This window comes from Acipenser ruthenus, chromosome 21, assembly GCF_902713425.1.
Source record: "Acipenser ruthenus chromosome 21, fAciRut3.2 maternal haplotype, whole genome shotgun sequence".
NCBI classification, from domain to species: domain Eukaryota; kingdom Metazoa; phylum Chordata; class Actinopteri; order Acipenseriformes; family Acipenseridae; genus Acipenser; species Acipenser ruthenus.
Window position 1 is genome coordinate 12,500,255 of NC_081209.1, and position 565,939 is coordinate 13,066,193.

General features: G+C 42.5%; 2 protein-coding genes, 2 long non-coding RNA genes and 206 other non-coding genes across 210 annotated transcripts; 137 read left to right on the forward strand and 73 right to left on the reverse strand.

Moving 5' to 3' along the window:
• Window positions 1-375: 375 nt before the first annotated feature.
• Window positions 376-14,593, reverse strand: LOC131699085 (uncharacterized). Its single transcript, XR_009308016.1, has 3 exons — window positions 13,962-14,593; window positions 5,260-5,376; window positions 376-906 (listed from the first exon to the last, which is right to left on the reverse strand). It is a non-coding gene; the product is annotated as an uncharacterized LOC131699085 (long non-coding RNA).
• Window positions 14,594-34,092: 19,499 nt separating this feature from the next.
• Window positions 34,093-34,166, forward strand: trnat-agu (transfer RNA threonine (anticodon AGU)). Its single transcript has one exon. It is a non-coding gene; the product is annotated as a tRNA-Thr (tRNA).
• Window positions 34,167-34,325: 159 nt separating this feature from the next.
• Window positions 34,326-34,407, reverse strand: trnas-gcu (transfer RNA serine (anticodon GCU)). The gene has a single exon. It is a non-coding gene; the product is annotated as a tRNA-Ser (tRNA).
• A 2,812-nt stretch (window positions 34,408-37,219) lies between these two features.
• Window positions 37,220-37,293, forward strand: trnat-agu (transfer RNA threonine (anticodon AGU)). Its single transcript has one exon. It is a non-coding gene; the product is annotated as a tRNA-Thr (tRNA).
• A 152-nt stretch (window positions 37,294-37,445) lies between these two features.
• Window positions 37,446-37,527, reverse strand: trnas-gcu (transfer RNA serine (anticodon GCU)). The gene has a single exon. It is a non-coding gene; the product is annotated as a tRNA-Ser (tRNA).
• Window positions 37,528-39,242: 1,715 nt separating this feature from the next.
• trnae-cuc (transfer RNA glutamic acid (anticodon CUC)) lies at window positions 39,243-39,314 on the forward strand. Its single transcript has one exon. It is a non-coding gene; the product is annotated as a tRNA-Glu (tRNA).
• Window positions 39,315-46,619: 7,305 nt separating this feature from the next.
• On the forward strand, window positions 46,620-46,693 carry trnat-agu (transfer RNA threonine (anticodon AGU)). The gene has a single exon. It is a non-coding gene; the product is annotated as a tRNA-Thr (tRNA).
• A 157-nt stretch (window positions 46,694-46,850) lies between these two features.
• On the reverse strand, window positions 46,851-46,932 carry trnas-gcu (transfer RNA serine (anticodon GCU)). Its single transcript has one exon. It is a non-coding gene; the product is annotated as a tRNA-Ser (tRNA).
• A 1,632-nt stretch (window positions 46,933-48,564) lies between these two features.
• trnae-cuc (transfer RNA glutamic acid (anticodon CUC)) lies at window positions 48,565-48,636 on the forward strand. The gene has a single exon. It is a non-coding gene; the product is annotated as a tRNA-Glu (tRNA).
• Window positions 48,637-56,657: 8,021 nt separating this feature from the next.
• On the forward strand, window positions 56,658-56,731 carry trnat-agu (transfer RNA threonine (anticodon AGU)). The gene has a single exon. It is a non-coding gene; the product is annotated as a tRNA-Thr (tRNA).
• A 155-nt stretch (window positions 56,732-56,886) lies between these two features.
• Window positions 56,887-56,968, reverse strand: trnas-gcu (transfer RNA serine (anticodon GCU)). Its single transcript has one exon. It is a non-coding gene; the product is annotated as a tRNA-Ser (tRNA).
• A 1,643-nt stretch (window positions 56,969-58,611) lies between these two features.
• On the forward strand, window positions 58,612-58,683 carry trnae-cuc (transfer RNA glutamic acid (anticodon CUC)). The gene has a single exon. It is a non-coding gene; the product is annotated as a tRNA-Glu (tRNA).
• A 1,496-nt stretch (window positions 58,684-60,179) lies between these two features.
• Window positions 60,180-60,253, forward strand: trnat-agu (transfer RNA threonine (anticodon AGU)). The gene has a single exon. It is a non-coding gene; the product is annotated as a tRNA-Thr (tRNA).
• A 156-nt stretch (window positions 60,254-60,409) lies between these two features.
• On the reverse strand, window positions 60,410-60,491 carry trnas-gcu (transfer RNA serine (anticodon GCU)). Its single transcript has one exon. It is a non-coding gene; the product is annotated as a tRNA-Ser (tRNA).
• A 1,674-nt stretch (window positions 60,492-62,165) lies between these two features.
• Window positions 62,166-62,237, forward strand: trnae-cuc (transfer RNA glutamic acid (anticodon CUC)). The gene has a single exon. It is a non-coding gene; the product is annotated as a tRNA-Glu (tRNA).
• A 1,495-nt stretch (window positions 62,238-63,732) lies between these two features.
• On the forward strand, window positions 63,733-63,806 carry trnat-agu (transfer RNA threonine (anticodon AGU)). The gene has a single exon. It is a non-coding gene; the product is annotated as a tRNA-Thr (tRNA).
• Window positions 63,807-63,963: 157 nt separating this feature from the next.
• trnas-gcu (transfer RNA serine (anticodon GCU)) lies at window positions 63,964-64,045 on the reverse strand. The gene has a single exon. It is a non-coding gene; the product is annotated as a tRNA-Ser (tRNA).
• A 1,674-nt stretch (window positions 64,046-65,719) lies between these two features.
• trnae-cuc (transfer RNA glutamic acid (anticodon CUC)) lies at window positions 65,720-65,791 on the forward strand. Its single transcript has one exon. It is a non-coding gene; the product is annotated as a tRNA-Glu (tRNA).
• A 1,496-nt stretch (window positions 65,792-67,287) lies between these two features.
• trnat-agu (transfer RNA threonine (anticodon AGU)) lies at window positions 67,288-67,361 on the forward strand. The gene has a single exon. It is a non-coding gene; the product is annotated as a tRNA-Thr (tRNA).
• A 157-nt stretch (window positions 67,362-67,518) lies between these two features.
• Window positions 67,519-67,600, reverse strand: trnas-gcu (transfer RNA serine (anticodon GCU)). Its single transcript has one exon. It is a non-coding gene; the product is annotated as a tRNA-Ser (tRNA).
• Window positions 67,601-69,274: 1,674 nt separating this feature from the next.
• On the forward strand, window positions 69,275-69,346 carry trnae-cuc (transfer RNA glutamic acid (anticodon CUC)). Its single transcript has one exon. It is a non-coding gene; the product is annotated as a tRNA-Glu (tRNA).
• Window positions 69,347-70,842: 1,496 nt separating this feature from the next.
• Window positions 70,843-70,916, forward strand: trnat-agu (transfer RNA threonine (anticodon AGU)). Its single transcript has one exon. It is a non-coding gene; the product is annotated as a tRNA-Thr (tRNA).
• A 157-nt stretch (window positions 70,917-71,073) lies between these two features.
• On the reverse strand, window positions 71,074-71,155 carry trnas-gcu (transfer RNA serine (anticodon GCU)). Its single transcript has one exon. It is a non-coding gene; the product is annotated as a tRNA-Ser (tRNA).
• Window positions 71,156-72,828: 1,673 nt separating this feature from the next.
• Window positions 72,829-72,900, forward strand: trnae-cuc (transfer RNA glutamic acid (anticodon CUC)). Its single transcript has one exon. It is a non-coding gene; the product is annotated as a tRNA-Glu (tRNA).
• A 1,496-nt stretch (window positions 72,901-74,396) lies between these two features.
• trnat-agu (transfer RNA threonine (anticodon AGU)) lies at window positions 74,397-74,470 on the forward strand. The gene has a single exon. It is a non-coding gene; the product is annotated as a tRNA-Thr (tRNA).
• Window positions 74,471-74,627: 157 nt separating this feature from the next.
• On the reverse strand, window positions 74,628-74,709 carry trnas-gcu (transfer RNA serine (anticodon GCU)). The gene has a single exon. It is a non-coding gene; the product is annotated as a tRNA-Ser (tRNA).
• Window positions 74,710-76,382: 1,673 nt separating this feature from the next.
• trnae-cuc (transfer RNA glutamic acid (anticodon CUC)) lies at window positions 76,383-76,454 on the forward strand. Its single transcript has one exon. It is a non-coding gene; the product is annotated as a tRNA-Glu (tRNA).
• Window positions 76,455-77,947: 1,493 nt separating this feature from the next.
• Window positions 77,948-78,021, forward strand: trnat-agu (transfer RNA threonine (anticodon AGU)). The gene has a single exon. It is a non-coding gene; the product is annotated as a tRNA-Thr (tRNA).
• A 157-nt stretch (window positions 78,022-78,178) lies between these two features.
• On the reverse strand, window positions 78,179-78,260 carry trnas-gcu (transfer RNA serine (anticodon GCU)). Its single transcript has one exon. It is a non-coding gene; the product is annotated as a tRNA-Ser (tRNA).
• A 569-nt stretch (window positions 78,261-78,829) lies between these two features.
• On the reverse strand, window positions 78,830-80,780 carry LOC131699086 (ADP-ribose glycohydrolase OARD1-like). Its single transcript, XM_058994839.1, has one exon. It carries the CDS (start codon window positions 80,492-80,494, stop codon window positions 79,796-79,798), a length of 699 nt encoding a protein of 232 aa, XP_058850822.1. The 5' UTR covers window positions 80,495-80,780; the 3' UTR covers window positions 78,830-79,795.
• Window positions 80,781-88,356: 7,576 nt separating this feature from the next.
• trnae-cuc (transfer RNA glutamic acid (anticodon CUC)) lies at window positions 88,357-88,428 on the forward strand. Its single transcript has one exon. It is a non-coding gene; the product is annotated as a tRNA-Glu (tRNA).
• Window positions 88,429-89,924: 1,496 nt separating this feature from the next.
• On the forward strand, window positions 89,925-89,998 carry trnat-agu (transfer RNA threonine (anticodon AGU)). Its single transcript has one exon. It is a non-coding gene; the product is annotated as a tRNA-Thr (tRNA).
• A 157-nt stretch (window positions 89,999-90,155) lies between these two features.
• On the reverse strand, window positions 90,156-90,237 carry trnas-gcu (transfer RNA serine (anticodon GCU)). Its single transcript has one exon. It is a non-coding gene; the product is annotated as a tRNA-Ser (tRNA).
• A 1,674-nt stretch (window positions 90,238-91,911) lies between these two features.
• On the forward strand, window positions 91,912-91,983 carry trnae-cuc (transfer RNA glutamic acid (anticodon CUC)). Its single transcript has one exon. It is a non-coding gene; the product is annotated as a tRNA-Glu (tRNA).
• Window positions 91,984-93,479: 1,496 nt separating this feature from the next.
• Window positions 93,480-93,553, forward strand: trnat-agu (transfer RNA threonine (anticodon AGU)). Its single transcript has one exon. It is a non-coding gene; the product is annotated as a tRNA-Thr (tRNA).
• Window positions 93,554-93,711: 158 nt separating this feature from the next.
• trnas-gcu (transfer RNA serine (anticodon GCU)) lies at window positions 93,712-93,793 on the reverse strand. The gene has a single exon. It is a non-coding gene; the product is annotated as a tRNA-Ser (tRNA).
• A 1,672-nt stretch (window positions 93,794-95,465) lies between these two features.
• Window positions 95,466-95,537, forward strand: trnae-cuc (transfer RNA glutamic acid (anticodon CUC)). The gene has a single exon. It is a non-coding gene; the product is annotated as a tRNA-Glu (tRNA).
• Window positions 95,538-97,033: 1,496 nt separating this feature from the next.
• Window positions 97,034-97,107, forward strand: trnat-agu (transfer RNA threonine (anticodon AGU)). The gene has a single exon. It is a non-coding gene; the product is annotated as a tRNA-Thr (tRNA).
• A 158-nt stretch (window positions 97,108-97,265) lies between these two features.
• trnas-gcu (transfer RNA serine (anticodon GCU)) lies at window positions 97,266-97,347 on the reverse strand. Its single transcript has one exon. It is a non-coding gene; the product is annotated as a tRNA-Ser (tRNA).
• A 1,676-nt stretch (window positions 97,348-99,023) lies between these two features.
• On the forward strand, window positions 99,024-99,095 carry trnae-cuc (transfer RNA glutamic acid (anticodon CUC)). Its single transcript has one exon. It is a non-coding gene; the product is annotated as a tRNA-Glu (tRNA).
• A 1,496-nt stretch (window positions 99,096-100,591) lies between these two features.
• Window positions 100,592-100,665, forward strand: trnat-agu (transfer RNA threonine (anticodon AGU)). Its single transcript has one exon. It is a non-coding gene; the product is annotated as a tRNA-Thr (tRNA).
• Window positions 100,666-100,821: 156 nt separating this feature from the next.
• Window positions 100,822-100,903, reverse strand: trnas-gcu (transfer RNA serine (anticodon GCU)). The gene has a single exon. It is a non-coding gene; the product is annotated as a tRNA-Ser (tRNA).
• A 1,674-nt stretch (window positions 100,904-102,577) lies between these two features.
• Window positions 102,578-102,649, forward strand: trnae-cuc (transfer RNA glutamic acid (anticodon CUC)). Its single transcript has one exon. It is a non-coding gene; the product is annotated as a tRNA-Glu (tRNA).
• A 1,496-nt stretch (window positions 102,650-104,145) lies between these two features.
• Window positions 104,146-104,219, forward strand: trnat-agu (transfer RNA threonine (anticodon AGU)). Its single transcript has one exon. It is a non-coding gene; the product is annotated as a tRNA-Thr (tRNA).
• Window positions 104,220-104,376: 157 nt separating this feature from the next.
• Window positions 104,377-104,458, reverse strand: trnas-gcu (transfer RNA serine (anticodon GCU)). Its single transcript has one exon. It is a non-coding gene; the product is annotated as a tRNA-Ser (tRNA).
• A 1,671-nt stretch (window positions 104,459-106,129) lies between these two features.
• Window positions 106,130-106,201, forward strand: trnae-cuc (transfer RNA glutamic acid (anticodon CUC)). The gene has a single exon. It is a non-coding gene; the product is annotated as a tRNA-Glu (tRNA).
• Window positions 106,202-107,697: 1,496 nt separating this feature from the next.
• trnat-agu (transfer RNA threonine (anticodon AGU)) lies at window positions 107,698-107,771 on the forward strand. The gene has a single exon. It is a non-coding gene; the product is annotated as a tRNA-Thr (tRNA).
• A 157-nt stretch (window positions 107,772-107,928) lies between these two features.
• Window positions 107,929-108,010, reverse strand: trnas-gcu (transfer RNA serine (anticodon GCU)). The gene has a single exon. It is a non-coding gene; the product is annotated as a tRNA-Ser (tRNA).
• A 1,674-nt stretch (window positions 108,011-109,684) lies between these two features.
• Window positions 109,685-109,756, forward strand: trnae-cuc (transfer RNA glutamic acid (anticodon CUC)). The gene has a single exon. It is a non-coding gene; the product is annotated as a tRNA-Glu (tRNA).
• Window positions 109,757-111,252: 1,496 nt separating this feature from the next.
• On the forward strand, window positions 111,253-111,326 carry trnat-agu (transfer RNA threonine (anticodon AGU)). Its single transcript has one exon. It is a non-coding gene; the product is annotated as a tRNA-Thr (tRNA).
• A 157-nt stretch (window positions 111,327-111,483) lies between these two features.
• Window positions 111,484-111,565, reverse strand: trnas-gcu (transfer RNA serine (anticodon GCU)). Its single transcript has one exon. It is a non-coding gene; the product is annotated as a tRNA-Ser (tRNA).
• Window positions 111,566-113,239: 1,674 nt separating this feature from the next.
• On the forward strand, window positions 113,240-113,311 carry trnae-cuc (transfer RNA glutamic acid (anticodon CUC)). Its single transcript has one exon. It is a non-coding gene; the product is annotated as a tRNA-Glu (tRNA).
• A 1,495-nt stretch (window positions 113,312-114,806) lies between these two features.
• trnat-agu (transfer RNA threonine (anticodon AGU)) lies at window positions 114,807-114,880 on the forward strand. Its single transcript has one exon. It is a non-coding gene; the product is annotated as a tRNA-Thr (tRNA).
• Window positions 114,881-115,037: 157 nt separating this feature from the next.
• trnas-gcu (transfer RNA serine (anticodon GCU)) lies at window positions 115,038-115,119 on the reverse strand. Its single transcript has one exon. It is a non-coding gene; the product is annotated as a tRNA-Ser (tRNA).
• A 1,672-nt stretch (window positions 115,120-116,791) lies between these two features.
• trnae-cuc (transfer RNA glutamic acid (anticodon CUC)) lies at window positions 116,792-116,863 on the forward strand. The gene has a single exon. It is a non-coding gene; the product is annotated as a tRNA-Glu (tRNA).
• Window positions 116,864-118,358: 1,495 nt separating this feature from the next.
• On the forward strand, window positions 118,359-118,432 carry trnat-agu (transfer RNA threonine (anticodon AGU)). The gene has a single exon. It is a non-coding gene; the product is annotated as a tRNA-Thr (tRNA).
• Window positions 118,433-118,589: 157 nt separating this feature from the next.
• On the reverse strand, window positions 118,590-118,671 carry trnas-gcu (transfer RNA serine (anticodon GCU)). Its single transcript has one exon. It is a non-coding gene; the product is annotated as a tRNA-Ser (tRNA).
• Window positions 118,672-120,339: 1,668 nt separating this feature from the next.
• trnae-cuc (transfer RNA glutamic acid (anticodon CUC)) lies at window positions 120,340-120,411 on the forward strand. The gene has a single exon. It is a non-coding gene; the product is annotated as a tRNA-Glu (tRNA).
• A 1,495-nt stretch (window positions 120,412-121,906) lies between these two features.
• Window positions 121,907-121,980, forward strand: trnat-agu (transfer RNA threonine (anticodon AGU)). Its single transcript has one exon. It is a non-coding gene; the product is annotated as a tRNA-Thr (tRNA).
• Window positions 121,981-122,137: 157 nt separating this feature from the next.
• On the reverse strand, window positions 122,138-122,219 carry trnas-gcu (transfer RNA serine (anticodon GCU)). Its single transcript has one exon. It is a non-coding gene; the product is annotated as a tRNA-Ser (tRNA).
• Window positions 122,220-123,893: 1,674 nt separating this feature from the next.
• trnae-cuc (transfer RNA glutamic acid (anticodon CUC)) lies at window positions 123,894-123,965 on the forward strand. The gene has a single exon. It is a non-coding gene; the product is annotated as a tRNA-Glu (tRNA).
• Window positions 123,966-125,458: 1,493 nt separating this feature from the next.
• On the forward strand, window positions 125,459-125,532 carry trnat-agu (transfer RNA threonine (anticodon AGU)). The gene has a single exon. It is a non-coding gene; the product is annotated as a tRNA-Thr (tRNA).
• Window positions 125,533-125,689: 157 nt separating this feature from the next.
• Window positions 125,690-125,771, reverse strand: trnas-gcu (transfer RNA serine (anticodon GCU)). The gene has a single exon. It is a non-coding gene; the product is annotated as a tRNA-Ser (tRNA).
• A 1,673-nt stretch (window positions 125,772-127,444) lies between these two features.
• Window positions 127,445-127,516, forward strand: trnae-cuc (transfer RNA glutamic acid (anticodon CUC)). Its single transcript has one exon. It is a non-coding gene; the product is annotated as a tRNA-Glu (tRNA).
• Window positions 127,517-129,012: 1,496 nt separating this feature from the next.
• trnat-agu (transfer RNA threonine (anticodon AGU)) lies at window positions 129,013-129,086 on the forward strand. The gene has a single exon. It is a non-coding gene; the product is annotated as a tRNA-Thr (tRNA).
• A 159-nt stretch (window positions 129,087-129,245) lies between these two features.
• trnas-gcu (transfer RNA serine (anticodon GCU)) lies at window positions 129,246-129,327 on the reverse strand. Its single transcript has one exon. It is a non-coding gene; the product is annotated as a tRNA-Ser (tRNA).
• Window positions 129,328-131,002: 1,675 nt separating this feature from the next.
• trnae-cuc (transfer RNA glutamic acid (anticodon CUC)) lies at window positions 131,003-131,074 on the forward strand. The gene has a single exon. It is a non-coding gene; the product is annotated as a tRNA-Glu (tRNA).
• Window positions 131,075-132,570: 1,496 nt separating this feature from the next.
• Window positions 132,571-132,644, forward strand: trnat-agu (transfer RNA threonine (anticodon AGU)). Its single transcript has one exon. It is a non-coding gene; the product is annotated as a tRNA-Thr (tRNA).
• A 157-nt stretch (window positions 132,645-132,801) lies between these two features.
• trnas-gcu (transfer RNA serine (anticodon GCU)) lies at window positions 132,802-132,883 on the reverse strand. Its single transcript has one exon. It is a non-coding gene; the product is annotated as a tRNA-Ser (tRNA).
• Window positions 132,884-134,557: 1,674 nt separating this feature from the next.
• On the forward strand, window positions 134,558-134,629 carry trnae-cuc (transfer RNA glutamic acid (anticodon CUC)). The gene has a single exon. It is a non-coding gene; the product is annotated as a tRNA-Glu (tRNA).
• A 1,496-nt stretch (window positions 134,630-136,125) lies between these two features.
• Window positions 136,126-136,199, forward strand: trnat-agu (transfer RNA threonine (anticodon AGU)). Its single transcript has one exon. It is a non-coding gene; the product is annotated as a tRNA-Thr (tRNA).
• A 157-nt stretch (window positions 136,200-136,356) lies between these two features.
• On the reverse strand, window positions 136,357-136,438 carry trnas-gcu (transfer RNA serine (anticodon GCU)). The gene has a single exon. It is a non-coding gene; the product is annotated as a tRNA-Ser (tRNA).
• Window positions 136,439-138,113: 1,675 nt separating this feature from the next.
• trnae-cuc (transfer RNA glutamic acid (anticodon CUC)) lies at window positions 138,114-138,185 on the forward strand. The gene has a single exon. It is a non-coding gene; the product is annotated as a tRNA-Glu (tRNA).
• Window positions 138,186-139,680: 1,495 nt separating this feature from the next.
• trnat-agu (transfer RNA threonine (anticodon AGU)) lies at window positions 139,681-139,754 on the forward strand. Its single transcript has one exon. It is a non-coding gene; the product is annotated as a tRNA-Thr (tRNA).
• Window positions 139,755-139,910: 156 nt separating this feature from the next.
• trnas-gcu (transfer RNA serine (anticodon GCU)) lies at window positions 139,911-139,992 on the reverse strand. Its single transcript has one exon. It is a non-coding gene; the product is annotated as a tRNA-Ser (tRNA).
• Window positions 139,993-141,655: 1,663 nt separating this feature from the next.
• Window positions 141,656-141,727, forward strand: trnae-cuc (transfer RNA glutamic acid (anticodon CUC)). Its single transcript has one exon. It is a non-coding gene; the product is annotated as a tRNA-Glu (tRNA).
• A 1,494-nt stretch (window positions 141,728-143,221) lies between these two features.
• trnat-agu (transfer RNA threonine (anticodon AGU)) lies at window positions 143,222-143,295 on the forward strand. The gene has a single exon. It is a non-coding gene; the product is annotated as a tRNA-Thr (tRNA).
• A 158-nt stretch (window positions 143,296-143,453) lies between these two features.
• Window positions 143,454-143,535, reverse strand: trnas-gcu (transfer RNA serine (anticodon GCU)). The gene has a single exon. It is a non-coding gene; the product is annotated as a tRNA-Ser (tRNA).
• Window positions 143,536-145,201: 1,666 nt separating this feature from the next.
• Window positions 145,202-145,273, forward strand: trnae-cuc (transfer RNA glutamic acid (anticodon CUC)). The gene has a single exon. It is a non-coding gene; the product is annotated as a tRNA-Glu (tRNA).
• A 6,293-nt stretch (window positions 145,274-151,566) lies between these two features.
• trnat-agu (transfer RNA threonine (anticodon AGU)) lies at window positions 151,567-151,640 on the forward strand. Its single transcript has one exon. It is a non-coding gene; the product is annotated as a tRNA-Thr (tRNA).
• A 160-nt stretch (window positions 151,641-151,800) lies between these two features.
• On the reverse strand, window positions 151,801-151,882 carry trnas-gcu (transfer RNA serine (anticodon GCU)). The gene has a single exon. It is a non-coding gene; the product is annotated as a tRNA-Ser (tRNA).
• A 1,659-nt stretch (window positions 151,883-153,541) lies between these two features.
• On the forward strand, window positions 153,542-153,613 carry trnae-cuc (transfer RNA glutamic acid (anticodon CUC)). Its single transcript has one exon. It is a non-coding gene; the product is annotated as a tRNA-Glu (tRNA).
• A 12,722-nt stretch (window positions 153,614-166,335) lies between these two features.
• Window positions 166,336-166,409, forward strand: trnat-agu (transfer RNA threonine (anticodon AGU)). The gene has a single exon. It is a non-coding gene; the product is annotated as a tRNA-Thr (tRNA).
• Window positions 166,410-166,566: 157 nt separating this feature from the next.
• On the reverse strand, window positions 166,567-166,648 carry trnas-gcu (transfer RNA serine (anticodon GCU)). Its single transcript has one exon. It is a non-coding gene; the product is annotated as a tRNA-Ser (tRNA).
• A 1,673-nt stretch (window positions 166,649-168,321) lies between these two features.
• On the forward strand, window positions 168,322-168,393 carry trnae-cuc (transfer RNA glutamic acid (anticodon CUC)). Its single transcript has one exon. It is a non-coding gene; the product is annotated as a tRNA-Glu (tRNA).
• Window positions 168,394-173,604: 5,211 nt separating this feature from the next.
• On the forward strand, window positions 173,605-173,678 carry trnat-agu (transfer RNA threonine (anticodon AGU)). The gene has a single exon. It is a non-coding gene; the product is annotated as a tRNA-Thr (tRNA).
• Window positions 173,679-173,835: 157 nt separating this feature from the next.
• On the reverse strand, window positions 173,836-173,917 carry trnas-gcu (transfer RNA serine (anticodon GCU)). Its single transcript has one exon. It is a non-coding gene; the product is annotated as a tRNA-Ser (tRNA).
• A 1,673-nt stretch (window positions 173,918-175,590) lies between these two features.
• On the forward strand, window positions 175,591-175,662 carry trnae-cuc (transfer RNA glutamic acid (anticodon CUC)). Its single transcript has one exon. It is a non-coding gene; the product is annotated as a tRNA-Glu (tRNA).
• A 1,496-nt stretch (window positions 175,663-177,158) lies between these two features.
• On the forward strand, window positions 177,159-177,232 carry trnat-agu (transfer RNA threonine (anticodon AGU)). The gene has a single exon. It is a non-coding gene; the product is annotated as a tRNA-Thr (tRNA).
• A 155-nt stretch (window positions 177,233-177,387) lies between these two features.
• On the reverse strand, window positions 177,388-177,469 carry trnas-gcu (transfer RNA serine (anticodon GCU)). The gene has a single exon. It is a non-coding gene; the product is annotated as a tRNA-Ser (tRNA).
• Window positions 177,470-179,133: 1,664 nt separating this feature from the next.
• trnae-cuc (transfer RNA glutamic acid (anticodon CUC)) lies at window positions 179,134-179,205 on the forward strand. Its single transcript has one exon. It is a non-coding gene; the product is annotated as a tRNA-Glu (tRNA).
• Window positions 179,206-180,701: 1,496 nt separating this feature from the next.
• Window positions 180,702-180,775, forward strand: trnat-agu (transfer RNA threonine (anticodon AGU)). The gene has a single exon. It is a non-coding gene; the product is annotated as a tRNA-Thr (tRNA).
• A 156-nt stretch (window positions 180,776-180,931) lies between these two features.
• On the reverse strand, window positions 180,932-181,013 carry trnas-gcu (transfer RNA serine (anticodon GCU)). The gene has a single exon. It is a non-coding gene; the product is annotated as a tRNA-Ser (tRNA).
• Window positions 181,014-182,678: 1,665 nt separating this feature from the next.
• Window positions 182,679-182,750, forward strand: trnae-cuc (transfer RNA glutamic acid (anticodon CUC)). Its single transcript has one exon. It is a non-coding gene; the product is annotated as a tRNA-Glu (tRNA).
• A 4,519-nt stretch (window positions 182,751-187,269) lies between these two features.
• trnat-cgu (transfer RNA threonine (anticodon CGU)) lies at window positions 187,270-187,343 on the forward strand. The gene has a single exon. It is a non-coding gene; the product is annotated as a tRNA-Thr (tRNA).
• A 150-nt stretch (window positions 187,344-187,493) lies between these two features.
• Window positions 187,494-187,575, reverse strand: trnas-gcu (transfer RNA serine (anticodon GCU)). Its single transcript has one exon. It is a non-coding gene; the product is annotated as a tRNA-Ser (tRNA).
• A 1,667-nt stretch (window positions 187,576-189,242) lies between these two features.
• On the forward strand, window positions 189,243-189,314 carry trnae-cuc (transfer RNA glutamic acid (anticodon CUC)). The gene has a single exon. It is a non-coding gene; the product is annotated as a tRNA-Glu (tRNA).
• A 1,494-nt stretch (window positions 189,315-190,808) lies between these two features.
• trnat-agu (transfer RNA threonine (anticodon AGU)) lies at window positions 190,809-190,882 on the forward strand. The gene has a single exon. It is a non-coding gene; the product is annotated as a tRNA-Thr (tRNA).
• A 158-nt stretch (window positions 190,883-191,040) lies between these two features.
• Window positions 191,041-191,122, reverse strand: trnas-gcu (transfer RNA serine (anticodon GCU)). Its single transcript has one exon. It is a non-coding gene; the product is annotated as a tRNA-Ser (tRNA).
• A 1,666-nt stretch (window positions 191,123-192,788) lies between these two features.
• On the forward strand, window positions 192,789-192,860 carry trnae-cuc (transfer RNA glutamic acid (anticodon CUC)). The gene has a single exon. It is a non-coding gene; the product is annotated as a tRNA-Glu (tRNA).
• A 1,495-nt stretch (window positions 192,861-194,355) lies between these two features.
• Window positions 194,356-194,429, forward strand: trnat-agu (transfer RNA threonine (anticodon AGU)). The gene has a single exon. It is a non-coding gene; the product is annotated as a tRNA-Thr (tRNA).
• A 157-nt stretch (window positions 194,430-194,586) lies between these two features.
• Window positions 194,587-194,668, reverse strand: trnas-gcu (transfer RNA serine (anticodon GCU)). Its single transcript has one exon. It is a non-coding gene; the product is annotated as a tRNA-Ser (tRNA).
• A 1,665-nt stretch (window positions 194,669-196,333) lies between these two features.
• trnae-uuc (transfer RNA glutamic acid (anticodon UUC)) lies at window positions 196,334-196,405 on the forward strand. The gene has a single exon. It is a non-coding gene; the product is annotated as a tRNA-Glu (tRNA).
• Window positions 196,406-202,673: 6,268 nt separating this feature from the next.
• On the forward strand, window positions 202,674-202,747 carry trnat-agu (transfer RNA threonine (anticodon AGU)). The gene has a single exon. It is a non-coding gene; the product is annotated as a tRNA-Thr (tRNA).
• Window positions 202,748-202,907: 160 nt separating this feature from the next.
• Window positions 202,908-202,989, reverse strand: trnas-gcu (transfer RNA serine (anticodon GCU)). The gene has a single exon. It is a non-coding gene; the product is annotated as a tRNA-Ser (tRNA).
• A 1,657-nt stretch (window positions 202,990-204,646) lies between these two features.
• On the forward strand, window positions 204,647-204,718 carry trnae-cuc (transfer RNA glutamic acid (anticodon CUC)). The gene has a single exon. It is a non-coding gene; the product is annotated as a tRNA-Glu (tRNA).
• A 12,711-nt stretch (window positions 204,719-217,429) lies between these two features.
• Window positions 217,430-217,503, forward strand: trnat-agu (transfer RNA threonine (anticodon AGU)). Its single transcript has one exon. It is a non-coding gene; the product is annotated as a tRNA-Thr (tRNA).
• A 158-nt stretch (window positions 217,504-217,661) lies between these two features.
• trnas-gcu (transfer RNA serine (anticodon GCU)) lies at window positions 217,662-217,743 on the reverse strand. Its single transcript has one exon. It is a non-coding gene; the product is annotated as a tRNA-Ser (tRNA).
• Window positions 217,744-224,413: 6,670 nt separating this feature from the next.
• trnae-cuc (transfer RNA glutamic acid (anticodon CUC)) lies at window positions 224,414-224,485 on the forward strand. The gene has a single exon. It is a non-coding gene; the product is annotated as a tRNA-Glu (tRNA).
• A 1,481-nt stretch (window positions 224,486-225,966) lies between these two features.
• trnat-agu (transfer RNA threonine (anticodon AGU)) lies at window positions 225,967-226,040 on the forward strand. The gene has a single exon. It is a non-coding gene; the product is annotated as a tRNA-Thr (tRNA).
• Window positions 226,041-226,197: 157 nt separating this feature from the next.
• trnas-gcu (transfer RNA serine (anticodon GCU)) lies at window positions 226,198-226,279 on the reverse strand. The gene has a single exon. It is a non-coding gene; the product is annotated as a tRNA-Ser (tRNA).
• A 1,672-nt stretch (window positions 226,280-227,951) lies between these two features.
• On the forward strand, window positions 227,952-228,023 carry trnae-cuc (transfer RNA glutamic acid (anticodon CUC)). The gene has a single exon. It is a non-coding gene; the product is annotated as a tRNA-Glu (tRNA).
• Window positions 228,024-233,232: 5,209 nt separating this feature from the next.
• Window positions 233,233-233,306, forward strand: trnat-agu (transfer RNA threonine (anticodon AGU)). Its single transcript has one exon. It is a non-coding gene; the product is annotated as a tRNA-Thr (tRNA).
• Window positions 233,307-233,463: 157 nt separating this feature from the next.
• trnas-gcu (transfer RNA serine (anticodon GCU)) lies at window positions 233,464-233,545 on the reverse strand. Its single transcript has one exon. It is a non-coding gene; the product is annotated as a tRNA-Ser (tRNA).
• A 1,673-nt stretch (window positions 233,546-235,218) lies between these two features.
• On the forward strand, window positions 235,219-235,290 carry trnae-cuc (transfer RNA glutamic acid (anticodon CUC)). Its single transcript has one exon. It is a non-coding gene; the product is annotated as a tRNA-Glu (tRNA).
• A 5,211-nt stretch (window positions 235,291-240,501) lies between these two features.
• On the forward strand, window positions 240,502-240,575 carry trnat-agu (transfer RNA threonine (anticodon AGU)). Its single transcript has one exon. It is a non-coding gene; the product is annotated as a tRNA-Thr (tRNA).
• Window positions 240,576-240,732: 157 nt separating this feature from the next.
• On the reverse strand, window positions 240,733-240,814 carry trnas-gcu (transfer RNA serine (anticodon GCU)). Its single transcript has one exon. It is a non-coding gene; the product is annotated as a tRNA-Ser (tRNA).
• A 1,673-nt stretch (window positions 240,815-242,487) lies between these two features.
• On the forward strand, window positions 242,488-242,559 carry trnae-cuc (transfer RNA glutamic acid (anticodon CUC)). Its single transcript has one exon. It is a non-coding gene; the product is annotated as a tRNA-Glu (tRNA).
• Window positions 242,560-244,055: 1,496 nt separating this feature from the next.
• trnat-agu (transfer RNA threonine (anticodon AGU)) lies at window positions 244,056-244,129 on the forward strand. Its single transcript has one exon. It is a non-coding gene; the product is annotated as a tRNA-Thr (tRNA).
• Window positions 244,130-244,284: 155 nt separating this feature from the next.
• On the reverse strand, window positions 244,285-244,366 carry trnas-gcu (transfer RNA serine (anticodon GCU)). Its single transcript has one exon. It is a non-coding gene; the product is annotated as a tRNA-Ser (tRNA).
• Window positions 244,367-246,041: 1,675 nt separating this feature from the next.
• Window positions 246,042-246,113, forward strand: trnae-cuc (transfer RNA glutamic acid (anticodon CUC)). The gene has a single exon. It is a non-coding gene; the product is annotated as a tRNA-Glu (tRNA).
• Window positions 246,114-247,609: 1,496 nt separating this feature from the next.
• Window positions 247,610-247,683, forward strand: trnat-agu (transfer RNA threonine (anticodon AGU)). Its single transcript has one exon. It is a non-coding gene; the product is annotated as a tRNA-Thr (tRNA).
• Window positions 247,684-247,838: 155 nt separating this feature from the next.
• Window positions 247,839-247,920, reverse strand: trnas-gcu (transfer RNA serine (anticodon GCU)). The gene has a single exon. It is a non-coding gene; the product is annotated as a tRNA-Ser (tRNA).
• Window positions 247,921-249,583: 1,663 nt separating this feature from the next.
• On the forward strand, window positions 249,584-249,655 carry trnae-cuc (transfer RNA glutamic acid (anticodon CUC)). Its single transcript has one exon. It is a non-coding gene; the product is annotated as a tRNA-Glu (tRNA).
• Window positions 249,656-251,151: 1,496 nt separating this feature from the next.
• Window positions 251,152-251,225, forward strand: trnat-agu (transfer RNA threonine (anticodon AGU)). Its single transcript has one exon. It is a non-coding gene; the product is annotated as a tRNA-Thr (tRNA).
• A 156-nt stretch (window positions 251,226-251,381) lies between these two features.
• On the reverse strand, window positions 251,382-251,463 carry trnas-gcu (transfer RNA serine (anticodon GCU)). The gene has a single exon. It is a non-coding gene; the product is annotated as a tRNA-Ser (tRNA).
• Window positions 251,464-253,128: 1,665 nt separating this feature from the next.
• trnae-cuc (transfer RNA glutamic acid (anticodon CUC)) lies at window positions 253,129-253,200 on the forward strand. Its single transcript has one exon. It is a non-coding gene; the product is annotated as a tRNA-Glu (tRNA).
• A 4,517-nt stretch (window positions 253,201-257,717) lies between these two features.
• Window positions 257,718-257,791, forward strand: trnat-cgu (transfer RNA threonine (anticodon CGU)). Its single transcript has one exon. It is a non-coding gene; the product is annotated as a tRNA-Thr (tRNA).
• Window positions 257,792-257,941: 150 nt separating this feature from the next.
• Window positions 257,942-258,023, reverse strand: trnas-gcu (transfer RNA serine (anticodon GCU)). Its single transcript has one exon. It is a non-coding gene; the product is annotated as a tRNA-Ser (tRNA).
• Window positions 258,024-259,674: 1,651 nt separating this feature from the next.
• On the forward strand, window positions 259,675-259,746 carry trnae-cuc (transfer RNA glutamic acid (anticodon CUC)). The gene has a single exon. It is a non-coding gene; the product is annotated as a tRNA-Glu (tRNA).
• Window positions 259,747-261,242: 1,496 nt separating this feature from the next.
• Window positions 261,243-261,316, forward strand: trnat-agu (transfer RNA threonine (anticodon AGU)). The gene has a single exon. It is a non-coding gene; the product is annotated as a tRNA-Thr (tRNA).
• A 156-nt stretch (window positions 261,317-261,472) lies between these two features.
• Window positions 261,473-261,554, reverse strand: trnas-gcu (transfer RNA serine (anticodon GCU)). The gene has a single exon. It is a non-coding gene; the product is annotated as a tRNA-Ser (tRNA).
• Window positions 261,555-263,217: 1,663 nt separating this feature from the next.
• Window positions 263,218-263,289, forward strand: trnae-cuc (transfer RNA glutamic acid (anticodon CUC)). Its single transcript has one exon. It is a non-coding gene; the product is annotated as a tRNA-Glu (tRNA).
• A 1,494-nt stretch (window positions 263,290-264,783) lies between these two features.
• trnat-agu (transfer RNA threonine (anticodon AGU)) lies at window positions 264,784-264,857 on the forward strand. Its single transcript has one exon. It is a non-coding gene; the product is annotated as a tRNA-Thr (tRNA).
• A 158-nt stretch (window positions 264,858-265,015) lies between these two features.
• trnas-gcu (transfer RNA serine (anticodon GCU)) lies at window positions 265,016-265,097 on the reverse strand. The gene has a single exon. It is a non-coding gene; the product is annotated as a tRNA-Ser (tRNA).
• Window positions 265,098-266,763: 1,666 nt separating this feature from the next.
• Window positions 266,764-266,835, forward strand: trnae-cuc (transfer RNA glutamic acid (anticodon CUC)). Its single transcript has one exon. It is a non-coding gene; the product is annotated as a tRNA-Glu (tRNA).
• A 1,495-nt stretch (window positions 266,836-268,330) lies between these two features.
• trnat-agu (transfer RNA threonine (anticodon AGU)) lies at window positions 268,331-268,404 on the forward strand. Its single transcript has one exon. It is a non-coding gene; the product is annotated as a tRNA-Thr (tRNA).
• A 157-nt stretch (window positions 268,405-268,561) lies between these two features.
• trnas-gcu (transfer RNA serine (anticodon GCU)) lies at window positions 268,562-268,643 on the reverse strand. The gene has a single exon. It is a non-coding gene; the product is annotated as a tRNA-Ser (tRNA).
• Window positions 268,644-270,308: 1,665 nt separating this feature from the next.
• Window positions 270,309-270,380, forward strand: trnae-uuc (transfer RNA glutamic acid (anticodon UUC)). The gene has a single exon. It is a non-coding gene; the product is annotated as a tRNA-Glu (tRNA).
• A 6,260-nt stretch (window positions 270,381-276,640) lies between these two features.
• On the forward strand, window positions 276,641-276,714 carry trnat-agu (transfer RNA threonine (anticodon AGU)). The gene has a single exon. It is a non-coding gene; the product is annotated as a tRNA-Thr (tRNA).
• Window positions 276,715-276,874: 160 nt separating this feature from the next.
• trnas-gcu (transfer RNA serine (anticodon GCU)) lies at window positions 276,875-276,956 on the reverse strand. The gene has a single exon. It is a non-coding gene; the product is annotated as a tRNA-Ser (tRNA).
• A 1,657-nt stretch (window positions 276,957-278,613) lies between these two features.
• On the forward strand, window positions 278,614-278,685 carry trnae-cuc (transfer RNA glutamic acid (anticodon CUC)). Its single transcript has one exon. It is a non-coding gene; the product is annotated as a tRNA-Glu (tRNA).
• A 12,740-nt stretch (window positions 278,686-291,425) lies between these two features.
• Window positions 291,426-291,499, forward strand: trnat-agu (transfer RNA threonine (anticodon AGU)). The gene has a single exon. It is a non-coding gene; the product is annotated as a tRNA-Thr (tRNA).
• Window positions 291,500-291,656: 157 nt separating this feature from the next.
• Window positions 291,657-291,738, reverse strand: trnas-gcu (transfer RNA serine (anticodon GCU)). The gene has a single exon. It is a non-coding gene; the product is annotated as a tRNA-Ser (tRNA).
• A 1,666-nt stretch (window positions 291,739-293,404) lies between these two features.
• trnae-cuc (transfer RNA glutamic acid (anticodon CUC)) lies at window positions 293,405-293,476 on the forward strand. Its single transcript has one exon. It is a non-coding gene; the product is annotated as a tRNA-Glu (tRNA).
• A 1,481-nt stretch (window positions 293,477-294,957) lies between these two features.
• On the forward strand, window positions 294,958-295,031 carry trnat-agu (transfer RNA threonine (anticodon AGU)). The gene has a single exon. It is a non-coding gene; the product is annotated as a tRNA-Thr (tRNA).
• A 157-nt stretch (window positions 295,032-295,188) lies between these two features.
• trnas-gcu (transfer RNA serine (anticodon GCU)) lies at window positions 295,189-295,270 on the reverse strand. Its single transcript has one exon. It is a non-coding gene; the product is annotated as a tRNA-Ser (tRNA).
• A 1,672-nt stretch (window positions 295,271-296,942) lies between these two features.
• Window positions 296,943-297,014, forward strand: trnae-cuc (transfer RNA glutamic acid (anticodon CUC)). The gene has a single exon. It is a non-coding gene; the product is annotated as a tRNA-Glu (tRNA).
• Window positions 297,015-302,223: 5,209 nt separating this feature from the next.
• Window positions 302,224-302,297, forward strand: trnat-agu (transfer RNA threonine (anticodon AGU)). Its single transcript has one exon. It is a non-coding gene; the product is annotated as a tRNA-Thr (tRNA).
• Window positions 302,298-302,454: 157 nt separating this feature from the next.
• trnas-gcu (transfer RNA serine (anticodon GCU)) lies at window positions 302,455-302,536 on the reverse strand. Its single transcript has one exon. It is a non-coding gene; the product is annotated as a tRNA-Ser (tRNA).
• Window positions 302,537-304,208: 1,672 nt separating this feature from the next.
• Window positions 304,209-304,280, forward strand: trnae-cuc (transfer RNA glutamic acid (anticodon CUC)). The gene has a single exon. It is a non-coding gene; the product is annotated as a tRNA-Glu (tRNA).
• A 5,212-nt stretch (window positions 304,281-309,492) lies between these two features.
• trnat-agu (transfer RNA threonine (anticodon AGU)) lies at window positions 309,493-309,566 on the forward strand. The gene has a single exon. It is a non-coding gene; the product is annotated as a tRNA-Thr (tRNA).
• A 157-nt stretch (window positions 309,567-309,723) lies between these two features.
• trnas-gcu (transfer RNA serine (anticodon GCU)) lies at window positions 309,724-309,805 on the reverse strand. Its single transcript has one exon. It is a non-coding gene; the product is annotated as a tRNA-Ser (tRNA).
• Window positions 309,806-311,468: 1,663 nt separating this feature from the next.
• Window positions 311,469-311,540, forward strand: trnae-cuc (transfer RNA glutamic acid (anticodon CUC)). Its single transcript has one exon. It is a non-coding gene; the product is annotated as a tRNA-Glu (tRNA).
• A 1,496-nt stretch (window positions 311,541-313,036) lies between these two features.
• On the forward strand, window positions 313,037-313,110 carry trnat-agu (transfer RNA threonine (anticodon AGU)). The gene has a single exon. It is a non-coding gene; the product is annotated as a tRNA-Thr (tRNA).
• Window positions 313,111-313,265: 155 nt separating this feature from the next.
• On the reverse strand, window positions 313,266-313,347 carry trnas-gcu (transfer RNA serine (anticodon GCU)). Its single transcript has one exon. It is a non-coding gene; the product is annotated as a tRNA-Ser (tRNA).
• Window positions 313,348-315,011: 1,664 nt separating this feature from the next.
• trnae-cuc (transfer RNA glutamic acid (anticodon CUC)) lies at window positions 315,012-315,083 on the forward strand. The gene has a single exon. It is a non-coding gene; the product is annotated as a tRNA-Glu (tRNA).
• Window positions 315,084-316,579: 1,496 nt separating this feature from the next.
• On the forward strand, window positions 316,580-316,653 carry trnat-agu (transfer RNA threonine (anticodon AGU)). The gene has a single exon. It is a non-coding gene; the product is annotated as a tRNA-Thr (tRNA).
• Window positions 316,654-316,809: 156 nt separating this feature from the next.
• On the reverse strand, window positions 316,810-316,891 carry trnas-gcu (transfer RNA serine (anticodon GCU)). Its single transcript has one exon. It is a non-coding gene; the product is annotated as a tRNA-Ser (tRNA).
• A 1,665-nt stretch (window positions 316,892-318,556) lies between these two features.
• Window positions 318,557-318,628, forward strand: trnae-cuc (transfer RNA glutamic acid (anticodon CUC)). The gene has a single exon. It is a non-coding gene; the product is annotated as a tRNA-Glu (tRNA).
• A 4,519-nt stretch (window positions 318,629-323,147) lies between these two features.
• On the forward strand, window positions 323,148-323,221 carry trnat-agu (transfer RNA threonine (anticodon AGU)). The gene has a single exon. It is a non-coding gene; the product is annotated as a tRNA-Thr (tRNA).
• Window positions 323,222-323,371: 150 nt separating this feature from the next.
• On the reverse strand, window positions 323,372-323,453 carry trnas-gcu (transfer RNA serine (anticodon GCU)). Its single transcript has one exon. It is a non-coding gene; the product is annotated as a tRNA-Ser (tRNA).
• A 3,219-nt stretch (window positions 323,454-326,672) lies between these two features.
• On the forward strand, window positions 326,673-326,746 carry trnat-agu (transfer RNA threonine (anticodon AGU)). Its single transcript has one exon. It is a non-coding gene; the product is annotated as a tRNA-Thr (tRNA).
• A 156-nt stretch (window positions 326,747-326,902) lies between these two features.
• trnas-gcu (transfer RNA serine (anticodon GCU)) lies at window positions 326,903-326,984 on the reverse strand. Its single transcript has one exon. It is a non-coding gene; the product is annotated as a tRNA-Ser (tRNA).
• Window positions 326,985-328,649: 1,665 nt separating this feature from the next.
• trnae-cuc (transfer RNA glutamic acid (anticodon CUC)) lies at window positions 328,650-328,721 on the forward strand. The gene has a single exon. It is a non-coding gene; the product is annotated as a tRNA-Glu (tRNA).
• A 1,496-nt stretch (window positions 328,722-330,217) lies between these two features.
• On the forward strand, window positions 330,218-330,291 carry trnat-agu (transfer RNA threonine (anticodon AGU)). The gene has a single exon. It is a non-coding gene; the product is annotated as a tRNA-Thr (tRNA).
• Window positions 330,292-330,447: 156 nt separating this feature from the next.
• Window positions 330,448-330,529, reverse strand: trnas-gcu (transfer RNA serine (anticodon GCU)). The gene has a single exon. It is a non-coding gene; the product is annotated as a tRNA-Ser (tRNA).
• A 1,665-nt stretch (window positions 330,530-332,194) lies between these two features.
• trnae-cuc (transfer RNA glutamic acid (anticodon CUC)) lies at window positions 332,195-332,266 on the forward strand. Its single transcript has one exon. It is a non-coding gene; the product is annotated as a tRNA-Glu (tRNA).
• Window positions 332,267-338,526: 6,260 nt separating this feature from the next.
• trnat-agu (transfer RNA threonine (anticodon AGU)) lies at window positions 338,527-338,600 on the forward strand. The gene has a single exon. It is a non-coding gene; the product is annotated as a tRNA-Thr (tRNA).
• A 160-nt stretch (window positions 338,601-338,760) lies between these two features.
• On the reverse strand, window positions 338,761-338,842 carry trnas-gcu (transfer RNA serine (anticodon GCU)). Its single transcript has one exon. It is a non-coding gene; the product is annotated as a tRNA-Ser (tRNA).
• Window positions 338,843-340,497: 1,655 nt separating this feature from the next.
• Window positions 340,498-340,569, forward strand: trnae-cuc (transfer RNA glutamic acid (anticodon CUC)). Its single transcript has one exon. It is a non-coding gene; the product is annotated as a tRNA-Glu (tRNA).
• A 1,496-nt stretch (window positions 340,570-342,065) lies between these two features.
• On the forward strand, window positions 342,066-342,139 carry trnat-agu (transfer RNA threonine (anticodon AGU)). Its single transcript has one exon. It is a non-coding gene; the product is annotated as a tRNA-Thr (tRNA).
• Window positions 342,140-342,295: 156 nt separating this feature from the next.
• trnas-gcu (transfer RNA serine (anticodon GCU)) lies at window positions 342,296-342,377 on the reverse strand. The gene has a single exon. It is a non-coding gene; the product is annotated as a tRNA-Ser (tRNA).
• Window positions 342,378-347,334: 4,957 nt separating this feature from the next.
• On the reverse strand, window positions 347,335-349,447 carry LOC131699189 (uncharacterized). The gene is made up of 4 exons (XR_009308077.1): window positions 349,123-349,447; window positions 348,681-348,851; window positions 348,079-348,156; window positions 347,335-347,744 (listed from the first exon to the last, which is right to left on the reverse strand). It is a non-coding gene; the product is annotated as an uncharacterized LOC131699189 (long non-coding RNA).
• Window positions 349,448-355,043: 5,596 nt separating this feature from the next.
• Window positions 355,044-355,115, forward strand: trnae-cuc (transfer RNA glutamic acid (anticodon CUC)). The gene has a single exon. It is a non-coding gene; the product is annotated as a tRNA-Glu (tRNA).
• Window positions 355,116-356,611: 1,496 nt separating this feature from the next.
• Window positions 356,612-356,685, forward strand: trnat-agu (transfer RNA threonine (anticodon AGU)). Its single transcript has one exon. It is a non-coding gene; the product is annotated as a tRNA-Thr (tRNA).
• Window positions 356,686-356,841: 156 nt separating this feature from the next.
• On the reverse strand, window positions 356,842-356,923 carry trnas-gcu (transfer RNA serine (anticodon GCU)). The gene has a single exon. It is a non-coding gene; the product is annotated as a tRNA-Ser (tRNA).
• Window positions 356,924-358,587: 1,664 nt separating this feature from the next.
• Window positions 358,588-358,659, forward strand: trnae-cuc (transfer RNA glutamic acid (anticodon CUC)). Its single transcript has one exon. It is a non-coding gene; the product is annotated as a tRNA-Glu (tRNA).
• A 6,292-nt stretch (window positions 358,660-364,951) lies between these two features.
• trnat-agu (transfer RNA threonine (anticodon AGU)) lies at window positions 364,952-365,025 on the forward strand. Its single transcript has one exon. It is a non-coding gene; the product is annotated as a tRNA-Thr (tRNA).
• A 157-nt stretch (window positions 365,026-365,182) lies between these two features.
• trnas-gcu (transfer RNA serine (anticodon GCU)) lies at window positions 365,183-365,264 on the reverse strand. Its single transcript has one exon. It is a non-coding gene; the product is annotated as a tRNA-Ser (tRNA).
• A 1,670-nt stretch (window positions 365,265-366,934) lies between these two features.
• Window positions 366,935-367,006, forward strand: trnae-cuc (transfer RNA glutamic acid (anticodon CUC)). The gene has a single exon. It is a non-coding gene; the product is annotated as a tRNA-Glu (tRNA).
• Window positions 367,007-368,502: 1,496 nt separating this feature from the next.
• Window positions 368,503-368,576, forward strand: trnat-agu (transfer RNA threonine (anticodon AGU)). Its single transcript has one exon. It is a non-coding gene; the product is annotated as a tRNA-Thr (tRNA).
• Window positions 368,577-368,733: 157 nt separating this feature from the next.
• On the reverse strand, window positions 368,734-368,815 carry trnas-gcu (transfer RNA serine (anticodon GCU)). The gene has a single exon. It is a non-coding gene; the product is annotated as a tRNA-Ser (tRNA).
• A 1,673-nt stretch (window positions 368,816-370,488) lies between these two features.
• Window positions 370,489-370,560, forward strand: trnae-cuc (transfer RNA glutamic acid (anticodon CUC)). Its single transcript has one exon. It is a non-coding gene; the product is annotated as a tRNA-Glu (tRNA).
• A 1,496-nt stretch (window positions 370,561-372,056) lies between these two features.
• On the forward strand, window positions 372,057-372,130 carry trnat-agu (transfer RNA threonine (anticodon AGU)). Its single transcript has one exon. It is a non-coding gene; the product is annotated as a tRNA-Thr (tRNA).
• Window positions 372,131-372,286: 156 nt separating this feature from the next.
• trnas-gcu (transfer RNA serine (anticodon GCU)) lies at window positions 372,287-372,368 on the reverse strand. The gene has a single exon. It is a non-coding gene; the product is annotated as a tRNA-Ser (tRNA).
• Window positions 372,369-373,973: 1,605 nt separating this feature from the next.
• trnae-cuc (transfer RNA glutamic acid (anticodon CUC)) lies at window positions 373,974-374,045 on the forward strand. Its single transcript has one exon. It is a non-coding gene; the product is annotated as a tRNA-Glu (tRNA).
• Window positions 374,046-379,257: 5,212 nt separating this feature from the next.
• Window positions 379,258-379,331, forward strand: trnat-agu (transfer RNA threonine (anticodon AGU)). The gene has a single exon. It is a non-coding gene; the product is annotated as a tRNA-Thr (tRNA).
• A 157-nt stretch (window positions 379,332-379,488) lies between these two features.
• Window positions 379,489-379,570, reverse strand: trnas-gcu (transfer RNA serine (anticodon GCU)). Its single transcript has one exon. It is a non-coding gene; the product is annotated as a tRNA-Ser (tRNA).
• Window positions 379,571-387,977: 8,407 nt separating this feature from the next.
• Window positions 387,978-388,049, forward strand: trnae-cuc (transfer RNA glutamic acid (anticodon CUC)). Its single transcript has one exon. It is a non-coding gene; the product is annotated as a tRNA-Glu (tRNA).
• A 1,494-nt stretch (window positions 388,050-389,543) lies between these two features.
• Window positions 389,544-389,617, forward strand: trnat-agu (transfer RNA threonine (anticodon AGU)). The gene has a single exon. It is a non-coding gene; the product is annotated as a tRNA-Thr (tRNA).
• Window positions 389,618-389,772: 155 nt separating this feature from the next.
• On the reverse strand, window positions 389,773-389,854 carry trnas-gcu (transfer RNA serine (anticodon GCU)). The gene has a single exon. It is a non-coding gene; the product is annotated as a tRNA-Ser (tRNA).
• An 8,606-nt stretch (window positions 389,855-398,460) lies between these two features.
• trnat-agu (transfer RNA threonine (anticodon AGU)) lies at window positions 398,461-398,534 on the forward strand. Its single transcript has one exon. It is a non-coding gene; the product is annotated as a tRNA-Thr (tRNA).
• Window positions 398,535-398,689: 155 nt separating this feature from the next.
• trnas-gcu (transfer RNA serine (anticodon GCU)) lies at window positions 398,690-398,771 on the reverse strand. Its single transcript has one exon. It is a non-coding gene; the product is annotated as a tRNA-Ser (tRNA).
• A 6,733-nt stretch (window positions 398,772-405,504) lies between these two features.
• On the forward strand, window positions 405,505-405,578 carry trnat-agu (transfer RNA threonine (anticodon AGU)). Its single transcript has one exon. It is a non-coding gene; the product is annotated as a tRNA-Thr (tRNA).
• Window positions 405,579-405,733: 155 nt separating this feature from the next.
• On the reverse strand, window positions 405,734-405,815 carry trnas-gcu (transfer RNA serine (anticodon GCU)). The gene has a single exon. It is a non-coding gene; the product is annotated as a tRNA-Ser (tRNA).
• A 3,450-nt stretch (window positions 405,816-409,265) lies between these two features.
• Window positions 409,266-409,347, reverse strand: trnas-gcu (transfer RNA serine (anticodon GCU)). The gene has a single exon. It is a non-coding gene; the product is annotated as a tRNA-Ser (tRNA).
• Window positions 409,348-411,010: 1,663 nt separating this feature from the next.
• On the forward strand, window positions 411,011-411,082 carry trnae-cuc (transfer RNA glutamic acid (anticodon CUC)). Its single transcript has one exon. It is a non-coding gene; the product is annotated as a tRNA-Glu (tRNA).
• Window positions 411,083-412,559: 1,477 nt separating this feature from the next.
• trnat-agu (transfer RNA threonine (anticodon AGU)) lies at window positions 412,560-412,633 on the forward strand. The gene has a single exon. It is a non-coding gene; the product is annotated as a tRNA-Thr (tRNA).
• A 156-nt stretch (window positions 412,634-412,789) lies between these two features.
• Window positions 412,790-412,871, reverse strand: trnas-gcu (transfer RNA serine (anticodon GCU)). Its single transcript has one exon. It is a non-coding gene; the product is annotated as a tRNA-Ser (tRNA).
• Window positions 412,872-414,301: 1,430 nt separating this feature from the next.
• trnae-cuc (transfer RNA glutamic acid (anticodon CUC)) lies at window positions 414,302-414,373 on the forward strand. Its single transcript has one exon. It is a non-coding gene; the product is annotated as a tRNA-Glu (tRNA).
• A 1,476-nt stretch (window positions 414,374-415,849) lies between these two features.
• Window positions 415,850-415,923, forward strand: trnat-agu (transfer RNA threonine (anticodon AGU)). Its single transcript has one exon. It is a non-coding gene; the product is annotated as a tRNA-Thr (tRNA).
• Window positions 415,924-416,075: 152 nt separating this feature from the next.
• trnas-gcu (transfer RNA serine (anticodon GCU)) lies at window positions 416,076-416,157 on the reverse strand. Its single transcript has one exon. It is a non-coding gene; the product is annotated as a tRNA-Ser (tRNA).
• Window positions 416,158-417,899: 1,742 nt separating this feature from the next.
• trnae-cuc (transfer RNA glutamic acid (anticodon CUC)) lies at window positions 417,900-417,971 on the forward strand. The gene has a single exon. It is a non-coding gene; the product is annotated as a tRNA-Glu (tRNA).
• Window positions 417,972-419,181: 1,210 nt separating this feature from the next.
• On the forward strand, window positions 419,182-419,253 carry trnae-cuc (transfer RNA glutamic acid (anticodon CUC)). Its single transcript has one exon. It is a non-coding gene; the product is annotated as a tRNA-Glu (tRNA).
• Window positions 419,254-420,507: 1,254 nt separating this feature from the next.
• On the forward strand, window positions 420,508-420,579 carry trnae-cuc (transfer RNA glutamic acid (anticodon CUC)). Its single transcript has one exon. It is a non-coding gene; the product is annotated as a tRNA-Glu (tRNA).
• Window positions 420,580-421,821: 1,242 nt separating this feature from the next.
• Window positions 421,822-421,893, forward strand: trnae-cuc (transfer RNA glutamic acid (anticodon CUC)). The gene has a single exon. It is a non-coding gene; the product is annotated as a tRNA-Glu (tRNA).
• A 1,484-nt stretch (window positions 421,894-423,377) lies between these two features.
• Window positions 423,378-423,451, forward strand: trnat-agu (transfer RNA threonine (anticodon AGU)). Its single transcript has one exon. It is a non-coding gene; the product is annotated as a tRNA-Thr (tRNA).
• Window positions 423,452-423,605: 154 nt separating this feature from the next.
• On the reverse strand, window positions 423,606-423,687 carry trnas-gcu (transfer RNA serine (anticodon GCU)). The gene has a single exon. It is a non-coding gene; the product is annotated as a tRNA-Ser (tRNA).
• A 62,391-nt stretch (window positions 423,688-486,078) lies between these two features.
• LOC117427628 (sodium- and chloride-dependent GABA transporter 2-like) lies at window positions 486,079-505,724 on the forward strand. The gene is made up of 15 exons (XM_034045790.3): window positions 486,079-486,153; window positions 487,314-487,456; window positions 487,761-487,895; window positions 488,705-488,845; window positions 497,759-497,846; window positions 497,965-498,097; window positions 498,232-498,366; window positions 498,916-499,019; window positions 499,695-499,819; window positions 500,615-500,727; window positions 502,121-502,258; window positions 503,116-503,218; window positions 503,913-504,013; window positions 504,108-504,278; window positions 504,891-505,724. The coding sequence occupies exons 2-15, from the start codon at window positions 487,315-487,317 to the stop codon at window positions 505,047-505,049; spliced, it is 1,788 nt and encodes a 595-aa protein (XP_033901681.3). The 5' UTR covers window positions 486,079-486,153; window position 487,314; the 3' UTR covers window positions 505,050-505,724.
• Window positions 505,725-565,939: the final 60,215 nt, after the last annotated feature.

Genomic DNA, 565,939 nt, shown 5'->3' on the forward strand with positions numbered 1-565,939 from the left:
GATCCCCGTGGAGCGCATGGGTTTTAAAGGACGGCTTTGTTGGTTTTGTTTTGTTTTGCTTTTCTGTTTTGTAGACAATAAAAGAAAATTATGATATTTTTATATTGCTTGAAATTCACATGGCTTCCTGCAAAAGTACTAGCCACTACAGATGTCATTTTTAAGGTTAAGAGTTGATTCCTTTATTATAGTTTTGTATTTATGCATATGTTTGACATGTTTATTAAATTCCTTATTTTGCCAAACATACTGCATTCTTTACAATTTTGATTGTTTGAAAAAAAAAAAAAAATGGTGTGCATTTTGTATTAAAAAATGGGAACACGATTTTGATTGGAAAATAGGGTCATGTGACCCTGTACTCGGTGAGGCGGGTTATTTGTGCTGACAGTCAGTGATCAGTTATGTTTTATTTTGAAAAAAAGATTCGCACAAAGTCTGTGTCCAGGGTTTCAGCTGCTACATGTTGTAACGGTGATACGTGTGTGGATGGTTACTTAATAATCATGATGCAGACACAGAGCATTGGTGTTGACACGCCACACAGGCACGCAGATTTATTTTCAACACAAGTACTGCCACTAGGGTACCAGCAATGGTAGCCCTAGTGTCAGATTTAATAAACAAAACAAAGCTGAAAATAAAAGTTTGCCACACAAAATGCCGAGCGCTAGTCCTACGAAAAGGAACTTCCTGCTCCAGGAACCTACTACTCCACAGTAACTCTCTCTATACTGTTGGGATCAACATCCCCTAAACTAACCTAATACTACTGCTTCCGAAGTCCCAGCCTTCCAGCGCCTCCGGGTCGTTGTGACGGTCCTGGCTATGCCGCTTCACAGGCACCGTCCTGCAGTCAAGGGGTTCCGTGTCGTAGTTCCTGCAGAGCGGACCCGCCCCTCCTTGCTGTAAACAAACACACTATCGCTCAGCAATGTATCGCAATGGCCTTGCAGCAGCCTCGAACTGTGGCGCAGATGCTTTTTAACTCCGCGCAGCTTCCCTGGGCCCGCCCCCCAGCAAATCCGGACCTCCTTATCCTCTCAGCGCTGCCCAATCGGTTGCCTAGAAATGTGTCTCAGCTGCAAACACTTGTGCAGGAACCAGCAACAAAGCTCCTTGTCACATACATGTGTTCCTAGTAAAACCAATTACAGTCCATTCTTCCCTGCATGAAGTCCAATATGCTCATGTTTGTTAAATCTAGAATCAGACACTAATGTGATAACTTAATTTCAAGTAAAGCTTAAAATTACTTTTAGAAGACAATGAAAGTTTTAAAAATGCTTGCATATAAGAAGTATTGGGCTTTATGGAATGCAAAATAAAAACTGTTCATTTTTAATTATTACTGTTGAAATGCCCCTCCATTGAAGTTAAAATATTTAAAGGACATTTAATATGAAAATAAATATAACTAAAGAGTAAAAGTAAAATATGAAACTGTAATTACTGATAATAACTTCATTCCAGCTCAAGTGGACCAATGGGGTTACTTGACCTCATGACTTGACATAAAAGGTTGTTGTAATGAAGCCAATGTTATTGGTAGGTGTAGCAGGCTGGTGTAAATAGTGTAGGGCATTGAGTATTTAAGTTTGGCAGGGATGGGGTTAATTCCATCCCTGCGACATACACGTGTGGAATGTGGCTGGGTCTTGATTGAATAATTGATCATCATTCAAGTCCCAGCCACATGGTATAAAAGAGTGGTACAATTCTTTATATGAAGGAGGAGTTTGAGAAAGCTATCAGTGAAGGTGGCTGCCAAGCCTGAGAGTAAAGTTGGGGTTTTGGTGCTTGAATGTTATTTTGTGAAAACCTTTTATTTTGGCCCTTCTGTGTTGGTTTGTTACTTTGTGTCTTTTGTTAAATACAATGTGCATTGCGCTTAAAACTGCAGCTTCTGACTCTGGGTTTCTTTCCTGCCGTGACCAGCCTTGACTGCAACACTACCCTGCTACAGTGCCTGCTGTGGCACCATTCTGTCCATCGCAAGGAAATTCTTCCCCTAAATGTAGTATAAATGAGCTGGACTACTCTTTACTAAATGAAGTAATTCATGCCTTATATTGCAGCACAGTGCAAAATAAGATTCCAGGCAAGTTGTAAGAGGGAAGGGGATTGATCTTTGAAGGAGAACACTGACCAAGAGCAGCCCTGACTACTATGGGCTCCATTCTGAAGCAAGTGCAAAAGCACATTTCTTAAGAGGGGTAATAACTGCACAGAGATAAACAAGCTCTATGATTGAGAAGCATTTATGATTATGCACTCTTTAAACCACCTCCCACTTTAAACCACATCCTTTTCATATCGACTCTGTGCTTGTGTGTTTCATGTAATCTATCTCCATTGTAACATGAAGAAGCAGAGGGTGGCACGATGCATGCATATGTTTGTAATAGTGTTCATGAAATGTATGTATTTTATTTGACTACTTAAAAACAAACCCCAACCTGTAAGCATAATGATACTATAATGAAAATATTAATGGCAAATTTAAAAATATCAGTAGTTTGGAGTATTCAAGTTCTTGGTGCCTCTGTCAAATTCATTTATAAATGATATGTAATATAGTTTCTTATTGTGCTTGTGTTTTTTAGGTGTTATCGCTCAAGAAGAGGTTCTCCAGTCTCCACGCTCTCTAAAGGTATCCGAAGGGGTACAGACAACACTGAGCTGCAGCTATAAAACATCAAGCTTCTATAGTTTGCAGTGGTATAGACAATACCCCAATAAAGAACCTGTGCTGATCATACTGATCATACTCGCAGAGCAATGGAAGAATCACCGCTACTCTCAGTAAAGCACACACGCTCAGTAACCTGTCTATCAGCAGTGCACAGCCTGCAGACTCTGCCATCTATCAGTGTGCATTGAGCCACAGTGTGTCATTCACAGCAGCAGGTAGTGCAAAAACGTCTCCGACTGTCTGTAGGGTATAGGACAGCTGCGTGCCCAGGTGGTGTGTGTGAAGGAATGTGATGTGTTTTCATCACATCATTGAGACATATTTTTAAAAAGTTTAAAGTCAGCATGACCATTTCACTAAGCCTCAGTTCAGTATTTCACAAAGGCTTTTTGTATCATCAACGTGAGACTAAAGGTCAGAGAGTGAGACTAATTTGATAAAGACAATTGTGTTGTGTGCGCTGGTTAATAACTGCTGTTGTTAACAAGATACATTTTTTTTTATTATTATTTATGGAAAAGAAAAATGCCTTACCTGTATTGCATGTATGTAGTTTTGAATCCACTGGGTTGTATTAACCCCTTTACAGCCAAACGTTTTTTGTCATAGATGTCATCCTACAGCCAAGCATTTTATGACTGTGTTTACCACAGTCTTTAAAGTGCTTGTGGAAGGGTAGTGGGCAATTCACTAACACACACGGGAGACAGAAGTTTTATTTGGAAACACTGCACTGGTACGCAGTTTTATTATTTTGACTATTTTGTCTTTTAGCCTGCAGAGGGCGCTGTTGTCCGTGGCCTGAGTACCGACAACGGTACACAGGACCACAGGAATACCAATACTGGTAAACAGTAGACACACTCACGCACTCACAGGTGCTCAAAATAATAATGAAAACAAAAGGCGAAATGAAAAGGGAAAATAAAAGACAGTAATAAAACTACAAAATAAAGGTTCTGTTTACGCAGTGCCCCCACTGCCACTAAGCCGGTCAGTACGGGCCTCCGACCTACGCTCAACTATTTCTATACACTGGGGTGGCCAGAGTTCCCTGTATACCTACACACGTCCCCTCGGGTACGTAATTATTTCTTTTACTTTGTAAATTATTTTAAGGAAGACTGTCTCCCTCAGCCGGGCTTGCCTGGTCCTTGTTTTACACTGGCGTCTTCTGCCAGCGTCACTGTATATTTCCAAACACGGCCACCCGAATGCACAACCAAGCACAGTTCTTATGGGCCGAGCAATCTCCCAAGGCCCGCCTCTCAGCCACTCAGAGAGAGGGAAAGCCAACACACCCTCTTCCCCACCTCTGTGTCATCGCCATGACTGACAGGCGGATCTTACAAGACTGCTGCCCTCTACCTGCAGTACCACGCATACACCAGATAGTCAGTACAGATCTCCCACCGTTACAGTGCTATACAATAAAAACCGTGCCAGAAGACACTACTACATGTTTTACCTTTAGGAGGTATTTTTCCAACAATAGGACATCTTTAAATACACGATTTTACCTTAGGTAGGCCTACCCTGGGGTAGACCAAAGATAATTTTGTTCACAATGGCAGTTTAGAAACTCCAGATTCTCTCTCCATTGCTGTGACGTGGCACAAATCACACATTCCTCACGCTTATAGGAAGTGCGTGGCAAAAACATGGTACACCTAAAAAGGTTTGGTAGGTCACTTTCTCATGCTAAAAAGCTGCGCAAATTGGCTAAAAACAAGTTTGTTTTTTTTGCACTTCAACAAGACTTCAGCAGTGAGATTCCATTTGTGATATAACCAGCACAACTTGCTACTATAACTAAAGGCCTATTGTAGATTTATTGCCTGTACTTTACTGTACTAAACATTTTGGACTGGATCTTTTTTATATCACTAACCTAAAGTGCTGGATTTGAGCTCAGTTCGAAAACTACCATAATGATCAGAATTGCTGAAGCTACTTGTATAAAATGTATAGAAATATATATGCAGTCAAAAATGTTCAGCAAATAATGTATGGGTAGTGTGTAATGTTGGTATCGGTGGAACGCTATGACTGGGTTTTGGTTTTATTTCCTTCGCTTTTTTAGTTTCATTTTTTGGTGGAATAATGAACCAGGCTGCACTTGCGGTTCCTCAACACAATCTACAATCATTGTAGACCCAGTTTAAGAAAGCTGCATGATATCAGTCGTCGCGCAAGGCCAAATAGGAACACTGACAGAAACATTTAAATATACACTCCCATAGTTTAACATTAATTAGGTCATTTGAATTTTGAAGGAGAATTTCTTACCCTAAAAGAAAACGACATGTAAACCCAAATTGCCCAAAGGTACTGCCAAAATAGTGTGGCAAAACGGTGAGGCTTATTTGTATTTTTGCAAGTAAACCAAGCCAATTTAACATTAATAATTGAACCTATAAGTATTATACTCAATACACCCAACTTCACCACATGGTAGTAAACCACTGCAATGAAAATGTCAACAGGTTGCACAACTATACAAACAATCTATGCCAACAGTTTGCACAGCAAATTATACACATGGTTTGTGCATGTGTCCATACCACACTGTGAAGGCTCTGCCTGTATTCCACCCAGTTCATGTCTGGAATCTGAATTCACTAACTTCTGTAGCACTTCCTCATCGCTGCAAACGCCATGCCAGTTATTATATTACAGATCTGAAAGAACAAATACATACATAAACCAGCAAATAAATACATATAAAATGAGCTTATATATAATATATAAAAAATAACACCACTTCCTAATCGTTTCACAAATGCATTTATATAGTTGTTATAATACAGTTCTAGATGCATAAAGGCATACAATACAGATTACAAGTACAAAGAATATATTTGACTCACTCATGCGTCTCCTCCTATTGACATTCTGGGGTTTACGTGGATATGCCTGTATAATAAACTGTTTCACTATCACACTAACATCATGAAGAACTGAATGTAGGTGTGAGAGACAGTGACAGCTGCAGCACTGATCAAAGCCACCATCTTCAAAGGGAACAGTCTGCCACTCAAGCTGGGTAAGTGAACAGGGACAAGTCTGGCGGGTTCGCAAAGGGCTTGCCTGTCTATATAAGAAGTGTGGTGCAGTGTAATGATGGATTGTGTAGTTAAAAAAGGGACACGTAGCGTGGAATTGAACGCGGCTGATGGCAGCTACCCAAAGACCACTAGAGGAATCAAACATAGCCGATAGAGCCTGCACGCAGAGCAGAAAAAGCTGAGCGTTGGCTTAAACTCATTCTTTTCATTATGCATTGTATCTACAAATCTGTTTATAAAATCATGTTCTATTAAATATTTACACTTGTCCTTAACTCCTGAACCATCAATTCCCAGCAAAGTAACAGGAATTTGTTTCTGTATGTCAACACCCTGTAGTGAGTAGACATCTAGATTTGCAAACAGCACAGTCAGTTGTGGTTCAGACAGCTGCTGCAAACTCAATTCTCCCTCCCTCTCTCAGACTGTGTTTGCTGAGGGAAGCCTCAAGACCACAGTCAAGCAGTTCCCTTTATGTCAGTAAAAGACAAACAGGCTGCAGAACACTCTGGACTAAGAGATGCATTTTCTAATTCAACTGCTTCTGCTTACAATGTGTAAGAATGAGCTTCATTGTGGTGATCTAGTTAAATGTTTAAAATGAACTATTTGTTATTTTAATACGATTAATACTGTTTCATTTATCTTGAATTGATTATGCTTCTCATATGGAATGTATATTTCTCCAGGTAAAATGCGTAATGTAGTGTATATTATGACATCATTTATTTCTCACATTTATCAGTATATTTATTTAAAAATGGTAAATGTGTGCATTGATTATACTGTTTTCCATGCTTATACTAGGTATTTACTGCATTTACCTGCAGTTACAATGCTTTTATTATGTTTTACTACACTTTGCTCTGCTTTTATCCTGGAATACTGCACTGCTCTTTTTGAAGGGGTTTGTTGACGTCATGAAACCCCTGATTTTCTGTGTGTCTTTAGCTGGCTGCTGCCTGGGGAAGCTCAATCAGACATCTGGACTGAAGATGGTGGAGGGATCACCAGCCCAGATCCACTGCAGCAATATAGCTACCAGTGATACAGTGTTCTGGTACAGACAGTATCCCAATACAGCTCCACATATGATCATCCGTGAACACCAGAAGAATGAAGAAGGAGACTTTACATTAGTAGTAGAGAAAGCAAAGGGCTCCTGTGTTCTTGTGATCGCAGGTGACGAATTGAAGGATGCCGCTGTGTATTACTGTGCGGTGCAGGCACAATGAGAAAGGAAGCTGCTTTACCTCTACAATATCTCACAGCACACAGATACTGTGTTTATCTTGTGTCTTTATGGAAAATAGAGACCACTTTAACTCATTGATTTATACTATAATGTAAACAACAGTTCATATCTGTTTTATTTACTTTATTTATTGTTTTGATTATCATTAAAGAAAGAAGAGGAAGTTTAGCATTGGCTTTAAAATCATGTCAGTTTTTTCTTTCTTTTTCTTTAAAGTATTCTTGTCTGTGAATAAACTTTCCAGTCCCGTTGTTAGATGTTTTTACATCAATTACACATTTGAATGGACTGTGCTTTTGGCTCCGCAGTAGATGTTTATTTTCTCCACTAGATGTCAACGTTTCCTCAAGTCTTAGTTTCCCTTATAATTTATATTAAGTGGGGCATTTCTTTTTTTTTTTTTAATTTAGTCGTTGCCAATTAGTTGTTATTATTTTCTCCCCAATTTGAAATGCCCAATTATTTTTGGGCTCAGCTCACCGATACCACCCCTGTGCTGACTCGGGAGGGGCAAAGATGAACAAACGCTGTCCTCCGAAGCGTGTGCCGTCAGCCGCCCGCTCCTTTACACTCTGCAGACTCACCGTGTAGCCGCCTCAGAGCTACAACGTCGGAGGACAAAGCAGCTCTGGGCAGCTTACAGGCAAGCCCGCAGGCGCCTGGCCAGACTACAGGGGTCGCTGGTGCCCGGTGAGCAGAGGGTACCCTGGCCGACCTAACCCTCCCTCCCCCCGGACGACGCTCGGCCAATTGAGCGCTTCCCCCTGGGAGCTCCCGTCCACAGTAGGCTGTGGAATAGCCTGGACTCGAACTGGCGACATCCAGGCTATAGAGCGCATCCTGCACTCTAGCGAGTGCTTTTACTGGATGCGCCACTCGGGAGCCCTAAGTGGGGCATTTCTACTTTGTATTCATTTAGCTCACCATGAGCTTCAATACCAGGTTCATTGACCACCTTCTGCTTTATTTCTACAAACCTGGCCACTATGAATTTGAATATCCAACGAGAGCACAATGACCTTCAATACTAGATTATTGTCTGTTTTCTATATAATTTTTACTACAAACATTGCCTCTATGATTTGTACCTAACTAGGTACCACAACCACAATGTTATTCAGAGCTTTAGGAGTGTACAGTTTTTCGCAAGGAGGAGTGGCAGGTCAAAGGACATGGACTCCCAGTGGTTTCCTCACACAGAAGTTTGTCTTTGAACCTGTGCTATAAAATGATTCTGTGCTGATGGAAATGGAAACCCTCTGAGTTTATGGGTCTCTGCTTGCCCTATGATCTTTTGAATCAATTACCATCAAATGTGCAGACATCTAGATTTGAAAACAGTACAATAAACTCCAATAAACTTCTCTTCTCTTTACTAATTCATCTACATTTCCTTCTCTTATTGGGGTTTTAATTTTTTCAATTCCATAAAAACCCATTGCCACCAAAGTCCAGGCTTTGATGGATGCAGGAATCCCCAAAACCAAGGCTCAGGTGAGGTCTCTACTGGGGTTGGCCAGTTGTTACCGAAGATTTATCCCCCGAGTATGCCACAGTGGTCAATCCCTTAGCTGACCTCAAATAAAAAGAGTGCTCCAAATTTGAATAAGTGGTAAGGAGAATGTTAGGGGGCATTTGATACTATCAAGCAGAGACTTTGCCAGGCCCCCACTCTCATCACACCAGATTTTACCAAGAGATTCATCCTCCACACCAACACTTCGGATGTTGGTCTGGGTGCGTTTTTGCCCCAAATGGTAGACGGAGTAGAACACCCCATCATGTACCTCAGTAAAAAGATACTCCCTCGGGAGCGCAACTACTCCGTAGTGGAAATGGAGTGTTTGGCCATTAAATGGGCTACTCACTCTTTACGATACCTGCTGGGACATTCATTCGCTCTCATCATAGACAACGCTCCACTCAAGTGGTTAAGCACATGATCCACTGTGCAGGAAAAGAACACCAAAATGTGGATTGTTTTTCCAGGGAGGGGGTAATAATAGGAAAGGTAGATTCAGCCGAGTGTTCCTTTGCCTCCACTCTGAGCGGCGGGATATGTGACAGAGAAAGAATGAATCTTGGTTATAAATCTCCCTCCTGACCTGTGAGGGCGCTGTATAAAAGGAAGTGCCCTGGACTGAATGGCCTGACAATTCATTCCCAGGGTTAGGTGGAAGTTGGCCATCTTGAAAAGGGGCGAAGCTATGGTACACTAAGTCATCTCCTCAGAAGGGAAGTGATGTGGCAACCTTGGATTGCGATGTGGCTCACCTTTCTCTAGTGTAAAAGCAACTCAAGCTACCCGAGCCGTACCAGGCTCGGGTAGCTTGAGGAAAAGAGGTAAAAGAGACAGAGACAGACCTGACATTGACATGCCACACAGGCACGCAATATTTATTTTTAGTTGCACCCAAAATGATTAAAGAAAAAAAAAAACCTTGTGAGACTATAACAAGTGTACAGAAATGAAATACATAAAAAAAATAGAAAACACTGGTCAGAAGAGGATAAAAATAAAAGTTCCCCATGAATACAGCTGTGCACTACTCCTTCTAACACAGGAGAACCTGCAAACACACCTCTTCTTCACAAACATTCAATGGGATAACAAATCCCCAAACTAATCCCTGTCCTGGTTCCTACACAATTATTTAGTGAAACTCTGCCCTGGTTCAACACACGGAGGTTCAGAATTTAAAAAGAAGTCTCTAGGCTGCTCACCACACAGTAAGCCGTTCCTTCTTCACTGTTTGTATGGATGTCTGGGCACTGGCTAGTAGCAGAGAGGTATCTTGGAGCTCCTTTTTATAGAGAGCTGCTCCGCCTGGATACGCCCACTAGCTGGTAAGGAATCACAACCGACCAATCTTCAGCTGTGAATCCCTATAAACAAAATTCAGCTGGCAGCGCGTCACAGGCAGAGCACCAGGCTCTCTCCTGCCAGCACACGCATGCATTCATCTAAAATATGACAGGTGAAGGAAAGATACAACTAATATACTGAGGCTGTATCGGACATGACTGGACCTGGAGCAGCCTTTTCTGTACCAGTTTAATCATATTAAATCAACAATGTCATTGATTATATGGATTGCATGTTACATTTTAAAAATATATTCAATAATGTGCAACTCAAAAAAAATCATCATAATAATAAATAATAACAAGAATCCAAACATCAAGTAAGAAGCAAGTGAACATTTCCCAAAAATACCAAATTGAACGCATTTTATAACGTGACCCTTCAATGCAATAACATGGGGGCTGTGTATAATTCATAGAATTTACTTGGATATTTAGAAATTCCAGTAATGTTAGTAATGGTAAAGTTAAATTTGAATGTACTGTCCTTTTGGTTCCACAGTAGATGTTTATTTTCTCCACTAGATGTCAATGTTTCCTCAATTTTAAAGTCTTAGTTTCCCTTATAATTTATATGAAGTGGGGCATTTCTACTATAAACGTTGCCTCTATTAGTATGTGTATTCAATAAGATCACCATGATCTTCAATACTAGATTCATTGCCCACCTACTTTATTTCTCTTACAAACCTGGCCACTATAATTTTGAATATCCAATGAGAGCGCCATGACCTTCAATACTAGGTTCTTGTCCATCTTCTGTATCATTTTTACCACAAACATTGCCTCTGATTTGTATCAGATTGTCCTAAATATCTATTGGATGACCATCTCACTAATCCCACATATACTGTATCAGTATACTGTTGTAATTTGCATTGAATCTTTAGATCTGTTAATTGACTTGTGTTCTACTGAATATTGGTGTTTGTCTTGATCTCCTGAACAATCCATTCCTATCAAATGTGTCATTTCTGGCTGGTGGAAATCCTCTGAGTTTTCTGATCTCCTGAAGGACAATAACTATATTACTAAACTGAATTAATTTGAATGTATTTCGTTATGCATTGTATCTACCAATCTGTTCATAAAATCATGTTCTACTAAATATTTACACTTGTCCTTAACTCCTGAAACATCAATTCCCAGCAAAGTAACAGGAATTTGTTTGTGAATATCAACACCCTGTAGTGAACAGACATCTAGATTTGCAAACAGCACAGTCAGTTGTGGTTCAGACAGCTGCTGCAAACTCAATTCTCCCTCCCTCTCTCAGACTGTGTTTGCTGAGGGAAGCCTCAAGACCACAGTCAAGCAGTTCCCTTTATGTCAGTAAAAGACAAACAGGCTGCAGAACACTCTGGACTAAGAGATGCATTTTCTAATTCAACTGCTTCTGCTTACAATGTGTAAGAATGAGCTTCATTGTGGTGATCTAGTTAAATGTTTAAAATGAACTATTTGTTATTTTAATATGATTAATACTGTATCATTTATCTTGAATTGATTATGCTTCTCATATGGAATGTATATTTCTCCAGGTAAAATGCGTAATGTAGTGTATATTATGACATAATTTATTTCTCACATTTATCAGTGTATTTATTTAAAAATGGTAAATGTGTGCATTGATTATGCTGTTTTCCATGCTTATACTAGGCATTTACTGCATTTACCTGCAGTTACAATGCTTTTACTATGTTTTACTACACTTTGCTCTGCTTTTATCCTGGAATACTGCACTGCTCTTTTTGAAGGGGTTTGTTGACGTCATGAAACCCCTGATTTTCTGTGTGTCTTTAGCTGGCTGCTGCCTGGGGAAGCTCAATCAGACATCTGGACTGAAGACGGTGGAGGGATCACCAGCCCAGATCCACTGCAGCAATATAGCTACCAGTGATACAGTGTTCTGGTACAGACAGTATCCCAGTACAGCTCCACACATGATCATCCGTGAACACCAGAAGAATGAAGAAGGACACTTTACATTAGTAGTAGAGAAAGCAAAGGGCTCCTGTGTTCTTGTGATCGCAGGTGTTGAATTGAAGGATGCCGCTGTGTATTACTGTGCGGTGCAGGCACAATGAGAAAGGAAGCTGCTCTACCTCTACAATATCTCACAGCACACAGATACTGTGTTTATCTTGTGTCTTTATGGAAAATAGAGACCACTTTAACTCATTGATTTACACTATAATGTGAAAAACAGTTCATATCTGTTTAATTTACTAATTGTTTTGATTATCATTAAAGAAAGAAGAGGAAGTTTAGCATTGGCTTTAAAATCATGTCAGTTTTTTCTTTCTTTTTCTTTAAAGTATTCTTGTCTGTGAATAAACTTTCCAGTCCCGTTGTTAGATGTTTTTACATCAATTACACATTTGAATGGACTGTGCTATGGCTCCACAGTAGATGTTTATTTTCTCCACTAGATGTCAATGTTTCCTCAATTTTAAAGTCTTAGTTTCCCTTATAATTTATATGAAGTGGGGCATTTCTACTATAAACGTTGCCTCTATCACCATGACCTTCAATAGTAGATGCTTGGCCATCTTCTGTATCATTTTTACTACAAACATTACCTCTAATTTGTATCGTATTGTCCTAAATATCTATTGGACGTTCACCTCACTAATCCCACAAATACTGTATCAGTATATTGTTATAATTTCAATGTATTCCATGTGAATCTTTAGATATTTTTAATTGACTTGTGTTCTACTGAATATTGGTGTTTGTCTTGATCTCCTGAACAATCCATTCCTATCAAATGTGTAATTTCTGTCTTGTGGAAATCCTCTTGAGTTTTCTGATCTTCTGAAGGACAATAACTGTATTACTAAACTGATTTAATTTGAATTTATTTCATTATCCATTGTATATACAAATCTGTTATTAAAATCATGTTCTACTAAATACGTACACTTGTCCTTAACTCCTGAATCAGCAATTCCCAACAAAGTAAGAGGAATTTGTTTGTGAATTACACCAGCGCCGGCCTTATGGCAAGGCAAGTGAGGCATCTGCCTAGGACCCCCACCATTGATGGGGTCCGGTACTCAACCGGACTGCCGTGAGATTTAATGTGTTCATTACGTGCGCGCAAAATGCTCAGGGTTACAAATCTGGGGTACCTCATATAGCACCAGCAACATTAAATACACTCTTTTTAAGTACATGTTTGTTTACAAATTATTTCTTCTAAGAAAAAATTAAAATAATATTACTGGCTGCTATGAGTCTTGCCATGGATGAGAGATGTGCCAGAATTTCCTTATTACAAAATATTACAAATATGGGTGTGATAGATAGGGGTACAATTTGTTAAAAATATTTACTGTAACACCAAACAATAAAAATTCATTGAACGGGTGGGGGAGGGATAATTTAGCACCAACAGGCTCTCTGGTGCTAAACATTTAAAACACTTTAGCACTAATTTTCTAAATGATTTGCACCCCTGACGCTGTAGTTGCAAGTATGAGTCCTGTGAAAATTCTGCAGTACATGCATGAAAACAGTTGCTTCTGGCTGAAATTGATCAAGACATATTTGTGCTCAAAGATTGTCAAATTTGGCCATACTGTCACATGCGAAGTTGCCAAGAATTTAGAATACTCAGATTTGACAAAGGACATTGCTGCCGCTGAAGCTAGGAAAATGTGTTTGTAATTTATGTTCTTAGTAATTTAGAATGAAAATTAAAAAGGGGCATTCACACAGTGTCATGTGTCAAAGAGGGATTTTTTTGTTGTTATTATTATTATTTATTTATTTATTTATTTATTTATTTATTTATTTCTGCCTGGTTATTCTCGCTGCCTACCTGTCAGAACCCACTTATAGTCGGGCATTACAGTATTTTTCAATAGTCATATTGGGGCAGGGTAATTTTAGAAAAAAAAATATATATATGTGATATATTTGAAGTAGACTGGAATTCTGAGTGTTTTGAACTCGTGAATTATATGAAATGATAAAGTATTCATTAACATTTAATATCATGAAAATGATTTACTGTATCTTAACGTTAGTATATATAAGTCCATATGATTACATGATGCACCTATATACTAACCTTAAGATATGGTTGCTGGGACTCCCGAGTGGCACATCCAGTAAAGGCGCTCCGAATGGAGTGCAGGATGCACCCTATAGCATGGAGAACACAGGTTCGAATCCAGGCTATGTCACTGCCGATTGTGATCGGGGGTTCCTAGGGGTAGTGCACAATTGGCCAAGCGCCGCCCAGGTAAGGAGGGTTTAAGTCGGCAGGGGAATCCAAGGTTCATCGCGTACCAGCGACCACTGTGGCCATTAGGACGCCTGCGGTTCTGCAGTGGAGCCATCAGATCTGTTTGTCCTCCACTGTAGGTCTGGTGGCCTCGCTCTGGATCTGCAGTGCGAAAAATGACAGATGGACAGGAGCATGTTTCAGGGGACATGTGTTCCAGCCACCGTTTCCCGGGATACAAATAACAATTGGGCATTCCAAATTGGGGAGAAAACCGGGGTAAAAACCATTGCCGTCAATTAAATTAAAAATATATGATTGCTACTGTAGCATTGTACCCCACACTTAATTATCACTGCCTAGGGCCCCGCACAGATTAAAGCCGGCCCTGACTGTAGGTTCAAGGTTTTCTTCTTTGAAGGCTTTCCCTTTTTCTCCAAAAGTGACAAATTCCACCTCTCTGCTCACACTAACCAGCTAGTGGGCAGCAGTGTGGAGTAGTGGTTAGGGCTCTGGACTCTTGACCGGAGGGTCGTGGGTTCAATCCCTGGTAGGCGACACTGCTGCTGTACCCTTGAGCAAGGTACTTTACCTAGATTGCTCCAGTAAAAACCCAACTGTATAAATGGATAATTGTATGTAAATAAAAAAAAAAATAATGTGATATCTTGTAACAATTGGATAAGGGCGTCTGCTAATAAATAAATAATAATAATAATAATAATAGTTGCAGAAACTAGTTAAAAAAACACCCTGTAGTTCAAGTCATTTTCATGCAGCCCATGTGGAGTGCCTCAGTATTGCATCCGCTGAATGCCACCCTCTATCTTTTACAAGTGAGACAAATGCCAAACATCTTGTAAAATTGTTTATTATTATTATTTGTTTATTTAGCAGATGCCTTGCGACTTACAGAGACTAGAGTGTGTGAACTATGCATCAGCTGCAGAGTCACTTACAATTACATCTCACCCGAAAGACGGAGCACAAGGAGGTTAAGTGACTTGCTCAGGGTCACACAATGAGTTAGTGGCTGAGGTGAGATTTGAAAGGGGACCTCCTGGTTACATGCCCTTTTCTTTAACCACTGGACCACACAGCCTCCTATAGTCATATTGGGGCTCCTATTGTTTTAGATTTGTTTTCATTTATGTCTATGTTTTGATCATTAATATATATATTTTTGGGGGTTTGCATTTGTTATTACGATGGTCGTTTGCAAACAAACCAGACACAAATAGAGAGGTATACAGATTACATGGTGAGGAAATTGTTTGTGCATCACCGTGTGCATTCTGGTATGCAGCTCCCTTTAAAAGACTGTCTCTCTTTCTGATGCATTTGTTTTTCAAAAGTAATTCCACAACAGTGTAATATAAAAAAAAAAGTTGTAAAGCATACCAGCAGCTGGTGGTAGTAATCCGCCTGCTTTTGCTTCTACTGGTGTGACCTCAAACAGTCTGACACGCCTTCAATGTGACATCATACACAGCTGAGAGCACTGTGTCCACAGAGCGCTTCCTATCCTCGCGTACTGGGGAGGGCTGTCACAGATCCTCTGGTATTGTCACGGGTGAGAATGGCTCTCATCACTTTACTGCTCTTTACACTTCTATTAGGTAAGTCTGATGACTAAGCGAGACATTAAATGAAGGTACTTATAAAGCTTATTGTTTAATTGTGTACCTTCAATATTACAACACGAATGGCTTTACAGAGTAAATTACTTCAAATGTCATTTAAAAAAAAAAAAAAGTAAAATAAATAATAATTGCCCGTTCTGATTTATAGAAGTGCAGTGTTGGAAAGGCATAGCTTGAAGATTACACTTTAGACTTTTTTTCTTTATTTTATTTCTACAGAAGGGAGTTTTGGAAACACAATTACTCCAATATCCGGTGTGGAAAATGTTAAACAAGGAGATAATGTGACCCTCCAGTGCAACTACACGGGTGCTGTACAGAATTTACAATGGTATCGCCAGTATCCCGGACAGGCTTTGGAGTACCTGCTGATGTGCCTTGAAACGGGGACTGTATCTAAAGCAAACGAGGAAGAACACCGAATCTCAGCAGAGGTTGATAAAGACAATAAACACGTGTTTCTGAAACTGATAGACACTGAAGTGACTGACGCAGCCGTGTACTACTGCGCCCTGAGTCCCACAGTGACAGAAACCCATCCAGCACTGTACAAAAACTACCTGACACTGAAACACAAGCTGCTCTTCACAAACTGATATATTTTACCAGGAGGTGGCGCTGTTGTGTCATGAAACAAACTTGTTCATAAAGTTAAGGTGGTGTGCTCTGAATTTCCAATGCGCTGAATGAGACTTCCCTCTTCTACAATAGAAACCAAAGGGCAGAAGAGTCTTTGAATCAATGGCCAGGTCCATTGTGGATTATTGCATCATTGCAATGGTAGTGCCAGACTGACACCTACGCCAAGAAATGCAAAAACATTTAAGAATCAAACATAAATCTTATGCAAAATATTTTGAATAGTTTGAGAATATAGATGCGCAAAAAACACAAATGTTACTATAATGAATAGCACATTGTAATGCATTAAGGCATCTTTCATGTGGTTTATTATTATTATTATTATTATTATTATTATTATTATTATTATTATTAGTTTGTATATTTGAGAAAGAAATGTAAGTTAAAATAATAACTACATCCATTTGAATTACAATACTGTTTGGTTATGTTGTTTGACAGCAATATTCACAATTCCCAGTTCTTCTTGAGTAGGCCTAAGTATTCATATTCTGACACTGCTCTACCAGTGTAGTGCATTGAAGTTGATGTTTAATCTCATTGTATAGCTGATTCATGCACCTATGATGTAACACTGCATAATTAATTGGGACACACAGGCTGCCCACATTGTAAAGGTTGTGAATGTGCTGAAGCAACAAAGCCTTGTTATTCTTGAGTCAGAAGCACTGAACTCGTGGAAATGTTTTTCATGATTTTATTGTTATCATGATAGTGTCAGGTAAGTTGATCCCCCCACTATTTAAAAAGATCAGTACATCGGTTGACTTACTTGCCTGCATCGGAGCAGATCATGGGGGGGATGGGGGTTGGGGGGGTTAAGTCCCACCCACTCTTTGCAATGGGGGGGGGGGGGGACGACAGTACATTGCCCCCCCCCCCCCCCCCCCCCCACTTTCTCGACCCCAACAATATTTTTAAACGGTTTTATGATTCAAAATACTTAAACAAAATATGGCCAGCTTGTTTTCTTGGGACTGGAACACACCAGATTGTCCACCCCTCCTTATTTTACACAATGAACTGGTCATTGCTTAGTCGATGCGTACAATAATGGTGTTACGGGTTTAAGTTTAGAAATGGATATTCAATTTTTTTTTAGCAAGCCACCTGCAAAAAAAAAATAAAATAGAGTGGAAGAACTAGATGGTAGCAGTGAAAAATTGCCAGAAGTTAGTAAGGTAGGAATTTTTTTGTCAATAAAATATAACAGGATAATAGTAATTAAACATCAAAATCACAACAGATCTGTTACGGAAGCCGCAAAAATCATGCAAGAACTGACAACCGAAGAGGAGACTTTTCCCTCAACAAAGAACAACTAGTACGTTTGCTGCTAGTTTCACCAGCATCTTCAACCCAAGCAGAACGCAGTTTCAGCATGACACAAAGCAGACTGATCTCTGTAGCAGTTTGTCACACTCACCAAGACATCAATCTGCCTAAACTGGAAAAGGAATTCTGTTCCAGATCAGACATAAGAAAAAACATATTTGGAAAATATTAGGTGAAAGACCTTATTCCTTCATAAATATATTTGTGTCGAAATGTTTATTTTTCCTTCTAAATGACATTGTTATTAAATCACTCTAATTTGTCAAGTAACAATGAGATTTAGCGTTTCTAAAGCAGATTAGTTTATAGTTAAAATACACATTAAAACATTTCTTATCACTATTACCGTTTCAATACTCGCCATCTGTGTTTATAAGAATGTGTCGTGACGTCACAACTTATTTTCCTAAATTGTCACATGTTTTGTCCCCCCTCCTTACAGTAGAGATCGGTACCCTTGCTTGCCTGTTGATGATGTGTAAACACTGTTCATTCTGCTTCTTCAACAGTATCTAATTACATCACATTGCTTTATGTCCACAGGTGAAACATTTGGAAATGCCATCACCCCCCCTGAACCCCACAGTGATGAGACTCTGTACAGCTCAATGAGACTGCACCCTGAACCCCACAGTGATGAGACTCTGTACAGCTCAATGAGACTGCACCCTGAACCCCACAGTGATGAGACTCTGTACAGCTCAATGAGACTGCACCCTGAACCCAACAGTGATGAGACTATGCACAGCTCAATGCACAAATTACCAATGACTGCACTGCGTCTTTCACTTTACACTTCCTTGTATTGAGTTTGCATTTTTTTTTGTTTGATTATTATTATTTATTTCTTAGCAGACACCCTTATCCAGGGCGACTTAAAATTGTTACAAGATATCACATTATACATTATTTCACATATCACATTATTTTTACATACAATTATCCATTTAAACAGTTGGGTTTTTACTGGAGCAATCTAGGTAAAGTACCTTGCTCAAGGGTACAACAGCAGTGTCCCCCACTGGGGATTGAACCCACAACCCTCTGGTCAAGAGTCCAGAGCCCTAACCACTACTCCACACTGCTGCCCCTTTTATTAGGTCATTTTTCCTAAACTCTCTATGATTTAAATAATACAAAACCTCTTTGTAATAACATGATAATAGCTACAACAACAATATAGTTTAAAAATACTTTATTTACACTGAATATCATATGTTTAACAATCACCGTAAACTGCAAGGCAACATGAAGGCAACATGAAGGCAACAAATGTGTTCCTCTTGTTACCATCAATAAAAGTTGCCCGTGTGACCAGGCCTTTAGCCAAAGTTCTGTCAAATGTTAGTCCCTTAGAACTCAGCAACATATCTCTGTGCCCTACACGGTGATGCAGGTTTAGCAAAACACTGTGCAAAAACTGACAACTTACTGCTTGTCAACAATTTGCATGCAGGATTCACTGTATCCAAGTAAGAGATTATTATCGGAGAAGCATTTTTCCATACTCTCCATACTCTCCATACCATACTGTGTACAGTCTTAGAAAAGAAAGACACCTGAAAGGCACTCTATAGAGAACAATATGGTTTATTTAGGCTCTGAAACTTAGGAATTATTGGTTTATTATAAATCACAAAAAATAGCATACTGCTTCAGGGTACGACAAGTGCAATCAGGATAACATGTCTGTAATTCAAAAGGTGTGTCAGTACACTTATAGGTGTGCAACGCTTCAGTGGAGGAGTCCCATGCATTCTTCAGTGTACTGACAACTGAGAGCCCTAAGGCGGACAGATGGTCCAGTTCAGGGGCCAGACCCACAGTTGGAGTCTGCCCGGTTCTGGGTGCTAGAGGCTGCCTTGCGCCTGGCTGAGGAGATCCACGGGTTGTCTCTGTCTTGGCAAAGAGATCGACTTGGGCTTCCCCGAAGCGTTCCCAAATGCGCTGCACCACCTGAGGGTGCAGTTGCTATTCTGGCAGGTGAGGACCCTCCCTGGAGAGGAGGTCCGCTGCCCAGTTCACCATTCCCGGGAGATGGATAGCCTGGAGGGAAAGTAAGTGGCTCTGTGCCCAGATCAACAGCCAAAAGGCTATGTGGTGTAACCCCGGGGTCTGTTCTGGAGCACAGGAAGGAAATGTTGAAGCGCAAGGTGGACCGCTCCGAGCTCCTGCGCATTTATGTGCAAGGGATGTCCAGTGACCCGACCATGGTCAGCGGACTCCTCTGCCTGCCCAGATCGACGCCCAACCAGAGTTGGATGCACCTGTCATCACCAATTGACGGTTTTGTATCACTCCCATACTTACGCCTTCGCTCAGGTGAGAGGCTTGCCTCCACCAGCGTAGAGCTTCCCAGCATAGGCGAGACACGGTCAGCCGACGGTGTCTGTCACACTTGGGGTGTGGCCGAAAGGCACTGAACCACACTTGGATCGGGCGCATGTGGAGTAGCCCCAGTTGGGTGGCTGATGAGGCCACAGTAATTAGACCCAATAGTTTTTAACACAACACCAATTGTACTGTGAACCCTTGTTGAACAGGGCCAGACAGTTACGAATGGCAGCTACGTCCAACAGGTAGGCTCACATCATAAGGGAATCCAGCCAGAGACCCAAGTAGACCGTACTTTGCATCGGTATTAATTGGCTCTGGCATCGTTGAGGGTGAGACCCAGCCTGAACAGATGCTTCGTCACAATCACAATCGCTGACTGGGACAGATTGACAGGTAGTTCACCACCCTGATCCCTTGCAGCTGCAAAGGAGCTAGAATGACATATATGCACTTGGAAAATGTGTGGGCGGTTAAGGGGAGGCCGAATGGCAGCACGGAAAACTCAAAGACTGTCCCCTGAAAGGGGAAGCGGAGATACTTCCTGTGCGCTGGATGAATAGGGACGTGGAATACGCGTCCTTTCGGTCCACTGTTATAAACCATTCGCTCGGATGGACAGACTGGCGAGTACGACGGATGAGAAGAGATCACTGCAGCAAATCCTCTACAGCTGGTCCAGAGGAATGGATAGGGGAGGTAGGGCTGCTTCTGAAGGAAGGAGCCACCATCCCATGAGGCCGCGATCGAAATTGCATCATGGACCTCCTCAGAAATGCTGACATCCAGTTCTGTAACATCCGGGGTGACCCCTGTGCAGGTGGGGTCAGTCCGGAGCCGGCATTATCGGCTGAGCCAGGGCCAGAGCAAGGGCTTGAGGACGTTGTGCATGATGTGCAAGCATAGAATTTAGCCATCCTTGAGGTCTGTATGGCCCCAAGGGAGTTTTTTAAACACTGGAGGGTGTAGACCTGTGTATTGACGCACTCATGCACAGTACTTACTTTGTAAATTGGGAGGTCCCGGAACACATAGTGAGCGCGACAGGGAGGGTGTTTCGCGTGGCTCTGAGGTACCGGAACGCATGAGAAAAAAGTGACAAACACAATGTAGCAGACAATGTAACTATAACCTGTGTTAAGGTGTCATCTTTAGCCTTGGCTACAATGCTTGCTGCCGCTAAATGGACCTTGGTTAGGGCATGTTCAAAAACCTTTTTTCTGAGGGGTCTTTGTTGTTTTTTTTACGTCGGAGGCAGAGGACGTTACTGTACATTTCACCCACTCTTTTGCTAGTTTCATCCCTCCAGTCTTTTCCTGACCCAAGCTCCCTACCTTTTTGCATGTTGTACAGCCCAGCTTTGAATTTTGCATGACAAGCCAGGGGTTATACGTTTGCTGTTTCTTGAACTGAGCCTCCGTCCAAACTGTACCTGCTCCGGGCACTTCGTCGGTGTATGCACTGTCCTCCCTAGTGATGTGTAGTTCGCGAACTAATCGTTCTTTTTGAATGACTCTGTAACAGGGCGAGCAGCCCTGTACATTGTTTATTTATTTTTAGATCGGGGTCTCCCCCTCCGCCCCTGTGCAGAGTGTTTTGTATTATTTATTTAGTTTTATTGTATTATATTTATGACGGCGTAGTGCCGTGTTTTGTTTATTTTTTAAAACGTGTCCTGGCAGAGGCGAGATCAGTGCTCGTCCTCTGCCAGGAGCAGGCCCGTATTAAGGTATTTGGGGGCCCAGGGCTACTGACATTTCAGGGCCCCCCTTGGAGAACCCCAACTCCCCCCCCCCCCCCAGCACAAACTCATACAATACCAACACAATAATGTCATTCGAATAGGCAGTGGACAGCATTACCACTCACATCACAGTAGCTATGGCATGCAAAATAGTATGGTAGTCGGTACCACTAGCTCTCATTACCGACCGCATCGTTTCGAATTAAATCAACGCTGACATTAGACAAAAACATAGTGTAATCGGCGCTACTCTCAAGCCTCCTTAACATTGCAAAGTATAAAGACACATTTGACTTACCATTGCTAGATCTTATGCTTTCTTGCCTTAAAACTTAAAAAAAGAATTCCTTACTAATGTCCGTGAAGTCCAGTTGGCGAAGCAGGTCATGTTCAGTGAACATGAGAGTTAAATGATTGAGTCATTAAATTCAGTAATTCATTAAATTCTTTCTGAGGCGGAAAAATTACTGTCTTACTGGCAAATAAGGGGACACTTGCTCACCTAGTGCGACCTCACCTCCTCAGTTATCGGACCCTATCTGTTTCGTCAGTTTCTCTCGCCTTAAATTGGCAGTTCAATGGCTGGCTCTCGTTTTTCTCCTCTGCTGTAGTGGCTGTGCACCCAGCGCTAACCGACTCGCTGCTCTCTGCTTGCTCCTCTGACTCATGTGGCTCTTCCTCACTTTCATTCTTCTGACACTGACTTTTAAAGAGTTTAGTGAGTTTTGGGGTACTATTTATAACCTCCTCGGATTTAGCTAGTTTGAGTTTAGTGATTTTTCTTTTTTTTTCGCACCGCTACTCAGCTTTTCTTATTTGAGTTAGCATAAGATTTTTTTTATTTCGTCAAATAACTACGGCATGCCAAAAGGACACAAAAATGTTTTAAAAAAATAGGCAAATTGTTTAGTTTAGTACGTGCTTTTTTATTTGCCAACCGTTATCAGTTTGACTTTACAGCAGTGGTCCTCAAAGTAATTTGGGCACGGGCATAAATTGATTTTACTTGGCTGTTTGCGGGCACGCTGACTATTGCATAGGTTCTTATAGTATAACGTTATATATAGAGAGTTTTAGTGGGAGTTATTCTTTGTTTACTGTGATAACGCCAAGTCTCAGGCAGTAATTGTGCGTGCTGCGCTTATTTTTTTAAATAATTCATATAAAATACGCAATGCAAATATTTTTAAATAACATGTTTACATAGATAACCATGAATAAACTAAAATAAGAGGATAGATAGCGTCTCGCTTTGTGTCAATTTGTCAAATCTGTCAACACTACTCTGTTTTAAAGATCGCTCATCTCCCAGTGCAATTATTCAGAGAAAGTGGATTTGTAACTAAATCTACTACGGTGTTTCCCTTGTCTGGTGAAATTAAGAAATATATATAGAGAAAATTTAATTCTAAATACTGAAATGTATTATTTTTCTCAATAACAGTCGGCGAAATTCAGTGCTTACCCGGCATATTAACAGCCCGCCTCTGCTCACGAATGATTGGACAGCTGTCGGATCTTTCACTTTCCCATTGGCTACTCACTCGCCTTCAATTTTCATGCAGAATACCGTGAACGGCCTCTGCTTAATTATGATTGGACAACGGCGTAAACTTGGCAGATATTTGACTCTCCTATTGGTTAAACTTACTGTCAGTACCTGCAACTGAAACAGACACAGTTATTGTCCCACCCAGCTAATTTATGATTGGGCTACCGCAGAGAAAATGCAGATATTCCGTTGGATGATCGTATCGCAGAGGTCCTTCAGGAAAAAAAAAATATATGTCGAGTACGTACAAGCACAGCATAAGCGAGCAGCACTGAATTTGCCAGCGGGCACCACTTTGAGGACCACTGCTTTACAGGGACGGCGGGGGCTCCCCTAGGAGGCGGGGCCCTGGGCTTCAGCCCATGTAGCCCATTGGCTTAACACGGCCCTGGCCAGGAGTAATAAGTAAAACTCGTGCAGAAGGTGGCCATCTCCCGAATTAATTAGGCGATTTAATTTGTTGCTAATCGGGAGATGGTCACCTGTTATAAAAAGCCTGCAGCTCTCTAGATCGGGGTGGGTGTCAGAAGGAGAGAGTGTGTGAGAGGAGACGGAGTTACTTAAAACGAAACTAAATCATAGCATACAGGAACAGTGACAGCGACTGCCCAGCCTGACCTGTATGGTTCATGGTTTATTTATTTTGGATTTTGTGTTCGTGATTTGTTTTTGTTTACCCTTTTATTTTGCTCTGTGAGCGAGTGTTCTTTTGTTTAAATATTTTATTTATTTTTTGGTTGCTTTATTTTCTGCACGAGTTTTACTTATTACTCCTGGCAGAGGACGAGCACTGATCTCGCCTCTGCCAGGACACGTTTTAAAAAATAAACAAAACACGGCACTACGCCGTCATAAATATAATACAATAAAACTAAATAAATAATACAAAACACTCTGCACAGGGGCGGAGGGGGAGACCCCGATCTAAAAATAAATAAACAATGTACAGGGCTGCTCGCCCTGTTACAGACTCACTAAGGTGAACGATGGGAATCGGATCAGAGTCCCTATTGAATTGGTTCTTTTGATTCCACCGCCTAGGGCACCGCACAGCCTGAGGCCCTGGGAGCACCCTGATGTGGTGAACATGTGACATCACCACCAAATTATAAAGTGATAGAAACCTATCTTACATATTTAAACGCACTGGCACATATACTCAGACACAGTATTGAACGATGCAGACCTGCATTAGGGTGTGAAACTCGCTGGCACACTGTTTGGAACGTGGCAGCTTCATTAAGACTCTCAAACATCAATGATACACACCTCTATTGAACTCTGAAACGCACCCTCACACACACACACACACACACAATGCTGCAGCAACTACTAGGCTACACACAAGATTCAAGCACTTTTATTATTATTATTATTATTATTATTATTATTAGTAGTTTATTTGGCAGTCACCTTTATCCAAGGTGACTTACAGGACAATATTTCAATACAGTGTAGTTTAAAATAAGTGCAAATAACCCAAGAATACAATATGAGTTGAGAAGTAACAAGTTAGGAGGAAGACAATTTGTAGCTACAATGACAGAATAGTCATGCGCTTCTAAAGGACTGAGATCAGAGTCATTTTGGACAGACCTGTGAGTTTGATTGCAGCCCCTCTCTCTCTGGTCTCTCTCTAGTCTCTCTCCTCACTGAAGAGTAAGTCGGTTCTCACTCAGAGCCTCTGTACTGCTGCTGTTATAGACTGACACACACACACACACACACCTGCACTGACATGCACTGAGACATACACACTAAGACACACTGATAGGCACACACACACAGTAAAAGGTCCAAAGTGCACCAACTTTTTTTTTTTTTTTTTTTTTTATTACCTCTATCAGCACAGTATTGTATTATTTTCTGCTGGCACCCTCCCGATATTACCCTGTTATGTTAACTCTGTTTGCATTGCCACTGAACATCATTTGGGAAGGGAAGGAATATTTTACCAATACAATACATTACTGTTTTGTTACAGGAAACATTTGTTTATCTCTAATTTAATTTAATCACATGTGTATTTACAGACTGCCATGCTCTCATTTGGAGTATGCAAATATAATGGCTAAATTCTAATTCAGATTGTAAGTGCCTGAATTGGAATTTAGCCATTATATTTGCATACTCCAACTCTATAGCCTACAGTGTAAACTATCAGGAATAGATAAGGAATGTTTGATAGGTGAATGAAATATATTGAACTCTGCCATTCTATTCATTTTGGGGTCTGATAAACCCCTATGCATGACTTTATATTGATGGACATTACATAAGCAAATGAGATGCCCTTTTTTGGGGGGGATGCCATGTTCCTTCTCAAAAATGTTTTAATATTGACCATTAACAAAGGAAAACCACTGTGTTAAATAATTTTCATGTATCTATTTCAGTGCAATGTAGTTTCTTCATTGTAATAAAGAAAAAAGCTTTTCTAAAAAAGAAACAAACATTTAAATTTGATTTCTGTGTCTTCATAAAAAATAATGTTTTCTGGGGAGAGTAAAAAACACATTAACTTTTATTTATGTACTGAGGGTTTGTCAGGATTTGCGTGGTGAAGTGCAGAAAGAGAATGTCCACACAAAGTTCAGTAAAAAAAAAAGTGCTTTATTATTTTAAAAAGCCGTCAATCAAAATAATAAAGTCACCCCTGCTACCAACAATGGTATCAGGGGGAAAGAAAAAGACAAGTCTCCAAAAAAATATATAATAATTAATCCGGCACAGCGGTGCCACATGGATCCCTCCGTGCACGAAAAGCTGTGCTCTCAACACCATATTACGGTGTGGTGCTGTGCTGGGCTGTGTCGTTCTGTGCTAGGCTATGCAGTGGACAGCAGCAACACAATCACAGTGCAAGACAAGTCAGAAGCAATGCAAATACAACACAAACACAACATAAACACTACAGTAAGAATCAAACTAATACTAATAATAATGCAATAACGACAGCTGGTTGTTCAATTCTAAACTCATTAGTGATGCATTATTTAGCAGACGCCTTTATCCAAGGCGACTTACAGAGACTTGGGTGTGTAAACTATGCATTAGCTGCAGAGTCACTTACAATTACGTCTCACACGAAAGACGGAGCACAAGTTGGTTAAGTGACTTGCTCAGGGTCACACAATGAGTCAGTGGCTGAGGTGGGATTTGAACTGGGGACCTCTGTGAATTCTTAGTCAGTTCAACCCTAACCCTCTGTGTGTAAACTGCGATGCAGCCGCAATAAACACATGATATCTGATTTACAGAGAATAAGGAAACTCTGGCAGATCAGTAAAGCAGTCATTCAGCTGCCCCGAGTCCACTCTGGAGGTGGGGGCATGTGAATGTAACGAGCCTCAATACGTCATGGAGCCCTTCAGAGGAAAACAGCGTGAGAAAATGTGAACAGGATGGCTGCAGGGGTGACGTCAGACCAGAAGCACAGACTCAGGAAGTAGTGGAAGAAACTGAGGCGCTACAGCGCTCACTATTTTATTAAACAATAATCAAACAAAATATTAAAAAAAACACAAAACAAAAGGGGCACGTTGGCAAAACAAATAAGTATCGTACTGGTTTTTAGCCAGCATGTATAGCAAGTGTTTAATCTAGACTAGTTTTTCTATTACCTCTTCACCACACTCGTTCTCCACTAGTGAACCCTTCACCAAGGGCAGCCAAACGGCAGATCTTTTATTATTATTTTATTATTATTATTTATTTCTTAGCAGACGCCCTTATCCAGGACGACTTACAATTGTTACAAGATAACACATTATACATTATTTCACATTATACAGATATCACATTATTTTTACATACAATTACCCATTTATACAGTTGGGTTTTTACTGGAGCAATCTAGGTAAAGTACCTTGCTCAAGGGTACAACAGCAGTGTCCACTGGGGATTGAACCCACAACCCTCCGGTCAAGAGTCCAGAGCCCTAACCACTGGCAGAATAGGATGCGCTTTTACGGGGGGCGGGAGAAATAACGAGGCAGAGGCAACTTTAACTCTGATCGCTTTTATTAGAATGTTTACAGTGCAAACAGTGGAAAAAATAATAAATCACGAGAGGTACTGGATCCGGGCAAATTAGGTGCCGGAACGAAAAAAGTCAAATCTGAGAGGTGCCGGATCCTGTTCCGGCCGGATCCGGCTCAAATTAAGCACTGCTCATGCGCCAAAGGTGCAGAAGCACTGAGGACACTGATTGAGGTAGAATACAGTACTGGTACACCAAAGAATCGGAACAACGAGTGTAGGTGTTAGACATGCTGGGGCACTAAGCACTGAGGCATGGAACATCTAAGCACCGAGGCATGGAAGTTTTTTCTTTTTTGTGAACGGAGTGTGGAGGCAACAGGAGACGCTAGGATTATTGGGTGGTTTCGTTGTGAGTGTTCGAAAACTCGCTTCCGTGTGATTGCATTGAGACGTTCTCTCTGTTTTTGCCGGTTGTGTTATTGGTGATCTTGAGATCTACAGCTGAACAATGGTATCAGGGGGAAAGAAAAAGACAAGTCTCCAAAAAAATATATAATAATTAATCCGGCACAGCGGTGCCACATGGATCCCTCCGTGCATGAAAAGCTGTGCTCTCAACACCATATTACGGTGTGGTGCTGTGCTGGGCTGTGTCGTTCTGTGCTAGGCTATGCAGTGGACAGCAGCAACACAATCACAGTGCAAGACAAAAACATTCTGTAGAGATAAGTACCAAATTCAAATTATTACTAATTACTCTAGCCTCCACGCTCCGTATTAGGGAAGGTGTAATGTGTTTGTGCTTTTGTTTATCTTTTAACTATTGTTATGGTTGTTGCAACCACAATGATGTGTGTGTGTTAAACTAGTAATTTGAAGGTGATTGTTGTTTGATTGTGCATTTGATTAACAGACCACGGGTAGTCGTGATAGTCTATAGTTTAAAGTACCAGAGCTTGATGGCAGTTAATTACTTTACTAGATGTGCACTTTATGTATTTTTGCTTTGTGTTATTTCCCTGTTGGGACAAGTTGTATTTGAGATTCGTTTGTTGTTTCTTTCTTTATTTTTTCACTTTAATGTTTGCATTGTGTTAAGCACCACTTTTGAGATTGATTTTTGTCGTGTTATCACACTGCTACTAAGGGCTGGGCCTTTTAATTGTAATTTGAATGTTAGCCTTTAGGCGTAATTTGGGGGATGACGTAGAGGGCTCTCTCCCACTTTGCGCTGCTTTTTTCTTATCCTATATCCTTTTCTTTAGCCTGTCTTACCTTCCCTCCGTGGCATCCTGCCCGGTAGCGTCCGCGATCTCTTCCTGGTGGAAGCTGATCCCAGTTCAGCCTCATTTAGTATTTCCAGCCAACCACACAATGCAGCGCTCGCCTCGTCAATTATTAGGGCATGGCCAGCGCTGCTCCACGTATGTTATTGGCTGCCCCTCCTGTCTATCTCTCTCTTTTCTACTTTAACCCACCACTATTTCCGCTTCCTTGTCTGTGTTTGTTTTTTGTTGTTCGCTCCTTTCACTGCAGGCCATTTCTCTGCTCAGCGCTCGCAAGATAGTATCAGCTATTTTCCTACCTGCTCAGTCTGTACCGTTCAAAGCACAGTGACATTCTCAACTTGGACTGTGTTTTCATCAGAAAGACTGTTCCAACGTCACCGCTGTACTGCAACTCTTTCCCACCTTTCGCCTCACAGACCATGGTTACCACGGCAACGTCTCATCGAGTGACTACTGGGAGTGGTAAGTTACCACGGCGACCAGGCAGCTGTAACAGGCAAGGCGAGCCTGTGCCTCACTACTGCAATCTTCTGGCTCCTGCTGCTGCGCTTTTGCAACATGAGAGCTTCAACTTGCCGAATTGTGACATCTAAATACTGCAGGCTCCTCTTCTATACCTACGTTAACTTACTTATATCATCACTAACTGTTCTAAAGCAAATGTTTTATACATAGACCAGGATTTTAATCGCATTAACCAAATATATGCTACCCTGCTTCACTTAAGCCAATAGTTTTAATTCCAATCGCAACCTCTAGATGGCAGCATAACACCACAAGCGCTACTTAATTTAAGCAGATTTGCTACTGCTGCGAATCTCGCACACTCCAAACTTTCTATCAATTCCTGCAGTTCGATGTCATTTCGAGGGATTCTCAGTCCCCTCCTGCCTCAACCTGTTTTGCTACATTTATATTAACTTGAATTTTTCAAATCCAAACCCCTCCCCTTGAGGACCTCGTCATGAAGCCAAACTTATCAGCTTTCTGAGATGTTAAGAATCCACCATCACATTAATTTCCAGCTTCCCTGCATCAGGCCATTCCTGCAACCTTCTTGTTCCTGGATTTGCACTTCCTCATTTGCCCCCGAACTTCATCAAGGCTAATACAATTTTCAAAATCCATTTCATTCAATTTGAGCTACCAGGCACATACAGAAACTATGTCCTACGATTATCAACATTTCAGTCAAAGCATCCTCCTACCCCGCAATAGACAATACACTCTTAGACTGCTCCTGATCAAATCAATAGGTTTTGCAGCAGCCTCCGAGCAACGCATTCACATCCTCTCAGGTTCTGCAGCGGCCTCAGATCTATGCATTCTTCATCTCTGCCCAAAGGCAGCCCCATCACGACATCATCTAAAAACGCCTTAACTCTCAAATATCAATTTCCACTGCATTCAGTAGCTCTGCTCTCTACAGCAAGCCACTGCACACTACTGACAGCATTCCATCGTCTACTCCCTCAGATCTCTGCCAGATCTTGTCTCTACTGTTAATATCTCCTCATTATAGCAAATCACGGCTCCCTCTTCAGATCTGCTCACTATTGCAGCATACAAAAGTGACTTTAGTTTACTGTTTAAATCTGCAACTGCTCTCCTCTAGAGCTTCCAACACTCCAGCTTTCCTCCAATACCTGGATCTAAAATATATATATACACAGAGAGCTTTACTTCCTCAGCAATTTAGTCATATGTCCGCTCATCCTCTCAGATACTACAAGCTTTAATACATGGTACAAGACTGGAAATCTGTTTGATTTATGAATTAAGGAGTTCCACTATTTGGAGAATGACTGGAGTTGTGAAACCCAAATCTCTGATTTATGAGTTCACCTTTTCCATTCCAAACAGACATGATGGTAGCAAACCGCCGATCAATCCCGTATTAACTAACACAGGATGGTCGGCATCTCATCTCTCTACCTTCGTTTTTAGAAACAACTCTGCAGTCGATTTCATATATTTGTTCAGGTCCAGCTGCCACTTCAGCCCTCATCAAACTCTGCAACACCAACATCTGCCGTTCAACTAAATACAACACTCTCCAAGCTTCTGCAATCTGCTCATCACTACATGGCCACACCCTTAGCCCCAGCGACCAAATCTTCATTTACCACTGGATGGAAAACATTTACAACTTTCTGCACTCAAAACAAAATACATCCCATCCCGATTTAATGAGCAACGGATCTAGCTTCCATCGCCCATGCAAGGATTCTCTTCACTTAGCGCCCACTACCGTTAAAGCCTACATCTCCGGAATTCAGTATTTCTGCCGCCTCATCTCCGTCCTTTCTCCAAGACTCCTATCCATTCCATCAGTTTGCTGACACTCGGGGAGATCCTCAAGAGTCCCCCCCCGTCCCTCCCCCCCTGCTTCTCCCTCCTGGCTCCCTATATCAATAGACATCCTTCACTCTTTAATCTCTACCCTCAGAAAAAGCTGCCCTGTCTATTCAATGACCTGACCTTGGAAGTACTATGTCTAACTGCTCTTGTGAAGCACTTGCTCTGCAGGATTCCTGAAGGAACAGAGTGCGCCCTGTGAACTTACCGTGACAACACCAGTGATTTACCGGTTTAAAAAAAAAAAAGCAAGAGTTACCAGGACATCAAGGGGAATACAATGGATAGACTTGGAGCGTTAAGCCATTTCAACCATGAGGTCTTGTGAACCATTCCGTGCACCCAGATACTGGACTTTGGCCGGCTGTAGTAATTTTACTACAGAATACTACACCTTGCAGTAAAAAAAAAAAAGTTAACCATGCCCAGTGTTAAACATGGTGGAGGTTGTGTGATGGTCTGCAAGTTTCACAGCCCGGTCCCACAAGCAGACCCCAACCCGTGACAAGTTCATCCTTTCAATCAGCTGGTGTTCCACTAAACTCCACACTCTCCAGCCTCCCCGTCGGCCTGCAGCTTCAGGGAGAAATGCCTTCGCCCCTTCCAGTCGCTCTTCTTATTCTACTGCCTGGTCTTCCTTCAACACATTCTGTGCCCAGATTCGTATCTCTCTCACCACCTATAACCTTCAGCACCTCCTTGCCTTTATGACAGACCTCAGGCTATCCCTTAACCTGGCCCCTTCATCAGGAATTATCTCTCAGGTATCCAGCACCTGTTTCTCCTCCGTCCCCCCACCTCCTTTCAATCCCGGAGGTCCGCTTGAGAGTCTCGCATCCTCCTCTCCATCAAGACAAGCAATCTCATCGGAATCTCCAGTTTCCCAGCCATCAGCCTGCGGCACTTTGACCTCACTCAAGTACCCGGAAATAACTTCCTCCTATTCATCAGGACTTCAAAACAGACTTCCAAAAAGTTACAACAAGATCCAGAAGTTCCGCAACCTGGTCCCAGGACCAGACCCCAACCTTCGTCTCGTACCACCCTTCAGCAAAACAATATTCAACTGAATAACTCTCTCTCTGGCCTCCTTCAATCACCACGTAGATTCATGGAGTACGTTCTTGCCCCATCTACCCGTTCCTTCTACTCGACTGCCTGGTCTTCATTTACTCACTTTTGCGAGTAAAAAACAGATCTCTCATACCTCTTTCAACCTACAGCACCTCCTCGCCTTCATCACTCACCTCAGGCTGTCTCTACGTTTATTTAGATGCTACCTAGCGGGCATTCAGTATCAATTTCGCCTCCAATCTTTCTCCTCTTGTCCGTTCTAGAGATGGCGGATCTCTAGAGAGAACGCTCAGATGTATGGAGAAAAGCCTGCTCCCCTCCTCTCCATCAAGTTAACCAATCTCTACAGACCTTCTCCTTTGTCTCATCACTGCTCTCCGGCAAGGATGCTTCAACCTATTCAACGACATCGTCATGGAAACCCTGTGCCGGACCGCCACCTTTGGATTTCTCTGCTGTGCAGAATTCTCAACTCCATCAAATTCCAGCTTCCCAGCTCTAGGCCTCAAGCGCTCAGATCTCTCTCAAATGCCCGGAAACCACTTTATCCTCCACATCAGATCTTCAAAAACGGTCCAATTAAGCCAAGGATTCAGTATTTTCCATCAGATCCCCTCTTCATCGACAGCTCCAGATCTATACTTACGAGATACTGGTTCTCATCCCGTTTATGCACCCTCTTGTCATGGATCGGGCTTTCTTCGAACTATTTCTCCCCTCATTCATTCTGGATCAGAGCAGCTGCCTCCGCGGCAAGGGCAGGAATCAATCAACACTTGATTAAGTCTATGGGGTGTTGGATCTCATCAGCTGTTGAACTTTATATTAGATCATCCTCTGCAGACGTCGCCACAGCTCACCAAGCACTCGTTAGCTTGCCCGGAGTGGGGGGTGCCCTCTCTGCCAGGCCCACCAGAGGTTTCCTCCCTGCAGGTTTTTCCTCTCCACAGTGCGGACGGCTTATAGGCATAGGTTGTCTAATAACATCTCTTGTCTTTTCTAGCTTTTGTCTATGTGTGCGGCTCTGCGATCTCTTTTCTATCCCACGGTGTGGTTCTTGTGGGGAGTCGGGGGTCCTCTTTTGGGGGGAAATGAGTCTCACTCCCCCGGCTGTCCGGGTCGGCCTCTCGTCTCAACCACTGCCGCCCGGCTGTTCCTCGCCGGCCTGAGGGGACCCCTGGCCACATCCTATTCTTCTGCTGCTTATGTGCCAAGCGGTGAGCCGAGGACACCCTGACTGACCTAACCCTCCCTCCCACAGAGCGACACTCGACCAATTGTGCGCCGCCCCTTGGAAGCTCCCGTCCTCGATCGGCAAAGGAATAGCCTGGATTCGAACTCGCGACTTGCAGGCTATAGAGCGTATCCTGCACTCACGTGGAGCGCCTTTACTGGATGCGCCACTTGGGAGTCCAAACTCCTCTCACTCTTAAACTCTCAAAAGACTCGCCCCTCTCAAGCCTCCTAAGCAACCAGAGAAATCCTCTCATCTTGTCTCATTCTTAATATCTCACTCCCAATTTCGCCTCCTCTCAAGCCCTCATAGGCAACCAGTGAATTATTGTTGCTATTTGTAGTTATTGCTGTGACATTGTGATTACTGTTATTTGAAACCATTTTTATACATTAATATCATTGCTGCTATATTAAAACCATATTCTACATTGCATTTATTGCTGCTAACTCTAGACAATTGCTGCTACATTTTAAATTGTTTTTAACTGGAATTGCCTTTGTGTTAATAAACTTTGTATACATTTACTTGGCTTCTGGTTTCTGTAATTGGGAATTGATGCTGCTATTAAACTAAGTCGTTGCCCAATAGAAAAGAACCTTAATTAAGATTTTTCTTTTCTCCTTATTAATATTGGGGAGTGGCGTAGCGGCTACATTTTAAATGTATTCCTTCAGTGACAGATGTTAATATCGGTTACAGCATTGTAGTAGAGAAGTCAAGCCAATAGTCCGAGATACGTTTCATTTCACAGGTCTCTGACACATATTTCCTTGTGTGTTGCAGGGCGCCGTGGCTTCGATGGTTAAAGTGCCTGTCTAGTAAACAGGAGAGCTTGGGTTCAAATCCCAGCGGTGCCTTTGGTTATACTATTTTTCAGCAAAGTTTAGGCTGTGTTTGTGTTACTGTTGGGGAGCATCTCTAACACAGACCAATAATGTCCTATAGTCGCAGGATAAACACTTTTGCCAAAAGAAAAGAGAAAGAGAAACAGTAATAAAATAAAAAAACAAAAGCTGCGACGAGGATGGGATTCAAAACCACGCATGCAGAGCACAATGGATTAGCAGTCCATCGCCTTAACCACTCGGCCACCTCGTCCCCGAAAACTAGTTGCTCAAACAAAAGAGGATGAAACACTAACAGCGCAGGTGTAGAAGCCGCCTAATCTGTCTTAAGGAGCACACTTTATTATGGCAGTTCATTATGATTCATTGTCTGTCATTGTGTTGCAGGTGTGCATTTACACTTTATTATTTTTTTTTTATTTTGTGTTTATATACATGTGTGCTTGTTTATTTTTTAATTTAAATCACGATATAATTTTGTATTTTCACTGCACGATTTATGATTGATTGTGTGTTTGGCTTTTGTTTATTTTCACTAATTTTGAATCACAGCACTTGCCTGGACTGCCTCTCCACCTAATTGACAATTAATGTGTCGCTTTTGAAGCGCATTCCGCACGTGGGTCTTATTATTTTTAATTAACTAAAGGGTTTTAAGAGACGGACAGATTGAGAGAGCAGAGAGAGCTGCAGGGAAAGAGACACGGGAACGCACAGCTGTGGAGACACAGACACAGAGACACAGAGACACAGAGACAGAGAGACAGAGGAGAGAAATGCGAGGAGACAGAAATGAAACTAAAGTAAACCAGAAAGTAATAAAGAACTAAAGGAACAAATACGGGCCCACACCTGAGGGATCTGACCAAGGGACTTGTACAGCAGGTCGCTGCCGCTGAGAGACCCAACTCCGGAAGCAACTGAGAGGGAAGGCGTTGAGTTCGCTGTTTAAGGCGGATTGAGCATTTAGAGGGGAAAAGGTGAATATACCTCCCCCCCTCGCTAAGTGAAGTGTGCAATCTTTTGCTGCTGTGTGTGTGCTTGCTGCATCGCCCTGCTTTCAACAATTTGGATTGCTTAGCCGAAGTTCTTTAAGTTGTGATAGCTACTCCTGTTATGGATATAGATATTTGTCCATTGTTGTTGCTATTGCTGTAGCTAAATCTATATTTGAATTGTGATAATCATTGTGAATACTGCTGGTATTGATCCAACTATTCTTGTTATTGCGACCAATATTTCGTTTTTATGTTTTATATATGTGCTTGGCCATTTTAGTATATTTTAATCTGATTGTTTTAATAATTTAAATGAATCCATTTCATGATTTATTGTCTGGCTTCCTTGTCTGCATTTCCACGGTGTTGCTACCCCGGTATTACGAACCTGTCCTAGTGACACCTGTAACAATTCCGCAGGGCCTGGGGGCTGTTCCGTTTTTGATGCGACAGCGTTGATAACAAAGAAATTCCTTGCCAGCCATACAGCCTCCTCCATCAACGAATCTGGTGGTCTAGTGGTTAGGATTTGGCGCTCTCACCGCTGCGGCCCGGGTTCGATTCCCGGTCAGGGAAGTTCTTTTATGCCTATTATTATTCCGATTAAAACCACTCTCTTACTCTTCATTAATCAGATGTAGATATGTCTAATTCCTGGCTGTGGCCCGACTGCATTCAATTAAAAGCGCATCCTTTATATTATTACAGAGACTTTGCACATTGATTCACAACCCCTTTTGGCATTATCATCTTCTCAGACTGCAGAAAAGGAGTTTACAATTGCTCGTTCCAAGCGAGAGGACAGCTGTAGTCTAACGACCCCCCTCTACACAATCACACAGTTAACACAATAAGTACCGACTAAAAAGAGTCACGGATTATCCTACGCACCCTCTCATTCAGTGCTCCAGTGCCGTGACGCGCAACAAATCGGTAGGTGTGTTCAAGTACCTGTAACTCAAAAACGGAAAGAGCTAGGCACGCAGTCCACATACCAAACGAAAGAGGAGGCTCCACGATTTCCCGTGATATCTAACACGCCCAGGTGTCTTGTTCCTAGAATAACCTACAGCGTCCAGAATACAGTGGTGCCTTCACTTGCTAGGAGACAGCTGTGCGCATTGGGCGTCTTATCCATCTTGCATAAACAACACATTATGCCAAACGATGGCTAGAGGTAAAGGAAAAGCAAAATAAAGTGTTCCTATACACATTTTTATTCATTCATTTACTCCACGTGTTAGTTATATGTCGTTTTATTGCTGGGGTCCGGTCGTGTCCTTATGAGGGTCAAATGGAGGAATTTGTATTTGAAAGTGTATTTTCACTTGTAAAGATGCAACGTGTTTAATTGTTAAGCAAATGTTTCTTATTTTAAATGAGCAATGCCGATGTTATTAAAACAGTTTCTAAATCTACATGTGTAATACATATATTGTCAATGAACATGTGTCTTATTTGAATGTGAGCAGTGTTTGTGGTGCACGATTGGGTGCTGATAGTGCAGTTTTCGAGACCTGCTGCCAGTATGAACCAAGAAATGAAACGTCGCATTTTGGATTCAAACTGGAGAAACTGATGTTTGTTGAAGGACTGTGTGCAATCAGAACGGGGAGAAAGCCTTGCGGTCCAGGGGTTGTCAGCAGTAGGGGATTTAACACCTGGGAGCTGAGGATGTTACAGCCATTCATCTCCAGGGTGCTCAGCAGAGGTTCCATGTTGTAAAGGTTAGCACTCTGGACTCTGAATCCAGCCATCCGGGTTCAAGTCTCGGTGTGACCTCAATTTAACCATATGTTTTGATCATGTGAACTACCAAATGTCATATATCTAGACAAAGAGGGTACAATCGGTCATATAAAATACAATGGAGATTCCGATATCTGAGGTCGGAAATTGTTTAATAACAAGTAATACGCATTTTCAAGTGTTTCAGATTAATTTCAGAAATGTCGCACGCTTAATTTTACAGTCCTGCATTGCGTAGAGAATGACAGTAAAGGCAATAATGTCCCTGATAGGTTTCATTTCACAGGTCTCTGACACATATTTCTTTGCGTGTGGCAGGGCGCCGTGGCTTAGCTGGTTAAAGCGCCTGTCTAGTAAACAGGAGATCCTGGGTTCAAATCCCAGCGGTGCCTTTGGTTATACTATTTTTCAGCAAAGTTTAGGCTGTTTTTGTGTTACTGTTGGGGAACATCTCTAACACAGACCAATACTGTCCCATAGTCGCAGGATAAACACTTTTGCCAAAAAAACGAGAAAGAGAAACAGTAATAAAAAAAAAAAGCTACGACGAGGATGGGATTCGAACCCACGCGTGCAGAGCACAATGGATTAGCAGTCCATCGCTTTAACCACTAGGCCACCTCGTCCCCGAAAACCAGTTGCTCAAACCAAAGAGGATGAAACACTCACTATTTGTTCACAGCGCGGGTGTAGAAGCCGTCTAATCTATCCTAAGGAGCACACTTTATTATGGCAGTTCATTATGATTCATTGTCTGTCATTGTGTTGCAGGTGTGCATTTACAATTTATTATTTTTTTTAATATTTTGTGTTTATATACATGCATGTTTGTTTTTTTTTTTATTTAAATCACGATATGATTTTGTATTTTCACTGCACGATTTATTATTGATTGTGTGTTTGGCTATTGTTTATTTTCACTAATTTTGAATCACGGCACTTGCCTGGACTGCCTCTCCACCTAATTGACAATTAATGTGTCGCTTTTGAAGCGCATTCCGCACGTGGGTCTTATTATTTTTAATTAAATAAATGGTTTTAAGAGACAGACAGATTGAGAGAGCTCCAAGCAAAGAGACACGGGAACGCACAGCAGTGGAGACACAGGAGAGAAATTATTATTATTTGTTTATTTAGCAGACACCTTTATCCAAGGCGACTTACAGAGACTAGGGTGTAAGAACTATGCATCAGCTGCAGAGTCACTTACAACTACGTCTCACCTGAAAGACGGAGCACAAGGAGGTTAAGTGACTTGCTCAGGGTCACACAATGAGTCAGTGGCTGAGGTGGGATTTGAACGGGGGACCTCCTGGTTACAAGGCCTTTTCTTTAACCACTGGACCACACAGCCCCCACAGAAAGGCGAGGAGACAGAAATGAAACTCAAGTAAACCAGAAAGTAATAAAGAACTAAAGGAACAAATACGGGCCCACAGCTGAGGGATCTGACCAAGGGACTTGTACAGCAGGTCGCTGCCGCTGAGAGACCCAACTCCGGAAGCAACTGAGAGGGAAGGCGTTGAGTTCGCTGTTTAAGGCGGATTGAGCATTTAGAGGGGAAGAGGCGAATATACCTCCCCCCTCGCTAAGTGAAGTGTGCAATCTTTTGCTGCTGTGTGTGTGCTTGCTGCATCGCCCTGCTTTCAACAATTTGGATTGCTTAGCCGAAGTTCTTTTATTTTGTTTTACTTTCTTAGAGAAACGTCTCCAGTGACGGCCCTCACTAACCAGAGCTGTTGTAGCCTATTCGAGTCTCAGCTAATGCCACAGTGGAGCACAGAGAAGACGGCTTTGGGACTTTCTATTGTTGTAAACTTTTCTTATTGATTGCTGCTGTTAGACAATTACATTACGTTTGTTGCTGTAACCATTTCCAACGTTACTGATATTGATATATAGCAGGTTATTTCTGTAGCCGAACCTATATTTAAGTTGTGATAGCTACTCCTGTTATGGCTATAGCTATTTGCCCATTGTTGTTGCTATTGCTGTAGCTAAATCTATATTTGAATTGTGATAATCATTGTGAATACTGCTGCTATTGATCCAACTATTCTTGTTATTGCGACCAATATTTCGTTTTTATGTTTTATATATGTGCTTGGACATTTTAGTATATTTTAATCTGATTGTTTTAATAATTTAAATGAATCCCTTTCATGATTTATTGTCTGGCTTCCTTGTCTGCATTTCCACGGTGTTGCTACCCCGGTATTACGAACCTGTCCTAGTGATACCTGTAACAATTGCGCAGGGCCTGGGGGCTGTTCCGTTTTTGATGCGACAGCGTTGATAGCAAAGAAATTCCTGGCCAGCCGTACAAACTCCTTCAGCAACGTCCCTGGTGGTCTAGTGGTTAGGATTCGGCGCTCTCACCGCCGCGGCCCGGGTTCGATTCCCGGTCAGGGAAGTTCTTTTATGCCTATTATTATTCCGATTAAAACCACTCTCTTACTCTTCATTAATCAGATGTAGATATGTCTAATTCTTGGCTGTGGCCCGACTGCATTCAATTAAAAGCGCATCAATTATATTATTATTATAGAGACTTTGCACATTGATTCACAACCCCTTTTGGCATTATTTTCTTCTCAGACTGCAGAAAAGGAGTTTACAATTGCTCGTTACAAGCGAGAGGACAGCTGTAGTCTAACGACCCCCCTCTACACAATCACACAGTTAACACAATAAGTACCGACTAAAAAGAGTCACGGGATTATCCTACGTACCCTCTCATTCAGTGCTCCAGTGCTGTGACGCGCAGCAAATCGGTAGGTGCGTTCAAGTACCTGTAACTCAAAAACGGAAAGAGCTAGGCACGCAGTCCACATACCAAACGAAAGAGGAGGCTCCACGATTTCCCGTGATATCTAACACGCCCAGGTGTCTTGTTCCTAGAATAAACTACAGCGTCCAGAATACAGTGGTGCCTTCACTTGCTAGGAGACAGCTGTGCGCATTAGGCGTCTTATCCATCTTGCATAAACAACACATTATGCCAAACGATGGCTAGAAGTAAAGGAAAAGCAAAATAAAGTGTTCCTATACACATTTTTATTCATTCATTTACTCCACGTGTTAGTTATATGTCGTTTTATTGCTGGGGTCCGGTCGTGTCCTTATGAGGGTCAAATGGAGGAATTTGTATTTGAAAGTGTATTTTCACTTGTAAAGATGCAACGTGTTTAATTGTTAAGCAAATGTTTCTTATTTTAAATGAGCAATGCCGATGTTATTAAAACAGTTTCTAAATCTACATGTGTAATACATATATTGTCAATGAACATGTGTCATATTTGAATGTGAGCAGTGTTTGTGGTGCACGATTGGGTGCTGATAGTGCAGTTTTCGAGACCTGCTGCCAGTATGAACCAAGAAATGAAACGTCGCATTTTGGATTCAAACTGGAGAAATTGATGTTTGTTGAAGGACTGTGTGCAATCAGAACGGGGAGAAAGCCTTGCGGTCCAGGGGTTGTCAGCAGTAGGGGATTTAACACCTGGGAGCTGAGGATTGTAATGTTGTTAGAATACTGTGGCACTGTTTGAGTCCAGTCCATGTTTTGAGTGAAGTAACGTAGCTGATTGTTACGTCACTCCAGTCCGGGTTTTGGGATATAGCGGGAAGTTGCAGTTGCAAGCTGGAAGCAAAAAGTTGTTTGTTTTAGGTTTAACAATTAAATGAATACAGGTTATGAATACTCATCATATTGCCTTTGGATTGTTCTTCTCAACACACAAGAACTCTATATTTGGCGACGAGGATATCTGAACAACGCAACACGTGAGTTATAAATAAATAAATAAATAAATAAATATATACGACCACGAAATGGCGGCTGCAGCTGGACTTCCTCCGTTTCCTTCATTTGACATACACAGTGACCCTAGCTCACTCGGGCTCCACTGGACTAAGTGGATTCAAAGATTTCAGAACTTCATTATTGCGTTAAACATTAAAGACAACAAACAAAAGAAAGCTATGCTTTTACATTACACTGGACCTGATGTGTTTGATGTTTTTGAGACGTTGCCAGAAACCGGGGGAGTGGATGCTTATGATACTGCAGTAACGAAACTGACTGAGTACTTTTCGCTGAAAAAAAACACTGAATATGAAACATACGTTTTTCGTCAGGCGAAACAGATGGCAGATGAAACCCTTGATGCATATCATACGAGACTCAGACACCTGGCAGAAACATGCGAGTTTGCAAGTATAAAAAGGGAAATCAAATCTCAAATTATTTTAAGCTGCACATCCACGCATTTAAGAAGGAGAGCGCTACGAAATGCTGACATGACACTGAAAGAACTGCTGGACACAGGAAGGGCTATGGAATTCTCAGAACTTCATGCAAAAAGTATAGAAGAAACAAAACAGCAATTTCAAAACGCAATGCCTGTGAATTCCATTCAACACAACAAACGTCAATTCACCAGAGAAGCATACACCAACAGGGCACCTGACAATAATAAATGCAACAACTGTGGAGGCAGCTACCCTCACAGAGGAGGACAGGCCTTTTGCCCTGCTAAAGGCAAAACATGCAGAGCATGTGGAAAACTGAATCATTTTGAAAAATGCTGCCGTTCAAAACTACACTTGCCCACCACAAAGAACCCTGGAAAGCAACATATAAAGTCCAAAGTGCATGAAGTGCATGTAAGTGATGACTCTTCCAGCAAAACTGACAGAAGATCAAGTTCAGATGATGAATGCCTTTACACTGTGTATACCATTAACCCAAAACAACCTCTTACCAAGATTATTGTTGAGAACACTGCTATTGATGTCATTGTGGACTCCGGTGCCAGCGTGAACATAATGGATGAAACTGCCTACACCAAACTACAAGACAAGGTACAACTCCAGCGCGCAAACATTAAAATTTGCACATATGGATCTCGCACAGCCCTACCACTGTTGGGAAAATTCTGCACTACAGTTAGCAACAGCACAAAAATTGTCCCTACTGTTTTCTACATTGTCAAAGGGCACTATGGCTCGTTGTTGAGCTGCCAGACAGCCACTGAACTTGGACTTTTAAAAATAATTAATTCAGTGTCACATACAACTGCAAAGGTCCACCCACCATTCTTAGAGTCACTCTTGACACAACATGCAAATATCTTTGAAGGAATTGGAAAGTTAAAAGATTTCCAAGTCAAGCTGCATGTCAACCCTGACATTCCACCAGTTGTCCAGCCACATCGAAGAATTCCTTTCCACATACGTAAAAAAGTCTGCTTGAAAGTCAGGACATTATAGAAAGAATAAGTGGTCCAACACCCTGGGTATCGCCAATTGTTGTGGCTCCCAAACCCAAAGACCCAGACAGAGTTCGTATTTGCATTGATATGAGATTACCAAACACAGCCATTCTGCGAGAACGCCACTTGACTCCCACAGTAGATGACCTAATCCATGACCTCAATGGAGCAGTGGTATTCTCTAAGCTTGATTTAAATGCTGGATACCACCAGCTTGAGCTAGCACCAGAATCAAGATACATTACCACGTTCACCACTCATGTTGGTCTGTGGCACTACAAGAGATTGAACTTTGGGATTTCATCTGCTGCTGAGCTATTTCAAAACACCATCCAGCAGGTCTTGCAAGGAATTCCAAATGTCAGAAACATCAGTGATGACATAATAGTATTTGGGAAGACTCCAGAAGACCATGACAAGAGTCTCAAAGCTGTGTTCCAAAGACTGCAAGAAAATCACCTCACCCTAAACAAAAACAAATGTGAGTATAACAAATCTAAACTAGAATTTTATGGATACATTTTCTCAAAAGAAGGCATATCTGCAGACCCCCAAAAAATTGAGGCTATAATGAACATGAGAGCCCCAACCAGTACCACAGAAGTACGCAGTTTACTTGGCATGGTAACCTACTGTGCACGTTTTATTCCAGATTTTGCTACAACATCACAACCCCTTCGTGAACTTACAAAGAAAGACAAATTGTGGTGCTGGAATTCAAAACACGATTTTGCTTTAGGTGAATTGAAACGGCAGTTGACAAGCCACAAGACAATGGCATATTTTGACCAAACTAAAGACACAACCATTCTTGTAGATGCTAGTCCGGTTGGTTTAGGTGCCATTCTCAGCCAACAAGCACCAGACAGCAGAATCACAAACATAATCGCATATGCTAGTAGAGCTCTCACTCCTGTAGAACAACGATACTCTCAAATAGAACGGGAAGCACTAGCAATCATCTGGGCATGTGAACACTTTCACCTGTACTTATACGGATCTGATTTCACTGTGATCACGGATCATAAACCACTGGAGTACATCTTCAACAACCCAAAAGCAACACCACCCGCTAAAGTGATCCACCAAGCTGGAAAGGATAACCCTGCTGACTACATGTCAAGGCATCCCATATCACACATGTCATCACACAACACGCAAGCTAGCACGATTGCGGAAGAGTACATAAGTTTCATTGCTGATCACACGGTCCCCAAGGCGATGACCATGCTAGAAGTGAAACAAGAGACCAAGCAAGACCCTACGCTACAAAGGCTAGCAGATTTAATTCAGAAAGGAAATTGGCATGACATTAATAAAACTCCTGACACACTCACAAATATTGACTTTACCACACTTAAAGCTTTCTATCCCCTGCGCAATGAGCTTACCACCAATGCAGATGCGGACATCATACTCAGAGGCAACAGACTCGTTATACCAACCTCGTTGCAGTCTAGAGCACTAGCTTTAGCTCATGAAGGCCATCTAGGCACAGTCAAGACAAAACAACTAATAAGAGACAAAGTGTGGTTTCCAGGCATTGATAAAAGTGTAGAAAATCTAATCCACAACTGCATCCCATGCCAAGCTGCTGTGCCACAAACACACATGGAACCTCTTCAAATGTCTGAACTTCCAAAAGGACAGTGGTTTCAAGTGGCCATTGATTTCACAGGACCTTTTCCTTCTGGGGATTATCTGCTTGTTGTGTTAGATGAATACTCCCGCTACCCAGAGGTAGAAATTGTTAAGTCCACGTCAGCAAATACAATCATTCCAAAACTGGACAAGATTTTCTCATCTTTTGGAATTCCGCAGGTTGTCAATACTGACAATGGTCCTCCTTTCAATAGCCAAGAGTTCAAAAACTTTTCTACCTACCTTGGTTTCAAACACAGAAGAATTACACCCTACTGGCCAAGAGCAAATACAGAGGTGGAACGTTTTATGAGAACACTTAAAAAGACAGTTTCTGCCACACATTCCGAGGGCAAGCCATGGAAACAACATCTTTTCAAGTTTCTCAGGAACTATAGAGCTGCACCGCATATCACCACGAAACTGACCCCAGCTGAACTGATGTTTTGCAGAAAAATCAACACTACACTTCCCAGCCTGCACCATCAAACTGAAGACACATCACTTCGAGACACCGATCGAAAAGCGAAGCAACACATGAAGACATATGCAGATTGTCACAACAATGCACATCCTTTGGACATCAAAATAGGTGACACGGTACTTTACCGCCAACTGCACAAAGGTAAACTATCCACCCCATTCCATAGCACACCATACCAGGTGGTCGACATCAAAGGATCAATGCTTACAGCTGAAAATCACGGACACCGTGTCACTAGAAATTCATCACACTTCAAAGTGGTCAAAACCCCAAACAAGGATTTACCTGCCATGGAAGAGGTAGGGGATGTCCCCCAGACAACATGCACCAATTTAGGAGGAGGCAGAGAGAATTCAGTACTCCAGCGTGATCAACAAATCCCATCACATGAAAGACATTACCCTTCAAGATAAACTCGAAGACCTCCAAGATATCTGATTAAAGAAATTTGATTTAATGGACTTTCCAGAAATCACACAAATTACAGTTTCAATGACTTTAAAGAAAGGGCTTATAAATATATATATATATATTGTGAGCGAAAGTGCTCTATTTTGTAAGACTCTGACTGAATGTGCTATTCCAAAGATTGAGTCGGAAACAGAAATGGCGAACCAATAGGTGAGATTTTATTTACAAAGAAAACAAAAGTAGAGACAAAACTAAATATGAGCACCAAAATAAAAACTAACCCAGGTCTGGGCACTAACTCACTTTTCAAGCCCTGACTATTGATTAGGGAGTGGCTGATCCACACCCTAATAATAAAGAAGAACTGTACACACAAACATAATGCAATTAAATCCCATAAAGATTTACTTGAAGTCCACTGGTACATGCACCTTTTCTTTTCAGTCTTTTAAGTGTCCACACGTGGTGCACTTAGTCCAGTAAACAAAAAGAAACACAGCATCTCTTTCTTGTTCCTGGGTAATCACGTTGGCTTGTCAGCCTTTCCACCATTTGAGTATAGGAATATGTATTCCGGTTGTAGAGCTTGTACTCACAGCTTGTTGTAGCGTTGCAGGTAAGTTTACATCCAACTTCAGAGCCGTGTCTTCAGTATTACTGTTCCGTCCTTTGCGTTGGATTGCGTACACCCAAACGCGTCTTTTTTTTAAACAGCGCACCTCGCTGTATTCACGTATTTCATCGTCCTTTGAAGACTGTCCCTTACAGCCTCTGCTCGCTGTATAACTGTATAACCGTACCACCGTATCACCGTTTAGTTTCGTACTAACAATATTTTCCACTCTTTGGCCCCCACAGGCACGTCCTGCTAGGATTTTCTTTATAATGTGTAAAAACAATCCAACACACAGGTCTCACTGCCGTACCACCACCAACCCTTGCTACAAAACACTCCCCTTTTATTTACCCAGAATCCCGCCGTTACAGAGCCCCTGAGTTCCAGGAACTAGGGGAATTGTAGTCTTTTAAGCGGCAGCCATTTTAAAACAAACGAAAAGGAAATCTTGTGACCAACAGTACAGTTATCGCTGTTCTTTAAATAGAAATCCCTACTATTTCTATCGGGACTAACCCCCGATAACCCACTATTTATCACAATATATATATATATATATATATATATATATATATATATATATATATATATATATATATATATATATATATATATATATATATGTACATCTATTATCTTGTTAAAACAAGGGAGAGATGTAATGTTGTTATAATACTGTGGCGCTGTTTGAGTCTAGTCCATGTTTTGAGTGAAGTAACGTAGCTGATTGTTACGTCACTCCAGTCCGGGTTTTGGGATATAGCGGGAAGTTGCAGTTGCAAGCTGGAAGCAAAAAGTTGTTTGTTTTAGGTTTAACAATTAAATGAATACAGGTTATGAATACTCATCATACTGCCTTTGGATTGTTCTTCTCAACACACAAGAACACTATAAGGATGTTACAGCCATTCATCTCCAGGGTGCTCAGCAGAGGTTCCATGTTGTAAAGGTTAGCACTCTGGACTCTGAATCCAGCCATCCGAGTTCAAGTCTCGGTGTGACCTCAATTTCACTATATGTTTTGCTCGTGTGAACTACCAAATGTCATATATCTAGACAAAGAGGGTACAATCGGTCATATAAAATACAATGCAGATTCCGATATCTGAGGTCGGAAATTGTTTAATAACAAGTAATACGCATTTTCAAGTGTTTCAGATTAATTTCAGAAATGTCGCGCGCTTAATTTTACAGTCCTGCATTGCAGTAGAGAATGACAGTAAAGGCAATAATGTCCCTGATAGGTTTCATTTCACAGGTCTCTGACACATATTTCTTTGCGTGTGGCAGGGCGCCGTGGCTTAGATGGTTAAAGCGCCTGTCTAGTAAACAGGAGATCCTGGGTTCAAATCCCAGCGGTGCCTTTGGTTATACTATTTTTCAGCAAAGTTTAGGCTGTTTTTGTGTTACTGTTGGGGAACATCTCTAACACAGACCAATACTGTCCTATAGTCGCAGGATAAACACTTTTGCCAAAAAAAAGAGAACGAGAAACAGTAATAATAATAATAAAAAAAGCTACGACGAGGATGGGATTCGAACCCACGCGTGCAGAGCACAATGGATTAGCAGTCCATCGCCTTAACCACTCGGCCACCTCGTCCCCAAAAACCAGTTGCTCAAACCAAAGAGGATGAAACACTCACTATTTGTTCACAGCGCGGGTGTAGAAGCCGTCTAATCTCTCCTAAGGAGCACACTTTATTATGGCAGTTCATTATGATTCATTGTCTGTCATTGTGTTGCAGGTGTGCATTTACACTTTATTATTTTTTTTATTATTATTTTGTGTTTATATACATGCGTGCTTGTTTTTTTTATTTAAATCACGATATGATTTTGTATTTTCACTGCATGTTTTATTATTGATTGTGTGTTTGGCTATTGTTTATTTTCACTAATTTTGAATCACGGCACTTGTGTGGAGTAATGGTTAGAGCTCTGGACCCTTGACCGGAGGGTTGTGGGTTCAATCCCCAGTGGGGGACAATGCTGTTGTACCCTTGAGCAAGGTACTTTACCTAGATTGCTCCAGTAAAAACCCAACTATATAAATGGGTAACTGTATGTAAAAATAATGTGATAATTGGAAGTTGCACTGGTTAAGGGCGTCTGCTAAGAAATAAGTAATAATAACTTGCCTAGACTGCCTCTCCACCTAATTGACAATTAATATGTTGCTTTTAAAGCGCATTCCGCACGTGGGTCTTATTATTTTTAATTAAATAAATGGTTTTAAGAGACGGACAGATTGAGAGAGCAGAGCGAGCTCCAGGCAAAGAGACACGGGAACGCACAGCTGTGGAGACACGGACACAGAGGCGAGAAATTACCTGAGGGATCTGAGCAAGGGACTTGTACAGCAGGTCGCTGCCGCTGAGAGACCCAACTCCGGAAGCAACTGAGAGGGAAGGCGTTGAGTTCGCTGTTTAAGGCGGATTGAGCATTTAGAGGGGAAGAGGCGAATATACCTCCCCCCTCGCTAAGTGAAGTGTGCAATCTTTTGCTGCTGTGTGTGTGCTTGCTGCATCGCCCTGCTTTCAACAATTTGGATTGCTTAGCCGAAGTTCTTTAATTTTGTTTTACTTTCTTAGAGAAACGTCTCCAGTGACGGCCCTCACTAACCAGAGCTGTTGTAGCCTATTCGAGTCTCAGCTAATGCCACCGTGGAACACAGAGAAGACGGCTTTGGGACTTTCTATTGTTGTAAACTTTTCTTATTGATTGCTGCTGTTAGACAATTACATTACGTTTGTTGCTGTAACCATTTCCAACGTTACTGATATTGATATATAGCAGGTTATTTCTGTAGCCGAACCTATATTTAAGTTGTGATAGCTACTCCTGTTATGGCTATAGCTATTTGCCCATTGTTGTTGCTATTGCTGTAGCTAAATCTATATTTGAATTGTGATAATCATTGTGAATACTGCTGCTATTGATCCAACTATTCTTGTTATTGCGACCAATATTTCGTTTTTATGTTTTATATATGTGCTTGGCCATTTTAGTATATTTTAATCTGATTGTTTTAATAATTTAAATGAATCCCTTTCATGATTTATTGTCTGGCTTCCTTGTCTGCATTTCCACGGTGTTGCTACCCCGGTATTACGAACCTGTCCTAGTGACACCTGTAACAATTGCGCAGGGCCTGGGGGCTGTTCCGTTTTTGATGCAACAGCGTTGATAGCAAAGAAATTCCTGGCCAGCCGTACAATCTCCTTCAGCAACGTCCCTGGTGGTCTAGTGGTTAGGCTTCGGCGCTCTCACCGCAGCGGCCCGGGTTCGATTCCCGGTCAGGGAAGTTCTTTTATGCCTATTATTATTCCGATTAAAACCACTCTCTTACTCTTCATTAATCAGATGTAGATATGTTTACATACAAATTAACCAATAACATTGAATGGGCACGAATGCAATTCAAGCCCACTAAATCAAGGAGCATCTCTATAATTAAAGGCAAAGTAGTAGATAAAACATTCTTCATTAATGGTGAGGCAATACCAACAGTGTCTGAGAAGCCAGTGAAGAGTCTTGGGAGATGGTACGACGGGGATCTAAAGGACACAGTTCGTGTGGGAGAAGTTAGACAACAAGCAGTGGAAGGGTTGAAGAGCATAGACAGCTGCGCTCTACCAGGTAAACTAAAACTCTGGTGCTTTCAGTTTGGTCTACTGCCGAGGTTGCTGTGGCCACTGACTGTGTACGAGGTTTCTTTGACAACAGTAGAGAAGCTGGAAGCTTTAATCAGTTCATACATCAGGAAATGGTTGGGAGTTACACGCTGCCTCAGCAGAGTGGGACTTTATGGTAAAGGAATACTGCAGCTACCAGTCTCTGCTCTAACCGAGGAGTTTAAGTGCGCCAAGGTCAGACTGGAAATGACATTAGTAGAGTCACGCGATAAATGCGTAAGGGAGGCAGCACCTGTGTTGAAAACTGGAAGAAAGTGGGCGGCAAAGAAAGCTGTGGAAGATGCAAAGGCTGCCCTTCGAATTGGTGATATCATGGGGCAAGTTCAGCATGGAAGAGGGGGTCTTGGTTTCAGTTCAACTCCTCCTACATGGCACAAGGCGGCCCCAGCTCAAAGAAGGAAGCTGGTAGTCAACGAGGTGCAAAAGCAGGAGGAGAGGATGAGGTGTATAAAGGCCATTTCCCAGGCCAAACAGGGAGAATGGATGAGATGGGAGAGTGTGGAACAACGCAAGATTGGCTGGCAAGACCTATGGTCAATGGAACAGAGCAGGATCAGTTTCCTCATCAGGTCAACATATGATGTTCTCCCATCACCACAGAACCTAAACCTCTGGGTAGGAGAGGATCCCTCATGTCCTTTGTGTTCATCACCTGCAACATTAAGGCACATTTTGACAGGATGTAAGGTGGCTCTTAGCCAAGGACGGTTTACTTGGCGCCATGACCAGGTGCTGCGATGTTTGGCCTTAGCATTGGAAGACAAGCGTAACATGACCAATAAGTTGCCACCTGTTCCATCAAAACATTACACACAAAAGACAACATTCCTCCGCCCAGGAGAGCAACCACCAAGAAAAGGTGTTAAAACCAATCCTCGCCCAGGACAACTGGAAGCTGCTAGAGACTGGAATATGCTGGCAGATGTTGGTCAACGGCTTATTTTTCCACCTGAGATTGCCACCACTAACCTTCGACCAGATATTGTCTTGTGGTCTGGATCAGCACGCCTTGTTCACCTGGTAGAGTTAACAGTGCCATGGGAGGATGCTGTAGATGAGGCGTATGAAAGGAAGAAACTGCGGTATGCTCAACTAGCCACTGAAGCGGAACAGCGAGGATGGAGAGTTCGGGTTTACCCAGTGGAAGTGGGTTGTCGAGGATTTGTGGCACACTCTACAACCCGGTTTCTCAGAGACGTCGGATTCAGTGGCCAAGAGTTGCGTCGCACAGTGAAGAACTTATCTGAAGCAGCAGAGAGGAGCAGCAACTGGCTGTGGTTGAGACGGAAAGATTCTGGCTGGGGACAGGTAAGTAAGTTGGGCTGAGTTGAGTGGGGGACGGAGGGGGGTGATGCTGGGACGCCAGAATCACCGTCGAGCCCTCTTGAGGTGTCGTGGGCTAGTCGACGAAACACTGAGGATGGAAGGTGCCCACTTGAAAACCCCAGAGATGTACCCTACTTAGCTCAATCCAGACGGTTGTCATGCTGATGCGCTGGGGAGGCCGCACTTTGGTTGATCCCCGGAGCCAGCATCGCAGCCGTTGTGTGTGCTGATGCGCCAGGGAGGCAAAATAAGCTGATCCCTGGAGCCAGCATTACACTTCAGCCATTAACACCAGACAGAAGGATATCTACATCATCATATGGAAGGAAACGTAAATGGATGGAGACGCATATGGATCACATTAGGTTACTGTAAAGCTACGTCTTAGTTGGTGCTTATCTTGGCGAGAGCCGAGTTCAAATCAGCATGAAGTTTTAACATCTACTCTCGTGTAATGGAAATCATGAAGATCTGGATAGGTCCAGTGACTGCTGTGAATAGTGCAGCTGGCAACAAGGGAAAGAACTTGTGACAGCCTGGAGAGACAGCTGACAGGAGGAAAGAGACCCCATTGGGGCTGGTAAGGGTTAGCTACCCTTGTCGGCAGTATCCAGCTCTGTGTTTACAGGATGCTGGAGACACCCGCCCAAGGCTTCTAAGAAATTAAATAGAAAAATACCCCTAGAGTCTGCGAGAGCGGGGGCGGAAGATGACTCAACGTTGGACAACACGGTTAACGACTTAGGAACGGAAACGGATATGAGTATGGAGAGTACTTCACAAAAGACTAGTTCAAGATCTGCAGTTAACAAAGACATGGAACTCCAGGTTTGTGTCTGCGGCTGGAGCAAGGCGACAACGGTCAGGGGTTTGAAGATTCATCAAGGGAGAATGAAATGCTTGAGGGAGAAGGGACAAGGGCCTCGCATTGATCAGTACTTCTTACGAAGTCAGTCAAGTCAGTCGAATGAAATCCAGCGACAGGAAGCAAACCACAGTTCGCAGGATATCAGCACCCCTGTCATAGATGTGAGGAGGACTTGCATGGACACAGTTAGTGATGAACCTAATGATCCTTGTGAACCCGGTCAGACAAACCAGCATAAGAGAGAAAAGAACCTCAACGGGCACAAGCCTGGAGTTAAATGGCCAAGAGCTTGTGAGAAAACTGCATGGGACACAGTAAACACAGATCTCTGCGTTGCATTGGAAAGATTAAGTGGAACAGTTGAAAAGAAGCTGGATAAATTTGGGGACATCATCTACGCATATGGAAGTGAGAGGTTTGGAGTTGAAAAAAGGAAGGAAAAAGTACAAACTATTCCTGGAAAGTCTAGACGGCAGCAGGAGATTGAACGCTTAGTTAGAGAAAGGAGACAGCTGAGGAACCAATGGAGAAGAGCAGAACAAAGTCAGAAGGAGGGACTCAATCTCTTACAAAGGGTCATAAAAGATAAGCTTGCAACATTGCGCAGAGCTGAGCGCCTACGGAAACGCTACAAAAAGAAGGAGCGTGCGAGAGCTAACTTTTATAAAGACCCATTCAAATTTGTAAAGAAGTTATTCACCAGTGAGAAGAATGGCACACTAAAAGCATCTAAGGTTGAGCTGGAGAGATATTTGGAGGAAACACATACAGATTCAAAAAGGCAGGAGCCTATGTCAATTCCGTCAGACATCCCACCTATCAATCCACCAGAATACCAAATGGAGGACTGTGCACCTAAGTGGAAAGAAATAGAGCAAGCTGTGAAAAAAGCAAGGGCTTCATCATCTCCAGGGCCTAATGGAGTTCCGTACAGAGTGTACAAGAGTGCTTCAGGAGTTCTACGAATTCTGTGGAAATTGATGAAAGTGGCATGGGAAAAACAGGTTGTACCAAGAGCATGGCGCCGAGCAGGTGGAGTCTTTATACCTAAAGAAAAAGATTCTACAAGCATCAGTCAGTTTCGTCCCATTTCCCTATTAAACGTAGAAGGCAAGATTTTCTTCAGCATTATTGCTCAGAGATTGTCAGCTTACCTATTAAAGAACTGCTTCATTGACACTTCAATACAAAAAGCGGGCATTCCAGGTTTCCCAGGTTGCTTAGAACACATCAATGTGATCTGGCAACAAATTCAATCAGCTAAAAAGGAGAGGAAAGAGCTCCATGTGACATTCCTGGATTTGGCTAATGCATATGGTTCAGTGCCACATGAACTACTTTGGGCAGCATTTGATTTTTTCAGTGTACCGATGACAATAACAAATTTAGTGAAAGCCTATTTTGGAGATTTGCAATTCAGTTTTTCAACTTCAGAATTCAGCACTACATGGCAATGCCTAGAGGTTGGAATAATGGCAGGATGCACCATTTCTCCACTGGCTTTTACCATGGCAATGGAAGTAATCATTAGGGCATCAAAATGGGTAGTAGGAGGAGAGCGCTTGGCTTCTGGAATGCGACTACCACCAATTCGAGCATACATGGATGACATGACAACCATGACTACAACAGTAGCCTGCACTAATCGATTATTGGGCAAATTAACCAATAACATTGAATGGGCACGAATGCAATTCAAGCCCACTAAATCAAGGAGCATCTCTATAATTAAAGGCAAAGTAGTAGATAAAACATTCTTCATTAATGGTGAGGCAATACCAACAGTGTCTGAGAAGCCAGTGAAGAGTCTTGGGAGATGGTACGACGGGGATCTAAAGGACACAGTTCGTGTGGGAGAAGTTAGACAACAAGCAGTGGAAGAGTTGAAGAGCATAGACAGCTGCGCTCTACCAGGTAAACTAAAACTCTGGTGCTTTCAGTTTGGTCTACTGCCGAGGTTGCTGTGGCCAGTGACTGTGTACGAGGTTTCTTTGACAACAGTAGAGTAGCTGGAAGCTTTAATCAGTTCATACATCAGGAAATGGTTGGGAGTTACACGCTGCCTCAGCAGAGTGGGACTTTATGGTAAAGGAATACTGCAGCTACCAGTCTCTGCTCTAACCGAGGAGTTTAAGTGCGCCAAGGTCAGACTGGAAATGACATTAGTAGAGTCACGCGATAAATGCGTAAGGGAGGCAGCACCTGTGTTGAAAACTGGAAGAAAGTGGGCGGCAAAGAAAGCTGTGGAAGATGCAAAGGCTGCCCTTCGAATTGGTGATATCATGGGGCAAGTTCAGCATGGAAGAGGGGGGTCTTGGTTTCAGTTCAACTCCTCCTACATGGCACAAGGCGGCCCCAGCTCAAAGAAGGAAGCTGGTAGTCAACGAGGTGCAAAAGCAGGAGGAGAGGATGAGGTGTATAAAGGCCATTTCCCAGGCCAAACAGGGAGAATGGATGAGATGGGAGAGTGTGGAACAACGCAAGATTGGCTGGCAAGACCTATGGTCAATGGAACAGAGCAGGATCAGTTTCCTCATCAGGTCAACATATGATGTTCTCCCATCACCACAGAACCTAAACCTCTGGGTAGGAGAGGATCCCTCATGTCCTTTGTGTTCATCACCTGCAACATTAAGGCACATTTTGACAGGATGTAAGGTGGCTCTTAGCCAAGGACGGTTTACTTGGCGCCATGACCAGGTGCTGCGATGTTTGGCCTTAGCATTGGAAGACAAGCGTAACATGACCAATAAGTTGTCACCTGTTCCATCAAAACATTACACACAAAAGACAACATTCCTCCGCCCAGGAGAGCAACCACCAAGAAAAGGTGTTAAAACCAATCCTCGCCCAGGACAACTGGAAGCTGCTAGAGACTGGAATATGCTGGCAGATGTTGGTCAACGGCTTATTTTTCCACCTGAGATTGCCACCACTAACCTTCGACCAGATATTGTCTTGTGGTCTGGATCAGCACGCCTTGTTCACCTGGTAGAGTTAACAGTGCCATGGGAGGATGCTGTAGATGAGGCGTATGAAAGGAAGAAACTGCGGTATGCTCAACTAGCCACTGAAGCGGAACAGCGAGGCTGGAGAGTTCGGGTTTACCCAGTGGAAGTGGGTTGTCGAGGATTTGTGGCACACTCTACAACCCGGTTTCTCAGAGACGTCGGATTCAGTGGCCAAGAGTTGCGTCGCACAGTGAAGAACTTATCTGAAGCAGCAGAGAGGAGCAGCAACTGGCTGTGGTTGAGACGGAAAGATTCTGGCTGGGGACAGGTAAGTAAGCTGGGCTGAGTTGAGTGGGGGACGGAGGGGGGTGATGCTGGGACGCCAGAATCACCGTCGAGCCCTCTTGAGGTGTCGTGGGCTAGTCGACGAAACACTGAGGATGGAAGGTGCCCACTTGAAAACCCCAGAGATGTACCCTACTTAGCTCAATCCAGACGGTTGTCATGCTGATGCGCTGGGGAGGCCGCACTTTGGTTGATCCCCGGAGCCAGCATCGCAGCCGTTGTGTGTGCTGATGCGCCAGGGAGGCAAAATAAGCTGATCCCTGGAGCCAGCATTACACTTCAGCCATTAACACCAGACAGAAGGATATCTACATCATCATATGGAAGGAAACGTAAATGGATGGAGACGCATATGGATCACATTAGGTTACTGTAAAGCTACGTCTTAGTTGGTGCTTATCTTGGCGAGAGCCGAGTTCAAATCAGCATGAAGTTTTAACATCTACTCTCGTGTTATGGAAATCATGTCTAATTCTTGGCTGTGGCCCGACTGCATTCAATTAAAAGCGCATCCTTTATATTATTATTATAGAGACTTTGCACATTGATTCACAACCCCTTTTGGCATTATCTTCTTCTCAGACTGCAGAAAAGGAGTTTACAATTGCTCGTTACAAGCGAGAGGACAGCTGTAGTCTAACGACCCCCCTCTACACAATCACACAGTTAACACAATAAGTAGGGCAGCAGTGTGGAGTAGTGGTTAGGGCTCTGGACTCTTGACCGGAGGGTCGTGGGTTCAATCCCCAGTGGGGGACACTGCTGTTGTACCCTTGAGCAAGGTACTTTACCTAGATTGCTCCAGTAAAAACCCAACTGTATAAATGGGGAATTGTATGTAAAAATAATGTGATATCTTGTAACAATTGTAAGTCGCCCTGGATAAGGGCGTCAGCTAAGAAATAAATAATAATAATAATAATAAGTACCGACTAAAAAGAGTCACGGGATTATCCTACGCACCCTCACATTCAGTGGTCCAGTGCTGTGACGCGCAGCAAATCGGTAGGTGCGTTCAAGTACCTGTAACTCAAAAACGGAAAGAGCTAGGCACGCAGTCCACATACCAAACGAAAGAGGAGGCTCCACGATTTCCCCTGATATCTAACACGCCCAGGTGTCTTGTTCCTAGAATAAACTACAGCGTCCAGAATACAGTGGTGCCTTCACTTGCTAGGAGACAGCTGTGCGCATTGGGCGTCTTATCCATCTTGCATAAACAACACATTATGCCAAACGATGGCTAGAGGTAAAGGAAAAGCAAAATAAAGTGTTCCTATACACATTTTTATTCATTCATTTACTCCACGTGTTAGTTATATGTCGTTTTATTGCTGGGGTCCGGTCGTGTCCTTATGAGGGTCAAATGGAGGAATTTGTATTTGAAAGTGTATTTTCACTTGTAAAGATGCAACGTGTTTAATTTTTAAGCAAATGTTTCTTATTTTAAATGAGCAATGCCAATGTTATTAAAACAGTTTCTAAATCTACATGTGTAATACATATATTGTCAATGAACATGTGTCTTATTTGAATGTGAGCAGTGTTTGTGGTGCACGATTGGGTGCTGATAGTGCAGTTTTCGAGACCTGCTGCCAGTATGAACCAAGAAATGAAACGTCGCATTTTGGATTCAAACTGGAGAAACTGATGTTTGTTGAAGGACTGTGTGCAATCAGAACGGGGAGAAAGCCTTGCGGTCCAGGGGTTGTCAGCAGTAGGGGATTTAACACCTGGGAGCTGAGGATGTTACAGCCATTCATCTCCAGGGTGCTCAGCAGAGGTTCCATGTTGTAAAGGTTAGCACTCTGGACTCTGAATCCAGCCATCCGAGTTCAAGTCTCGGTGTGACCTCAATTTAACCATATGTTTTGATCATGTGAACTACCAAATGTCATATATCTAGACAAAGAGGGTACAATCGGTCATATAAAATACAATGCAGATTCCGATATCTGAGGTCGGAAATTGTTTAATAACAAGTAATACGCATTTTCAAGTGTTTCAGGTTAATTTCAGAAATGTCGCGCGCTTAATTTTACAGTCCTGCATTGCAGTAGAAAATGACAGTAAAGGCAATAATGTCCCTGATAGGTTTCATTTCACAGGTCTCTGACACATATTTCTTTGCGTGTGGCAGGGCGCCGTGGCTTAGATGGTTAAAGCGCCTGTCTAGTAAACAGGAGATCCTGGTTTCAAATCCCAGCGGTGCCTTTGGTTATACTATTTTTCAGCAAAGTTTAGGCTGTTTTTGTGTTACTGTTGGGGAACATCTCTAACACAGACCAATACTGTCCTATAGTCGCAGGATAAACACTTTTGCCAAAAAAGAGAATGAGAAACAGTAATAATAATAATAAAAAAAGCTACGACGAGGATGGGATTCGAACCCACGCGTGCAGAGCACAATGGATTAGCAGTCCATCGCCTTAACCACTCGGCCACCTCGTCCCCACAAACCAGTCGCTCAAACCAAAGAGGATGAAACACTCACTATTTGTTCACAGCGCGGGTGTAGAAGCCGTCTAATCTCTCCTAAGGAGCACACTTTATTATGGCAGTTCATTATGATTCATTGTCTGTCATTGTGTTGCAGGTGTGCATTTACACTTTATTATTTTTTTATTATTATTTTGTGTTTATATACATGCGTGCTTGTTTTTTTTTTATTTAAATCACGATATGATTTTGTATTTTCACTGCACGATTTATTATTGATTGTGTGTTTGGCTATTGTTTATTTTCACTAATTTTGAATCACGGCACTTGTGTGGAGTAGTGGTTAGAGCTCTGGAACCTTGACCGGAGGGTTGTGGGTTTAATCCCCAGTGGGGGACAATGCTGTTGTACCCTTGAGCAAGGTACTTTACCTAGATTGCTCCAGTAAAAACCCAACTATATAAATGGGTAACTGTATGTAAAAATAATGTGATATCTTGTAATAATTGGAAGTTGCACTGGTTAAGGGCGTCTGCTAAGAAATAAGTAATAATAACTTGCCTAGACTGCCTCTCCACCTAATTGACAATTAATATGTTGCTTTTAAAGCGCATTCCGCACGTGGGTCTTATTATTTTTAATTAAATAAATGGTTTTAAGAGACGGACAGATTGAGAGAGCAGAGCGAGCTCCAGGCAAAGAGACACGGGAACGCACAGCTGTGGAGACACGGACACAGAGGCGAGAAATTACCTGAGGGATCTGAGCAAGGGACTTGTACAGCAGGTCGCTGCCGCTGAGAGACCCAACTCCGGAAGCAACTGAGAGGGAAGGCGTTGAGTTCGCTGTTTAAGGCGGATTGAGCATTTAGAGGGGAAGAGGCGAATATACCTCCCCCCTCGCTAAGTGAAGTGTGCAATCTTTTGCTGCTGTGTGTGTGCTTGCTGCATCGCCCTGCTTTCAACAATTTGGATTGCTTAGCCGAAGTTCTTTTATTTTGTTTTACTTTCTTAGAGAAACGTCTCCAGTGACGGCCCTCACTAACCAGAGCTGTTGTAGCCTATTCGAGTCTCAGCTAATGCCACCGTGGAACACAGAGAAGACGGCTTTGGGACTTTCTATTGTTGTAAACTTTTCTTATTGATTGCTGCTGTTAGACAATTACATTACGTTTGTTGCTGTAACCATTTCCAACGTTACTGATATTGATATATAGCAGGTTATTTCTGTAGCCGAACCTATATTTAAGTTGTGATAGCTACTCCTGTTATGGCTATAGCTATTTGCCCATTGTTGTTGCTATTGCTGTAGCTAAATCTATATTTGAATTGTGATAATCATTGTGAATACTGCTGCTATTGATCCAACTATTCTTGTTATTGCGACCAATATTTCGTTTTTATGTTTTATATATGTGCTTGGCCATTTTAGTATATTTAAATCTGATTGTTTTAATAATTTAAATGAATCCCTTTCATGATTTATTGTCTGGCTTCCTTGTCTGCATTTCCACGGTGTTGCTACCCCGGTATTACGAACCTGTCCTAGTGACACCTGTAACAATTGCGCAGGGCCTGGGGGCTGATCCGTTTTTGATGCGACAGCGTTGATAGCAAAGAAATTCCTGGCCAGCCGTACAAACTCCGTCAGCAACATCCCTGGTGGTCTAGTGGTTAGGATTCGGCGCTCTCACCGCCGCGGCCCGGGTTCGATTCCCGGTCAGGGAAGTTCTTTTATGCCTATTATTATTCCGATTAAAACCACTCTCTTACTCTTCATTAATCAGATGTAGATATGTCTAATTCTTGGCTGTGGCCCGACTGCATTCAATTAAAAGCGCATCCTTTATATTATTATTATAGAGACTTTGCACATTGATTCACAGCCCCTTTTGGCATTATCTTCTTCTCAGACTGCAGAAAAGGAGTTTACAATTGCTCGTTACAAGCGAGAGGACAGCTGTAGTCTAACGACCCCCCGCTACACAATCACACAGTTAACACAATAAGTACCGACTAAAAGGAGTCACGGGATTATCCTACGCACCCTCTCATTCAGTGCTCCAGTGCTGTGACGCGCAGCAAATCGGTAGGTGCGTTCAAGTACCTGTAACTCAAAAACGGAAAGAGCTAGGCACGAAGTCCACATACCAAACGAAAGAGGAGGCTCCACGATTTCCCGTGATATCTAACACGCCCAGGTGTCTTGTTCCTAGAATAAACTACAGCGTCCAGAATACAGTGGTGCCTTCACTTGCTAGGAGACAGCTGTGCGCATTGGGCGTCTTATCCATCTTGCATAAACAACACATTATGCCAAACGATGGCTAGAGGTAAAGGAAAAGCAAAATAAAGTGTTCCTATACACATTTTTATTCATTCATTTACTCCACGTGTTAGTTATATGTCGTTTTATTGCTGGGTTCCGGTCGTGTCCTTATGAGGGTCAAATGGAGGAATTTGTGTTTGAAAGTGTATTTTCACTTGTAAAGATGCAACGTGTTTAATTTTTAAGCAAATGTTTCTTATTTTAAATGAGGAATGCCGATGTTATTAAAACAGTTTCTAAATCTACATGTGTAATACATATATTGTCAATGAACATGTGTCTTATTTGAATGTAAGCAGTGTTTGTGGTGCACGATTGGGTGCTGATAGTGCAGTTTTAGAGACCTGCTGCCAGTATGAACTAAGAAATGAAACGTCGCATTTTGGATTCAAACTGGAGAAACTGATGTTTGTTGAAGGACTGTGTGCAATCAGAACGGGGAGAAAGCCTTGCGGTCCAGGGGTTGTCAGCAGTAGGGGATTTAACACCTGGGAGCTGAGGATGTTACAGCCATTCATCTCCAGGGTGCTCAGCAGAGGTTCCATGTTGTAAAGGTTAGCACTCTGGACTCTGAATCCAGCCATCCGGGTTCAAGTCTCGGTGTGACCTCAATTTAACCATATGTTTTGATCATGTGAACTACCAAATGTCATATATCTAGACAAAGAGGGTACAATCGGTCATATAAAATACAATGCAGATTCCGATATCTGAGGTCGGAAATTGTTTAATAACAAGTAATACGCATTTTCAAGTGTTTCAGATTAATTTCAGAAATGTCGCGCGCTTAATTTTACAGTCCTGCATTGCAGTAGAGAATGACAGTAAAGGCAATAATGTCCCTGATAGGTTTCATTTCACAGGTCTCTGACACATATTTCTTTCCGTGTGGCAGGGCGCCGTGGCTTAGATGGTTTAAGCGCCTGTCTAGTAAACAGGAGATCCTGGGTTCAAATCCCAGCGGTGCCTTTGGTTATACTATTTTTCAGCAAAGTTTAGGCTGTTTTTGTGTTACTGTTGGGGAACATCTCTAACACAGACCAATACTGTCCTATAGTCGCAGGATAAACACTTTTGCCAAAAAAAGAGAACGAGAAACAGTAATAATAATAAAAGAAAAAGCTACGACGAGGATGGGATTCGAACCCACGCGTGCAGAGCACAATGGATTAGCAGTCCATCGCCTTAACCACTCGGCCACCTCGTCCACAAAAAACAGTTGCTCAAACCAAAGAGGATGAAACACTCACTATTTGTTCACAGCGCGGGTGTAGAAGCCGTCTAATCTCTCCTAAGGAGCACACTTTATTATGGCAGTTCATTATGATTCATTGTCTGTCATTGTGTTGCAGGTGTGCATTTACACTTTATTATTTTCTTTTTTTATTTTGTCTTTATATACATGCGTACTTGTTTTTTTTTAATTTAAATCACGATATGATTTTGTATTTTCACTGCACGATTTATTATTGATTGTGTGTTTGGCTATTGTTTATTTTCACTAATTTTGAATCACGGCACTTGTGTGGAGTAGTGGTTAGAGCTCTGGAACCTTGACCGGAGGGTTGTGGGTTTAATCCCCAGTGGGGGACAATGCTGTTGTACCCTTGAGCAAGGTACTTTACCTAGATTGCTCCAGTAAAAACCCAACTATATAAATGGGTAACTGTATGTAAAAATAATGTGATATCTGTATAATGTATAATGTGATATCTTGTAACAATTGTAAGTCGCCCTGGATAAGGGCGTCTGCTAAGAAATAAATAATAGTAATAATAATAACTTGCCTATACTGCCTCTCCACCTAATTGACAATTAATATGTTGCTTTTAAAGCGCATTCCGCACGTGGGTCTTATTATTTTTAATTAAATAAATGGTTTTAAGAGACGGACAGATTGAGAGAGCAGAGCGAGCTCCAGGCAAAGAGACACGGGAACGCACAGCTGTGGAGACACGGACACAGAGGCGAGAAATTACCTGAGGGATCTGACCAAGGGACTTGTACAGCAGGTCGCTGCCGCTGAGAGACCCAACTCCGGAAGCAACTGAGAGGGAAGGCGTTGAGTTCGCTGTTTAAGGCGGATTGAGCATTTAGAGGGGAAGAGGCGAATATACCTCCCCCCTCGCTAAGTGAAGTGTGCAATCTTTTGCTGCTGTGTGTGTGCTTGCTGCATCGCCCTGCTTTCGACAATTTGGATTGCTTAGCCGAAGTTCTTTTATTTTGTTTTACTTTCTTAGAGAAACGTCTCCAGTGACGGCCCTCACTAACCAGAGCTGTTGTAGCCTATTCGAGTCTCAGCTAATGCCACCGTGGAACACAGAGAAGACGGCTTTGGGACTTTCTATTGTTGTAAACTTTTCTTATTGATTGCTGCTGTTAGACAATTACATTACGTTTGTTGCTGTAACCATTTCCAACGTTACTGATATTGATATATAGCAGGTTATTTCTGTAGCCGAACCTATATTTAAGTTGTGATAGCTACTCCTGTTATGGCTATAGCTATTTGCCCATTGTTGTTGCTATTGCTGTAGCTAAATCTATATTTGAATTGTGATAATCATTGTGAATACTGCTGCTATTGATCCAACTATTCTTGTTATTGCGACCAATATTTCGTTTTTATGTTTTATATATGTGCTTGGCCATTTTAGTATATTTTAATCTGATTGTTTTAATAATTTAAATGAATCCCTTTCATGATTTATTGTCTGGCTTCCTTGTCTGCATTTCCACGGTGTTGCTACCCCGGTATTACGAACCTGTCCTAGTGACACCTGTAACAATTGCGCAGGGCCTGGGGGCTGTTCCGTTTTTGATGCGACAGCGTTGATAGCAAAGAAATTCCTGGCCAGCCGTACAAACTCCTTCAGCAACGTCCCTGGTGGTCTAGTGGTTAGGATTCGGCGCTCTCACCGCCGCGGCCCGGGTTCGATTCCCGGTCAGGGAAGTTCTTTTATGCCTATTATTATTCCGATTAAAACCACTCTCTTACTCTTCATTAATCAGATGTAGATATGTCTAATTCTTGGCTGTGCCCCGACTGCATTCAATTAAAAGCGCATCCTTTATATTATTATTATAGAGACTTTGCACATTGATTCACAACCCCTTTTGGCATTATCTTCTTCTCAGACTGCAGAAAAGGAGTTTACAATTGCTCGTTACAAGCGAGAGGACAGCTGTAGTCTAACGACCCCCCTCTACACAATCACACAGTTAACACAATAAGTACCGACTAAAAAGAGTCACGGGATTATCCTACGCACCCTCTCATTCAGTGCTCCAGTGCTGTGACGCGCAGCAAATCGGTAGGTGCGTTCAAGTACCAGTAACTCAAAAACGGAAAGAGCTAGGCACGCAGTCCACATACCAAACGAAAGAGGAGGCTCCACGATTTCCCGTGATATCTAACACGCCCAGGTGTCTTGTTCCTAGAATAAACTACAGCGTCCAGAATACAGTGGTGCCTTCACTTGCTAGGAGACAGCTGTGCGCATTGGGCGTCTTATCCATCTTGCATAAACAACACATTATGCCAAACGATGGCTAGAGGTAAAGGAAAAGCAAAATAAAGTGTTCCTATACACATTTTTATTCATTCATTTACTCCACGTGTTAGTTATATGTCGTTTTATTGCTGGGGTCCGGTCGTGTCCTTATGAGGGTCAAATGGAGGAATTTGTGTTTGAAAGTGTATTTTCACTTGTAAAGATGCAACGTGTTTAATTTTTAAGCAAATGTTTCTTATTTTAAATGAGGAATGCCGATGTTATTAAAACAGTTTCTAAATCTACATGTGTAATACATATATTGTCAATGAACATGTGTCTTATTTGAATGTAAGCAGTGTTTGTGGTGCACGATTGGGTGCTGATAGTGCAGTTTTCGAGACCTGCTGCCAGTATGAACCAAGAAATGAAACGTCGCATTTTGGATTCAAACTGGAGAAACTGATGTTTGTTGAAGGACTGTGTGCAATCAGAACGGGGAGAAAGCCTTGCGGTCCAGGGGTTGTCAGCAGTAGGGGATTTAACACCTGGGAGATGAGGATGTTACAGCCATTCATCTCCAGGGTGCTCAGCAGAGGTTCCATGTTGTAAAGGTTAGCACTCTGGACTCTGAATCCAGCCATCCGGGTTCAAGTCTCGGTGTGACCTCAATTTAACCATATGTTTTGATCATGTGAACTACCAAATGTCATATATCTAGACAAAGAGGGTACAATCGGTCATATAAAATACAATGCAGATTCCGATATCTGAGGTCGGAAATTGTTTAATAACAAGTAATACGCATTTTCAAGTGTTTCAGATTAATTTCAGAAATGTCGCGCGGTTAATTTTACAGTCCTGCATTGCGTAGAGAATGACAGTAAAGGCAATAATGTCCCTGATAGGTTTCATTTCACAGGTCTCTGACACATATTTCTTTGCGTGTGGCAGGGCGCCGTGGCTTAGATGGTTAAAGCGCCTGTCTAGTAAACAGGAGATCCTGGGTTCAAATCCCAGCGGTGCCTTTGGTTATACTATTTTTCAGCAAAGTTTAGGCTGTTTTTGTGTTACTGTTGGGGAACATCTCTAACACAGACCAATACTGTCCTATAGTCGCAGGATAAACACTTTTGCCAAAAAAAAGAGAACGAGAAACAGTGATAATAATAAAAGAAAAAGCTACGACGAGGATGGGATTCGAACCCACGCGTGCAGAGCACAATGGATTAGCAGTCCATCGCCTTAACCACTCGGCCACCTCGTCCCCAAAAACCAGTTGCTCAAACAAAAGAGGATGAAACACTCACTATTTGTTCACAGCGCGGGTGTAGAAGCCGTCTAATCTCTCCTAAGGAGCACACTTTATTATGGCAGTTCATTATGATTCATTGTCTGTCATTGTGTTGCAGGTGTGCATTTACACTTTATTATTTTCTTTTTTTATTTTGTGTTTATATACATGCGTGCTTGTTTTTTTTTAATTTAAATCACGATATGATTTTGTATTTTCACTGCACGATTTATTATTGATTGTGTGTTTGGCTATTGTTTATTTTCACTAATTTTGAATCACGATACTTGTGTGGAGTAGTGTTTAGAGCTCTGGAACCTTGACCGGAGAGTTGTGGGTTTAATCCCCAGTGGGGGACAATGCTGTTGTACCCTTGAGCAAGGTACTTTACCTAGATTGCTCCAGTAAAAACCCAACTATATAAATGGGTAACTGTATGTAAAAATAATGTGATATCTGTATAATGTATAATGTGATATCTTGTAACAATTGTAAGTCGCCCTGGATAAGGGCGTCTGCTAAGAAATAAATAATAGTAATAATAATAACTTGCCTAGACTGCCTCTCCACCTAATTGACAATTAATATGTTGCTTTTAAAGCGCATTCCGCACGTGGGTCTTATTATTTTTAATTAAATAAATGGTTTTAAGAGACGGACAGATTGAGAGAGCAGAGCGAGCTCCAGGCAAAGAGACACGGGAACGCACAGCTGTGGAGACACGGACACAGAGGCGAGAAATTACCTGAGGGATCTGACCAAGGGACTTGTACAGCAGGTCGCTGCCGCTGAGAGACCCAACTCCGGAAGCAACTGAGAGGGAAGGCGTTGAGTTCGCTGTTTAAGGCGGATTGAGCATTTAGAGGGGAAGAGGCGAATATACCTCCCCCCTCGCTAAGTGAAGTGTGCAATCTTTTGCTGCTGTGTGTGTGCTTGCTGCATCGCCCTGCTTTCGACAATTTGGATTGCTTAGCCGAAGTTCTTTTATTTTGTTTTACTTTCTTAGAGAAACGTCTCCAGTGACGGCCCTCACTAACCAGAGCTGTTGTAGCCTATTCGAGTCTCAGCTAATGCCACCGTGGAACACAGAGAAGACGGCTTTGGGACTTTCTATTGTTGTAAACTTTTCTTATTGATTGCTGCTATTAGACAATTACATTACGTTTGTTGCTGTAACCATTTCCAACGTTACTGATATTGATATATAGCAGGTTATTTCTGTAGCCGAACCTATATTTAAGTTGTGATAGCTACTCCTGTTATGGCTATAGCTATTTGCCCATTGTTGTTGCTATTGCTGTAGCTAAATCTATATTTGAATTGTGATAATCATTGTGAATACTGCTGCTATTGATCCAACTATTCTTGTTATTGCGACCAATATTTCGTTTTTATGTTTTATATATGTGCTTGGCCATTTTAGTATATTTTAATCTGATTGTTTTAATAATTTAAATGAATCCCTTTCATGATTTATTGTCTGGCTTCCTTGTCTGCATTTCCACGGTGTTGCTACCCCGGTATTACGAACCTGTCCTAGTGACACCTGTAACAATTGCGCAGGGCCTGGGGGCTGTTCCGTTTTTGATGCGACAGCGTTGATAGCAAAGAAATTCCTGGCCAGCCGTACAAACTCCTTCAGCAACGTCCCTGGTGGTCTAGTGGTTAGGATTCGGCGCTCTCACCGCCGCGGCCCGGGTTCGATTCCCGGTCAGGGAAGTTCTTTTATGCCTATTATTATTCCGATTAAAACCACTCTCTTACTCTTCATTAATCAGATGTAGATATGTCTAATTCTTGGCTGTGGCCCGACTGCATTCAATTAAAAGCGCATCCTTTATATTATTATTATAGAGACTTTGCACATTGATTCACAACCCCTTTTGGCATTATCTTCTTCTCAGACTGCAGAAAAGGAGTTTACAATTGCTCGTTACAAGCGAGAGGACAGCTGTAGTCTAACGACCCCCCTCTACACAATCACACAGTTAACACAATAAGTACCGACTAAAAAGAGTCACGGGATTATCCTACGCACCCTCTCATTCAGTGCTCCAGTGCTGTGACGCGCAGCAAATCGGTAGGTGCGTTCAAGTACCTGTAACTCAAAAACGGAAAGAGCTAGGCACGCAGTCCACATACCAAACGAAAGAGGAGGCTCCACGATTTCCCCTGATATCTAACACGCCCAGGTGTCTTGTTCCTAGAATAAACTACAGCGTCCAGAATACAGTGGTGCCTTCACTTGCTAGGAGACAGCTGTGCGCATTGGGCGTCTTATCCATCTTGCATAAACAACACATTATGCCAAACGATGGCTAGAGGTAAAGGAAAAGCAAAATAAAGTGTTCCTATACACATTTTTATTCATTCATTTACTCCACGTGTTAGTTATATGTCGTTTTATTGCTGGGGTCCGGTCGTGTCCTTATGAGGGTCAAATGGAGGAATTTGTGTTTGAAAGTGTATTTTCACTTGTAAAGATGCAACGTGTTTAATTTTTAAGCAAATGTTTCTTATTTTAAATGAGCAATGCCGATGTTATTAAAACAGTTTCTAAATCTACATGTGTAATACATATATTGTCAATGAACATGTGTCTTATTTGAATGTAAGCAGTGTTTGTGGTGCACGATTGGGTGCTGATAGTGCAGTTTTCGAGACCTGCTGCCAGTATGAACCAAGAAATGAAACGTCGCATTTTGGATTCAAACTGGAGAAACTGATGTTTGTTGAAGGACTGTGTGCAATCAGAACGGGGAGAAAGCCTTGAGGTCCAGGGGTTGTCAGCAGTAGGGGATTTAACACCTGGGAGCTGAGGATGTTACAGCCATTCATCTCCAGGGTGCTCAGCAGAGGTTCCATGTTGTAAAGGTTAGCACTCTGGACTGTGAATCCAGCCATCCGGGTTCAAGTCTCGGTGTGACCTCAATTTAACCATATGTTTTGATCATGTGAACTACCAAATGTCATATATCTAGACAAAGAGGGTACAATCGGTCATATAAAATACAATGCAGATTCCGATATCTGAGGTCGGAAATTGTTTAATAACAAGTAATACGCATTTTCAAGTGTTTCAGATTAATTTCAGAAATGTCGCGCGGTTAATTTTACAGTCCTGCATTGCAGTAGAGAATGACAGTAAAGGCAATAATGTCCCTGATAGGTTTCATTTCACAGGTCTCTGACACATATTTCTTTGCGTGTGGCAGGGCGCCGTGGCTTAGATGGTTAAAGCGCCTGTCTAGTAAACAGGAGATCCTGGGTTCAAATCCCAGCGGTGCCTTTGGTTATACTATTTTTCAGCAAAGTTTAGGCTGTTTTTGTGTTACTGTTGGGGAACAACTCTAACACAGACCAATACTGTCCTATAGTCGCAGGATAAACACTTTTGCCAAAAAAAAGAGAACGAGAAACAGTGATAATAATAAAAGAAAAAGCTACGACGAGGATGGGATTCGAACCCACGCGTGCAGAGCACAATGGATTAGCAGTCCATCGCCTTAACCACTCGGCCACCTCGTCCCCAAAAACCAGTTGCTCAAACCAAAGAGGATGAAACACTCACTATTTGTTCACAGCGCGGGTGTAGAAGCCGTCTAATCTCTCCTAAGGAGCACACTTTATTATGGCAGTTCATTATGATTCATTGTCTGTCATTGTGTTGCAGGTGTGCATTTACACTTTATTATTTTCTTTTTTTATTTTGTGTTTATATACATGCGTGCTTGTTTTTTTTTAATTTAAATCACGATATGATTTTGTATTTTCACTGCACGATTTATTATTGATTGTGTGTTTGGCTATTGTTTATTTTCACTAATTTTGAATCACGGCACTTGTGTGGAGTAGTGTTTAGAGCTCTGGAACCTTGACCGGAGAGTTGTGGGTTTAATCCCCAGTGGGGGACAATGCTGTTGTACCCTTGAGCAAGGTACTTTACCTAGATTGCTCCAGTAAAAACCCAACTATATAAATGGGTAACTGTATGTAAAAATAATGTGATATCTGTATAATGTATAATGTGATATCTTGTAACAATTGTAAGTCGCCCTGGATAAGGGCGTCTGCTAAGAAATAAATAATAGTAATAATAATAACTTGCCTAGACTGCCTCTCCACCTAATTGACAATTAATATGTTGCTTTTAAAGCGCATTCCGCACGTGGGTCTTATTATTTTTAATTAAATAAATGGTTTTAAGAGACGGACAGATTGAGAGAGCAGAGCGAGCTCCAGGCAAAGAGACACGGGAACGCACAGCTGTGGAGACACGGACACAGAGGCGAGAAATTACCTGAGGGATCTGACCAAGGGACTTGTACAGCAGGTCGCTGCCGCTGAGAGACCCAACTCCGGAAGCAACTGAGAGGGAAGGCGTTGAGTTCGCTGTTTAAGGCGGATTGAGCATTTAGAGGGGAAGAGGCGAATATACCTCCCCCCTCGCTAAGTGAAGTGTGCAATCTTTTGCTGCTGTGTGTGTGCTTGCTGCATCGCCCTGCTTTCGACAATTTGGATTGCTTAGCCGAAGTTCTTTTATTTTGTTTTACTTTCTTAGAGAAACGTCTCCAGTGACGGCCCTCACTAACCAGAGCTGTTGTAGCCTATTCGAGTCTCAGCTAATGCCACCGTGGAACACAGAGAAGACGGCTTTGGGACTTTCTATTGTTGTAAACTTTTCTTATTGATTGCTGCTGTTAGACAATTACATTACGTTTGTTGCTGTAACCATTTCCAACGTTACTGATATTGATATATAGCAGGTTATTTCTGTAGCCGAACCTATATTTAAGTTGTGATAGCTACTCCTGTTATGGCTATAGCTATTTGCCCATTGTTGTTGCTATTGCTGTAGCTAAATCTATATTTGAATTGTGATAATCATTGTGAATACTGCTGCTATTGATGCAACTATTCTTGTTATTGCGACCAATATTTCGTTTTTATGTTTTATATATGTGCTTGGCCATTTTAGTATATTTTAATCTGATTGTTTTAATAATTTAAATGAATCCCATTCATGATTTATTGTCTGGCTTCCTTGTCTGCATTTCCACGGTGTTGCTACCCCGGTATTACGAACCTGTCCTAGTGACACCTGTAACAATTGCGCAGGGCCTGGGGGCTGTTCCGTTTTTGATGCGACAGCGTTGATAGCAAAGAAATTCCTGGCCAGCCGTACAAACTCCTTCAGCAACGTCCCTGGTGGTCTAGTGGTTAGGATTCGGCGCTCTCACCGCCGCGGCCCGGGTTCGATTCCCGGTCAGGGAAGTTCTTTTATGCCTATTATTATTCCGATTAAAACCACTCTCTTACTCTTCATTAATCAGATGTAGATATGTCTAATTCTTGGCTGTGGCCCGACTGCATTCAATTAAAAGCGCATCCTTTATATTATTATTATAGAGACTTTGCACATTGATTCACAACCCCTTTTGGCATTATCTTCTTCTCAGACTGCAGAAAAGGAGTTTACAATTGCTCGTTACAAGCGAGAGGACAGCTGTAGTCTAACGACCCCCCTCTACACAATCACACAGTTAACACAATAAGTACCGACTAAAAAGAGTCACGGGATTATCCTACGCACCCTCTCATTCAGTGCTCCAGTGCTGTGACGCGCAGCAAATCGGTAGGTGCGTTCAAGTACCTGTAACTCAAAAACGGAAAGAGCTAGGCACGCAGTCCACATACCAAACGAAAGAGGAGGCTCCACGATTTCCCGTGATATCTAACACGCCCAGGTGTCTTGTTCCTAGAATAAACTACAGCGTCCAGAATACAGTGGTGCCTTCACTTGCTAGGAGACAGCTGTGCGCATTGGGCGTCTTATCCATCTTGCATAAACAACACATTATGCCAAACGATGGCTAGAGGTAAAGGAAAAGCAAAATAAAGTGTTCCTATACACATTTTTATTCATTCATTTACTCCACGTGTTAGTTATATGTCGTTTTATTGCTGGGGTCCGGTCGTGTCCTTATGAGGGTCAAATGGAGGAATTTGTGTTTGAAAGTGTATTTTCACTTGTAAAGATGCAACGTGTTTAATTTTTAAGCAAATGTTTCTTATTTTAAATGAGCAATGCCGATGTTATTAAAACAGTTTCTAAATCTACATGTGTAATACATATATTGTCAATGAACATGTGTCTTATTTGAATGTAAGCAGTGTTTGTGGTGCACGATTGGGTGCTGATAGTGCAGTTTTCGAGACCTGCTGCCAGTATGAACCAAGAAATGAAACGTCGCATTTTGGATTCAAACTGGAGAAACTGATGTTTGTTGAAGGACTGTGTGCAATCAGAACGGGGAGAAAGCCTTGAGGTCCAGGGGTTGTCAGCAGTAGGGGATTTAACACCTGGGAGCTGAGGATGTTACAGCCATTCATCTCCAGGGTGCTCAGCAGAGGTTCCATGTTGTAAAGGTTAGCACTCTGGACTGTGAATCCAGCCATCCGGGTTCAAGTCTCGGTGTGACCTCAATTTAACCATATGTTTTGATCATGTGAACTACCAAATGTCATATATCTAGACAAAGAGGGTACAATCGGTCATATAAAATACAATGCAGATTCCGATATCTGAGGTCGGAAATTGTTTAATAACAAGTAATACGCATTTTCAAGTGTTTCAGATTAATTTCAGAAATGTCGCGCGCTTAATTTTACAGTCCTGCATTGCAGTAGAGAATGACAGTAAAGGCAATAATGTCCCTGATAGGTTTCATTTCACAGGTCTCTGACACATATTTCTTTGCGTGTGGCAGGGCGCCGTGGCTTAGATGGTTAAAGCGCCTGTCTAGTAAACAGGAGATCCTGGGTTCAAATCCCAGCGGTGCCTTTGGTTATACTATTTTTCAGCAAAGTTTAGGCTGTTTTTGTGTTACTGTTGGGGAACATCTCTAACACAGACCAATACTGTCCTATAGTCGCAGGATAAACACTTTTGCCAAAAAAAAGAGAACGAGAAACAGTGATAATAATAAAAGAAAAAGCTACGACGAGGATGGGATTCGAACCCACGCGTGCAGAGCACAATGGATTAGCAGTCCATCGCCTTAACCACTCGGCCACCTCGTCCCCAAAAACCAGTTGCTCAAACCAAAGAGGATGAAACACTCACTATTTGTTCACAGCGCGGGTGTAGAAGCCGTCTAATCTCTCCTAAGGAGCACACTTTATTATGGCAGTTCATTATGATTCATTGTCTGTCATTGTGTTGCAGGTGTGCATTTACACTTTATTATTTTCTTTTTTTTATTTTGTCTTTATATACATGCGTACTTGTTTTTTTTTATTTAAATCACGATATGATTTTGTATTTTCACTGCACGATTTATTATTGATTGTGTGTTTGGCTATTGTTTATTTTCACTAATTTTGAATCACGGCACTTGTGTGGAGTAGTGTTTAGAGCTCTGGAACCTTGACCGGAGGGTTGTGGGTTTAATCCCCAGTGGGGGACAATGCTGTTGTACCCTTGAGCAAGGTACTTTACCTAGATTGCTCCAGTAAAAACCCAACTATATAAATGGGTAACTGTATGTAAAAATAATGTGATATCTGTATAATGTATAATGTGATATCTTGTAACAATTGTAAGTCGCCCTGGATAAGGGCGTCTGCTAAGAAATAAATAATAGTAATAATAATAACTTGCCTATACTGCCTCTCCACCTAATTGACAATTAATATGTTGCTTTTAAAGCGCATTCCGCACGTGGGTCTTATTATTTTTAATTAAATAAATGGTTTTAAGAGACGGACAGATTGAGAGAGCAGAGCGAGCTCCAGGCAAAGAGACACGGGAACGCACAGCTGTGGAGACACGGACACAGAGGCGAGAAATTACCTGAGGGATCTGACCAAGGGACTTGTACAGCAGGTCGCTGCCGCTGAGAGACCCAACTCCGGAAGCAACTGAGAGGGAAGGCGTTGAGTTCGCTGTTTAAGGCGGATTGAACATTTAGAGGGGAAGAGGCGAATATACCTCCCCCCTCGCTAAGTGAAGTGTGCAATCTTTTGCTGCTGTGTGTGTGCTTGCTGCATCGCCCTGCTTTCGACAATTTGGATTGCTTAGCCGAAGTTCTTTTATTTTGTTTTACTTTCTTAGAGAAACGTCTCCAGTGACGGCCCTCACTAACCAGAGCTGTTGTAGCCTATTCGAGTCTCAGCTAATGCCACCGTGGAACACAGAGAAGACGGCTTTGGGACTTTCTATTGTTGTAAACTTTTCTTATTGATTGCTGCTGTTAGACAATTACATTAGGTTTGTTGCTGTAACCATTTCCAACGTCACTGATATTGATATATAGCAGGTTATTTCTGTAGCCGAACCTATATTTAAGTTGTGATAGCTACTCCTGTTATGGCTATAGCTATTTGCCCATTGTTGTTGCTATTGCTGTAGCTAAATCTATATTTGAATTGTGATAATCATTGTGAATACTGCTGCTATTGATCCAACTATTCTTGTTATTGCGACCAATATTTCGTTTTTATGTTTTATATATGTGCATGGCCATTTTAGTATATTTTAATCTGATTGTTTTAATAATTTAAATGAATCCCTTTCATGATTTATTGTCTGGCTTCCTTGTCCGCATTTCCACGGTGTTGCTACCCCGGTATTACGAACCTGTCCTAGTGACACCTGTAACAATTGCGCAGGGCCTGGGGCTGTTCCGTTTTTGATGCGACAGCGTTGATAGCAAAGAAATTCCTGGCCAGCCGTACAAACTCCTTCAGCAACATCCCTGGTGGTCTAGTGGTTAGGATTCGGCGCTCTCACCGCCGCGGCCCGGGTTCGATTCCCGGTCAGGGAAGTTCTTTTATGCCTATTATTATTCCGATTAAAACCACTCTCTTACTCTTCATTAATCAGATGTAGATATGTCTAATTCTTGGCTGTGGCCCGACTGCATTCAATTAAAAGCGCATCCTTTATATTATTATTATAGAGACTTTGCACATTGATTCACAGCCCCTTTTGGCATTATCTTCTTCTCAGACTGCAGAAAAGGAGTTTACAATTGCTCGTTACAAGCGAGAGGACAGCTGTAGTCTAACGACCCCCCTCTACACAATCACACAGTTAACACAATAAGTACCGACTAAAAAGAGTCACGGGATTATCCTACGCACCCTCTCATTCAGTGCTCCAGTGCTGTGACGCGCAGCAAATCGGTAGGTGCGTTCAAGTACCTGTAACTCAAAAACGGAAAGAGCTAGGCACGCAGTCCACATACCAAACGAAAGAGGAGGCTCCACGATTTCCCCTGATATCTAACACGCCCAGGTGTCTTGTTCCTAGAATAAACTACAGCGTCCAGAATACAGTGGTGCCTTCACTTGCTAGGAGACAGCTGTGCGCATTGGGCGTCTTATCCATCTTGCATAAACAACACATTATGCCAAACGATGGCTAGAGGTAAAGGAAAAGCAAAATAAAGTGTTCCTATACACATTTTTATTCATTCATTTACTCCACGTGTTAGTTATATGTCGTTTTATTGCTGGGGTCCGGTCGTGTCCTTATGAGGGTCAAATGGAGGAATTTGTGTTTGAAAGTGTATTTTCACTTGTAAAGATGCAACGTGTTTAATTTTTAAGCAAATGTTTATTATTTTAAATGAGCAATGCCGATGTTATTAAAACAGTTTCTAAATCTACATGTGTAATACATATATTGTCAATGAACATGTGTCTTATTTGAATGTAAGCAGTGTTTGTGGTGCACGATTGGGTGCTGATAGTGCAGTTTTCGAGACCTGCTGCCAGTATGAACCAAGAAATGAAACGTCGCATTTTGGATTCAAACTGGAGAAACTGATGTTTGTTGAAGGACTGTGTGCAATCAGAACGGGGAGAAAGCCTTGCGGTCCAGGGGTTGTCAGCAGTAGGGGATTTAACACCTGGGAGCTGAGGATGTTACAGCCATTCATCTCCAGGGTGCTCAGCAGAGGTTCCATGTTGTAAAGGTTAGCACTCTGGACTCTGAATCCAGCCATCCGAGTTCAAGTCTCGGTGTGACCTCAATTTAACCATATGTTTTGATCATGTGAACTACCAAATGTCATATATCTAGACAAAGAGGGTACAATCGGTCATATAAAATACAATGCAGATTCCGATATCTGAGGTCGGAAATTGTTTAATAACAAGTAATACGCATTTTCAAGTGTTTCAGATTAATTTCAGAAATGTCGCGCGGTTAATTTTACAGTCCTGCATTGCAGTAGAGAATGACAGTAAAGGCAATAATGTCCCTGATAGGTTTCATTTCACAGGTCTCTGACACATATTTCTTTCCGTGTGGCAGGGCGCCGTGGCTTAGATGGTTTAAGCGCCTGTCTAGTAAACAGGAGATCCTCGGTTCAAATCCCAGCGGTGCCTTTGGTTATACTATTTTTCAGCAAAGTTTAGGCTGTTTTTGTGTTACTGTTGGGGAACATCTCTAACACAGACCAATACTGTCCTATAGTCGCAGGATAAACACTTTTGCCAAAAAAAAGAGAACGAGAAACAGTGATAATAATAAAAGAAAAAGCTACGACGAGGATGGGATTCGAACCCACGCGTGCAGAGCACAATGGATTAGCAGTCCATCGCCTTAACCACTCGGCCACCTCGTCCCCAAAAACCAGTTGCTCAAACCAAAGAGGATGAAACACTCACTATTTGTTCACAGCGCGGGTGTAGAAGCCGTCTAATCTCTCCTAAGGAGCACACTTTATTATGGCAGTTCATTATGATTCATTGTCTGTCATTGTGTTGCAGGTGTGCATTTACACTTTATTATTTTCTTTTTTTATTTTGTGTTTATATACATGCGTGCTTGTTTTTTTTTATTTAAATCACGATATGATTTTGTATTTTCACTGCACGATTTATTATTGATTGTGTGTTTGGCTATTGTTTATTTTCACTAATTTTGAATCACGGCACTTGTGTGGAGTAGTGTTTAGAGCTCTGGAACCTTGACCGGAGAGTTGTGGGTTTAATCCCCAGTGGGGGACAATGCTGTTGTACCCTTGAGCAAGGTACTTTACCTAGATTGCTCCAGTAAAAACCCAACTATATAAATGGGTAACTGTATGTAAAAATAATGTGATATCTGTATAATGTATAATGTGATATCTTGTAACAATTGTAAGTCGCCCTGGATAAGGGCGTCTGCTAAGAAATAAATAATAGTAATAATAATAACTTGCCTAGACTGCCTCTCCACCTAATTGACAATTAATATGTTGCTTTTAAAGCGCATTCCGCACGTGGGTCTTATTATTTTTAATTAAATAAATGGTTTTAAGAGACGGACAGATTGAGAGAGCAGAGCGAGCTCCAGGCAAAGAGACACGGGAACGCACAGCTGTGGAGACACGGACACAGAGGCGAGAAATTACCTGAGGGATCTGACCAAGGGACTTGTACAGCAGGTCGCTGCCGCTGAGAGACCCAACTCCGGAAGCAACTGAGAGGGAAGGCGTTGAGTTCGCTGTTTAAGGCGGATTGAGCATTTAGAGGGGAAGAGGCGAATATACCTCCCCCCTCGCTAAGTGAAGTGTGCAATCTTTTGCTGCTGTGTGTGTGCTTGCTGCATCGCCCTGCTTTCGACAATTTGGATTGCTTAGCCGAAGTTCTTTTATTTTGTTTTACTTTCTTAGAGAAACGTCTCCAGTGACGGCCCTCACTAACCAGAGCTGTTGTAGCCTATTCGAGTCTCAGCTAATGCCACCGTGGAACACAGAGAAGACGGCTTTGGGACTTTCTATTGTTGTAAACTTTTCTTATTGATTGCTGCTGTTAGACAATTACATTACGTTTGTTGCTGTAACCATTTCCAACGTTACTGATATTGATATATAGCAGGTTATTTCTGTAGCCGAACCTATATTTAAGTTGTGATAGCTACTCCTGTTATGGCTATAGCTATTTGCCCATTGTTGTTGCTATTGCTGTAGCTAAATCTATATTTGAATTGTGATAATCATTGTGAATACTGCTGCTATTGATCCAACTATTCTTGTTATTGCGACCAATATTTCGTTTTTATGTTTTATATATGTGCTTGGCCATTTTAGTATATTTTAATCTGATTGTTTTAATAATTTAAATGAATCCCATTCATGATTTATTGTCTGGCTTCCTTGTCTGCATTTCCACGGTGTTGCTACCCCGGTATTACGAACCTGTCCTAGTGACACCTGTAACAATTGCGCAGGGCCTGGGGGCTGTTCCGTTTTTGATGCGACAGCGTTGATAGCAAAGAAATTCCTGGCCAGCCGTACAAACTCCTTCAGCAACGTCCCTGGTGGTCTAGTGGTTAGGATTCGGCGCTCTCACCGCCGCGGCCCGGGTTCGATTCCCGGTCAGGGAAGTTCTTTTATGCCTATTATTCCGATTAAAACCACTCTCTTACTCTTCATTAATCAGATGTAGATATGTCTAATTCTTGGCTGTGGCCCGACTGCATTCAATTAAAAGCGCATCCTTTATATTATTATTATAGAGACTTTGCACATTGATTCACAACCCCTTTTGGCATTATCTTCTTCTCAGACTGCAGAAAAGGAGTTTACAATTGCTCGTTACAAGCGAGAGGACAGCTGTAGTCTAACGACCCCCCTCTACACAATCACACAGTTAACACAATAAGTACCGACTAAAAAGAGTCACGGGATTATCCTACGCACCCTCTCATTCAGTGCTCCAGTGCTGTGACGCGCAGCAAATCGGTAGGTGCGTTCAAGTACCTGTAACTCAAAAACGGAAAGAGCTAGGCACGCAGTCCACATACCAAACGAAAGAGGAGGCTCCACGATTTCCCGTGATATCTAACACGCCCAGGTGTCTTGTTCCTAGAATAAACTACAGCGTCCAGAATACAGTGGTGCCTTCACTTGCTAGGAGACAGCTGTGCGCATTGGGCGTCTTATCCATCTTGCATAAACAACACATTATGCCAAACGATGGCTAGAGGTAAAGGAAAAGCAAAATAAAGTGTTCCTATACACATTTTTATTCATTCATTTACTCCACGTGTTAGTTATATGTCGTTTTATTGCTGGGGTCCGGTCGTGTCCTTATGAGGGTCAAATGGAGGAATTTGTGTTTGAAAGTGTATTTTCACTTGTAAAGATGCAACGTGTTTAATTTTTAAGCAAATGTTTCTTATTTTAAATGAGCAATGCCGATGTTATTAAAACAGTTTCTAAATCTACATGTGTAATACATATATTGTCAATGAACATGTGTCTTATTTGAATGTAAGCAGTGTTTGTGGTGCACGATTGGGTGCTGATAGTGCAGTTTTCGAGACCTGCTGCCAGTATGAACCAAGAAATGAAACGTCGCATTTTGGATTCAAACTGGAGAAACTGATGTTTGTTGAAGGACTGTGTGCAATCAGAACGGGGAGAAAGCCTTGAGGTACAGGGGTTGTCAGCAGTAGGGGATTTAACACCTGGGAGCTGAGGATGTTACAGCCATTCATCTCCAGGGTGCTCAGCAGAGGTTCCATGTTGTAAAGGTTAGCACTCTGGACTCTGAATCCAGCCATCCGGGTTCAAGTCTCGGTGTGACCTCAATTTAACCATATGTTTTGATCATGTGAACTACCAAATGTCATATATCTAGACAAAGAGGGTACAATCGGTCATATAAAATACAATGCAGATTCCGATATCTGAGGTCGGAAATTGTTTAATAACAAGTAATACGCATTTTCAAGTGTTTCAGATTAATTTCAGAAATGTCGCGCGCTTAATTTTACAGTCCTGCATTGCAGTAGAGAATGACAGTAAAGGCAATAATGTCCCTGATAGGTTTCATTTCACAGGTCTCTGACACATATTTCTTTGCGTGTGGCAGGGCGCCGTGGCTTAGATGGTTAAAGCGCCTGTCTAGTAAACAGGAGATCCTGGGTTCAAATCCCAGCGGTGCCTTTGGTTATACTATTTTTCAGCAAAGTTTAGGCTGTTTTTGTGTTACTGTTGGGGAACATCTCTAACACAGACCAATACTGTCCTATAGTCGCAGGATAAACACTTTTGCCAAAAAAAAGAGAACGAGAAACAGTGATAATAATAAAAGAAAAAGCTACGACGAGGATGGGATTCGAACCCACGCGTGCAGAGCACAATGGATTAGCAGTCCATCGCCTTAACCACTCGGCCACCTCGTCCCCAAAAACCAGTTGCTCAAACCAAAGAGGATGAAACACTCACTATTTGTTCACAGCGCGGGTGTAGAAGCCGTCTAATCTCTCCTAAGGAGCACACTTTATTATGGCAGTTCATTATGATTCATTGTCTGTCATTGTGTTGCAGGTGTGCATTTACACTTTATTATTTTCTTTTTTTTATTTTGTCTTTATATACATGCGTACTTGTTTTTTTTTATTTAAATCACGATATGATTTTGTATTTTCACTGCACGATTTATTATTGATTGTGTGTTTGGCTATTGTTTATTTTCACTAATTTTGAATCACGGCACTTGTGTGGAGTAGTGTTTAGAGCTCTGGAACCTTGACCGGAGAGTTGTGGGTTTAATCCCCAGTGGGGGACAATGCTGTTGTACCCTTGAGCAAGGTACTTTACCTAGATTGCTCCAGTAAAAACCCAACTATATAAATGGGTAACTGTATGTAAAAATAATGTGATATCTGTATAATGTATAATGTGATATCTTGTAACAATTGTAAGTCGCCCTGGATAAGGGCGTCTGCTAAGAAATAAATAATAGTGTAACACACTTGATGGGCCGGGCAAGTTTGTGTTACATATATAGTTGATTTGGATGTTTACTTGAATGGCACTCTGCTGTGAGTTTCTTCCCAATGCTTAAAACTAAGACACAAAGCACAGTACCACTGCTGTTCAATTATCCAGCTTTAATTTCTGAAACAGATAACAATAATATTTGTTTTACAGGCAGTCTCACTCTTATTCACTCAGCTACACTGCACTATCAGGTCTAATGTACTAACCCAACCACCACATAAACAGGTTGAAAACGCTATGCAATTCAATCACAATTTTCTTTACTTCTTATTTTCAAACGTGACCACTAACATCAGAAACTAAATAAACTCACTTTTATGTTGTTATATCAATAGATCTGATTACATTTACTGCTAGGATGCCTCTGATATAAACAGATTAATTACAAAAACCCCATCCGATCCCATAGAGATACCATATACAGTGTTTACATCCCACTAGGCCCTGTTACTATTTATATTTATTAATTCCGTTTCCCATATGAAATTACATTACCTAACAAAACGAAATTGCTAACTAAACTACATATTACTGATATTGGGACCTTTTGGATAAATCTCTTACCTGAAACAGATAACAATAATATTTGTTTTACAGGCAGTCTCACTCTTATTCACTCAGCTACACTGCACTATCAGGTCTAATGTACTAACCCAACCTCCAGTGTACCTGCTGTTGCTCCCTAGTGGCTGGAGGACGTCATAACTACCTTATATTATTAGATAAGAGTTTCAGGTTACTTTCCTCCGCATGACTACTCACTATAATAACCCAAGCAAAAATACGTTATGGGGGGTGCCTATTCTAAGGTCCCTACACTCTCCCCCTCAAGCTGAATGTCGTCCCTGACATCTGCATTTTCTTAAACAGTCCAGTCTCTAGTGGCAAAGTCCATCCCTCTTTGGTATTTTTTTCTTAAAGACACTCAAGTACTTCAAAGAGTAAACACAGTGATGTGGATGTCGGTATCCTTGAAGACATCTTTGATGATTCCCAAAACCCTCTTCCATTCCAAATGGTCCAATCCACATCCCGTCCTGGGCATTGATACACTGGTAACTCCCTTGGCAATACAATGATTTCTCATGGCTTCCAGACTCTTCCACAAGCTACCACATGATGGTTTCTGGTGCGATTTTCCTTTTGTTACGAGGTAGTAAACAAACCGGTTCCCTTTATTTAGCACCACGCACTCCCCGGCCTTTCTCTTTTGGCTCAGTAGGTCTTGTACACCTGAAAATTTCTCCCTAACGAGGGTGGCAATTCCTGCTCCTATTTGGCAGTCTTCACTGATGCAATGTGCTAACGCCTCACTCCTGGGGCAAGTGAAGAGGTCTCCTCTCATTTGCTGTAACCGGAATCCATGTGTCTCCACTCTCTTTCGCATTATCGAGGGTTGCCCCAGTGTCTCATAGGTCAGGGTCTTTGGAGGTTTGCTTAGTCTCTTGGGTCTTTGGCTGGCAAGGTTGTCTGGACCTTCTTCTTCCCCGGAGTCTGAATCCTCTGCAGAGCTTCCAGCATCAGCGTGAGGTTCCAGTTCACTCTCGCTGGAGACCTGTCTTTCCGGGTCCCCTGCTCCTGAGAGTGATGCACCAGAGAGTGATGCTTCTTCCATGACAGTGAAGAGTTGCATCTGTTGGTTTTCCTCTGGCTCCTGGGGATTGAACACTTGGGCGTCTGGGTTCAGAGAAGAAACATCTTGTTGCTCTGTGGCCCTCAAGATATAATCTTCATCTTGGAACTCTTCCGTGGAGTCAGTCGCACTGTCATCCACATCCCTCTCCCATTGTCCCTTGTCCTTCTGCCCTACACGCAATGTTTTTTTCTTCTGCTGCCGTGAAGGTTGTTCGAGAGGTAGGAAATCACATGGCAATAGCAAGTTCCTGTGCAGAATCCTGCTTCTTCCTCCTCCTGCTTCTGGCTTGACCTCAAATACAGGGCTGCTGTCGCTCTTCTGTCCCACTACAACATATACTCTGTCTTCCCAGTAGGAGCGGATTTTGCCAGGCCCCCCCTTCTCACGCACATTCCTTACTAACACTCGACTACCCGGTTGTAATTCTACTCCGTGGATCTTCTGGTCATAATGTTCTTTTCCTCTGGCAGCGCCCTTACAAGCAGATTTGCTGGCCACCTCATAAGCCTCTTTCATTCGACTCCTCCATTTCTCCACGTAATCCCCATATGAGCCTGCCTCAATTTCATTCCCCAATCCGAACATCAGGTCAATTGATAACCTGGGGGACCTTCCAAAGAGCAGGTAGAATGGGGCGAATCCTGTGGCTTCATTGCGGGTGCAATTATATGCATGAACAACCTTTGCCAAATAACTCTTCCAATCCGCCTTCTGTTCCTCTGTCAATGTCCTCAGCATCCCAAGCAGGGTTCGATTAAATCTCTCTACCTGTCCATTGCCCTGAGGGTGGTAAGGAGTGGTGTGGGAGCCTTTGATGTTGCAGTGCTCCTTCAGCTTTGTCATCAGCTGGTTTTCAAACTCCCTTCCCATGTCATGATGAATGCGTGTGGGGAAACCAAATTTGAGCGCAAAATCATTGAAGATCTTGTCAACCACAGTCTTCGCAGATTTGTTGGTTGTCGCATAGGCTTGGGCAAAGCGAGTGTAGTGATCCATTACCACTAGAATGTACTCATATCCTTTCTTGCACTTTTCCAGGTGCAGGAAATCCACTGACACCAACTCAAATGGGTAGGTTGTTTTGATGTTACACAATGGTGCTCGGGTGGGTTTGTTGGGTCTTCTTTTCTTCAGACAGTCGCAGACCTTGATCACGAAGTGTTCTACATCTCGTTGCATCTTCGGCCAATAAAATCGTTCCCTGATGAGGCTCAAGGTCCGCTCCACTCCCAGATGTCCCATCTCCTGATGCAACTCCCGATACACCAGCGGTTGATACTGTTTGGGCAACACTACTTGTGATCTGGAAACAGTTTTCCGGCACAATATTCCCTCCTCACTGATATACAGCTTCGTCCATTCTCGCAGGAGCACTTGTTCGTCACTATGTGCTTGTCGACTTGCTTGAGCCCCTGGTCTCTGGTTGTTGGCCTTGTACTCCAATACTCTTCCGATAACCGGGTCTCTTCTTTGCGCTTCTTTAAGTTCCGCTCTCGGGATGTACTGCCAGGAGGTGTGCAAATGATCCAGATCCTCCTGGACCCCCATGGAGTGCAGTGCAATGGCACTCAGGAGTGGTGTCGACTCTTCCTGTGGTATGGAGACCCCTTGTATCGTGGCCGTTATCACTCCCGGGCTTACTTCCTCCGTACACTGCGAGGTTAATCCATCGATGTTCAGAGGCATTCTGGACAGCCCATCAGCATCTGCATTGGCTCTACCCGGACGATACTTGATCTTGAAATTAAAGTCTGCAAGCTCTGCAACCCACCTCTGTCCAGTAGCATTCAATTTCGCTGTCGTCAGGATATATGTGAGTGGGTTGTTGTCTGTATAGACCGTGAAGGATGGTGCATGGAACAAATAATCACGAAAGCGCTCACATATTGCCCACTTCAATGCCAAGAACTCAAGTTTCCCTGAATGCAGGTGGTAATTCTTCTCCGGTGGTGTGAGTGTCCTTGACCCATACGCTACAACCTTCAATTTTCCTTCTTGTCGCTGGTATAGTACAGCTCCGAGCCCTTCCTGTGAGGCATCACAGTGTAGCACGAACGGCTGATTGAAGTCTGGATATACCAACATGGGCGGGTTAGAAAGGAGATCCACTAGCTGTTCCAACACCTGCTGGTGTGTACTTGTCCATGTGATGGGAGCCCGGCTTGGCAACTGCCCCTGCTTCCTCATTTCCCTCTTTTCCTTTTTCTTATCCTTAAGCTTTTGTGTCTCTGTCCACTGTTTTCCTGCTTGGGGTAATGAAAGCAGGTCATACAAAGGCTTTGCAAGCCTTGAAAAGTTTTGTACATATGCCCTGTAGTATGAGAGGAAACCTAGCATTTTCCTCAATTCTCCTACAGTGGCGGGTTTCTTCTCCTTGAGAGCCTGGACTGGGGCTATCTCTGCAGGATCCATTGAGTAACCATCCTCCGACACCATCCTGCCTAGGAATCTCACCTTTTTCCGGAACATTTCACACTTCTTTGCGGACAGCTTAGCGCCATGTTGCTGATATCGTTGCAGTACTGTCCTGATGTGCTGGATGTGGTCCTCAAAGGTCTTACTGTGCACTAGATTATCATCTAGGTACGGCTGGCAGATGTCATCTCGAAGGCCTGATAGACACTCTTCCATGCTTCGTTGGAATTCGGCAGGGGCCGAGCTCAGACCAAAAGGAATGCGGACCCACTCATATAAGCCCCAGGGGGTGATGAATGCTGTGAGAGGTCGACTTTCCTTGTCTAGGCTACCCTGGTGGTAGGCCTTCCCCTGGTCCAGGACAGAGAACCAGGAACTGCCGCTTAGACTATCCAGCATATCTTGGATTCTGGGAATTGGGTGTCTATCAGGGACGGACTTCCGGTTCAGCTCACGGTAGTCACAGCAAAGCCTTAAACTTCCATCTTTTTTTCGTACACAGACAATGGGTGAGGAGTAATGTGACCTGGACTTGGTTATCCAGCCTCGGTTCAGCAGGTCCTGCAGGTATTCTTTCACCTCGTGATGTAAAGGCTTTGGTACTGATGTGTATGTCTTCTGTACCGGAGTTTTGTCATGGAGAGTGATGTGCATCCGTAACGAGGGAATGTGTCCCACATCATAGTCATCTTGAGAGAAAGCATTGCACTCCTCTCTCAGCATCTTCTTAGCCACTGCTTGCTGTGCCGTACTCAAGTGGTGTAAATCAACAGGTGGATCCCATGCATGTCCTTGTGGTTCTACTTGACTCCTCTTGCCCTTACACATCTGTCGGGGTGACTCCGCCGAATCCATGTGGTCATTCTGGTGCTCTAAGGATCTCACTGCCGCTGGGTAAGCCGCTTTAACTGGCTGCATGTGCCCCAAGGTGGCATGCTGACCCAAGGTGATGTTATGCTTGGAGGTGTTCACCACCGAGATAGTGATTGCTGTTGGGTTCCTTTTGCTAACAGTCACCAACCCTTCCATCACCTCCACACCCTCAGGCCAATTCAGCTCCTCCGTAGGGACAAACAGCATCACTTGATCTTCTTCCAGTGTTCCCATGTGTGCACGACCTTGGATGGTGGTGGCTTGCCCGGGTGGTAAGCTGACTTTCCCCTTTCCTGTCCGGACGACACAACTACTGTCGTTGGTCCTGCAAACTTGCATTATCTGGACCAATTCTTTGGCTGCCTTGACACTCACAGAAAAAGCATCCCTCACCATGTTAACTGTGCCATCAATTGGTGTTTCTCCCTCTAGCGTTCTTGGCCCCTTTACAATCTCTTCGATGACATTGAACCCAATGATTGGTTCCTCTGCTACGTTGGGATCACTAGAAACCAGCACTGGGATGTGCAAGCGCTGACTTTGGTTCAATTTGCCGTTCAGTTGAAATTCCACCTCAACCCAACCCACAAATGGTATCTCAGTCTGATTGGCTGCCACCCCAATGAGTGTGCCAGGCCCCAGCAGCTCTTCGACTGGCCTAACTGCAGTCTGGGGTAAATGCAGGCTTCTCCACTCTTCACTAATTATGCTGGCCTGGGCTCCCGTATCCCACAACGCTAAAGTTGGCACCTTGTCCAGTGTGCAGTGCACCAGGCATCTCCTCCCAATCATCTTAACCAACCGGGCATCCTGCTTTGGGGTGAGGTAGCTGGTTTTGCCTAACTCTGGGTTTCTTCCCTTAGGGTTATCCTTGCTGGCCACCTTCACCTCCTGCCCACTGATGGCACTGCAGAGCACCGGCTGGCTCTGGGTGTGTTGCCTGTGACCAGTTGTCATATCCGGCTGATGTTGGGACAATGCCTGTGGGGTTGCTGCTGGTCCCTTCACAGCGACCCCTCCCCGTTTCCCTGAACCTGGCGGTGAGCCCGGCATCCCCGAGATAGATGGCCCTCTTGACCACACCTGAAACAATGGTTGCACTGCTCTCCTGCCTCAGCTTCCTGGCACGCTCTGCACCCCCTTTGCAGTGATCTTCTTCTTGCCATTGGCGGGTAGCCCTGACTGGACCTGGCGGTCGCGCCAATTGAGGCTGATAGCATTTTCTTCACCTCGGCTAGTTCTGCTCTAAATTCTCTGACCATCACATGAACTTCCGTCTCTACTGTCTGCTCAGCGGTGGCCCCCTTTCTTGTCCCTTCTGCTTTGGGTGCGACCCGTCTTGTACTCGGTGGTTCTGCGCTTTGCTCACCCTCCTGGAATGCTCTACTTACTTCCACTTGTAGCTCATTTGTTCGGGTTGTTTTGGCTGCAATACTTCTCTTTATTTTCTGCTGCCTCTCCAGTTCCAGGCTTGCAGCTTCACTGATCCTCTCTATCAATGCCTCATCAGTGACAGTGGGGTCATCCAAGTATGGCTTCATCTGGAACTTCACACTGTCACTCTGCAGTCCGGTACCTATGGATCTGAGAAATTTTTTTCTTATCAACTCAGCATCGTACTGCTCTTCGGCCCCTTTTTCTCTGGATGCAAACAGCAGCCTTTCCTTCAACTCAATAGCCCGAAATAAAAAGTTCTGCGCTGACTCTCTAGGTTCCTGTGAAATGTTCACCAACTTCTGGTAGAGGTCTGATGTGCTTTCCTCCTTATAGTGGCCCTTCAAGATTGTTCTCAATTTGTCAAGTGTCAGGTCACTTTTTATCTCGAGCATATCTCTAAGATGAAGTCCTGGGCAAACTGCTTTAATCACAGCATCAATAACCTCAGAGTCTGCATGCCCTTTTCGGACCCCGGCCTCTATCTGGTGGATGAGGTTTGTGTACGAAAGCTTGTCTTTTTGACCCCCTTCACCAATCTGTCCGTGAATCCTAAACTCTCGTCTAATTGTAACTTCAGGCAGCAGAGGGTTTCTTAATGGCAGGGCCGGTGCTGCTCTCTCTGATACTTTGTCTGTGTCCCCTGCTCCTAACTTCACGCTCATAGCCTTAATCTCTACCTCCAGAGCTTTCCTAGCTTCCTCCTGGGACTGTTGCAATTGCTTGTATTTATCTCTCAACTCTTCTAAACGTAACTGCTCCTGCTCGGATGCCTGACTGTCTGTGCTTGTGCCTTTAAGTGACTTGATGAAAGATATGAAGTCTTGCACATACTGGCATGCTTCATCTTCCTCCTGTTTGTCCTCAATATCGTCTAAAACGCGCTCTGCCATTCTGATTAAAGCTCGCCTACTTCTCTCCTTAACAGCTGCATCACGGTCCTTTATGCACTTTAAGTAGCAACATGCTTCCACTAGCTGGTTTCTCTCTAAAGCACTGAGAGCCACACTTGCCTGTTCTTGCAGTCGTTCCAACTCCATTGTGCACACCGTTGACAGCTGTAGGCAACTCACTTTTTATACAGATTTTTTTATATAAAAGGAAAAGAAGTTACGTCCCCTGCCTGTTAGTCCTGGTCACTTCCTCCTGGCTGGCTCGCCAAAATATGTAACACACTTGATGGGCCGGGCAAGTTTGTGTTACATATATAGTTGATTTGGATGTTTACTTGAATGGCACTCTGCTGTGAGTTTCTTCCCAATGCTTAAAACTAAGACACAAAGCACAGTACCACTGCTGTTCAATTATCCAGCTTTAATTTCTGAAACAGATAACAATAATATTTGTTTTACAGGCAGTCTCACTCTTATTCACTCAGCTACACTGCACTATCAGGTCTAATGTACTAACCCAACCACCACATAAACAGGTTGAAAACGCTATGCAATTCAATCACAATTTTCTTTACTTCTTATTTTCAAACGTGACCACTAACATCAGAAACTAAATAAACTCACTTTTATGTTGTTATATCAATAGATCTGATTACATTTACTGCTAGGATGCCTCTGATATAAACAGATTAATTACAAAAACCCCATCCGATCCCATAGAGATACCATATACAGTGTTTACATCCCACTAGGCCCTGTTACTATTTATATTTATTAATTCCGTTTCCCATATGAAATTACATTACCTAACAAAACGAAATTGCTAACTAAACTACATATTACTGATATTGGGACCTTTTGGATAAATCTCTTACCTGAAACAGATAACAATAATATTTGTTTTACAGGCAGTCTCACTCTTATTCACTCAGCTACACTGCACTATCAGGTCTAATGTACTAACCCAACCTCCAGTGTACCTGCTGTTGCTCCCTAGTGGCTGGAGGACGTCATAACTACCTTATATTATTAGATAAGAGTTTCAGGTTACTTTCCTCCGCATGACTACTCACTATAATAACCCAAGCAAAAATACGTTATGGGGGGTGCCTATTCTAAGGTCCCTACAATAGTAATAATAATAACTTGCCTATACTGCCTCTCCACCTAATTGACAATTAATATGTTGCTTTTAAAGCGCATTCCGCACGTGGGTCTTATTATTTTTAATTAAATAAATGGTTTTAAGAGACGGACAGATTGAGAGAGCAGAGCGAGCTCCAGGCAAAGAGACACGGGAACGCACAGCTGTGGAGACACGGACACAGAGGCGAGAAATTACCTGAGGGATCTGACCAAGGGACTTGTACAGCAGGTCGCTGCCGCTGAGAGACCCAACTCCGGAAGCAACTGAGAGGGAAGGCGTTGAGTTCGCTGTTTAAGGCGGATTGAGCATTTAGAGGGGAAGAGGCGAATATACCTCCCCCCTCGCTAAGTGAAGTGTGCAATCTTTTGCTGCTGTGTGTGTGCTTGCTGCATCGCCCTGCTTTCGACAATTTGGATTGCTTAGCCGAAGTTCTTTTATTTTGTTTTACTTTCTTAGAGAAACGTCTCCAGTGACGGCCCTCACTAACCAGAGCTGTTGTAGCCTATTCGAGTCTCAGCTAATGCCACCGTGGAACACAGAGAAGACGGCTTTGGGACTTTCTATTGTTGTAAACTTTTCTTATTGATTGCTGCTGTTAGACAATTACATTACGTTTGTTGCTGTAACCATTTCCAACGTTACTGATATTGATATATAGCAGGTTATTTCTGTAGCCGAACCTATATTTAAGTTGTGATAGCTACTCCTGTTATGGCTATAGCTATTTGCCCATTGTTGTTGCTATTGCTGTAGCTAAATCTATATTTGAATTGTGATAATCATTGTGAATACTGCTGCTATTGATCCAACTATTCTTGTTATTGCGACCAATATTTCGTTTTTATGTTTTATATATGTGCTTGGCCATTTTAGTATATTTTAATCTGATTGTTTTAATAATTTAAATGAATCCCTTTCATGATTTATTGTCTGGCTTCCTTGTCTGCATTTCCACGGTGTTGCTACCCCGGTATTACGAACCTGTCCTAGTGACACCTGTAACAATTGCGCAGGGCCTGGGGGCTGTTCCGTTTTTGATGCGACAGCGTTGATAGCAAAGAAATTCCTGGCCAGCCGTACAAACTCATTCAGCAACGTCCCTGGTGGTCTAGTGGTTAGGATTCGGCGCTCTCACCGCCGCGGCCCGGGTTCGATTCCCGGTCAGGGAAGTTGTTTTATGCCTATTATTATTCCGATTAAAACCACTCTCTTACTCTTCATTAATCAGATGTAGATATGTCTAATTCTTGGCTGTGGCCCGACTGCATTCAATTAAAAGCGCATCCTTTATATTATTATTATAGAGACTTTGCACATTGATTCACACCCCCTTTTGGCATTATCTTCTTCTCAGACTGTAGAAAAGGAGTTTACAATTGCTCGTTACAAGCGAGAGGACAGCTGTAGTCTAACGACCCCCCTCTACACAATCACACAGTTAACACAATAAGTACCGACTAAAAAGAGTCACGGGATTATCCTACGCACCCTCTCATTCAGTGCTCCAGTGCTGTGACGCGCAGCAAATCGGTAGGTGCGTTCAAGTACCTGTAACTCAAAAACGGAAAGAGCTAGGCACGCAGTCCACATACCAAACGAAAGAGGAGGCTCCACGATTTCCCGTGATGTCTAACACGCCCAGGTGTCTTGTTCCTAGAATAAACTACAGCGTCCAGAATACAGTGGTGCCTTCACTTGCTAGGAGACAGCTGTGCGCATTGGGCGTCTTATCCATCTTGCATAAACAACACATTATGCCAAACGATGGCTAGAGGTAAAGGAAAAGCAAAATAAAGTGTTCCTATACACATTTTTATTCATTCATTTACTCCACGTGTTAGTTATATGTCGTTTTATTGCTGGGGTCCGGTCGTGTCCTTATGAGGGTCAAATGGAGGAATTTGTGTTTGATAGTGTATTTTCACTTGTAAAGATGCAACGTGTTTAATTTTTAAGCAAATGTTTCTTATTTTAAATGAGCAATGCCGATGTTATTAAAACAGTTTCTAAATCTACATGTGTAATACATATATTGTCAATGAACATGTGTCTTATTTGAATGTAAGCAGTGTTTGTGGTGCACGATTGGGTGCTGATAGTGCAGTTTTCGAGACCTGCTGCCAGTATGAACCAAGAAATGAAACGTCGCATTTCGGATTCAAACTGGAGAAACTGATGTTTGTTGAAGGACTGTGTGCAATCAGAACGGGGAGAAAGCCTTGCGGTCCAGGGGTTGTCAGCAGTAGGGGATTTTACACCTGGGAGCTGAGGATGTTACAGCCATTCATCTCCAGGGTGCTCAGCAGAGGTTCCATGTTGTAAAGGTTAGCACTCTGGACTCTGAATCCAGCCATCCGGATTCAAGTCTCGGTGTGACCTCAATTTAACCATATGTTTTGATCATGTGAACTACCAAATGTCATATATCTAGACAAAGAGGGTACAATCGGTCATATAAAATACAATGCAGATTCCGATATCTGAGGTCGGAAATTGTTTAATAACAAGTAATACGCATTTTCAAGTGTTTCAGATTAATTTCAGAAATGTCGCGCGGTTAATTTTACAGTCCTGCATTGCAGTAGAGAATGACAGTAAAGGCAATAATGTCCCTGATAGGTTTCATTTCACAGGTCTCTGACACATATTTCTTTGCGTGTGGCAGGGCGCCGTGGCTTAGCTGGTTAAAGCGCCTGTCTAGTAAACAGGAGATCCTGGGTTCAAATCCCAGCGGTGCCTTTGGTTATACTATTTTTCAGCAAAGTTTAGGCTGTTTTTGTGTTACTGTTGGGGAACATCTCTAACACAGACCAATACTGTCCTATAGTCGCAGGATAAACACTTTTGCCAAAAAAAAGAGAATGAGAAACAGTAATAATAATAAAAGAAAAAGCTACGACGAGGATGGGATTCGAACCCACGCGTGCAGAGCACAATGGATTAGCAGTCCATCGCCTTAACCACTCGGCCACCTCGTCCCCAAAAACCAGTTGCTCAAACCAAAGAGGATGAAACACTCACTATTTGTTCACAGCGCGGGTGTAGAAGCCGTCTAATCTCTCCTAAGGAACACACTTTATTATGGCAGTTCATTATGATTCATTGTCTGTCATTGTGTTGCAGGTGTGCATTTACACTTTATTATTTTCTTTTTTTATTTTGTGTTTATATACATGCGTGCTTGTTTTTTTTATATTTAAATCACGATATGATTTTGTATTTTCACTGCACGATTTATTATTGATTGTGTGTTTGGCTATTGTTTATTTTCACTAATTTTGAATCACGGCACTTGTGTGGAGTAGTGTTTAGAGTTCTGGAACCTTGACCGGAGGGTTGTGGGTTTAATCCCCAGTGGGGGACAATGCTGTTGTACCCTTGAGCAAGGTACTTTACCTAGATTGCTCCAGTAAAAACCCAACTATATAAATGCGTAACTGTATGTAAAAATAATGTGATATCTGTATAATGTATAATGTGATATCTTGTAACAATTGTAAGTCGCCCTGGATAAGGGCGTCTGCTAAGAAATAAATAATAGTAATAATAATAACTTGCCTAGACTGCCTCTCCACCTAATTGACAATTAATATGTTGCTTTTAAAGCGCATTCCGCACGTGGGTCTTATTATTTTTAATTAAATAAATGGTTTTAAGAGACGGACAGATTGAGAGAGCAGAGCGAGCTCCAGGCAAAGAGACACGGGAACGCACAGCTGTGGAGACACGGACACAGAGGCGAGAAATTACCTGAGGGATCTGACCAAGGGACTTGTACAGCAGGTCGCTGCCGCTGAGAGACCCAACTCCGGAAGCAACTGAGAGGGAAGGCGTTGAGTTCGCTGTTTAAGGCGGATTGAGCATTTAGAGGGGAAGAGGCGAATATACCTCCCCCCTCGCTAAGTGAAGTGTGCAATCTTTTGCTGCTGTGTGTGTGCTTGCTGCATCGCCCTGCTTTCGACAATTTGGATTGCTTAGCCGAAGTTCTTTTATTTTGTTTTACTTTCTTAGAGAAACGTCTCCAGTGACGGCCCTCACTAACCAGAGCTGTTGTAGCCTATTCGAGTCTCAGCTAATGCCACCGTGGAACACAGAGAAGACGGCTTTGGGACTTTCTATTGTTGTAAACTTTTCTTATTGATTGCTGCTATTAGACAATTACATTACGTTTGTTGCTGTAACCATTTCCAACGTTACTGATATTGATATATAGCAGGTTATTTCTGTAGCCGAACCTATATTTAAGTTGTGATAGCTACTCCAGTTATGGCTATAGCTATTTGCCCATTGTTGTTGCTATTGCTGTAGCTAAATCTATATTTGAATTGTGATAATCATTGTGAATACTGCTGCTATTGATCCAACTATTCTTGTTATTGCGACCAATATTTCGTTTTTATGTTTTATATATGTGCTTGGCCATTTTAGTATATTTTAATCTGATTGTTTTAATAATTTAAATGAATCCCTTTCATGATTTATTGTCTGGCTTCCTTGTCTGCATTTCCACGGTGTTGCTACCCCGGTATTACGAACCTGTCCTAGTGACACCTGTAACAATTGCGCAGGGCCTGGGGGCTGTTCCGTTTTTGATGCGACAGCGTTGATAGCAAAGAAATTCCTGGCCAGCCGTACAAACTCCTTCAGCAACGTCCCTGGTGGTCTAGTGGTTAGGATTCAGCGCTCTCACCGCAGCGGCCCGCGTTCGATTCCCGGTCAGGGAAGTTCTTTTATGCCTATTATTATTCCGATTAAAACCACTCTCTTACTCTTCATTAATCAGATGTAGATATGTCTAATTCTTGGCTGTGCCCCGACTGCATTCAATTAAAAGCGCATCCTTTATATTATTATTATAGAGACTTTGCACATTGATTCACACCCCCTTTTGGCATTATCTTCTTCTCAGACTGTAGAAAAGGAGTTTACAATTGCTCGTTACAAGCGAGAGGACAGCTGTAGTCTAACGACCCCCCTCTACACAATCACACAGTTAACACAATAAGTACCGACTAAAAAGAGTCACGGGATTATCCTACGCACCCTCTCATTCAGTGCTCCAGTGCTGTGACGCGCAGCAAATCGGTAGGTGCGTTCAAGTACCAGTAACTCAAAAACGGAAAGAGCTAGGCACGCAGTCCACATACCAAACGAAAGAGGAGGCTCCACGATTTCCCGTGATATCTAACACGCCCAGGTGTCTTGTTCCTAGAATAAACTACAGCGTCCAGAATACAGTGGTGCCTTCACTTGCTAGGAGACAGCTGTGCGCATTGGGCGTCTTATCCATCTTGCATAAACAACACATTATGCCAAACGATGGCTAGAGGTAAAGGAAAAGCAAAATAAAGTGTTCCTATACACATTTTTATTCATTCATTTACTCCACGTGTTAGTTATATGTCGTTTTATTGCTGGGGTCCGGTCGTGTCCTTATGAGGGTCAAATGGAGGAATTTGTGTTTGAAAGTGTATTTTCACTTGTAAAGATGCAACGTGTTTAATTTTTAAGCAAATGTTTCTTATTTTAAATGAGCAATGCCGATGTTATTAAAACAGTTTCTAAATCTACATGTGTAATACATATATTGTCAATGAACATGTGTCTTATTTGAATGTAAGCAGTGTTTGTGGTGCACGATTGGGTGCTGATAGTGCAGTTTTCGAGACCTGCTGCCAGTATGAACCAAGAAATGAAACGTCGCATTTTGGATTCAAACTGGAGAAACTGATGTTTGTTGAAGGACTGTGTGCAATCAGAACGAGGAGAAAGCCTTGCGGTCCAGGGGTTGTCAGCAGTAGGGGATTTAACACCTGGGAGCTGAGGATGTTACAGCCATTCATCTCCAGGGTGCTCAGCAGAGGTTCCATGTTGTAAAGGTTAGCACTCTGGACTCTGAATCCAGCCATCCGGATTCAAGTCTCGGTGTGACCTCAATTTAACCATATGTTTTGATCATGTGAACTACCAAATGTCATATATCTAGACAAAGAGGGTACAATCGGTCATATAAAATACAATGCAGATTCCGATATCTGAGGTCGGAAATTGTTTAATAACAAGTAATACGCATTTTCAAGTGTTTCAGATTAATTTCAGAAATGTCGCGCGGTTAATTTTACAGTCCTGCATTGCAGTAGAGAATGACAGTAAAGACAATAATGTCCCTGATAGGTTTCATTTCACAGGTCTCTGACACATATTTATTTGCGTGTGGCAGGGCGCCGTGGCTTAGATGGTTTAAGCGCCTGTCTAGTAAACAGGAGATCCTGGGTTCAAATCCCAGCGGTGCCTTTGGTTATACTATTTTTCAGCAAAGTTTAGGCTGTTTTTGTGTTACTGTTGGGGAACATCTCTAACACAGACCAATACTGTCCTATAGTCGCAGGATAAACACTTTTGCCAAAAAAAAAGAGAACGAGAAACAGTAATAATAATAAAAGAAAAAGCTACGACGAGGATGGGATTCGAACCCACGCGTGCAGAGCACAATGGATTAGCAGTCCATCGCCTTAACCACTCGGCCACCTCGTCCACAAAAAACAGTTGCTCAAACCAAAGAGGATGAAACACTCACTATTTGTTCACAGCGCGGGTGTAGAAGCCGTCTAATCTCTCCTAAGGAGCACACTTTATTATGGCAGTTCATTATGATTCATTGTCTGTCATTGTGTTGCAGGTGTGCATTTACACTTTATTATTTTCTTTTTTTTATTTTGTCTTTATATACATGCGTACTTGTATTTTTTTATTTAAATCACGATATGATTTTGTATTTTCACTGCACGATTTATTATTGATTGTGTGTTTGGCTATTGTTTATTTTCACTAATTTTGAATCACGGCACTTGTGTGGAGTAGTGTTTAGAGCTCTGGAACCTTGACCGGAGGGTTGTGGGTTTAATCCCCAGTGGGGGACAATGCTGTTGTACCCTTGAGCAAGGTACTTTACCTAGATTGCTCCAGTAAAAACCCAACTATATAAATGGGTAACTGTATGTAAAAATAATGTGATATCTGTATAATGTATAATGTGATATCTTGTAACAATTGTAAGTCGCCCTGGATAAGGGCGTCTGCTAAGAAATAAATAATAGTAATAATAATAACTTGCCTAGACTGCCTCTCCACCTAATTGACAATTAATATGTTGCTTTTAAAGCGCATTCCTCACGTGGGTCTTATTATTTTTAATTAAATAAATGGTTTTAAGAGACGGACAGATTGAGAGAGCAGAGCGAGCTCCAGGCAGAGACACGGGAACGCACAGCTGTGGAGACACGGACACAGAGGCGAGAAATTACCTGAGGGATCTGACCAAGGGACTTGTACAGCAGGTCGCTGCCGCTGAGAGACCCAACTCCGGAAGCAACTGAGAGGGAAGGCGTTGAGTTCGCTGTTTAAGGCGGATTGAGCATTTAGAGGGGAAGAGGCGAATATACCTCCCCCCTCGCTAAGTGAAGTGTGCAATCTTTTGCTGCTGTGTGTGTGCTTGCTGAATCGCCCTGCTTTCAACAATTTGGATTGCTTAGCCGAAGTTCTTTTATTTTGTTTTACTTTCTTAGAGAAACGTCTCCAGTGACGGCCCTCACTAACCAGAGCTGTTGTAGCCTATTCGAGTCTCAGCTAATGCCACTGTGGAACTCAGAGAAGACGGCTTTGGGACTTTCTATTGTTGTAAACTTTTCTTATTGATTGCTGCTGTTAGACAATTACATTACGTTTGTTGCTGTAACCATTTCCAACGTTACTGATATTGATATATAGCAGGTTATTTCTGTAGCCGAACCTATATTTAAGTTGTGATAGCTACTCCTGTTATGGCTATAGCTATTTGCCCATTGTTGTTGCTATTGCTGTAGCTAAATCTATATTTGAATTGTGATAATCATTGTGAATACTGCTGCTATTGATCCAACTATTCTTGTTATTGCGACCAATATTTCGTTTTTATGTTTTATATATGTGCTTGGCCATTTTAGTATATTTTAATCTGATTGTTTTAATAATTTAAATGAATCCCTTTCATGATTTATTGTCTGGCTTCCTTGTCTGCATTTCCACGGTGTTGCTACACCGGTATTACGAACCTGTCCTAGTGACACCTGTAACAATTGCGCAGGGCCTGGGGGCTGTTCCGTTTTTGATGCGACAGCGTTGATAGCAAAGAAATTCCTGGCCAGCCGTACAAACTCCTTCAGCAACGTCCCTGGTGGTCTAGTGGTTAGGATTCGGCGCTCTCACCGCCGCTGCCCGGGTTCGATTCCCGGTCAGGGAAGTTCTTTTATGCCTATTATTATTCCGATTAAAACCACTCTCTTACTCTTCATTAATCAGATGTAGATATGTCTAATTCTTGGCTGTGCCCCGACTGCATTCAATTAAAAGCGCATCCTTTATATTATTATTATAGAGACTTTGCACATTGATTCACAACCCCTTTTGGCATTATCTTCTTCTCAGACTGCAGAAAAGGAGTTTACAATTGCTCGTTACAAGCGAGAGGACAGCTGTAGTCTAACGACCCCCCTCTACACAATCACACAGTTAACACAATAAGTACCGACTAAAAAGAGTCACGGGATTATCCTACGCACCCTCTCATTCAGTGCTCCAGTGCTGTGACGCGCAGCAAATCGGTAGGTGCGTTCAAGTACCTGTAACTCAAAAACGGAAAGAGCTAGGCATGCAGTCCTCATACCAAACGAAAGAGGAGGCTCCACGATTTCCCGTGATATCTAACACGCCCAGGTGTCTTGTTCCTAGAATAAACTACAGCGTCCAGAATACAGTGGTGCCTTCACTTGCTAGGAGACAGCTGTGCGCATTGGGCGTCTTATCCATCTTGCATAAACAACACATTATGCCAAACGATGGCTAGAGGTAAAGGAAGAGCAAAATAAAGTGTTCCTATACACATTTTTATTCATTCATTTACTCCACGTGTTTGTTATATGTCGTTTTATTGCTGGGGTCCGGTCGTGTCCTTATGAGGGTCAAATGGAGGAATTTGTATTTGAAAGTGTATTTTCACTTGTAAAGATGCAACGTGTTTAATTGTTAAGCACATATTTCTTATTTTAAATGAGCAATGCCGATGTTATTAAAACAGTTTCTAAATCTACATGTGTAATACATATATTGTCAATGAACATGTGTCTTATTTGAATGTAAGCAGTGTTTGTGGTGCACGATTGGGTGCTGATAGTGCAGTTTTCGAGACCTGCTGCCAGTATGAACCAAGAAATGAAACGTCGCATTTTGGATTCAAACTGGAGAAACTGATGTTTGTTGAAGGACTGTGTGCAATCAGAACGGGGAGAAAGCCTTGCGGTCCAGGGGTTGTCAGCAGTAGGGGATTTAACACCTGGGAGCTGAGGATGTTACAGCCATTCATCTCCAGGGTGCTCAGCAGAGGTTCCATGTTGTAAAGGTTAGCACTCTGGACTCTGAATCCAACCATCCGGGTTCAAGTCTCGGTGTGACCTCAATTTAACCATATGTTTTGATCATGTGAACTACCAAATGTCATATATCTAGACAAAGAGGGTACAATCGGTCATATAAAATACAATGCAGATTCCGATATCTGAGGTCGGAAATTGTTTAATAACAAGTAATACGCATTTTCAAGTGTTTCAGATTAATTTCAGAAATGTCGCGCGGTTAATTTTACAGTCCTGCATTGCAGTAGAGAATGACAGTAAAGGCAATAATGTCCCTGATAGGTTTCATTTCACAGGTCTCTGACACATATTTCTTTGCGTGTGGCAGGGCGCCGTGGCTTAGATGGTTAAAGCGCCTGTCTAGTAAACAGGAGATCCTGGGTTCAAATCCCAGCGGTGCCTTTGGTTATACTATTTTTCAGCAAAGTTTAGGCTGTTTTTGTGTTACTGTTGGGGAACATCTCTAACACAGACCAATACTGTCCTATAGTCGCAGGATAAACACTTTTGCCAAAAAAAAAGAGAACGAGAAACAGTAATAATAATAAAAGAAAAAGCTACGACGAGGATGGGATTCGAACCCACGCGTGCAGAGCACAATGGATTAGCAGTCCATCGCCTTAACCACTCGGCCACCTCGTCCACAAAAAACAGTTGCTCAAACCAAAGAGGATGAAACACTCACTATTTGTTCACAGCGCGGGTGTAGAAGCCGTCTAATCTCTCCTAAGGAGCACACTTTATTATGGCAGTTCATTATGATTCATTGTCTGTCATTGTGTTGCAGGTGTGCATTTACACTTTATTATTTTCTTTTTTTATTTTGTGTTTATATACATGCGTGCTTGTTTTTTTTTTTTATTTAAATCACGATATGATTTTGTATTTTCACTGCACGATTTATTATTGATTGTGTGTTTGGCTATTGTTTATTTTCACTAATTTTGAATCACGGCACTTGTGTGGAGTAGTGTTTAGAGCTCTGGAACCTTGACCGGAGGGTTGTGGGTTTAATCCCCAGTGGGGGACAATGCTGTTGTACCCTTGAGCAAGGTACTTTACCTAGATTGCTCCAGTAAAAACCCAACTATATAAATGGGTAACTGTATGTAAAAATAATGTGATATCTGTATAATGTATAATGTGATATCTTGTAACAATTGTAAGTCGCCCTGGATAAGGGCGTCTGCTAAGAAATAAATAATAGTAATAATAATAACTTGCCTAGACTGCCTCTCCACCTAATTGACAATTAATATGTTGCTTTTAAAGCGCATTCCTCACGTGGGTCTTATTATTTTTAATTAAATAAATGGTTTTAAGAGACGGACAGATTGAGAGAGCAGAGCGAGCTCCAGGCAAAGAGACACGGGAACGCACAGCTGTGGAGACACGGACACAGAGGCGAGAAATTACCTGAGGGATCTGACCAAGGGACTTGTACAGCAGGTCGCTGCCGCTGAGAGACCCAACTCCGGAAGCAACTGAGAGGGAAGGCGTTGAGTTCGCTGTTTAAGGCGGATTGAGCATTTAGAGGGGAAGAGGCGAATATACCTCCCCCCTCGCTAAGTGAAGTGTGCAATCTTTTGCTGCTGTGTGTGTGCTTGCTGCATCGCCCTGCTTTCAACAATTTGGATTGCTTAGCCGAAGTTCTTTTATTTTGTTTTACTTTCTTAGAGAAACGTCTCCAGTGACGGCCCTCACTAACCAGAGCTGTTGTAGCCTATTCGAGTCTCAGCTAATGCCACTGTGGAACAGAGAGAAGACGGCTTTGGGACTTTCTATTGTTGTAAACTTTTCTTATTGATTGCTGCTGTTAGACAATTACATTACGTTTGTTGCTGTAACCATTTCCAACGTTACTGATATTGATATATAGCAGGTTATTTCTGTAGCCGAACCTATATTTAAGTTGTGATAGCTACTCCTGTTATGGCTATAGCTATTTGCCCATTGTTGTTGCTATTGCTGTAGCTAAATCTATATTTGAATTGTGATAATCATTGTGAATACTGCTGCTATTGATCCAACTATTCTTGTTATTGCGACCAATATTTCGTTTTTATGTTTTATATATGTGCTTGGCCATTTTAGTATATTTTAATCTGATTGTTTTAATAATTTAAATGAATCCCTTTCATGATTTATTGTCTGGCTTCCTTGTCTGCATTTCCACGGTGTTGCTACCCCGGTATTACGAACCTGTCCTAGTGACACCTGTAACAATTGCGCAGGGCCTGGGGGCTGTTCCGTTTTTGATGCGACAGCGTTGATAGCAAAGAAATTCCTGGCCAGCCGTACAAACTCCTTCAGCAACGTCCCTGGTGGTCTAGTGGTTAGGATTCGGCGCTCTCACCGCCGCGGCCCGGGTTCGATTCCCGGTCAGGGAAGTTCTTTTATGCCTATTATTATTCCGATTAAAACCACTCTCTTACTCTTCATTAATCAGATGTAGATATGTCTAATTCTTGGCTGTGCCCCGACTGCATTCAATTAAAAGCGCATCCTTTATATTATTATTATAGAGACTTTGCACATTGATTCACAACCCCTTTTGGCATTATCTTCTTCTCAGACTGCAGAAAAGGAGTTTACAATTGCTCGTTACAAGCGAGAGGACAGCTGTAGTCTAACGACCCCCCTCTACACAATCACACAGTTAACACAATAAGTACCGACTAAAAAGAGTTACGGGATTATCCTACGCACCCTCTCATTCAGTGCTCCAGTGCTGTGACGCGCAGCAAATAGGTAGGTGCGTTCAAGTACCTGTAACTCAAAAACGGAAAGAGCTAGGCATGCAGTCCTCATACCAAACGAAAGAGGAGGCTCCACGATTTCCCGTGATATCTAACACGCCCAGGTGTCTTGTTCCTAGAATAAACTACAGCGTCCAGAATACAGTGGTGCCTTCACTTGCTAGGAGACAGCTGTGCGCATTGGGCGTCTTATCCATCTTGCATAAACAACACATTATGCCAAACGATGGCTAGAGGTAAAGGAAGAGCAAAATAAAGTGTTCCTATACACATTTTTATTCATTCATTTACTCCACGTGTTTGTTATATGTCGTTTTATTGCTGGGGTCCGGTCGTGTCCTTATGAGGGTCAAATGGAGGAATTTGTATTTGAAAGTGTATTTTCACTTGTAAAGATGCAACGTGTTTAATTGTTAAGCACATATTTCTTATTTTAAATGAGCAATGCCGATGTTATTAAAACAGTTTCTAAATCTACATGTGTAATACATATATTGTCAATGAACATGTGTCTTATTTGAATGTAAGCAGTGTTTGTGGTGCACGATTGGGTGCTGATAGTGCAGTTTTCGAGACCTGCTGCCAGTATGAACCAAGAAATGAAACGTCGCATTTTGGATTCAAACTGGAGAAACTGATGTTTGTTGAAGGACTGTGTGCAATCAGAACGGGGAGAAAGCCTTGCGGTCCAGGGGTTGTCAGCAGTAGGGGATTTAACACCTGGGAGCTGAGGATGTTACAGCCATTCATCTCCAGGGTGCTCAGCAGAGGTTCCATGTTGTAAAGGTTAGCACTCTGGACTCTGAATCCAACCATCCGGGTTCAAGTCTCGGTGTGACCTCAATTTAACCATATGTTTTGATCATGTGAACTACCAAATGTCATATATCTAGACAAAGAGGGTACAATCGGTCATATAAAATACAATGCAGATTCCGATATCTGAGGTCGGAAATTGTTTAATAACAAGTAATACGCATTTTCAAGTGTTTCAGATTAATTTCAGAAATGTCGCGCGGTTAATTTTACAGTCCTGCATTGCAGTAGAGAATGACAGTAAAGGCAATAATGTCCCTGATAGGTTTCATTTCACAGGTCTCTGACACATATTCCTTTGCGTGTGGCAGGGCGCCGTGGCTTAGATGGTTAAAGCGCCTGTCTAGTAAACAGGAGATCCTGGGTTCAAATCCCAGCGGTGCCTTTGGTTATACTATTTTTCAGCAAAGTTTAGGCTGTTTTTGTGTTACTGTTGGGGAACATCTCTAACACAGACCAATACTGTCCTATAGTCGCAGGATAAACACTTTTGCCAAAAAAAGAGAACGAGAAACAGTAATAATAATAAAAGAAAAAGCTACGACAAGGATGGGATTCGAACCCACGCGTGCAGAGCACAATGGATTAGCAGTCCATCGCCTTAACCACTCGGCCAACTCGTCCCCAAAAAACAGTTGCTCAAACCAAAGAGGATGAAACACTCACTATTTGTTCACAGCGCGGGTGTAGAAGCCGTCTAATCTCTCCTAAGGAGCACACTTTATTATGGCAGTTCATTATGATTCATTGTCTGTCATTGTGTTGCAGGTGTGCATTTACACTTTATTATTTTCTTTTTTTATTTTGTGTTTATATACATGCGTGCTTGTTTTTTTTAAATTTAAATCACGATATGATTTTGTATTTTCACTGCACGATTTATTATTGATTGTGTGTTTGGCTATTGTTTATTTTCACTAATTTTGAATCACGATACTTGTGTGGAGTAGTGTTTAGAGCTCTGGAACCTTGACCGGAGAGTTGGGGGTTTAATCCCCAGTGGGGGACAATGCTGTTGTACCCTTGAGCAAGGTACTTTACCTAGATTGCTCCAGTAAAAACCCAACTATATAAATGGGTAACTGTATGTAAAAATAATGTGATATCTGTATAATGTATAATGTGATATCTTGTAACAATTGTAAGTCGCCCTGTATAAGGGCGTCTGCTAAGAAATAAATAATAGTAATAATAATAACTTGCCTAGACTGCCTCTCCACCTAATTGACAATTAATATGTTGCTTTTAAAGCGCATTCCGCACGTGGGTCTTATTATTTTTAATTAAATAAATGGTTTTAAGAGACGGACAGATTGAGAGAGCAGAGCGAGCTCCAGGCAAAGAGACACGGGAACGCACAGCTGTGGAGACACGGACACAGAGGCGAGAAATTACCTGAGGGATCTGACCAAGGGACTTGTACAGCAGGTCGCTGCCGCTGAGAGACCCAACTCCGGAAGCAACTGAGAGGGAAGGCGTTGAGTTCGCTGTTTAAGGCGGATTGAGCATTTAGAGGGGAAGAGGCGAATATACCTCCCCCCTCGCTAAGTGAAGTGTGCAATCTTTTGCTGCTGTGTGTGTGCTTGCTGCATCGCCCTGCTTTCGACAATTTGGATTGCTTAGCCGAAGTTCTTTTATTTTGTTTTACTTTCTTAGAGAAACGTCTCCAGTGACGGCCCTCACTAACCAGAGCTGTTGTAGCCTATTCGAGTCTCAGCTAATGCCACCGTGGAACACAGAGAAGACGGCTTTGGGACTTTCTATTGTTGTAAACTTTTCTTATTGATTGCTGCTGTTAGACAATTACATTACGTTTGTTGCTGTAACCATTTCCAACGTTACTGATATTGATATATAGCAGGTTATTTCTGTAGCCGAACCTATATTTAAGTTGTGATAGCTACTCCTGTTATGGCTATAGCTATTTGCCCATTGTTGTTGCTATTGCTGTAGCTAAATCTATATTTGAATTGTGATAATCATTGTGAATACTGCTGCTATTGATCCAACTATTCTTGTTATTGCGACCAATATTTCGTTTTTATGTTTTATATATGTGCTTGGCCATTTTAGTATATTTTAATCTGATTGTTTTAATAATTTAAATGAATCCCTTTCATGATTTATTGTCTGGCTTCCTTGTCTGCATTTCCACGGTGTTGCTACCCCGGTATTACGAACCTGTCCTAGTGACACCTGTAACAATTGCGCAGGGCCTGGGGGCTGTTCCGTTTTTGATGCGACAGCGTTGATAGCAAAGAAATTCCTGGCCAGCCGTACAAACTCATTCAGCAACGTCCCTGGTGGTCTAGTGGTTAGGATTCGGCGCTCTCACCGCCGCGGCCCGGGTTCGATTCCCAGTCAGGGAAGTTGTTTTATGCCTATTATTATTCCGATTAAAACCACTCTCTTACTCTTCATTAATCAGATGTAGATATGTCTAATTCTTGGCTGTGCCCCGACTGCATTCAATTAAAAGCGCATCCTTTATATTATTATTATAGAGACTTTGCACATTGATTCACACCCCCTTTTGGCATTATCTTCTTCTCAGACTGTAGAAAAGGAGTTTACAATTGCTCGTTACAAGCGAGAGGACAGCTGTAGTCTAACGACCCCCCTCTACACAATCACACAGTTAACACAATAAGTACCGACTAAAAAGAGTCACGGGATTATCCTACGCACCCTCTCATTCAGTGCTCCAGTGCTGTGACGCGCAGCAAATCGGTAGGTGCGTTCAAGTACCTGTAACTCAAAAACGGAAAGAGCTAGGCACGCAGTCCACATACCAAACGAAAGAGGAGGCTCCACGATTTCCCGTGATGTCTAACACGCCCAGGTGTCTTGTTCCTAGAATAAACTACAGCGTCCAGAATACAGTGGTGCCTTCACTTGCTAGGAGACAGCTGTGCGCATTGGGCGTCTTATCCATCTTGCATAAACAACACATTATGCCAAACGATGGCTAGAGGTAAAGGAAAAGCAAAATAAAGTGTTCCTATACACATTTTTATTCATTCATTTACTCCACGTGTTAGTTATATGTCGTTTTATTGCTGGGGTCCGGTCGTGTCCTTATGAGGGTCAAATGGAGGAATTTGTGTTTGATAGTGTATTTTCACTTGTAAAGATGCAACGTGTTTAATTTTTAAGCAAATGTTTCTTATTTTAAATGAGCAATGCCGATGTTATTAAAACAGTTTCTAAATCTACATGTGTAATACATATATTGTCAATGAACATGTGTCTTATTTGAATGTAAGCAGTGTTTGTGGTGCACGATTGGGTGCTGATAGTGCAGTTTTCGAGACCTGCTGCCAGTATGAACCAAGAAATGAAACGTCGCATTTCGGATTCAAACTGGAGAAACTGATGTTTGTTGAAGGACTGTGTGCAATCAGAACGGGGAGAAAGCCTTGCGGTCCAGGGGTTGTCAGCAGTAGGGGATTTTACACCTGGGAGCTGAGGATGTTACAGCCATTCATCTCCAGGGTGCTCAGCAGAGGTTCCATGTTGTAAAGGTTAGCACTCTGGACTCTGAATCCAGCCATCCGGATTCAAGTCTCGGTGTGACCTCAATTTAACCATATGTTTTGATCATGTGAACTACCAAATGTCATATATCTAGACAAAGAGGGTACAATCGGTCATATAAAATACAATGCAGATTCCGATATCTGAGGTCGGAAATTGTTTAATAACAAGTAATACGCATTTTCAAGTGTTTCAGATTAATTTCAGAAATGTCGCGCGGTTAATTTTACAGTCCTGCATTGCAGTAGAGAATGACAGTAAAGGCAATAATGTCCCTGATAGGTTTCATTTCACAGGTCTCTGACACATATTTCTTTGCGTGTGGCAGGGCGCCGTGGCTTAGATGGTTAAAGCGCCTGTCTAGTAAACAGGAGATCCTGGGTTCAAATCCCAGCGGTGCCTTTGGTTATACTATTTTTCAGCAAAGTTTAGGCTGTTTTTGTGTTACTGTTGGGGAACATCTCTAACACAGACCAATACTGTCCTATAGTCGCAGGATAAACACTTTTGCCAAAAAAAAGAGAACGAGAAACAGTAATAATAATAAAAGAAAAAGCTACGACGAGGATGGGATTCGAACCCACGCGTGCAGAGCACAATGGATTAGCAGTCCATCGCCTTAACCACTCGGCCAACTCGTCCCCAAAAACCAGTTGCTCAAACCAAAGAGTATGAAACACTCACTATTTGTTCACAGCGCGGGTGTAGAAGCCGTCTAATCTCTCCTAAGGAGCACACTTTATTATGGCAGTTCATTATGATTCATTGTCTGTCATTGTGTTGCAGGTGTGCATTTACACTTTATTATTTTCTTTTTTTATTTTGTCTTTATATACATGCGTACTTGTTTTTTTTTATTTAAATCACGATATGATTTTGTATTTTCACTGCACGATTTATTATTGATTGTGTGTTTGGCTATTGTTTATTTTCACTAATTTTGAATCACGGCACTTGTGTGGAGTAGTGTTTAGAGCTCTGGAACCTTGACCGGAGGGTTGTGGGTTTAATCCCCAGTGGGGGACAATGCTGTTGTACCCTTGAGCAAGGTACTTTACCTAGATTGCTCCAGTAAAAACCCAACTATATAAATGGGTAACTGTATGTAAAAATAATGTGATATCTGTATAATGTATAATGTGATATCTTGTAACAATTGTAAGTCGCCCTGGATAAGAGCGTCTGCTAAGAAATAAATAATTATAATAATAATAACTTGCCTATACTGCCTCTCCACCTAATTGACAATTAATATGTTGCTTTTAAAGCGCATTCCGCACGTGGGTCTTATTATTTTTAATTAAATAAATGGTTTTAAGAGACGGACAGATTGAGAGAGCAGAGCGAGCTCCAGGCAAAGACACGGGAACGCACAGCTGTGGAGACACGGACACAGAGGCGAGAAATTAACAGAGGGATCTGACCAAGGGACTTGTACAGCAGGTCGCTGCCGCTGAGAGACCCAACTCCGGAAGCAACTGAGAGGGAAGGCGTTGAGTTCGCTGTTTAAGGCGGATTGAACATTTAGAGGGGAAGAGGCGAATATACCTCCCCCCTCGCTAAGTGAAGTGTGCAATCTTTTGCTGCTGTGTGTGTGCTTGCTGCATCGCCCTGCTTTCGACAATTTGGATTGCTTAGCCGAAGTTCTTTTATTTTGTTTTACTTTCTTAGAGAAACGTCTCCAGTGACGGCCCTCACTAACCAGAGCTGTTGTAGCCTATTCGAGTCTCAGCTAATGCCACCGTGGAACACAGAGAAGACGGCTTTGGGACTTTCTATTGTTGTAAACTTTTCTTATTGATTGCTGCTGTTAGACAATTACATTACGTTTGTTGCTGTAACCATTTCCAACGTTACTGATATTGATATATAGCAGGTTATTTCTGTAGCCGAACCTATATTTAAGTTGTGATAGCTACTCCTGTTATGGCTATAGCTATTTGCCCATTGTTGTTGCTATTGCTGTAGCTAAATCTATATTTGAATTGTGATAATCATTGTGAATACTGCTGCTATTGATCCAACTATTCTTGTTATTGCGACCAATATTTCGTTTTTATGTTTTATATATGTGCTTGGCCATTTTAGTATATTTTAATCTGATTGTTTTAATAATTTAAATGAATCCCTTTCATGATTTATTGTCTGGCTTCCTTGTCTGCATTTCCACGGTGTTGCTACCCCGGTATTACGAACCTGTCCTAGTGACACCTGTAACAATTGCGCAGGGCCTGGGGGCTGTTCCGTTTTTGATGCGACAGCGTTGATAGCAAAGAAATTCCTGGCCAGCCGTACAAACTCATTCAGCAACGTCCCTGGTGGTCTAGTGGTTAGGATTCGGCGCTCTCACCGCCGCGGCCCGGGTTCGATTCCCAGTCAGGGAAGTTGTTTTATGCCTATTATTATTCCGATTAAAACCACTCTCTTACTCTTCATTAATCAGATGTAGATATGTCTAATTCTTGGCTGTGGCCCGACTGCATTCAATTAAAAGCGCATCCTTTATATTATTATTATAGAGACTTTGCACATTGATTCACACCCCCTTTTGGCATTATCTTCTTCTCAGACTGTAGAAAAGGAGTTTACAATTGCTCGTTACAAGCGAGAGGACAGCTGTAGTCTAACGACCCCCCTCTACACAATCACACAGTTAACACAATAAGTACCGACTAAAAAGAGTCACGGGATTATCCTACGCACCCTCTCATTCAGTGCTCCAGTGCTGTGACGCGCAGCAAATCGGTAGGTGCGTTCAAGTACCAGTAACTCAAAAACGGAAAGAGCTAGGCACGCAGTCCACATACCAAACGAAAGAGGAGGCTCCACGATTTCCCGTGATATCTAACACGCCCAGGTGTCTTGTTCCTAGAATAAACTACAGCGTCCAGAATACAGTGGTGCCTTCACTTGCTAGGAGACAGCTGTGCGCATTGGGAGTCTTATCCATCTTGCATAAACAACACATTATGCCAAACGATGGCTAGAGGTAAAGGAAAAGCAAAATAAAGTGTTCCTATACACATTTTTATTCATTCATTTACTCCACGTGTTAGTTATATGTCGTTTTATTGCTGGGGTCCGGTCGTGTCCTTATGAGGGTCAAATGGAGGAATTTGTGTTTGAAAGTGTATTTTCACTTGTAAAGATGCAACGTGTTTAATTTTTAAGCAAATGTTTCTTATTTTAAATGAGCAATGCCGATGTTATTAAAACAGTTTCTAAATCTACATGTGTAATACATATATTGTCAATGAACATGTGTCTTATTTGAATGTAAGCAGTGTTTGTGGTGCACGATTGGGTGCTGATAGTGCAGTTTTCGAGACCTGCTGCCAGTATGAACCAAGAAATGAAACGTCGCATTTCGGATTCAAACTGGAGAAACTGATGTTTGTTGAAGGACTGTGTGCAATCAGAACGGGGAGAAAGCCTTGCGGTCCAGGGGTTGTCAGCAGTAGGGGATTTTACACCTGGGAGCTGAGGATGTTACAGCCATTCATCTCCAGGGTGCTCAGCAGAGGTTCCATGTTGTAAAGGTTAGCACTCTGGACTCTGAATCCAGCCATCCGGATTCAAGTCTCGGTGTGACCTCAATTTAACCATATGTTTTGATCATGTGAACTACCAAATGTCATATATCTAGACAAAGAGGGTACAATCGGTCATATAAAATACAATGCAGATTCCGATATCTGAGGTCGGAAATTGTTTAATAACAAGTAATACGCATTTTCAAGTGTTTCAGATTAATTTCAGAAATGTCGCGCGCTTAATTTTACAGTCCTGCATTGCAGTAGAGAATGACAGTAAAGGCAATAATGTCCCTGATAGGTTTCATTTCACAGGTCTCTGACACATATTTCTTTGCGTGTGGCAGGGCTCCGTGGCTTAGATGGTTAAAGCGCCTGTCTAGTAAACAGGAGATCCTGGGTTCAAATCCCAGCGGTGCCTTTGGTTATACTATTTTTCAGCAAAGTTTAGGCTGTTTTTGTGTTACTGTTGGGGAACATCTCTAACACAGACCAATACTGTCCTATAGTCGCAGGATAAACACTTTTGCCAAAAAAAAGAGAACGAGAAACAGTAATAATAATAAAAGAAAAAGCTACGACGAGGATGGGATTCGAACCCACGCGTGCAGAGCACAATGGATTAGCAGTCCATCGCCTTAACCACTCGGCCACCTCGTCCACAAAAAACAGTTGCTCAAACCAAAGAGGATGAAACACTCACTATTTGTTCACAGCGCGGGTGTAGAAGCCGTCTAATCTCTCCTAAGGAGCACACTTTATTATGGCAGTTCATTATGATTCATTGTCTGTCATTGTGTTGCAGGTGTGCATTTACACTTTATTATTTTCTTTTTTTATTTTGTCTTTATATACATGCGTACTTGTTTTTTTTTAATTTAAATCACGATATGATTTTGTATTTTCACTGCACGATTTATTATTGATTGTGTGTTTGGCTATTGTTTATTTTCACTAATTTTGAATCACGGCACTTGTGTGGAGTAGTGTTTAGAGCTCTGGAACCTTGACCGGAGGGTTGTGGGTTTAATCCCCAGTGGGGGACAATGCTGTTGTACCCTTGAGCAAGGTACTTTACCAAGATTGCTCCAGTAAAAACCCAACTATATAAATGGGTAACTGTATGTAAAAATAATGTGATATCTGTATAATGTATAATGTGATATCTTGTAACAATTGTAAGTCGCCCTGGATAAGGGCGTCTGCTAAGAAATAAATAATAGTAATAATAATAACTTGCCTATACTGCCTCTCCACCTAATTGACAATTAATATGTTGCTTTTAAAGCGCATTCCGCACGTGGGTCTTATTATTTTTAATTAAATAAATGGTTTTAAGAGACGGACAGATTGAGAGAGCAGAGCGAGCTCCAGGCAAAGAGACACGGGAACGCACAGCTGTGGAGACACGGACACAGAGGCGAGAAATTACCTGAGGGATCTGACCAAGGGACTTGTACAGCAGGTCGCTGCCGCTGAGAGACCCAACTCCGGAAGCAACTGAGAGGGAAGGCGTTGAGTTCGCTGTTTAAGGCGGATTGAGCATTTAGAGGGGAAGAGGCGAATATACCTCCCCCCTCGCTAAGTGAAGTGTGCAATCTTTTGCTGCTGTGTGTGTGCTTGCTGCATCGCCCTGCTTTCGACAATTTGGATTGCTTAGCCGAAGTTCTTTTATTTTGTTTTACTTTCTTAGAGAAACGTCTCCAGTGACGGCCCTCACTAACCAGAGCTGTTGTAGCCTATTCGAGTCTCAGCTAATGCCACCGTGGAACACAGAGAAGACGGCTTTGGGACTTTCTATTGTTGTAAACTTTTCTTATTGATTGCTGCTGTTAGACAATTACATTACGTTTGTTGCTGTAACCATTTCCAACGTTACTGATATTGATATATAGCAGGTTATTTCTGTAGCCGAACCTATATTTAAGTTGTGATAGCTACTCCTGTTATGGCTATAGCTATTTGCCCATTGTTGTTGCTATTGCTGTAGCTAAATCTATATTTGAATTGTGATAATCATTGTGAATACTGCTGCTATTGATCCAACTATTCTTGTTATTGCGACCAATATTTCGTTTTTATGTTTTATATATGTGCTTGGCCATTTTAGTATATTTTAATCTGATTGTTTTAATAATTTAAATGAATCCCTTTCATGATTTATTGTCTGGCTTCCTTGTCTGCATTTCCACGGTGTTGCTACCCCGGTATTACGAACCTGTCCTAGTGACACCTGTAACAATTGCGCAGGGCCTGGGGGCTGTTCCGTTTTTGATGCGACAGCGTTGATAGCAAAGAAATTCCTGGCCAGCCGTACAAACTCCTTCAGCAATGTCCCTGGTGGTCTAGTGGTTAGGATTCGGCGCTCTCACCGCCGCGGCCCGGGTTCGATTCCCGGTCAGGGAAGTTCTTTTATGCCTATTATTATTCCGATTAAAACCACTCTCTTACTCTTCATTAATCAGATGTAGATATGTCTAATTCTTGGCTGTGCCCCGACTGCATTCAATTAAAAGCGCATCCTTTATATTATTATTATAGAGACTTTGCACATTGATTCACAACCCCTTTTGGCATTATCTTCTTCTCAGACTGCAGAAAAGGAGTTTACAATTGCTCGTTACAAGCGAGAGGACAGCTGTAGTCTAACGACCCCCCTCTACACAATCACACAGTTAACACAATAAGTACCGACTAAAAAGAGTCACGGGATTATCCTACGCACCCTCTCATTCAGTGCTCCAGTGCTGTGACGCGCAGCAAATCGGTAGGTGCGTTCAAGTACCAGTAACTCAAAAACGGAAAGAGCTAGGCACGCAGTCCACATACCAAACGAAAGAGGAGGCTCCACGATTTCCCGTGATATCTAACACGCCCAGGTGTCTTGTTCCTAGAATAAACTACAGCGTCCAGAATACAGTGGTGCCTTCACTTGCTAGGAGACAGCTGTGCGCATTGGGCGTCTTATCCATCTTGCATAAACAACACATTATGCCAAACGATGGCTAGAGGTAAAGGAAAAGCAAAATAAAGTGTTCCTATACACATTTTTATTCATTCATTTACTCCACGTGTTAGTTATATGTCGTTTTATTGCTGGGGTCCGGTCGTGTCCTTATGAGGGTCAAATGGAGGAATTTGTGTTTGAAAGTGTATTTTCACTTGTAAAGATGCAACGTGTTTAATTTTTAAGCAAATGTTTCTTATTTTAAATGAGCAATGCCGATGTTATTAAAACAGTTTCTAAATCTACATGTGTAATACATATATTGTCAATGAACATGTGTCTTATTTGAATGTAAGCAGTGTTTGTGGTGCACGATTGGGTGCTGATAGTGCAGTTTTCGAGACCTGCTGCCAGTATGAACCAAGAAATGAAACGTCGCATTTCGGATTCAAACTGGAGAAACTGATGTTTGTTGAAGGACTGTGTGCAATCAGAACGGGGAGAAAGCCTTGCGGTCCAGGGGTTGTCAGCAGTAGGGGATTTTACACCTGGGAGCTGAGGATGTTACAGCCATTCATCTCCAGGGTGCTCAGCAGAGGTTCCATGTTGTAAAGGTTAGCACTCTGGACTCTGAATCCAGCCATCCGGGTTCAAGTCTCGGTGTGACCTCAATTTAACCATATGTTTTGATCATGTGAACTACCAAATGTCATATATCTAGACAAAGAGGGTACAATCGGTCATATAAAATACAATGGAGATTCCGATATCTGAGGTCGGAAATTGTTTAATAACAAGTAATACGCATTTTCAAGTGTTTCAGATTAATTTCAGAAATGTCGCGCGCTTAATTTTACAGTCCTGCATTGCAGTAGAGAATGACAGTAAAGGCAATAATGTCCCTGATAGGTTTCATTTCACAGGTCTCTGACACATATTTCTTTGCGTGTGGCAGGGCTCCGTGGCTTAGATGGTTAAAGCGCCTGTCTAGTAAACAGGAGATCCTGGGTTCAAATCCCAGCGGTGCCTTTGGTTATACTATTTTTCAGCAAAGTTTAGGCTGTTTTTGTGTTACTGTTGGGGAACATCTCTAACACAGACCAATACTGTCCTATAGTCGCAGGATAAACACTTTTGCCAAAAAAAAGAGAACGAGAAACAGTAATAATAATAAAAGAAAAAGCTACGACGAGGATGGGATTCGAACCCACGCGTGCAGAGCACAATGGATTAGCAGTCCATCGCCTTAACCACTCGGCCACCTCGTCCACAAAAAACAGTTGCTCAAACCAAAGAGGATGAAACACTCACTATTTGTTCACAGCGCGGGTGTAGAAGCCGTCTAATCTCTCCTAAGGAGCACACTTTATTATGGCAGTTCATTATGATTCATTGTCTGTCATTGTGTTGCAGGTGTGCATTTACACTTTATTATTTTTTTTTTTTATTTTGTCTTTATATACATGCGTACTTGTTTTTTTTTAATTTAAATCACGATATGATTTTGTATTTTCACTGCACGATTTATTATTGATTGTGTGTTTGGCTATTGTTTATTTTCACTAATTTTGAATCACGGCACTTGTGTGGAGTAGTGTTTAGAGCTCTGGAACCTTGACCGGAGGGTTGTGGGTTTAATCCCCAGTGGGGGACAATGCTGTTGTACCCTTGAGCAATGTACTTTACCTAGATTGCTCCAGTAAAAACCCAACTATATAAATGGGTAACTGTATGTAAAAATAATGTGATATCTGTATAATGTATAATGTGATATCTTGTAACAATTGTAAGTCGCCCTGGATAAGGGCGTCTGCTAAGAAATAAATAATAGTAATAATAATAACTTGCCTATACTGCCTCTCCACCTAATTGACAATTAATATGTTGCTTTTAAAGCGCATTCCGCACGTGGGTCTTATTATTTTTAATTAAATAAATGGTTTTAAGAGACGGACAGATTGAGAGAGCAGAGCGAGCTCCAGGCAAAGAGACACGGGAACGCACAGCTGTGGAGACACGGACACAGAGGCGAGAAATTACCTGAGGGATCTGACCAAGGGACTTGTACAGCAGGTCGCTGCCGCTGAGAGACCCAACTCCGGAAGCAACTGAGAGGGAAGGCGTTGAGTTCGCTGTTTAAGGCGGATTGAACATTTAGAGGGGAAGAGGCGAATATACCTCCCCCCTCGCTAAGTGAAGTGTGCAATCTTTTGCTGCTGTGTGTGTGCTTGCTGCATCGCCCTGCTTTCGACAATTTGGATTGCTTAGCCGAAGTTCTTTTATTTTGTTTTACTTTCTTAGAGAAACGTCTCCAGTGACGGCCCTCACTAACCAGAGCTGTTGTAGCCTATTCGAGTCTCAGCTAATGCCACCGTGGAACACAGAGAAGACGGCTTTGGGACTTTCTATTGTTGTAAACTTTTCTTATTGATTGCTGCTGTTAGACAATTACATTACGTTTGTTGCTGTAACCATTTCCAACGTTACTGATATTGATATATAGCAGGTTATTTCTGTAGCCGAACCTATATTTAAGTTGTGATAGCTACTCCTGTTATGGCTATAGCTATTTGCCCATTGTTGTTGCTATTGCTGTAGCTAAATCTATATTTGAATTGTGATAATCATTGTGAATACTGCTGCTATTGATCCAACTATTCTTGTTATTGCGACCAATATTTCGTTTTTATGTTTTATATATGTGCTTGGCCATTTTAGTATATTTTAATCTGATTGTTTTAATAATTTAAATGAATCCCTTTCATGATTTATTGTCTGGCTTCCTTGTCTGCATTTCCACGGTGTTGCTACCCCGGTATTACGAACCTGTCCTAGTGACACCTGTAACAATTGCGCAGGGCCTGGGGGCTGTTCCGTTTTTGATGCGACAGCGTTGATAGCAAAGAAATTCCTGGCCAGCCGTACAAACTCCTTCAGCAACGTCCCTGGTGGTCTAGTGGTTAGGATTCGGCGCTCTCACCGCCGCGGCCCGGGTTCGATTCCCGGTCAGGGAAGTTCTTTTATGCCTATTATTATTCCGATTAAAACCACTCTCTTACTCTTCATTAATCAGATGTAGATATGTCTAATTCTTGGCTGTGCCCCGACTGCATTCAATTAAAAGCGCATCCTTTATATTATTATTATAGAGACTTTGCACATTGATTCACAACCCCTTTTGGCATTATCTTCTTCTCAGACTGCAGAAAAGGAGTTTACAATTGCTCGTTACAAGCGAGAGGACAGCTGTAGTCTAACGACCCCCCTCTACACAATCACACAGTTAACACAATAAGTACCGACTAAAAAGAGTCACGGGATTATCCTACGCACCCTCTCATTCAGTGCTCCAGTGCTGTGACGCGCAGCAAATCGGTAGGTGCGTTCAAGTACCTGTAACTCAAAAACGGAAAGAGCTAGGCACGCAGTCCACATACCAAACGAAAGAGGAGGCTCCACGATTTCCCGTGATATCTAACACGCCCAGGTGTCTTGTTCCTAGAATAAACTACAGCGTCCAGAATACAGTGGTGCCTTCACTTGCTAGGAGACAGCTGTGCGCATTGGGCGTCTTATCCATCTTGCATAAACAACACATTATGCCAAACGATGGCTAGAGGTAAAGGAAAAGCAAAATAAAGTGTTCCTATACACATTTTTATTCATTCATTTACTCCACGTGTTAGTTATATGTCGTTTTATTGCTGGGGTCCGGTCGTGTCCTTATGAGGGTCAAATGGAGGAATTTGTGTTTGAAAGTGTATTTTCACTTGTAAAGATGCAACGTGTTTAATTTTTAAGCAAATGTTTCTTATTTTAAATGAGCAATGCCGATGTTATTAAAACAGTTTCTAAATCTACATGTGTAATACATATATTGTCAATGAACATGTGTCTTATTTGAATGTAAGCAGTGTTTGTGGTGCACGATTGGGTGCTGATAGTGCAGTTTTCGAGACCTGCTGCCAGTATGAACCAAGAAATGAAACGTCGCATTTCGGATTCAAACTGGAGAAACTGATGTTTGTTGAAGGACTGTGTGCAATCAGAACGGGGAGAAAGCCTTGCGGTCCAGGGGTTGTCAGCAGTAGGGGATTTTACACCTGAGAGCTGAGGATGTTACAGCCATTCATCTCCAGGGTGCTCAGCAGAGGTTCCATGTTGTAAAGGTTAGCACTCTGGACTCTGAATCCAGCCATCCGGGTTCAAGTCTCGGTGTGACCTCAATTTAACCATATGTTTTGATCATGTGAACTACCAAATGTCATATATCTAGACAAAGAGGGTACAATCGGTCATATAAAATACAATGCAGATTCCGATATCTGAGGTCGGAAATTGTTTAATAACAAGTAATACGCATTTTCAAGTGTTTCAGATTAATTTCAGAAATGTCGCGCGGTTAATTTTACAGTCCTGCATTGCGTAGAGAATGACAGTAAAGGCAATAATGTCCCTGATAGGTTTCATTTCACAGGTCTCTGACACATATTTCTTTGCGTGTGGCAGGGCGCCGTGGCTTAGATGGTTAAAGCGCCTGCCTAGTAAACAGGAGATCCTGGGTTCAAATCCCAGCGGTGCCTTTGGTTATACTATTTTTCAGCAAAGTTTAGGCTGTTTTTGTGTTACTGTTGGGGAACATCTCTAACACAGACCAATACTGTCCTATAGTCGCAGGATAAACACTTTTGCCAAAAAAAAGAGAACGAGAAACAGTAATAATAATAAAAGGAAAAGCTACGACGAGGATGGGATTCGAACCCACGCGTGCAGAGCACAATGGATTAGCAGTCCATCGCCTTAACCACTCGGCCACCTCGTCCACAAAAAACAGTTGCTCAAACCAAAGAGGATGAAACACTCACTATTTGTTCACAGCGCGGGTGTAGAAGCCGTCATCTCTCCTAAGGAGCACACTTTATTATGGCAGTTCATTATGATTCATTGTCTGTCATTGTGTTGCAGGTGTGCATTTACACTTTATTATTTTCTTTTTTTATTTTGTCTTTATATACATGCGTACTTGTTTTTTTTTAATTTAAATCACGATATGATTTTGTATTTTCACTGCACGATTTATTATTGATTGTGTGTTTGGTTATTGTTTATTTTCACTAATTTTGAATCACGGCACTTGTGTGGAGTAGTGTTTAGAGCTCTGGAACCTTGACCGGAGGGTTGTGGGTTTAATCCCCAGTGGGGGACAATGCTGTTGTACCCTTGAGCAAGGTACTTTACCTAGATTGCTCCAGTAAAAACACAACTATATAAATGGGTAACTGTATGTAAAAATAATGTGATATCTGTATAATGTATAATGTGATATCTTGTAACAATTGTAAGTCGCCCTGGATAAGGGCGTCTGCTAAGAAATAAATAATAGTAATAATAATAACTTGCCTAGACTGCCTCTCCACCTAATTGACAATTAATATGTTGCTTTTAAAGCGCATTCCGCACGTGGGTCTTATTATTTTTAATTAAATAAATGGTTTTAAGAGACGGACAGATTGAGAGAGCAGAGCGAGCTCCAGGCAAAGAGACACGGTAACGCACAGCTGTGGAGACACGGACACAGAGGCGAGAAATTACCTGAGGGATCTGACCAAGGGACTTGTACAGCAGGTCGCTGCCGCTGAGAGACCCAACTCCGGAAGCAACTGAGAGGGAAGGCGTTGAGTTCGCTGTTTAAGGCGGATTGAACATTTAGAGGGGAAGAGGCGAATATACCTCCCCCCTCGCTAAGTGAAGTGTGCAATCTTTTGCTGCTGTGTGTGTGCTTGCTGCATCGCCCTGCTTTCGACAATTTGGATTGCTTAGCCGAAGTTCTTTTATTTTGTTTTACTTTCTTAGAGAAACGTCTCCAGTGACGGCCCTCACTAACCAGAGCTGTTGTAGCCTATTCGAGTCTCAGCTAATGCCACCGTGGAACACAGAGAAGACGGCTTTGGGACTTTCTATTGTTGTAAACTTTTCTTATTGATTGCTGCTGTTAGACAATTACATTACGTTTGTTGCTGTAACCATTTCCAACGTTACTGATATTGATATATAGCAGGTTATTTCTGTAGCCGAACCTATATTTAAGTTGTGATAGCTACTCCTGTTATGGCTATAGCTATTTGCCCATTGTTGTTGCTATTGCTGTAGCTAAATCTATATTTGAATTGTGATAATCATTGTGAATACTGCTGCTATTGATCCAACTATTCTTGTTATTGCGACCAATATTTCGTTTTTATGTTTTATATATGTGCTTGGCCATTTTAGTATATTTTAATCTGATTGTTTTAATAATTTAAATGAATCCCTTTCATGATTTATTGTCTGGCTTCCTTGTCTGCATTTCCACGGTGTTGCTACCCCGGTATTACGAACCTGTCCTAGTGACACCTGTAACAATTGCGCAGGGCCTGGGGGCTGTTCCGTTTTTGATGCGACAGCGTTGATAGCAAAGAAATTCCTGGCCAGCCGTACAAACTCCTTCAGCAACGTCCCTGGTGGTCTAGTGGTTAGGATTCGGCGCTCTCACCGCCGCGGCCCGGGTTCGATTCCCGGTCAGGGAAGTTCTTTTATGCCTATTATTATTCCGATTAAAACCACTCTCTTACTCTTCATTAATCAGATGTAGATATGTCTAATTCTTGGCTGTGCCCCGACTGCATTCAATTAAAAGCGCATCCTTTATATTATTATTATAGAGACTTTGCACATTGATTCAGAACCCCTTTTGGCATTATCTTCTTCTCAGACTGCAGAAAAGGAGTTTACAATTGCTCGTTACAAGCGAGAGGACAGCTGTAGTCTAACGACCCCCCTCTACACAATCACACAGTTAACACAATAAGTACTGACTAAAAAGATTCACGGGATTATCCTACGCACCCTCTCATTCAGTGCTCCAGTGCTGTGACGCGCAGCAAATCGGTAGGTGCGTTCAAGTACCAGTAACTCAAAAACGGAAAGAGCTAGGCACGCAGTCCACATACCAAACGAAAGAGGAGGCTCCACGATTTCCCGTGATATCTAACACGCCCAGGTGTCTTGTTCCTAGAATAAACTACAGCGTCCAGAATACAGTGGTGCCTTCACTTGCTAGGAGACAGCTGTGCGCATTGGGCGTCTTATCCATCTTGCATAAACAACACATTATGCCAAACGATGGCTAGAGGTAAAGGAAAAGCAAAATAAAGTGTTCCTATACACATTTTAATTCATTCATTTACTCCACGTGTTAGTTATATGTCGTTTTATTGCTGGGGTCCGGTCGTGTCCTTATGAGGGTCAAATGGAGGAATTTGTATTTGAAAGTGTATTTTCAGTTGTAAAGATGCAACGTGTTTAATTGTTAAGCAAATGTTTCTTATTTTAAATGAGCAATGCCGATGTTATTAAAACAGTTTCTAAATCTACATGTGTAATACATATATTGTCAATGAACATGTGTCTTATTTGAATGTGAGCAGTGTTTGTGGTGCACGATTGGGTACTGATAGTGCAGTTTTCGAGACCTGCTGCCAGTATGAACCAAGAAATGAAACGTCGCATTTCGGATTCAAACTGGAGAAACTGATGTTTGTTGAAGGACTGTGTGCAATCAGAACGGGGAGAAAGCCTTGCGGTCCAGGGGTTGTCAGCAGTAGGGGATTTAACACCTGGGAGCTGAGGATGTTACAGCCATTCATCTCCAGGGTGCTCAGCAGAGGTTCCATGTTGTAAAGGTTAGCACTCTGGACTCTGAATCCAGCCATCCGAGTTCAAGTCTCGGTGTGACCTCAATTTAACCATATGTTTTGATCATGTGAACTACCAAATGTCATATATCTAGACAAAGAGGGTACAATCGGTCATATAAAATACAATGCAGATTCCGATATCTGAGGTCGGAAATTGTTTAATAACAAGTAATACGCATTTTCAAGTGTTTCCGATTAATTTCAGAAATGTCGCGCGCTTAATTTTACAGTCCTGCATTGCAGTAGAGAATGACAGTAAAGGCATAATGTCCCTGATAGGTTTCATTTCACTGGTCTCTGACACATATTTCTTTGCGTGTGGCAGGGCGCCGTGGCTTAGATGGTTAAAGCGCCTGTCTAGTAAACAGGAGATCCTGGGTTCAAATCCCAGCGGTGCCTTTGGTTATACTATTTTTCAGCAAAGTTTAGGCTGTTTTTGTGTTACTGTTGGGGAACATCTCTAACACAGACCAATACTGTCCTATAGTCGCAGGATAAACACTTTTGCCAAAAAAAAGAGAACGAGAAACAGTAATAATAATAAAAAAAATAGCTACGACGAGGATGGGATTCGAACCCACGCGTGCAGAGTACAATGGATTAGCAGTCCATCGCCTTAACCACTCGGCCACCTCGTCCCCAAAAACCAGCTGCTCAAACCAAAGAGGATGAAACACTCACTATTTGTTCACAGCGCGGGTGTAGAAGCCGTCTAATCTCTCCTAAGGAGCACACTTTATTATGGCAGTTCATTATGATTCATTGTCTGTCATTGTGTTGCAGATGTGCATTTACACTTTATTATTTTTTTTTTATTATTTTGTGTTTATATACATGCGTGCTTGTTTTTTTTTATTTAAATCACGATATGATTTTGTATTTTCACTGCACGATTTATTATTGATTGTGTGTTTGGCTATTGTTTATTTTCACTAATTTTGAATCACGGCACTTGTGTGGAGTAGTGGTTAGAGCTCTGGACCCTTGACCGGAGGGTTGTGGGTTAAATCCCCAGTGGGGGACAATGCTGTTGTACCCTTGAGCAAGGTACTTTACCTAGATTGCTCCAGTAAAAACCCAACTGTATAAATGGGTAACTGTATGTAAAAAATAATGTGATATCTGTATAATGTGATATCTTGTAACAATTGTAAGTCGCCCTGGATAAGGGCGTCTGCTAAGAAATAAATAATAGTAATAATAATAACTTGTTTAGACTGCCTTTCCACCTAATTGACAATTAATGTGTTGCTTTTAAAGCGCATTCCGCACGTGGGTCTTATTATTTTTAATTAAATAAATGGTTTTAAGAGACGGACAGATTGAGAGAGCAGAGCGAGCTCCAGGCAAAGAGACACGGGAACGCACAGCTGTGGAGACACGGACACAGAGGCGAGAAATTACCTGAGGGATCTGACCAAGGGACTTGTACAGCAGGTCGCTGCCGCTGAGAGACCCAACTCCGGAAGCAACTGAGAGGGAAGGCGTTGAGTTCGCTGTTTAAGGCGGATTGAACATTTAGAGGGGAAGAGGCGAATATACCTCCCCCCTCGCTAAGTGAAGTGTGCAATCTTTTGCTGCTGTGTGTGTGCTTGCTGCATCGCCCTGCTTTCGACAATTTGGATTGCTTAGCCGAAGTTCTTTTATTTTGTTTTACTTTCTTAGAGAAACGTCTCCAGTGACGGCCCTCACTAACCAGAGCTGTTGTAGCCTATTCGAGTCTCAGCTAATGCCACCGTGGAACACAGAGAAGACGGCTTTGGGACTTTCTATTGTTGTAAACTTTTCTTATTGATTGCTGCTGTTAGACAATTACATTACGTTTGTTGCTGTAACCATTTCCAACGTTACTGATATTGATATATAGCAGGTTATTTCTGTAGCCGAACCTATATTTAAGTTGTGATAGCTACTCCTGTTATGGCTATAGCTATTTGCCCATTGTTGTTGCTATTGCTGTAGCTAAATCTATATTTGAATTGTGATAATCATTGTGAATACTGCTGCTATTGATCCAACTATTCTTGTTATTGCGACCAATATTTCGTTTTTATGTTTTATATATGTGCTTGGCCATTTTAGTATATTTTAATCTGATTGTTTTAATAATTTAAATGAATCCCTTTCATGATTTATTGTCTGGCTTCCTTGTCTGCATTTCCACGGTGTTGCTACCCCGGTATTACGAACCTGTCCTAGTGACACCTGTAACAATTGCGCAGGGCCTGGGGGCTGTTCCGTTTTTGATGCGACAGCGTTGATAGCAAAGAAATTCCTGGCCAGCCGTACAAACTCCTTCAGCAACGTCCCTGGTGGTCTAGTGGTTAGGATTCGGCGCTCTCACCGCCGCGGCCCGGGTTCGATTCCCGGTCAGGGAAGTTCTTTTATGCCTATTATTATTCCGATTAAAACCACTCTCTTACTCTTCATTAATCAGATGTAGATATGTCTAATTCTTGGCTGTGCCCCGACTGCATTCAATTAAAAGCGCATCCTTTATATTATTATTATAGAGACTTTGCACATTGATTCACAACCCCTTTTGGCATTATCTTCTTCTCAGACTGCAGAAAATGAGTTTACAATTGCTCGTTACAAGCGAGAGGACAGCTGTAGTCTAACGACCCCCCTCTACACAATCACACAGTTAACACAATAAGTACTGACTAAAAAGATTCACGGGATTATCCTACGCACCCTCTCATTCAGTGCTCCAGTGCTGTGACGCGCAGCAAATCGGTAGGTGCGTTCAAGTACCAGTAACTCAAAAACGGAAAGAGCTAGGCACGCAGTCCACATACCAAACGAAAGAGGAGGCTCCACGATTTCCCGTGATATCTAACACGCCCAGGTGTCTTGTTCCTAGAATAAACTACAGCGTCCAGAATACAGTGGTGCCTTCACTTGCTAGGAGACAGCTGTGCGCATTGGGCGTCTCATCCATCTTGCATAAACAACACATTATGCCAAACGATGGCTAGAGGTAAAGGAAAAGCAAAATAAAGTGTTCCTATACACATTTTTATTCATTCATTTACTCCACGTGTTAGTTATATGTCGTTTTATTGCTGGGGTCCGGTCGTGTCCTTATGAGGGTCAAATGGAGGAATTTGTGTTTGAAAGTGTATTTTCACTTGTAAAGATGCAACGTGTTTAATTTTTAAGCAAATGTTTCTTATTTTAAATGAGCAATGCCGATGTTATTAAAACAGTTTCTAAATCTACATGTGTAATACATATATTGTCAATGAACATGTGTCTTATTTGAATGTAAGCAGTGTTTGTGGTGCACGATTGGGTGCTGATAGTGCAGTTTTCGAGACCTGCTGCCAGTATGAACCAAGAAATGAAACGTCGCATTTCGGATTCAAACTGGAGAAACTAATGTTTGTTGAAGGACTGTGTGCAATCAGAACGGGGAGAAAGCCTTGCGGTCCAGGGGTTGTCAGCAGTAGGGGATTTTACACCTGGGAGCTGAGGATGTTACAGCCATTCATCTCCAGGGTGCTCAGCAGAGGTTCCATGTTGTAAAGGTTAGCACTCTGGACTCTGAATCCAGCCATCCGAGTTCAAGTCTCGGTGTGACCTCAATTTAACCATATGTTTTGATCATGTGAACTACCAAATGTCATATATCTAGACAAAGAGGGTACAATCGGTCATATAAAATACAATGCAGATTCCGATATCTGAGGTCGGAAATTGTTTAATAACAAGTAATACGCATTTTCAAGTGTTTCAGATTAATTTCAGAAATGTCGCGCGGTTAATTTTACAGTCCTGCATTGCGTAGAGAATGACAGTAAAGGCAATAATGTCCCTGATAGGTTTCATTTCACAGGTCTCTGACACATATTTCTTTGCGTGTGGCAGGGCGCCGTGGCTTAGATGGTTAAAGCGCCTGTCTAGTAAACAGGAGATCCTGAGTTCAAATCCCAGCGGTGCCTTTGGTTATACTATTTTTCAGCAAAGTTTAGGCTGTTTTTGTGTTACTGTTGGGGAACATCTCTAACACAGACCAATACTGTCCTATAGTCGCAGGATAAACACTTTTGCCAAAAAAAAGAGAACGAGAAACAGTAATAATAATAAAAGAAAAAGCTACGACGAGGATGGGATTCGAACCCACGCGTGCAGAGCACAATGGATTAGCAGTCCATCGCCTTAACCACTCGGCCACCTCGTCCCCAAAAACCAGTTGCTCAAACCAAAGAGGATGAAACACTCACTATTTGTTCACAGCGCGGGTGTAGAAGCCGTCTAATCTCTCCTAAGGAGCACACTTTATTATGGCAGTTCATTATGATTCATTGTCTGTCATTGTGTTGCAGGTGTGCATTTACACTTTATTATTTTCTTTTTTTATTTTGTCTTTATATACATGCGTACTTGTTTTTTTTTAATTTAAATCACGATATGATTTTGTATTTTCACTGCACGATTTATTATTGATTGTGTGTTTGGTTATTGTTTATTTTCACTAATTTTGAATCACGGCACTTGTGTGGAGTAGTGTTTAGAGCTCTGGAACCTTGACCGGAGGGTTGTGGGTTTAATCCCCAGTGGGGGACAATGCTGTTGTACCCTTGAGCAAGGTACTTTACCTAGATTGCTCCAGTAAAAACCCAACTATATAAATGGGTAACTGTATGTAAAAATAATGTGATATCTGTATAATGTATAATGTGATATCTTGTAACAATTGTAAGTCGCCCTGGATAAGGGCGTCTGCTAAGAAATAAATAATAGTAATAATAATAACTTGCCTATACTGCCTCTCCACCTAATTGACAATTAATATGTTGCTTTTAAAGCGCATTCCGCACGTGGGTCTTATTATTTTTAATTAAATAAATGGTTTTAAGAGACGGACAGATTGAGAGAGCAGAGCGAGCTCCAGGCAAAGAGACACGGGAACGCACAGCTGTGGAGACACGGACACAGAGGCGAGAAATTACCTGAGGGATCTGACCAAGGGACTTGTACAGCAGGTCGCTGCCGCTGAGAGACCCAACTCCGGAAGCAACTGAGAGGGAAGGCGTTGAGTTCGCTGTTTAAGGCGGATTGAACATTTAGAGGGGAAGAGGCGAATATACCTCCCCCCTCGCTAAGTGAAGTGTGCAATCTTTTGCTGCTGTGTGTGTGCTTGCTGCATCGCCCTGCTTTCGACAATTTGGATTGCTTAGCCGAAGTTCTTTTATTTTGTTTTACTTTCTTAGAGAAACGTCTCCAGTGACGGCCCTCACTAACCAGAGCTGTTGTAGCCTATTCGAGTCTCAGCTAATGCCACCGTGGAACACAGAGAAGACGGCTTTGGGACTTTCTATTGTTGTAAACTTTTCTTATTGATTGCTGCTGTTAGACAATTACATTACGTTTGTTGCTGTAACCATTTCCAACGTTACTGATATTGATATATAGCAGGTTATTTCTGTAGCCGAACCTATATTTAAGTTGTGATAGCTACTCCTGTTATGGCTATAGCTATTTGCCCATTGTTGTTGCTATTGCTGTAGCTAAATCTATATTTGAATTGTGATAATCATTGTGAATACTGCTGCTATTGATCCAACTATTCTTGTTATTGCGACCAATATTTCGTTTTTATGTTTTATATATGTGCTTGGCCATTTTAGTATATTTTAATCTGATTGTTTTAATAATTTAAATGAATCCCTTTCATGATTTATTATCTGGCTTCCTTGTCTGCATTTCCACGGTGTTGCTACCCCGGTATTACGAACCTGTCCTAGTGACACCTGTAACAATTGCGCAGGGCCTGGGGGCTGTTCCGTTTTTGATGCGACAGCGTTGATAGCAAAGAAATTCCTGGCCAGCCGTACAAACTCCTTCAGCAACGTCCCTGGTGGTCTAGTGGTTAGGATTCGGCGCTCTCACCGCCGCGGCCCGGGTTCGATTCCCGGTCAGGGAAGTTCTTTTATGCCTATTATTATTCCGATTAAAACCACTCTCTTACTCTTCATTAATCAGATGTAGATATGTCTAATTCTTGGCTGTGCCCCGACTGCATTCAATTAAAAGCGCATCCTTTATATTATTATTATAGAGACTTTGCACATTGATTCACAACCCCTTTTGGCATTATCTTCTTCTCAGACTGCAGAAAAGGAGTTTACAATTGCTCGTTACAAGCGAGAGGACAGCTGTAGTCTAACGACCCCCCTCTACACAATCACACAGTTAACACAATAAGTACCGACTAAAAAGAGTCACGGGATTATCCTACGCACCCTCTCATTCAGTGCTCCAGTGCTGTGACGCGCAGCAAATCGGTAGGTGCGTTCAAGTACCAGTAACTCAAAAACGGAAAGAGCTAGGCACGCAGTCCACATACCAAACGAAAGAGGAGGCTCCACGATTTCCCGTGATATCTAACACGCCCAGGTGTCTTGTTCCTAGAATAAACTACAGCGTCCAGAATACAGTGGTGCCTTCACTTGCTAGGAGACAGCTGTGCGCATTGGGCGTCTTATCCATCTTGCATAAACAACACATTATGCCAAACGATGGCTAGAGGTAAAGGAAAAGCAAAATAAAGTGTTCCTATACACATTTTAATTCATTCATTTACTCCACGTGTTAGTTATATGTCGTTTTATTGCTGGGGTCCGGTCGTGTCCTTATGAGGGTCAAATGGAGGAATTTGTATTTGAAAGTGTATTTTCAGTTGTAAAGATGCAACGTGTTTAATTGTTAAGCAAATGTTTCTTATTTTAAATGAGCAATGCCGATGTTATTAAAACAGTTTCTAAATCTACATGTGTAATACATATATTGTCAATGAACATGTGTCTTATTTGAATGTGAGCAGTGTTTGTGGTGCACGATTGGGTACTGATAGTGCAGTTTTCGAGACCTGCTGCCAGTATGAACCAAGAAATGAAACGTCGCATTTCGGATTCAAACTGGAGAAACTGATGTTTGTTGAAGGACTGTGTGCAATCAGAACGGGGAGAAAGCCTTGCGGTCCAGGGGTTGTCAGCAGTAGGGGATTTAACACCTGGGAGAGGATGTTACAGCCATTCATCTCCAGGGTGCTCAGCAGAGGTTCCATGTTGTAAAGGTTAGCACTCTGGACTCTGAATCCAGCCATCCGAGTTCAAGTCTCGGTGTGACCTCAATTTAACCATATGTTTTGATCATGTGAACTACCAAATGTCATATATCTAGACAAAGAGGGTACAATCGGTCATGTAAAATACAATGCAGATTCCGATATCTGAGGTCGGAAATTGTTTAATAACAAGTAATACGCATTTTCAAGTGTTTCCGATTAATTTCAGAAATGTCGCGCGCTTAATTTTACAGTCCTGCATTGCAGTAGAGAATGACAGTAAAGGCAATAATGTCCCTGATAGGTTTCATTTCACTGGTCTCTGACACATATTTCTTTGCGTGTGGCAGGGCGCCGTGGCTTAGATGGTTAAAGCGCCTGTCTAGTAAACAGGAGATCCTGGGTTCAAATCCCAGCGGTGCCTTTGGTTATACTATTTTTCAGCAAAGTTTAGGCTGTTTTTGTGTTACTGTTGGGGAACATCTCTAACACAGACCAATACTGTCCTATAGTCGCAGGATAAACACTTTTGCCAAAAAAAAGAGAACGAGAAACAGTAATAATAATAAAAAAAATAGCTACGACGAGGATGGGATTCGAACCCACGCGTGCAGAGCACAATGGATTAGCAGTCCATCGCCTTAACCACTCGGCCACCTCGTCCCCAAAAACCAGCTGCTCAAACCAAAGAGGATGAAACACTCACTATTTGTTCACAGCGCGGGTGTAGAAGTCGTCTAATCTCTCCTAAGGAGCACACTTTATTATGGCAGTTCATTATGATTCATTGTCTGTCATTGTGTTGCAGATGTGCATTTACACTTTATTATTTTTTTTTTTATTATTTTGTGTTTATATACATGCGTGCTTGTTTTTTTTTACTTAAATCACGATATGATTTTGTATTTTGACTGCACGATTTATTATTGATTGTGTGTTTGGCTATTGTTTATTTTCACTAATTTTGAATCACGGCACTTGTGTGGAGTAGTGTTTAGAGCTCTGGAACCTTGACCGGAGGGTTGTGGGTTTAATCCCCAGTGGGGGACAATGCTGTTGTACCCTTGAGCAAGGTACTTTACCTAGATTGCTCCAGTAAAAACCCAACTATATAAATGGGTAACTGTATGTAAAAATAATGTGATATCTGTATAATGTATAATGTGATATCTTGTAACAATTGTAAGTCGCCCTGGATAAGGGCGTCTGCTAAGAAATAAATAATAGTAATAATAATAACTTGCCTATACTGCCTCTCCACCTAATTGACAATTAATATGTTGCTTTTAAAGCGCATTCCGCACGTGGGTCTTATTATTTTTAATTAAATAAATGGTTTTAAGAGACGGACAGATTGAGAGAGCAGAGCGAGCTCCAGGCAAAGACACGGGAACGCACAGCTGTGGAGACACGGACACAGAGGCGAGAAATTACCTGAGGGATCTGACCAAGGGACTTGTACAGCAGGTCGCTGCCGCTGAGAGACCCAACTCCGGAAGCAACTGAGAGGGAAGGCGTTGAGTTCGCTGTTTAAGGCGGATTGAGCATTTAGAGGGGAAGAGGCGAATATACCTCCCCCCTCGCTAAGTGAAGTGTGCAATCTTTTGCTGCTGTGTGTGTGCTTGCTGCATCGCCCTGCTTTCGACAATTTGGATTGCTTAGCCGAAGTTCTTTTATTTTGTTTTACTTTCTTAGAGAAACGTCTCCAGTGACGGCCCTCACTAACCAGAGCTGTTGTAGCCTATTCGAGTCTCAGCTAATGCCACCGTGGAACACAGAGAAGACGGCTTTGGGACTTTCTATTGTTGTAAACTTTTCTTATTGATTGCTGCTGTTAGACAATTACATTACGTTTGTTGCTGTAACCATTTCCAACGTTACTGATATTGATATATAGCAGGTTATTTCTGTAGCCGAACCTATATTTAAGTTGTGATAGCTACTCCTGTTATGGCTATAGCTATTTGCCCATTGTTGTTGCTATTGCTGTAGCTAAATCTATATTTGAATTGTGATAATCATTGTGAATACTGCTGCTATTGATCCAACTATTCTTGTTATTGCGACCAATATTTCGTTTTTATGTTTTATATATGTGCTTGGCCATTTTAGTATATTTTAATCTGATTGTTTTAATAATTTAAATGAATCCCTTTCATGATTTATTATCTGGCTTCCTTGTCTGCATTTCCACGGTGTTGCTACCCCGGTATTACGAACCTGTCCTAGTGACACCTGTAACAATTGCGCAGGGCCTGGGGGCTGTTCCGTTTTTGATGCGACAGCGTTGATAGCAAAGAAATTCCTGGCCAGCCGTACAAACTCCTTCAGCAACGTCCCTGGTGGTCTAGTGGTTAGGATTCGGCGCTCTCACCGCCGCGGCCCGGGTTCGATTCCCGGTCAGGGAAGTTCTTTTATGCCTATTATTATTCCGATTAAAACCACTCTCTTACTCTTCATTAATCAGATGTAGATATGTCTAATTCTTGGCTGTGCCCCGACTGCATTCAATTAAAAGCGCATCCTTTATATTATTATTATAGAGACTTTGCACATTGATTCACAACCCCTTTTGGCATTATCTTCTTCTCAGACTGCAGAAAAGGAGTTTACAATTGCTCGTTACAAGCGAGAGGACAGCTGTAGTCTAACGACCCCCCTCTACACAATCACACAGTTAACACAATAAGTTCCGACTAAAAAGAGTCACGGGATTATCCTACGCACCCTCTCATTCAGTGCTCCAGTGCTGTGACGCGCAGCAAATCGGTAGGTGCGTTCAAGTACCTGTAACTCAAAAACGGAAAGAGCTAGGCACGCAGTCCACATACCAAACGAAAGAGGAGGCTCCACGATTTCCCGTGATATCTAACACGCCCAGGTGTCTTGTTCCTAGAATAAACTACAGCGTCCAGAATACAGTGGTGCCTTCACTTGCTAGGAGACAGCTGTGCGCATTGGGCGTCTTATCCATCTTGCATAAACAACACATTATGCCAAACGATGGCTAGAGGTAAAGGAAAAGCAAAATAAAGTGTTCCTATACACATTTTTATTCATTCATTTACTCCACGTGTTAGTTATATGTCGTTTTATTGCTGGGGTGCGGTCGTGTCCTTATGAGGGTCAAATGGAGGAATTTGTGTTTGAAAGTGTATTTTCACTTATAAAGATGCAACGTGTTTAATTTTTAAGCAAATGTTTCTTATTTTAAATGAGCAATGCCGATGTTATTAAAACAGTTTCTAAATCTACATGTGTAATACATATATTGTCAATGAACATGTGTCTTATTTGAATGTAAGCAGTGTTTGTGGTGCACGATTGGGTGCTGATAGTGCAGTTTTCGAGACCTGCTGCCAGTATGAACCAAGAAATGAAACGTCGCATTTTGGATTCAAACTGGAGAAACTGATGTTTGTTGAAGGACTGTGTGCAATCAGAACGGGGAGAAAGCCTTGCGGTCCAGGGGTTGTCAGCAGTAGGGGATTTAACACCTGGGAGCTGAGGATGTTACAGCCATTCATCTCCAGGGTGCTCAGCAGAGGTTCCATGTTGTAAAGGTTAGCACTCTGGACTCTGAATCCAGCCATCCGGGTTCAAGTCTCGGTGTGACCTCAATTTAACCATATGTTTTGATCATGTGAACTACCAAATGTTATATATCTAGACAAAGAGGGTACAATCGGTCATATAAAATACAATGCAGATTCCGATATCTGAGGTCGGAAATTGTTTAATAACAAGTAATACGCATTTTCAAGTGTTTCAGATTAATTTCAGAAATGTCGCGCGGTTAATTTTACAGTCCTGTATTGCAGTAGAGAATGACAGTAAAGGCAATAATGTCCCTGATAGGTTTCATTTCACAGGTCTCTGACACATATTTCTTTGCGTGTGGCAGGGCGCCGTGGCTTAGATGGTTAAAGCGCCTGTCTAGTAAACAGGAGATCCTGGGTTCAAATCCCAGCGGTGCCTTTGGTTATACTATTTTTCAGCAAAGTTTAGGCTGTTTTTGTGTTACTGTTGGGGAACATCTCTAACACAGACCAATACTGTCCTATAGTCGCAGGATAAACACTTTTGCCAAAAAAAAAAGAGAACGAGAAACAGTAATAATAATAAAAGAAAAAGCTACGACGAGGATGGGATTCGAACCCACGCGTGCAGAGCACAATGGATTAGCAGTCCATCGCCTTAACCACTCGGCCACCTCGTCCCCAAAAACCAGTTGCTCAAACCAAAGAGGATGAAACACTCACTATTTGTTCACAGCGCGGGTGTAGAAGCCGTCTAATCTCTCCTAAGGAGCACACTTTATTATGGCAGTTCATTATGATTCATTGTCTGTCATTGTGTTGCAGGTGTGCATTTACACTTTATTATTTTCTTTTTTTATTTTGTGTTTATATACATGCGTGCTTGTTTTTTTTTTTATTTAAATCACGATATGATTTTGTATTTTCACTGCACGATGTATTATTGATTGTGTGTTTGGCTATTGTTTATTTTCACTAATTTTGAATCACGGCACTTGTGTGGAGTAGTGTTTAGAGCTCTGGAACCTTGACCGGAGAGTTGTGGGTTTAATCCCCAGTGGGGGACAATGCTGTTGTACCCTTGAGCAAGGTACTTTACCTAGATTGCTCCAGTAAAAACCCAACTATATAAATGCGTAACTGTATGTAAAAATAATGTGATATCTGTATAATGTATAATGTGATATCTTGTAACAATTGTAAGTCGCCCTGGATAAGGGCGTCTGCTAAGAAATAAATAATAGTAATAATAATAACTTGCCTATACTGCCTCTCCACCTAATTGACAATTAATATGTTGCTTTTAAAGCGCATTCCGCACGTGGGTCTTATTATTTTTAATTAAATAAATGGTTTTAAGAGACGGACAGATTGAGAGAGCAGAGCGAGCTCCAGGCAAAGAGACACGGGAACGCACAGCTGTGGAGACACGGACACAGAGGCGAGAAATTACCTGAGGGATCTGACCAAGGGACTTGTACAGCAGGTCGCTGCCGCTGAGAGACCCAACTCCGGAAGCAACTGAGAGGGAAGGCGTTGAGTTCGCTGTTTAAGGCGGATTGAACATTTAGAGGGGAAGAGGCGAATATACCTCCCCCCTCGCTAAGTGAAGTGTGCAATCTTTTGCTGCTGTGTGTGTGCTTGCTGCATCGCCCTGCTTTCGACAATTTGGATTGCTTAGCCGAAGTTCTTTTATTTTGTTTTAATTTCTTAGAGAAACGTCTCCAGTGACGGCCCTCACTAACCAGAGCTGTTGTAGCCTATTCGAGTCTCAGCTAATGCCACCGTGGAACACAGAGAAGACGGCTTTGGGACTTTCTATTGTTGTAAACTTTTCTTATTGATTGCTGCTGTTAGACAATTACATTACGTTTGTTGCTGTAACCATTTCCAACGTTACTGATATTGATATATAGCAGGTTATTTCTGTAGCCGAACCTATATTTAAGTTGTGATAGCTACTCCTGTTATGGCTATAGCTATTTGCCCATTGTTGTTGCTATTGCTGTAGCTAAATCTATATTTGAATTGTGATAATCATTGTGAATACTGCTGCTATTGATCCAACTATTCTTGTTATTGCGACCAATATTTCGTTTTTATGTTTTATATATGTGCTTGGCCATTTTAGTATATTTTAATCTGATTGTTTTAATAATTTAAATGAATCCCTTTCATGATTTATTGTCTGGCTTCCTTGTCTGCATTTCCACGGTGTTGCTACCCCGGTATTACGAACCTGTCCTAGTGACACCTGTAACAATTGCGCAGGGCCTGGGGGCTGTTCCGTTTTTGATGCGACAGCGTTGATAGCAAAGAAATTCCTGGCCAGCCGTACAACCTCCTTCAGCAACGTCCCTGGTGGTCTAGTGGTTAGGATTCGGCGCTCTCACCGCCGCGGCCCGGGTTCGATTCCCGGTCAGGGAAGTTCTTTTATGCCTATTATTATTCCGATTAAAACCACTCTCTTACTCTTCATTAATCAGATGTAGATATGTCTAATTCTTGGCTGTGCCCCGACTGCATTCAATTAAAAGCGCATCCTTTATATTATTATTATAGAGACTTTGCACATTGATTCACAACCCCTTTTGGCATTATCTTCTTCTCAGACTGCAGAAAAGGAGTTTACAATTGCTCGTTACAAGCGAGAGGACAGCTGTAGTCTAACGACCCCCCTCTACACAATCACACAGTTAACACAATAAGTACCGACTAAAAAGAGTCACGGGATTATCCTACGCACCCTCTCATTCAGTGCTCCAGTGCTGTGACGCGCAGCAAATCGGTAGGTGCGTTCAAGTACCAGTAACTCAAAAACGGAAAGAGCTAGGCACGCAGTCCACATACCAAACGAAAGAGGAGGCTCCACGATTTCCCGTGATATCTAACACGCCCAGGTGTCTTGTTCCTAGAATAAACTACAGCGTCCAGAATACAGTGGTGCCTTCACTTGCTAGGAGACAGCTGTGCGCATTGGGCGTCTTATCCATCTTGCATAAACAACACATTATGCCAAACGATGGCTAGAGGTAAAGGAAAAGCAAAATAAAGTGTTCCTATACACATTTTAATTCATTCATTTACTCCACGTGTTAGTTATATGTCGTTTTATTGCTGGGGTCCGGTCGTGTCCTTATGAGGGTCAAATGGAGGAATTTGTATTTGAAAGTGTATTTTCAGTTGTAAAGATGCAACGTGTTTAATTGTTAAGCAAATGTTTCTTATTTTAAATGAGGAATGCCGATGTTATTAAAACAGTTTCTAAATCTACATGTGTAATACATATATTGTCAATGAACATGTGTCTTATTTGAATGTGAGCAGTGTTTGTGGTGCACGATTGGGTACTGATAGTGCAGTTTTCGAGACCTGCTGCCAGTATGAACCAAGAAATGAAACGTCGCATTTCGGATTCAAACTGGAGAAACTGATGTTTGTTGAAGGACTGTGTGCAATCAGAACGGGGAGAAAGCCTTGCGGTCCAGGGGTTGTCAGCAGTAGGGGATTTAACACCTGGGAGCTGAGGATGTTACAGCCATTCATCTCCAGGGTGCTCAGCAGAGGTTCCATGTTGTAAAGGTTAGCACTCTGGACTCTGAATCCAGCCATCCGAGTTCAAGTCTCGGTGTGACCTCAATTTAACCATATGTTTTGATCATGTGAACTACCAAATGTCATATATCTAGACAAAGAGGGTACAATCGGTCATATAAAATACAATGCAGATTCCGATATCTGAGGTCGGAAATTGTTTAATAACAAGTAATACGCATTTTCAAGTGTTTCCGATTAATTTCAGAAATGTCGCGCGCTTAATTTTACAGTCCTGCATTGCAGTAGAGAATGACAGTAAAGGCAATAATGTCCCTGATAGGTTTCATTTCACTGGTCTCTGACACATATTTCTTTGCGTGTGGCAGGGCGCCGTGGCTTAGATGGTTAAAGCGCCTGTCTAGTAAACAGGAGATCCTGGGTTCAAATCCCAGCGGTGCCTTTGGTTATACTATTTTTCAGCAAAGTTTAGGCTGTTTTTGTGTTACTGTTGGGGAACATCTCTAACACAGACCAATACTGTCCTATAGTCGCAGGATAAACACTTTTGCCAAAAAAAAGAGAACGAGAAACAGTAATAATAATAAAAAAAATAGCTACGACGAGGATGGGATTCGAACCCACGCGTGCAGAGCACAATGGATTAGCAGTCCATCGCCTTAACCACTCGGCCACCTCGTCCCCAAAAACCAGCTGCTCAAACCAAAGAGGATGAAACACTCACTATTTGTTCACAGCGCGGGTGTAGAAGTCGTCTAATCTCTCCTAAGGAGCACACTTTATTATGGCAGTTCATTATGATTCATTGTCTGTCATTGTGTTGCAGATGTGCATTTACACTTTATTATTATTTTTTTTTATTATTTTGTGTTTATATACATGCGTGCTTGTTTTTTTTTACTTAAATCACGATATGATTTTGTATTTTCACTGCACGATTTATTATTGATTGTGTGTTTGGCTATTGTTTATTTTCACTAATTTTGAATCACGGCACTTGTGTGGAGTAGTGTTTAGAGCTCTGGAACCTTGACCGGAGGGTTGTGGGTTTAATCCCCAGTGGGGGACAATGCTGTTGTACCCTTGAGCAAGGTACTTTACCTAGATTGCTCCAGTAAAAACCCAACTATATAAATGGGTAACTGTATGTAAAAATAATGTGATATCTGTATAATGTATAATGTGATATCTTGTAACAATTGTAAGTCGCCCTGGATAAGGGCGTCTGCTAAGAAATAAATAATAGTAATAATAATAACTTGCCTATACTGCCTCTCCACCTAATTGACAATTAATATGTTGCTTTTAAAGCGCATTCCGCACGTGGGTCTTATTATTTTTAATTAAATAAATGGTTTTAAGAGACGGACAGATTGAGAGAGCAGAGCGAGCTCCAGGCAAAGACACGGGAACGCACAGCTGTGGAGACACGGACACAGAGGCGAGAAATTACCTGAGGGATCTGACCAAGGGACTTGTACAGCAGGTCGCTGCCGCTGAGAGACCCAACTCCGGAAGCAACTGAGAGGGAAGGCGTTGAGTTCGCTGTTTAAGGCGGATTGAGCATTTAGAGGGGAAGAGGCGAATATACCTCCCCCCTCGCTAAGTGAAGTGTGCAATATTTTGCTGCTGTGTGTGTGCTTGCTGCATCGCCCTGCTTTCGACAATTTGGATTGCTTAGCCGAAGTTCTTTTATTTTGTTTTACTTTCTTAGAGAAACGTCTCCAGTGACGGCCCTCACTAACCAGAGCTGTTGTAGCCTATTCGAGTCTCAGCTAATGCCACCGTGGAACACAGAGAAGACGGCTTTGGGACTTTCTATTGTTGTAAACTTTTCTTATTGATTGCTGCTGTTAGACAATTACATTACGTTTGTTGCTGTAACCATTTCCAACGTTACTGATATTGATATATAGCAGGTTATTTCTGTAGCCGAACCTATATTTAAGTTGTGATAGCTACTCCTGTTATGGCTATAGCTATTTGCCCATTGTTGTTGCTATTGCTGTAGCTAAATCTATATTTGAATTGTGATAATCATTGTGAATACTGCTGCTATTGATCCAACTATTCTTGTTATTGCGACCAATATTTCGTTTTTATGTTTTATATATGTGCTTGGACATTTTAGTATATTTTAATCTGATTGTTTTAATAATTTAAATGAATCCCTTTCATGATTTATTGTCTGGCTTCCTTGTCTGCATTTCCACGGTGTTGCTACCCCGGTATTACGAACCTGTCCTAGTGACACCTGTAACAATTGCGCAGGGCCTGGGGGCTGTTCCGTTTTTGATGCGACAGCGTTGATAGCAAAGAAATTCCTGGCCAGCCGTACAAACTCCTTCAGCAACGTCCCTGGTGGTCTAGTGGTTAGGATTCGGCGCTCTCACCGCCGCGGCCCGGGTTCGTTTCCCGGTCAGGGAAGTTCTTTTATGCCTATTATTATTCCGATTAAAACCACTCTCTTACTCTTCATTAATCAGATGTAGATATGTCTAATTCTTGGCTGTGCCCCGACTGCATTCAATTAAAAGCGCATCCTTTATATTATTATTATAGAGACTTTGCACATTGATTCACAACCCCTTTTGGCATTATCTTCTTCTCAGACTGCAGAAAAGGAGTTTACAATTGCTCGTTACAAGCGAGAGGACAGCTGTAGTCTAACGACCCCCCTCTACACAATCACACAGTTAACACAATAAGTACCGACTAAAAAGAGTTACGGGATTATCCTACGCACCCTCTCATTCAGTGCTCCAGTGCTGTGACGCGCAGCAAATCGGTAGGTGCGTTCAAGTACCAGTAACTCAAAAACGGAAAGAGCTAGGCACGCAGTCCACATACCAAACGAAAGAGGAGGCTCCACGATTTCCCGTGATATCTAACACGCCCAGGTGTCTTGTTCCTAGAATAAACTACAGCGTCCAGAATACAGTGGTGCCTTCACTTGCTAGGAGACAGCTGTGCGCATTGGGCGTCTTATCCATCTTGCATAAACAACACATTATGCCAAACGATGGCTAGAGGTAAAGGAAAAGCAAAATAAAGTGTTCCTATACACATTTTTATTCATTCATTTACTCCACGTGTTAGTTATATGTCGTTTTATTGCTGGGGTCCGGTCGTGTCCTTATGAGGGTCAAATGGAGGAATTTGTGTTTGAAAGTGTATTTTCACTTGTAAAGATGCAACGTGTTTAATTTTTAAGCAAATGTTTCTTATTTTAAATGAGCAATGCCGATGTTATTAAAACAGTTTCTAAATCTACATGTGTAATACATATATTGTCAATGAACATGTGTCTTATTTGAATGTAAGCAGTGTTTGTGGTGCACGATTGGGTGCTGATAGTGCAGTTTTCGAGACCTGCTGCCAGTATGAACCAAGAAATGAAACGTCGCATTTCGGATTCAAACTGGAGAAACTGATGTTTGTTGAAGGACTGTGTGCAATCAGAACGGGGAGAAAGCCTTGCGGTCCAGGGGTTGTCAGCAGTAGAGGATTTTACACCTGGGAGCTGAGGATGTTACAGCCATTCATCTCCAGGGTGCTCAGCAGAGGTTCCATGTTGTAAAGGTTAGCACTCTGGACTCTGAATCCAGCCATCCGGGTTCAAGTCTCGGTGTGACCTCAATTTAACCATATGTTTTGATCATGTGAACTACCAAATGTCATATATCTAGACAAAGAGGGTACAATCGGTCATATAAAATACAATGCAGATTCCGATATCTGAGGTCGGAAATTGTTTAATAACAAGTAATACTCATTTTCAAGTGTTTCAGATTAATTTCAGAAATGTCGTGCGCTTAAATTTACAGTCCTGCATTGCAGTAGAGAATGACAGTAAAGGCAATAATGTCCCTGATAGGTTTCATTTCACAGGTCTCTGACACATATTTATTTGCGTGTGGCAGGGCGCCGTGGCTTAGATGGTTAAAGCGCCTGTCTAGTAAACAGGAGATCCTGGGTTCAAATCCCAGCGGTGCCTTTGGTTATACTATTTTTCAGCAAAGTTTAGGCTGTTTTTGTGTTACTGTTGGGGAACATCTCTAACACAGACCAATACTGTCCTATAGTCGCAGGATAAACACTTTTGCCAAAAAAAAGAGAACGAGAAACAGTGATAATAATAAAAGAAAAAGCTACGACGAGGATGGGATTCGAACCCACGCGTGCAGAGCACAATGGATTAGCAGTCCATCGCCTTAACCACTCGGCCACCTCGTCCCCAAAAACCAGTTGCTCAAACCAAAGAGGATGAAACACTCACTATTTGTTCACAGCGCGGGTGTAGAAGCCGTCTAATCTCTCCTAAGGAGCACACTTTATTATGGCAGTTCATTATGATTCATTGTCTGTCATTGTGTTGCAGGTGTGCATTTACACTTTATTATTTTCTTTTTTTATTTTGTGTTTATATACATGCGTGCTTGTTTTTTTTTTTATTTAAATCACGATATGATTTTGTATTTTCACTGCACGATTTATTATTGATTGTGTGTTTGGCTATTGTTTATTTTCACTAATTTTGAATCACGGCACTTGTGTGGAGTAGTGTTTAGAGCTCTGGAACCTTGACCGGAGAGTTGTGGGTTTAATCCCCAGTGGGGGACAATGCTGTTGTACCCTTGAGCAAGGTACTTTACCTAGATTGCTCCAGTAAAAACCCAACTATATAAATGCGTAACTGTATGTAAAAATAATGTGATATCTGTATAATGTATAATGTGATATCTTGTAACAATTGTAAGTCGCCCTGGATAAGGGCGTCTGCTAAGAAATAAATAATAGTAATAATAATAACTTGCCTAGACTGCCTCTCCACCTAATTGACAATTAATATGTTGCTTTTAAAGCGCATTCCGCACGTGGGTCTTATTATTTTTAATTAAATAAATGGTTTTAAGAGACGGACAGATTGAGAGAGCAGAGCGAGCTCCAGGCAAAGAGACACGGGAACGCACAGCTGTGGAGACACGGACACAGAGGCGAGAAATTACCTGAGGGATCTGACCAAGGGACTTGTACAGCAGGTCGCTGCCGCTGAGAGACCCAACTCCGGAAGCAACTGAGAGGGAAGGCGTTGAGTTCGCTGTTTAAGGCGGATTGAGCATTTAGAGGGGAAGAGGCGAATATACCTCCCCCCTCGCTAAGTGAAGTGTGCAATCTTTTGCTGCTGTGTGTGTGCTTGCTGCATCGCCCTGCTTTCGACAATTTGGATTGCTTAGCCGAAGTTCTTTTATTTTGTTTTACTTTCTTAGAGAAACGTCTCCAGTGACGGCCCTCACTAACCAGAGCTGTTGTAGCCTATTCGAGTCTCAGCTAATGCCACCGTGGAACACAGAGAAGACGGCTTTGGGACTTTCTATTGTTGTAAACTTTTCTTATTGATTGCTGCTGTTAGACAATTACATTACGTTTGTTGCTGTAACCATTTCCAACGTTACTGATATTGATATATAGCAGGTTATTTCTGTAGCCGAACCTATATTTAAGTTGTGATAGCTACTCCTGTTATGGCTATAGCTATTTGCCCATTGTTGTTGCTATTGCTGTAGCTAAATCTATATTTGAATTGTGATAATCATTGTGAATACTGCTGCTATTGATCCAACTATTCTTGTTATTGCGACCAATATTTCGTTTTTATGTTTTATATATGTGCTTGGCCATTTTAGTATATTTTAATCTGATTGTTTTAATAATTTAAATGAATCCCTTTCATGATTTATTGTCTGGCTTCCTTGTCCGCATTTCCACGGTGTTGCTACCCCGGTATTACGAACCTGTCCTAGTGACACCTGTAACAATTGCGCAGGGCCTGAGGGCTGTTCCGTTTTTGATGCGACAGCGTTGATAGCAAAGAAATTCCTGGCCAGCCGTACAAACTCCTTCAGCAACGTCCCTGGTGGTCTAGTGGTTAGGATTCGGCGCTCTCACCGCCGCGGCCCGGGTTCGATTCCCGGTCAGGGAAGTTCTTTTATGCCTATTATTATTCCGATTAAAACCACTCTCTTACTCTTCATTAATCAGATGTAGATATGTCTAATTCTTGGCTGTGGCCCGACTGCATTCAATTAAAAGCGCATCCTTTATATTATTATTATAGAGACTTTGCACATTGATTCACAACCCCTTTTGGCATTATCTTCTTCTCAGACTGCAGAAAAGGAGTTTACAATTGCTCGTTACAAGCGAGAGGACAGCTGTAGTCTAACGACCCCCTCTACACAATCACACAGTTAACACAATAAGTACCGACTAAAAAGAGTCACAGGATTATCCTACGCACCCTCTCATTCAGTGCTCCAGTGCTGTGACGCGCAGCAAATCGGTAGGTGCGTTCAAGTACCTGTAACTCAAAAACGGAAAGAGCTAGGCACGCAGTCCACATACCAAACGAAAGAGGAGGCTCCACGATTTCCCGTGATATCTAACACGCCCAGGTGTCTTGTTCCTAGAATAAACTACAGCGTCCAGAATACAGTGGTGCCTTCACTTGCTAGGAGACAGCTGTGCGCATTGGGCGTCTTATCCATCTTGCATAAACAACACATTATGCCAAACGATGGCTAGAAGTAAAGGAAAAGCAAAATAAAGTGTTCCTATACACATTTTTATTCATTCATTTACTCCACGTGTTAGTTATATGTCGTTTTATTGCTGGGGTCCGGTCGTGTCCTTATGAGGGTCAAATGGAGGAATTTGTATTTGAAAGTGTATTTTCACTTGTAAAGATGCAACGTGTTTAATTGTTAAGCAAATGTTTCTTATTTTAAATGAGCAATGCCGATGTTATTAAAACAGTGTCTAAATCTACATGTGTAATACATATATTGTCAATGAACATGTGTCTTATTTGAAAGTGAGCAGTGTTTGTGGTGCACTATTGGGTGCTGATAGTGCAGTTTTCGTGACCTGCTGCCAGTATGAACCAAGAAATGAAACGTCGCATTTTGGATTCAAACTGGAGAAACTGATGTTTGTTGAAGGACTGTGTGCAATCAGAACGGGGAGAAAGCCTTGCGGTCCAGGGGTTGTCAGTAATAGGGGATTTAACACCTGGGAGCTGAGGATGTTACAGCCATTAATCTCCAGGGTGCTCAGCAGAGGTTCCATGTTATAAAGGTTAGCACTCTGGACTCTGAATCCAGCCATCCGAGTTCAAGTCTCGGTGTGACCTCAATTTAACCATATGTTTTGATCATGTGAACTACCAAATGTCATATATCTAGACAAAGAGGGTACAATCGGTCATATAAAATACAATGCAGATTCCGATATCTGAGGTCGGACATTCTTTAATAACAAGTAATAAGCATTTTCAAGTGTTTCAGATTAATTTCAGAAATGTCGCACGCTTAATTTTACAGTCCTGCATTGCAGTAGAGAATAACAGTAAAGGCAATAATGTCCCTGATAGGTTTCATTTCACAGGTCTCTGACACATATTTGTTGGCGTGTGGCAGGGCGCCGTGGCTTAGATGGTTAAAGCGCCTGTCTAGTAAACAGGAGATCCTGGGTTCAAATCTCAGCGGTGCCTTTGGTTATACTATTTTTCAGCAAAGTTTAGGCTGTTTTTGTGTTACTGTTGGGGAACATCTCTAACACAGACCAATACTGTCCTATAGTCGCAGGATAAACACTTTTGCCAAAAAAAAGAGAACGAGAAACAGTAATAATAATAATAAAAAAGCTACGACGAGGATGGGATTCGAACCCACGCGTGCAGAGCACAATGGATTAGCAGTCCATCGCCTTAACCACTCGGCCACCTCGTCCCCGAAAACCAGTTGCTCAAACCAAAGAGGATGAAACACTCACTATTTGTTCACAGCGCGGGTGTAGAAGCCGTCTAATCTCTCCTAAGGAGCACACTTTATTATGGCAGTTCATTATGATTCATTGTCTGTCATTGTGTTGCAGGTGTGCATTTACACTTTATTTATTTTTTTATTATTTTGTGTTTATATACATGCGTGCTTGTTTTTTTTAATTTAAATCACGATATGATTTTGTATTTTCACTGCACGATTTATTATTGATTGTGTGTTTGGCTATTGTTTATTTTCACTAATTTTGAATCACGGAACTTGTGTGGAGTAGTGGTTAGAGCTCTGGACCCTTGACCGGAGGGTTGTGGGTTCAATCCCCAATGGGGGACAATGCTGTTGTACCCTTGAGCAAGGTACTTTACCTAGATTGCTCCAGTAAAAACCCAACTGTATAAATGGGTAACTGTATGTAAAAATAATGTGATATCTGTATAATGTATAATGTGATATCTTGTAACAATTGTAAATCGCCCTGGATAAGGGCGTCTGTTAAGAAATAAATAATAGTAACTTGCCTAGACTGCCTCTCCACTTAATTGACAATTAATATGTTGCTTTTAAAGCGCATTCCTCACGTGGGTCTTATTATTTTTAATTAAATAAATGGTTTTAAGAGACGGACAGATTGAGAGAGCAGCGCGAGCTCCAGGCAAAGAGACACGGGAACGCACAGCTGTGGAGACACGGACACAGAGGCGAGAAATTACCTGAGGGATCTGAGCAAGGGACTTGTACAGCAGGTCGCTGCCGCTGAGAGACCCAACTCCGGAAGCAACTGAGAGGGAAGGCGTTGAGTTCGCTGTTTAAGGCGGATTGAGCATTTAGAGGGGAAGAGGCGAATATACCTCCCCCCTCGCTAAGTGAAGTGTGCAATCTTTAGCTGCTGTGTGTGTGCTTGCTGCATCGCCCTGCTTTCAACAATTTGGATTGCTTAGCCGAAGTTCTTTTATTTTGTTTTACTTTCTTAGAGAAACGTCTCCAGTGACGGCCCTCACTAACCAGAGCTGTTGTAGCCTATTCGAGTCTCAGCTAATGCCACCGTGGAACACAGAGAAGACGGCTTTGGGACTTTCTATTGTTGTAAACTTTTCTTATTGATTGCTGCTGTTAGACAATTACATTACGTTTGTTGCTGTAACCATTTCCAACGTTACTGATATTGATATATAGCAGGTTATTTCTGTAGCCGAACCTATATTTAAGTTGTGATAGCTACTCCTGTTATGGCTATAGCTATTTGCCCATTGTTGTTGCTATTGCTGTAGCTAAATCTATATTTGAATTGTGATAATCATTGTGAATACTGCTGCTATTGATCCAACTATTCTTGTTATTGCGACCAATATTTCGTTTTTATGTTTTATATATGTGCTTGGCCATTTTAGTATATTTTAATCTGATTGTTTTAATAATTTAAATGAATCCCTTTCATGATTTATTGTCTGGCTTCCTTGTCCGCATTTCCACGGTGTTGCTAGCCCGGTATTACGAACCTGTCCTAGTGACACCTGTAACAATTGCGCAGGGCCTGGGGGCTGTTCCGTTTTTGATGCGACAGCGTTGATAGCAAAGAAATTCCTGGCCAGCCGTACAAACTCCTTCAGCAACGTCCCTGGTGGTCTAGTGGTTAGGATTCGGCGCTCTCACCGCCGCGGCCCGGGTTCGATTCCCGGTCAGGGAAGTTCTTTTATGCCTATTATTATTCCGATTAAAACCACTCTCTTACTCTTTATTAATCAGATGTAGATATGTCTAATTCTTGGCTGTGGCCCGACTGCATTCAATTAAAAGCGCATCCTTTATATTATTATTATAGAGACTTTGCACATTGATTCACAACCCCTTTTGGCATTATCTTCTTCTCAGACTGCAGAAAAGGAGTTTACAATTGCTCGTTACAAGCGAGAGGACAGCTGTAGTCTAACGACCCCCCTCTACACAATCACACAGTTAACACAATAAGTACCGACTAAAAAGAGTCACGGGATTATCCTACGCACCCTCTCATTCAGTGCTCCAGTGCTGTGACGCGCAGCAAATCGGTAGGTGCGTTCAAGTACCTGTAACTCAAAAACGGAAAGAGCTAGGCACGCAGTCCACATACCAAACGAAAGAGGAGGCTCCACGATTTCCCGTGATATCTAACACGCCCAGGTGTCTTGTTCCTAGAATAAACTACAGCGTCCAGAATACAGTGGTGCCTTCACTTGCTAGGAGACAGCTGTGCGCATTGGGCGTCTTATCCATCTTGCATAAACAACACATTATGCCAAACGACGGCTAGAGGTAAAGGAAAAGCAAAATAAAGTGTTCCTATACACATTTTTATTCATTCATTTACTCCACGTGTTAGTTATATGTCGTTTTATTGCTGGGGTCCGGTCGTGTCCTTATGAGGGTCAAATGGAGGAATTTGTATTTGAAAGTGTATTTTCACTTGTAAAGATGCAACGTGTTTAATTGTTAAGCAAATGTTTCTTATTTTAAATGAGCAATGCCGATGTTATTAAAACAGTTTCTAAATCTACATGTGTAATACATATTGTCAATGAACATGTGTCTTATTTGAATGTGAGCAGTGTTTGTGGTGCACGATTGGGTGCTGATAGTGCAGTTTTCGAGACCTGCTGCCAGTATGAACCAAGAAATGAAACGTCGCATTTTGGATTCAAACTGGAGAAACTGATGTTTGTGGAAGGACTGTGTGCAATCAGAACGGGGAGAAAGCCTTGCGGTCCAGGGGTTGTCAGCAGTAGGGGATCTAACACCTGGGAGCTGAGGATGTTACAGCCATTCATCTCCAGGGTGCTCAGCAGAGGTTCCATATTGTAAAGGTTAGCACTCTGGACTCTGAATCCAGCCATCCGAGTTCAAGTCTCGGTGTGACCTCAATTTAACCATATGTTTTGATCATGTGAACTACCAAATGTCATATATCTAGACAAAGAGGGTACAATCGGTCATATAAAATACAATGCAGATTCCGATATCTGAGGTCGGAAATTGTTTAATAACAAGTAATACGCATTTTCAAGTGTTTCAGATTAATTTCAGAAATGTCGCGCGCTTAATTTTACAGTCCTGCATTGCAGTAGAGAATGACAGTAAAGGCAATAATGTCCCTGATAGGTTTCATTTCACAGGTCTCTGACACATATTTCTTTGCGTGTGGCAGGGCGCCGTGGCTTAGATGGTTAAAGCGCCTGTCTAGTAAACAGGAGATCCTGGGTTCAAATCCCAGCGGTGCCTTTGGTTATACTATTTTTCAGCAAAGTTTAGGCTGTTTTTGTGTTACTGTTGGGGAACATCTCTAACACAGACCAATACTGTCCTATAGTCGCAGGATAAACACTTTTGCCAAAAAAAAAGAGAACGAGAAACAGTAATAATAATAAAAAAAATAGCTACGACGAGGATGGGATTCGAACCCACGCGTGCAGAGGACAATGGATTAGCAGTCCATCGCCTTAACCACTCGGCCACCTCGTCCCCAAAAACCAGTTGCTCAAACCAAAGAGGATGAAACACTCACTATTTGTTCACAGCGCGGGTGTAGAAGCCGTCATCTCTCCTAAGGAGCACACTTTATTATGGCAGTTCATTATGATTCATTGTCTGTCATTGTGTTGCAGGTGTGCATTTACACTTTATTATTTTTATTATTATTATTTTGTGTTTATATACATGCGTGCTTGTTTTTTTTTTAATTTAAATCACGATATGATTTTGTATTTTCACTGCACGATTTATTATTGATTGTGTGTTTGGCTATTGTTTATTTTCACTAATTTTGAATCACGGAACTTGTGTGGAGTAGTGGTTAGAGCTCTGGACCCTTGACCGGAGGGTTGTGGGTTCAATCCCCAATGGGGGACAATGCTGTTGTACCCTTGAGCAAGGTACTTTACCTAGAATGCTCCAGTAAAAACCCAACTGTATAAATGGGTAACTGTATGTAAAACTAATGTGATATCTGTATAATGTATAATGTGATATCTTGTAACAATTGTAAATCGCCCTGGATAAGGGCGTCTGTTAAGAAATAAATAATAGTAACTTGCCTAGACTGCCTCTCCACTTAATTGACAATTAATATGTTGCTTTTAAAGCGCATTCCTCACGTGGGTCTTATTATTTTTAATTAAATAAATGGTTTTAAGAGACGGACAGATTGAGAGAGCAGCGCGAGCTCCAGGCAAAGAGACACGGGAACGCACAGCTGTGGAGACACGGACACAGAGGCGAGAAATTACCTGAGGGATCTGAGCAAGGGACTTGTACAGCAGGTCGCTGCCGCTGAGAGACCCAACTCCGGAAGCAACTGAGAGGGAAGGCGTTGAGTTCGCTGTTTAAGGCGGATTGAGCATTTAGAGGGGAAGAGGCGAATATACCTCCCCCCTCGCTAAGTGAAGTGTGCAATCTTTAGCTGCTGTGTGTGTGCTTGCTGCATCGCCCTGCTTTCAACAATTTGGATTGCTTAGCCGAAGTTCTTTTATTTTGTTTTACTTTCTTAGAGAAACGTCTCCAGTGACGGCCCTCACTAACCAGAGCTGTTGTAGCCTATTCGAGTCTCAGCTAATGCCACCGTGGAACACAGAGAAGACGGCTTTGGGACTTTCTATTGTTGTAAACTTTTCTTATTGATTGCTGCTGTTAGACAATTACATTACGTTTGTTGCTGTAACCATTTCCAACGTTACTGATATTGATATATAGCAGGTTATTTCTGTAGCCGAACCTATATTTAAGTTGTGATAGCTACTCCTGTTATGGCTATAGCTATTTGCCCATTGTTGTTGCTATTGCTGTAGCTAAATCTATATTTGAATTGTGATAATCATTGTGAATACTGCTGCTATTGATCCAACTATTCTTGTTATTGCGACCAATATTTCGTTTTTATGTTTTATGTATGTGCTTGGCCATTTTTGTATATTTTAATCTGATTGTTTTAATAATTTAAATGAATCCCTTTCATGATTTATTGTCTGGCTTCCTTGTCCGCTTTTCCACGGTGTTGCTACCCCGATATTACGAACCTGTCCTAGTGACACCTGTAACAATTGCGCAGGGCCTGGGGGCTGTTCCGTTTTTGATGCGACAGCGTTGATAGCAAAGAAATTCCTGGCCAGCCGTACAAACTCCTTCAGCAACGTCCCTGGTGGTCTAGTGGTTAGGATTCGGCGCTCTCACCGCCGCGGCCCGGGTTCGATTCCCGGTCAGGGAAGTTCTTTTATGCCTATTATTATTCCGATTAAAACCACTCTCTTACTCTTCATTAATCAGATGTAGATATGTCTAATTCTTGGCTGTGGCCCGACTGCATTCAATTAAAAGCGCATCCTTTATATTATTATTATAGAGACTTTGCACATTGATTCACAACCCCTTTTGGCATTATCTTCTTCTCAGACTGAAGAAAAGGAGTTTACAATTGCTCGTTACAAGCGAGAGGACAGCTGTAGTCTAACGACCCCCCTCTACACAATCACACAGTTAACACAATAAGTACCGACTAAAAAGAGTCACGGGATTATCCTACGCACCCTCTCGTTCAGTGCTCCAATGCTGTGACGCGCAGCAAATCGGTAGGTGCGTTCAAGTACCTGTAACTCAAAAACGGAAAGAGCTAGGCACGCAGTCCACATACCAAACGAAAGAGGAGGCTCCACGATTTCCCGTGATATCTAACACGCCCAGGTGTCTTGTTCCTAGAATAAACTACAGCGTCCAGAATACAGTGGTGCCTTCACTTGCTAGGAGACAGCTGTGCGCATTGGGCGTCTTATCCATCTTGCATAAACAACACATTATGCCAAACGATGGCTAGAGGTAAAGGAAAAGCAAAATAAAGTGTTCCTATACACATTTTTATTCATTCATTTTCTCCACGTGTTAGTTATATGTCGTTTTATTGCTGGGGTCCGGTCGTGTCCTTATGAGGGTCAAATGGAGGAATTTGTATTTGAAAGTGTATTTTCACTTTAAAGATGCAACGTGTTTAATTGTTAAGCAAATGTTTCTTATTTTAAATGAGCAATGCCGATGTTATTAAAACAGTTTCTAAATCTACATGTGTAATACATATATTGTCAATGAACATGTGTCTTATTTGAATGTGAGCAGTGTTTGTGGTGCACGATTGGGTGCTGATAGTGCAGTTTTCGAGACCTGCTGCCAGTATGAACCAAGAAATGAAACGTCGCATTTTGGATTCAAACTGGAGAAACTGATGTTTGTTGAAGGACTGTGTGCAATCAGAACGGGGAGAAAGCCTTGCGGTCCAGGGGTTGTCAGCAGTAGGGGATTTAACACCTGGGAGCTGAGGATTGTAATGTTGTTATAATACTGTGGCACTGTTTGAGTCCAGTCCATGTTTTGAGTGAAGTAACGTAGCTGATTGTTACGTTACTCCAGTCCGGGTTTTGGGATATAGCGGGAAGTTGCAGTTGCAAGCTGGAAGCAAAAAGTTGTTTGTTTTAGGTTTAACAATTAAATGAATACAGGTATGAATACTCATCATACTGCCTTTGGATTGTTCTTCTCAACACACAAGAACTCTATATTTGGCGACGAGGATATCTGAACAACGCAACACGTGAGTTATAAATAAATAAATAAATAAATATATACGACCACGAAATGGCGGCTGCAGCTGGACTTCCTCCGTTTCCTTCATTTGACATACACAGTGACCCTAGCTCACTCGGGCTCCACTGGACTAAGTGGATTCAAAGATTTCAGAACTTCATTATTGCGTTAAACATTAAAGACAACAAACAAAAGAAAGCTATGCTTTTACATTACACTGGACCTGATGTGTTTGATGTTTTTGAGACGTTGCCAGAAACCGGGGGAGTGGATGCTTATGATACTGCAGTAACGAAACTGACTGAGTACTTTTCGCCGAAAAAAAACACTGAATATGAAACATACGTTTTTCGTCAGGCGAAACAGATGGCAGATGAAACCCTTGATGCATATCATACGAGACTCAGACACCTGGCAGAAACATGCGAGTTTGCAAGTATAAAAAGGGAAATCAAATCTCAAATTATTTTAAGCTGCACATCCACGCATTTAAGAAGGAGAGCGCTACGAAATGCTGACATGACACTGAAAGAACTGCTGGACACAGGAAGGGCTATGGAATTCTCAGAACTTCATGCAAAAAGTATAGAAGAAACAAAACAGCAATTTCAAAACGCAATGCCTGTGAATTCCATTCAACACAACAAACGTCAATTCACCAGAGAAGCATACACCAACAGGGCACCTGACAATAATAAATGCAACAACTGTGGAGGCAGCTACCCTCACAGAGGAGGACAGGCCTTTTGCCCTGCTAAAGGCAAAACATGCAGAGCATGTGGAAAACTGAATCATTTTGAAAAATGCTGCCGTTCAAAACTACACTTGCCCACCACAAAGAACCCTGGAAAGCAACATATAAAGTCCAAAGTGCATGAAGTGCATGTAAGTGATGACTCTTCCAGCAAAACTGACAGAAGATCAAGTTCAGATGATGAATGCCTTTACACTGTGTATACCATTAACCCAAAACAACCTCTTACCAAGATTATTGTTGAGAACACTGCTATTGATGTCATTGTGGACTCCGGTGCCAGCGTGAACATAATGGATGAAACTGCCTACACCAAACTACAAGACAAGGTACAACTCCAGCGCGCAAACATTAAAATTTGCACATATGGATCTCGCACAGCCCTACCACTGTTGGGAAAATTCTGCACTACAGTTAGCAACAGCACAAAAATTGTCCCTACTGTTTTCTACATTGTCAAAGGGCACTATGGCTCGTTGTTGAGCTGCCAGACAGCCACTGAACTTGGACTTTTAAAAATAATTAATTCAGTGTCACATACAACTCCAAAGGTCCACCCACCATTCTTAGAGTCACTCTTGACACAACATGCAAATATCTTTGAAGGAATTGGAAAGTTAAAAGATTTCCAAGTCAAGCTGCATGTCAACCCTGACATTCCACCAGTTGTCCAGCCACATCGAAGAATTCCTTTCCACATACGTAAAAAAGTCTGCTTGAAAGTCAGGACATTATAGAAAGAATAAGTGGTCCAACACCCTGGGTATCGCCAATTGTTGTGGCTCCCAAACCCAAAGACCCAGACAGAGTTCGTATTTGCATTGATATGAGATTACCAAACACAGCCATTCTGCGAGAACGCCACTTGACTCCCACAGTAGATGACCTAATCCATGACCTCAATGGAGCAGTGGTATTCTCTAAGCTTGATTTAAATGCTGGATACCACCAGCTTGAGCTAGCACCAGAATCAAGATACATTACCACGTTCACCACTCATGTTGGTCTGTGGCACTACAAGAGATTGAACTTTGGGATTTCATCTGCTGCTGAGCTATTTCAAAACACCATCCAGCAGGTCTTGCAAGGAATTCCAAATGTCAGAAACATCAGTGATGACATAATAGTATTTGGGAAGACTCCAGAAGACCATGACAAGAGTCTCAAAGCTGTGTTCCAAAGACTGCAAGAAAATCACCTCACCCTAAACAAAAACAAATGTGAGTATAACAAATCTAAACTAGAATTTTATGGATACATTTTCTCAAAAGAAGGCATATCTGCAGACCCCCAAAAAATTGAGGCTATAATGAACATGAGAGCCCCAACCAGTACCACAGAAGTACGCAGTTTACTTGGCATGGTAACCTACTGTGCACGTTTTATTCCAGATTTTGCTACAACATCACAACCCCTTCGTGAACTTACAAAGAAAGACAAATTGTGGTGCTGGAATTCAAAACACGATTTTGCTTTAGGTGAATTGAAACGGCAGTTGACAAGCCACAAGACAATGGCATATTTTGACCAAACTAAAGACACAACCATTCTTGTAGATGCTAGTCCGGTTGGTTTAGGTGCCATTCTCAGCCAACAAGCACCAGACAGCAGAATCACAAACATAATCGCATATGCTAGTAGAGCTCTCACTCCTGTAGAACAACGATACTCTCAAATAGAACGGGAAGCACTAGCAATCATCTGGGCATGTGAACACTTTCACCTGTACTTATACGGATCTGATTTCACTGTGATCACGGATCATAAACCACTGGAGTACATCTTCAACAACCCAAAAGCAACACCACCCGCTAGAATAGAAAGATGGAGACTCCGTTTGCAACCCTATACCTTTAAAGTGATCCACCAAGCTGGAAAGGATAACCCTGCTGACTACATGTCAAGGCATCCCATATCACACATGTCATCACACAACACGCAAGCTAGCACGATTGCGGAAGAGTACATAAGTTTCATTGCTGATCACACGGTCCCCAAGGCGATGACCATGCTAGAAGTGAAACAAGAGACCAAGCAAGACCCTACGCTACAAAGGCTAGCAGATTTAATTCAGAAAGGAAATTGGCATGACATTAATAAAACTCCTGACACACTCACAAATATTGACTTTACCACACTTAAAGCTTTCTATCCCCTGCGCAATGAGCTTACCACCAATGCAGATGCGGACATCATACTCAGAGGCAACAGACTCGTTATACCAACCTCGTTGCAGTCTAGAGCACTAGCTTTAGCTCATGAAGGCCATCTAGGCACAGTCAAGACAAAACAACTAATAAGAGACAAAGTGTGGTTTCCAGGCATTGATAAACGTGTAGAAAATCTAATCCACAACTGCATCCCATGCCAAGCTGCTGTGCCACAAACACACATGGAACCTCTTCAAATGTCTGAACTTCCAAAAGGACCGTGGTTTCAAGTGGCCATTGATTTCACAGGACCTTTTCCTTCTGGGGATTATCTGCTTGTTGTGTTAGATGAATACTCCCGCTACCCAGAGGTAGAAATTGTTAAGTCCACGTCAGCAAATACAATCATTCCAAAACTGGACAAGATTTTCTCATCTTTTGGAATTCCGCAGGTTGTCAATACTGACAATGGTCCTCCTTTCAATAGCCAAGAGTTCAAAAACTTTTCTACCTACCTTGGTTTCAAACACAGAAGAATTACACCCTACTGGCCAAGAGCAAATACAGAGGTGGAACGTTTTATGAGAACACTTAAAAAGACAGTTTCTGCCACACATTCCGAGGGCAAGCCATGGAAACAACATCTTTTCAAGTTTCTCAGGAACTATAGAGCTGCACCGCATATCACCACGAAACTGACCCCAGCTGAACTGATGTTTTGCAGAAAAATCAACACTACACTTCCCAGCCTGCACCATCAAACTGAAGACACATCACTTCGAGACACCGATCGAAAAGCGAAGCAACACATGAAGACATATGCAGATTGTCACAACAATGCACATCCTTTGGACATCAAAATAGGTGACACGGTACTTTACCGCCAACTGCACAAAGGTAAACTATCCACCCCATTCCATAGCACACCATACCAGGTGGTCGACATCAAAGGATCAATGCTTACAGCTGAAAATCACGGACACCGTGTCACTAGAAATTCATCACACTTCAAAGTGGTCAAAACCCCAAACAAGGATTTACCTGCCATGGAAGAGGTAGGGGATGTCCCCCAGACAACATGCACCAATTTAGGAGGAGGCAGAGAGAATTCAGTACTCCAGCGTGATCAACAAATCCCATCACATGAAAGACATTACCCTTCAAGATAAACTCAAAGACCTCCAAGATATCTGATTAAAGAAATTTGATTTAATGGACTTTCCAGAAATCACACAAATTACAGTTTCAATGACTTTAAAGAAAGGGCTTATAATATATATATATATATATATATATATATATATATATATATATATATATATATATATATATATATATATATATATATATATGTATATGTACATCTATTATCTTGTTAAAACAAGGGAGAGATGTAATGTTGTTATAATACTGTGGCGCTGTTTGAGTCTAGTCCATGTTTTGAGTGAAGTAACGTAGCTGATTGTTACGTCACTCCAGACCGGGTTTTGGGATATAGCGGGAAGTTGCAGTTGCAAGCTGGAAGCAAAAAGTTGTTTGTTTTAGGTTTAACAATTAAATGAATACAGGTTATGAATACTCATCATACTGCCTTTGGATTGTTCTTCTCAACACACAAGAAAACTATAAGGATGTTACAGCCATTCATCTCCAGGGTGCTCAGCAGAGGTTCCATGTTGTAAAGGTTAGCACTCTGGACTCTGAATCCAGCCATCCGAGTTCAAGTCTCGGTGTGACCTCAATTTAACCATATGTTTTGCTCGTGTGAACTACCAAATGTCATATATCTAGACAAAGAGGGTACATTCGGTCATATAAAATACAATGCAGATTCCGATATCTGAGGTCGGAAATTCTTTAATAACAAGTAATACGCATTTTCAAGTGTTTCAGATTAATTTCAGAAATGTCGCGCGCTTAATTTTACAGTCCTGCATTGCAGTAGAGAATGACAGTAAAGGCAATAATGTCCCTGATAGTTTTCATTTCACAGGTCTCTGACACATATTTCTTTGCGTGTGGCAGGGCGCCGTGGCTTAGATGGTTAAAGCGCCTGTCTAGTAAACAGGAGATCCTGGGTTCAAATCCCAGCGGTGCCTTTGGTTATACTATTTTTCAGCAAAGTTTAGGCTGTTTTTGTGTTACTGTTGGGGAACATCTCTAACACAGACCAATACTGTCCTATAGTCGCAGGATAAACACTTTTGCCAAAAAAAAAGAGAACGAGAAACAGTAATAATAATAAAAAAAAAAAAGCTACGACGAGGATGGGATTCGAACCCACGCATGCAGAGCACAATGGATTAGCAGTCCATCGCCTTAACCACTCGGCCACCTCGTCCCTAAAAACCAGTTGCTCAAACCAAAGAGGATGAAACACTTACTATTTGTTCACAGCGCGGGTGTAGAAGCCGTCTAATCTCTCCTAAGGAGCACACTTTATTATGGCAGTTCATTATGATTCATTGTCTGTCATTGTGTTGCAGGTGTGCATTTACACTTTATTATTTTTTTATTATTATTTTGTGTTTATATACATGCGTGCTTGTTTTTTTTTTATTTAAATCACGATATGATTTTGTATTTTCACTGCACGATTTATTATTGATTGTGTGTTTGGCTATTGTTTATTTTCACTAATTTTGAATCACGGCACTTGTGTGGAGTAGTGGTTAGAGCACTGGACCCTTGACCGGAGGGTTGTGGGTTCAATCCCCAGTGGGGGACAATGCTGTTGTACCCTTGAGCAAGGTACTTTACCTAGATTGCTCCAGTAAAAACCCAACTGTATAAATGGGTAACTGTATGTAAAAATAATGTGATATCTGTATAATGTGATATCTTGTAACAATTGTAAGTCGCCCTGGATAAGGGCGTCTGCTAAGAAATAAATAATAATAACTTGCCTAGACTGCCTCTCCACCTAATTGACAATTAATATGTTGCTTTTAAAGCGCATTCCGCACGTGGGTCTTATTATTTTTAATTAAATAAATGGTTTTAAGAGACGGACAGATTGAGAGAGCAGAGCGAGCTCCAGGCAAAGAGACACGGGAACGCACAGCTGTGGAGACACGGACACAGAGGCGAGAAATTAACTGAGGGATCTGACCAAGGGACTTGTACAGCAGGCCGCTGCCGCTGAGAGACCCAACTCCGGAAGCAACTGAGAGGGAAGGCGTTGAGTTCGCTGTTTAAGGCGGATTGAGCATTTAGAGGGGAAGAGGCGAATATACCTCCCCCCTCGCTAAGTGAAGTGTGCAATCTTTTGCTGCTGTGTGTGTGCTTGCTGCATCGCCCTGCTTTCGACAATTTGGATTGCTTAGCCGAAGTTCTTTTATTTTGTTTTACTTTCTTAGAGAAACGTCTCCAGTGACGGCCCTCACTAACCAGAGCTGTTGTAGCCTATTCGAGTCTCAGCTAATGCCACCGTGGAACACAGAGAAGACGGCTTTGGGACTTTCTATTGTTGTAAACTTTTCTTATTGATTGCTGCTGTTAGACAATTACATTACGTTTGTTGCTGTAACCATTTTTAACGTTACTGATATTGATATATAGCAGGTTATTTCTGTAGCCGAACCTATATTTAAGTTGTGATAGCTACTCCTGTTATGGCTATAGCTATTTGCCCATTGTTGTTGCTATTGCTGTAGCTAAATCTATATTTGAATTGTGATAATCATTGTGAATACTGCTGCTATTGATCCAACTATTCTTGTTATTGCGACCAATATTTCGTTTTTATGTTTTATGTATGTGCTTGGCCATTTTAGTATATTTTAATCTAATTGTTTTAATAATTTAAATGAATCCCTTTCATGATTTATTGTCTGGCTTCCTTGTCTGCATTTCCACGGTGTTGCTACCCCGGTATTACGAACCTGTCCTAGTGACACCTGTAACAATTCCGCAGGGCCTGGGGGCTGTTCCGTTTTTGATGCGACAGCGTTGATAGCAAAGAAATTCCTGGCCAGCCGTACAAACGCCTTCAGCAACGTCCCTGGTGGTCTAGTGGCTAGGATTCGGCGCTCTCACCGCCGCGGCCCGGGTTCGATTCCCGGTCAGGGAAGTTCTTTTATGCCTATTATTATTCCGATTAAAACCACTCTCTTACTCTTCATTAATCAGATGTAGATATGTCTAATTCTTGGCTGTGGCCCGACTGCATTCAATTAAAAGCGCATCCTTTATATTATTATTATAGAGTCTTTGCACATTGATTCACAACCCCTTTTGGCATTATCTTCTTCTCAGACTGCAGAAAAGGAGTTTACAATTGCTCGTTACAAGCGAGAGGACAGCTGTAGTCTAACGACCCCCCTCTACACAATCACACAGTTAACACAATAAGTACCGACTAAAAAGAGTCACGGGATTATCCTACGCACCCTCACATTCATTGCTCCAGTGCTGTGACGCGCAGCAAATCGGTACGTGCGTTCAAGTACCTGTAACTCAAAAACGGAAAGAGCTAGGCACGCAGTCCACATACCAAACGAAAGAGGAGGCTCCACGATTTCCCGTGATATCTAACACGCCCAGGTGTCTTGTTCCTAGAATAAACTACAGCGTCCAGAATACAGTGGTGCCTTCACTTGCTAGGAGACAGCTGTGCGCATTGGGCGTCTTATCCATCTTGCATAAACAACACATTATGCCAAACGATGGCTAGAGGTAAAGGAAAAGCAAAATAAAGTGTTCCTATACACATTTTTATTCATTCATTTACTCCACGTGTTAGTTATATGTCGTTTTATTGCTGGGGTCCGGTCGTATCCTTATGAGGGTCAAATGGAGGAATTTGTATTTGAAAGTGTATTTTCACTTGTAAAGATGCAACGTGTTTAATTGTTAAGCAAATGTTTCTTATTTTAAATGAGCAATGCCGATGTTATTAAAACAGTTTCTAAATCTACATGTGTAATACATATATTGTCAATGAACATGTGTCTTATTTGAATGTGAGCAGTGTTTGTGGTGCACGATTGGGTGCTGATAGTGCAGTTTTCGAGACCTGCTGCCAGTATGAACCAAGAAATGAAACGTCGCATTTTGGATTCAAACTGGAGAAACTGATGTTTGTTGAAGGACTGTGTGCAATCAGAACGGGGAGAAAGCCTTGCGGTCCAGGGGTTGTCAGCAGTAGGGGATTTAACACCTGGGAGCTGAGGATGTTACAGCCATTCATCTCCAGGGTGCTCAGCAGAGGTTCCATGTTGTAAAGGTTAGCACTCTGGACTCTGAATCCAGCCATCCGAGTTCAAGTCTCGGTGTGACCTCAATTTAACCATATGTTTTGATCATGTGAACTACCAAATGTCAGGGACAAGGGCCTCGCATTGATCAGTACTTCTTACAAAGTCAGTCAAGTCAGTCGAATGACATCCAGCGACAGGAAGCAAACCACAGTTCGCAGGATATCAGCACCCCTGTCATAGATGTGAGGAGGACTTGCATGGACACAGTTAGTGATGAACCTAATGATCCTTGTGAACCCGGTCAGACAAACCAGCATAAGAGAGAAAAGAACCTCAACGGGCACAAGCCTGGAGTTAAATGGCCAAGAGCTTGTGAGAAAACTGCATGGGACACAGTAAACACAGATCTCTGCATTGCATTGGAAAGATTAAGTGGAACAGTTGAAAAGAAGCTGGATAAATTTGGGGACATCATCTACGCATATGGAAGTGAGAGGTTTGGAGTTGAAAAAAGGAAGGAAAAAGTACAAACTATTCCTGGAAAGTCTAGACGGCAGCAGGAGATTGAACGCTTAGTTAGAGAAAGGAGACAGCTGAGGAACCAATGGAGAAGAGCAGAACAAAGTCAGAAGGAGGGACTCAATCTCTTACAAAGGGTCATCAAAGATAAGCTTGCAACATTGCGCAGAGCTGAGCGCCTACGGAAACGCTACAAAAAGAAGGAGCGTGCGAGAGCTAACTTTTATAAAGACCCATTCAAATTTGTAAAGAAGTTATTCACCAGTGAGAAGAATGGCACACTAAAAGCATCTAAGGTTGAGCTGGAGAGATATTTGGAGGAAACACATACAGATTCAAAAAGGCAGGAGCCTATGTCAATTCCATCAGACATCCCACCTATCAATCCACCAGAATACCAAATGGAGGACTGTGCACCTAAGTGGAAAGAAATAGAGCAAGCTGTGAAAAAAGCAAGGGCTTCATCATCTCCAGGGCCTAATGGATTTCCGTAGAGAGTGTACAAGAGTGCTTCAGGAGTTCTACGAATTCTGTGGAAATTGATGAAAGTGGCATGGGAAAAACAGGTTGTACCAAGAGCATGGCGCCGAGCAGGTGGAGTCTTTATACCTAAAGAAAAAGATTCTACAAGCATCAGTCAGTTTCGTCCCATTTCCCTATTAAACGTAGAAGGCAAGATTTTCTTCAGCATTATTGCTCAGAGATTGTCAGCTTACCTATTAAAGAACTGCTTCATTGACACTTCAATACAAAAAGCGGGCATTCCAGGTTTCCCAGGTTGCTTAGAACACATCAATGTGATCTGGCAACAAATTCAATCAGCTAAAAAGGAGAGGAAGGAGCTCCATGTGACATTCCTGGATTTGGCTAATGCATATGGTTCAGTGCCACATGAACTACTTTGGGCAGCATTTGATTTTTTCAGTGTACCGATGACAATAACAAATTTAGTGAAAGCCTATTTTGGAGATTTGCAATTCAGTTTTTCAACTTCAGAATTCAGCACTACATGGCAATGCCTAGAGGTTGGAATAATGGCAGGATGCACCATTTCTCCACTGGCGTTTACCATGGCAATGGAAGTAATCATTAGGGCATCAAAATGGGTAGTAGGAGGAGAGCGCTTGGCTTCTGGAATGCGACTACCACCAATTCGAGCATACATGGATGACATGACAACCATGACTACAACAGTAGCCTGCACTAATCGATTATTGGGCAAATTAACCAATAACATTGAATGGGCACGAATGCAATTCAAGCCCACTAAATCAAGGAGCATCTCTATAATTAAAGGCAAAGTAGTAGATAAAACATTCTTCATTAATGGTGAGGCAATACCAACAGTGTCTGAGAAGCCAGTGAAGAGTCTTGGGAGATGGTACGACGGGGATCTAAAGGACACAGTTCGTGTGGGAGAAGTTAGACAACAAGCAGTGGAAGGGTTGAAGAGCCTAGACAGCTGCGCTCTACCAGGTAAACTAAAACTCTGGTGCTTTCAGTTTGGTCTACTGCCGAGGTTGCTGTGGCCACTGACTGTGTACGAGGTTTCTTTGACAACAGTAGAGAAGTTGGAAGCTTTAATCAGTTCATACATCAGGAAATGGTTGGGAGTTCCACGCTGCCTCAGCAGAGTGGGACTTTATGGTAAAGGAATACTGCAGCTACCAGTCTCTGCTCTAACCGAGGAGTTTAAGTGCGCCAAGGTCAGACTGGAAATGACTTTAGTAGAGTCACGCGATAAATGCGTAAGGGAGGCAGCACCTGTGTTGAAAACTGGAAGAAAGTGGGCGGCAAAGAAAGCTGTGGAAGATGCAAAGGCTGCCCTTCGAATTGGTGATATCATGGGGCAAGTTCAGCATGGAAGAGGGGGTCTTGGTTTCAGTTCAACTCCTCCTACATGGCACAAGGCGGCCCCAGCTCAAAGGAGGAAGCTGGTAGTCAACGAGGTGCAAAAGCAGGAGGAGAGGATGAGGTGTATAAAGGCCATTTCCCAGGCCAAGCAGGGAGAATGGATGAGATGGGAGAGTGTGGAACAACGCAAGATTGGCTGGAAAGACCTATGGTCAATGGAACAGAGCAGGATCAGTTTCCTCATCAGGTCAACATATGATGTTCTCCCATCACCACAGAACCTAAACCTCTGGGTAGGAGAGGATCCCTCATGTCCTTTGTGTTCATCACCTGCAACATTAAGGCACATTTTGACAGGATGTAAGGTGGCTCTTAGCCAAGGACGGTTTACTTGGCGCCATGACCAGGTGCTGCAATGTTTGGCCTTAGCATTGGAAGACAAGCGTAACATGACCAATAAGTTGTCACCTGTTCCATCAAAACATTACACACAAAAGACAACATTCCTCCGCCCAGGAGAGCAACCACCAAGAAAAGGTGTTAAAACCAATTCTCGCCCAGGACAACTGGGAGCTGCTAGAGACTGGAAAATGCTGGCAGATGTTGGTCAGCGGCTTATTTTTCCACCTGAGATTGCCACCACTAACCTTCGACCAGATATTGTCTTGTGGTCTGGATCAGCACGCCTTGTTCACCTGGTAGAGTTAACAGTGCCATGGGAGGATGCTGTAGATGAGGCGTATGAGAGGAAGAAACTGCGGTATGCTCAACTAGCCACTGAAGCGGAACAGCGAGGATGGAGAGTTCGGGTTTACCCAGTGGAAGTGGGTTGTCGAGGATTTGTGGCACACTCTACAACCCGGTTTCTCAGAGACGTCGGATTCAGTGGCCAAGAGTTGCGTCGCACAGTGAAGAACTTATCTGAAGCAGCAGAGAGGAGCAGCAACTGGCTGTGGTTGAGACGGAAAGATTCTGGCTGGGGACAGGTAAGTAAGCTGGGCTGAGTTGAGTGGGGGACGGAGGGGGGTGATGCTGGGACGCCAGAATCACCGTCGAGCCCTCTTGAGGTGTCGTGGGCTAGTCGACGAAACACTGAGGATGGAAGGTGCCCACTTGAAAACCCCAGAGATGTACCCTACTTAGCTCAATCCAGACGGTTGTCATGCTGATGCGCTGGGGAGGCCGCACTTTGGTTGATCCCCGGAGCCAGCATCGCAGCCGTTGTGTGTGCTGATGCGCCAGGGAGGCAAAATAAGCTGATCCCTGGAGCCAGCATTACACTTCAGCCATTAACACCAGACAGAAGGATATCTACATCATCATATGGAAGGAAACGTAAATGGATGGAGACACATATGGATCACATTAGTTTACTGTAAAGCTACGTCTTAGTTGGTGCTTATCTTGGCGAGAGCCGAGTTCAAATCAGCATGAAGTTTTAACATCTACTCTCGTGTAATGGAAATCATGAAGATCTGGATACGTCCAGTGACTGCTGTGAATAGTGCAGCTGGCAACAAGGGAAAGACCTTGTGACAGCCTGGAGAGACAGCTGACAGGAGGAAAGAGACCCCATTGGGGCTGGTAAGGGTTAGCTACCCTTGTCGGCAGTATCCAGCTCTGTGTTTACAGGATGCTGGAGACACCCGCCCAAGGCTTCTAAGAAATTAAAGAGAAAAATACCCCTAGAGTCTGCGAGAGCGGGGGCGGAAGATGACTCAACGTTGGACAACACGGTTAACGACTTAGGAACGGAAACGGATATGAGTATGGAGAGTACTTCACAAAAGACTAGTTCAAGATCTGCAGTTAACAAAGACATGGAACTCCAGGTTTGTGTCTGCGGCTGGAGCAAGGCGACAACGGTCAGGGGTTTGAAGATTCATCAAGGGAGAATGAAAAGCTTGAGGGAGAAGGGACAAGGGCCTCGCATTGATCAGTACTTCTTATGAAGTCAGTCAAGACAGTCGAATGAAATCCAGTGACAGGAAGCAAACCACAGTTCGCAGGATATCAGCACCCCTGTCATAGATGTGAGGAGGACTTGCATGGACACAGTTAGTGATGAACCTAATGATCCTTGTGAACCCGGTCAGACAAACCAGCATAAGAGAGAAAAGAACCTCAACGGGCACAAGCCTGGAGTTAAATGGCCAAGAGCTTGTGAGAAAACTGCATGGGACACAGTAAACACAGATCTCTGCGTTGCATTGGAAAGATTAAGTGGAACAGTTGAAAAGAAGCTGGATAAATTTGGGGACATCATCTACGCATATGGAAGTGAGAGGTTTGGAGTTGAAAAAAGGAAGGAAAAAGTACAAACTATTCCTGGAAAGTCTAGACGGCAGCAGGAGATTGAACGCTTAGTTAGAGAAAGGAGACAGCTGAGGAACCAATGGAGAAGAGCAGAACAAAGTCAGAAGGAGGGACTCAATCTCTTACAAAGGGTCATCAAAGATAAGCTTGCAACATTGCGCAGAGCTGAGCGCCTACGGAAACGCTACAAAAAGAAGGAGCGTGCGAGAGCTAACTTTTATAAAGACCCATTCAAATTTGTAAAGAAGTTATTCACCAGTGAGAAGAATGGCACACTAAAAGCATCTAAGGTTGAGCTGGAGAGATATTTGGAGGAAACACATACAGATTCAAAAAGGCAGGAGCCTATGTCAATTCCATCAGACATCCCACCTATCAATCCACCAGAATACCAAATGGAGGACTGTGCACCTAAGTGGAAAGAAATAGAGCAAGCTGTGAAAAAAGCAAGGGCTTCATCATCTCCAGGGCCTAATGGAGTTCCGTACAGAGTGTACAAGAGTGCTTCAGGAGTTCTACGAATTCTGTGGAAATTGATGAAAGTGGCATGGGAAAAACAGGTTGTACCAAGAGCATGGCGCCGAGCAGGTGGAGTCTTTATACCTAAAGAAAAAGATTCTACAAGCATCAGTCAGTTTCGTCCCATTTCCCTATTAAACGTAGAAGGCAAGATTTTCTTCAGCATTATTGCTCAGAGATTGTCAGCTTACCTATTAAAGAACTGCTTCATTGACACTTCAATACAAAAAGCGGGCATTCCAGGTTTCCCAGGTTGCTTAGAACACATCAATGTGATCTGGCAACAAATTCAATCAGCTAAAAAGGAGAGGAAGGAGCTCCATGTGACATTCCTGGATTTGGCTAATGCATATGGTTCAGTGCCACATGAACTACTTTGGGCAGCATTTGATTTTTTCAGTGTACCGATGACAATAACAAATTTAGTGAAAGCCTATTTTGGAGATTTGCAATTCAGTTTTTCAACTTCAGAATTCAGCACTACATGGCAATGCCTAGAGGTTGGAATAATGGCAGGATGCACCATTTCTCCACTGGCTTTTACCATGGCAATGGAAGTAATCATTAGGGCATCAAAATGGGTAGTAGGAGGAGAGCGCTTGGCTTCTGGAATGCGACTACCACCAATTCGAGCATACATGGATGACATGACAACCATGACTACATGTGGCAAAGTGCCCCGCCCCTGTGTGCATTTGTGTGTTCTGTGTATGTATGTATGCGTGCGTATGTTAATGTTGGTGTATAGATTGGTACACGGGATATAAACAGGTCTGTGTTTCACGTGTGTTTAAATTGTATATTTGTATTTAGGCACGGGATTGCACATCACGCACGTGCATTTAAAATATAATATGCGAGCACGGGGTTGCACAGAATTAATTCACGTGCTGGGATTCAAGTGAAGAATTAATTAGTAATTGAATCCCAGCACAACAGTATATATAGATGCACATTTTCATTCAGTCGGGGTTGGTGTTCGGTGAGTGGAGAACGGGAGAGAGAGAAGGAGAAAATAAAACAAAGTAAGAACGTAAATTAGTTGTATCTGCTCACCTTGTTTTGTTCGTCTGTCTGTGCACTGTTTAGTTCGTTTTGTTTGTCTATTTATTTTGGCGCAAGTGCCGTGTCCCGTGTTTTTTGTGTTTCAAACCTTTTATTTTCTGTTTATTAAATGCTGAGCGCGATCACGCGCCCAGCTTATACCAAACCACATCTCTCTGTGTATTCCTTTTCTGGTCTGACGCCACCCACTCTGGCTGTCTTTGTGACACGTGGTGTCATCGTGGGATAGCCGCGCCTCCAAGCGTCAGACCAGGAGGGGTTTTGTTTAAAAAAAAAAAAAATATATATATATATATATATATATATATATATATATATATATATATATAATGGCAGAAGACGCCGTCAAACTGCGGGACTGGTTCCTAGAAAATGCTGGGCTGGAGGCCCAGTCTCTGCCCATAGTCGTCCGGGCCCTGTGGATGATGGACAGTGAGAGATGGGAGGCATATCAGGAGGAACACACCCCAAACACCTTGGAGGAAGGTGTGGAGTTTGTCCTCAGCTACCTGGAGGCAACCATAAATGGAACAGCAGCCCAGGTAGCAGGACCACCAGCAGAGGAGTACCTGCTGTCCCCATCTCCACCAGCAGAGGGTGAATGCCTGCTGGTTTTGCCTCCACAGCCCAAGCGGGAGACAGATAAAGAGGTGAAGGACAGGGAGGAGGAGTGCCGCCTAAGGGCCAGGCATCCACGGCGATGTAACAAGCCATCGTCGGGGTGCCTCCTCTGCGACCAGGATCACCTGTTCGCCCACTGTCCCTTCCGCAGTTATGGGGAGGAGCCTGAGCGTCCACAGCCCGATCGGGAGGAGCCTGAGCGTCCACAGCCCGAGCGGGAGGAGCCTGAGTGTCCACAGCCCAAATGGGAGGAGCCTGAGCGTCCACAGCCCGAGTGGGAGGAGCCCGAACGTCCTACGCCTGAGTGGGAGGAGCCCGAATGTCCTACGCCTGAGTGGGAGGAGCCCGAACGTCCTACGCCTGAGTGGGAGGCGCCCGAACGTCCTACGCCTGAGTGGGAGGAGCCCGAACGTCCTACGCCTGAGTGGGAGGAGCCCGAAGGTCCACAGCCCAACAGGGAGGAGTCGGGGCGTCCACAGCCCAACAGGGAGGAGTCGGGGCGTCCACAGCCCAACAGGGAGGAGTCGGGGTGTCCACAGCCCAACAGGGAGGAGTCGGTGCGTCCACAGCCCAAAGGGAGGCAAGTCGGGGCTTCCACAGCCCTGGGACCCAAGCCACCAGCAGAGGGAAAATGCCTGCTGGTTCAGCCCCAAGAGCCAGAAGGGGAGGAGTTACAGGCTCAACCCCCTGAAAATTTTTGGGGGGGAGAAGGGCAGGATGCTGGTGTCCCCCAGCAGCCTCTCGCTATGCTGCTGAAGGCAGCACGGCGTGCACATGCCCAGCCGCCACAGCAGAGGGAGCCAGCACCGCCAGGAGCAGAGGAGCTGGAGCTGCCTCTGCCTCCACCACCTCCAGGAGCAGAGGAGCAGGAGCTGCCTCTGCCTCCACCACCTCCAGGAGCAGAGGAGCAGGAGCTGCCTCTGCCTCCGCCACCACCACCTCCAGGAGCAGAGCAGCAGGAGCTGCCTCTGCCTCCGCCACCACCACCGCAAGGAGCAGAGGAGCAGGAGCTGCCTCTGCCTCCACCACCTCCAGGAGCAGAGGAGCAGGAGCTGCCTCTGCCTCCGCCACCACCACCTCCAGGAGCAGAGGAGCAGGAGCTGCCTCTGCCTCCGCCACCACCACCGCAAGGAGCAGAGGAGCTGGAGCTGCCTCTGCCACCACCACCGCAAGGAGCAGAGGAGCTGGAGCTGCCTCTGCCTCCACCACCGCCAGGAGCAGAGGAGCTGGAGCTGCCTCTGCATCCACCACCGCCAGGAGCAGAGGAGCTGGAGCTGCCTCTGCCTCCACCACCGCCCGGAGCAGAGGAGCAGGAGCTGCCTCTGCTGCCCGTACCTCCGCAGGGAGTACGGTGGCCGGAGCCCCAGAAAGGGGAGCTGCCGGCCACGAAGAAGGGGGAGGAGGTCTGGAGACCACTTTCCCCAGCAGCAGTTTCGCTGCAGGAGTTCTTGTGGCCAGAGCCCCACAGGAGGGAGCTGCCGGCTACGAAGAAGGGGGAGGTCGGGGGACCACCTGCCCCCGCAGCTTTTTCGCTGCAGGACGGGACCAACAGGCTGTCAGCCGTGCCACTACCGGCAGGGGTGCTGACAGCATTGCCAGCCAAGGGCCCACTGAAGCCTCCCTTCCCAGCCCGAGACTTTGTTCTGGACTGCTGGGTTTTTAAGGGGGGAGGTGGCCGTTGAGGCCATGTGTGCTGCGCACAAGGGGGGGTATATGTGGCAAAGTCCCCCGCCCCTGTGTGCATTTGTGTGTTCTGTGTATGTATGTATGCGTGCGTATGTTAATGTTGGTGTATAGATTGGTTCACGGGATATAAACAGGTCTGTGTTTCACGTGTGTTTAAATTGTATATTTGTATTTAGGCACGGGATTGCACATCACGCACGTGCATTTAAAATATAATATGCGAGCATGGGGTTGCACAGAATTAATTCACGTGCTGGGATTCAAGTGAAGAATTAATTAGTAATTGAATCCCAGCACAACAGTATATATAAATGCACATTTTCATTCAGTCGGGGTTGGTGTTCGGTGAGTGGAGAACGGGAGAGAGAGAAGGAGAAAATAAAACAAAGTAAGAACGTAAATTAGTTGTATCTGCTCACCGTGTTTTGTTCGTCTGTCTGTGCACTGTTTAGTTCGTTTCGTTTGTCTATTTATTTTGGCGCAAGTGCCGTGTCCCGTGTTTTCTGTTTAAACCTTTTATTTTGTCATTAAACGCTGAGTGCAGCCATTGCACTCAGCATTTCTCATCACCATCACCGTCTCTGTGTATTCCTTTTCTGGTCTGACGCCACCCACTCTGGCCGTCTTTGTGACACTACAACAGTAGCCTGCACTAATCGATTATTGGGCAAATTAACCAATAACATTGAATGGGCACGAATGCAATTCAAGCCCACTAAATCAAGGAGCATCTCTATAATTAAAGGCAAAGTAGTAGATAAAACATTCTTCATTAATGGTGAGGCAATACCAACAGTGTCTGAGAAGCCAGTGAAGAGTCTTGGGAGATGGTACGACGGGGATCTAAAGGACACAGTTCGTGTGGGAGAAGTTAGACAACAAGCAGTGGAAGGGTTGAAGAGCATAGACAGCTGCGCTCTACCAGGTAAACTAAAACTCTGGTGCTTTCAGTTTGGTCTACTGCCGAGGTTGCTGTGGCCACTGACTGTGTACGAGGTTTCTTTGACAACAGTAGAGAAGTTGGAAGCTTTAATCAGTTCATACATCAGGAAATGGTTGGGAGTTCCACGCTGCCTCAGCAGAGTGGGACTTTATGGTAAAGGAATACTGCAGCTACCAGTCTCTGCTCTAACCGAGGAGTTTAAGTGCGCCAAGGTCAGACTGGAAATGACTTTAGTAGAGTCACGCGATAAATGCGTAAGGGAGGCAGCACCTGTGTTGAAAACTGGAAGAAAGTGGGCGGCAAAGAAAGCTGTGGAAGATGCAAAGGCTGCCCTTCGAATTGGTGATATCATGGGGCAAGTTCAGCATGGAAGAGGGGGTCTTGGTTTCAGTTCAACTCCTCCTACATGGCACAAGGCGGCCCCAGCTCAAAGGAGGAAGCTGGTAGTCAACGAGGTGCAAAAGCAGGAGGAGAGGATGAGGTGTATAAAGGCCATTTCCCAGGCCAAGCAGGGAAAATGGATGAGATGGGAGAGTGTGGAACAACGCAAGATTGGCTGGAAAGACCTATGGTCAATGGAACAGAGCAGGATCAGTTTCCTCATCAGGTCAACATATGATGTTCTCCCATCACCACAGAACCTAAACCTCTGGGTAGGAGAGGATCCCTCATGTCCTTTGTGTTCATCACCTGCAACATTAAGGCACATTTTGACAGGATGTAAGGTGGCTCTTAGCCAAGGACGGTTTACTTGGCGCCATGACCAGGTGCTGCAATGTTTGGCCTTAGCATTGGAAGACAAGCGTAACATGACCAATAAGTTGTCACCTGTTCCATCAAAACATTACACACAAAAGACAACATTCCTCCGCCCAGGAGAGCAACCACCAAGAAAAGGTGTTAAAACCAATTCTCGCCCAGGACAACTGGAAGCTGCTAGAGACTGGAAAATGCTGGCAGATGTTGGTCAGCGGCTTATTTTTCCACCTGAGATTGCCACCACTAACCTTCGACCAGATATTGTCTTGTGGTCTGGATCAGCACGCCTTGTTCACCTGGTAGAGTTAACAGTGCCATGGGAGGATGCTGTAGATGAGGCGTATGAGAGGAAGAAACTGCGGTATGCTCAACTAGCCACTGAAGCGGAACAGCGAGGATGGAGAGTTCGGGTTTACCCAGTGGAAGTGGGTTGTCGAGGATTTGTGGCACACTCTACAACCCGGTTTCTCAGAGACGTCGGATTCAGTGGCCAAGAGTTGCGTCGCACAGTGAAGAACTTATCTGAAGCAGCAGAAAGGAGCAGCAACTGGCTGTGGTTGAGACGGAAAGATTCTGGCTGGGGACAGGTAAGTAAGCTGGGCTGAGTTGAGTGGGGGACGGAGGGGGGAGATGCTGGGACGCCAGAATCACCGTCGAGCCCTCTTGAGGTGTCGTGGGCTAGTCGATGAAACACTGAGGATGGAAGGTGCCCACTTGAAAACCCCAGAGATGTACCCTACTTAGCTCAATCCAGACGGTTGTCATGCTGATGCGCTGGGGAGGCCGCACTTTGGTTGATCCCCGGAGCCAGCATCGCAGCCGTTGTGTGTGCTGATGCGCCAGGGAGGCAAAATAAGCTGATCCCTGGAGCCAGCATTACACTTCAGCCATTAACACCAGACAGAAGGATATCTACATCATCATATGGAAGGAAACGTAAATGGATGGAGACACATATGGATCACATTAGTTTACTGTAAAGCTACGTCTTAGTTGGTGCTTATCTTGGCGAGAGCCGAGTTCAAATCAGCATGAAGTTTTAACATCTACTCTCGTGTAATGGAAATCATTATCTAGACAAAGAGGGTACAATCGGTCATATAAAATACAATGCAGATTCCGATATCTGAGGTCGGAAATTGTTTAATAACAAGTAATACGCATTTTCAAGTGTTTCAGATTAATTTCAGAAATGTCGCGCGCTTAATTTTACAGTCCTGCATTGCAGTAGAGAATGACAGTAAAGGCAATAATGTCCCTGATAGGTTTCATTTCACAGGTCTCTGACACATATTTCTTTGCGTGTGGCAGGGCGCCGTGGCTTAGATGGTTAAAGCGCCTGTCTAGTAAACAGGAGATCCTGGGTTCAAATCCCAGCGGTGCCTTTGGTTATACTATTTTTCAGCAAAGTTTAGCCTGTTTTTGTGTTACTGTTGGGGAACATCTCTAACACAGACCAATACTGTCCTATAGTCGCAGGATAAACACTTTTGCCAAAAAAAAGAGAACGAGAAACAGTAATAATAATAAATGAAAAAGCTACGACGAGGATGGGATTCGAACCCACGCGTGCAGAGCACAATGGATTAGCAGTCCATCGCCTTAACCACTCGGCACCCTCGTCCCCAAAAACCAGTTGCTCAAACCAAAGAGGATGAAACACTCACTATTTGTTCACAGCGCGGGTGTAGAAGCCGTCTAATCTCTCCTAAGGAGCACACTTTATTATGGCAGTTCATTATGATTCATTGTCTGTCATTGTGTTGCAGGTGTGCATTTACACTTTATTATTTTCTTTTTTTATTTTGTGTTTATATACATGCGTGCTTGTTTTTTTTTAATTTAAATCACGATATGATTTTGTATTTTCACTGCACGATTTATTATTGATTGTGTGTTTGGCTATTGTTTATTTTCACTAATTTTGAATCACGGCACTTGTGTGGAGTAGTGTTTAGAGCTCTGGAACATTGACCGGAGAGTTGTGGGTTTAATCCCCAGTGGGGGACAATGCTGTTGTACCCTTGAGCAAGGTACTTTACCTAGATTGCTCCAGTAAAAACCCAACTATATAAATGGGTAACTGTATGTAAAAATAATGTGATATCTGTATAATGTATAATGTGATATCTTGTAACAATTGTAAGTCGCCCTGGATAAGGGCGTCTGCTAAGAAATAAATAATAGTAATAATAATAACTTGCCTAGACTGCCTCTCCACCTAATTGACAATTAATATGTTGCTTTTAAAGCGCATTCCGCACGTGGGTCTTATTATTTTTAATTAAATAAATAGTTTTAAGAGACGGACAGATTGAGAGAGCAGAGCGAGCTCCAGGCAAAGAGACACGGGAACGCACAGCTGTGGAGACACGGACACAGAGGCGAGAAATTACCTGAGGGATCTGACCAAGGGACTTGTACAGCAGGTCGCTGCCGCTGAGAGACCCAACTCCGGAAGCAACTGAGAGGGAAGGCGTTGAGTTCGCTGTTTAAGGCGGATTGAGCATTTAGAGGGGAAGAGGCGAATATACCTCCCCCCTCGCTAAGTGAAGTGTGCAATCTTTTGCTGCTGTGTGTGTGCTTGCTGCATCGCCCTGCTTTCAACAATTTGGATTGCTTAGCCGAAGTTCTTTTATTTTGTTTTACTTTCTTAGAGAAACGTCTTCAGTGACGGCCCTCACTAACCAGAGCTGTTGTAGCCTATTCGAGTCTCAGCTAATGCCACCGTGGAACACAGAGAAGACGGCTTTGGGACTTTCTATTGTTGTAAACTTTTCTTATTGATTGCTGCTGTTACACAATTACATTACGTTTGTTGCCTTAACCATTTCCAACGTTACTGATATTGATATATAGCAGGTTATTTCTGTAGCCGAACCTATATTTAAGTTGTGATAGCTACTCCTGTTATGGCTATAGCTATTTGCCCATTGTTGTTGCTATTGCTGTAGCTAAATCTATATTTGAATTGTGATAATCATTGTGAATACTGCTGCTATTGATCCAACTATTCTTGTTATTGCGACCAATATTTCGTTTTTATGTTTTATGTATGTGCTTGGCCATTTTAGTATATTTTAATCTGATTGTTTTAATAATTTAAATGAATCCCTTTCATGATTTATTGTCTGGCTTCCTTGTCTGCATTTCCACGGTGTTGCTACCCCGGTATTACGAACCTGTCCTAGTGACACCTGTAACAATTGCACAGGGGCTGGGGGCTGTTCCGTTTTTGATGCGACAGCGTTGATAGCAAAGAAATTCCTGGCAGGCGTACAAACTCCTTCAGCAACGTCCCTGGTGGTCTAGTGGTTAGGATTCGGCGCTCTCACCGCCGCGGCCCGGGTTCGATTCCCGGTCAGGGAAGTTCTTTTATGCCTATTATTATTCCGATTAAAACCACTCTCTTACTCTTCATTAATCAGATGTAGATATGTCAAATTCTTGGCTGTGGCCCGACTGCATTCAATTAAAAGCGCATCCTTTATATTATTATTAAAGAGACTTTGCACATTGATTCACAACCCCTTTTGGCATTATCTTCTTCTCAGACTGCAGAAAAGGAGTTTACAATTGCTCGTTACAAGCGAGAGGACAGCTGTAGTCTCACGACCCCCCTCTACACAATCACACAGTTAACACAATAAGTACCGACTAAAAAGGGTCACGGGATTATCCTACGCACCCTCTCATTCAGTGCTCCAGTGTTGTGACGCGCAGCAAAACGGTAGGTGCGTTCAAGTACCTGTAACTCAAAAACGGAAAGAGCTAGGCACGCAGTCCACATACCAAACGAAAGAGGAGGCTCCGCGATTTCCCGTGATATCTAACACGCCCAGGTGTCTTGTTCCTAGAATAAACTACAGCGTCCAGAATACAGTGGTGCCTTCACTTGCTAGGAGACAGCTGTGCGCATTGGGCGTCTTATCCATCTTGCATAAACAACACATTATGCCAAACGATGGCTAGAGGTAAAGGAAAAGCAAAATAAAGTGTTCCTATACACATTTTTATTCATTCATTTACTCCACGTGTTAGTTATATGTCGTTTTATTGCTGGGGTCCGGTCGTGTCCTTATGAGGGTCAAATGGAGGAATTTGTATTTGAAAGTGTATTTTCACTTGTAAAGATGCAACGTGTTTAATTGTTAAGCAAATGTTTCTTATTTTAAATGAGCAATGTCGATGTTATTAAAACAGTTTCTAAATCTACATGTGTAATACATATATTGTCAATGAACATGTGTCTTATTTGAATGTGAGCAGTGTTTGTGGTGCACGATTGGGTGCTGATAGTGCAGTTTTCGAGACCTGCTGCCAGTATGAACCAAGAAATGAAACGTCGCATTTTGGATTCAAACTGGAGAAACTGATGTTTGTTGAAGGACTGTGTGCAATCAGAACGGGGAGAAAGCCTTGCGGTCCAGGGGTTGTCAGCAGTAGGGGATTTAACACCTGGGAGCTGAGGATATTACAGCCATTCATCTCCAGGGTGCTCAGCAGAGGTTCCATGTTGTAAAGGTTAGCACTCTGGACTCTGAATCCAGCCATCCGAGTTCAAGTCTCGGTGTGACCTCAATTTAACCATATGTTTTGATCATGTGAACTACCAAATGTCAGGGACAAGGGCCTCGCATTGATCAGTACTTCTTACGAAGTCAGTCAAGTCAGTCGAATGAAATCCAGCGACAGGAAGCAAACCACAGTTCGCAGGATATCAGCACCCCTGTCATAGATGTGAGGAGGACTTGCATGGACACAGTTAGTGATGAACCTAATGATCCTTGTGAACCCGGTCAGACAAACCAGCATAAGAGAGAAAAGACCCTCAACGGGCACAAGCCTGGAGTTAAATGGCCAAGAGCTTGTGAGAAAACTGCATGGGACACAGTAAACACAGATCTCTGCGTTGCATTGGAAAGATTAAGTGGAACAGTTGAAAAGAAGCTGGATAAATTTGGGGACATCATCTACGCATATGGAAGTGAGAGGTTTGGAGTTGAAAAAAGGAAGGAAAAAGTACAAACTATTCCTGGAAAGTCTAGACGGCAGCAGGAGATTGAACGCTTAGTTAGAGAAAGGAGACAGCTGAGGAACCAATGGAGAAGAGCAGAACAAAGTCAGAAGGAGGGACTCAATCTCTTACAAAGGGTCATAAAAGATAAGCTTGCAACATTGCGCAGAGCTGAGCGCCTACGGAAACGCTACAAAAAGAAGGAGCGTGCGAGAGCTAACTTTTATAAAGACCCATTCAAATTTGTAAAGAAGTTATTCACCAGTGAGAAGAATGGCACACTAAAAGCATCTAAGGTTGAGCTGGAGAGATATTTGGAGGAAACACATACAGATTCAAAAAGGCAGGAGCCTATGTCAATTCCATCAGACATCCCACCTATCAATCCACCAGAATACCAAATGGAGGACTGTGCACCTAAGTGGAAAGAAATAGAGCAAGCTGTGAAAAAAGCAAGGGCTTCATCATCTCCAGGGCCTAATGGAGTTCTGTAGAGAGTGTACAAGAGTGCTTCAGGAGTTCTACGAATTCTGTGGAAATTGATAAAAGTGGCATGGGAAAAACAGGTTGTACCAAGAGCATGGCGCCGAGCACGTGGAGTCTTTATACCTAAAGAAAAAGATTCTACAAGCATCAGTCAGTTTCGTCCCATTTCCCTATTAAACGTAGAAGGCAAGATTTTCTTCAGCATTATTGCTCAGAGATTGTCAGCTTACCTATTAAAGAACTGCTTCATTGACACTTCAATACAAAAAGTGGGCATTCCAGGTTTCCCAGGTTGCTTAGAACACATCAATGTGATCTGGCAACAAATTCAATCAGCTAAAAAGGAGAGGAAGGAGCTCCATGTGACATTCCTGGATTTGGCTAATGCATATGGTTCAGTGCCACATGAACTACTTTGGGCAGCATTTGATTTTTTCAGTGTACGATGACAATAACAAATTTAGTGAAAGCCTATTTTGGAGATTTGCAATTCAGTTTTTCAACTTCAGAATTCAGCACTACATGGCAATGCCTAGAGGTTGGAATAATGGCAGGATGCACCATTTCTCCACTGGCTTTTACCATGGCAATGGAAGTAATCATTAGGGCATCAAAATGGGTAGTAGGAGGAGAGCGCTTGGCTTCTGGAATGCGACTACCACCAATTCGAGCATACATGGATGACATGACAACCATGACTACAACAGTAGCCTGCACTAATCGATTATTGGGCAAATTAACCAATAACATTGAATGGGCACGAATGCAATTCAAGCCCACTAAATCAAGGAGCATCTCTATAATTAAAGGCAAAGTAGTAGATAAAACATTCTTCATTAATGGTGAGGCAATACCAACAGTGTCTGAGAAGCCAGTGAAGAGTCTTGGGAGATGGTACGACGGGGATCTAAAGGACACAGTTCGTGTTGGAGAAGTTAGACAACAAGCAGTGGAAGGGTTGAAGAGCATAGACAGCTGCGCTCTACCAGGTAAACTAAAACTCTGGTGCTTTCAGTTTGGTCTACTGCCGAGGTTGCTGTGGCCACTGACTGTGTACGAGGTTTCTTTGACAACAGTAGAGAAGTTGGAAGCTTTAATCAGTTCATACATCAGGAAATGGTTGGGAGTTCCACGCTGCCTCAGCAGAGTGGGACTTTATGGTAAAGGAATACTGCAGCTACCAGTCTCTGCTCTAACCGAGGAGTTTAAGTGCGCCAAGGTCAGACTGGAAATGACTTTAGTAGAGTCACGCGATAAATGCGTAAGGGAGGCAGCACCTGTGTTGAAAACTGGAAGAAAGTGGGCGGCAAAGAAAGCTGTGGAAGATGCAAAGGCTGCCCTTCGAATTGGTGATATCATGGGGCAAGTTCAGCATGGAAGAGGGGGTCTTGGTTTCAGTTCAACTCCTCCTACATGGCACAAGGCGGCCCCAGCTCAAAGGAGGAAGCTGGTAGTCAACGAGGTGCAAAAGCAGGAGGAGAGGATGAGGTGTATAAAGGCCATTTCCCAGGCCAAGCAGGGAAAATTGATGAGATGGGAGAGTGTGGAACAACGCAAGATTGGCTGGAAAGACCTATGGTCAATGGAACAGAGCAGGATCAGTTTCCTCATCAGGTCAACATATGATGTTCTCCCATCACCACAGAACCTAAACCTCTGGGTAGGAGAGGATCCCTCATGTCCTTTGTGTTCATCACCTGCAACATTAAGGCACATTTTGACAGGATGTAAGGTGGCTCTTAGCCAAGGACGGTTTACTTGGCGCCATGACCAGGTGCTGCAATGTTTGGCCTTAGCATTGGAAGACAAGCGTAACATGACCAATAAGTTGTCACCTGTTCCATCAAAACATTACACACAAAAGACAACATTCCTCCGCCCAGGAGAGCAACCACCAAGAAAAGGTGTTAAAACCAATTCTCGCCCAGGACAACTGGAAGCTGCTAGAGACTGGAAAATGCTGGCAGATGTTGGTCAGCGGCTTATTTTTCCACCTGAGATTGCCACCACTAACCTTCGACCAGATATTGTCTTGTGGTCTGGATCAGCACGCCTTGTTCACCTGGTAGAGTTAACAGTGCCATGGGAGGATGCTGTAGATGAGGCGTATGAGAGGAAGAAACTGCGGTATGCTCAACTAGCCACTGAAGCGGAACAGCGAGGATGGAGAGTTCGGGTTTACCCAGTGGAAGTGGGTTGTCGAGGATTTGTGGCACACTCTACAACCCGGTTTCTCAGAGACGTCGGATTCAGTGGCCAAGAGTTGCGTCGCACAGTGAAGAACTTATCTGAAGCAGCAGAAAGGAGCAGCAACTGGCTGTGGTTGAGACGGAAAGATTCTGGCTGGGGACAGGTAAGTAAGCTGGGCTGAGTTGAGTGGGGGACGGAGGGGGGAGATGCTGGGACGCCAGAATCACCGTCGAGCCCTCTTGAGGTGTCGTGGGCTAGTCGATGAAACACTGAGGATGGAAGGTGCCCACTTGAAAACCCCAGAGATGTACCCTACTTAGCTCAATCCAGACGGTTGTCATGCTGATGCGCTGGGGAGGCCGCACTTTGGTTGATCCCCGGAGCCAGCATCGCAGCCGTTGTGTGTGCTGATGCGCCAGGGAGGCAAAATAAGCTGATCCCTGGAGCCAGCATTACACTTCAGCCATTAACACCAGACAGAAGGATATCTACATCATCATATGGAAGGAAACGTAAATGGATGGAGACACATATGGATCACATTAGTTTACTGTAAAGCTACGTCTTAGTTGGTGCTTATCTTGGCGAGAGCCGAGTTCAAATCAGCATGAAGTTTTAACATCTACTCTCGTGTAATGGAAATCATTATCTAGACAAAGAGGGTACAATCGGTCATATAAAATACAATGCAGATTCCGATATCTGAGGTCGGAAATTGTTTAATAACAAGTAATACGCATTTTCAAGTGTTTCAGATTAATTTCAGAAATGTCGCGCGCTTAATTTTACAGTCCTGCATTGCAGTAGAGAATGACAGTAAAGGCAATAATGTCCCTGATAGGTTTCATTTCACAGGTCTCTGACACATATTTCTTTGCGTGTGGCAGGGCGCCGTGGCTTAGATGGTTAAAGCGCCTGTCTAGTAAACAGGAGATCCTGGGTTCAAATCCCAGCGGTGCCTTTGGTTATACTATTTTTCAGCAAAGTTTAGCCTGTTTTTGTGTTACTGTTGGGGAACATCTCTAACACAGACCAATACTGTCCTATAGTCGCAGGATAAACACTTTTGCCAAAAAAAAGAGAACGAGAAACAGTAATAATAATAAATGAAAAAGCTACGACGAGGATGGGATTCGAACCCACGCGTGCAGAGCACAATGGATTAGCAGTCCATCGCCTTAACCACTCGGCACCCTCGTCCCCAAAAACCAGTTGCTCAAACCAAAGAGGATGAAACACTCACTATTTGTTCACAGCGCGGGTGTAGAAGCCGTCTAATCTCTCCTAAGGAGCACACTTTATTATGGCAGTTCATTATGATTCATTGTCTGTCATTGTGTTGCAGGTGTGCATTTACACTTTATTATTTTCTTTTTTTATTTTGTGTTTATATACATGCGTGCTTGTTTTTTTTTAATTTAAATCACGATATGATTTTGTATTTTCACTGCACGATTTATTATTGATTGTGTGTTTGGCTATTGTTTATTTTCACTAATTTTGAATCACGGCACTTGTGTGGAGTAGTGGTTAGAGCTCTGGACCCTTGACCGGAGGGTTGTGGGTTCAATCCGCAGTGGGGGACAATGCTGTTGTACCCTTGAGCATGGTACTTTTCCTAGATTGCTCCGGTTAAAACCCAACTATATAAATGGGTAACTGTATGTAAAAATAATGTGATATCTGTATAACGTGTAATGTGATATCTTGTAACAATTGTAAGTCGCCCTGGATAAGGGCGTTTGCTAAGAAATAAATAATAGTAATAATAATAACTTGCCTAGACTGCCTCTCCACCTAATTGACAATTAATGTGTTGCTTTTAAAGCGCATTCCGCACGTGGGTCTTATTATTTTTAATTAAATAAATGGTTTTAAGAGACGGACAGATTGAGAGAGCAGAGCGAGCTCCAGGCAAAGAGACACGGGAACGCACAGCTGTGGAGACACGGACACAGAGGCGAGAAATTACCTGAGGGATCTGAGCAAGGGAATGTACAGCAGGTCGCTGCCGCTGAGAGACCCAACTCCGGAAGCAACTGAGAGGAAAGGCGTTGAGTTCGCTGTTGAAGGCGGATTGAGCATTTAGAGGGGAAGAGGCGAATATACCTCCCCCCTCGCTAAGTGAAGTGTGCAATCTTTTGCTGCTGTGTGTGTGCTTGCTGCATCGCCCTGCTTTCAACAATTTGGATTGCTTAGCCGAAGTTCTTTTATTTTGTTTTACTTTCTTAGAGAAACGTCTCCAGTGACGGCCATCACTAACCAGAGCTGTTGTAGCCTATTCGAGTCTCAGCTAATGCCACCGTGGAACACAGAGAAGACGGCTTTAGGACTTTCTATTGTTGTAAACTTTTCTTATTGATTGCTACTGTTAGACAATTACATTACGTTTGTTGCTGTAACCATTTCCAACGTTACTGATATTGATATATAGCAGGTTATTTCTGTAGCCGAACCTATATTTAAGATGTGATAGCTACTCCTGTTATGGCTATAGCTATTTGCCCATTGTTGTTGCTATTGCTGTAGCTAAATCTATATTTGAATTGTGATAATCATTGTGAATACTGCTGCTATTGATCCAACTATTCTTGTTATTGCGACCAATATTTCGTTTTTATGTTTTATATATGTGCTTGGCCATTTTAGTATATTTTAATCTGATTGTTTTAATAATTTAAATGAATCCCTTTCATGATTTATTGTCTGGCTTCCTTGTCTGCATTTCCACGGTGTTGCTACCCCGGTATTACGAACCTGTCCTAGTGACACCTGTAACAATTGCACAGGGGCTGGGGGCTGTTCCGTTTTTGATGCGACAGCGTTGATAGCAAAGAAATTCCTGGCCAGCCGTACAAACTCCTTCAGCAACGTCCCTGGTGGTCTAGTGGTTAGGATTCGGCGCTCTCACCGCCGCGGCCCGGGTTCGATTCCCGGTCAGGGAAGTTCTTTTATGCCTATTATTATTCCGATTAAAACCACTCTCTTACTCTTCATTAATCAGATGTAGATATGTCTAATTCTTGGCTGTGGCCCGACTGCATTCAATTAAAAGCGCATCCTTTATATTATTATTATAGAGACTTTGCACATTGATTCACAACCCCTTTTGGCATTATCTTCTTCTCAGACTGCAGAAAAGGAGTTTACAATTGCTCGTTACAAGCGAGAGGACAGCTGTAGTCTCACGACCCCCCTCTACACAATCACACAGTTAACACAATAAGTACCGACTAAAAAGAGTCACGGGATTATCCTACGCACCCTCTCATTCAGTGCTCCAGTGCTGTGACGCGCAGCAAATCGGTAGGTGCGTTCAAGTACCTGTAACTCAAAAACGGAAAGAGCTAGGCACGCAGTCCACATACCAAACGAAAGAGGAGGCTCCACGATTTCCAGTGATATCTAACACGCCCAGGTGTCTTGTTCCTAGAATAAACTACAGCGTCCAGAATACAGTGGTGCCTTCACTTGCTAGGAGACAGCTGTGCGCATTGGGCGTCTTATCCATCTTGCATAAACAACACATTATGCCAAACGATGGCTAGAGGTAAAGGAAAAGCAAAATAAAGTGTTCCTATACACATTTTAATTCATTCATTTACTCCACGTGTTAGTTATATGTCGTTTTATTGCTGGGGTCCGGTCGTGTCCTTATGAGGGTCAAATGGAGGAATTTGTATTTGAAAGTGTATTTTCAGTTGTAAAGATGCAACGTGTTTAATTGTTAAGCAAATGTTTCTTATTTTAAATGAGCAATGCCGATGTTATTAAAACAGTTTCTAAATCTACATGTGTAATACATATATTGTCAATGAACATTTGTCTTATTTGAATGTGAGCAGTGTTTGTGGTGCACGATTGGGTACTGATAGTGCAGTTTTCGAGACCTGCTGCCAGTATGAACCAAGAAATGAAACGTCGCATTTTGGATTCAAACTGGAGAAACTGATGTTTGTTGAAGGACTGTGTGCAATCAGAACGGGGAGAAAGCCTTGCGGTCCAGGGGTTGTCAGCAGTAGGGGATTTAACACCTGGGAGCTGAGGATGTTACAGCCATTCATCTCCAGGGTGCTCAGCAGAGGTTCCATGTTGTAAAGGTTAGCACTCTGGACTCTGAATCCAGCCATCCGAGTTCAAGTCTCGGTGTGACCTCAATTTAACCATATGTTTTGATCATGTGAACTACCAAATGTCATATATCTAGACAAAGAGGGTACAATCGGTCATATAAAATACAATGCAGATTCCGATATCTGAGGTCGGAAATTGTTTAATAACAAGTAATACGCATTTTCAAGTGTTTCAGATTAATTTCAGAAATGTCGCGCGCTTAATTTTACAGTCCTGCATTGCAGTAGAGAATGACAGTAAAGGCAATAATGTCCCTGATAGGTTTCTTTTCACAGGTCTCTGACACATATTTCTTTGCGTGTGGCAGGGCGCCGTGGCTTAGATGGTTAAAGCGCCTGTCTAGTAAACAGGAGATCCTGGGTTCAAATCCCAGCGGTGCCTTTGGTTATACTATTTTTCAGCAAAGTTTAGCCTGTTTTTGTGTTACTGTTGGGGAACATCTCTAACACAGACCAATACTGTCCTATAGTCGCAGGATAAACACTTTTGCCAAAAAAAGAGAACGAGGAACAGTAATAATAATAAAAAAAAAGCTACGACGAGGATGGGATTCGAACCCACGCGTGCAGAGCACAATGGATTAGCAGTCCATCGCCTTAACCACTCGGCCACCTCGTCCCCAAAAACCAGTTGCTCAAACCAAAGAGGATGAAACACTCACTATTTGTTCACAGCGCGGGTGTAGAAGCCGTCTAATCTCTCCTAAGGAGCACACTTTATTATGGCAGTTCATTATGATTCATTGTCTGGCATTGTGTTGCAGGTGTGCATTTACACTTTATTATTTTTTTCATTATTTTGTGTTTATATACATGCGTGCTTGTTTTTTTTTTATTTAAATCACGATATGATTTTGTATTTTTACTGCACGATTTATTATTGATTGTGTGTTTGGCTATTGTTTATTTTCACTAGTTGTGAATCACGACACTTGTGTGGAGTAGTGTTTAGAGCTCTGGAACCTTGACCGGAGAGTTGTGGGTTCAATCCCCAGTGGGGGACAATGCTGTTGTACCATTGAGCTTGGTACTTTACCTAGATTGCTCCAGTAAAAACCCAACTGTATAAATGGGTAACTGTATGTAAAAATAATGTGATATCTGTATAATGTATAATGTGATATCTTGTAACAATTGTAAGTCGCACTGGATAAGGGCGTCTGCTAAGAAATAAATAATAATAATTTGCCTAGACTGCCTCTCCACCTAATTGACAATTAATGTGTTGCTTTTAAAGCGCATTCCGCACGTGGGTCTTATTATTTTTAATTAAATAAATGGTTTTAAGAGACGGACAGATTGAGAGAGCAGAGCGAGCTCCAGGCAAAGAGACACGGGAACGCACAGCTGTGGAGACACGGACACAGAGGCGAGAAATTACCTGAGGGATCTGACCAAGGGACTTGTACAGCAGGTCGCTGCCGCTGAGAGACCCAACTCCGGAAGCAACTGAGAGGGAAGGCGTTGAGTTCGCTGTTTAAGGCGGATTGAGCATTTAGAGGGGAAGAGGCGAATATACCTCCCCCCTCGCTAAGTGAAGTGTGCAATCTTTTGCTGCTGTTTGTGTGCTTGCTGCATCGCCCTGCTTTCAACAATTTGGATTGCTTAGCCGAAGTTCTTTCATTTAGTTTTACTTTCTTAGAGAAACGTCTCCAGTGACGGCCCTCACTAACCAGAGCTGTTGTAGCCTATTCGAGTCTCAGCTAATGCCACCGTGGAACACAGAGAAGACGGCTTTGGGACTTTCTATTGTTGTAAACTTTTCTTATTGATTGCTGCTGTTAGACAATTACATTACGTTTGTTGCTGTAACCATTTCCAACGTTACTGATATTGATATATAGCAGGTTATTTCTGTAGCCGAACCTATATTTAAGTTGTGATAGCTACTCCTGTTATGGCTATAGCTATTTGCCCATTGTTGTTGCTATTGCTGTAGCTAAATCTATATTTGAATTGTGATAATCATTGTGAATACTGCTGCTATTGATCCAACTATTCTTGTTATTGCGACCAATATTTCGTTTTTATGTTTTATATATGTGCTTGGCCATTTTAGTATATTTTAATCTGATTGTTTTAATAATTTAAATGAATCCCTTTCATGATTTATTGTCTGGCTTCCTTGTCTGCATTTCCACGGTGTTGCTACCCCGGTATTACGAACCTGTCCTAGTGACACCTGTAACAATTGCGCAGGGCCTGGGGGCTGTTCCGTTTTTGATGCGACAGCGTTGATAGCAAAGAAATTCCTGGCCAGCCGTACAAACTCCTTCAGCAACGTCCCTGGTGGTCTAGTGGTTAGGATTCGGCGCTCTCGCCGCCGCGGCCCGGGTTCGATTCCCGGTCAGGGAAGTTCTTTTATGCCTATTATTATTCCGATTAAAACCACTCTCTTACTCTTCATTAATCAGATGTAGATATGTCTAATTCTTGGCTGTGGCCCGACTGCATTCAATTAAAAGCGCATCCTTTATATTATTATTATAGAGACTTTGCACATTGATTCACAACCCCTTTTGGCATTAACTTCTTCTCAGACTGCAGAAAAGGAGTTTACAATTGCTCGTTACAAGCGAGAGGACAGCTGTAGTCTAACGACCCCCCTCTACACAATCACACAGTTAACACAATAAGTACCGACTAAAAAGAGTTACGGGATTATCCTACGCACCCTCTCATTCAGTGCTCCAGTGCTGTGACGCGCAGCAAATCGGTAGGTGCGTTCAAGTACCTGTAACTCAAAAACGGAAAGAGCTAGGCATGCAGTCCACATACCAAACGAAAGAGGAGGCTCCACGATTTCCCGTGATATCTAACACGCCCAGGTGTCTTGTTCCTAGAATAAACTACAGCGTCCAGAATACAGTGGTGCCTTCACTTGCTAGGAGACAGCTGTGCACATTGGGCGTCTTATCCATCTTGCATAAACAACACATTATGCCAAACGATGACTAGAGGTAAAGGAAGAGCAAAATAAAGTGTTCCTATACACATTTTTATTCATTCATTTACTCCACGTGTTTGTTATATGTCGTTTTATTGCTGGGGTCCGGTCGTGTCCTTATGAGGGTCAAATGGAGGAATTTGTATTTGAAAGTGTATTTTCACTTGTAAAGATGCAACGTGTTTAATTGTTAAGCAAATGTTTCTTATTTTAAATGAGCAATGCCGATGTTATTAAAACAGTTTCTAAATCTACATGTGTAATACATATATTGTCAATGAACATGTGTCTTATTTGAATGTGAGCAGTGTTTGTGGTGCACGATTGGGTGCTGATAGTGCAGTTTTCGAGACCTGCTGCCAGTATGAACCAAGAAATGAAACGTCGCATTTTGGATTCAAACTGGAGAAACTGATGTTTGTTGAAGGACTGTGTGCAATCAGAACGGGGAGAAAGCCTTGCGGTCCAGGGGTTGTCAGCAGTAGGGGATTTAACACCTGGGAGCTGAGGATGTTACAGCCATTCATCTCCAGGGTGCTCAGCAGAGGTTCCATGTTGTAAAGGTTAGCACTCTGGACTCTGAATCCAGCCATCCGAGTTCAAGTCTCGGTGTGACCTCAATTTAACCATATGTTTTGATCATGTGAACTACCAAATGTCATATATCTAGACAAAGAGGGTACAATCGGTCATATAAAATACAACGCAGATTCCGATATCTGATGTCGGAAATTGTTTAATAACAAGTAATACGCATTTTCAAGTGTTTCAGATTAATTTCAGAAATGTCGCGCGCTTAATTTTACAGTCCTGCATTGCAGTAGAGAATGACAGTAAAGGAAATAATGTCCCTGATAGGTTTCATTTCACAGGTCTCTGACACATATTTCTTTGCATGTGGCAGGGCGCCGTGGCTTAGATGGTTAAAGCGCCTGTCTAGTAAACAGGAGATCCTGGGTTCAAATCTCAGCGGTGCCTTTGGTTATACTATTTTTCAGCAAAGTTTAGCCTGTTTTTGTGTTACTGTTGGGGAACATCTCTAACACAGACCAATACTGTCCTATAGTCGCAGGATAAACACTTTTGCCAAAAAAAAGAGAACGAGAAACAGTAATAATAATAAAAAAAAAGCTACGACGAGGATGGGATTCGAACCCACGCGTGCAGAGCACAATGGATTAGCAGTCCATCGCCTTAACCACTCGGCCACCTCGTCCCCAAAAACCAGTTGCTCAAACCAAAGAGGATGAAACACTCACTATTTGTTCACAGCGCGGGTGTAGAAGCCGTCTAATCTCTCCTAAGGAGCACACTTTATTATGGCAGTTCATTATGATTCATTGTCTGTCATTGTGTTGCAGGTGTGCATTTACACTTTATTATTTTTTTTTTATTATTTTGTGTTTATATACATGCGTGCTTGTTTTTTTTAAATTTAAATTACGATATGATTTTGTATTTTCACTGCACGATTTATTATTGATTGTGTGTTTGGCTATTGTTTATTTTCACTAATTTCGAATCACGACACTTGTGTGGAGTAGTGGTTAGAGCTCTGGACCCTTGACCGGAGGGTTGTGGGTTCAATCCCCAGTGGGGGACAATGCTGTTGTACCCTTGAGCAAGGTACTTTACCTAGATTGCTCCAGTAAAAACCCAACTGAAAAAATGGGTAACTGTATGTAAAAATAATGTGATATCTGTATAATGTATAATGTGATATCTTGTAACAATTGTAAGTCGCACTGGATAAGGGCGTCTGTTAAGAAATAAATAATAATAACTTGCCTAGACTGACTCTCCACCTAATTGACAATTAATGTGTTGATTTTAAAGTGCATTCCGCACGTGGGTCTTATTATTTTTAATTAAATAAATGGTTTTAAGAGACGGACAGATTGAGAGAGCAGAGCGAGCTCCAGGCAAAGAGACACGGGAACGCACAGCTGTGGAGACACGGACACAGAGGCGAGAAATTACCTGAGGGATCTGACCAAGGGACTTGTACAGCAGGTCGCTGCCGCTGAGAGACCCAACTCCGGAAGCAACTGAGAGGGAAGGCGTTGAGTTCGCTGTTTAAGGCGGATTGAGCATTTAGAGGGGAAGAGGCGAATATACCTCCCCCTCGCTAAGTGAAGTGTGCAATCTTTTGCTGCTGTTTGTGTGCTTGCTGCATCGCCCTGCTTTCAACAATTTGGATTGCTTAGCCGAAGTTCTTTCATTTAGTTTTACTTTCTTAGAGAAACGTCTCCAGTGACGGCCCTCACTAACCAGAGCTGTTGTAGCCTATTCGAGTCTCAGCTAATGCCACCGTGGAACACAGAGAAGACGGCTTTGGGACTTTCTATTGTTGTAAACTTTTCTTATTGATTGCTGCTGTTAGACAATTACATTACGTTTGTTGCTGTAACCATTTCCAACGTTACTGATATTGATATATAGCAGGTTATTTCTGTAGCCGAACCTATATTTAAGTTGTGAAAGCTACTCCTGTTATGGCTATAGCTATTTGCCCATTGTTGTTGCTATTGCTGTAGCTAAATCTATATTTGAATTGTGATAATCATTGTGAATACTGCTGCTATTGATCCAACTATTCTTGTTATTGCGACCAATATTTCGTTTTTATGTTTTATATATGTGCTTGGCCATTTTAGTATATTTTAATGTGATTGTTTTAATAATTTAAATGAATCCCTTTCATGATTTATTGTCTGGCTTCCTTGTCTGCATTTCCACGGTGTTGCTACCCCGGTATTACGAACCTGTCCTAGTGACACCTGTAACAATTGCGCAGGGCCTGGGGGCTGTTCCGTTTTTGATGCGACAGCGTTGATAGCAAAGAAATTCCTGGCCAGCCGTACAAACTCCTTCAGCAACGTCCCTGGTGGTCTAGTGGTTAGGATTCGGCGCTCTCACCGCCGCGGCCCGGGTTCGATTCCCGGTCAGGGAAGTTCTTTTATGCCTATTATTATTCCGATTAAAACCACTCTCTTACTCTTCATTAATCAGATGTAGATATGTCTAATTCTTGGCTGTGGCCCGACTGCATTCAATTAAAAGCGCATCCTTTATATTATTATTATAGAGACTTTGCACATTGATTCACAACCCCTTTTGGCATTATCTTCTTCTCAGACTGCAGAAAAGGAGTTTACAATTGCTCGTTACATGCGAGAGGACAGCTGTGGTCTAACGACCCCCCTCTACACAATCACACAGTTAACACAATAAGTACCGACTAAAAAGAGTCACGGAATTATCCTACGCATCCTCTCATTCAGTGCTCCAGTGCTGTGACGCGCAGCAAATCGGTAGGTGCGTTCAAGTACCTGTAACTCAAAAACGGAAAGAGCTAGGCACGCAGTCAACATACCAAACGAAAGAGGATGCTCCACGATTTCCCGTGATATCTAACATGCCCAGGTGTCTTGTTCCTAGAATAAACTACAGCGTCCAGAATACAGTGGTGCCTTCACTTGCTAGGAGACAGCTGTGCGCATTGGGCGTCTTATCCATCTTGCATAAACAACACATTATGCCAAACGATGGCTAGCAGTAAATGAAAAGCAAAATAAAGTGTTCCTATACACATTTTTATTCATTCATTTACTCCACGTGTTAGTTATATGTCGTTTCATTGCTGGGGTCCGGTCTTGTCCTTATGAGGGTCAAATGGAGGAATTTGTATTTGAAAGTGTATTTTCACTTGTAAAGATGCAACGTGTTTAATTGTTAAGCAAATGTTTCTTATTTTAAATGAGCAATGCCGATGTTATTAAAACAGTTTCTAAATCTACATGTGTAATACATATATTGTCAATGAACATGTGTCTTATTTGAATGTGAGCAGTGTTTGTGGTGCACAATTGGGTGCTGATAGTGCAGTTTTCGAGACCTGCTGCCAGTATGAACCAAGAAATGAAACGTCGCATTTCGGATTCAAACTGGAGAAACTGATGTTTGTTGAAGGACTGTGTGCAATCAGAATGGGGAGAAAGCCTTGCGGTCCAGGGGTTGACAGCAGTTTGGGATTTAAAACCTGGGAGATGAGGATGTTACAGCCATTCATCTCCAGGGTGCTCAGCAGAGGTTCCATGTTGTAAAGGTTAGCACTCTGGACTCTGAATCCAGCCATCCGAGTTCAAGTCTCGGTGTGACCTCAAGTTAACCATATGTGTTTATCATGTGAACTACCGAATGTCATATATCTAGACAAAGAGGGTACAATCGGTCATATAACCCTCTATGGCCAAATGTTACCTCAAAGTAACATACCAGTTTTTGCTCCCTTACACACACAAAAACAACATCAACCATAATGCAATTCTCTCTTTTTAAGGGAGGAAGCTAAATAAACCAATAGTATACTTACATTTGGTCACATGACTAGTTTTTCCTTTCTTCAACACCTTTTAAAATCAGGATATAGCACATGTGCGACGGCCATTAGATTGCTCCTAAAAATTGCTCTAAAATAACAATTTTTACAGCTTTTTCTTCAATAAAAAATGGATTCACAATCTTGGGTAAGTTAAGAATTATTTTTCATCACTATCTAATTTTCACATAATATATATTATGATAAATTAATGAAATAGGTATGTTGCCTCAAAGCAACATTGAACCACAATGGAACCTCACTTTCCAATTTATTTTTGTTTACATGTGGTCATATTCTAATGTAACCAGCCTACTATTACCATCATGATTATGATTATCATCATTACTACTGAAATATAATGAATATTGTTCTACCATATATTTTATTATACTAATATTGAATAATATATCAAAGTTTTTCAGCATTACATTATCATTATCAGTTGGTTCTGTAGCACTGACCTGCAAGTGGCTCTACAAAAAATAAAAAAGATCCACAGTGTGGGGAAAGTTAGACAGAATCGTCTGGCTGGATGCACCTTCATGAATGACAAGGAAATGAAGAACAAAAGAAGGGGAACCTTTGAAGAGAAAGTGGCAAAACACAATGGTGTGTACCTCAGGGCAGTCAAATGGTTTGACAACCGTCCGGTGACTCTCCTGAGCACCTATGCAGTGGCCAACTCAACTTCCACAGTGGAGAGATGGGACAAGAGGAGAAAGGAAGCTGTTCAAGTGGCACGCACCAATATAGTCAAATTGTACAACCAGAGCATGGGTGGGGTGGACCTCCTGGATGCTCATTGCAGTGTACCGAACCAAGATAAGATCCAAGAAGTGGTACCATCGCATTGGCTTCCACATGATGGATTTCACACTTGTGCAGGCTTGGCTCCTGTACCGGAGAGATTGCAGAGAGTGTGGCATCCAAAAGAAATAGCAGCTCAGTTTACTGGAGTTTAAAATTGAGGTAGCAAGCTGTCTCTGCAAGCAGAACAAAATCAACCTGAAGCGGAAGGTAAGACCATCCCACTGTGTTGAGGCAAGTCTGGATGAAAAAAGGAAGAGAGGGCATGTGGGCCCAGTCTGCCAGGACAACACAGACCACTAGCCTGTTTGGGCAGAAACCAGAGGTAGATGTAAATACCCAGGCTGCAAAGGGATCATCAAGGTGCAGTGTGTGAAGTGTGGGGTTTTCCTCTGTTTCACTGCTGAGAAGAACTGCTTTGTGGACTTTCACAAGCAGTAAGTTGGACAGAACACATTTGCGCAGGATCACTGGACAAATGTAGTTTTTGTTTATTTGTAATTTATTTTTAACTCAAAATGTTGCATTACGATTCATTGTTTTTAAATCTGAGTCAAAATTATCATTTTGTTCCAAGAAGAAAATGTAATGTCATGCATGAAATTAAAATAATTTGTTCTATAGTGGTTCAATGTTGCCTCAAGGTAACGAACCCCAAAGTACCCCCCCAAATTTTGGGGGGGGGGGGATTTAAGTTTTGGTAAGGCTAAATTGGACCATTTTAAGTGCTAAAAACAAATGAAACATTTTTTTCAACAATGTTTTCACGATTCCCGGTCAGGGAAGTTCGTTTATGCCTATTATTATTCCGATTAAAACCACTCTCTTGCTCTTCATTAATCAGATGTAGATATGTCTAATTCTTGGCTGTGGCCCGACTGCATTCAATTAAAAGCGCATCCTTTATATTATTATTATAGAGACTTTGCACATTGATTCACAACCCCTTTTGGCATTATCTTCTTCTCAGACTGCAGAAAAGGAGTTTACAATTGCTCGTTACAAGCGAGAGGACAGCTGTAGTCTAACGACCCCCCTCTACACAATCACACAGTTAACACAATAAGTACCGACTAAAAGGAGTCACGGGATTATCCTACGCACCCTCTCATTCAGTGCTCCAGTGCTGTGACGCGCAGCAAATCGGTAGGTGCGTTCAAGTACCTGTAACTCAAAAACGGAAAGAGCTAGGCACGCAGTCCACATACCAAACGAAAGAGGAGGCTCCACGATTTCCCGTGATATCTAACACGCCCAGGTGTCTTGTTCCTAGAATAAACTACAGCGTCCAGAATACAGTGGTGCCTTCACTTGCTAGGAGACAGCTGTGCGCATTGGGCGTCTTATCCATCTTGCATAAACAACACATTATGCCAAACGATGGCTAGAAGTAAAGGAAAAGCAAAATAAAGTGTTCCTATACACATTTTTATTCATTCATTTTCTCCACGTGTTAGTTATATGTCGTTTTATTGCTGGGGTCCGGTCGTGTCCTTATGAGGGTCAAATGGAGGAATTTGTATTTGAAAGTGTATTTTCACTTGTAAAGATGCAACGTGTTTAATTGTTAAGCAAATGTTTCTTATTTTAAATGAGCAATGCCGATGTTATTAAAACAGTTTCTAAATCGACATGTGTAATACATATATTGTCAATGAACATGTGTCTTATTTGAATGTGAGCAGTGTTTGTGGTGCACGATTGGGTGCTGATAGTGCAGTTTTCGAGACCTGCTGCCAGTATGAACCAAGAAATGAAACGTCGCATTTTGGATTCAAACTGGAGAAACTGATGTTTGTTGAAGGACTGTGTGCAATCAGAACGGGGAGAAAGCCTTGCGGTCCAGGGGTTGTCAGCAGTAGGGGATTTAACACCTGGGAGCTGAGGATGTTACAACCATTCATCTCCAGGGTGCTCAGCAGAGGTTCCATGTTGTAAAGGTTAGCACTCTGGACTCTGAATCCAGCCATCCGAGTTCAAGTCTCGGTGTGACCTCAATTTAACCATATGTTTTGCTCGTGTGAACTTCCAAATGTCATATATCTAGACAAAGAGGGTACAATCGGTCATATAAAATACAATGCAGATTCCGATATCTGAGGTCGGAAATTGTTTAATAACAAGTAATACGCATTTTCAAGTGTTTCAGATTAATTTCAGAAATGTCGCGCGCTTAATTTTACAGTCCTGCATTGCAGTAGAGAATGACAGTAAAGGCAATAATGTCCCTGATAGGTTTCATTTCACAGGTCTCTGACACATATTTCTTTGCGTGTGGCAGGGCGCCGTGGCTTAGATGGTTAAAGCGCCTGTCTCGTAAACAGGAGATCCTGGGTTCCAATCCCAGCGGTGCCTTTGGTTATACTATTTTTCAGCAAAGTTTAGGCTGTTTTTGTGTTACTGTTGGGGAGCATCTCTAACACAGACCAATACTGTCCTATAGTCGCAGGATAAACACTTTTGCCAAAAAAAAGAGAACGAGAAACAGTAATAAAAAAAAAGCTACGACCAGGATGGGATTTAAACCCACGCATGCAGAGCACAATGGATTAGCAGGCCATCGCCTTAACCACTCGGCCACCTCGTCCCCGAAAACCAGTTGCTCAAACCAAAGAGGATGAAACACTCACTATTTGTTCACAGCGCGGTTGTAGAAGCCGTCTAATCTCTCCTAAGGAGCACACTTTATTATGGCAGTTCATTATGATTCATTGTCTGTCATTGTGTTGCAGGTGTGCATTTACACTTTATTATTTTTTTTATTATTATTTTGTATTTATATACATGCGTGCTTGTTTTTTTTTTATTTAAATCACGATATGATTTTGTATTTTCACTGCACGATTTATTATTGATTGTGTATTTGGCTATTGTTTATTTTCACAAGATTTGAATCACGGCACTTGTGTGGAGTAGTGGTTAGGGCTCTGGACCCTTGACCGGAGGGTTGTGGGTTCAATCCCCAGTGGGGGACAATGCTGTTGTACCCTTGAGCAAGGTACTTTACCTAGATTGCTCCAGTAAAAACCCAACTGTATAAATGGGTAACTGTATGTAAAAATAATGTGATATCTGTATAATGTATAATGTGATATCTTGTAACAATTGTAAATCGCCCTGGATAAGGGCGTCTGTTAAGAAATAAATAATAGTAACTTGCCTAGACTGCCTCTCCACTTAATTGACAATTAATATGTTGCTTTTAAAGCGCATTCCTCACGTGGGTCTTATTATTTTTAATTAAATAAATGGTTTTAAGAGACGGACAGATTGAGAGAGCAGCGCGAGCTCCAGGCAAAGAGACACGGGAACGCACAGCTGTGGAGACACGGACACAGAGGCGAGAAATTACCTGAGGGATCTGAGCAAGGGACTTGTACAGCAGGTCGCTGCCGCTGAGAGACCCAACTCCGGAAGCAACTGAGAGGGAAGGCGTTGAGTTCGCTGTTTAAGGCGGATTGAGCATTTAGAGGGGAAGAGGCGAATATACCTCCCCCCTCGCTAAGTGAAGTGTGCAATCTTTAGCTGCTGTGTGTGTGCTTGCTGCATCGCCCTGCTTTCAACAATTTGGATTGCTTAGCCGAAGTTCTTTTATTTTGTTTTACTTTCTTAGAGAAACGTCTCCAGTGACGGCCCTCACTAACCAGAGCTGTTGTAGCCTATTCGAGTCTCAGCTAATGCCACCGTGGAACACAGAGAAGACGGCTTTGGGACTTTCTATTGTTGTAAACTTTTCTTATTGATTGCTGCTGTTAGACAATTACATTACGTTTGTTGCTGTAACCATTTCCAACGTTACTGATATTGATATATAGCAGGTTATTTCTGTAGCCGAACCTATATTTAAGTTGTGATAGCTACTCCTGTTATGGCTATAGCTATTTGCCCATTGTTGTTGCTATTGCTGTAGCTAAATCTATATTTGAATTGTGATAATCATTGTGAATACTGCTGCTATTGATCCAACTATTCTTGTTATTGCGACCAATATTTCGTTTTTATGTTTTATATATGTGCTTGGCCATTTTAGTATATTTTAATCTGATTGTTTTAATAATTTAAATGAATCCCTTTCATGATTTATTGTCTGGCTTCCTTGTCCGCATTTCCACGGTGTTGCTAGCCCGGTATTACGAACCTGTCCTAGTGACACCTGTAACAATTGCGCAGGGCCTGGGGGCTGTTCCGTTTTTGATGCGACAGCGTTGATAGCAAAGAAATTCCTGGCCAGCCGTACAAACTCCTTCAGCAACGTCCCTGGTGGTCTAGTGGTTAGGATTCGGCGCTCTCACCGCCGCGGCCCGGGTTCGATTCCCGGTCAGGGAAGTTCTTTTATGCCTATTATTATTCCGATTAAAACCACTCTCTTACTCTTTATTAATCAGATGTAGATATGTCTAATTCTTGGCTGTGGCCCGACTGCATTCAATTAAAAGCGCATCCTTTATATTATTATTATAGAGACTTTGCACATTGATTCACAACCCCTTTTGGCATTATCTTCTTCTCAGACTGCAGAAAAGGAGTTTACAATTGCTCGTTACAAGCGAGAGGACAGCTGTAGTCTAACGACCCCCCTCTACACAATCACACAGTTAACACAATAAGTACCGACTAAAAAGAGTCACGGGATTATCCTACGCACCCTCTCATTCAGTGCTCCAGTGCTGTGACGCGCAGCAAATCGGTAGGTGCGTTCAAGTACCTGTAACTCAAAAACGGAAAGAGCTAGGCACGCAGTCCACATACCAAACGAAAGAGGAGGCTCCACGATTTCCCGTGATATCTAACACGCCCAGGTGTCTTGTTCCTAGAATAAACTACAGCGTCCAGAATACAGTGGTGCCTTCACTTGCTAGGAGACAGCTGTGCGCATTGGGCGTCTTATCCATCTTGCATAAACAACACATTATGCCAAACGACGGCTAGAGGTAAAGGAAAAGCAAAATAAAGTGTTCCTATACACATTTTTATTCATTCATTTACTCCACGTGTTAGTTATATGTCGTTTTATTGCTGGGGTCCGGTCGTGTCCTTATGAGGGTCAAATGGAGGAATTTGTATTTGAAAGTGTATTTTCACTTGTAAAGATGCAACGTGTTTAATTGTTAAGCAAATGTTTCTTATTTTAAATGAGCAATGCCGATGTTATTAAAACAGTTTCTAAATCTACATGTGTAATACATATTGTCAATGAACATGTGTCTTATTTGAATGTGAGCAGTGTTTGTGGTGCACGATTGGGTGCTGATAGTGCAGTTTTCGAGACCTGCTGCCAGTATGAACCAAGAAATGAAACGTCGCATTTTGGATTCAAACTGGAGAAACTGATGTTTGTGGAAGGACTGTGTGCAATCAGAACGGGGAGAAAGCCTTGCGGTCCAGGGGTTGTCAGCAGTAGGGGATCTAACACCTGGGAGCTGAGGATGTTACAGCCATTCATCTCCAGGGTGCTCAGCAGAGGTTCCATATTGTAAAGGTTAGCACTCTGGACTCTGAATCCAGCCATCCGAGTTCAAGTCTCGGTGTGACCTCAATTTAACCATATGTTTTGATCATGTGAACTACCAAATGTCATATATCTAGACAAAGAGGGTACAATCGGTCATATAAAATACAATGCAGATTCCGATATCTGAGGTCGGAAATTGTTTAATAACAAGTAATACGCATTTTCAAGTGTTTCAGATTAATTTCAGAAATGTCGCGCGCTTAATTTTACAGTCCTGCATTGCAGTAGAGAATGACAGTAAAGGCAATAATGTCCCTGATAGGTTTCATTTCACAGGTCTCTGACACATATTTCTTTGCGTGTGGCAGGGCGCCGTGGCTTAGATGGTTAAAGCGCCTGTCTAGTAAACAGGAGATCCTGGGTTCAAATCCCAGCGGTGCCTTTGGTTATACTATTTTTCAGCAAAGTTTAGGCTGTTTTTGTGTTACTGTTGGGGAACATCTCTAACACAGACCAATACTGTCCTATAGTCGCAGGATAAACACTTTTGCCAAAAAAAAAGAGAACGAGAAACAGTAATAATAATAAAAAAAATAGCTACGACGAGGATGGGATTCGAACCCACGCGTGCAGAGCACAATGGATTAGCAGTCCATCGCCTTAACCACTCGGCCACCTCGTCCCCAAAAACCAGTTGCTCAAACCAAAGAGGATGAAACACTCACTATTTGTTCACAGCGCGGGTGTAGAAGTCGTCATCTCTCCTAAGGAGCACACTTTATTATGGCAGTTCATTATGATTCATTGTCTGTCATTGTGTTGCAGGTGTGCATTTACACTTTATTATTTTTATTATTATTATTTTGTGTTTATATACATGCGTGCTTGTTTTTTTTTTAATTTAAATCACGATATGATTTTGTATTTTCACTGCACGATTTATTATTGATTGTGTGTTTGGCTATTGTTTATTTTCACTAATTTTGAATCACGGAACTTGTGTGGAGTAGTGGTTAGAGCTCTGGACCCTTGACCGGAGGGTTGTGGGTTCAATCCCCAATGGGGGACAATGCTGTTGTACCCTTGAGCAAGGTACTTTACCTAGAATGCTCCAGTAAAAACCCAACTGTATAAATGGGTAACTGTATGTAAAACTAATGTGATATCTGTATAATGTATAATGTGATATCTTGTAACAATTGTAAATCGCCCTGGATAAGGGCGTCTGTTAAGAAATAAATAATAGTAACTTGCCTAGACTGCCTCTCCACTTAATTGACAATTAATATTTTGCTTTTAAAGCGCATTCCTCACGTGGGTCTTATTATTTTTAATTAAATAAATGGTTTTAAGAGACGGACAGATTGAGAGAGCAGCGCGAGCTCCAGGCAAAGAGACACGGGAACGCACAGCTGTGGAGACACGGACACAGAGGCGAGAAATTACCTGAGGGATCTGAGCAAGGGACTTGTACAGCAGGTCGCTGCCGCTGAGAGACCCAACTCCGGAAGCAACTGAGAGGGAAGGCGTTGAGTTCGCTGTTTAAGGCGGATTGAGCATTTAGAGGGGAAGAGGCGAATATACCTCCCCCCTCGCTAAGTGAAGTGTGCAATCTTTAGCTGCTGTGTGTGTGCTTGCTGCATCGCCCTGCTTTCAACAATTTGGATTGCTTAGCCGAAGTTCTTTTATTTTGTTTTACTTTCTTAGAGAAACGTCTCCAGTGACGGCCCTCACTAACCAGAGCTGTTGTAGCCTATTCGAGTCTCAGCTAATGCCACCGTGGAACACAGAGAAGACGGCTTTGGGACTTTCTATTGTTGTAAACTTTTCTTATTGATTGCTGCTGTTAGACAATTACATTACGTTTGTTGCTGTAACCATTTCCAACGTTACTGATATTGATATATAGCAGGTTATTTCTGTAGCCGAACCTATATTTAAGTTGTGATAGCTACTCCTGTTATGGCTATAGCTATTTGCCCATTGTTGTTGCTATTGCTGTAGCTAAATCTATATTTGAATTGTGATAATCATTGTGAATACTGCTGCTATTGATCCAACTATTCTTGTTATTGCGACCAATATTTCGTTTTTATGTTTTATGTATGTGCTTGGCCATTTTTGTATATTTTAATCTGATTGTTTTAATAATTTAAATGAATCCCTTTCATGATTTATTGTCTGGCTTCCTTGTCCGCTTTTCCACGGTGTTGCTACCCCGATATTACGAACCTGTCCTAGTGACACCTGTAACAATTGCGCAGGGCCTGGGGGCTGTTCCGTTTTTGATGCGACAGCGTTGATAGCAAAGAAATTCCTGGCCAGCCGTACAAACTCCTTCAGCAACGTCCCTGGTGGTCTAGTGGTTAGGATTCGGCGCTCTCACCGCCGCGGCCCGGGTTCGATTCCCGGTCAGGGAAGTTCTTTTATGCCTATTATTATTCCGATTAAAACCACTCTCTTACTCTTTATTAATCAGATGTAGATATGTCTAATTCTTGGCTGTGGCCCGACTGCATTCAATTAAAAGCGCATCCTTTATATTATTATTATAGAGACTTTGCACATTGATTCACAACCCCTTTTGGCATTATCTTCTTCTCAGACTGAAGAAAAGGAGTTTACAATTGCTCGTTACAAGCGAGAGGACAGCTGTAGTCTAACGACCCCCCTCTACACAATCACACAGTTAACACAATAAGTACCGACTAAAAAGAGTCACGGGATTATCCTACGCACCCTCTCGTTCAGTGCTCCAATGCTGTGACGCGCTGCAAATCGGTAGGTGCGTTCAAGTACCTGTAACTCAAAAACGGAAAGAGCTAGGCACGCAGTCCACATACCAAACGAAAGAGGAGGCTCCACGATTTCCCGTGATATCTAACACGCCCAGGTGTCTTGTTCCTAGAATAAACTACAGCGTCCAGAATACAGTGGTGCCTTCACTTGCTAGGAGACAGCTGTGCGCATTGGGCGTCTTATCCATCTTGCATAAACAACACATTATGCCAAACGATGGCTAGAGGTAAAGGAAAAGCAAAATAAAGTGTTCCTATACACATTTTTATTCATTCATTTACTCCACGTGTTAGTTATATGTCGTTTTATTGCTGGGGTCCGGTCGTGTCCTTATGAGGGTCAAATGGAGGAATTTGTATTTGAAAGTGTATTTTCACTTTAAAGATGCAACGTGTTTAATTGTTAAGCAAATGTTTCTTATTTTAAATGAGCAATGCCGATGTTATTAAAACAGTTTCTAAATCTACATGTGTAATACATATATTGTCAATGAACATGTGTCTTATTTGAATGTGAGCAGTGTTTGTGGTGCACGATTGGGTGCTGATAGTCCAGTTTTCGAGACCTGCTGCCAGTATGAACCAAGAAATGAAACGTCGCATTTTGGATTCAAACTGGAGAAACTGATGTTTGTTGAAGGACTGTGTGCAATCAGAACGGGGAGAAAGCCTTGCGGTCCAGGGGTTGTCAGCAGTAGGGGATTTAACACCTGGGAGCTGAGGATGTTACAGCCATTCATCTCCAGGGTGCTCAGCAGAGGTTCCATGTTGTAAAGGTTAGCACTCTGGACTCTGAATCCAGCCATCCGAGTTCAAGTCTCGGTGTGACCTCAATTTAACCATATGTTTTGATCATGTGAACTACCAAATGTCATATATCTAGACAAAGAGGGTGCAATCAGTCATATAAAATACAATGCAGATTCCGATATCTGAGGTCGGAAATTCTTTAATAACAAGTAATACGCATTTTCAAGTGTTTCAGATTAATTTCAGAAATGTCGCACGCTTAATTTTACAGTCCTGCATTGCAGTAGAGGATGACAGTAAAGGCAATAATGTCCCTGATAGGTTTCATTTCACAGGTTTCTGACACATATTTCTGTGCGTGTGGCAGGGCGCCGTGGCTTAGATGGTTAAAGCGCCTGTCTAGTAAACAGGAGATCCTGGGTTCAAATCCCAGCGGTGCCTTTGGTTATACTATTTTTCAGCAAAGTTTAGGCTGTTTTTGTGTTACTGTTGGGGAACATCTCTAACACAGACCAATACTGTCCTATAGTCGCAGGATAAACACTTTTGCCAAAAAAAAGAGAACGAGAAACAGTAATAATAATAATAAAAAACGCTACGACGAGGATGGGATTCGAACCCACGCGTGCAGAGCACAATGGATTAGCAGTCCATCGCCTTAACCACTCGGCCACCTCGTCCCCAAAAAAAAGTTGCTCAAACCAAAGAGGATGAAACACTCACTATTTGTTCACAGCGCGGGTGTAGAAGCCGTCTAATCTCTCCTAAGGAGCACACTTTATTATGGCAGTTCATTATGATTCATTGTCTGTCATTGTGTTGCAGGTGTGCATTTACACTTTATTATTTTTTTTATTATTATTTTGTGTTTATATACATGCGTGCTTGTTTTTTTTATTTAAATCACGATATGATTTTGTATTTTCACTGCACGATTTATTATTGATTGTGTGTTTGGCTATTGTTTATTTTCACTAATTTTGAATCACGGCACTTGTGTGGAGTAGTGGTGATAGCTCTGGACCCTTGACCGGAGGGTTGTGGGTTCAATCCCCAGTGGGGGACAATGCTGTTGTACCCTTGAGCAAGGTACTTTACCTAGATTGCTCCAGTAAAAACCCAACTGTATCAATGGGTAACTGTATGTAAAAATAATGTGATATCTGTATAATGTATAATGTGATATCTTGTAACAATTGTAAGTCGCCCTGGATAAGGGTGTCTGCTAAGAAATAAATAATAATAACTTGCCTAGACTGCCTCTCCACCTAATTGACAATTAATATGTTGCTTTTAAAGCGCATTCCTCACGTGGGTCTTATTATTTTTAATTAAATAAATGGTTTTAAGAGACGGACAGATTGAGAGAGCAGAGCGAGCTCCAGGCAAAGAGACACGGGAACGCACAGCTGTGGAGACACGGACACAGAGGCGAGAAATTACCTGAGGGATCTGAGCAAGGGACTTGTACAGCAGGTCGCTGCCGCTGAGAGACCCAACTCCGGAAGCAACTGAGAGGGAAGGCGTTGAGTTCGCTGTTTAAGGCGGATTGAGCATTTAGAGGGGAAGAGGCGAATATACCTCCCCCCTCGCTAAGTGAAGTGTGCAATCTTTTGCTGCTGTGTGTGTGCTTGCTGCATCGCCCTGCTTTCAACAATTTGGATTGCTTAGCCGAAGTTCTTTTATTTTGTTTTACTTTCTTAGAGAAACGTCTCCAGTGACGGCCCTCACTAACCAGAGCTGTTGTAGCCTATTCGAGTCTCAGCTAATGCCACCGTGGAACACAGAGAAGACGGCTTTGGGACTTTCTATTGTTGTAAACTTTTCTTATTGATTGCTGCTGTTAGACAATTACATTACGTTTGTTGCTGTAACCATTTCCAACGTTACTGATATTGATATATAGCAGGTTATTTCTGTAGCCGAACCTATATTTAAGTTGTGATAGCTACTCCTGTTATGGCTATAGATATTTGCCCATGGTTGTTGCTATTGCTGTAGCTAAATCTATATTTGGATTGTGATAATCATTGTGAATACTGCTGCTATTGATCCAACTATTCTTGTTATTGCGACCAATATTTCGTTTTTATGTTTTATATATGTGCTTGGCCATTTTAGTATATTTTAATCTGATTGTTTTAATAATTTAAATGAATCCCTTTCATGATTTATTGTCTGGCTTCCTTGTCCGCATTTCCACGGTGTTGCTACCCCGGTATTACGAACCTGTCCTAGTGACACCTGTAACAATTGCGCAGGGCCTGGGGGCTGTTCCGTTTTTGATGCGACAGCGTTGATAGCAAAGAAATTCCTGGCCAGCCGTACAAACTCCTTCAGCAACGTCCCTGGTGGTCTAGTGGTTAGGATTCGGCGCTTTCACCGCTGCGGCCCGAGTTCGATTCCCGGTCAGGGAAGTTCTTTTATGCCTATTATTATTCCGATTAAAACCACTCTCTTACTCTTCATTAATCAGATGTAGATATGTCTAATTCTTGGCTGTGGCCCGACTGCATTCAATTAAAAGCGCATCCTTTATATTATTATTATAGAGACTTTGCACATTGATTCACAACCCCTTTTGGCATTATCTTCTTCTCAGACTGCAGAAAAGGAGTTTACAATTGCTCGTTACAAGCGAGAGGACAGCTGTAGTCTAACGACCCCCCTCTACACAATCACACAGTTAACACAATAAGTACCGACTAAAAAGAGTCACGGGATTATCCTACGCACCCTCTCATTCAGTGCTCCAGTGCTGTGACGCGCAGCAAATCGGTAGGTGCGTTCAAGTACCTGTAACTCAAAAACGGAAAGAGCTAGGCACGCAGTCCACATACCAAACGAAAGAGGAGGCTCCACGATTTCCCGTGATATCTAACACGCCCAGGTGTCTTGTTCCTAGAATAAACTAAAGCGTCCAGAATACAGTGGTGCCTTCACTTGCTAGGAGACAGCTGTGCGCATTGGGCGTCTTATCCATCTTGCATAAACAACACATTATGCCAAACGATGGCTAGAGGTAAAGGAAAAGCAAAATAAAGTGTTCCTATACACATTTTTATTCATTCATTTTCTCCACGTGTTAGTTATATGTCGTTTTATTGCTGGGGTCCGGTCGTGTCCTTATGAGGGTCAAATGGAGGAATTTGTATTTGAAAGTGTATTTTCACTTGTAAAGATGCAACGTGTTTAATTGTTAAGCAAATGTTTCTTATTTTAAATGAGCAATGCCGATGTTATTGAAACAGTTTCTAAATCTACATGTGTAATACATATATTGTCAATGAACATGTGTCTTATTTGAATGTGAGCAGTGTTTGTGGTGCACGATTGGGTGCTGATAGTGCAGTTTTCGAGACCTGCTGCCAGTATGAACCAAGAAATGAAACGTCGCATTTTGGATTCAAACTGGAGAAACTGATGTTTGTTGAAGGACTGTGTGCAATCAGAACGGGGAGAAAGCCTTGCGGTCCAGGGGTTGTCAGCAGTAGGGGATTTAACACCTGGGAGCTGAGGATTGTAATGTTGTTATAATACTGTGGCACTGTTTGAGTCCAGTCCATGTTTTGAGTGAAGTAACGTAGCTGATTGTTACGTCACTCCAGTCCGGGTTTTGGGATATAGCGGGAAGTTGCAGTTGCAAGCTGGAAGCAAAAAGTTGTTTGTTTTAGGTTTAACAATTAAATGAATACAGGTTATGAATACTCATCATACTGCCTTTGGATTGTTCTTCTCAACACACAAGAACTCTATATTTGGCAACGAGGATATCTGAACAACGCAACACGTGAGTTATAAATAAATAAATAAATAAATATATACGACCACGAAATGGCGGCTGCAGCTGGACTTCCTCCGTTTCCTTCATTTGACATACACAGTGACCCTAGCTCACTCGGGCTCCACTGGACTAAGTGGATTCAAAGATTTCAGAACTTCATTATTGCGTTAAACATTAAAGACAACAAACAAAAGAAAGCTATGCTTTTACATTACACTGGACCTGATGTGTTTGATGTTTTTGAGACGTTGCCAGAAACCGGGGGAGTGGATGCTTATGATACTGCAGTAACGAAACTGACTGAGTACTTTTCGCCGAAAAAAAACACTGAATATGAAACATACGTTTTTCGTCAGGCGAAACAGATGGCAGATGAAACCCTTGATGCATATCATACGAGACTCAGACACCTGGCAGCAACATGCGAGTTTGCAAGTATAGAAAGGGAAATCAAATCTCAAATTATTTTAAGCTGCACATCCACGCATTTAAGAAGGAGAGCGCTACGAAATGCTGACATGACACTGAAAGAACTGCTGGACACAGGAAGGGCTATGGAATTCTCAGAACTTCATGCAAAAAGTATAGAAGAAACAAAACAGCAATTTCAAAACGCAATGCCTGTGAATTCCATTCAACACAACAAACGTCAATTCACCAGAGAAGCATACACCAACAGGGCACCTGACAATAATAAATGCAACAACTGTGGAGGCAGCTACCCTCACAGAGGAGGACAGGCCTTTTGCCCTGCTAAAGGCAAAACATGCAGAGCATGTGGAAAACTGAATCATTTTGAAAAATGCTGCCGTTCAAAACTACACTTGCCCACCACAAAGAACCCTGGAAAGCAACATATAAAGTCCAAAGTGCATGAAGTGCATGTAAGTGATGACTCTTCCAGCAAAACTGACAGAAGATCAAGTTCAGATGATGAATGCCTTTACACTGTGTATACCATTAACCCAAAACAACCTCTTACCAAGATTATTGTTGAGAACACTGCTATTGATGTCATTGTGGACTCCGGTGCCAGCGTGAACATAATGGATGAAACTGCCTACACCAAACTACAAGACAAGGTACAACTCCAGCGCGCAAACATTAAAATTTGCACATATGGATCTCGCACAGCCCTACCACTGTTGGGAAAATTCTGCACTACAGTTAGCAACAGCACAAAAATTGTCCCTACTGTTTTCTACATTGTCAAAGGGCACTATGGCTCGTTGTTGAGCTGCCAGACAGCCACTGAACTTGGACTTTTAAAAATAATTAATTCAGTGTCACATACAACTCCAAAGGTCCACCCACCATTCTTAGAGTCACTCTTGACACAACATGCAAATATCTTTGAAGGAATTGGAAAGTTAAAAGATTTCCAAGTCAAGCTGCATGTCAACCCTGACATTCCACCAGTTGTCCAGCCACATCGAAGAATTCCTTTCCACATACGTAAAAAAGTCTGCTTGAAAGTCAGGACATTATAGAAAGAATAAGTGGTCCAACACCCTGGGTATCGCCAATTGTTGTGGCTCCCAAACCCAAAGACCCAGACAGAGTTCGTATTTGCATTGATATGAGATTACCAAACACAGCCATTCTGCGAGAACGCCACTTGACTCCCACAGTAGATGACCTAATCCATGACCTCAATGGAGCAGTGGTATTCTCTAAGCTTGATTTAAATGCTGGATACCACCAGCTTGAGCTAGCACCAGAATCAAGATACATTACCACGTTCACCACTCATGTTGGTCTGTGGCACTACAAGAGATTGAACTTTGGGATTTCATCTGCTGCTGAGCTATTTCAAAACACCATCCAGCAGGTCTTGCAAGGAATTCCAAATGTCAGAAACATCAGTGATGACATAATAGTATTTGGGAAGACTCCAGAAGACCATGACAAGAGTCTCAAAGCTGTGTTCCAAAGACTGCAAGAAAATCACCTCACCCTAAACAAAAACAAATGTGAGTATAACAAATCTAAACTAGAATTTTATGGATACATTTTCTCAAAAGAAGGCATATCTGCAGACCCCAAAAAAATTGAGGCTATAATGAACATGAGAGCCCCAACCAGTACCACAGAAGTACGCAGTTTACTTGGCATGGTAACCTACTGTGCACGTTTTATTCCAGATTTTGCTACAACATCACAACCCCTTCGTGAACTTACAAAGAAAGACAAATTGTGGTGCTGGAATTCAAAACACGATTTTGCTTTAGGTGAATTGAAACGGCAGTTGACAAGCCACAAGACAATGGCATATTTTGACCAAACTAAAGACACAACCATTCTTGTAGATGCTAGTCCGGTTGGTTTAGGTGCCATTCTCAGCCAACAAGCACCAGACAGCAGAATCACAAACATAATCGCATATGCTAGTAGAGCTCTCACTCCTGTAGAACAACGATACTCTCAAATAGAACGGGAAGCACTAGCAATCATCTGGGCATGTGAACACTTTCACCTGTACTTATACGGATCTGATTTCACTGTGATCACGGATCATAAACCACTGGAGTACATCTTCAACAACCCAAAAGCAACACCACCCGCTAGAATAGAAAGATGGAGACTCCGTTTGCAACCCTATACCTTTAAAGTGATCCACCAAGCTGGAAAGGATAACCCTGCTGACTACATGTCAAGGCATCCCATATCACACATGTCATCACACAACACGCAAGCTAGCACGATTGCGGAAGAGTACATAAGTTTCATTGCTGATCACACGGTCCCCAAGGCGATGACCATGCTAGAAGTGAAACAAGAGACCAAGCAAGACCCTACGCTACAAAGGCTAGCAGATTTAATTCAGAAAGGAAATTGGCATGACATTAATAAAACTCCTGACACACTCACAAATATTGACTTTACCACACTTAAAGCTTTCTATCCCCTGCGCAATGAGCTTACCACCAATGCAGATGCGGACATCATACTCAGAGGCAACAGACTCGTTATACCAACCTCGTTGCAGTCTAGAGCACTAGCTTTAGCTCATGAAGGCCATCTAGGCACAGTCAAGACAAAACAACTAATAAGAGACAAAGTGTGGTTCCCAGGCATTGATAAACGTGTAGAAAATCTAATCCACAACTGCATCCCATGCCAAGCTGCTGTGCCACAAACACACATGGAACCTCTTCAAATGTCTGAACTTCCAAAAGGACCGTGGTTTCAAGTGGCCATTGATTTCACAGGACCTTTTCCTTCTGGGGATTATCTGCTTGTTGTGTTAGATGAATACTCCCGCTACCCAGAGGTAGAAATTGTTAAGTCCACGTCAGCAAATACAATCATTCCAAAACTGGACAAGATTTTCTCATCTTTTGGAATTCCGCAGGTTGTCAATACTGACAATGGTCCTCCTTTCAATAGCCAAGAGTTCAAAAACTTTTCTACCTACCTTGGTTTCAAACACAGAAGAATTACACCCTACTGGCCAAGAGCAAATACAGAGGTGGAACGTTTTATGAGAACACTTAAAAAGACAGTTTCTGCCACACATTCCGAGGGCAAGCCATGGAAACAACATCTTTTCAAGTTTCTCAGGAACTATAGAGCTGCACCGCATATCACCACGAAACTGACCCCAGCTGAACTGATGTTTTGCAGAAAAATCAACACTACACTTCCCAGCCTGCACCATCAAACTGAAGACACATCACTTCGAGACACCGATCGAAAAGCGAAGCAACACATGAAGACATATGCAGATTGTCACAACAATGCACATCCTTTGGACATCAAAATAGGTGACACGGTACTTTACCGCCAACTGCACAAAGGTAAACTATCCACCCCATTCCATAGCACACCATACCAGGTGGTCGACATCAAAGGATCAATGCTTACAGCTGAAAATCACGGACACCGTGTCACTAGAAATTCATCACACTTCAAAGTGGTCAAAACCCCAAACAAGGATTTACCTGCCATGGAAGAGGTAGGGGATGTCCCCCAGACAACATGCACCAATTTAGGAGGAGGCAGAGAGAATTCAGTACTCCAGCGTGATCAACAAATCCCATCACATGAAAGACATTACCCTTCAAGATAAACTCAAAGACCTCCAAGATATCTGATTAAAGAAATTTGATTTAATGGACTTTCCAGAAATCACACAAATTACAGTTTCAATGACTTTAAAGAAAGGGCTTATAAATATATATATATATATATATATATATATATATATATATATATATATATATATGTATATGTACATCTATTATCTTGTTAAAACAAGGGAGAGATGTAATGTTGTTATAATACTGTGGCGCTGTTTGAGTCTAGTCCATGTTTTGAGTGAAGTAACGTAGCTGATTGTTACGTCACTCCAGACCGGGTTTTGGGATATAGCGGGAAGTTGCAGTTGCAAGCTGGAAGCAAAAAGTTGTTTGTTTTAGGTTTAACAATTAAATGAATACAGGTTATGAATACTCATCATACTGCCTTTGGATTGTTCTTCTCAACACACAAGAAAACTATAAGGATGTTACAGCCATTCATCTCCAGGGTGCTCAGCAGAGGTTCCATGTTGTAAAGGTTAGCACTCTGGACTCTGAATCCAGCCATCCGAGTTCAAGTCTCGGTGTGACCTCAATTTAACCATATGTTTTGCTCGTGTGAACTACCAAATGTCATATATCTAGACAAAGAGGGTACATTCGGTCATATAAAATACAATGCAGATTCCGATATCTGAGGTCGGAAATTCTTTAATAACAAGTAATACGCATTTTCAAGTGTTTCAGATTAATTTCAGAAATGTCGCGCACTTAATTTTACAGTCCTGCATTGCAGTAGAGAATGACAGTAAAGGCAATAATGTCCCTGATAGTTTTCATTTCACAGGTCTCTGACACATATTTCTTTGCGTGTGGCAGGGCGCCGTGGCTTAGATGGTTAAAGCGCCTGTCTAGTAAACAGGAGATCCTGGGTTCAAATCCCAGCGGTGCCTTTGGTTATACTATTTTTCAGCAAAGTTTAGGCTGTTTTTGTGTTACTGTTGGGGAACATCTCTAACACAGACCAATACTGTCCTATAGTCGCAGGATAAACACTTTTGCCAAAAAAAAAGAGAACGAGAAACAGTAATAATAATAAAAAAAAAAAAGCTACGACGAGGATGGGATTCGAACCCACGCATGCAGAGCACAAAGGATTAGCAGTCCATCGCCTTAACCACTCGGCCACCTCGTCCCTAAAAACCAGTTGCTCAAACCAAAGAGGATGAAACACTTACTATTTGTTCACAGCGCGGGTGTAGAAGCCGTCATCTCTCCTAAGGAGCACACTTTATTATGGCAGTTCATTATGATTCATTGTCTGTCATTGTGTTGCAGGTGTGCATTTACACTTTATTATTTTTTTATTATTATTTTGTGTTTATATACATGCGTGCTTGTTTTTTTTTTATTTAAATCACGATATGATTTTGTATTTTCACTGCACGATTTATTATTGATTGTGTGTTTGGCTATTGTTTATTTTCACTAATTTTGAATCACGGCACTTGTGTGGAGTAGTGGTTAGAGCACTGGACCCTTGACCGGAGGGTTGTGGGTTCAATCCCCAGTGGGGGACAATGCTGTTGTACCCTTGAGCAAGGTACTTTACCTAGATTGCTCCAGTAAAAACCCAACTGTATAAATGGGTAACTGTATGTAAAAATAATGTGATATCTGTATAATGTGATATCTTGTAACAATTGTAAGTCGCCCTGGATAAGGGCGTCTGCTAAGAAATAAATAATAATAACTTGCCTAGACTGCCTCTCCACCTAATTGACAATTAATATGTTGCTTTTAAAGCGCATTCCGCACGTGGGTCTTATTATTTTTAATTAAATAAATGGTTTTAAGAGACGGACAGATTGAGAGAGCAGAGCGAGCTCCAGGCAAAGAGACACGGGAACGCACAGCTGTGGAGACACGGACACAGAGGCGAGAAATTAACTGAGGGATCTGACCAAGGGACTTGTACAGCAGGCCGCTGCCGCTGAGAGACCCAACTCCGGAAGCAACTGAGAGGGAAGGCGTTGAGTTCGCTGTTTAAGGCGGATTGAGCATTTAGAGGGGAAGAGGCGAATATACCTCCCCCCTCGCTAAGTGAAGTGTGCAATCTTTTGCTGCTGTGTGTGTGCTTGCTGCATCGCCCTGCTTTCAACAATTTGGATTGCTTAGCCAAAGTTCTTTTATTTTGTTTTACTTTCTTAGAGAAACGTCTCCAGTGACGGCCCTCACTAACCAGAGCTGTTGTAGCCTATTCGAGTCTCAGCTAATGCCACCGTGGAACACAGAGAAGACGGCTTTGGGACTTTCTATTGTTGTAAACTTTTCTTATTGATTGCTGCTGTTAGACAATTACATTACGTTTGTTGCTGTAACCATTTCCAACGTTACTGATATTGATATATAGCAGGTTATTTCTGTAGCCGAACCTATATTTAAGTTGTGATAGCTACTCCTGTTATGGCTATAGCTATTTGCCCATTGTTGTTGCTATTGCTGTAGCTAAATCTATATTTGAATTGTGATAATCATTGTGAATACTGCTGCTATTGATCCAACTATTCTTGTTATTGCGACCAATATTTCGTTTTTATGTTTCATGTATGTGCTTGGCCATTTTAGTATATTTTAATCTAATTGTTTTAATAATTTAAATGAATCCCTTTCATGATTTATTGTCTGGCTTCCTTGTCTGCATTTCCACGGTGTTGCTACCCCGGTATTACGAACCTGTCCTAGTGACACCTGTAACAATTCCGCAGGGCCTGGGGGCTGTTCCGTTTTTGATGCGACAGCGTTGATAGCAAAGAAATTCCTGGCCAGCCGTACAAACGCCTTCAGCAACGTCCCTGGTGGTCTAGTGGCTAGGATTCGGCGCTCTCACCGCCGCGGCCCGGGTTCGATTCCCGGTCAGGGAAGTTCTTTTATGCCTATTATTATTCCGATTAAAACCACTCTCTTACTCTTCATTAATCAGATGTAGATATGTCTAATTCTTGGCTGTGGCCCGACTGCATTCAATTAAAAGCGCATCCTTTATATTATTATTATAGAGTCTTTGCACATTGATTCACAACCCCTTTTGGCATTATCTTCTTCTCAGACTGCAGAAAAGGAGTTTACAATTGCTCGTTACAAGCGAGAGGACAGCTGTAGTCTAACGACCCCCCTCTACACAATCACACAGTTAACACAATAAGTACCGACTAAAAAGAGTCACGGGATTATCCTACGCACCCTCACATTCATTGCTCCAGTGCTGTGACGCGCAGCAAATCGGTACGTGCGTTCAAGTACCTGTAACTCAAAAACGGAAAGAGCTAGGCACGCAGTCCACATACCAAACGAAAGAGGAGGCTCCACGATTTCCCGTGATATCTAACACGCCCAGGTGTCTTGTTCCTAGAATAAACTACAGCGTCCAGAATACAGTGGTGCCTTCACTTGCTAGGAGACAGCTGTGCGCATTGGGCGTCTTATCCATCTTGCATAAACAACACATTATGCCAAACGATGGCTAGAGGTAAAGGAAAAGCAAAATAAAGTGTTCCTATACACATTTTTATTCATTCATTTACTCCACGTGTTAGTTATATGTCGTTTTATTGCTGGGGTCCGGTCGTATCCTTATGAGGGTCAAATGGAGGAATTTGTATTTGAAAGTGTATTTTCACTTGTAAAGATGCAACGTGTTTAATTGTTAAGCAAATGTTTCTTATTTTAAATGAGCAATGCCGATGTTATTAAAACAGTTTCTAAATCTACATGTGTAATACATATATTGTCAATGAACATGTGTCTTATTTGAATGTGAGCAGTGTTTGTGGTGCACGATTGGGTGCTGATAGTGCAGTTTTCGAGACCTGCTGCCAGTATGAACCAAGAAATGAAACGTCGCATTTTGGATTCAAACTGGAGAAACTGATGTTTGTTGAAGGACTGTGTGCAATCAGAACGGGGAGAAAGCCTTGCGGTCCAGGGGTTGTCAGCAGTAGGGGATTTAACACCTGGGAGCTGAGGATGTTACAGCCATTCATCTCCAGGGTGCTCAGCAGAGGTTCCATGTTGTAAAGGTTAGCACTCTGGACTCTGAATCCAGCCATCCGAGTTCAAGTCTCGGTGTGACCTCAATTTAACCATATGTTTTGATCATGTGAACTACCAAATGTCAGGGACAAGGGCCTCGCATTGATCAGTACTTCTTACAAAGTCAGTCAAGTCAGTCGAATGACATCCAGCGACAGGAAGCAAACCACAGTTCGCAGGATATCAGCACCCCTGTCATAGATGTGAGGAGGACTTGCATGGACACAGTTAGTGATGAACCTAATGATCCTTGTGAACCCGGTCAGACAAACCAGCATAAGAGAGAAAAGAACCTCAACGGGCACAAGCCTGGAGTTAAATGGCCAAGAGCTTGTGAGAAAACTGCATGGGACACAGTAAACACAGATCTCTGCATTGCATTGGAAAGATTAAGTGGAACAGTTGAAAAGAAGCTGGATAAATTTGGGGACATCATCTACGCATATGGAAGTGAGAGGTTTGGAGTTGAAAAAAGGAAGGAAAAAGTACAAACTATTCCTGGAAAGTCTAGACGGCAGCAGGAGATTGAACGCTTAGTTAGAGAAAGGAGACAGCTGAGGAACCAATGGAGAAGAGCAGAACAAAGTCAGAAGGAGGGACTCAATCTCTTACAAAGGGTCATCAAAGATAAGCTTGCAACATTGCGCAGAGCTGAGCGCCTACGGAAACGCTACAAAAAGAAGGAGCGTGCGAGAGCTAACTTTTATAAAGACCCATTCAAATTTGTAAAGAAGTTATTCACCAGTGAGAAGAATGGCACACTAAAAGCATCTAAGGTTGAGCTGGAGAGATATTTGGAGGAAACACATACAGATTCAAAAAGGCAGGAGCCTATGTCAATTCCATCAGACATCCCACCTATCAATCCACCAGAATACCAAATGGAGGACTGTGCACCTAAGTGGAAAGAAATAGAGCAAGCTGTGAAAAAAGCAAGGGCTTCATCATCTCCAGGGCCTAATGGATTTCCGTAGAGAGTGTACAAGAGTGCTTCAGGAGTTCTACGAATTCTGTGGAAATTGATGAAAGTGGCATGGGAAAAACAGGTTGTACCAAGAGCATGGCGCCGAGCAGGTGGAGTCTTTATACCTAAAGAAAAAGATTCTACAAGCATCAGTCAGTTTCGTCCCATTTCCCTATTAAACGTAGAAGGCAAGATTTTCTTCAGCATTATTGCTCAGAGATTGTCAGCTTACCTATTAAAGAACTGCTTCATTGACACTTCAATACAAAAAGCGGGCATTCCAGGTTTCCCAGGTTGCTTAGAACACATCAATGTGATCTGGCAACAAATTCAATCAGCTAAAAAGGAGAGGAAGGAGCTCCATGTGACATTCCTGGATTTGGCTAATGCATATGGTTCAGTGCCACATGAACTACTTTGGGCAGCATTTGATTTTTTCAGTGTACCGATGACAATAACAAATTTAGTGAAAGCCTATTTTGGAGATTTGCAATTCAGTTTTTCAACTTCAGAATTCAGCACTACATGGCAATGCCTAGAGGTTGGAATAATGGCAGGATGCACCATTTCTCCACTGGCGTTTACCATGGCAATGGAAGTAATCATTAGGGCATCAAAATGGGTAGTAGGAGGAGAGCGCTTGGCTTCTGGAATGCGACTACCACCAATTCGAGCATACATGGATGACATGACAACCATGACTACAACAGTAGCCTGCACTAATCGATTATTGGGCAAATTAACCAATAACATTGAATGGGCACGAATGCAATTCAAGCCCACTAAATCAAGGAGCATCTCTATAATTAAAGGCAAAGTAGTAGATAAAACATTCTTCATTAATGGTGAGGCAATACCAACAGTGTCTGAGAAGCCAGTGAAGAGTCTTGGGAGATGGTACGACGGGGATCTAAAGGACACAGTTCGTGTGGGAGAAGTTAGACAACAAGCAGTGGAAGGGTTGAAGAGCCTAGACAGCTGCGCTCTACCAGGTAAACTAAAACTCTGGTGCTTTCAGTTTGGTCTACTGCCGAGGTTGCTGTGGCCACTGACTGTGTACGAGGTTTCTTTGACAACAGTAGAGAAGTTGGAAGCTTTAATCAGTTCATACATCAGGAAATGGTTGGGAGTTCCACGCTGCCTCAGCAGAGTGGGACTTTATGGTAAAGGAATACTGCAGCTACCAGTCTCTGCTCTAACCGAGGAGTTTAAGTGCGCCAAGGTCAGACTGGAAATGACTTTAGTAGAGTCACGCGATAAATGCGTAAGGGAGGCAGCACCTGTGTTGAAAACTGGAAGAAAGTGGGCGGCAAAGAAAGCTGTGGAAGATGCAAAGGCTGCCCTTCGAATTGGTGATATCATGGGGCAAGTTCAGCATGGAAGAGGGGGTCTTGGTTTCAGTTCAACTCCTCCTACATGGCACAAGGCGGCCCCAGCTCAAAGGAGGAAGCTGGTAGTCAACGAGGTGCAAAAGCAGGAGGAGAGGATGAGGTGTATAAAGGCCATTTCCCAGGCCAAGCAGGGAGAATGGATGAGATGGGAGAGTGTGGAACAACGCAAGATTGGCTGGAAAGACCTATGGTCAATGGAACAGAGCAGGATCAGTTTCCTCATCAGGTCAACATATGATGTTCTCCCATCACCACAGAACCTAAACCTCTGGGTAGGAGAGGATCCCTCATGTCCTTTGTGTTCATCACCTGCAACATTAAGGCACATTTTGACAGGATGTAAGGTGGCTCTTAGCCAAGGACGGTTTACTTGGCGCCATGACCAGGTGCTGCAATGTTTGGCCTTAGCATTGGAAGACAAGCGTAACATGACCAATAAGTTGTCACCTGTTCCATCAAAACATTACACACAAAAGACAACATTCCTCCGCCCAGGAGAGCAACCACCAAGAAAAGGTGTTAAAACCAATTCTCGCCCAGGACAACTGGGAGCTGCTAGAGACTGGAAAATGCTGGCAGATGTTGGTCAGCGGCTTATTTTTCCACCTGAGATTGCCACCACTAACCTTCGACCAGATATTGTCTTGTGGTCTGGATCAGCACGCCTTGTTCACCTGGTAGAGTTAACAGTGCCATGGGAGGATGCTGTAGATGAGGCGTATGAGAGGAAGAAACTGCGGTATGCTCAACTAGCCACTGAAGCGGAACAGCGAGGATGGAGAGTTCGGGTTTACCCAGTGGAAGTGGGTTGTCGAGGATTTGTGGCACACTCTACAACCCGGTTTCTCAGAGACGTCGGATTCAGTGGCCAAGAGTTGCGTCGCACAGTGAAGAACTTATCTGAAGCAGCAGAGAGGAGCAGCAACTGGCTGTGGTTGAGACGGAAAGATTCTGGCTGGGGACAGGTAAGTAAGCTGGGCTGAGTTGAGTGGGGGACGGAGGGGGGTGATGCTGGGACGCCAGAATCACCGTCGAGCCCTCTTGAGGTGTCGTGGGCTAGTCGACGAAACACTGAGGATGGAAGGTGCCCACTTGAAAACCCCAGAGATGTACCCTACTTAGCTCAATCCAGACGGTTGTCATGCTGATGCGCTGGGGAGGCCGCACTTTGGTTGATCCCCGGAGCCAGCATCGCAGCCGTTGTGTGTGCTGATGCGCCAGGGAGGCAAAATAAGCTGATCCCTGGAGCCAGCATTACACTTCAGCCATTAACACCAGACAGAAGGATATCTACATCATCATATGGAAGGAAACGTAAATGGATGGAGACACATATGGATCACATTAGTTTACTGTAAAGCTACGTCTTAGTTGGTGCTTATCTTGGCGAGAGCCGAGTTCAAATCAGCATGAAGTTTTAACATCTACTCTCGTGTAATGGAAATCATGAAGATCTGGATACGTCCAGTGACTGCTGTGAATAGTGCAGCTGGCAACAAGGGAAAGACCTTGTGACAGCCTGGAGAGACAGCTGACAGGAGGAAAGAGACCCCATTGGGGCTGGTAAGGGTTAGCTACCCTTGTCGGCAGTATCCAGCTCTGTGTTTACAGGATGCTGGAGACACCCGCCCAAGGCTTCTAAGAAATTAAAGAGAAAAATACCCCTAGAGTCTGCGAGAGCGGGGGCGGAAGATGACTCAACGTTGGACAACACGGTTAACGACTTAGGAACGGAAACGGATATGAGTATGGAGAGTACTTCACAAAAGACTAGTTCAAGATCTGCAGTTAACAAAGACATGGAACTCCAGGTTTGTGTCTGCGGCTGGAGCAAGGCGACAACGGTCAGGGGTTTGAAGATTCATCAAGGGAGAATGAAAAGCTTGAGGGAGAAGGGACAAGGGCCTCGCATTGATCAGTACTTCTTATGAAGTCAGTCAAGACAGTCGAATGAAATCCAGTGACAGGAAGCAAACCACAGTTCGCAGGATATCAGCACCCCTGTCATAGATGTGAGGAGGACTTGCATGGACACAGTTAGTGATGAACCTAATGATCCTTGTGAACCCGGTCAGACAAACCAGCATAAGAGAGAAAAGAACCTCAACGGGCACAAGCCTGGAGTTAAATGGCCAAGAGCTTGTGAGAAAACTGCATGGGACACAGTAAACACAGATCTCTGCGTTGCATTGGAAAGATTAAGTGGAACAGTTGAAAAGAAGCTGGATAAATTTGGGGACATCATCTACGCATATGGAAGTGAGAGGTTTGGAGTTGAAAAAAGGAAGGAAAAAGTACAAACTATTCCTGGAAAGTCTAGACGGCAGCAGGAGATTGAACGCTTAGTTAGAGAAAGGAGACAGCTGAGGAACCAATGGAGAAGAGCAGAACAAAGTCAGAAGGAGGGACTCAATCTCTTACAAAGGGTCATCAAAGATAAGCTTGCAACATTGCGCAGAGCTGAGCGCCTACGGAAACGCTACAAAAAGAAGGAGCGTGCGAGAGCTAACTTTTATAAAGACCCATTCAAATTTGTAAAGAAGTTATTCACCAGTGAGAAGAATGGCACACTAAAAGCATCTAAGGTTGAGCTGGAGAGATATTTGGAGGAAACACATACAGATTCAAAAAGGCAGGAGCCTATGTCAATTCCATCAGACATCCCACCTATCAATCAACCAGAATACCAAATGGAGGACTGTGCACCTAAGTGGAAAGAAATAGAGCAAGCTGTGAAAAAAGCAAGGGCTTCATCATCTCCAGGGCCTAATGGAGTTCCGTACAGAGTGTACAAGAGTGCTTCAGGAGTTCTACGAATTCTGTGGAAATTGATGAAAGTGGCATGGGAAAAACAGGTTGTACCAAGAGCATGGCGCCGAGCAGGTGGAGTCTTTATACCTAAAGAAAAAGATTCTACAAGCATCAGTCAGTTTCGTCCCATTTCCCTATTAAACGTAGAAGGCAAGATTTTCTTCAGCATTATTGCTCAGAGATTGTCAGCTTACCTATTAAAGAACTGCTTCATTGACACTTCAATACAAAAAGCGGGCATTCCAGGTTTCCCAGGTTGCTTAGAACACATCAATGTGATCTGGCAACAAATTCAATCAGCTAAAAAGGAGAGGAAGGAGCTCCATGTGACATTCCTGGATTTGGCTAATGCATATGGTTCAGTGCCACATGAACTACTTTGGGCAGCATTTGATTTTTTCAGTGTACCGATGACAATAACAAATTTAGTGAAAGCCTATTTTGGAGATTTGCAATTCAGTTTTTCAACTTCAGAATTCAGCACTACATGGCAATGCCTAGAGGTTGGAATAATGGCAGGATGCACCATTTCTCCACTGGCTTTTACCATGGCAATGGAAGTAATCATTAGGGCATCAAAATGGGTAGTAGGAGGAGAGCGCTTGGCTTCTGGAATGCGACTACCACCAATTCGAGCATACATGGATGACATGACAACCATGACTACATGTGGCAAAGTGCCCCGCCCCTGTGTGCATTTGTGTGTTCTGTGTATGTATGTATGCGTGCGTATGTTAATGTTGGTGTATAGATTGGTACACGGGATATAAACAGGTCTGTGTTTCACGTGTGTTTAAATTGTATATTTGTATTTAGGCACGGGATTGCACATCACGCACGTGCATTTAAAATATAATATGCGAGCACGGGGTTGCACAGAATTAATTCACGTGCTGGGATTCAAGTGAAGAATTAATTAGTAATTGAATCCCAGCACAACAGTATATATAGATGCACATTTTCATTCAGTCGGGGTTGGTGTTCGGTGAGTGGAGAACGGGAGAGAGAGAAGGAGAAAATAAAACAAAGTAAGAACGTAAATTAGTTGTATCTGCTCACCTTGTTTTGTTCGTCTGTCTGTGCACTGTTTAGTTCGTTTTGTTTGTCTATTTATTTTGGCGCAAGTGCCGTGTCCCGTGTTTTTTGTGTTTCAAACCTTTTATTTTCTGTTTATTAAATGCTGAGCGCGATCACGCGCCCAGCTTATACCAAACCACATCTCTCTGTGTATTCCTTTTCTGGTCTGACGCCACCCACTCTGGCTGTCTTTGTGACACGTGGTGTCATCGTGGGATAGCCGCGCCTCCAAGCGTCAGACCAGGAGGGGTTTTGTTTAAAAAAAATATATATATATATATATATATATATATATATATATATATATATATATAATGGCAGAAGACGCCGTCAAACTGCGGGATCCTAGAAAATGCTGGGCTGGAGGCCCAGTCTCTGCCCATAGTCGTCCGGGCCCTGTGGATGATGGACAGTGAGAGATGGGAGGCATATCAGGAGGAACACACCCCAAACACCTTGGAGGAAGGTGTGGAGTTTGTCCTCAGCTACCTGGAGGCAACCATAAATGGAACAGCAGCCCAGGTAGCAGGACCACCAGCAGAGGAGTACCTGCTGTCCCCATCTCCACCAGCAGAGGGTGAATGCCTGCTGGTTTTGCCTCCACAGCCCAAGCGGGAGACAGATAAAGAGGTGAAGGACAGGGAGGAGGAGTGCCGCCTAAGGGCCAGGCATCCACGGCGATGTAACAAGCCATCGTCGGGGTGCCTCCTCTGCGACCAGGATCACCTGTTCGCCCACTGTCCCTTCCGCAGTTATGGGGAGGAGCCTGAGCGTCCACAGCCCGATCGGGAGGAGCCTGAGCGTCCACAGCCCGAGCGGGAGGAGCCTGAGTGTCCACAGCCCAAATGGGAGGAGCCTGAGCGTCCACAGCCCGAGTGGGAGGAGCCCGAACGTCCTACGCCTGAGTGGGAGGAGCCCGAATGTCCTACGCCTGAGTGGGAGGAGCCCGAACGTCCTACGCCTGAGTGGGAGGCGCCCGAACGTCCTACGCCTGAGTGGGAGGAGCCCGAACGTCCTACGCCTGAGTGGGAGGAGCCCGAAGGTCCACAGCCCAACAGGGAGGAGTCGGGGCGTCCACAGCCCAACAGGGAGGAGTCGGGGCGTCCACAGCCCAACAGGGAGGAGTCGGGGTGTCCACAGCCCAACAGGGAGGAGTCGGTGCGTCCACAGCCCAAAGGGAGGCAAGTCGGGGCTTCCACAGCCCTGGGACCCAAGCCACCAGCAGAGGGAAAATGCCTGCTGGTTCAGCCCCAAGAGCCAGAAGGGGAGGAGTTACAGGCTCAACCCCCTGAAAATTTTTGGGGGGGAGAAGGGCAGGATGCTGGTGTCCCCCAGCAGCCTCTCGCTATGCTGCTGAAGGCAGCACGGCGTGCACATGCCCAGCCGCCACAGCAGAGGGAGCCAGCACCGCCAGGAGCAGAGGAGCTGGAGCTGCCTCTGCCTCCACCACCTCCAGGAGCAGAGGAGCAGGAGCTGCCTCTGCCTCCACCACCTCCAGGAGCAGAGGAGCAGGAGCTGCCTCTGCCTCCGCCACCACCACCTCCAGGAGCAGAGCAGCAGGAGCTGCCTCTGCCTCCGCCACCACCACCGCAAGGAGCAGAGGAGCAGGAGCTGCCTCTGCCTCCACCACCTCCAGGAGCAGAGGAGCAGGAGCTGCCTCTGCCTCCGCCACCACCACCTCCAGGAGCAGAGGAGCAGGAGCTGCCTCTGCCTCCGCCACCACCACCGCAAGGAGCAGAGGAGCTGGAGCTGCCTCTGCCACCACCACCGCAAGGAGCAGAGGAGCTGGAGCTGCCTCTGCCTCCACCACCGCCAGGAGCAGAGGAGCTGGAGCTGCCTCTGCATCCACCACCGCCAGGAGCAGAGGAGCTGGAGCTGCCTCTGCCTCCACCACCGCCCGGAGCAGAGGAGCAGGAGCTGCCTCTGCTGCCCGTACCTCCGCAGGGAGTACGGTGGCCGGAGCCCCAGAAAGGGGAGCTGCCGGCCACGAAGAAGGGGGAGGAGGTCTGGAGACCACTTTCCCCAGCAGCAGTTTCGCTGCAGGAGTTCTTGTGGCCAGAGCCCCACAGGAGGGAGCTGCCGGCTACGAAGAAGGGGGAGGTCGGGGGACCACCTGCCCCCGCAGCTTTTTCGCTGCAGGACGGGACCAACAGGCTGTCAGCCGTGCCACTACCGGCAGGGGTGCTGACAGCATTGCCAGCCAAGGGCCCACTGAAGCCTCCCTTCCCAGCCCGAGACTTTGTTCTGGACTGCTGGGTTTTTAAGGGGGGAGGTGGCCGTTGAGGCCATGTGTGCTGCGCACAAGGGGGGGTATATGTGGCAAAGTCCCCCGCCCCTGTGTGCATTTGTGTGTTCTGTGTATGTATGTATGCGTGCGTATGTTAATGTTGGTGTATAGATTGGTTCACGGGATATAAACAGGTCTGTGTTTCACGTGTGTTTAAATTGTATATTTGTATTTAGGCACGGGATTGCACATCACGCACGTGCATTTAAAATATAATATGCGAGCATGGGGTTGCACAGAATTAATTCACGTGCTGGGATTCAAGTGAAGAATTAATTAGTAATTGAATCCCAGCACAACAGTATATATAAATGCACATTTTCATTCAGTCGGGGTTGGTGTTCGGTGAGTGGAGAACGGGAGAGAGAGAAGGAGAAAATAAAACAAAGTAAGAACGTAAATTAGTTGTATCTGCTCACCGTGTTTTGTTCGTCTGTCTGTGCACTGTTTAGTTCGTTTCGTTTGTCTATTTATTTTGGCGCAAGTGCCGTGTCCCGTGTTTTCTGTTTAAACCTTTTATTTTGTCATTAAACGCTGAGTGCAGCCATTGCACTCAGCATTTCTCATCACCATCACCGTCTCTGTGTATTCCTTTTCTGGTCTGACGCCACCCACTCTGGCCGTCTTTGTGACACTACAACAGTAGCCTGCACTAATCGATTATTGGGCAAATTAACCAATAACATTGAATGGGCACGAATGCAATTCAAGCCCACTAAATCAAGGAGCATCTCTATAATTAAAGGCAAAGTAGTAGATAAAACATTCTTCATTAATGGTGAGGCAATACCAACAGTGTCTGAGAAGCCAGTGAAGAGTCTTGGGAGATGGTACGACGGGGATCTAAAGGACACAGTTCGTGTGGGAGAAGTTAGACAACAAGCAGTGGAAGGGTTGAAGAGCCTAGACAGCTGCGCTCTACCAGGTAAACTAAAACTCTGGTGCTTTCAGTTTGGTCTACTGCCGAGGTTGCTGTGGCCACTGACTGTGTACGAGGTTTCTTTGACAACAGTAGAGAAGTTGGAAGCTTTAATCAGTTCATACATCAGGAAATGGTTGGGAGTTCCACGCTGCCTCAGCAGAGTGGGACTTTATGGTAAAGGAATACTGCAGCTACCAGTCTCTGCTCTAACCGAGGAGTTTAAGTGCGCCAAGGTCAGACTGGAAATGACTTTAGTAGAGTCACGCGATAAATGCGTAAGGGAGGCAGCACCTGTGTTGAAAACTGGAAGAAAGTGGGCGGCAAAGAAAGCTGTGGAAGATGCAAAGGCTGCCCTTCGAATTGGTGATATCATGGGGCAAGTTCAGCATGGAAGAGGGGGTCTTGGTTTCAGTTCAACTCCTCCTACATGGCACAAGGCGGCCCCAGCTCAAAGGAGGAAGCTGGTAGTCAACGAGGTGCAAAAGCAGGAGGAGAGGATGAGGTGTATAAAGGCCATTTCCCAGGCCAAGCAAGGAGAATGGATGAGATGGGAGAGTGTGGAACAACGCAAGATTGGCTGGAAAGACCTATGGTCAATGGAACAGAGCAGGATCAGTTTCCTCATCAGGTCAACATATGATGTTCTCCCATCACCACAGAACCTAAACCTCTGGGTAGGAGAGGATCCCTCATGTCCTTTGTGTTCATCACCTGCAACATTAAGGCACATTTTGACAGGATGTAAGGTGGCTCTTAGCCAAGGACGGTTTACTTGGCGCCATGACCAGGTGCTGCAATGTTTGGCCTTAGCATTGGAAGACAAGCGTAACATGACCAATAAGTTGTCACCTGTTCCATCAAAACATTACACACAAAAGACAACATTCCTCCGCCCAGGAGAGCAACCACCAAGAAAAGGTGTTAAAACCAATTCTCGCCCAGGACAACTGGAAGCTGCTAGAGACTGGAAAATGCTGGCAGATGTTGGTCAGCGGCTTATTTTTCCACCTGAGATTGCCACCACTAACCTTCGACCAGATATTGTCTTGTGGTCTGGATCAGCACGCCTTGTTCACCTGGTAGAGTTAACAGTGCCATGGGAGGATGCTGTAGATGAGGCGTATGAGAGGAAGAAACTGCGGTATGCTCAACTAGCCACTGAAGCGGAACAGCGAGGATGGAGAGTTCGGGTTTACCCAGTGGAAGTGGGTTGTCGAGGATTTGTGGCACACTCTACAACCCGGTTTCTCAGAGACGTCGGATTCAGTGGCCAAGAGTTGCGTCGCACAGTGAAGAACTTATCTGAAGCAGCAGAAAGGAGCAGCAACTGGCTGTGGTTGAGACGGAAAGATTCTGGCTGGGGACAGGTAAGTAAGCTGGGCTGAGTTGAGTGGGGGACGGAGGGGGGTGATGCTGGGACGCCAGAATCACCGTCGAGCCCTCTTGAGGTGTCGTGGGCTAGTCGACGAAACACTGAGGATGGAAGGTGCCCACTTGAAAACCCCAGAGATGTACCCTACTTAGCTCAATCCAGACGGTTGTCATGCTGATGCGCTGGGGAGGCCGCACTTTGGTTGATCCCCGGAGCCAGCATCGCAGCCGTTGTGTGTGCTGATGTGCCAGGGAGGCAAAATAAGCTGATCCCTGGAGCCAGCATTACACTTCAGCCATTAACACCAGACAGAAGGATATCTACATCATCATATGGAAGGAAACGTAAATGGATGGAGACACATATGGATCACATTAGTTTACTGTAAAGCTACGTCTTAGTTGGTGCTTATCTTGGCGAGAGCCGAGTTCAAATCAGCATGAAGTTTTAACATCTACTCTCGTGTAATGGAAATCATTATCTAGACAAAGAGGGTACAATCGGTCATATAAAATACAATGCAGATTCCGATATCTGAGGTCGGAAATTGTTTAATAACAAGTAATACGCATTTTCAAGTGTTTCAGATTAATTTCAGAAATGTTGCGCGCTTAATGTTACAGTCCTGCATTGCAGTAGAGAATGACAGTAAAGGCAATGATGTCCCTGATAGGTTTCATTTCACAGGTCTCTGACACATATTTCTTTGTGTGTGGCAGGGCGCCGTGGCTTAGATGGTTAAAGCACCTGTCTAGTAAACAGGAGATCCTGGGTTCAAATCCCAGCGGTGCCTTTGGTTATACTATTTTTCAGCAAAGTTTAGGCTGTTTTTGTGTTACTGTTGGGGAACATCTCTAACACAGACCAATACTGTCCTATAGTCGCAGGATAAACACTTTTGCCAAAAAAAAAGAGAACGAGGAACAGTAATAATAATAATAAAAAAAGCTACGACGAGGATGGGATTCGAACCCACGCGTGCAGAGCACAATGGATTAGCAGTCCATCGCCTTAACCACTCGGCCACCTCGTCCCCAAAAACCAGTTGCTCAAACCAAAGAGGATGAAACACTCACTATTTGTTCACAGCGCGGGTGTAGAAGCCGTTTAATCTCTCATAAGGAGCACACTTTATTATGGCAGTTCATTATGATTCATTGGCTGTCATTGTGTTGCAGGTGTGCATTTACACATTATTATTTTTTTATTATTATTTTGTGTTTATATACATGCGTGCTTGTTTTTTTATTTAAATCACGATATGATTTTGTATTTTCACTGCACGAATTATTATTGATTGTGTGTTTGGCTATTGTTTATTTTCACTAATTTTGAATCACGGCACTTGTGTGGAGTAGTGGTTAGCGCTCTGGACCCTTGACCGGAGGGTTGTGGGTTCAATCCCCAGTGGGGGACAATGATGTTGTACCCTTGAGCAAGGTACTTTACCTAGATTGCTCCAGTAAAAACCCAACTGTATAAATGGGTAACTGTATGTAAAAAATAATGTGATATCTGTATAATGTGATATCTTGTAACAATTGTAAGTCGCCCTGGATAAGGGCGTCTGCTAAGAAATAAATAATAGTAATAATAATAACTTGCCTAGACTGCCTCTCCACCTAATTGACAATTAATGTGTTGCTTTTAAAGCGCATTCCGCACGTGGTTCTTATTATTTTTAATTAAATAAATGGTTTTAAGAGACGGACAGATTGAGAGAGCAGAGCGAGCTCCAGGCAAAGAGACACGGGAACGCACAGCTGTGGAGACACGGACACAGAGGCGAGAAATTACCTGAGGGATCTGACCAAGGGACTTGTACAGCAGGTCGCTGCCGCTGAGAGACCCAACTCCGGAAGCAACTGAGAGGGAAGGCGTTGAGTTCGCTGTTTAAGGCGGATTGAGCATTTAGAGGGGAAGAGGCGAATATACCTCCCCCCTCGCTAAGTGAAGTGTGCAATCTTTTGCTGCTGTGTGTGTGCTTGCTGCATCGCCCTGCTTTCAACAATTTGGATTGCTTAGCCGAAGTTCTTTTATTTTGTTTTACTTTCTTAGAGAAACGTCTCCAGTGACGGCCCTCACTAACCAGAGCTGTTGTAGCCTATTCGAGTCTCAGCTAATGCCACCGTGGAACACAGAGAAGACGGCTTTGGGACTTTCTATTGTTGTAAACTTTTCTTATTGATTGCTGCTGTTAGACAATTACATTACGTTTGTTGCTGTAACCATTTCCAACGTTACTGATATTGATATATAGCAGGTTATTTCTGTAGCCGAACCTATATTTAAGTTGTGATAGCTACTCCTGTTATGGCTATAGCTATTTGCCCATTGTTGTTGCTATTGCTGTAGCTAAATCTATATTAGGCAATACCAACAGTGTCTGAGAAGCCAGTGAAGAGTCTTGGGAGATGGTACGACGGGGATCTAAAGGACACAGTTCGTGTGGGAGAAGTTAGACAACAAGCAGTGGAAGGGTTGAAGAGCATAGACAGCTGCGCTCTACCAGGTAAACTAAAACTCTGGTGCTTTCAGTTTGGTCTACTGCCAAGGTTGCTGTGGCCACTGACTGTGTACGAGGTTTCTTTGACAACAGTAGAGAAGCTGGAAGCTTTAATCAGTTCATACATCAGGAAATGGTTGGGAGTTCCACGCTGCCTCAGCAGAGTGGGACTTTATGGTAAAGGAATACTGCAGCTACCAGTCTCTGCTCTAACCGAGGAGTTTAAGTGCGCCAAGGTCAGACTGGAAATGACTTTAGTAGAGTCACGCGATAAATGCGTAAGGGAGGCAGCACCTGTGTTGAAAACTGGAAGAAAGTGGGCGGCAAAGAAAGCTGTGGAAGATGCAAAGGCTGCCCTTCGAATTGGTGATATCATGGGGCAAGTTCAGCATGGAAGAGGGGGTCTTGGTTTCAGTTCAACTCCTCCTACATGGCACAAGGCGGCCCCAGCTCAAAGGAGGAAGCTGGTAGTCAACGAGGTGCAAAAGCAGGAGGAGAGGATGAGGTGTATAAAGGCCATTTCCCAGGCCAAGCAGGGAGAATGGATGAGATGGGAGAGTGTGGAACAACGCAAGATTGGCTGGAAAGACCTATGGTCAATGGAACAGAGCAGGATCAGTTTCCTCATCAGGTCAACATATGATGTTCTCCCATCACCACAGAACCTAAGTTTTAACATCTACTCTCGTGTAATGGAAATCATGAAGATCTGGATACGTCCAGTGACTGCTGTGAATAGTGCAGCTGGCAACAAGGGAAAGACCTTGTGACAGCCTGGAGAGACAGCTGACAGGAGGAAAGAGACCCCATTGGGGCTGGTAAGGGTTAGCTACCCTTGTCGGCAGTATCCAGCTCTGTGTTTACAGGATGCTGGAGACACCCGCCCAAGGCTTCTAAGAAATTAAAGAGAAAAATACCCCTAGAGTCTGCGAGAGCGGGGGCGGAAGATGACTCAACGTTGGACAACACGGTTAACGACTTAGGAACGGAAACGGATATGAGTATGGAGAGTACTTCACAAAAGACTAGTTCAAGATCTGCAGTTAATAAAGACATGGAACTCCAGGTTTGTGTCTGCGGCTGGAGCAAGGCGACAACGGTCAGGGGTTTGAAGATTCATCAAGGGAGAATGAAATGCTTGAGGGAGAAGGGACAAGGGCCTCGCATTGATCAGTACTTCTTACGAAGTCAGTCAAGTCAGTCGAATGAAATCCAGCGACAGGAAGCAAACCACAGTTCGCAGGATATCAGCACCCCTGTCATAGATGTGAGGAGGACTTGCATGGACACAGTTAGTGATGAACCTAATGATCCTTGTGAACCCGGTCAGACAAACCAGCATAAGAGAGAAAAGAACCTCAACGGGCACAAGCCTGGAGTTAAATGGCCAAGAGCTTGTGAGAAAACTGCATGGGACACAGTAAACACAGATCTCTGCGTTGCATTGGAAAGATTAAGTGGAACAGTTGAAAAGAAGCTGGATAAATTTGGGGACATCATCTACGCATATGGAAGTGAGAGGTTTGGAGTTGAAAATAGGAAGGAAAAAGTACAAACTATTCCTGGAAAGTCTAGACGGCAGCAAGAGATTGAACGCTTAGTTAGAGAAAGGAGACAGCTGAGGAACCAATGGAGAAGAGCAGAACAAAGTCAGAAGGAGGGACTCAATCTCTTACAAAGGGTCATAAAAGATAAGCTTGCAACATTGCGCAGAGCTGAGCGCCTACGGAAACGCTACAAAAAGAAGGAGCGTGCGAGAGCTAACTTTTATAAAGACCCATTCAAATTTGTAAAGAAGTTATTCACCAGTGAGAAGAATGGCACACTAAAAGCATCTAAGGTTGAGCTGGAGAGATATTTGGAGGAAACACATACAGATTCAAAAAGGCAGGAGCCTATGTCAATTCCGTCAGACATCCCACCTATCAATCCACCAGAATACCAAATGGAGGACTGTGCACCTAAGTGGAAAGAAATAGAGCAAGCTGTGAAAAAAGCAAGGGCTTCATCATCTCCAGGGCCTAATGGAGTTCCGTACAGAGTGTACAAGAGTGCTTCAGGAGTTCTACGAATTCTGTGGAAATTGATGAAAGTGGCATGGGAAAAACAGGTTGTACCAAGAGCATGGCGCCGAGCAGGTGGAGTCTTTATACCTAAAGAAAAAGATTCTACAAGCATCAGTCAGTTTCGTCCCATTTCCCTATTAAACGTAGAAGGCAAGATTTTCTTCAGCATTATTGCTCAGAGATTGTCAGCTTACCTATTAAAGAACTGCTTCATTGACACTTCAATACAAAAAGCGGGCATTCCAGGTTTCCCAGGTTGCTTAGAACACATCAATGTGATCTGGCAACAAATTCAATCAGCTAAAAAGGAGAGGAAGGAGCTCCATGTGACATTCCTGGATTTGGCTAATGCATATGGTTCAGTGCCACATGAACTACTTTGGGCAGCATTTGATTTTTTCAGTGTACCGATGACAATAACAAATTTAGTGAAAGCCTATTTTGGAGATTTGCAATTCAGTTTTTCAACTTCAGAATTCAGCACTACATGGCAATGCCTAGAGGTTGGAATAATGGCAGGATGCACCATTTCTCCACTGGCTTTTACCATGGCAATGGAAGTAATCATTAGGGCATCAAAATGGGTAGTAGGAGGAGAGCGCTTGGCTTCTGGAATGCGACTACCACCAATTCGAGCATACATGGATGACATGACAACCATGACTACAACAGTAGCCTGCACTAATCGATTATTGGGCAAATTAACCAATAACATTGAATGGGCACGAATGCAATTCAAGCCCACTAAATCAAGGAGCATCTCTATAATTAAAGGCAAAGTAGTAGATAAAACATTCTTCATTAATGGTGAGGCAATACCAACAGTGTCTGAGAAGCCAGTGAAGAGTCTTGGGAGATGGTACGACGGGGATCTAAAGGACACAGTTCGTGTGGGAGAAGTTAGACAACAAGCAGTGGAAGGGTTGAAGAGCATAGACAGCTGCGCTCTACCAGGTAAACTAAAACTCTGGTGCTTTCAGTTTGGTCTACTGCCAAGGTTGCTGTGGCCACTGACTGTGTACGAGGTTTCTTTGACAACAGTAGAGAAGCTGGAAGCTTTAATCAGTTCATACATCAGGAAATGGTTGGGAGTTCCACGCTGCCTCAGCAGAGTGGGACTTTATGGTAAAGGAATACTGCAGCTACCAGTCTCTGCTCTAACCGAGGAGTTTAAGTGCGCCAAGGTCAGACTGGAAATGACTTTAGTAGAGTCACGCGATAAATGCGTAAGGGAGGCAGCACCTGTGTTGAAAACTGGAAGAAAGTGGGCGGCAAAGAAAGCTGTGGAAGATGCAAAGGCTGCCCTTCGAATTGGTGATATCATGGGGCAAGTTCAGCATGGAAGAGGGGGTCTTGGTTTCAGTTCAACTCCTCCTACATGGCACAAGGCGGCCCCAGCTCAAAGGAGGAAGCTGGTAGTCAACGAGGTGCAAAAGCAGGAGGAGAGGATGAGGTGTATAAAGGCCATTTCCCAGGCCAAGCAGGGAGAATGGATGAGATGGGAGAGTGTGGAACAACGCAAGATTGGCTGGAAAGACCTATGGTCAATGGAACAGAGCAGGATCAGTTTCCTCATCAGGTCAACATATGATGTTCTCCCATCACCACAGAACCTAAACCTCTGGGTAGGAGAGGATCCCTCATGTCCTTTGTGTTCATCACCTGCAACATTAAGGCACATTTTGACAGGATGTAAGGTGGCTCTTAGCCAAGGACGGTTTACTTGGCGCCATGACCAGGTGCTGCGATGTTTGGCCTTAGCATTGGAAGACAAGCGTAACATGACCAATAAGTTGTCACCTGTTCCATCAAAACATTACACACAAAAGACAACATTCCTCCGCCCAGGAGAGCAACCACCAAGAAAAGGTGTTAAAACCAATTCTCACCCAGGACAACTGGAAGCTGCTAGAGACTGGAAAATGCTGGCAGATGTTGGTCAACGGCTTATTTTTCCACCTGAGATTGCCACCACTAACCTTCGACCAGATATTGTCTTGTGGTCTGGATCAGCACGCCTTGTTCACCTGGTAGAGTTAACAGTGCCATGGGAGGATGCTGTAGATGAGGCGTATGAGAGGAAGAAACTGCGGTATGCTCAACTAGCCACTGAAGCGGAACAGCGAGGATGGAGAGTTCGGGTTTACCCAGTGGAAGTGGGTTGTCGAGGATTTGTGGCACACTCTACAACCCGGTTTCTCAGAGACGTCGGATTCAGTGGCCAAGAGTTGCGTCGCACAGTGAAGAACTTATCTGAAACAGCAGAGAGGAGCAGCAACTGGCTGTGGTTGAGACGGAAAGATTCTGGCTGGGGACAGGTAAGTAAGCTGGGCTGAGTTGAGTGGGGGACGGAGGGGGGTGATGCTGGGACGCCAGAATCACCGTCGAGCCCTCTTGAGGTGTCGTGGGCTAGTCGACGAAACACTGAGGATGGAAGGTGCCCACTTGAAAACCCCAGAGATGTACCCTACTTAGCTCAATCCAGACGGTTGTCATGCTGATGCGCTGGGGAGGCCGCACTTTGGTTGATCCCCGGAGCCAGCATCGCAGCCGTTGTGTGTGCTGATGCGCCAGGGAGGCAAAATAAGCTGATCCCTGGAGCCAGCATTACACTTCAGCCATTAACACCAGACAGAAGGATATCTACATCATCATATGGAAGGAAACGTAAATGGATGGAGACACATATGGATCACATTAGTTTACTGTAAAGCTACGTCTTAGTTGGTGCTTATCTTGGCGAGAGCCGAGTTCAAATCAGCATGAAGTTTTAACATCTACTCTCGTGTAATGGAAATCTTGAATTGTGATAATCATTGTGAATACTGCTGCTATTGATCCAACTATTCTTGTTATTGCGACCAATATTTCGCTTTTATGTTTTATATATGTGCTTGGCCATTTTAGTATATTTTAATCTGATTGTTTTAATAATTTAAATGAATCCCTTTCATGATTTATTGTCTGGCTTCCTTGTCCGCATTTCCACGGTGTTGCTACCCCGGTATTACGAACCTGTCCTAGTGACACCTGTAACAATTGCGCAGGGCCTGGGGGCTGTTCCGTTTTTGATGCGACAGCGTTGATAGCAAAGAAATTCCTGGCCAGCCGTACAAACTCCTTCAGCAACGTCCCTGGTGGTCTAGTGGTTAGGATTCGGCGCACTCACCGCCGCGGCCCGGGTTCGATTCCCGGTCAGGGAAGTTCTTTTATGCCTATTATTATTCCGATTAAAACCACTCTCTTACTCTTCATTAATCAGATGTAGATATGTCTAATTCTTGGCTGTGCCCCGACTGCATTCAATTAAAAGCGCATCCTTTATATTATTATTATAGAGACTTTGCACATTGATTCACAACCCCTTTTGGCATTATCTTCTTCTCAGACTGCAGAAAAGGAGTTTACAATTGCTCGTTACAAGCGAGAGGACAGCTGTAGTCTAACGACCCCCCTCTACACAATCACACAGTTAACACAATAAGTACCGACTAAAAAGAGTCACGGGATTATCCTACGCACCCTCTCATTCAGTGCTCCAGTGCTGTGACGCGCAGCAAATCGGTAGGTGCGTTCAAGTACCTGTAACTCAAAAACGGAAAGAGCTAGGCACGCAGTCCACATACCAAACGAAAGAGGAGGCTCCACGATTTCCCGTGATATCTAACACGCCCAGGTGTCTTGTTCCTAGAATAAACTACAGCGTCCAGAATACAGTGGTGCCTTCACTTGCTAGGAGACAGCTGTGCGCATTGGGCGTCTTATCCATCTTGCATAAACAACACATTATGCCAAACGATGGCTAGAGGTAAAGGAAAAGCAAAATAAAGTGTTCCTATACACATTTTTATTCATTCATTTTCTCCACGTGTTAGTTATTTGTCGTTTTATTGCTGTGGTCTGGTCGTGTCCTTATGAGGGTCAAATGGAGGAATTTGTATTTGAAAGTGTATTTTCAGTTGTAAAGATGCAACGTGTTTGTTTCTTATTTTAAATGAGCAATGCCGATGTTATTAAAACAGTTTCTAAATCTACATGTGTAATACATATATTGTCAATGAACATGTGTCTTATTTGAATGTGAGCAGTGTTTGTGGTGCACGATTGGGTACTGATAGTGCAGTTTTCGAGACCTGCTGCCAGTATGAACCAAGAAATGAAATGTCGCATTTTGGATTCAAACTGGAGAAACTGATGTTTGTTGAAGGACTGTGTGCAATCAGAACGGGGAGAAAGCCTTGCGGTCCAGGGGTTGTCAGCAGTAGGGGATTTAACACCTGGGAGCTGAGGATGTTACAGCCATTCATCTCCAGGGTGCTCAGCAGAGGTTCCATGTTGTAAAGGTTAGCACTCTGGACTCTGAATCCAGCCTTCCGAGTTCAAGTCTCGGTGTGACCTCAATTTAACCATATGTTTTGATCATGTGAACTACCAAATGTCATATATCTAGACAAAGAGGGTACAATCGGTCATATAAAATACAATGCAGATTCCGATATCTGAGGTCGGAAATTGTTTAATAACAAGTAATACGCATTTTCAAGTGTTTCAGATTAATTTCAGAAATGTCGTGCGGTTAATTTTACAGTCCTGCATTGCAGTAGAGAATGACAGTAAAGGCAATAATGTCCCTGATAGGTTTCATTTCACAGGTCTCTGACACATATTTCTGTGCGTGTGGCAGGGCGCCGTGGCTTAGATGGTTAAAGCGCCTGTCTAGTAAACAGGAGATCCTGGGTTCAAATCCCAGCGGTGCCTTTGGTTATACTATTTTTCAGCAAAGTTTAGGCTGTTTTTGTGTTACTGTTGGGGAACATCTCTAACACAGACCAATACTGTCCTATAGTCGCAGGATAAACACTTTTGCCAAAAAAAAGAGAACTAGAAACAGTAATAATAATAAAAGAAAAAGCTACGACGAGGATGGGATTCGAACCCACGCGTGCAGAGCACAATGGATTAGCAGTCCATCGCCTTAACCACTCGGCCACCTCGTCCACAAAAACCAGTTGCTCAAACCAAAGAGGATGAAACACTCACTATTTGTTCACAGCGCGGGTGTAGAAGCCGTCTAATCTCTCCTAAGGAGCACACTTTATTATGGCAGTTCATTATGATTCATTGTCTGTCATTGTGTTGCAGGTGTGCATTTACACTTTATTATTTTCTTTTTTTATTTTGTCTTTATATACATGCGTACTTGTTTTTTTTATTTAAATCACGATATGATTTTGTATTTTCACTGCACGATTTATTATTGATTGTGTGTTTGGCTATTGTTTATTTTCACTAATTTTGAATCACGGCACTTGTGTGGAGTAGTGTTTAGAGCTCTGGAACCTTGACCGGAGGGTTGTGGGTTTAATCCCCAGTGGGGGACAATGCTGTTGTACCCTTGAGCAAGGTACTTTACCTAGATTGCTCTAGTAAAAACCCAACTGTATAAATGGGTAACTGTATGTAAAAATAATGTGATATCTGTATAATGTATAATGTGATATCTTGTAACAATTGTAAGTCGCCCTGGATAAGGGCGTCTGCTAAGAAATAAATAATTGTAATAATAATAACTTGCCTAGACAGCCTCTCCACCTAATTGACAATTAATGTGTTGCTTTTAAAGCGCATTCCGCACGTGGGTCTTATTATTTTTAATTAAATAAATGGTTTTAAGAGACGGACAGATTAAGAGAGCAGAGCGAGCTCTAGGCAAAGAGACACGGGAACGCACAGCTGTGGAGACACGGACACAGAGGAGAGAAATTACCTGAGGGATCTGACCAAGGGACTTGTACAGCAGGTCGCTGCCTCTGAGAGACCCAACTCCGGAAGCAACTGAGAGGGAAGGCGTTGAGTTCGCTGTTTAAGGTGGATTGAGCATTTAGAGGGGAAGAGGCGAATATACCTCCCCCCTCGCTAAGTGAAGTGTGCAATCTTTTGCTGCTGTGTGTGTGCTTGCTGCATCGCCCTGCTTTCAACAATTTGGATTGCTTAGCCGAAGTTCTTTCATTTAGTTTTACTTTCTTAGAGAAACGTCTCCAGTGACGGCCCTCACTAACCAGAGCTGTTGTAGCCTATTCGAGTCTCAGCTAATGCCACCGTGGAACACAGAGAAGACGGCTTTGGGACTTTCTATTGTTGTAAACTTTTCTTATTGATTGCTGCTGTTAGACAATTACATTACGTTTGTTGCTGTAACCATTTCCAACGTTACTGATATTGATATATAGCAGGTTATTTCTGTAGCCGAACCTATATTTAAGTTGAGATATCTACTCCTGTTATGGCTATAGCTATTTGCCCATTGTTGTTGCTATTGCTGTAGCTAAATCTATATTTGAATTGTGATAATCATTGTGAATACTGCTGCTATTGATCCAACTATTCTTGTTATTGCGACCAATATTTCGTTTTTATGTTTTATATATGTGCTTGGCCATTTTAGTATATTTTAATCTGATTGTTTTAATAATTTAAATGAATCCCTTTCATGATTTATTGTCTGGCTTCCTTGTCTGCATTTCCACGGTGTTGCTACCCCGGTATTACGAACCTGTCCTAGTGACACCTGTAACAATTGCGCAGGGCCTGGGGGCTGTTCCGTTTTTGATGCGACAGCGTTGATAGCAAAGAAATTCCTGGCCAGCCGTACAAACGCCTTCAGCAACGTCCCTGGTGGTCTAGTGGTTAGGATTCGGTGCTCTCACCGCCGCGGCCCGGGTTCGATTCCCGGTCAGGGAAGTTCTTTTATGCCTATTATTCCGATTAAAACCACTCTCTTACTCTTCATTAATCAGATGTAGATATGTCTAATTCTTGTCTGTGGCCCGACTGCATTCAATTAAAAGCGCATCCTTTATATTATTATTATAGAGACTTTGCACATTGATTCACACCCCCTTTTGGCATTATCTTCTTCTCAGACTGCAGAAAAGGAGTTTACAATTGCTCGTTACAAGCGAGAGGACAGCTGTAGTCTAACGACCCCCCTCTACACAATCACACAGTTAACACAATAAGTACCGACTAAAAAGAGTCACAGGATTATCCTACGCACCCTCTCATTCAGTGCTCCAGTGTTGTGACGCGCAGCAAAACGGTAGGTGCGTTCAAGTACCTGTAACTCAAAAACGGAAAGAGCTAGGCACGCAGTCCACATACCAAACGAAAGAGGAGGCTCCACGATTTCCCGTGATATCTAACACGCCCAGGTGTCTTGTTCCTAGAATAAACTACAGCGTCCAGAATACAGTGGTGCCTTCACTTGCTAGGAGACAGCTGTGCGCATTGGGCGTCTTATCCATCTTGCATAAACAACACATTATGCCAAACGATGGCTAGAGGTAAAGGAAAAGCAAAATAAAGTGTTCCTATACACATTTTTATTCATTCATTTACTCCACGTGTTAGTTATATGTCGTTTTATTGCTGGGGTCCGGTCGTGTCCTTATGAGGGTCAAATGGAGGAATTTGTATTTGAAAGTGTATTTTCACTTGTAAAGATGCAACGTGTTTAATTGTTAAGCAAATGTTTCTTATTTTAAATGAGCAATGTCGATGTTATTAAAACAGTTTCTAAATCTACATGTGTAATACATATATTGTCAATGAACATGTGTCTTATTTGAATGTGAGCAGTGTTTGTGGTGCACGATTGGGTGCTGATAGTGCAGTTTTCGAGACCTGCTGCCAGTATGAACCAAGAAATGAAACGTCGCATTTTGGATTCAAACTGGAGAAACTGATGTTTGTTGAAGGACTGTGTGCAATCAGAACGGGGAGAAAGCCTTGCGGTCCAGGGGTTGTCAGCAGTAGGGGATTTAACACCTGGGAGCTGAGGATATTACAGCCATTCATCTCCAGGGTGCTCAGCAGAGGTTCCATGTTGTAAAGGTTAGCACTCTGGACTCTGAATCCATCCATCCGAGTTCAAGTCTCGGTGTGACCTCAATTTAACCATATGTTTTGATCATGTGAACTACCAAATGTCAGGGACAAGGGCCTCGCATTGATCAGTACTTCTTACGAAGTCAGTCAAGTCAGTCGAATGAAATCCAGCGACAGGAAGCAAACCACAGTTCGCAGGATATCAGCACCCCTGTCATAGATGTGAGGAGGACTTGCATGGACACAGTTAGTGATGAACCTAATGATCCTTGTGAACCCGGTCAGACAAACCAGCATAAGAGAGAAAAGAACCTCAACGGGCACAAGCCTGGAGTTAAATGGCCAAGAGCTTGTGAGAAAACTGCATGGGACACAGTAAACACAGATCTCTGCGTTGCATTGGAAAGATTAAGTGGAACAGTTGAAAAGAAGCTGGATAAATTTGGGGACATCATCTACGCATATGGAAGTGAGAGGTTTGGAGTTGAAAAAAGGAAGGAAAAAGTACAAACTATTCCTGGAAAGTCTAGACGGCAGCAGGAGATTGAACGCTTAGTTAGAGAAAGGAGACAGCTGAGGAACCAATGGAGAAGAGCAGAACAAAGTCAGAAGGAGGGACTCAATCTCTTACAAAGGGTCATAAAAGATAAGCTTGCAACATTGCGCAGAGCTGAGCGCCTACGGAAACGCTACAAAAAGAAGGAGCGTGCGAGAGCTAACTTTTATAAAGACCCATTCAAATTTGTAAAGAAGTTATTCACCAGTGAGAAGAATGGCACACTAAAAGCATCTAAGGTTGAGCTGGAGAGATATTTGGAGGAAACACATACAGATTCAAAAAGGCAGGAGCCTATGTCAATTCCATCAGACATCCCACCTATCAATCCACCAGAATACCAAATGGAGGACTGTGCACCTAAGTGGAAAGAAATAGAGCAAGCTGTGAAAAAAGCAAGGGCTTCATCATCTCCAGGGCCTAATGGAGTTCTGTAGAGAGTGTACAAGAGTGCTTCAGGAGTTCTACGAATTCTGTGGAAATTGATAAAAGTGGCATGGGAAAAACAGGTTGTACCAAGAGCATGGCGCCGAGCACGTGGAGTCTTTATACCTAAAGAAAAAGATTCTACAAGCATCAGTCAGTTTCGTCCCATTTCCCTATTAAACGTAGAAGGCAAGATTTTCTTCAGCATTATTGCTCAGAGATTGTCAGCTTACCTATTAAAGAACTGCTTCATTGACACTTCAATACAAAAAGTGGGCATTCCAGGTTTCCCAGGTTGCTTAGAACACATCAATGTGATCTGGCAACAAATTCAATCAGCTAAAAAGGAGAGGAAGGAGCTCCATGTGACATTCCTGGATTTGGCTAATGCATATGGTTCAGTGCCACATGAACTACTTTGGGCAGCATTTGATTTTTTCAGTGTACCGATGACAATAACAAATTTAGTGAAAGCCTATTTTGGAGATTTGCAATTCAGTTTTTCAACTTCAGAATTCAGCACTACATGGCAATGCCTAGAGGTTGGAATAATGGCAGGATGCACCATTTCTCCACTGGCTTTTACCATGGCAATGGAAGTAATCATTAGGGCATCAAAATGGGTAGTAGGAGGAGAGCGCTTGGCTTCTGGAATGCGACTACCACCAATTCGAGCATACATGGATGACATGACAACCATGACTACAACAGTAGCCTGCACTAATCGATTATTGGGCAAATTAACCAATAACATTGAATGGGCACGAATGCAATTCAAGCCCACTAAATCAAGGAGCATCTCTATAATTAAAGGCAAAGTAGTAGATAAAACATTCTTCATTAATGGTGAGGCAATACCAACAGTGTCTGAGAAGCCAGTGAAGAGTCTTGGGAGATGGTACGACGGGGATCTAAAGGACACAGTTCGTGTTGGAGAAGTTAGACAACAAGCAGTGGAAGGGTTGAAGAGCATAGACAGCTGCGCTCTACCAGGTAAACTAAAACTCTGGTGCTTTCAGTTTGGTCTACTGCCGAGGTTGCTGTGGCCACTGACTGTGTACGAGGTTTCTTTGACAACAGTAGAGAAGTTGGAAGCTTTAATCAGTTCATACATCAGGAAATGGTTGGGAGTTCCACGCTGCCTCAGCAGAGTGGGACTTTATGGTAAAGGAATACTGCAGCTACCAGTCTCTGCTCTAACCGAGGAGTTTAAGTGCGCCAAGGTCAGACTGGAAATGACTTTAGTAGAGTCACGCGATAAATGCGTAAGGGAGGCAGCACCTGTGTTGAAAACTGGAAGAAAGTGGGCGGCAAAGAAAGCTGTGGAAGATGCAAAGGCTGCCCTTCGAATTGGTGATATCATGGGGCAAGTTCAGCATGGAAGAGGGGGTCTTGGTTTCAGTTCAACTCCTCCTACATGGCACAAGGCGGCCCCAGCTCAAAGGAGGAAGCTGGTAGTCAACGAGGTGCAAAAGCAGGAGGAGAGGATGAGGTGTATAAAGGCCATTTCCCAGGCCAAGCAGGGAAAATGGATGAGATGGGAGAGTGTGGAACAACGCAAGATTGGCTGGAAAGACCTATGGTCAATGGAACAGAGCAGGATCAGTTTCCTCATCAGGTCAACATATGATGTTCTCCCATCACCACAGAACCTAAACCTCTGGGTAGGAGAGGATCCCTCATGTCCTTTGTGTTCATCACCTGCAACATTAAGGCACATTTTGACAGGATGTAAGGTGGCTCTTAGCCAAGGACGGTTTACTTGGCGCCATGACCAGGTGCTGCAATGTTTGGCCTTAGCATTGGAAGACAAGCGTAACATGACCAATAAGTTGTCACCTGTTCCATCAAAACATTACACACAAAAGACAACATTCCTCCGCCCAGGAGAGCAACCACCAAGAAAAGGTGTTAAAACCAATTCTCGCCCAGGACAACTGGAAGCTGCTAGAGACTGGAAAATGCTGGCAGATGTTGGTCAGCGGCTTATTTTTCCACCTGAGATTGCCACCACTAACCTTCGACCAGATATTGTCTTGTGGTCTGGATCAGCACGCCTTGTTCACCTGGTAGAGTTAACAGTGCCATGGGAGGATGCTGTAGATGAGGCGTATGAGAGGAAGAAACTGCGGTATGCTCAACTAGCCACTGAAGCGGAACAGCGAGGATGGAGAGTTCGGGTTTACCCAGTGGAAGTGGGTTGTCGAGGATTTGTGGCACACTCTACAACCCGGTTTCTCAGAGACGTCGGATTCAGTGGCCAAGAGTTGCGTCGCACAGTGAAGAACTTATCTGAAGCAGCAGAAAGGAGCAGCAACTGGCTGTGGTTGAGACGGAAAGATTCTGGCTGGGGACAGGTAAGTAAGCTGGGCTGAGTTGAGTGGGGGACGGAGGGGGGAGATGCTGGGACGCCAGAATCACCGTCGAGCCCTCTTGAGGTGTCGTGGGCTAGTCGATGAAACACTGAGGATGGAAGGTGCCCACTTGAAAACCCCAGAGATGTACCCTACTTAGCTCAATCCAGACGGTTGTCATGCTGATGCGCTGGGGAGGCCGCACTTTGGTTGATCCCCGGAGCCAGCATCGCAGCCGTTGTGTGTGCTGATGCGCCAGGGAGGCAAAATAAGCTGATCCCTGGAGCCAGCATTACACTTCAGCCATTAACACCAGACAGAAGGATATCTACATCATCATATGGAAGGAAACGTAAATGGATGGAGACACATATGGATCACATTAGTTTACTGTAAAGCTACGTCTTAGTTGGTGCTTATCTTGGCGAGAGCCGAGTTCAAATCAGCATGAAGTTTTAACATCTACTCTCGTGTAATGGAAATCATTATCTAGACAAAGAGGGTACAATCGGTCATATAAAATACAATGCAGATTCCGATATCTGAGGTCGGAAATTGTTTAATAACAAGTAATACGCATTTTCAAGTGTTTCAGATTAATTTCAGAAATGTCGCGCGCTTAATTTTACAGTCCTGCATTGCAGTAGAGAATGACAGTAAAGGCAATAATGTCCCTGATAGGTTTCATTTCACAGGTCTCTGACACATATTTCTTTGCGTGTGGCAGGGCGCCGTGGCTTAGATGGTTAAAGCGCCTGTCTAGTAAACAGGAGATCCTGGGTTCAAATCCCAGCGGTGCCTTTGGTTATACTATTTTTCAGCAAAGTTTAGCCTGTTTTTGTGTTACTGTTGGGGAACATCTCTAACACAGACCAATACTGTCCTATAGTCGCAGGATAAACACTTTTGCCAAAAAAAAGAGAACGAGAAACAGTAATAATAATAAATGAAAAAGCTACGACGAGGATGGGATTCGAACCCACGCGTGCAGAGCACAATGGATTAGCAGTCCATCGCCTTAACCACTCGGCACCCTCGTCCCCAAAAACCAGTTGCTCAAACCAAAGAGGATGAAACACTCACTATTTGTTCACAGCGCGGGTGTAGAAGCCGTCTAATCTCTCCTAAGGAGCACACTTTATTATGGCAGTTCATTATGATTCATTGTCTGTCATTGTGTTGCAGGTGTGCATTTACACTTTATTATTTTCTTTTTTTATTTTGTGTTTATATACATGCGTGCTTGTTTTTTTTTAATTTAAATCACGATATGATTTTGTATTTTCACTGCACGATTTATTATTGATTGTGTGTTTGGCTATTGTTTATTTTCACTAATTTTGAATCACGGCACTTGTGTGGAGTAGTGTTTAGAGCTCTGGAACATTGACCGGAGAGTTGTGGGTTTAATCCCCAGTGGGGGACAATGCTGTTGTACCCTTGAGCAAGGTACTTTACCTAGATTGCTCCAGTAAAAACCCAACTATATAAATGGGTAACTGTATGTAAAAATAATGTGATATCTGTATAATGTATAATGTGATATCTTGTAACAATTGTAAGTCGCCCTGGATAAGGGCGTCTGCTAAGAAATAAATAATAGTAATAATAATAACTTGCCTAGACTGCCTCTCCACCTAATTGACAATTAATATGTTGCTTTTAAAGCGCATTCCGCACGTGGGTCTTATTATTTTTAATTAAATAAATAGTTTTAAGAGACGGACAGATTGAGAGAGCAGAGCGAGCTCCAGGCAAAGAGACACGGGAACGCACAGCTGTGGAGACACGGACACAGAGGCGAGAAATTACCTGAGGGATCTGACCAAGGGACTTGTACAGCAGGTCGCTGCCGCTGAGAGACCCAACTCCGGAAGCAACTGAGAGGGAAGGCGTTGAGTTCGCTGTTTAAGGCGGATTGAGCATTTAGAGGGGAAGAGGCGAATATACCTCCCCCCTCGCTAAGTGAAGTGTGCAATCTTTTGCTGCTGTGTGTGTGCTTGCTGCATCGCCCTGCTTTCAACAATTTGGATTGCTTAGCCGAAGTTCTTTTATTTTGTTTTACTTTCTTAGAGAAACGTCTTCAGTGACGGCCCTCACTAACCAGAGCTGTTGTAGCCTATTCGAGTCTCAGCTAATGCCACCGTGGAACACAGAGAAGACGGCTTTGGGACTTTCTATTGTTGTAAACTTTTCTTATTGATTGCTGCTGTTACACAATTACATTACGTTTGTTGCCTTAACCATTTCCAACGTTACTGATATTGATATATAGCAGGTTATTTCTGTAGCCGAACCTATATTTAAGTTGTGATAGCTACTCCTGTTATGGCTATAGCTATTTGCCCATTGTTGTTGCTATTGCTGTAGCTAAATCTATATTTGAATTGTGATAATCATTGTGAATACTGCTGCTATTGATCCAACTATTCTTGTTATTGCGACCAATATTTCGTTTTTATGTTTTATGTATGTGCTTGGCCATTTTAGTATATTTTAATCTGATTGTTTTAATAATTTAAATGAATCCCTTTCATGATTTATTGTCTGGCTTCCTTGTCTGCATTTCCACGGTGTTGCTACCCCGGTATTACGAACCTGTCCTAGTGACACCTGTAACAATTGCACAGGGGCTGGGGGCTGTTCCGTTTTTGATGCGACAGCGTTGATAGCAAAGAAATTCCTGGCAGGCGTACAAACTCCTTCAGCAACGTCCCTGGTGGTCTAGTGGTTAGGATTCGGCGCTCTCACCGCCGCGGCCCGGGTTCGATTCCCGGTCAGGGAAGTTCTTTTATGCCTATTATTATTCCGATTAAAACCACTCTCTTACTCTTCATTAATCAGATGTAGATATGTCAAATTCTTGGCTGTGGCCCGACTGCATTCAATTAAAAGCGCATCCTTTATATTATTATTAAAGAGACTTTGCACATTGATTCACAACCCCTTTTGGCATTATCTTCTTCTCAGACTGCAGAAAAGGAGTTTACAATTGCTCGTTACAAGCGAGAGGACAGCTGTAGTCTCACGACCCCCCTCTACACAATCACACAGTTAACACAATAAGTACCGACTAAAAAGGGTCACGGGATTATCCTACGCACCCTCTCATTCAGTGCTCCAGTGTTGTGACGCGCAGCAAAACGGTAGGTGCGTTCAAGTACCTGTAACTCAAAAACGGAAAGAGCTAGGCACGCAGTCCACATACCAAACGAAAGAGGAGGCTCCGCGATTTCCCGTGATATCTAACACGCCCAGGTGTCTTGTTCCTAGAATAAACTACAGCGTCCAGAATACAGTGGTGCCTTCACTTGCTAGGAGACAGCTGTGCGCATTGGGCGTCTTATCCATCTTGCATAAACAACACATTATGCCAAACGATGGCTAGAGGTAAAGGAAAAGCAAAATAAAGTGTTCCTATACACATTTTTATTCATTCATTTACTCCACGTGTTAGTTATATGTCGTTTTATTGCTGGGGTCCGGTCGTGTCCTTATGAGGGTCAAATGGAGGAATTTGTATTTGAAAGTGTATTTTCACTTGTAAAGATGCAACGTGTTTAATTGTTAAGCAAATGTTTCTTATTTTAAATGAGCAATGTCGATGTTATTAAAACAGTTTCTAAATCTACATGTGTAATACATATATTGTCAATGAACATGTGTCTTATTTGAATGTGAGCAGTGTTTGTGGTGCACGATTGGGTGCTGATAGTGCAGTTTTCGAGACCTGCTGCCAGTATGAACCAAGAAATGAAACGTCGCATTTTGGATTCAAACTGGAGAAACTGATGTTTGTTGAAGGACTGTGTGCAATCAGAACGGGGAGAAAGCCTTGCGGTCCAGGGGTTGTCAGCAGTAGGGGATTTAACACCTGGGAGCTGAGGATATTACAGCCATTCATCTCCAGGGTGCTCAGCAGAGGTTCCATGTTGTAAAGGTTAGCACTCTGGACTCTGAATCCAGCCATCCGAGTTCAAGTCTCGGTGTGACCTCAATTTAACCATATGTTTTGATCATGTGAACTACCAAATGTCAGGGACAAGGGCCTCGCATTGATCAGTACTTCTTACGAAGTCAGTCAAGTCAGTCGAATGAAATCCAGCGACAGGAAGCAAACCACAGTTCGCAGGATATCAGCACCCCTGTCATAGATGTGAGGAGGACTTGCATGGACACAGTTAGTGATGAACCTAATGATCCTTGTGAACCCGGTCAGACAAACCAGCATAAGAGAGAAAAGACCCTCAACGGGCACAAGCCTGGAGTTAAATGGCCAAGAGCTTGTGAGAAAACTGCATGGGACACAGTAAACACAGATCTCTGCGTTGCATTGGAAAGATTAAGTGGAACAGTTGAAAAGAAGCTGGATAAATTTGGGGACATCATCTACGCATATGGAAGTGAGAGGTTTGGAGTTGAAAAAAGGAAGGAAAAAGTACAAACTATTCCTGGAAAGTCTAGACGGCAGCAGGAGATTGAACGCTTAGTTAGAGAAAGGAGACAGCTGAGGAACCAATGGAGAAGAGCAGAACAAAGTCAGAAGGAGGGACTCAATCTCTTACAAAGGGTCATAAAAGATAAGCTTGCAACATTGCGCAGAGCTGAGCGCCTACGGAAACGCTACAAAAAGAAGGAGCGTGCGAGAGCTAACTTTTATAAAGACCCATTCAAATTTGTAAAGAAGTTATTCACCAGTGAGAAGAATGGCACACTAAAAGCATCTAAGGTTGAGCTGGAGAGATATTTGGAGGAAACACATACAGATTCAAAAAGGCAGGAGCCTATGTCAATTCCATCAGACATCCCACCTATCAATCCACCAGAATACCAAATGGAGGACTGTGCACCTAAGTGGAAAGAAATAGAGCAAGCTGTGAAAAAAGCAAGGGCTTCATCATCTCCAGGGCCTAATGGAGTTCTGTAGAGAGTGTACAAGAGTGCTTCAGGAGTTCTACGAATTCTGTGGAAATTGATAAAAGTGGCATGGGAAAAACAGGTTGTACCAAGAGCATGGCGCCGAGCACGTGGAGTCTTTATACCTAAAGAAAAAGATTCTACAAGCATCAGTCAGTTTCGTCCCATTTCCCTATTAAACGTAGAAGGCAAGATTTTCTTCAGCATTATTGCTCAGAGATTGTCAGCTTACCTATTAAAGAACTGCTTCATTGACACTTCAATACAAAAAGTGGGCATTCCAGGTTTCCCAGGTTGCTTAGAACACATCAATGTGATCTGGCAACAAATTCAATCAGCTAAAAAGGAGAGGAAGGAGCTCCATGTGACATTCCTGGATTTGGCTAATGCATATGGTTCAGTGCCACATGAACTACTTTGGGCAGCATTTGATTTTTTCAGTGTACGATGACAATAACAAATTTAGTGAAAGCCTATTTTGGAGATTTGCAATTCAGTTTTTCAACTTCAGAATTCAGCACTACATGGCAATGCCTAGAGGTTGGAATAATGGCAGGATGCACCATTTCTCCACTGGCTTTTACCATGGCAATGGAAGTAATCATTAGGGCATCAAAATGGGTAGTAGGAGGAGAGCGCTTGGCTTCTGGAATGCGACTACCACCAATTCGAGCATACATGGATGACATGACAACCATGACTACAACAGTAGCCTGCACTAATCGATTATTGGGCAAATTAACCAATAACATTGAATGGGCACGAATGCAATTCAAGCCCACTAAATCAAGGAGCATCTCTATAATTAAAGGCAAAGTAGTAGATAAAACATTCTTCATTAATGGTGAGGCAATACCAACAGTGTCTGAGAAGCCAGTGAAGAGTCTTGGGAGATGGTACGACGGGGATCTAAAGGACACAGTTCGTGTTGGAGAAGTTAGACAACAAGCAGTGGAAGGGTTGAAGAGCATAGACAGCTGCGCTCTACCAGGTAAACTAAAACTCTGGTGCTTTCAGTTTGGTCTACTGCCGAGGTTGCTGTGGCCACTGACTGTGTACGAGGTTTCTTTGACAACAGTAGAGAAGTTGGAAGCTTTAATCAGTTCATACATCAGGAAATGGTTGGGAGTTCCACGCTGCCTCAGCAGAGTGGGACTTTATGGTAAAGGAATACTGCAGCTACCAGTCTCTGCTCTAACCGAGGAGTTTAAGTGCGCCAAGGTCAGACTGGAAATGACTTTAGTAGAGTCACGCGATAAATGCGTAAGGGAGGCAGCACCTGTGTTGAAAACTGGAAGAAAGTGGGCGGCAAAGAAAGCTGTGGAAGATGCAAAGGCTGCCCTTCGAATTGGTGATATCATGGGGCAAGTTCAGCATGGAAGAGGGGGTCTTGGTTTCAGTTCAACTCCTCCTACATGGCACAAGGCGGCCCCAGCTCAAAGGAGGAAGCTGGTAGTCAACGAGGTGCAAAAGCAGGAGGAGAGGATGAGGTGTATAAAGGCCATTTCCCAGGCCAAGCAGGGAAAATGGATGAGATGGGAGAGTGTGGAACAACGCAAGATTGGCTGGAAAGACCTATGGTCAATGGAACAGAGCAGGATCAGTTTCCTCATCAGGTCAACATATGATGTTCTCCCATCACCACAGAACCTAAACCTCTGGGTAGGAGAGGATCCCTCATGTCCTTTGTGTTCATCACCTGCAACATTAAGGCACATTTTGACAGGATGTAAGGTGGCTCTTAGCCAAGGACGGTTTACTTGGCGCCATGACCAGGTGCTGCAATGTTTGGCCTTAGCATTGGAAGACAAGCGTAACATGACCAATAAGTTGTCACCTGTTCCATCAAAACATTACACACAAAAGACAACATTCCTCCGCCCAGGAGAGCAACCACCAAGAAAAGGTGTTAAAACCAATTCTCGCCCAGGACAACTGGAAGCTGCTAGAGACTGGAAAATGCTGGCAGATGTTGGTCAGCGGCTTATTTTTCCACCTGAGATTGCCACCACTAACCTTCGACCAGATATTGTCTTGTGGTCTGGATCAGCACGCCTTGTTCACCTGGTAGAGTTAACAGTGCCATGGGAGGATGCTGTAGATGAGGCGTATGAGAGGAAGAAACTGCGGTATGCTCAACTAGCCACTGAAGCGGAACAGCGAGGATGGAGAGTTCGGGTTTACCCAGTGGAAGTGGGTTGTCGAGGATTTGTGGCACACTCTACAACCCGGTTTCTCAGAGACGTCGGATTCAGTGGCCAAGAGTTGCGTCGCACAGTGAAGAACTTATCTGAAGCAGCAGAAAGGAGCAGCAACTGGCTGTGGTTGAGACGGAAAGATTCTGGCTGGGGACAGGTAAGTAAGCTGGGCTGAGTTGAGTGGGGGACGGAGGGGGGAGATGCTGGGACGCCAGAATCACCGTCGAGCCCTCTTGAGGTGTCGTGGGCTAGTCGATGAAACACTGAGGATGGAAGGTGCCCACTTGAAAACCCCAGAGATGTACCCTACTTAGCTCAATCCAGACGGTTGTCATGCTGATGCGCTGGGGAGGCCGCACTTTGGTTGATCCCCGGAGCCAGCATCGCAGCCGTTGTGTGTGCTGATGCGCCAGGGAGGCAAAATAAGCTGATCCCTGGAGCCAGCATTACACTTCAGCCATTAACACCAGACAGAAGGATATCTACATCATCATATGGAAGGAAACGTAAATGGATGGAGACACATATGGATCACATTAGTTTACTGTAAAGCTACGTCTTAGTTGGTGCTTATCTTGGCGAGAGCCGAGTTCAAATCAGCATGAAGTTTTAACATCTACTCTCGTGTAATGGAAATCATTATCTAGACAAAGAGGGTACAATCGGTCATATAAAATACAATGCAGATTCCGATATCTGAGGTCGGAAATTGTTTAATAACAAGTAATACGCATTTTCAAGTGTTTCAGATTAATTTCAGAAATGTCGCGCGCTTAATTTTACAGTCCTGCATTGCAGTAGAGAATGACAGTAAAGGCAATAATGTCCCTGATAGGTTTCATTTCACAGGTCTCTGACACATATTTCTTTGCGTGTGGCAGGGCGCCGTGGCTTAGATGGTTAAAGCGCCTGTCTAGTAAACAGGAGATCCTGGGTTCAAATCCCAGCGGTGCCTTTGGTTATACTATTTTTCAGCAAAGTTTAGCCTGTTTTTGTGTTACTGTTGGGGAACATCTCTAACACAGACCAATACTGTCCTATAGTCGCAGGATAAACACTTTTGCCAAAAAAAAGAGAACGAGAAACAGTAATAATAATAAATGAAAAAGCTACGACGAGGATGGGATTCGAACCCACGCGTGCAGAGCACAATGGATTAGCAGTCCATCGCCTTAACCACTCGGCACCCTCGTCCCCAAAAACCAGTTGCTCAAACCAAAGAGGATGAAACACTCACTATTTGTTCACAGCGCGGGTGTAGAAGCCGTCTAATCTCTCCTAAGGAGCACACTTTATTATGGCAGTTCATTATGATTCATTGTCTGTCATTGTGTTGCAGGTGTGCATTTACACTTTATTATTTTCTTTTTTTATTTTGTGTTTATATACATGCGTGCTTGTTTTTTTTTAATTTAAATCACGATATGATTTTGTATTTTCACTGCACGATTTATTATTGATTGTGTGTTTGGCTATTGTTTATTTTCACTAATTTTGAATCACGGCACTTGTGTGGAGTAGTGTTTAGAGCTCTGGAACATTGACCGGAGAGTTGTGGGTTTAATCCCCAGTGGGGGACAATGCTGTTGTACCCTTGAGCAAGGTACTTTACCTAGATTGCTCCAGTAAAAACCCAACTATATAAATGGGTAACTGTATGTAAAAATAATGTGATATCTGTATAATGTATAATGTGATATCTTGTAACAATTGTAAGTCGCCCTGGATAAGGGCGTCTGCTAAGAAATAAATAATAGTAATAATAATAACTTGCCTAGACTGCCTCTCCACCTAATTGACAATTAATATGTTGCTTTTAAAGCGCATTCCGCACGTGGGTCTTATTATTTTTAATTAAATAAATAGTTTTAAGAGACGGACAGATTGAGAGAGCAGAGCGAGCTCCAGGCAAAGAGACACGGGAACGCACAGCTGTGGAGACACGGACACAGAGGCGAGAAATTACCTGAGGGATCTGACCAAGGGACTTGTACAGCAGGTCGCTGCCGCTGAGAGACCCAACTCCGGAAGCAACTGAGAGGGAAGGCGTTGAGTTCGCTGTTTAAGGCGGATTGAGCATTTAGAGGGGAAGAGGCGAATATACCTCCCCCCTCGCTAAGTGAAGTGTGCAATCTTTTGCTGCTGTGTGTGTGCTTGCTGCATCGCCCTGCTTTCAACAATTTGGATTGCTTAGCCGAAGTTCTTTTATTTTGTTTTACTTTCTTAGAGAAACGTCTTCAGTGACGGCCCTCACTAACCAGAGCTGTTGTAGCCTATTCGAGTCTCAGCTAATGCCACCGTGGAACACAGAGAAGACGGCTTTGGGACTTTCTATTGTTGTAAACTTTTCTTATTGATTGCTGCTGTTACACAATTACATTACGTTTGTTGCCTTAACCATTTCCAACGTTACTGATATTGATATATAGCAGGTTATTTCTGTAGCCGAACCTATATTTAAGTTGTGATAGCTACTCCTGTTATGGCTATAGCTATTTGCCCATTGTTGTTGCTATTGCTGTAGCTAAATCTATATTTGAATTGTGATAATCATTGTGAATACTGCTGCTATTGATCCAACTATTCTTGTTATTGCGACCAATATTTCGTTTTTATGTTTTATGTATGTGCTTGGCCATTTTAGTATATTTTAATCTGATTGTTTTAATAATTTAAATGAATCCCTTTCATGATTTATTGTCTGGCTTCCTTGTCTGCATTTCCACGGTGTTGCTACCCCGGTATTACGAACCTGTCCTAGTGACACCTGTAACAATTGCACAGGGGCTGGGGGCTGTTCCGTTTTTGATGCGACAGCGTTGATAGCAAAGAAATTCCTGGCAGGCGTACAAACTCCTTCAGCAACGTCCCTGGTGGTCTAGTGGTTAGGATTCGGCGCTCTCACCGCCGCGGCCCGGGTTCGATTCCCGGTCAGGGAAGTTCTTTTATGCCTATTATTATTCCGATTAAAACCACTCTCTTACTCTTCATTAATCAGATGTAGATATGTCAAATTCTTGGCTGTGGCCCGACTGCATTCAATTAAAAGCGCATCCTTTATATTATTATTAAAGAGACTTTGCACATTGATTCACAACCCCTTTTGGCATTATCTTCTTCTCAGACTGCAGAAAAGGAGTTTACAATTGCTCGTTACAAGCGAGAGGACAGCTGTAGTCTAACGACCCCCCTCTACACAATCACACAGTTAACACAATAAGTACCGACTAAAAAGGGTCACGGGATTATCCTACGCACCCTCACATTCAGTGCTCCAGTGCTGTGACGCGCAGCAAATCGGTAGGTGCGTTCAAGTACCTGTAACTCAAAAACGGAAAGAGCTAGGCACGCAGTCCACATACCAAACGAAAGAGGAGGCTCTGCGATTTCCAGTGATATCTAACACGCCCAGGTGTCATGTTCCTAGAATAAACTACAGCGTCCACAATACAGTGGTGCCTTCACTTGCTAGGAGACAGCTGTGCGCATTGGGCGTCTTATCCATCTTGCATAAACAACACATTATGCCAAACGATGGCTAGAAGTAAAGGAAAAGCAAAATAAAGTGTTCCTATACACATTTTAATTCATTCATTTACTCCACGTGTTAGTTATATGTCGTTTTATTGCTGGGGTCCGGTCGTGTCCTTATGAGGGTCAAATGGAGGAATTTGTATTTGAAAGTGTATTTTCAGTTGTAAAGATGCAACGTGTTTAATTGTTAAGCAAATGTTTCTTATTTTAAATGAGCAATGCCGATGTTATTAAAACAGTTTCTAAATCTACATGTGTAATACATATATTGTCAATGAACATGTGTCTTATTTGAATGTGAGCAGTGTTTGTGGTGCACGATTGGGTACTGATAGTGCAGTTTTCGAGACCTGCTGCCAGTATGAACCAAGAAATGAAACGTCGCATTTTGGATTCAAACTGGAGAAACTGATGTTTGTTGAAGGACTGTGTGCAATCAGAACGGGGAGAAAGCCTTGCGGTCCAGGGGTTGTCAGCAGTAGGGGATTTAACACCTGGGAGCTGAGGATGTTACAGCCATTCATCTCCAGGGTGCTCAGCAGAGGTTCCATGTTGTAAAGGTTAGCACTCTGGACTCTGAATCCAGCCATCCGAGTTCAAGTCTCGGTGTGACCTCAATTTAACCATATGTTTTGATCATGTGAACTACCAAATGTCATATATCTAGACAAAGAGGGTACAATCGGTCATATAAAATACAATGCAGATTCCGATATCTGAGGTCGGAAATTGTTTAATAACAAGTAATACGCATTTTCAAGTGTTTCAGATTAATTTCAGAAATGTCGCGCGCTTAATTTTACAGTCCTGCATTGCAGTAGAGAATGACAGTAAAGGCAATAATGTCCCTGATAGGTTTCATTTCACAGGTCTCTGACACATATTTCTTTGCGTGTGGCAGGGCGCCGTGGCTTAGATGGTTAAAGCGCCTGTCTAGTAAACAGGAGATCCTGGGTTCAAATCTCAGCGGTGCCTTTGGTTATACTATTTTTCAGCAAAGTTTAGCCTGTTTTTGTGTTACTGTTGGGGAACATCTCTAACACAGACCAATACTGTCCTATAGTCGCAGGATAAACACTTTTGCCAAAAAAAGAGAACGAGAAACAGTAATAATAATACAAAAAAAGCTACGACGAGGATGGGATTCGATCCCACGCGTGCAGAGCACAATGGATTAGCAGTCCATCGCCTTAACAACTCGGCCACCTCGTCCCCAAAAACCAGTTGCTCAAACCAAAGAGGATGAAACACTCACTATTTGTTCACAGCGCGGGTGTAGAAGCCGTCTAATCTCTCCTAAGGAGCACACTTTATTATGGCAGTTCATTATGATTCATTGTCTGGCATTGTGTTGCAGGTGTGCATTTACAATTTATTATTTTTTTTTTTATTATTTTGTGTTTATATACATGCGTGCTTGTTTTTTTTTTATTTAAATCACGATATGATTTTGTATTTTCACTGCACGATTTATTATTGATTGTGTGTTTGGCTATTGTTTATTTTCACTAATTTTGAATCACGGCACTTGTGTGGAGTAGTGGTTAGAGCTCTGGACCCTTGACCGGAGGGTTGTGGGTTCAATCCGCAGTGGGGGACAATGCTGTTGTACCCTTGAGCATGGTACTTTTCCTAGATTGCTCCGGTTAAAACCCAACTATATAAATGGGTAACTGTATGTAAAAATAATGTGATATCTGTATAACGTGTAATGTGATATCTTGTAACAATTGTAAGTCGCCCTGGATAAGGGCGTTTGCTAAGAAATAAATAATAGTAATAATAATAACTTGCCTAGACTGCCTCTCCACCTAATTGACAATTAATGTGTTGCTTTTAAAGCGCATTCCGCACGTGGGTCTTATTATTTTTAATTAAATAAATGGTTTTAAGAGACGGACAGATTGAGAGAGCAGAGCGAGCTCCAGGCAAAGAGACACGGGAACGCACAGCTGTGGAGACACGGACACAGAGGCGAGAAATTACCTGAGGGATCTGAGCAAGGGAATGTACAGCAGGTCGCTGCCGCTGAGAGACCCAACTCCGGAAGCAACTGAGAGGAAAGGCGTTGAGTTCGCTGTTGAAGGCGGATTGAGCATTTAGAGGGGAAGAGGCGAATATACCTCCCCCCTCGCTAAGTGAAGTGTGCAATCTTTTGCTGCTGTGTGTGTGCTTGCTGCATCGCCCTGCTTTCAACAATTTGGATTGCTTAGCCGAAGTTCTTTTATTTTGTTTTACTTTCTTAGAGAAACGTCTCCAGTGACGGCCCTCACTAACCAGAGCTGTTGTAGCCTATTCGAGTCTCAGCTAATGCCACCGTGGAACACAGAGAAGACGGCTTTAGGACTTTCTATTGTTGTAAACTTTTCTTATTGATTGCTACTGTTAGACAATTACATTACGTTTGTTGCTGTAACCATTTCCAACGTTACTGATATTGATATATAGCAGGTTATTTCTGTAGCCGAACCTATATTTAAGATGTGATAGCTACTCCTGTTATGGCTATAGCTATTTGCCCATTGTTGTTGCTATTGCTGTAGCTAAATCTATATTTGAATTGTGATAATCATTGTGAATACTGCTGCTATTGATCCAACTATTCTTGTTATTGCGACCAATATTTCGTTTTTATGTTTTATATATGTGCTTGGCCATTTTAGTATATTTTAATCTGATTGTTTTAATAATTTAAATGAATCCCTTTCATGATTTATTGTCTGGCTTCCTTGTCTGCATTTCCACGGTGTTGCTACCCCGGTATTACGAACCTGTCCTAGTGACACCTGTAACAATTGCACAGGGGCTGGGGGCTGTTCCGTTTTTGATGCGACAGCGTTGATAGCAAAGAAATTCCTGGCCAGCCGTACAAACTCCTTCAGCAACGTCCCTGGTGGTCTAGTGGTTAGGATTCGGCGCTCTCACCGCCGCGGCCCGGGTTCGATTCCCGGTCAGGGAAGTTCTTTTATGCCTATTATTATTCCGATTAAAACCACTCTCTTACTCTTCATTAATCAGATGTAGATATGTCTAATTCTTGGCTGTGGCCCGACTGCATTCAATTAAAAGCGCATCCTTTATATTATTATTATAGAGACTTTGCACATTGATTCACAACCCCTTTTGGCATTATCTTCTTCTCAGACTGCAGAAAAGGAGTTTACAATTGCTCGTTACAAGCGAGAGGACAGCTGTAGTCTCACGACCCCCCTCTACACAATCACACAGTTAACACAATAAGTACCGACTAAAAAGAGTCACGGGATTATCCTACGCACCCTCTCATTCAGTGCTCCAGTGCTGTGACGCGCAGCAAATCGGTAGGTGCGTTCAAGTACCTGTAACTCAAAAACGGAAAGAGCTAGGCACGCAGTCCACATACCAAACGAAAGAGGAGGCTCCACGATTTCCAGTGATATCTAACACGCCCAGGTGTCTTGTTCCTAGAATAAACTACAGCGTCCAGAATACAGTGGTGCCTTCACTTGCTAGGAGACAGCTGTGCGCATTTGGCGTCTTATCCATCTTGCATAAACAACACATTATGCCAAACGATGGCTAGAGGTAAAGGAAAAGCAAAATAAAGTGTTCCTATACACATTTTAATTCATTCATTTACTCCACGTGTTAGTTATATGTCGTTTTATTGCTGGGGTCCGGTCGTGTCCTTATGAGGGTCAAATGGAGGAATTTGTATTTGAAAGTGTATTTTCAGTTGTAAAGATGCAACGTGTTTAATTGTTAAGCAAATGTTTCTTATTTTAAATGAGCAATGCCGATGTTATTAAAACAGTTTCTAAATCTACATGTGTAATACATATATTGTCAATGAACATTTGTCTTATTTGAATGTGAGCAGTGTTTGTGGTGCACGATTGGGTACTGATAGTGCAGTTTTCGAGACCTGCTGCCAGTATGAACCAAGAAATGAAACGTCGCATTTTGGATTCAAACTGGAGAAACTGATGTTTGTTGAAGGACTGTGTGCAATCAGAACGGGGAGAAAGCCTTGCGGTCCAGGGGTTGTCAGCAGTAGGGGATTTAACACCTGGGAGCTGAGGATGTTACAGCCATTCATCTCCAGGGTGCTCAGCAGAGGTTCCATGTTGTAAAGGTTAGCACTCTGGACTCTGAATCCAGCCATCCGAGTTCAAGTCTCGGTGTGACCTCAATTTAACCATATGTTTTGATCATGTGAACTACCAAATGTCATATATCTAGACAAAGAGGGTACAATCGGTCATATAAAATACAATGCAGATTCCGATATCTGAGGTCGGAAATTGTTTAATAACAAGTAATACGCATTTTCAAGTGTTTCAGATTAATTTCAGAAATGTCGCGCGCTTAATTTTACAGTCCTGCATTGCAGTAGAGAATGACAGTAAAGGCAATAATGTCCCTGATAGGTTTCTTTTCACAGGTCTCTGACACATATTTCTTTGCGTGTGGCAGGGCGCCGTGGCTTAGATGGTTAAAGCGCCTGTCTAGTAAACAGGAGATCCTGGGTTCAAATCCCAGCGGTGCCTTTGGTTATACTATTTTTCAGCAAAGTTTAGCCTGTTTTTGTGTTACTGTTGGGGAACATCTCTAACACAGACCAATACTGTCCTATAGTCGCAGGATAAACACTTTTGCCAAAAAAAGAGAACGAGGAACAGTAATAATAATAAAAAAAAAGCTACGACGAGGATGGGATTCGAACCCACGCGTGCAGAGCACAATGGATTAGCAGTCCATCGCCTTAACCACTCGGCCACCTCGTCCCCAAAAACCAGTTGCTCAAACCAAAGAGGATGAAACACTCACTATTTGTTCACAGCGCGGGTGTAGAAGCCGTCTAATCTCTCCTAAGGAGCACACTTTATTATGGCAGTTCATTATGATTCATTGTCTGGCATTGTGTTGCAGGTGTGCATTTACACTTTATTATTTTTTTCATTATTTTGTGTTTATATACATGCGTGCTTGTTTTTTTTTTATTTAAATCACGATATGATTTTGTATTTTTACTGCACGATTTATTATTGATTGTGTGTTTGGCTATTGTTTATTTTCACTAGTTGTGAATCACGACACTTGTGTGGAGTAGTGTTTAGAGCTCTGGAACCTTGACCGGAGAGTTGTGGGTTCAATCCCCAGTGGGGGACAATGCTGTTGTACCATTGAGCTTGGTACTTTACCTAGATTGCTCCAGTAAAAACCCAACTGTATAAATGGGTAACTGTATGTAAAAATAATGTGATATCTGTATAATGTATAATGTGATATCTTGTAACAATTGTAAGTCGCACTGGATAAGGGCGTCTGCTAAGAAATAAATAATAATAATTTGCCTAGACTGCCTCTCCACCTAATTGACAATTAATGTGTTGCTTTTAAAGCGCATTCCGCACGTGGGTCTTATTATTTTTAATTAAATAAATGGTTTTAAGAGACGGACAGATTGAGAGAGCAGAGCGAGCTCCAGGCAAAGAGACACGGGAACGCACAGCTGTGGAGACACGGACACAGAGGCGAGAAATTACCTGAGGGATCTGACCAAGGGACTTGTACAGCAGGTCGCTGCCGCTGAGAGACCCAACTCCGGAAGCAACTGAGAGGGAAGGCGTTGAGTTCGCTGTTTAAGGCGGATTGAGCATTTAGAGGGGAAGAGGCGAATATACCTCCCCCTCGCTAAGTGAAGTGTGCAATCTTTTGCTGCTGTTTGTGTGCTTGCTGCATCGCCCTGCTTTCAACAATTTGGATTGCTTAGCCGAAGTTCTTTCATTTAGTTTTACTTTCTTAGAGAAACGTCTCCAGTGACGGCCCTCACTAACCAGAGCTGTTGTAGCCTATTCGAGTCTCAGCTAATGCCACCGTGGAACACAGAGAAGACGGCTTTGGGACTTTCTGTTGTTGTAAACTTTTCTTATTGATTGCTGCTGTTAGACAATTACATTACGTTTGTTGCTGTAACCATTTCCAACGTTACTGATATTGATATATAGCAGGTTATTTCTGTAGCCGAACCTATATTTAAGTTGTGATAGCTACTCCTGTTATGGCTATAGCTATTTGCCCATTGTTGTTGCTATTGCTGTAGCTAAATCTATATTTGAATTGTGATAATCATTGTGAATACTGCTGCTATTGATCCAACTATTCTTGTTATTGCGACCAATATTTCGTTTTTATGTTTTATATATGTGCTTGGCCATTTTAGTATATTTTAATCTGATTGTTTTAATAATTTAAATGAATCCCTTTCATGATTTATTGTCTGGCTTCCTTGTCTGCATTTCCACGGTGTTCCTACCCCGGTATTACGAACCTGTCCTAGTGACACCTGTAACAATTGCGCAGGGCCTGGGGGCTGTTCCGTTTTTGATGCGACAGCGTTGATAGCAAAGAAATTCCTGGCCAGCCGTACAAACTCCTTCAGCAACGTCCCTGGTGGTCTAGTGGTTAGGATTCGGCGCTCTCGCCGCCGCGGCCCGGGTTCGATTCCCGGTCAGGGAAGTTCTTTTATGCCTATTATTATTCCGATTAAAACCACTCTCTTACTCTTCATTAATCAGATGTAGATATGTCTAATTCTTGGCTGTGGCCCGACTGCATTCAATTAAAAGCGCATCCTTTATATTATTATTATAGAGACTTTGCACATTGATTCACAACCCCTTTTGGCATTAACTTCTTCTCAGACTGCAGAAAAGGAGTTTACAATTGCTCGTTACAAGCGAGAGGACAGCTGTAGTCTAACGACCCCCCTCTACACAATCACACAGTTAACACAATAAGTACCGACTAAAAAGAGTTACGGGATTATCCTACGCACCCTCTCATTCAGTGCTCCAGTGCTGTGACGCGCAGCAAATCGGTAGGTGCGTTCAAGTACCTGTAACTCAAAAACGGAAAGAGCTAGGCATGCAGTCCACATACCAAACGAAAGAGGAGGCTCCACGATTTCCCGTGATATCTAACACGCCCAGGTGTCTTGTTCCTAGAATAAACTACAGCGTCCAGAATACAGTGGTGCCTTCACTTGCTAGGAGACAGCTGTGCACATTGGGCGTCTTATCCATCTTGCATAAACAACACATTATGCCAAACGATGACTAGAGGTAAAGGAAGAGCAAAATAAAGTGTTCCTATACACATTTTTATTCATTCATTTACTCCACGTGTTTGTTATATGTCGTTTTATTGCTGGGGTCCGGTCGTGTCCTTATGAGGGTCAAATGGAGGAATTTGTATTTGAAAGTGTATTTTCACTTGTAAAGATGCAACGTGTTTAATTGTTAAGCAAATGTTTCTTATTTTAAATGAGCAATGCCGATGTTATTAAAACAGTTTCTAAATCTACATGTGTAATACATATATTGTCAATGAACATGTGTCTTATTTGAATGTGAGCAGTGTTTGTGGTGCACGATTGGGTGCTGATAGTGCAGTTTTCGAGACCTGCTGCCAGTATGAACCAAGAAATGAAACGTCGCATTTTGGATTCAAACTGGAGAAACTGATGTTTGTTGAAGGACTGTGTGCAATCAGAACGGGGAGAAAGCCTTGCGGTCCAGGGGTTGTCAGCAGTAGGGGATTTAACACCTGGGAGCTGAGGATGTTACAGCCATTCATCTCCAGGGTGCTCAGCAGAGGTTCCATGTTGTAAAGGTTAGCACTCTGGACTCTGAATCCAGCCATCCGAGTTCAAGTCTCGGTGTGACCTCAATTTAACCATATGTTTTGATCATGTGAACTACCAAATGTCATATATCTAGACAAAGAGGGTACAATCGGTCATATAAAATACAACGCAGATTCCGATATCTGATGTCGGAAATTGTTTAATAACAAGTAATACGCATTTTCAAGTGTTTCAGATTAATTTCAGAAATGTCGCGCGCTTAATTTTACAGTCCTGCATTGCAGTAGAGAATGACAGTAAAGGAAATAATGTCCCTGATAGGTTTCATTTCACAGGTCTCTGACACATATTTCTTTGCATGTGGCAGGGCGCCGTGGCTTAGATGGTTAAAGCGCCTGTCTAGTAAACAGGAGATCCTGGGTTCAAATCTCAGCGGTGCCTTTGGTTATACTATTTTTCAGCAAAGTTTAGCCTGTTTTTGTGTTACTGTTGGGGAACATCTCTAACACAGACCAATACTGTCCTATAGTCGCAGGATAAACACTTTTGCCAAAAAAAAGAGAACGAGAAACAGTAATAATAATAAAAAAAAAGCTACGACGAGGATGGGATTCGAACCCACGCGTGCAGAGCACAATGGATTAGCAGTCCATCGCCTTAACCACTCGGCCACCTCGTCCCCAAAAACCAGTTGCTCAAACCAAAGAGGATGAAACACTCACTATTTGTTCACAGCGCGGGTGTAGAAGCCGTCTAATCTCTCCTAAGGAGCACACTTTATTATGGCAGTTCATTATGATTCATTGTCTGTCATTGTGTTGCAGGTGTGCATTTACACTTTATTATTTTTTTTTTATTATTTTGTGTTTATATACATGCGTGCTTGTTTTTTTTAAATTTAAATTACGATATGATTTTGTATTTTCACTGCACGATTTATTATTGATTGTGTGTTTGGCTATTGTTTATTTTCACTAATTTCGAATCACGACACTTGTGTGGAGTAGTGGTTAGAGCTCTGGACCCTTGACCGGAGGGTTGTGGGTTCAATCCCCAGTGGGGGACAATGCTGTTGTACCCTTGAGCAAGGTACTTTACCTAGATTGCTCCAGTAAAAACCCAACTGAAAAAATGGGTAACTGTATGTAAAAATAATGTGATATCTGTATAATGTATAATGTGATATCTTGTAACAATTGTAAGTCGCACTGGATAAGGGCGTCTGTTAAGAAATAAATAATAATAACTTGCCTAGACTGACTCTCCACCTAATTGACAATTAATGTGTTGATTTTAAAGTGCATTCCGCACGTGGGTCTTATTATTTTTAATTAAATAAATGGTTTTAAGAGACGGACAGATTGAGAGAGCAGAGCGAGCTCCAGGCAAAGAGACACGGGAACGCACAGCTGTGGAGACACGGACACAGAGGCGAGAAATTACCTGAGGGATCTGACCAAGGGACTTGTACAGCAGGTCGCTGCCGCTGAGAGACCCAACTCCGGAAGCAACTGAGAGGGAAGGCGTTGAGTTCGCTGTTTAAGGCGGATTGAGCATTTAGAGGGGAAGAGGCGAATATACCTCCCCCTCGCTAAGTGAAGTGTGCAATCTTTTGCTGCTGTTTGTGTGCTTGCTGCATCGCCCTGCTTTCAACAATTTGGATTGCTTAGCCGAAGTTCTTTCATTTAGTTTTACTTTCTTAGAGAAACGTCTCCAGTGACGGCCCTCACTAACCAGAGCTGTTGTAGCCTATTCGAGTCTCAGCTAATGCCACCGTGGAACACAGAGAAGACGGCTTTGGGACTTTCTATTGTTGTAAACTTTTCTTATTGATTGCTGCTGTTAGACAATTACATTACGTTTGTTGCTGTAACCATTTCCAACGTTACTGATATTGATATATAGCAGGTTATTTCTGTAGCCGAACCTATATTTAAGTTGTGAAAGCTACTCCTGTTATGGCTATAGCTATTTGCCCATTGTTGTTGCTATTGCTGTAGCTAAATCTATATTTGAATTGTGATAATCATTGTGAATACTGCTGCTATTGATCCAACTATTCTTGTTATTGCGACCAATATTTCGTTTTTATGTTTTATATATGTGCTTGGCCATTTTAGTATATTTTAATGTGATTGTTTTAATAATTTAAATGAATCCCTTTCATGATTTATTGTCTGGCTTCCTTGTCTGCATTTCCACGGTGTTGCTACCCCGGTATTACGAACCTGTCCTAGTGACACCTGTAACAATTGCGCAGGGCCTGGGGGCTGTTCCGTTTTTGATGCGACAGCGTTGATAGCAAAGAAATTCCTGGCCAGCCGTACAAACTCCTTCAGCAACGTCCCTGGTGGTCTAGTGGTTAGGATTCGGCGCTCTCACCGCCGCGGCCCGGGTTCGATTCCCGGTCAGGGAAGTTCTTTTATGCCTATTATTATTCCGATTAAAACCACTCTCTTACTCTTCATTAATCAGATGTAGATATGTCTAATTCTTGGCTGTGGCCCGACTGCATTCAATTAAAAGCGCATCCTTTATATTATTATTATAGAGACTTTGCACATTGATTCACAACCCCTTTTGGCATTATCTTCTTCTCAGACTGCAGAAAAGGAGTTTACAATTGCTCGTTACATGCGAGAGGACAGCTGTGGTCTAACGACCCCCCTCTACACAATCACACAGTTAACACAATAAGTACCGACTAAAAAGAGTCACGGAATTATCCTACGCATCCTCTCATTCAGTGCTCCAGTGCTGTGACGCGCAGCAAATCGGTAGGTGCGTTCAAGTACCTGTAACTCAAAAACGGAAAGAGCTAGGCACGCAGTCAACATACCAAACGAAAGAGGATGCTCCACGATTTCCCGTGATATCTAACATGCCCAGGTGTCTTGTTCCTAGAATAAACTACAGCGTCCAGAATACAGTGGTGCCTTCACTTGCTAGGAGACAGCTGTGCGCATTGGGCGTCTTATCCATCTTGCATAAACAACACATTATGCCAAACGATGGCTAGCAGTAAATGAAAAGCAAAATAAAGTGTTCCTATACACATTTTTATTCATTCATTTACTCCACGTGTTAGTTATATGTCGTTTCATTGCTGGGGTCCGGTCTTGTCCTTATGAGGGTCAAATGGAGGAATTTGTATTTGAAAGTGTATTTTCACTTGTAAAGATGCAACGTGTTTAATTGTTAAGCAAATGTTTCTTATTTTAAATGAGCAATGCCGATGTTATTAAAACAGTTTCTAAATCTACATGTGTAATACATATATTGTCAATGAACATGTGTCTTATTTGAATGTGAGCAGTGTTTGTGGTGCACAATTGGGTGCTGATAGTGCAGTTTTCGAGACCTGCTGCCAGTATGAACCAAGAAATGAAACGTCGCATTTCGGATTCAAACTGGAGAAACTGATGTTTGTTGAAGGACTGTGTGCAATCAGAATGGGGAGAAAGCCTTGCGGTCCAGGGGTTGACAGCAGTTTGGGATTTAAAACCTGGGAGATGAGGATGTTACAGCCATTCATCTCCAGGGTGCTCAGCAGAGGTTCCATGTTGTAAAGGTTAGCACTCTGGACTCTGAATCCAGCCATCCGAGTTCAAGTCTCGGTGTGACCTCAAGTTAACCATATGTGTTTATCATGTGAACTACCGAATGTCATATATCTAGACAAAGAGGGTACAATCGGTCATATAACCCTCTATGGCCAAATGTTACCTCAAAGTAACATACCAGTTTTTGCTCCCTTACACACACAAAAACAACATCAACCATAATGCAATTCTCTCTTTTTAAGGGAGGAAGCTAAATAAACCAATAGTATACTTACATTTGGTCACATGACTAGTTTTTCCTTTCTTCAACACCTTTTAAAATCAGGATATAGCACATGTGCGACGGCCATTAGATTGCTCCTAAAAATTGCTCTAAAATAACAATTTTTACAGCTTTTTCTTCAATAAAAAATGGATTCACAATCTTGGGTAAGTTAAGAATTATTTTTCATCACTATCTAATTTTCACATAATATATATTATGATAAATTAATGAAATAGGTATGTTGCCTCAAAGCAACATTGAACCACAATGGAACCTCACTTTCCAATTTATTTTTGTTTACATGTGGTCATATTCTAATGTAACCAGCCTACTATTACCATCATGATTATGATTATCATCATTACTACTGAAATATAATGAATATTGTTCTACCATATATTTTATTATACTAATATTGAATAATATATCAAAGTTTTTCAGCATTACATTATCATTATCAGTTGGTTCTGTAGCACTGACCTGCAAGTGGCTCTACAAAAAATAAAAAAGATCCACAGTGTGGGGAAAGTTAGACAGAATCGTCTGGCTGGATGCACCTTCATGAATGACAAGGAAATGAAGAACAAAAGAAGGGGAACCTTTGAAGAGAAAGTGGCAAAACACAATGGTGTGTACCTCAGGGCAGTCAAATGGTTTGACAACCGTCCGGTGACTCTCCTGAGCACCTATGCAGTGGCCAACTCAACTTCCACAGTGGAGAGATGGGACAAGAGGAGAAAGGAAGCTGTTCAAGTGGCACGCACCAATATAGTCAAATTGTACAACCAGAGCATGGGTGGGGTGGACCTCCTGGATGCTCATTGCAGTGTACCGAACCAAGATAAGATCCAAGAAGTGGTACCATCGCATTGGCTTCCACATGATGGATTTCACACTTGTGCAGGCTTGGCTCCTGTACCGGAGAGATTGCAGAGAGTGTGGCATCCAAAAGAAATAGCAGCTCAGTTTACTGGAGTTTAAAATTGAGGTAGCAAGCTGTCTCTGCAAGCAGAACAAAATCAACCTGAAGCGGAAGGTAAGACCATCCCACTGTGTTGAGGCAAGTCTGGATGAAAAAAGGAAGAGAGGGCATGTGGGCCCAGTCTGCCAGGACAACACAGACCACTAGCCTGTTTGGGCAGAAACCAGAGGTAGATGTAAATACCCAGGCTGCAAAGGGATCATCAAGGTGCAGTGTGTGAAGTGTGGGGTTTTCCTCTGTTTCACTGCTGAGAAGAACTGCTTTGTGGACTTTCACAAGCAGTAAGTTGGACAGAACACATTTGCGCAGGATCACTGGACAAATGTAGTTTTTGTTTATTTGTAATTTATTTTTAACTCAAAATGTTGCATTACGATTCATTGTTTTTAAATCTGAGTCAAAATTATCATTTTGTTCCAAGAAGAAAATGTAATGTCATGCATGAAATTAAAATAATTTGTTCTATAGTGGTTCAATGTTGCCTCAAGGTAACGAACCCCAAAGTACCCCCCCAAATTTTGGGGGGGGGGATTTAAGTTTTGGTAAGGCTAAATTGGACCATTTTAAGTGCTAAAAACAAATGAAACATTTTTTTCAACAATGTTTTCACGATTCCCGGTCAGGGAAGTTCGTTTATGCCTATTATTATTCCGATTAAAACCACTCTCTTGCTCTTCATTAATCAGATGTAGATATGTCTAATTCTTGGCTGTGGCCCGACTGCATTCAATTAAAAGCGCATCCTTTATATTATTATTATAGAGACTTTGCACATTGATTCACAACCCCTTTTGGCATTATCTTCTTCTCAGACTGCAGAAAAGGAGTTTACAATTGCTCGTTACAAGCGAGAGGACAGCTGTAGTCTAACGACCCCCCTCTACACAATCACACAGTTAACACAATAAGTACCGACTAAAAGGAGTCACGGGATTATCCTACGCACCCTCTCATTCAGTGCTCCAGTGCTGTGACGCGCAGCAAATCGGTAGGTGCGTTCAAGTACCTGTAACTCAAAAACGGAAAGAGCTAGGCACGCAGTCCACATACCAAACGAAAGAGGAGGCTCCACGATTTCCCGTGATATCTAACACGCCCAGGTGTCTTGTTCCTAGAATAAACTACAGCGTCCAGAATACAGTGGTGCCTTCACTTGCTAGGAGACAGCTGTGCGCATTGGGCGTCTTATCCATCTTGCATAAACAACACATTATGCCAAACGATGGCTAGAAGTAAAGGAAAAGCAAAATAAAGTGTTCCTATACACATTTTTATTCATTCATTTTCTCCACGTGTTAGTTATATGTCGTTTTATTGCTGGGGTCCGGTCGTGTCCTTATGAGGGTCAAATGGAGGAATTTGTATTTGAAAGTGTATTTTCACTTGTAAAGATGCAACGTGTTTAATTGTTAAGCAAATGTTTCTTATTTTAAATGAGCAATGCCGATGTTATTAAAACAGTTTCTAAATCGACATGTGTAATACATATATTGTCAATGAACATGTGTCTTATTTGAATGTGAGCAGTGTTTGTGGTGCACGATTGGGTGCTGATAGTGCAGTTTTCGAGACCTGCTGCCAGTATGAACCAAGAAATGAAACGTCGCATTTTGGATTCAAACTGGAGAAACTGATGTTTGTTGAAGGACTGTGTGCAATCAGAACGGGGAGAAAGCCTTGCGGTCCAGGGGTTGTCAGCAGTAGGGGATTTAACACCTGGGAGCTGAGGATGTTACAACCATTCATCTCCAGGGTGCTCAGCAGAGGTTCCATGTTGTAAAGGTTAGCACTCTGGACTCTGAATCCAGCCATCCGAGTTCAAGTCTCGGTGTGACCTCAATTTAACCATATGTTTTGCTCGTGTGAACTTCCAAATGTCATATATCTAGACAAAGAGGGTACAATCGGTCATATAAAATACAATGCAGATTCCGATATCTGAGGTCGGAAATTGTTTAATAACAAGTAATACGCATTTTCAAGTGTTTCAGATTAATTTCAGAAATGTCGCGCGCTTAATTTTACAGTCCTGCATTGCAGTAGAGAATGACAGTAAAGGCAATAATGTCCCTGATAGGTTTCATTTCACAGGTCTCTGACACATATTTCTTTGCGTGTGGCAGGGCGCCGTGGCTTAGATGGTTAAAGCGCCTGTCTCGTAAACAGGAGATCCTGGGTTCCAATCCCAGCGGTGCCTTTGGTTATACTATTTTTCAGCAAAGTTTAGGCTGTTTTTGTGTTACTGTTGGGGAGCATCTCTAACACAGACCAATACTGTCCTATAGTCGCAGGATAAACACTTTTGCCAAAAAAAAGAGAACGAGAAACAGTAATAAAAAAAAAGCTACGACCAGGATGGGATTCAAACCCACGCATGCAGAGCACAATGGATTAGCAGGCCATCGCCTTAACCACTCGGCCACCTCGTCCCCGAAAACCAGTTGCTCAAACCAAAGAGGATGAAACACTCACTATTTGTTCACAGCGCGGTTGTAGAAGCCGTCTAATCTCTCCTAAGGAGCACACTTTATTATGGCAGTTCATTATGATTCATTGTCTGTCATTGTGTTGCAGGTGTGCATTTACACTTTATTATTTTTTTTATTATTATTTTGTATTTATATACATGCGTGCTTGTTTTTTTTTTATTTAAATCACGATATGATTTTGTATTTTCACTGCACGATTTATTATTGATTGTGTATTTGGCTATTGTTTATTTTCACAAGATTTGAATCACGGCACTTGTGTGGAGTAGTGGTTAGGGCTCTGGACCCTTGACCGGAGGGTTGTGGGTTCAATCCCCAGTGGGGGACAATGCTGTTGTACCCTTGAGCAAGGTACTTTACCTAGATTGCTCCAGTAAAAACCCAACTGTATAAATGGGTAACTGTATGTAAAAAATAATGTGATATCTGTATAATGTGATATATTGTATGTCGCCCTGGATAAGGGCGTCTGCTAAGAAATAAATAATTATAATAATAATGACTGCCTCTCCACCTAATTGACAATTAATGTGTCGCTTTTGAAGCGCATTCCGCACGTGGGTCTTATTATTTTTAATTAAATAAATGGTTTTAAGAGACGAACAGAATGAGAGAGCAGAGCGAGCTCCAGGCAAAGAGACACGGGAACGCACAGCTGTGGAGACACGGACACAGAGGCGAGAAATTACCTGAGGGATCTGACCAAGGGACTTGTACAGCAGGTCGCTGCCGCTGAGAGACCCAACTCCGGAAGCAACTGAGAGGGAAGGCGTTGAGTTCGCTGTTTAAGGCGGATTGAGCATTTAGAGGGGAAGAGGCGAATATACCTCCCCCCTCGCTAAGTGAAGTGTGCAATCTTTTGCTGCTGTGTGTGTGCTTGCTGCATCGCCCTGCTTTCAACAATTTGGATTGCTTAGCCGAAGTTCTTTTATTTTGTTTTACTTTCTTAGAGAAACGTCTCCAGTGACGGCCCTCACTAACCAGAGCTGTTGTAGCCTATTCGAGTCTCAGCTAATGCCACCGTGGAACACAGAGAAGACGGCTTTGGGACTTTCTATTGTTGTAAACTTTTCTTATTGATTGCTGCTGTTAGACAATTACATTACGTTTGTTGCTGTAACCATTTCCAGCGTTACTGATATTGATATATAGCAGGTTATTTCTGTAGCCGAACCTATATTTAAGTTGTGATAGCTACTCCTGTTATGGCTATAGCTATTTGCCCATTGTTGTTGCTATTGCTGTAGCTAAATCTATATTTGAATTGTGATAATCATTGTGAATACTGCTGCTATTGATCCAACTATTCTTGTTATTGCGACCAATATTTCGTTTTTATGTTTTATATATGTGCTTGGCCATTTTAGTATATTTTAATCTGATTGTTTTAATAATTTAAATGAATCCCTTTCATGATTTATTGTCTGGCTTCCTTGTCTGCATTTCCACGGTGTTGCTACCCCGGTATTACGAACCTGTCCTAGTGACACCTGTAACAATTGCGCAGGGCCTGGGGGCTGTTCCGTTTTTGATGCGACAGCGTTGATAGCAAAGAAATTCCTGGCCAGCCGTACAAACTCCTTCAGCAACGTCCCTGGTGGTCTAGTGGTTAGGATTCGGCGCTCTCACCGCCGCGGCCCGGGTTCGATTCCCGGTCAGGGAAGTTCTTTTATGCCTATTATTATTCCGATTAAAACCACTCTCTTACTCTTCATTAATCAGATGTAGATATGTCTAATTCTTGGCTGTGCCCCGACTGCATTCAATTAAAAGCGCATCCTTTATATTATTATTATAGAGACTTTGCACATTGATTCACAACCCCTTTTGGCATTATCTTCTTCTCAGACTGCAGAAAAGGAGTTTACAATTGCTCGTTACAAGCGAGAGGACAGCTGTAGTCTAACGACCCCCCTCTACACAATCACACAGTTAACACAATAAGTACCGACTAAAAAGAGTTACGGGATTATCCTACGCACCCTCTCATTCAGTGCTCCAGTGCTGTGACGCGCAGCAAATCGGTAGGTGCGTTCAAGTACCAGTAACTCAAAAACGGAAAGAGCTAGGCACGCAGTCCACATACCAAACGAAAGAGGAGGCTCCACGATTTCCCGTGATATCTAACACGCCCAGGTGTCTTGTTCCTAGAATAAACTACAGCGTCCAGAATACAGTGGTGCCTTCACTTGCTAGGAGACAGCTGTGCGCATTGGGCGTCTTATCCATCTTGCATAAACAACACATTATGCCAAACGATGGCTAGAGGTAAAGGAAAAGCAAAATAAAGTGTTCCTATACACATTTTTATTCATTCATTTACTCCACGTGTTAGTTATATGTCGTTTTATTGCTGGGGTCCGGTCGTGTCCTTATGAGGGTCAAATGGAGGAATTTGTATTTGAAAGTGTATTTTCACTTGTAAAGATGCAACGTGTTTAATTGTTAAGCAAATGTTTCTTATTTTAAATGAGCAATGCCGATGTTATTAAAACAGTTTCTAAATCTACATGTGTAATACATATATTGTCAATGAACATGTGTCTTATTTGAAAGTGAGCAGTGTTTGTGGTGCACGATTGGGTGCTGATAGTGCAGTTTTCGTGACCTGCTGCCAGTATGAACCAAGAAATGAAACGTCGCATTTTGGATTCAAACTGGAGAAACTGATGTTTGTTGAAGGACTGTGTGCAATCAGAACGGGGAGAAAGCCTTGCGGTCCAGGGGTTGTCAGTAATAGGGGATTTAACACCTGGGAGCTGAGGATGTTACAGCCATTAATCTCCAGGGTGCTCAGCAGAGGTTCCATGTTATAAAGGTTAGCACTCTGGACTCTGAATCCAGCCATCCGAGTTCAAGTCTCGGTGTGACCTCAATTTAACCATATGTTTTGATCATGTGAACTACCAAATGTCATATATCTAGACAAAGAGGGTACAATCGGTCATATAAAATACAATGCAGATTCCGATATCTGAGGTCGGACATTCTTTAATAACAAGTAATAAGCATTTTCAAGTGTTTCAGATTAATTTCAGAAATGTCGCACGCTTAATTTTACAGTCCTGCATTGCAGTAGAGAATAACAGTAAAGGCAATAATGTCCCTGATAGGTTTCATTTCACAGGTCTCTGACACATATTTGTTGGCGTGTGGCAGGGCGCCGTGGCTTAGATGGTTAAAGCGCCTGTCTAGTAAACAGGAGATCCTGGGTTCAAATCTCAGCGGTGCCTTTGGTTATACTATTTTTCAGCAAAGTTTAGGCTGTTTTTGTGTTACTGTTGGGGAACATCTCTAACACAGACCAATACTGTCCTATAGTCGCAGGATAAACACTTTTGCCAAAAAAAAGAGAACGAGAAACAGTAATAATAATAATAAAAAAGCTACGACGAGGATGGGATTCGAACCCACGCGTGCAGAGCACAATGGATTAGCAGTCCATCGCCTTAACCACTCGGCCACCTCGTCCCCGAAAACCAGTTGCTCAAACCAAAGAGGATGAAACACTCACTATTTGTTCACAGCGCGGGTGTAGAAGCCGTCTAATCTCTCCTAAGGAGCACACTTTATTATGGCAGTTCATTATGATTCATTGTCTGTCATTGTGTTGCAGGTGTGCATTTACACTTTATTTATTTTTTTATTATTTTGTGTTTATATACATGCGTGCTTGTTTTTTTTAATTTAAATCACGATATGATTTTGTATTTTCACTGCACGATTTATTATTGATTGTGTGTTTGGCTATTGTTTATTTTCACTAATTTTGAATCACGGAACTTGTGTGGAGTAGTGGTTAGAGCTCTGGACCCTTGACCGGAGGGTTGTGGGTTCAATCCCCAATGGGGGACAATGCTGTTGTACCCTTGAGCAAGGTACTTTACCTAGATTGCTCCAGTAAAAACCCAACTGTATAAATGGGTAACTGTATGTAAAAATAATGTGATATCTGTATAATGTATAATGTGATATCTTGTAACAATTGTAAATCGCCCTGGATAAGGGCGTCTGTTAAGAAATAAATAATAGTAACTTGCCTAGACTGCCTCTCCACTTAATTGACAATTAATATGTTGCTTTTAAAGCGCATTCCTCACGTGGGTCTTATTATTTTTAATTAAATAAATGGTTTTAAGAGACGGACAGATTGAGAGAGCAGCGCGAGCTCCAGGCAAAGAGACACGGGAACGCACAGCTGTGGAGACACGGACACAGAGGCGAGAAATTACCTGAGGGATCTGAGCAAGGGACTTGTACAGCAGGTCGCTGCCGCTGAGAGACCCAACTCCGGAAGCAACTGAGAGGGAAGGCGTTGAGTTCGCTGTTTAAGGCGGATTGAGCATTTAGAGGGGAAGAGGCGAATATACCTCCCCCCTCGCTAAGTGAAGTGTGCAATCTTTAGCTGCTGTGTGTGTGCTTGCTGCATCGCCCTGCTTTCAACAATTTGGATTGCTTAGCCGAAGTTCTTTTATTTTGTTTTACTTTCTTAGAGAAACGTCTCCAGTGACGGCCCTCACTAACCAGAGCTGTTGTAGCCTATTCGAGTCTCAGCTAATGCCACCGTGGAACACAGAGAAGACGGCTTTGGGACTTTCTATTGTTGTAAACTTTTCTTATTGATTGCTGCTGTTAGACAATTACATTACGTTTGTTGCTGTAACCATTTCCAACGTTACTGATATTGATATATAGCAGGTTATTTCTGTAGCCGAACCTATATTTAAGTTGTGATAGCTACTCCTGTTATGGCTATAGCTATTTGCCCATTGTTGTTGCTATTGCTGTAGCTAAATCTATATTTGAATTGTGATAATCATTGTGAATACTGCTGCTATTGATCCAACTATTCTTGTTATTGCGACCAATATTTCGTTTTTATGTTTTATATATGTGCTTGGCCATTTTAGTATATTTTAATCTGATTGTTTTAATAATTTAAATGAATCCCTTTCATGATTTATTGTCTGGCTTCCTTGTCCGCATTTCCACGGTGTTGCTAGCCCGGTATTACGAACCTGTCCTAGTGACACCTGTAACAATTGCGCAGGGCCTGGGGGCTGTTCCGTTTTTGATGCGACAGCGTTGATAGCAAAGAAATTCCTGGCCAGCCGTACAAACTCCTTCAGCAACGTCCCTGGTGGTCTAGTGGTTAGGATTCGGCGCTCTCACCGCCGCGGCCCGGGTTCGATTCCCGGTCAGGGAAGTTCTTTTATGCCTATTATTATTCCGATTAAAACCACTCTCTTACTCTTTATTAATCAGATGTAGATATGTCTAATTCTTGGCTGTGGCCCGACTGCATTCAATTAAAAGCGCATCCTTTATATTATTATTATAGAGACTTTGCACATTGATTCACAACCCCTTTTGGCATTATCTTCTTCTCAGACTGCAGAAAAGGAGTTTACAATTGCTCGTTACAAGCGAGAGGACAGCTGTAGTCTAACGACCCCCCTCTACACAATCACACAGTTAACACAATAAGTACCGACTAAAAAGAGTCACGGGATTATCCTACGCACCCTCTCATTCAGTGCTCCAGTGCTGTGACGCGCAGCAAATCGGTAGGTGCGTTCAAGTACCTGTAACTCAAAAACGGAAAGAGCTAGGCACGCAGTCCACATACCAAACGAAAGAGGAGGCTCCACGATTTCCCGTGATATCTAACACGCCCAGGTGTCTTGTTCCTAGAATAAACTACAGCGTCCAGAATACAGTGGTGCCTTCACTTGCTAGGAGACAGCTGTGCGCATTGGGCGTCTTATCCATCTTGCATAAACAACACATTATGCCAAACGACGGCTAGAGGTAAAGGAAAAGCAAAATAAAGTGTTCCTATACACATTTTTATTCATTCATTTACTCCACGTGTTAGTTATATGTCGTTTTATTGCTGGGGTCCGGTCGTGTCCTTATGAGGGTCAAATGGAGGAATTTGTATTTGAAAGTGTATTTTCACTTGTAAAGATGCAACGTGTTTAATTGTTAAGCAAATGTTTCTTATTTTAAATGAGCAATGCCGATGTTATTAAAACAGTTTCTAAATCTACATGTGTAATACATATTGTCAATGAACATGTGTCTTATTTGAATGTGAGCAGTGTTTGTGGTGCACGATTGGGTGCTGATAGTGCAGTTTTCGAGACCTGCTGCCAGTATGAACCAAGAAATGAAACGTCGCATTTTGGATTCAAACTGGAGAAACTGATGTTTGTGGAAGGACTGTGTGCAATCAGAACGGGGAGAAAGCCTTGCGGTCCAGGGGTTGTCAGCAGTAGGGGATCTAACACCTGGGAGCTGAGGATGTTACAGCCATTCATCTCCAGGGTGCTCAGCAGAGGTTCCATATTGTAAAGGTTAGCACTCTGGACTCTGAATCCAGCCATCCGAGTTCAAGTCTCGGTGTGACCTCAATTTAACCATATGTTTTGATCATGTGAACTACCAAATGTCATATATCTAGACAAAGAGGGTACAATCGGTCATATAAAATACAATGCAGATTCCGATATCTGAGGTCGGAAATTCTTTAATAACAAGTAATACGCATTTTCAAGTGTTTCAGATTAATTTCAGAAATGTCGCGCGCTTAATTTTACAGTCCTGCATTGCAGTAGAGAATGACAGTAAAGGCAATAATGTCCCTGATAGGTTTCATTTCACAGGTCTCTGACACATATTTCTTTGCGTGTGGCAGGGCGCCGTGGCTTAGATGGTTAAAGCGCCTGTCTAGTAAACAGGAGATCCTGGGTTCAAATCCCAGCGGTGCCTTTGGTTATACTATTTTTCAGCAAAGTTTAGGCTGTTTTTGTGTTACTGTTGGGGAACATCTCTAACACAGACCAATACTGTCCTATAGTCGCAGGATAAACACTTTTGCCAAAAAAAAAGAGAACGAGAAACAGTAATAATAATAAAAAAAATAGCTACGACGAGGATGGGATTCGAACCCACGCGTGCAGAGCACAATGGATTAGCAGTCCATCGCCTTAACCACTCGGCCACCTCGTCCCCAAAAACCAGTTGCTCAAACCAAAGAGGATGAAACACTCACTATTTGTTCACAGCGCGGGTGTAGAAGCCGTCATCTCTCCTAAGGAGCACACTTTATTATGGCAGTTCATTATGATTCATTGTCTGTCATTGTGTTGCAGGTGTGCATTTACACTTTATTATTTTTATTATTATTATTTTGTGTTTATATACATGCGTGCTTGTTTTTTTTTTAATTTAAATCACGATATGATTTTGTATTTTCACTGCACGATTTATTATTGATTGTGTGTTTGGCTATTGTTTATTTTCACTAATTTTGAATCACGGAACTTGTGTGGAGTAGTGGTTAGAGCTCTGGACCCTTGACCGGAGGGTTGTGGGTTCAATCCCCAATGGGGGACAATGCTGTTGTACCCTTGAGCAAGGTACTTTACCTAGAATGCTCCAGTAAAAACCCAACTGTATAAATGGGTAACTGTATGTAAAACTAATGTGATATCTGTATAATGTATAATGTGATATCTAGTAACAATTGTAAATCGCCCTGGATAAGGGCGTCTGTTAAGAAATAAATAATAGTAACTTGCCTAGACTGCCTCTCCACTTAATTGACAATTAATATTTTGCTTTTAAAGCGCATTCCTCACGTGGGTCTTATTATTTTTAATTAAATAAATGGTTTTAAGAGACGGACAGATTGAGAGAGCAGCGCGAGCTCCAGGCAAAGAGACACGGGAACGCACAGCTGTGGAGACACGGACACAGAGGCGAGAAATTACCTGAGGGATCTGAGCAAGGGACTTGTACAGCAGGTCGCTGCCGCTGAGAGACCCAACTCCGGAAGCAACTGAGAGGGAAGGCGTTGAGTTCGCTGTTTAAGGCGGATTGAGCATTTAGAGGGGAAGAGGCGAATATACCTCCCCCCTCGCTAAGTGAAGTGTGCAATCTTTAGCTGCTGTGTGTGTGCTTGCTGCATCGCCCTGCTTTCAACAATTTGGATTGCTTAGCCGAAGTTCTTTTATTTTGTTTTACTTTCTTAGAGAAACGTCTCCAGTGACGGCCCTCACTAACCAGAGCTGTTGTAGCCTATTCGAGTCTCAGCTAATGCCACCGTGGAACACAGAGAAGACGGCTTTGGGACTTTCTATTGTTGTAAACTTTTCTTATTGATTGCTGCTGTTAGACAATTACATTACGTTTGTTGCTGTAACCATTTCCAACGTTACTGATATTGATATATAGCAGGTTATTTCTGTAGCCGAACCTATATTTAAGTTGTGATAGCTACTCCTGTTATGGCTATAGCTATTTGCCCATTGTTGTTGCTATTGCTGTAGCTAAATCTATATTTGAATTGTGATAATCATTGTGAATACTGCTGCTATTGATCCAACTATTCTTGTTATTGCGACCAATATTTCGTTTTTATGTTTTATGTATGTGCTTGGCCATTTTTGTATATTTTAATCTGATTGTTTTAATAATTTAAATGAATCCCTTTCATGATTTATTGTCTGGCTTCCTTGTCCGCTTTTCCACGGTGTTGCTACCCCGATATTACGAACCTGTCCTAGTGACACCTGTAACAATTGCGCAGGGCCTGGGGGCTGTTCCGTTTTTGATGCGACAGCGTTGATAGCAAAGAAATTCCTGGCCAGCCGTACAAACTCCTTCAGCAACGTCCCTGGTGGTCTAGTGGTTAGGATTCGGCGCTCTCACCGCCGCGGCCCGGGTTCGATTCCCGGTCAGGGAAGTTCTTTTATGCCTATTATTATTCCGATTAAAACCACTCTCTTACTCTTTATTAATCAGATGTAGATATGTCTAATTCTTGGCTGTGGCCCGACTGCATTCAATTAAAAGCGCATCCTTTATATTATTATTATAGAGACTTTGCACATTGATTCACAACCCCTTTTGGCATTATCTTCTTCTCAGACTGAAGAAAAGGAGTTTACAATTGCTCGTTACAAGCGAGAGGACAGCTGTAGTCTAACGACCCCCCTCTACACAATCACACAGTTAACACAATAAGTACCGACTAAAAAGAGTCACGGGATTATCCTACGCACCCTCTCGTTCAGTGCTCCAATGCTGTGACGCGCAGCAAATCGGTAGGTGCGTTCAAGTACCTGTAACTCAAAAACGGAAAGAGCTAGGCACGCAGTCCACATACCAAACGAAAGAGGAGGCTCCACGATTTCCCGTGATATCTAACACGCCCAGGTGTCTTGTTCCTAGAATAAACTACAGCGTCCAGAATACAGTGGTGCCTTCACTTGCTAGGAGACAGCTGTGCGCATTGGGCGTCTTATCCATCTTGCATAAACAACACATTATGCCAAACGATGGCTAGAGGTAAAGGAAAAGCAAAATAAAGTGTTCCTATACACATTTTTATTCATTCATTTACTCCACGTGTTAGTTATATGTCGTTTTATTGCTGGGGTCCGGTCGTGTCCTTATGAGGGTCAAATGGAGGAATTTGTATTTGAAAGTGTATTTTCACTTTAAAGATGCAACGTGTTTAATTGTTAAGCAAATGTTTCTTATTTTAAATGAGCAATGCCGATGTTATTAAAACAGTTTCTAAATCTACATGTGTAATACATATATTGTCAATGAACATGTGTCTTATTTGAATGTGAGCAGTGTTTGTGGTGCACGATTGGGTGCTGATAGTCCAGTTTTCGAGACCTGCTGCCAGTATGAACCAAGAAATGAAACGTCGCATTTTGGATTCAAACTGGAGAAACTGATGTTTGTTGAAGGACTGTGTGCAATCAGAACGGGGAGAAAGCCTTGCGGTCCAGGGGTTGTCAGCAGTAGGGGATTTAACACCTGGGAGCTGAGGATGTTACAGCCATTCATCTCCAGGGTGCTCAGCAGAGGTTCCATGTTGTAAAGGTTAGCACTCTGGACTCTGAATCCAGCCATCCGAGTTCAAGTCTCGGTGTGACCTCAATTTAACCATATGTTTTGATCATGTGAACTACCAAATGTCATATATCTAGACAAAGAGGGTGCAATCAGTCATATAAAATACAATGCAGATTCCGATATCTGAGGTCGGAAATTCTTTAATAACAAGTAATACGCATTTTCAAGTGTTTCAGATTAATTTCAGAAATGTCGCACGCTTAATTTTACAGTCCTGCATTGCAGTAGAGGATGACAGTAAAGGCAATAATGTCCCTGATAGGTTTCATTTCACAGGTCTCTGACACATATTTCTGTGCGTGTGGCAGGGCGCCGTGGCTTAGATGGTTAAAGCGCCTGTCTAGTAAACAGGAGATCCTGGGTTCAAATCCCAGCGGTGCCTTTGGTTATACTATTTTTCAGCAAAGTTTAGGCTGTTTTTGTGTTACTGTTGGGGAACATCTCTAACACAGACCAATACTGTCCTATAGTCGCAGGATAAACACTTTTGCCAAAAAAAAGAGAACGAGAAACAGTAATAATAATAATAAAAAACGCTACGACGAGGATGGGATTCGAACCCACGCGTGCAGAGCACAATGGATTAGCAGTCCATCGCCTTAACCACTCGGCCACCTCGTCCCCAAAAAAAAGTTGCTCAAACCAAAGAGGATGAAACACTCACTATTTGTTCACAGCGCGGGTGTAGAAGCCGTCTAATCTCTCCTAAGGAGCACACTTTATTATGGCAGTTCATTATGATTCATTGTCTGTCATTGTGTTGCAGGTGTGCATTTACACTTTATTATTTTTTTTATTATTATTTTGTGTTTATATACATGCGTGCTTGTTTTTTTTATTTAAATCACGATATGATTTTGTATTTTCACTGCACGATTTATTATTGATTGTGTGTTTGGCTATTGTTTATTTTCACTAATTTTGAATCACGGCACTTGTGTGGAGTAGTGGTGATAGCTCTGGACCCTTGACCGGAGGGTTGTGGGTTCAATCCCCAGTGGGGGACAATGCTGTTGTACCCTTGAGCAAGGTACTTTACCTAGATTGCTCCAGTAAAAACCCAACTGTATCAATGGGTAACTGTATGTAAAAATAATGTGATATCTGTATAATGTATAATGTGATATCTTGTAACAATTGTAAGTCGCCCTGGATAAGGGTGTCTGCTAAGAAATAAATAATAATAACTTGCCTAGACTGCCTCTCCACCTAATTGACAATTAATATGTTGCTTTTAAAGCGCATTCCTCACGTGGGTCTTATTATTTTTAATTAAATAAATGGTTTTAAGAGACGGACAGATTGAGAGAGCAGAGCGAGCTCCAGGCAAAGAGACACGGGAACGCACAGCTGTGGAGACACGGACACAGAGGCGAGAAATTACCTGAGGGATCTGAGCAAGGGACTTGTACAGCAGGTCGCTGCCGCTGAGAGACCCAACTCCGGAAGCAACTGAGAGGGAAGGCGTTGAGTTCGCTGTTTAAGGCGGATTGAGCATTTAGAGGGGAAGAGGCGAATATACCTCCCCCCTCGCTAAGTGAAGTGTGCAATCTTTTGCTGCTGTGTGTGTGCTTGCTGCATCGCCCTGCTTTCAACAATTTGGATTGCTTAGCCGAAGTTCTTTTATTTTGTTTTACTTTCTTAGAGAAACGTCTCCAGTGACGGCCCTCACTAACCAGAGCTGTTGTAGCCTATTCGAGTCTCAGCTAATGCCACCGTGGAACACAGAGAAGACGGCTTTGGGACTTTCTATTGTTGTAAACTTTTCTTATTGATTGCTGCTGTTAGACAATTACATTACGTTTGTTGCTGTAACCATTTCCAACGTTACTGATATTGATATATAGCAGGTTATTTCTGTAGCCGAACCTATATTTAAGTTGTGATAGCTACTCCTGTTATGGCTATAGATATTTGCCCATGGTTGTTGCTATTGCTGTAGCTAAATCTATATTTGGATTGTGATAATCATTGTGAATACTGCTGCTATTGATCCAACTATTCTTGTTATTGCGACCAATATTTCGTTTTTATGTTTTATATATGTGCTTGGCCATTTTAGTATATTTTAATCTGATTGTTTTAATAATTTAAATGAATCCCTTTCATGATTTATTGTCTGGCTTCCTTGTCCGCATTTCCACGGTGTTGCTACCCCGGTATTACGAACCTGTCCTAGTGACACCTGTAACAATTGCGCAGGGCCTGGGGGCTGTTCCGTTTTTGATGCGACAGCGTTGATAGCAAAGAAATTCCTGGCCAGCCGTACAAACTCCTTCAGCAACGTCCCTGGTGGTCTAGTGGTTAGGATTCGGCGCTTTCACCGCTGCGGCCCGAGTTCGATTCCCGGTCAGGGAAGTTCTTTTATGCCTATTATTATTCCGATTAAAACCACTCTCTTACTCTTCATTAATCAGATGTAGATATGTCTAATTCTTGGCTGTGGCCCGACTGCATTCAATTAAAAGCGCATCCTTTATATTATTATTATAGAGACTTTGCACATTGATTCACAACCCCTTTTGGCATTATCTTCTTCTCAGACTGCAGAAAAGGAGTTTACAATTGCTCGTTACAAGCGAGAGGACAGCTGTAGTCTAACGACCCCCCTCTACACAATCACACAGTTAACACAATAAGTACCGACTAAAAAGAGTCACGGGATTATCCTACGCACCCTCTCATTCAGTGCTCCAGTGCTGTGACGCGCAGCAAATCGGTAGGTGCGTTCAAGTACCTGTAACTCAAAAACGGAAAGAGCTAGGCACGCAGTCCACATACCAAACGAAAGAGGAGGCTCCACGATTTCCCGTGATATCTAACACGCCCAGGTGTCTTGTTCCTAGAATAAACTAAAGCGTCCAGAATACAGTGGTGCCTTCACTTGCTAGGAGACAGCTGTGCGCATTGGGCGTCTTATCCATCTTGCATAAACAACACATTATGCCAAACGATGGCTAGAGGTAAAGGAAAAGCAAAATAAAGTGTTCCTATACACATTTTTATTCATTCATTTTCTCCACGTGTTAGTTATATGTCGTTTTATTGCTGGGGTCCGGTCGTGTCCTTATGAGGGTCAAATGGAGGAATTTGTATTTGAAAGTGTATTTTCACTTGTAAAGATGCAACGTGTTTAATTGTTAAGCAAATGTTTCTTATTTTAAATGAGCAATGCCGATGTTATTGAAACAGTTTCTAAATCTACATGTGTAATACATATATTGTCAATGAACATGTGTCTTATTTGAATGTGAGCAGTGTTTGTGGTGCACGATTGGGTGCTGATAGTGCAGTTTTCGAGACCTGCTGCCAGTATGAACCAAGAAATGAAACGTCGCATTTTGGATTCAAACTGGAGAAACTGATGTTTGTTGAAGGACTGTGTGCAATCAGAACGGGGAGAAAGCCTTGCGGTCCAGGGGTTGTCAGCAGTAGGGGATTTAACACCTGGGAGCTGAGGATTGTAATGTTGTTATAATACTGTGGCACTGTTTGAGTCCAGTCCATGTTTTGAGTGAAGTAACGTAGCTGATTGTTACGTCACTCCAGTCCGGGTTTTGGGATATAGCGGGAAGTTGCAGTTGCAAGCTGGAAGCAAAAAGTTGTTTGTTTTAGGTTTAACAATTAAATGAATACAGGTTATGAATACTCATCATACTGCCTTTGGATTGTTCTTCTCAACACACAAGAACTCTATATTTGGCAACGAGGATATCTGAACAACGCAACACGTGAGTTATAAATAAATAAATAAATAAATATATACGACCACGAAATGGCGGCTGCAGCTGGACTTCCTCCGTTTCCTTCATTTGACATACACAGTGACCCTAGCTCACTCGGGCTCCACTGGACTAAGTGGATTCAAAGATTTCAGAACTTCATTATTGCGTTAAACATTAAAGACAACAAACAAAAGAAAGCTATGCTTTTACATTACACTGGACCTGATGTGTTTGATGTTTTTGAGACGTTGCCAGAAACCGGGGGAGTGGATGCTTATGATACTGCAGTAACGAAACTGACTGAGTACTTTTCGCCGAAAAAAAACACTGAATATGAAACATACGTTTTTCGTCAGGCGAAACAGATGGCAGATGAAACCCTTGATGCATATCATACGAGACTCAGACACCTGGCAGCAACATGCGAGTTTGCAAGTATAGAAAGGGAAATCAAATCTCAAATTATTTTAAGCTGCACATCCACGCATTTAAGAAGGAGAGCGCTACGAAATGCTGACATGACACTGAAAGAACTGCTGGACACAGGAAGGGCTATGGAATTCTCAGAACTTCATGCAAAAAGTATAGAAGAAACAAAACAGCAATTTCAAAACGCAATGCCTGTGAATTCCATTCAACACAACAAACGTCAATTCACCAGAGAAGCATACACCAACAGGGCACCTGACAATAATAAATGCAACAACTGTGGAGGCAGCTACCCTCACAGAGGAGGACAGGCCTTTTGCCCTGCTAAAGGCAAAACATGCAGAGCATGTGGAAAACTGAATCATTTTGAAAAATGCTGCCGTTCAAAACTACACTTGCCCACCACAAAGAACCCTGGAAAGCAACATATAAAGTCCAAAGTGCATGAAGTGCATGTAAGTGATGACTCTTCCAGCAAAACTGACAGAAGATCAAGTTCAGATGATGAATGCCTTTACACTGTGTATACCATTAACCCAAAACAACCTCTTACCAAGATTATTGTTGAGAACACTGCTATTGATGTCATTGTGGACTCCGGTGCCAGCGTGAACATAATGGATGAAACTGCCTACACCAAACTACAAGACAAGGTACAACTCCAGCGCGCAAACATTAAAATTTGCACATATGGATCTCGCACAGCCCTACCACTGTTGGGAAAATTCTGCACTACAGTTAGCAACAGCACAAAAATTGTCCCTACTGTTTTCTACATTGTCAAAGGGCACTATGGCTCGTTGTTGAGCTGCCAGACAGCCACTGAACTTGGACTTTTAAAAATAATTAATTCAGTGTCACATACAACTCCAAAGGTCCACCCACCATTCTTAGAGTCACTCTTGACACAACATGCAAATATCTTTGAAGGAATTGGAAAGTTAAAAGATTTCCAAGTCAAGCTGCATGTCAACCCTGACATTCCACCAGTTGTCCAGCCACATCGAAGAATTCCTTTCCACATACGTAAAAAAGTCTGCTTGAAAGTCAGGACATTATAGAAAGAATAAGTGGTCCAACACCCTGGGTATCGCCAATTGTTGTGGCTCCCAAACCCAAAGACCCAGACAGAGTTCGTATTTGCATTGATATGAGATTACCAAACACAGCCATTCTGCGAGAACGCCACTTGACTCCCACAGTAGATGACCTAATCCATGACCTCAATGGAGCAGTGGTATTCTCTAAGCTTGATTTAAATGCTGGATACCACCAGCTTGAGCTAGCACCAGAATCAAGATACATTACCACGTTCACCACTCATGTTGGTCTGTGGCACTACAAGAGATTGAACTTTGGGATTTCATCTGCTGCTGAGCTATTTCAAAACACCATCCAGCAGGTCTTGCAAGGAATTCCAAATGTCAGAAACATCAGTGATGACATAATAGTATTTGGGAAGACTCCAGAAGACCATGACAAGAGTCTCAAAGCTGTGTTCCAAAGACTGCAAGAAAATCACCTCACCCTAAACAAAAACAAATGTGAGTATAACAAATCTAAACTAGAATTTTATGGATACATTTTCTCAAAAGAAGGCATATCTGCAGACCCCAAAAAAATTGAGGCTATAATGAACATGAGAGCCCCAACCAGTACCACAGAAGTACGCAGTTTACTTGGCATGGTAACCTACTGTGCACGTTTTATTCCAGATTTTGCTACAACATCACAACCCCTTTGTGAACTTACAAAGAAAGACAAATTGTGGTGCTGGAATTCAAAACACGATTTTGCTTTAGGTGAATTGAAACGGCAGTTGACAAGCCACAAGACAATGGCATATTTTGACCAAACTAAAGACACAACCATTCTTGTAGATGCTAGTCCGGTTGGTTTAGGTGCCATTCTCAGCCAACAAGCACCAGACAGCAGAATCACAAACATAATCGCATATGCTAGTAGAGCTCTCACTCCTGTAGAACAACGATACTCTCAAATAGAACGGGAAGCACTAGCAATCATCTGGGCATGTGAACACTTTCACCTGTACTTATACGGATCTGATTTCACTGTGATCACGGATCATAAACCACTGGAGTACATCTTCAACAACCCAAAAGCAACACCACCCGCTAGAATAGAAAGATGGAGACTCCGTTTGCAACCCTATACCTTTAAAGTGATCCACCAAGCTGGAAAGGATAACCCTGCTGACTACATGTCAAGGCATCCCATATCACACATGTCATCACACAACACGCAAGCTAGCACGATTGCGGAAGAGTACATAAGTTTCATTGCTGATCACACGGTCCCCAAGGCGATGACCATGCTAGAAGTGAAACAAGAGACCAAGCAAGACCCTACGCTACAAAGGCTAGCAGATTTAATTCAGAAAGGAAATTGGCATGACATTAATAAAACTCCTGACACACTCACAAATATTGACTTTACCACACTTAAAGCTTTCTATCCCCTGCGCAATGAGCTTACCACCAATGCAGATGCGGACATCATACTCAGAGGCAACAGACTCGTTATACCAACCTCGTTGCAGTCTAGAGCACTAGCTTTAGCTCATGAAGGCCATCTAGGCACAGTCAAGACAAAACAACTAATAAGAGACAAAGTGTGGTTTCCAGGCATTGATAAACGTGTAGAAAATCTAATCCACAACTGCATCCCATGCCAAGCTGCTGTGCCACAAACACACATGGAACCTCTTCAAATGTCTGAACTTCCAAAAGGACCGTGGTTTCAAGTGGCCATTGATTTCACAGGACCTTTTCCTTCTGGGGATTATCTGCTTGTTGTGTTAGATGAATACTCCCGCTACCCAGAGGTAGAAATTGTTAAGTCCACGTCAGCAAATACAATCATTCCAAAACTGGACAAGATTTTCTCATCTTTTGGAATTCCGCAGGTTGTCAATACTGACAATGGTCCTCCTTTCAATAGCCAAGAGTTCAAAAACTTTTCTACCTACCTTGGTTTCAAACACAGAAGAATTACACCCTACTGGCCAAGAGCAAATACAGAGGTGGAACGTTTTATGAGAACACTTAAAAAGACAGTTTCTGCCACACATTCCGAGGGCAAGCCATGGAAACAACATCTTTTCAAGTTTCTCAGGAACTATAGAGCTGCACCGCATATCACCACGAAACTGACCCCAGCTGAACTGATGTTTTGCAGAAAAATCAACACTACACTTCCCAGCCTGCACCATCAAACTGAAGACACATCACTTCGAGACACCGATCGAAAAGCGAAGCAACACATGAAGACATATGCAGATTGTCACAACAATGCACATCCTTTGGACATCAAAATAGGTGACACGGTACTTTACCGCCAACTGCACAAAGGTAAACTATCCACCCCATTCCATAGCACACCATACCAGGTGGTCGACATCAAAGGATCAATGCTTACAGCTGAAAATCACGGACACCGTGTCACTAGAAATTCATCACACTTCAAAGTGGTCAAAACCCCAAACAAGGATTTACCTGCCATGGAAGAGGTAGGGGATGTCCCCCAGACAACATGCACCAATTTAGGAGGAGGCAGAGAGAATTCAGTACTCCAGCGTGATCAACAAATCCCATCACATGAAAGACATTACCCTTCAAGATAAACTCAAAGACCTCCAAGATATCTGATTAAAGAAATTTGATTTAATGGACTTTCCAGAAATCACACAAATTACAGTTTCAATGACTTTAAAGAAAGGGCTTATAAATATATATATATATATATATATATATATATATATATATATATATGTATATGTACATCTATTATCTTGTTAAAACAAGGGAGAGATGTAATGTTGTTATAATACTGTGGCGCTGTTTGAGTCTAGTCCATGTTTTGAGTGAAGTAACGTAGCTGATTGTTACGTCACTCCAGACCGGGTTTTGGGATATAGCGGGAAGTTGCAGTTGCAAGCTGGAAGCAAAAAGTTGTTTGTTTTAGGTTTAACAATTAAATGAATACAGGTTATGAATACTCATCATACTGCCTTTGGATTGTTCTTCTCAACACACAAGAAAACTATAAGGATGTTACAGCCATTCATCTCCAGGGTGCTCAGCAGAGGTTCCATGTTGTAAAGGTTAGCACTCTGGACTCTGAATCCAGCCATCCGAGTTCAAGTCTCGGTGTGACCTCAATTTAACCATATGTTTTGCTCGTGTGAACTACCAAATGTCATATATCTAGACAAAGAGGGTACATTCGGTCATATAAAATACAATGCAGATTCCGATATCTGAGGTCGGAAATTCTTTAATAACAAGTAATACGCATTTTCAAGTGTTTCAGATTAATTTCAGAAATGTCGCGCGCTTAATTTTACAGTCCTGCATTGCAGTAGAGAATGACAGTAAAGGCAATAATGTCCCTGATAGTTTTCATTTCACAGGTCTCTGACACATATTTCTTTGCGTGTGGCAGGGCGCCGTGGCTTAGATGGTTAAAGCGCCTGTCTAGTAAACAGGAGATCCTGGGTTCAAATCCCAGCGGTGCCTTTGGTTATACTATTTTTCAGCAAAGTTTAGGCTGTTTTTGTGTTACTGTTGGGGAACATCTCTAACACAGACCAATACTGTCCTATAGTCGCAGGATAAACACTTTTGCCAAAAAAAAAGAGAACGAGAAACAGTAATAATAATAAAAAAAAAAAAGCTACGACGAGGATGGGATTCGAACCCACGCATGCAGAGCACAAAGGATTAGCAGTCCATCGCCTTAACCACTCGGCCACCTCGTCCCTAAAAACCAGTTGCTCAAACCAAAGAGGATGAAACACTTACTATTTGTTCACAGCGCGGGTGTAGAAGCCGTCATCTCTCCTAAGGAGCACACTTTATTATGGCAGTTCATTATGATTCATTGTCTGTCATTGTGTTGCAGGTGTGCATTTACACTTTATTATTTTTTTATTATTATTTTGTGTTTATATACATGCGTGCTTGTTTTTTTTTTATTTAAATCACGATATGATTTTGTATTTTCACTGCACGATTTATTATTGATTGTGTGTTTGGCTATTGTTTATTTTCACTAATTTTGAATCACGGCACTTGTGTGGAGTAGTGGTTAGAGCACTGGACCCTTGACCGGAGGGTTGTGGGTTCAATCCCCAGTGGGGGACAATGCTGTTGTACCCTTGAGCAAGGTACTTTACCTAGATTGCTCCAGTAAAAACCCAACTGTATAAATGGGTAACTGTATGTAAAAATAATGTGATATCTGTATAATGTGATATCTTGTAACAATTGTAAGTCGCCCTGGATAAGGGCGTCTGCTAAGAAATAAATAATAATAACTTGCCTAGACTGCCTCTCCACCTAATTGACAATTAATATGTTGCTTTTAAAGCGCATTCCGCACGTGGGTCTTATTATTTTTAATTAAATAAATGGTTTTAAGAGACGGACAGATTGAGAGAGCAGAGCGAGCTCCAGGCAAAGAGACACGGGAACGCACAGCTGTGGAGACACGGACACAGAGGCGAGAAATTAACTGAGGGATCTGACCAAGGGACTTGTACAGCAGGCCGCTGCCGCTGAGAGACCCAACTCCGGAAGCAACTGAGAGGGAAGGCGTTGAGTTCGCTGTTTAAGGCGGATTGAGCATTTAGAGGGGAAGAGGCGAATATACCTCCCCCCTCGCTAAGTGAAGTGTGCAATCTTTTGCTGCTGTGTGTGTGCTTGCTGCATCGCCCTGCTTTCAACAATTTGGATTGCTTAGCCAAAGTTCTTTTATTTTGTTTTACTTTCTTAGAGAAACGTCTCCAGTGACGGCCCTCACTAACCAGAGCTGTTGTAGCCTATTCGAGTCTCAGCTAATGCCACCGTGGAACACAGAGAAGACGGCTTTGGGACTTTCTATTGTTGTAAACTTTTCTTATTGATTGCTGCTGTTAGACAATTACATTACGTTTGTTGCTGTAACCATTTCCAACGTTACTGATATTGATATATAGCAGGTTATTTCTGTAGCCGAACCTATATTTAAGTTGTGATAGCTACTCCTGTTATGGCTATAGCTATTTGCCCATTGTTGTTGCTATTGCTGTAGCTAAATCTATATTTGAATTGTGATAATCATTGTGAATACTGCTGCTATTGATCCAACTATTCTTGTTATTGCGACCAATATTTCGTTTTTATGTTTCATGTATGTGCTTGGCCATTTTAGTATATTTTAATCTAATTGTTTTAATAATTTAAATGAATCCCTTTCATGATTTATTGTCTGGCTTCCTTGTCTGCATTTCCACGGTGTTGCTACCCCGGTATTACGAACCTGTCCTAGTGACACCTGTAACAATTCCGCAGGGCCTGGGGGCTGTTCCGTTTTTGATGCGACAGCGTTGATAGCAAAGAAATTCCTGGCCAGCCGTACAAACGCCTTCAGCAACGTCCCTGGTGGTCTAGTGGCTAGGATTCGGCGCTCTCACCGCCGCGGCCCGGGTTCGATTCCCGGTCAGGGAAGTTCTTTTATGCCTATTATTATTCCGATTAAAACCACTCTCTTACTCTTCATTAATCAGATGTAGATATGTCTAATTCTTGGCTGTGGCCCGACTGCATTCAATTAAAAGCGCATCCTTTATATTATTATTATAGAGTCTTTGCACATTGATTCACAACCCCTTTTGGCATTATCTTCTTCTCAGACTGCAGAAAAGGAGTTTACAATTGCTCGTTACAAGCGAGAGGACAGCTGTAGTCTAACGACCCCCCTCTACACAATCACACAGTTAACACAATAAGTACCGACTAAAAAGAGTCACGGGATTATCCTACGCACCCTCACATTCATTGCTCCAGTGCTGTGACGCGCAGCAAATCGGTACGTGCGTTCAAGTACCTGTAACTCAAAAACGGAAAGAGCTAGGCACGCAGTCCACATACCAAACGAAAGAGGAGGCTCCACGATTTCCCGTGATATCTAACACGCCCAGGTGTCTTGTTCCTAGAATAAACTACAGCGTCCAGAATACAGTGGTGCCTTCACTTGCTAGGAGACAGCTGTGCGCATTGGGCGTCTTATCCATCTTGCATAAACAACACATTATGCCAAACGATGGCTAGAGGTAAAGGAAAAGCAAAATAAAGTGTTCCTATACACATTTTTATTCATTCATTTACTCCACGTGTTAGTTATATGTCGTTTTATTGCTGGGGTCCGGTCGTATCCTTATGAGGGTCAAATGGAGGAATTTGTATTTGAAAGTGTATTTTCACTTGTAAAGATGCAACGTGTTTAATTGTTAAGCAAATGTTTCTTATTTTAAATGAGCAATGCCGATGTTATTAAAACAGTTTCTAAATCTACATGTGTAATACATATATTGTCAATGAACATGTGTCTTATTTGAATGTGAGCAGTGTTTGTGGTGCACGATTGGGTGCTGATAGTGCAGTTTTCGAGACCTGCTGCCAGTATGAACCAAGAAATGAAACGTCGCATTTTGGATTCAAACTGGAGAAACTGATGTTTGTTGAAGGACTGTGTGCAATCAGAACGGGGAGAAAGCCTTGCGGTCCAGGGGTTGTCAGCAGTAGGGGATTTAACACCTGGGAGCTGAGGATGTTACAGCCATTCATCTCCAGGGTGCTCAGCAGAGGTTCCATGTTGTAAAGGTTAGCACTCTGGACTCTGAATCCAGCCATCCGAGTTCAAGTCTCGGTGTGACCTCAATTTAACCATATGTTTTGATCATGTGAACTACCAAATGTCAGGGACAAGGGCCTCGCATTGATCAGTACTTCTTACAAAGTCAGTCAAGTCAGTCGAATGACATCCAGCGACAGGAAGCAAACCACAGTTCGCAGGATATCAGCACCCCTGTCATAGATGTGAGGAGGACTTGCATGGACACAGTTAGTGATGAACCTAATGATCCTTGTGAACCCGGTCAGACAAACCAGCATAAGAGAGAAAAGAACCTCAACGGGCACAAGCCTGGAGTTAAATGGCCAAGAGCTTGTGAGAAAACTGCATGGGACACAGTAAACACAGATCTCTGCATTGCATTGGAAAGATTAAGTGGAACAGTTGAAAAGAAGCTGGATAAATTTGGGGACATCATCTACGCATATGGAAGTGAGAGGTTTGGAGTTGAAAAAAGGAAGGAAAAAGTACAAACTATTCCTGGAAAGTCTAGACGGCAGCAGGAGATTGAACGCTTAGTTAGAGAAAGGAGACAGCTGAGGAACCAATGGAGAAGAGCAGAACAAAGTCAGAAGGAGGGACTCAATCTCTTACAAAGGGTCATAAAAGATAAGCTTGCAACATTGCGCAGAGCTGAGCGCCTACGGAAACGCTACAAAAAGAAGGAGCGTGCGAGAGCTAACTTTTATAAAGACCCATTCAAATTTGTAAAGAAGTTATTCACCAGTGAGAAGAATGGCACACTAAAAGCATCTAAGGTTGAGCTGGAGAGATATTTGGAGGAAACACATACAGATTCAAAAAGGCAGGAGCCTATGTCAATTCCATCAGACATCCCACCTATCAATCCACCAGAATACCAAATGGAGGACTGTGCACCTAAGTGGAAAGAAATAGAGCAAGCTGTGAAAAAAGCAAGGGCTTCATCATCTCCAGGGCCTAATGGATTTCCGTAGAGAGTGTACAAGAGTGCTTCAGGAGTTCTACGAATTCTGTGGAAATTGATGAAAGTGGCATGGGAAAAACAGGTTGTACCAAGAGCATGGCGCCGAGCAGGTGGAGTCTTTATACCTAAAGAAAAAGATTCTACAAGCATCAGTCAGTTTCGTCCCATTTCCCTATTAAACGTAGAAGGCAAGATTTTCTTCAGCATTATTGCTCAGAGATTGTCAGCTTACCTATTAAAGAACTGCTTCATTGACACTTCAATACAAAAAGCGGGCATTCCAGGTTTCCCAGGTTGCTTAGAACACATCAATGTGATCTGGCAACAAATTCAATCAGCTAAAAAGGAGAGGAAGGAGCTCCATGTGACATTCCTGGATTTGGCTAATGCATATGGTTCAGTGCCACATGAACTACTTTGGGCAGCATTTGATTTTTTCAGTGTACCGATGACAATAACAAATTTAGTGAAAGCCTATTTTGGAGATTTGCAATTCAGTTTTTCAACTTCAGAATTCAGCACTACATGGCAATGCCTAGAGGTTGGAATAATGGCAGGATGCACCATTTCTCCACTGGCGTTTACCATGGCAATGGAAGTAATCATTAGGGCATCAAAATGGGTAGTAGGAGGAGAGCGCTTGGCTTCTGGAATGCGACTACCACCAATTCGAGCATACATGGATGACATGACAACCATGACTACAACAGTAGCCTGCACTAATCGATTATTGGGCAAATTAACCAATAACATTGAATGGGCACGAATGCAATTCAAGCCCACTAAATCAAGGAGCATCTCTATAATTAAAGGCAAAGTAGTAGATAAAACATTCTTCATTAATGGTGAGGCAATACCAACAGTGTCTGAGAAGCCAGTGAAGAGTCTTGGGAGATGGTACGACGGGGATCTAAAGGACACAGTTCGTGTGGGAGAAGTTAGACAACAAGCAGTGGAAGGGTTGAAGAGCCTAGACAGCTGCGCTCTACCAGGTAAACTAAAACTCTGGTGCTTTCAGTTTGGTCTACTGCCGAGGTTGCTGTGGCCACTGACTGTGTACGAGGTTTCTTTGACAACAGTAGAGAAGTTGGAAGCTTTAATCAGTTCATACATCAGGAAATGGTTGGGAGTTCCACGCTGCCTCAGCAGAGTGGGACTTTATGGTAAAGGAATACTGCAGCTACCAGTCTCTGCTCTAACCGAGGAGTTTAAGTGCGCCAAGGTCAGACTGGAAATGACTTTAGTAGAGTCACGCGATAAATGCGTAAGGGAGGCAGCACCTGTGTTGAAAACTGGAAGAAAGTGGGCGGCAAAGAAAGCTGTGGAAGATGCAAAGGCTGCCCTTCGAATTGGTGATATCATGGGGCAAGTTCAGCATGGAAGAGGGGGTCTTGGTTTCAGTTCAACTCCTCCTACATGGCACAAGGCGGCCCCAGCTCAAAGGAGGAAGCTGGTAGTCAACGAGGTGCAAAAGCAGGAGGAGAGGATGAGGTGTATAAAGGCCATTTCCCAGGCCAAGCAGGGAGAATGGATGAGATGGGAGAGTGTGGAACAACGCAAGATTGGCTGGAAAGACCTATGGTCAATGGAACAGAGCAGGATCAGTTTCCTCATCAGGTCAACATATGATGTTCTCCCATCACCACAGAACCTAAACCTCTGGGTAGGAGAGGATCCCTCATGTCCTTTGTGTTCATCACCTGCAACATTAAGGCACATTTTGACAGGATGTAAGGTGGCTCTTAGCCAAGGACGGTTTACTTGGCGCCATGACCAGGTGCTGCAATGTTTGGCCTTAGCATTGGAAGACAAGCGTAACATGACCAATAAGTTGTCACCTGTTCCATCAAAACATTACACACAAAAGACAACATTCCTCCGCCCAGGAGAGCAACCACCAAGAAAAGGTGTTAAAACCAATTCTCGCCCAGGACAACTGGGAGCTGCTAGAGACTGGAAAATGCTGGCAGATGTTGGTCAGCGGCTTATTTTTCCACCTGAGATTGCCACCACTAACCTTCGACCAGATATTGTCTTGTGGTCTGGATCAGCACGCCTTGTTCACCTGGTAGAGTTAACAGTGCCATGGGAGGATGCTGTAGATGAGGCGTATGAGAGGAAGAAACTGCGGTATGCTCAACTAGCCACTGAAGCGGAACAGCGAGGATGGAGAGTTCGGGTTTACCCAGTGGAAGTGGGTTGTCGAGGATTTGTGGCACACTCTACAACCCGGTTTCTCAGAGACGTCGGATTCAGTGGCCAAGAGTTGCGTCGCACAGTGAAGAACTTATCTGAAGCAGCAGAGAGGAGCAGCAACTGGCTGTGGTTGAGACGGAAAGATTCTGGCTGGGGACAGGTAAGTAAGCTGGGCTGAGTTGAGTGGGGGACGGAGGGGGGTGATGCTGGGACGCCAGAATCACCGTCGAGCCCTCTTGAGGTGTCGTGGGCTAGTCGACGAAACACTGAGGATGGAAGGTGCCCACTTGAAAACCCCAGAGATGTACCCTACTTAGCTCAATCCAGACGGTTGTCATGCTGATGCGCTGGGGAGGCCGCACTTTGGTTGATCCCCGGAGCCAGCATCGCAGCCGTTGTGTGTGCTGATGCGCCAGGGAGGCAAAATAAGCTGATCCCTGGAGCCAGCATTACACTTCAGCCATTAACACCAGACAGAAGGATATCTACATCATCATATGGAAGGAAACGTAAATGGATGGAGACACATATGGATCACATTAGTTTACTGTAAAGCTACGTCTTAGTTGGTGCTTATCTTGGCGAGAGCCGAGTTCAAATCAGCATGAAGTTTTAACATCTACTCTCGTGTAATGGAAATCATGAAGATCTGGATACGTCCAGTGACTGCTGTGAATAGTGCAGCTGGCAACAAGGGAAAGACCTTGTGACAGCCTGGAGAGACAGCTGACAGGAGGAAAGAGACCCCATTGGGGCTGGTAAGGGTTAGCTACCCTTGTCGGCAGTATCCAGCTCTGTGTTTACAGGATGCTGGAGACACCCGCCCAAGGCTTCTAAGAAATTAAAGAGAAAAATACCCCTAGAGTCTGCGAGAGCGGGGGCGGAAGATGACTCAACGTTGGACAACACGGTTAACGACTTAGGAACGGAAACGGATATGAGTATGGAGAGTACTTCACAAAAGACTAGTTCAAGATCTGCAGTTAACAAAGACATGGAACTCCAGGTTTGTGTCTGCGGCTGGAGCAAGGCGACAACGGTCAGGGGTTTGAAGATTCATCAAGGGAGAATGAAAAGCTTGAGGGAGAAGGGACAAGGGCCTCGCATTGATCAGTACTTCTTATGAAGTCAGTCAAGACAGTCGAATGAAATCCAGTGACAGGAAGCAAACCACAGTTCGCAGGATATCAGCACCCCTGTCATAGATGTGAGGAGGACTTGCATGGACACAGTTAGTGATGAACCTAATGATCCTTGTGAACCCGGTCAGACAAACCAGCATAAGAGAGAAAAGAACCTCAACGGGCACAAGCCTGGAGTTAAATGGCCAAGAGCTTGTGAGAAAACTGCATGGGACACAGTAAACACAGATCTCTGCGTTGCATTGGAAAGATTAAGTGGAACAGTTGAAAAGAAGCTGGATAAATTTGGGGACATCATCTACGCATATGGAAGTGAGAGGTTTGGAGTTGAAAAAAGGAAGGAAAAAGTACAAACTATTCCTGGAAAGTCTAGACGGCAGCAGGAGATTGAACGCTTAGTTAGAGAAAGGAGACAGCTGAGGAACCAATGGAGAAGAGCAGAACAAAGTCAGAAGGAGGGACTCAATCTCTTACAAAGGGTCATCAAAGATAAGCTTGCAACATTGCGCAGAGCTGAGCGCCTACGGAAACGCTACAAAAAGAAGGAGCGTGCGAGAGCTAACTTTTATAAAGACCCATTCAAATTTGTAAAGAAGTTATTCACCAGTGAGAAGAATGGCACACTAAAAGCATCTAAGGTTGAGCTGGAGAGATATTTGGAGGAAACACATACAGATTCAAAAAGGCAGGAGCCTATGTCAATTCCATCAGACATCCCACCTATCAATCCACCAGAATACCAAATGGAGGACTGTGCACCTAAGTGGAAAGAAATAGAGCAAGCTGTGAAAAAAGCAAGGGCTTCATCATCTCCAGGGCCTAATGGAGTTCCGTACAGAGTGTACAAGAGTGCTTCAGGAGTTCTACGAATTCTGTGGAAATTGATGAAAGTGGCATGGGAAAAACAGGTTGTACCAAGAGCATGGCGCCGAGCAGGTGGAGTCTTTATACCTAAAGAAAAAGATTCTACAAGCATCAGTCAGTTTCGTCCCATTTCCCTATTAAACGTAGAAGGCAAGATTTTCTTCAGCATTATTGCTCAGAGATTGTCAGCTTACCTATTAAAGAACTGCTTCATTGACACTTCAATACAAAAAGCGGGCATTCCAGGTTTCCCAGGTTGCTTAGAACACATCAATGTGATCTGGCAACAAATTCAATCAGCTAAAAAGGAGAGGAAGGAGCTCCATGTGACATTCCTGGATTTGGCTAATGCATATGGTTCAGTGCCACATGAACTACTTTGGGCAGCATTTGATTTTTTCAGTGTACCGATGACAATAACAAATTTAGTGAAAGCCTATTTTGGAGATTTGCAATTCAGTTTTTCAACTTCAGAATTCAGCACTACATGGCAATGCCTAGAGGTTGGAATAATGGCAGGATGCACCATTTCTCCACTGGCTTTTACCATGGCAATGGAAGTAATCATTAGGGCATCAAAATGGGTAGTAGGAGGAGAGCGCTTGGCTTCTGGAATGCGACTACCACCAATTCGAGCATACATGGATGACATGACAACCATGACTACATGTGGCAAAGTGCCCCGCCCCTGTGTGCATTTGTGTGTTCTGTGTATGTATGTATGCGTGCGTATGTTAATGTTGGTGTATAGATTGGTACACGGGATATAAACAGGTCTGTGTTTCACGTGTGTTTAAATTGTATATTTGTATTTAGGCACGGGATTGCACATCACGCACGTGCATTTAAAATATAATATGCGAGCACGGGGTTGCACAGAATTAATTCACGTGCTGGGATTCAAGTGAAGAATTAATTAGTAATTGAATCCCAGCACAACAGTATATATAGATGCACATTTTCATTCAGTCGGGGTTGGTGTTCGGTGAGTGGAGAACGGGAGAGAGAGAAGGAGAAAATAAAACAAAGTAAGAACGTAAATTAGTTGTATCTGCTCACCTTGTTTTGTTCGTCTGTCTGTGCACTGTTTAGTTCGTTTCGTTTGTCTATTTATTTTGGCGCAAGTGCCGTGTCCCGTGTTTTTTGTGTTTCAAACCTTTTATTTTCTGTTTATTAAATGCTGAGCGCGATCACGCGCCCAGCTTATACCAAACCACATCTCTCTGTGTATTCCTTTTCTGGTCTGACGCCACCCACTCTGGCTGTCTTTGTGACACGTGGTGTCATCGTGGGATAGCCGCGCCTCCAAGCGTCAGACCAGGAGGGGTTTTGTTTAAAAAATATATATATATATATATATATATATATATATATATATATATATATATATATATATATATATATATATATATATAATGGCAGAAGACGCCGTCAAACTGCGGGACTGGTTCCTAGAAAATGCTGGGCTGGAGGCCCAGTCTCTGCCCATAGTCGTCCGGGCCCTGTGGATGATGGACAGTGAGAGATGGGAGGCATATCAGGAGGAACACACCCCAAACACCTTGGAGGAAGGTGTGGAGTTTGTCCTCAGCTACCTGGAGGCAACCATAAATGGAACAGCAGCCCAGGTAGCAGGACCACCAGCAGAGGAGTACCTGCTGTCCCCATCTCCACCAGCAGAGGGTGAATGCCTGCTGGTTTTGCCTCCACAGCCCAAGCGGGAGACAGATAAAGAGGTGAAGGACAGGGAGGAGGAGTGCCGCCTAAGGGCCAGGCATCCACGGCGATGTAACAAGCCATCGTCGGGGTGCCTCCTCTGCGACCAGGATCACCTGTTCGCCCACTGTCCCTTCCGCAGTTATGGGGAGGAGCCTGAGCGTCCACAGCCCGATCGGGAGGAGCCTGAGCGTCCACAGCACGAGCGGGAGGAGCCTGAGTGTCCACAGCCCAAATGGGAGGAGCCTGAGCGTCCACAGCCCGAGTGGGAGGAGCCCGAACGTCCTACGCCTGAGTGGGAGGAGCCCGAACGTCCTACGCCTGAGTGGGAGGAGCCCGAACGTCCTACGCCTGAGTGGGAGGCGCCCGAACGTCCTACGCCTGAGTGGGAGGAGCCCGAACGTCCTACGCCTGAGTGGGAGGAGCCCGAAGGTCCACAGCCCAACAGGGAGGAGTCGGGGCGTCCACAGCCCAACAGGGAGGAGTCGGGGCGTCCACAGCCCAACAGGGAGGAGTCGGGGTGTCCACAGCCCAACAGGGAGGAGTCGGTGCGTCCACAGCCCAAAGGGAGGCAAGTCGGGGCTTCCACAGCCCTGGGACCCAAGCCACCAGCAGAGGGAAAATGCCTGCTGGTTCAGCCCCAAGAGCCAGAAGGGGAGGAGTTACAGGCTCAACCCCCTGAAAATTTTTGGGGGGGAGAAGGGCAGGATGCTGGTGTCCCCCAGCAGCCTCTCGCTATGCTGCTGAAGGCAGCACGGCGTGCACATGCCCAGCCGCCACAGCAGAGGGAGCCAGCACCGCCAGGAGCAGAGGAGCTGGAGCTGCCTCTGCCTCCACCACCTCCAGGAGCAGAGGAGCAGGAGCTGCCTCTGCCTCCACCACCTCCAGGAGCAGAGGAGCAGGAGCTGCCTCTGCCTCCGCCACCACCACCTCCAGGAGCAGAGCAGCAGGAGCTGCCTCTGCCTCCGCCACCACCACCGCAAGGAGCAGAGGAGCAGGAGCTGCCTCTGCCTCCACCACCTCCAGGAGCAGAGGAGCAGGAGCTGCCTCTGCCTCCGCCACCACCACCTCCAGGAGCAGAGGAGCAGGAGCTGCCTCTGCCTCCGCCACCACCACCGCAAGGAGCAGAGGAGCTGGAGCTGCCTCTGCCACCACCACCGCAAGGAGCAGAGGAGCTGGAGCTGCCTCTGCCTCCACCACCGCCAGGAGCAGAGGAGCTGGAGCTGCCTCTGCATCCACCACCGCCAGGAGCAGAGGAGCTGGAGCTGCCTCTGCCTCCACCACCGCCCGGAGCAGAGGAGCAGGAGCTGCCTCTGCTGCCCGTACCTCCGCAGGGAGTACGGTGGCCGGAGCCCCAGAAAGGGGAGCTGCCGGCCACGAAGAAGGGGGAGGAGGTCTGGAGACCACTTTCCCCAGCAGCAGTTTCGCTGCAGGAGTTCTTGTGGCCAGAGCCCCACAGGAGGGAGCTGCCGGCTACGAAGAAGGGGGAGGTCGGGGGACCACCTGCCCCCGCAGCTTTTTCGCTGCAGGACGGGACCAACAGGCTGTCAGCCGTGCCACTACCGGCAGGGGTGCTGACAGCATTGCCAGCCAAGGGCCCACTGAAGCCTCCCTTCCCAGCCCGAGACTTTGTTCTGGACTGCTGGGTTTTTAAGGGGGGAGGTGGCCGTTGAGGCCATGTGTGCTGCGCACAAGGGGGGGTATATGTGGCAAAGTCCCCCGCCCCTGTGTGCATTTGTGTGTTCTGTGTATGTATGTATGCGTGCGTATGTTAATGTTGGTGTATAGATTGGTTCACGGGATATAAACAGGTCTGTGTTTCACGTGTGTTTAAATTGTATATTTGTATTTAGGCACGGGATTGCACATCACGCACGTGCATTTAAAATATAATATGCGAGCATGGGGTTGCACAGAATTAATTCACGTGCTGGGATTCAAGTGAAGAATTAATTAGTAATTGAATCCCAGCACAACAGTATATATAAATGCACATTTTCATTCAGTCGGGGTTGGTGTTCGGTGAGTGGAGAACGGGAGAGAGAGAAGGAGAAAATAAAACAAAGTAAGAACGTAAATTAGTTGTATCTGCTCACCGTGTTTTGTTCGTCTGTCTGTGCACTGTTTAGTTCGTTTCGTTTGTCTATTTATTTTGGCGCAAGTGCCGTGTCCCGTGTTTTCTGTTTAAACCTTTTATTTTGTCATTAAACGCTGAGTGCAGCCATTGCACTCAGCATTTCTCATCACCATCACCGTCTCTGTGTATTCCTTTTCTGGTCTGACGCCACCCACTCTGGCCGTCTTTGTGACACTACAACAGTAGCCTGCACTAATCGATTATTGGGCAAATTAACCAATAACATTGAATGGGCACGAATGCAATTCAAGCCCACTAAATCAAGGAGCATCTCTATAATTAAAGGCAAAGTAGTAGATAAAACATTCTTCATTAATGGTGAGGCAATACCAACAGTGTCTGAGAAGCCAGTGAAGAGTCTTGGGAGATGGTACGACGGGGATCTAAAGGACACAGTTCGTGTGGGAGAAGTTAGACAACAAGCAGTGGAAGGGTTGAAGAGCATAGACAGCTGCGCTCTACCAGGTAAACTAAAACTCTGGTGCTTTCAGTTTGGTCTACTGCCGAGGTTGCTGTGGCCACTGACTGTGTACGAGGTTTCTTTGACAACAGTAGAGAAGTTGGAAGCTTTAATCAGTTCATACATCAGGAAATGGTTGGGAGTTCCACGCTGCCTCAGCAGAGTGGGACTTTATGGTAAAGGAATACTGCAGCTACCAGTCTCTGCTCTAACCGAGGAGTTTAAGTGCGCCAAGGTCAGACTGGAAATGACTTTAGTAGAGTCACGCGATAAATGCGTAAGGGAGGCAGCACCTGTGTTGAAAACTGGAAGAAAGTGGGCGGCAAAGAAAGCTGTGGAAGATGCAAAGGCTGCCCTTCGAATTGGTGATATCATGGGGCAAGTTCAGCATGGAAGAGGGGGTCTTGGTTTCAGTTCAACTCCTCCTACATGGCACAAGGCGGCCCCAGCTCAAAGGAGGAAGCTGGTAGTCAACGAGGTGCAAAAGCAGGAGGAGAGGATGAGGTGTATAAAGGCCATTTCCCAGGCCAAGCAAGGAGAATGGATGAGATGGGAGAGTGTGGAACAACGCAAGATTGGCTGGAAAGACCTATGGTCAATGGAACAGAGCAGGATCAGTTTCCTCATCAGGTCAACATATGATGTTCTCCCATCACCACAGAACCTAAACCTCTGGGTAGGAGAGGATCCCTCATGTCCTTTGTGTTCATCACCTGCAACATTAAGGCACATTTTGACAGGATGTAAGGTGGCTCTTAGCCAAGGACGGTTTACTTGGCGCCATGACCAGGTGCTGCAATGTTTGGCCTTAGCATTGGAAGACAAGCGTAACATGACCAATAAGTTGTCACCTGTTCCATCAAAACATTACACACAAAAGACAACATTCCTCCGCCCAGGAGAGCAACCACCAAGAAAAGGTGTTAAAACCAATTCTCGCCCAGGACAACTGGAAGCTGCTAGAGACTGGAAAATGCTGGCAGATGTTGGTCAGCGGCTTATTTTTCCACCTGAGATTGCCACCACTAACCTTCGACCAGATATTGTCTTGTGGTCTGGATCAGCACGCCTTGTTCACCTGGTAGAGTTAACAGTGCCATGGGAGGATGCTGTAGATGAGGCGTATGAGAGGAAGAAACTGCGGTATGCTCAACTAGCCACTGAAGCGGAACAGCGAGGATGGAGAGTTCGGGTTTACCCAGTAGAAGTGGGTTGTCGAGGATTTGTGGCACACTCTACAACCCGGTTTCTCAGAGACGTCGGATTCAGTGGCCAAGAGTTGCGTCGCACAGTGAAGAACTTATCTGAAGCAGCAGAAAGGAGCAGCAACTGGCTGTGGTTGAGACGGAAAGATTCTGGCTGGGGACAGGTAAGTAAGCTGGGCTGAGTTGAGTGGGGGACGGAGGGGGGTGATGCTGGGACGCCAGAATCACCGTCGAGCCCTCTTGAGGTGTCGTGGGCTAGTCGACGAAACACTGAGGATGGAAGGTGCCCACTTGAAAACCCCAGAGATGTACCCTACTTAGCTCAATCCAGACGGTTGTCATGCTGATGCGCTGGGGAGGCCGCACTTTGGTTGATCCCCGGAGCCAGCATCGCAGCCGTTGTGTGTGCTGATGCGCCAGGGAGGCAAAATAAGCTGATCCCTGGAGCCAGCATTACACTTCAGCCATTAACACCAGACAGAAGGATATCTACATCATCATATGGAAGGAAACGTAAATGGATGGAGACACATATGGATCACATTAGTTTACTGTAAAGCTACGTCTTAGTTGGTGCTTATCTTGGCGAGAGCCGAGTTCAAATCAGCATGAAGTTTTAACATCTACTCTCGTGTAATGGAAATCATTATCTAGACAAAGAGGGTACAATCGGTCATATAAAATACAATGCAGATTCCGATATCTGAGGTCGGAAATTGTTTAATAACAAGTAATACGCATTTTCAAGTGTTTCAGATTAATTTCAGAAATGTTGCGCGCTTAATGTTACAGTCCTGCATTGCAGTAGAGAATGACAGTAAAGGCAATGATGTCCCTGATAGGTTTCATTTCACAGGTCTCTGACACATATTTCTTTGCGTGTGGCAGGGCGCCGTGGCTTAGATGGTTAAAGCACCTGTCTAGTAAACAGGAGATCCTGGGTTCAAATCCCAGCGGTGCCTTTGGTTATACTATTTTTCAGCAAAGTTTAGGCTGTTTTTGTGTTACTGTTGGGGAACATCTCTAACACAGACCAATACTGTCCTATAGTCGCAGGATAAACACTTTTGCCAAAAAAAAGAGAACGAGGAACAGTAATAATAATAATAAAAATAGCTACAACGAGGATGGGATTCGAACCCACGCGTGCAGAGCACAATGGATTAGCAGTCCATCGCCTTAACCACTCGGCCACCTCGTCCCCAAAAACCAGTTGCTCAAACCAAAGAGGATGAAACACTCACTATTTGTTCACAGCGCGGGTGTAGAAGCCGTTTAATCTCTCATAAGGAGCACACTTTATTATGGCAGTTCATTATGATTCATTGGCTGTCATTGTGTTGCAGGTGTGCATTTACACATTATTATTTTTTTATTATTATTTTGTGTTTATATACATGCGTGCTTGTTTTTTTATTTAAATCACGATATGATTTTGTATTTTCACTGCACGAATTATTATTGATTGTGTGTTTGGCTATTGTTTATTTTCACTAATTTTGAATCACGGCACTTGTGTGGAGTAGTGGTTAGCGCTCTGGACCCTTGACCGGAGGGTTGTGGGTTCAATCCCCAGTGGGGGACAATGATGTTGTACCCTTGAGCAAGGTACTTTACCTAGATTGCTCCAGTAAAAACCCAACTGTATAAATGGGTAACTGTATGTAAAAAATAATGTGATATCTGTATAATGTGATATCTTGTAACAATTGTAAGTCGCCCTGGATAAGGGCGTCTGCTAAGAAATAAATAATAGTAATAATAATAACTTGCCTAGACTGCCTCTCCACCTAATTGACAATTAATGTGTTGCTTTTAAAGCGCATTCCGCACGTGGTTCTTATTATTTTTAATTAAATAAATGGTTTTAAGAGACGGACAGATTGAGAGAGCAGAGCGAGCTCCAGGCAAAGAGACACGGGAACGCACAGCTGTGGAGACACGGACACAGAGGCGAGAAATTACCTGAGGGATCTGACCAAGGGACTTGTACAGCAGGTCGCTGCCGCTGAGAGACCCAACTCCGGAAGCAACTGAGAGGGAAGGCGTTGAGTTCGCTGTTTAAGGCGGATTGAGCATTTAGAGGGGAAGAGGCGAATATACCTCCCCCCTCGCTAAGTGAAGTGTGCAATCTTTTGCTGCTGTGTGTGTGCTTGCTGCATCGCCCTGCTTTCAACAATTTGGATTGCTTAGCCGAAGTTCTTTTATTTTGTTTTACTTTCTTAGAGAAACGTCTCCAGTGACGGCCCTCACTAACCAGAGCTGTTGTAGCCTATTCGAGTCTCAGCTAATGCCACCGTGGAACACAGAGAAGACGGCTTTGGGACTTTCTATTGTTGTAAACTTTTCTTATTGATTGCTGCTGTTAGACAATTACATTACGTTTGTTGCTGTAACCATTTCCAACGTTACTGATATTGATATATAGCAGGTTATTTCTGTAGCCGAACCTATATTTAAGTTGTGATAGCTACTCCTGTTATGGCTATAGCTATTTGCCCATTGTTGTTGCTATTGCTGTAGCTAAATCTATATTTGAATTGTGATAATCATTGTGAATACTGCTGCTATTGATCCAACTATTCTTGTTATTGCGACCAATATTTCGCTTTTATGTTTTATATATGTGCTTGGCCATTTTAGTATATTTTAATCTGATTGTTTTAATAATTTAAATGAATCCCTTTCATGATTTATTGTCTGGCTTCCTTGTCCGCATTTCCACGGTGTTGCTACCCCGGTATTACGAACCTGTCCTAGTGACACCTGTAACAATTGCGCAGGGCCTGGGGGCTGTTCCGTTTTTGATGCGACAGCGTTGATAGCAAAGAAATTCCTGGCCAGCCGTACAAACTCCTTCAGCAACGTCCCTGGTGGTCTAGTGGTTAGGATTCGGCGCACTCACCGCCGCGGCCCGGGTTCGATTCCCGGTCAGGGAAGTTCTTTTATGCCTATTATTATTCCGATTAAAACCACTCTCTTACTCTTCATTAATCAGATGTAGATATGTCTAATTCTTGGCTGTGCCCCGACTGCATTCAATTAAAAGCGCATCCTTTATATTATTATTATAGAGACTTTGCACATTGATTCACAACCCCTTTTGGCATTATCTTCTTCTCAGACTGCAGAAAAGGAGTTTACAATTGCTCGTTACAAGCGAGAGGACAGCTGTAGTCTAACGACCACCCTCTACACAATCACACAGTTAACACAATAAGTACCGACTAAAAAGAGTCACGGGATTATCCTACGCACCCTCTCATTCAGTGCTCCAGTGCTGTGACGCGCAGCAAATCGGTAGGTGCGTTCAAGTACCTGTAACTCAAAAACGGAAAGAGCTAGGCACGCAGTCCACATACCAAACGAAAGAGGAGGCTCCACGATTTCCCGTGATATCTAACACGCCCAGGTGTCTTGTTCCTAGAATAAACTACAGCGTCCAGAATACAGTGGTGCCTTCACTTGCTAGGAGACAGCTGTGCGCATTGGGCGTCTTATCCATCTTGCATAAACAACACATTATGCCAAACGATGGCTAGAGGTAAAGGAAAAGCAAAATAAAGTGTTCCTATACACATTTTTATTCATTCATTTTCTCCACGTGTTAGTTATTTGTCGTTTTATTGCTGTGGTCTGGTCGTGTCCTTATGAGGGTCAAATGGAGGAATTTGTATTTGAAAGTGTATTTTCAGTTGTAAAGATGCAACGTGTTTGTTTCTTATTTTAAATGAGCAATGCCGATGTTATTAAAACAGTTTCTAAATCTACATGTGTAATACATATATTGTCAATGAACATGTGTCTTATTTGAATGTGAGCAGTGTTTGTGGTGCACGATTGGGTACTGATAGTGCAGTTTTCGAGACCTGCTGCCAGTATGAACCAAGAAATGAAATGTCGCATTTTGGATTCAAACTGGAGAAACTGATGTTTGTTGAAGGACTGTGTGCAATCAGAACGGGGAGAAAGCCTTGCGGTCCAGGGGTTGTCAGCAGTAGGGGATTTAACACCTGGGAGCTGAGGATGTTACAGCCATTCATCTCCAGGGTGCTCAGCAGAGGTTCCATGTTGTAAAGGTTAGCACTCTGGACTCTGAATCCAGCCATCCGAGTTCAAGTCTCGGTGTGACCTCAATTTAACCATATGTTTTGATCATGTGAACTACCAAATGTCATATATCTAGACAAAGAGGGTACAATCGGTCATATAAAATACAATGCAGATTCCGATATCTGAGGTCGGAAATTGTTTAATAACAAGTAATACGCATTTTCAAGTGTTTCAGATTAATTTCAGAAATGTCGTGCGGTTAATTTTACAGTCCTGCATTGCAGTAGAGAATGACAGTAAAGGCAATAATGTCCCTGATAGGTTTCATTTCACAGGTCTCTGACACATATTTCCGTGCGTGTGGCAGGGCGCCGTGGCTTAGATGGTTAAAGCGCCTGTCTAGTAAACAGGAGATCCTGGGTTCAAATCCCAGCGGTGCCTTTGGTTATACTATTTTTCAGCAAAGTTTAGGCTGTTTTTGTGTTACTGTTGGGGAACATCTCTAACACAGACCAATACTGTCCTATAGTCGCAGGATAAACACTTTTGCCAAAAAAAAGAGAACTAGAAACAGTAATAATAATAAAAGAAAAAGCTACGACGAGGATGGGATTCGAACCCACGCGTGCAGAGCACAATGGATTAGCAGTCCATCGCCTTAACCACTCGGCCACCTCGTCCACAAAAAACAGTTGCTCAAACCAAAGAGGATGTAACACTCACTATTTGTTCACAGCGCGGGTGTAGAAGCCGTCTAATCTCTCCTAAGGAGCACACTTTATTATGGCAGTTCATTATGATTCATTGTCTGTCATTGTGTTGCAGGTGTGCATTTACACTTTATTATTTTCTTTTTTTATTTTGTCTTTATATACATGCGTACTTGTTTTTTTTATTTAAATCACGATATGATTTTGTATTTTCACTGCACGATTTATTATTGATTGTGTGTTTGGCTATTGTTTATTTTCACTAATTTTGAATCACGGCACTTGTGTGGAGTAGTGTTTAGAGCTCTGGAACCTTGACCGGAGGGTTGTGGGTTTAATCCCCAGTGGAGGACAATGCTGTTGTACCCTTGAGCAAGGTACTTTACCTAGATTGCTCTAGTAAAAACCCAACTGTATAAATGGGTAACTGTATGTAAAAATAATGTGATATCTGTATAATGTATAATGTGATATCTTGTAACAATTGTAAGTCGCCCTGGATAAGGGCGTCTGCTAAGAAATAAATAATTGTAATAATAATAACTTGCCTAGACAGCCTCTCCACCTAATTGACAATTAATGTGTTGCTTTTAAAGCGCATTCCGCACGTGGGTCTTATTATTTTTAATTAAATAAATGGTTTTAAGAGACGGACAGATTAAGAGAGCAGAGCGAGCTCCAGGCAAAGAGACACGGGAACGCACAGCTGTGGAGACACGGACACAGAGGAGAGAAATTACCTGAGGGATCTGACCAAGGGACTTGTACAGCAGGTCGCTGCCTCTGAGAGACCCAACTCCGGAAGCAACTGAGAGGGAAGGCGTTGAGTTCGCTGTTTAAGGTGGATTGAGCATTTAGAGGGGAAGAGGCGAATATACCTCCCCCCTCGCTAAGTGAAGTGTGCAATCTTTTGCTGCTGTGTGTGTGCTTGCTGCATCGCCCTGCTTTCAACAATTTGGATTGCTTAGCCGAAGTTCTTTCATTTAGTTTTACTTTCTTAGAGAAACGTCTCCAGTGACGGCCCTCACTAACCAGAGCTGTTGTAGCCTATTCGAGTCTCAGCTAATGCCACCGTGGAACACAGAGAAGACGGCTTTGGGACTTTCTATTGTTGTAAACTTTTCTTATTGATTGCTGCTGTTAGACAATTACATTACGTTTGTTGCTGTAACCATTTCCAACGTTACTGATATTGATATATAGCAGGTTATTTCTGTAGCCGAACCTATATTTAAGTTGAGATAGCTACTCCTGTTATGGCTATAGCTATTTGCCCATTGTTGTTGCTATTGCTGTAGCTAAATCTATATTTGAATTGTGATAATCATTGTGAATACTGCTGCTATTGATCCAACTATTCTTGTTATTGCGACCAATATTTCGTTTTTATGTTTTATATATGTGCTTGGCCATTTTAGTATATTTTAATCTGATTGTTTTAATAATTTAAATGAATCCCTTTCATGATTTATTGTCTGGCTTCCTTGTCTGCATTTCCACGGTGTTGCTACCCCGGTATTACGAACCTGTCCTAGTGACACCTGTAACAATTGCGCAGGGCCTGGGGGCTGTTCCGTTTTTGATGCGACAGCGTTGATAGCAAAGAAATTCCTGGCCAGCCGTACAAACGCCTTCATCAACGTCCCTGGTGGTCTAGTGGTTAGGATTCGGCGCTCTCACCGCCGCGGCCCGGGTTCGATTCCCGGTCAGGGAAGTTCTTTTATGCCTATTATTCCGATTAAAACCACTCTCTTACTCTTCATTAATCAGATGTAGATATGTCTTATTCTTGTCTGTGGCCCGACTGCATTCAATTAAAAGCGCATCCTTTATATTATTATTATAGAGACTTTGCACATTGATTCACACCCCCTTTTGGCATTATCTTCTTCTCAGACTGCAGAAAAGGAGTTTACAATTGCTCGTTACAAGCGAGAGGACAGCTGTAGTCTAACGACCCCCCTCTACACAATCACACAGTTAACACAATAAGTACCGACTAAAAAGAGTCACAGGATTATCCTACGCACCCTCTCATTCAGTGCTCCAGTGTTGTGACGCGCAGCAAAACGGTAGGTGCGTTCAAGTACCTGTAACTCAAAAACGGAAAGAGCTAGGCACGCAGTCCACATACCAAACGAAAGAGGAGGCTCCACGATTTCCCGTGATATCTAACACGCCCAGGTGTCTTGTTCCTAGAATAAACTACAGCGTCCAGAATACAGTGGTGCCTTCACTTGCTAGGAGACAGCTGTGCGCATTGGGCGTCTTATCCATCTTGCATAAACAACACATTATGCCAAACGATGGCTAGAGGTAAAGGAAAAGCAAAATAAAGTGTTCCTATACACATTTTTATTCATTCATTTACTCCACGTGTTAGTTATATGTCGTTTTATTGCTGGGGTCCGGTCGTGTCCTTATGAGGGTCAAATGGAGGAATTTGTATTTGAAAGTGTATTTTCACTTGTAAAGATGCAACGTGTTTAATTGTTAAGCAAATGTTTCTTATTTTAAATGAGCAATGCCGATGTTATTAAAACAGTTTCTAAATCTACATGTGTAATACATATATTGTCAATGAACATGTGTCTTATTTGAATGTGAGCAGTGTTTGTGGTGCACGATTGGGTGCTGATAGTGCAGTTTTCGAGACCTGCTGCCAGTATGAACCAAGAAATGAAACGTCGCATTTTGGATTCAAACTGGAGAAACTGATGTTTGTTGAAGGACTGTGTGCAATCAGAACGGGGAGAAAGCCTTGCGGTCCAGGGGTTGTCAGCAGTAGGGGATTTAACACCTGGGAGCTGAGGATATTACAGCCATTCATCTCCAGGGTGCTCAGCAGAGGTTCCATGTTGTAAAGGTTAGCACTCTGGACTCTGAATCCAGCCATCCGAGTTCAAGTCTCGGTGTGACCTCAATTTAACCATATGTTTTGATCATGTGAACTACCAAATGTCAGGGACAAGGGCCTCGCATTGATCAGTACTTCTTACAAAGTCAGTCAAGTCAGTCGAATGAAATCCAGCGACAGGAAGCAAACCACAGTTCGCAGGATATCAGCACCCCTGTCATAGATGTGAGGAGGACTTGCATGGACACAGTTAGTGATGAACCTAATGATCCTTGTGAACCCGGTCAGACAAACCAGCATAAGAGAGAAAAGAACCTCAACGGGCACAAGCCTGGAGTTAAATGGCCAAGAGCTTGTGAGAAAACTGCATGGGACACAGTAAACACAGATCTCTGCGTTGCATTGGAAAGATTAAGTGGAACAGTTGAAAAGAAGCTGGATAAATTTGGGGACATCATCTACGCATATGGAAGTGAGAGGTTTGGAGTTGAAAAAAGGAAGGAAAAAGTACAAACTATTCCTGGAAAGTCTAGACGGCAGCAGGAGATTGAACGCTTAGTTAGAGAAAGGAGACAGCTGAGGAACCAATGGAGAAGAGCAGAACAAAGTCAGAAGGAGGGACTCAATCTCTTACAAAGGGTCATAAAAGATAAGCTTGCAACATTGCGCAGAGCTGAGCGCCTACGGAAACGCTACAAAAAGAAGGAGCGTGCGAGAGCTAACTTTTATAAAGACCCATTCAAATTTGTAAAGAAGTTATTCACCAGTGAGAAGAATGGCACACTAAAAGCATCTAAGGTTGAGCTGGAGAGATATTTGGAGGAAACACATACAGATTCAAAAAGGCAGGAGCCTATGTCAATTCCATCAGACATCCCACCTATCAATCCACCAGAATACCAAATGGAGGACTGTGCACCTAAGTGGAAAGAAATAGAGCAAGCTGTGAAAAAAGCAAGGGCTTCATCATCTCCAGGGCCTAATGGAGTTCTGTAGAGAGTGTACAAGAGTGCTTCAGGAGTTCTACGAATTCTGTGGAAATTGATAAAAGTGGCATGGGAAAAACAGGTTGTACCAAGAGCATGGCGCCGAGCACGTGGAGTCTTTATACCTAAAGAAAAAGATTCTACAAGCATCAGTCAGTTTCGTCCCATTTCCCTATTAAACGTAGAAGGCAAGATTTTCTTCAGCATTATTGCTCAGAGATTGTCAGCTTACCTATTAAAGAACTGCTTCATTGACACTTCAATACAAAAAGTGGGCATTCCAGGTTTCCCAGGTTGCTTAGAACACATCAATGTGATCTGGCAACAAATTCAATCAGCTAAAAAGGAGAGGAAGGAGCTCCATGTGACATTCCTGGATTTGGCTAATGCATATGGTTCAGTGCCACATGAACTACTTTGGGCAGCATTTGATTTTTTCAGTGTACCGATGACAATAACAAATTTAGTGAAAGCCTATTTTGGAGATTTGCAATTCAGTTTTTCAACTTCAGAATTCAGCACTACATGGCAATGCCTAGAGGTTGGAATAATGGCAGGATGCACCATTTCTCCACTGGCTTTTACCATGGCAATGGAAGTAATCATTAGGGCATCAAAATGGGTAGTAGGAGGAGAGCGCTTGGCTTCTGGAATGCGACTACCACCAATTCGAGCATACATGGATGACATGACAACCATGACTACAACAGTAGCCTGCACTAATCGATTATTGGGCAAATTAACCAATAACATTGAATGGGCACGAATGCAATTCAAGCCCACTAAATCAAGGAGCATCTCTATAATTAAAGGCAAAGTAGTAGATAAAACATTCTTCATTAATGGTGAGGCAATACCAACAGTGTCTGAGAAGCCAGTGAAGAGTCTTGGGAGATGGTACGACGGGGATCTAAAGGACACAGTTCGTGTTGGAGAAGTTAGACAACAAGCAGTGGAAGGGTTGAAGAGCATAGACAGCTGCGCTCTACCAGGTAAACTAAAACTCTGGTGCTTTCAGTTTGGTCTACTGCCGAGGTTGCTGTGGCCACTGACTGTGTACGAGGTTTCTTTGACAACAGTAGAGAAGTTGGAAGCTTTAATCAGTTCATACATCAGGAAATGGTTGGGAGTTCCACGCTGCCTCAGCAGAGTGGGACTTTATGGTAAAGGAATACTGCAGCTACCAGTCTCTGCTCTAACCGAGGAGTTTAAGTGCGCCAAGGTCAGACTGGAAATGACTTTAGTAGAGTCACGCGATAAATGCGTAAGGGAGGCAGCACCTGTGTTGAAAACTGGAAGAAAGTGGGCGGCAAAGAAAGCTGTGGAAGATGCAAAGGCTGCCCTTCGAATTGGTGATATCATGGGGCAAGTTCAGCATGGAAGAGGGGGTCTTGGTTTCAGTTCAACTCCTCCTACATGGCACAAGGCGGCCCCAGCTCAAAGGAGGAAGCTGGTAGTCAACGAGGTGCAAAAGCAGGAGGAGAGGATGAGGTGTATAAAGGCCATTTCCCAGGCCAAGCAGGGAAAATGGATGAGATGGGAGAGTGTGGAACAACGCAAGATTGGCTGGAAAGACCTATGGTCAATGGAACAGAGCAGGATCAGTTTCCTCATCAGGTCAACATATGATGTTCTCCCATCACCACAGAACCTAAACCTCTGGGTAGGAGAGGATCCCTCATGTCCTTTGTGTTCATCACCTGCAACATTAAGGCACATTTTGACAGGATGTAAGGTGGCTCTTAGCCAAGGACGGTTTACTTGGCGCCATGACCAGGTGCTGCAATGTTTGGCCTTAGCATTGGAAGACAAGCGTAACATGACCAATAAGTTGTCACCTGTTCCATCAAAACATTACACACAAAAGACAACATTCCTCCGCCCAGGAGAGCAACCACCAAGAAAAGGTGTTAAAACCAATTCTCGCCCAGGACAACTGGAAGCTGCTAGAGACTGGAAAATGCTGGCAGATGTTGGTCAGCGGCTTATTTTTCCACCTGAGATTGCCACCACTAACCTTCGACCAGATATTGTCTTGTGGTCTGGATCAGCACGCCTTGTTCACCTGGTAGAGTTAACAGTGCCATGGGAGGATGCTGTAGATGAGGCGTATGAGAGGAAGAAACTGCGGTATGCTCAACTAGCCACTGAAGCGGAACAGCGAGGATGGAGAGTTCGGGTTTACCCAGTGGAAGTGGGTTGTCGAGGATTTGTGGCACACTCTACAACCCGGTTTCTCAGAGACGTCGGATTCAGTGGCCAAGAGTTGCGTCGCACAGTGAAGAACTTATCTGAAGCAGCAGAAAGGAGCAGCAACTGGCTGTGGTTGAGACGGAAAGATTCTGGCTGGGGACAGGTAAGTAAGCTGGGCTGAGTTGAGTGGGGGACGGAGGGGGGAGATGCTGGGACGCCAGAATCACCGTCGAGCCCTCTTGAGGTGTCGTGGGCTAGTCGATGAAACACTGAGGATGGAAGGTGCCCACTTGAAAACCCCAGAGATGTACCCTACTTAGCTCAATCCAGACGGTTGTCATGCTGATGCGCTGGGGAGGCCGCACTTTGGTTGATCCCCGGAGCCAGCATCGCAGCCGTTGTGTGTGCTGATGCGCCAGGGAGGCAAAATAAGCTGATCCCTGGAGCCAGCATTACACTTCAGCCATTAACACCAGACAGAAGGATATCTACATCATCATATGGAAGGAAACGTAAATGGATGGAGACACATATGGATCACATTAGTTTACTGTAAAGCTACGTCTTAGTTGGTGCTTATCTTGGCGAGAGCCGAGTTCAAATCAGCATGAAGTTTTAACATCTACTCTCGTGTAATGGAAATCATTATCTAGACAAAGAGGGTACAATCGGTCATATAAAATACAATGCAGATTCCGATATCTGAGGTCGGAAATTGTTTAATAACAAGTAATACGCATTTTCAAGTGTTTCAGATTAATTTCAGAAATGTCGCGCGCTTAATTTTACAGTCCTACATTGCAGTAGAGAATGACAGTAAAGGCAATAATGTCCCTGATAGGTTTCATTTCACAGGTCTCTGACACATATTTCTTTGCGTGTGGCAGGGCGCCGTGGCTTAGATGGTTAAAGCGCCTGTCTAGTAAACAGGAGATCCTGGGTTCAAATCCCAGCGGTGCCTTTGGTTATACTATTTTTCAGCAAAGTTTAGGCTGTTTTTGTGTGACTGTTGGGGAACATCTCTAACACAGACCAATACTGTCCTATAGTCGCAGGATAAACACTTTTGCCAAAAAAAAGAGAACGAGAAACAGTAATAATAATAAATGAAAAAGCTACGACGAGGATGGGATTCGAACCCACGCGTGCAGAGCACAATGGATTAGCAGTCCATCGCCTTAACCACTCGGCACCCTCGTCCCCAAAAACCAGTTGCTCAAACCAAAGAGGATGAAACACTCACTATTTGTTCACAGCGCGGGTGTAGAAGCCGTCTAATCTCTCCTAAGGAGCACACTTTATTATGGCAGTTCATTATGATTCATTGTCTGTCATTGTGTTGCAGGTGTGCATTTACACTTTATTATTTTCTTTTTTTATTTTGTGTTTATATACATGCGTGCTTGTTTTTTTTTTATTTAAATCACGATATGATTTTGTATTTTCACTGCACGATTTATTATTGATTGTGTGTTTGGCTATTGTTTATTTTCACTAATTTTGAATCACGGCACTTGTGTGGAGTAGTGTTTAGAGCTCTGGAACATTGACCGGAGAGTTGTGGGTTTAATCCCCAGTGGGGGACAATGCTGTTGTACCCTTGAGCAAGGTACTTTACCTAGATTGCTCCAGTAAAAACCCAACTATATAAATGGGTAACTGTATGTAAAAATAATGTGATATCTGTATAATGTATAATGTGATATCTTGTAACAATTGTAAGTCGCCCTGGATAAGGGCGTCTGCTAAGAAATAAATAATAGTAATAATAATAACTTGCCTAGACTGCCTCTCCACCTAATTGACAATTAATATGTTGCTTTTAAAGCGCATTCCGCACGTGGGTCTTATTATTTTTAATTAAATAAATAGTTTTAAGAGACGGACAGATTGAGAGAGCAGAGCGAGCTCCAGGCAAAGAGACACGGGAACGCACAGCTGTGGAGACACGGACACAGAGGCGAGAAATTACCTGAGGGATCTGAGCAAGGGAATGTACAGCAGGTCGCTGCCGCTGAGAGACCCAACTCCGGAAGCAACTGAGAGGAAAGGCGTTGAGTTCGCTGTTTAAGGCGGATTGAGCATTTAGAGGGGAAGAGGCGAATATACCTCCCCCCTCGCTAAGTGAAGTGTGCAATCTTTTGCTGCTGTGTGTGTGCTTGCTGCATCGCCCTGCTTTCAACAATTTGGATTGCTTAGCCGAAGTTCTTTTATTTTGTTTTACTTTCTTAGAGAAACGTCTTCAGTGACGGCCCTCACTAACCAGAGCTGTTGTAGCCTATTCGAGTCTCAGCTAATGCCACCGTGGAACACAGAGAAGACGGCTTTGGGACTTTCTATTGTTGTAAACTTTTCTTATTGATTGCTGCTGTTACACAATTACATTACGTTTGTTGCCTTAACCATTTCCAACGTTACTGATATTGATATATAGCAGGTTATTTCTGTAGCCGAACCTATATTTAAGTTGTGATAGCTACTCCTGTTATGGCTATAGCTATTTGCCCATTGTTGTTGCTATTGCTGTAGCTAAATCTATATTTGAATTGTGATAATCATTGTGAATACTGCTGCTATTGATCCAACTATTCTTGTTATTGCGACCAATATTTCGTTTTTATGTTTTATGTATGTGCTTGGCCATTTTAGTATATTTTAATCTGATTGTTTTAATAATTTAAATGAATCCCTTTCATGATTTATTGTCTGGCTTCCTTGTCTGCATTTCCACGGTGTTGCTACCCCGGTATTACGAACCTGTCCTAGTGACACCTGTAACAATTGCACAGGGGCTGGGGGCTGTTCCGTTTTTGATGCGACAGCGTTGATAGCAAAGAAATTCCTGGCAGGCGTACAAACTCCTTCAGCAACGTCCCTGGTGGTCTAGTGGTTAGGATTCGGCGCTCTCACCGCCGCTGCCCGGGTTCGATTCCCGGTCAGGGAAGTTCTTTTATGCCTATTATTATTCCGATTAAAACCACTCTCTTACTCTTCATTAATCAGATGTAGATATGTCTAATTCTTGGCTGTGGCCCGACTGCATTCAATTAAAAGCGCATCCTTTATATTATTATTATAGAGACTTTGCACATTGATTCACACCCCCTTTTGGCATTATCTTCTTCTCAGACTGCAGAAAAGGAGTTTACAATTGCTCGTTACAAGCGAGAGGACAGCTGTAGTCTAACGACCCCCCTCTACACAATCACACAGTTAACACAATAAGTACCGACTAAAAAGAGTCACAGGATTATCCTACGCACCCTCTCATTCAGTGCTCCAGTGTTGTGACGCGCAGCAAAACGGTAGGTGCGTTCAAGTACCTGTAACTCAAAAACGGAAAGAGCTAGGCACGCAGTCCACATACCAAACGAAAGAGGAGGCTCCACGATTTCCCGTGATATCTAACACGCCCAGGTGTCTTGTTCCTAGAATAAACTACAGCGTCCAGAATACAGTGGTGCCTTCACTTGCTAGGAGACAGCTGTGCGCATTGGGCGTCTTATCCATCTTGCATAAACAACACATTATGCCAAACGATGGCTAGAGGTAAAGGAAAAGCAAAATAAAGTGTTCCTATACACATTTTTATTCATTCATTTACTCCACGTGTTAGTTATATGTCGTTTTATTGCTGGGGTCCGGTCGTGTCCTTATGAGGGTCAAATGGAGGAATTTGTATTTGAAAGTGTATTTTCACTTGTAAAGATGCAACGTGTTTAATTGTTAAGCAAATGTTTCTTATTTTAAATGAGCAATGCCGATGTTATTAAAACAGTTTCTAAATCTACATGTGTAATACATATATTGTCAATGAACATGTGTCTTATTTGAATGTGAGCAGTGTTTGTGGTGCACGATTGGGTGCTGATAGTGCAGTTTTCGAGACCTGCTGCCAGTATGAACCAAGAAATGAAACGTCGCATTTTGGATTCAAACTGGAGAAACTGATGTTTGTTGAAGGACTGTGTGCAATCAGAACGGGGAGAAAGCCTTGCGGTCCAGGGGTTGTCAGCAGTAGGGGATTTAACACCTGGGAGCTGAGGATATTACAGCCATTCATCTCCAGGGTGCTCAGCAGAGGTTCCATGTTGTAAAGGTTAGCACTCTGGACTCTGAATCCAGCCATCCGAGTTCAAGTCTCGGTGTGACCTCAATTTAACCATATGTTTTGATCATGTGAACTACCAAATGTCAGGGACAAGGGCCTCGCATTGATCAGTACTTCTTACGAAGTCAGTCAAGTCAGTCGAATGAAATCCAGCGACAGGAAGCAAACCACAGTTCGCAGGATATCAGCACCCCTGTCATAGATGTGAGGAGGACTTGCATGGACACAGTTAGTGATGAACCTAATGATCCTTGTGAACCCGGTCAGACAAACCAGCATAAGAGAGAAAAGAACCTCAACGGGCACAAGCCTGGAGTTAAATGGCCAAGAGCTTGTGAGAAAACTGCATGGGACACAGTAAACACAGATCTCTGCGTTGCATTGGAAAGATTAAGTGGAACAGTTGAAAAGAAGCTGGATAAATTTGGGGACATCATCTACGCATATGGAAGTGAGAGGTTTGGAGTTGAAAAAAGGAAGGAAAAAGTACAAACTATTCCTGGAAAGTCTAGACGGCAGCAGGAGATTGAACGCTTAGTTAGAGAAAGGAGACAGCTGAGGAACCAATGGAGAAGAGCAGAACAAAGTCAGAAGGAGGGACTCAATCTCTTACAAAGGGTCATAAAAGATAAGCTTGCAACATTGCGCAGAGCTGAGCGCCTACGGAAACGCTACAAAAAGAAGGAGCGTGCGAGAGCTAACTTTTATAAAGACCCATTCAAATTTGTAAAGAAGTTATTCACCAGTGAGAAGAATGGCACACTAAAAGCATCTAAGGTTGAGCTGGAGAGATATTTGGAGGAAACACATACAGATTCAAAAAGGCAGGAGCCTATGTCAATTCCATCAGACATCCCACCTATCAATCCACCAGAATACCAAATGGAGGACTGTGCACCTAAGTGGAAAGAAATAGAGCAAGCTGTGAAAAAAGCAAGGGCTTCATCATCTCCAGGGCCTAATGGAGTTCTGTAGAGAGTGTACAAGAGTGCTTCAGGAGTTCTACGAATTCTGTGGAAATTGATAAAAGTGGCATGGGAAAAACAGGTTGTACCAAGAGCATGGCGCCGAGCACGTGGAGTCTTTATACCTAAAGAAAAAGATTCTACAAGCATCAGTCAGTTTCGTCCCATTTCCCTATTAAACGTAGAAGGCAAGATTTTCTTCAGCATTATTGCTCAGAGATTGTCAGCTTACCTATTAAAGAACTGCTTCATTGACACTTCAATACAAAAAGTGGGCATTCCAGGTTTCCCAGGTTGCTTAGAACACATCAATGTGATCTGGCAACAAATTCAATCAGCTAAAAAGGAGAGGAAGGAGCTCCATGTGACATTCCTGGATTTGGCTAATGCATATGGTTCAGTGCCACATGAACTACTTTGGGCAGCATTTGATTTTTTCAGTGTACCGATGACAATAACAAATTTAGTGAAAGCCTATTTTGGAGATTTGCAATTCAGTTTTTCAACTTCAGAATTCAGCACTACATGGCAATGCCTAGAGGTTGGAATAATGGCAGGATGCACCATTTCTCCACTGGCTTTTACCATGGCAATGGAAGTAATCATTAGGGCATCAAAATGGGTAGTAGGAGGAGAGCGCTTGGCTTCTGGAATGCGACTACCACCAATTCGAGCATACATGGATGACATGACAACCATGACTACAACAGTAGCCTGCACTAATCGATTATTGGGCAAATTAACCAATAACATTGAATGGGCACGAATGCAATTCAAGCCCACTAAATCAAGGAGCATCTCTATAATTAAAGGCAAAGTAGTAGATAAAACATTCTTCATTAATGGTGAGGCAATACCAACAGTGTCTGAGAAGCCAGTGAAGAGTCTTGGGAGATGGTACGACGGGGATCTAAAGGACACAGTTCGTGTTGGAGAAGTTAGACAACAAGCAGTGGAAGGGTTGAAGAGCATAGACAGCTGCGCTCTACCAGGTAAACTAAAACTCTGGTGCTTTCAGTTTGGTCTACTGCCGAGGTTGCTGTGGCCACTGACTGTGTACGAGGTTTCTTTGACAACAGTAGAGAAGTTGGAAGCTTTAATCAGTTCATACATCAGGAAATGGTTGGGAGTTCCACGCTGCCTCAGCAGAGTGGGACTTTATGGTAAAGGAATACTGCAGCTACCAGTCTCTGCTCTAACCGAGGAGTTTAAGTGCGCCAAGGTCAGACTGGAAATGACTTTAGTAGAGTCACGCGATAAATGCGTAAGGGAGGCAGCACCTGTGTTGAAAACTGGAAGAAAGTGGGCGGCAAAGAAAGCTGTGGAAGATGCAAAGGCTGCCCTTCGAATTGGTGATATCATGGGGCAAGTTCAGCATGGAAGAGGGGGTCTTGGTTTCAGTTCAACTCCTCCTACATGGCACAAGGCGGCCCCAGCTCAAAGGAGGAAGCTGGTAGTCAACGAGGTGCAAAAGCAGGAGGAGAGGATGAGGTGTATAAAGGCCATTTCCCAGGCCAAGCAGGGAAAATGGATGAGATGGGAGAGTGTGGAACAACGCAAGATTGGCTGGAAAGACCTATGGTCAATGGAACAGAGCAGGATCAGTTTCCTCATCAGGTCAACATATGATGTTCTCCCATCACCACAGAACCTAAACCTCTGGGTAGGAGAGGATCCCTCATGTCCTTTGTGTTCATCACCTGCAACATTAAGGCACATTTTGACAGGATGTAAGGTGGCTCTTAGCCAAGGACGGTTTACTTGGCGCCATGACCAGGTGCTGCAATGTTTGGCCTTAGCATTGGAAGACAAGCGTAACATGACCAATAAGTTGTCACCTGTTCCATCAAAACATTACACACAAAAGACAACATTCCTCCGCCCAGGAGAGCAACCACCAAGAAAAGGTGTTAAAACCAATTCTCGCCCAGGACAACTGGAAGCTGCTAGAGACTGGAAAATGCTGGCAGATGTTGGTCAGCGGCTTATTTTTCCACCTGAGATTGCCACCACTAACCTTCGACCAGATATTGTCTTGTGGTCTGGATCAGCACGCCTTGTTCACCTGGTAGAGTTAACAGTGCCATGGGAGGATGCTGTAGATGAGGCGTATGAGAGGAAGAAACTGCGGTATGCTCAACTAGCCACTGAAGCGGAACAGCGAGGATGGAGAGTTCGGGTTTACCCAGTGGAAGTGGGTTGTCGAGGATTTGTGGCACACTCTACAACCCGGTTTCTCAGAGACGTCGGATTCAGTGGCCAAGAGTTGCGTCGCACAGTGAAGAACTTATCTGAAGCAGCAGAAAGGAGCAGCAACTGGCTGTGGTTGAGACGGAAAGATTCTGGCTGGGGACAGGTAAGTAAGCTGGGCTGAGTTGAGTGGGGGACGGAGGGGGGAGATGCTGGGACGCCAGAATCACCGTCGAGCCCTCTTGAGGTGTCGTGGGCTAGTCGATGAAACACTGAGGATGGAAGGTGCCCACTTGAAAACCCCAGAGATGTACCCTACTTAGCTCAATCCAGACGGTTGTCATGCTGATGCGCTGGGGAGGCCGCACTTTGGTTGATCCCCGGAGCCAGCATCGCAGCCGTTGTGTGTGCTGATGCGCCAGGGAGGCAAAATAAGCTGATCCCTGGAGCCAGCATTACACTTCAGCCATTAACACCAGACAGAAGGATATCTACATCATCATATGGAAGGAAACGTAAATGGATGGAGACACATATGGATCACATTAGTTTACTGTAAAGCTACGTCTTAGTTGGTGCTTATCTTGGCGAGAGCCGAGTTCAAATCAGCATGAAGTTTTAACATCTACTCTCGTGTAATGGAAATCATTATCTAGACAAAGAGGGTACAATCGGTCATATAAAATACAATGCAGATTCCGATATCTGAGGTCGGAAATTGTTTAATAACAAGTAATACGCATTTTCAAGTGTTTCAGATTAATTTCAGAAATGTCGCGCGCTTAATTTTACAGTCCTGCATTGCAGTAGAGAATGACAGTAAAGGCAATAATGTCCCTGATAGGTTTCATTTCACAGGTCTCTGACACATATTTCTTTGCGTGTGGCAGGGCGCCGTGGCTTAGATGGTTAAAGCGCCTGTCTAGTAAACAGGAGATCCTGGGTTCAAATCCCAGCGGTGCCTTTGGTTATACTATTTTTCAGCAAAGTTTAGGCTGTTTTTGTGTTACTGTTGGGGAACATCTCTAACACAGACCAATACTGTCCTATAGTCGCAGGATAAACACTTTTGCCAAAAAAAAGAGAACGAGAAACAGTAATAATAATAAATGAAAAAGCTACGACGAGGATGGGATTCGAACCCACGCGTGCAGAGCACAATGGATTAGCAGTCCATCGCCTTAACCACTCGGCACCCTCGTCCCCAAAAACCAGTTGCTCAAACCAAAGAGGATGAAACACTCACTATTTGTTCACAGCGCGGGTGTAGAAGCCGTCTAATCTCTCCTAAGGAGCACACTTTATTATGGCAGTTCATTATGATTCATTGTCTGGCATTGTGTTGCAGGTGTGCATTTACACTTTATTATTTTTTTCATTATTTTGTGTTTATATACATGCGTGCTTGTTTTTTTTTTATTTAAATCACGATATGATTTTGTATTTTTACTGCACGATTTATTATTGATTGTGTGTTTGGCTATTGTTTATTTTCACTAGTTGTGAATCACGACACTTGTGTGGAGTAGTGTTTAGAGCTCTGGAACCTTGACCGGAGAGTTGTGGGTTCAATCCCCAGTGGGGGACAATGCTGTTGTACCATTGAGCTTGGTACTTTACCTAGATTGCTCCAGTAAAAACCCAACTGTATAAATGGGTAACTGTATGTAAAAATAATGTGATATCTGTATAATGTATAATGTGATATCTTGTAACAATTGTAAGTCGCACTGGATAAGGGCGTCTGCTAAGAAATAAATAATAATAATTTGCCTAGACTGCCTCTCCACCTAATTGACAATTAATATGTTGCTTTTAAAGCGCATTCCGCACGTGGGTCTTATTATTTTTAATTAAATAAATAGTTTTAAGAGACGGACAGATTGAGAGAGCAGAGCGAGCTCCAGGCAAAGAGACACGGGAACGCACAGCTGTGGAGACACGGACACAGAGGCGAGAAATTACCTGAGGGATCTGACCAAGGGACTTGTACAGCAGGTCGCTGCCGCTGAGAGACCCAACTCCGGAAGCAACTGAGAGGGAAGGCGTTGAGTTCGCTGTTTAAGGCGGATTGAGCATTTAGAGGGGAAGAGGCGAATATACCTCCCCCCTCGCTAAGTGAAGTGTGCAATCTTTTGCTGCTGTGTGTGTGCTTGCTGCATCGCCCTGCTTTCAACAATTTGGATTGCTTAGCCGAAGTTCTTTTATTTTGTTTTACTTTCTTAGAGAAACGTCTTCAGTGACGGCCCTCACTAACCAGAGCTGTTGTAGCCTATTCGAGTCTCAGCTAATGCCACCGTGGAACACAGAGAAGACGGCTTTGGGACTTTCTATTGTTGTAAACTTTTCTTATTGATTGCTGCTGTTACACAATTACATTACGTTTGTTGCCTTAACCATTTCCAACGTTACTGATATTGATATATAGCAGGTTATTTCTGTAGCCGAACCTATATTTAAGTTGTGATAGCTACTCCTGTTATGGCTATAGCTATTTGCCCATTGTTGTTGCTATTGCTGTAGCTAAATCTATATTTGAATTGTGATAATCATTGTGAATACTGCTGCTATTGATCCAACTATTCTTGTTATTGCGACCAATATTTCGTTTTTATGTTTTATGTATGTGCTTGGCCATTTTAGTATATTTTAATCTGATTGTTTTAATAATTTAAATGAATCCCTTTCATGATTTATTGTCTGGCTTCCTTGTCTGCATTTCCACGGTGTTGCTACCCCGGTATTACGAACCTGTCCTAGTGACACCTGTAACAATTGCACAGGGGCTGGGGGCTGTTCCGTTTTTGATGCGACAGCGTTGATAGCAAAGAAATTCCTGGCAGGCGTACAAACTCCTTCAGCAACGTCCCTGGTGGTCTAGTGGTTAGGATTCGGCGCTCTCACCGCCGCGGCCCGGGTTCGATTCCCGGTCAGGGAAGTTCTTTTATGCCTATTATTATTCCGATTAAAACCACTCTCTTACTCTTCATTAATCAGATGTAGATATGTCAAATTCTTGGCTGTGGCCCGACTGCATTCAATTAAAAGCGCATCCTTTATATTATTATTATAGAGACTTTGCACATTGATTCACAACCCCTTTTGGCATTATCTTCTTCTCAGACTGCAGAAAAGGAGTTTACAATTGCTCGTTACAAGCGAGAGGACAGCTGTAGTCTAACGACCCCCCTCTACACAATCACACAGTTAACACAATAAGTACCGACTAAAAAGGGTCACGGGATTATCCTACGCACCCTCACATTCAGTGCTCCAGTGCTGTGACGCGCAGCAAATCGGTAGGTGCGTTCAAGTACCTGTAACTCAAAAACGGAAAGAGCTAGGCACGCAGTCCACATACCAAACGAAAGAGGAGGCTCCACGATTTCCAGTGATATCTAACACGCCCAGGTGTCATGTTCCTAGAATAAACTACAGCGTCCAGAATACAGTGGTGCCTTCACTTGCTAGGAGACAGCTGTGCGCATTGGGCGTCTTATCCATCTTGCATAAACAACACATTATGCCAAACGATGGCTAGAAGTAAAGGAAAAGCAAAATAAAGTGTTCCTATACACATTTTAATTCATTCATTTACTCCACGTGTTAGTTATATGTCGTTTTATTGCTGGGGTCCGGTCGTGTCCTTATGAGGGTCAAATGGAGGAATTTGTATTTGAAAGTGTATTTTCAGTTGTAAAGATGCAACGTGTTTAATTGTTAAGCAAATGTTTCTTATTTTAAATGAGCAATGCCGATGTTATTAAAACAGTTTCTAAATCTACATGTGTAATACATATATTGTCAATGAACATGTGTCTTATTTGAATGTGAGCAGTGTTTGTGGTGCACGATTGGGTACTGATAGTGCAGTTTTCGAGACCTGCTGCCAGTATGAACCAAGAAATGAAAAGTCGCATTTTGGATTCAAACTGGAGAAACTGATGTTTGTTGAAGGACTGTGTGCAATCAGAACGGGGAGAAAGCCTTGCGGTCCAGGGGTTGTCAGCAGTAGGGGATTTAACACCTGGGAGCTGAGGATGTTACAGCCATTCATCTCCAGGGTGCTCAGCAGAGGTTCCATGTTGTAAAGGTTAGCACTCTGGACTCTGAATCCAGCCATCCGAGTTCAAGTCTCGGTGTGACCTCAATTTAACCATATGTTTTGATCATGTGAACTACCAAATGTCATATATCTAGACAAAGAGGGTACAATCGGTCATATAAAATACAATGCAGATTCCGATATCTGAGGTCGGAAATTGTTTAATAACAAGTAATACGCATTTTCAAGTGTTTCAGATTAATTTCAGAAATGTCGCGCGCTTAATTTTACAGTCCTGCATTGCAGTAGAGAATGACAGTAAAGGCAATAATGTCCCTGATAGGTTTCTTTTCACAGGTCTCTGACACATATTTCTTTGCGTGTGGCAGGGCGCCGTGGCTTAGATGGTTAAAGCGCCTGTCTAGTAAACAGGAGATCCTGGGTTCAAATCCCAGCGGTGCCTTTGGTTATACTATTTTTCAGCAAAGTTTAGCCTGTTTTTGTGTTACTGTTGGGGAACATCTCTAACACAGACCAATACTGTCCTATAGTCGCAGGATAAACACTTTTGCCAAAAAAAGAGAACGAGGAACAGTAATAATAATAAAAAAAAAGCTACGACGAGGATGGGATTCGAACCCACGCGTGCAGAGCACAATGGATTAGCAGTCCATCGCCTTAACCACTCGGCCACCTCGTCCCCAAAAACCAGTTGCTCAAACCAAAGAGGATGAAACACTCACTATTTGTTCACAGCGCGGGTGTAGAAGCCGTCTAATCTCTCCTAAGGAGCACACTTTATTATGGCAGTTCATTATGATTCATTGTCTGGCATTGTGTTGCAGGTGTGCATTTACACTTTATTATTTTTTTCATTATTTTGTGTTTATATACATGCGTGCTTGTTTTTTTTTTATTTAAATCACGATATGATTTTGTATTTTTACTGCACGATTTATTATTGATTGTGTGTTTGGCTATTGTTTATTTTCACTAGTTGTGAATCACGACACTTGTGTGGAGTAGTGTTTAGAGCTCTGGAACCTTGACCGGAGAGTTGTGGGTTCAATCCCCAGTGGGGGACAATGCTGTTGTACCATTGAGCTTGGTACTTTACCTAGATTGCTCCAGTAAAAACCCAACTGTATAAATGGGTAACTGTATGTAAAAATAATGTGATATCTGTATAATGTATAATGTGATATCTTGTAACAATTGTAAGTCGCACTGGATAAGGGCGTCTGCTAAGAAATAAATAATAATAATTTGCCTAGACTGCCTCTCCACCTAATTGACAATTAATGTGTTGCTTTTAAAGCGCATTCCGCACGTGGGTCTTATTATTTTTAATTAAATAAATGGTTTTAAGAGACGGACAGATTGAGAGAGCAGAGCGAGCTCCAGGCAAAGAGACACGGGAACGCACAGCTGTGGAGACACGGACACAGAGGCGAGAAATTACCTGAGGGATCTGACCAAGGGACTTGTACAGCAGGTCGCTGCCGCTGAGAGACCCAACTCCGGAAGCAACTGAGAGGGAAGGCGTTGAGTTCGCTGTTTAAGGCGGATTGAGCATTTAGAGGGGAAGAGGCGAATATACCTCCCCCCTCGCTAAGTGAAGTGTGCAATCTTTTGCTGCTGTTTGTGTGCTTGCTGCATCGCCCTGCTTTCAACAATTTGGATTGCTTAGCCGAAGTTCTTTCATTTAGTTTTACTTTCTTAGAGAAACGTCTCCAGTGACGGCCCTCACTAACCAGAGCTGTTGTAGCCTATTCGAGTCTCAGCTAATGCCACCGTGGAACACAGAGAAGACGGCTTTGGGACTTTCTGTTGTTGTAAACTTTTCTTATTGATTGCTGCTGTTAGACAATTACATTACGTTTGTTGCTGTAACCATTTCCAACGTTACTGATATTGATATATAGCAGGTTATTTCTGTAGCCGAACCTATATTTAAGTTGTGATAGCTACTCCTGTTATGGCTATAGCTATTTGCCCATTGTTGTTGCTATTGCTGTAGCTAAATCTATATTTGAATTGTGATAATCATTGTGAATACTGCTGCTATTGATCCAACTATTCTTGTTATTGCGACCAATATTTCGTTTTTATGTTTTATATATGTGCTTGGCCATTTTAGTATATTTTAATCTGATTGTTTTAATAATTTAAATGAATCCCTTTCATGATTTATTGTCTGGCTTCCTTGTCTGCATTTCCACGGTGTTCCTACCCCGGTATTACGAACCTGTCCTAGTGACACCTGTAACAATTGCGCAGGGCCTGGGGGCTGTTCCGTTTTTGATGCGACAGCGTTGATAGCAAAGAAATTCCTGGCCAGCCGTACAAACTCCTTCAGCAACGTCCCTGGTGGTCTAGTGGTTAGGATTCGGCGCTCTCGCCGCCGCGGCCCGGGTTCGATTCCCGGTCAGGGAAGTTCTTTTATGCCTATTATTATTCCGATTAAAACCACTCTCTTACTCTTCATTAATCAGATGTAGATATGTCTAATTCTTGGCTGTGGCCCGACTGCATTCAATTAAAAGCGCATCCTTTATATTATTATTATAGAGACTTTGCACATTGATTCACAACCCCTTTTGGCATTATCTTCTTCTCAGACTGCAGAAAAGGAGTTTACAATTGCTCGTTACAAGCGAGAGGACAGCTGTAGTCTAACGACCCCCCTCTACACAATCACACAGTTAACACAATAAGTACCGACTAAAAAGAGTTACGGGATTATCCTACGCACCCTCTCATTCAGTGCTCCAGTGCTGTGACGCGCAGCAAATCGGTAGGTGCGTTCAAGTACCTGTAACTCAAAAACGGAAAGAGCTAGGCACGCAGTCCACATACCAAACGAAAGAGGAGGCTCCACGATTTCCCGTGATATCTAACACGCCCAGGTGTCTTGTTCCTAGAATAAACTACAGCGTCCAGAATACAGTGGTGCCTTCACTTGCTAGGAGACAGCTGTGCACATTGGGCGTCTTATCCATCTTGCATAAACAACACATTATGCCAAACGATGACTAGAGGTAAAGGAAGAGCAAAATAAAGTGTTCCTATACACATTTTTATTCATTCATTTACTCCACGTGTTTGTTATATGTCGTTTTATTGCTGGGGTCCGGTCGTGTCCTTATGAGGGTCAAATGGAGGAATTTGTATTTGAAAGTGTATTTTCACTTGTAAAGATGCAACGTGTTTAATTGTTAAGCAAATGTTTCTTATTTTAAATGAGCAATGCCGATGTTATTAAAACAGTTTCTAAATCTACATGTGTAATACATATATTGTCAATGAACATGTGTCTTATTTGAATGTGAGCAGTGTTTGTGGTGCACGATTGGGTGCTGATAGTGCAGTTTTCGAGACCTGCTGCCAGTATGAACCAAGAAATGAAACGTCGCATTTTGGATTCAAACTGGAGAAACTGATGTTTGTTGAAGGACTGTGTGCAATCAGAACGGGGAGAAAGCCTTGCGGTCCAGGGGTTGTCAGCAGTAGGGGATTTAACACCTGGGAGCTGAGGATGTTACAGCCATTCATCTCCAGGGTGCTCAGCAGAGGTTCCATGTTGTAAAGGTTAGCACTCTGGACTCTGAATCCAGCCATCCGAGTTCAAGTCTCGGTGTGACCTCAATTTAACCATATGTTTTGATCATGTGAACTACCAAATGTCATATATCTAGACAAAGAGGGTACAATCGGTCATATAAAATACAACGCAGATTCCGATATCTGATGTCGGAAATTGTTTAATAACAAGTAATACGCATTTTCAAGTGTTTCAGATTAATTTCAGAAATGTCGCGCGCTTAATTTTACAGTCCTGCATTGCAGTAGAGAATGACAGTAAAGGAAATAATGTCCCTGATAGGTTTCATTTCACAGGTCTCTGACACATATTTCTTTGCATGTGGCAGGGCGCCGTGGCTTAGATGGTTAAAGCGCCTGTCTAGTAAACAGGAGATCCTGGGTTCAAATCTCAGCGGTGCCTTTGGTTATACTATTTTTCAGCAAAGTTTAGCCTGTTTTTGTGTTACTGTTGGGGAACATCTCTAACACAGACCAATACTGTCCTATAGTCGCAGGATAAACACTTTTGCCAAAAAAAAGAGAACGAGAAACAGTAATAATAATAAAAAAAAAGCTACGACGAGGATGGGATTCGAACCCACGCGTGCAGAGCACAATGGATTAGCAGTCCATCGCCTTAACCACTCGGCCACCTCGTCCCCAAAAACCAGTTGCTCAAACCAAAGAGGATGAAACACTCACTATTTGTTCACAGCGCGGGTGTAGAAGCCGTCTAATCTCTCCTAAGGAGCACACTTTATTATGGCAGTTCATTATGATTCATTGTCTGTCATTGTGTTGCAGGTGTGCATTTACACTTTATTATTTTTTTTTTATTATTTTGTGTTTATATACATGCGTGCTTGTTTTTTTTAAATTTAAATCACGATATGATTTTGTATTTTCACTGCACGATTTATTATTGATTGTGTGTTTGGCTATTGTTTATTTTCACTAATTTTGAATCACGACACTTGTGTGGAGTAGTGGTTAGAGCTCTGGACCCTTGACCGGAGAGTTGTGGGTTTAATCCCCAGTGGGGGACAATGCTGTTGTACCCTTGAGCAAGGTACTTTACCTAGATTGCTCCAGTAAAAACCCAACTGAAAAAATGGGTAACTGTATGTAAAAATAATGTGATATCTGTATAATGTATAATGTGATATCTTGTAACAATTGTAAGTCGCACTGGATAAGGGCGTCTGTTAAGAAATAAATAATAATAACTTGCCTAGACTGACTCTCCACCTAATTGACAATTAATGTGTTGATTTTAAAGTGCATTCCGCACGTGGGTCTTATTATTTTTAATTAAATAAATGGTTTTAAGAGACGGACAGATTGAGAGAGCAGAGCGAGCTCCAGGCAAAGAGACACGGGAACGCACAGCTGTGGAGACACGGACACAGAGGCGAGAAATTACCTGAGGGATCTGACCAAGGGACTTGTACAGCAGGTCGCTGCCGCTGAGAGACCCAACTCCGGAAGCAACTGAGAGGGAAGGCGTTGAGTTCGCTGTTTAAGGCGGATTGAGCATTTAGAGGGGAAGAGGCGAATATACCTCCCCCTCGCTAAGTGAAGTGTGCAATCTTTTGCTGCTGTTTGTGTGCTTGCTGCATCGCCCTGCTTTCAACAATTTGGATTGCTTAGCCGAAGTTCTTTCATTTAGTTTTACTTTCTTAGAGAAACGTCTCCAGTGACGGCCCTCACTAACCAGAGCTGTTGTAGCCTATTCGAGTCTCAGCTAATGCCACCGTGGAACACAGAGAAGACGGCTTTGGGACTTTCTATTGTTGTAAACTTTTCTTATTGATTGCTGCTGTTAGACAATTACATTACGTTTGTTGCTGTAACCATTTCCAACGTTACTGATATTGATATATAGCAGGTTATTTCTGTAGCCGAACCTATATTTAAGTTGTGAAAGCTACTCCTGTTATGGCTATAGCTATTTGCCCATTGTTGTTGCTATTGCTGTAGCTAAATCTATATTTGAATTGTGATAATCATTGTGAATACTGCTGCTATTGATCCAACTATTCTTGTTATTGCGACCAATATTTCGTTTTTATGTTTTATATATGTGCTTGGCCATTTTAGTATATTTTAATGTGATTGTTTTAATAATTTAAATGAATCCCTTTCATGATTTATTGTCTGGCTTCCTTGTCTGCATTTCCACGGTGTTGCTACCCCGGTATTACGAACCTGTCCTAGTGACACCTGTAACAATTGCGCAGGGCCTGGGGGCTGTTCCGTTTTTGATGCGACAGCGTTGATAGCAAAGAAATTCCTGGCCAGCCGTACAAACTCCTTCAGCAACGTCCCTGGTGGTCTAGTGGTTAGGATTCGGCGCTCTCACCGCCGCGGCCCGGGTTCGATTCCCGGTCAGGGAAGTTCTTTTATGCCTATTATTATTCCGATTAAAACCACTCTCTTACTCTTCATTAATCAGATGTAGATATGTCTAATTCTTGGCTGTGGCCCGACTGCATTCAATTAAAAGCGCATCCTTTATATTATTATTATAGAGACTTTGCACATTGATTCACAACCCCTTTTGGCATTATCTTCTTCTCAGACTGCAGAAAAGGAGTTTACAATTGCTCGTTACATGCGAGAGGACAGCTGTGGTCTAACGACCCCCCTCTACACAATCACACAGTTAACACAATAAGTACCGACTAAAAAGAGTCACGGAATTATCCTACGCATCCTCTCATTCAGTGCTCCAGTGCTGTGACGCGCAGCAAATCGGTAGGTGCGTTCAAGTACCTGTAACTCAAAAACGGAAAGAGCTAGGCACGCAGTCAACATACCAAACGAAAGAGGATGCTCCACGATTTCCCGTGATATCTAACATGCCCAGGTGTCTTGTTCCTAGAATAAACTACAGCGTCCAGAATACAGTGGTGCCTTCACTTGCTAGGAGACAGCTGTGCGCATTGGGCGTCTTATCCATCTTGCATAAACAACACATTATGCCAAACGATGGCTAGCAGTAAATGAAAAGCAAAATAAAGTGTTCCTATACACATTTTTATTCATTCATTTACTCCACGTGTTAGTTATATGTCGTTTCATTGCTGGGGTCCGGTCTTGTCCTTATGAGGGTCAAATGGAGGAATTTGTATTTGAAAGTGTATTTTCACTTGTAAAGATGCAACGTGTTTAATTGTTAAGCAAATGTTTCTTATTTTAAATGAGCAATGCCGATGTTATTAAAACAGTTTCTAAATCTACATGTGTAATACATATATTGTCAATGAACATGTGTCTTATTTGAATGTGAGCAGTGTTTGTGGTGCACAATTGGGTGCTGATAGTGCAGTTTTCGAGACCTGCTGCCAGTATGAACCAAGAAATGAAACGTCGCATTTCGGATTCAAACTGGAGAAACTGATGTTTGTTGAAGGACTGTGTGCAATCAGAATGGGGAGAAAGCCTTGCGGTTCAGGGGTTGACAGCAGTTTGGGATTTAAAACCTGGGAGATGAGGATGTTACAGCCATTCATCTCCAGGGTGCTCAGCAGAGGTTCCATGTTGTAAAGGTTAGCACTCTGGACTCTGAATCCAGCCATCCGAGTTCAAGTCTCGGTGTGACCTCAAGTTAACCATATGTGTTTATCATGTGAACTACCGAATGTCATATATCTAGACAAAGAGGGTACAATCGGTCATATAACCCTCTATGGCCAAATGTTACCTCAAAGTAACATACCAGTTTTTGCTCCCTTACACACACAAAAACAACATCAACCATAATGCAATTCTCTCTTTTTAAGGGAGGAAGCTAAATAAACCAATAGTATACTTACATTTGGTCACATGACTAGTTTTTCCTTTCTTCAACACCTTTTAAAATCAGGATATAGCACATGTGCGACGGCCATTAGATTGCTCCTAAAAATTGCTCTAAAATAACAATTTTTACAGCTTTTTCTTCAATAAAAAATGGATTCACAATCTTGGGTAAGTTAAGAATTATTTTTCATCACTATCTAATTTTCACATAATATATATTATGATAAATTAATGAAATAGGTATGTTGCCTCAAAGCAACATTGAACCACAATGGAACCTCACTTTCCAACTTATTTTTGTTTACATGTGGTCATATTCTAATGTAACCAGCCTACTATTACCATCATGATTATGATTATCATCATTACTACTGAAATATAATGAATATTGTTCTACCATATATTTTATTATACTAATATTGAATAATATATCAAAGTTTTTCAGCATTACATTATCATTATCAGTTGGTTCTGTAGCACTGACCTGCAAGTGGCTCTACAAAAAATAAAAAAGATCCACAGTGTGGGGAAAGTTAGACAGAATCGTCTGGCTGGATGCACCTTCATGAATGACAAGGAAATGAAGAACAAAAGAAGGGGAACCTTTGAAGAGAAAGTGGCAAAACACAATTGTGTGTACCTCAGGGCAGTCAAATGGTTTGACAACCGTCCGGTGACTCTCCTGAGCACCTATGCAGTGGCCAACTCAACTTCCACAGTGGAGAGATGGGACAAGAGGAGAAAGGAAGCTGTTCAAGTGGCACGCACCAATATAGTCAAATTGTACAACCAGAGCATGGGTGGGGTGGACCTCCTGGATGCTCATTGCAGTGTACCGAACCAAGATAAGATCCAAGAAGTGGTACCATCGCATTGGCTTCCACATGATGGATTTCACACTTGTGCAGGCTTGGCTCCTGTACCGGAGAGATTGCAGAGAGTGTGGCATCCAAAAGAAATAGCAGCTCAGTTTACTGGAGTTTAAAATTGAGGTAGCAAGCTGTCTCTGCAAGCAGAACAAAATCAACCTGAAGCGGAAGGTAAGACCATCCCACTGTGTTGAGGCAAGTCTGGATGAAAAAAGGAAGAGAGGGCATGTGGGCCCAGTCTGCCAGGACAACACAGACCACTAGCCTGTTTGGGCAGAAACCAGAGGTAGATGTAAATACCCAGGCTGCAAAGGGATCATCAAGGTGCAGTGTGTGAAGTGTGGGGTTTTCCTCTGTTTCACTGCTGAGAAGAACTGCTTTGTGGACTTTCACAAGCAGTAAGTTGGACAGAACACATTTGCGCAGGATCACTGGACAAATGTAGTTTTTGTTTATTTGTAATTTATTTTTAACTCAAAATGTTGCATTACGATTCATTGTTTTTAAATCTGAGTCAAAATTATCATTTTGTTCCAAGAAGAAAATGTAATGTCATGCATGAAATTAAAATAATTTGTTCTATAGTGGTTCAATGTTGCCTCAAGGTAACGAACCCCAAAGTACCCCCCCAAATTTTGGGGGGGGGGGGATTTAAGTTTTGGTAAGGCTAAATTGGACCATTTTAAGTGCTAAAAACAAATGAAACATTTTTTTCAACAATGTTTTCACGATTCCCGGTCAGGGAAGTTCGTTTATGCCTATTATTATTCCGATTAAAACCACTCTCTTGCTCTTCATTAATCAGATGTAGATATGTCTAATTCTTGGCTGTGGCCCGACTGCATTCAATTAAAAGCGCATCCTTTATATTATTATTATAGAGACTTTGCACATTGATTCACAACCCCTTTTGGCATTATCTTCTTCTCAGACTGCAGAAAAGGAGTTTACAATTGCTCGTTACAAGCGAGAGGACAGCTGTAGTCTAACGACCCCCCTCTACACAATCACACAGTTAACACAATAAGTACCGACTAAAAGGAGTCACGGGATTATCCTACGCACCCTCTCATTCAGTGCTCCAGTGCTGTGACGCGCAGCAAATCGGTAGGTGCGTTCAAGTACCTGTAACTCAAAAACGGAAAGAGCTAGGCACGCAGTCCACATACCAAACGAAAGAGGAGGCTCCACGATTTCCCGTGATATCTAACACGCCCAGGTGTCTTGTTCCTAGAATAAACTACAGCGTCCAGAATACAGTGGTGCCTTCACTTGCTAGGAGACAGCTGTGCGCATTGGGCGTCTTATCCATCTTGCATAAACAACACATTATGCCAAACGATGGCTAGAAGTAAAGGAAAAGCAAAATAAAGTGTTCCTATACACATTTTTATTCATTCATTTTCTCCACGTGTTAGTTATATGTCGTTTTATTGCTGGGGTCCGGTCGTGTCCTTATGAGGGTCAAATGGAGGAATTTGTATTTGAAAGTGTATTTTCACTTGTAAAGATGCAACGTGTTTAATTGTTAAGCAAATGTTTCTTATTTTAAATGAGCAATGCCGATGTTATTAAAACAGTTTCTAAATCGACATGTGTAATACATATATTGTCAATGAACATGTGTCTTATTTGAATGTGAGCAGTGTTTGTGGTGCACGATTGGGTGCTGATAGTGCAGTTTTCGAGACCTGCTGCCAGTATGAACCAAGAAATGAAACGTCGCATTTTGGATTCAAACTGGAGAAACTGATGTTTGTTGAAGGACTGTGTGCAATCAGAACGGGGAGAAAGCCTTGCGGTCCAGGGGTTGTCAGCAGTAGGGGATTTAACACCTGGGAGCTGAGGATGTTACAACCATTCATCTCCAGGGTGCTCAGCAGAGGTTCCATGTTGTAAAGGTTAGCACTCTGGACTCTGAATCCAGCCATCCGAGTTCAAGTCTCGGTGTGACCTCAATTTAACCATATGTTTTGCTCGTGTGAACTTCCAAATGTCATATATCTAGACAAAGAGGGTACAATCGGTCATATAAAATACAATGCAGATTCCGATATCTGAGGTCGGAAATTGTTTAATAACAAGTAATACGCATTTTCAAGTGTTTCAGATTAATTTCAGAAATGTCGCGCGCTTAATTTTACAGTCCTGCATTGCAGTAGAGAATGACAGTAAAGGCAATAATGTCCCTGATAGGTTTCATTTCACAGGTCTCTGACACATATTTCTTTGCGTGTGGCAGGGCGCCGTGGCTTAGATGGTTAAAGCGCCTGTCTCGTAAACAGGAGATCCTGGGTTCCAATCCCAGCGGTGCCTTTGGTTATACTATTTTTCAGCAAAGTTTAGGCTGTTTTTGTGTTACTGTTGGGGAGCATCTCTAACACAGACCAATACTGTCCTATAGTCGCAGGATAAACACTTTTGCCAAAAAAAAGAGAACGAGAAACAGTAATAAAAAAAAAGCTACGACCAGGATGGGATTCAAACCCACGCATGCAGAGCACAATGGATTAGCAGGCCATCGCCTTAACCACTCGGCCACCTCGTCCCCGAAAACCAGTTGCTCAAACCAAAGAGGATGAAACACTCACTATTTGTTCACAGCGCGGTTGTAGAAGCCGTCTAATCTCTCCTAAGGAGCACACTTTATTATGGCAGTTCATTATGATTCATTGTCTGTCATTGTGTTGCAGGTGTGCATTTACACTTTATTATTTTTTTTATTATTATTTTGTATTTATATACATGCGTGCTTGTTTTTTTTTTATTTAAATCACGATATGATTTTGTATTTTCACTGCACGATTTATTATTGATTGTGTATTTGGCTATTGTTTATTTTCACAAGATTTGAATCACGGCACTTGTGTGGAGTAGTGGTTAGGGCTCTGGACCCTTGACCGGAGGGTTGTGGGTTCAATCCCCAGTGGGGGACAATGCTGTTGTACCCTTGAGCAAGGTACTTTACCTAGATTGCTCCAGTAAAAACCCAACTGTATAAATGGGTAACTGTATGTAAAAAATAATGTGATATCTGTATAATGTGATATATTGTATGTCGCCCTGGATAAGGGCGTCTGCTAAGAAATAAATAATTATAATAATAATGACTGCCTCTCCACCTAATTGACAATTAATGTGTCGCTTTTGAAACGCATTCCGCACGTGGGTCTTATTATTTTTAATTAAATAAATGGTTTTAAGAGACGAACAGAATGAGAGAGCAGAGCGAGCTCCAGGCAAAGAGACACGGGAACGCACAGCTGTGGAGACACGGACACAGAGGCGAGAAATTACCTGAGGGATCTGAGCAAGGGACTTGTACAGCAGGTCGCTGCCGCTGAGAGACCCAACTCCGGAAGCAACTGAGAGGGAAGGCGTTGAGTTCGCTGTTTAAGGCGGATTGAGCATTTAGAGGGGAAGAGGCGAATATACCTCCCCCCTCGCTAAGTGAAGTGTGCAATCTTTTGCTGCTGTGTGTGTGCTTGCTGCATCGCCCTGCTTTCAACAATTTGGATTGCTTAGCCGAAGTTCTTTTATTTTGTTTTACTTTCTTAGAGAAACGTCTCCAGTGACGGCCCTCACTAACCAGAGCTGTTGTAGCCTATTCGAGTCTCAGCTAATGCCACCGTGGAACACAGAGAAGACGGCTTTGGGACTTTCTATTGTTGTAAACTTTTCTTATTGATTGCTGCTGTTAGACAATTACATTACGTTTGTTGCTGTAACCATTTCCAACGTTACTGATATTGATATATAGCAGGTTATTTCTGTAGCCGAACCTATATTTAAGTTGTGATAGCTACTCCTGTTATGGCTATAGCTATTTGCCCATTGTTGTTGCTATTGCTGCAGCTAAATCTATATTTGAATTGTGATAATCATTGTGAATACTGCTGCTATTGATCCAACTATTCTTGTTATTGCGACCAATATTTCGTTTTTATGTTTTATATATGTGCTTGGCCATTTTAATGTATTTTAATCTGATTGTTTTAATAATTTAAATGAATCCCTTTCATGATTTATTGTCTGGCTTCCTTGTCCGCATTTCCACGGTGTTGCTAGCCCGGTATTACGAACCAGTCCTAGTGACACCTGTAACAATTGTGCAGGGCCTGGGGGTTGTTCCGTTTTTGATGCGACAGCGTTGATAGCAAAGAAATTCCTGGCTAGCCGTACAAAATCCTTCAGCAACGTCCCTGGTGGTCTAGTGGTTAGGATTCGGCGCTCTCACCGCCGCGGCAAGGGTTCGATTCCCAGTCAGGGAAGTTCTTTTATGCCTATTATTATTCCGATTAAAACCACTCTCTTACTCTTCATTAATCAGATGTAGATATGCCTAATTCTTGTCTGTGGCCCGACTGCATTCAATTAAAAGCGCATCCTTTATATTATTATTATAGAGACTTTGCATATTGATTCACAACCCCTTTTGGCATTATCTTCTTCTCAGACTGCAGAAAAGGAGTTTACAATTGCTCGTTACAAGCGAGAGGACAGCTGTAGTCTAACGACCCCCCTCTACACAATCACACAGTTAACACAATAAGTACCGACTAAAAAGAGTCACGGGATTATCCTACGCACCCTCTCATTCAGTGCTCCAGTGCTGTAACGCGCAGCAAATCGGTAGGTGCGTTCAAGTACCTGTAACTCAAAAACGGAAAGAGCTAGGCACGCAGTCCACATACCAAACGAAAGAGGAGGCCCCACGATTTCCCGTGATATCTAACACGCCCAGGTGTCTTGTTCCTAGAATAAACTACAGCGTCCAGAATACAGTGGTGCCTTCACTATCTAGGAGACAGCTGTGCGCATTTGGCGTCTTATCCATCTTGCATAAACAACACATTATGCCAAACGATGGCTAGAGGTAAAGGAAAAGCAAAATAAAGTGTTCCTATACACATTTTTATTCATTCATTTTCTCCACGTCTTAGTTATATGTCGTTTTATTGCTGGGGTCCGGTCGTGTCCTTATGAGGGTCAAATGGAGGAATTTGTATTTGAAAGTGTATTTTCACTTGTAAAGATGCAACGTGTTTAATTGTTAAGCAAATGTTTCTTATTTTAAATGAGCAATGCCGATGTTATTAAAACAGTTTCTAAATCTACATGTGTAATACATATATTGTCAATGAACATGTGTCTTATTTGAATGTGAGCAGTGTTTGTGGTGCACGATTGGGTGCTGATAGTGCAGTTTTCGAGACCTGCTGCCAGTATGAACCAAGAAATGAAACGTCGCATTTTGGATTCAAACTGGAGAAACTGATGTTTGTTGAAGGACTGTGTGCAATCAGAACGGGGAGAAAGCCTTGCGGTCCAGGGGTTGTCAGCAGTAGGGGATTTAACACCTGGGAGCTGAGGATGTTACAGCCATTCATCTCCAGGGTGCTCAGCAGAGGTTCCATGTTGTAAAGGTTAGCACTCTGGACTCTGAATCCAGCCATCCGAGTTCAAGTCTCGGTGTGACCTCAATTTAACCATATGTTTTGATCATGTGAACTACCAAATGTCATATATCTAGACAAAGAGGGTACAATCGGTCATATAAAATACAATGCAGATTCCGATATCTGAGGTCGGAAATTGTTTAATAACAAGTAATACGCATTTTCAAGTGTTTCAGATTAATTTCAGAAATGTCGCGCGCTTAATTTTACAGTCCTGCATTGCAGTAGAGGATGACAGTAAAGGCAATAATGTCCCTGATAGGTTTCATTTCACAGGTCTCTGACACATATTTCTGTGCGTGTGGCAGGGCGCCGTGGCTTAGATGGTTAAAGCGCCTGTCTAGTAAACAGGAGATCCTGGGTTCAAATCCCAGCGGTGCCTTTGGTTATACTATTTTTCAGCAAAGTTTAGGCTGTTTTTGTGTTACTGTTGGGGAACATCTCTAACACAGACCAATACTGTCCTATAGTCGCAGGATAAACACTTTTGCCAAAAAAAAAGAGAACGAGAAACAGTAATAATAATAAAAAAAAGCTACGACGAGGATGGGATTCGAACCCACGCGTGCAGAGCACAATGGATTAGCAGTCCATCGCCTTAAGCACTCGGCCATCTCGTCCCCAAAAACCAGTTGCTCAAACCAAAGAGGATGAAACACTCACTATTTGTTCACAGCGCGGGTGTAGAAGCCGTCTAATCTCTCCTAAGGAGCACACTTTATTATGGCAGTTCATTATGATTCATTGTCTGTCATTGTGTTGCAGGTGTGCTTTTACACTTTATTATTTTTTTATTATTATTTTGTGTTTATATACATGCGTTCTTTTTTTTATTAATTTAAATCACGATATGATTTTGTATTTTCACTGCACGATTTATTATTGATTGTGTGTTTGGCTATTGTTTATTTTCACTAATTTTGAATCACGGCACTTGTGTGGAGTAGTGGTTAGAGCTCTGGACCCTTGACCGGAGGGTTGTGGGTTCAATCACCAGTGGGGGACAATGCTGTTGTACCCTTGAGCAAGGTACTTTACCTAGATTGCTCCAGTAAAAACCCAACTGTATAAATGGGTAACTGTATGTAAAAATAATGTGATATCTGTATAATGTATAATGTGATATCTAGTAACAATTGTAAGTCGCCCTGGATAAGGGCGTCTGCTAAGAAATAAATAATAATAACTTGCCTAGACTGCCTCTCCACCTAATTGACAATTAATATGTTGCTTTTAAAGCGCATTCCTCACGTGGGTCTTATTATTTTTAATTAAATAAATGGTTTTAAGAGATAGACAGATTGAGAGAGCAGAGCGAGCTCCAGGCAAAGAGACACGGGAACGCACAGCTGTGGAGACACGGACACAGAGGCGAGAAATTACCTGAGGGATCTGAGCAAGGGACTTGTACAGCAGGTCGCTGCCGCTGAGAGACCCAAATCCGGAAGCAACTGAGAGGGAGAGCCTTGAGTTCGCTGTTTAAGGCGGATTGAGCATTTAGAGGGGAAGAGGCGAATATACCTCCCCCCTCGCTAAGTGAAGTGTGCAATCTTTTGCTGCTGTGTGTGTGCTTGCTGCATCGCCCTGCTTTCAACAATTTGGATTGCTTAGCCGAAGTTCTTTTATTTTGTTTTACTTTCTTAGAGAAACGTCTCCAGTGACGGCCCTCACTAACCAGAGCTGTTGTAGCGTATTCGAGTCTCAGCTAATGCCACCGTGGAACACAGAGAAGACGGCTTTGGGACTTTCTATTGTTGTAAACTTTTCTTATTGATTGCTGCTGTTAGACAATTACATTACGTTTGTTGCTGTAACCATTTCCAACGTTACTGATATTGATATACAGCAGGTTATTTCTGTAGCCGAACCTATATTTAAGTTGTGATAGCTACTCCTGTTATGGCTATAGCTATTTGCCCATTGTTGTTGCTATTGCTGTAGCTAAATCTATATTTGAATTGTGATAATCATTGTGAATACTGCTGCTATTGATCCAACTATTCTTGTTATTGCGACCAATATTTCGTTTTTATGTTTTATATATGTGCTTGGCCATTTTAGTATATTTTAATCTGATTGTTTTAATAATTTAAATGAATCCCTTTCATGATTTATTGTCTGGCTTCCTTGTCTGCATTTCCACGGTGTTGCTACCCCGGTATTACGAACCTGTCCTAGTGACACCTGTAACAATTGCGCAGGGCCTGGGGGCTGTTCCGTTTTTGATGCGACAGCGTTGATAGCAAAGAAATTCCTGGCCAGCCGTACAAACTCCTTCAGCAACGTCCCTGGTGGTCTAGTGGTTAGGAGTCGGCGCTCTCACCGCCGCGTCCCGGGTTCGATTCCCGGTCAGGGAAGTTCTTTTATGCCTATTATTATTCCGATTAAAACCACTCTCTTACTCTTCATTAATCAGATGTAGATATGCCTAATTCTTGGCTGTGGCCCGACTGCATTCAATTAAAAGCGCATCCTTTATATTATTATTATAGAGACTTTGCATATTGATTCACAACCCCTTTTGGCATTATCTTCTTCTCAGACTGCAGAAAAGGAGTTTACAATTGCTCGTTACAAGCGAGAGGACAGCTGTAGTCTAACGACCCCCCTCTACACAATCACACAGTTAACACAATAAGTACCGACTAAAAAGAGTCACGGGATTATCCTACGCACCCTCTCATTCAGTGCTCCAGTGCTGTAACGCGCAGCAAATCGGTAGGTGCGTTCAAGTACCTGTAACTCAAAAACGGAAAGAGCTAGGCACGCAGTCCACATACCAAACGAAAGAGGAGGCCCCACGATTTCCCGTGATATCTAACACGCCCAGGTGTCTTGTTCCTAGAATAAACTACAGCGTCCAGAATACAGTGGTGCCTTCACTATCTAGGAGACAGCTGTGCGCATTTGGCGTCTTATCCATCTTGCATAAACAACACATTATGCCAAACGATGGCTAGAGGTAAAGGAAAAGCAAAATAAAGTGTTCCTATACACATTTTTATTCATTCATTTTCTCCACGTCTTAGTTATATGTCGTTTTATTGCTGGGGTCCGGTCGTGTCCTTATGAGGGTCAAATGGAGGAATTTGTATTTGAAAGTGTATTTTCACTTGTAAAGATGCAACGTGTTTAATTGTTAAGCAAATGTTTCTTATTTTAAATGAGCAATGCCGATGTTATTAAAACAGTTTCTAAATCTACATGTGTAATACATATATTGTCAATGAACATGTGTCTTATTTGAATGTGAGCAGTGTTTGTGGTGCACGATTGGGTGCTGATAGTGCAGTTTTCGAGACCTGCTGCCAGTATGAACCAAGAAATGAAACGTCGCATTTTGGATTCAAACTGGAGAAACTGATGTTTGTTGAAGGACTGTGTGCAATCAGAACGGGGAGAAAGCCTTGCGGTCCAGGGGTTGTCAGCAGTAGGGGATTTAACACCTGGGAGCTGAGGATGTTACAGCCATTCATCTCCAGGGTGCTCAGCAGAGGTTCCATGTTGTAAAGGTTAGCACTCTGGACTCTGAATCCAGCCATCCGAGTTCAAGTCTCGGTGTGACCTCAATTTAACCATATGTTTTGATCATGTGAACTACCAAATGTCATATATCTAGACAAAGAGGGTACAATCGGTCATATAAAATACAATGCAGATTCCGATATCTGAGGTCGGAAATTGTTTAATAACAAGTAATACGCATTTTCAAGTGTTTCAGATTAATTTCAGAAATGTCGCGCGCTTAATTTTACAGTCCTGCATTGCAGTAGAGGATGACAGTAAAGGCAATAATGTCCCTGATAGGTTTCATTTCACAGGTCTCTGACACATATTTCTGTGCGTGTGGCAGGGCGCCGTGGCTTAGATGGTTAAAGCGCCTGTCTAGTAAACAGGAGATCCTGGGTTCAAATCCCAGCGGTGCCTTTGGTTATACTATTTTTCAGCAAAGTTTAGGCTGTTTTTGTGTTACTGTTGGGGAACATCTCTAACACAGACCAATACTGTCCTATAGTCGCAGGATAAACACTTTTGCCAAAAAAAAAGAGAACGAGAAACAGTAATAATAATAAAAAAAAGCTACGACGAGGATGGGATTCGAACCCACGCGTGCAGAGCACAATGGATTAGCAGTCCATCGCCTTAACCACTCGGCCATCTCGTCCCCAAAAACCAGTTGCTCAAACCAAAGAGGATGAAACACTCACTATTTGTTCACAGCGCGGGTGTAGAAGCCGTCTAATCTCTCCTAAGGAGCACACTTTATTATGGCAGTTCATTATGATTCATTGTCTGTCATTGTGTTGCAGGTGTGCTTTTACACTTTATTATTTTTTTATTATTATTTTGTGTTTATATACATGCGTTCTTTTTTTTATTAATTTAAATCACGATATGATTTTGTATTTTCACTGCACGATTTATTATTGATTGTGTGTTTGGCTATTGTTTATTTTCACTAATTTTGAATCACGGCACTTGTGTGGAGTAGTGGTTAGAGCTCTGGACCCTTGACCGGAGGGTTGTGGGTTCAATCCCCAGTGGGGGACAATGCTGTTGTACCCTTGAGCAAGGTACTTTACCTAGATTGCTCCAGTAAAAACCCAACTGTATAAATGGGTAACTGTATGTAAAAATAATGTGATATCTGTATAATGTATAATGTGATATCTAGTAACAATTGTAAGTCGCCCTGGATAAGGGCGTCTGCTAAGAAATAAATAATAATAACTTGCCTAGACTGCCTCTCCACCTAATTGACAATTAATATGTTGCTTTTAAAGCGCATTCCTCACGTGGGTCTTATTATTTTTAATTAAATAAATGGTTTTAAGAGATAGACAGATTGAGAGAGCAGAGCGAGCTCCAGGCAAAGAGACACGGGAACGCACAGCTGTGGAGACACGGACACAGAGGCGAGAAATTACCTGAGGGATCTGAGCAAGGGACTTGTACAGCAGGTCGCTGCCGCTGAGAGACCCAAATCCGGAAGCAACTGAGAGGGAGAGCCTTGAGTTCGCTGTTTAAGGCGGATTGAGCATTTAGAGGGGAAGAGGCGAATATACCTCCCCCCTCGCTAAGTGAAGTGTGCAATCTTTTGCTGCTGTGTGTGTGCTTGCTGCATCGCCCTGCTTTCAACAATTTGGATTGCTTAGCCGAAGTTCTTTTATTTTGTTTTACTTTCTTAGAGAAACGTCTCCAGTGACGGCCCTCACTAACCAGAGCTGTTGTAGCGTATTCGAGTCTCAGCTAATGCCACCGTGGAACACAGAGAAGACGGCTTTGGGACTTTCTATTGTTGTAAACTTTTCTTATTGATTGCTGCTGTTAGACAATTACATTACGTTTGTTGCTGTAACCATTTCCAACGTTACTGATATTGATATACAGCAGGTTATTTCTGTAGCCGAACCTATATTTAAGTTGTGATAGCTACTCCTGTTATGGCTATAGCTATTTGCCCATTGTTGTTGCTATTGCTGTAGCTAAATCTATATTTGAATTGTGATAATCATTGTGAATACTGCTGCTATTGATCCAACTATTCTTGTTATTGCGACCAATATTTCGTTTTTATGTTTTATATATGTGCTTGGCCATTTTAGTATATTTTAATCTGATTGTTTTAATAATTTAAATGAATCCCTTTCATGATTTATTGTCTGGCTTCCTTGTCTGCATTTCCACGGTGTTGCTAGCCCGGTATTACGAACCTGTCCTAGTGACACCTGTAACAATTGCGCAGGGCCTGGGGGCTGTTCCGTTTTTGATGCGACAGCGTTGATAGCAAAGAAATTCCTGGCCAGCCGTACAAACTCCTTCAGCAACGTCCCTGGTGGTCTAGTGGTTAGGAGTCGGCGCTCTCACCGCCGCGTCCCGGGTTCGATTCCCGGTCAGGGAAGTTCTTTTATGCCTATTATTATTCCGATTAAAACCACTCTCTTACTCTTCATTAATCAGATGTAGATATGTCTAATTCTTGGCTGTGGCCCGACTGCATTCAATTAAAAGCGCATCCTTTATATTATTATTATAGAGACTTTGCACATTGATTCACAACCCCTTTTGGCATTATCTTCTTCTCAGACTGCAGAAAAGGAGTTTACAATTGCTCGTTACAAGCGAGAGGACAGCTGTAGTCTAACGACCCCCCTCTACACAATCACACAGTTAACACAATAAGTACCGACTAAAAAGAGTCACGGGATTATCCTACGCACCCTCTCATTCAGTGCTCCAGTGCTGTGACGCGCAGCAAATCGGTAGGTGCGTTCAAGTACCTGTAACTCAAAAACGGAAAGAGCTAGGCACGCAGTCCACATACCAAACGAAAGAGGAGGCTCCACGATTTCCCGTGATATCTAACACGCCCAGGTGTCTTGTTCCTAGAATAAACTACAGCGTCCAGAATACAGTGGTGCCTTCACTTGCTAGGAGACAGCTGTGCGCATTGGGCGTCTTATCCATCTTGCATAAACAACACATTATGCCAAACGATGGCTAGAGGTAAAGGAAGAGCAAAATAAAGTGTTCCTATACACATTTTTATTCATTCATTTTCTCCACGTGTTAGTTATATGTCGTTTTATTGCTGGGGTCCGGTCGTGTCCTTATGAGGGTCAAATGGAGGAATTTGTATTTGAAAGTGTATTTTCACTTGTAAAGATGCAACGTGTTTAATTGTTAAGCAAATGTTTCTTATTTTAAATGAGCAATGCCGATGTTATTAAAACAGTTTCTAAATCTACATGTGTAATACATATATTGTCAATGAACATGTGTCTTATTTGAATGTGAGCAGTGTTTGTGGTGCACGATTGGGTGCTGATAGTGCAGTTTTCGAGACCTGCTGCCAGTATGAACCAAGAAATGAAACGTCGCATTTTGGATTCAAACTGGAGAAACTGATGTTTGTTGAAGGACTGTGTGCAATCAGAACGGGGAGAAAGCCTTGCGGTCCAGGGGTTGTCAGCAGTAGGGGATTTAACACCTGGGAGCTGAGGATTGTAATGTTGTTATAATACTGTGGCACTATTTGAGTCCAGTCCATGTTTTGAGTGAAGTAACGTAGCTGATTGTTACGTCACTCCAGTCCGGGTTTTGGGATATAGCGGGAAGTTGCAGTTGCAAGCTGGAATCAAAAAGTTGTTTGTTTTAGGTTTAACAATTAAATGAATACAGGTTATGAATACTCATCATACTGGCTTTGGATTGTTCTTCTCAACACACAAGAACTCTATATTTGGCGACGAGGATATCTGAACAACGCAACACGTGAGTTATAAATAAATAAATAAATAAATATATACGACCACGAAATGGCGGCTGCAGCTGGACTTCCTCCGTTTCCTTCATTTGACATACACAGTGACCCTAGCTCACTCGGGCTCCACTGGACTAAGTGGATTCAAAGATTTCAGAACTTCATTATTGCGTTAAACATTAAAGACAACAAACAAAAGAAAGCTATGCTTTTACATTACACTGGACCTGATGTGTTTGATGTTTTTGAGACGTTGCCAGAAACCGGGGGAGTGGATTGCTTATGATACTGCAGTAACGAAACTGACTGAGTACTTTTCGCCGAAAAAAAACACTGAATATGAAACATACGTTTTTCGTCAGGCGAAACAGATGGCAGATGAAACCCTTGATGCATATCATACGAGACTCAGACACCTGGCAGAAACATGCGAGTTTGCAAGTATAGAAAGGGAAATCAAATCTCAAATTATTTTAAGCTGCACATCCACGCATTTAAGAAGGAGAGCGCTACGAAATGCTGACATGACACTGAAAGAACTGCTGGACACAGGAAGGGCTATGGAATTCTCAGAACTTCATGCAAAAAGTATAGAAGAAACAAAACAGCAATTTCAAAACGCAATGCCTGTGAATTCCATTCAACACAACAAACGTCAATTCACCAGAGAAGCATACACCAACAGGGCACCTGACAATAATAAATGCAACAACTGTGGAGGCAGCTACCCTCACAGAGGAGGACAGGCCTTTTGCCCTGCTAAAGGCAAAACATGCAGAGCATGTGGAAAACTGAATCATTTTGAAAAATGCTGCCGTTCAAAACTACACTTGCCCACCACAAAGAACCCTGGAAAGCAACATATAAAGTCCAAAGTGCATGAAGTGCATGTAAGTGATGACTCTTCCAGCAAAACTGACAGAAGATCAAGTTCAGATGATGAATGCCTTTACACTGTGTATACCATTAACCCAAAACAACCTCTTACCAAGATTATTGTTGAGAACACTGCTATTGATGTCATTGTGGACTCCGGTGCCAGCGTGAACATAATGGATGAAACTGCCTACACCAAACTACAAGACAAGGTACAACTCCAGCGCGCAAACATTAAAATTTGCACATATGGATCTCGCACAGCCCTACCACTGTTGGGAAAATTCTGCACTACAGTTAGCAACAGCACAAAAATTGTCCCTACTGTTTTCTACATTGTCAAAGGGCACTATGGCTCGTTGTTGAGCTGCCAGACAGCCACTGAACTTGGACTTTTAAAAATAATTAATTCAGTGTCACATACAACTCCAAAGGTCCACCCACCATTCTTAGAGTCACTCTTGACACAACATGCAAATATCTTTGAAGGAATTGGAAAGTTAAAAGATTTCCAAGTCAAGCTGCATGTCAACCCTGACATTCCACCAGTTGTCCAGCCACATCGAAGAATTCCTTTCCACATACGTAAAAAAGTCTGCTTGAAAGTCAGGACATTATAGAAAGAATAAGTGGTCCAACACCCTGGGTATCGCCAATTGTTGTGGCTCCCAAACCCAAAGACCCAGACAGAGTTCGTATTTGCATTGATATGAGATTACCAAACACAGCCATTCTGCGAGAACGCCACTTGACTCCCACAGTAGATGACCTAATCCATGACCTCAATGGAGCAGTGGTATTCTCTAAGCTTGATTTAAATGCTGGATACCACCAGCTTGAGCTAGCACCAGAATCAAGATACATTACCACGTTCACCACTCATGTTGGTCTGTGGCACTACAAGAGATTGAATTTTGGGATTTCATCTGCTGCTGAGCTATTTCAAAACACCATCCAGCAGGTCTTGCAAGGAATTCCAAATGTCAGAAACATCAGTGATGACATAATAGTATTTGGGAAGACTCCAGAAGACCATGACAAGAGTCTCAAAGCTGTGTTCCAAAGACTGCAAGAAAATCACCTCACCCTAAACAAAAACAAATGTGAGTATAACAAATCTAAACTAGAATTTTATGGATACATTTTCTCAAAAGAAGGCATATCTGCAGACCCCCAAAAAATTGAGGCTATAATGAACATGAGAGCCCCAACCAGTACCACAGAAGTACGCAGTTTACTTGGCATGGTAACCTACTGTGCACGTTTTATTCCAGATTTTGCTACAACATCACAACCCCTTTGTGAACTTACAAAGAAAGACAAATTGTGGTGCTGGAATTCAAAACACGATTTTGCTTTAGGTGAATTGAAACGGCAGTTGACAAGCCACAAGACAATGGCATATTTTGACCAAACTAAAGACACAACCATTCTTGTAGATGCTAGTCCGGTTGGTTTAGGTGCCATTCTCAGCCAACAAGCACCAGACAGCAGAATCACAAACATAATCGCATATGCTAGTAGAGCTCTCACTCCTGTAGAACAACGATACTCTCAAATAGAACGGGAAGCACTAGCAATCATCTGGGCATGTGAACACTTTCACCTGTACTTATACGGATCTGATTTCACTGTGATCACGGATCATAAACCACTGGAGTACATCTTCAACAACCTAAAAGCAACACCACCCGCTAGAATAGAAAGATGGAGACTCCGTTTGCAACCCTATACCTTTAAAGTGATCCACCAAGCTGGAAAGGATAACCCTGCTGACTACATGTCAAGGCATCCCATATCACACATGTCATCACACAACACGCAAGCTAGCACGATTGCGGAAGAGTACATAAGTTTCATTGCTGATCACACGGTCCCCAAGGCGATGACCATGCTAGAAGTGAAACAAGAGACCAAGCAAGACCCTACGCTACAAAGGCTAGCAGATTTAATTCAGAAAGGAAATTGGCATGACATTAATAAAACTCCTGACACACTCACAAATATTGACTTTACCACACTTAAAGCTTTCTATCCCCTGCGCAATGAGCTTACCACCAATGCAGATGCGGACATCATACTCAGAGGCAACAGACTCGTTATACCAACCTCGTTGCAGTCTAGAGCACTAGCTTTAGCTCATGAAGGCCATCTAGGCACAGTCAAGACAAAACAACTAATAAGAGACAAAGTGTGGTTTCCAGGCATTGATAAACGTGTAGAAAATCTAATCCACAACTGCATCCCATGCCAAGCTGCTGTGCCACAAACACACATGGAACCTCTTCAAATGTCTGAACTTCCAAAAGGACCGTGGTTTCAAGTGGCCATTGATTTCACAGGACCTTTTCCTTCTGGGGATTATCTGCTTGTTGTGTTAGATGAATACTCCCGCTACCCAGAGGTAGAAATTGTTAAGTCCACGTCAGCAAATACAATCATTCCAAAACTGGACAAGATTTTCTCATCTTTTGGAATTCCGCAGGTTGTCAATACTGACAATGGTCCTCCTTTCAATAGCCAAGAGTTCAAAAACTTTTCTACCTACCTTGGTTTCAAACACAGAAGAATTACACCCTACTGGCCAAGAGCAAATACAGAGGTGGAACGTTTTATGAGAACACTTAAAAAGACAGTTTCTGCCACACATTCCGAGGGCAAGCCATGGAAACAACATCTTTTCAAGTTTCTCAGGAACTATAGAGCTGCACCGCATATCACCACGAAACTGACCCCAGCTGAACTGATGTTTTGCAGAAAAATCAACACTACACTTCCCAGCCTGCACCATCAAACTGAAGACACATCACTTCGAGACACCGATCGAAAAGCGAAGCAACACATGAAGACAAATGCAGATTGTCACAACAATGCACATCCTTTGGACATCAAAATAGGTGACACGGTACTTTACCGCCAACTGCACAAAGGTAAACTATCCACCCCATTCCATAGCACACCATACCAGGTGGTCGACATCAAAGGATCAATGCTTACAGCTGAAAATCACGGACACCGTGTCACTAGAAATTCATCACACTTCAAAGTGGTCAAAACCCCAAACAAGGATTTACCTGCCATGGAAGAGGTAGGGGATGTCCCCCAGACAACATGCACCAATTTAGGAGGAGGCAGAGAGAATTCAGTACTCCAGCGTGATCAACAAATCCCATCACATGAAAGACATTACCCTTCAAGATAAACTCAAAGACCTCCAAGATATCTGATTAAAGAAATTTGATTTAATGGACTTTCCAGAAATCACACAAATTACAGTTTCAATGACTTTAAAGAAAGGGCTTATAAATTATATATATATATATATATATATATATATATATATATATATGTATATGTACATCTATTATCTTGTTAAAACAAGGGAGAGATGTAATGTTGTTATAATACTGTGGCGCTGTTTGAGTCTAGTCCATGTTTTGAGTGAAGTAACGTAGCTGATTGTTACGTCACTCCAGTCCGGGTTTTGGGATATAGCGGGAAGTTGCAGTTGCAAGCTGGAAGCAAAAAGTTGTTTGTTTTAGGTTTAACAATTAAATGAATACAGGTTATGAATACTCATCATACTGCCTTTGGATTGTTCTTCTCAACACACAAGAACACTATAAGGATGTTACAGCCATTCATCTCCAGGGTGCTCAGCAGAGGTTCCATGTTGTAAAGGTTAGCACTCTGGACTCTGAATCCAGCCATCCGAGTTCAAGTCTCGGTGTGACCTCAATTTAACCATATGTTTTGCTCGTGTGAACTACCAAATGTCATATATCTAGACAAAGAGGGTACAATCGGTCATATAAAATACAATGCAGATTCCGATATCTGAGGTCGGAAATTCTTTAATAACAAGTAATACACATTTTCAAGTGTTTCAGATTAATTTCAGAAATGTCGCGCGCTTAATTTTACAGTCCTGCATTGCAGTAGAGAATGACAGTAAAGGCAATAATGTCCCTGATAGTTTTCATTTCACAGGTCTCTGACACATATTACTTTGCGTGTGGCAGGGCGCCGTGGCTTAGATGGTTAAAGCGCTTGTCTAGTAAACAGGAGATCCTGGGTTCAAATCCCAGCGGTGCCTTTGGTTATACTATTTTTCAGCAAAGTTTAGGCTATTTTTGTGTTACTGTTGGGGAACATCTCTAACGCAGACCAATACTGTCCTATAGTCGCAGGATAAACACTTTTGCCAAAAAAAAAAGAGAACGAGAAACAGTAATAATAATAATAAAAAAAAGCTACGACGAGGAAGGGATTCGAACCCACGCGTGCAGAGCACAATGGATTAGCAGTCCATCGCCTTAACCACTCGGCCACCTCGTCCCTAAACACCAGTTGCTAAAACCAAAGAGGATGAAGCACTTACTATTTGATCACAGCGCGGGTGTAGAAGCCGTCATCTCTCCTAAGGAGCACACTTTATTATGGCAGTTCATTATGATTCATTGTCTGTCATTGTGTTGCAGGTGTGCATTTACACTTTATTATTTTTTTATTATTATTTTGTGTTTATATACATGCGTGCTTGTTTTTTTTATTTAAATCACGATATGATTTTGTATTTTCACTGCACGATTTATTATTGATTGTGTGTTTGGCTATTGTTTATTTTCACTAATTTTGAGTCACGGCACTTGTGTGGAGTAGTGGTTAGAGCTCTGAACCCTTGACCGGAGGGTTGTGGGTTCAATCCCCAGTGGGGGACAATGCTGTAGTACCCTTGAGCAAGGTCCTTTACCTAGATTGCTCCAGTAAAAACCCAACTGTATAAATGGGTAACTGTATGTAAAAATAATGTGATATCTGTATAATGTGATATCTTGTAACAATTGTAAGTCTCCCTGGATTAGGGTGTCTGCTAAGAAATAAATAATAATAACTTGCCTAGACTGCCTCTCCACCTAATTGACAATTAATGTGTTGCTTTTAAAGCGCATTCCGCACGTGGGTCTTATTATTTTTAATTAAATAAATGGTTTTAAGAGACGGACAGATTGAGAGAGCAGAGCGAGCTCCAGGCAAAGAGACACGGGAACGCACAGCTGTGGAGACACAGACACAGAGGCGAGAAATTACCTGAGGGATCTGAGCAAGGGACTTGTACAGCAGGTCGCTGCCGCTGAGAGACCCAACTCCGGAAGCAACTGAGAGGGAAGGCGTTGAGTTCGCTGTTTAAGGCGGATTGAGCATTTAGAGGGGAAGAGGCGAATATACCTCCCCCCTCGCTAAGTGAAGTGTGCAATCTTTTGCTGCTGTGTGTGTGCTTGCTGCATCGCCCTGCTTTCAACAATTTGGATTGCTTAGCCGAAGTTCTTTTATTTTGTTTTACTTTCTTAGAGAAACGTCTCCAGTGACGGCCCTCACTAACCAGAGCTGTTGTAGCCTATTCGAGTCTCAGCTAATGGCACCGTGGAACACAGAGAAGACGGCTTTGGGACTTTCTATTGTTGTAGACTTTTCTTATTGATTGCTGCTGTTAGACAATGACATTACGTTTGTTGCTGTAACCATTTCCACCGTTACTGATATTGATATATAGCAGGTTATTTCTGTAGCCGAACCTATATTTAAGTTGTGATAGCTACTCCTGTTATGGCTATAGCTATTTGCCCATTGTTGTTGCTATTGCTGTAGCTAAATCTATATTTGAATTGTGATAATCATTGTGAATACTGCTGCTATTGATCCAACTATTCTTGTTATTGCGACCAATATTTCGTTTTTATGTTTTATATATGTGCTTGGCCATTTTAGTATATTTTAATCTGATTGTTTTAATAATTTAAATGAATCCCTTTCATGATTTATTGTCTGGCTTCCTTGTCTGCATTTCCACGGTGTTGCTACCCCGGTATTACGAACCTGTCCTAGTGACACTTGTAACAATTGTGCAGGGCCTGGGGGCTGTTCCGTTTTTGATGCGACAGCGTTGATAGCAAAGAAATTCCTGGCCAGCCCTACAAACTCTTTCAGTAACGTCCCTGGTGGTCTAGTGGTTAGGATTCGGCGCTCTCACCGCCGCGGCCCGGGTTCGATTCCCGGTCAGGGAAGTTCTTTTATGCCTATTATTATTCCGATTAAAACCACTCTCTTACTCTTCATTAATCAGATGTAGATATGTCTAATTCTTGGCTGTGGCCCGACTGCATTCAATTAAAAGCGCATCCTTTATATTATTATTATAGAGACTTTGCACATTGATTCACAACCCCTTTTGGCATTATCTTCTTCTCAGACTGCAGAAAAGGAGTTTACAATTGCTCGTTACAAGCGAGAGGACAGCTGTAGTCTAACGACCCCCCTCTACACAATCACACAGTTAACACAATAAGTACCGACTAAAAAGAGTCACGGGTTTATACTACACACCCTCTCATTCTGTGCTCCAGTGCTGTGATGCGCAGCAAATCGGTAGGTGCGTTCAAGTACCTGTAACTCAAAAACGGAAAGAGCTAGGCACGCAGTCCACATACCAAACGAAAGAGGAGGCTCCACGATTTCCCGTGATATCTAACACGCCCAGGTGTCTTGTTCCTAGAATAAACTACAGCGTCCAGAATACAGTGGTGCCTTCACTTGCTAGGAGACAGCTGTGCGCATTGGGCGTCTTATCCATCTTGCATAAACAACACATTATGCCATACGATGGCTAGAAGTAAAGGAAAAGCAAAATAAAGTGTTCCTATACACATTTTTATTCATTCGTTTACTCCACGTGTTAGTTATATGTCGTTTTATTGCTGGGGTCCGGTCGTGTCCTTATGAAGGTCAAATGGAGGAATTTGTATTTGAAAGTGTATTTTCACTTGTAAAGATGCAACGTGTTTAATTGTTAAGCAAATGTTTCTTATTTTAAATGAGCAATGCCGATGTTATTAAAACAGTTTCTAAATCTACATGTGTAATACATATATTGTCAATGAACATGTGTCTTATTTGAATGTAAGCAGTGTTTGTGGTGCACGATTGGGTGCTGATAGTGCAGTTTTCGAGACCTGCTGCCAGTATGAACCAAGAAATGAAACGTCGCATTTTGGATTCAAACTGGAGAAACTGATGTTTGTTGAAGGACTGTGTGCAATCAGAACGGGGAGAAAGCCTTGCGGTCCAGGGGTTGTCAGCAGTAGGGGATTTAGCACCTGGGAGCTGAGGATGTTACAGCCATTCATCTCCAGGGTGCTCAGCAGAGGTTCCATGTTGTAAAGGTTAGCACTCTGGACTCTGAATCCAGCCATCCGAGTTCAAGTCTCGGTGTGACCTCAATTTAACCATATGTTTTGATCATGTGAACTACCAAATGTCATATATCTAGACAAAGAGGGTACAATCGGTCATATAAAATACAATGCAGATTCCGATATCTGAGGTCGGAAATTGTTTAATAACAAGTAATACGCATATTCAAGTGTTTCAGATTAATTTCAGAAATGTCGCACGCTTAATTTTACAGTCCTGCATTGCAGTAGAAAATGACAGTAAAGGCAATAATGTCCCTGATAGGTTTCATTTCACAGGTCTCTGACACATATTTCTTTGCGTGTGGCAGGGCGCCGTGGCTTAGATGGTTAAAGCGCCTGTCTAGTAAACAGGAGATCCTGGTTTCAAATCCCAGCGGTGCCTTTGGTTATACTATTTTTCAGCAAAGTTTAGGCTGTTTTTGTGTTACTGTTGGGGAACATCTCTAACACAGACCAATACTGTCCTATAGTCGCAGGATAAACACTTTTGCCAAAAAAAAGATAACGAGAAACAGTAATAATAATAATAAAAAAGCTACGACGAGGATGGGATTCAAACCAACGCGTGCAGAGCACAATGGATTAGCAGTCCATCGCCTTAACCACTCGGCCACCTCGTCCCCAAAAACCAGTTGCTCAAACCAAAGAGGATGAAACACTCACTATTTGTTCACAGCGCGGGTGTAGAAGCCGTCTAATCTCTCCTAAGGAGCACACTTTATTATGGCAGTTCATTATGATTCATTGTCTGTCATTGTGTTGCAGGTGTGCATTTACACTTTATTATTTTTTTATTATTATTTTGTGTTTATATACATGCGTGCTTGTTTTTTTTATTTTATTTAAATCACGATATGATTTTGTATTTTCACTGCACGATTTATTATTGATTGTGTGTTTGGCTATTGTTTATTTTCACTAATTTTGAATCACGGCACTTGTGTGGAGTAGTGGTTAGAGCTCTGGACCCTTGACCGGAGGGTTGTGGGTTCAATCCCCAGTGGGGGACAATGCTGTTGTACCCTTGAGCAAGGTACTTTACCTAGATTCCTCCAGTAAAAACCCAACTGTATAAATGAGTAACTGTATGTAAAAATAATGTGATATCTGTATAATGTGATATCTTGTAACAATTGTAAGTCGCCCTGGATAAGGGCGTCTGCTAAGAAATAAATAATAATAACTTGCCTAGACTGCCTCTCCACCTAATTGACAATTAATATGTTGCTTTTAAAGCGCATTCCGCACGTGGGTCTTATTATTTTTAATTAAATAAATGGTTTTAAGAGATGGACAGATTGAGAGAGCAGAGCGAGCTCCAGGCAAAGAGACACGGGAACGCACAGCTGTGGAGACACGGACACAGAGGCGAGAAATTACCTGAGGGATCTGAGCAAGGGACTTGTACAGCAGGTCGCTGCCGCTGAGAGACCCAACTCCGGAAGCAACTGAGAGGGAAGGCGTTGAGTTCGCTGTTTAAGGCGGATTGAGCATTTAGAGGGGAAGAGGCGAATATACCTCCCCCCTCGCTAAGTGAAGTGTGCAATCTTTTGCTGCTGTGTGTGTGCTTGCTGCATCGCCCTGCTTTCAACAATTTGGATTGCTTAGCCGAAGTTCTTTTATTTTGTTTTACTTTCTTAGAGAAACGTCTCCAGTGATGGCCCTCACTAACCAGAGCTGTTGTAGCCTATTCGAGTCTCAGCTAATGCCACCGTGGAACACAGAGAAGACGGCTTTGGGACTTTCTATTGTTGTAAACTTTTCTTATTGATTGCTGCTTTTAGACAATTACATTACGTTTGTTGCTGTAACCATTTCCAACGTTACTGATATTGATATACAGCAGGTTATTTCTGTAGCCGAACCTATATTTAAGTTGTGATAGCTACTCCTGTTATGGCTATAGCTATTTGCCCATTGTTGTTGCTATTGCTGTAGCTAAATCTATATTTGAATTGTGATAATCATTGTGAATACTGCTGCTATTGATCCAACTATTCTTGTTATTGCGACCAATATTTCGTTTTTATGTTTTATGTATGCCCATACGGAAGAACCCTATATTTATAATACATGGAAATGTATATTGAAGTACTGGTTCATATATTTTAAATATATTGCTTTAATGTCCATATATTTGGCATACGCATTCATCATATATGACAAAATACCTTTTACAAAATATATGGTCAAATACATTGATTTGTATGCATGCTTTTGTGCTGACTGGTTATGCTGGGTATGAGAAACAACATGCATGTTGTACTGTGTAATACATCAATTCTAAAAATTCTCAGTGGAATACTGTACCTCACCCTGAAACAAAGACAGTTTGGTCAAGTTCTTCTGCGATTAAAGTCTGATGTAAATTACATCTACAAAATAACTTACGCAGGGTAACTATGATGGCATCTTCCAAGCAATATGGGATTTTCATTATAATAATTAAATAAAAAGTAATAATTAAAAAACCTTAGTAGCCAGTTAAAAACTACATACTATACTGCATGTGGTCCAGAGCTAGAATTTTAACTGCATATCACTTAAAAATTAAAATAAAAAAGCAAATAGCTTTTAAAAAAACAACAAAACATTAGACTTTCTTACTGTTTATTGTACATTTGTAGGTCAAATACATTGCACAGAAAAAACACATGGTAGTTTGAAACATGTATAAGCAGAGGCTAAAATTTAACAAGAATTTTAACAACTGCCTTTTATCTGCCTTTTATTATTACAATTATTGTACCTGTGGTATTTTTATAAGCATAAATCGAGAGGAACGGTAGTTCCTCGAACCAAGTTAGTCTTGGTGAGAGTACAGGAGTTCCTATCTATACAGTGTAAGATCTGAAAGAACATTTTCATAGCAAAAGGAATGCAGGATGCCTGGTCACTATCTGTGTACCAGTTGGCATAAACAAGCAGTCAGCAAGCCGGACCTCTTATACAAATAATCACATTTATTGCTTTCAAAAGGGGCAAGCAGGAATAAGAACTGTAGAAAAGTGCCTCGCCATTATTTTGATTTTTTTTCTTTCCATTACAATGCTCTTTGAATAGCACAAAGCAACCCCATTCTGTATTACAGGTAAATTATCTTTAGAAACGGACAATCGAGATTAATTGTAAGTAAACTTACATTTTACATATTGTGCCTGTGTGGAGTATTAAGGGCATTGCACTTTGTAACTAGAAAGCCTGGTCTCACGACGTTAACAAAGCAACATTTTGCAGTGGTCTGCAACGATAAAGTCAGCATAATGCTTTAATGGTTTTGCCAAAATTTCCTTTGCTTCTGTAAAACTTGGCTTCTGTTTTTGTTATCTCCCCTTCGCATTTTTCTGTTATTAAAAACAGAAGCCAAGTTCAAAGAAAATTATGGCAACCTTGGCCCCCACCACTGTAACAGTTGTGCCTACTTGCTTCATGTGTCCCAAGGTTGTCCCAATAATTTCTTCTAACTTTAGCTTCTGTTTGATAACTCCTCTTTAAACGGCTGTGCACTGAGGCTAACTTGTTTTTTTCACATTGACACATTCATTTTTGTTATATGTAAAGTACATGTCACAAGTTATCAGCAAACACTTAAAAAGAAAAGTTAACCACTGTGGACTGTAAAAAGTGTTCATGTACTGACAAATCGGTTTGGTTTAGCTTTTGCAAATTGCCAAAAGGTATTTAACAAGTTACTCGACAAGGTTTTTATTCAAATTCTCAGCTTAAAGTTCATTTGGTTTAAATGCATTGAGAACAACACTACTGACAATCCACAAAAATAATACAATGTCTTATTTTGTAACTTCAAATCTGTTAGGGGAAACACAGACAAAATGTGTCTTATTGCAACAACTGTCCACAAACACACACTTTCTTTGAATTTCCTCACTCTTAACTGCAGAAAGATGACTTGTCTCTTTATCAACTGCAATGACATGCAACAGAGACAATTTTATTGGGTGGTCACTGCAAAAATGATACATTCTCCTTTTTAGAAACCATCCAACAGCAAAACACTTTGGTCCTTCATTGAAGTCAAGTGCCACAAAAGTTTTAATGACAAAAAGTTCACCATCAAGGAGCTGAACAGTGTAGCTGTTACGTTTTTCTACTTTTGTATTGTCTTTGGAATGTATTATCTCCCCATTCACAATGACACGCAAATAGTACCTTGCTAGCATTTTTGTGAGAACAGCATCTGTCACGGAGTGCAAAGCCAACATATGTTCCTGCCCCACGATAGAGACAATTGGCCTACCTAATGCTACAATATTTCCAAACCTTTCACATTCAGAAACATTTTTCTTGTTTGATATTAGTGACTTGAAAAGCGGTTCTATGGGTGCCCCAGACACAATAGCTCTTCTTCCATACAATGGCAAAGTCTTCTCCAATAGAAATTTTTTGCACATTTGCTGTGGCACACCTTGCGTCCCCTTAACAAAATCAAGCAAGGAGGAATTATACGATTCAAATGCAAATGCTGAATGAGCCCAAAGTGGTCCCCAATCACAGACACTCTTGGCCAGGTGCAGTGTTAAATGAACATTGTAAATAACATGTTCAATGCCATACAAGTCTTCCATCAGAACAACAAAGTGAGTAAAAATCTTCTCACAATGTTCAATATCCTCTGATGTTACCTCCTCACGTAGAAGGGTGGCAACACCCTCTACTAGTTGACACCAGTGATAAAAAAATCTTCCCTGCAGAATCCCTTTTAAAACTGGTATGCTATAAAACATTAACCAGGCATACCATTCGTGTGCCTTCCAGTACTTTCTCAAAGTAACTGAACGAGGAACTCTTGAAATGGTGCTTGGTGGTTTAATATCAAGAAGTCTGCTGTCAATTTTATTTATCTGCAATCCAATATAAAATTGATATTGATGGTACTGAGAATCAAACCACAAAGTTGCCATTTGCCTGCAGACACCAAGCAAAATACAGTGCATATAGTCAGGTACAAAGTTGGAGATAATGTCAAAGTGTGGGATCAGACCTAGCAAGCTTGGCCCTTTTACTCCATTCACTGATTTTCCAGACTGAACAGCACCTTCAGCATTAAGTAAGGTTGCCTGGGCATTCCTCAGTATACTATTTGTTTTATATGGGTAGGCACGAACAGTTCCTCTATTCTTGGGAACCACATCTCCACTGTCTAAGCAAAAGCCGCAGCCATGTTTTCCATTAAATTGAGTCATGTTCTGGAGCATTGGACGGGCCACAGTGTCACAAACTGCTACAGTTGTGATTACCTTTGTAATAGTGTTCTCACCTGTTGTGGGGTTCACCCACAATAGTCCCTCTGTTGCCAAATCTCTACATTCAAACACAAAGGGCTGGAGATAGACTGACATGTCAGGTTTTTTACATCCAAACCACAGAGATGCTAAGAAAATGTGATTAAATCTCTCTGCTGCTGGAAGCTCATTGATTACACACAGTATTGGCCACACACAAAAAGATGAGGACTTGAACACAGGCAAGCCATCACAGCTGAACATTACTGTCAGAGTCTCCTCAGTGCTTTGTGATGACAGATCCTGATACTTTTTACCTGATGTTATGTCACAGAATGTCTGTGACTGGAAGCCATGTCTATTTCTTACTACCTTTTGTGACAATTCAGGGTCCTCTAAAAATGCTTTGATCTGTGCATGTAAAGGCAAATGAAAGAAAAAGTTTCCTTCTTTCAGACTCCTTTGCTCTATCCACTCTTTCTCACAGTAAGTGCATTTCTCAGAGGTTTCTTTACCTAAGTAAGATTCACAGAAATTGCAAACATGATGTATTTCTACAAAATCTTTTAAACCTTCAAACTGTTTTTCTAAGTGGTACCAAGATTGTGGTACAGTGTCTTTACCAGCCAATAGATTAATAATGTCCAGCATGTCAGAGACTGCTTCCTTGGTAAGCTTGTGCTTCATTTTCAATGCCATGAGCAGCAGGCCATTCTGTTGTTGAGACGAATACACTTTGTCATCCTGAAACAGGGAAAGTGTTATTATTTATTATATATTTTAGGAAATGTATTTTATATCATGCACATATTCATCCCATAATTATATCCACAGTACTGAAATACAAAAAGTCACATTACAATCTTGGATTTGTGTGCAGTTCTGTAAGGCTACATTATTATAATGAGATTACAGTACAGTGTTTTTATACAAGTCCACATCTTTAAATCTACATTACACCCAAAACAAATTTACCCTTAGCCAATGAAGTGTTCTTCATTACCACTAAAAAGAATGCTGATTTAAAACACACTACGCAGTGGGTACTATAGGGTAAGACACAATAATGTACACAAACCTCTTGCAGGTACTTTTTTTGTGTAGATTCATCAAGAGAATGAAAAGGTTCACTGCCAGGATTCTCAATGTCCTGTTCCTGTAATTGAAAAATATGCACATTTACATCCTATACAGTTCGTGGCTCTCCCCAAGCAATGGGAAAATTACACTATGCCATCATACTCGTCTCATATCATAGCACCATCACACTCATTTTCAAAGCTATCATGATTGATTCCTATTTTTCATTAACATATTTATGTATTTTAACAATTAAACGTTTGGTAAGGCTATAATTAAATCTACATTTATAGTATTACAAATATACATGTATTGTGATTATATTGTTTCTATTTAGTGTTTTGTAAAAGCTCTAACATAAACATGAGATTATTGAACAGATAAATTATTATAATTCATGAGCAACTATTAGATTAACATATTCCTGCATTTGTGCCTGCATGCAGAAGTTTATAGCTTTAAATGGTCACATTTATTTTAAAAGAAATAGCAAAAAGGTAAAATTTAAATTTTAAAAAAGTTTCTATTAGATATTACTTTATATAGCATTACACATTATACTACATTAGCATATAATAACAAAAATTACTAGCACTTTACCGTGGTAATTGACTCAAGATCTGCATTATCCTGTTCACTTGGGGTTATTTCAGGTTCCCCTTCTTCTACTAGATTACTGGATTCTGGTACATCAACGTCTTCATCAGTTTCTAGACTGTCATCATCTTCAATGTTGCTTACAGTACGAATCTCGTCATGTGTTAAAGAACCCTACAGACGCACACCCACACATAAACAGTAAATCAATTGCATTTAACAAAGTACAAAAAATATTATACACAGAATAAGCCACACAGTAATGTGCAATCAAGGCCGTTTTAAAATTAACTACTTCCTTCAGAATTAATCCTAAATCATTTGTAGCGCTTTCTATTTAATGTACAAAACAAAGAGTAGTTCCCGTTATTTTACTTGTTTTCCCATCATGTTAACAGGTTTGTCCCTATATTATGAACAGCCTAGGTCAAAATACTTTACTCACCGTTGTTTCTGCTTGACTTGATTGTTCCTTGTTCCTATAAAATAAAAATAAAGGTTTAGAATATATACTATCGTATTATGACTGAACAGCTTTAATAAATTAAACACTAGTGAAGCTACTTGCCTTATCCTTTTCCATCGTCTAAGTGTTCTTCCTGGAACATCCATTTGGTCAGCCAGGTAGCGTTTGTAGCCACGCTGTGCTGTGGTGATATCGTTTTTATTATGATCACTCATAATTTACAGCCCACGTGCCAGCCTAAAAAACTATGTAAAAGTACATTGCATGGATTATTTAAATCACAAGCAGCCAACAATGAGAAAGATATTATGTTAACACTACAGCAGCTCATGTGCGTTATGGCTGCTGTGTTTGACGTCGCACACAGCTCCTCCTACTTTCAGTTCCGTTGTCTGACAAATTCACTTTCAAAACACTAAAGGAAACAAAATAATATATATTTATCTAGCCAAATTATTAATTAGAAACATAAAAGGGATCGGAGTTTTCATATTTCTTTTTTATTCAATTTATTTGTATTTATGTGGACGTCGTATTTTTTGGCCGACCGGAAGTGAAATCATCACACGTTTCGTGCTGACTTTCAGTTGGGAAGATGCAAGTACAGAGAGACGGAGCAAGCATGTTCGCACTAGTAAAGTGGGTAAATGGCGACGATGATGGTAAATTGAGTGTAATTCCTACTGAGTGGATTAAAGGATTTAATATAGAGGATTTTGAAGAAGAAGGCGACGAAGATGAGCGCCATTATGTCGCAGAGTGGAGAAGAGGGAGTAAACGACCACGTGAAGGATGGCAAGCTTTCGATTGTGAAGTGGAGAAAGTGGGAGGTTAGTATACCATATTTACCACAACTTTGAGATATAGAGATGCATTAGCAATTACGATCTTTGTAAGTAGTAAAAAATGGAAATACATATTTTAATCGTAGGTTGAAAAAAAAAGTTAATTACTGTAACACATGAAGTCAAGAAAGGCCAGCAACAATAGCTATGGCCTAGTAGTAGTACTGCATCCCGAATTTTAGGTGACTGCTGTTAGATTCTCTGTATAAATTACTCATTTGGAAGTAATTAGAAAAAAATAAGCACACTACATAATTATAAATGTAGTAAAGTTATTATTATTTTTTAAATTTTAAACAACCAATATCTTCCTAGTTACTTTAACATGTAATACTTTTGAAATACAAGAAAACAACTTGTTGAGTATTGATTAATTATGATCCTTTCTGTTTCATTTTTAAGAAAGACAGTTGGAACTTGTTCAAATGCGTGATGCAATGACAAGAGCAGAAGAGACTCCAGCTTTGAAAAGAAAGAAATTTCAAAATAGCAGATATGCTGATGAATCCAGCAGTGACACCAAAGACACTCAAGTGTGCCAGGTAAACATTGCTATTTAACATTTCTGTTAAATTTTAAGACTGAACAACATACTACATTTATTTTAAGGTGTGATGCAAGGACCAAATCAAAACTTTGACCCACTAATCATAAGTTACAAATCTGGTGCTGATGGTATCTTTTTTTGTTTGTCACAAGGTTACAGTCTTCTACGCCTGAGGGAATCTGCCATTAATACTGGGTTTTAATTTGCAATTAGGCCCTAGGTAGGAAGCAGTATCTGTCACAGAAGGCTACAAGTGGACGCTGTTGATGGTACAGTATTATTGAGTTCCGCAGTTATTTTAGACAGCAGTAAAAAAAATGTTTTTGGTTTGTTTATTTAGAACTCGAAGACTAAAGCATCTGCAAAGCAACAAAGGTCTACTGAAATTCTGAATCAGCTGACTAAGAAACCACAAACTAATAAAGAGGATGGAGAGGTACAACAACTTAAAACTAAAATTCAAGAACTAGAACAGGAGAATAAGAAGCTCAAGGAAATGGTAGTTGAAGGTAAGCATTATTGTTTCAAGCAGAATAAATATAGTATAGCGTCAGGAGCATTATATTAATAAAGACTAATAAATAAGTTAAGAAATGCACATATTTGTGGAAAAAAACAAACTCCTGTTTATTCTGGAACCATACGTAAAACTGGCAAATTATTAGATTAATTAATTAATTAAATTAATTAATTAATTAATTAATTGATGATTGATTAAGGCGCTCCCCCTATGGGTTAAGACAATGGTATTGGTATCAACATCAACTGCGTTGTGAACTTGCCTTTACTTGATTAGTCCATACAATTGGTGATTTCTAATTGGGGGGGGTATAAAAAAAGCTTGCCGATTTCCAAATTTTGAAAAAGAAAAGACGAAGTAGAACAGAGAATTGCAAAGGTTTTCATAAAGCCGAATATTGTATAATTGCAGCTATCCCTGTGATATTGGACAAAATTGAGGAGCTAGGAAAGAGGGACAACTCTGGTCCTACTGACCACTCTATTGACAGTGAGGCAAATTGTCTTTGTGGAAGTCCACGGTATGCTGCGTCGTCTGCAGGATCAACTGTGTCCATATCCTCAATTCCTCAATCACAAGGAAATGGAAGACAACTTGACAAGGTAACAGTGTGTTGTATTACAGGCAGTGGTAACCAGTCTTTTATATATGTCAGTGAATCATTATCATTTTTATAGCTTGCAAATTTAACCCAATTTAATTGAAAACTTAATATGAATTTGTAGAGCAGTAATTTAATTAGTTTTATTATACTTTACCATGACACTTCTGCAGTTCTTTAACAATTAATGACTTTTTGTTTTGGCTTGTACATGTCATCCACAACAGACAAGTAGATCATTATTGCGTTTGTGAGGACTGCATCATAGGCTTAAGCCCTTTTGACACTGGCACTCCGACCCGGGTCATGACACGCTTATCGGTGACCCGGGTAATTTTTTTGCTACTGTGAAAGCACTTACCCGGGTAGGAGGCGACCCACTTCAGGAGGTCCGGGTCGAGCGAGGCGAAATGACGTTTTTTTTTTTTAGTCTGCACATTGCGTTGTTGCCTCTCCTGACCCGGGTCGATAAACTGCAGTCTGAAACCTCTCGGCCGACCCGCTTGACACCGTGTCAGTGACAGTGTGAAAGCGGCTTTATTGTAACTGTGTTCTTGATGCTATAGAGGTCATACATGCTCACCCAAAACCAGACTCTTCAAGGTCAATTCTCAGTGGTGTATTTTACCTTATTGACAAGCACAGACTTTTAAAGGAGCCATAGATAGCATTAATTTTAAATCAAGGCTTATAAAGTCATGATATTTGCAAGGACACAATTTCCTAGAATCAAGAACAAGCTAGAGGATTACCCGAATCCTGGTTTTGAGAAAATGCCACATATTTATGTTTTTTTCTTGGTTTATTTGTTATAAAAATAAAACTTATTTCTTCTTTAAACAGGTGGAAATTCATCCAGGAAGTGGAGTGTATATAGACCAGCTGGCTTGGACAATAACAAATAAGGCTACTTCCTACACTTCATTTGTGAGAAATGCTATGCTCTCTGTGTTTGACATTGAAACTTTAGTAAAAAGTAATTTACGTGGTGGAAGTGGCAAACGACAGAAACATGGGGAAAGAAGAGAGGCATTGGATCCCAATAAAGTGAATGCCATATACGGTGAGTGTTTTTAAGAGTTATTAATTAAATGCTTTTAAACCTTCTTTTTGTAGATGTCCATAATTTTTCTTCCATAGAGCCTATTTTCACTTAAAAATAGTTTTCAATTCAATATGTTTGTTATTATGTATGTATTTCTTAGCAGACATCCTTATCCAGGGCAACTTACAATTGTTACAATTATATCACATTATTTTTACATGCAATTACCCATATATATATATATATATATATATATATATATATATATATATATATGTATATGTATATATATATATATATATATATATATATATATATATATATATATATATATATATATATATATACTATAATTACTGTAGCAATCTAGGTATAGCACCTTGTTCAAAGGTACAACAGAAGGGTCCCCCACCTGAGATTGAATCCACGACCGTCTGTAAATAAATGTATGGTGCTATGAACAGGCTTTGTCCTGCACTCACTACTGTACTGGTTGACAATTGAATATGGATAGGTAAACACTAAAGAATTGCATTTAGTTCTCAATAAAAATGGGTTTCTTAGCATTCAAACATCGAAACAAACTGAGCTGGTCAGTAGTAAGAGTGTACAATTTTTTTTTTTTTAACTTGCAATAAATGGTGATTCATATAGTGCTTTTGAATGTTATATCTCAAGTATGTAATTTTTAAAAACTTTCTTTTCCTTTTCAGCTGCAACTCTGATGAAATTTCCACTTGCCACCAAATCACAGATTGGTTCTGTAATTAATGGGAAAATAGCTGAACTTAGGTATGGAATAAAGAAAAACGCACACAAAAATACACAAGGCTTTAATGATACTAACTGATACTGGTACTGGGCTTAGAAGTCATAAACTGTGTGGTAGTTCTAGTTCTGTTTTAGGTTTCCCCTGTATTTTATTTAGATGTTTAATTTCGAAAACAAATGAAACATCCCTTATTGAAGTTTTCCCTGTTGACTTTATGTAATGTTTTTGCACTTTTACCATTGATTTACCTTACTTTTACCATGGTTTCCTACGGTTTTCAATTATTTTAAGATATCTTCAAATATTTCAATATGTCTGTTTGGCGAGCTACAGGGCCAAACTGCCAGTTAGAGATACCTTCAAATATTTGAAGGTATCTCTAAATGATGATTCGGCTTGCCGTAAGAAATAGTGTTAATTTACAGTAGTGTTATTGTATCTATAGTGATAATGTACATGTGTATATCTGAGAAATATTAGGGGATGAAAGTAATGTTTTTTTTTTAAGTAATTCAGTGAAACTCCAACTCTGTTTATAACAAGATTGTAAACAAGATTTTGCAGTCGCTCAGATGAGGGCTCAAACTGATAACTGTTCAATAAAGTTTTATAAATTTATAAAATGGGTGCATTTTATTTATCGTACTACTGTAGCAGTCCACAAAACTTTGCAAACTGTTATTGCATGTGAAGTGATCAATTTGTATTACTCTTTTCCTGCATCACACGTTTACATATGTAAATTCACATTTTTCCATATATGAGTAAATACATTACCAACACAACATTTTGATTATGATATCATACATTTATTGAAATATATATTTCTATATATGTTATTAATGTGTGTATATATATATATATATATATATATATATATATATATATATATATATATATATATATATATATATATATAATAACATGTATTAAACATATAATTTTGACATGATACCATGTATTCATACTATATAATAAATACATTTTAAATGTATGGTTCATATGTGGTTAATATATTATAAATATATTGTAAAAGTATGAAAACATGCAATATACCATGTATTCATACTATATAATACATACATTTTAAATGTATGTTTCATATGTGATTAATATATTATAAAAGTATGAAAACTATAATTAAACTACATATTTTTCATATATTGTTATTGTATTGTTACATATATGAAATCCGGCCAATTTCTATATATTAAAAATGTATTTAATATTTTTTTACATATATTATCCACTTAACATTTGAATATATTATTTTGTCATTCAATATATTTTAAATAATATATTAAACATATATTTTTCTTCCGTATGGGTGTGCTTGGCCATTTTAGTATATTTTAATCTGATTGTTTTAATAATTTAAATGAATCCCTTTCATGATTTATTGTCTGGCTTCCTTGTCTGCATTTCCACGGTGTTGCTACCCCGGTATTACGAACCTGTCCTAGTGACACCTGTAACAATTGCGCAGGGCCTGGGGGCTGTTCCGTTTTTGATGCGACAGCGTTGATAGCAAAGAAATTCCTGGCCAGCCGTACAAACTCCTTCAGCAACGTCCCTGGTGGTCTAGTGGTTAGGATTCGGCGCTCTCACCGCCGTGGCCCGGGTTCGATTCCCGGTCAGGGAAGTTCTTTGATGCCTATTATTATTCCGATTAAAACCACTCTCTTACTCTTCATTAATCAGATGTAGATATGCCTAATTCTTGGCTGTGGCCCGACTGCATTCAATTAAAAGCGCATCCTTTATATTATTATTATAGAGACTTTGCATATTGATTCACAACCCCTTTTGGCATTATCTTCTTCTCAGACTGCAGAAAAGGAGTTTACAATTGCTCGTTACAAGCGAGAGGACAGCTGTAGTCTAACGACCCCCCTCTACACAATCACACAGTTAACACAATAAGTACCGACTAAAAAGAGTCACGGGATTATCCTACGCACCCTCTCATTCAGTGCTCCAGTGCTGTGACGCGCAGCAAATCGGTAGGTGCGTTCAAGTACCTGTAACTCAAAAACGGAAAGAGCTAGGCACGCAGTCCACATACCAAACGAAAGAGGAGGCTCCACGATTTCAAGTGATATCTAACACGCCCAGGTGTCTTGTTCCTAGAATAAACTACAGCGTCCAGAATACAGTGGTGCCTTCACTTGCTAGGAGACAGCTGTGCGCATTGGGAGTCTTATCCATCTTGCATAAACAACACATTATGCCAAACGATGGCTAGAGGTAAAGGAAAAGCAAAATAAAGTGTTCCTATAGACATTTTTATTCATTCATTTACTCCACGTGTTAGTTATATGTCGTTTTATTGCTGGGGTCCGGTCGTGTCCTTATGAGGGTCAAATGGAGGAATTTGTATTTGAAAGTGTATTTTCACTTGTAAAGATGCAACGTGTTTAATTGTTAAGCAAATGTTTCTTATTTTAAATGAGCAATGCCGATGTTATTAAAACAGTTTCTAAATCTACATGTGTAATACATATATTGTCAATGAACATGTGTCTTATTTGAATGTGAGCAGTGTTTGTGGTGCACGATTGGGTGCTGATAGTGCAGTTTTCGAGACCTGCTGCCAGTATGAACCAAGAAATGAAACGTCGCATTTTGGATTCAAACTGGAGAAACTGATGTTTGTTGAAGGACTGTGTGCAATCAGAACGGGGAGAAAGCCTTGCGGTCCAGGGGTTGTCAGCAGTAGGGGATTTAACACCTGGGAGCTGAGGATGTTACAGCCATTCATCTCCAGGGTGCTCAGCAGAGGTTCCATGTTGTAAAGGTTAGCACTCTGGACTCTGAATCCAGCCATCCGAGTTCAAGTCTCGGTGTGACCTCAATTTAACCATATGTTTTGATCATGTGAACTACCAAATGTCATATATCTAGACAAAGAGGGTACAATCGGTCATATAAAATACAATGCAGATTCCGATATCTGAGGTCGGAAATTGTATAATAACAAGTAATACGCATTTTCAAGTGTTTCAGATTAATTTCAGAAATGTCGCGCGCTTAATTTTACAGTCCTGCATTGCAGTAGAGGATGACAGTAAAGGCAATAATGTCCCTGATAGGTTTCATTTCACAGGTCTCTGACACATATTTCTGTGCGTGTGGTAGGGCGCCGTGGCTTAGATGGTTAAAGCGCCTGTCTAGTAAACAGGAGATCCTGGGTTCAAATCCCAGCGGTGCCTTTGGTTATACTATTTTTCAGCAAAGTTTAGGCTGTTTTTGTGTTACTGTTGGGGAACATCTCTAACACAGACCAATACTGTCCTATAGTCGCAGGATAAACACTTTTGCCAAAAAAAGAGAACGAGAAACAGTAATAATAATAATAAAAAAAGCTACGACGAGGATGGGATTCGAACCCACGCGTGCAGAGCACAATGGATTAGCAGTCCATCGCCTTAACCACTCGGCCACCTCATCCCCAAAAACCAGTTGCTCAAACCAAAGAGGATGAAACACTCACTATTTGTTCACCGCGCGGGTGTAGAAGCCGTCTAATCTCTCCTAAGGAGCACACTTTATTATGGCAGTTCATTATGATTCATTGTCTGTCATTGTGTTGCAGGTGTGCATTTACACTTTATTATTTTCTTTTTTTATTTTGTGTTTATATACATGCGTGCTTGTTTTTTTTTATTTAAATCACGATATGATTTTGTATTTTCACTGCACGATTTATTATTGATTGTGTGTTTGGCTATTGTTTATTTTCACTAATTTTGAATCACGGCACTTGTGTGGAGTAGTGGTTAGAGCTCTGGACCCTTGACCGGAGGGTTGTGGGTTTAATCCCCAGTGGGGGACAATGCTGTTGTACCCTTGAGCAAGGTACTTTACCTAGATTGCTCCAGTAAAAACCCAACTGTATAAATGGGTAACTGTATGTAAAAATAATGTGATATCTGTATAATGTATAATGTGATATCTTGTAACAATTGTAAGTCGCCCTGGATAAGGGCGTCTGCTAAGAAATAAATAATAATAACTTGCCTAGACTGCCTCTCCATCTAATTGACAATTAATATGTTGCTTTTAAAGGGCATTCCTCACGTGGGTCTTATTATTTTTAAGTAAATAAATGGTTTTAAGAGACGGACAGATTGAGAGAGCAGAGCGAGCTCCAGGCAAAGAGACACGGGAACGCACAGCTGTGGAGACACGGACACAGAGGCGAGAAATTACCTGAGGGATCTGACCAAGGGACTTGTACAGCAGGTCGCTGCCGCTGAGAGACCCAACTCCGGAAGCAACTGAGAGGGAAGGCGTTGAGTTCACTGTTTAAGGCGGATTGAGCATTTAGAGGGGAAGAGGCGAATATACCTCCCCCCTCGCTAAGTGAAGTGTGCAATCTTTTGCTGCTGTGTGTGTGCTTGCTGCATCGCCCTGCTTTCAACAATTTGGATTGCTTAGCCGAAGTTCTTTTATTTTGTTTTACTTTCTTAGAGAAACGTCTCCAGTGACGGCACTCACTAACCAGAGCTGTTGTAGCCTATTCGAGTCTCAGCTAATGCCACCGTGGAACACAGAGAAGACGGCTTTGGGACTTTCTATTGTTGTAAACTTTTCTTATTGATTGCTGCTGTTAGACAATTACATTACGTTTGTTGCTGTAACCATTTCCAACGTTACTGATATTGATATATAGCAGGTTATTTCTGTAGCCGAACCTATATTTAAGTTGTGATAGCTACTCCTGTTATGGCTATAGCTATTTGCCCATTGTTGTTGCTATTGCTGTAGCTAAATCTATATTTGAATTGTGATAATCATTGTGAATACTGCTGCTATTGATCCAACTATTCTTGTTATTGCGACCAATATTTCGTTTTTATGTTTTATATATGTGCTTGGCCATTTTAGTATATTTTAATCTGATTGTTTTAATAATTTAAATGAATCCCTTTCATGATTTATTGTCTGGCTTCCTTGTCTGCATTTCCACGGTGTTGCTACCCCGGTATTACGAACCTGTCCTAGTGACACCTGTAACAATTGCGCAGGGCCTGGGGGCTGTTCCATTTTTGATGCGACAGCGTTGATAGCAAAGAAATTCCTGGCCAGCCGTACAAACTCCTTCAGCAACGTCCCTGGTGGTCTAGTGGTTAGGATTCGGCGCTCTCACCGCCACGGCCCGGGTTCGAATCCCGGTCAGGGAAGTTCTTTTATGCCTATTATTATTCCGATTAAAACCACTCTCTTACTCTTCATTAATCAGATGTAGATATGTCTAATTCTTGGCTGTGGCCCGACTGCATTCAATTAAAAGCGCATCCTTTATATTATTATTATAGAGACTTTGCACATTGATTCACAACCCCTTTTGGCATTATCTTCTTCTCAGACTGCAGAAAAGGAGTTTACAATTGCTCGTTACAAGCGAGAGGACAGCTGTAGTCTAACGACCCCCCTCTACACAATCACACAGTTAACACAATAAGTACCGACTAAAAAGAGTCACGGGATTATCCTACGCACCCTCACATTCAGTGGTCCAGTGCTGTGACGCGCAGCAAATCGGTAGGTGCGTTCAAGTACCTGTAACTCAAAAACGGAAAGAGCTAGGCACGCAGTCCACATACCAAACGAAAGAGGAGGCTCCACGATTTCCCGTGATATCTAACACGCCCAGGTGTCTTGTTCCTAGAATAAACTACAGCGTCCAGAATACAGTGGTGCCTTCACTTGCTAGGAGACAGCTGTGCGCATTGGGCGTCTTATCCATCTTGCATAAACAACACATTATGCCAAACGATGGCTAGAGGTAAAGGAAAAGCAAAATAAAGTGTTCCTATACACATTTTTATTCATTCATTTTCTCCACGTGTTAGTTATATGTCGTTTATTGCTGGGGTCCGTTCGTGTCCTTATGAGGGTCAAATGGAGGAATTTGTATTTGAAGTGTATTTTCACTTGTAAAGATGCAACGTGTTTAATTGTTAAGCAAATGTTTCTTATTTTAAATGAGCAATGCCGATGTTATTAAAACAGTTTCTAAATCTACATGTGTAATACATATATTGTCAATGAACATGTGTCTTATTTGAATGTGAGCAGTGTTTGTGGTGCACGATTGGGTGCTGATAGTGCAGTTTTCGAGACCTGCTGCCAGTATGAACCAAGAAATGAAACGTCGCATTTTGGATTCAAACTGGAGAAACTGGTGTTTGTTGAAGGACTGTGTGCAATCAGAACGGGGAGAAAGCCTTGCGGTCCAGGGGTTGTCAGCAGTAGGGGATTTAACACCTGGGAGCTGAGGATTGTAATGTTGTTATAATACTGTGGCACTGTTTGAGTCCAGTCCATGTTTTGAGTGAAGTAACGTAGCTGATTGTTACGTCACTCCAGTCCGGGTTTTGGGATATAGCGGGAAGTTGCAGTTGCAAGCTGGAAGCAAAAAGTTGTTTGTTTTAGGTTTAACAATTAAATGAATACAGGTTATGAATACTCATCATACTGCCTTTGGATTGTTCTTCTCAACACACAAGAACTCTATATTTGGCGACGAGGATATCTGAACAACGCAACACGTGAGTTATAAATAAATAAATAAATAAATATATACGACCACGAAATGGCGGCTGCAGCTGGACTTCCTCCGTTTCCTTCATTTGACATACACAGTGACCCTAGCTCACTCGGGCTCCACTGGACTAAGTGGATTCAAAGATTTCAGAACTTCATTATTGCGTTAAACATTAAAGACAACAAACAAAAGAAAGCTATGCTTTTACATTACACTGGACCTGATGTGTTTGATGTTTTTGAGACGTTGCCAGAAACCGGGGGAGTGGATGCTTATGATACTGCAGTAACGAAACTGACTGAGTACTTTTCGCTGAAAAAAAACACTGAATATGAAACATACGTTTTTCGTCAGGCGAAACAGATGGCAGATGAAACCCTTGATGCATATCATACGAGACTCAGACACCTGGCAGAAACATGCGAGTTTGCAAGTATAGAAAGGGAAATCAAATCTCAAATTATTTTAAGCTGCACATCCACGCATTTAAGAAGGAGAGCGCTACGAAATGCTGACATGACACTGAAAGAACTGCTGGACACAGGAAGGGCTATGGAATTCTCAGAACTTCATGCAAAAAGTATAGAAGAAACAAAACAGCAATTTCAAAACGCAATGCCTGTGAATTCCATTCAACACAACAAACGTCAATTCACCAGAGAAGCATACACCAACAGGGCACCTGACAATAATAAATGCAACAACTGTGGAGGCAGCTACCCTCACAGAGGAGGACAGGCCTTTTGCCCTGCTAAAGGCAAAACATGCAGAGCATGTGGAAAACTGAATCATTTTGAAAAATGCTGCCGTTCAAAACTACACTTGCCCACCACAAAGAACCCTGGAAAGCAACATATAAAGTCCAAAGTGCATGAAGTGCATGTAAGTGATGACTCTTCCAGCAAAACTGACAGAAGATCAAGTTCAGATGATGAATGCCTTTACACTGTGTATACCATTAACCCAAAACAACCTCTTACCAAGATTATTGTTGAGAACACTGCTATTGATGTCATTGTGGACTCCGGTGCCAGCGTGAACATAATGGATGAAACTGCCTACACCAAACTACAAGACAAGGTACAACTCCAGCGCGCAAACATTAAAATTTGCACATATGGATCTCGCACAGCCCTACCACTGTTGGGAAAATTCTGCACTACAGTTAGCAACAGCACAAAAATTGTCCCTACTGTTTTCTACATTGTCAAAGGGCACTATGGCTCGTTGTTGAGCTGCCAGACAGCCACTGAACTTGGACTTTTAAAAATAATTAATTCAGTGTCACATACAACTCCAAAGGTCCACCCACCATTCTTAGAGTCACTCTTGACACAACATGCAAATATCTTTGAAGGAATTGGAAAGTTAAAAGATTTCCAAGTCAAGCTGCATGTCAACCCTGACATTCCACCAGTTGTCCAGCCACATCGAAGAATTCCTTTCCACATACGTAAAAAAGTCTGCTTGAAAGTCAGGACATTATAGAAAGAATAAGTGGTCCAACACCCTGGGTATCGCCAATTGTTGTGGCTCCCAAACCCAAAGACCCAGACAGAGTTCGTATTTGCATTGATATGAGATTACCAAACACAGCCATTCTGCGAGAACGCCACTTGACTCCCACAGTAGATGACCTAATCCATGACCTCAATGGAGCAGTGGTATTCTCTAAGCTTGATTTAAATGCTGGATACCACCAGCTTGAGCTAGCACCAGAATCAAGATACATTACCACGTTCACCACTCATGTTGGTCTGTGGCACTACAAGAGATTGAACTTTGGGATTTCATCTGCTGCTGAGCTATTTCAAAACACCATCCAGCAGGTCTTGCAAGGAATTCCAAATGTCAGAAACATCAGTGATGACATAATAGTATTTGGGAAGACTCCAGAAGACCATGACAAGAGTCTCAAAGCTGTGTTCCAAAGACTGCAAGAAAATCACCTCACCCTAAACAAAAACAAATGTGAGTATAACAAATCTAAACTAGAATTTTATGGATACATTTTCTCAAAAGAAGGCATATCTGCAGACCCCCAAAAAATTGAGGCTATAATGAACATGAGAGCCCCAACCAGTACCACAGAAGTACGCAGTTTACTTGGCATGGTAACCTACTGTGCACGTTTTATTCCAGATTTTGCTACAACATCACAACCCCTTCGTGAACTTACAAAGAAAGACAAATTGTGGTGCTGGAATTCAAAACACGATTTTGCTTTAGGTGAATTGAAACGGCAGTTGACAAGCCACAAGACAATGGCATATTTTGACCAAACTAAAGACACAACCATTCTTGTAGATGCTAGTCCGGTTGGTTTAGGTGCCATTCTCAGCCAACAAGCACCAGACAGCAGAATCACAAACATAATCGCATATGCTAGTAGAGCTCTCACTCCTGTAGAACAACGATACTCTCAAATAGAACGGGAAGCACTAGCAATCATCTGGGCATGTGAACACTTTCACCTGTACTTATACGGATCTGATTTCACTGTGATCACGGATCATAAACCACTGGAGTACATCTTCAACAACCTAAAAGCAACACCACCCGCTAGAATAGAAAGATGGAGACTCCGTTTGCAACCCTATACCTTTAAAGTGATCCACCAAGCTGGAAAGGATAACCCTGCTGACTACATGTCAAGGCATCCCATATCACACATGTCATCACACAACACGCAAGCTAGCACGATTGCGGAAGAGTACATAAGTTTCATTGCTGATCACACGGTCCCCAAGGCGATGACCATGCTAGAAGTGAAACAAGAGACCAAGCAAGACCCTACGCTACAAAGGCTAGCAGATTTAATTCAGAAAGGAAATTGGCATGACATTAATAAAACTCCTGACACACTCACAAATATTGACTTTACCACACTTAAAGCTTTCTATCCCCTGCGCAATGAGCTTACCACCAATGCAGATGCGGACATCATACTCAGAGGCAACAGACTCGTTATACCAACCTCGTTGCAGTCTAGAGCACTAGCTTTAGCTCATGAAGGCCATCTAGGCACAGTCAAGACAAAACAACTAATAAGAGACAAAGTGTGGTTTCCAGGCATTGATAAACGTGTAGAAAATCTAATCCACAACTGCATCCCATGCCAAGCTGCTGTGCCACAAACACACATGGAACCTCTTCAAATGTCTGAACTTCCAAAAGGACCGTGGTTTCAAGTGGCCATTGATTTCACAGGACCTTTTCCTTCTGGGGATTATCTGCTTGTTGTGTTAGATGAATACTCCCGCTACCCAGAGGTAGAAATTGTTAAGTCCACGTCAGCAAATACAATCATTCCAAAACTGGACAAGATTTTCTCATCTTTTGGAATTCCGCAGGTTGTCAATACTGACAATGGTCCTCCTTTCAATAGCCAAGAGTTCAAAAACTTTTCTGCCTACCTTGGTTTCAAACACAGAAGAATTACACCCTACTGGCCAAGAGCAAATACAGAGGTGGAACGTTTTATGAGAACACTTAAAAAGACAGTTTCTGCCACACATTCCGAGGGCAAGCCATGGAAACAACATCTTTTCAAGTTTCTCAGGAACTATAGAGCTGCACCGCATATCACCACGAAACTGACCCCAGCTGAACTGATGTTTTGCAGAAAAATCAACACTACACTTCCCAGCCTGCACCATCAAACTGAAGACACATCACTTCGAGACACCGATCGAAAAGCGAAGCAACACATGAAGACAAATGCAGATTGTCACAACAATGCACATCCTTTGGACATCAAAATAGGTGACACGGTACTTTACCACCAACTGCACAAAGGTAAACTATCCACCCCATTCCATAGCACACCATACCAGGTGGTCGACATCAAAGGATCAATGCTTACAGCTGAAAATCACGGACACCGTGTCACTAGAAATTCATCACACTTCAAAGTGGTCAAAACCCCAAACAAGGATTTACCTGCCATGGAAGAGGTAGGGGATGTCCCCCAGACAACATGCACCAATTTAGGAGGAGGCAGAGAGAATTCAGTACTCCAGCGTGATCAACAAATCCCATCACATGAAAGATATTACCCTTCAAGATAAACTCGAAGACCTCCAAGATATCTGATTAAAGAAATTTGATTTAATGTACTTTCCAGAAATCACACAAATTACAGTTTCAATGACTTTAAAGAAAGGGCTTATAAATATATATATATATATATATATATATATATATATATATATATATATATATATATATATATATATATATATATATATATATATATGTACATCTATTATCTTGTTAAAACAAGGGAGAGATGTAATGTTGTTATAATACTGTGGCGCTGTTTGAGTCTAGTCCATGTTTTGAGTGAAGTAACGTAGCTGATTGTTACGTCACTCCAGTCCGGGTTTTGGGATATAGCGGGAAGTTGCAGTTGCAAGCTGGAAGCAAAAAGTTGTTTGTTTTAGGTTTAACAATTAAATGAATACAGGTTATGAATACTCATCATACTGCCTTTGGATTGTTCTTCTCAACACACAAGAACACTATAAGGATGTTACAGCCATTCATCTCCAGGGTGCTCAGCAGAGGTTCCATGTTGTAAAGGTTAGCACTCTGGACTCTGAATCCAGCCATCCGAGTTCAAGTCTCGGTGTGACCTCAATTTAACCATATGTTTTGCTCGTGTGAACTACCAAATGTCATATATCTAGACAAAGAGGGTACAATCGGTCATATAAAATACAATGCAGATTCCGATATCTGAGGTCGGAAATTCTTTAATAACAAGTAATACGCATTTTCAAGTGTTTCAGATTAATTTCAGAAATGTCGCGCGCTTAATTTTACAGTCCTGCATTGCAGTAGAGAATGACAGTAAAGGCAATAATGTCCCTGATAGGTTTCATTTCACAGGTCTCTGACACATATTTCTTTGCGTGCGACAGGGCGCCGTGGCTTAGATGGTTAAAGCGCCTGTCTAGTAAACAGGAGATCCTGGTTTAAAATCCCAGCGGTGCCTTTGGTTATACTATTTTTCAGCAAAGTTTAGGCTGTTTTTGTGTTACTGTTGGGGAACATCTCTAACACAGACCAATACTGTCCTATAGTCGCAGGATAAACACTTTTGCCAAAAAAAAGAGAACGAGAAACAGTAATAATAATAATAAAAAAAGCTACGACGAGGACGGGATTCGAACCCACGCTTGCAGAGCACAATGGATTAGCAGTCCATCGCCTTAACCACTCGGCCACCTCGTCCCCAAAAACCAGTTGCTCAAACCAAAGAGGATGAAACACTCACTATTTGTTCACAGCGCGGGTGTAGAAGCCTTCTAATCTCTCCTAAGGAGCACACTTTATTATGGCAGTTCATTATGATTCATTGTCTGTCATTGTGTTGCAGGTGTGCATTTACACTTTATTATTTTTTTATTATTATTTTGTGTTTATATACATGCGTGCTTGTTTTTTTTTATTTTATTTAAATCACGATATGATTTTGTATTTTCACTGCACGATTTATTATTGATTGTGTTTTTGGCTATTGTTTATTTTCACTAATTTTGAATCACGGCACTTGTGTGGAGTAGTGTTTAGAGCTCTGGACCCTTGACCGGAGGGTTGTGGGTTCAATCCCCAGTGGGGGACAATGCTGTTGTACCCTTGAGCAAGGTACTTTACCTAGATTGCTCCAGTAAAAACCCAACTGTATAAATGGGTAACTGTATGTAAAAATAATGTGATATCTGTATAATGTATAATGTGATATCTTGTAACAACTGTAAGTCACCTTGGATAAGGGCGTCTGCTAAGAAATAAATAATAATAACTTGCCTGGACTGCCTCTCCACCTAATTGACAATTAATATGTTGCTTTTAAAGCGCATTCCGCACGTGGGTCTTATTATTTTTAATTAAATAAATGTTTTTAAGAGACGGACAGATTGAGAGAGCAGAGCGAGCTCCAGGCAAAGAGACACGGGAACGCACAGCTGTGGAGACACGGACACAGAGGCGAGAAATTACCTGAGGGATCTGACCAAGGGACTTGTACAGCAGGTCGCTGCCGCTGAGAGACCCAACTCCGGAAGCAACTGAGAGGGAAGGCGTTGAGTTCGCTGTTTAAGGCGGATTGAGCATTTAGAGGGGAAGAGGCGAATATACCTCCCCCCTCGCTAAGTGAAGTGTGCAATCTTTTGCTGCTGTGTGTGTTGTTGCTGCATCGCCCTGCTTTCGACAATTTGGATTGCTTAGCCGAAGTTCTTTTATTTTGTTTTACTTTCTTAGAGAAACGTCTCCAGTGACGGCCCTCACTAACCAGAGCTGTTGTAGCCTATTCGAGTCTCAGCTAATGCCACCGTGGAACACAGAGAAGACGGCTTTGGGACTTTCTATTGTTGTAAACTTTTCTTATTGATTGCTGCTGTTAGACAATTACATTACGTTTGTTGCTGTAACCATTTCCAACGTTACTGATATTGATATATAGCAGGTTATTTCTGTAGCCGAACCTATATTTAAGTTGTGATAGCTACTCCTGTTATGGCTATAGCTATTTGCCCATTGTTGTTGCTATTGCTGTAGCTAAATCTATATTTGAATTGTGATAATCATTGTGAATACTGCTGCTATTGATCCAACTATTCTTGTTTTTGCGACCAATATTTCGTTTTTATGTTTTATATATGTGCTTGGCCATTTTAGTATATTTTAATCTGATTGTTTTAATAATTTAAATGAATCCCTTTCATGATTTATTGTCTGGCTTCCTTGTCTGCATTTCCACGGTGTTGTTACCCCGGTATTACGAACCTGTCCTAGTGACACCTGTAACAATTGCGCAGGGCCTGGGGGCTGTTCCGTTTTTGATGCGACAGCGTTGATAGCAAAGAAATTCCTGGCCAGCCGTACAAACTCCTTCAGCAACGTCCCTGGTGGTCTAGTGGATAGGATTCGGCGCTCTCACCGCCGCGGCCCGGGTTCGATTCCCGGTCAGGGAAGTTCTTTTATGCCTATTATTATTCCGATTAAAACCACTCTCTTACTCTTCATTAATCAGATGTAGATATGTCTAATTCTTGGCTGTGGCCCGACTGCATTCAATTAAAAGCGCATCCTTTATATTATTATTATAGAGACTTTGCACATTGATTCACAACCCCTTTTGGCATTATCTTCTTCTCAGACTGCAGAAAAGGAGTTTACAACTGCTCGTTACAAGCGAGAGGACAGCTGTAGTCTAACGACCCCCCTCTACACAATCACACAGTTAACACAATAAGTACCGACTAAAAAGAGTCACGGGATTATCCTACGCACCCTCTCATTCAGTGCTCCAGTGCTGTGACGCGCAGCAAAACGGTAGGTGCGTTCAAGTACCTGTAACTCAAAAACGGAAAGAGCTAGGCACACAGTCCACATACCAAACGAAAGAGGAGGCTCCACGATTTCCCGTGATATCTAACACGCCCAGGTGTCTTGTTCCTAGAATAAACTACAGCGTCCAGAATACAGTGGTGCCTTCACTTGCTAGGAGACAGCTGTGCGCATTGGGCGTCTTATCCATCTTGCATAAACAACACATTATGCCAAACGATGGCTAGAGGTAAAGGAAAAGCAAAATAAAGTGTTCCTTTACACATTTTTATTCATTCATTTTCTCCACGTGTTAGTTATGTGTCGTTTTATTGCTGGGGTCCGGTCGTGTCCTTATGAGGGTCAAATGGAGGAATTTGTATTTGAAAGTGTATTTTCACTTGTAAAGATGCAACGTGTTTAATTGTTAAGCAAATGTTTCTTATTTTAAATGAGCAATGCCGATGTTATTAAAACAGTTTCTAAATCTACATGTGTAATACATATATTGTCAATGAACATGTGTCTTATTTGAATGTGAGCAGTGTTTGTGGTGCACGATTGGGTGCTGATAGTGCAGTTTTCGAGACCTGCTGCCAGTATGAACCAAGAAATGAAACGTCGCATTTTGGATTCAAACTGGAGAAACTGATGTTTGTTGAAGGACTGTGTGCAATCAGAACGGGGAGAAAGCCTTGCGGTCCAGGGGTTGTCAGCAATAGGGGATTTAACACCTGGGAGCTTAGGATGTTACAGCCATTCATCTCCAGGGTGCTCAGCAGAGGTTCCATGTTGTAAAGGTTAGCACTCTGGACTCTGAATCCAGCCACCCGGGTTCAAGTCTCGGTGTGACCTCAATTTAACCATATGTTTTGATCATGTGAACTACCAAATGTCATATATCTAGACAAAGAGGGTACAATCGGTCATATAAAATACAATGCAGATTCCGATATCTGAGGTCGGAAATTGTTTAATAACAAGTAATACGCATTTTCAAGTGTTTCAGATTAATTTCAGAAATGTCGCGCGGTTAATTTTACAGTCCTGCATTGCAGTAGAGAATGACAGTAAAGGCAATAATGTCCCTGATAGGTTTCATTTCACAGGTCTCTGACACATATTTCTTTGCGTGTGGCAGGGCGCCGTGGCTTAGATGGTTAAAGCGCCTGTCTAGTAAACAGGAGATCCTGGGTTCAAATCCCAGCGGTGCCTTTGGTTATACTATTTTTCAGCAAAGTTTAGGCTGTTTTTGTGTTACTGTTGGGGAACATCTCTAACACAGACCAATACTGTCCTATAGTCGCAGGATAAACACTTTTGCCAAAAAAAAGAGAACGAGAAACAGTAATAATAATAATAAAAAAAGCTACGACGAGGATGGGATTCGAACCCACGCGTGCAGAACACAATGGATTAGCAGTCCATCGCCTTAACCACTCGGCCACCTCGTCCCCAAAAACCTGTTGCTCAAACCAAAGAGGATGAAACACTCACTATTTGTTCACAGCGCGGGTGTAGAAGCCGTCTAATCTCTCCTAAGGAGCACACTTTATTATGGCAGTTCATTATGATTCATTGTCTGTCATTGTGTTGCAGGTGTGCATTTACACTTTATTATTTTCTTTTTTTATTTTGTCTTTATATACATGCGTACTTGTTTTTTTTTATTTAAATCACGATATGATTTTGTATTTTCACTGCACGATTTATTATTGATTGTGTGTTTGGCTATTGTTTATTTTCACTAATTTTGAATCACGGCACTTGTGTGGAGTAGTGGTTAGAGCTCTGGAACATTGACCGGAGGGTTGTGGGTTTAATCCGCAGTGGGGGACAATGCTGTTGTACCCTTGAGCAAGGTACTTTACCTAGATTGCTCCAGTAAAAACCCAACTATATAAATTTGTAACTGTATGTAAAAATAATGTGATATCTGTATAATGTATAATGTGATATCTTGTAACAATTGTAAGTCGCCCTGGATAAGGGCGTCTGCTAAGAAATTAATAATAGTAATAATAATAACTTGCCTATACTGCCTCTCCACCTAATTGACAATTAATATGTTGCTTTTAAAGCGCATTCCGCACGTGGGTCTTATTATTTTTAATTAAATAAATGGTTTTAAGAGACGGACAGATTGAGAGAGCAGAGCGAGCTCCAGGCAAAGAGACACGGGAACGCACAGCTGTGGAGACACGGACACAGAGGCGAGAAATTACCTGAGGGATCTGACCAAGGGACTTGTACAGCAGGTCGCTGCCGCTGAGAGACCCAACTCCGGAAGCAACTGAGAGGGAAGGCGTTGAGTTCGCTGTTTAAGGCGGATTGAGCATTTAGAGGGGAAGAGGCGAATATACCTCCCCCCTCGCTAAGTGAAGTGTGCAATCTTTTGCTGCTGTGTGTGTGCTTGCTGCATCGCCCTGCTTTCGACAATTTGGATTGCTTAGCCGAAGTTCTTTTATTTTGTTTTACTTTCTTAGAGAAACGTCTCCAGTGACGGCCCTCACTAACCAGAGCTGTTGTAGCCTATTCGAGTCTCAGCTAATGCCACCGTGGAACACAGAGAAGACGGCTTTGGGACTTTCTATTGTTGTAAACTTTTCTTATTGATTGCTGATGTTAGACAATTACATTACGTTTGTTGCTGTAACCATTTCCAACGTTACTGATATTGATATATAGCAGGTTATTTCTGTAGCCGAACCTATATTTAAGTTGTGATAGCTACTCCTGTTATGGCTATAGCTATTTGCCCATTGTTGTTGCTATTGCTGTAGCTAAATCTATATTTGAATTGTGATAATCATTGTGAATACTGCTGCTATTGATCCAACTATTCTTGTTATTGCGACCAATATTTCGTTTTTATGTTTTATATATGTGCTTGGCCATTTTAGTATATTTTAATCTGATTGTTTTAATAATTTAAATGAATCCCTTTCATGATTTATTGTCCGACTTCCTTGTCTGCATTTCCACGGTGTTGCTACCCCGGTATTACGAACCTGTCCTAGTGACACCTGTAACAATTGCGCAGGGCCTGGGGGCTGTTCCGTTTTTGATGCGACAGCGTTGATAGCAAAGAAATTCCTGGCCAGCCGTACAAACTCCTTCAGCAACGTCCCTGGTGGTCTAGTGGTTAGGATTCGGCGCTCTCACCGCCGCGGCCCGGGTTCGATTCCCGGTCAGGGAAGTTCTTTTATGCCTATTATTATTCCGATTAAAACCACTCTCTTACTCTTCATTAATCAGATGTAGATATGTCTAATTCTTGGCTGTGGCCCGACTGCATTCAATTAAAAGCGCATCCTTTATATTATTATTATAGAGACTTTGCACATTGATTCACAACCCCTTTTGGCATTATCTTCTTCTCAGACTGCAGAAAAGGAGTTTACAATTGCTCGTTACAAGCGAGAGGACAGCTGTAGTCTAACGACCCCCCTCTACACAATCACACAGTTAACACAATAAGTACCGACTAAAAAGAGTCACGGGATTATCCTACGCACCCTCTCATTCAGTGCTCCAGTGCTGTGACGCGCAGCAAATCGGTACGTGCGTTCAAGTACCTGTAACTCAAAAACGGAAAGAGCTAGGCACGCAGTCCACATACCAAACGAAAGAGGAGGCTCCACGATTTCCCGTGATATCTAACACGCCCAGGTGTCTTGTTCCTAGAATAAACTACAGCGTCCAGAATACAGTGGTGCCTTCACTTGCTAGGAGACAGCTGTGCGCATTGGGCGTCTTATCCATCTTGCATAAACAACACATTATGCCAAACGATGGCTAGAGGTAAAGGAAAAGCAAAATAAAGTGTTCCTATACACATTTTTATTCATTCATTTACTCCACGTGTTAGTTATATGTCGTTTTATTGCTGGGGTCCGGTCGTGTCCTTATGAGGGTCAAATGGAGGAATTTGTGTTTGAAAGTGTATTTTCACTTGTAAAGATGCAACGTGTTTAATTTTTAAGCAAATGTTTCTTATTTTAAATGAGGAATGCCGATGTTATTAAAACAGTTTCTAAATCTACATGTGTAATACATATATTGTCAATGAACATGTGTCTTATTTGAATGTAAGCAGTGTTTGTGGTGCACGATTGGGTGCTGATAGTGCAGTTTTCGAGACCTGCTGCCAGTATGAACCAAGAAATGAAACGTCGCATTTCGGATTCAAACTGGAGAAACTGATGTTTGTTGAAGGACTGTGTGCAATCAGAACGGGGAGAAAGCCTTGCGGTCCAGGGGTTGTCAGCAGTAGGGGATTTAACACCTGGGAGCTGAGGATGTTACAGCCATTCATCTCCAGGGTGCTCAGCAGAGGTTCCATGTTGTAAAGGTTAGCACTCTGGACTCTGAATCCAGCCATCCGGGTTCAAGTCTCGGTGTGACCTCAATTTAACCATATGTTTTGATCATGTGAACTACCAAATGTCATATATCTAGACAAAGAGGGTACAATCGGTCATATAAAATACAATGCAGATTCCGATATCTGAGGTCGGAAATTGTTTAATAACAAGTAATACGCATTTTCAAGTGTTTCAGATTAATTTCAGAAATGTCGCGCGCTTAATTTTACAGTCCTGCATTGCAGTAGAGAATGACAGTAAAGGCAATAATGTCCCTGATAGGTTTCATTTCACAGGTCTCTGACACATATTTGTTTGCGTGTGGCAGGGCGCCGTGGCTTAGATGGTTAAAGCGCCTGCCTAGTAAACAGGAGATCCTGGGTTCAAATCCCAGCGGTGCCTTTGGTTATACTATTTTTAGCAAAGTTTAGGCTGTTTTTGTGTTACTGTTGGGGAACATCTCTAACACAGACCAATACTGTCCTATAGTCGCAGGATAAACACTTTTGCCAAAAAAAAGAGAACGAGAAACATTAATAATAATAAAAGAAAAAGCTACGACAAGGATGGGATTCGAACCCATGCGTGCAGAGCACAATGGATTAGCAGTCCATCGCCTTAACCACTCGGCCACCTCGTCCCCAAAAGACAGTTGCTCAAACCAAAGAGGATGAAACACTCACTATTTGTTCACAGCGCGGGTGTAGAAGCCGTCTAATCTCTCCTAAGGAGCACACTTTATTATGGCAGTTCATTATGATTCATTGTCTGTCATTGTGTTGCAGGTGTGCATTTACACTTTATTATTTTCTTTTTTTATTTTGTCTTTATATACATGCGTACTTGTTTTTTTTTATTTAAATCACGATATGATTTTGTATTTTCACTGCACGATTTATTATTGATTGTGTGTTTGGCTATTGTTTATTTTCACTAATTTTGAATCACGGCACTTGTGTGGAGTAGTGTTTAGAGCTCTGGACCCTTGACCGGAGGGTTGTGGGTTTAATCCCCAGTGGGGGACAATGCTGTTGTACCCTTGAGCAAGGTACTTTACCTAGATTGCTCCAGTAAAAACCCAACTATATAAATGGGTAACTGTATGTAAAAATAATGTGATATCTGTATAATGTGATATCTTATAACAATTGTAAGTCGCCCTGGATAAGGGCGTCTGCTAAGAAATTAATAATAGTAATAATAATAACTTGCCTAGACTGCCTCTCCACCTAATAGACAATTAATATGTTGCTTTTAAAGCGCATTCCGCACGTGGGTCTTATTATTTTTAATTAAATAAATGGTTTTAAGAGACGGACAGATTGAGAGAGCAGAGCGAGAAATTAACTGAGGGATCTGACCAAGGGACTTGTACAGCAGGCCGCTGCCGCTGAGAGACCCAACTCCGGAAGCAACTGAGAGGGAAGGCGTTGAGTTCGCTGTTTAAGGCGGATTGAGCATTTAGAGGGGAAGAGGCGAATATACCTCCCCCCTCGCTAAGTGAAGTGTGCAATCTTTTGCTGCTGTGTGCTTGCTGCATCGCCCTGCTTTCAACAATTTGGATTGCTTAGCCAAAGTTCTTTTATTTTGTTTTACTTTCTTAGAGAAACGTCTCCAGTGACGGCCCTCACTAACCAGAGCTGTTGTAGCCTATTCAAGTCTCAGCTAATGCCACCGTGGAACACAGAGAAGACGGCTTTGGGACTTTCTATTGTTGTAAACTTTTCTTATTGATTGCTGCTGTTAGACAATTACATTACGTTTGTTGCTGTAACCATTTCCAACGTTACTGATATTGATATATAGCAGGTTATTTCTGTAGCCGAACCTATATTTAAGTTGTGATAGCTACTCCTGTTATGGCTATAGCTATTTGCCCATTGTTGTTGCTATTGCTGTAGCTAAATCTATATTTGAATTGTGATAATCATTGTGAATACTGCTGCTATTGATCCAACTATTCTTGTTATTGCGACCAATATTTCGTTTTTATGTTTTATATATGTGCTTGGCCATTTTAGTATATTTTAATCTGATTGTTTTAATAATTTAAATGAATCCCTTTCATGATTTATTGTCTGGCTTCCTTGTCTGCATTTCCACGGTGTTGCTACCCCGGTATTACGAACCTGTCCTAGTGACACCTGTAACAATTGCGCAGGGCCTGGGGGCTGTACCGTTTTTGATGCGACAGCGTTGATAGCAAAGAAATTCCTGGCCAGCCGTACAAACGCCTTCAACAACGTCCCTGGTGGTCTAGTGGCTAGGATTCGGCGCTCTCACCGCCGCGGCCCGGGTTCGATTCCCGGTCAGGGAAGTTCTTTTATGCCTATTATTATTCCGATTAAAACCACTCTCTTACTCTTCATTAATCAGATGTAGATATGTCTAATTCTTGGCTGTGGCCCGACTGCATTCAATTAAAAGCGCATCCTTTATATTATTATTATAGAGACTTTGCACATTGATTCACAACCCCTTTTGGCATTATCTTCTTCTCAGACTGCAGAAAAGGAGTTTACAATTGCTCGTTACAAGCGAGAGGACAGCTGTAGTCTAACGACCCCCCTCTACACAATCACACAGTTAACACAATAAGTACCGACTAAAAAGAGTCACGGGATTATCCTACGCACCCTCTCATTCAGTGCTCCAGTGCTGTGACGCGCAGCAAATCGGTAGGTGCGTTCAAGTACCTGTAACTCAAAAACGGAAAGAGCTAGGCACGCAGTCCACATACCAAACGAAAGAGGAGGCTCCACGATTTCCCGTGATATCTAACACGCCCAGGTGTCTTGTTCCTAGAATAAACTACAGCGTCCAGAATACAGTGGTGCCTTCACTTGCTAGGAGACAGCTGTGCGCATTGGGCGTCTTATCCATCTTGCATAAACAACACATTATGCCAAACGATGGCTAGAGGTAAAGGAAAAGCAAAATAAAGTGTTCCTATACACATTTTTATTCATTCATTTACTCCACGTGTTAGTTATATGTCGTTTTATTACTGGGGTCCGGTCGTGTCCTTATGAGGGTCAAATGGAGGAATTTGTATTTGAAAGTGTATTTTCACTTGTAAAGATGCAACGTGTTTAATTGTTAAGCAAATGTTTCTTATTTTAAATGAGCAATGCCGATGTTATTAAAACAGTTTCTAAATCTACATGTGTAATACATATATTGTCAATGAACATGTGTCTTATTTGAATGTGAGCAGTGTTTGTGGTGCACGATTGGGTGCTGATAGTGCAGTTTTCGAGACCTGCTGCCAGTATGAACCAAGAAATGAAACGTCGCATTTTGGATTCAAACTGGAGAAACTGATGTTTGTTGAAGGACTGTGTGCAATCAGAACGGGGAGAAAGCCCTGCGGTCCAGGGGTTGTCAGCAGTAGGGGATTTAACACCTGGGAGCTGAGGATGTTACAGCCATTCATCTCCAGGGTGCTCAGCAGAGGTTCCATGTTGTAAAGGTTAGCACTCTGGACTCTGAATCCAGCCATCCGAGTTCAAGTCTCGGTGTGACCTCAATTTAACCATATGTTTTGATCATGTGAACTACCAAATGTCAGGGACAAGGGCCTCGCATTGATCAGTACTTCTTACGAAGTCAGTCAAGTCAGTCGAATGAAATCCAGCGACAGGAAGCAAACCACAGTTCGCAGGATATCAGCACCCCTGTCATAGATGTGAGGAGGACTTGCATCGACACAGTTAGTGATGAACCTAATGATCCTTGTGAACCCGGTCAGACAAACCAGCATAAGAGAGAAAAGAACCTCAACGGGCACAAGCCTGGAGTTAAATGGCCAAGAGCTTGAGAGAAAACTGCATGGGACACAGTAAACACAGATCTCTGCGTTGCATTGGAAAGATTAAGTGGAACAGTTGAAAAGAAGCTGGATAAATTTGGGGACATCATCTACGCATATGGAAGTGAGAGGTTTGGAGTTGAAAAAAGGAAGGAAAAAGTACAAACTATTCCTGGAAAGTCTAGACGGCAGCAGGAGATTGAACGCTTAGTTAGAGAAAGGAGACAGCTGAGGAACCAATGGAGAAGAGCAGAACAAAGTCAGAAGGAGGGACTCAATCTCTTACAAAGGGTCATAAAAGATAAGCTTGCAACATTGCGCAGAGCTGAGCGCCTACGGAAACGCTACAAAAAGAAGGAGCGTGCGAGAGCTAACTTTTATAAAGACCCATTCAAATTTGTAAAGAAGTTATTCACCAGTGAGAAGAATGGCACACTAAAAGCATCTAAGGTTGAGCTGGAGAGATATTTGGAGGAAACACATACAGATTCAAAAAGGCAGGAGCCTATGTCAATTCCGTCAGACATCCCACCTATCAATCCACCAGAATACCAAATGGAGGACTGTGCACCTAAGTGGAAAGAAATAGAGCAAGCTGTGAAAAAAGCAAGGGCTTCATCATCTCCAGGGCCTAATGGAGTTCCGTACAGAGTGTACAAGAGTGCTTCAGGAGTTCTACGAATTCTGTGGAAATTGATGAAAGTGGCATGGGAAAAACAGGTTGTACCAAGAGCATGGCGCCGAGCAGGTGGAGTCTTTATACCTAAAGAAAAAGATTCTACAAGCATCAGTCAGTTTCGTCCCATTTCCCTATTAAACGTAGAAGGCAAGATTTTCTTCAGCATTATTGCTCAGAGATTGTCAGCTTACCTATTAAAGAACTGCTTCATTGACACTTCAATACAAAAAGCGGGCATTCCAGGTTTCCCAGGTTGCTTAGAACACATCAATGTGATCTGGCAACAAATTCAATCAGCTAAAAAGGAGAGGAAGGAGCTCCATGTGACATTCCTGGATTTGGCTAATGCATATGGTTCAGTGCCACATGAACTACTTTGGGCAGCATTTGATTTTTTCAGTGTACAGATGACAATAACAAATCTAGTGAAAGCCTATTTTGGAGATTTGCAATTCAGTTTTTCAACTTCAGAATTCAGCACTACATGGCAATGCCTAGAGGTTGGAATAATGGCAGGATGCACCATTTCTCCACTGGCGTTTACCATGGCAATGGAAGTAATCATTAGGGCATCAAAATGGGTAGTAGGAGGAGAGCGCTTGGCTTCTGGAATGCGACTACCACCAATTCGAGCATACATGGATGACATGACAACCATGACTACAACAGTAGCCTGCACTAATCGATTATTGGGCAAATTAACCAATAACATTGAATGGGCACGAATGCAATTCAAGCCCACTAAATCAAGGAGCATCTCTATAATTAAAGGCAAAGTAGTAGATAAAACATTCTTCATTAATGGTGAGGCAATACCAACAGTGTCTGAGAAGCCAGTGAAGAGTCTTGGGAGATGGTACGACGGGGATCTAAAGGACACAGTTCGTGTGGGAGAAGTTAGACAACAAGCAGTGGAAGGGTTGAAGAGCATAGACAGCTGCGCTCTACCAGGTAAACTAAAACTCTGGTGCTTTCAGTTTGGTCTACTGCCGAGGTTGCTGTGGCCACTGACTGTGTACGAGGTTTCTTTGACAACAGTAGAGAAGTTGGAAGCTTTAATCAGTTCATACATCAGGAAATGGTTGGGAGTTCCACGCTGCCTCAGCAGAGTGGGACTTTATGGTAAAGGAATACTGCAGCTACCAGTCTCTGCTCTAACCGAGGAGTTTAAGTGCGCCAAGGTCAGACTGGAAATGACTTTAGTAGAGTCACGCGATAAATGCGTAAGGGAGGCAGCACCTGTGTTGAAAACTGGAAGAAAGTGGGCGGCAAAGAAAGCTGTGGAAGATGCAAAGGCTGCCCTTCGAATTGGTGATATCATGGGGCAAGTTCAGCATGGAAGAGGGGGTCTTGGTTTCAGTTCAACTCCTCCTACATGGCACAAGGCGGCCCCAGCTCAAAGGAGGAAGCTGGTAGTCAACGAGGTGCAAAAGCAGGAGGAGAGGATGAGGTGTATAAAGGCCATTTCCCAGGCCAAGCAGGGAGAATGGATGAGATGGGAGAGTGTGGAACAATGCAAGATTGGCTGGAAAGACCTATGGTCAATGGAACAGAGCAGGATCAGTTTCCTCATCAGGTCAACATATGATGTTCTCCCATCACCACAGAACCTAAACCTCTGGGTAGGAGAGGATCCCTCATGTCCTTTGTGTTCATCAGCTGCAACATTAAGGCACATTTTGACAGGATGTAAGGTGGCTCTTAGCCAAGGACGGTTTACTTGGCGCCATGACCAGGTGCTGCAATGTTTGGCCTTAGCATTTGAAGACAAGCGTAACATGACCAATAAGTTGTCACCTGTTCCATCAAAACATTACACACAAAAGACAACATTCCTCCGCCCAGGAGAGCAACCACCAAGAAAAGGTGTTAAAACCAATTCTCGCCCAGGACAACTGGAAGCTGCTAGAGACTGGAAAATGCTGGCAGATGTTGGTCAGCGGCTTATTTTTCCACCTGAGATTGCCACCACTAACCTTCGACCAGATATTGTCTTGTGGTCTGGATCAGCACTCCTTGTTCACCTGGTAGAGTTAACAGTGCCATGGGAGGATGCTGTAGATGAGGCTTATGAGAGGAAGAAACTGCGGTATGCTCAACTAGCCACTGAAGCGGAACAGCGAGGATGGAGAGTTCGGGTTTACCCAGTGGAAGTGGGTTGTCGAGGATTTGTGGCACACTCTACAACCTGGTTTCTCAGAGACGTCGGATTCAGTGGCCAAGAGTTGCGTCGCACAGTGAAGAACTTATCTGAAGCAGCAGAAAGGAGCAGCAACTGGCTGTGGTTGAGACGGAAAGATTCTGGCTGGGGACAGGTAAGTAAGCTGGGCTGAGTTGAGTGGGGGACGGAGGGGGGTGATGCTGGGACGCCAGAATCACCGTCGAGCCCTCTTGAGGTGTCGTGGGCTAGTCGACGAAACACTGAGGATGGAAGGTGCCCACTTGAAAACCCCAGAGATGTACCCTACTTAGCTCAATCCAGACGGTTGTCATGCTGATGCGCTGGGGAGGCCGCACTTTGGTTGATCCCCGGAGCCAGCATCGCAGCCGTTGTGTGTGCTGATGCGCCAGGGAGGCAAAATAAGCTGATCCCTGGAGCCAGCATTACACTTCAGCCATTAACACCAGACAGAAGGATATCTACATCATCATATGGAAGGAAACGTAAATGGATGGAGACACATATGGATCACATTAGTTTACTGTAAAGCTACGTCTTAGTTGGTGCTTATCTTGGCGAGAGCCGAGTTCAAATCAGCATGAAGTTTTAACATCTACTCTCGTGTAATGGAAATCATTATCTAGACAAAGAGGGTACAATCGGTCATATAAAATACAATGCAGATTCCGATATCTGAGGTCGGAAATTGTTTAATAACAAGTAATACGCATTTTCAAGTGTTTCAGATTAATTTCAGAAATGTCGTGCGGTTAATTTTACAGTCCTGCATTGCAGTAGAGAATGACAGTAAAGGCAATAATGTCCCTGATAGGTTTCATTTCACAGGTCTCTGACACAAATTTCTTTGCGTGTGGCAGGGCGCCGTGGCTTAGCTGGTTAAAGCGCCTGTCTAGTAAACAGGAGATCCTGGGTTCAAATCCCAGCGGTGCCTTTGGTTATACTATTTTTCAGCAAAGTTTAGGCTGTTTTTGTGTTACTGTTGGGGAACATCTCTAACACAGACCAATACTGTCCTATAGTCGCAGGATAAACACTTTTGCCAAAAAAAAGAGAACGAGAAACAGTAATAATAATAAAAGAAAAAGCTACGACGAGGATGGGATTCGAACCCACGCGTGCAGAGCACAATGGATTAGCAGTCCATCGCCTTAACCACTCGGCCACCTCGTCCCCAAAAACCAGTTGCTCAAACCAAAGAGGATGAAACACTCACTATTTGTTCACAGCGCGGGTGTAGAAGCCGTCTAATCTCTCCTAAGGAGCACACTTTATTATGGCAGTTCATTATGATTCATTGTCTGTCATTGTGTTGCAGGTGTGCATTTACACTTTATTATTTTCTTTTTTTATTTTGTGTTTATATACATGCGTGCTTGTTTTTTTTTATTTAAATCACGATATGATTTTGTATTTTCACTGCACGATTTATTATTGATTGTGTGTTTGGCTATTGTTTATTTTCACTAATTTTGAATCACGGCACTTGTGAATGAAACGTCGCATTTTGGATTCGGAGGGTTGTGGGTTCAATCCCCAGTGGGGGACAATGCTGTTGTACCCTTGAGCAAGGTACTTTACCTAGATTGCTCCAGTAAAAACCCAACTGTATAAATGGGTAACTGTATGTAAAAATAATGTGATATCTGTATAATGTATAATGTGATATCTTGTAACAATTGTAAGTCGCCCTGGATAAGGGCGTCTGCTAAGAAATAAATAATAATAACTTGCCTAGACTGCCTCTCCACCTAATTGACAATTAATATGTTGCTTTTAAAGCGCATTCCTCACGTGGGTCTTATTATTTTTAAGTAAATAAATGGTTTTAAGAGACGGACAGATTGAGAGAGCAGCGCGAGCTCCAGGCAAAGAGACACGGGAACGCACAGCTGTGGAGACACGGACACAGAGGCGAGAAATTACCTGAGGGATCTGACCAAGGGACTTGTACAGCAGGTCGCTGCCGCTGAGAGACCCAACTCCGGAAGCAACTGAGAGGGAAGGCGTTGAGTTCGCTGTTTAAGGCGGATTGAGCATTTAGAGGGGAAGAGGCGAATATACCTCCCCTCGCTAAGTGAAGTGTGCAATCTTTTGCTGCTGTGTGTGTGCTTGCTGCATCGCCCTGCTTTCAACAATTTGGATTGCTTAGCCGAAGTTCTTTTATTTTGTTTTACTTTCTTAGAGAAACGTCTCCAGTGACGGCCCTCACTAACGATAGGTTGCGGATGCAACCCCGGTTCCCTGAAAGAGAAAATAACCATCAAGGTATGGGATATTGCCGTCAGGCAGTAGCGATTGGCTGAGCTTTTATAGCAAAGCTGCCGATAGGCCTCTGCGCGAGCTGCCACGTAAGCCCGCCCCCTTTGGAGCTTACTATACGCAGCGCGCAGAGACTCACTTCCTCTTTTGCTCTTCAGGCCGTGAAGGCTTCTGAAGCGACCACGCGGCTTGATGGTTATTTTCTCTTTCAGGGAACCGGGGTTGCATCCGCAACCTATCGTTCCCTTTCAAGTCGAAAATAACCATCAAGGTATGGGAACAGTGTACCCAAGCCGTCGCGAGGGAGGATTCTCGGCAGTAGGACAGACTTACGTCATAACGCAACTGCGTAGGCAGTACATCTAGGCATATGCGGAGCTGCGCCTCAGCGTCTATGCTCGTAATGACACCTGTCTTAAAGGTGGAACAGTCAACACCATGCTATCAACCACTCTATACGTCCGCATCCTGAGGCGTCATAGAGTGCAAAACAGATGCTCCAAAAAGTGGAGCAGAGGAATCCAGTACATTTAACCTGTAAAACCTCATGAAAGTATGCGGCGTAGCCCAACTGGCTGCCGCGCAAATATCAGACACCGGCACCCCTCGAAAGAGGGCCCAGGATGTCGCCATACCCCTGGTAGAATGCGCCTTCAACTGCCCTGGTGGTGGAAGGCCTGCAGATTCATACGCTAATCTAATAGCATCCACTATCCAGTGGGAAAGGCGCTGTTTAGACAGCGGCTGACCCAAAGATCTAGAACCATGGCTAATGAACAACTGTTCTGTCTGCCTCACAGTCCTTGTACGGTCAATATAACACCTCAATGCCCTCACGGGGCAGAGCATGTGTAACCGCTCTTCCTCTGGGGAAGAAAAAGGAGGAGGATGGAACGCCATCAACTCGACTGACTGGTTCATGTGGAACGGGGATATAACCTTTGGTAAAAAGGCCGGATTAGGGCGCATGGAGACCTTAGAACCGTCTCCTGCAAAACGAGTACAAGAAGGATGCACTGAAAGTGCATGTAACTCGCTCACGCGTTTTGCTGATACCACAGCCAGCAAAAATGCAGTCTTAATAGATATGAGCTTCATATCCACGCTGTGGAGAGGCTCAAACGGTGCCTTGGTAAGGGCTTCTAGCACCACATCAAGGCTCCACGACGGTAAACTGGTCGTTCTTGGAGGCCGCAAGCGTCTTGCGCCTTTCAGAAACTGAGATGCCAAAAAATGGCAACCAGGTGATAAACCGTCAATGCGTACATGACAAGCCGAAATGGCGGCTAAATACACTTTAAGTGTAGAAGGAGATTTCCCTTCATCCAGCAGTTTCTGCAGAAACTGCAATATTACTGCCATAGGACAGGAGACTGGGTCGTGGCTCTCAGCCAGACACCAACTCTGAAACAACTGCCACTTATACGCATACTGCGACCTAGTAGAGGGCGCTCTCGCACTCTGGATGGTCGATATAACTGCAGTCGAAAGCCCTAAGGCTGACAGGCGCTCCCGCTCAGGGGCCAAGCCCACAACTGCATGAGTTTGGGGTTCGGATGCCAAAGCTCTCCTTGAGCTTGGGACAACAAGTCCGCTCGCAGAGGGAGCTCCCTCGGGCGACCGTGCAGTAATTGCACTAGACTCGGGAACCATATTCTCCGAGGCCACCGAGGAGCGATCAGAATCACTGTCGCTCGCTCTACCCTGACCTTCTCCAAGAAGGCGGGGAGCATCGGAATCGGTGGAAAGGCATACAGGAGCCCTGGCGGCCATTCGTGAGCCAGTGCATCCACCCCCAGGGGGCTGTCGAGGTCCTTCACCGAGAACCATAGGGGACAGTACGTGGTCTCTCGCGAAGCGAAGAGATCGACCTGCGCTGTGCCGAACCATTCCCAGATGCGCTCCACCACTTGAGGGTGGAGACGCCATTTGCCCGAAAGAGGACCTCCTCTGGACAGGAGATCCGCTGCGTAATTGACTCTGCCCGGCAGATGAACTGCACGCAGAGAGGCTAAACGCGGCTGAGCCCAGAGCAACAGCCGCGTTACCATCTGGTGAAGACTGGGGGACCGCAATCCGCCCTGGCGATTGATATACGCCACTACTGTGGTGTTGTCTGACCGCACTAACACGTGCTTGTCTAGAAGCACTGGCAAGAAGTGCCGGAGGGCGAGGTCCACCGCTCTGAGCTCCAGAGCGTTGATGTGGGCTGACCTCCAGGGTCCTGACCACACTCCACGGGTCCCTGTCCCGTTCCAGACTGCTCCCCAACCGTGGTTGGAAGCGTCGGTCGTGATGACCTGCCTTCTGAAAATGGGACCCAAGCGTACGCCTTGGCGGAGGTTTGACGGAACTCTCCACCAGCGTAGCGCTTCCCAGCAGGCTTGGGATACCCTTAGCCTGCGGTGTTTGTCTCTCCGCGGATGCAACGCGAAGGCATTGAACCAGGCCTGCAGAGGTCTCTGGTGTAGTAAGCCCAAAGGAAGGGCTTGTGAGGCGGCAGCCATCAACCCCAGCATGCGCTGACACAGCTCCATGTTGACTGTTTGTCTCAACCTGAATAGGGCAAGACACTGCTCTATTGAGGCAACTCTTTGTGTCGACAGGGTCGCTTCCATGGACACTGAGTCCAGATGTAGACCCAAAAATTCGGTCTGTTGGCTCGGCACTAGGCGGCTCTTTTCTGAATTGATCTTCAGACCTAGCCGCCGAAGATGGTCTGTAACCATCACTGTGTGCTGTGCCACCTGCTCCTTCGACTGCGCGCAGACGAGCCAGTCGTCCAGATAATTCAGCAGTCGGACACCTTGAGCCCGCAAGGGAGCTAGAATGGCATCCATACATTTCGAAAAGGTTCGAGGAGCTAGTGACAGGCCGAATGGAAGGACACAAAACTCGTATACCCTGCTCTGGAATGCGAAACGCAGATACTTCCTGTGACCCGGGCAGATGGGAACGTGAAAGTACGCATCTGTCAGGTCCACGGTGGTGAACCAGTCGCCGTGTCGGACTGACTGGATGATGTGCCTGTGCGTAAGCATCCTGAACGATAACACCCGCAGGTATTTGTTCAGTACTCGCAGATCTAAAATAGGACGGAGCCCGCCGTCCTTCTTGGGCACCAGGAAGTATTTGGAATAGAACCCCTGGTCGATCAGAGCAGGGTCTACTTGTTGAATGGCACGCTTGCTGAGCAATGCTTGTATTTCCACATTCAGAGCTGAGGACTGAACCGAGTCCTTCACTGCAGTTACGACCACTCCCCGAAAGGGGGGAGGTTTTAACTGGAACTGAAGGGTGTACCCGGTGGATATAGTTTTGTGCACCCAGATGTCGTTGGTGCATTGTTGCCAGAACTGGAGCTGGGAGACAGTGTAGGGGAGGGTTAACAGCTGCCTGGTGTTCTCAGGGCTGTTTGGGCTGGGCTCGTTCGGGAGGGGCCTGGCCAGAGCCCCGAGGGCGTGGCTTGGCACCACCTCTAGGGCGCCACCCTCCGCGCTGCGGTCTTGAAAAAGGAGGTTGACCGCGCGCTGCTGTGCTTGAGGGAGAGGTCTTAGTACCCCCTGGCCGTGGCTGGTGCTGCGGTGGTGCCCTGCGCCACTGATGTTCCTGAGGCCGCTTCGGCTGGAACGACGGTTTTGGCCACATTTTCGCCATTTGCTGTGACGCCTCCCGCGCCTTGGCGGAGCGTTGCAGCATCTCCTCCACCGCTGGACCTAATGTGTGTCCCGGTGTAATTGGGGCATCCAGCAACAGGGCCTTATCAGGTTCCTGCACTCTCGCCTGCGAGAGCCAGAGTTGCCTTCTGGCCACCACCAGAGACGCGATGCTCCTGCCCTGAGCCCGCGCGTTGAGCTGGGCCAGCTTCACCAGCAGTTGACTGACGGTCCCCAACTCGCTTCTGAGGGCCGCCGAAGGGCACTCAGCAGGTCTTTGAGTAATGCCGCTTGGTAGACCGTCAGCAAGCTGGCCACATTAGAGAGCTTGACCGCCTCTGTGGCCGCAGCGTACCCCTTCTTGAGGTGTACCTCAGTGGTCCTGCACTGCTTATTGGGGCATGCAGGATCTTTCGTCAGCCCCGATAATGTTGGCGTCTTCACCAACGCGGCGAACGCAGCGTCCACAGGTGGGAAGGACGCCAACCCAGCCTCACTTGCCCCTTGCATGTTAAAGGCCGAGGCCTTGCGAGAAGTCGCCGGGGCAGAGGCCGGAGCCCCCCAAGTGGACTGTACCTCCTTAATAAAGTCTGGGAATGCCGGAAGCATCCTGGACTGACTGGACTGGGCTGAAGGCGACTCAAACAAGGAGCGCCGAGGTGGTTCTGCCATCGGCCACTCGACGCCCAAGTGGCGGGTTGCTCTGTCCACCACAGACCACGTAGGGTCATTGGTGTCCAGCACGTGGAGCTCATCCTCAGAGTGCTGGGAGGCTACCTCAGCCTCTGTACTGTCCCCCTCTAGGATGTCAGATGCGTCTCTAGACAGCGCATCGATATCCCACTCCCCTTGAGACTGCACTGGAGGAGCGACGACCGGTGCAGGTTGTGGAGGGGCCACTGGCTGACTAGCAATGGGCCCAGTCGGTTGTCCTGGGACTGGAGGCACCACATTTGCTAAGGACATGAGGATGGACTGCTGCCCCATCATAACTTCCATGAATTGAGACATTTTGGAGGTTAGCTCTGCCACCCCCGACCTGTCTCTGTATCGCCTGTCCCGACGAGGGGAACGAGAGCGTGCTCTCCGTCGAGGCGATCTGGAGTGCGACCTAGACTCCCGACGGGGGCGTACCCTACAAGGGGAGGGGCTGTGCTCCCGAGCGCGTCTGGTGGGGGACCTCTGACCAGCCGTTAGCTGGGAGGACGGGCTCCTGGAGAGCTGCAGCCGCCCTGGCGGCATCGCCGTAGATGACGGCGGGGCAGAAATGGTGTGGGACGATCCAGTGGAAGGAGAGCGCCCACCCACTGCTTTCTTCGCCCTTTGGCGGAGGGTGCGTGTCTGGAAACCAGCACAAAGATGGCAAAAAGCCCAATCCGCCAACGCGGATGCGGCGTGCTCTGGCCCCAGACACGCCACACAGTCCTCATGGGGATCGCTCGCTGGCAATTTTGCCTGGCAGGTGACGCAACGGTGGAACCCGGACATGGTTGCCGAAGCGTGGACGTGCACTGATGGTAAAGGCGTCGATGCGCCAAGCGTCGAGCGCCAAAGCGTCGAGCGTTGAGGTGCGTGCACCGAGCGTCAAGGCGTCGAAGCGCCGAGCGTCAAGGTGCGTGCACCGAGCGAGCGCCGAAGTGCGTGCACCGAGCGTCGAGGTGCGTGCACCGAGCGTCAAGGCGTCGAAGCGCCAAGCGTCGAGGTGCGTGCACCGAGCGTCGAGCGTCGAGGTGCGTGCACCGAGCGTCGAGCGTCGAGCGTCGAGGTGCGTGCACCGAGCGTCGAGGTGCGTGCACCGAGCGTCAAGGCGTCGATGCGCCGAGCGTCGAGCGCCGAAGCGTCGAGCGCCGAAGCGTCGAGCGTCGAGGTGCGTGCACCGAGCGTCGAGCGCCGAAGCGTCGAGCGTCGAGGTGCGTGCACCGAGCGTCGAGGCGTCGACGCGCCGAGCGTCGAGCGCCGAAGCGTCGAGCGTCGAGGTGCGTGCACCGAGCGTCGAGCGCCGAAGCGTCGAGCGTCGAGGTGCGTGCACCGAGCGTCGATGCACCGAAGTCCCCAAGCGCAGACGCGCTAGCACCAAGCGCTGATGCGCTGCACAAAGCGCCGAAGCGCTGCACCAAGTGGCAAAGTGCCGACACCAAGCGCCTAAGCGCAGCACGCCGGAGCGTGAGTACCGAGCGTAGAACGCTAGCACAGACGCCTAAGCGTCAGCTGACCCGCAGAGCGGAGATGCTATGTGCTGGTACAGTGTCTGATGCTGTGCACTACTTACCTGCTGGTGCTGGGGATTGAGGCTTAGTGGTCGTCTTCCTCTGTGTAGTGAATGGGATTTTTTTTTTTTTTTTTTTTTTTTTTGCTGCAGCAGTACTGCTGGTGGTGATTAAGTGACTGGGACACAGTATATGTGGGCACAGTACAACTACCACGCGTTTTTTTTTTTTTTTTTTTTTTTCACCGCAGGCAGTACGTGGGAGACAGCAGAGCAGGCTCCACACACACGCGGTCTAGCCAAGGCAAGACCGGGGCTGCAGACACGCGCGCGGCCAAGGCCAACGCAACGTGCGTCACAAATATATAAAAATACACACAGAAAAATATATATTTTAATACAACCCAAAACACAACACAATAATCAAAATTAATTAATAAAGGAAAGACGGGAGACCACGAGACAACGCGATGCAAGCAAAGCGTGAAGGAAATATATAAAATATATAAAAATATACACAATATATAAAATCCTTAAATAATAATAACGACTCCGAAGAGTGTAACTGAAATAAACTCTGAGAAGGGGCAAAAACCAGCTTCTCAAGCTTTAAGCTTATTGAGTACAATCAGCTACAGGCTCTAATACCTACCGCTACCAATGCTGAAGACAAAAGAGGAAGTGAGTCTCTGCGCGCTGCGTATAGTAAGCTCCCAAGGGGGCGGGCTTACGTGGCAGCTCGCGCAGAGGCCTATCGGCAGCTTTGCTATAAAAGCTCAGCCAATCGCTACTGCCTGACGGCAATATCCCATACCTTGATGGATATTTTTCGACTTGAAAGGGAACCAGAGCTGTTGTAGCCTATTTGAGTCTCAGCTAATGCCACCGTGGAACACAGAGAAGACGACTTTGGGACTTTCTATTGTTGTAAACTTTTCTTATTGATTGCTGCTGTTAGACAATTACATTACGTTTGTTGCTGTAACCATTTCCAACGTTACTGATATCGATATATAGCAGGTTATTTCTGTAGCCGAACCTATATTTAAGTTGTGATAGCTACTCCTGTTATGGCTATAGCTATTTGCCCATTGTTGTTGCTATTGCTGTAGCTAAATCTATATTTGAATTGTGATAATCATTGTGAATACTGCTGCTATTGATCCAACTATTCTTGTTATTGCGACCAATATTTCGTTTTTATGTTTTATATATGTGCTTGGCCATTTTAGTATATTTTAATCTGATTGTTTTAATAATTTAAATGAATCCCTTTCATGATTTATTGTCTGGCTTCCTTGTCTGCATTTCCACGGTGTTGCTACCCCGGTATTACGAACCTGTCCTAGTGACACCTGTAACAATTGCGCAGGGCCTGGGGGCTGTTCCGTTTTTGATGCGACAGCGTTGATAGCAAAGAAATTCCTGGCCAGCCGTACAAACTCCTTCAGCAACGTCCTTGGTGGTCTAGTGGTTAGGATTCGGCGCTCTCACCGCCGTGGCCCGGGTTCGATTCCCGGTCAGGGAAGTTCTTTTATGCCTATTATTATTCCGATTAAAACCACTCTCTTACTCTTCATTAATCAGATGTAGATATGTCTAATTCTTGGCTGTGGCCCGACTGCATTCAATTAAAAGCGCATCCTTTATATTATTATTATAGAGACTTTGCACATTGATTCACAACCCTTTTTGGCATTATCTTCTTCTCAGACTGCAGAAAAGGAGTTTACAATTGCTCGTTACAAGCGAGAGGACAGCTGTAGTCTAACGACCCCCCTCTACACAATCACACAGTTAACACAATAAGTACCGACTAAAAAGAGTCACGGGATTATCCTACGCACCCTCTCATTCAGTGCTCCAGTGCTGTGACGCGCAGCAAATCGGTAGGTGCGTTCAAGTACCTGTAACTCAAAAACGGAAAGCTAGGCACGCAGTCCACATACCAAACGAAAGAGGAGGCTCCACAATTTCCCGTGATATCTAACACGCCCAGGTGTCTTGTTCCTAGAATAAACTACAGCGTCCAGAATACAGTGGTGCCTTCACTTGCTAGGAGACAGCTGTGCGCATTGGGCGTCTTATCCATCTTGCATAAACAACACATTATGCCAAACGATGGCTAGAGGTAAAGGAAAAGCAAAATAAAGTGTTCCTATACACATTTTTATTCATTCATTTACTCCACGTGTTAGTTATATGTCGTTTTATTGCTGGGGTCCGGTCGTGTCCTTATGAGGGTCAAATGGAGGAATTTGTATTTGAAAGTGTATTTTCACTTGTACAGATGCAACGTGTTTAATTGTTAAGCAAATGTTTCTTATTTTAAATGAGCAATGCCGATGTTATTAAAACAGTTTCTAAATCTACATGTGTAATACATATATTGTCAATGAACATGTGTCTTATTTGAATGTGAGCAGTGTTTGTGGTGCACGATTGGGTGCTGATAGTGCAGTTTTCGAGACCTGCTGCCAGTATGAACCAAGAAATGAAACGTCGCATTTTGGATTCAAACTGGAGAAACTGATGTTTGTTGAAGGACTGTGTGCAATCAGAACGGGGAGAAAGCCTTGCGGTCCAGGGGTTGTCAGCAGTAGGGGATTTAACACCTGGGAGCTGAGGATGTTACAGCCATTCATCTCCAGGGTGCTCAGCAGAGGTTCCATGTTGTAAAGGTTAGCACTCTGGACTCTGAATCCAGCCATCCGAGTTAAAGTCTCGGTGTGACCTCAATTTAACCATATGTTTTGATCATGTGAACTACCAAATGTCATATATCTAGACAAAGAGGGTACAATCGGTCATATAAAATACAATGCAGATTCCGATATCTGAGGTCGGAAATTGTTTAATAACAAGTAATACGCATTTTCAAGTGTTTCAGATTAATTTCAGAAATGTCGCGCGCTTAATTTTACAGTCCTGTATTGCAGTAGAGAATGACAGTAAAGGCAATAATGTCCCTGATAGGTTTCATTTCACAGGTCTCTGACACATATTTCTTTGCGTGTGGCAGGGCGCCGTGGCTTAGATGGTTAAAGCGCCTGTCTAGTAAACAGGAGATCCTGGGTTCAAATCTCAGTGGTGCCTTTGGTTATACTATTTTTCAGCAAAGTTTAGCCTGTTTTTGTGTTACTGTTGGGGAACATCTCTAACACAGACCAATACTGTCCTATAGTCGCAGGATGAACACTTTTGCCAAAAAAAAGAGAACGAGAAACAGTAATAATAATAAAAAAAAGCTATGACGAGGATGGGATTCGAACCCACGCGTGCAGAGCACAATGGATTAGCAGTCCATCGCCTTAACCACTCGGCCACCTCGTCCCCAAAAACCAGTTGCTCAAACCAAAGAGGATGAAACACTCACTATTTGTTCACAGCGCGGGTGTATAAGCCGTCTAATCTCTCCTAAGGAGCATACTTTATGGCAACAAGGGAACAAGGGAAAGACCTTGTGACAGCCTGGAGAGACAGCTGACAGGAGGAAAGAGACCCCATTGGGGCTGGTAAGGGTTAGCTACCCTTGTCGGCAGTATCCAGCTCTGTGTTTACAGGATGCTGGAGACACCCGCCCAAGGCTTCTAAGAAATTAAAGAGAAAAATACCCCTAGAGTCTGCGAGAGCGGGGGCGGAAGATGACTCAACGTTGGACAACACGGTTAACGACTTAGGAACGGAAACGGATATGAGTATGGAGAGTACTTCACAAAAGACTAGTTCAAGATCTGCAGTTAACAAAGACATGGAACTCCAGGTTTGTGTCTGCGGCTGGAGCAAGGCGACAACGGTCAGGGGTTTGAAGATTCATCAAGGGAGAATGAAATGCTTGAGGGAGAAGGGACAAGGGCCTCGCATTGATCAGTACTTCTTACGAAGTCAGTCAAGTCAGTCGAATGAAATCCAGCGACAGGAAGCAAACCACAGTTCGCAGGATATCAGCACCCCTGTCATAGATGTGAGGAGGACTTGCATGGACACAGTTAGTGATGAACCTAATGATCCTTGTGAACCCGGTCAGACAAACCAGCATAAGAGAGAAAAGAACCTCAACGGGCACAAGCCTGGAGTTAAATGGCCAAGAGCATGTGAGAAAACTGCATGGGACACAGTAAACACAGATCTCTGCGTTGCATTGGAAAGATTAAGTGGAGCAGTTGAAAAGAAGCTGGATAAATTTGGGGACATCATCTACGCATATGGAAGTGAGAGGTTTGGAGTTGAAAAAAGGAAGGAAAAAGTACAAACTATTCCTGGAAAGTCTAGACGGCAGCAGGAGATTGAACGCTTAGTTAGAGAAAGGAGACAGCTGAGGAACCAATGGAGAAGAGCAGAACAAAGTCAGAAGGAGGGACTCAATCTCTTACAAAGGGTCATAAAAGATAAGCTTGCAACATTGCGCAGAGCTGAGCGCCTACGGAAACGCTACAAAAAGAAGGAGCGTGCGAGAGCTAACTTTTATAAAGACCCATTCCAATTTGTAAAGAAGTTATTCACCAGTGAGAAGAATGGCACACTAAAAGCATCTAAGGTTGAGCTGGAGAGATATTTGGAGGAAACACATACAGATTCAAAAAGGCAGGAGCCTATGTCAATTCCGTCAGACATCCCACCTATCAATCCACCAGAATACCAAATGGAGGACTGTGCACCTAAGTGGAAAGAAATAGAGCAAGCTGTGAAAAAAGCAAGGGCTTCATCATCTCCAGGGCCTAATGGAGTTCCGTACAGAGTGTACAAGAGTGCTTCAGGAGTTCTACGAATTCTGTGGAAATTGATGAAAGTGAGTGAGGTAAGTAAGCTGGGCTGAGTTGAGTGGGGGACGGAGGGGGGTGATGCTGGGACGCCAGAATCACCGTCGAGCCCTCTTGAGGTGTCGTGGGCTAGTCGACGAAACACTGAGGATGGAAGGTGCCCACTTGAAAACCCCAGAGATCTACCCTACTTAGCTCAATCCAGACGGTTGTCATGCTGATGCGCTGGGGAGGCCGCACTTTGGTTGATCCCCGGAGCCAGCATCGCAGCCGTTGTGTGTGCTGATGCGCCAGGGAGGCAAATAAGCTGATCCCTGGAGCCAGCATTACACTTCAGCCATTAACACCAGACAGAAGGATATCTACATCATCATATGGAAGGAAACGTAAATGGATGGAGACGCATATGGATCAGATTAGTTTACTGTAAAGCTACGTCTTAGTTGGTGCTTATCTTGGCGAGAGCCGAGTTCAAATCAGCATGAAGTTTTAACATCTACTCTCGTGTAATGGAAATCATTATGATTCATTGTCTGTCATTGTGTTGCAGGTGTGCATTTACACTTTATTTTTTTTTTATTATTTTGTGTTTATATACATGCGTGCTTGTTTTTTTTTTATTGAAATCACGATATGATTTTGTTTTTTCAGTGCACGATTTATTATTGATTGTGTGTTTGGCTATTGTTTATTTTCACTAATTTTGAATCACGGCACTTGTGTGGAGTAGAGGTTAGAGCTCTGAACCCTTGACCGGAGGGTTGTGGGTTCAATCCCCTGTGGGGGACATTGCTGTTGTACCCTTGAGCAAGGTACTTTACCTAGATTGCTCCAGTAAAAACCCAACTGTATAAATGGGTAACTGTATGTAAAAATAATGTGATATATGTATAATGTGATATCTTGTAACAATTGTAAGTCGCCCTGGATAAGGGTGTCTGCTAAAAAATAAATAATAATAACTTGCCTAGACTGTCTCTCCACCTAATTGACAATTAATATGTTGCTTTTAAAGCGCATTCCGCACGTGGGTCTTATTATTTTTAATTAAATAAATGGTTTTAAGAGACGGACAGATTGAGAGAGCAGAGCGAGCTCCAGGCAAAGAGACACGGGAACGCACAGCTGTGGAGACACGGACACAGAGGCGAGAAATTACCTGAGGGATCTGACCAAGGGACTTGTACAGCAGGTCGCTGACGCTGAGAGACCCAACTCCGGAAGCAACTGAGAGGGAAGGCGTTGAGTTCGCTGTTTAAGGCGGATTGAGCATTTAGAGGGGAAGAGGCGAATATACCTCCCCCCTCGCTAAGTGAAGTGTGCAATCTTTTGCTGCTGTGTGTGTGCTTGCTGCATCACCCTGCTTTCAACAATTTGGATTGCTTAGCCGAAGTTCTTTTATTTTGTTTTACTTTCTTAGAGAAACGTCTCCAGTGACGGCCCTCACTAACCAGAGCTGTTGTAGCCTATTCGAGTCTCAGCTAATGCCACCGTGGAACACAGAGAAGACGGCTTTGGGACTTTCTATTGTTGTAAACTTTTCTTATTGATTGCTGCTGTTAGACAATTACATTACGTTTGTTGCTGTAACCATTTCCAACGTTACTGATATTGATATATAGCAGGTTATTTCTGTAGCCGAACCTATATTTAAGTTGTGATAGCTACTCCTGTTATGGCTATAGCTATTTGCCCATTGTTGTTGCTATTGCTGTAGCTAAATCTATATTTGAATTGTGATAATCATTGTGAATACTGCTGCTATTGATCCAACTATTCTTGTTATTGCGACCAATATTTCGTTTTTATGTTTTATATATGTGCTTGGCCATTTTAGTATATTTTAATCTGATTGTTTTAATAATTTAAATGAATCCCTTTCATGATTTATTGTCTGGCTTCCTTGTCTGCATTTCCACGGTGTTGCTACCCCGGTATTACGAACCTGTCCTAGTGACACCTGTAACAATTGCGCAGGGCCTGGGGGCTGTTCCGTTTTTGATGCGACAGCGTTGATAGCAAAGAAATTCCTGGCCAGCCGTACAAACTCCTTCAGCAACGTCCCTGGTGGTCTAGTGGTTAGGATTATATATATATATTAAGCAGCCTATTTTAGCGCCAGCCAGACGCGCCAGCCAACAGAAGAGCCTCAACAAAAGAGCCGGGAGTCTAGCTGTGGGAGTCCAGCGAGGGGAGGCCTGCGCTGAGACGCTGTTCCAATAGATCCAAACCTAACGGGGCTCTAGAAGAAGCTCTCTACTAGTCAGGTCTGTACCCTCCACCCTACTGCTCCCACTGTGCCTTTTGTCCTGCTATGACTGTCTCTCACATCCCTGTTCTGTCCTCCCGTCCTCGTCCTCTGCCCTCCCTCCGCTTCTGCTCCTCTAACCCCTCTAACCTCATTTCTCTGCCTCTCCCCCCCTCCCGCACACTCTCTGGTGCACTCTGGAACTGTCACTCTTCTGCTAACAAAGCTGATTTCATCTCTGCCTTTGCCTCCCACCTCTCGCTCGATTTCCGTGCTCTCACTGAAACCTGGCTGTCCCCTGATAACACTGTTACTCCTGCTGCCCTGTCCTCTCTCTACGTCCTGTCCCATACCCCGCATCTCACTGGACGGGGAGGTGGGACGGGTCTTCTCCTCTCCCTCCTTACTCTTTTCTGTCCCCTCCGATCTCATCTCACTCTCTGTCAGTACCTTTGAATTTCATGCAGTCCAACTAACCTTTCCCTGTCAACTCCTGCTCATTGTTCTGTACCGCCCCCCTGGGCCTCTCACTCACTTTCTGGATGAACTCGACTATCTACTCTCCTCCCTCCCCTCCCTGTCTACCCCGACTGTCCTGTTGGGTGACTTCAACATCCATCTCTCCAACCCCAGCCACTCTGCTGGATTCCTCCCTCTCCTGCACTCCTTCGACTTCTGTCTCTCTCCGTCCCCTCCTACCCACAAAGCTGGCCGTCAACTGGACTTCACCTTCTCCAGGGCCTGCTGCCCCTCCACCCTCTCTGTCACCCCCCTGGACCTCTCTGATCACTATTTCATCTCTTTTTCTCTGTCTCTCCCCCCTCTCCCTGCTCCTCCTACCCCCACTGTCACCTCTCGCCGTAACCTCCGCTCTCTCTCCCCCTCTGTCCTTGCCTCCACTGCTCTCTCTCACCTCCCTCCTATCGACTCCTTTTCACAACTCTCCGTAGACTCTGCTACCTCCACCCTCTTCTCCTCACTCACCTCCTCCCTCAACTCCCTCTGTCCCCTCACCTCCCGTCCTGCTCGCCCCTCCCCTCCCCATCCCTGGCTCTCCTCTGCGCTCCGCTCGGCAAGAATCACACTGCGATCTGCTGAAAAGAAATGGAAGAGAACCAAACTCCCTGCTGCCCTAGACCTTTACCGCACTCTCCTCTCCTCCTTCTCCTCTACTCTCTCCTCTGCTAAATGTGCTTATTTCCAATCTGTAATCCAAGCCTCCACAACAACCCACGTAAACTATTCTCTACCTTCTCCTCCCTCCTTAACCCCCCCCTCCTCCTCCCTCCTCTATCTCCCCTGATGACTTTGCCTCCTTCTTCTCTTCTAAAATTTCAGATATCCGCAAACTCTTTAACACCTCTCCCTCCCCGCACCCCCTCCCGCTCCAACTCCTACACCCACTGCAACCCCTACTAACTCACCCTCCTTCTCCACCTTCTTGCCCCTCTCAGACTCTGACCTCTCCTCCCTGCTCCAGGGTCACAAACCCACCACGTGTGCCTTGGACCCCCTCCCCACTCACCTCTTTCAAGCTGCTGCTCCTGCTCTACTCCCCTTCATCTCCTCCCTCCTCAACACCTCTCTACTTTCTGGTATCTTCCCCTCTGCCTTCAAACAAGCCTCGATCACTCCCCTCCTCAAAAAACCTACCCTCGACCCCACCTCCCTCCAGAGCTACCGTCCTGTCTCCCTCCTACCCTTCCTCTCCAAAACCCTCGAGCGGACTGTACACCGCCAGCTCTCTGCTTTCCTGTCCAACCACTCTCTGCTTGACCCTCTCCAATCTGGCTTCCGCTCTGCTCACTCTACTGAAACCGCCCTCCTGTCTGTCACCAACTCACTTAAATGTGCCCGAGCTGCCTCTCTCTCCTCTGTCCTAATTCTCCTCGACCTCTCTGCTGCCTTTGACACTGTTGATCACTCTATTCTACTATCATCTCTTGCTGACCTGGGGATCTCTGGCACTCCTCTGGCCTGGTTCTCCTCCTACCTCTCCAACCGCACTTACCAGGTAACCTGGCGTGGAGCAACCTCCACACCTCACCCTATCTTAACTGGAGTCCCCCAAGGGTCAGTCTTGGGTCCTCTCCTGTTCTCTCTCTACATCCGCTCCCTGGGCCCCCTCATCGCATGCTATGGTTTCTCATACCATTTCTATGCTGATGATGCTCAGATTTTCCTCTCCTTCCCCACCTCTGACTCCACCATCTCCTCCCGTATCTCTACCTGTCTGTCTGCTATTTCCTCCTGGATGCACTCGCATCACCTCAAACTCAACCTCTCTAAATCTGACCTCATTTTCTTTCCCTCCTCCTCCCCCTCCTCTGATCTCTCTATCTCTGTTCCTCTGGAATCTACCACACTCTCTCCCTCTTCCTCCGCTAAGAACCTCGGAGTCACCCTGGACCCCTGCCTCTCTTATTCCCAGCACATCTCCACTCTGGCACGCACTTGCCGATTCTTCCTGAGCAACATCCGAAGAATCCGACCCTTCCTCACCAACTATGCTACCCAGCTCCTGGTCCAGGCCCTGGTACTCTCCCGCCTAGACTACTGCAACTCCCTCCTGGCTGGCCTCCCTGCGTCCGCCACCCGTCCGCTCCAGCTCATCCAGAACTCTGCTGCCCGCCTAGTGTTCTCTCTGCCTCGCATCGCCCACGCTACTCCACTACTCCGCTTGCTCCACTGGCTCCCGATCACCGCTCGCATCCAGTTCAAGACTCTTGTACTAGCCTACAGATGCCTTGACCAGTCTGCACCCAGCTACCTCCAGACCCTGATCTCTCCCTACACCCCCACTCGACCTCTCCGCTCCGCCTGCACTAGAAGACTAGCTCTACCACCGCTACGCTCCCCTGCCTCCAAAGCCCGCTCCTTCTCCACCCTTGCTCCGCAGTGGTGGAATGACCTTCCTACAGATGTCAGGACTGCCCAGTCCCTGACCACATTCCGGCGCATCCTTAAGACTCACCTCTTCAAAGAGCACCTGTAGAACTCCTCTGTTTGTATCCTGGGACACTATCACCCTTCATGTAAATGTGCTTTATTTTGCTCTTATCAGCCCCTATTTTACTGCATTTAATCCTGTACTTCAGAATACTGTAATCTGCCAAGTTTTTAACCTGTAGTACTTTGTATTTAATCACATCCTGATGTAAATATCACTATTTAATCATATCTTGATGTAACTATCACTATTACCTGCTGTATTATTGAATTGTGGTTTGTCACACTTGTACTTTACTTGAACAAAAGTTATTGTATTTCTTGCTCTTATTGTATTACTTGTATTGTAACGCTTGAAATGTTTTTGCTTACGATTGTAAGTCGCCCTGGATAAGGGCGTCTGCTAAGAAATAAATAATAATAATAATAAAATAATAATTCGGCGCTCTCACCGCCGCGGCCCGGGTTCGATTCCCGGTCAGGGAAGTTCTTTTATGCCTATTATTATTCCGATTAAAACCACTCTCTTACTCTTCATTAATCAGATGTAGATATGTCTAATTCTTGGCTGTGGCCCGACTGCATTCAATTAAAAGCGCATCCTTTATATTATTATTATAGAGACTTTGCACATTGATTCACAACCCCTTTTGGCATTATCTTCTTCTCAGACTGCAGAAAAGGAGTTTACAATTGCTCGTTACAAGCGAGAGGACAGCTGTAGTCTAACGACCCACCTCTACACAATCACACAGTTAACACAATAAGTACCGACTAAAAAGAGTCACGGGATTATCCTACGCACCCTCTCATTCAGTGCTCCAGTGCTGTGACGCGCAGCAAATCGGTAGGTGCGTTCAAGTACCTGTAACTCAAAAACGGAAAGAGCTAGGCACGCAGTCCACATACCAAACGAAAGAGGAGGCTCCACGATTTCCCGTGATATCTAACACGCCCAGGTGTCTTGTTCCTAGAATAAACTACAGCGTCCAGAATACAGTGGTGCCTTCACTTGCTAGGAGACAGCTGTGCGCATTGGGCGTCTTATCCATCTTGCATAAACAACACATTATGCCAAACGATGGCTAGAGGTAAAGGAAAAGCAAAATAAAGTGTTCCTATACACATTTTTATTCATTCATTTACTCCACGTGTTAGTTATATGTCGTTTTATTGCTGGGGTCCGGTCGTGTCCTTATGAGGGTCAAATGGAGGAATTTGTATTTGAAAGTGTATTTTCACTTGTAAAGATGCAACGTGTTTAATTGTTAAGCAAATGTTTCTTATTTTAAATGAGCAATGCCGATGTTATTAAAACAGTTTCTAAATCTACATGTGTAATACATATATTGTCAATGAACATGTGTCTTATTTGAATGTGAGCAGTGTTTGTGGTGCACGATTGGGTGCTGATAGTGCAGTTTTCGAGACCTGCTGCCAGTATGAACCAAGAAATGAAACGTCGCATTTTGGATTCAAACTGGAGAAACTGATGTTTGTTGAAGGACTGTGTGCAATCAGAACGGGGAGAAAGCCTTGCGGTCCAGGGGTTGTCAGCAGTAGGGGATTTAACACCTGGGAGCTGAGGATGTTACAGCCATTCATCTCCAGGGTGCTCAGCAGAGGTTCCATGTTGTAAAGGTTAGCACTCTGGACTCTGAATCCAGCCATCCGAGTTCAAGTCTCGGTGTGACCTCAATTTAACCATATGTTTTGATCATGTGAACTACCAAATGTCATATATCTAGACAAAGAGGGTACAATCGGTCATATAAAATACAATGCAGATTCCGATATCTGAGGTCGGAAATTGTTTAATAACAAGTAATACGCATTTTCAAGTGTTTCAGATTAATTTCAGAAATGTCGCGCGCTTAATTTTACAGTCCTGCATTGCAGTAGAGAATGACAGTAAAGGCAATAATGTCCCTGATAGGTTTCATTTCACAGGTCTCTGACACATATTTCTTTGCGTGTGGCAGGGCGCCGTGGCTTAGATGGTTAAAGCGTCTGTCTAGTAAACAGGAGATCCTGGGTTCAAATCTCAGCGGTGCCTTTGGTTATACTATTTTTCAGCAAAGTTTAGCCTGTTTTTGTGTTACTGTTGGGGAACATCTCTAACACAGACCAATACTGTCCTATAGTCGCAGGATAAACACTTTTGCCAAAAAAAGAGAATGAGAAACAGTAATAATAATAAAAAAAAAGCTACGACGAGGATGGGATTCGAACCCACGCGTGCAGAGCACAATGGATTAGCAGTCCATCGCCTTAACCACTCGGCCACCTCGTCCCCGAAAAACAGATGCTCAAACCAAAGAGGATGAAACACTCACTATTTGTTCACAGCGCGGGTGTAGAAGCCGTCTAATCTCTCCTAAGGAGCACACTTTATTATGGCAGTTCATTATGATTCATTGTCTGTCATTGTGTTGCAGGTGTGCATTTACACTTTATTATTTGTTTTATTATTATTTTGTATTTATATACATGCGTGCTTGTTTTTTTTTTATTTAAATAACGATATGATTTTGTATTTTCACTGCACGATTTATTATTGATTGTGTGTTTGGCTATTGTTTATTTTCACAAATTTTGAATCACGGCACTTGTGTGGAGTAGTGGTTAGGGCTCTGGACCCTTGACCGGAGGGTTGTGGGTTCAATCCCCAGTGGGGGACAATGCTGTTGTACCCTTGAGCAAGGTACTTTACCTAGATTGCTCCAGTAAAAACCCAACTGTATAAATGGGTAACTGTATGTAAAAATAATGTGATATCTGTATAATGTGATATATTGTAAGTTGCCCTGGATAAGGGCGTCTGTTAAGAAATAAATAATTATAATAATAATGACTGCCTCTCCACCTAATTGACAATTAATGTGTTGCTTTTGAAGCGCATTCCGCACGTGGGTCTTATTATTTTTAATTAAATAAATGGTTTTAAGAGACGGACAGATTGAGAGAGCAGAGCGAGCTCCAGGCAAAGAGACACGGGAACGCACAGCTGTGGAGACACGGACACAGAGGCGAGAAATTACCTGAGGGATCTGACCAAGGGACTTGTACAGCAGGTCGCTGACGCTGAGAGACCCAACTCCGGAAGCAACTGAGAGGGAAGGCGTTGAGTTCGCTGTTTAAGGCGGATTGAGCATTTAGAGGGGAAGAGGCGAATATACCTCCCCCCTCGCTAAGTGAAGTGTGCAATCTTTTGCTGCTGTGTGTGTGCTTGCTGCATCGCCCTGCTTTCAACAATTTGGATTGCTTAGCCGAAGTTCTTTTATTTTGTTTTACTTTCTTAGAGAAACGTCTCCAGTGACGGCCCTCACTAACCAGAGCTGTTGTAGCCTATTCGAGTCTCAGCTAATGCCACCGTGGAACACAGAGAAGACGGCTTTGGGACTTTCTATTGTTGTAAACTTTTCTTATTGATTGCTGCTGTTAGACAATTACATTACGTTTGTTGCTGTAACCATTTCCAACGTTACTGATATTGATATATAGCAGGTTATTTCTGTAGCCGAACCTATATTTAAGTTGTGATAGCTACTCCTGTTATGGCTATAGCTATTTGCCCATTGTTGTTGCTATTGCTGTAGCTAAATCTATATTTGAATTGTGATAATCATTGTGAATACTGCTGCTATTGATCCAACTATTCTTGTTATTGCGACCAATATTTCGTTTTTATGTTTTATATATGTGCTTGGCCATTTTAGTATATTTTAATCTGATTGTTTTAATAATTTAAATGAATCCCTTTCATGATTTATTGTCTGGCTTCCTTGTCTGCATTTCCACGGTGTTGCTACCCCGGTATTACGAACCTGTCCTAGTGACACCTGTAACAATTGCGCAGGGCCTGGGGGCTGTTCCGTTTTTGATGCGACAGCGTTGATAGCAAAGAAATTCCTGGCCAGCCGTACAAACTCCTTCAGCAACGTCCCTGGTCCCCTGGTGGTCTAGTGGTGGTCTGTCCAGCCAACAGAAGAGCCTCAACAAAAGAGCCGGGAGTCTAGCTGTGGGAGTCCAGCGAGGGGAGGCCTGCGCTGAGACGCTGTTCCAATAGATCCAAACCTAACGGGGCTCTAGAAGAAGCTCTCTACTAGTCAGGTCTGTACCCTCCACCCTACTGCTCCCACTGTGCCTTTTGTCCTGCTATGACTGTCTCTCACATCCCTGTTCTGTCCTCCCGTCCTCGTCCTCTGCCCTCCCTCCGCTTCTGCTCCTCTAACCCCTCTAACCTCATTTCTCTGCCTCTCCCCCCCTCCCGCACACTCTCTGGTGCACTCTGGAACTGTCACTCTTCTGCTAACAAAGCTGATTTCATCTCTGCCTTTGCCTCCCACCTCTCGCTCGATTTCCGTGCTCTCACTGAAACCTGGCTGTCCCCTGATAACACTGTTACTCCTGCTGCCCTGTCCTCTCTCTACGTCCTGTCCCATACCCCGCATCTCACTGGACGGGGAGGTGGGACGGGTCTTCTCCTCTCCCTCCTTACTCTTTTCTGTCCCCTCCGATCTCATCTCACTCTCTGTCAGTACCTTTGAATTTCATGCAGTCCAACTAACCTTTCCCTGTCAACTCCTGCTCATTGTTCTGTACCGCCCCCCTGGGCCTCTCACTCACTTTCTGGATGAACTCGACTATCTACTCTCCTCCCTCCCCTCCCTGTCTACCCCGACTGTCCTGTTGGGTGACTTCAACATCCATCTCTCCAACCCCAGCCACTCTGCTGGATTCCTCCCTCTCCTGCACTCCTTCGACTTCTGTCTCTCTCCGTCCCCTCCTACCCACAAAGCTGGCCGTCAACTGGACTTCACCTTCTCCAGGGCCTGCTGCCCCTCCACCCTCTCTGTCACCCCCCTGGACCTCTCTGATCACTATTTCATCTCTTTTTCTCTGTCTCTCCCCCCTCTCCCTGCTCCTCCTACCCCCACTGTCACCTCTCGCCGTAACCTCCGCTCTCTCTCCCCCTCTGTCCTTGCCTCCACTGCTCTCTCTCACCTCCCTCCTATCGACTCCTTTTCACAACTCTCCGTAGACTCTGCTACCTCCACCCTCTTCTCCTCACTCACCTCCTCCCTCAACTCCCTCTGTCCCCTCACCTCCCGTCCTGCTCGCCCCTCCCCTCCCCATCCCTGGCTCTCCTCTGCGCTCCGCTCGGCAAGAATCACACTGCGATCTGCTGAAAAGAAATGGAAGAGAACCAAACTCCCTGCTGCCCTAGACCTTTACCGCACTCTCCTCTCCTCCTTCTCCTCTACTCTCTCCTCTGCTAAATGTGCTTATTTCCAATCTGTAATCCAAGCCTCCACAACAACCCACGTAAACTATTCTCTACCTTCTCCTCCCTCCTTAACCCCCCCCCTCCTCCTCCCTCCTCTATCTCCCCTGATGACTTTGCCTCCTTCTTCTCTTCTAAAATTTCAGATATCCGCAAACTCTTTAACACCTCTCCCTCCCCGCACCCCCTCCCGCTCCAACTCCTACACCCACTGCAACCCCTACTAACTCACCCTCCTTCTCCACCTTCTTGCCCCTCTCAGACTCTGACCTCTCCTCCCTGCTCCAGGGTCACAAACCCACCACGTGTGCCTTGGACCCCCTCCCCACTCACCTCTTTCAAGCTGCTGCTCCTGCTCTACTCCCCTTCATCTCCTCCCTCCTCAACACCTCTCTACTTTCTGGTATCTTCCCCTCTGCCTTCAAACAAGCCTCGATCACTCCCCTCCTCAAAAAACCTACCCTCGACCCCACCTCCCTCCAGAGCTACCGTCCTGTCTCCCTCCTACCCTTCCTCTCCAAAACCCTCGAGCGGACTGTACACCGCCAGCTCTCTGCTTTCCTGTCCAACCACTCTCTGCTTGACCCTCTCCAATCTGGCTTCCGCTCTGCTCACTCTACTGAAACCGCCCTCCTGTCTGTCACCAACTCACTTAAATGTGCCCGAGCTGCCTCTCTCTCCTCTGTCCTAATTCTCCTCGACCTCTCTGCTGCCTTTGACACTGTTGATCACTCTATTCTACTATCATCTCTTGCTGACCTGGGGATCTCTGGCACTCCTCTGGCCTGGTTCTCCTCCTACCTCTCCAACCGCACTTACCAGGTAACCTGGCGTGGAGCAACCTCCACACCTCACCCTATCTTAACTGGAGTCCCCCAAGGGTCAGTCTTGGGTCCTCTCCTGTTCTCTCTCTACATCCGCTCCCTGGGCCCCCTCATCGCATGCTATGGTTTCTCATACCATTTCTATGCTGATGATGCTCAGATTTTCCTCTCCTTCCCCACCTCTGACTCCACCATCTCCTCCCGTATCTCTACCTGTCTGTCTGCTATTTCCTCCTGGATGCACTCGCATCACCTCAAACTCAACCTCTCTAAATCTGACCTCATTTTCTTTCCCTCCTCCTCCCCCTCCTCTGATCTCTCTATCTCTGTTCCTCTGGAATCTACCACACTCTCTCCCTCTTCCTCCGCTAAGAACCTCGGAGTCACCCTGGACCCCTGCCTCTCTTATTCCCAGCACATCTCCACTCTGGCACGCACTTGCCGATTCTTCCTGAGCAACATCCGAAGAATCCGACCCTTCCTCACCAACTATGCTACCCAGCTCCTGGTCCAGGCCCTGGTACTCTCCCGCCTAGACTACTGCAACTCCCTCCTGGCTGGCCTCCCTGCGTCCGCCACCCGTCCGCTCCAGCTCATCCAGAACTCTGCTGCCCGCCTAGTGTTCTCTCTGCCTCGCATCGCCCACGCTACTCCACTACTCCGCTTGCTCCACTGGCTCCCGATCACCGCTCGCATCCAGTTCAAGACTCTTGTACTAGCCTACAGATGCCTTGACCAGTCTGCACCCAGCTACCTCCAGACCCTGATCTCTCCCTACACCCCCACTCGACCTCTCCGCTCCGCCTGCACTAGAAGACTAGCTCTACCACCGCTACGCTCCCCTGCCTCCAAAGCCCGCTCCTTCTCCACCCTTGCTCCGCAGTGGTGGAATGACCTTCCTACAGATGTCAGGACTGCCCAGTCCCTGACCACATTCCGGCGCATCCTTAAGACTCACCTCTTCAAAGAGCACCTGTAGAACTCCTCTGTTTGTATCCTGGGACACTATCACCCTTCATGTAAATGTGCTTTATTTTGCTCTTATCAGCCCCTATTTTACTGCATTTAATCCTGTACTTCAGAATACTGTAATCTGCCAAGTTTTTAACCTGTAGTACTTTGTATTTAATCACATCCTGATGTAAATATCACTATTTAATCATATCTTGATGTAACTATCACTATTACCTGCTGTATTATTGAATTGTGGTTTGTCACACTTGTACTTTACTTGAACAAAAGTTATTGTATTTCTTGCTCTTATTGTATTACTTGTATTGTAACGCTTGAAATGTTTTTGCTTACGATTGTAAGTCGCCCTGGATAAGGGCGTCTGCTAAGAAATAAATAATAATAATAATAAAATAATAATTCGGCGCTCTCACCGCCGCGGCCCGGGTTCGATTCCCGGTCAGGGAAGTTCTTTTATGCCTATTATTATTCCGATTAAAACCACTCTCTTACTCTTCATTAATCAGATGTAGATATGTCTAATTCTTGGCTGTGGCCCGACTGCATTCAATTAAAAGCGCATCCTTTATATTATTATTATAGAGACTTTGCACATTGATTCACAACCCCTTTTGGCATTATCTTCTTCTCAGACTGCAGAAAAGGAGTTTACAATTGCTCGTTACAAGCGAGAGGACAGCTGTAGTCTAACGACCCACCTCTACACAATCACACAGTTAAAACAATAAGTACCGACTAAAAAGAGTCACGGGATTATCCTACGCACCCTCTCATTCAGTGCTCCAGTGCTGTGACGCGCAGCAAATCGGTAGGTGCGTTCAAGTACCTGTAACTCAAAAACGGAAAGAGCTAGGCACGCAGTCCACATACCAAACGAAAGAGGAGGCTCCACGATTTCCCGTGATATCTAACACGCCCAGGTGTCTTGTTCCTAGAATAAACTACAGCGTCCAGAATACAGTGGTGCCTTCACTTGCTAGGAGACAGCTGTGCGCATTGGGCGTCTTATCCATCTTGCATAAACAACACATTATGCCAAACGATGGCTAGAGGTAAAGGAAAAGCAAAATAAAGTGTTCCTATACACATTTTTATTCATTCATTTACTCCACGTGTTAGTTATATGTCGTTTTATTGCTGGGGTCCGGTCGTGTCCTTATGAGGGTCAAATGGAGGAATTTGTATTTGAAAGTGTATTTTCACTTGTAAAGATGCAACGTGTTTAATTGTTAAGCAAATGTTTCTTATTTTAAATGAGCAATGCCGATGTTATTAAAACAGTTTCTAAATCTACATGTGTAATACATATATTGTCAATGAACATGTGTCTTATTTGAATGTGAGCAGTGTTTGTGGTGCACGATTGGGTGCTGATAGTGCAGTTTTCGAGACCTGCTGCCAGTATGAACCAAGAAATGAAACGTCGCATTTTGGATTCAAACTGGAGAAACTGATGTTTGTTGAAGGACTGTGTGCAATCAGAACGGGGAGAAAGCCTTGCGGTCCAGGGGTTGTCAGCAGTAGGGGATTTAACACCTGGGAGCTGAGGATGTTACAGCCATTCATCTCCAGGGTGCTCAGCAGAGGTTCCATGTTGTAAAGGTTAGCACTCTGGACTCTGAATCCAGCCATCCGAGTTCAAGTCTCGGTGTGACCTCAATTTAACCATATGTTTTGATCATGTGAACTACCAAATGTCATATATCTAGACAAAGAGGGTACAATCGGTCATATAAAATACAATGCAGATTCCGATATCTGAGGTCGGAAATTGTTTAATAACAAGTAATACGCATTTTCAAGTGTTTCAGATTAATTTCAGAAATGTCGCGCGCTTAATTTTACAGTCCTGCATTGCAGTAGAGAATGACAGTAAAGGCAATAATGTCCCTGATAGGTTTCATTTCACAGGTCTCTGACACATATTTCTTTGCGTGTGGCAGGGCGCCGTGGCTTAGATGGTTAAAGCGTCTGTCTAGTAAACAGGAGATCCTGGGTTCAAATCTCAGCGGTGCCTTTGGTTATACTATTTTTCAGCAAAGTTTAGCCTGTTTTTGTGTTACTGTTGGGGAACATCTCTAACACAGACCAATACTGTCCTATAGTCGCAGGATAAACACTTTTGCCAAAAAAAGAGAATGAGAAACAGTAATAATAATAAAAAAAAAGCTACGACGAGGATGGGATTCGAACCCACGCGTGCAGAGCACAATGGATTAGCAGTCCATCGCCTTAACCACTCGGCCACCTCGTCCCCGAAAAACAGATGCTCAAACCAAAGAGGATGAAACACTCACTATTTGTTCACAGCGCGGGTGTAGAAGCCGTCTAATCTCTCCTAAGGAGCACACTTTATTATGGCAGTTCATTATGATTCATTGTCTGTCATTGTGTTGCAGGTGTGCATTTACACTTTATTATTTGTTTTATTATTATTTTGTATTTATATACATGCGTGCTTGTTTTTTTTTTATTTAAATAACGATATGATTTTGTATTTTCACTGCACGATTTATTATTGATTGTGTGTTTGGCTATTGTTTATTTTCACAAATTTTGAATCACGGCACTTGTGTGGAGTAGTGGTTAGGGCTCTGGACCCTTGACCGGAGGGTTGTGGGTTCAATCCCCAGTGGGGGACAATGCTGTTGTACCCTTGAGCAAGGTACTTTACCTAGATTGCTCCAGTAAAAACCCAACTGTATAAATGGGTAACTGTATGTAAAAATAATGTGATATCTGTATAATGTGATATATTGTAAGTTGCCCTGGATAAGGGCGTCTGTTAAGAAATAAATAATTATAATAATAATGACTGCCTCTCCACCTAATTGACAATTAATGTGTTGCTTTTGAAGCGCATTCCGCACGTGGGTCTTATTATTTTTAATTAAATAAATGGTTTTAAGAGACGGACAGATTGAGAGAGCAGAGCGAGCTCCAGGCAAAGAGACACGGGAACGCACAGCTGTGGAGACACGGACACAGAGGCGAGAAATTACCTGAGGGATCTGACCAAGGGACTTGTACAGCAGGTCGCTGCCGCTGAGAGACCCAACTCCGGAAGCAACTGAGAGGGAAGGCGTTGAGTTCGCTGTTTAAGGCGGATTGAGCATTTAGAGGGGAAGAGGCGAATATACCTCCCCCCTCGCTAAGTGAAGTGTGCAATCTTTTGCTGCTGTGTGTGTGCTTGCTGCATCGCCCTGCTTTCAACAATTTGGATTGCTTAGCCGAAGTTCTTTTATTTTGTTTTACTTTCTTAGAGAAACGTCTCCAGTGACGGCCCTCACTAACCAGAGCTGTTGTAGCCTATTCGAGTCTCAGCTAATGCCACCGTGGAACACAGAGAAGACGGCTTTGGGACTTTCTATTGTTGTAAACTTTTCTTATTGATTGCTGCTGTTAGACAATTACATTACGTTTGTTGCTGTAACCATTTCCAACGTTACTGATATTGATATATAGCAGGTTATTTCTGTAGCCGAACCTATATTTAAGTTGTGATAGCTACTCCTGTTATGGCTATAGCTATTTGCCCATTGTTGTTGCTATTGCTGTAGCTAAATCTATATTTGAATTGTGATAATCATTGTGAATACTGCTGCTATTGATCCAACTATTCTTGTTATTGCGACCAATATTTCGTTTTTATGTTTTATATATGTGCTTGGCCATTTTAGTATATTTTAATCTGATTGTTTTAATAATTTAAATGAATCCCTTTCATGATTTATTGTCTGGCTTCCTTGTCTGCATTTCCACGGTGTTGCTACCCCGGTATTACGAACCTGTCCTAGTGACACCTGTAACAATTGCGCAGGGCCTGGGGGCTGTTCCGTTTTTGATGCGACAGCGTTGATAGCAAAGAAATTCCTGGCCAGCCGTACAAACGCCTTCAGCAACGTCCCTGGTGGTCTAGTGGTTAGGATTCGGCGCTCTCACTGCCGCGGCCCGGGTTCGTTTCCCGGTAAGGGAAGTTCTTTTATGCCTATTATTATTCCGATTAAAACCACTCTCTTACTCTTCATTAATCAGATGTAGATATGTCTAATTCTTGTCTGTGGCCCGACTGCATTCAATTAAAAGCGCATCCTTTATATTATTATTATAGAGACTTTGCACATTGATTCACAACCCCTTTTGGCATTATCTTCTTCTCAGACTGCAGAAAAGGAGTTTACAATTGCTCGTTACAAGCGAGAGGACAGCTGTAGTCTAACGACCCCCCTCTACACAATCACACAGTTAACACAATAAGTACCGACTAAAAAGAGTCACGGGATTATCCTACGCACCCTCTCGTTCAGTGCTCCAGTGCTGTGACGCGCAGCAAATCGGTAGGTGCGTTCAAGTACCTGGAACTCAAAAACGGAAAGAGCTAGGCACGCAGTCCACATACCAAACGAAAGAGGAGGCTCCACGATTTCCCGTGATATCTAACACGCCCAGGTGTCTTGTTCCTAGAATAAACTACAGCGTCCAGAATACAGTGGTGCCTTCACTTGCTAGGAGACAGCTGTGCGCATTGGGCGTCTTATCCATCTTGCATAAACAACACATTATGCCAAACGATGGCTAGAAGTAAAGGAAAAGCAAAATAAAGTGTTCCTATACACATTTTTATTCATTCATTTACTCCACGTGTTAGTTATATGTCGTTTTATTGCTGGGGTCCGGTCGTGTCCTTATGAGGGTCAAATGGAGGAATTTGTATTTGAAAGTGTATTTTCACTTGTAAAGATGCAACGTGTTTAATTGTTAAGCAAATGTTTCTTATTTTAAATGAGCAATGCCGATGTTATTAAAACAGTTTCTAAATCTACAAGTGTAATACATATATTGTCAATGAACATGTGTCTTATTTTAATGTGAGCTGTGTTTGTGGTGCACGATTGGGTGCTGATAGTGCAGTTTTCGAGACCCGCTGCCAGTATGAACCAAGAAATGAAACGTCGCATTTTGGATTCAAACTGGAGAAACTGATGTTTGTTGAAGGACTGTGTGCAATCAGAACGGGGAGAATGCCTTGGGGTCCAGGGGTTGTCAGCAGTAGGGGATTTAACACCTGGTAGCTGAGGATGTTACAGCCATTCATCTCCAGGGTGCTCAGCAGAGGTTCCATGTTGTAAAGGTTAGCACTCTGGACTCTGAATCCAGCCATCCGAGTTCAAGTCTCGGTGTGACCTCAATTTAACTATATGTTTTGATCATGTGAACTACCAAATGTCATATATCTAGACAAAGAGGGTACAATCGGTCATATAAAATACAATGCAGATTCCGATATCTGAGGTCGGAAATTCTTTAATAACAAGTAATACGCATTTTCAAGTGTTTCAGATTAATTTCAGAAATGTCGCGCGCTTAATTTTACAGTCCTGCATTGCAGTAGAGAATGTCAGTAAAGGCAATAATGTCTCTGATAGGTTTCATTTCACAGGTCTCTGACACATATTTCTTTGCGTGTGGCAGGGCGCCGTGGCTTAGATGGTTAAAGCGCCTGTCTAGTAAACCGGAGATCCAGGGTTCAAATCCCAGCGGAGCCTTTGGTTATACTATTTTTCAGCAAACTTCAGGCTTTTTTTGTGTTACTGTTGGGGAACATCTCTAACACAGACCAATACTGTCCTATAGTCGCAGGATAAACACTTTTGCCAAAAAAAAAAGAGAACGAGAAACAGTAATAATAATAAAAAAAAAGCTACGACGAGGATGGGATTCGAACCCACACGTGCAGAGCAGAATGGATTAGCAGTCCATCGCCTTAACCACTCGGCCACCTCGTCCCCAAAAACCAGTTGCTCAAACCAAAGAGGATGAAACACTCACTATTTGTTCACAGCGCGGGTGTAGAAGCCGTCTAATCTCTCCTAAGGAGCACACTTTATTATGGCAGTTCATTATGATTCATTGTCTGTCATTGTGTTGCAGGTGTGCATTTACACTTTATTATTTTTTTTATTATTTTGTGTTTATATACATGCGTGCTTGTTTTTTTTTATTTAAGTCACGATATGATTTTGTATTTTCACTGCACGATTTATTATTGATTGTGTATTTGGCTATTGTTTATTTTCACTAATTTTGAATCACGGCACTTGTGTGGAGTAGTGGTTAGAGCTCTGGACCCTTGACCGGAGGGTTGTGGGTTCAATCCCCAGTGGGGGACAATGCTGTTGTACCCTTGAGCAAGGTACTTTACCTAGATTGCTCCAGTAAAAACCCAACTGTATAAATGGGTAACTGTATGTAAAAATAATATGATATCTGTATAAAGTATAATGAGATATCTTGTAACAATTGTAAGTCACCCTGGATAAGGGCGTCTGCTAAAAAATAAATAATAATAACTTGCCTAGACTGCCTCTCCACCTAATTGACAATTAATATGTTGCTTTTAAAGCGCATTCCTCACGTGGGTCTTATTATTTTTAATTAAATAAATGGTTTTAAGAGACGGACCGATTGAGAGAGCAGAGCGAGCTCCAGGCAAAGAGACACGGGAACGCACAGCTGTGGAGACACGGACACAGAGGCGAGAAATTACCTGAGGGATCTGACCAAGGGACTTGTACAGCAGGTCGCTGCCGCTGAGAGACCCAACTCCGGAAGCAACTGAGAGGGAAGGCGTTGAGTTCGCTGTTTAAGGCGGATTGAGCATTTAGAGGGGAAGAGGCGAATATACCTCCCCCCTCGCTAAGTGAAGTGTGCAATCTTTTGCTGCTGTGTGTGTGCTTGCTGCATCGCCCTGCTTTCAACAATTTGGATTGCTTAGCCGAAGTTCTTTTATTTTGTTTTACTTTCTTAGAGAAACGTCTCCAGTGACGGCCCTCACTAACCAGAGCTGTTGTAGCCTATTCGAGTCTCAGCTAATGCCACCGTGGAACACAGAGAAGACGGCTTTGGGACTTTCTATTGTTGTAAACTTTTCTTATTGATTGCTGCTGTTAGACAAATACATTACGTTTGTTGCTGTAACCATATCCAACGTTACTGATATTGATATATAGCAGGTTATTTCTGTAGCCGAACCTATATTTAAGTTGTGATAGCTACTCCTGTTATGGCTATAGCTATTTGCCCATTGTTGTTGCTATTGCTGTAGCTAAATCTATATTTGAATTGTGATAATCATTGTGAATACTGCTGCTATTGATCCAACTATTCTTGTTATTGCGACCAATATTTCGTTTTTATGTTTTATATATGTGCTTGGCCATTTTAGTATATTTTAATCTGATTGTTTTAATAATTTAAATGAATCCCTTTCATGATTTATTGTCTGGCTTCCTTGTCTGCATTTCCACGGTGTCGCTACCCCGGTATTACGTACCTGTCCTAGTGACACCTGTAACAATTGCGCAGGGCCTGGGGGCTGTTCCGTTTTTGATGCGACAGCGTTGATAGCAAAGAAATTCCTGGCCAGCCGTACAAACTCCTTCAGCAACGTCCCTGGTGGTCTAGTGGTTAGGATTCGGCGCTCTCGCCGCCGCGGCCCGGGTTCGATTCCCGGTCAGGGAAGTTCTTTTATGCCTATTATTATTCCGATTAAAACCACTCTCTTACTCTTCATTAATCAGATGTAGATATGTCTAATTCTTGGCTGTGGCCCGACTGCATTCAATTAAAAGCGCATCCTTTATATTATTATTATAGAGACTTTGCACATTGATTCACAACCCCTTTTGGCATTATCTTCTTCTCAGACTGCAGAAAAGGAGTTTACAATTGCTCGTTACAAGCGAGAGGACAGCTGTAGTCTAACGACCCCCCTCTACACAATCACACAGTTAACACAATAAGTACCAACTAAAAAGAGTCACGGGATTATCCAGTGTTCCAGTGCTGTGACGCGCAGCAAATCGGTAGGTGCGTTCAAGTACCTGTAACTCAAAAACGGAAAGAGCTAGGCACGCAGTCCACATACCAAACGAAAGAGGAGGCTCCACGATTTCCCGTGATATCTAGCACGCCCAGGTGTTTTGTTCCTAGAATAAACTACAGCGTCCAGAATACAGTGGTGCCTTCACTTGCTAGGAGACAGCTGTGCGGATTGGGCGTCTTACCCATCTTGCATAAACAACACATTATGCCAAACGATGGCTAGAAGTAAAGGAAAAGCAAAATAAAGTGTTCCTATACACATTTTTATTCATTCATTTACTCCACGTGTTAGTTATATGTCGTTTTATTGCTGGGGTCTGGTCGTGTCCTTATGAGGGTCAAATGGAGGAATTTGTATTTGAAAGTGTATTTTCACTTGTAAAGATGCAACGTGTTTAATTGTTAAGCAAATGTTTCTTATTTTAAATGAGCAATGCCGATGTTATTAAAACAGTTTCTAAATCTACATGTGTAATACATATATTGTCAATGAACATGTGTCTTATTTGAATGTGAGCAGTGTTTGTGGTGCACGATTGGGTGGTGATAGTGCAGTTTTCGAGACCTGCTGCCAGTACGAACCAAGAAATGAAACGTCGCATTTTGGATTCAAACTGGAGAAACTGGTGTTTGTTGAAGGACTGTGTGCAATCAGAACGGGGAGAAAGCCTTGCGGTCCAGGGGTTGTCAGCAGTAGGGGATTTAACACCTGGGAGCTGAGGATGTTACAGCCATTCATCTCCAGGGTGCTCAGCAGAGGTTCCATGTTGTAAAGGTTAGCACTCTGGACTCTGAATCCCGCCATCCGAGTTCAAGTCTCGGTGTGACCTCAATTTAACCATATGTTTTGATCATGTGAACTACCAAATGTCATATATCTAGACAGAGGGTACAATCGGTCATATAAAATACAATGCAGATTCCGATATCTGAGGTCGGAAATTGTTTAATAACAAGTAATACGCATTTTCAAGTGTTTCAGATTAATTTCAGAAATGTCGCGCGCTTAATTTTACAGTCCTGAATTGCAGTAGAGAATGACAGTAAAGGCAATAATGTCCCTGATAGGTTTCATTTCACAGGTCGCTGACACGTATTTCTTTGCGTGTGGCAGGGCGCCGTGGCTTAGATGGTTAAAGCGCCTGTCTAGTAAACAGGAGATCCTGGGTTCAAATCCCAGCGGTGCCTTTGGTTATACTATTTTTCAGCAAAGTTTAGGCTGTTTTTGTGTTACTGTTGGGGAACATCTCTAACACAGACCAATACTGTCCTATAGTCGCGGGATAAACACTTTTGCCAAAAAAAAGAGAGAACGAGAAACAGTAATAATAAAAAAAAAAGCTACGACGAGGATGGGATTTGAGCCCACGCGTGCAGAGCACAATGGATTAGCAGTCCACCGCCTTAACCACTCGGCCACCTCGTCCCCGAAAACCAGTTGCTCAATCCAAAGAGGATGAAACACTCACTATTTGTTCACAGCGCGGGTGTTTAAGACGTCTAATCTCTCCTAAGGAGCACACTTTATTATGGCAGTTCATTATGATTCATTGTCTGTCATTGTGTTGCAGGTGTGCAGTTACAGTTTTTTTTTTTTTTTTTTTGTGTTTATATACATGCGTGCTTGTTTTTTTTTATTTATTTAAATCACGATATGATTTTGTATTTTCACTGCACGATTTATTATTGGTTGTGTGTTTGGCTATTATTTATTTTCACTATTTTTGAATCACGGCACTTGTGTGGAGTAGTGGTTAGGGCTCTGGACCCTTGACCGGAGGGTTGTGGAATCAATCCCCAGTGGGGGACAATGCTGTTGCACGTGGGTCTTATTGTTTTTAATATAATAAATGGTTTTAAGAGACGGACAGATTGAGAGAGCAGAGCGAGCTCCAGGCAAAGAGACACGGGAACGCACAGCTGTGGATACACGGGCACAGAGGAGAGAAATTACCTGAGGGATCTGACCAAGGGACTTGTACAGCAGGTCGCTGCCGCTGAGAGACCCAACTCTGGAAGCAACTGAGAGGGAAGGCGTTGAGTTCGCTGTTTAAGGCGGATTGAGCATTTAGAGGGGAAGAGGCGAATATACCTCCCCCTCATTAAGTGAAGTGTGCAATCTTTTGCTGCTGTGTGTGTGTGCTTGCTGCATCGCCCTGCTTTCAACAATTTGGATTGCTTAGCCGAAGTTCTTTTATTTTGTTTTTTTTCTTAGAGAAACGTCTCCAGTGACGGCCCTCACTAACCAGAGCTGTTGTAGCCTATTCGAGTCTCAGCTAATGCCACCGTGGAACACAGAGAAGACGGCTTTGGTACATTCTATTGTTGTAAACTTTTCTTATTGATTGCTACTGTTAGACAATTACATTACGTTTGTTGCTGTAACCATTTCCAACGTTACTGATTTTGATAAATAGCAGGTTATTTCTGTAGCCGAACCTATATTTAAGTTGTGATAGCTACTCCTGTTATGGCTATAGCTATTTGCCCATTGTTGTTGCTATTGCTGTAGCTAAATCTATATTTGAATTGTGATAATCATTGTGAATACTGCTGCTATTGATCCAACTATTCTTGTTATTGCGACCAATATTTCGTTTTTATGTTTAATATATGTGTTTGGCCATTTTATTGTATTTTAATCTGATTGTTTTAATAATTTAAATGAATCCCTTTCATGATTTATTGTCTGGCTTCCTTGTCTGCATTTCCACGGTGTTGCTACCCCGGTATTACGAACCTGTCCTAGTGACACCTGTAACAATTGCGCAGGGCCTGGGGGCTGTTCCGTTTTTGATGCGACAGCGTTGATAGCAAAGAAATTCCTGGCTAGCCGTACAAACTCCTTCAGCAACGTCCCTGGTGGTCTAGTGGTTAGGATTCGGCGCTCTCACCGCCGCGGCCCGGGTTCGATTCCCGGTCAGGGAAGTTCTTTTATGCCTATTATTATTCCGATTAAAACCACTCTCTTACTCTTCATTAATCAGATGTGGATATGTCTAACTCTTGGCTGTGGCCCGACTGCATTCAATTAAAAGCGCATCCTTTATATTATTATTATAGAGACTTTGCACATTGATTCACAACCCCTTTTGGCATTATCTTCTCAGACTGCAGAAAAGGAGTTTACAATTGCTCGTTACAAGCGAGAGGACAGCTGTAGTCTAACGACCCCCCTCTACACAATCACACAGTTAACACAATAAGTACCAACTAAAAAGAGTCACGGGATTATCCAGTGTTCCAGTGCTGTGACGCGCAGCAAATCGGTAGGTGCGTTCAAGTACCTGTAACTCAAAAACGGAAAGAGCTAGGCACGCAGTCCACATACCAAACGAAAGAGGAGGCTCCACGATTTCCCGTGATATCTAGCACGCCCAGGTGTCTTGTTCCTAGAATAAACTACAGCGTCCAGAATACAGTGGTGCCTTCACTTGCTAGGAGACAGCTGTGCGGATTGGGCGTCTTACCCATCTTGCATAAACAACACATTATGCCAAACGATGGCTAGAAGTAAAGGAAAAGCAAAATAAAGTGTTCCTATAGACATTTTTATTCATTCATTTACTCCACGTGTTAGTTATATGTCGTTTTATTGCTGGGGTCCGGTCGTGTTCTTATGAGGGTCAAATGGAGGAATTTGTATTTGAAAGTGTATTTTCACTTGTAAAGATGCAACGTGTTTAATTGTTAAGCAAATGTTTCTTATTTTAAATGAGCAATGCCGATGTTATTAAAACAGTTCCTAAATCTACATGTGTAATACATATATTGTCAATGAACATGTGTCTTATTTGAATGTGAGCAGTGTTTGTGGTGCACGATTGGGTGCTGATAGTGCAGTTTTCGAGACCTGCTGCCAGTATGAACCAAGAAATGAAACGTCACATTTTGGATTCAAACTGGAGAAACTGATGTTTGTTGAAGGACTGTGTGCAATCAGAACGGGGAGAAAGCCTTGCTGTCCAGGGGTTGTCAGCAGTAGGGGATTTAACACCTGGGAGCTGAGGATGTTACAGCCATTCATCTCCAGGGTGCTCAGCAGAGGTTCCATGTTGTAAAGGTTAGCACTCTGGACTCTGAATCCAGCCATCCGAGTTCAAGTCTCGGTGTGACCTCAATTTAACCATATGTTTTGATCATGTGAACTACCAAATGTCATATATCTAGACAAAGAGGGTACAATCGGTCATATAAAATACAATGCAGATTCCGATATCTGAGGTCGGAAATTGTTTAATAACATGTAATACACATTTTCAAGTGTTTCAGATTAATTTCAGAAATGTCGCGCGCTTAATTTTACAGTCCTGCATTGCAGTAGAGAATGACAGTAAAGGCAATAATGTCCCTGATAGGTTTCATTTCACAGGTCCCTGACACATATTTCTTTGCGTGTGGCAGGGCGCCGTGGCTTAGATGGTTAAAGCGCCTGTCTAGTAAACAGGAGATCCTGGGTTCAAATCCCAGCAGTGCCTTTGGTTATACTATTTTTCAACAAAGTTTAGGCTGTTTTTGTGTTACTGTTGGGGAGCATCTCTAACACAGACCAATACTGTCCTATAGTCGCAGGATAAACACTTCTGCCAAAAAAAAGAGAACGAGAAACAGTAATAATAAAAAAAAGCTACGACAAGGATGGGATTCGAACCCACGCGTGCAGAGCACAATGGAATAGCAGTCCATCGCCTTAACCACTCGGCCACCTCGTCCTCTAAAACCAGTTGCTCAAACCAAAGAGGATGAAACACTCACTATTTGTTCACAGCGCTAGTGTAGAAGCCGTCTAATCTCTCCTAAGGAGCACACTTTATTATGGCAGTTCATTATGATTCATTGTCTGTCATTGTGTTGCAGGTGTGCATTTACACTTTATTATTTTTTATTATTATTTTGTGTTTATATACATGCGTGCTTGTTTTTTTTTTATTTAAATCACGATATGATTTTGTATTTTCACTGCACGATTTATTATTGATTGTGTGTTTGGCTATTGTTTATTTTCACTAATTTTGAATCACGGCACTTGCCTGGACTGCCTCTCCACCTAATTGACAATTAATGTGTCGCTTTTGAAGCGCATTCCGCACGTGGGTCTTATTATTTTTAATTAAATAAATGGTTTTAAGAGACGGACAGATTGAGAGGGCAGAGCGAGCTCCAGGCAAAGAGACACGGGAACGCACAGCTGTGGAGACACGGAGACACAGACAAGAAATTATTATTATTTTTATTATTATTTGTTAATTTAGCAGACGCCTTTATCCAAGGCGACTTACAGAGACTAGGGTGTGAGAACTATGCATCAGCTGCAGAGTCACTTACAACTACGTCTCAACTGAAAGACGGAGCACAAGGAGGTTAAGTGACTTGCTCAGGGTCACACAATGAGTCAGTGGCTGAGGTGGGATTTGAACCGGGGACCACCTGCTTACAAGGCCTTTTCTTTAACCACTGGACCACACAGCCCCCACAGAAACGCGAGGAGACAGAAATGAAACTCAAGTAAACCAGAAAGTAATAAAGAACTAAAGGAACAAATACGGGCCCACACCTGAAGGATCTGACCAAGGGACTTGTACAGCAGGTCGCTGCCGCTGAGAGACCCAACTCCGGAAGCAACTGAGAGGGAGAGCGTTGAGTTCGCTGTTCAAGGCGGATTGAGCATTTAGAGGGGAAGAGGCGAATATACCTCCCCTCGCTAAGTGAAGTGTGCAATTTTTTGCTGCTGTGTGTGTGCTTGCTGCATCGCCCTGCTTTCAACAATTTGGATTGCTTAGCCGAAGTTCTTTTATTTTGTTTTACTTTCTTAGAGAAACGTCTCCAGTGACGGCCCTCACTAACCAGAGCTGTTGTAGCCTATTCGAGTCTCAGCTAATGCCACCGTGGAACACAGAGAAGACGGCTTTGGGACTTTCTATTGTTGTAAAATTTTCTTATTGATTGCTGCTGTTAGACAATTGCATTACGTTTGTTGCTGTAACCATTTCCAACGTTACTGATATTGATATATAGCAGGTTATTTCTGTAGCCGAACCTATATTTAAGTTGTGATAGCTACTCCTGTTATGGATATAGCTATTTGCCAATTGTTGTTGCTATTGCTGTAGCTAAATCTATATTTGAATTGTGATAATCATTGTGAATACTGCTGCTATTGATCCAACTATTCTTGTTATTGCGACCAATATTTCGTTTTTATGTTTTATATATGTGCTTGGCCATTTTAGTATATTTCAATCTGATTGTTTTAATAATTTAAATGAAACCCTTTCATGATTTATTGTCTGGCTTCCTTGTCTGCATTTCCACGGTGTTGCTACCCCGGTATTACGAACCTGTCCTAGTGACACCTGTAACAATTGCGCAGGGCCTGGGGGCTGTTCCGTTTTTGATGCGACAGCGTTGATAGCAAAGAAATTCCTGGCCAGCCGTACAAACTCCTTCAGCAACGTCCCTGGTGGTCTAGTGGTTAGGATTCGGCGCTCTCACCGCCGCGGCCCGGGTTCGATTCCCGGTCAGGGAAGTTCTTTTATGCCTATTATTGTTCCGATTAAATCCACTCTCTTACTCTTCATTAATCAGATGTAGATATGTCTAATTCTTGGCCGTGGCCCGACTGCATTCAATTAAAAGCGCATCCTTTATATTATTATTATAGAGACTTTGCACATTGATTCACACCCCCTTTTGGCATTATCTTCTTCTCAGACTGCAGAAAAGGAGTTTACAATTGCTCGTTACAAGCGAGAGGACAGCTGTAGTCTAACGACCCCCCTCTACACAATCACACAGTTAACACAATAAGAACTGACTAAAAGGAGTCACGGGATTATCCTACGCACCCTCTCATTCAGTGCTCGAGTGCTGTGACGCGCAGCAAATCGGTAGGTGCGTTCAAGTACCTGTAACTCAAAAACGGAAAGAGCTAGGCACGCAGTCCACATACCAAACGAAAGAGGAGGCTCCACGATTTCCCGTGATATCTAACACGCCCAGGTGTCTTGTTCCTAGAATAAACTACAGCGTCCAGAATACAGTGGTGCCTTCACTTGCTAGGAGACAGCTGTGCGCATTTGGCGTCTTATCCATCTTGCATAAACAACACATTATGCCAAACGATGGCTAGAAGTAAAGGAAAAGCAAAATAAAGTGTTCCTATACACATTTTTATTCATTCATTTACTCCACGTGTTAGTTATATGTCGTTTTATTGCTGGGGTCCGGTCGTGTCCTTATGAGGGTCAAATGGAGGAATTTGCATTTGAAAGTGTATTTTCTTATTTTAAATGAGCAATGGCGATGTTAATAAAACAGTTTCTAAATCTACATGTGTAATACATAAATTGTCAATGAACATGTGTCTTATTTGAATGTGAGCAGTGTTTGTGGTGCACGATTGGGTGCTGATAGTGCAGTTTTCGAGACCTGCTGCCAGTATGAACCAAGAAATGAAACTTCACATTTTGGATTCAAACTGGAGAAATTGATGTTTGTTGAAGGACTGTGTGCAATCAGAACGGGGAGAAAGTCTTGCAGTCCAGGGGTTGTCAGCAGTAGGGGATTAAACACCTGGGAGTGAGGATGTTACAGCCATTCATCTCCAGGGTGCTCAGCAGAGGTTCCATGTTGTAAAGGTTAGGACTCTGGACTCTGAATCCAGCCATCCGTTTTGGATGCGACAGCGTTGATAGCAAAGAAATTCCTGGCCAGCCGTACAAACTCCTTTAGCAACGTCCCTGGTGGTCTAGTGGTTAGGATTCGGCGCTCTCACCGCCGCGGCCCGGGTTCGATTCCCGGTCAGGGAAGTTCTTTTATGCCTATTATTATTCCGATTAAAACCACTCTTTTACTCTTCATTAATCAGATGTAGATATGTCTAATTCTTGGCTGTGGCCCGACTGCATTCAATTAAAAGCGCATCCTTTATATTATTATTATAGAGACTTTGCACATTGATTCACACCCCCTTTTGGCATTATCTTCTTCTCAGACTGCAGAAAAGGAGTTTACAATTGCTCGTTACAAGCGAGAGGACAGCTGTAGTCTAACGACCCCCCTCTACACAATCACACAGTTAACACAATAAGTACCGACTAAAAAGAGTCACGGGATTATCCTACGCACCCTCTCATTCAGTGCTCCAGTGCTGTGACGCGCAGCAAATCGGTAGGTGCGTTCAAGTACCTGTAACTCAAAAACGGAAAGAGCTAGGCACGCAGTCCACAATCCAAACGAAAGAGGAGGCTCCACGATTTCCCGTGATATCTAACACGCCCAGGTGTCTTGTTCCTAGAATAAACTACAGCGTCCAGAATACAGTGGTGCCTTCACTTGCTAGTAGACAGCTGTGCGCATTGGGCGTCTTATCCATCTTGCATAAACAACACATTATGCCAAACGATGGCTAGAAGTAAAGGAAAAGCAAAATAAAGTGTTCCTATACACATTTTTATTCATTCATTTACTCCACGTGTTAGTTATATGTCGTTTTATTGCTGGGGTCCGGTCGTGTCCTTATGAGGGTCAAATGGAGGAATTTGTATTTGAAAGTGTATTTTCACTTGTAAAGATGCAACGTGTTTAATTGTTAAGCAAATGTTTCTTATTTTAAATGAGCAATGCCGATGTTATTAAAACAGTTTCTAAATCTACATGTGTAATACATATATTGTCAATGAACATGTGTCTTATTTGAATGTGAGCAGTGTTTGTGGTGCACGATTGGGTGCTGATAGTGCAGTTTTCGAGACCTGCTGCCAGTACAAACCAAGAAATGAAACGTAGCATTTTGGATTCAAACTGGAGAAACTGATGTTTGTTGAAGGACTGTGTGCAGTTAGAACGGGGAGAAAGCCTTGCGGTCCAGGGGTTGTCAGCAGTAGGGGATTTAACACCTGGGAGCTGAGGATGTTACAGCCATTCATCTCCAGGGTGCTCAGCAGAGGTTCCATGTTGTAAAGGTTAGGACTCTGGACTCTAAATCCAGCCATCCGTTTTGGATGCGACAGCGTTGATAGCAAAGAAATTCCTGGCCAGCCGTGCAAACTCCTTTAGCAACGTCCCTGGTGGTCTAGTGGTTAGGATTCGGCGCTCTCACCGCCGCGGCCCTGGTTCGATTCCCGGTCAGGGAAGTTCCTTTATTCCGATTAAAACCACTCTTTTACTCTTCATTAATCAGATGTAGATATGTCTAATTCTTGGCTGTGGCCCGACTGCATTCAATTAAAAGCGCATCCTTTATATTATTATTATAGAGACTTTGCACATTGATTCACACCCCCTTTTGGCATAATCTTCTTCTCAGACTGCAGAAAAGGAGTTTACAATTGCTCGTTACAAGCGAGAGGACAGCTGTAGTCTAACGACCCCCCTCTACACAATCACACAGTTAACACAATAAGTACCGACTAAAAAGAGTCACGGGATTATCCTACGCACCCTCTCATTCAGTGCTCCAGTGCTGTGACGCGCAGCAAATCGGTAGGTGCGTTCAAGTACCTGTAACTCAAAAACGGAAAGAGCTAGGCACGCAGTCCACAATCCAAACGAAAGAGGAGGCTCCACGATTTCCCGTGATATCTAACACGCCCAGGTGTCTTGTTCCTAGAATAAACTACAGCGTCCAGAATACAGTGGTGCCTTCACTTGCTAGTAGACAGCTGTGCGCATTGGGCGTCTTATCCATCTTGCATAAACAACACATTATGCCAAACGATGGCTAGAAGTAAAGGAAAAGCAAAATAAAGTGTTCCTATACACATTTTTATTCATTCATTTACTCCACGTGTTAGTTATATGTCGTTTTATTGCTGGGGTCCGGTCGTGTCCTTATGAGGGTCAAATGGAGGAATTTGTATTTGAAAGTGTATTTTCACTTGTAAAGATGCAACGTGTTTAATTGTTAAGCAAATGTTTCTTATTTTAAATGAGCAATGCCGATGTTATTAAAACAGTTTCTAAATCTACATGTGTAATACATATATTGTCAATGAACATGTGTCTTATTTGAATGTGAGCAGTGTTTGTGGTGCACGATTGGGTGCTGATAGTGCAGTTTTCGAGACCTGCTGCCAGTACAAACCAAGAAATGAAACGTAGCATTTTGGATTCAAACTGGAGAAACTGATGTTTGTTGAAGGACTGTGTGCAGTTAGAACGGGGAGAAAGCCTTGCGGTCCAGGGGTTGTCAGCAGTAGGGGATTTAACACCTGGGAGCTGAGGATGTTACAGCCATTCATCTCCAGGGTGCTCAGCAGAGGTTCCATGTTGTAAAGGTTAGGACTCTGGACTCTAAATCCAGCCATCCGTTTTGGATGCGACAGCGTTGATAGCAAAGAAATTCCGCTCCAGCCGTGCAAACTCCTTTAGCAACGTCCCTGGTGGTCTAGTGGTTAGGATTCGGCGCTCTCACCGCCGCGGCCCTGGTTCGATTCCCGGTCAGGGAAGTTCCTTTATTCCGATTAAAACCACTCTTTTACTCTTCATTAATCAGATGTAGATATGTCTAATTCTTGGCTGTGGCCCGACTGCATTCAATTAAAAGCGCATCCTTTATATTATTATTATAGAGACTTTGCACATTGATTCACACCCCCTTTTGGCATAATCTTCTTCTCAGACTGCAGAAAAGGAGTTTACAATTGCTCGTTACAAGCGAGAGGACAGCTGTAGTCTAACGACCCCCCTCTACACAATCACACAGTTAACACAATAAGTACCGACTAAAAAGAGTCACGGGATTATCCTACGCACCCTCTCATTCAGTGCTCCAGTGCTGTGACGCGCAGCAAATCGGTAGGTGCGTTCAAGTACCTGTAAATCAAAAACGGAAAGAGCTAGGCACGCAGTCCACATACCAAACGAAAGAGGAAGCTCCACGATTTCCCGTGATATCTAACACGCCCAGGTGTCTTGTTCCTAGAATAAACTACAGCGTCCAGAATACAGTGGTGCCTTCACTTGCTAGGAGACAGCTGTGCGCATTGGGCGTCTTATCCATCTTGCATAAACAACACATTATGCCAAACGATGGCTAGAAGTAAAGGAAAAGCAAAATAAAGTGTTCCTATACACATTTTTATTCATTCATTTACTCCACGTGTTAGTTATATGTCGTTTTATTGCTGGGGTCCGGTCGTGTCCTTATGAGGGTCAAATGGAGGAATTTGTATTTGAAAGTGTATTTTCACTTGTAAAGATGCAACGTGTTTAATTGTTAAGCAAATGTTTCTTATTTTAAATGAGCAATGCCGATGTTATTAAAACAGTTTCTAAATCTACATGTGTAATACATATATTGTCAATGAACATGTGTCTTATTTGAATGTGAGCAGTGTTTGTGGTGCACGATTGGGTGCTGATAGTGCAGTTTTCGAGACCTGCTGCCAGTACAAACCAAGAAATGAAACGTAGCATTTTGGATTCAAACTGGAGAAACTGATGTTTGTTGAAGGACTGTGTGCAGTTAGAACGGGGAGAAAGCCTTGCGGTCCAGGGGTTGTCAGCAGTAGGGGATTTAACACCTGGGAGCTGAGGATGTTACAGCCATTCATCTCCAGGGTGCTCAGCAGAGGTTCCATGTTGTAAAGGTTAGCACTCTGGACTCTGAATCCAGCCATCCGAGTTCAAGTCTCGGTGTGACCTCAATTTAACCATATGTTTTGATCATGTGAACTACCAAATGTCATATATCTAGACAAAGAGGGTACAATCGGTCATATAAAATACAATGCAGATTCCGATATCTGAGGTCGGAAATTGTTTAATAACAAGTAATACACATTTTCAAGTGTTTCAGATTAATTTCAGAAATGTCGCGCGCTTAATTTTACAGTCCTGCATTGCAGTAGAGAATGACAGTAAAGGCAATAATGTCCCTGATAGGTTTCATTTCACAGGTCTCTGACACATATTTCTTTGCGTGTGGCAGGGCGCCGTGGCTTAGATGGTTAAATTGCCTGTCTAGTAAACAGGAGATCCTGGGTTCAAATCCCAGCGGTGCCTTTGGTTATACTATTTTTCAGCAAAGTTTAGGCTGTTTTTGTGTTACTGTTGGGGAGCATCTCTAACACAGACCAATACTGTCCTATAGTCGCAGGATAAACACTTTTGCCAAAAAAAATGAGAACGAGAAACAGTAATAAAAAAAAAAAAACTACGACGAGGATGGGATTCGAACCCACGCATGCAGAGCACAATGGATTAGCAGTCCATCGCCTTAACCACTCGGCCACCTCGTCCCCGAAAACCAGTTGCTCAAACCAAAGAGGATGAAACACTCACTACTTGTTCACAGCGCGGGTGTAGAAGCCGTCTAATCTCTCCTAAGGAGCACACTTTATTATGGCAGTTCATTATGATTCATTGTCTGTCATTGTGTTGCAGGTGTGCATTTACACTTTATTATTTTTTTATTATTATTATTTTGTGTTTATATACATGCGTGCTTGTTTTTTTTTTCATTTAAATAACGATATGATTTTGTATTTTCACTGCAAGATGTATTATTGATTGTGTGTTTGGCTATTGTTTATTTTCACTAATTTTGAATCACGGCACTTGCCTGGACTGCCTCTCCACCTAATTGACAATTAATGTGTCGCTTTTGAAGCGCATTCCGCACATGGGTCTTATTATTTTTAATTAAATAAATGGTTTTAAGAGACGGACAGATTGAGAGGGCAGAGCGAGCTCCAGGCAAAGAGACACGGGAACGCACAGCTGTGGAGACACAGAGACACAGACAAGAAATTATTATTATTTTTATTATTATTTGTTTAATTAGCAGACGCCTTTATCCAAGGCGACTTACAGAGTCTAGGGTGTGAGAACTATGCATCAGCTACAGAGTCACTTACAACTACGACTCAACTGAAAGACGGAGCACAAGGAGGTTAAGTGACTTGCTCAGGGTCACACAATGAGTCAGTGGCTGAGGTGGGATTTGAACCGGGGACCACCTGCTTACAAGGCCTTTTCTTTAACCACTGGACCACACAGCCTCCACAGAAATGCGAGAAGACAGAAATGAAACTCAAGTAAAACAGAAAGTAATAAAGAACTAAAGGAACAAATACGGGTCCCCACCTGAAGGATCTGACCAAGGGACTTGTACAGCAGGTCGCTGCCGCTGAGAGACCCAACTCCGGAAGCAACTGAGAGGGAGAGCGTTGAGTTCGCTGTTCAAGGCGGATTGAGCATTTAGAGGGGAAGAGGCGAATATACCTCCCCTCGCTAAGTGAAGTGTGCAATCTTTTGCTGCTGTGTGTGTGCTTGCTGCATCGCCCTGCTTTCAACAATTTGGATTGCTTAGCCGAAGTTCTTTTATTTTGTTTTACTTTCTTAGAGAAACGTCTCCAGTGACGGCCCTCACTAACCAGAGCTGTTGTAGCCTATTCGAGTCTCAGCTAATGCCACCGTGGAACACAGAGAAGACGGCTTTGGGACTTTCTATTGTTGTAAACTTTTCTTATTGATTGCTGCTGTTAGACAATTACATTACGTTTGTTGCTGTAACCATTTCCAACGTTACTGATATTGATATATAGCAGGTTATTTCTGTAGCCGAACCTATATTTAAGTTGTGATAGCTACTCCTGTTATGGATATAGCTATTTGCCCATTGTTGTTGCTATTGCTGTAGCTAAATCTATATTTGAATTGTGATAATCATTGTGAATACTGCTGCTATTGATCCAACTATTCTTGTTATTGCGACCAATATTTCGTTTTTATGTTTTATATATGTGCTTGGCCATTTTAGTATATTTTAATCTGATTGTTTTAATAATTTAAATTAATCCCTTTCAAGATTTATTGTCGGGCTTCCTTGTCTGCATTTCCACGGTGTTGCTACCCCGGTATTACGAATTTGTTTTAGTGACACCTGTAACAATTGCACAGGGCCTGGGGGCTGTTCCGTTATCGATGCTTCAGCGTTGATTAGCAAAGAAATTCCTGGCTAGCCGTAGAGACTCCGTTAACAACGTCCCTGGTGGTCTACTTGTTAGGATTTGGTGTTCTCACCGCCGCAGCCCCCGTTCGATTCCCCGTCACGGAAGTTACTTTCTTGCCCATTAGTATTCCGATTACAACCACTCTCTTACTCTTCATTAATCAGATGTATATATGTCTATTTCTTGGCTGTGGCCCGACTGCATTCAATTAAAACACACCCTTTATATTATTACAGGGACTGTGCACATTGATTCACAACCCCTTTTGGCATTATCTTCTTTTCAGTCTGTAGAAAATGATTTTACAATTGCTCCTTATAAGTGAGAGGACAGCTATGGTTTAACCACCCCCCTCTACACAATCACACAGTTAACACAATAACTACCTACTAAAAAGAGACACGGGATTATCCTACGCACCCTCTCATTCAGTGCTCCAGTGCTGTGATGCGCAGCAGATCGGTAGTTGCCTTCAAGTGCCTGTAACTCAAAAACGGAAAGGGCTAGGCACGCAGTCCACATACCAAACGAAAGAGGAGGCTCCACGATTTCCCGTGATATCTAACATGCTAGGAGACAGCGTGTGCATTGGGCGAATTTGTATTTGAAATTGTATTTTCACTTGTAAAGATGCAACGTATTTAATTGTTAAGCAAATGTTTATTATTTTAAATTAGCAATTCCGATATTATTAAAACCATTTCTAAATATACATGTGTAATACATATATTGTCAATGAACATGTGTCTTATTGTTTCAATGTGAGCAGTGTTTGTGGTGCACGGTTGGGTGCTGATTGTGCAGTTCTCCACACCTGCTGCCAGCTGCCAGTATGAACCAAGCAATGAAACGCCACATTTTTTGGATTCAAACTGGAGAAATGGATGTTGAAGGATTGTGCACCATCAGAACGGTTCAAACCATCCAGTTACACCAATACAACACAGATATAGGATAGCCGGAGTATGAGCACAGACAGGGAAACAGAGACACAGGTTTCATCTCTTACTAGTCATGGTGAGACACACACAGACCGGTTAAACGATTCAAACCCACGTGTGCAGATGTGGTTTCAGCTCTTGCTGCATCAGATAGCTTCAGCGATTATGTATTAAAATTGTTTGAAAGAAAAGCAAAATATCCAGAGCGCCCCTGCAACGTGAAACCAGCTTAGGTGATTGGTTCCATGGTGTAATGGTTAGCACTCTGGAATTTGTATCCAGTGATCCAAGTTCCAATCTTGGTGGGATTTTCGGTTTATTTTCTTTGCTTCAGAAAAACTAACTTGAAAATCAGGGTTTGATTTGAAGTCACCAATGTTGTACTGTTCCGTTTTCGATGCCATTTAGTATTCCGATTAAAACCACTTTCTTACTCTTCATTAATCAGATGTAGATATGTCTATTTCTTGGCTGTGGCCCGACTGCATTCAATTAAAAGCACACCCTTTATATTATTACATGGACTGTGCACATTGATTCGCAACCCCTTTTGGCTTGAAAATCACACTTGAAAATTACACTATAAACCCCGATAAGTTCTGCTAACTGAAAAAAACTGAGGCAACTGATTGCCTTTGATTTTTTGAGTAAATAAACTTAAAATTAAAATGTATACAGTACTTACTATTCTTAGTTAATATAACTTTCAAGTTTAATTAACTATACTTTAAAATAATATGATAATGATCTCAATTATTTGCTAATTAAAACTCAATACATTGTATTAACAACAACTTACCATTTGAAGTGCACTTAATGTATACATATTATGTCTTCATAACTTAATGTGTTTGTGTTCTGCTTACTGATTTATTTTCTTACACTTTACTTAACATTTTTAAGTTGTGGTAACTTCAATGTAAATTAAAAAATATAACTTAGTGGAACTCAAAAGGCAATTGTATGGTTAATCAGTTTTTTTTTATTTTTAGGCAATTGATTACCTGAGGTTAATTGAGTAGCACTAACTCAAACTAAATAATACATGCAATATATAAAGTTAACACAAATAATAATAATAATAATAATAATAATAATAAAAACATGTTCAAATGCATAATTAACACATGAAGAATATTCTACTGTAATGATAACAATTTCAAATTTTTGTTTAACAAAGGTGCAATAATGGTGTCATAACCACATGAAGTATTTGAGAGGTCTGTTACTTTACACAGTACAACTTTGCTTTGTAGTGTGAAAAGAGATTAAGTGACCCTGTCTCTCTGAATCCCAAATCATCGCCAAGCCCCAACTCCCTAGATACTCCCATAGAGATGCTGGAATAAGTGTAAACATGGTAAAAAAGGAAAAAAAAACTCCATCCAGCCTATCAGAAGGCAGGGTGAGGTTGTTACTCAGATCTACATAGGAGGTAGGGTTCTATTTGGGATTCAGAAAATGACTATGACCATTTTGAGGTAGCCTCTGCTTCCAGATGTTGATAGTCTCTGAGAAAAAAATATATATATATATTGTAAATGAAATCACCCACTCGGGTTCGTTGCCCCTTTAAAAAGTACGACCCAACACGCGAGAAATTGAGTTTTTAAGCGCTGACGCGCTAATTTTTAATAAACACAAAAGTAAACAAAACACAAACAAACACCTAACTCCCACTGGAGCGCTAACTAAACAGGATTTTCCCTTACTACCTTGCAGGACGGCTAAGCCGTTTACCTGACACCAAACACAAACGCTAACACAGCACTTACTTCTTCTCACTGCTCGGAAGCAGAGCACCTCTCTTCTGCTTCCTTCTACTCAGCAGCCCTGTGCAGACAAGCTGCACGTCTTAAATACCCCGGTGCGGGTGATAATTAATCAATAAACAAATTAACAAAACAATAAAACACTTAAACAAAATGTGCATTTCTTTCGCAGGGAGGTTTTAACCCCCTCCCTGCTGTCTCTCACAACCCTCTATCTCACAATATATATATATATATATATATATATATATTTACCATGAACTTAGTGCTTTTCAAGAATAGAAATTCTCTAGAAAAAGCTCACCAGAAGCATGTTGGCAGAGTGTGTGAGCAACCTAAAAATTTATATTACGTAGAATCAACTGCATCAAATGATTATCAACAAACTAAAGCTGGGCTCATAGGTGCTGCCCACAACTGTATTACAACAATTCTGTTACATCACCTTCACCTTCCACTCACCCGCCTTAGGCCATATGACTAAAGTAAAACACGTCTGTGGCCTGTAAAGTTTGCTTTCCCTGTTAGAAAACAAAAACTCAGGATTTGTTCTGTATTCCAACTACCATAACAGCTCTTGCAGTGTCCTAACAAAGATCACAAGAAAATAAGAGAAATGAAACTCATACACTGACTGCAAACTCAAAATGTCTTCCACTGTATAAAAATAATGCATCCACCAGAACCCAGGAGGATCGTGTCTTTGGTCAATCACTACACATACAGACGTGCTCAAATTTGTTGGTACCCTTACAGCTCATTGAAATAATGCTTCATTCCTCCTGAAAAGTGATTAAATTAAAAAGCTATTTTATCATGTATACTTGCATGCCTTTGGTATGTCATAGAATAAAGCAAAGAAGCTGTGAAAAGAGATGAATTATTGCTTATTCTACAAAGATATTCTAAAATGGCCTGGACACATTTGTTGGTACCCCTTAGAAAAGATAATAAATAATTGGATTATAGTGATATTTCAAACTAATTAGTTTCTTTAATTAGTATCACACATGTCTCCAATCTTGTAATCTGTCATTCAGCCTATTTAAACGGAGAAAAGTAGACACTGTGCTGTGTGGTATCATTGTGTGCACCACACTGAACATGGACCAGAGAAAGCAAAGGAGAGAGTTGTCTGAGGAGATCAGAAAGAAAATAATAGACAAGCCTGGTAAAGGTAAAGGCTACAAGACCATCTCCAAGCAGCTTGATGTTCCTGTGACAACAGTTGCAAATATTATTAAGAAGTTTAAGGTCCATGGAACTGTAGCCAACCTCCCTGGGCGCAGCCGCAAGAGGAAAATCGGCCCCAGAGTGAACAGAAGGATATTGCGAATGATAGAAAAAGAACCAAGGATAACTGCCAAAGAGATACAAGCTCCTAGGTGAACTCCAAGGTGAAGGTACGTCAGTTTCTGATCACAACATCCGTCGCTTTTTGAGCGAAAGTGGGCTCCATGGAAGAAGACCCAGGAGGACTCCACTTTTGAAAGAAAAAGCCAGACTGGAATTTGCTGAAATGCATATTGACAAGCCACAATCCTTCTGGGAGAATGTCCTTTGGACAGATGAGTCAAAACTGGAGCTTTTTGGCAAGTCACATCAGCTCTATGTTCACAGACGAAAAAATGAAGCTTTAAAAGAAAAGAACACCATACCTACATTGAAACATGGAGGAGGCTTGGTTATGTTTTGGGGCTGCTTTGCTGCGCCTGGCACAGGGTGCCTTGAATCTGTGCAGGGCACAATGAAATCTCAAGACTATCAAGGCATTCTGGAGCCAAACGTACTGCCCAGTGTCAGAAAGCTCTGTCTCAGTCGCAGGTCATGGGTCCTCTAACAGGATAATGACTCAAAACACACAGCTAAAAGCACCCAAGAATGGATAAGAACAAAACATTGGACTATTCTGAAGTGGCCTTCTATGAGTCCTGATCTGAATCCTATCGAACATCTATGGAAAGAGCTGAAACTTGCAGTCTGGAGAAGGCATCCATCAAACCTGAGACAGCTGGAGCAGTTTGCTCAGGAAAAGTGGGCCAAAGTGCCTGTTAACAGGTGCAGAAGTGTCATTGAGAGCTACAGAAAACATTTGATTGCAGTGATTGCCTCTAAAGGTTGTGCAACAAAATATTAGGTTAGCGGTCCCATCATTTTTGTCCATGCCATTTTCATTTGTTTTATTATTTACAATATTATGTTGAATAAAAAATCAAAAGCAAAGTCTGATTTCTATTAAATATGGAATAAACAATGGTGGATGCCAATTACTTTTGTCAGTTTCAAGTTATTTCAGAGAAAATTGTGCATTCTTTGTTTTTTGTGGAGGGGTACTGTGGCAATGTGCCCCGTCCCTGTGTGCATTTGTATGTTGCGTGCGTGTGTTAATGTTGGTGTATAGATTGGTACACGGGATATAAACGGGTCTGTGTTTCACGTGTATTTAAAGTGTAGATTTGTATTTAGGCACGAGGAGAGCACAAATCACTTCACGTGCTGGTTAAATGTAATATGTGAGCAGGGGGTTGCACAGAATTAATTCACGTGCTGGGATTCAAGTGAACAATTAATTAGTAATTGAATCCCAGCACAATAGTATATATAGACGCACATTTCGTTCAGTCAGGGTTGGGTGTTCGGAAGAGGAGAACGGGTGAGAGAGAGAGTAGTGAAAGTAAAGTAAATAGAAAGCGTATAATAAGTGTTTTGTTTGTACTCACCGTGTTTGTTTGTCTCCGTGCACCGTTTGTTAAGTGTTTAGTCCGTTTTGTTTATATGTTTCTTTTGGCTACCAGTGCCGTGTCCTGTTTTGTGCTGTTTACAACCCTTTTATTTGTTATTAAACGCTGAGTGCAGCCATTGCACTCAGCTCATCACAACCACCGTCTCTGTCTGTGTATTCCTTGTCTGGTCTGACGCCACCCACTCTGGCCGTCTTTGTGACAGGTACCAACAAATTTGAGCACATCTGTATATCAGCAAGTCATTCTTCAAAGCCTTAAGTCTTGGCTTAAGTTTCCCATCTTCTAGGCCCAGCAGGATTCAGGATTTTGAATGAACTCAAAAGTGTTGGCCAGTTCCTTTGGATAACTCAGATGTAGAGCATAGACCAGACCAAACATTACCAGGAAAGTGTCATCCAGTCTGGGTAGGTTGGTCACCATGACTTCACTCTCCAGGACAATGGAAATCTAGATTGGTTTGAAGTGGATCGGCTTTTCAGTGTCATCACTGATGACTATAAGGATGGCGACTGGTGCATCACCAACATCTGGCTCATCAGAATCCTCCACCTGAAATGCACAAATGACAGGAAAAGTAGCATTTAGAAGACCAAGGTTAAGACTTCAGTGACTGAAATAGCTTTAAAAACCTACTGTATAACAACCACAAATTGATATAATGTTGAATTGGAATGCGCACAATCAACGCACACACACACCAGAGGGGCAAAAAACTAACCCTGCATGTCTTGAAAAATCCATAGACATCCTCGCGCAGCAACACAGGAAGGGCATGGAGCACAGTGGTACGTGTTGTGTGGACATCATGTTGGTCCAGAAGAGATAATAATCCCAAATCCATTTGGAGACATAGGTTTAATCTCAACATAACTCCAAGCCCTCTGGCCCTATACACTCTGGAGATCTGACAAGATTTGGCAGGTGACAGCAATATGCCATACATTCCAACTAGCCTATCTGAGGTCTATGTGGAGCTGCTAGCATATTGCCTACACCTGTCATATCCTTTCAGATCTCCAAAGTGCACAGGGCAGGAGGGCTTAGGTTTGACCTTCATATTCGGTCATACTTATCTACCTGGCACACAAATCTTGTGAATAGTTAGAATGGATACATCATGCATCACACAAGCACCAGTACATGAACCCTCAGATCACTAAAGTGATAACAATGTACAAGTATTCCAACCAGACCTGAGTCAAATAGATTACGCTTGATTTACTTTGACCCAGGTCTGATTCCCATCTTTAGATATGCAGTGACCTAATGACATATGCATTGACCATCTTACCTGTAGATCATGAATCATCAGAATGTCAGCCAAAGCATCAGATGTCTTTCCTGTCTTTGATGCCCTCTGTCGGTATAAGGTCATCAAGCAAAGAGTGTGGCGGTCAAGCTCTTCATAAAAGATGTTTGGCAAGTTCTGGTTTGTAATCCGTTGGAACTCGGCATACACCTACACACAGACTTGACAGACAAGTGACAGTATTCAAGACAAGGTATTTAATTAAAATGATATGGAAAAACAAAATATTGGTGAAAAAACAAAGCTTTTCAATTTTACCTGCGACTCCAAATGTAGAGCCGGCCAGCGCTCAAGGATATCTCTCACAGGTGGTCTGTTGGTGACTACCTCCTGCCGCCGCAGGACAAATGTTGTCTGCATCATCCTATCGATGAGGGGTAGGGTTTCCTCAGTCTTCTGAACTTCTTTGATTATTTCCAGTCTCTGTCTTTCAAGACTTGCCATGTCCTGTCCTTTGGGGAAGTCAGGCAAAAAGTTCACGTCAGCACGCTTGGGTCTCTATGTCTGAGTGTGATGGTTCATTCTCTGGATTACTTCTGCTTCTTTTTCCTGCGTTTACACTGACCTCTTGACATCCTGCTCTCATCAGCTTGGTTTTGTAGTTACCCAATTTGTATTTTATGCTGTTCTTCCATCCATACCAGCCAGTCTCAGATCCAAGCTCTTTCAGGCAGGGGTGTTTTGAAGCAAGTGCTTCAGCTTCTTTTGATAACTCTCTGTCACTCGGGTAAGCTTTGAAACTATAAAGAGTAGCTGCAAGTTTCTCTAGGATGTCATGCTTTTGATCTCTAGATAACTGAAGACACTTTCCATTTCTTTCAAAGGCAGTGTTTCCTTCTCTGAGCTTCAATTCTACCTCATAAGCAAAAGTGGGTATGGGAAAAATACCTGGCAGCCATCTACTAAGTCGCTCTGGAGAGGGCACATCTTGAGATATATGTTAAACTGTTATTGGTTAACTTCATATACCGATTGTCTGTATATCTAGAGTCATTTTAGCATTTGTTTTTAGATGCTAAATACCGTCATATTGTGGTTTTTTTTTCCTCTGTCGTCTATGTACCTGCTCATACTGTGTATATGTATGTATGTGTGTATAGGCTATTTTTATATTTTTGCTTCTTTCTTTTTCTAGCGTATACAAGGGGTAACAAGGTATTTGTATAGACTTGAGAGACTCTTTTTTATTTAAACCTAATTTGGTAGTTTAATTAAGCCTGAAAACCTTGAGTGGGTAGAGTATGTATGTGTATGTGTGTATATGTGATTAATCTAAATCAAATCCATATTTGGTGTGACCACCCTTTGCCTTCAAAACAGCATCAATTCTTCTAGGTACACTTGCACAAGTCAGGGATTTTGTAGGCATATAGTCAGGTGTATGATTAAACAATTATACCAAACAGGTGCTAATGATCATCAATTCAATATGTAGGTTGAAACACAATCATTAACTGAAACAGAAACAGCTGTGTAGGAGGAATAAAACTGGGTGAGGAACAGCCAAACTCAGCTAACAAGGTGAGGTTGCTGACGACAGTTTACTGTCAAAAGTCATACACCATGGCAAGACTGAGCACAGCAAAAAGACACAAGGTATTTATACTGCATCAGCAAGGTCTCTCCCAGGCAGAAATTTCAAGGCAGACAGGGGTTTCCAGATGTGCTGTCTAAGCTCTTTTGAAGAAGCACAAAGAAATGGGCAACGATGAGGACCGTAGACGCAGTGGTCGGCCAAGGAAACTTACTGCAGCAGATGAAAGACACATCATGCTTACTTCCCTTCGCAATCAGAAGATGTCCAGCAGTGCCATCAGATCAGAATTGGCAGAAAACAGTGGGACCCTGGTACACCCATCTACTGTCCGGAGAAGTCTGGTCAGAAGTGGCCTTCATGGAAGACTTGCGGCCAAAAAGCCATACCTCCGACGTGGAAACAAGGCCAAGCGACTCAACTATGCACGAAAACACAGGAACTGGGGTGCAGAAAAATGGCAGCAGGTGCTCTGGACTGATGAGTCAAAATTTGAAATATTTGGCTGTAGCAGAAGGCAGTTTGTTCGCCGAAGGGCTGGAGAGCGGTACACGAATGAGTGTCTGCAGGCAACAGTGAAGCATGGTGGAGGTTCCTTGCAAGTTTGGGGCTGCAGTTCTGCAAATGGAGTTGGGGATTTGGTCAGAATTAATGGTCTCCTCGATGCTGAGAAGTACAGGCAGATACTTATCCATCATGCAATACCATCAGGGAGGCATCTGATTGGCCCCAAATTTATTCTGCAGCATGACAACAACCCCAAACATACAGCGAAAGTCATTAAGAACTATCTTCAGCGTAAAGAAGAACAAGGAGTCCTGGAATCATGGTATGGCCCCCACAGAGCCCTGATCTCAACATCATCGAATCTGTCTGGGATTACGTGAAGAGAGAGAATCAACTGAGGCTGCCTAAATCCACAGAAGAACTGTGGTTAGTTCACCAAGATGTTTGGGCCAACCTACCTGCCGAGTTCCTTCAAAAACTGTCTGCAGGTGTACCTAGAAGAATTGATGCTGTTTTGAAGGCAAAGGATGGTCACACCAAATATTGATTTGATGTAGATTTTTCTTCTGTTCACTCACTTTGCATTTTGTTAATTGATAAATATAAACTATTAACATGTCTATTTATGAAAGCATTCTTACTTTACAGCATTTTTTCACACCTGCTTAAAACTTTTGCACAGTACTGTATGAAATCCAAGTTATTTTGCCTTTGTTCTCTTTTTTTTATTGGGTCTCAGACAACTGCACTATCTATAGCATGTTATTTAAAAGTGACAATTGATCTTTTTTCTCTGATCTTATTTTTTACAGCCTACAGTTTGATCTTGTATTTTTGCTAGTATGATGTCTGCTAATAGAGGAACTGGTGTCAAGTTTGTAAGTTGGAATGTAAAAGGGCTAAATCATCCAGTAAAACAAAATAAGGTTCTAGCACATCTCCAGCATTTAAATGCTGGCATTGCATTCTTGCAGGAAACCCATTTTCAAATGTCAGATCACTTCCGCGTGCGCAGGGATTGGGTGGGGCAGCTCTATCATTCAGCATTTCATGCTAAGGCCAGAGGTGCTGCAATCTTAGTACATAAGAACATACCGTTTGTTGCCTCTGAAGTTATTGCTGATAGGAATGGTCGTTATGTTGTTGTTGTAGGCAGACTTTATGGTACTCCTATGATTTTGGCCAATGTCTATGCCCCTGTAGCAGGGGAGACCTGGACTGACTATCTGGCACATGCGTATTGCTGCAGGTAGAGGGCAGCAGTCTCCTATGATCCGCCTGTCAGTCATGGTGATGACAAGGAGAGGTGGGGAAGAGTGTGTGTTTGTGTGCTTTCCCTCTCTCTGAGTGGCTGAGGGGGGCCTTGGGAGATTGCTCGGCCCTTAAGAACGGTGCTTTAGGTGCACTCGGGTGGCCGGATTGGGGAACACACCGTGACCCTGACCGCAGACGTCAGGTGTTAAAAAGGAGGAAAACGAGGCAAGTCTGGCTGAGGATAATAGCCGGCCTGAAAATAATTAAACGAGAAATCAAAATACGTAGCTACACACCCAAGGGGACGGGTTTAGTTATATGGGGGAAGTCCAGCCATCCCAGTGTAAAGCCAGCGAGCGTAGGATGGAGGCTCTTGCTGACCGGCTTAGGTTTATTACTGTGTTTTATTTTCCCTTTTTCTTTCGCCTTTGGTTTTCATTATTATTTACGAGCCCTTGTTGTGCCCTTGCTTGTGTACCTGTTGTGGTACAAGCCGTGGGGCTGGTTACTGTCGCCAGTATCCAGTCCACGGACAACAACGCCATCTCCTGGACGCAATAAATCAGTGCGCCTGAGCGGCGTTTCAAATAAAATACTGTCTCCTGGTGTCAGTGAGTTGCCCACCACCCTCCCACAGCCCCAAACTGGGATGACAGAGATTTTATTACAAATTTTTTAGCCTCACTTCCTGATTTAAATACACATCACTTGCTTTTGGGTGGGGACTTTAACTGTTGCTTGAATCCTGCTTTAGATCGTTTTTCCTCGAAATCTACCTCACTTTCTAAAACTGCGTTAACCATTCGATCCTTTCTGTCAGACTACAGTGTTTGTGATCCGTGGCGATTTTTATTTCCTACAGGTAGACAGTTCTCTTTTTTTTATCCTATTCACCATACATTCTAACAAATTGATTATTTTTTTCTGGATAATAAACTGCTGTCGGCTGTTAGTTCTTGTACGTATCACAGCATAGTTATATCTGATCATGCCCCTGTTATATTCGAACTGAATTTTCCAAATCAGGTTATACCCAGAACTCCTTGGTGTTTTAGTAGTTTGCTGCTTTCGGATGAAAATTTTGTCAAATTTATGTCTGAACAGATTACTTTTTTTTTATATGAATAACTCCTCAGGAGTCCCTATTACTACGGTATGGGAGGCAATGAAAGCTTACCTGCGCGGTCAGATCATCTCTTTCACTGCTCAAAAGAACAAGTGTTGTAAGAAAAGACTGTCAGAGCTAACTGATCTTATTCTCCAGCTGGATCAGCAGTATGCTGTTTTACCTACCCTTGATTTGCATAAGGAGCGACTAAGACTACAAACGGAATTTGATTTACTTGCCTCTCAACGTGTAGAAAAACAAATATCACGTAGATCACGTCATGTTTTATATGAACATGGTGATAAAGCGAGCAAGCTTTTAGCTCACCAACTGCGTCAATCTAGTGCCTCTCACTTGATTACTGAAATTCGAACACAATCAGGCTCTGTTACAACTGAGCAAAAAGCTATCAATAAGCAATTTAAATGGTTTTACTCAAATTTATATACTTCTGAATCTGTTATGGATCATTCTTTAATTGACTCTTTTTTTCAGAACCTCGACCTGCCTTCTATCAAACCCCAATCAAAGGCTAGCTTAGAGGAGCCCTTTTCTATTGAGGAAATAACAGAGGCCATTGAATCAATGCAAAGTGACAAATCTCCTGGACCTGATGGTTTTTCAGTCGAATTCTATAAAACATTTTCATCCCAACTTTCCCCATTTTTGATGTCTATGTTCACTGAATCATTTAAGTCGCAATCTCTCCCCCCTACACTTTATCAATTCTCAATATCCTTACTGTTAAAAAAAAATAAGGACCCTCTCGATTGCAGCTCATATCGCCCAGTTTCATTACTTAATGCAGATGTCAAGATTTTAGCTAAAGCTTTAGCTCACAGGCTTGAATCAATTATTCCCTCTATTGTCTGTTCAGATCAGACAGATTTCATCCAGAACCGCCACTCTTTTTTTTAACCTAAAACGTTTGTTTAATATTATCTATACATCTTTGCCTCATCCGGACCCTGAAGTGGTTATTTCATTGAGAAAGCTTTCGATCGCTTGGAATGGGATTACCTCTTTGCTACCCTTCAAAAATTTAGATTTGTTCAGAACTTTATTACTTGGATAAAATTAATCTGCTGTCTCCTGTTGCCTCAGTTTGTACTAACAGTATGAACTCTGGATACTTTTCTCTGCAGCGTGGAACCCATCAGGGATGCCCCTTATCTCCTCTATTATTTGCCATTGCAATTGAGCCCCTTGCCGCTTCCCTTCGCTGTAATCAGCTTATTAGTGGTGTGGTCCGTGGTGGCCTGGAGCAAAAGGTATCCCTTTATGCTGATGATCTCCTTCTTTATGTATCTGACCCTTCTACATCCCTCCCTCATATTTTATCTACCCTAGATCAATTTGGTAAACTTTCTGGATACAAACTCAATATACATAAGAGTGAATTATTTCCAATCAATCCTGCGGCAGTACGTTATTGCTGATCAACCTTTCAAAATTACTTATGATAAATTTACTTATCTAGGAATTTCTGTAACAATGTCCTATGCAGATCTCTTTAAATCTAATTTTATCCCCTTGGTGGAACATATTAAACAAGATTGTATCCGCTGGTCCACTTTGCCTCTCTCACTTGCTGGCCGCATTAATTCAGTTAAAATGAATGTGCTACATAAATTCTTATATTTTTTCCAGTGTATTCCTATTTTTATTCCTAAATCTTTTTTCAAGACGCTGGATACACTAATTTCATCTTTTATATGGACTAAGAAAATCCCACGTATTCGCAGGTCCCTCTTACAACAGCCTAAAAGGTAGGGAGGTTTGGCCTTGCCCAATTTTCAATTCTATTATTGGTCATCTAACATTCGTTGTATCACATACTGGCTCCATCAACATCTACAGCATACAGGGCCTGCCTGGTTACTGATTGAAGCTGCCTCTTGCCAACCCACATCTTTAGCAGCATTGATGTGTTCTTCTCTGCCTCTTTCTCTCACAGAGTTTAGTTCCAACCCTGTAGTAAGGCATTCCCTTAGGATATGGGCCCAGTTCAGACAAAATTTTGGTTTTCAATCTCAATCAGTGTTTTCACCCATTGCTATGAATCATAATGTTGCAACCTCTTTGAGTGATGTTTCCTTCCAGGTGTGGCATGATAAGGGTCGGAAATTTGTAAGAGATCTGTATATTGATGATTTTGCTTCTTTTGAGCAACTTTCTAAAAAATGTAATATTCCAAATAAACATTTCTTTCGGTACTTGCAGATTCGACACTTTGTGCGTAGTAAGGTGACTCATTTCCCCAGTGCACCTGCTGAATCCCCCATTAACTCTCTACTTAAACTTAATCCGCAATGTAGGGGCATGATTTCTAAAATTTACAATTGTATTTTCTCTTTAAATTTCCCTTCAATAGCTTCTATAAGGGTAGCCTGGGAGCATGACCTTGGCTTTAGTTTTACAGACGACATTTGGGATTCTATTATTTTAAGAGTACATTCCTCTTCTATTTGTGCACGTCATGCTCTGGCTCAATTCAAAGTCCGCCATCGCATCCATATGTCCAAAATTAAATTGGCAAATATCTATCCTAATATTGATCCTACATGTGATAGATGTAAGCAGGCTCCAGCCTCATTGATCCATATGTTTTGGACCTGTCCTAGACTAACCACATTTTGGAACTTTGTTTTTGAAACCTTCTCCCAAATTTTTAGTTTGCCTATTGACCCTATACCACTTATAGCGTTATTTGGAGTTGCACCGGATGGTCTACTTTTGTCCAAACTCCAATCCAGCACACTGGCTTTTGCATCTCTTCTGGCTCACCGCCTTATTTTGATGATTTGGAAGCAAGCTGCCCCGCCCTCTCATGTGCATTGGGTTAGAGACATCATGCAATTTCTCAAACTTGCAAAAAATTAGATTCACTCTTAATGGATCTAGCACTAAATTCTATACTGCATGGCAGCCCTTTCTCTCATATTTTGACACCTTACAAATTACGACTCCTTCTGCTTAATTCCTGTTATTATTTTTGGCTGTATGTTTTTGCAATAGTCTGAGACCCAGCTTCCCTTTTTTATCTTTTTTGTTTGTGTATCCAATGAAGGTACTTTAGTTTATTGACTGTGTGCTGTATGGCTGATAAGATGATTTAGCTGATACATATATTTATTTTATTATTTTATTGTCACCATACACTAATGCAGTTGTGTGTTTTTTTTGTTTGTTGTTTTTTCCCTCATTGTTTTTGTATTATGTTTGAAAGCAGAAAATTAATAAAAAAATAATTGCACAAAAAAAAAGTTTTACCACTAGTGAACCAACAGATTACTCACCTCAAGATTAACTCAGCACTCTCTCAGTAAAATGTATCTCTTGGGAGTCAAAAGCAGCCGGCCATCAACAGTGTAAGCAGCAAATGTGACAGTGTCGTTGAGCTCAGATAGCAGGTGGACAGACAGGCTCCCTTGTGTAGGTGACAGCTCATAAGAACGCAGATGTTCAGCATACCATGACTCAAAGTGACTACAGAGAAAGGAAACATTGTAATTAACAAGATAGATCTGAGCAATGATGCAGAATTGAAGCAGACAGCCATTCACTTCAACAGATACAAACATTCCAGTAGCATAGTGAGTGCCATCAACAGTGACGTTAGATGTACTGTAGATTGTGTTACTAGCATGCAGTGTGGTATCGTGATAGATGAGTTTTGAGTCCATTGAATAAATGAAATGTACAAACACAATCATTGTAGAGACACGGAAGTGGACTGACTCTTGAATAGTGACTATGTTGCAGGCGATAGTGTTTTAGCAACTCTGTCCTGGAGTGAAGTATGGCCGCACCCAACTTACAATTCCAAGCCATTCCATTCCATCAGCAACCCGGAAGCATAACAAATGTTGTTACTCTACATGGTAAAGATAAACATGATAAACATGTTTATCACAAATATAATCCAACGTGTTTTTGTAAAGTGTACCTCTCACTGCTGGGATATAGCATAGGGCCTAGGCTAGCTAGATGAGCACCAGCATCCTTCAGTCAAGCCTGTAGAGAGAAATACAGATATCATTAGCAAAAATGAATTGATGTCCTAATTCCTCATTTTGAAACATGACAAATAATTTGAAACCATAAGTACTCGGTCAACTATGCATTTTCATTCAAAGACGATTTAATCAGAGCTCAATGGCTAAATTGACCTGCAATAGATTGTAATGTTGACATACTCAGAGTAATTGAGATTAAAAAATTTCAAAGAAACATGGCAAAATATCAATGTCACCGCCTTACCCATGTCCCTCCCTAACAGTTTCAAAACTAAAAACAAAATACCTTTACTTGATAACTATCATGGAGCAAAATACTCAGCTACACCATGTTAAAGGCTTCTAACGTTAGACCTATCTTGTCATAGCCATCTGGTCTACTCTAAGCCACCATTTTGTGCACCTGGCGCCACCATGCGATTTCATCAAAAATGTGGCCATCCGACATTACAAGTTTCTTCTGGCTTTTTCCAGGCTAGCTAGCTACTAAAGTTAACAGGTTAGCAGGAATGGCTTCCATAGCTACATGCAACCTATTTGAAACGAATGGAAGCTTGAATTATTTAGCTAGCTACCTAGGTTGATAAGTAAACGTCAGGGATGCCGACAGCCGTCATGGGCCCCGGGGAAGGATTGGTATGTCCCGCTGCCGCGTGTATAATAGTCATTAATCGGAAGCTTACTTAACATCGAATAACATACATTTTTAGCATAAACTACATTAATGGTGTTGCTATACACCATTTTATTTATCCCGTGCCAAAAATAAACCACTCATCTCTGCTCTTAACTAATAGCTTGTATTGGTAAATATATTTGTATTTTAAGCAATATAACCAATCATTCTCTAATTGTGTTTACCACCAGCTGAAGAAAGTACTTTATTTTACACAATGCCATTTTTCTAACAAACTGCTGCACCACGTTGTTTTGAACAAATTATAGATCTTAATAATAGAATAATTCATACCGTGGTATATATAAAGGCAGTTTTTATTTTTAATGTTGTGGTGGGAACGCAAAGGGTCTTGTGCAGGATTAGTTGTTTTAAAATATTTTATTTCCCCATCCTCCCCACCCTCTCGGTGGGCCTGGTAAACGTTACATAGTCCAAAGCTGAAGACATGTTAGAAAACTGCCAGAGTTGTGTTATATAGCTAGCCATTGAATGTGTTAGCATAGGTTTGCACAGAATTCAGATCGTGATAGCTATCTAAGGCTCTTGACAAAGCTGAAGTTATCTAAAGCATAGCAAATATATGTAAACAGTGCTTACATCATTGAATCATTAGTCGGTTGAGAAGCTAATGCAATCGACATTCGCACTCACTGAGACCTTATCCCTGGGCACACTGCTCCTCAAGTGTGGGAAAAAAAGTGTCCAGGATTGCGTGAGTGAGACAGACAGGCAAACCAGCCAATCGCACCGACGCGTTTGTCTAACGTCATGCAAAAAACACACACGATTGGCTAGCCTGCATTTGAAAATTGCCTTTCGTAAATTTCAAACATAGATTACTTTGAAAAATAACAAGAAATATTTTAGATTTTTAGCATCTGCATCACTACTCAAGTATCCTGGCACTTATTCAATTCATGCTCAACCCAACTGTGTCAGCTAGCTAGCTTTCTGGCTTAGTGAGCTGATTTAGCGGACTGACAGCTTAGCAGAAATGAACTGTGAAGTTCGTAAAATTATAACAAACTGTACAGACTTGATCGTGATTCGAAAGTTTACCTATACAATTTCACCACCGCCACAGACAGAAGAGATTTTACTTTAGATGCTTAGTTAACCTACAATATTAGTCGAACTCCAGGAAGAGCCGCCATATTTTAGATGATTTTTCTCCACAGTGCCATCCAACGTCGATGACATTTGTGACGTCACACGTTAATAAACTCAAACTAAAAAGATTTATGTGTCAGTAAATCTAATATCAGAAGTTCTCTTTACATAATATCCCACATATATTTAATCTGAATCAAAAACATAATTGCTACAAAATCAAAACTGAGTTGCAAGTTAAGGGAAACCAAAACGTTTGTGTCAGTACAACTATTTTATACCTCTTGTGTTTCCAATACTTAATTTATTCAATGAGTTTATCTATTCAGACTTTGATTTTAAGTGACCAATGTTGTAGACTCCCACTGCTAGCTTTAAAAGCATTGACTGGTGGGACTCGGTTTAACAACCTTCCAATGAACCCATCAATGAGTAGAAGTCCAATGCGCTATCGATTGCGTCACAGAGCCTCTCGAGGGCAGTAAGCAAACGTACCTATCAGCAAACTAAGCGCGGCATGGTCAAGAATAATCTGAAAGGGAGAACTAATTCTAGTGCTTGAACAATTAGAAATGGACCACAGCAATTCATTTAATTATGCGGCAGTTTATTATGATTAATTGTCTGTCATAGCTCAGAGCTCAGGGGCTGTTCTGTTTTCAATGCTTCAGCGTTGATAGCAAAAGAATTCCTGGCCAGCCGTGCAAACTTCTCCAGCAGCGTCCAGTGGTTAGGATTTGGCGCTCTCACCGCCGCGGCCCGGGTTCGTTTCCTGGACATTGAAGTTACTTTATTGCCCATAAGTATTCCAATTAAAACCACTCTATGACTCTTCATTAATCAGATGTAGATATGTCTATTTCTTGGCTGTGGCACGACTGCATGCATTTAAAAGCACACCCTTTATATTATTACAGGGACTGTGCACATTGATTTGCAACCCCTTTTGGCATTATCTTCTTTTCAGTCTACAGAAAAGGAGTTTACAATTGCTCCTTACAAGTGAGAGGACAGCTGTAGTCTAACGACCCCCCTCTACACAATCACACAGTTAACACAATAAGTACGGACTAAAAAGAGTCACAGGATTATCCTACCCACCCTCTCATTCAGTGCTCCAGTGCTGTGACGCGCAGCAAATCGGTAGGTGCGTTCAAGTACCTGTAACTCAAAAACGGAAAGAGCTAGGCACGCAGTCCACATACCAAACGAAAGAGGAGGCTCCACGATTTCCCGTGATATCTAACACGCCCAGGTGTCTTGTTCCTAGAATAAACTACAGCGTCCAGAATACAGTGGTGCCTTCACTTGCTAGGAGACGGCTGTGCGCATTGGGCGAATTTGTATTTGAAAGTGTATTTTCTCTTATAAACATGCAAAGTGTTTAGTTTTTAAGGACATGTTTATTATTTTAAATTAGCAATACCGATGTTATTAAAACCGTTTCTGAATATACATGTGTAATACATATATTGTCATTGAACATGTGTCTTATTATTTCAATGTGAGCAGTGTTTGTGGTGCACAGTTGGGTGCTGATTGTGAAGTTTTCCACACCTGCTGCCAGCTGCCAGTATAAACCAAGAAATGAAACGTCGCATTTTGGATTCAAACTGGAGAAATGGATGCTGTTGAAGGATAGTGTGCAATCAGAAAGGGGAGAACGCCTTGCGGTCCAGGGATTGTCAGCAGTAGGGGATTTACACCTGGGAGCTGAGGATGTTACACCCATTCCTCTCCAGGGTGCTCCTCAGCCTTTCCACGGTGTAATGGTTAGCAGAATCGACTCTGATTCCAGCGATCCAAGGTCAAATCTCGGTATGACCTGTATTTAACCATATGTTTTGATCATGTGAACTACCAAATGTCATATGTCGGTCATATAGAAAACAATGCAGATTCCTTTTTTTAAAGGTTAATATTAACACTAGAACCGTCGCGGGATTAATGAGATTTAAAATGTAAACGAATCTGCGTACTGTCAATGCAATGCGGTTGTCCGTTTGTAGTAGGGTGTGGGAAGACACAAGACAGACACAAAGTTCAAATATGAAACGCTGGCACAGGCGTCCAGATTTATTAGTTTGCTCTCAGTTGGCAGGTGTTTTGTTATAGTTCATGACACTCTACCAACAATGGTATTGTGCCCCGTCTTCATACAACACACAGTTGTGTAATCCAAAAGAACAATATGTAAAAAGGCGAAAGGAAAAAGGAAAACAAAATACTTTATGGAAAAACTACAAAATAAAGTGTGCGGGTTTTTACCGTGGCTCATTCCTCCCTCTAGCGGTGGGAGCCCCGAGGAACAGGCACTGCTCTGCACCCTCTCGTATACTGTGGGACGGCTCAGTCTCGCTAAAGTCACTCACTAAAACAGTATCCCAATAAATAGACCCGTGTGCCTTGCTTGCACCCCAAGTCTGTAAGCCTAGCGCTGAAGTGCCACTCCGTCTCTCCGAATCACTGCTCCAGAGCCTCTGATTGTTCAGGATTCGGCAGTGAAGTTACGCTCCACTATGTTTCCTGCATGAGCCAGAGAGGATACAAAACAGCGCCTTTTTATTAATTCATTCACCCCATGTAGTCCCACCCCCCAGCCAATGACAGAACGTCAGCCGATTTCCTCACAGCTGAGTCCCGTCATAATACATTGCCTGACAGCGTGGGAATACACGGAGAATACAACCCCCCTACAGGCTCCCGCATGCACCTGACGGTCAGTCCAAATCTCTCCCCTCTCACAACATTTAAAAAAAGCAAGAAAGAAAGAAAAATGACAACCGCATTGCATGTTTGAGAAGGAACATGGTATTCCAAAAAAGGACAACTCATTTTCTTATGTAATGTCCATCATTATATAGTCATGCGTAGGGGTTTATCAGACCCCAAAATGAATAAAATGGTGGGGTTCAATATATTTTATTCACCTATCACACACAAAAACAAAACAACAATAAAGGCCTATATCAGCTCTTTCACTTATGGGTTTTAAGAGACCAGTGACCTTAAACAACAACATAAATACTATTTTATTTTTAAAATAGTCCTTATCTATTCCTAATGGCAGCAGTGTGGAGTAGTGGTTAGGGCTCTGGACTCTTGACCAGAGAGTTGTGGGTTCAATCCCTGATGGGAGGACACTGCTGTTGTACCCTTGAGCAAGGTACTTTACCTAGATTACTCCAGTTAAAAAACCCAACTGTATAAATGGCTAATTGTAAGTAAAAATAATGTGATCTCTGTGTAATGTGAAATAATGTGATATCTTGTGACAATTGCAAGTTGCCCTGGATAAGGGCGTCTGCTAAGAAATAAATAATAATAATAATAATAATAATGGTTTAAACTGTAGACTATAGATAATGTTCAAACATTTGGAGTATGCAAATATAATGGCTAAATTCCAAATCAGATTGTAAGTGCCTGAATTGGAATTCAGTCATTATAATTGCATACTCCAAAAGCAAATAAAATACTGTCTTCCTTCTCAAAAATGTTTTTTAATATTAACCTTTAATAAAGGAAAATTACTGTTTTAATGAATTTTCATGTATATATTTCGGTGCAATGTAGTTTCTTCATAAAAAGTAATGTTTTCTGGGGAAAGTAAAATAATACATTAACTTTTATTAATGTACTAAGTGTTACTCTTAAACAAATTAACGGTCCAATTGTCGTGTGCTTTTTTATGGTAAACTGAGCATACATACCTAGAAACTCAGCTGTCAGCAGAGCAGAATATCTCCAAAACTGGGCTGAATTCAGAAAAGCAAAGCAGCCCAGAATTTGGGACGTTATCCAAAAAACAAATCGTCCCAGAATTTTGGACGTTATCTGAAAACCAAAATTTGGGAAGTTATCTGAAAACCAAATTGGTCCAGAATTTGGGACGTTATCTGAAAAACAAAATTTGGGAGGTTATCTGAAAACCAATCGGCTCAGAATTTGAGACATTATCTGAAAACCAAAATTAGGGACGTTATCTGAAAACCAGAGCGGTCCAGAATTTTGGACATTATATGAAAAACAAAGCAGCCCAGAACCCTGAGAACAGGGGCATGCAAGACACCGTCAGGCAATGGTGTCTGTCGCGCATCGGGTGTAAATGGAACGCATTGAGCCACGCTTTGAGCAGGTGCATGCGTAGCAGACCCTGTTCCATGGCTGATATGGCTGCGGCCATCCGAACCAACAGTTTGGGGAACTGTACTAAGGGGATCTTCGATCCCTGTTGAACAGGGAGAGACAACCCTGAATAGCTGCTACTCTGTCGTCTGACAGGTATGCGTGCATCGTACTGGAGTCCAGCTGGAGTCCCAAGTATGTTGTGCACTGCACCGGTCAAAGCCGACTCCTTGCATTGCTGATGGTGAGGCCCAGCCTCGCCAGATGCTGCATCACCATTGCCGTGTGAGCCACTCCTCCCTCCTGCGACTGAGCACAGGTTAACCAGTCATCTAAATAGTTTAGTATTGATTCCGGCTGAACAGCGGCACAGAGAACTCGTAACGCTTCACTGAAGGCAAAGCGGAGATACTTCTTGTGCACTGGACGAATGGGGACGTGAAATACGCATCCCGTAAGTCCACGGTGGTAAACCAGTTGCCTTGTCGGACGGACTGGAGAATGTGACAATGAGTCAGCATTTGAACCTCCTTTCCTTTAGGTCTAAGATGAAGCAGAAACCGCCGTCATTCCTGGGTACTACGAAATATCTTGAGTAGAACTCCTCTCTGCAGGAGATAGTCTACTAGATGGATGGCTCACTTGCACAGCAAGGCTGCCACTTCCTCTTTGAGTACCAAGACCTGAAGAGGGTCCAACACGAAGTGTGCGAGACTCCTTGGAGGAGAAGTTCCCAAACGGAACTGCAATGTGTAACTGTTGTGTATGGTAGCGAGCACCCAAGTATCTGAGGTGCAAGCGTGCCAATATTGCAGCTTAAAAAATATTGATGTTTGGGCAGATTACAAGATATTGTTTCAACTGAGTGATTGCAATGACATAATACATGTTTATTCTTAGGGTCTTTATTAACCATAATGGACACTACTTTCAATTTATTTTCTCAAAATCAATATTTATAAATACAATAATAGTTACCTATTTCATTATTCTCAGTAATAAGGAAAAAAAATGTATCTGATACATTTAGTTCATGAAATAGTATATGCCTATATCCACTTGTTTCTTGATATTTATAAATGTTGTAAAAACATATACAGTATATTAAAACACATGAGACAGAATAAATGTTCTAATATAATTATAAGTCAATACATCAGAATTACAGTGTTTCCCCTTTTATTAGCTGTAAACAAGTTTCTGTGATGTTTTGTTTCTGCTTTTGTCTCGTCCTGGCTGCTGTAACCAGTTTCCACCCTTTAGACACAAATGCCCCTCTCAGTGACGTCACACGAAAAAGAAATAAAAAAAACTATCAGAAAGTGAACGTCAGTCCGTCCCCTATCCATTGATGTGTGTTTCAAGCTTGTACTGTAAATTACGGTGGCCCTGTAAGTCATCAAAACAAAGTTTTTTTTTACAGTGTTTACACGATCGCGGTCCTAGAAGCCCACTTCAGTATGATCGTGTTAATGTGATCCTGATCCTTAAAGGGTTAATACAGAGTGAGTGGTGCAGCCCTATTGTACTGGTGCCCAAGAAGGACAGCTCCACTTGTTTCTGTGTGGATTTTCGTAAGGTGAATGTGATCTCCAAATTCGATGCATATCCTATGCCTCGGGTGGGCGAGCTCATAGACAGACTGGGAAAGGAGCGGTTTATCTTAACTCTGGATCTGACAAAAGGATATTGGCAGATCCCACTAACTCAGAGTTCTCAAGAGGAAACTGCTTTCTCTACCCCAGATGGTCTGTTCCATTTCCATGTCTTAAACTAAAATAAAAATATCCTTTTTAAGCAATGCTGACTTGTTCAATTTTCATCTGTTCCATTTCCAGACCATGCCCTTCGCGCTGCATGGAGCCCCAGCAAACTTCCAGAGACTGATGCTATATCCACATCAGAAATATGCTGCAGGAGAGCATATTGTTAGATTATCCGCTGTCCTACAGTTTCTGAGGGAAGCGGGTCTGACGGCTAACCTGGGGAAATGTGCATTTGGAAAATGTGAGACCCAATATCTTGTCTATATATTATGGGTAATGGCCCGGTAAAGCCAGTCGCTTCCAAAGTCCAGGCTTTGGTGGAGGCGGTGATTCCGAAGACCAAGTCTCAGGTGAGGTCTCTACTGTGGTTGGCCGGCTATTACCACCGTTTTATCCACGAGTATTCCACTATAGTTAACCCCTTGGTTGACCTCGCCATGAAGAATGCAGCAAATTTAGTTAAGTGGACAGGGGAATGTCAGGGGGCCTTTGACATGATTAAGAGGAAGCTTTGCCAAGCCCCAGCTCTAATTACACCTGACTTCAGCAAGGAGTTCATTCTTCAGACCGATGCCTCTGACATTGGTCTGGCAGCTGTCCTGAACCAGGAGACTGATGGAGTAGAACACCCCATTATTTATTTGAGCAAGAAAATGGCTCCCAGGGAAAGGAACTACTCTGTCATTGAGAAGGAGTGTTTGGCCATTAAATGGGCTACTCATTCCTTTTGTTATTATCTCTTGGGGTGTTCCTTCACTCTCATCACAGACCATGCTGCCACTTTAGTTGTTAGACATGATAAGGGACATGAACACCCGGATAACTATATATCTGGTTCTGGAACCCTTCTGTACACCATGAAGCATTGTGCAGGGAAAGATCACCAAAATGCAGATTATTTTCCCAGGGGGGGGGGACTTGACTAACAGGGGAGTTAGGCTTAGCCGAGTGTTCCTTCGGCTCCACTCTGAGGGGTGGGATATGTGATGGAGAGAGGAGGAATCTGAGCTGTAAGTCTGCCTCCCGACCAGGAAGGACGTTTGGTAAGGTTAGTGTTGCGCCATCTCCGAGTCAGACATCTTGGGGAGGGTACGTGGCTGCAATGCTGCTAAACAAATCCATTCTGATCAGCTGGGGGCCACACAGCGATTGGATAAGGTCGGGTGCCAGGTTTATAATGGGATGGAGTTTGCCAAACAAAAGGGGTACAGCTGCGTGAGCATTGACCTTAAGTTGCTGACTGATGACGCGCTGGAGAACATTGTGTTTGTTTTGTTTACAGAGGATTGACAGTGCTGCAGCTATACAGCCAGTGAGAGGACCCAGGACACTATCCACTGCATAGCCTAGAACAGCACTACATTGCCCAGCACAGCACCACACCATAACATGGTGTTGAGAGCACAGCTTTTCGTGCACGGAGGGATCCAGGTGGCACCGCTGTACTGGATTAATTATTATATTTTTGTTTGGAGACTGTTGGGTTTTTCTTTCCCCCTGATACCATTGTTGGTAGCAGGGGTGACTATATTATTTTGATCGACGGCTTTTTGTAATAATAAAGCACTTTTTTTTTACTGAACTTTGTGTGGACATTCCCTTTCTGCACTTCACCACGTAAATCCTGACAAACCCTTAGTACATAAATAAAAGCTAATGTGTTTTTTACTCTCCCCAGAAAACATAATTTTTTATGAAGTGTCACGAAATCCGAGGGTTCAGATTTCTTTACGTACTCTTTTTATTTTGCTCAGCATACACTCTTATCTCAGGGGAGACGTTAGGAGGACAGAGATGGTACTACTCCTTGTGGGGTATTTTTATTACGCTCTTGACCCGCAATATATCCAGATGACTAATGTAATACCCAAGAAATTGACAGACTCAGGTATTAAAAGTGTTTTTTATGAATCAGAGTATGATCAGTACTCATTCGGTTTATTAATGATTAACTATTGGATTGAGTAGCTACAGGCTACTTCATATCCCCAGCTGACAGACGTTCTGGGCAGTCCAGTGTCTTAACAGATATTAACGTTAACACTTTAATACATTTATAGGTATTTGCAAGGCCGAAAAGCAGGCCAAGAACACATCACCTAAAGTACCCAATGGTCTATTTCAGCACATTCAACAAAATACTCTCTTATTTTCTAAACATTGCGTCAGTCCCTTATAGCAATACATGCAATACATGTGAGATAAAATAATAATTGATTAATGCTTACCCTTTAATATAAATCGTAAAGGAATATGACTGCCTTCACCAGGCAAATGAAACTGAGTTCAATCAGCTCAATTGTGTAGGCATGCAGAAGATGGACCACATTACCCTGTCTGGGATGAGCGTGGTACTCCATTGTAATTACTTAGGAGTTATATAGGTTTTTCGTCTCATTGGAATACATGGGACGGCTCAATTAAATCCAGTCATTAATCTGTTGAGACAGCTCTTCTCCCTTTTACAAATAATAGTTTTCAAAAGATCCGGACCAACTTTTCAGAATTAATGGGAGTCATGTACCAATAAATTCAAGACTTCACATTTGTCCAACTCTAACTCTATGATCTCATTCCTTGTTTTCCTCCGAGCCCCTCCTTTATCTGAAAAGTCAAGTGAACCAAGGTTCCCAGGATCTTGGTTTATAATATAATATAAAAACATTACTGTTATGCATGCAAAAACACTATTTTTATATGTTATGTATGAGAGATGTTCTAAGTATGTGACATCATCTTCTAATTGATTATATTTTGCTAAATTAAAGGTATGTGTTTCTTTTAACCTCATATTGTTTCATCATTTTGTTAATGAGTCAGTTTTGATTCCATATACCATTGTCTAAGAGTATTTGACAAAAGATTGTCTCATACAGTATTTAAGTCAATTAGTTTCTCTAAGTTTGAGTGGTAATCATTTTCATTAGAATTATTTATCCCTTAAAAGAATCACTAACCAGGCTCTGACCTGTACCTGACTCTGAGTATATGCTATTGCCATCAATTTCCATATTCTCTTGTTTTTTCCAAGGCCAGAGTCTGTGCAAACACTTTATTAGATATAAGACCTATCAATGTCTGTTAAGCCATAATTTTTGCATATTATTTCAAGATATATTCTTATCTGTGCTAAACCACTAATTCCATAAACCTCAAATTCCAAATCTATAAGACTTGCAGCTTTGTTAGAGTGGAATGTAATAAGACCCCTCCTTTCTCTACAGCCCGTATATCTTGATAAGGAGAGAGGCCCCTTTTTCAATGCAGCAGTTTCAAAGAACCACATTATAATGACTCCATCTACCATCATTAGACAATAGTATAGTGGATTAACTATAGTACACTATAGTATATTATTACAAACTTAAACAAGAACATAACACAACACCTTTTATATTCTATAATTCAATGGATATCATAATGTCTAGAGGTCTTGTTGTTCAATAGAAGGAGAAATAAACTGTACCACTTTCCCATTTAATTAAATCGAATACTGCTCCAGCTTTTAATCTTCTTATCACTACAGTAAAGTCATGAACAAGCAATAATACTCGACAGTTTTAAATAATGTTTTCTTATAATAGCAATACTTAAAACATACTATTAATCTTATGAAATCAAATAATTATTTTTAGTTTCAAATATTGTGTTGTCTAAAAAAGGGGTTAATCATTTATTATATTAATTTACAATACCTTTGTGTCTAATTTCTATTCTTTGACCATTATAAACTATAAACAGTGTCAATTAGCACTGAACCTTTTTTATTTTTTCACTTTGTGGCATTATAAGATTTTTAATTAATTTACTTCAGTTTAACAGTTGCTCCTAGAATTTATAATATTTCTTTGGTGAATCCCTCTAAGATTTAAATCCAAATACAGGCCAGTATAAATGCATTCAACTCTTATATATTTTATAATGACTGAACTAGGCTTGACCCTATTCTTTGTTCATACAAAATCCATTAGCCAAAACAGTTTTTTTCTTAAGACCTTGGGCTGCTAAGTTTTAATGTTAATTTATGTGTTGCAAAGAATTCCTTTCTTATCTTGTTTTTGAAAACATAAATTTGTAGGTGTGATTAACGTCCAATTTTAGCCGAAATGGTGCTTTTTATCAAGCATCATGCTTTCTGAAGATATACAAGCGGTAAATCGTTCATTATATATTTTCTTAGAAATTCCCAGATTACTAAGTATTTAATTAAGTGTCCTATCAAAACAAGGGTGAACTGACATATTTCATGGAGCAAGAGAGCCATCTACTGGCGGTACAATGATACTCTCTCTTTATCCTTCCTTCCAAAAACCTCTAACACTTCATTTTTATATCAAAGTACATTCCATATTTGAAATCGCCTAGTACATGTCAAGCATATCCACACGTTACCAGTAGAATTCAGTTTCTGTACCAGGTTTCGCTCTTAGTTGGTTCCACAAGAAGTCCCTTGATCCAATGTTTCTTCATCACAGGTGTGGATTTCCATGGTCTGACTTCATTCCTATAAGATACTTGTACACGTTTAGCTGTACATATTATTTCTATATATTTCCTTTTGTTCACACCGGGTCATTTTGCAAGGTATGCGCTCCATCCAGAATACTTAAGGAGGTCAAAACTCACTGTGATTCATATTTTTGGGCACTCAGTTGTTGCCTTGCACTACATCATCAATTGGCAGACTTAACATAACTTAATTTGAATCAGTTGATGAACCGTGCACTGTAGCTTACTGAGATCCTCCATGCAAAGGAGTCCAATGTTTTACTACACGGAATAACTAGTTCAGCGTCACCTGCGACAAAAGACACAGAAATCAAATTTAAAGTTTTGTTTCTTTTTTTAAAAAAGCTTTTTTCTTTATTACAATGAAAAAACTATATTGCACTGAAATAGATACATGAAAATTAATTAACACAGTCGTTTTCCTTTATTAAAGGTCAATATTAAAACATTTTTGAGAAGGAACAAGGCATCCACCCCCCAAAAAAGGGCATCTCATTTGCTTATGTAATGTCCATCAATATATAGTGTGAAGGGTTTTTGGTCCTTCGGGTTCTTTTCCAGCACTTTAAATGACCCAGCCACACACAAAACTTGATTTTTAAAAGTGCAGTTGTGCTATTTTTTTTAATAGTCACAAAAACCAAAATAAACAAAACAAACACTTAGCTCTTTTACGAGCACTAACTAAAACACAGGTACACCCTGACTACCACGGGACAGCTAAGCTGTTTCCCCGTACTTACACAAAACACAAGTTTAACACCGCACTTACTTTTTAACTCTGGCTACTCAGAGACAGAGCACCTCTTCTGCCTCCTTCTACTCAGCAGCCTAGAGCAGACTGACTGCTCTCCTTATAAACCCTGCACCTGGCTCTAATTTACAATCAAAGCCAGGTGCAGGTGATAATTAACAATAAAACAATTAACAGAATAACAATTAAACAATAAGCAAATTAAACAAAATGTGCATATGCACGTTTTCTGCAGGGAGGATATTAACCCCCTCCCTGCTGTGTTACACATCCTCCCCCTCAAGTGTGAAACACTGATCGGCCATTCCAAGGCCACCCCCTCCCCTAAAACACAACCACCCACCCTCGAGTCCACAAATGTCATTTTTCGCCCTCTTCCACGGGTGGACTTGAGGGTGGATTGGTCCACGTCCCGGCCCAGCCAGGTAAGGACCGCGCACCGGCGACGAGGGACCCCAACAGGCTGACAGGGGCGACCGGAGCGTAGGCCGGGGCACTGGAGGATGCAGCAGTGGACAGAGGTCTTCCCCTGGGAACAGGTGCAGTGATGTCCGATCACCCAGGGGAAGCGAAGCAGCTAACAGGGGGAGCAAAAGAGACGTCTGGCAGCAGCCCAGCGACGCCTGGGTGCTCGGGGAGAGCGGAGCAGGGAACCAGGGGCAGAGCTGTGGCCAGTGTTGCAGACTCCTGGGCTCTAGGTCCAGCACAGGGAGGTCCAGGAAGGCCGACAGGGTGTCCAGGAGCAAGGGGCGAGGGACCGGATGCAGCGACGCCGGACTGGACCGTAGGGGTGGTGGTCGGGGCTGTGGTGGAGGTATGCTTTTCGCCTCCCCTGTGGGCTCCGGAAGCAGCGGCTCCTCCCCTGTGGGCTCCGGAAGCGGCGGCTCCTCCCCTGTGGGCTCCGGAAGCGGCGGCACCTCCCCTATGGGCTCCGGAAGCGGCGGCTCCTCTCCTCTGGGCTCCGGAAGCGGCGGCTCCTCCCCTCTGGGCTCCGGAAGCGGTGGCTCCTCCCCTCTGCGCTCCGGAAGCGGCTCTGGTTCCACTACCGGTGTTTCCTAACCCTCGCTCTAGCCTTCGCCTCTCATTCTCTTCTCGTTGCCTGCGGTTGGCCTCTTCTTGTTCCGCAACCATCTGTTTAAGCATTTTAATCACCTCTAAACAGTCTCTAGTCTCCATTTTTATTTTCCTCATGTCAGTAGTGCTGCTTACCGCTGCCACCATATGTGAAGGGTTTTTGGTCCTTCGGGTTCTTTTCCAGCACTTTAAATGACCCAGCCACACACAAAACTTGATTTTTAAAAGCGCAGTTGCGCTATTTATTTAATAGTCACAAAAACAAAAATAAACAAAACAAACACTTAGCTCTTTTACGAGCACTAACTAACACACAGGTACACCCTGACTACCACAGGACAGCTAAGCTGTTTCCCCATACTTACACAAAACACAAGTTTAACACCGCACTTACTTTTTAACTCTGGCTACTCAGAGACAGAGCACCTCTTCTGCCTCCTTCTACTCAGCAGCCTAGAGCAGACTGACTGCTCTCCTTATAAACCCTGCACCTGGCTCTAATTTACAATCAAAGCCAGGCGCAGGTGATAATTAACAATAAAACAAGTAACAGAATAACAATTAAACAATAAGCAAATTAACCAAAATGTGCATAAGCACATGTTTTCTGCGGGAGGATATTAACCCCATCCCTGCTGTGTTACATGCGTAGGGGTTTATCAGACCCCAAAATGAATAGAATGGTGGAGTTCAATATATTTTATTCAACTATCAAACATTCCTTATCTATTCCTGATAGTTTACACTGTAGGCTATAGAGTTGGAGTATGCAAATATAATGGCTAAATTCCAATTCAGGCACAATCAGAATTGGAATTTAGCCATTATATTGGCAGTCTGTAAATACACCTGTGATTAAATTAAATTAGAGATAAACAAATGTTTCCTGTAACAAAACAGTAATGCATTGTATTGGTAAAATATTCCTTCCTTTCCCAAATGATGTTCAGTGGCAATGCAGATAAACAGAGATAACATAACAGGATAATATCGGCAGGGTGCCAGCAGAAAATAATACAATACTGTGCTGATAGAGGTCATAAAAAAAAGAAAAGAAAAAAAATGTTGGTGCACTTTGGACCTTTTACTGTGTGTGTGTGCCTATCAGTGTGTCTTAGTGTGTGTGTCTCAGTGCATGTCAGTGCAGGTGTGTGTGTGTGTGTGTGTGTCAGTCTATAACAGCAGTAGTACAGAGGCTATGAGTGAGAAATGACTTACTCTTCAGTGAGGAGAGAGACCAGAGAGAGACCAGAGAGAGAGAGAGAGGCTGCACACAAACTCACAGGTCCATCCAAAATGACTCTGGTCTCAGTCCTTTAGAAGCACTTGACTACTCTGTCATTGTAGCTACAAATTGTCTTCCTCCTAACTTGTTACTTCTCATCTCATATTGTATTCTTGGGTTATTTGCACTTATTTTAAACTACACTGTATTGAAATATTGTCCTGTAAGTCACCTTGGATAAAGGTGACTGCCAAATAAACTAATAATAATAATAATAATAATAATAATAATAATAATAATAATAAAAGTGCTTGAATCTTGTGTGTAGCCTAGTAGTTGCTGCAGCATTGTGTGTGTGTGTGTGTGAGGGTGCGTTTCAGAGTTCAATAGAGGTGTGTATCATTGATGTTTGAGAGTCTTAATGAAGCTGCCACGTTCCAAACAGTGTGCCAGCGAGTTTCACGCCCTAATGCAGGTCTGCATCGTTCAATACGGTGTCTGAGTATATGTGCCAGTGCGTTTAAATATGTAAGATAGGTTTGTATCACTTTATAATTTGGTGGTGATGTCACATGTTCACCACATCAGGGTGCTCCCAGGGCCTCAGGCTGTGCGGTGTCCTAGGCAGTGATGATTAAGTGCGGGATCCAGAACATCAAATGAATGCTACAGTAGCAACCGTATCTTAACGTTAGTATATAGGTGCATCATGTAATCATACGCATCTACATATACTAACATTAAGATACAGTAAATAAGATTCATGATATTAAAATGTTAATGATTGTTTCAGTTTGTTTGTTTTGTAGACTTTATCATTTCATATAATTCACAACTTCAAAGCACTCAGAATTCCAGTCTACTTCAAACACATCACGTACTTACTTTTTCTTTTTCTAAAAAGGCCTATTGAAAAATACTGTAAGGTCAGCAGCGAAAATACTGTAAGGTCAGCAGCGAGAATAACCAGGCAGAAATAAACACATAAATAATAATAATAACAACAAATCCCTTTTTGACACTTCACACTCTGTGTGCAATGCCACTTTTTACAAAATGTTTTTACAAATTAACCCCTGGGCATTATCAAATCTTTTTTTTTTCATTTTATGTTCTAAATTACTTGGCTATAAATTGCAAAGACATTTTCCTAGCTTTAGCGGCAGCAAAGTCCTTTATCAAATGTGAGTTTTCTAAATTCTTGGCAACTTCACTCTTATTTGACAGAATGGCCAAATTTGACAACCTTTTTTGAGTCACTGTTGAGCGCAGTCTTGATCAGTTTCAGCCTAGAAAAGCTGTGCTCACCAGAAGCAGCCGTCACTGGAATGATCGGACGGCTCCCTATGTTTTCATGCCTGTACTGCAGCATTTTCACAGGACTGATACCTGCGAGGTGCGAACATGATGAGCTGCAGCTCCAGCGTCAGGGGTGCAAATCATTTCGAACATTGGTGCCTAACAGTTTTAAAAGTTTAGCACCAGAGAGCTATAATGTTGCTAAATTATCAAAACCACCACCGCCCTTCAATTCATTTTTAGTGCTTTGTGTTACAATAAATATTTTTAACAAAATCTACCCGGTGCTTAATTTGATCCGGATCCTGTCGGAACAGGATCCATCACCTCTCAGATTTGACTTTTTTCGTTCCGGCACCTAATTTGCCCGGATCCGGTACCTCTCGTGATTTATTATTTTTTCCACTGTTTGCACTGTAAACATTCTAATAAAAGCGATCAGAGATAAAGTTGTCTCTGCCTCTCGTTATTTCTCACTCCCCCGGTAAAAGCACATCCTATCCTGCCACACCGATTCCAGACCTGCTCTCTTATTTCTACATAGAGGTTATGGGGCGGGCCGGCAAGGTAAGTAACTGATCTTGAAACAGTGGTGGTCAGCTAGTGAGAGGTCCCTACGTAATCACGTCACGTAGCCTAGTCATCGCTCCTGAATTTGAAACATGTCGTGGGAAAGTTAAGCCAAATCAAAAATGAGGTGGAAACTGCTCCTGATGGCGATGCCTTAGCTAGCAGCGCTGTCTGCGCTGCTAATTCTGCCAGTTCTGCATCACCACCAGCACGTCCTCCACTAGCTAGTAGGCCACTAGTGAGTCAGACTCGGCGGGAGAGGGGGACGGGGTCGGGGAGGACTAGTGATGGGCAGTCCGATTATTTTTAGTGATTCGATTCATTTGATTCAGTTCAGTTTGGTGAATCGATTCATTTCTTTCATTTGATTCACTGATTCAATGAAACAAAACGAATCAATGTAGACCGCATTAAGATTGTTTACGTAGATTTATTTGAACCGGAAAGAACAAGTCGTTCACGAACTGCACATCACAAAAGCTAGGGAGAATCTATATTTGGTTGACTGGGTTCATTAACATTAAATTAAATATAGTTTAACAAAAAAAATAATAATATATATTTAGAATACTGGAGATAACATAACAGTTTGAAACATTAGCATCGTTTAGCCATCAGTATCAAACTAATTTAATTTAATCTTTTTTTTTTTTTTTAAAAGTCATTTGCATTTCTTATGTGTTTTTTTTCTATAAATTTGGAGTCACCCATTGTTTTTTACAACAACAAAAAGAGAGGCTTGAACGAGTGGTATTTGTGGAACTAATCCGTGGTATTTATTCAGCACATAGCAAAATGCTGTTTGCCCAATTCCTCTTCTATCCAGTAGTCATGTAATCAATCACACGTTGAAGCACACCCATAACCGCAACATGTACATTTTATATAAACAAAGTTTAAAGGTGTATATGTTTAGTATTTTTAGTTTTAACACAGTAAAATAACATTTAGAAAATGTATATTTAATGTGTGTGTAAACTATAATAGACGTTTAAGAACGTCATCCATTAGAATGTGCAATATCCTCCTAAAAGGATGTTGTATCGTAGCTGATACTACGTTTCACCTTGTGGACTAATGTGAATCGCCGTCATTATTAAATTATAAAATATTTAACCGTAGTTGTAAATTGTCATGTATAAAATACATTCATTCCTCAAGGTCAAATATGTAATCACAAGTTATATAATTAAGCCTTGTTTACAATAACGTTACAATACTAGTAGATGTTTGTATTTATTTATTTTGGAAATGAGGTGTATATCTCAATTATTATTATTATTATTATTATTATTATTATTATTATTATTATTATTATTAATAATAATAATAATAATAATAATAATAATAATAATAATAATATTTAGTAATTTGGCTGACTTTACTCAAGATGACTTAGAAGTATGAATCATAATTTGTGCAAAATAGTTAACTATATATATGATTAAGTTTGTATGTGTATAAAAAATAACAAGCACACATAGGCTATAACTAGTAGTGATTCATTTTATTATTTATTTGTTTGGCAGACTTACACAAGGTTACGTACATAGTAAACTAAGAAGAACTGTAAGAAAAATAAAAAATAAAATTATGGTGCACAAACTTGTAATCTGAGTTTCTGTCAGCGTGAAGCAGCACTCTAGAAAGTATACACCGTCTGGATCATAGATATATAGCTATGGTCTGCAGGATGTAACTGATACCATTTTGGCTCACACAGAGTTCTTATCATGCACTAAGTAAGCAGGAATTTGGATCCAACAAGGCACATACGGTCTTCAGTTTCATAACACTCAATGAGTTGAGAGACAACCCGGTTTCCTTGTTACAACAAACAAATCAGTCAGACTTGAGAGGTAAGGAATCATTTCATGTCTTTTGATAGGCTGGTAACTCAACTCCTGTGCGCCACGCAGCTTGTTCATAGGGTGAATCAAAAGAACCGTTTCAATAGGGACTCTGATCCGATTCCCATCGTTCACCTTAGTGAGTCGTTCAAAAAGAATGATTCTTTCGCAAACTACACATCACTATGGAGGACAGTGCATCCACCGACAAAGTGCCCGGAGCAGGTACAGTTTGGACGGAGGCTCAGTTCAAGAAAAATCAAACGTATAACTCCTGGCTTGTCATGCATAATTCAAAGCTGGACTGTACAACATGCAAAAAGGTAGGGAGCTTGGGTCAGGAAAAGACTGGAGGGATGAAACTAGCAAAAGAGTGGATGTAAAGTACAGTAACGTCCTCTGCCTCCGATGTAAAAAAAACAAGACCCTTCAGAAAAAAGATTTTTGAACATGCCCTAACCAAGGCCCATTTAGCAGCAACAAGCATTGTAGCCAAGGCTAAAGATGACACCTTAACACAGGTTATAGTTACATTGTCTGGCTACATTGTATTTGTCACTTCTTTCTCATGTGTTCCGGTACCTCAGAGCCCCCCGGAACACCCCCCCTGTTGTGCTCACTATGTGTTCCGGGACCTCCCAATTTACAAAGTAAGCACTGGAGGAGGCAGAGACAACTTTAACTCTGATTGCTTTTATTAGAATGTTTACAGTGCAAACAGTGGAAAAAATAATAAATCATGCCACGAGAGGTACCGGATCCGGGCAAATTAGGTGCCGGAACGAAAAAAAGTAAAATCTGAGAGGTGCCAGATCCTTTTCCGGCAGGATCCGTCTCAAATTAAGCACTGGGTTTGGCTTCAGAAATGTAGATTTCCAGCGCAAGTTACCCAGGCACAGCCGTTCCCAGTACAGTTATTTATTTAAGTTCCTAACACTTCAGTGGCACAGTGCCCCGCCCCTATATATGTGCACTGTTTCTTATTTTTTATATTATTATTATTTGTATTATTATTGATTGCGGCATGGACGAAATGTCGCCACCATTATGTGTTTTGCATTTTTTAATTTTAAATACCTTGTGAGAATGCATGACTGTCAGCTACTGATTGTTTAACTAGCTGACAGTCGCGCAGACTTGGTAGACCCGTGCAGAATCACCGATAATATAAGTGATAGTTAGTCCCTCGGTCACAAACTATAAAAGATCTGCCGTTTGGCTGCCCTTGGTGAAGGGTTCACTAGTAGAGAACGAGTGTGGTGAGGAGGTGTGGCAGGATGGCTCGCATTGGTGAGGTGTGGTGACGTCACGGACCAGGAAGTAACTGAATCACAACAATGGATGGGCGTGTGAAACTGAACGCAACGGCGTTCAGCTGATTTTATTAATAAACAAAACAAAAATAAACAAAACAACAAAACAGAAACCAAAGGGCATGAGGGCCAAACGAATAAACAGACAAACAAGTAAGTGTCGTGCTGGCTAATCCAGCACGTTTTAGCAATTGTTAAATTCTGTCTTCTCTCTATCTCCCCGTACCTCCTCTCCGTACACTCCTCCCCTCAGCACGGACAGCTGCAGGTTCTTATACTCTGGCCGAGGGGTTAACTAGCTGTTAATTATCTTATTACCCCTCGGCCACAGTCTGCACACGTTTGGTAAGGATGCATGACTGTCAGCTAGTTAAATAATCAGTAGCTGATCAGTCATGCATCCTCACGGGGTTTTTAAATTATAAATAGAAAAAACAATAACAAAAGACGCGGCGCTTTTATCCGCGCCGCAAACAAAAATACAAATAATAATAAATAGGGGCGGGACACTCCGCCACAGGAGGTAATAGAAAAACTAGTCTAGATTAAACACTTGCTATACATGCTGGCTAAAAACCAGCACGATACTTGTTTGTTTTGCCAACGTGCCCCTTTTGTTTTGTGTTTTTTTTTAATATTTTGTTTGATTATTATTTAATAGTGAGCGCTGTAGCGCCTCAGTTTCTTCCGCTACTTCCTGAGTCTGTGTTTCTGGTCTGACGTCACCCCTGCAGCCATCCTGTTCATATTTTCTCACGCTGTTTTCCTCTGAAGGGCTCCATGACGTAGTGAGGCTCGTTCCATTCACATGACCCCACCTCCAGAGTGGAATCGGGGCAGCTGAATGACTGCTTTACTGATCTGCCAGAGTTTTCTTATTCTCTGTAAATCAGATATCATGTGTTTATTGTGGCTGCATCGCAGTTTACACACAGAGGGTTAGGTTGAACTGACCAATAATTCAACAACCAGCTGTCGTTATTGCATTATTATTAGTATAGTTTGATTCTTACTGTAGTGTTTATGTTGTGTTTGTGTTGTATTTCCATTGCTTCTGACTTGTCTTGCACTGTGATTGTGTTGCTGCTGTCCACTGCATAGCCTAGCACAGAACGACACAGCCCAGCACAGCACCACACCGTAATATGGTGTTGAGAGCACAGCTTTTCGTGCACGGAGGGATCCAGGTGGCACCGCTGTGCTTGATTAATTATTATATATGTTTTTGGAGACTGTTGTCTTTTTCTTTCCCCCGATACCATTGTTGGTAGCAGGGGTGACTTTATTATTTTGATTGTCGGCTTTTTAAAATAATAAAGCACTTTTTTTTTATTTTAACTGAACTTTGTGTGGACATTCTCTTTCTGCACTTCACCATGCAAATCCTGACAAACCCTTAGTACATAAATAAAAGTTATTTTTGTGTTTTTTTACTCTCCCCAGAAAACATTATTTTTTATGAAGACACAGAAATCAAATTTAATTTTTTTTTTTTTTTTTTTAGAAAATATTTTTTCTTTATTACAATGAAGAAACTACATTGCACTGAAATAGATACATGAAAATTAATTAACGCAGTTGTTTTCCTTTATTAAATGTCAATATTAAAACATTTTTGAGAAGGAACTAGGCATCCCCCCCAAAAAAAGAGCACCTCATTTGCTTATGTAATGTCCATCAATATATAGTCATGCGTAGGGGTTAATCAGACCACAAAATGAATATAATGGTGGAATTCAATATATTTTATTCACCTATAAAACATTCCTTATCTATTCCTGATAGTTTACACTGTAGGCTATAGAGTTGGAGTATGCAAATATAATGGCTAAATTCTAATTCAGGCACTTACAACCTGAATTAGAATTTAGCCATTATATTTGTATACTCCAAATTAAAGAATGGCAGTATGTAAATACACCTGTGATTAAATTAAATTAGAGATAAACAAATGTTTCCTGTAACAAAACAGTAATGCATTGTATTGGTAAAATATTCCTTCCCTTCCCAAATGATCTTCAGTGGCAATGCAGACAAACAGAGATAACATAACAGGGTAATATTGGGAGGGTGCCAGCAGAAAATAATACAATACTGTGCTGATAGAGGTCATAAAAAAAAGAAAAGAAAAAAAAGTTGGTGCACTTTGGACCTTTTACTGTGTGTGTGTGTTTATTTAGCAGACACCTTTATCCAAGGTGACTTACAGAGACTACGGTGTGTGTACTATGCATCAGCTGCAGAGTCACTTACAACTATGTCTCACCCGAAAGATTGTGTCTTTGTGTGTGTGTGTGTGTGTGTGTGTGTGTGTGTGTGTGTGTGTCTCAGTATATAACAGCAGCAGTACTGAGGCTCTGAGTGAGAACTGACTTACTCTTGAGTGAGGAGAGAGACCACAGAGAGGGGGGCTGCATACAAACTGACAGGTCAGTCCAAAACGACTCTGATCTCAGTCCTTTAGAAGCGCACGACTACTCTGTCATTGTTGCTACAAATTGTCTACCTCCTAACTTGTTACTTCTCATCTCATATTGTATTCTTGGGTTATTTGCACTTATTGTAAACTGTATTGAAGTATTGTCCTGTAAGTTACCTTGGATAAAGGCGTCTGCCAAATAAACTAATAATAATAATAATAATAATAATAATAATAATAATAATAATAATAATAAAAGTGTTTGAATCTTGTGTGTAGCCTGTGTGTGTGTGTGTGTGTGAGGGTGTGTTTCAGAGTTCAATAGAGGTGTGTATCATTGATGTGAGAGAGTGAGAGAGTCTGCTAAGAAATAAATAAATTAATAATAATAATAATAATAATAATAATAATAATAATAATAATAATAATAATAATAATAATGTGAGAGAGTCTTAATGCAGCTACCGCATTCCAATAGTGTGCCAGCGAGTTTCACACCCTAATGCAGGTCTGCATCGTTCAATACTGTGTCTGAGTATATGTGCCAGTGCGCTTCAATATGTAAGATAGGTTTGTATCACTTTATAATTTGGTGGTGATGTCACATGTTCACCACATCAGGGTGCTCCCAGGGCCTCAGGCTGTGCACCTACATATACTAATAGTAAGATACGGTAAATAAGATTCATGCTATTAAAATGTTAATGATTACTTGTTTCAGTTTGTTTGTTAGACTTTATCATTTCATATAATTCTCAACTTCAAAGCACCCAGAATTCCAGTCTATTTCAAACACATCATGTATTAACTTTTACTTTTTCTAAAACAGGCCTATTGAAAAATAACACCGTGTAACAATTTATTATTTTTTTTTTTTGGTTCCTGGGTAGTAAGTGTTATTTCCTAATTGCTTATGCCTCAAAAGTATAAAAAATGGCTATTATTCCCCACAAACTTTGCTTTTGTGACCAGGACAGTGATATTTTGAAATTTACCTATTTCCAATGAGAAAACAGGCGAATTTGTGTCTTTTCGTTCACATAAAGTCAGAAAAAAACAACATATGAATCCAAATTATCATGTATCTATACAAAAGTAATACAAAAATGACTACAAAAGATTTAGAAGTGAGTAGTTTTTCGAGATTTATGATTATACTGTAAATCACTTTCACGAATCAGCCCCCAAATGTAGTCTCCCATCATGTTCTCGTTATACTGTCCTTCATTGACAGCTCATCCAGGAGCCTCAAAGCCGTGCTGCTCCATAATGGTAACAAGTACTCTTCAAGAACAAGAACTCTTCCCCTGGCTCACTCGGTGCACCTCAAAAAGGATTACAACAGCATCAAGACCTTGCTGGACGCCTTGAAGTATGATGAGTACGCCTGGGACCCCCGGAAGGTGCTGATGCCACCACTCCACATCAAATTGGGCCTTATGAAACAATTTGTCAGAGCTCTATATAAGGAGTCGGCAGCCTTCAAGTACCTTCAAGACTTCTTCCCTAAGCTGTCTGAGGCAAAGGTCAAAGCCGGTGTCTTCGTCGGACCACAGATAAAGAAGATCCTGGAGTGCAATGAATTCCCCAAGAAGCTCACTAGTAAGGAGAAAGCGGCTTGGAACAGCTTTGTCACAGTGGTTCGGGGCTTCCTGGGCAATCACAAGGCCGAAAACTATGTGGAGCTGGTTGAGACTCTGGTGAAGAACTACGACACAATGGGCTGTAGGATGTCCCTCAAAGTCCAAATCCTTGATGCTCATCTTGATAAATTCAAGGAGAACATGGGAGCGTACTCGGAGGAGCAAGGCGAGCGCTTCCACCAGGATATACTGGACTTTGAACGCCGCTACCAAGGACAGTATAACGAGAACATGATGGGAGACTACATTTGGGGGCTGATTCGTGAAAGTGATTTACAGTATAATCATAAATCTCGAAAAACTACTCACTTCTAAATCTTTTGTAGTCATTTTTGTATTACTTTAGTATAAATACATGTTAATTTGGATTCATATGTTGTTTTTTTCTGACTTTATGTGAACGAAAAGACACAAATTCGCCCGTTTTCTCATTGGAAATAGGTAAATTTCAAAATATCACTGTCCTGGTCACAAAAGCAAAGTTTGTGGGGAATAATAGCCATTTTCTATACTTTTGAGGCATAAGCAATTAGGAAATAACACTTACTATCCAGGAACAAAAATTGTGTTACATAATGTAATGTAATGCCCGACTTTAAGTGGGTTCTGACAGGTCTGCAGCGAGAATAACCAGGCAGAAATAAATACATAAATAATATTAATAACAACAGATCCCTTTTTGACACTTCACACTCTGTGTGCAATGACACTTTTTACAAAATGGTTTTACAAATTAACACCCGGGCATTATCAAATCTTTTTTTTTTTTTCATTTTATTTTCTAAATTACTTGGCTATAAATTGCAAAGACATTTTCCTAGCTTTAGCGGCATCAAAGTCCTTTATCAAATGAGAGTATTCTAAGGCCCTGTCCACACTATGCCTTTAAACCGTATTAGTTGCATTTAAGCCGACTTAAAAGTGCTAAATACGGTTTGCGTCCACACTACGCAGCATTTAATACCGTACTCGAGAGCATCAGGTAGTGCGGTTTATCAGAAGTGTGCACGCTGTAATACCAAACTACATTTTGTTGTGTATGTTTGGCGAAATACTCAGAGCAGACGCCTGAAGGAGTTGATATCAGTGTACACGCCGCACTAGGTGTTCATTTTTATCCTTCAAAAAAACTGTCAGGACATCTCTGTTAAACTAGTGGGGAAAATAACAAAAACACAACGTTAAATTAGGCGACTGCAAAAATGAAATACGAGTATATGATCGGCGATGAACAAATCACGTAATTTGTCAGCTCTGTTTGAAATAAAATTGAGAGGACCAGAATTAGGCTCAGGCAAGATATGAAGGTAAAAACAAATATTGTTTTGTAATTAACAGCTTTTTCTGAGTTTAATTATACAACAGAATCAGCTGAATTTGTTTAAAGGGACTTCATCTAATTAAAAATAAAACCTGAAAACGTCAAGCTACTTGTGTGTGTGTGTTCGGATTTACTTTTTCCACAATACTTGTTATATTTCATTTATGCAATATGGACCTCTGTTAATAAGGGGCATAACACATTATTTTAAAATAAAATACAGTGCATGGTGGGATACTATCATATTAATTTCCATGGTTCGTTGTGCTGCTGGGAATTGTAACTGAACTATTCTAATGGTGTGTGGACACAATAAGCCTTACTAAACATGAAACGGTACTTCAAAGTGGACGCTTTGAGCTGTATTAATTAGAGCGGCTTCGAGTACGGTTCTCGAGATCAGTTATGTAGTGTGGACAGGGCCTAAATTCTTGCAAATTCGCTCTCATTTGACAGAATGGCTAAATTTGACAAATTTGGGTCACTGTTGAGTCACTGTTGAGCGCAGTCTTGATCAGTTTCAGCCTGGAAAAGCTGTGCTCCCCAGAAGCAGCCATCACTGGAATGATTGGTCGGCTCCTCTGTTTTCATGCATGTACTACAGCATTTTCACAGGACTCATACCTGCGAGGTGCCGACATGATGAGCTGCAGCTCCAGCGTCAGGGGTGCAAATCATTTCGAACATTGGTGCTTAACTGTAAAAGTATAGCACCAGAGAGCTATAATGTTGCCAAATTATCAACACCACCACCGCCCTTCAATTCGTTTTCAGTGCTTTAAATATCTTTAACAAAATCTACCAGGTGCTTAATTTGAGCCGGATCCGGCACCTCTCAGATTTGACTTTTTATCGTTCCGGCATCTAATTTGCCCAGATCCGGTACCTCTCATGCATAATGTATTATTTTTTCCACTGTTTCCACTGTAAACATTATAATAAAAGCGATCAGAGTTAAAGTTGCCTCTGCCTCCTCGTTATTTCTTCCGCCCCCGTAAAAGCGCATGCTATCCTGCCACACCGATTCCAGACCTGCTCTCTTATTTCTACATAGAGGTTATGGGGCGGGCCGGCAAGGTAAGTAACTGATCTTGAAACAGTGGTGGTCAGCTAGTGAGAGGTCCCTACGTAATCACGTCACGTAGCCTAGTCATCGCTCCTGAATTTGAAACATGTTGTGGGAAAGTTAAGCCAAATCAAAAATGAGGGGGAAACTGCTCCTGATGGCGATGCCTTAGCTAGCAGCGCTGCTAACTCCGCCAGTTCAGCATCACCACCGGCACGTCCTCCACTAGCTAGTAGGCCACTAGTGAGTCAGACTCGGCGGGAGAGGGTGACGGGGTCGGGGAGGATTAGTGATGGGCAGTTCGATTATTTTTAGTGACACGATTCATTTGATTCAGTTCAGTTTGGTGAATCGATTCATTTCGTTCATTTGATTCACTGATTCAATGACACAAAACCAATCAATGTAGACCGCATTAAGATTATTTACGTCGGTTTATTTGAACCGGAAAAAAAAATCGAGTCGTTCACGAACTGCACATCACAAAAGCTAGGGAGAATCTGTATTTGGTTGACTGGGTTCATAAACATTAAAATAAATATAGTTTGACAAAAAAAAATAATCATATATATTTATAATACTGGAGATAACATAACAGTTTGAACAATTAGCATTGTTTAGCCATCAGTATCAATCTAATTTAATTTAATCTTTTTTTAAAAAAAAATTAGTCAATTGCATTTCTTATGTGTTTTTTTTTCTGTACATTTGGAGTCACCCACTGTTTTTTACAACAACAAAAAAGAGAGGCTCGAACAAGTGGTATTTGTGGAACTAATCTGTGGTATTTATTCAGCACATAGCAAAACGCTGTTTGCCCAATTCCTCTTCTATCCAGTAGTCATGTAATCAATCACACGTTGAAGCACACCCATAACTGCAACATGTACATTTTATATAAACAAAGTTTAAAAGTGTATATATTTAGTATTTTTTAGTGTTTAACACAGTAAAATAACATTTAGAAAATGTATATTTAATGTGTGTGTAAATTATAATAGACGTTTAAGAACGTCATCCATTAGAATGTGCAATATCCTCCTAAAAGGTTGTTGTATCAAAGCTGATACTACGTTTCACCTTGTGGACTAATGTGAATCGTTGTCATTATTAAATTATAAAATATTTAACCGTAGTTGTAAATTGTCATGTATAAAATACATTCATTCCTCAAGGTCAAATATGTAATCACAAGTTATATAATTAAGCCTTGGGTACAATAATGTTACAATACCAGTAGATGTTTGTATTTATTTATTTTGGAAATGAGGTGTATATCTCAATTATTATTATTATTATTATTATTATTATTATTATTATTATTATTATTATTATTATTATTATTATTTAGTAATTTGGCTGACTTTACTCAAGATGAATTAGAAGTATGCATAGTGTGGTATGCTCAACTAGCCACTGAAGCGGAACAGCAAGGATGGTTTGCCCAGTGGAGGTGGGTTGTCGAGGATTTGTGGCACACTCTACAACCCAATTTCTCAGAGACGTCGGATTCAGTGGCCAAGAGTTGCGTCTCACAGTGAAGAACTTATCTGAAGCAGCAGAGAGGAGCAGCAACTGGCTGTGGTTGAGACGGAAAGATTCTGGCTGGGGGTCTCAAGCACAATAGAAAGAAAGAAACGCTGATGTATGGGTAAGTAAGCTGGGCTGAGTTGAGTGGGGGACGGAGGGGGGTGATGCTGGGACGCCAGAATCACCGTCGAGCCCTCTTGAGGTGTCGTGGGCTAGTCGACGAAACACCAAGGATGGAAGGTGCCCACTTGAAGACCCCAGAGATGTACCCTACTTAGCTTAATCCAGACGGTTGTCATGCTGATACGCTGTGGAGACCGCACTGTGGTTGATCCCCGGAGCCAGCATCACAGCCGTTGTGTGTGCTGATGCGCTAGGGAGGCAATAAGCTGATCCCTGGAGCCAGCATTACACTTTAGCCATCAACACCAGACAGAAGGATATCTACATCATCATATGGAAGGAAGCGTAAATGGATGGAGACACAGATGAATCATATTAGTTTACTGTAAATCTGCATCTTAGTTGGTGCTTATCTTGGCGAGAGACGAGTTCAAATCAGCATGAAGTTTTAACATCTACTCTCGTGTAATGGAAATCTTAAGTTTTTTTTTTAGTTATTTAAAGTCAGAAAAATGAACTGAAACACATCTAAGGAATGTTTTTATATTTATTTAAAGTCTTTTAAATAAAAAAAAAACAATTGTTCATAGGGGCTATTTTCTGTTGTGGAAAGTTATACATCAAAATGTTAATAAATCTTTAGAAACTATACAGATTTCTTTCTTTTTTTATAAAACGCTTATAAATCAGTTTTATAAAAGCAGTAAGGAACTTGAGAGCATGGGTTGTGCTGGATATTGTCACTTCTCCAAAACTCTTTACAAGTGGATACTCTGGGCCAGTTCTAGAATGACATTTCACAATGAGTACCAGTCAACAGGCACAGCCAGCAACTCTGAACAGTGCCAGGACTGAGCTCAGCCATGCTGTAGTGTATCACTGTGCAGTGAGGCACACAGTGTAGCCCTGAGAGGGGAAGGCTGTACACGAACTGGCAGCACATTTCTCAGTACAGATATGAAGCAGCAATGCAGGTGCTGATGTACTCATCTCTGTGCTCATACATCCTTGCAATGGAATTGTATTCAGGTTAATGACATCGGTCAGGTAAAGGCAGATTTAGAGAAAAATCAAAAACTCTAATATGAAGCAAAATAAAACAAAAGCAGAATGATTACAATGGTAAGGAAAGGGGTAACAGAAGTGCATTTGAATCGACTTATTAATCAATAAAAATAAAAAAAACATCTCTCTCTCTGAGTTTAAAAATGCTTCTGTGCTGCTGTGTGTCTGTCTCTGATCACATGACCTTGTGGTAATGTGAGGGTAAAAGAACTGTGATGATTGGTGTGAGAGTTACCACAGGAAGGATACTGTGGAATACAAACAAGAGCAAACATTTAGAAAGCACAAGACTTCACAAACTAACTAATGATATATCGTTTTCCATGTGTTACAATATTTAAATATGTAGCTGTCTGCCTAATTAAATTAGGTACGTAAAACTGGATACAGTGATGTAATGAATTAATGAATTCATGTATTTAATTAACAAGCTTCTCTTTCATTTCAGGTGCACACAGTGAAGACCAGGTGACTCAAAGCCCTGATTCACAGCGAGTTTCAGAAGGAAAATCAGTTCAGATAAACTGTCGCTATCAGACATGCAGCTTTGATGCAATGCACTGGTATAAACAAGATCTCAACCAGGGTTTAAAATACACCAGCAATGCCTGCGGCTCAGGAACACATGGAAATGATTCTTGTAAATATAAACCAGCAGTAGATACCTCATCTAAAACTGGCTCCCTGGCAATACAGCCTTCAGTGTCTGATTCTGCTATCTACTACTGTGCAATAGAACCAGCTCAGTGATACAAAGCAGCACCCTACCCATACAAAAACCCTGGAGTATACAGAGGCTAGTGATTACAATGCTGATGGCATTTCCAGTGACACCTCTTCTGTGTAGAAGGGTAACCGCAGTGCACATTATAATGTGGTGAGTGCTGGATTTCCTGAGTTCTGGGAAGGTTCATTGGAAAGTGGGTAGGACGACTGCAGTTAGTCAACGAAGAATTTAAACCTCTTTGACTTGCATCCAGTTAACTGCTAATGAAGGTGTTGATAAAACAAGATGGTAACCACAACTATGAACCACAGAGTTACGTGTATATATCACATTTACATCACCTGTTTCTGTTTGCTGATTGGTTACATACATTTGATGTTCAAAACCTCTAAGCAGAATATTTCAGAGCAGCATTGTGAAGAGAAAAGCACCTGAATCAACACAGAGACAGAACCTTTCTATTCTGTTCTTAAAGAAATCAGCACTGAGCTAAAATGGATCCATTAATCATGTGTATGTTTATTATCCTGCCAGGTAATTTCAACATAACAAAAAGTATTATTATTATAATTATTATTATTATTATTATTATTATTATTATTATTATTATTTCTGACTGTCTATTAAATGTTCTTTTTCTTCCTCAATGTTCAGTCATGACAAGCGGGGATTCCATCAGTCCTCAACAGACAGCAGAGTCCAGAACAGAAGGAGAGTCAGTAATGCTCAGCTGCTCTTATACTGCAAGTAGCAACAATGTTTATCTCTATTGGTATCGGCAGAACTCAAACCGAGCCCTGGAATACATACTGTATAAAGGAGCCCGCTCATGGAGTAGCTATTCTCACGCTGCAGACTTTGCTAAAAGCCGGTTAACTTCTACAGCAGACAGATCTTCTACTACAATCACCATTTCCAAACTTGCTCTGAGCGACACAGCAATCTATCACTGTGCTCTGTTGGTAGCACAGTGTGAAAACTCATTGGGACGCTGTACAAAAACTCTCTCGGCACTAACTGGCACAGGCCCATTACCTGGTAAAAGATGGAAGAAAGTTGTGTTGAACTGCTTCCACACACTATCATTGGCATGAGTCCATTATAAAGGAAGTGGTTTCAGCGCTGGCAAACTGTTTGCATTCTGAGTCACTTTCTTCTCTGCATTCTTTGGAAATGTGTTCCCTGTTCATAGAATTGGAACAAGAGAGCAGGTTATGATGAACCAGAATGAACAATATAATATAATAAACACCTGTTTGATACAGGACTTCATTAATGTATCAAAGTGCTATGAAGGCACCGGATGTGAAGAGTCCACTGAACACACCCCTGAGCTGAACACTCTGCAAACGCTCCACCTCAATCATTCCCTGACTTCTGATCTTAGTTCTAAAGAATAACAAGTGCAAGAAACCATCTATCATGGCTTACCACATCACAATGGATACACACAAATGGTATGTGCTGTACCAGTAAATAAAGAGAACAAACACTTCAATCTTATTGCCAACATTGTTATGTTTTTTTTTTCTTCATTTTTTTTCTTCTGTTGTAGTGGAGGGGTTCTCTCTTCTTGACTTTTCCTGAATATATGTATTAAATACCCTGACGGCGTCTGGAAGTCAGAATCGCAAACATAAAAATGTTATAAGCACTTCTACCTAGATCTGCCAAAAGCAGTCATTTTGACAGCTTGTTACATGCTTTTATTGTTAACAAATCCTATAATATGCTATTTTTTATATGTATACAAGCCAGTTTGTTATCTCTAACGCAGCTGAGTTTACAGCAGTATGTATTTGAATAGAATAATGCTCTTGAAGTCTAGATATGTGTTATCCAAATATCTATTGTTATCCTTTCAATTCATTGGAGAGCTGCCATCTGGCTGTCTACATGAGCATATATATATATATATATATATATATATATATATATATATATATATATATATATTGTAAGAAAGAGTAGCGTCACCTTTAAGAAATGGCGGCGCCACTGGGAAAAAGAAACAAACAGCACCCAGGAACCTGAGCACTAATGAGTAGGGCGGGGTTCCTGGGGTATATAAGGAAGTAGGGTAGGACAGGACGGGGGTGATTGTGGGGAGCACCGCCGGATTGTCCTGCAGAAAAGTACCTAGAAAATAAAGAGAGTGTTACAAAGCTTCGTAAGGTAAAGTGAACGTTTTGTTTGGTGAATAAGAATTTTTGTTTTGTTAAACTGTGAGCGTTTTCCTCTTGGTGAGGTAGCCTTTTGTTTTGACGAGTGTAATTTGTTTTTATGAAACGCTTGTACAAACGCCGCTCCACAGTGTCAAGTAAAGCAGTCCCGCAGCTTCCGTGACGGTTGAGCACTGTCACAGCGGCCGTCTGAGTGATTGTGTGGAATACCAGGGACCTGAAGAGAATTGTGTGTGCACGCGCTGCAGGAGCAGCGGGTGGAAATAAAAGGAAAAAATAAAAGAAAAAGAAAGTGGACTGAGGCAACAGTTTGGTTTGCAGGACGCAGTTTATTGTGAGACATACAAATACCACATTATATACAGGTGTGTTCTGGAATCTACCAGGACATTGGCTGCCGGGGTCCGTCCCCACAGTCTGGATATTATTCATTAACGCTGTTGGGCACGTCTCTCTGGAGGTGGGGCACAGGAGTGGCCTTCCAGGAGCCCTTATTCAGAGGGGCTCGTTCCATACTCCAGCCGAGAGTCTTCCCGTTGTTCTTACCTGTGTTACAGCGAGACTCCAGCAGAGGGAGTCGACGCTGTCCTTACCTGTGTTGCAGCGATACTCCAGCAGAGGGAGTCGGCGCTGTCCTTACCTGTGTTGCAGCGAGACTCCAGCAGAGGGAGTCGGCGCTGTCCTTACCTGTGTTGCAGCGAGACTCCAGCAGAGGGAGTCGGAGCTGTCCTTACCTGTGTTGCAGCGAGACTCCTGCAGAGGGAGTCGGCGCTGGCCTTACCTGTGTTTCAGAGAGACTGCAGCAAGTGGGGAGTCTGTGGATACCTACCCGTGTTGCAGGAATACACCAGTCGAGGGAGCCGTCTGACTACTTGGAATACAAAGCTCCTACCACTGGGAGAGCCTACGCTGACCCCTTCCGGTGGGGAGGACTTGTACAGGCTTCGACCTGTAGGACCTGGTATTCTGAAGTAGTTAGAGAGGGGCGAAGAAGTGAGACAGTTAGTGACCCGTACAGGGCAACAAGTGATACAAAGAGTCTGTTGGTGTCTGTATATTGTAAATAAAAGTTACTTGCCTGAAAGTTCTATGTGTCTGTGCCAGTCGGTGGAAGCAGCGGAAAGGAGTATCCCGCAGGGTACCCCGCCAGTTTGTTACAATATATATATATATATATATATATTACTATTACAATAATAATCTTGAGATTTTTGCATTTTGATTTGAGAGCAACTACAGATATATTTGCCTTGGCATCAGAAAATTGGAATGCCTTCATTGAAAACAACATTGTCTGCTTCAACCTAAACATAAAACATTACATGGAGAAGCAGCTGTTTCCGAAAAAAACATGGTGTCGCTGGACACATACATGTCAAACAAATCTGTCAAATTTAGGATCAATTTTTGGCTGGCAGCGGAACCTACCCCTACCTGTGCAAAGATGAAACTCGCCCAGCTGGTCAGTGAATGGGTGACAATGGGGTACTTAGGCTGATGTAACTGTACTTAGGAAAAAGGATGAATGTTACCAATAATGTAATTAGCAAAACAGTTGAAGAAAAAAAACAGCCTGGTTGGAACAGTGAACAAAGCGAGAAGAGAGTTTCCATCATCTGCGCAAAACTTAGGTGTCAATGAAAGCAATCACCTGTGTCCAGTTGCTGTATTTTACAATGTACTGGACATGGCAGCCATCAATTCCTTCATTTTGTACAAGGATTGCACTGGGGGGAAATATCAGTAGGAGGGATCTCTTATGATGCTAGCCACGGAACTTTGGTGGAAACATTTCGATCAGAAAACTGCAAAGCGGCAGGGAAACGCAGCTCAACCTGAATACAGTGCACATCAGGTGACACACACAAGAGAAAACAATGCCAGGTAACTAAATGCAATAAAAATAAAACTTCTGATATCTGTGCCCATTGTGAAAGAGCAGTATGTGGTAAATGCACACAAGTTGATAAGCTTTACATCTGTGTGGATTGTGCGAATATGGGGGCTACTTTGAAGTATGTTTCCCTGAATGCGCATTCCCGATACACAATGGGAACTGAGTTATTTTCTTTTTTTATAAATAAACAAGCTTCCCATAGTATGCCATCCATATAGTTGGTCAGGATACCTGCCATGTTTGCTAGGTGGGTCACCTGTGCTTCCATGACCCTGCACTGCGGGTTTGGGCATGCAGGGTCCTTGGTCAGCCTTCCACTGGTGGAGCCTTGACTAAGGCTGCAATGGTGGAATCCACTGGGGGAAAACCCGCTAGGCCCAGCTTATGCGTGCCTTCTAAGGAAGCGAGCAGGGGCACCTGTGGCCCTGGCAAGCCTATTGTGAAGCACCGGGGCTGAAAAGCCACGCAGATATCACAGAAGGTCTCATCCCCGAGGGCTGAATTAGGGTGCTGGACACCCAAGCATCACAAACATAATGAATGCCCATCCTCCTGGGGCATGTTCGCCCTGCAGAACATGCAAGCATGGAACCATGACATGCCTGCAGTCAATTCTGTCCCTGTTCTGTCCTCCTGTCCTCGTCCTCTGCCCTCCCTCCGCTGCTGCTCCTCCAACCCCTCTAACCTCATTTCTCTGCCTCTCCCCCCCTCCCGCACACTCTCTGGTGCACTCTGGAACTGTCACTCTTCTGCTAACAAAGCTGATTTCATCTCTGCCTTTGCCTCCCACCTCTCGCTCGATTTCCTTGCTCTCACTGAAACCTGGCTGTCCCCTGATAACACTGTTACTCCTGCTGCCCTGTCCTCTCTCTACGTCCTGTCCCATACCCCGCGTCTCACTGGACGGGGAGGTGGGACGGGTCTTCTCCTCTCTCCCTCCTTACTCTTTTCTGTCCCCTCCGATCTCATCTCACTCTCTGTCAGTACCTTTGAATTTCATGCAGTCCAACTAACCTTTCCCTGTCAACTCCTGCTCATTGTTCTGTACCGCCCCCTTGGGCCTCTCACTCACTTTCTGGATGAACTCGACTATCTACTCTCCTCCCTCCCCTCCCTGTCCACCCCGACTGTCCTGTTGGATGACTTCAACATCCATCTCTCCAACCCCAGCCACTCTGCTGGATTCCTCCCTCTCCTGCACTCCTTCGACTTCTGTCTCTCTCCGTCCCCTCCTACCCACAAAGCTGGCCGTCAACTGGACCTCACCTTCTCCAGGGCCTGCTGCCCCTCCACCCTCTCTGTCACCCCCCTGGACCTCTCTGATCACTATTTCATCTCTTTTTCTCTGTCTCTCCCCCCTCTCCCTGCTCCTCCTACCCCCACTGTCACCTCTCGCCGTAACCTCCGCTCTCTCTCCCCCTCTGTCCTTGCCTCCACTGCTCTCTCTCACCTCCCTCCTATCGACTCCTTTTCACAACTCTCCGTAGACTCTGCTACCTCCACCCTCTTCTCCTCACTCACCTCCTCCCTCGACTCCCTCTGTCCCCTCACCTCCCGTCCTGCTTGCCCCTCCCCTCCCCATCCCTGGCTCTCCTCTGCGCTCCGCTCGGCAAGAATCACACTGCGATCTGCTGAAAAGAAATGGAAGAGAACCAAACTCCCTGCTGTCCTTGACCTTTACCGCACTCTCCTCTCCTCCTTCTCCTCTACTCTCTCCTCTGCTAAATGTGCTTATTTCCAATCTGTAATCCAAGCCTCCACTAACAACCCACGTAAACTATTCTCTACCTTCTCCTCCCTCCTTAACCCTCCCCCTCCTCCTCCCTCCTCTATCTCCCCTGATGACTTTGCCTCCTTCTTCTCTTCTAAAATCTCAGATATCCGCAAACTCTTTAACACCTCTCCCTCCCCCGCACCCCCTCCCGCTCCAACTCCTACACCCACTGCAACCCCTACTAACTCACCCTTCTTCTCCACCTTCTTGCCCCTCTCAGACTCTGACCTCTCCTCCCTGCTCCAGGGTCACAAACCCACCACGTGTGCCTTGGACCCCCTCCCCACTCACCTCTTTCAAGCTGCTGCTCCTGCTCTACTCCCCTTCATCTCCTCCCTCCTCAACACCTCTCTACTTTCTGGTATCTTCCCCTCTGCCTTCAAAAAAGCCTCGATCACTCCCCTCCTCAAAAAACCTACTCTCGACCCCACCTCCCTCCAGAGCTACCGTCCTGTCTCCCTCCTACCCTTCCTCTCCAAAACCCTCGAGCGGACTGTACACCGCCAGCTCTCTGCTTTCCTGTCCAACCACTCTCTGCTTGACCCTCTCCAATCTGGCTTCCGCTCTGCTCACTCTACTGAAACCGCCCTCCTGTCTGTCACCAACTCACTTAAATGTGCCCGAGCTGCCTCTCTCTCCTCTGTCCTAATTCTCCTCGACCTCTCTGTTGCCTTTGACACTGTTGATCACTCTATTCTACTATCATCTCTTGCTGACCTGGGGATCTCTGGCACTGCTCTGGCCTGGCTCTCCTCCTACCTCTCCAACTGCACTTACCAGGTAACCTGGCGTGGAGCAACCTCCACACCTCACCCTCTCTTAACTGGAGTCCCCCAAGGGTCAGTCTTGGGTCCTCTCCTGTTCTCTCTCTACACCCGCTCCCTGGGCCCCCTCATCGCATCCTATGGTTTCTCATACCATTTCTATGCTGATGATGCTCAGATTTTCCTCTCCTTCCCCACCTCTGACTCCACCATCTCCTCCCGTATCTCTACCTGTCTGTCTGCTATTTCCTCCTGGATGCACTCGCATCACCTCAAACTCAACCTCTCTATATCTGACCTCCTTTTCTTTCCCTCCTCCTCCCCCTCCTCTGATCTCTCCATCTCTGTTCCTCTGGAATCTACCACACTCTCTCCCTCTTCCTCAGCTAAGAACCTTGGAGTCACCCTGGACCCCTGCCTCTCTTATTCCCAGCACATCTCCACTCTGGCACGCACTTGCCGATTCTTCCTGAGCAACATCCGAAGAATCCGACCCTTCCTCACCAACTATGCTACCCAGCTCCTGGTCCAGGCCCTGGTACTCTCCCGCCTAGACTACTGCAACTCCCTCCTGGCTGGCCTCCCTGCGTCCGCCACCCGTCCGCTCCAGCTCATCCAGAACTCTGCTGCCCGCCTAGTGTTCTCTCTGCCTCGCTTCGCCCACGCTACTCCACTACTCCGCTCGCTCCACTGGCTCCCGATCACCGCTCGCATCCAGTTCAAGACTCTTGTACTAGCCTACAGATGCCTTGACCAGTCTGCACCCAGCTACCTCCAGACCCTCATCTCTCCCTACACCCCCACTCGACCTCTCCGCTCCGCCTGCACTAGAAGACTAGCTCTACCACCGCTACGCTCCCCTGCCTCCAAAGCCCGCTCCTTCTCCACCCTTGCTCCGCAGTGGTGGAATGACCTTCCTACAGATGTCAGGACTGCCCAGTCCCTGACCACATTCCGGCGCCTCCTTAAGACTCACCTCTTCAAAGAGCACCTGTAGAACTCCTCTGTTTGTATCCTGGGACACTATCACCCTTCATGTAAATGTGCTTTATTTTGCTCTTATCAGCCCCTATTTTACTGCATTTAATCCTGTACTTCAGAATACTGTAATCTGCCAAGTTTTTAACCTGTAGTACTTTGTATTTAATCACATCCTGATGTAACTATCACTATTTAATCATATCCTGACGTAACTATCACTATTACCTGCTGTATTATTGAATTGTGGTTTGTCAAACTTGTACTTTGCTTGAACAAAAGTTATTGTATTTCTTGCTCTTATTGTATTACTTGTATTGTAACGCTTGAAATGTTTTTGCTTACGATTGTAAGTCGCCCTGGATAAGGGCGTCTGCTAAGAAATAAATAATAATAATAATAATAATAATAATAATAATAATAATAATAATAATAATAATAATTCACAATATTGCTGGGGTATTTAAACCCTAGGCACTGCACACCACCATGCACGTAGTGTAAGGCATGGGAGCACTTAAGCACAGCATGCACCAAGGTACCGAAGCACTGAGGGCACTGCATGCACCGGGCTATGCGTGCACCGAGGCACTAAAGTACCGCATGCACAGACCCCAATCACCGTGCACCGAGTGCAGCAGGCGCCATGCACACCATGTGCACCGAACACTGCGGGCGGTATGAGCACCGAGGTACTAGACACCATGCGTACCGAGCACCGTGCGCACTGAGTACCACAGCACAACACAGGCAAAGCAGGGTTGTGCGACAGACAGGGTCAACAGACAGGAGGACACACAACAACAACACACAAATAATATTTATTTTTATTTCGCCCAAGCTGCGCAAATGGCAGCCGGTGGAGTTACTCAATGGCAGGGTTATGGCAAAGGAAGATGGAAGGATCACTTGCTGCATCGGTTAGCTCAAATCTAATGGCAGTGTACGTCACAACCTAAATGCAAAATGGACGTGGCGAGAGCCCACAGACAAAAGAGCCTCACTAACCCAATAGTTCTGACTACGCCACCTTAGGTTTAGAGAAAATAAGGGATTCTTAATTATTAACCTATGTCTACATTTTATTAGAGGTCTGGGTTTCAACTGTATTGACTGGAGGATACAACACCCAAACCACACCCAACCCAAGGAGGGCACCAAAGGTAAGTGTTTTCAATGTCATTACTTCAATAGTACATCACAATTCAAAGTTAACATACCACATTCACTCTCAAGTATCAGGACTAAACAATTCCATCAATAGACTGCAACAGGAGTAGGGTGGTTCCTAATTGATCGAGGTTAAGCAGTATACAGTTGTTCAAAGTTAGGCTTAAGCAATTCACCCGTAATTATTCAAATGACTGACCCACAATGCAAACTACTTATGACTAAATTAGCATTCAACAGTGCAAAACTAGTTAATTATCAGAATTTGCATTAAACAATACAAAGTTAGTTAGTTGTCAGAATCTGCATTAAACAGTGCAGAACTAGTGGTCACCACTTGCCCTGGCCAGGTCATTAATGGAGGATATGGCTCCAGTCTCCTGCTTGCCAATTTATTATTATTATTATTATTATTTATTTCTTAGCAGACGCCCTTATCCAGGGCGACTTACAATTGTTACAAGATATCACATTATACATTATTTCACATTATACAGATATCACATTATTTTTACATACAATTACCCATTTATACAGTTGGGTTTTTACTGGAGCAATCTAGGTAAAGTACCTTGCTCAAGGGTACAGCAGCAGTGTCCCCCACCGGGTATTGAACCCACGACCCTCCGATCAGGAGTCCAGAGCCCTAACCACTACTCCACACTGCTGCCCTTTAGCATCACCAACTCCACCTCTCCCCCAGCAGGGGGTGTCACTCCTACTGAGCACAACCAACAGACTAGGACATATTCAAACGCTGGTACAATATGGCCTCTGTCGCCACCAATGCAACAGCCGCTCCTCTGACAATGTAGTGATGTATACTGGAAGTGGTCAGGACAGGTTCTGCTCTCAATTCGATCTCTGCTACTCAAGTCCAGAACAATCCAAATCACCATCCGCCCTTGATCCTCCTTTAGACACATAAATAAAACAGTGTATTTAACTTCAGGTCTAACACATGAGTCTGTCTCTCTCCTGTTCATGATCCTGCCTGCATTCCTTGTCCTGCCTCACTTATGGGTTACTTATCCTGACTTGGTTGTTGTAAGGTTATCACACAAAGAAAGTCCACGTTAAAACTTCTCCACACACAACCAGTGTCTCCTTGCTGGCTCAGCTGCTGCTGCCGCTTCTCTCATTTTCTGCTCCTCTGTTTCTTTCTCTCTCCTCTGCTTGCTCAGCTGCTGTGCATTTTCTCTCTCCTTTGTCTTCCTCTCTCCGTCTGCTTTTCTTTGCTTGCTCAGCTGCAATCGGTCCCACCACTCCTCTCTCTTACGTCTCTGCTCTGCACTCATCCCTCTGCTTTCGTCTCTTTTTTACTTTTCTTTTGTCAGCCTTATATACACGCCTTTAAGCATCCCCAGCTGTACTAAATCTTGATTAATGAACACCTAGTGTCCATTCTCTCAGGCAACAAATGTTCCTGGGAATGTCAGGGGGAACAAAACGAAACAAATACAAACACACATACAAATGCACTCAAATATAACAATACTCTAAATATACGTGACTTTCTAATAACACATATAAATAAAATGTGCAAAAATTAAACACCAGTAAGAAAATATCATGTGAAAACTTAAATGTGCCTTTCGGCACCCATGACACAGCTTTCCTGATGTGTTGCAGGGCGCTGTGGCTTAGATGGTTAAAGTGCCTGTTTAGTACACAGCCGATCCTGGGTTCAAATGCCAGCAGTACCTTTTATTATAATTTCTTTCAGCACCTCAAAAGTTTAGGCTGTGTTTGTGTTACATTTTGTTACTGTTGGGGAACAACCCCAACACAGCCAAATGGTTTATACACTTTTGTCAGAAGAAAAGAGAAAAAGAAACAATAAAACAAAGCTGTGACAAGGATGGGATTCGAACCCATGTGTGAGAGCACAATGGATTAGCAGTCCTTAACCACTCGGCCACCTCGTCCTCAACAGCCTGTTTTACGATTTGTTCACAGCACGCATCTAGAAGCCGTCTAACCTGTCCTGAGGAGCATGATTATGGCAGCAGTTTAATTACACCCTGTAAATGTGAGAACAATTCAAACTACAGGTTTAAAAATGTTTTTACTGAGCATGTGGATAGCAGTGATAGGTTGTAGTATGTATATTAATTTTTCTGACAAGTATTTTTGCTTCCAATTATTTAGTAAACAGGGTGTGACACTTTGGGAAATACCACACGTAGTCATCTCAATTTTCCTCCTGCAGGTCTGACTAAATTACTGCCGCTTAGTAAATTAGGCTTTTTATGTTAACTTTTAGACTTGTTTATTCTACATATCTAATAAGGTCTACTCATTTGAGACAAGGATTCTGTTATCTTAAATGTATAAACAATTAAAAAATACAAGAACATCTTTCTTGTTAAAAAATGTTAAGAAAAGTCTTAAGCATTGTTGTGAATAGCAGTTGTGAACTATGAGTTGTGTAATTGTTGTGGTAGCCAAGATTTGCCTTTGCAGAGAGGAGACTGAACAGCAGGATAACTGAATCAAAAGGTACATTTTTATTTGATAGAAAAATAAAACAAGAGAATAGAGCCCAGAGGGCAGGTCACTTCACTTTTCCTTTTGTCCCTAGATAATTCTGCTGAAGCTTGTAAAAACAATGTTTATATAAAATAAATATTGTTTAAATATCTAAGTATTCTGTAGTAATTACTATAGCTGGCCAAAGTCCAGTATTTGGGTGCACGGTATGGTTCACAGACCTCAGGGTTGATAGGTCTGTACACTCCAAGTCCATCTACTATATTCCCCTTGACTCAGGGGACTTTTTCGGCCTGAAAAAAAAGAAACAAGGACCAGGGGTCACAAATGGAGATTATATAAAGGGGCATTCAGAACAGAAAATAGGAGGCACTTTTTTACACAGAGAATTGTGAGGGTCTGGAACCAACTCCCCAGTAATGTTGTTGAAGCTGACACCCGGGATCCTTTAAGAAGCTGCTTGATGATATTCTGGGATCAATAAGCTACTAACAACCAAACCAGCAAGATGGGCCGAATGGCCTCCTCTCGTTTGTAAACTTTATGTTCTTATGATGTCCTGGTAACTCTGCTGCTCTGTTTTTCCTTCCACAGGTAGATCATCTGGTGCTGACACGGTAAGGTCACAGGGTGGACTCTGTTCCTTCAGGAGTCCTGCAGAGGAAGCGCTTCACAAGACTGGATAAGTATAACAGGTTATGGTCTCAGGCGATATTTCACTTAAATATGTTTCCTCACCATCTGTTTCTTTGTCCTCAGACAGATGTCCTCTCGCTGTATCCCTTGAACAGTCGTGACCACACTGGGCCTGCTACAAAATGCAATTGTTGGCAGAACACGTTTCTGCTTAAATTTTGTGTAAGGGATTCAATATCTGAGGACATTTTATCAGGAACTCCACACTCCTGATATCCTTTCCTCACCCCTCATGGTTTCCATCCCTCACAAGTTCAACTTTTTTCTTAAATACCAACTGATGGATTGTTGGATTTAAGAAGATTTTTCTTCTTAAAAACGTTTCAAGAATGCGGCCCCTTTGGAATGCTAGAATGTTTGTTTCTTTTGTTGCTTCTGATGGATATTTCAACCCCTATGTGTCTGTTTTGAAGTTCAAATGCAGGCCTTTAAAAAGAAACATTTCTGGAGTAGCTTTTACAAAAGATAGGTTTAGCTTGGATAAAAAGGTCTGCCAAATAAACTAATAATAATAATAGCTGTTTCAGTACGGAGAATCCGCTATGAATGAATGGCAATGAATGAATGGCAATAAATGAATGATGATGATTGCAATTGCAGATGATTTATGAACTGTGAAGGGCGCTCAGGGCCCGATGACTGTGGTGGGCACTCAGGGCCCGAGTGAAAGATAAATTTGGCCAGAGGCCTCGTCCATGGGTGCCCGACGGCTACCTGTGCGAAGCCGGCTGGAAATACATGAACAGTTACATGCATCCCAGTGCCGCAGATAGGAAGTGGCTGTGGCCACCTCCCCTCAAAAAGACGAGGCCGCTAAACCATGAATGAATAATAATAAATAATGAACACGCTCCACAGTGGCGGCCTGCCACCTACCCCCCCCAAATATTGAATTTAATTAAAATCAGCAACTAAGATACGGTCCGTCCTCCAGAGCATGACTGCGCTTAGGGAGAGAGCCCAGCCTGTCCAACCCGATCACTCACCCCGCAAAACTACATACGAACCGTTCAGCACTCAGGTAAGGAAAAATCCCCTTCTCACATATTTATAATTTTTTATGGGGAAACCTCAGGAAATCCGTGGCTGAGGGCAGCCCTTCCTCCAGGCTCTAAGCGGTCCACTCCCGTTTCGGCCTCCCAGCACTTGGCTGAGCAGCCGAAACAAAAAGAAGTGACATGAAAAAAAAACACACAGAGCTTTTATGAGCTTGCTGATGACATATTGGTTAGGGGCAGATTCTCCTTTGCAGAAAAGCAACCAAGTTTACAAATTTTCTTTCTTTCTTTTTTTTTTTTTAAAGGATTTTGAATCCCAAATTTCTTACAAATAGTTAGTGTCCAAGTTGTAGGTGGTTCTGATGTTCAGTTGGGGATATGAGATTTAAAAAGTTAAAAAAGGCTTGCTAACTTATTAAAAAGATGTTGTCCTTTCTTTGAGGTGAGTGAAGGAAAGATTGACTGTACTAATGAAAGATTTATTGATCGCTGACCTCAGTGTGTTGTGCAAGGACACAGGGTATGAAAAGATACTAAAAGTGCCTTTCCTTTATAAGAGGATTTTGTAGGTCAATGAGCTTTATCCAGCAAAAATTGAATGTATAGATCTCTAAATTCCTTTAACTAATAGAGAATTACCATTTTATAACTCAGGAGGAGATAAGAAAAGACCCTCTATCTTTTGATTGTCATCTCTCAGTAACATGTCCCCCAGAACAGATGGTGAAGAACAACAAACAGACAAGAACAGCCCCTTTGAAGACTTGAAACGTCTAATAAACAGAACACATTTGGGGCTCCCACGAGAATAATGTCACAGGTAGCTCATGCTAGCCCCAATGACTGACCATTTGCTTTTCTTTCCTGTGCAGGTTCATTTTGAATTGCAGTGATCCACCCTCGACCCCAAACAGGATGAAAAGAGACAACGGCCAAGGTAATTATCAAAAATACAATTTAATAGCACAGCACACCAAATTACACAGCACAGCAATCACACAGCAAACAATTATAAAATCAATGGTGAAAGGAAAAAGCAATCTGTCAATGTTGAATCTGTCAATGTTGTCAATGTTGAAAGGAAAAAGCAAATCTGTCACACCAAAATAATCCAAAAAAAAGAAAGGTTAAACCTTTCTAAAAATTGTTAAAAAAAAAAAGTGAATTCACACCAGCCGTGCACCAATTGTCCCTCTACCCCGTGCAGGGGTAGTATTTCTTGCGCCAGGCTCAGTGCAGTATCTCTGAGTTTCCCTGTGCATGGGAACACACCACAAACCAGCGCAGCATTTTCACAAAGCTCTAACACAGAAGTAACAGTTTTTTTTTATGAATAAAACAAATCTTGATGTTCGTGAAATGCTTGTAGGTTGACGTTTAAAAGATGCTTCACAACAGTCAAGAACAGTGTTTCTCTCCCCATCCCCCCCAGAAAAGCTAATATCCTTACTCACCTCACAGCCTTTAGGAACAGGCAGGAATTAAATACACTGCAGCATGCACATGCTGTCACCACTCTTGGTGTTAGATGAATTTGCATGCTACAGTTCTGGTCAACACAGCACCAAAGTCACATTGAGGTTCAGGAGACGCTTCTTCACACACAGAGTGGTTGGGGTATGGAATGGGTTACCTACTCATGCTGTTGAGGCAGAATCACTTGGATCCTTTAAGACCCAGCTTGACAAGGTTATGAGATCAGTCAGCTATTAGGAACCAGATGAGCTCAGATTGGCCAAATGGCCTCCTCTTGTTTGTACATTTTCTTATGCTCTTACATTCTTACATTCTTCAAACACAGATCACTTTCAGCAGCTTGATTCTGGATCTTCTTTTCACTATTTTACATGGCTCAAACAAGAGAGTATGTATTCAAAACTGTGATATAAAAAGAAAAAACAATATCAGTATCTTTCCTAGTATGTGTTCAGTTTTAGATCTGAAACAGTAACTGGACTTTAGAAGAGGAAGACGTAAGAACATTCCACTTCAATCTATAGGCAGACAGTGATCTGTATGGTTAAAAATAAGCATTATCTTAGGTTATTGGAGGAGACTCTGCAGCCCATTAGTCTCTATTTACATTTCTCAGAACAAAAAGCCTTGTTCATATCACCTTTCTGAAACAAACTGACTTAAATTCATAAGAGAGAAAAAAAATAAAAAGTAAGAGCACTACTTATTAACTTTCTGTGAAGTTATGTGAATGCATTAAACTAAGCATTGTAATTTCCACATCAGTAAGCAACTTTGTCAAGTAAATAACCAGGGAGACCCAACTCTTGCAATAGCTGTTACTACACAAGTTATGTAACCTACTAAAGGAGGGTGGGAGCTTTCTAGCACTACACCCAAACCAGCTGCGCCAGATCCCCCACTATTTAAACAGTCACTCCAGAGACAACTATATTGAAGACAACCAACAGCTAGCTTTAAGGGTAAAAGGACAGTTTACAATTCTTTGTGTTTGTTTTTGTATTGCAACCCTTTTCAGTTAAAAGTGTATTTTTATGTTGTTGTTTTAAACAGCTTACAAGCACATTGGAGTCATTAACTCTCTAGAGTGAAATATGATTAAAAATGTGTATTAGAAACTATTGCTGTTTCACTAGCAAGAGGCTGAGAAAGAGAGAAGGGGGAAGGGGCAAATGACTAGGGGTTTGTTATCATTTTAATCTTCAAATAAGTTCTGTGTTTTTCAATGTTTCATTGTAATTGCATAAATGTGTTACATATTGTATTATTGCACATGTTAGGATATATACAGAACCAACAAAATGAGCTATAAATGGCCTTTTGGTTTATATTGAACATTTAAGAGCCTTGTTTTGCAGTGTCGCTACTTGTGTTGTAATGTGAGTCGTTAACTATTTCTGTAAGATTTCACCTGAAAGAGGTGTTATGTAATGAGTTCGCTGTCACAAGAGAATCTCAGTACTGTTCCAGATGTCATCATGTTTTGTGTAAATCGCACACTTGTGGTAGTACATAATATATCACCTACAATTCTAGGATTGAGACATAACAAAAAATCCCTATTTGAACATAATTTAGATATTTTATTCAACATCATGTAATCAAAGAATCTACAAAATGATTTTGCAAAAATCTACCGGAAGCCATAATAGTAGTGCAGCATTTCATCTTAGATTTCAAAATGTCACATTTTTCAAATTGTGTCAGTTTTTTTGTTAAATATATGGAAAACTACAGCAGTATGTAAATATTACAACATGCGTCAGTTATTACATTTTGCATTGGTGCAAATTCTGGAGGCTATACCACCAGGGGTTCAGGTTACAGCCATGTGCCTTTCGGCAGTCTGAGGGGCCCAGCTTGACAGGATGGTGTAAAATACAAAACTGAGAGCAATAACCCTCCGCATCAAAGCGTAAGCAATCAAATGTAGGACTGACCACCCTCCCCCACATCTCTCTCTACACTCCCCTTTGAAGACTGACAGCACAGTATGAGAATCTACATTATGAAATAAGTCTTTACGAGCTGAGATTTGTTTGCTTTGCAATGTGATGGTTCTGTCCAGCGCTACTGCAGTGAACTCAATCAACCCTCTTTTTTATGATCTTCTTGTGTGCAGGATGGAAGTTCAGAGGGGGTCAACAATCAAGGCGAGGGGCCAATGGGCAAGCAAAACAGAGTTCATCCTGGCTGTTGCCGGGCAGATTGTCGGGCTGGGAAATGTGTGGAGGTTCCCCTATCTGTGCTACAAAAATGGAGGAGGTGTGTGACGGTACTGTGCCGTGTAATAGTCAGCAGTTTCTTGTTTGTGTCACAGGGCAGAGGGTGGGCATGAACCGGCGACCCTGCATACTGCAAGCGAGGATCTCAATTACTGCAAAAGAGCCGGGCTCATCTGCATTTGTGGTTATAGAGCTTTTAACCTGATTTAATCGAACAATATAAATGCTGCTAATTCATTTTGTAATGTATTTTGCTTTAGTAATTGGTCTGATGCCACAGTGAGATAAACTGTCAAGGCATGGCACGGGGTATTTAACCTATCTCACAATGTTTCTTCAAACAGGTGTGTTCTTCGTCCCCTACCTGCTGTTCCTGGTGTTCTGCGGGATACCTCTGTTCCTCCTGGAGACAGCTCTGGGGCAGTACACCAGCCAGGGGGGCATCACCGCCTGGAGGAAAATCTGCCCCCTCTTTGAAGGCGAGAGAATCATTGTCTGTTACATTTGTTTAATCCACATTAATTATTAATGTGTTGGTAACAAGCACTCAGTTATAACTTTAATTAACTCTTTAATCATACATTATTATTAGGAACCAAACAAAATCCAAAAGGAAACATTTTACCATTACACAGAGGAAGGCATTCGTTTATAGGGATAATAACTAAGGCCTTCAAAAACACTTTAAATAAACCTGGGTGCAAAGCAGAGAGAGAGAGAGAGAGAGAGAGAGAGAGAGAGAGAGAGAGAGAGAGAGAGAGAGAGAGAGAGAGAGAGAGAGAGAAGGCAGCAGGCTGTTCCAAAGTATTAATACAAGGTTGATAGCTAATCTGTGTGGCGATGAAGCAACAAGGGCAGCCTGGACAATGTGGAGGCTACACAAGAAAGGCACGTTGATCTGTGTGTTTAAAAAACGGTTTAGCAATTCACAATTGGTGCGAATGAAAATCCAGTAGAGTTTCTCAAACGAGTGTAGACCTTCTGAAAGCTTACCACAGTAAAAGCATAGCAAAATGTAATAAAGCATTTACAGAGGTATGGTAAAGCATGGTAAATGCATGGTATAACCATGGGGAGCAGCATAGAAAATTGCAGTGCAAACTTGTATAAGAGAGGGCTTATTCAAGTCTTAATCTTCTGCTCTTTCTGCCACATGTCTGCAGTGAAAAACGTGAATGATTTGCATTAGTTACTTGTTAAATAAATGAAATACATGAAAAAGCCTTGTAGTACCAGTACTGGTAGATGTTTAACTTCATATGTGCTTCCCCCCTCCTCCGCTCTCCAGGTATGGGTTATGCCAGTCAGTTGATCGTTGTCTATGCAAGCATCTATTACATCATTATCCTGGCCTGGGCTCTCTTCTACTTTTTCCACTCCTTCAGCTGGGAGCTGCCCTGGGCCAGCTGCAGAAACACCTGGAATACAGGTACTCTGACTAGGAGGGCAGCGAGGGATTGGGGGGGGGGGGGGGGTGTTGCTAGAATTGTTTGAAAATATATCTATATAACATATTATATGACATTGTGGGAGGGTGCAGGTATTCACTGACACGGGAGATAGAAATAGTATTTGATAACACCACACAGGTGCTCGGTTTTATTATTTTTCTTTTGTTCTCTGGTGCACTGATTTCTTTGAGCCCGTAGAGGGCGCTTGTGGTCTGTGGTCTGGCTACCAGCTATGGTATCCAGAACCAACGGAGAATACCACGGCAGGGTACTCAGGTACAGTCCGGCACTCGCAGGTGCTCACAAATTATAAAAAACGAAAAGGCAAAAAGAAACAGGGAAAATAAAACACAGTAAGGAAAAACTAAATACAAAATAAATGTGCTGCACTTCGCAGCGTGAATCTCCCCAGTCGCCGCTACCCGTACGACCCGGGACTCCGTCCTACCCTCTGCTGTCTCCAACTCACACACGTTACTGGGGCTGCCCAACGATCCCCCACTTTTCCCTTTCTTTCTTTAAAAGTATTTTCTTTGATTTTTTTCTTTTTCTTTCCGGGCTTGTGTTAGCCTCCCGTCCCTCAGTATTCAAAACGAGACCGCTGTTCTCGCAGTTCCAGTTTAAAGGGGCGGATCTGAAGAAACAACAGAGTGTTACTTTATAGGTTAACAATCCCATTAAAGTCCGCCTCCCAGACACTCAGAGAGGGGAAAAGCACACACACCCTCTTTCCCACTTCTCCGTGTCACCGCCATGACTGGCAGGCAGACCCCACGGGACTGCCGCCCTCTTCCTGCAGCATCGTGCATGCGTTAGACGGCCAGTCCAGGTCTCTCCCTGTTACACATCCTCCCCCTCAGAATGGCACCACCGGTCCATTCGAAATCCTACACCCCCATGCCTTCCTGAGAGAAAAAATACCCTAAATACTCCGACTCTACCGCCGCTACCTTACACAGATGACTCGGCCAATCCTCACTGTGGATAACCACGTCATCTATGTAAGCAGCAGCGTACTGCTGATGTGGCCGCAAAATGCGATCCATCATCCGCTGGAAAGTGGCTGGTGCACCGTGCAACCCAAAGGGCATGGTCCTAAATTGGTATAACCCATAGGGAGTCGAAAACGCCGTCCTCTCTCTGGACTCTGGGGTCAGGGGTATCTGCCAGTACCCCTTCGTTAAATCCAGTGTCGTCATAAAATGAGCCATGCCTAGACGCTCCAGCAATTCATCTACCCGGGGCATGGGATAAGCGTCAAACCTTGATTTCTCATTAACTCGCCTGAAGTCAATACAAAATCGTGTGGAACCGTCTGGCTTATCCACTAAAACAATCGGACTGTTCCAGTCACTTTGGGACTCCTCTATTACCCCCAGTCTGAGCATTTCGTCAATTTCAGTTTTTATTACCTGTCTTTTGTGCTCAGGTATGCGGTACGGTCTCTGGCGAACTAGCGCCCCCGGCTCAGTCTCAATGTGATGGTGGGCTACTCGAGTCTGCCCCGGGACAGGAGAAAACACATCAGGAAATTCCGTCACAAGTGCCCGAGCCTGACATTTCTGTGTTGGTGTCAGATTTTCTGCAATCTGTACCGACCCTGTTTTCACCACCACAGAAAGATCAGGTCCCAGGTCAGTGACGTCATCTGCCTGCGCCACTACCAATGCCTCCGATTGCAGCCAGGGCTTCAAGAGGTTTATATGATAAATGTGTTTCTCTCTCCATCGCTCTGGCTGGCAGATCTCATAGTCCACCTTCCCAATCCGGCGTGTAACTTCAAAGGGTCCTTGCCACTTAGCCAGAAGTTTCGACTCAGAACTGGGTAATAATAGAAGTACTTTATCCCCCGGCTGAAATGTGCGCAACCGGGCTCCTCGGTTGTATTGCGTCTCCTGTCTGTGCTGAGCCTGCTGCAAATTGTCATGCGCCCATTTCCCCACAGACTCAAGACGTTTGCGCAGGTCCAACACATACCGGACTGTATTAGTCGAATTATCCTGCTGTTCCTCCCACATCTCTCTGACCAGATCGAGCACACCCTGGGGTCTCCGACCATACAGCAGCTCGAATGGCGAAAAACCTGTGGAAGCCTGGGGTACCTCTCTGTTCGCAAAGAGAAGGGGAGGAATCAGCTGGTCCCAGTAACACACATCACTATTAATAAATCTGCGCAACATGTTCTTAAGGGTTTTATTAAAGCGCTCCACAAGACCATCGGTCTGAGGATGAAACACCGAGGTCCTGATGGTCTTAATCCGCAAAAGTTTACATGTTCCGTGGATTAGTCGGGACATAAAGTTGGTGCCTTGGTCGGTTAGTATTTCTTTGGGAATCCCCACTCGGGAAAAGACCTTCACAAGCTCGTTGGCAACAGATTTGGCTGAGGCAGAGCGAAGGGGAATGGCCTCGGGATAACGCGTGGCATAATCCAGAATTACCAATAGGTGTGTGTATCCCGCCGCACTCCTCTCCAGCGGCCCAACCAAATCCATTCCAATACGCTCAAACAGAGCTTCCACTAGTGGCAACGGCACCAGTGGGGCTTGTGTGATGGCTCTAGGACTAGCCTTCTGACACTCCCCACAACGTTCGCAAAAACGTCTGATGTCACCATCCAGCCCCATCCAGTAGAACCGTGACACAAGCCTTGCTTTAGTCTTATCCCTGCCCAAATGCCCAGACAAAGGGATAGCATGAGCCAGCCGCAGTAAATCCTCCTTAAAGGGATGAGGAATCAACAACTGGTGATGCACTTCCCCGGTCTGGGGCAATTTGTCAACACGGTACAGGAGGTCTCGAGCGATTTCAAAGTGAGGGTACGTGGCGGCGCGTCTGGGCTCGACCACCCGACCATTAACCACCGCTGCTTGGTTAAAGAGCCTGCCCAGCACGTCGTCACGCCCTTGCTCGAGTCGGAAGTCACGGGAACGAGCTAAAAAATCAGCTCCCATGGCTTCCAGCTCGGGATCAGGTCGGTCCTGAGCGGAGGCAGCCGAACCAGACCCCTGCGCTGGCTCCGCGGTCTCCCTCCCAGACTCTTCACCAATCGCCCCCACCTGAAACTTCTCAAACCCCTTCCACTGCCAGCCCTCATTCTTAGCAGCCTGGCGCTCCCATTTAGTTTTACGGGGTTTAAATTTATGACAAAACCACTCCGGGTCGCGAAAGGGAAAGATCTCTCCAATTACTTCCTCTTTCTTAGCCAATAGCGAGGACGGGGCTGTCAGGGCAGCCAACCAACTCTTGAATTGCCCACAGTCCCGTCCCAGAACTACCGGTACCGGCAATAGAGAACACAACCCCACCTGCACCTGTGTCATCTGCTGGCCAATTTTCACCGTTATGCTAACCTTAGGGTAAGAGCGTACATCCCCATGAATACATTTAATATGCACCCGACCCAATATTTGTTTATGCCCCGGTGAGATTAGGCTATCCTGTATTAGGGACTGACCACACCCTGAATCCAGGAGCGCCTGGGTTTGTGTACCATCCACGGTTACAGGAATAACAAAACCTGTCTGCTGGAGTGACTGAGGTAATTGAACATGCTTACCTGGTCGGTTGAGGTCACACTCCATCATGGGGCAGTCCCGCGCGATGTGGCCCACCTCCCTGCACGTCCAACACCTTGGTGGGCTGGTTTCTCGCCCCGACGCTTCAACAAGAGGTGGAAACACTGGAGCCCGTGGGTAAACCCACCCTGCCCCAATTCCCGGGCCGGGAGCTCCCGCTGACACCCACCGTCCAAATACCTGTCTACCCCTTCCCCCCAGTCCCTTCGCCCTCTCCGGGGCCAGTGGAGGGGGTGATACAGCAATTGTGCTCCTTCCAGGCAGTCTTGCTGGCGTTGGCTCTGCTGCCTGGTACTGTTCTGCCAACTCGACCGCTCAATCTAGAGTGGCAGGTGCCTGCCGTTGCACCCAAAGCCGAGGTGCCGGTGCCAAGCACTCCAGGAAGTGCACCACCACGATCTCCTCCACTAACCTGGCTTTGGTGCTCGCGTCCAGGTTCAGCCAGCCCATGGCGTAATCCTTTAGACGATGCCCGATAGTTCTGGGATGCTCCTCTGCTGAGAACCGTTCCTCCCGGAACTTTCGCCGGTACCCCTCTGGGGTGGCCCCCACGCGGTTAAGGATGGCCGCTTTCAGCGCGGGGTAGTCCATCATCCTCTCAGGGGATAGGGTTCTCGCTGCTGCCTGTGCCTCTCCCGTCAGCTGGGGCAAGAGGCAGCTGGCCCACTGTGCCTGAGCCCACCCAGCCGAGGTCGCTATGGCCTCAAACACCTCCAAGTAGGCTTTGGGTTTATCCTCGGCTGTCAGGTTGGTGGGTCTCTGTAACCTGGGGTCAGGACCGGCCGGTCGAGCAGCCCCCTGCACCGCAGCAGTTAGGGTCTGGCGCAGGAGGTCCATCATGGCCGCAAACTGGACGGCATCCATTTCTTCTCCGTTGGTGGGTGCACTGCTTTGTTTGGGCAGTGCCAGTGAATCCCTCTTCTGACACCACGTGTGGGAGGGTGCGGGTATTCACTGACACGGGAGATAGAAATGGTATTTGATAACACCACACAGGTGCTCGGTTTTATTATTTTTCTTTTGTTCTCTGGTGCACTGATTTCTTTGAGCCCGTAGAGGGCGCTTGTGGTCCGTGGTCTGGCTACCAGCTATGGTATCCAGAACCAACGGAGAATACCACGGCAGGGTACTCAGGTACAGTCCGGCACTCGCAGGTGATCACAAATTATAAAAAAAGAAAAGGCAAAAAGAGACAGGGAAAATAAAACACAGTAAGGAAAAACTACAAAATAAATGTGCTGCACTTCACAGCGTGAATCTCCCCAGTCGCCGCTACCCGTATGACCCGGGACTCCGTCCTACCCTCTGCTGTCTCCAACTCACACACGTCACTGGGGCTGCCCAACGATCCCCCACTTTTCCCTTTCTTTCTTTAAAAGTATTTTCTTTGATTTTTTTTCTTTTTCTTTCCGGGCTTGTGTTAGCCTCCCGTCCCTCAGTATTCAAAACGAGACCGCTGTTCTCGCAGTTCCAGTTTAAAGGGGCGGATCTGAGGAAACAACAGAGTGTTACTTTATAGGTTAACAATCCCATTAAAGTCCGCCTCCCAGCCACTCAGAGAGGGGAAAAGCACACAACCCTCTTTCCCACCTCTCCGTGTCACCGCCATGACTGGCAGGCAGACCCCACGGGACTGCCGCCCTCTTCCTGCAGCATCGTGCATGCGTCAGACGGCCAGTCCAGGTCTCTCCCTGTTACAGACATACTAATCAAGTAGCATGATATCATTCATTTTGGACATGCACGTTCCTATTTTGCTTATATTTAAAAACATAATAAGAATATATGTACATCAATATATGGATATGTGATTGTCACAAGGCTGGCTGAGTGGTGACACGTCAGACCCGGAAGAAACAGACAGACAGAGACAGCGAGGTTGGTGAAGCGGAGCAGTTGGTTGTGTTCAGCATTTAATAAACAAAACAAGAGAACACAAGAACAGGACACAGCACTCTATGCCAAAATAAATAGACAAACAAAACGCACAACATTAACAAACGGTGGATGCACAGACAAACGAACAAACACGGTGAGTGAAAACACTATGTTATTACTCTTTTCGTTTAACTCCTCTCCACACCCGTTCTCCACTCACCGAACACCCAACCCAGAGTGAGTGAAAACATGCTGCTTTTATGCAGTTGTACCGAGACTCGATTGCTAGTCAATCATTCAATTGGAATCTTGGTACAACTGCATGTGAATTAATTGAAGTGCACTCCCGTGACCACACATTACATTTTAACCAGCACTTGAAGTGATTTGTGCCATCCTCGTGCCTAAATACAAGTCTACATTTTTAAATACACGTGAAACACAGACCCGTTTATATCCCGTGTATCATATCTATACACCAACATTTACACGCAACACGTACAACACAGAAATGCACACAGGGGTGGAGCACATTGCCACAGTGATGCATATATGTAACATATAAAATGGTTACATTGCATATATTTATAATATATAAATAATGTGTTCTTTCCCTATGGGACATACCTCTCTCCTTCACACTTCAGCAGGTACTGTTGTAAACAGTCGGAACTGTTTACCACTTTCCTTTCCAAAGTTATCCTCTTCTTTCCCTTCCCCATGTCTTACAGGGCAAAAAATAATCACACTTATAAATACAAAACAAACAAACAAACAAACAAACAAACATGTCAGATGAAAAAAAAGTTTAAGAAATATATAATGTAAACACCAGTAACTAAATTAAATATATATATGCAAATAAAAATACAAACAGATACAACAATAAAAACTAAAACAGATATATACATACATATACATATACATATACATACATATTATAAAAATGCCAACTCAAGCAAATATGCTTTTAGTCTGGTTTTAAAAACAGATAGAGTCTCAGCTTCCCTCACATGTGTTGGTAGCTCATTCCAAAGTATGGGGGCTCTATAACAAAAGGTCCTTCCTCCCCATTTAACATACTTTATTTTAGGGATTACTAGCAATCCCATATTCAGGAAGGTTATGATTGGGGATATTTGGGATAAGCAGTTCTCCTAAATAGGTTGGTGCCAAGTTATTTAGGGCCTTATAAGTTACTAACAGTATTTTAAAATCATCTCTAAAATGTACAGGAAGCCAATGCAAAGAAGCCAACATTGGGGTGATATGTTACCTTTTTCTGGTTTTGGTCAAGATTCTAGCAGCAGCATTTTGAACCAGTTGCAAACGAGACAATAAACAATTTGGGAGGCCAGAAAATAACGCATTACAATAATCAATTCTGGAGGATACAAAGGCATGTACTAGTCTTTCAGCAACAGATGTAGAGATTATAGGTCTAAGTTTTGCAATATTTCTAAAATGATAAAAAGACAATTGTGTAATATTTTTTATATGTTTCTCAATTGAAAGAGTAGGGTTGAAGATTACACCTAAATTTTTCATTTCTAGTACATGTTCACAAGGTAGGTGCTGAAATCCAGGCCAAATGATTCAGGCTTATCTAGCTTGTTTGATGAACCACTAACAAAACCTCAGTTTTTTCTGCATTCAACATTAAGATATTTTTAGACATCCAGCCCTTAATGTCAGTAAGACTCGATACTATATTGGTCCCAAAAGAGGCATCACCAGGTTTAGAGACAAATACAGCTGGGTGTCATCTGCATAAAAATAGAAATTCACTCCATGTTTGCTTATAATATCACCCAGTAGAAGCATATAAATGGAAAATAATAAAGGACTTAAAATAGAGCCCTGTGGAACCCCACAAAATAATTCAGACAATGCAGTCTTTTCATTCCCAATTAAAACAAATTGAGACCTATCAGAAAGATAAGACTTGAACCAGGGTAAAACAACTCCAGATAAACCCACAACATTTTGCAGGCGATTGATTAAGATAGAGTGATCCACGATATCAAAAGCAGCACTTAGATCTAATAAAGATCGGAGAGAAGGAAAAAAAAATAACCAGGTCTGGTAGGTTCTACTGGGGTTACGTCTTTCATCACCAAAGATATCTGTGAAATCTGATTTCTGATGGTTCTAATTTTACTATGAAATAGTCAATGAAGTCATTGCAAGAGAATGTGGCAGCAGAAAGATTATGAGTAGTATACTGATCTGGCTCCTACCAAAGCTTCCCTACACTTTACTTGATGGTCCTTCCATATAAGATCATGTACATGTAGTTTAGTACCTCTCCATTTACGTTCTAATTTTCCACCATCCTGTTTAAGTTTTCGAGTGCCATCATTAAATCATGGCGAGGATTTTTTTTGTGAAACATTTCGAACCTTAGCTGGAGCAATAGCATCACGGGTACTAGATAGAAAGATATTATAATTATCAACAAGCTCATCCATAGATACAGAGTGCAAAGGCAATAAAGAGCCAAGTGCCTCTGAAAACTTTAAAGCAGTTGAAGGGTTAAGTTCCCAAGTTGTAAAAGAGTGTATCACTTTATTTGTAAGTGCTGGCATATTAACCTAAAAAATAACAGCAAAATTATCTGAAATGATAAGACCAGTAATTATAAAGTCCATAGCGTTTAGGCTGTGAGAAATTACTAAATCTAACCTGTGTCCATAATTATGAGTAGGACCTGTAATATGCTGGACATAGTCTAAAGAATCAAATAAATTAAAAAAATGTGTTGAGTACTTGTCTGATTCGATATCTACATAAATGTTAAAATCACCCATCAGAAGAATTCTATAATAGTTGGAAGATAGGAAAGATAACCAGGTGTTGTTTACCTCATGAACACTGTTTTCTATAAACTGCTCACTTGTATATATCTCTAGGAGTGTTACGATTTTATTTTCAAGTTCAGCAACTTTGTGCGTTAATGTATTTATAAGAGAACATTTCTGACAATAAAAGACTTCCAAAAATTGTGATGGATCAACAACTATATACATTTCACATGAGCTGCACTCCATAGCACACATTGCAGATTCCATATTTGTTATAATACTCGCCTGATAATCGTAAAATTTTAGTTCTCTCCTCTGTTGATCCAGAAATCTGGGCGGCTGCAGAATGCTTCCAAGTCGAGGACAAGCGCAGACAAGCCCTGCACTGTAGTTGTTATGAAGCCGTCAATCCTGAACTTTCCCGCAAGGTCTCCGCTGTCAACAGAGGTTGCAAGTAGTGTAGGGAGATGTAGTTGATTCAAGCTGTAATCTCAGCAAGCAGTATAGATGAGTAAAGAGTGTGTGAGGTACACAGGTACACTAAACACAGCACCCCCCTTTTGAGTCTGGAACTGTTTGCCGCTTTCCTTTCCCAAGTTATCCTCTGCCTTCCCTTCCCCATGTCTGACAGGTACCTGTGTGGAATTCGACAAGCAGAACCTCACTTCTAACTGGACTGTTCCCAAGAATGCCACGTCCCCGGCCATGGAGTTCTGGGAGTACGTTAGTTAAATCCACGCATGCACATGTTTGTTTACAGTATTTTTCATTGACTCCCAATATGGTGTAGAAACACTGATTATCCCTGCTTGACTGTGTGTGTCCTGGTCCCTTTAGGAGGCGGGTGCTGAAGATCTCTGGCGGGATTGAGGAGGTGGGCAGCCTGCACTGGGAGATGACGCTGTGTCTCCTGCTCGCCTGGATTATCTGCTATTTCTGTGTCTGGAAGGGAGTCAAATCCACAGGAAAGGTGAGGGCTTAAGTCTGCATTGTTCCTAGTACACTAGACCTAGGGTGTCTATTTTAATGACCTTAACATCAGCAGATCAAAATACTTCTGCTTGGCAAACTCCCCTCCCACCCCCCACATCCCCACACACCCAGGTGGTGTACTTCACAGCCACGTTCCCCTACCTGATGCTGGTCGTCCTGCTGATCCGTGGACTCACTCTGCCTGGAGCCATGGATGGGATCATCTTCTACCTCTACCCAGACCCAGCGCGGCTCGCCGATCCACAGGTACCTCAAGACATCTTTCAAAATGATACTGAACCAAAGAGGCAGCGCTGGGGTGTTGTGTGATGCACTTATCACTACAGATTGTGACCCCTCTAAGTGAGATGGGTTAAAAGCTCTGTAACCACACCTGCAGACAAGCAGTTAAAATGCTTGCTAGCGGTGTGTGGGGTCGTCGTCCTGTTACACCAGCAGGGTTTCAATCTTTTTAGGCTTTAAAAGGGGTGATAATAAAAATAATAATAATAATAATAATAATAATAATAATAATAATAATAATAATAATAATAATAATAATAATAATCCCTCATTGGCAAAACAAAGCTCCTTATCATTCTTATATAGAAAGTTTAGTTTTCCAGAATGTATTGGTATGACTTTAAAAAGTCAGATGTGCAATACATGGAGTTTAATGTTTCACTTGGGGTCCTACTACCTGCAGCAGAGATAATGAATGTGGAATGTGGCAGAAGGTTAAATCGATTTCATCAGGGTCAGAATAAAGTGGGTTTGGGGCATTTGATAGATGTTTCTATATTTCTATCTTATTAGGTGTGGATGGATGCAGGCACACAGATTTTCTTCTCTTATGCGATCTGCCTGGGATGCCTGACCGCGCTTGGCAGCTACAACAAGTATAACAACGACTGCTACAAGTAAGTTGCTCTGCCCTGTTATGGGCAAACTAGAGAGGAGCGGTCTTGACATTGGGATGGCACATTTCCCAGATTGACTATCTGCCTGGCAACAGCAAGGATGAACTGCTTTCCCATTGGCCCCTTGCCTGGATTTTTTCTCCCTTCTGAACTTCCATCCCGCACACAGGATCCGGGTTAGAATCCTGGCATTGCAGGTCACATATCTCCCACAGCTTCATCCAAACACCCTGGAGAGCTGTGCTGGTGCAGCTGAGTACATTCACTATGAGACAGTGCAGTCTAGTGTCAAGAGGCCAAGGCCAAACACATTTTTCCATGGATGCGAGCAGAAATGTGCTGTGCTGATTTAAATTTGCTGTGCCTATAGACGTGCCCCGGACAACAGAGCGCTGTGCCCGAGGTGCCAGCCGACATAAATCTGCAATACTGACGTAGCTGTACAGGAACTGAAGCAGCTAGTCGACTACCGTATTATCTTAACCTCTCCTTTTATGCCATTTGAGAATTAGAATGTCATTTTTATATTTTAGATGCATTTTAGAGAAAAGGTTTTGTATTTATGATGAGATGGGAAGTCTTTCCTTTAACATCTGTGTCCATGGCCAAAACACTGAGTACCGTTGTCCTAATGAGGAGAATGCGTTTCTAGTCATACTGTCCTTGTGATTTCAGGGACTCTGTGTACCTGTGCCTGCTGAACAGTGGAACAAGCTTTGTGGCCGGGTTCGCCATCTTCTCAGTGCTGGGCTTCATGGCGTATGAGCAGGGAGTGCCAATCTCGGAGGTCGCAGAGTCCGGTAGGGGGGATGAGGAGTGCTGCGAAGCTTGGTGTTTCTTCATATGCAGTTTTCGTCCATGTTTCTCGATTCTTGACTTCCTCAGAACCTGTGGCAATAAAAAGCTGTATACTATAAGACACAACATGAGTAATGAAGGTAGTAACTTCAAATTACATTAACTTCCTCAGTCCTTATTACAGAACCCCACACCCGTCACTCAACAAGGGAACCTTTACAAGATTTTCCTCATCCTGCACCCTCAGTCCAGGGCTGTGTTATCAATCCCACCCTGACACCACACGTAACGATTCCACTACTGCACCCTCAGTCCAGGGCTGTGTTATCAATCCCACCCTGACACCACATGTAACGATTCCACTACTGCACCCTCAGTCCAGGGCTGTGTTATCAATCCCACCCTGACACCACATGTAACGATTCCACTACTGCACCCTTGCAAAGATGATCTCGGATTTGAAATTGTAACCTTCCAGCTCCAACTCTACTGGTATGCCATTTTACATGCACAATGTAATCAGATTCTCCCTATTTAAGGACTCGATTTCCTGTATTGGCAATATATATTGCATATTAAACCAAGCTGGAATTTAAGAGGATTCAAGTGCACACTAGCAGATTTCTGAACCCGATTAAACTTGGCTTGCAAATCATTTGTTAAAACCCAGATGTATTTTTCTCGTGCATGAAGACGTAGTACTGGGGAGTGACTAGGGAGTTCCATGTATGAGCCTGGTCAGCCCTTATTCCACAGCTCATCACAATGTGATTAATTTGTATTGTCTCCTTGCGCAGGTCCTGGACTGGCGTTCATCGCATACCCGCGTGCCGTGGCCATGATGCCATTCCCCCAGCTCTGGGCCTGCTGCTTCTTCCTCATGGTCATCCTGCTGGGGATGGACAGCCAGGTGAGTTCATATATGCTGGACTAGGTTAACATCAAGCCAGCCTGCCCATCATTTCAGCAGGTAAAGTGAGTCACTGATCACTCTCTTCCCCGTGGTTATTGTGGCAATGTGCTCCACCCCTGTGTGCATTTGTGTGTTGCGTGTTGCGTGTGTAAATGTTGGTGTATAGTCATTGGTACACGGGATATAAACGGGTTTGTGTTTCACGTGTGAGTTAAAATTGTATAATTATATTTAGGCACGGGATTGCACTATCACTTCACGTGCATTTAAAGTATGTAATAATATGTGAGCACGGGGTTGCACAGAATTAATTCACGTGCTGGGATTCAAGTGAATAATTAATTAGTAATTGAATCCCAGCACAACAGTATATATAGATGCACGTTTCTTTCACTCGGGGTTGGGTGTTCGGTGAGTGGAGAACGGGTGTGGAGAGGAGTTAAAATAAACGAAAAGAATAATAAAGTAGTAAGTGTTTTCACTCACCGTGTTTGTTCGTTTGTCTGTTTACTGTTTAGTCCGTTTTTGTTTGTTCAACCCTTTTATTTTCTTTACTGTGTTAATTATTAAATGCTGAGCGTGATCACGCGCTCAGCTTCACCAAAACTCCAAGTCTTTGTTTATTTATTTCCTGCTTCTGGTCTGACGCCACCCACTCCGTCCGTCTTTGTGACACGTGGTGTCCTGTGTGGGATCTACAGCGCCTCCAGGACTCAGGCCAGAGCGGGAACCGCATTTTTTTTTTTGGGGAAAAAAAAAGGAGAAGAAATGGGTAGAAGAGGCTGGAGAGGAGCACAGGAGGGCAAAGGGAGAAAGGCGGAAGCAGGGCTGTGGTGTTTTGACTGTGGCCAAACTAGCCACACCACCATACCCTGCTCCGTCCACAGGACCCTTCAGGCAATGGCCCAAAGACTGGGATGGGGGGAGTGGTGCCCTGGCTGTGGGGCATATGGGCACACATTGGCCCTATGCCCCATGCAGGATGAAGAGGAGCACATTGCCACATTATACATTGCATTTACCATGCTTTACCATAACTCTGCTATGCTTTTACTGTGGTAAGCTTTTAGAAGGGCTACCCTTATTTGAGAAACTCTACTAGATTTTCATTAGCACACAGATAAACGTGGCTTTCTTGCGTAGCTTCCACATTGTCCAGGCTGCTCTTGTTGCTTCACAGCCACACAGATTAGCTTTCAACCTCATATTAATACTTTGGAACAGCCTGCTGCCATCTCCCTTTGTCCTTCTTACCCCTCTATTGTATCTGTATGTGCTGTGAAGTGTGTGAAAGGTAAGGGCTTGTGGTGCAATATCACAGTCCTGAAGTTTGTGTTACAATCCATTAAGAATCTGGTCCCGTCCACTCTCTCTCTCTCTCCTGGTACAGTTTGTGGGTCTCGAGAGCCTCACCACAGCTATCTCGGACATGCGACCTGCGTTCTTCCAGCAGGGCTCTCGTCGGAAACTCCTCCTGCTGTTCATCTGCGTCTCCTGCTTCTGCGTCGGGCTCCTTATGGTCACAGAGGTGAGCGATAGTAAAGGAACGCTGTTGGTGTGCGGCTAACTCTTCTCTAAGTTGGTGCATACAGCTGATGGTGACCAACCGCCTGTATTTACGGAATTTATGCAGTACCAAGTGACTGAATTCATGGATCTTAGATGGGATCTGGTGACATGAAGACTGGCACAAAATTGCGCTATTGTCTACACATAGTCGGGAGCCACTTTTTCCTACACTTCCCAAGTTTCCCATGAATATGTTGGCTTTGCAACACAGTACTGAAGAATTAGAACTAGTGGAACCTTGTAAAAACAGAGGTAAGAAATCAACTGTCTATACAGATTCGGAATCGAATTCTGACTATCAAGACTGCTGTTAGAAACTGCATCAGCTTCAGCTAACGAAGAAAATGATCCAGTCTGCAAATGTGTCCATGTATGACCATGAGAAATAAGACTTAAAGAAATGTAAGTACATAGAAATAGCTCATTTTATAATGTATTTTATTGTCAGTAAAAACTAAATTGCAAGATTGGCAACCCTGCTTCTGCTGAACCAGAGAAGCACCAATCACATTCATTTCTTATTAACAAGTCATTTGTTTCCATCACACGGGACGATGCAGTCAAATAAAACGTGCTGGATACTTAATCACCACTTAATGCTGTGAGGGGGTGACTCAGTGATTTCTGTGGTTAATTGTGCTTGCTATACAAACACCATCCCCTCACCATGTGTTTCTGATGCTAGAGATCTGAGGCTATTAAGAAGCTCCCCTTAATGCTTCCAGACAAGCTGTGCTGCAGTCGTTGTGACCAGACACAGACCGGCGTTCCAGCTCACCTTGCATAATGTTCCCATCGCTCTCTCTTGTTCTGCAGGGTGGCCTGTATCTTTTCCAGCTGTTTGATTACTACGCCTGCAGCGGGATCTGCCTCCTGTTCCTCTCCATTATCCAGTGTGTTTGTGTGGCCTGGGTCTACGGTGGGTGATGAATAGGGCTGTATTGTTTTCATGGGAAAAATGTGCTTATTTCATGGCATTTCATAGTATAAAAACATAAATAATTTGTGTTGTTTCTACATATTTAAATGCTTATCTGAAAAACAGTAAATGCTAAATTGTAGAATACTTTGTTTTGTATGTTCATCTTTTAAAGACATTCTATTTTCACCATTAGTGGATTATCAAACAAAATAAATAAAAACATGAATACGTGTAAAAATAGCAACAGATACGTGGAATGTGGTGGGTGATGAACAGCAGCCTGCAACTCCTGACCAGCTTGAAATCACAGAATATCCTAATAATAATAAAATAATCAAATAAATGAATGTAATATTCATTGGTTTCCGAAGGCTGTTGCTCTAATACTGATAAGAGTATTTTTCACTATTGCACAGTCAGACTGCCATCTTTCTTTCTTTCTTTCTTTCTGGCCTGTGGTGTTAAGCAGTGTTTTTATTTATTGGTGTTTCTTCCTGGTTCTTGAGAGATCATGTGATATTGTGGTATTGTATCAGCACCCCCATGGAACTGCACTGATTCTTCACTGTAAGGAGTTTACTGTCCCTTCAGAACAGTGTGACAGAGCTGGCAGACTGCGGGAGCCACTGGAGCAGGGGAACTGTGTTAGCATTCTCATCCAGCTTCTTACCTCTTGTGTTTAATTCTTTAGGTGCTGACCGGTTTTATGACTGCATAGAAGACATGATTGGCTACCGGCCTTGGCCTCTGATTAAATACTGCTGGCTCTTCTTCACTCCAGTCATCTGCACTGTAAGTGTCCCAGTGTATACACTTCCCATTCTATTATTTCTTATCATATAAATACAACTATGATATTTTGTGTAATGACATCTCTCTCCACTAGGGGACCTTCATCTTCTCCCTGGTCAAGTACACCCCACTCAAGTACAACAGGACATACGAGTACCCGGCCTGGGGATACATCCTCGGCTGGTTCCTTGCTCTCTCCTCCATGGTCTTGGTTCCTCTGTGGATCGTCTTCAAACTCACCCGGACCAAGGGGACCATACGCAAGGTAAAATCACACTGAGAAATCTCGCGTGTATGTGTCTTTATCGGTTGGTACACCAGCAGAAACCTTTGTCTACTTGATGTTCTTAGAATGTTTAAAAAGTTTTACCATATATACTCCCTTGTAGTTCCCGATATTTGATAAACCACAAATTCATTAATTCACAATCGGACCATTTTGATAGCAGCAGTGTGGAGTAGTGGTTAGGGATCTGGACTTTTGACCAGAGGGTCCTGGGTTCAACCCAGGTGGGGGACACTGCTGCTGTACCCTTGAGCAAGGTACTTTACCTAGATTGCTCCAGTAAAAACCCAACTGTATAAATGGTTAATTGTATGTAGAAATAATGTGTAAAAAATAATGTAATTGTATGTAAAAAATAATGGGATATCTTTTGTAACAATTGTAAGTCGCCCTGCATAAGGGTGTCTGCTAAGAAATAAATAAATAAATACTAGTCATGCTCTGTGCAGTGTAAGGGGTCAGATAGCAATGTACTGTGTGTGTGTATATATATATATATATATATATATATATATATATACTGTATACGGAGTGTTACAGAAGCATCTGCACTGATCTGAATTGTCTCTGCTGTTTGTGCCCCCCCCCCAGCGTCTCCATCTGCTAAGCCTCCCTGCCAGCGACCTGCCCCTTGGCAACAAACAGAAAGCATACAGCTGCCCTTGCAACTCTGAGCTTCTCACTGCCTCCAGTGAACAGCACAGGAAGAATGGATTGAAGGACTTCAGCACAGAGACAGGGGTCCTGTAGGACTGTGCAGCGGGGAGAGGGGGTCTGAACGATGCTCTGCTCTGAGCAGCGCTGAGGAAGGAGCCCGGCGTGCTGTGCTGTGAGGAAGAGTCTCCACAGCCTTGCAGAAGATATAGTGTTAAATAACTACGCTTAATATAAAAATAATAATAATAATGCTGTATTCATTACATTATACAGAGAATGCACACTGCTTGAGCTGGCAATGGAATCGGACAGGTCAGCTACACCTCAAGTTATTCAATAGATATCAAAGATTCAAGATCCGTGTGCTGAGGGGTATGCACCGTATACTTGCTTACTATCCAATCAAACACAATTAATCAGGAAGAATCATCAAATTTGTTTGTGTCTGTGACTGAGGAGGGACAGTTTGTGCTGCATTTTCTGATAATGTTTCAAATTGATTCAGGTGACTGAAGCAGAGATTAAAATTAAATGTGATGTGATATCAATGTAGCACCCAGTTTGTAAAAAGAGGTAACATATTGCAATTTTAGAAGTTTGTTTATTTATGTTCTCCATTGCAATGATATATTTTAAAGAGGAACACAACATTATAACAGTAGACAAATAGCTAGAAATGTGGCTTTTATCTGAAAACTTCCTTGCTAGCTTTGCACTTGCATTTATTTTTGGCTTAATGTTGAAAAAAATAAACAGCAGATCAGAGAACATCTTGTGCAAGCTTCTTTTTTTTTGCAAGTCATATCGTTTATACTTTAGACATCTGCAATGTTGACTGGTTATTTATTTACTGCTTTCTGTGCAAAGGAACTGGGGGAAAGTGAAATGTTAAGACGCACACTACACAGTAACCTGACTAACTGTACACAGACTGAGCTGTTCAAATTCACAGATCATTTACCTTGCCATCATTGTGCTGTACATTTGTCGGCTATCCAATATAAATATAGTACTGTAGTTGCACTGTAACTTGTAAGATTTCATTGTAGTTGTCTAAAGGTAAAATGAAAGTCCTGCACAGTGTGAGAGAGGGGGAGGAAAAGGAAAATGTAGTCTTAAACGTAGTCCTAAAATAACCAATCAACCCCCAGAATACCATGGGGGCTGACCGGCTCTTGAGCCAATGATGAGGCGCACCTGCTCCCAATTGAGAAGGTATAAAGCAGGTCTAAAATGTTTGTCTGTCTGCCTCTGGGTGAGAGGCCTGCATGAAGTCTGCATGCTCCGACCTGGAAACGTTTTAAAAAGAAGTATGTAATACTTGTACTGTGTGTAAAGTATTGTGTAAATCGGTAAAGGGTTAGCTGTCTGATATTTAGTTATGTTTAGTTAGTGCTTCTAAATGGAGGTGTTTTCTTAAAGGGCCAGTTGCCTATCTTTGTTTAATTGTAAATAAAGTGTGAAAATATACTTAAAACTGCAGTTCTGTCTCTTGAGCCATCAAGAGGCTGTAAACAGAGCATCTCCTCCCGAAACACACCATCTGACTGTTTTGGAAAACGTACCCATACAAATAGTATTATTATTACAAGGATCTCCAATAGCAGCCACGAGATTGTGTTCCTCTGAATCTGGTATTTTTTTTTTGTTTGTTTCATTAGAAATGTCGCGAGCAGACATAATAGTCTTTTAAAAAAAAAAAAAAAAAGATTAATTGGAGACATTTTCCATTTGCGTTTCGTATCTGACCAGTTCAGGACCACGAACAGTGTCCTTTACCCTTATTGAATTTGATCAACTATCGACAATACAAACTATTACCTATTACTATTACTCTATTACCCATATCACAGCGATTGAATTGAACAAATGACTGAATGGAAAAGTATTGCATGTGCCAGGTACCTTGATTCAGCAGGACACTGCTCACTGCAGCTCTCACACAGGTCAGCACAGTGAGCTCTATTCACAGGACCCTGCTCACTGCAGCTCTCACACAGGTCAGCACAGTGAGCTCTATTCACAGGACCCTGCTCACTGCACCTCTCACAGAGGTCAGCACAGTGCGCTCTATTCACAGGACCCTGCTCACTGAACCTCTCACAGAGGTCAGCACAGTGCGCTCTATTCATAGGACCCTGCTCACTGCACCTCTCACACAGGTCAGCACAGCGAGCTCTATTCACAGGACCCTGCTCACTGCACCTCTCACACAGGTCAGCACAGCGAGCTCTATTCACAGGACCCTGCTCACTGCACCTCTCACAGAGGTCAGCACAGTGAGCTCTATTCATCAATGTGTCTGACTGTGGCAGAGTGTCCCGCCCCTATGTATTCTTATTTGTATTTTTGTTTGCGGTGCGGGTAAAAGCGCTGCGTCTTTTATTATTATATTTAAAAACCCTGTGAGGATGCATGGCTGATCAGCTACTGATTATTTAACTAGCTGACAGTCATGCATCCTTACCAAACGCGTGCAGACTCTGGCCGAGGGATAATAAGATAATTAACAACTAGTTAATCCTTCGGCCAGAGTATATAAACCTGCAACTCTCTGCACTCGAGGTTGAGTGTAGAGGAGAGTACGGGAGAGCGGAGAGAGAAAGAGTGCGAGGTGAAAAAAACGTAATTAACAATTGCTAAAACGTGCTGGATTAGCCAGCACGACACTTACTTGTTTGTTTGTTTATTCGTTTGGCCCTCTCGCCTTTTTGTTTTGTGTTTTGTTTAAATATTTTGTTTGTTAATAAATACGCTGAGTGCTATTGCACTCAGCTTCACCCTCCCATCCATTGTTTTGGTTTCTACTTCCTGGTTCGTGACGTCACCACTGCGAGCCAGACTGTCACATATGGTGTCCGAGGTGGGACAACGCCTCCAACAGCCGGACCAGGAAAGGATAAGGACGTTTTTTTTTTTTTTCAAAAAGTATTTGTGTGTTTTTTTTTTTTTTGGAAAAAAAAAATAAAAATAAATAAATAAATAAAAATGGGGAAAAGTAGTCGGAGGAGAAAGCAGCAGCAGCAGCAGCAGCAACAACAGCAGCAGGAGGCGCAGCAACAGCAGCCTTACCTTGCCACACTGGACGTCTGCCTCACCTGCCTGAAGGGTGAGGAGTGGTGATTTGCGGTTGGTGAGGTCGGGCACGTGGCACCAGACCAACCCCCTCCATGGCAGGAGATGGAGGAGCCTGAGCGTCCAGCGTCAGGGGGAGAGGGCCCACTGGCTAAGAGGAGTTCACTCTTCTCTGAGGGAATCTGGGGCTGGCTGGTGGAGCCTGGGAGGATGCTGAAGAGGCCCTCCCCGATGTGATCAGCCTCCTGTGGGCCAGAGATGGAGAGCGATGGGAAGCCTAGGAAAAGCAACACTGCCCAGTGTCCCTCCCGGAGGTTGCGGACATGGTAATCCGCTACCTGGCTGCAGATATGGCAGGGTTACCGCTATCTCCAGCTTCATCGGGAAAAGCCCAGCCGCTGCCATCTCCAGCGCCAGAGGGAGAGGAGTCATCGCTGCCTTCTGCAGCACCAGAGGGAGAAGAGCCATCGCTGCCATCTCCAGCGCCAGAGGGAGAGGAGCCATCGCTGCCATCTCCAGCACCAGAGGGAGAGGAGCCATCGCTGCCGTCTCCAGCGCCAGAGGGAGAGGAGCCATCGCTGCCGTCTCCAGCGCCAGAGGGAGAGGAGCCCTCACCACTGTCTCCACCACCAGGAGCAGAGCAGCAGGAGCTGCCTCTGCCTCCGCCACCTCCACCAGCAGAGGGTGAATGCCTGCTGGTTCCGCCTCCACCACCGTGGGAGGACTGCTTGCCCCTCCCACCTCCACCAGCAGAGGGTGAATGCCTGCTGGTTCTGTCAACCGCCATGGGAGGACTGCTTGCCCCTCCCACCTCCACCAGCAGAGGGTGAATAACTGCTGGTTCCGCCTCAGCCGTCGTGGGAGGACTGCTTTCCCCTCCCACCTCCACCAGCAGAGGGTGAATACCTGCTGGTTCCACATCCACCGTCATGGGAATGACTGCTCCTGCCCTGCCTCGCACCGCCTAGGGATGCCTGCCTCGCATCGCCTGGGGCTGCCTGTTGCTCCACATCACCTGGAGAGCCACCAGCTACTGGGAACGAGGGAGAAGTGGAGCTCCCGCTGCCGCCTCAATGGCCAGGGGCTCCCCTCCTGAGTTCACCTCCCGAGGGTCCGCTGCTGCTGCCATCGCCTCCCGAGGGTCCGCTGCTGCTGCTGCCATTGCCTGCCGAAGGTCTGCAGCTGCTACCTTTGCCTCCCGAGGGTCCTGTTTTGCCTGGGGTCGCTACCAGTCCTGCCATGCGGCAGGAAATACTGTGGCTGGAGCCCCATGAAGGGCAGCTGCCGGCCACGAAGAAGGGGGGGAGGTCAGAATACCAGCTCCCCCAGCCGCACTTTCGAGGCAGGAAATACTGTGGCTGGAGCCCCGTGAAGGGCAGCTGCCAGCCATGAAGAAGGGGGGGGGAGGTCAGGAGACCAGATTCCCCCGCAGCAATTTCGCTGCAGGAGAAAGGGTGGCCGGAGCCCCACAGAGGGGAGCGGCCAGCCATGAAGAAGGGGGGCAGGTCTGGAGACCACCCCCAAAAATTTTTTGGCCAGAGGAGCAGGCCGGTGCGCAGGCCATTGGAACGCTACGGCTGTTTGGGTGGGAGGAGGACATCCCACCGTGGCCGCCACCTTTGGTCCGTTGCTGCCCCTTTTCCTGCGCCGGGACTGCTAACCGGGACATTGGGGACTAAGGGGGGAGGTGGCCGAAAAGGCCATGTGTGCTGCGCACAAGGGGGGGCATGTGTGGCGGAGTGTCCCACCCCTATGTATTATTATTTGTATTTTTGTTTGCGGCGCGGGTAAAAGCACCGCGTCTTTTATTATTATATTTAAAAACCCGTGAGGATGATCAGCTACTGATTATTTAACTAGCTGACAGTCATGCATCCTTACCAAATGCGTGCAGACTCTGGCCGAGGGATAATAAGATAATTAACTAGTTAATCCCTCGGCCAGAGTATATAAACCTGCAGCTCTCTGCACTCGAGGTTGAGTGTAGAGGAGAGTACGGGAGAGCGGAGAGAGAAAGAGTGTGAGGTGAATAAAACGTAATTAACAATTGCTAAAACGTGCTGGATTAGCCAGCACGACACTTACTTGTTTGTTTGTTTATTCGTTTGGCCCTCGCGCCTTTTTGTTTTGTGTGTTGTTTAAATATTTTGTTTGTTAATAAATACGCTGAGTGCTATTGCACTCAGCTTCACCCGCCCATCCATTGTTTTGGTTTCTACTTCCTGGTCCGTGACGTCACCACTGCGAGCCAGACTGTCACACTGACCCAACATTCCTTATTAATGGAGGACTTACAGCTGTTTTCTGGAAGTTTATGATACAGCAAACTCTTCTTTTACATTTTGACTGTACTATCGAGTCTTTCGAGAAATAACAAAGGTTTTCAAAACTCCAAAGAATTGCTAAAAAAAACGTTTTTTTTTTTGGTTGTTTACTGAGCCCTCTTTTTATTGTCTGTGAAGGATAGATTAGGGCAGGTGAAAACACCTGTGATAGTTAATGTGAGAGTCGGGCATCAGCAATCTCAATCTGTATCAGGTGTTGGAGCTCAAGCATCATAAATCAACAATAAGTAAATAAAACAAAAGCAAAACACATGCAGTGATAATAAAAACAAGAAACCAACTTAGTGACACACACAATATTAAAGATCCAAAACACGTTCATAATAATAACAGTGAAAAGTAAAATATTCAGTCCACATAATAATTAAAAACTAATTGAAATCTGACACTCGTTCCATCCTCAAACTGGTCATTCATAACACACACATGAATCTGTACTTGCTGGTAAATCCCCCTGTACTCTACTAGAGAAAACAGCAAACATGAATCTGTACCTGCTGGTAACTATCCCCCTGCACTCTACTTAGAGAGTGTGGCAAAGTGCCCCGCCCCTGTGTGCATTTGTGTGTTTTGTGTGTTGCGTGCGTGTGTTAATGTTGGTGTATAGTCATTGGTACACGGGATATAAACGGGTCTGTGTTTCACGTGTATTTAAAAAGTGTATATTTGTATTTAGGCACGGGATGGCACATCACGCACGTGCATTTAAAAAGTAATATGTGAGCACGGGGTTGCACAGAATTAATTCACGTGCTGGGATTCAAGTGAATAATTAATTAGTAATTGAATCCCAGCACAACAGTATATATAGATGCACATTTTCATTCAGTCGGGGTTAGGTGTTCGGGAGTGGAGAACGGGTGAGAGAGAGAGAGGAGTAATTGAAAGTAAGATCGTAAATATAATAGTTGTTTGTACTCACCGTGTTTGTTTGTCTCCGTGCACCGTTTGTTAAGTGTTTAGTCCGTTTTGTTTATATGTTTCTTTTGGCTACCAGTGCCGTGTCCTGTTTTTGTCTGTTCAAACCTTTTATTTTCTGTGCTGTTTTATTAAATGCTGAGCGAAACCATTCGCTCAGCTCCACCAAAACCCCAAGTCTCTGTCTGTTTACTCCCTGCTTCTGGCCTGAGTCCTGGAGGCGCTGTCGATCCCACGTAGGACACCACGTGTCACAAAGACGGCCGGAGTGGGTGGCGTCAGACCAGAAGCAGGGAGTAAACAGACAGAGACTTGGGGTTTTGGTGGAGCTGAGCGAATGGTTTCGCTCAGCATTTAATAAAACAGCACAGAAAATAAAAGGTTTGAACAGACAAAAACAGGACACGGCACTGGTAGCCAAAAGAAACATATAAACAAAATGGACTAAACACTTAACAAACGGTGCACGGAGACAAACAAACACGGTGAGTACAAACAACTATTATATTTACGATCTTACTTTCAATTACTCCTCTCTCTCTCTCACCCGTTCTCCACTCCCGAACACCTAACCCCGACTGAATGAAAATGTGCATCTATATATACTGTTGTGCTGGGATTCAATTACTAATTAATTATTCACTTGAATCCCAGCACGTGAATTAATTCTGTGCAACCCCGTGCTCACATATTACATTTTAAATGCACGTGCGTGATGTGCCATCCCGTGCCTAAATACAAATATACACTTTTTAAATACACGTGAAACACAGACCCGTTTATATCCCGTGTACCAATGACTATACACCAACATTAACACACGCACGCAACACACAAAACACACAAATGCACACAGGGGCGGGGCACTTTGCCACAGAGAGACATATTTGTTCTCATTTGATTCTATGAATCAATAGAAACCTCTCGCTACTAACGTGTTACTCATATGAATAGAATCCGTGGTGCATATTTACAACATATCAAACAAATCCGTTATGTTGTTATATTAATAAAACATAATATGTAAATCAAACAACCCACATTGACATTCGTTTAAATTTTGTCCATGATAACTGCTGATAAAGAATGGTTAAAGAGTTTCCTTTCACACTGCAAACAGCCTGTCTGACGGATATCATTGCTGTTAATATAATAAACACATTTATACAATGAGGTGTTAGAAGCGTTTCTATAACTTCTCATAACTGTTCTTTTCAACGTTATACTGAATAATTTCAGTGTTATAGACACTCAGTTGACACCTTTATCTCACTCTCTTCAGTGCTGAAAGGGTAACAATATATTTTTATAAGTTTAAAGTTTTATTTGTAAACGTAGCCTACTAATTTGCACGTGACGTGTATTATTATTTTAATTATACACAAATATAGAATGACAATAAATGTATATTATGTAAAACGCCCATAAAATAATACAGATTTACAACTCTAGTTGAACTATGCAATACCAGAATGCAGCGCTCCTCTTACTCTCCTGCCACGCCCACTAACTGCCATTTCCCACACACGAAGTAGAAATGAGCAGTTTAACAATGAGGTCTGTACGACAGTTCAAGGGAATCCCACCAGGAGGCGGTGTAGGACAAGCGTTTGTCTACACTGTACAAAAGATCAAATACATTAAGAGACATCGGGCCATGTAAATGTAAAAAGAGAGTGATTAAAATGACTTGAAAATATGGCCCTTAGTTTCCCCAGTGTAGTTTATTTTAGCCCGTTCCCAGTGCTCGACAGAAACCACTGTGTTACTGTGCAATCCAAATGCACACATACACACACACACACACGAGGTGTCTTTTACCTTTAAAGGCAAAATAGGCATGGATGGGACAGGCAGATAGGCGAGTCAAGTATTATTTGTTTACTGTGCTATCAACAGTAAATGGTTTTTCACAAACACAAATCTAACCTACAATAATAAATATTACATTGTACAGGAAACTCAACATGTACAACAGCTAGTAAACAACCAAAAAATGTGCACACACTTGCGCTTCAATATTTGGGATGTACTTGGTTTCAATATAAAAGGGAATCAATTAAGGTTTAATCACAGGTACGGATAACCCGGGATTCAAATAGTTTTGCCTTGTGTTCCTTTTAAACACGCTGGCTGCGTTTGCTTGTGTTTTATTCAACATCAGATTCTATTGGCAAACTTTATATTAGGCTCAGAAAAAAAAAAAAAAAAATGAAATGTCAGTTTAAGTTTATGGAATATTTTCATAAAAGCCACCACTGTGATTTTATCAACATTGCAGTTGGTTTGAAATGTTCCTTCTTTCTGCTCTTTTTAAAATAAATGAATAACTAAAGAAATAATCCCTGTCCTGCTTAACCCTCAGCCCTCTACACTGGTAACGTTACAATACAGTACGGTTTGACGTTAAAATCGACAAAGAATATTTTGTGAATCATTATTACAAGAGTCTCCATTAGCAGCCACGAGATTGTGTTCCTCTAAATCTGCTATTTTTTCATTAAAAATGTCGCGAGCAGACATAATAACTCAGTCTTTAATTATTATTATTTTTTTTATTTTATTTTTTTTAAAGACATTTTCCATTTGCGTTTCGTATCTGACCAGTTCAGGACCGCGGACAGTGTCCTTTATCCTCGTTGAATTTGATTAAGTATCGATAATACAAACCTCTATTACCCATATCACATAGATTGAACTGAACAAATGGCTGAATGGAAAAGTATTGCATGTACCAGTTACCTTGATTCAGCAGGACCCTGCTCATTGCATCTCTCACACAGGGCAGCAGAGTCAGCTCTATTCATAGGACCCTGCTCACTGCACCTCTGACACAGGTCAGCACAGTGAGCTCGATTCATCAATGAGTCGCTCCCAATATTCCTTATTAATGGAGGGCTTACAGCTGTTTTCTGAAAGTTTATGATACAGCAAACTCTTCTTTTACATTTTTGACTCTACTATAGAGTCTTTCGAGAAATAACGGGTTTAAAAACTCCAAAGAACTGCTAAAAAAACGTTTTTTTCTGGTTTACACATAATTAACTCTGCCAATTAGTAGTTAGAAATGATTCATCACTTTGTTTTACTACATTTGAAGGGAATATTTCCATGTGATATTTTCACAGGAGTTTCGAACTCACCTAATAATTGAGATAATTGTTTGCAGAGAAAACGACTTTCTGAATCTGTTTTTAAAAAAAAGAAATTATTAATCGCTTGCACGGTTAAAATAAATAAATAAAAAAATAACACGAAAACTCAAAACCTACACATTGATGAATACAGCCCATCGTCACTTCAACACGCTCTCTACAGAATATGCGAGGTACTACTGAGCACTGATGCTCTCAGTAATTCATTTAAGGATCAGCCTGTAATAAATCTGAACTGCAACGTGCAGCTCAACATCTTCCGAATGCAGATGAACTGAACAACCACCAGATATCAATGAAGGACAGCAACTACACGGTGTAGGGGAGGGGCACTGGTTTCCATGACATCGCCTCTATAGAAACACATGGTTCACAGTTCCAGCTTCAGATTGCACCAGACAGCAGAGGGAGGTTTTTTGTGTTGAGAATGGAAAAAGAACGTACTTGGGTTACTGTGCTACTGTTCTGTTTAAGCATAAGTAGGTCCATGTATACATACTGGTTATGCAATTTGTCAAACATGTGTGTCAGTCTAATCTATCATAGCGTGCAATATAAAAATGACATGGATTTTAAAGTCGTACAGTTTAGTAATAAATTGCAAACAGAAATGGTGATTTATATTACACAGTAAATAGTGCAGTTGGTATGAAATGATTATTGGAAAAAGGAAAGTGAGTTCAAATCAATGACACACATATAGAAGCGAGTTCACATTATCTACAAGTATGCTATCATGGCTTGTTTTAGAACTGTTTGTAAGTATGCTTTCGTATAATCTTATTCATTCTATTTTTGTCTTTTCTTTTAGAAATGACCCAAGCAGACTCAGTGACTGAAACTTCACATCCAATTATCCTTAAACAGAGCGAGAGCATCATTATTAAGTGCACGTATGTAACAGCAGGCATTGCTAACAGTCTCTTCTGGTACATTCAGGATCCCAATCAAGCCCCACAGCTCATACTCAGTGTATATTCTAAGCAGGAGGACATTCCACCAAGGTTTCAAAATCATTTCTCTGCATCTCATAACACAGAGAAGACCTTTCATCTGAATATCACTGCGGCTGTGCTGTCTGACTCTGCCACATACTTCTGTGCTCTGAGGCCCACACTGTGAGAGCCTCTATATCACTTCATACAAAAACCTCCTGCTGCCTACCGAGCGAGTCTCGCTGGTGAAGATGGGACTGCAGCCTGTGTTCTGTGTAGAAGCTACTAGAGACATTCTCCTTAATTACTCCCCTGCACCCTCGTACGGTCTGGTAATGTAATACTAATACATATTACAACATGTAAATTTGTATGATGTTTGATATTAATAAAAAATGAACTTTCATAGAATTAATTTACAAAGCAACAACAATGTGCTAGATATTTACATGTATTTAATGCGTTAAACAAACAACTTCTAATAAACATTTATATAAAGCATTAAATAAATTATTTTTTTAAACAAGCTATCTAGCCCCCATATCAATGTGCACACAACACGTGCAGTTCACCATTAACAACTTTGACATTATTTTTAGGGAACCATCTGTCTTGCTTCCTCAGTGTTTTCAGATACTGCATCAAGATTGATGGATTGTTTTTTGTATCTTATTTCATATGACTGCTAATTTCTGGGCTTCGTTAACTATTATATAATCTTTTACCTTGCAATTCAAATGAACCCCCACTAGGGGAGTACGACAATGAATTGTCAGAGTTTAAAGCTCAATATACACAATCAGACAGTGCTTCCCTCATTAAACAACAAGGCACATACCAGGCAATAAGGAGATGACAATACATTAATAACACAGAACGTGAAATATATTCAGAGATACATCCATTAAACCATTATTAGCACTTCCTCACTTACCTTCCAATGGGAGCTATTACTTGAGAATGAAAAATGGATCTTTAATACAACTCAGAATGATTACACATGCCATAAAATGGTAAGGAAAGGGTCCATAGAAATATATTTGAATCTGCTTATTAATTAATACAATAAAATGTTTAATATCAACCTTCCCTCTCTGTCTCTCGCTCTCTCTGAGTTTAAAAATGAGCTTCTGTGCTGCTGTGTGTGTATCTGATCACATGACCTTGTGGTAATGTAAGGGTGAAAGATCTGTGATGATTGGGGTGAGAGTTACCACAGAAAGTATACTGTGGAATACAAACAAGAGCATTCATGTCAAACATTTAGAAAGCACAAGACTTCATAAACTATCTAATTATATATTGTTTTCCATGTATTACAACGTTTAAATACTTAGCTATTTACCAAATTATGTCAGGTACATAAGACTGGATACAGTGATGTAATGAATTAATGAATTAATGCATTTAATTCACAAGCTTCTCTTGTTTCAAATGTGCACAGTGAAAACCAGGCGACTCAAATACCTGATTTACTGCAAGTTTCAGAAGGAGAATTATTTTGGATAAACTGTTGATATACAGCAAGCAGATTGTATGCAATGCACTGGTATAAATAAGATCTTTACCAGATTTAAAATGTATAAATAATGCCACAAGAGATCGTTCAACATATGAAGATGATTCTGGGAAATATAAAACTAGCAGTAGATATCTCATCTAAAGCTGGCTTCCCTGACAATACAGCCTTCAGTGTCCGATTCTGCCATCTACTACTGTGCAATATAACCAACACAGTGATACAAAGTAGCGCCTTGCCCATACAAAAACCCTGGAGTGTACAGAGGCTAGTGATTACAATGCTGATGGCATTTCCAGTGACAGCTTTTCTGTGTAGAAGGGTAACCGCTGTGCACATTATAATATGGTGAAGTGCTGGATTTCCTGTGTTCTGGGGAGGTTCATTGAAAAGTGGGTAGGATGACTGCAGTTTTGAAACCTCTTTGACTTGCATCCAGTTAACTGTTAATGAAGGTGGTGATAAAACAAGATGATAACCACAACTATGAACCGCAGAGTTAAATGTATACATCACATTTACATCACGTTTCTGTTTGCTGATTGGTTAGACATTTGACGTTCTAAACCTCTAAGCAGAATGTTTCAGAGCAGCATTGTGAAGAGAAAAGCACCAGAATCAACACAGAGACAGAACCTTTCTATTCTGTTCTTAAAGAGATCAGCACTGAGCTAAAATGGATACATTAATCATGTGTATGTTTATTATCCTGCCAGGTAATTTCAACACAACAAGAAAGATTAGTATTATTATTTCTGACTGTATTAAATGTTCTTTTTCTCCCTCAATGTTCAGTCATGACAAGCGGGGATTCCATCAGTCCTCAGCAGACAGCAGAGTCCAGAACAGAAGGAGAGTCAGTAACGCTTAGCTGCTCTTATACTACAAGTAGCAATGATGTTTATCTCTACTGGTATCTGCAGAACTCAAACCAAGCCCTGGAATACATACTGTATAAAGGAGCCCGCTCAAGGAGTAGCAGTTCTCACACTGCAGACTTTGCTAAAAGCCGGTTTACTTCTACAACAGTCAGATCTTCTACTACAATCAAACATTTCCAAACTTGCTCTGAGCGACACAGCAATCTATCACTGTGCTCTGTTGGTAGCACAGTGTGAAAACTCATTGGGACGCTGTACAAAAACTCTCTCAGCACTAACTGGCACAGGCCCATTACCTGGTAAAAGATGAAAGTCATGTTGAACTGCTTCCACACACTATCATTGGCATGAGTCTATTATAAAGAAAGTGGTTTCAATGTAGGCAATCTGTTTGCATTCTGAGTCACTTTCTTCTCTGCACTGTTTGAAAATGTGTTCCTTGTTCATAGAATTGGAATAAGAGAGCAGGTTATAGTGAACCACAATATAATAAACACGTGTTTGATACAGGACTTCATTAATGTATCAAAGTGCTGTGAAGACACCAGATGTGAAGACTCCACTGAACACATCCCTGAGCTGAACACTCTGCAAATGCTCCACCTCAATCATTCCTGACTTGTGATCTTAGTTCTAAGAATAACAAGAGCAAGAATCCATATATCATGGCTTACCACGTCACAATGGATACACACAAATAGTATGTGCTGTACCAGTAAATAAAGAGAACAAACACTTCAATCTTATTGCCAACACTGATGTTTTCTTCAGTTTTTTTTTTGTTTCTGTTGTAGTGGAGGGATTGTTTTTATGGTGTTATTTTGTCAAGTTATTTTTTCTTCACTCTTCATTCAACCAAATCAGCATGCAAGATCGTCTCTGATACTGCACTTTGAAGACAATCCTGACCCCTACAGGCATGACAGTGAAACTACTGCTATTGTTGCCTTGTGATCCTTAATTTTAAATTGAGAGGAACGGTAGTTCCTCGTACAAGTTAGAAAACTTGTTTGAAACTACCGAGAGTTTCTATACAGCTCCAAAGGGTTTTGATGTTTTCACCATGTTGCAGCGGCAAAACTAAATCAATTAGAATTACCATCTGTACCAGTACTAAAAGTCTGAAACTTTCTTACATCAAATGTGAAAAAAAAACGTAAATACCTCTATACACAATGAGATTTAAGTCGTCAAACCTAGGTAAAATTATTCTTCTTCTGTTTACTTTAAGAGCGTGTAGCGACCTTTCAAACAGAAAAGTTAAATAATTGGACATATATATATATATTATATATATATATATATATATATATATATATATATATATATATATATATATATATATATTCCAATCATCTGATTCCACATGTTGGTCTGATATTTGATAAATTGTAGTTCCTCGTTTAATTAATAATAAATAAAGGAATAATTTATTTGGTAGAAATAAATAAATGATTTAAACAGATGCATAGAGGAATAAATACATTTAGAAATAAATAAATGTAGAAATGAATATGTAGCGCCCCCCTCCAAAACACCGTTCAATAGTTAACCAAGGATAACCCCCTCGGTGATCCCTATAATTAAATTGGCTATTTTAACTGACCAATTAAGTAGAATTAATGACTACGCTAATTAGAAGCTATTATATCTCCAAATAAATAACAGGTTCTTTAAAAATCAAGAAAGCTCAGTGTGTAAAGGGAGTACAAAAAGATATAAAAACAAGAATTTTATTTAAACAAAATATCACAGCGTTTAACTATAGCAGCAGATTTGATAGCAGCACCCTTTAAACTATAGCAGCAGATTTTTAACCAAGAGCGATCCCATCAGACCCCAAGTACTAGGATACGTTGAACTAGATAACGTCACACCAACACTTCTAAGTAAAAAAAAAGGATAATTCACAGCACAATTCCAAAAGTAAAACGTTAAAAACTTTTAAATAACACCCTTCAAAGCAAACAGTGGTTTCCACAAACACAATTCCAAACAATAACATATTAACCCTTAAATAACACACTTTAAAAAAAAACTACAGTGATTTGCATAGAAAAAGAACAGAAAACTTCATTCAACCTAAAAAAATGCCCAATGCCTAAACACTCCAATAGCCGCTATTTTAGTTAATACACAGGTTGATAAAGTGCAACGGTGCAATCAAAAGTTAACAGCCCGCTTATAACTATATATTGTACACACATACACAATTACAGTTGGGATGATCAGGACAAAGACACTGGCCTAAAAGTCTAAAACAACCACTAACACAGAAAAGAAGTTTGTATACAGCGCTCAAATATTACATCAAAATTCACAGGATCGTAATTACCAACTCAGAATAAAGATAATGCACATTCTCTTTTGTAATCAAACCAATACAATTGCGACCGACGTCTAAGAGCACGAGGGATACTTCACTGAAACCACTCCAATATAGAGCGGACCAAACTATTCAATATGAATAGTAGTAGTTTACCATTAACTTCTAGCGCTTCGGCCAATTCACAGTGCATCAGTATTACACTTCAAAGGTTACAATCCTTACCAAACAGTAGTTCCCCAACCCGTGCTCTCAGCTCACAAATCTCTCAAACCCGGTCGCCCTCTTGACTGATTAACCCCACCTGTTTTTATACAGCTGGCCCCATTACAAATTAGCACTGCAATTACAATGGAGACGAATAGTCTCCCTGGGGTTTAAAGGGACAGTGCAACAATAAAAATGATAAAAATCACACAATAAAACTCAATCTTATTACATACAAAAAAATAAACAATACATCCATTGCACATCCGTTACAACTACATGTTTATATTATAAATGTAGAAATAAATTAATAAATAGTGTTACGGGTCTCGGGCAGAGAGTCCATAAACAGAAGATTAATCTGTTAAAATAGGAAAAGTAAAGACAGGACTAAATCAGTTGTTGCTTGCAGTCTCTCGGTTTTACTACTGAAAGTTTAAAAACATAAAACAATCCATTACTTCATTGAAGAAGTGCAGAGAATAACAATAATAATCATAACAAATAACAAGCCTTTTGAGATAGTCTTCATATTGGTATTCAATAGCTATCTCAGCTGTAGTATATTAAAATAAAACACGACAATCACAACAAAGAAGCATTCCACAATGGATAGTCTGTGTCATTTCTATAGTTATGCATTCTCCATATACATATTATATAACTAGCATCACTATTTTAACACGTTCAGACTACTTCCATGGCAATGTTGCACTATTATTAATCATCAGTTCAACTACAAATATCATTCAAGTCTATTCTGAACGCAGTGTTAATAATAGTACATACAACTCACAATAAGGTATAAGTCTTAGTAATTCAACACATGTATTTACATCACGTTATACTATGCCTAAATTCTACCTTTTATTAATTAGCAAAACGAAACACAGAATAACAAACATCACAGAAATATCAGTTTACATTTATTATTGGCATCAGGATAATATGAGCTTAAATTTATTATCAGAACACCTTCAAACGTAGTATTTCACAAGCATTTTATATATCTTTTAAACCAGTTTGTTTCATTTTGAAAACATAATCGCCATCTTGTCTTCACTGACTAACACTATCTGCACTATTATCCCCACGTGGTAATCTCCACTATAACGGCCGATTCAAAATGTGCACTTTTATATATTAAAAATACATATTTAAACCACCAAAATAATGCACCAAACCCACAGAATAATAATCTACAGCATTTAACCTTGTGATTTATGGCGTTTTAATGTTATATTGACTCTTACTAACCTGTTAAAATAGGAAAAGTAAAGACAGGACTAAATCAGTTGTTGCTTGCAGTCTCTCGGTTTTACTACTGAAAGAAAGCACGATATCACTACTAACTGATAGCGCTGTCCTGCATTTAGACTGCTCCACCTCGTGGCTGTATCAAATAGTGCAGTTTACTAGGCTTTTCCTTTAGGTTCAAGGAGGACTTGACGTGTTCCTATTTTAAAGGTACAGGTAAGTGAAAAAAAAATAAAGTGTCCATACTTTTTCATGTATGAATTCTCACTTTTTGTGTGCGTCACACGCTCCCTGACAAAAATAAATGGCTCCTGACATTACTGAACAGTTTTAACTTATTTACAAATCTTATAGTGAAAAAGAGAAACTGAAAATTGCTGATGCTTTTAGCTTACTTTAGTATACACTAATAGGAAATGGAACTGATACCAGTGTATTGTAATAGCGTGTTTGGTATGGTGCACTTCCCCAAACAGGTAGGGGTGGAACAGTGTAGTGAGCTAGACCCATGGCATTAACCATGGTTTGTGGCTGAAATGATGGCTGTCCCAAATGATTGTAAGTGAAGACTTGTCTAGGTCTTCTTTCCCTAGTGGATCTTCTTACTTGATCAGTTGGACAATTTCCATGTGGAGACAATGGCACTGGTCTGCTTTGCCTGTCTTCTGGGGACTTGGGCCTTCCCTCGTGATCATGGTCACTTCCTGCATCTAACAGTTCAGGTTGAGCTGGGAAGTCCTCTCCGTCAGACTGTCCTTCCTGTTCTGGTTCTGCCTCTTTCATCTCTGCATTGTACCTTTTTTGTAATGACGCTCTCCTCACCAGGTTTTCTCTGGACATGATGCTTCCATGTTCATTCATTTTCTGAGTCCTATTACCTTGCGGTGCTTGATCTCTTCGAAACCTCAGCCAGTATTGAGTGTTCGTGTCTTCCTCATCATCAGATGTGTCAGTACTCGGTGTCAGTTTTCTCGCTTCTTGATTTCCTCTATCTCTTATTTTCCTTCTCCGTTGTTCAGTCAGTGGTTTCTGTGTTTGCTGTGATGGTAACTCTACAGGAAGATCATTCACTAGTAATAACAGGTTCCGATGTAAAATCCGGATCCGGGGTTCACCAGACTCTGGCTGGATTTTATACACTGGGCTGTCATTGATCTTTTCTTTTACTTTGTAAATTGTTTTCTCCCAATAGGATCTTAATTTTCCTGGGCCACCTCTCTCACTCAGGTTTCGCACAAGCACTCTGTCTCCAGGCTTAAGGACTACTCCCCTCACCTGCCGGTCATAGTATTTCTTGCCCTTTGCATTTGAGTGTCTGCTATTTTCAGAAGCGATCTGATATGCCTCTGTCATCCTTTTAGCCCACTTTTCTGCATAACCTTGTGCCGAATCCTGTTCTTCTCTTGTCCCTAATCCGAACAGCAGATCAATTGGTAGACGGGGGTGTCGACCATACAACAAGTAGAATGGGGAATAACCAGTTGCCTCATGTCTGGTACAGTTAAAGGCAAGGACAACCTGTGGAAGATGGTCTTTCCACCGGTCCTTCTCTTTCTCCTCAAGCGTCCTCAGCATCTGTAGCAGCGTCCGGTTGAATCTTTCAGCCGGATTGCCTTGCGGGTGATATGGTGTTGTTCTTGAATGTCCCACACCGGAAAGCTGACGTGAAGTTCGGAATAGTTCATTTTCAAACTCATGTCCCTGGTCGTGGTGTAATTTAGATGGATATCCAAAGCGTGGAATAAAGTCACTGAAAATTCTCTCTGCTGCAGTTTTGCCTGACTTGTTTTTAGTAGGATAAGCCTGTGCAAATCACGTAAAGTGATCCACTACTACCAAGATGTATTCAAACCCTCCTTTGCTAGGTTCTAAGTGGAGGTAATCAATCGAAACAAGCTCGAAGGGTGAAGTGGTAGTGATACTTCTCATAGGTGCTTTCACATGGGTGGTAGGCTTTTTCTGTTTAATACAGGAACATCATCTTGTCACATACTCTTCAATGTCATTCTTCATATATGGCCAATAAAACCTGTCCCTGGCCAGACTTATGACCCTTTCTGTCCCGACATGACCCATGTCATCATGAAGATGCTTCAAGACCATCTGTTTGAACCTTCCTGGCAAGACTAGTTGTTTTCTCAGGTTGGTCTTTCGATATAAAAGTCCGTCTTCAATGTGGAGCTTGCCCCACTCATGCAAGAGTTTCTTAGTAGTGCTGCTCACACCACGTCTTGCTTCAGCCATCAGAGTCCTGCTCGTCTCTTTGAGCCGGAGTACTTCTCCAATAGCAGTATCTTCTCTCTGGGCAGTTCTCAGTTCACCTGGATCGATGGCTGACAGTGATCCACTGATACAGGGTCCTTCAGGTTGACTTGGGGATGTCATATTAATGACTGCAACCCACGGTACTTCCTTCCCTTGTGCCATGTGATGCCCTTGCCATGCTGCATGGATGACTTCAGGTGATAGCTCCTCTGTACATCCTGCCACATACCTGTTTATATCAAGAGGACACCGGGACAGTGTGTCTGCATCCACATTGACCTTTCCAGGGCGATATTTTATGTCAAATCTAAAATCAGCTAACTCCCCTACCCAGCGGTGACCAACAGCATTTAGCTTTGCTGTGCTTAGGATGTAGGTTAAGGGGTTATTATCGGTATAGATAGTGAAGTGGGGAGCATAAAACAAGTAGTCCCTGAATTTCTCACAGACCGCCCACTTCAAAGCTAGGAACTCAAGTTTTCCTGAGTGGAGGTGGTAGTTTTTTTCGGCTGGTGTTAGCGTCCGAGACCCATAGGCGATGACCCTCAACTTCCCGTTTTTCCGTTGGTATAGCACAGCTCCCAGACCGTCATTTGATGCATCAGTGTGCAATACGAAAGGCAAGCTGAAGTCTGGATATGCCAAAATAGGAGAGTTGACTAACATATCTACCAATCTTTCCACCACACTCTGATGTTCTTCGACCCATCCAACAGGGGCTCTTGATGAGAGTTGGCTTCCTTTCTTCTTTCCTTGGAGAGAGCCTCTTGTTGGAGTTTCAGGCTTGGTTGTTTTCACTTGAAGTAGTTCATACAGTGGTTTTGCAATTTTGGAGAAGTCTTGAATATAGGTATGGTAGTAACTCAGAAACCCAAGGAGCTGGCGGACTTCACCTACTGTGCTGGACCTCTTATCTTTCAAACTAAGAACCGCTTCCAGATCTTTAGGGTCTATCCGTACTCCCTCCGCTGAGACTAACTGTCCTACATATCGAATTTCTCGCTTGAACAGCTCACATTTTGTTGGCCTCAGCTTGACACCATGGCTCATCAGTGATTTCAGCACCCGACGAACTCCAGCCACGTGATCTTCAAAACTTTTGGCATAACACAGAACATCATCCAGGTAGGGTAAGCAACACTCATCCCGTAAAGTGCTGAGCATCTCCTCCATGCCCCTCTGAAATGCCGCTGGAGCATTAGTCAATCCAAAGGGGATCCTTATCCACTCATACAGCCTGTCGAGAGCCCTCCACCATGAATCCCTGGTGGTAGGCTTTGCCCTGGTCTAAGATAGAAAACCAGCTGTAACCGCCTAAGGTGTCCGTAAGATCCTGAATCCGAGGCAGTGGATGTCGATCTGGCACCGTCTTCTGATTTAGCTGCCTGTAATCAATACATAGCCTCAACGTTCCGTCCTTCTTACGGACGCAGACAACTGGAGATGAATAAGAAGATTTGGACTTGACTATCCACCCTCTTGCCAACAGATCCTGTATGTAATCCTTCACTTCTTTATAAAGTGGTTTTGGTATGGATGCATACGTTCGCTGCACAGGGATGTCATCCTTCAAGTTGATCTCCATCTGTAAGCTTGGTATACATCCAATGTCATCTTCATCACGTGCAAAGGCTGCAGATTCCTCATACAGCATTTGGCGGACCATTTCTTTCTGTTCTTCGTCGAGGTGACTTAGATCTACAGGAGGGTTCCATAGAGTCATTGCTGAAACAGTGTCATCATCCCCAAAATTTGCTTTTGAGTCCATACCAATGGTATTTACATCAGCTTTGCAATCATTAACCTGGGCATCGGTCTGAGGCAGCATAGAGATAGGCTGGATACTCCCAATTACTGTTCGGCGAGGCAATGTTATATAGTGTCTAGTATAGTTGCCAATTGGCACCTCAATATAGGGGGCTTCTACACTGTGGATTTCAACAAGACCATCAACAATGTCTAATTGTTCTAGATGCACACCCTCGTCTTTAGGCTCAAACAACACAGCAGTCTTGTCGGTCTCTGGCTTAAAAGGCACTCTGCATTTAACATAGACAACTTGGCCTTGTGGAATCACAACATTCTGTCTCCCTATTTTTACCAAAGCGCACTCCTCATCTACAGTGCACCTGTCCTGTACAACATTTACTATAACACTGGCTGCTGCTTCTTGAATTCCCATAGCTCTGCTAAGGAGGTTGGCTAGCATTGTCATGGCTTTCTGTGTTCCTCCTGCATGTCTTCTAATCACTTCCTCGATTACATTGAATCCTAACAGTGGCCTTTCTAGCACCATGCGACTCACTAGAAAAGGTACCCGAATTGACGGATTGGAGTGGCCATCTCCTGGCAGGTCCACTTGCACCTCGATCCAACCATCAAACGGTATCACTTCCCTGTTCACAGCAACCACATCAAGGCCTCTCTCGGCTCCCATCAGTTCCACCAACGGTCTTACTTTATGGTTAGGCAGGTATCTCTCCCTCCACGCATGATCCAGAATGCTAACTTGGGCCCCTGTATCAAGTAATACACTTACAGCATAGCCATTCATGTAGCATTTTAGCAGACATTTGCCACCAACAAGTTGAGCTATACTGTCAGGACACATCTGTGCTTCTACTGGGAAGACTTCAGCTACAGTATTACCACAGACTTGGTCATGTGTCCAAGCATAAGCACGTTCACACTGGAAAGAGCAATAAAGCAAAACCTTACACCTGGGGCACACCTTCAGCCTTGGTTGGGACTGACAGAAAACACACAGCTGGGACTTCTCAACTATTCCGATCACTGTTTGTCCCGCCGCAGTGACCGGCTCCCGTTTCCCGATTTGCCTGGTGATTTGAGGCAACCAACCGCTCTGTGTCCCTCTTCTCCACAGGCGAAACAGTGGTTACAATTAGTGGTGCCTTGTTTCACACAATTTGGACAAACTCTACGGCTCTCCTTCTTCAGGGTTTGTAAAGTACTGGCGTTACACTGACATGAGTGTCCCGATTGTTGTGAATTTTTCAAGGTGTCTATCATGCTTGACAAGGCTGCGACCTGAGCACTCAATTCTTCAATAGTTCTACAGGTCCTTTTGGAATCTACAGCTTCCTTCCCTACCTTCTCAGCATTACCCTCTAATTGAGCACTATGTGCATGTGCCATCTTGTTGCGAGAGACTTGGCCAAGCCTCCGCTGCCTTTCACTTTCCTCACTTGTAATCTTAATTACATGCCTCAATAGTGCTTCATCAGAAACGGCAACATCAGACAGAAGAGGTTTTAAATCTCTTCGTATATCGTTATGTTTTGTACCCAGCCCCTGGTAGATAGTGTGCAAAAACACGCCCTGGACTGTGGTGTTATCATACCTAATGTCTGTGTCAGCTTGTCTGGAAGCGAAAATGATATTTTGTTTCAACCCAATCATTCTGTACAGAAATTGTTGAGGAGTTTCATGGTCATACTGCTTAGCGCACATCAGCTCCTGGAAAAGTTCAGTGCTATTCTTTTCTCTTAAGTGTGATAGGAGAAAGCTTTTCAGTTCAGTAAGTGTCATGTCATCTTTGTTTATCAGCATGTCTTTAAAGTTTCCTGGTTTGATAATACGAAAGACACTCCTAATGATCTCACTCTCACTGTAATGCTCTTTAACGCCCTCTCCTATTTGTTCACATAAGTTGTTGAAACTAATATCAGAGGTAGTGTCACCTATTTGACCCCCGTGTATCTTAAATTCCCTACGCTGCAGGAATGGGACCTCTTTTGCATACACAGTATTTTCACTCCTAGTATGTTGGTAATGTTCATTGCTGGGACTACTATCCATACTAGTGCGCTCCCTTGTAGTAGGGCGAACTGTTGTGAGTGTTGCTGTAGTAGTTTTGTACTGCTCAAATTTTCTACCTAGTTCTTCATAACTAGCTACCATTTGTTGAAGCTCAACACCATGAGACATTTCAGTGGCATCGCCAGCTAGATCAATTGGTAAGGATGGCATTTGCTGGTTTTCGTTTAGCCCCTCAATCTCTTTAGTAGGTTGGATAATTTCTGAGCTTTTCTCACGGTTTGCGATCAAATCATGTATCAAATCTTTTAGAAAAAGCAATTGTGCCACTCCTTGATCCTCTTGGTCTAGCAATGCTTTGCTACATACATGACCATACACATATTCCAAACAACTTTCCTCATTGTTTCTATCTAGCTCATACAGGTTTCTGTCTGGTACCTGACCAATGTTTTCTGCAAGCTGATAGAGTTCATTGGCAGTCAGTCTGTGTAAGTCCTTCCGGATTGTCCACACCAACTCTATTCTTTCAGGATCGGCCATGTTGCGGTTCTTCAACAGCTTGGGTCTAGTAGCAGCGCTGCGTCTCTGGAGCTAGGGTCCACTTTCACCTCAACGTTCTGCCAGTCAGGTCCTGATTGGTCCCCCCTCGCCGTCTGGATGCACACTGCTGCCACCCACATTGGTCTCGCTGTCTCGGTTTCTTCAAATCACTGAATCAGTTCCGCAAGGCGTTGGAGACTGATCCCGGACGAGCCCCCATGATTCTGTTACGGGTCTCGGGCAGAGAGTCCATAAACAGAAGATAAAGTGTTTAATCTGTTAAAATAGGAAAAGTAAAGACAGGACTAAATCAGTTGTTGCTTGCAGTCTCTCGGTTTTACTACTGAAAGTTTAAAAACATAAAACAATCCATTACTTCATTGAAGAAGTGCAGAGAATAACAATAATAATCATAACAAATAACAAGCCTTTTGAGATAGTCTTCATATTGGTATTCAATAGCTATCTCAGCTGTAGTATATTAAAATAAAACATGACAATCACAACAAAGAAGCATTCCACAATGGATAGTCTGTGTCATTTCTATAGTTATGCATTCTCCATATACATATTATATAACTAGCATCACTATTTTAACACGTTCAGACTACTTCCATGGCAATGTTGCACTATTATTAATCATCAGTTCAACTACAAATATCATTCAAGTCTAAGCATTCTGAACGCAGTGTTAATAATAGTACATACAACTCACAATAAGGTATAAGTCTTAGTAATTCAACACATGTATTTACATCACGTTATACTATGCCTAAATTCTACCTTTTATTAATTAGCAAAACGAAACACAGAATAACAAACATCACAGAAATATCAGTTTACATTTATTATTGGCATCAGGATAATATGAGCTTAAATTTATTATCAGAACACCTTCAAACGTAGTATTTCACAAGCATTTTATATATCTTTTAAACCAGTTTGTTTCATTTTGAAAACATAATCGCCATCTTGTCTTCACTGACTAACACTATCTGCACTATTATCCCCACGTGGTAATCTCCACTATAACGGCCGATTCAAAATGTGCACTTTTATATATTAAAAATACATATTTAAACCACCAAAATAATGCACCAAACCCACAGAATAATAATCTACAGCATTTAACCTTGTGATTTATGGCGTTTTAATGTTATATTGACTCTTACTAACCTGTTAAAATAGGAAAAGTAAAGACAGGACTAAATCAGTTGTTGCTTGCAGTCTCTCGGTTTTACTACTGAAAGAAAGCACGATATCACTACTAACTGATAGCGCTGTCCTGCATTTAGACTGCTCCACCTCGTGGCTGTATCAAATAGTGCAGTTTACTAGGCTTTTCCTTTAGGTTCAAGGAGGACTTGACGTGTTCCTATTTTAAAGGTACAGGTAAGTGAAAAAAAAATAAAGTGTCCATACTTTTTCATGTATGAATTCTCACTTTTTGTGTGCGTCACAATAGCAAGCTAGAAAAATACATGTCATATTAATTGATTTGGCTGATGCGTTTATCCACAGCAATTGACATTTATATACCTATATAAAAAAGTACAAGTTTCATGTAAATATATATAACAGTAGTTTCTCATAAGTATTAGAAAAACTTGTCGGAAACTGCCGAGATTTAGTTATACCACGAGACACTAGTGATCAGTCGCTTGCAGAATCTGTGGAGTAGAGGTTAGATCACTGTTCTCCTGATTGGAGGGTTGTGAGATCAATCACAGGTGGGGGACACTGCTGCTTTGCCTAGATTGGTCCAGTAAAAAACCCTACTGTATAAATGGGTAATTGTATGTCACAATTGTAAGTTGGCCTGGATAAGTGTGTCTGTTAAATAAAAAATAATATATATGTTTGTCTGGTTGGTACTTGGATGGGAGGCTGCCTGGCAATACCATGTACTTTAAACATTTCTTTGACATTTTACTTGTTTACAATAACGAATAGTAGATTAAACAGCAAAAATGAGCTGATTTACTTTTAATTTATTGATGCCGGCTCGCTGCGCTTGTCTTAAATAATTCCCATCTCGCTTTGCTCGCCTTAAAAAAGATTCTCGGGTCGCTGGGCTCGCCAGCTACTCACTACTATTCTCTCCTAGCAGAACTTTTCATCTCTGATTCCATTACAGCACACCATGCCGGTGTGGCGTGCTGCTCTTTCACTTTTCTATAAGGCACATGAGACACACTGTTATGACTGATTTTATTAATCGCTATAGAAATAAATGCATACAAGAAGTTATAAATATATTTATTTCACCCTCCACCTGCTGTTTTAATTGCATTTGGATCATTCCAGACACCACCTGATATGTGAGCACAACAAACTTAGCAATGCGTTATCCACCGCTGGTTAAAAAAATAAATGAAACGGACACATTTGTTATATAAGGTAGGCAGTTAGGTAGATGACAGATTCCTAATATTGTGAAGGTGGCTCTTTTAATCAAATTATATTCGGGCAGGGACATTTCAATTTGATGATAATTGTGTGACATTAACAGAAGTGACATTAAATTTGACTGTATTATGGCTACATCTGTCTTCTTTTCATACATTTACACTGTAAAACCACAGATGTGTGAAATGTTTGTATGTAAATAGAATGTGTGTATTAAAAAAAAAAGTGCCCTATTCCTAAACAGCAGCATTTAGGTGTTTACGTCATTAGGTGTAACACTGGTGTTTAGTCATTTGGAACTCTAAATAATTGTTAAATGTTATGTGTTTAATCTGTGCCATTTTTGCTAAGTTTATTGTTAAATTTTAAACACCAGCCCTGCTATAAACGCATATGAATGTTTAAAAAGTGTTACAAATCATAAACACGTCCAAGAGTTTATAAAATAAACACCACACTGCGTTTAAATCCTAAACACATTTAAAATCATAAACCCAGTGACATGTTTTAAAAGTGTGACAAATACGTGTTTTACAGTGTAGCTTTTATACTTTTTATTCGATTATTTCACAAACACAACATTTTACCCAAATGTATGAAGTAGTGTTTAGGGCTCTGGACTCTTGACCTAGGGTTGTGGGTTCAATCCCAGGTAAAGGACACTGCTGTTATACCCTTGAGCAAGGTATTTTACCTAGATTCAGTATAAACAACTGGACCAATGGGTAATTATATGTAAACATAATGTGATATAATTGTCACAATTGTAAGTTGCCCTGGATAAGGGTGTCTGCTAAAAAATAAATAATAATAAAAATAATTTAAAAATAAATCTGCTGAACTATTTGCATTTGACTTGGTATGTGTATATTTTGAAATTTAAGAATTTGCATTTGAATTTATAGTCATGGGAAAGCTTAAAAAGATTTCAATTTCAAATGCATTTAAATACTTTTCAATAATAATACATAACAAAGTAGAGAGACTTTTCAGTTTTGCTGGTAAAGTTGATCAACCTGACATGCAAACTAAAGGACACTTTTGAGAACTTCATGTTTATTAAACATAACAATCAAAACAAGTAAAAAGAATAATTGTGCAATGTATATATATATATATATATATATATATATATATATATATATATATATATATATATATATATATATATATATATATATCATCATCATCATCATTTATGTCAGTTTTTCACAAACCTGGTCCTGCGGACCCAATGTGTCTGCTGTTTGTGTTCCAACTGAGTTCTAAATTATTAAATTGATCCCCAAATTGAACTAACAATTAGTGACTTAATGCAATGTTAGAAATAACTTGAAATATCCAACTCTTTTGGCTGCTTTCACAAACCCTGATCAGCACAAATCTTGGACTACCTTACCTGAGTTAACATTAGGTAGTCCTAGATTAGTGCTAATTTAGGCCTGTGAGCCTGCGATTTAAGAGCTACAAATTATTGAAATGCTCTGATTAGACAAATAATTAATTCAATTGAGGGTTCAATTCAGTAATTTAAAGCTCAGTTGGAACACAATTACTGTGTTTATGTTCATGTTAATAAATTAACATTTGTTGTATGGGGAAGTATTTGAAGTTCATTTAGCATTTGTCACATATTTGCATTTGTATTTAGTTTGGTAGTAAATGTATCACATTTGCATTTGTATTAAGCAAATGGGACAATAGGGAAGCTTCAATCTGTTTCCTACTATCTAGAAAACACAAGTATGGTCAAAACCATAACCATTAAATTTAATAATGGAGTCACCCATACCTTTCAATGTTTACATTCAAAGTTTGAAATAATGGATAGAGTCTACATTGTTCGAGAGCAGTTCCCAGTCATTGGTAATCATGGAATCATCATTCACAAATGCTAGGGTATGACTCTAAAAACAGTTATGATGGATCTTGGTAACTCCATTTTCTCCTATGGACAAAGTTTCATTGCACTTTCCACAGTTACTTCCTTAAGCGGTATACACCTTATCAACTTTGACCCCACCTGCATTTACGCATGTCAAACTGCTGTTGAAGAGTACCATTGGCTCAGAGGGATTTATTGTCCTAAGTTGATAAGCTTGAAGGAGACTAACAAGCACACAGGACACAAGGTAAAAGATTGTGTGTATTTCATTCACTGAGCCATCATTAATGTTCAAGAACAGCAAAAGCCTCAGTCTTCTAAGAGAACACTTGCAGTTACACATCCATTCAGTGCCTTCTTCACTTGCAACCTCTGAAGGATTCATTAAAACACAGTCAACAAGAGGCTATCAGGAGCTTTGTTCACAAATAGGATCACTTGCCATCCACTGCGTCTCTCACTACTGTGGATATTTTTCACTTCTTAGAAGAACCTTTCAATAGAGGTGAACAGCAATATATTGCAGAGTTTCTCACCAAATTGTCTGAAATTTGTCCTGAAGTATCTCGCATGGTTTCAGTCACAATAAGTCATGTCATTCTATGTACTACATGTAACTACTGCTCATCAAACTGAGAGGTGTTGCATGTTTATCCTCTACATGTACCTGCTGGTACAGATTCCATGTGTTTGGAAGAACTCATTTATAGAAATGACAAATGTGGAATGATTCCTGGTAGCAAATGTAAGCAATGCAAAACTTCTCCAATCGAGAAACGTATTCAATCAGCAGGAAGAATGATTGCAGTCCAACTTATGGTTTGGGAAACCAAACCAGACAGGACCATTACAAAGTGACACAATGCTAAGTTCACTGCTGTGCAAATTACTTTGGACAACAGGAATTACCAATTAGCTTCCATTATCATACACCAAGGACAGGGTGTTACTTCAGGACACTGTGTCTGTTCTTGCTGTGGGTGCTACTGGAAAATGGCTAAATGTCTGTCCATGTGTGCCCTCATCTACCTGTGCCTTCCCTGCATGTTGTCCGTGTGTCTTCCCAAAGCATACTTGTCTGCTCATGTGATGATGCCTCTCCCATGCCCTCTCTGTCTTTCTCTCTGTAATAGTGCTTGTAAGAATAACCAAGAACACTTAAGTCTGTGCTGAGCACTTTTCTTGGCACATATGTGTCTCAGCATCTTTATTCTGGTTACAACCCAGCTGATAAGGGAATAAGCATTTCAATGTAAAGTGGAGAGATCAAAAAAAGAAGCCAAGTTAGAAGCAACAATTGTGTGAATCTTGGGCCCCAGCACATTTCCAATTGTGCCTATTTGCTTGATGCTTGACAAGGTTGCCCCAGTTGCTTCTCCTAACTTGGGCTTTTGTGTTTCATATCACCACTTTAAACGGCTGTTGCATTTTTCTAACTTGTTTTTTACATGTTTTTGTTATAGATATCACTTATTTATTTTACTTATTCAAATAATGAATAAAGTGAGGGAAAGATATTAGAGAATGTGTATGGTAAATAGACAGACAGACAGACAAGACAAGTTGTGATTAGTAAGCAAGTTGACAGAGTTTGGGGGCAAGATGATGTCTTTGTAGAAAGGATTGATTTCCTTCAACTTCCGTGAAGCATTCTGAACTTTATTGACATCCTGTGGCAATGTGCCCCGCCCCTGTGTGCAATTGTGTGTTATGTGTTGTATGTTGCGTGCGTGTGTTAATGTTGGTGTATATTCATTGGTACACGGGATATAAGCGGGTCTGAGTTTCACGTGTGTGTAAATTGTATATTTGTATTTAGGCACGGGGATGGCACATCACATCACGTGCAAGTAAAAAGTAATATGTGAACACGGGGAATTGCACTTTAATTAATTCACGTGCAGTTGTACCGAGATTCCAATTGAATGATTGACTAGCAATTGAGTCTCGGTACAACTGCATAAAAGCTGCATGTTTTCACTCACTGGTGGTTGGGTGTTCGGTGAGTGGAGAACGAGTGTGGAGAAGGAGGTAAAAAGAATAATAATAATAAGAATAATAATAATAAGAAGAAGAAGAAGAAAATAACTGTCTCACTCACCGTGTTTCATTTGTCTGTTTACTGTCTAGTCCGTTTTGTTTACCTGTTTATTTTGGCTACCAGTGCCGTGTCCTGTTTTGTGTTCAATCCTTTTATTTTCTGTTCTGTTTATTAAATGCTGAGCGACAGCATTCGCTCAGCTTCACCAAACCACATCTCTGTCTGTTTATTTCCTGTTTCTGGTCTGACACCACCCACTCCGGCCGTCTTTGTGACACGTGGTGTCAGAAGTGAGATCTACAGCGCCTCCAGGACTCAGGCCAGAGCAGGAACCGCAATTTGTTGTTTAAAAAAAACAAACAAAAAAACCCAACAAAATAAAATGGAAGGCTGGAACTGGAGAGACGGCTGCAGTGAGCTGGAGAATCTCCTCGGCAGGTTGGAAGACCAAGGCTGGTGCCTTGCCTGCGGGGTGTATGGGCACACGGTGGCTGTCTGCCCCTTCCAGGAAGAGGAGGAGGAACCAGCCTAAATGAGGAAGGTGAGGAGAAGGAGGCAGAGAGGGGGAAAAGTGAGGAGGAAGCAGAGGTAGTCAAGATGGTGCACCATGTGCATTGCCTATGGGCATGAGGACGAGGACTGCCCAGAGCAGGAACCAGGGGAGGAGGAGCCCGAACGTCCTACGCCTGAGTGGGAGGAGCCCGAACATCCTACGCCTGAGTGGGAGGAGCCCGAACGTCCTATGCCTGAGTGGGAGGAGCCCGAATGTCCTACGCCTGAGTGGGAGGAGCCCGAATGTCCTACGCCTGAGTGGGAGGAGCCCGAACGTCCTACGCCTGAATGGGAGGAGTCGGTGCGTCCACAGCCCAAAAAGGAGGAGTCGGTGCGTCCACAGCCCAAAAGGGAGGAGTCGGTGCGTCCACAGCCCAAAAGGGAGGAGTCGGTGCGTCCACATCCCAAGAGGGAGGAGTCGGTGCGTCCACGGCCCAAGAAGAGGAAGGTAGAGGGTCCCTGTCCACCAGCAGAGGGTGAATGCCTGCTGGGTCCCTGTCCACCAGCAGAGGATGAATGCCTGGTCTCCCCTTCCGAGGCAGAGCCGCACCAGTCCCCTGCAAGAGAGGGAGGGCCGCACCAGTCCCCTGAAACAAGGGTAGACTACACGCTGCTCCCACCTCTGTCGCCAGGAGACTACACGCTGCTCCCACCTTCATCGCCAGGAGACTACACACTGCTCCCACCTTCACCGGCAGGAGCAGAGCAGCTGGAGCTGCCTCTGCCTCCGCCACCTTCACCGGCAGGAGCAGAGCAGCAGGAGCTGCCTCTGCCTCCACCACCGGCAGGAGCAGAGCAGCAGGAGCTGCCTCTGCCTCCACCACCTCCACCAGCAGGAGCAGAGCAGCAGGAGCTGCCTCTGCCTCCGCCACCTCCACTGGCAGGAGCAGAGCAGCAGGAGCTGCCTCTGCCTCCGCCACCTACACCGCTTCCTCCACTAGGAGCAGAGCAGCAGGAGCTGCCTCTGCCTCCACCACCGCCAGGAGCAGAGGAGCAGGAGCTGCCTCTGCCTCCACCACCGCCAGGAGCAGAGAAGCAGGAGCTGCCTCTGCCTCTGCCTCTGCCATGTCCACCAGCAGAGGGTGAATGCCTGCTGGGTCCCTGTCCACCAGCAGAGGGTGAATGCCTGCTGGGTTCCCGTCTACCAGCAGAGGGTGAATGCCTGCTGGGTCCCTTTCCACCAGCAGAGGATGAATACCTGCTGGTATCACTTCCCCCACCAGCAGAGGATGAATGCCTGCTGGTATCACTTCCCCCACCAGCAGAGGATGAATGCCTGCTGGTATCACTTTCCTCACCATCACGAGGAGAGGAGCGGGAGCTGCCTCTGCCTCCATCACCATCAGGGGGAGAGAAGCAGGAGCTGCCTCTCCCTTCACCAGAAAGACCAGGACGTGAAGCTGGCGGCCCTCAGCAGCCCTTGTATAGGCTGCTGAGGGAAGCATGGGGAATAACCGCCCGGCCGCAGAGGCCGAGAAGAGGGCCAACACCCGCACCCTGGCTGGTCCTGACTCCCTGCCACGCTTCACCCAAGGATGCCTGTCTGGCATCGCCTGGGGCTGCCTGTCACGCCGCATCGCCTGGGGCTGCCTGTCGCGCCGCATCGCCTGGGGTTGCCAGCCGCTCCGCATTGCCTGGGGTTGCCAGCCACTCTGCATCGCCTGGGGTTGCCAGCCGCTCTGCATCGCCTGTGGTTGCCTGCAGCGCCGGATCGCCTGGGGTTGCCAGTTGCTCCGCATCGCAGCAGGAAGTACTGTGACCGGAACCCCACCAAGGGGAGCTGCCGGCCACGAAGAAGGTGGGGGAGGTCAGGAGACCTGCTCCCACTGCAGCAGTTTCGCTGCCGGAGATCGTGGGGGAGGTCAGGAGACCTGCTCCCACTGCAGCAGTTTTGCTGCCGGAGATCGTGGGGGAGGTCCGGAGACCTGCTCCCACTGCAGCTTCTTCGCTGCCGGCAGTACTGTGGTCGGAGCCCCACCAAGGGGAGCTACCGGCTACGAAGGAAGGGGGAGAGGTCAGGAGACCAGCATCCCCCTCAGCAATTTCGCTGCAAGCGTGGACTAGCAGGCTGTCAGCCGTGCCACTACCGGCAGGGGTGCTGACAGCATGGCCAGCCAGGGGCTCACTGAAGCGTCCCTTCCCAGCCCGAGACTTTGTCCTGGACTGCTGGATTTTTAAGGGGGGAGGTGGCTGTTGAGGCGTATGTGTGCTGCGCACAAGGGGGGGGTATATGTGGCAATTGTGTGTTATGTGTTGTATGTTGCGTGCGTGTGTTAATGTTGGTGTATATTCATTGGTACACGGGATATAAGTGGGTCTGTGTTTCACTTGTGTGTAAATTGTATATTTGTATTTAGGCACGGGGATGGCACATCACATCACGTGCAAGTAAAAAGTAATATGTGAACACGGGGAATTGCACTTTAATTAATTCACGTGCAGTTGTACCGAGATTCCAATTGAATGATTGACTAGCAATTGAGTCTCGGTACAACTGCATAAAAGCTGCATGTTTTCACTCACTGGTGGTTCGGTGTTCGGTGAGTGGAGAACGAGTGTGGAGAAGGAGGTAAAAAGAATAATAATAAGAATAATAATAATAAGAAGAAAAGAACTGTCTCACTCACCGTGTTTCGTTTGTCTGTCTGTGTCTGTTTACTGTCTAGTCCGTTTTGTTTATCTGTTTATTTTGGCTACCAGTGCCGTGTCCTGTTTTGTGTTTAAACCTTTTATTTTCTGTTCTGTTTATTAAATGCTGAGCGACAGCATTCGCTCAGCTTCACCAAACCACATCTCTGTCTATTTATTTCCTGCATCTGGTCTGACGCCACCCACTCCGGCCGTCTTTGTGACACATCCACAATGTCTTCCCAAACAGTTTTGGACTTTGTTGGTGCACTGTGTACCAGGATGTGCAGTTCCAAGTCATCTGGCAAGGCTTGGTTTGGTGGGGGCAGTTTGCTCAGTGCTTCCTGAAGATCTGGCTGTTTGTTAAAAAATGACATGTAATTTTCATGTTGAGTTTTTATTTAGCTGTTGGTCCCAATTACATTGTTCCTGCTGCTGTTGGGGTCTGGCCTGTGGCTCATTGCGATGTTGATTCTGCTGATTTGTGTTAGACAGTTGTGCGACAGTATTCCTCAATGTGCTTTTCGGTGTGGAGATGTTACTTGGACAGTTGCACGACAGTATTCCTCAATGGGCGGATTTCGTTCTGAATATTTTACATTGACAGTTGCACGATTAATAACTCTCAATGGGCTGTGGTTGGACAAGAGAAGCTACATGGACAGTTGCACGATAGTAACTCTCAACGTGCTGTGATCAGTCTAGAGATTGCTGAAATTGTGGTTGTGCCTGTGTCTCTGGTTGCTGATGTTTTATTTTAGTTGTTGAGAGTGGGCTGCATATTTGTTGATCCTTTTCCTGTAAAATCCTGTTCATGTAGTATTTATGTTGTTGTTTTCTTTGTCATTGTGACCGGGTCTTACGTCACATGCATGGATCACCGCTGTTTAAGCAACACAGAGAGACACTGGGGGTGGAGTTGAAACGCCGACACAGGCGCGCAGGATTTATTAATACAAACAGAAAAGGAAGTAAAGGTGGTCATGTGACGTTACCAGCCATGGTAACGCACAGAGGACACATACAGCAAGCTGTACAAAAGGCAAAATAAAACACAGTACAAAAACTACAAATAAAAGGTGCCCCAGAGGGCGAGCGCTAGCCTTATAAATGAGGCGTCCCGCTCCAGGAACCGGCTACACTACGTAACCCTCGCTATACATCACATGGGATCACTATCCCCTAACTAACCTACTCATGAGCCGGTATTCATACAACGACTCGTGCTGCTTCATACGGCCTTGGCTGGCCATTGCCTTCACAAGCACCGCTTGCAGTCTCAGGGTTGCGTAGCTGTCGTTCCTGCAGAGTGGACCCTCTTCTCTCCTCGACCATCTCCCGCGGATGCTTTTGAACTGACGGACACTCGGTCAAGACCCGCCCACCTGCTGATTGAGGTCCAGCACAGCCAATCACCTGCTGCCCTTCCCCTCAACCAAGCCTAGCAGGCAGAAAGTCTCAATCGAGCGACCGTCTGTAAAACAATAATTCAATTAAACAAATCAACTCCAAAACGACATACAATAAACCCATTTCCCCACACAACTTAGATCCACACTAAATACACATGTGCAGGACAATCGCCCTGCTACAGTCATTTTGTGGTGAAAGGCATGATGGTTCTATGGATTCAGGCTGGCTATAAGCCCCCTGTATGAAAGAAATTGTAATCATTAATATTATTGTATGAGTATCCATAACCATAATGCAATATAAAGAAACATAGGGTTAAATGCATTTAGATTTAAATGCAAATGACTGCATGTATTTCAGATTCAGAATTTGGTCAATGCAAATGCAAATGTGATACATTTACTACCAAACTAAATACAAATGCAAATGTGTGACAAATGCTAAATACATTTCAAATACTTTCCCACACAACATATGTTCATTGACTGATTTATTATCATGAATTTGGCAGAGACCTTTATCCAAGGTGACATACAAGGAGTACAGTTTATATAATAGCAACATAAAGACAGTAAACACATAGTTAATAATAATTAACAGGTATGTACCAATATAGGAAGCAAGTTACATAAAACAGTGTTTCCCAATCTTGGTGTTTCCCAATTTATACATTTATAATATAAACATTTCCACATTTATTTATTTAAAATATTTATTTCTAAATATATTTATTCCTCTATGCATTTATTTAAATTATTTATTTATTTCTACCTAACAAATTATTCCCTTATTTGGCAACACTTTATAATACAGGTACATTAACTACAGTGTAACTACACTGTAATTACACTGTAACAAGAGTATATTTAGTAAGTATATTATGTGTAGTTACAGATCAAATACTATTATTGAAGATGTAATTACACCACAAGCTTACTTACAGTTAACTGCATGTAGTTTGGCTTAGTTACATGTAGTGTGGCTTAGTGATCCTTTGTTACAGTGTAACAACATATGATTACATATGATCACAAGTTCTTTTTTACATGTAATTACATTACATTTTATTACTAGACCAATACATGTATTAACATGGTGTAAGCATACCAATTAGCATACACAAAAATCGGATGTTTCTCTGCTTAGAATACAGCACATTCGGTGTAACGTGAGGAATATTAGAAAGAGACCAAAAAGTTCACACGTGCAAAATACAGCATTGTGCTAGGAAAACCTTTTGCTAAATATTCTGAAATACCTTGTTCTGTGGCTTTGCCAAAAGCACTGTTGTACAAACTGCTGCTTGTGTGTATAAATCTAACCAAAATTACCCATTAAAAAAACAAGCATAATGATAATTGTATATCCTTATGAAGCGTACTGAATTGGATTTTAATCATTCTTTCCTCACAGAATGAGAAAACAGTTGTAGGTTGCACCAGTGAAGTTGTAACTCCAGGACTTCTTCTGTTTGTTTAGATTTGTGGTCTTCTCTGAGTGTGTAACATTCTGAATCTCAGCTTTATACACTGTATACATTACCCCTTTTGTTTTGTGATGTGAGCACCTGATTCTATATTGGCATTATATGGACAATGTGTTGCCATCTAAAACATTATTGGTTTCTCCTCTTATGTAAAGAATAATCTAATGATTGTTACTCCTTTGGAAGTGTACACTATTGTGGAGTGACTCACTAATACCATGTTATAACAAGAACAGTTTAGTTTAGTTTGGTTATATTATAAACCATGTTAATTACAATAAACAAACATCATTAAGGTCACAAAGTGTTGCAACATTTTACTTGAAGGTGTAATGCAACTAAGCCACACTACATGTAACTAAGTCAAACTACATGTAGTTAACTGTAAGTAAGCTTGTGGTGTAATTACAACTTTGATAATAGTATTTTATCTGTAACTACACATCATTTACTTACTAAATACACTCTTGTTACAGTGTAATTACAGTGTAGTTACACTGTAGTTAATGTCACTGTATTATAAAGTGTTGCCCTTTAGGCATTTTTTTAATTAAACAAGGAGATATAATTTATCAGAGATCAGAGATTTAGACAAGCAAGCTACATGCCACTATTGTGTACACAAACAGGAAATGGAAAATTTCTAGAATCAGCAGAATATTCAGGTTTTCAGCGAAAGCTGTTCGGGCATGGATGTAAGCTTAAAAAATTAACTTATTTCTACAACAGCACAGTGGCACAGCGGGCTAAGGCCGTGTACTCGTCAAAGACATCATTTTGCAAGTTCAAACAATGTGTGTTTTTTGTGTGATATGTGCTCTTTTAAAACATAAATAAATGGTTTAATATAAATGGTGTGGATATCAAACTGCTTGCGTTCCGTGGTTTATTTTGACGTTGACCACATGATTGGTAGATGTTCAGTTATTTAGCTTTTCAGTTTGAAAAGTCACCCTACACTATTGAAAAGTAAGAAACGGACGAGGAAGAGGAAGAAGAAGGAGAATAACAATTTTACCTTAGTTTGACAACTTATATCTCATTATGTATATGAGGTATGTATGGTTTTTTTTCTTCACATTTGATGTAAGAAAGTTTCAAACTTTTGATACTGGTACAGATGGTAATTCTAAGTGATTTAGTTTTGCCGCTGCAACATGGTGAAAACAGCAAAACTGTATAGAGCTGTATAGAGAGTCTTGGCAGTTTCCGACAAGTTTTTTCTAACTTGTATAAGGAACTACCGTTCCTCTCAATATAGTTTTTATTCCTTTGTCATTTTATTATTTATACACTTACCATATTTGTGTATTATTTAACTGTTTAGCATTTGAATAACAAGTATTATAAATGTTCTTTGTTTTGTTGATTGTAATTCAAATTAGCATATAAACTGTAATGAAGGACAACCCGTTTATGTCATATTTAAACAGCTGGGCAGTTACTGCAGTCTGGGATAAATGATCTATATAAACCCATCAAAGCTCAGTCTTTAGTTTTTATTTGATTTTGTGACTTTAATAGTAGGTTTCTATACGGTACTCTAGTCCCGCCTCTTTTTCTGTGTCTGTTCATGTCAGCCAATCGATGCGTTTTTTTTTCTCCAATGAACAATTAATGTTTATTGTTTATCTTGAAGTACTATTGGTTTATTTCAAAATACATCCATCACACTGAAGGTAAGCATTGTATTGTTATTTTTAATTACATCAGTACGTTACCAAGAATTAAAAAAATGCCAGTAATATATGTTCATATTACAAAGGTCAGCTGTAGAAATGCGTGGATGGATAGTAAACCTTTCTTTGCTTCCCTTTCTGTATCTTTTTATTATCAACAAAAATACATGATTGCCATTTTTTAAATGAGGATGTGTCAGTTCTGAGTCATTAAGACCAGCAAGGAGGTTTAATTGATTTTAATTAATTACAATAAAATGAAGTTGAAAACTTCCAACTTAATGTTTCCAACAATTAGAAACTTGTTTGAGGGACTATTTTATCCAAAGCGTAAGGATATATAATACATTTTTTGTCATTATAATACTGTAATAATTGTATCCGGGACAACACACTCCAGGGCTTGTGCGTTTTGTTGTATCGTGTTATTGTATTGTTCTGTTTTCATATATTATGACCCTATCTCAGATGGGGATGTAGGACATATTCCCTGCATATGATAATTCATGAACGTGTATTAGAAATGTAACTGGATTCATTAATGAAACTGTGTGTCTTGAGAAACAGGGCAAACTGCTGTGTCTTAAGAAAAAGGGCCCCTTGGTTCCTGGCAGACATACTGAACTATTTGACCTCCTGATTAGAGGACCGGCACCTGAACTGGATTAGGCAGAGCGGACAGTTGAATTATGTACAGATACATTGACGCAAGGAAGACATAAACTAGCGATGTCCCAGTGGAAAAGGACATTAAAAAATCAAAAGTCTGAGTTTTTTTTTTTTTTTAAAAAGGCAAGATACACGAATGATCTCATGAAAGTGGCTATCTAGCAGAGTGAAAAAGACTATAAATATCCAAGCCAAACAAAACATTTTGCACTCCACATCGAATGCTAAACAAGGTGCTGTCACTGCTAAGTGAAGCTGCAACTCCGGGACTCTGCCTAAAAACTGAATCAAGACGGGACTCTGCCTGAAAACGGGCCAAAGACGAGGAAGCAACAAGACTGAGGCCCAGCTGAAGGATTACTGTAAAACTTACAGAGATTTATCAGACAAACCAGTCTAGGTCTGCTTTACACCTAAAACCACAGTATCCAAAAGAAACTGTGCCCTGTGCCCGGCTACCTGCATAGCTAAAAGATTCAGCGAAGTGGACAGAGTGGATGGGCACTGTTGTGGATCCTATACCAAGGACTGAAGACTTTGTGGCAAATATTTGTTGATTCTTTTGAGAATTGAAAGCTTTGTTGCTGAGTTTGATCCAGTGTAGGATTGAGGACTTTGTTGCGGAGAGGAGAGTTCTTGTACTGGACACTTCAACAGATTGAGTTTCCAAAACAGAGGACCAAACGTCTAAGCTTCAAGGAATCGCTGAGTATAATTCCAGTTGCATTTTCCTTTCATGAACTAAATTAATTAATTTTAACACATTCACATAGAATTAAACTGTTGTGGAAGTGAACAATGTTAGACATAGACTTGTGTCTGAAAAAATTGTATACATGATATAAAGTTGGGGAATGAGTATAATAGGTCTTTTTTCTTCAGAATGTTCTAGCTGTCACTATCTGTAACTGCAAGTTGTGTTTTATTTAAACAGTTTGCTTGCATCTCCACTTTTCTTATACAATGCAACGTACTAGCCACTGTACGATAGAAATACAAGGTTACTATAAAAAGCTTATTAACATGTGATTGGTACAAGTAGAATACTTGTAAAGACTTGAATGAGCACTGCCTTATGTAGAATCATGCCTGTTAAGCTATATAAACTCTTTGTTTCTGCCTGCGAGCAGAGAACTCATGGGTTAACTAGAATAACTTATATTCGGTTGCCTTCTGATTGTCTCTCCCTGCGATTGCTGGAATGTTAATAAAGTGCACTGAAGAACTTTGGATCTAAATTTAGACAGAGGTGTTTATTTCATCCACACTGTTAATCATTTAATTTGCACATTTTGTGTGTGAAATAACTTTTAGTGAAACTTGATGAAGGAACTATAAGTAATCTACCTCATATTGTTGTATGAAGGATTTCTTTAACAGTAAGCCATATGCTTAATCTATATACCATTAATAAGCTTAATGTGATATATTCTAAGATTGTCTGCATCATCTCAGTTGAGTCTGTGTGCTTGGATGTAGACGTGTGTGTTTGTGTTTTACAGTGTAGTTTTTATACTTTTCGTTCTATTATTTCACAAACACAACATTTTACCCAAATGTATGAAGGTCAGACACCTGGTTTTGCTCATTACACACTCTTATCTTAGCCACTGTACTTTCTGTGCTTCAACAATTTTTCAGTTTTCTTGGATTAGTTGAAGTAGTTTTTTTCTTTATAAATATCAGTTTCCCCTACAAAATGTCTGCAAAACCATTACTTTTGTTTAAATCGACACATTACTTTATATCCATACTTGGGCCCAGCAGTGTGAAGTAGTGGTTAGGGCTCTGAACTCTTGACCGGAGGGTTGTGGGTTCAATCCCAGGTCAGGGACACACAGGTGCTGTACTCTTGAGCAAGAATGTACTTTACCTCCTAGATTGCTTCAGTAAAAACAAACCAACTATATAAATGGGCACCAGAATTTGGATAAAAATAATGTGACAATTGTAATTCGCCCTGGATAAGGGCATCTGCGAAGAAATAAATAAATAATAATTATATCTGTCATTCAGTCTAGCATAACAAGATGGCTATTTCTCTATCTAGCCTAGCTAGCAAGATATCTATTGATAGATAGATCATCTATCTATCTTTTGTCTGTCTCCCTCCCTCTCTCTTCCCCCCCGTCCCCCTCATAACTGTACCACCTAGAGTTGAAACAATTGGTTTGGTGTGGTAATGCCCTTCTTGTTACATTAATACACGTGTAACTGCACGGGGCGGGCATTACCATGCGATTCAGAATGCTCCTTCGGGCTCAAATGCTTAAATAATAAATAATAACAATACAGATGCTACATTTTGTAATTTCAAACTCCATTGTTTTACAATGCTGCTGCTATCCCATGATTCAGAGCTATGTGTTTAGAATCCTTTATCAAAACCACACAATGAAAACTTCACTTCTTTTCCCAAAGAGCAACTTTTAAAGCAGGGGTGATCAATTCCAGGCTTCGTGGGCCACTACAGTGTCTTCTGGTTTTGTTCCAACTTCAGGTCTTAATTGCTTAATTGATCTAATTATTTGACCTATACAATTTCATTAATTTGCAGCCAGACATTCTTTACAATGGAAACTTTCTGTCTCATTTTTCTTGTTTTCTCTTTACATTTTTTCTTTATTTTTATACTTAATTCTTTCTTTCCCTCTTCATTAATTATTTCTTTTACTTCCTTCATTTTCTTTAATTCATTCTTTAATATTTTTTCCCTTCAATTCTTTTTCCTTTGCTCTTAAATTCCTTCCCTTTTATTCTATCCTTTCCCCTTCTTTCTCTCCTTTTCTTTTATGCTGTTTTCTATCTTTCCTCCTTCATTGTTTCTCTCCTTTCTTTTTTCTTTCTCTCCTCTCTTTCTCCCCTTCTCTTTCTTTCTTTGATCCTTCTTTCCCAGTTCATTCATTCTTTCTTTTTTTCCATAATTCATTTTCTTCAGAACTTTCCCTTCAATTCTTTTTTCACTCTTAAATTCTTTCTCAACATTCTCTTTAATTCTTTCCTTGTCTTTGCTATATATGGGGACTCCCCCACACACACACATTTCCTTCTCATTATGTTAAAGATTAACAGTTCTATTGCATAATATGAGCTGCAGTTGAAATCACATCCTGCTCTACAGCTTGCTGTGATAATATCTGATACCTTTTAAACCTACTGGTTACTGATCCGATTCCAGCCTCAGGGGGACTTTCAGTGTGGAAAGTGCATGTTCTCCACGTGATCGCGTCGGATTTCACCAGGTGGTACTCTGGTTTCCTCCCAGAGTCCTAAGACATGCTGGCTAGGTGGATTGGTCTCTCTAAATTGCCCCCTAGTTGCTCTGTGATGGACTGGCATCCCTGTGTCCCATATGTCTACTGGGTTAGACTCCGGCTCACCGTAACCCTCTATAGGATTAAGCGGTTACAGGTAATGGATGGATGGATTGATGGTTACTGACCCTCAAAAATAATGTAAATTTGGCAGTAAACTATAATAATAAAAAAGCACAGAATATTTGCTTTCTCTTATGAGTGTTAAGCAGTTTATACAGAGTTGGGGTCAATTCCACTAATTCAATTTAATTCCCTGTTCACATCAATTCAGATTCAATTCCAATTTATTTAGTTTCCATTCCATCCATTATCAATAACCACTTAATAATATGGAGAGTTGTGGTGAGCTGGATCCTAACCCAGCAGACATAAGGTGCAAGTTGTGACTACACCCTGGACAGAATGCCAGTCCATCACAGGACAAGTAAGGAACAATTTAGAGAGGCCAGTCCACCTAGCCAGCATGTCTTTAGACTGTGGGAGGAAACTGGCTTACCTGACGAAAAACCACACGAACATGCAAACTCGACGAACGTCCCTGAGGCTGGAATTGAACCCAGGACCCTTGAGCTGTGAGGCAGTAAAACTAACCACCGTGCCACTGTGCCACCCCTAGTTTCAGTTCCAATTTTTCTAAAATCAATCTTCTCAATTCCAATTTCACTCATGGATATATATTCAGCTCCCTTTTAATTTTGTCATTCCAAATCCAATTCTACCTCTACTCCATGAAATGTTATCATTTGTATTAAAAGACAAGGGACACTCACACAATATATACTTTTGTTTATTCATTTTGATTGCCACTTTTAACAGCAATAATGATAATTTACATGTATTACAGTATAATGTGCATAGGAGACTGTATGGTCCAGTGGTTAAAGAAATGGGCTTGTAACCAGGAGGTCCCCAGTTCAAATCACATCTCAGCCACTGACTCACTGTGTCACCCTAAGCAAGTCACTTAACCTCCTTGTGCTCTGTCTTTCGGGTGAGACGTAATTGTAAGTGTCTCTGCAGCTGATGCATAGTTCACACACCCTAGTCTCTGTAAGTTGCCTTGGATAAAGGTGTCTACTAAATAAACAAATAATAAATAATAATATCCATGTACAGTAGAGAGTCAATTGTCCAACCTTCAATTAACCAAACTATTCAATCAACTGAACAAGCCTGTAATCACATGATTAATTATGTGCAGTTTATTAAGCATATGACAAAGATGACGACTAAAAGAAAGAGGACTATTTTGGAAACAGAAAAGACTGAAAAGTGGAGAAATTGGCCTATATAACTCCAATTCACAAATACCGACACTTTTTCTAAATTGAATAAAATACAAAAGGAAGCTTAACATGCATTAGAACATAAGAAGATAAGAAAGTTTACAAACGAGAGGAGGCCATTCAGCCCATCTTGCTTGTTTGGTTGTTAGTAGCTTATTGATCCCAGAATCTCATCAAGCAGATTCTTGAAGGATCCCAGGGTGTCAGCTTAAACAACATTACTGGGGAGTTGGTTCCAGACCCTCACAATTATCTGTGTAATAAAGTGCCTCCTATTTTCTGTTCTGAATGCCCTTTTATCTAATCTCCATTTGTGACCCCTGGTCCTTGTAAGCAACAAAGTAACTTCCCTGACCGGGAATCGAACCCGGGCTACAGCGTTGAAAGTGCCAAAGCCTAACCACTAGACCACCAGGGACGGTGCTACTAGCTACATATGATAGAATAGGTTACTAGCTATATATCATCAGTGGGAAACACGTGTACATCTATACATTATTAAATGTACAGTAATTGTTATTAATACCAGTTTGATTATCTGTACAATTTGATTATGCAAACTACTATCGGCCCCAATTAGTTAATTGACTCTACAGTAATACAAAAGAAAATAAACCGTAGACAATATTGTACTGTAGTATGTATTGCCTCAATAAGAAAGTATCAAGTTATGTATACAGCCATAAAGATTATCATCATCACTTATCTTACACCTGATCATCATAAGCTTCACCTTTTGAACTGAATTTATATAACCAGGTGCGTAGATCTCCAATTGCATGTATTTTAAAAATGATCTGCACACTATAACTTCAAAAGTGGCAACAACAAAAAAAAAATATTCTATTGACCTAAATTTAAGCCGGCTTTGAATCTAAGGTGAACTTACTTTTCAAAGAGAAATGATAAAAAAAGACAGCAAATGTACAATAGCCCAAATGATTCACGAAACAATTTTCTCTGAGGGTTGACATTCAGTAGCTGTTCTTTGTGCTCCCACTGTCTAACATTCTTTCGGTGACACTGAATTTTTCAGCAGCACGGCAGCTTCTCTGATAACCATGATCTTAAAATTTGCATCTTACCACCTTCTTAATCCCTTTGATACTTGCCCCTTTTTCGATTCAGTTTTTTTTTTCACTTGATCACTGCAGCTCGGTTTATCCATTTTCAGAAGTAGTACTATTCTAACACTCAGTAAAGTGAATACATGCTTACACACATTTCACAACTGATGGGGGGGAACATAGGCTACAGACATAAATGAGCATGTCAACTGGACTCAGAGCATAGTCTGCGAATACAAGGCGAGTTGTATTTTTTGAGATCTTATAGAAAATAGGGTTGCCAACTCTGTTTGGATCTATACGGGAGGTTTCGTCACATGACGTAATGGCATGCACGGCGTGCCCGCATGCCTGCGTGCGTATATATCTGTTACAGCACAGACCTTACATCATGACATGAAGTCATAGCCACATGGTAAGAAATGCACTCACAGTGCAACTGTTGGGCAGACAAACGTACATTTTCACATTTTAAACACTGACTGGACTATTGTATAAATTGGATTCAACATTCAATATTCATTTTCACAATGCCCTGTGATTTTCTCCCGGGTTACTCTCAGCACTGGAGATCTCTCTTATCTCTCAATCCTGGAGGGTTGGCAACCCTATCAGTCTATTTGACAGTCTGTCTTTCTATCAAGCTGTCTGTTAGTCTATCTGTCTGTCTGTCTATCTGTCTGTTTGTCTCTATATCTATCTGTCAGTTTATCTGTCTATTTGTCAGTCTATCTGTGTCTCTCTGGTTATTGTTCCAACTGAGGATCTGCTCTCAATTACTTCTTTGTCTAAAAGGAACTTGAATTTTCCAAATTTTTATAAGCTAAACAATAAAAAATATATATATTTCTTAAATTAAGGGTTCAATGAAGTCATTGAGAACAGCTCAGTTGGAACAAAAACAAGCAGAGAAACAGACAAACAGGCAGACAGACAGACAGACAGACATACAGACAGACAGACAGAAAGACAGTGAGGTCCTCCAGGACCAGGATTAAGAACCACTGGGTTAAATAGATAGATAATAGATAGATAGATAGATAGCTCGTTACAACAAACAGATAGATAGACAGATAGATAGACAGATAGACAGATAGCTAGCAACTTAGATAGGCTGGGTAGATAGATTGATAGGCAGATAGAAAGACAGATAGCCATTAAGACAGATGGATAGACACATAGGGCCTCATTTACTAAAGGTTCTTACGAGGCAAGGCACGTCTTATCCAAGGATAAGGTGCGTGCTATGCTATGTCGTATTTATCAACCTATTATAAGTTTACAGAAAAGCATGACGGAAATTAAAATGTTTAAAATTAGCATTTTTTTATTTCATTTTACTTTTCCGTTTTCGCCACCCTTCTCTGTGAATTCGACATGGATCTTTGTAGATTTGCCTGCACTTTTTAAGATGACACTGACTTGCATAAAGATATGAGTTAACACACATGCCTTAAAAATAACGTGCAGGGTCTAGTAGCATCTTATGACTATTCAAAACTCATGGTAATGTATTCAAATGCAATGATATGAGAGCATATTTGCTAAACGGTGTTAACCATAAGGTGCACCTTAAATCTCGTGCTATGTTAACTAGTCGTAGTGCAGTTCTAAGTTTGAAAAGGTTTGAGTCAAAAACGGTTGTCTGTTGTTCTATTATAAGCTGTGTTAGTTTGGCAGTTTTCCAAGATTTTTTTTTTTTTTTTTACAAGTTCACTGGAACCTGTCAGGTAATGATTCCGCCGAATTTTTTAAAGGAACAAGGAAAGAATTAAAAAAGATCGGAAAGGGGGAGGAATTACAATAGCCTAATTGTAAAAAACAAAAACAAAACAAAAAAAGACAGCTATAAAATGAAAGCAAACTCTTGAGACTGGATAAATGAAGAGTGTGCGAGAGAGAGAGAGAGAGACAGAGAGAGACAGAGAGAGGACGGGACGACTATGTATTATAGCCTATTTTGATTTTTGCAATTTACACAGGTAAATAGTTATATGAAATTAAACGAATACTGATAGAAGACGAGCTAAAAAACCATCAACCCATATGGAAGAACCATACATTTAATATATGGAAATATGTATTGAAGTACCGGTTCATATATATTAAATATATAGGTTTAATGTTCGTATATTAATATATGGAGGGAATACATTTTGAATATATTGTTTGAAATTTAATAATAATAATAATAATAATAATAATAATAATAATAATAATAATAATAATAATACATGGAATATATTATTCATACACAAAAATGTATCTAATATCTATATATGGTGTGTTGATTTTTTTTAATACAAATGAAATATAATTTCAATACATTTTTAGGCCATAAAAGCAATATTTCAAAATATATTTTAAAATGAATTTATTTAATATTTATTTAATAAGAGAAAAATACCCCTAGAGTCTGCGAGAGCGGGGGCGGAAGATGACTCAACGTTGGACAACACGGTTAACGACTTAGGAACGGAAACGGATATGAGTATGGAGAGTACTTCACAAAAGACTAGTTCAAGATCTGCAGTTAACAAAGACATGGAACTCCAGGTTTGTGTCTGCGGCTGGAGCAAGGCGACAACGGTCAGGGGTTTGAAGATTCATCAAGGGAGAATGAAATGCTTGAGGGAGAAGGGACAAGGGCCTCGCATTGATCAATACTTCTTACGAAGTCAGTCAAGTCAGTCGAATGAAATCCAGCGACAGGAAGCAAACCACAGTTCGCAGGATATCAGCACCCCTGTCATAGATGTGAGGAGGACTTGCATGGACACAGTTAGTGATGAACCTAATGATCCTTGTGAACCCGGTCAGACAAACCAGCATAAGAGAGAAAAGAACCTCAACGGGCACAAGCCTGGAGTTAAATGGCCAAGAGCTTGTGAGAAAACTGCATGGGACACAGTAAACACAGATCTCTGCGTTGCATTGGAAAGATTAAGTGGAACAGTTGAAAAGAAGCTGGATAAATTTGGGGACATCATCTACGCATATGGAAGTGAGAGGTTTGGAGTTGAAAAAAGGAAGGAAAAAGTACAAACTATTCCTGGAAAGTCTAGACGGCAGCAGGAGATTGAACGCTTAGTTAGAGAAAGGAGACAGCTGAGGAACCAATGGAGAAGAGCAGAACAAAGTCAGAAGGAGGGACTCAATCTCTTACAAAGGGTCATAAAAGATAAGCTTGCAACATTGCGCAGAGCTGAGCGCCTACGGAAACGCTACAAAAAGAAGGAGCGTGCGAGAGCTAACTTTTATAAAGACCCATTCAAATTTGTAAAGAAGTTATTCACCAGTGAGAAGAATGGCACACTAAAAGCATCTAAGGTTGAGCTGGAGAGATATTTGGAGGAAACACATACAGATTCAAAAAGGCAGGAGCCTATGTCAATTCCGTCAGACATCCCACCTATCAATCCACCAGAATACCAAATGGAGGACTGTGCACCTAAGTGGAAAGAAATAGAGCAAGCTGTGAAAAAAGCAAGGGCTTCATCATCTCCAGGGCCTAATGGAGTTCCGTACAGAGTGTACAAGAGTGCTTCAGGAGTTCTACGAATTCTGTGGAAATTGATGAAAGTTAGTGAGGTAAGTAAGCTGGGCTGAGTTGAGTGGGGGACGGAGGGGGGTGATGCTGGGACGCCAGAATCACCGTCGAGCCCTCTTGAGGTGTCGTGGGCTAGTCGACGAAACACTGAGGATGGAAGGTGCCCACTTGAAAACCCCAGAGATGTACCCTACTTAGCTCAATCCAGACGGTTGTCATGCTGATGCGCTGGGGAGGCCGCACTTTGGTTGATCCCCGGAGCCAGCATCGCAGCCGTTGTGTGTGCTGATGCGCCAGGGAGGCAAAATAAGCTGATCCCTGGAGCCAGCATTACACTTCAGCCATTAACACCAGACAGAAGGATATCTACATCATCATATGGAAGGAAACGTAAATGGATGGAGACACATATGGATCACATTAGTTTACTGTAAAGCTACGTCTTAGTTGGTGCTTATCTTGGCGAGAGCCGAGTTCAAATCAGCATGAAGTTTTAACATCTACTCTCGTGTAATGGAAATCATTATATATATATATATATATATATATATATATATATATATATTGTAACCGGTTGGTATTAGTTACGTAATATGTGTAGGATAGCCAGAAGGTGTAGAACAGGGTGAACAGATGGACGCCACACAGGAAATGCAAAACTACAGTGACTTTTATTGTGCTGCTGCTCTTTCTGCGTTATCCACAACACAACATAGAGTGTCCCTGTAGTCTTGAGGGAGTAAATCATACACGTAATATAGTTCAGGATTGTTTCAGGTCCATCGCTCACCGTCCACTTAAACCTCCTGGCGTGGAACTGCAAGGTGAGTAGGTTCAGATTTCTAGTGGGCACTCCCAACCCTTATAAACCACAGTTACTTTATTCCTGCTTTGCATAGGTTTCCTCCAGTCCCCTCTAGAGGCAGTGTACAGACAGGCCACCCCTCCTCCAGCGAGTACGTTGGTTCAGCTCTGCTGCTCCTGGTTTACAGAGGCCCTGTACTGCAAGGTGGACACGACTGCCCCTCCTGGTACTTGGTGGAAGTCCTTCATATGCTGCAGGACTTAAAGTTAAAAAGTATACCGTCCAGGGACCAATCCTTACAACTAATAAAACAGTACTTAAATAAAGCACACGGTGTTTTTCCTTCCACTGTTCACCGTGTGCGCCAATCTCTGCTCCTCTCAGACTTTGTTCCCCGTAGCTCAGAGATTTAACAGTCACTGACTTATATGCATTGTAAATCCACTCCGTTGAGTTAAAAGTATTAAACACGCTGTTACTTCACGTCCCCCAGAAACAGACGCGCACTTTCTGCATACACAAGCAGTGTGGTATTTTCCAGCAGCGTCCTCGGTGTTGTTAGTGCACCGAAGGAAACTTAAGTCAGTCCCACACAGAATGCCAGTTCCCTGTACCACATTAACACAGACCGTCTGTCTGGTAACAGCGAATGAATAACACCACAAAACCTGGGTTTACATACCCTTCCTTCAAGCCTCTGTACTTCGTCCAACTTAAAAGACGTTTTAATTGCTGGTTGTTTTTATAAATCCGAAGTGCCTCTTCAGGTTAATAAAAGAAGGCTTACAGCTTTCCTTCTTCATAAACTGAACTGTGCTTCGTTGTTCAATTTAAATCTTCCACTGTACGTCGTCTGCAACTACTTCAACAATTTTAATATTGTAGACTTTCGCCGTCTCTACAATCAACACGGAACTCTCCACCGTTCCTACGACCCCCCCTCTCAATAGCTTTGCCAGTCAATTTAAACCTGCGCTAATTACCCAGTATGCATTGACTGGTCACGCTAATGATTATGGGTTCTGTAGTTCACTCTATCCCTTACTTCTCACAACGGGATTCAAAAACAACCAGCAACACATTCATCTCAATACATCCCGTTTATTCAGCGCTTTCGTTTTGGTACAACCGTTCTTTTTACTTAATTTACTTTATTGTACCCTCTGTGTACCTCATTCCTTCTACAATATATATATATATATATATATATATATATATATATATATATATATATATATATATATATATATATATATATATATATTAAGTGTTTTACTTTTATAAAAAAAAGAAAAGAGTTAATTAAAGACGGGTCAGCGCTTTGAAAATACTGTGCAATCCTAATGCACTCCCTACTTGGTTCTGTCTGTCTGTCTTAAACAGTATTGGAACACAACTCATGACACGAAAGAACCCCGTTCTGGTGCTTCACTTTGTAATGAAGAAGACAGAGCGCAGCGCGAGTTCATGAAGATTGTGTTCAGTTCTGGTCACCTCGTTACAAAAAGGATATTGCTGCTCTAGAAACAGTGTAAAGAAGAGCAACCAGAATTATCCCGGGTTTAAAAGGCATGTCCGACAGGCTAAAAGAATTGAATCTAAAAGAATTGAATTGAATCTATTCAGTCTTGAACAAAGAAGACTATGCTGCGATCTGATTCAAACATTCATAATCCTAAAATGTATAGACAATGTCGACTCAGGGGACTTCTTTGACCTGAAAAAAGAAACAAGGACCAGGGGTCACAAATGGAGATTAGATAAAGTGGCATTCAGAACAGAAAATAGGAGGCACTTTTTTACACCGATAATTGTGAGGGTCTGGAACCAACTCCCCAGTAATGTTGTTGAAGCTGACACCCTGGGATCCTTCAAGAAGCTGCTTGATGAGATTCTGGTATCAATAAGCTACTAACAACCATACGAGCAAGATGGGCTGAATGGCCTCCTCTCGTTTGTAGACTTTCTTATGTTCTTATGTTCTTATGAGTTCTGATTGGACATCAGAGAAACATCCCGACACACAGAAGAAACGCCCACTGATCCGCTCGGTGGTGTGGCTGCAGACTGGCATTCAGTACTGAGCTGAAACCAATAGAACAGACACAGAACTCATTCAAACTGAATGAACAGCGATGACCATGTTGTATGCAGGTCTTCTCACTGCAGTCTTCTATTTAACCTTTGGTAAAGATGTATTTTTTATTGTAATAACAATTTCGTGGATTCAACTGCAGTTACCATATCGTGCATAACTCTGTTTTCTATTTTACAGACTGCAGTCGTGGAGATGAAATTAATCAACTCAATGACACGATTACCTCGAAAGTTAACAGCGACACGAGGATATTCTGCAATTACTCCCTGAGCAGTAGCGCTGACAATGAGAATCTGTTCTGGTACAAGCAGACTCCAGGCAGCTCCCTCGATATCTGCTTCATCGCTTTAAAACCAGCTCTTCCACTGATGAACTCCGATCAGATGAAACTGAGGCCAGGTTTTCCAGTCATTTGGACACATCGCAGAAGATGACTCGTTTAACAATCGTGAACACGCAGCTGTGTGATTCTGCAGTGTACCTGTGTGCGCTGAGTACCACGGTGCTGTCTTTACATTACTGCCTTCTACAATAACACAGCGCATTCAGTGAGCACTAATTAACCCCTTCACTGGAAAAACATACAAACAACATCACATGTCTGTTTTATTTGTGCTGTTGCGGTTTAAACATCTCACTTACAATGCATATGTACAGTATGTTATTATTAGGTACTTATGAGAGTGAAAAGTTTGAAACAGCCGTCAAATTAAGGGGATTATTTGATTAAAAAAAACAGTGTCTTATTTATTGAGTAAATGTATTTTTATTACTATTTATTTTATTGGTATTGATTACTTGTACTTTGTTTAGGTTGTTGCTAGTGTTGTTGTAGTTTAGAAGTTACAAGCCATATTACAATGTGCTGTTGGTCCTGTCATATCACACACACACGCACGCACGCACGCACGCACACACACACACCCACACCTGCGCTTCAATATGAAGTCGGACAAGGATGTGCTTGATAGCAATATGAAGGGAATCGATTATCTTTTAATCACAGGTACGGATATCCCGGATTCAAAGAGTTTTGCCTTGTGTTCATTTTAAACACGCTGGCTCCGTTTTCATGTGTTTTATTTAAACGTTATATTTGAGTCATTACAACGTTTTAAATGTGTGTTTACGATTATTATATAAAGTTTAAGGGACATTTTCATAAAGCATTTACCACCGTGCTTCTATCAAAAGTGCAGTTGGTATGACATTGTCCTTTTTTCTGCTCTTTTTAAAACCAGAGTGGAGCGAGGTTTGTGGTGAAAATCGACGAACATAAAAAAGAAAAGCGGAGTGAATATTGTGTTGTGGGTATAATTACTACAATGATCTCCTATAGCAGCCAGGAGATTGTGTTCCTTTGAATCTGCTGTTTGTTTCTTGTTTTTCATTAGAAATATCCCAAGCAGATGTAATAACTCGGTCATAAAATAACAATATGCTTAATAGATCCCTTTACACTGTCCTGTATTGTGTTTAGAAACTACCCACATTAAACAGCACACATTGTTCTGTAAACTGCTTGATAAACTCAGTCAATATAACATGACAACAAATAAGCAAAGCATACATTCCATTCAGAGACACCTTTCATTTGCTTTTTGTATCTGACACATTCAGAACCGCGGACAGCGTCAACTTTATCCGCATTGGATTTGAGCAAGTATCGATAATGCAAACCTTTATTTACCCATATCGTAGAGATTACATGGAACAAATGGCTGAATGGAAAAGTATTGCATGTGCCAGGTACCTTGATTCAGCAGGACCCTGCTCACTGCACCTCTCACACAGGTCAGCACAGTGAGCTCTATTCATAGGACCCTGCTCACTGCACCTCTCACACAGGTCAGCACAGTGAGCTCTATTCATAGGGCCCTGCTCAATGCACCTCTCACACAGGTCAGCACAGTGAGCTCTATTCATAGGACCCTGCTCCTGCACCTCTAACACAGGTCAGCACAGTGAGCTCTATTCATCTATGTGTCCAACATTCCGTATTAAGGGAGGGCTTACAGATTTTCCCTGAAGGTTTATGATACATCAAAGCCTTCTTTTCCTTTTTTGACTGCAGTATCGAGTTTTTTGAGAAGAAATACCGAAGTTTTTCATAACTCCAAAGAATTGCTAAAAACCCCGCATTTTTCCTAGTTTACACATCATTAACTCTGCCAATTAGTAGTTAGCTGTGATTCATCATTGTTTAGTACATTTAATGGAAACTTTTCCATGACATATTTTCACAGGAGTTTTCCTAAACCCTTCCCAGAGATAATTGATTGACGAGAAAAATGACTTTCTGTATCTCGCTTTTTGAAAAAGGAAAAATTATTAATCGCTTGCACGGTTCGAAAAAGAAACCTACACATTGACAAATGCAGCCCATTGTCACTTCAACATGCCCTCTACAGAATATGCGAGTTACTACTGAGCACTGATGCTCTCAGTAATTCATTCAGGGCCCTGTTCTCACCTGGTTTAAGCAATTCTTCCAGCGCGTAAATAATGCGTAAACCAAGTGAGAATAGGGCCCTTAAAGATCAACCTGCTCAAAATCTGAACTGCAACGTGCAGCTCAACACCATCCGAATGCAGATGAACTGAACAACCACCAGGTGACAATTGAGGACAGCAACTACACGGTGTAGGGGAGGGGCACTGGTTTCCATGACATCGCCTCTATAGAAACACATGGTTCACAGTTCCAGCTTCAGATTGCACCAGACAGCAGAGGGAGGTTTGTCGTGTTGAGAATGGAACAAGAACATACTTGGGTTACTGTGCTACTGTTCTGTTTTAGCATAAGTAGGTCCATGTATACATACTGGTTAAGTTATTTGTCAACATGTGTGTCAGTCTAATCTACGATATCGTACGTGTAAAATACCTTAAAATTAAATTAGAGTATAATTTAGAGTCTAAGGGTTAGGAATAAATTGCAAATGGAAAGAGTGATTTACATTATACAGTAAAATGTGCAATTGGTAGCAATTCGTTATTGGAAAATGCGAAGTGAGTTCAAATCATTGACACATATAGCAGGGAGTTCACATGATCTGTAGGTGTATGCTATCATGTCATGTTTTATAACTGCTTGTAAGTATGCTTTCGTATAATCTTATTCATTATGTTTTTGTCTTTTCTTTTAGAAATGACCAGAGCAGACTCAGTGACTCAAACTTCAAATTCAACTGTTCTTAAACAGAGAGAGAGCTCCATTATTCAGTGCTCGTATGAAAAAGCAGTCACTGCTAACGGTCTCTTCTGGTACATTCAGGATCCCAATCAAGCCCCACAGCTCATACTCAGTGGATATTCTAAGCAGGAGGACATTCCACAAAGGTTTTGAAATCGTTTCTCTGCATCTCATGACAACAGAAAGAAGACATTTCATCTGAATATCACTGCGGCTGTGCTGTCTGACTCTGCCACATACTTCTGTGCTCTGAGTCCCACACTGTGAGAGTCTCTCTATCACTTCATACAAAAATCTCCTGCTGCCTGGCGAGTGAGTCTCGCTCGTGAAGATGGCAGTGCAGCCTGTGTTCTGTGTAGAATCTACTCAGAGACATTCTTCTTAATTACCCTCCATGATTTCCATTACACGAGAGTAGATGTTAAAACTTCATGCTGATTTGAACTCGGCTCTCGCCAAGATAAGCACCAACTAAGACGTAGCTTTACAGTAAACTAATGTGATCCATATGTGTCTCCATCCATTTACGTTTCCTTCCATATGATGATGTAGATATCCTTCTGTCTGGTGTTAATGGCTGAAGTGTAATGCTGGCTCCAGGGATCAGCTTATTTTGCCTCCCTGGCGCATCAGCACACACAACGGCTGCGATGCTGGCTCCGGGGATCAACCAAAGTGCGGCCTCCCCAGCGCATCAGCATGACAACCGTCTGGATTGAGCTAAGTAGGGTTAATCTCTGGGGTTTTCAAGTGGGCACCTTCCATCCTCAGTGTTTCGTCGACTAGCCCACGACACCTCAAGAGGGCTCGACGGTGATTCTGGCATCCCAGCATCACCCCCCTCCGTCCCCCACTCAACTCAGCCCAGCTTACTTACCTGTCCCCAGCCAGAATCTTTCCGTCTCAACCACAGCCAGTTGCTGCTCCTCTCTGCTGCTTCAGATAAGTTCTTCACTGTGCGACGCAACTCTTGGCCACTGAATCCGACGTCTCTGAGAAACCGGGTTGTAGAGTGTGCCACAAATCCTCGACAACCCACTTCCACTGGGTAAACCCGAACTCTCCATCCTCGCTGTTCCGCTTCAGTGGCTAGTTGAGCATACCGCAGTTTCTTCCTCTCATACGCCTCATCTACAGCATCCTCCCATGGCACTGTTAACTCTACCAGGTGAACAAGGCGTGCTGATCCAGACCACAAGACAATATCTGGTCGATGGTTAGTGGTGGCAATCTCAGGTGGAAAAATAAGCCGTTGACCAACATCTGCCAGCATTTTCCAGTCTCTAGCAGCTTCCAGTTGTCCTGGGCGAGGATTGGTTTTAACACCTTTTCTTGGTGGTTGCTCTCCTGGGCGGAGGAATGTTGTCTTTTGTGTGTAATGTTTTGATGGAACAGGTGACAACTTATTGGTCATGTTACGCTTGTCTTCCAATGCTAAGGCCAAACATCGCAGCACCTGGTCATGCCGCCAAGTAAACCGTCCTTGGCTAAGAGCCACCTTACATCCTGTCAAAATGTGCCTTAATGTTGCAGGTGATGAACACAAAGGACATGAGGGATCCTCTCCTACCCAGAGGTTTAGGTTCTGTGATGATGGGAGAACATCATATGTTGACCTGATGAGGAAACTGATCCTGCTCTGTTCCATTGACCATAGGTCTTGCCAGCCAATCTTGCGTTGTTCCACACTCTCCCATCTCATCCATTCTCCCTGCTTGGCCTGGGAAATGGCCTTTATACACCTCATCCTCTCCTCCTGCTTTTGCACCTCGTTGACTACCAGCTTCCTCCTTTGAGCTGGGGCTGCCTTGTGCCATGTAGGAGGAGTTGAACTGAAACCAAGACCCCCTCTTCCATGCTGAACTTGCCCCATGATATCACCAATTCGAAGGGCAGCCTTTGCATCTTCCACAGCTTTCTTTGCCGCCCACTTTCTTCCAGTTTTCAACACAGGTGCTGCCTCCCTTACGCATTTATCGCGTGACTCTACTAATGTCATTTCCAGTCTGACCTTGGCGCACTTAAACTCCTCGGTTAGAGCAGAGACTGGTAGCTGCAGTATTCCTTTACCATAAAGTCCCACTCTGCTGAGGAACTGTAGGTATTGTCGGTGTGTAGAATACACTGGTAGTGCAGAAAAGATTATACTTATATAGAATATACAGTATAGTTATTATTTGAGAATGTTGTATATTTAAAATAGGTTTATACCTAATGTAATTCATTTATTGCATATCTAGCTCAATAGAAGGTGCTCTGTTTTCAATACAGAGAAATAGATTTTTGTCATTAGTATGTTCAGAATGTGGGTACAGCTGATATGTTTCTGGTCATATTGACCCACTGCAATTTCAAATCAATATGTGTTCATTAGATAGCTTTTACTCTTTAAGGTAAAATATTGTAAGTTAATGCAAACTCTTATAATAAATATACTTTGCATCATAACGTTCTATAACCATGTTTATTACACAGAAACCAAACTTGTATTGAACCTTAATATTTGGAGAAGGGAATGAATGAAGCTTGAGCATAATGAAGAATTTCAAGTATGTAACAAAGAAAAAACACCTTTTCATGAAGTAGTAATTATAACTATGGTGCATTCATTGTAAATAGCATTTCTTTATGAATGTCCAACAAATGTGGGTATATAGAAACATAATTGATAAAGAACGACCCGCACTCTCCAATAAAAAAAAAACAACAAGCCAAAGCACTTAAAATATTAATTAATATTAATTTATTCGTTTTTGATAACAAAAATAAATAAATAAATCTTGATATCTTAATATTAATTGTACTTTTAAGTGGAGAGTGCGGGTCGTTCTTTATCATTTTTTATTTTTTTGTCGCTGCACCTCCACATGAAACAAAATAACTATCTGGATGTAGCGCTCCCTTTCTCTTTGAACTCTATATACAAACATAGCACATGAAGGAGCTGATGTAAGGATATGTGCAAAGTGATGTGTGGCTGCAAAACACCCATGTTGTGGCCAAAATGATATTGAAATGTAATCAAATGAAGAAAAGAGCATGGAATTGTGCAGGGATCTGCAATACTAGGCAAGCACAAACATTCTGCCTTGTACTTGAGCAATTGCTGATCCTCCTAAAACTTTGCACCTCCTCTTACAAGATGCAAACCATGTAGAAGCGAGCAATTAAGAGCTGTATAAAACCACACACCTTCAGAGACCTGCCATTGGCTTCAGGATGGATTGCCTCTTGTTGTGGAGGGGCAGAAAAACCTTCATAGGAGAAAGGCAAGACAGAGAAGACCCGCATATTCAAACCGGGTCACTTCGTTTGGGATGCCGGAGGATGTGGTGGCGTTATCATCTCACTCATCGTAGACCTAATAGCTCAATTTCACCTTTTCATTACCTGGTTGACTGTCCTCCTGGTAACACTGACAGCATTGACTTTCTCCACTATAGAGGACCACGTGGCCTCTTTGGTAGCATAACTGATTTTCATGCTGAGTGACCTCAGGCTTAAGGTCTCTCAGCGGCTCCTCACAAAACTTTTCTTTTCCATGCGCCAAGAGGACTTGGCTGCCCTTCCTCTGACATTTTTTTTTGGTTTGGTTTGATTTTCTTGCTCCACAAATCTTATACAGCACCTGATGCTCTCTGTACTCTGAACTCACCTCACCTCTGGGCTGTGAGTGTGAGCGCTAAATACCCCGAAGCACAGGCAGAACCCACTGCGACCCTCTTTATCATGATTGCAGCTCTTTATTTGTCCTTGTTGAGTAATTTGCTCGTAATCTTACCTAGGCTACAGTGCAAAATAATTGCCTGCCCGCTAAACGATTTGTATTTTGCTGCAATTGTTTGCACTACACCTATCCTTACATCAGCCCCAATGTTCAGAAAATGAAAACAAGCTTTCTTTCTTTCTTTCTTTCTTTTTTTCTTTCTATAAATATACAGTGTCTCTTGTGACCCCACTACCAAGCCATTCCCCTGTGTAGACACAGAAGCTCTATGTTGGTCAGCTACCGGACCCTGCAGTACAAAGACCTGTCCAGCAGAGGTCCATAAACCAGTAGAGTTCATGGTCATGAAATGAATTGAGGAAGTAACTACGACAGCATGCAGTGGTATAAACAGCAACATGGTCAAAGTCCTGACATCATACTGTCTGCTTACATTACAACTGAAACCTTGGGACGATTCAACATGACTGTGAATAAAGAGAAGCTCTCCACCACTCTATCCATCAGTGCTGTTGAGATGCTGGATTGTGAAGCTGTGTATTATTGTGCAGTGAGAGCACAGTGAGAGAGGGAGTGGAGACACCTGCACAATATCCTGCTCTCAGGGGCAGCACCACTCAGCTGCACATGGACCTTATATTATGTGTTCAAAATGCAGCGGTGCCGTTGCTTAGGAAAAAAAAAAGAAAAGTGACCACAAAACTCCCATGCTGGATTCTCTACACTGGCTTCCAGTACGATTTAGAGTTGATTATAAGATCCTACTGATTATCTAAAAGAGCTTTTGTCCCTCTATGTACCTAGACGTGCTTTAAGCTTGGCTGATTCCTCCCAAAGATTATGACAAAAGCAAAAGGAGGAAGCGATTTCATTTACAATGCTCCCAGATTATGGAATGAACTACCATCTGCCATTAGAGATGCAGAGTCACTTAATAGTTTAAATCAAGATTTAAAACAAACTTCTTTAGACTAGCATTTTATACAAAATGTTAAAAGTGTTCTTTCTTCTCTTTTAATTTCTCTTTTTTGGTGTTTTGATTTATTTATAACCTTTATAACTTTTTCATGTACATGTTCATTTTATTAATTGTTTTTAATTCATTTTATTGTATGTTTTGTTTCTATTGACGTATAGAGCGCTTTGAGATACTGTTGTATGAAAGGTGTTATATAAATAAATAAACATGCTTACTTATATAATGTAATTTTTGTTCAGTCTCTTCACGTGTATACGTAAAGTGAGATAACAGATTTTTACCAGCAGGTGGGGCAATGTGATTAAGATTAAACACCATTACCCAGCAGATACTGTAGGGGTCACGATTACACTCATCTTTCAACTACGATGTAAATGCTGCACAGCACCTGCATCACACTAACTAGGTTTTGTCTAAACTCACAAACCTTAGCGTTGTAACTGCACCTCGCCTCAGGGCATTGGCTTGTGAGAGGATTCATCCACAGTATACACACTCCTGGCATTGTGTTCATTTGTATTTCTATTGTAAACATCACTCAGAACTTTGAACCCCCAGTTCCCATCTAGAATACACTGTGCCATACATGATATATACCAGTGTAGTGACATCTGTGCTGTTAAATGAGATGCAGTAAAATTACCTTGATTTTGATATCAATCATCCATCCATCCATTATCATTAACCGCTTACTCCTTTACAGGGTCGTGGTGAGCCGGAGCCTAACCCGGCATACACAGGGCGCAATCATTCCATATTGAAAGCATTACAGATTCACGATCACTACAATGATCAGCTTAAGCTATAACAAGCGAGGTTGTTACTTTGTTACCAGAACATGCCACAGCACATATATTTTAAACAACAGGAAATAGCTGTGACAAACACCACTGTGAATGAATGCACATGATCTCAAGGGTAGATTGGTATGAAGAGAAAGGTGCATATTCATCCACTTGTGTTTCTCTCTTCAAAATAACACGCTGGATTACTACAATAACAAGATTGAAATATGTCATTCTTTGCTTGATTTTATCAGGTATGGACTCCAAGAAGCCATGATCATCGCTTTGCTTGTTAGTGTATTTGTGTGTTTATGATTTGTTTATCTGTGTTTTTATTTTGTGTTATTTTGATTCAGGTGTGCACAGTGAAGACCAGGTAACTCAAAGCCCTAATTCACTGCGAGTTTCAGAAGGAGAATCAGTTTAGATAAACTGTCACTATCAGACAAGCAACTTTTATGCAATGCAATAGTATAAACAAGCTCCTAACCAGGGTTTAAAATACATCACCCAAGCCTCGGGCTCAGGAACACATGGAGAGGATTCTGGGAAATATAAACCAGCAGTAGATACCTCATCTAAAACTGGCTCCCTGATAATACAGCCTTCAGTGTCTCATTCTGCCATCTACTACTATGCAATAGAACCAGCACAGTGATACAAAGCAGCGACCTACCCACACAAAAACCACGGAGTGTACAGAAGCTAGTGATTACAATGCTAATGGCATTTCCAGTGACAGCTCTTCTGTGTAGAAGGTTAACCGCAGTGCACATTATAATGTGGTGAGCCCTGGAATACATACTGTATAAAGGAGCCAGCTCACAGAGTAGCTATTCTCACAGTGCAGACTTTGCTAAAGCCGGTTCACTTCTACAGCAGACAGCTCTTCTACTACAATCACCATTTCCAAACTTGCTCTGAGCGACACAGCAATCTATCACTGTGCTCTGAGGATAGCACAGTGTGAAAACTCATTGGGATGCTGTACAAAAACTCTCTCAGCACTAACTTATATATATAATTTACAAGGTTGGGATGCGAAATATAAATTAAGCGTGACGTCACTCAGAGTGGATCAGATTGCGATCAAAATTAGTACCGCATGGGGCTGGACTCACAGAATCAACAAAATGGCATTTTATTATCATTCTACTAATTACAAATTGTGGTATTATTTGGTAAAGTATTCCTGCTTCACACTGCAGCTGCTTCAAGTACACATCACTCATGTTGTTTCATATCATCATGTCTCCAGTGAACACTCCAGTGTGGAATAGTTCTCACCTGCATCATCGGTCACGTGTGCAGCTTCTGTCTCATCTTCCAACACTGCAGTTCTTGAGCTCTCCTCATTCTGCACTCACACAGGCACCGAGCATGGGGTGAGGAAATCAGCAGCGCAGTGTTCTCACTACAGCTCTTCTGCTGATTCTGATAGGTGTGTATGCAGGGCTTGGGTTCAATTTAAATACTCACATAGGAGCACACACATATTCTATATCTTTAACATGGATTTATTGAACTGTATTTCAGGGAGAAGTCTTGGAGATTCTCCAGCTGAGATATTGACACCTGAAGGAAATGAAACAATATTAACCTGTCAATATAATACAACAGACAGCAGCCCTTATCTATTCTGGTATAAACAAAACCATGGGGAATCTCCTGAATATATACTGCACACCAGCCAGTATCTGAGTGATCCCTCAAGTGAGTTTCCAGCCCGTTTCTAAGCTGAACAGTGCCTTTGAGAATACAGCAGTGTGAGCTCACTGACTCTGCAGTGTATTACTGTGCTCTGAGGCCCACAGTCACAGGAACTCTACACCTCGCCCTGCAACAACCACCTGCTGCTCTTTGCACTTCAGCATTGCATTGGAAATGTGAATGCTTTAAACTGTGGTAAGCAGCTGTGATGTTTAATGTTTTAATTGAACATTTCCCAGGCCCCATGGTAAAACTAGCATTGTCTGTACCCTATTGCAGTATTACTAATTCTGCAGATACCAACATGAACAAGAAAACTATTTTAAGTAATAAGGTGAAGAACAAGATATGAATACCCCAAGTTTCAGGTCATGTGTAGTGGTTCTTATGTGTTGCACCATAAACACCATTGTTATTACTGGCTATATATGTAATATTTCATTTGTGGTTGATATGAGTTACACAATGTAATTATGTTACTGTAAGGGTCTATGCTGA

Coding starts and splice junctions, on each gene's coding strand:
- LOC117427628 (XM_034045790.3), top strand. CDS start 487,315: ATGGAAGTTCAGAGGGGGTCAACAATCAAGGCGAGGGGCCAATGGGCA. Junction 488,846..497,758: donor CAGAAACACCTGGAATACAG/GTACTCTGACTA, acceptor CATGTCTGACAG/GTACCTGTGTGGAATTCGAC. Junction 498,098..498,231: donor GAGTCAAATCCACAGGAAAG/GTGAGGGCTTAA, acceptor CCACACACCCAG/GTGGTGTACTTCACAGCCAC.
- LOC131699086 (XM_058994839.1), bottom strand. CDS start 80,494: ATGCAACTCTTCACTGTCATGGAAGAAGCATCACTCTCTGGTGCATCA.